The 569,824-nt window shown below is 45.4% G+C and overlaps 26 protein-coding genes and 5 non-coding genes across 83 annotated transcripts in view; 15 read left to right on the forward strand and 16 right to left on the reverse strand.

The window, feature by feature from the left end:
• Nucleotides 1-334: 334 nt before the first annotated feature.
• LOC147221280 (A disintegrin and metalloproteinase with thrombospondin motifs 12-like) lies at nucleotides 335-22,417 on the reverse strand. Its single transcript, XM_086169904.1, has 24 exons — nucleotides 22,208-22,417; nucleotides 21,747-22,102; nucleotides 16,098-16,275; nucleotides 14,354-14,592; nucleotides 14,190-14,273; nucleotides 13,961-14,085; nucleotides 13,606-13,755; nucleotides 13,266-13,409; nucleotides 11,578-11,722; nucleotides 11,380-11,472; nucleotides 11,104-11,249; nucleotides 10,821-10,990; nucleotides 9,466-9,599; nucleotides 9,196-9,316; nucleotides 6,535-6,779; nucleotides 6,001-6,142; nucleotides 5,774-5,900; nucleotides 5,473-5,683; nucleotides 4,336-5,397; nucleotides 4,107-4,259; nucleotides 3,847-4,023; nucleotides 2,817-2,963; nucleotides 2,591-2,744; nucleotides 335-2,039 (listed from the first exon to the last, which is right to left on the reverse strand). The coding sequence occupies exons 1-24, from the start codon at nucleotides 22,335-22,337 to the stop codon at nucleotides 1,912-1,914; spliced, it is 4,761 nt and encodes a 1,586-aa protein (XP_086026030.1). The 5' UTR covers nucleotides 22,338-22,417; the 3' UTR covers nucleotides 335-1,911.
• Nucleotides 22,418-28,222: 5,805 nt separating this feature from the next.
• agpat9l (1-acylglycerol-3-phosphate O-acyltransferase 9, like) lies at nucleotides 28,223-34,654 on the forward strand. Its single transcript, XM_086169709.1, has 14 exons — nucleotides 28,223-28,453; nucleotides 29,057-29,251; nucleotides 29,324-29,390; nucleotides 31,798-31,946; nucleotides 32,388-32,533; nucleotides 32,606-32,680; nucleotides 32,757-32,846; nucleotides 32,927-33,020; nucleotides 33,312-33,427; nucleotides 33,693-33,748; nucleotides 33,837-33,922; nucleotides 34,012-34,140; nucleotides 34,240-34,319; nucleotides 34,498-34,654. The coding sequence occupies exons 2-14, from the start codon at nucleotides 29,108-29,110 to the stop codon at nucleotides 34,604-34,606; spliced, it is 1,341 nt and encodes a 446-aa protein (XP_086025835.1). The 5' UTR covers nucleotides 28,223-28,453; nucleotides 29,057-29,107; the 3' UTR covers nucleotides 34,607-34,654.
• A 313-nt stretch (nucleotides 34,655-34,967) lies between these two features.
• On the reverse strand, nucleotides 34,968-38,528 carry LOC147221282 (uncharacterized). The gene is made up of 5 exons (XM_086169711.1): nucleotides 38,423-38,528; nucleotides 36,853-36,961; nucleotides 36,603-36,648; nucleotides 35,185-35,227; nucleotides 34,968-35,104 (listed from the first exon to the last, which is right to left on the reverse strand). The coding sequence occupies exons 1-5, from the start codon at nucleotides 38,454-38,456 to the stop codon at nucleotides 35,007-35,009; spliced, it is 330 nt and encodes a 109-aa protein (XP_086025837.1). The 5' UTR covers nucleotides 38,457-38,528; the 3' UTR covers nucleotides 34,968-35,006.
• A 45-nt stretch (nucleotides 38,529-38,573) lies between these two features.
• Nucleotides 38,574-42,107, reverse strand: myl7 (myosin, light chain 7, regulatory). The gene is made up of 7 exons (XM_086169710.1): nucleotides 42,050-42,107; nucleotides 41,221-41,322; nucleotides 39,375-39,450; nucleotides 39,166-39,270; nucleotides 39,014-39,092; nucleotides 38,893-38,941; nucleotides 38,574-38,814 (listed from the first exon to the last, which is right to left on the reverse strand). Exons 1-7 carry the CDS (start codon nucleotides 42,050-42,052, stop codon nucleotides 38,710-38,712), a joined length of 519 nt encoding a protein of 172 aa, XP_086025836.1. The 5' UTR covers nucleotides 42,053-42,107; the 3' UTR covers nucleotides 38,574-38,709.
• A 2,689-nt stretch (nucleotides 42,108-44,796) lies between these two features.
• Nucleotides 44,797-54,295, reverse strand: gck (glucokinase (hexokinase 4)). 2 transcript variants are annotated; one of them, XM_086169119.1, is made up of 10 exons: nucleotides 54,106-54,295; nucleotides 50,825-50,987; nucleotides 50,598-50,752; nucleotides 49,144-49,263; nucleotides 48,976-49,071; nucleotides 48,796-48,895; nucleotides 47,768-47,951; nucleotides 47,165-47,320; nucleotides 45,602-45,835; nucleotides 44,797-45,500 (listed from the first exon to the last, which is right to left on the reverse strand). In XM_086169119.1, the coding sequence occupies exons 1-10, from the start codon at nucleotides 54,115-54,117 to the stop codon at nucleotides 45,353-45,355; spliced, it is 1,368 nt and encodes a 455-aa protein (XP_086025245.1). In that variant the 5' UTR covers nucleotides 54,118-54,295; the 3' UTR covers nucleotides 44,797-45,352. The 2 variants fall into 2 exon arrangements, with proteins under 2 accessions (XP_086025245.1, XP_086025244.1); XM_086169118.1 differs by lacking the exon at nucleotides 54,106-54,295 and adding an exon at nucleotides 51,607-51,689.
• Nucleotides 54,296-54,959: 664 nt separating this feature from the next.
• On the forward strand, nucleotides 54,960-60,308 carry ykt6 (YKT6 v-SNARE homolog (S. cerevisiae)). 3 transcript variants are annotated; one of them, XM_086169120.1, is made up of 8 exons: nucleotides 54,960-55,150; nucleotides 55,510-55,676; nucleotides 55,875-55,957; nucleotides 56,440-56,540; nucleotides 56,629-56,733; nucleotides 57,421-57,486; nucleotides 57,744-57,845; nucleotides 58,576-60,308. In XM_086169120.1, the coding sequence occupies exons 2-8, from the start codon at nucleotides 55,573-55,575 to the stop codon at nucleotides 58,609-58,611; spliced, it is 597 nt and encodes a 198-aa protein (XP_086025246.1). In that variant the 5' UTR covers nucleotides 54,960-55,150; nucleotides 55,510-55,572; the 3' UTR covers nucleotides 58,612-60,308. The 3 variants fall into 3 exon arrangements, with proteins under 3 accessions (XP_086025246.1, XP_086025248.1, XP_086025247.1); XM_086169122.1 differs by having other exon boundaries at nucleotides 55,515-55,676; XM_086169121.1 differs by lacking the exon at nucleotides 54,960-55,150 and adding an exon at nucleotides 55,166-55,408.
• Nucleotides 60,309-60,834: 526 nt separating this feature from the next.
• On the forward strand, nucleotides 60,835-64,689 carry LOC147221286 (uncharacterized). Of its 2 annotated transcripts, none has more exons than XM_086169123.1 (5): nucleotides 60,835-61,702; nucleotides 61,856-61,901; nucleotides 62,153-62,224; nucleotides 64,144-64,228; nucleotides 64,381-64,689. In XM_086169123.1, exons 1-5 carry the CDS (start codon nucleotides 61,598-61,600, stop codon nucleotides 64,427-64,429), a joined length of 357 nt encoding a protein of 118 aa, XP_086025249.1. In that variant the 5' UTR covers nucleotides 60,835-61,597; the 3' UTR covers nucleotides 64,430-64,689. The 2 variants fall into 2 exon arrangements, with proteins under 2 accessions (XP_086025249.1, XP_086025250.1); XM_086169124.1 differs by having other exon boundaries at nucleotides 60,838-61,657.
• A 173-nt stretch (nucleotides 64,690-64,862) lies between these two features.
• On the reverse strand, nucleotides 64,863-111,435 carry LOC147221287 (rho guanine nucleotide exchange factor 28-like). Of its 4 annotated transcripts, none has more exons than XM_086169113.1 (38): nucleotides 110,905-111,435; nucleotides 104,279-104,420; nucleotides 102,889-102,998; nucleotides 101,917-102,103; nucleotides 99,050-99,233; nucleotides 98,448-98,649; nucleotides 98,094-98,169; nucleotides 97,262-97,308; nucleotides 96,463-96,535; nucleotides 85,981-86,102; nucleotides 85,451-85,833; nucleotides 84,544-84,718; nucleotides 83,544-83,655; nucleotides 82,449-82,491; nucleotides 81,570-81,659; nucleotides 80,893-81,016; nucleotides 80,010-80,154; nucleotides 79,686-79,741; nucleotides 78,917-78,971; nucleotides 78,258-78,396; nucleotides 77,801-77,931; nucleotides 77,556-77,696; nucleotides 76,493-76,743; nucleotides 76,290-76,415; nucleotides 76,070-76,187; nucleotides 75,358-75,612; nucleotides 75,197-75,273; nucleotides 74,932-75,110; nucleotides 74,272-74,369; nucleotides 73,962-74,153; nucleotides 73,691-73,822; nucleotides 73,448-73,575; nucleotides 73,321-73,368; nucleotides 72,791-72,895; nucleotides 72,517-72,681; nucleotides 70,372-70,623; nucleotides 68,590-68,965; nucleotides 64,863-68,377 (listed from the first exon to the last, which is right to left on the reverse strand). In XM_086169113.1, the coding sequence occupies exons 1-38, from the start codon at nucleotides 111,028-111,030 to the stop codon at nucleotides 68,190-68,192; spliced, it is 5,553 nt and encodes a 1,850-aa protein (XP_086025239.1). In that variant the 5' UTR covers nucleotides 111,031-111,435; the 3' UTR covers nucleotides 64,863-68,189. The 4 variants fall into 4 exon arrangements, with proteins under 4 accessions (XP_086025239.1, XP_086025238.1, XP_086025240.1 ...); XM_086169112.1 differs by having other exon boundaries at nucleotides 78,917-78,974; XM_086169114.1 differs by lacking the exon at nucleotides 81,570-81,659 and having other exon boundaries at nucleotides 78,917-78,974.
• Nucleotides 111,436-115,895: 4,460 nt separating this feature from the next.
• utp15 (UTP15 small subunit processome component) lies at nucleotides 115,896-123,437 on the reverse strand. Of its 2 annotated transcripts, none has more exons than XM_086169474.1 (12): nucleotides 123,266-123,437; nucleotides 122,443-122,571; nucleotides 122,063-122,155; nucleotides 121,761-121,945; nucleotides 120,470-120,648; nucleotides 119,525-119,650; nucleotides 119,291-119,426; nucleotides 118,508-118,592; nucleotides 117,548-117,703; nucleotides 117,334-117,435; nucleotides 116,739-116,872; nucleotides 115,896-116,483 (listed from the first exon to the last, which is right to left on the reverse strand). In XM_086169474.1, exons 2-12 carry the CDS (start codon nucleotides 122,530-122,532, stop codon nucleotides 116,183-116,185), a joined length of 1,587 nt encoding a protein of 528 aa, XP_086025600.1. In that variant the 5' UTR covers nucleotides 122,533-122,571; nucleotides 123,266-123,437; the 3' UTR covers nucleotides 115,896-116,182. The 2 variants fall into 2 exon arrangements, with proteins under 2 accessions (XP_086025600.1, XP_086025601.1); XM_086169475.1 differs by having other exon boundaries at nucleotides 122,443-122,574; nucleotides 123,266-123,405.
• Nucleotides 123,438-123,817: 380 nt separating this feature from the next.
• Nucleotides 123,818-126,286, forward strand: LOC147221289 (transcription factor BTF3-like). The gene is made up of 6 exons (XM_086169518.1): nucleotides 123,818-123,885; nucleotides 124,613-124,681; nucleotides 124,760-124,873; nucleotides 125,310-125,511; nucleotides 125,599-125,655; nucleotides 126,054-126,286. Exons 2-6 carry the CDS (start codon nucleotides 124,613-124,615, stop codon nucleotides 126,098-126,100), a joined length of 489 nt encoding a protein of 162 aa, XP_086025644.1. The 5' UTR covers nucleotides 123,818-123,885; the 3' UTR covers nucleotides 126,101-126,286.
• A 5,653-nt stretch (nucleotides 126,287-131,939) lies between these two features.
• On the forward strand, nucleotides 131,940-134,686 carry il12b2 (interleukin 12B 2). Its single transcript, XM_086169201.1, has 7 exons — nucleotides 131,940-131,971; nucleotides 132,428-132,497; nucleotides 132,586-132,843; nucleotides 133,133-133,235; nucleotides 133,310-133,500; nucleotides 134,313-134,461; nucleotides 134,534-134,686. The coding sequence occupies exons 1-7, from the start codon at nucleotides 131,969-131,971 to the stop codon at nucleotides 134,684-134,686; spliced, it is 927 nt and encodes a 308-aa protein (XP_086025327.1). The 5' UTR covers nucleotides 131,940-131,968.
• Nucleotides 134,687-139,701: 5,015 nt separating this feature from the next.
• LOC147221291 (uncharacterized) lies at nucleotides 139,702-140,818 on the reverse strand (the record flags this gene model as incomplete). The annotated part of the gene is made up of 1 exon (XM_086169202.1): nucleotides 139,702-140,818. A coding segment is annotated over exon 1 (846 nt), but the record flags the coding sequence as incomplete, so codon positions are not given.
• Nucleotides 140,819-146,223: 5,405 nt separating this feature from the next.
• Nucleotides 146,224-147,099, reverse strand: LOC147221292 (sphingosine 1-phosphate receptor 3-like). The gene has a single exon (XM_086169321.1). The coding sequence runs from the start codon at nucleotides 147,097-147,099 to the stop codon at nucleotides 146,224-146,226; it is 876 nt and encodes a 291-aa protein (XP_086025447.1).
• Nucleotides 147,100-150,256: 3,157 nt separating this feature from the next.
• LOC147221293 (uncharacterized) lies at nucleotides 150,257-154,017 on the forward strand. The gene is made up of 2 exons (XM_086169203.1): nucleotides 150,257-150,963; nucleotides 153,963-154,017. The coding sequence occupies exons 1-2, from the start codon at nucleotides 150,257-150,259 to the stop codon at nucleotides 154,015-154,017; spliced, it is 762 nt and encodes a 253-aa protein (XP_086025329.1).
• A 4,740-nt stretch (nucleotides 154,018-158,757) lies between these two features.
• hic2 (hypermethylated in cancer 2) lies at nucleotides 158,758-171,226 on the forward strand. Its single transcript, XM_086169416.1, has 2 exons — nucleotides 158,758-159,183; nucleotides 168,734-171,226. The coding sequence occupies exon 2, from the start codon at nucleotides 168,916-168,918 to the stop codon at nucleotides 170,704-170,706; it is 1,791 nt and encodes a 596-aa protein (XP_086025542.1). The 5' UTR covers nucleotides 158,758-159,183; nucleotides 168,734-168,915; the 3' UTR covers nucleotides 170,707-171,226.
• Nucleotides 171,227-223,728: 52,502 nt separating this feature from the next.
• pi4kab (phosphatidylinositol 4-kinase, catalytic, alpha b) lies at nucleotides 223,729-259,385 on the reverse strand. 2 transcript variants are annotated; one of them, XM_086169615.1, is made up of 55 exons: nucleotides 259,249-259,385; nucleotides 257,106-257,222; nucleotides 256,692-256,785; nucleotides 256,414-256,502; nucleotides 256,272-256,344; nucleotides 255,926-256,188; nucleotides 254,534-254,600; nucleotides 253,767-253,915; nucleotides 253,624-253,689; nucleotides 253,423-253,519; nucleotides 253,137-253,328; nucleotides 252,940-253,040; nucleotides 251,249-251,378; nucleotides 250,835-250,964; nucleotides 250,662-250,757; nucleotides 250,406-250,589; nucleotides 249,175-249,278; nucleotides 248,829-248,997; nucleotides 248,681-248,731; nucleotides 245,305-245,413; nucleotides 243,723-243,859; nucleotides 243,467-243,600; nucleotides 243,307-243,389; nucleotides 243,152-243,222; nucleotides 242,953-243,077; nucleotides 241,449-241,530; nucleotides 241,288-241,371; nucleotides 241,099-241,188; nucleotides 240,376-240,495; nucleotides 239,471-239,485; nucleotides 239,253-239,345; nucleotides 237,378-237,534; nucleotides 237,175-237,302; nucleotides 236,020-236,178; nucleotides 235,785-235,936; nucleotides 235,566-235,673; nucleotides 235,350-235,477; nucleotides 234,278-234,436; nucleotides 232,579-232,658; nucleotides 232,271-232,470; nucleotides 230,396-230,486; nucleotides 229,133-229,300; nucleotides 228,946-228,999; nucleotides 228,747-228,867; nucleotides 228,518-228,647; nucleotides 227,422-227,565; nucleotides 227,260-227,330; nucleotides 227,066-227,172; nucleotides 226,877-226,981; nucleotides 226,666-226,791; nucleotides 226,452-226,572; nucleotides 225,355-225,514; nucleotides 225,173-225,262; nucleotides 225,000-225,083; nucleotides 223,729-224,894 (listed from the first exon to the last, which is right to left on the reverse strand). In XM_086169615.1, exons 1-55 carry the CDS (start codon nucleotides 259,345-259,347, stop codon nucleotides 224,843-224,845), a joined length of 6,309 nt encoding a protein of 2,102 aa, XP_086025741.1. In that variant the 5' UTR covers nucleotides 259,348-259,385; the 3' UTR covers nucleotides 223,729-224,842. The 2 variants fall into 2 exon arrangements, with proteins under 2 accessions (XP_086025741.1, XP_086025744.1); XM_086169618.1 differs by lacking the exon at nucleotides 239,471-239,485.
• serpind1 (serpin peptidase inhibitor, clade D (heparin cofactor), member 1) lies at nucleotides 245,337-247,801 on the forward strand. Of its 2 annotated transcripts, XM_086169619.1 has the most exons (8): nucleotides 245,337-245,502; nucleotides 245,634-245,719; nucleotides 245,837-246,083; nucleotides 246,149-246,792; nucleotides 246,873-247,021; nucleotides 247,100-247,224; nucleotides 247,305-247,446; nucleotides 247,540-247,801. In XM_086169619.1, the coding sequence occupies exons 3-8, from the start codon at nucleotides 245,845-245,847 to the stop codon at nucleotides 247,729-247,731; spliced, it is 1,491 nt and encodes a 496-aa protein (XP_086025745.1). In that variant the 5' UTR covers nucleotides 245,337-245,502; nucleotides 245,634-245,719; nucleotides 245,837-245,844; the 3' UTR covers nucleotides 247,732-247,801. The 2 variants fall into 2 exon arrangements, with proteins under 2 accessions (XP_086025745.1, XP_086025746.1); XM_086169620.1 differs by lacking the exons at nucleotides 245,337-245,502; nucleotides 245,634-245,719 and having other exon boundaries at nucleotides 245,739-246,083.
• A 266-nt stretch (nucleotides 259,386-259,651) lies between the features above and the next one.
• Nucleotides 259,652-262,896, forward strand: snap29 (synaptosome associated protein 29). The gene is made up of 6 exons (XM_086169621.1): nucleotides 259,652-259,708; nucleotides 260,644-260,883; nucleotides 260,973-261,166; nucleotides 261,537-261,622; nucleotides 261,722-261,820; nucleotides 262,026-262,896. The coding sequence occupies exons 2-6, from the start codon at nucleotides 260,644-260,646 to the stop codon at nucleotides 262,184-262,186; spliced, it is 780 nt and encodes a 259-aa protein (XP_086025747.1). The 5' UTR covers nucleotides 259,652-259,708; the 3' UTR covers nucleotides 262,187-262,896.
• A 6,151-nt stretch (nucleotides 262,897-269,047) lies between these two features.
• mamdc2a (MAM domain containing 2a) lies at nucleotides 269,048-314,335 on the reverse strand. 2 transcript variants are annotated; one of them, XM_086169622.1, is made up of 14 exons: nucleotides 314,243-314,335; nucleotides 314,023-314,145; nucleotides 295,309-295,559; nucleotides 292,068-292,152; nucleotides 291,845-291,979; nucleotides 291,086-291,342; nucleotides 289,135-289,228; nucleotides 285,194-285,340; nucleotides 283,346-283,611; nucleotides 283,157-283,253; nucleotides 275,764-275,910; nucleotides 271,769-272,028; nucleotides 270,143-270,227; nucleotides 269,048-270,048 (listed from the first exon to the last, which is right to left on the reverse strand). In XM_086169622.1, exons 1-14 carry the CDS (start codon nucleotides 314,268-314,270, stop codon nucleotides 269,987-269,989), a joined length of 2,037 nt encoding a protein of 678 aa, XP_086025748.1. In that variant the 5' UTR covers nucleotides 314,271-314,335; the 3' UTR covers nucleotides 269,048-269,986. The 2 variants fall into 2 exon arrangements, with proteins under 2 accessions (XP_086025748.1, XP_086025749.1); XM_086169623.1 differs by lacking the exons at nucleotides 269,048-270,048; nucleotides 270,143-270,227 and having other exon boundaries at nucleotides 271,825-272,028; nucleotides 275,768-275,910.
• trnad-guc (transfer RNA aspartic acid (anticodon GUC)) lies at nucleotides 312,961-313,032 on the forward strand. The gene has a single exon. It is a non-coding gene; the product is annotated as a tRNA-Asp (tRNA).
• A 7,127-nt stretch (nucleotides 314,336-321,462) lies between the features above and the next one.
• Nucleotides 321,463-379,854, reverse strand: LOC147221300 (electrogenic sodium bicarbonate cotransporter 1-like). Of its 7 annotated transcripts, XM_086169719.1 has the most exons (31): nucleotides 379,646-379,854; nucleotides 377,924-377,989; nucleotides 375,169-375,274; nucleotides 373,791-374,020; nucleotides 373,469-373,547; nucleotides 368,926-368,999; nucleotides 361,451-361,627; nucleotides 351,897-352,032; nucleotides 349,631-349,791; nucleotides 346,471-346,650; nucleotides 344,454-344,549; nucleotides 342,651-342,727; nucleotides 339,135-339,292; nucleotides 338,246-338,333; nucleotides 337,995-338,149; nucleotides 335,861-335,974; nucleotides 335,090-335,264; nucleotides 334,450-334,583; nucleotides 333,210-333,484; nucleotides 331,382-331,452; nucleotides 330,849-331,034; nucleotides 330,457-330,570; nucleotides 330,170-330,331; nucleotides 328,814-328,992; nucleotides 327,349-327,421; nucleotides 326,902-326,970; nucleotides 326,643-326,816; nucleotides 325,481-325,639; nucleotides 325,113-325,206; nucleotides 324,726-324,805; nucleotides 321,463-322,478 (listed from the first exon to the last, which is right to left on the reverse strand). In XM_086169719.1, exons 5-30 carry the CDS (start codon nucleotides 373,483-373,485, stop codon nucleotides 324,762-324,764), a joined length of 3,342 nt encoding a protein of 1,113 aa, XP_086025845.1. In that variant the 5' UTR covers nucleotides 373,486-373,547; nucleotides 373,791-374,020; nucleotides 375,169-375,274; nucleotides 377,924-377,989; nucleotides 379,646-379,854; the 3' UTR covers nucleotides 321,463-322,478; nucleotides 324,726-324,761. The 7 variants fall into 7 exon arrangements, with proteins under 7 accessions (XP_086025845.1, XP_086025849.1, XP_086025843.1 ...); XM_086169723.1 differs by lacking the exon at nucleotides 344,454-344,549; XM_086169717.1 differs by lacking the exon at nucleotides 325,113-325,206.
• Nucleotides 379,855-381,541: 1,687 nt separating this feature from the next.
• On the forward strand, nucleotides 381,542-397,657 carry rufy3 (RUN and FYVE domain containing 3). Of its 2 annotated transcripts, none has more exons than XM_086169725.1 (18): nucleotides 381,542-382,085; nucleotides 386,405-386,578; nucleotides 387,076-387,193; nucleotides 387,370-387,471; nucleotides 387,550-387,673; nucleotides 390,887-390,951; nucleotides 391,161-391,226; nucleotides 391,316-391,385; nucleotides 391,478-391,570; nucleotides 393,057-393,140; nucleotides 393,344-393,511; nucleotides 394,016-394,113; nucleotides 395,153-395,272; nucleotides 395,747-395,858; nucleotides 395,949-396,031; nucleotides 396,111-396,138; nucleotides 396,239-396,316; nucleotides 396,691-397,657. In XM_086169725.1, the coding sequence occupies exons 1-18, from the start codon at nucleotides 381,830-381,832 to the stop codon at nucleotides 396,832-396,834; spliced, it is 1,983 nt and encodes a 660-aa protein (XP_086025851.1). In that variant the 5' UTR covers nucleotides 381,542-381,829; the 3' UTR covers nucleotides 396,835-397,657. The 2 variants fall into 2 exon arrangements, with proteins under 2 accessions (XP_086025851.1, XP_086025852.1); XM_086169726.1 differs by lacking the exon at nucleotides 381,542-382,085 and adding an exon at nucleotides 383,907-384,581.
• Nucleotides 397,658-397,776: 119 nt separating this feature from the next.
• Nucleotides 397,777-401,281, reverse strand: grsf1 (G-rich RNA sequence binding factor 1). The gene is made up of 9 exons (XM_086169727.1): nucleotides 400,921-401,281; nucleotides 399,994-400,132; nucleotides 399,574-399,729; nucleotides 399,290-399,421; nucleotides 398,945-399,083; nucleotides 398,746-398,858; nucleotides 398,530-398,621; nucleotides 398,308-398,443; nucleotides 397,777-398,016 (listed from the first exon to the last, which is right to left on the reverse strand). The coding sequence occupies exons 1-9, from the start codon at nucleotides 401,140-401,142 to the stop codon at nucleotides 397,961-397,963; spliced, it is 1,185 nt and encodes a 394-aa protein (XP_086025853.1). The 5' UTR covers nucleotides 401,143-401,281; the 3' UTR covers nucleotides 397,777-397,960.
• A 600-nt stretch (nucleotides 401,282-401,881) lies between these two features.
• On the reverse strand, nucleotides 401,882-401,953 carry trnae-uuc (transfer RNA glutamic acid (anticodon UUC)). Its single transcript has one exon. It is a non-coding gene; the product is annotated as a tRNA-Glu (tRNA).
• A 1,445-nt stretch (nucleotides 401,954-403,398) lies between these two features.
• Nucleotides 403,399-416,576, forward strand: LOC147221304 (protein transport protein Sec24C). The gene is given in 22 exon segments (XM_086169864.1): nucleotides 403,399-403,582; nucleotides 403,934-404,500; nucleotides 405,121-405,179; nucleotides 405,343-405,396; nucleotides 405,505-405,616; nucleotides 407,239-407,366; nucleotides 407,454-407,589; nucleotides 407,862-407,971; nucleotides 408,883-408,995; nucleotides 409,084-409,275; nucleotides 409,877-409,973; nucleotides 410,381-410,485; nucleotides 410,554-410,721; nucleotides 412,265-412,361; nucleotides 412,442-412,590; nucleotides 413,593-413,731; nucleotides 413,873-413,994; nucleotides 414,230-414,409; nucleotides 414,564-414,788; nucleotides 414,897-414,986; nucleotides 415,078-415,264; nucleotides 415,373-416,576. Coding segments are annotated over 20 exon segments (2,937 nt in total). The 5' UTR covers nucleotides 403,399-403,582; nucleotides 403,934-403,980; the 3' UTR covers nucleotides 415,219-415,264; nucleotides 415,373-416,576.
• Nucleotides 411,454-411,525, reverse strand: trnae-uuc (transfer RNA glutamic acid (anticodon UUC)). Its single transcript has one exon. It is a non-coding gene; the product is annotated as a tRNA-Glu (tRNA).
• A 2,519-nt stretch (nucleotides 416,577-419,095) lies between the features above and the next one.
• camk2b1 (calcium/calmodulin-dependent protein kinase (CaM kinase) II beta 1) lies at nucleotides 419,096-479,612 on the forward strand. 32 transcript variants are annotated; one of them, XM_086169530.1, is made up of 25 exons: nucleotides 419,097-419,373; nucleotides 423,731-423,825; nucleotides 432,686-432,745; nucleotides 433,256-433,310; nucleotides 433,634-433,699; nucleotides 441,331-441,403; nucleotides 445,193-445,295; nucleotides 446,766-446,849; nucleotides 446,952-447,046; nucleotides 449,919-450,041; nucleotides 450,143-450,226; nucleotides 451,710-451,752; nucleotides 454,107-454,202; nucleotides 460,494-460,531; nucleotides 462,131-462,163; nucleotides 466,496-466,564; nucleotides 470,035-470,079; nucleotides 472,688-472,736; nucleotides 475,737-475,826; nucleotides 476,134-476,277; nucleotides 476,470-476,628; nucleotides 477,440-477,515; nucleotides 477,595-477,689; nucleotides 477,784-478,017; nucleotides 479,499-479,612. In XM_086169530.1, the coding sequence occupies exons 1-24, from the start codon at nucleotides 419,312-419,314 to the stop codon at nucleotides 478,014-478,016; spliced, it is 2,070 nt and encodes a 689-aa protein (XP_086025656.1). In that variant the 5' UTR covers nucleotides 419,097-419,311; the 3' UTR covers nucleotide 478,017; nucleotides 479,499-479,612. The 32 variants fall into 32 exon arrangements, with proteins under 32 accessions (XP_086025682.1, XP_086025656.1, XP_086025658.1 ...); XM_086169532.1 differs by having other exon boundaries at nucleotides 460,497-460,531; XM_086169529.1 differs by lacking the exon at nucleotides 441,331-441,403 and adding an exon at nucleotides 437,985-438,057 and having other exon boundaries at nucleotides 419,106-419,373.
• trnas-gcu (transfer RNA serine (anticodon GCU)) lies at nucleotides 422,599-422,680 on the forward strand. Its single transcript has one exon. It is a non-coding gene; the product is annotated as a tRNA-Ser (tRNA).
• On the reverse strand, nucleotides 423,138-423,209 carry trnac-gca (transfer RNA cysteine (anticodon GCA)). The gene has a single exon. It is a non-coding gene; the product is annotated as a tRNA-Cys (tRNA).
• Nucleotides 479,613-484,116: 4,504 nt separating the features above from the next.
• Nucleotides 484,117-486,642, reverse strand: LOC147221309 (retinol dehydrogenase 14). Its single transcript, XM_086169628.1, has 4 exons — nucleotides 486,272-486,642; nucleotides 485,757-485,999; nucleotides 484,612-484,914; nucleotides 484,117-484,528 (listed from the first exon to the last, which is right to left on the reverse strand). The coding sequence occupies exons 1-4, from the start codon at nucleotides 486,390-486,392 to the stop codon at nucleotides 484,269-484,271; spliced, it is 927 nt and encodes a 308-aa protein (XP_086025754.1). The 5' UTR covers nucleotides 486,393-486,642; the 3' UTR covers nucleotides 484,117-484,268.
• A 45,456-nt stretch (nucleotides 486,643-532,098) lies between these two features.
• The window catches only part of kremen1 (kringle containing transmembrane protein 1), a 94,668-nt gene continuing 56,942 nt past the window's right edge, over nucleotides 532,099-569,824 (forward strand). For 3 of the 4 annotated variants that reach the window (XM_086169564.1, XM_086169566.1, XM_086169567.1), the window contains exons 1-2: nucleotides 536,882-537,162; nucleotides 569,378-569,540. In XM_086169564.1, coding sequence (XP_086025690.1) covers nucleotides 537,066-537,162; nucleotides 569,378-569,540 — 260 coding nt within the window. In that variant the 5' untranslated portion in view covers nucleotides 536,882-537,065. Of the gene's footprint in view, nucleotides 532,496-536,881; nucleotides 537,163-569,377; nucleotides 569,541-569,824 lie in introns of those variants that run through there. The other variant, XM_086169565.1, reaches the window with a different exon arrangement.

Here is a 569,824-nt window from a genome sequence, read left to right on the forward strand (position 1 = left end):
ATCATAAACACATGCAATCATTAATTCACTCATCATATAGAGACATACAAGTATTCATAAGTATTCATGTTCTAGAGACATACAGCCCTTCATTCATGTGTCATAAGAATAGAGTGTGATGAAGGCACTTGCTCATTTACATATCACGTCAATTTATGGTATCCAATTTATCTCATTAAAGTCATTTTGCGTAGAGACATGCAACCATTTATTTACTCATTCACGCATCATATAGACTTAAAATCATTCATTCACTCATTCATGTCATAGAGACGCAGCCTTTCATTCACATCCTATATGGAGACATACAATCATTCATTCATAAAAACTCGTACAACTATTTATTTACATTTTTTATAGAGACATGCAACCATTTGTTCACTCATTCACATGTCGTTTAGTGACATAAACCCTTCATTCACACCTTCATAGAATAAGGTGAGATGGAGGAAGTGTCCGGAAAAAAAGTAGAAGATGGAGCCGCATCACCATTCACTTTCATTCACGTCCGATAAAAAACAACAATAACTCATTTGCTCATTTGCATATCACGTCATATAGAGACGTAACCCCCCCCCCACATGTCTGATCAATTTATGGTCTCCAGTAAACCTCCTGCATGTGTTTGGACTATTTAGCGGCTATTTAACTGGATTCAGTGACGTGCGGTGAGGTTCCTGGCTGGTGAGGCACTGAATGATGTGCCTCACAAGAAATCAGTAACAAAAAAGAAAATAATCGCTGAGCACAAAAAATCAATCACACCCATACAGTTGCTGACAAAAAACATCATTCTTGCGAAATGTGGTTCATTGAGCAAAATTGTTAAAAATTTTACATACAGAGACAGCAAAATGGCCTTGCAGTCAGCTTTCATTGTGTAATCTATGTCGAGGCTGAACAGCCTGTTGCCTCACCGCACGTCTCAGTATTTGAACAGAAAATGTGAAAATTCAACGATTTTGAATTAAAAAACAAAACAATATAAAACTGGTGAAGTTAAATAAAAAATACCTATATAGTGCAAATCATTGCCAAATTGAATTCTTTTTGTCATTTTCCTTTTTCTTTTTCTTTCCAAGCTTGGCAGGTGAGGCACGGCCTCTCCTGCCTCCCCTGACCGCACATCACTTTCCAGGTGTGAACTGTCGCTAAGGAGAAACACATTCACAAACCCACACGGCACGTAGCGGACGTTCAGGGGATAGTTTTATTATTCTGCGCCCCGGCAACAAAAGAGTTTTGTCACAAATATCTCTAAAAAATAAAATAATAATAATAAAATAAAATAAAAAGATTTCTTGCTGGAGTCGCCACGGGATACGCGCCTGGCACGCCGTCGTGCGAACACGGGGACCTGAGAGGGATGACCCGCAACACCTCTTTCTCACTGGTTGGGATTTTACGCCGGAGGAGGAGCAGGGCTGTGCGGTACACTCAATTTTTTTTTTTTTTTTAAATTCCAAAACAACAATAATAACAATAAAATGAATAAAAAGAAAAAGAAAACAACAAGGACTGAAGACTCGTGGGCTTTTTTTTTTTTTTTTTTTTGCCGGGAAAACGTCAACATGGCGACAGGCCGGAGCAGTCAGGCAGGAGGGGGAGACAAAGAGCGTTTTTACTATTAACAGTCCGACAAAGACGTCACAAATATCTTTATTTACACGTTTTTTTACTACTTTACTATGAAAAATAATATATAAAAAACTATTAACTTGATTGTTGAGCTGCAAATGACCAGCAACCTGATTACAAAGCACCTTATGAGCGGACGCCACCGCCGTCGCTGTCAGATTATTGATCACCACCTGAAACAAGCCTCTGCGTTTTCACCCGAATGGACGATGATCCTGAACGCGACGCCGCGTCCGGTGTGTTTTTTTTACGTGTGTGTGTGTGTGTTTGCGCTTATCGTGGCGTGAGCGCGCCGCAGGTGACGCAGCACTGTCTCTGGATGGACCTGAGCGAGCAGCGACCCAGCAGCTTCAGCTTGTCGCAGAAGCGGGAGGACATGGTGTTCTTCCTGCAGGCGGGGCCTGAAAGAGAAGGACGGCGTAAAAAAAAATACACAAAAACAAAATAAAAACACCTCATGAGAAGAACTTTCCCGCGGGATGAGATGAGATGGAAATTGTTGTGCCAGAGTTTCAAGCAAAAACATAACAATAATAGATAATAGTTGGAAGGAGGGAGAGTAAGAAATACGATAAAATGCACTGCTCAAAAAAATAAAGGGAACACTTAAAAAACACAAATGAATGAAATATTCTTATGAAATACTTTGCTCTTTACACAGTTGAATGTGCTGACAACAAAATCACACAAAAATGATCAATGGAAATCAATTGTATCAACCCATGGAGGTCTGGATTAGGAATCACACTCAAAATTAAAGTGTAAAAACAAACTCCAGGCTGATCCAACTTTGATGTAATGTCCTTAAAACAAGTCCAAATGAATCTGTGTTGCTTCCTGAGTGGACACTATGATTTCACACAAGTGTGATTGACTTGGAGTCACATTGTGTTGTTCAAGCGTTCCCTTTATTTTTTTGAGCAGCATATATCTCGGATCTCGGAGGCCCTACCTGTGCCGGCCGCGCACGTGTGTGTATTGCACTTCCTGAGCGTTTCCGGTCTGGACGTCTTGTCGCAGAGGTTGCCGGGCACCGGGGCCGGGTCCCCCCCGCTCAGACAGCTGACTCGGCGCTCCTGCCGGCCTCCCCCGCAACTCGCCGAGCACTAGCACAACCACACGGGTCACGTGACCGTCGTCCGAGGGCGATTTCGCGTCGCGGTTTGGCCACGCCCTACCTGATCCCACTCCCCGGCCTCCCAGCGGGTGCAGGGCTTCAGGCTGCACGGCTCCGTGGCGTTGGGCCTCAGCGCGGAGCTGCAGCGCTGGGGCTCCGGGCAAAACACCAGCCGCTCCCTGAGGCCCTGGTCGCAGCGGCCGGAGCACTGAGGGACGCAGAGGGACGTGATGCACGCGGCGTTATAAGAAATACTCGTTTTCTCTCGGGCGTGTGCGACAGAGCAACGCGGGAGGTCTTTTCTACCCGCGGCCATCAAATTCCCTCCCCTTTCTGCATGCAGGAAACCACTCACTCCAGTGGGTTATGTTGAATTAAATTCATTACCATGTGCACTGCATTCTCCATCACGTCATGTAATGTCAGGGGTTTTAGAAGAGGTGCAATATCTTTTAAATTTACTGTCGTGTGCAATATCGCTCAATACTTTCTGAGCCGTCTGGTACAACAATCAGCAAATATCATATGTTGGAATTAAGGCAATGACATTTACATCCTGCTCATGACAACCAGAAATCTCTCTCTCTCTGTATACATATAAATATATATATATATACATGTGTAAATATATCAATAAATAAGAATTCCTCTCATGTACTCAATTTGTGCTTGACGCTTGTAATGAAGCAACTGGTCAGTAACTAACATAAAGAACAATGCACATAAGGACGATATTTAAAAAGTACCGACCATTTATTGTACTCTCATTTACTGGAGCACCAATGTCAGCTTCAGTGTTTATTAGTGTTTAAGAAATTCAAAATCATTTAGGGGGGAAAGTGAGGCCTTTTTCTTTTAGTCTCAGTTTGTATTTCCACACAGTGTGTGTGTGTGTGTGTGTGTGAGGGGGAGTAATCCCAGCAATGAAAATATAAAAATTGAGTTTATCATGCAAGATGCATCGTGGATGAAAACCTACAAGGAGCTCTGACGGTGACGAATCATGCCAAAAACTACAAACATGGCGGCTGAGACAGGAAGTAGAACCTGAGCGAGCCGCCCCGGAAGTGAGAACGTTTTGACCGACGTACCGGTCCCCATGGCGACGTGCTCCACGTCATGCAGGGCTTTTGAGGGCAGGTGAGCGAGGTGACGGGTCTGCTGGCCACGGCCTGGCAGTGGAACGGCCGCAGCGGGCGTTTGTTTTGGGAATCGACGCACTGCACGTCGCGGTACCTCCGTCCCACCCCTGAGCAGTTATCCGGACACTGCAATCAGACAGAAACACGGAAAAATATCAAAAAGGCGTGCGAAAACAGTGCAATGACGAATAACAACGACGTGTAACGACCTTGCTCCAGCCGCCGCTCTGCCAGGTCGCGCAGGGCTGCAGGTGACACGTGCGCGCCGGCTCGGGTTTCTTCGCCTTGGCGCAGTCCTGGTCGCTGCGGGAGCTGCAAACCACCGTCCTCCACACGGCGCCGATCCCGCACGTGGTCGAGCACTGGAGAAACAAAGCTTGAAACAAAGTTGCGCGTGTTTGCGTGTGTTTCCGGTCGACGACGGCGACCGCCGCTCACCTCGCTCCAGTTTCCCGTCACCCAGGACGCGTCCATGGCGGCGGGCTCTCGGGTCATCAGGTTGCTCCGGTCGGCGGCGGAGCTCTGGGAAACCTCGGGTCTCTGGCGGCCGCCTTTGGAGCGCGTGTTGGGCTTCCTGGCGGGTCCGCCGCTCTTCATTTTGACCAGCTTTTTAGTCGTCTTGGTCGCGTGCGGTTTCGCCGAACTCGTCTCCGACGCTGGGGTGGTGAGCGGGAACCGGGGCGTCTGGCGGTTATAAGGGCCGATACGGCGGGCGGAGGGGTCGCGGTACGTGGTCGTCTTCGCCGCCTGCGAGGAGACGGCGGAGGTTGTGCTGGGCGGTTCCGTCCCGCGCGGCGTCGGCGAGGTTGTTTGCGAATTATGCGTCTTCGCTGCCGGAGTGGATTTGAGATGATTCCCGCAGAATGTGCTGGTGGTGCTGCTGGTGGTGGCGGTGATGGTGCGGACGGTGCTCACGTCCAGGTCGATGATCTCCTCGTCCTCCTCCTCCACCGTCACCCTGTCTTCAACGACGTAATCATATCCGGGAGAATACAGCACCACATTTGGCGTGCTCCCCTCCTCTTCCTCCTCCTTCTCCGCTTCCGCGTCGGCCGCTTTCCCCGGATGTTTAGCCGAAGCCGGGGCTTTCCTCCCCTCGTCTTTCGCGTCTTTGCTTTTCCTGGCCACGACTTTGAAACCGAAATCGTCCGGGTCGATGATTTTGGGCGAGGTGACGTTCGGGGCCGGAGGAGACGCGGCGGTGGGGGTGAGGCTGATCTTCTTCCTGGATGTAGCGGGCGTAGCCGTGGTTTTGGTCCTCCAGGGCGCCGTGGTGGTGGAAACGGGACTCTTGGTGGTGGTGCTGCTGCTCCTTGGCGGGTAAACCCGGCGGTATTTGGGCGGGGGTCCGGGTCGCCTACGGAGACTGGGGTTGGGGCAGCTCTGCAGGGCGCACAGCGACCGGGACCGGGGCTTGGTGGCCACGTCACAGGTTCTGAGGGGTTGCACGGCACAGGTCACGGTGCGAGAGCGGACGCCGCCGCCACAGGTCACCGGGCACTGCAAGATGGAGAGAGGACGTGAAGAAAGAGCAGAGATACAAGAAGAATCCATGCGAGGAAAGAGCGGGATCACCTCCTCCCAGGGCCCGACGGCCCAGTCCTGCCCACAGGGGACGTCTCTGTTGCACGGCACCAGAGGTTTGGGTTTGAGGAGGTGCTTGCACTCCACCGGATGGAGAACCCTCTCCTCCCCTGACACCGTCCTCACGCAGAGCACCGTGCGCTTCCTCACCCCGTCGGAGCCGCAGGTGGCCGTGCACTGCTGCCAGCCTCCCACCCACCACCTGCAGAACGGAGGCGGAGGAAGCTCAAGCTCTAGCGGTCCAGGCGTCGAGCCGGGATCTGCCCGAGGGGAATTTACGAAGGTTACGCACCGAGCGGGACAATCCATATTCTTGCACTTCCTGTGTTTGTCCTCCGGTCGGATCTCCGGGTCGCACAAAGACTCGTCCACCACGCCGGTGTCGATCTGGAAGCACCGCGCCGGCTGCTGCTGCTCACCTGACGCGGGCGGAAGGTAAAACGGCGAGATGAAAGTCGGGCCGGGGAAGCCGGAGCGCCGCGGAGGCGGGGAGAATACGAAAAAAAAGGCTGGACCGACCCACTCCGCACGTGGTGCTGCAGTCGGTCCAGGCGCCGTGTCTCCACATGTAAATGGGCTCCATGATGTCGTTTCCCATGTCCGCGTTCTTCTTGACCGTGTACTCGTACTTGATACCCGGATTCTTCTCCTGAAACAGCAACTGGGAAAAAAGATGAAATATTGTTGTAAAATCCGAGTTTATAGGGAAGAAAAGATAGGAAGCTTTTATTGAATTCATGAATTCTTTATAAATACGACTTATCCTGTATGTCCTACAGACATCCAACGATTCACCTTCCCATTCACACATCTGGGTAATTGAGGGCCTCCAGTGAACCTCCTGCATGTGTTTGGACTGCAGGAGGAACCCGGAGAACCCGGAGGAACCCCACGCAGACACGGGGAGAACATGAAGACCCCACACAGAAAGGCCACCGGTGTGAATCCAACCAGGGCGCTAACCGCTGCGCCGCCCCTTTTCCGTCAAATCTAATTGACATCAGCTCTACTGTGGCTAGCGTATAGCGTAAAACCCATAAATACGTAGCGTACCTGGAGCACGATGGGCTCTTTGGTGGGCCCGGGAGCGGTGAGGTTCTCCACGTTCCCGCTGCGCTCGTAGAAGAACGTGGTACCACCTGCCTCGTACTCGCCGTTCCACTGGATTATGTAGTTGCCGTTGAGGAAGTACTCCTCGGACGCCTCGCTCCTCAGAGCCAGGAAGTTACCTGCCTCCTCGATTTCCTTTATCAGGATGTCCCGCGCCCCCATCGGTATCACCCCGACGTCCACGTACCCTAAGAGAATTGGGGGAGGGTTTTGGGGGTTGTCGGAGTCACGGAGAGGTAATGGATGGCCCACCATGGCAGCTGCAGCGCTCACATCCAGACTACCACAATTTCCCTCTGATCTTTAATAGAGCTTGGGCTCAGTCTGCGGGGCTGGGTGGCATGTGTGTGTGTGTGTGTGTGTGTGTGTTCAGTGTGGGGGGCACTGCCCTGTCTCTGTTTTTTATTGTGTGTGCATGGGGGGGGGGGGGACTATGAGTGGGTTTCTGGCGTTTTAATGATGTTTATAAGAAAATGTGTGTGTTTCTGTGTCTGTGCGACGGAGGGGGAGGTTCGCCTGTCGTCGGTCTCGGTCTTTTGAAGTCCTACACATCTGGGACGGTTATCTGCAAACACACACGGCGATGGGGCGGGGGGGGGGGGTTGCTTTTAGCATTCTAGCGCATCTTTATCCATGAAACCTGTCAGCGGCAGGTCGCGGTATAATTAGCAGAAGCTAAGAACTAGCGTTAGCGGACACGCTAGCCGGGAGACACCGGGGCTCGCAAACACACGACACCGGTCGCGGGACGAACAGCTGCGCGGTGCAGACGAGGGGGGGTTGCCATGACAACAAAGAGAAAAAAAAAAAAAAAACAACACAATGGCGTAATGTGGAGAACTTTCCGCCCGTGGGAGTGCATTTAAAATCCCGGGGTTTTTTCACAACGTGAGAAGCGTCTCGGCGCCTCGCGAGTTTCGCATTTATTGCCTTTCGAAGTCGTCAGGTGTTTTCGCACAGCTGAACGGTCCGTTCGGTCACATGTGTGTCAAAGGTGGGTTTCTGATCTGCCCGCTGGATGGAAGCAATAAGCGATAAGCATCTGTTGTCACGGAGACAACTTCAAGGTGCATTGGTCAAAGACATGCTTAAGATATGCGGTCATTTCCGCGGTTGGGCTGAATTGCCACTTTCCGAAAGGGTGACGGGAAAGAGAACCCAAGACCCTGCAGTCGGGGTGGATGTGGTTTGTGAAGAGGTGGGGTTCACCTGGAACGGCTGCCAGCCGATGTGAAAGCCAAAACCATTTACCGTAATTTCCGGACGATAAGCCGCGACTTTTTTCACGTAAACAACGATGCGGCTAATAGATGGACTAGTTTGGGTGGGGGACGCTAACGAGCTTCACGCCGCTAGAACGTTTATCCTCGTCACATCGGACCGATGAAATGACCAGGAAATTCTGAGTCCGTTCAACTCCGACATCGTAGAAGACGATTTTGGCGGTTTTAGTGCGCAGGAGGAAGCCCGAGATAGCGATCGGCTAGCCCAGGGGTCGGCAACCCATGCGGCTCTTTCGTCTTTACACTGCGGCTCCGAGTGGCTTGGGAAAATAAATTATGAATATTTAATTGAAGTGTATTTCATTTGTGTTGATTCTTTTTTTTTAACTTTTAGTTCTAAGTTGGAAGATTATTGTGATCTTGAATTATTAAATAAAATTATATTTATTATTTTTTGCCGCTCAAAATAACGTCACACTCGTGGAAGCCGGTTTACCCACCAGACGGTAAAGTCCCGATTTGCAGATGCTGTGCGCAGAAGTTCAGGAGCAGAGGTCCCGTAAACCAGGTAAAATAAATATTTGCGAAGATATTTTGCAAATATTTATTTTTTATTGTTTTCTGACACAGTGATTTTTTTCCCGATTTATTTTTAAAATTCAGGTCAAGGCTCCGCTACACGCTCGGAAAGCCCAAAGCTCAAAATGAGTTTGTTACATTAATAAAATTTAATTTTCTCCGTAATACTTTATATAAACAAGTGTGTAGTGTGTTGCTTCTGAAATTCACAAAGTGTAAAGGTAATAAAAAGCAATATATACAGTGGTACCTTTATTTTAGACGTCTAAAAGTAATTGCGGCTCCCAGTGTTTTCTTTGCCCAGGAAACCGGGTCCAAATGGCTCTTTGGGTGTTAAGGGTTGCCGACCCCTGGGCTAGCCGGTGCGGCTTATATTGAGGTGCGCTCAATAGTCCGGAAATTACGGTACATGTCTGGACGATTCAGGATCTCTCATGAACCTCCTGCATGTTTTTGGACTGCGGGAGGAACCCGGAGAACCCGAAGGAGACTCCGCAGAGAGAGGCAACCTGCGGGAATCCCACAGGGACCTTCTCGCCGTGAGGCAGCGGCGCTAACCACGACGCCCCAAATCGCCTCCGTGAAATTGATTGTATTCTGAAGTCACAAAAGGATCAGTTACAAATGGGCACATATTTTCCAAAGAAACGCAAGACCTTTCCCCTCAGACAGTGAGCCCTACCTGGATGTATCTGATATTTTTTTTATCCAAAAACAAGGGAGATGATACACACTCTGGTGTTGGTTTGTGTCACCCTGCCACCCAGCCCTGCCGGAGAATACTCTTTTGTGTGGAACTCACCGAAACCTTCCCCCTCATCAAATGACCTATAGACGGTCTCGCAGCTTGTTCCGTCACCCAAGCAGACCCCGCACCGGTCCTCCACTGCGTTTGAGTCAATGCCATAGTCACAGCCTACCTCCTGCAGGCAAAACACACAAAACCACATAAAAGTGTAACCGCAGATGCATCACTGAGTGACACTCTTTCCTCCATTATGCCGTTGCAAGCCTTGGAGATCTCATATCTTTTGCCCCCAGTCTTTTTGAGTCTCTTACCCAGCCATACTACCTTGCACACTCCGTTGACGCAGATATTTCTAGACTTGTTGTTCATGAAGCACGGCGTCCCGTCCGTCACGGCGTCCAGCATCTTCTCCGAAAAGTACTCATTGACCGGTCGACAGTGCAGCTCGCACGGAGTTACTAAAGAAATAGATACCACAGGTGAGCACAGAGGCAGTAAAATAAAGCGACAAAAGATTCTGCATAGGGCACTTTGAAACAACATGTCTCAATAAAGCAAACAAAACAGATTAATTGAAGAGCAGTGACCGCTCTATTCTCCCACGACGGACCACGAGGGACATTGCAATGAAAATGCTGCCCCCTGTTGGAAAAACATAAAACACACACACCGCACTGTTCTCTCAGATTTGAGAAAGGTATGGATCGCTACTTTAGTGATGGTAATAACCCCCTGATCTAACCTGAACCCAAATGACCGTGATTGTTCTTTTAAATCGTTCGAAACTAGTGAAAATCATCTCATGAATGCCCGCATTTACCAGAGCCCTAACCCTCGTCTTTGCCCTCACCCTTATCCTTCCCTTACTCCCAACCCAACTCTTCAACCGAAAGACAAAAAAGCCTGGGAGTGGTGCCGTTGGAAAGCCCAACCAAGCCAATGTGTAGGTAGGTCCAATGTCTTTTGTTTTATATATCATATGGTTCTTCAGATTAAGAATTATATTGAGAATAACCACTTTGATGATGTGGCTGGAACCCCCTTCCTTAACCTTAACCCTGATAAACATGCCTTTTTTTTTTTCAAATTCTTCAAAACTGGTGTCAATCTTCTAGCGAAGTCCTATCCTGGAACCGGTATCAATGGAAAGACCACATTTACCGTGGCCCAAACACTATAACTTCCCTAACTCCTAACCTAAAGCCAGACAATCTTGGAAGTAATGCCGTTGGAGAGCCAACCCAAGACAGCATGGGGGTTGGTCCATATTCCATTGCTTTATTTCATGAGGTTTTTCAGATAAAACAATTTTGAGGATCGCCGCTTCATGATGGCATAATAACCTCCCTACCTAACCTCGTTGTCATGACCGTGATTTTTTTTCAAAACCTGCCAAACTCGAGTCAATCTTCTTGTAAAATGAGTACAAATTTAGGACCAATACCAATGGAGAGTGCACATTTACCAGAGTAACCTTAGCTCTAGTCCTTGGGTGACCCATTGCCTTTCTGTTATATCTAAGTGAACTTTAGGTTACCGACCGCTTATGTGGGCGAGGTAATGAAAAGGTATGGCATTGGTCCTTTAGACCGAGACCTCGAAAGGAAGCGAATCTTTGTTGTAGAGGTGGCAAGCATATGTTGTGTCTACATGTCTCCGGTCCTTGAACGGTCACTTACAAGGGTTGGTCACTGGAATCCAAGTGTAGAGCTGGTTTTGGTAGGGCACGGTGTCGAACTCGCTGCACAGCATCTCCCTAAAGGTGGGACTTTCATTCTGACAGGGCCTTGTGTTACAAGTCCGGTAACGCTTCCTTTCCCCGGTGCAGTACTTGCCCCCGAACTCTGGCCTGTTGGAAAGGATCACACCCTCTGAGTCCCACTGGGTGGAGGATCTCAAAGAGCTGGTGGTCATGAAAGGAGTTACTACGCGGTGAAAAGCGACGTCAAGACGGCTCCTTACTTGGGGTTGTTGCACTCCCTCTCGGCAGCCTGCACTCCAGTCCCACAGGTCCTGGAGCAATGGGACCAGGTGCTCCATTGTCCCCAGCCTCCATTCACAGTCTCTGGGAGTTTGCCCACAATCACGCATTCTCCTGAGATACACCACTGGGGGAAAAATAAATCTTTCTTACGATGGGCTGAATAGCAACGGCGAGATACGTCCAGTATGGATGTGTCTGCCGAGAGACTGTAAGCGAAACCCCGTCCTTTACACGGCACAGATGCTAAAACCTACCTTCTCCGGTCCACAGCGGGTGCCATCTATGGGCGAGTCCAGTTTGGAGCGACATGAGCCGTTCACAGAACACCAAAGAATCTGGCATACATTCTGGAACACGCAACAAAAGCCACGGGTGAAGCAAGAAAAAGCCAAGAGAGCTCTTTATGCCACATTTCAGCAGGTGTTGTTTGGTGTCTTTTACACCTTACTTACATCCACCTCGGGGCAGAAGGTAGCATTTGGGCCATACTGGAGCTGGCACTGGTGGTGCGTGGTGTAGCGAACACCTAGGCGTGCCAGGGGAGTAGTAAGATCTCTCTTGGAAGGACGATCATCCAGACAGAAACCCCAACCGCGACTGAGGAAGACAAAGCCGTTGGAGTCATTTTCTTTCTTTTTTTTTTTTTCCCAAGAAGCAGAAGAAGAGAAAGGAGCCCAAAGCTTGGTACTTCCCGGCCGTCCATCAAGATCAAGTAAAATCATTTAATCCTCGAAACAGTGTTGTACGTCAACAAAGTTCAAAGGTTACGATGATTCTTAAAAATAATATAAAAAAGAACAAATTAAAAAAAAAAATGCACACACAAACAGGGGCAATAGTTGTATGCCTCAAAATAAAGAGACATACAGAGTCTATATGGTGTGTGAATGAGAGGGTGAATGGTTGTACGTCTCTAAGTAGCCCTGCGATAGATCCAGGGTGAATCCTGATGACGGGAGTAGCAGCTTAGATTTTAATGAATGAACAAAACTAGCAATCTCTTCCTTGAGCATGGTTAGAGACGTGTCAAAGATAACCTGCAATTTACAAACGCATTGCCTCCGGACAGACAACATGTTTACATCATTAAAACGCGGAATAGTTGCACTTTATATGACAGACAATTGCAGGGACGTAGGAATGAGGCCTGAACGAACCCTCCAAACGGAGGGTTGGTGGTTCGATTCCCGCCTCCTCCAGTCTGGACGTCCTTATATAATCCTACGTAAATTGAGACGGTTTACTTTCCAGGGAACAGGGACCTTCTCAAGTTGATTACTTGCAACAGATGGATGGCATAATTCGGTATGACGGGTCTTGCGGACAACCGTTCTTTACACTTTTAGTAAAATTAGCTGAGGTTGTCCACACACCCAAGACATCAGACAACTTCTAGATATACCTGTTAGCAATGTATGACTTTGATTAATTCAATGAGCCACTCCTGTTCATGAGGTTGTCAGACACCCGATATGACGATTGGAGACCAAACAAACCTTCTAGGACTTTTACGTTCTCATGTAAGAGTACACGAGTTTTCATTAGCGCAGTCCCGACCACTTATCGGGACCGTTGCGTTGAAAAGGACAGCAAGACATTGGAGGTGGCTGAATGAATGCTGAACAGTCAAGGAGCTCCATGTCAAACGGAAAATATTGTTTCCTGAATGTGAAGGCTGGAAATAAAGAACCGCAAACGGCAAAATAAACATTTGCAAACGTAGGCGTGTGAGCGCTTGGCCTCTAAAGCTCCTCCGGGTCCTTCTGACCTCTCTGGCTGTTCCTGGAATTCCTGGCCTCATTGAAATTGTGCTCGTTGCGCTTATTTGCATTGGCCTATCTTTGTAAGTTAAGTCGGACACACATCATCGCTTATGTAACCACTAAACGCCCCACCCGTTGTGATTTTCGATCACCTGGAACGTTTCCAGTGACATCTGCGCAAGCATACCTACGATACGTATCCACTCCCAGAGAGGGTGGAATTACTCTTATCATCACCATGGTTCTGCAGTTCACCCGGCTCACACACACACACACACGCTGTGTGTTCCACCAAACAGGGAAAGCACTTTGTTTACGATTTGGCCGACTGGGTTTTCGTGTCTTCGGACCAGAGCGCGAGTGAGTGCGGGGCTTACTCGAGGAAGCGTGTGATGTATTCCTTGGAGCACGGCGACCAAGTGAGAGGCGAGCTGTCGTACATCAGCTGCCTGGACATGATGAACGGATGCCTCCCTTCCAGCTCACAATCGTTCCCCTGGCCGTCATGATGAATTCCGAAGCTGCGTGCAAACACAACCGGCACAGTTTCATCGCACGTATCAGAAATTGGCAAGTATGGAGGGCTTTCGAGCACTGGCTGCGAAAAGATATCAAGACTCTGGAGATCGCTCAGGAATGGGGTCACGACAAAACTCCATGGCGGTTTACCGACTGTAGAGGCAGGACACACACACACACACACACACACACACACACCTGTGACCGATTTCGTGGGCGACGGTGAAAGCAACAGGTAGTCCTGAATCCTCGTTGATGTTGCAGCTGCGGTGCGGCTGGCACATCCCGGAAAGATGAGAGAGGCCCAGGGTCTCGCAGGGCTGGTTCATTCCAGCGCAGATGTCTTTTCTGGAAGCCAAACACACGCGAGGTAGGAATGTGGATGATTCTATGTTTTGTCACGTACAACTAACCAAATATTAACACGCTCATTCACACGTTTGGGCAATTTAGGGTCAAACGCTCCTGGGGGGTCTTGGACCTTCTTGCGGTGAAGCAGAAGGGCGAACCACTGCGCCACCTTTCGACGGTAAAACGAAGTTCTGTCGGCTACCTGGTCACCAGCACAGCCACGTCGTGGTGAGCCGGGTGAGTGTCACTCTGGGGATTGAGGTTCTTCTGCCAGGCGCAGAAACTGGACAAGGTGGTGTCTGCGTGGTGAACGATCTTCAAGCCTTTCTGCAACAAGCAGCAGAAACAAACGTCTAATATTTTAGTTCTCGTTTTTCTTCTCCTTCCTTGGACAAGATGTTCAACATGTGCGATGAAACGTCGCCGCTTACCTCCTCTGCCTGGAGGAGGATCAGTCGGACCAAGATGACATGGATGGCGTTTCCGATGCTGGCATCGTGAAAGATACCCGCCACCTGACAACGGCGACATCTTTCAGGTGTTTGCTTATTTCATCCCGAGAGCAGAAACAGCGTCGGGCGAAATGAAAACTCACCATGTTCATGATCGTGAAGATGTAGGACTCCACATTGTCGCTACCGTGATACTCAATTAATTTGGAATCCGCAACCACCATGGTCTCCACCCACCGCTCTCTGCTGACGGAGCGCCGGGAGCGGGACTGGCCCTGGTCCTGGTCCTGGTCCTGACCCTGGTCCTGGCCTCGGTCCTGCCCCCTCTGCTGCTCCCTCTCCCATTCTTCTCTCTCCTTCTCAGCCTGGACCGAGTCCGCATCTAGATCAACGAGATCCAGGAGGTCATCGGTTGCTGCACGGAAATGACCCATCAAAATCCAAGATGGCGAAACCGAAGTGACCAAAGAAAGGACCAAAAAGAAGACGCGATAACGGCAGATATGCTTCTTCTTCTTCTGCGTCTTTTCATCTTTGCCACAGCCAATCACCTTCCTCTGTTTTTGCCTCTTCCATACATCTCCTCTCTGGTCTTCCTCCACACCTGCTGCCAGGCAGTTCAAACCTTCAAACCCAGATCACCGCTGTCCCTCTTCTGTCCATGTCCAAACCATCTCAGTCTGACTTTATCTGCAGCAAATCTAACATGCGCCGTCCCTCTAAAGGACTAAATCCTGATCCTCTCCATCCTCGCTCCAGATCTTCAACTCTGGTATCAGCTTCTTCTTCTTCTTCTTCTTCTTCTTCTTTTGGCTTTTCCCTTCAGGTGTCGCCTCAGCGAGTCAACTTTCTCCATCTAACCCTATTCTCTGTATCTTCCTCTCTCACACCAACTACCTTCATATCCTCTCTCACTACGTCCATAAATCTTCTCTTTGGTCTTCCTCCAGACCTCTTGCCTGGCAGCTCCAACTCCAGCATCCGTCTACCAATATATTCACTATCTCTTCTCTGTCCATGACCCAACCATCTCAGTCTGGCTTCTCTGACCTTCTCTCCAAAACATCGAACATGTGCCGTCCCTCTGATAGACTCATTCCTGATCCTCTCCATCCTGGTCACTCCCAAAGAGAACCTCAACATCTTCATCTCTGCAACCTCTAGTTCTGCCTGCTGTCTTTTGGTCATTGTAACAGTTTCTAGTCCAAACATCATCGCTGGTCTCACCACTGTCTTGTCCACCTTTCCTTTTATTCTGGCCGATAGTCTTCTATCACATAGAACCCCTGACACTTTTCTCCACCCATTCCAACCTGCTTGGACCGTCTCTTCAACTCTTTTCCGCACTTTCCGTTGCTCTGGACTGTTGACCCTAAGTACCTGAAATCCTCCAGCGTCTTGATCTCCACTCCCTGTAGCCTCACCGCTCCACCCGAGTTCCTCTCGTTCACACACATATATTCTGTCTTGCTGCGACTAACTTTCATTCCTCTCCTTTCCAGAGCATACCTCCACCTCTCTAGATTTTCCTCTACCTGTTGTCTGCTCTCACTACAGATCACAATGTCATCCGCAAACATCATGGTCCATGGGGATTCCTGTCTACAACTCTGGTATCAGCGGATGTGCAAAAACTAGGAAAGTGACAATGGTTATTTCTTGCTTCTCAGACCATCTGCCAGAATCCCCTGCTCTCATTCCAGGAGGCTTCTGGGCCATCTGCTTCAGCCCTGCAGGACACTGACCTGAACCCAGCAGTGTCCCACCCGTCCCTGTGGACTCCTACGTCTTGTTGTGATTTAGCCGAGTTTATATTCCCGCCCCGCTTTGGTGTTCGAACTTAAAAAAATTCTTCTGATCTGACACATGAATCCTGTGGACACGCACCTTGAACTCCGCACGGGCTAGCTGCCTCTTTGCCTCCGGCGCTACGTTTCTTCCGGCGAGTCCCGGTTGCAAGTCGCGGGTAAATGACGTGCGGCTCCGGAGACCCGGCAGGTTGGCTCGGAGACCGGGCCACGGGTTCGATGAAGAACTGACCCTCCGGCAAGGAGAAGAGACCTCTCTGTTGAGAGAAACGCACACAGATACCCGTCACACCTCGACTCACCCGTTGAATTCGTCCCGCGGCCGAGCTTGTATCTCAAATCGCTCTTATATCAAATTCGATTTCTCCATTGAAATGAACTTAAATGCTATCAATCTGTTCCAGACCCTCTGTTTTGTGTCAAATGCCCATTTTCTAATCATGTTTAACAATAATAATACATTATAAAATAAATAAACTGTTTAATTAAGTGTATTAACCAGTTTGGGAAATGATTGTTTAATTTAACTTACTAGCTACACTCTTAATGCTACAATGTGCTGCTAAATGTAGCTTTCACACCTTGCTATATTTCCTGGATAAATATCTGCTCATCTTTTTTAAAATGATCAATGATGACCAGTCACGGTATCTCACCAACAATAACTTCTCCATCTCTGCATTGACAGGTGGACGGCACGCACACCTAGCTCATGTTTTTCCATGATTTTCTCAGGGCTACCTAGTAGCGGGCGGTGCGTCCGAATGTCATTAAACGCCACTTCACGGACAGGGGGCAGCCACCTCGGTGTCAAATGCTAATCGTAAATCTAGCTGCACGCTCAGATCACGGAAAACTCATAAGTTGATGCACTCTAAAGTCAAGTCTCCAAAAAAAAACAACAAAACATAAATGGTTTTACCCCGACCGGTCGAGGCAGAAGACCACCACTATAGGCAAGTGCTCACTCATTGGAGGATTTGGGGTTTTTGGACTTGATCTAGCCAGTTAGGATTTGGCACCGCATAAATAAAATCTGACAGGGCTTTACCGATAAAGTCATACTTTAGTGTTTGTTAGGGGTGCGTCGTCTGTATTTTAACAATTAAAGTGAGACAAAGGTGATTAAACCAGACACAAAATAACCACGGTGTGCTATGTTTCCTGGAGGCACTGACAGAGGTCACAAGAAGTAACCTCCCAAGACTGCCGTGTTTTGCCTTCGGCCACGGCTGAAAGGTGAGAGTGTGTCGTTTCTTTTGCGCGACCTCCCCGACGCGGTCACTCCCCCGTCGTTTCCCAACGACGTGGAAGCCATCATTACTCTCATCCCACCCTTTCACCTTCCCTTGGGCACATTCTCCGTCTCCAGCAGTGCCGCCGCCGCCGCCACCAGCAGGAGCAGCAACAGCGGCGGCAATAAAAGAGACTCATTACAAAGTATGCCGTGCATGTTCTTACTGGTGCGGCGGTTTCTGAATCGGCGAGCGCAGCTGAAGAGCCCCACAGAGACAAGTGCATAGTTACGCACTTAGACACACACACAAAAACGCGTGAAATCACACATGTTCACTTGTGCTCACAAAGGGGGGGTTCGGTCACGGTGGTAAGCTGCCTCGTTGCGAATGTGGCACGGCGTGCAGGTTTCTGTGGTGAAAGCCGGCGGGTGTGGGCGGGTTTCCAGTCCACACAAGCCCGGACCGTCCCGAGACGAACCTCTCCCTTTCCTTGTAGAGCAGCTTGAAAAGACGGCCTGGAATGAATGATTAAGGGCCAAACGTACTGAGCTTTTCTACACCGTCTAAGGAGACAAAGACACATGTGTGAAGATGGGCTCAGTGTTGCTGACCGGACAGCTGTGCCTCCAAGGGGCCATCTTGGTGTTTACTGTAGTTCAGCACATTGCAGATATCTAGGTCACCTTCACCGGCTTCTCTTGTGTCCTTAGCCCCTTTCACATTGTAAGACCTTTCTGCGGTTCCTGGGACTTTTTTTTTCAGGCAGGAAGCTGCAGAGGAACCAGGGACCAAGGAGCCCAGTTCCTAGAACCATCTGAGCTTCTTCTCTGAAGCCTGGTCTTTTTACGGTTCCATAGGAACTCATGGGTATCCGGTGATTGGCGGAACTCCTAAGCCACTCCCATTACCAGATACTTCTTGTGACCTTTTCTAAAGGACGGTTATTTTGCAACTAAATCCACAGAGCCGACGAGGAATGAAGCGACAACGAGGTCCGAGATCTTCTGACCTGCCGCTTCACAAAGGGCTTTCCAGGGCTCGTAGAGGAACATCAACATTTCCTTGAAAATAAGTGCGGAGTTAGCCAACAGCAGGGTTCGTTGGGGAGAAGATAAATACACTTGAACCCATCTAGTTATTATTCCATGAACGCCGTGGCAGCTTCCACCTCCATGTTGTCCGCATCGCCTTCCTCCTCTTCTTCTTCTTGTTCGGTGGTTTATTTTTGAAGACGGAGCTTGAGGTGCACGTCACCCTACCGTGGTCCCTGACCGCCTGTGGCTAAAAGCTCAAAAAGCTCCCCTGGAGGAGGCTACTTCCTGGAACCAAAAAGGACAGTTAGAACTTTTCTGCCTGAAAGCAGAGAGGTCTGGCTGGTGCCCCGTTCCCCCTTTTTGTTGTCTTTTCCAAACCCTCAAGAGCAAATAAAGAATTGAGAAAGTCTTCTTCTCTGACTCATGAACGCAAGCTTTGGCAAGAAGCTGTGACGGACCAACCCAACCAGCCAGTAAGCTGATATACAGTACGGACAGTCAGCTGTAGATGCTTCCAGGAGGCCCTGCCTGACACCGACAGCTGTTTTCTCTTGTGCTGCGATCCATCATCTTCACGCGTCGTGACGAGATTGTATCACCTCAAGCGGGGTAACGGTCGATGCTAAATAACCACGGTCTCTTGGTATGTTTGTCTACCGACCCCCCCCCCCCTTTCCCGTCCCATGTTATCTTCCATGTACACTGCTCAAAAAAATAAAGGGAACACTTAAAAAACACATCCTAGATCTAAATGAATGAAATATTCTTATGAAATACTTTGTTCTTTACACAGTTGAATGTGCTGACAACAAAATCACACCAAAATGATCAATGGAAATCAATTGTATCAACCCATGGAGGTCTGGATTAGGAATCACTCTCAAAATTAAAGTGTAAAAACAAACTCCGGGCTGATCCAACTTTGATGTAATGTCCTTAAAACAAGTCCAAATGAATCTGTGTTGCTTCCTGAGTGGACACTATGATTTCACACAAGTGTGATTGACTTGGAGTTACATTGTGTTGTTCAAGTGTTCCCTTTATTTTTTTGAGCAGTATATTTTCCAAAGTATCTGACGTCTATGCTGGTCCCGGCGGGAAGGAAACCAGCTGAAGGACGCCGGTTAGCGCTACGTAGCTAAGGGTGATCCTTAAAAAAAAAAAAAAAAAAAAACAGTTAGCATCCTGTCCGTCTGTGCTCATTACACCAAAACAAGCCACTTGAAAGAGTAATCTGAGGCTGTTTGTGCAAAAAAAAAAAAAAAAAAGAGGTGTTATATATGCATTTTTTTCTGCCGGCCTCTCTCTCCCCTTCCCCATTGATCCCCTCCCTCCAACCCAGAGGAAGCCTGTTTGGGCGTGAGGTGCCAGGGCCAGGGGAGGTTACCATAACACGGGTCTGTCTTCTAAATACGACGGCCATGTGGAACTGCTTTATTCCCTTTCCTGCTTCTGTGGGTTTTGCGACGCTGGCCAACTGGATCTGGGATAAAGTCTCTGCTGTTGCCCCGGAGCCTGTGACCTTTGCGGTTATTAGTGGGACAAAAAAAACAAAAAAGGAGGCGGGGGCAGAGGGTGCTCATTACTGCAATATGATTAATCACAATAATTTTTCCCTCAAACAAACTCATACAACTGCCCTTTGATGATGGCGGGTTTCACTCCATTTACTCCTTTTTCACGGGACGTTCCCGCCTGAGAGCTAATCTTCCCCTCGGAGGTCAAAAACATTATCATTTTTCGACTGCGCGGCGCAAAGAGACACGCATCCGAGTGGGGGAAAAAATAGGTCTGGACCTGCTCGTTCTCGTTTTTTTTTTTTTTTTGGGTTGTGCCTCAGGGATTCCCAAAGCCTGCGCGGACGGAGAAACAAAAGCTGTGGCTTTTCTGAAACGGAGGATTTTCCCACAGGACCGCCTTTCGTCCGATAATCCCGGACAAGTTTCACGTGACTCGCAAAGAAGTTCGGTAACGGACGATCGGTTTGAAAGACGCGACTTTGACCTGATCCTTGCAGGAAGTGTAGCGAGAGCCGACGAAAGCGCCGCGGGGCTTCGATATCACCGATCGCCGATCACTTCAAATTCTCAACTTGCGACTAATTCTTCATGTTTTCAGAGGGATTGCGAAATTAAGAGAAAACTAGGACGAGCGTTTGAGCGACGGCGATTCATGTTTTCCCGCGGGGTCGTCGCAAACGCTCCTTGTATAGTCAGCGTTATTAGCGCTAGCGGCGGGTTGCGTTCCGAGGCAGGGCACCGGCGGTCCGTCTCCTGCGGGTGAATGACCGCCAGTGCCTGCAGCAGGCGGGGTTCCCCTCCCACATCTGTCTGGCTGAGTTTTGCAGTTCAGTGGTCTTACCCCGCGGTTCCAGCTGCTATAAACCTCCTCCCACTGAAACAGAAAATCAGTGTAATAGATCACCGCGGTTTCGCTGGTAAGCTGGGAGAGAAAGGACACGCTGGAGATTTCAGGGAGGTGAGGAGGGCGGGCTCTAAATATGGTTATGTTCTCGATAGGGGGAATTTCGGGTGACATAACATCTCTTTTTGCGCAGGGTGGTGGTGGCGGCGGGGGTTACTTGGGAGCGTGCAAAAGTGGGTCGCGCCGCTTTAGTACTTGTGGGTCCTGACAGCAGGAGTTTGCGAGGCAACGCGAAGCCACGCATATATGACACGAGGCAAGACCCTGCAGGAGAGGAATTCCTGCGCTCACGCACGTTCGGCATTCCTCGCGACGACACGTGTCATCACGCCGTCGAGGACGCTCCGTAGCTTTCCCGATTGATTCGACGCGATTCGACGAGCGGAGATCTTGAACTCTGCGTGCACTGATAGAGTTCTCCGTGAGAGCTCCACATGGCGCGCATTTCTATATCGTTAAAACCCGTCACGCGTGAAGCTTCTTGAGTCGCGGAACGCGTGCGATCGGATTTGGCCGGGTGAAAAATAACTTTACGGGGCCAATTTCCTGTCTTCCCCTTCCGTCGGAGATGCGTTTGCCGTCGATAAAACGTGACAAGATTTATGAGCCGCGCTTTCCGTCTCCGGGTGGAACAAAGTAACGCAGCTCGGGGCCGCGGGGGGAAATCTGGTGCCGGTGCGAATGAATGAAAGGGGGGGTGCGAGGAAAAGGGAAACATATGAGGGAGAAAGACGAGAGAGAGAGTTTCTAGTTGGCCGAGAGGCAGCGGCTGCAGCGGGTCTGCGGGGCAGGCGTTCTGCAAATAGTGTCAGGAAGTCTTTGAAGGGGTGAACCAACAGACAGGGCACTGTCAGCCGGAGGGGTTTGCTTTCCAGCCCGCGACCGCCTCCGACAAACGGCGGCCTCCCGGGAGCTCACCCCCGTGCCCTTAGAAAAATAACTCGTCAAAAAGATACGCCGTTGGATTTGGCGGCGGTGGCGTGGAGGGGGCTCCTGCGCAAGAGCTTTCGGTGAGATGGCGTGACTCCTTACCAGTCCGTTACACGTGCTGATGGCGGCGGTTCCTCGCGCGTCGCCGGAGGCCACGGAGCCCACGAGGTGGCAGGTGTTCCCCCGGGCGAGGTGGCGATGAGTCTCGCCGCCGCTGCCGTTGCCGTTGCGCCGCTCCAGGACGTAGTCGGCGGAGACCAGGTGACGGTTCGCGGCCAGGCTGAACAACAAGGCGCGTCCCGTGTAGTTGACCTTGTAGTAGACCTGTCCCTCCGGGCCGAAAGGTCGGAGGTCACGCTTGGCTCGCTCGCCGGTGAAGTGGTGGGACAGGGAGTGGGAGACGAACCCGCCATCGGCGTCGGTCTTCACCGGGTGGATGACGGTCAGGTCCGACAAACCTGCACGCAACAAGGCGGAATCAGAGCCGGGACACTTTGTGGACATTAAAAAGCTGCAAACCGCGGCTCATCCACGACTCGTTTTGGAAACATCGGCGCACTGACCTTGTTCTGCAGAGCTGGCGAAGAGTCTGCCGGAGCCGGGGAAGCGCTCATGGCTCAGAGCGCAAACACCATGCAGAAGAAGAAGAAGAAGAAGAAGAAGAAGAAGCGGGTTCTCCTGCGACCATCGCATGGTTCACAGTCCTGCAGGGGCGGCGGCGGCGGGCGGCGGGGTTGCAGCGGCTTTGGGGGCGACCGCCGATCGGACGCCGCTCTGGGTCATGACGCGCAGCACTGGGAGCCGGATCGCCGTGCACAGGGAGAGAGGGATCCGGCTGCACGGGGAGGACGGGAGGGAGGGAGGACGGGAGGGAGGAGTTGTCCTCCGGAGCCGGTGTCTGCTTTCCTCCCGGGAGGAGAGAGGAGGACCCTTGGAGCAGACGCGGTGGTCCAGCTGTGTCCGGACTTGCCGCCGAGCCTTCTCCCGCCAGGCAGCTGCGCGTCCTGGATGCGCGGCGACCTGCAGCCTCTGGAGAAAGAAAGAGAGAGAGAGAAAAAAAGAACTGCGGCTTGAAACAACTTTTGGGAGAAAAAAAAAATCCCCGGATTGTTTTTCGTACTTGTGCAGGTTTTATGCACGATAACTTGTAATCCTGTGCTATTACAAGAAGGCGACATGAATGGAAAAGGAACATGTTTGTTGTTTTTTTTTTTTTAAAAAAGTCTTTCACTTTTCATTTATCCATACCCCCTCGATTTTCTTTTAAGTTGCCACATATGTTTTTCTTATTTTTTAGGACATGGAATAAAGCTTGCCCTTTGTATCACCCTGAACTGGATCATGCGTCGGGGTGAGATTCCCTCCACGGCCACCAGAGGAAGCAGTGAGCCCACTCAACGGATGTAAACGTGCAATATTGTGAAATAAAGTAATATTTACAGGTTTGATTACCAAAATGAGAACATGGGACAAGGAGATCAGATATAAACAATAATCGTTATCATTTCTGTGTGGTTTACGGTGGTTGTGACGCATGGTGACACCAGACAGATTTTTAAGGTGCCCAAAACTAGGTGTTTGGAACCGTGAGAATGATATTTTTGTTAATTTTGAGGTATATATAAAATATATTTGAATGAACGTATTTATTTTTTGTCTGTGCAGGTAATCCATAACGGAGTAATGTTATTATTTTTGAAACTAAGGGACACCAGCTGACACCCCCCTTCCAGGTTCCTGAGTAAAATACCCGACTCTGACCTTTTATCTGACCTCTGCGGCTGAAGCGAAAAAAAAATAAAAAAAATAATCCTCTGCAGGACAGCATTTATCCATTTCACAAGTAAAAGCTTTCCCGTATCCGCTGGCGGTGGTAGCCCATCTCGGTAAACACTGCTATGGTTTCCTCGTCTGATATTTATCCTCAGAGTGGATTTATGTGCAGCTAAATGGCCACCAGGACGTCTCTCTCTAACACACACACACACACACACAGTGCGGTGTAATGGCGTGGGAGCCTGCTGCCGATCTCCTCCCGCCTCCCAGCTGGCCGAATGCAAAGCACACCAAAATATATGAACGGTCTTGTTGGTTATTTTAGGAAAATAGGTTTTCCAGATCCCGCGGATTTGGTCGCACGTGGGAATTTCGGTTGGCAGAGTGGCTCGGCTTAAAAACAAGGGGATTTTGTTTGGAGATTTCCGGACTTTGTCAAATCCAAGACTTGGACGGGAAAAAGGCACTTAATAGGACGCCCATATCGCTCAGGTGGGAATAAACACCCTGTAGCCTAATTTGAAAGCCCACATGGATCGTGATATCTGATCAGATTTGGAAAGTTGTGTCGAATCAAACATAAAATACCTTACAAACGGTCGAGTGGTTGGATTGTGCAAATTTGGCGATTCCATCGTGGCAGCTTTTTTGATTTTTAAAACAACTCACAGCGCAAATTAGCAAAAAATGCACAACTTAGGAAAGTATTTAAAAAAAAAAACAGTATCCATGTCTTGTTTTTCTTTAAAATAAGATAAATGATTAAAACAAAAATGCTATATCCCACATATCATCAAGCGGCACAGACCAATATATTGGGGTTAATCAACGTTCGGCATCGACTGGAAACGTGTTTGAAAGTTTCAGTTTCCCGTTTGAGCAAGAAGCGATAAGAAAAACGTTTCCTCAAACATTCATTGTCAGTATGTATAATGTATAGTTTGTTTTTTCCTTGACCTGTTACCCTGTTGTTGTTGCTGCTACACAAGAATATCCTAGTCATTTGAGTCATTTGAGTATTTCTATCCTATTCTATCTATTCCTGCGTGCTCGTGTTCCCTCTGCAGCTGTCGGATGTAACTCGTTACTGTTCCGAACGGCGTAAAAACACATTGCATTGGATTGCGATCCCTGAAAACAAATCAAAATACATTAAATGTGCTTTTTATTGTGAGCTCAAGGGTCCGGCGCGTTACTTTTGGAAGCAATAATTTGTAGTACCACAACACCGGTGAGCAAGTTCTCGGCGTCTTTAACTGTCGGAGTAAACTGAGACGTTCTAGAGTCACATAAATATGTTGAGGGGGAAAATCGCTCGCACATTTGGAGTCGGAGTTTAAGCTGGGCAGAATATTCAACACCTGTCTTGGTCGCAAGAGCGCAGCTGAAGCAAAGTGGCCGAGTTACTTTATCATAAGGGCCGTTCTCCTCTTTTCCGGGCCGACGGGTTTCTTTTTGAAACGTGTCGCCTTGACAAAGGATTTTGGTCGCGGTCCAGAAAACCCCGTGGATTAGGTTCACTCGGAAAAAAAAAAAAGACTCCTCTCATCCCCCGGAGACGTTACCCAAACTGACCCCCTGAAGTCCCCTGTTACAGTAATGTGCAACAGACTGTGAAATGTCTGAAACCTGGAAAACAATCAGGACCTTTTGTTAGTCATAGGTGGTGGAGAGGCTTTTACTGCATTCCTTAAAATCCTCTGCAGTTTGTTGATTCAAACAATACAAAAGTATATGCATATTCTTGCTGCTGCACCCTTATTTGCGCACGTGTCTCAGTTCTGCATGTTGTTTTACGGATTTGTTCTTGAGCCAGGAGTGGTATCTGTCAACAAAGGGACATCCTGGACACAAGAAGATCAAATCCAGAAAACCAACAACACTCTTGTCGCCTTAAAAGGTGCAAAAGCCAGACAAATGCCGCGGTGACATCCCATCGGCACTGCCAAGTTTTGCGTAAACAAGAAATGGATATAAACCTTGATCATGCATCATCTGCTGGACATTTCAGAGTTCAGGCTCTAATAACATGGGTATATTTCAATTATCAATCTTTATAGCCCCCTTTTTGTCTTTACTCACTGCAATAACACTTAGCAATAATCCATACACTGCAGCTCTAATCTCCATATGAGCTAACTCAAGTTCGTTTGTTATAAATTAAATAGAGGATCGATTTGGATTATTCACATCAAGTGAAGTCAAATGAGGACCACCTTTGACATATCAGCAGATCTGCTGACAGGTAGTTCATCTGACCATCCGTAAAACTGCTAATGCCTTCGAAAAAAAGGAGCCTGGAAGATGGAAAAGGTGTTCAGAGGTTTTATTGTCATTTTACCTCATTCTAATCCAAGCGGCTCCTTACTTCTTACTATGTGTGGAACCCTGCAACGCTCGTCTGTAATAGTGTTCCTTCTCTTCCTTCAACTCGTGCTCCAGAGCCAGGGCTCCGGCGGGAGATGCAGGCCAAGAGAGGGGATGGCCCTGCCAAAGGGAAGGATGAGAAACCTCCAGTCATGTCTAGAACCACCTCACTTAGTCACAGCTGTTCAGTGCTTATTTAGTCTAAGAGAGTCAGCTGATCCGCAGTTTTTAATCTCATCACCCCTCTAGACCGCCACCAGCACAACAGGATTTAGTGGATGTGTGTGTGTGTGTGTGTGTGTGATATATCCAGCATGTATTCACGTTACTGTGTGTCTGAAAATGAGTCAACCGGAAAGCCATTGATTCCTGCGGGAACTTCTGTGATCTCTGGCCTGAAGTTGGTCCTTTGGGCAAGGGGTGGGGGAGAGAGGGGAAGGGGGGGGCGGAGGTCCACCATTTCCTTTCTATATGGAAAATTGTTGCAGTGGATTGGGGTTAAACCGGGTGGTTGTGCAAGTTCTTCAATTCAGCTAGTTACACTGGAAGCCAAGTGATAGCCCTCATGAATGTGCCTCTTGCGTGGCTTTACAAAATGTTTGGGTTAATCAGAAAATGTTTGGGTTAATCAGAAAAGACCAGCTGCATTCCAACACAATTATGAACGCTAGAAAAGACAATGTGGAAACTGGGTGTAAAAAAAAAAAACCCTGATTACACCACTTTCTTCATTCAGACTACACAAATACTGAGAGGTCTGTGTGACTGAGAGGTTTCAGTACTGTCGGGGCTGCAAGTGTTGGGGAAATGCCAATTCAAAATGTCACAACATCGGGCAGAGGTTGAGAGTTTTGTGAAGCTGGAGAGCTACAGAACACTTCTCTTGAGCCCTTTTTTTTAAAGTTTTCCTTGTTTTCAATAACTCAAGTGACAGTATCATATATCACAGTGTGCCACGAGGTGTACCTCAACAGAAATACAATTAAACGTGTGTGTTCAAACCCAAATCCGCAAGTGTTTGGAGTTTATAGAGGAAAATGGGGACAGGTCAGTAGGGATGTGGTTCAGTCCATCATGTCTGAGTCCTCTGGCTTCATACGCCCTCCACAGAACGCTGTGAACGCAGTGCCTGAGGAAACTTCCCTTTCTGCAGCCGCCTCGCTCTCCCTCCTCAGCTCCTCTGTGAAGACCTTTAAAGTAGAAAAACAGATCCAGCATAGATGATGATAAATGGCTTAACGCCAGTCTGTCAAAGAATAACTAGTTTCTGACAATGCAAGGGGCAATAAAACACTGATTACATTCAATTTATATAATTATTTGTTCAAGGTGTGTCACCAAAAGACGCTGATGGGTTTGTTTTGTTTTTACAGTGGTTTATTTTAGCTATGCCACTTCCTGTCCTTAGAACAGTGTGATTCACTTGGGTTTTGGTTAGGCAACCTACTACAATTTGTGAATGTAACTGAATATTTTAACACTCAGTAATTTCCAACTGGGATTAATAGGGTGTTTTTAATCTTTCCATCTATTGAAATTCATGTTTAAATGATAACAATTAACTATGTGCTCTGGTTATCACTGAATGTGACAATATATGTGTTTCTTCTTCTTCTAATAAAACTACTATCACTCATGAATCTTAGTTTATTGACCACGTCAAATAATTACAGTACTGTCATTCACTACCAATAACATTTCCCCCCATAAAAACAGCAAAAATATATATATAGATATATTGAATTATTGTTTACCTGTTTGTCTTCCCGCCTATTCCAAAATGGCGACGGTGATGACAATATTAGCCGCTAGCGCTAGCCGGCCGCCGCCGCGGGACAACGGCTTCCCCGGGGAAGAGAGAACCGGGGAGTCCGAGAGGGATTTTAGCCCACAAAAGTCTCCAGAAGACGTCCTCCATACGCCCATAGATCCAGCTTATTTCTTTATTTCCTTTTTTTGCCCTCCATTATATGATATGCCTTCATACAGAACGGCCCCTGCTGACCGGAAGTGACGTTCTGATTGGCTCACTGTACTTCCGTCTATCAATGCTCCCCGGAAGGGGACAAATATAGATAAAAATATCAACGTAAAGGCATATTTTTATTCAGCCTCAAATTCAAGTCTATTAATGTTGTTTTGTTTTGTTTTGTTTTGTTTTGTTTTGTTTTGTTTTGTTTTGTTTTGTTTTGTTTTGTTTTGTTTTGTTTTGTTTTGTTTTAAGTTATTCCATTTCTACCCACTGGCCAGCCTTATGCCTAAAAATATAATTGCAAGATATAAGCAACATTCACTACGGGTTAAAAATAAATCTAAATTAAATCGTGTTTGAATGATTAACCCAGCTTTATCAATCCTCAGGAGTGAAGAGTAGATTTTGTAAACAATAGGTTGTCAGTTTACTGCTTCACATTGCGCGGGGATTATTAATCTTTCTTGTCATTGAGGGAAAATAAAGGATTGCTAATGTCATTTTTTTTTTTTTTTTTTTTTAATTTTAATCCAACTTTATTTCAATTTAATTTCTTTTACCTGACCAGAGGGGGGCACTGTTGGGCGCAGCCTGGTGACCTTTGGTCCAGTAGTAAATGGGCGTGTGTCCTTCACCCTGCAGCTCAGACGACTGGAGACTCCCTATAGGGAAGGACATGGAGTAAGTCCATCAGGTGAGTCGAAGCAGCTGTAACCCGGTTTAAATGCTTTTGATTGTAAAGTAAGACAGCATAAAGTAATCTTTAAAACCATCTCGAATGTGCATGCCGGAAATATCTCATACCAACCGTGAATCTGCTGTTGTTTTTTTCTAAGCAGTCAAACAGCATGTAGCGACTCCACATTCCTTTAAATTGATGTGGTGACGCTAGTAAAATACCCACGGTGTATGTTCGGAGTTGTTTTTAAAATGTACTGAACTCATTTACTTTCCTTTTCAACTGATTTTAACGTCTAGGTCTGATTCACAATTTTGCCGTCTCTCAATGTGTTCTGTTGGTGGAGTATTTTAAGTATTTATGTCCTTTTTCTACATTGGCTCGATCTATTTTTTTTTTCTGTTCAACTAATGATTTATTTGCATTGGTCCATCTCTTCCATTAGGTATTTCCTTGTAATGTATAAATAATAATCCTGTCTATTCTATAGTATATGAAATTTGTGTACAAATGCAGACTTTATAGAGAAATAGGAGATGTCTTTTATCAAGTGGCTTTTGATGGAGGCCTCTCTTAGTTGGAGGGAATATTTTAAAAGGATAATTTCTCCTCCTGCAGGACAACCCTTCTCTGAACCACCCGTCTGCAGGAGCATCCCTTACAGTGGAGATGGAGGATTTCTTGGTCCTGGTCATTTGGGCACTGAGGATTTGGCTGTTCCTCATCGTCAGCTTCATCATGATCCCCGCCATGTTCGGCTTCTCGCTGGGCATCTCCGAGGCCTACATGACGATCCTGGTCAAAACCCTGGAGGTACTCGCATTTGGCATTCCCGGTTATTTTGCACACGCTAAGACTCATGCAAGCCGTGACCTCTGTCCACAGTGGGCCACTCTGAATATACAGAAGGCGAGTCCAAGCCAACGCATATCCAGGACTTCGTCCGCTTACGGTGAGTAGACGGACAAGAATACCGTGGCATGGATTCAAATCTCAAGATTCCCACACTTAGCACGCCACCCACAGAGCTGATACACAGCGATACTTTGAAGGAATAAATGACTTATGTAAGAGGAGGCGTCCGCGGCCAAAGTTCGATACTTTGCCGTTCCAAGTGGAAAACGACATTATAACACCGCGTGTGTTTTATAAACAGAGATAAGCCGGCGGATCTCACGGAAGTTTTGATTGAGCGTGGAATACAGAGCGGTTTATCTTCTTTTACTGGATTTTGGCCTCTGCTTATCAGTTGGATGTCATCTGAAGCCGAGTCTTAACTGATGAGAACCCGCTTGTTTTGACAGATTCAATCTATTTTCTTGGTATCAATTTCACCTTTTTTCATTGACTCCAATGAAAATCACATTATTTCTCTAAAAGTCCTTGATTGAGTGATTTGGCAAAGTTTGAAAAACAGCAAAAAAGGACTTTAATAAAATGTCCCTGATGTAAAAATGTATCAAGATGTTTGCAAAAAAAAAAAAAAAAAAAAAATAGAGTCGTGTGCAAACATCTTCGACGGGACTACATTTTTTTTTTTTTTTTCCATAAAATTGAGAAGAAATGTGTTTTTTCGGGATATGTTTTGATCGATAAGGTTTTATTTTGATGCAGCCCTCATCTCGCCTGCTTTCCAAGCCCCGCTACAACCCCGAGTGCAACATAATCCATAAATGAACGACTAAAAAAAAACAGTTTTTTTTCCAACCAAACAAAACCAAAAACCAAACAAAATGCTGGATTTTTTTCCTTTTTTTTTTTTTTTTTCATTGCTCGTGATTTTCCTCACCTGCCCGATTGTTCTCGCATTCTCCTCGCTGATCTCTGAACGCAACCGCGTGAATAAACCCTCGTGATTTATTTCTTTATTTCCCAGAGTATGTTGAAAGACAAAGATCAAGCGACTGATAGGCGTTGTGACGCAAGTCTGGATTTCACGCGAGCAATCTATCGCACGACTAATTCGCCCTTTGTGTAAAGGGTTAAAAAAAAAGGTTCAACGCCTCTCTGTGGAATTGCATAGATGTCCCCATCGGAGCTTTGTCACGACGGAAGCATGACTCACTAGATGTTCATCAGGAGCAGCCATGAAGAACCCTGTTAGATGCTGCAGTCTGCAGGCCGCCGTTGTTCGCTTTATAGGAATATATAGCTGTAAATTAGCTTTATAGATAGATATCTTGGGAAATGTTGAATGGAGAGTCACTTATCTATTGTTTTGGATTTTGGCCCCCGTCTTATCAGATGATCATAGATAGAAGCAACAGTCTAAACTGGAGAAAGTCTCCATTTGAAAGACCATGTGTCAAACTCAAGGCCCGCGGGCCAAATGTGGCCCGCCGCGTCAATTTTAAGGGGCCGGCGAGAAAGTCTTAAAAGGTGTGATTGTCTTGAAATAAATAAGTCAAACGCGTGTGTTGAACATAAACTACATTTCCCACAATTCCCCAAAGCCCTTTGGCGCCGTGAGAGCAGACAGCCTGCAGCATTTGTAACTTTGTCTTTTATTACTTTGTGTTTAAGTATATTTTCAAGTATCTTAATATTTAATAAATTCTAAGTATTTAAGGATTTTAATGTAAATACTTTTAAAGTATTTTTCTGCATCTGTTCCTGGACAATAACCTTGGAGCATTAAAATAATTTCCCAAGCACGGGATCCACATCAATGCCATTTTCAACAAGAAGACTTGAGAAATTCACTGCTGAAAAAAATAAAGGGAACACTAAAATAACACATCCTAGATCTGAATGACTGAAATATTCTTATCAAATACTTTGTTCTTTACATAGTTCAATGTGCTGACAACAAAATCCCACAAAAATGATCAATGGAAATGAAATTCTTGAACCCACGGAGGTCTGGATTTGGAGTCACACTCCAAAAAAAGTGGAAAAAAACACTAACGTAGTTATAAATGTCCTTAAAACAGAGTTTTAAGAGTTACATTGACTTGTTTAATTGTTCCCTTTATTTTTTGGAGCAGTATACAAATCATCCCTAAATACCCGGGAAAAGAAAAGCTGATGCAGACGGAAGGCTATTTCAAGAAAGACAGGAATGCATCTGTAACATTTTGGATTTGAATAAGTAATAAGCATCTTTTTAAGACCTTAAAACACTTTATAGCCTTAACGTTGACACTTTATGTTTTATTTGTATTTCTTATTCTCCCTCCTTCCTACTATTATCTATTATTGTTATGTTTTACTTGAAACTCTGGCACAACAATTTCCTTGGGGATAAATAAAGTTGTTCTTATTCTTATTCTTAAAATGTCTCCCAATTGACTCTGGAGGTCATCGTTCTCATGAATGATTGCGCCTCCATAAACTTTGACTTTCCTGCGTGTGTTCAGGCCTCATCCAAAGAGAAGACGGCTCTATGGAGAAAGAGTTTGAGGAGCTCAGGCGGAGTCGCGCCAAACCCCCGGCGGGCGGTGATTTTGCGCTCAGCGACTGTTTCTACTTCACCCGCAAAGGAATTGAAAGCATCGTGGATGATGAGGTACGTGACTTACCGCGGTTGTAGCCCGTCCCCGGGGTTGGATTCAAATGTTCTCCTCCTCAAACCGACAGTCCGAAAAACACGCAGGAGGTTCACCCAAATCCTGCCTCTCGCCCAACAACAGCTGGGATTAGCTTGATGCCAAAATGTAAAGGACTTAAAAGTAACCACTACACAAGTAATCGTGTATTTGCAAGTGTATTTGCAGTCCCTATGTCCTCTATTGTAAGTCGCTTTGGATAAAAGCGTCTGCCAAATGCAATGTAATGTAATGTAACCAAATGTAAACAGTTAACCCACTTATTATGTTAAGGGTCAATTTGACCCAATGGGTGAAATTGACCCTTAACATAATAAGAGGGTTAATTATGGCTGTTTAAATACCAATGGGTGTGTAGATCTGGAAAATCAGGATAGACGTATTAATAAGGTTTTCTCCAGGTGACCCAGCGCTTCACCTCCGAGGAGCTGCTGTCCTGGAACCTACTGACGCGCACCAACAACGGTTTCCGCTACGTCAGCGTGAGGATGACGCTGGTCTACTGCCTCGGCATCGTGGTGAGATACTGCATCCTGGCTCCGCTCAGGTACGGGAGCGCTCTCCGCTCGGGTATTTATCGGAAAGAGCGTTTCGCTAAGGTTTCGGTCTCGATCCGCAGGATCACGCTGGCCTGCATCGGCCTCACCTGGCTGGTCATCGGGACGTCCGCCGTCGGGATGCTCCCAAACTGGAGGTGCCAGCAAAGATATGATCCTCCCACTGATACCAAGTGTGTGTTTGTTGTACTAAGTGTGTGTGAACGTATCTAGGCTGAAGTCCTGGCTCAGCGAGTGGGTCCACGTCATCTGCTACCGGATCTGCGCCCGAGGACTCTCCGCCACCATCCGCTATCACAACAGGCGAGTCGGCGTCGCCGCAGCGCCCGGCCCTCCGAAAGGAAAACTTCCTCCCCTCACCTTTTTTTTTTTGAACGCAACAGGGAAAACAAGCCGCAGAAAGGAGGGATCTGCGTGGCCAATCACACCACCCCCATCGACATCGTCATCCTCTGCAACGACGGCTGCTACGCCATGGTGGGTCGGCCGTTTTGCGCTGCATACCTGTGCATGAGTCTGCGTGTCCGCTCACGTCGAGTACACTCATGTATGCTTGCCTATTCTTAAAAATTAATTATACATGTGGCAATTACTGTTTAGTTGCCAGATCAACAATGCAGTACTTAAGAGTACCAGAAGTTGAGGTCAATTTCGATTGATTTCTCTGCGCTTTTATAAGCCGCGGCGTTCGGAATTGGTCACCAGGTTTGGTTGGGCGTTCAGATCCTTGCCGATCGGCTGAACGTTGCAGCTTCTTCTGTTGGTCAGGTGGGCCAAGTGCACGGAGGTCTGATGGGAGTGGTCCAGAGAGCCATGGTGAGATCCTGTCCCCACGTCTGGTTCGAGAGGGCGGAGATGAAAGATCGCCACCTGGTGACCAAAAGGTCAGATCTTCCATCTTCATTGACGCCGCGCGCAGAAAACAAGTCCCGTCTTCTTCGTCGCGGCTGCAACTTTCTTGGCAGCACTTTCTTGTTTATCTTGTTATATAAACAAAAGCCGTGGTGGCGGAGGTTTGAGGAGAAGCTGCTACTTGTCAGTGACTCAGATCCTGGATCAAGTCCTCGCTCAGATCCTCGTTCCAGATGTGCCGACGAATCGCTTCAAAGCTGCGTCTTGTTTCCATTGTCTCTCTGGTGTCGCCCGCAGGTTGAAGGATCACGTAAACGACAAGACAAAGCTCCCCATCCTGATCTTCCCGGAGGGTGAGTCCGTGGCGACGGACGGTAACTCCATATGTGCTCTTTGAGCGTCCCTCGTCCCGTTTGACGTGACGATCTCTGGTTTCTGCAGGGACCTGCGTCAACAACACATCTGTTATGATGTTTAAAAAGGGGAGTTTCGAGATCGGGACGACGATATACCCCGTGGCCATCAAGGTACTTCCGCCCCGTCGGATTCCCTACGTCTTGCGTTACGTAACGGGCAGGACGACGTATCCCAGCTCCGTCGGCTTCTTGTCTCCTAGTACGACCCCAAGTTTGGAGATGCTTTCTGGAACAGCTCCAAGTACAGCATGGTGAGCTACCTGCTGAGGATGATGACCAGCTGGGCCCTGGTCTGCAACGTGTGGTACCTGCCAGCCATGCACCAACAGGTGACCCTCTTTAAGATCTACACCAAGGAGTGTGTGTGTGTGTGTGTACCTTCCCCCTGGCGCCGCTTTGACCCGTCCTGTTTTACCTCGACCTGTCAGGAAGGCGAAGACGCCGTCCAGTTCGCCAACAGGGTGAAGTCGGCCATCGCTCGCCAAGGAGGCCTGGTGGATCTGCAGTGGTGAGATAAAACTACCGGGTTGTTTGTTCGATCGGCTCCTGGAAACAAACGAAAGAGGGGTAACCCTGGAAACTGGAGGTCGCTTGAAGTAAACACTAACGTGCCACATCGAGGACGTGGACACCTTCGGTGTTCGCTCTAAATCCGAAATGAGAATCGTCTCATGTCGCCCACGCAGGGACGGCGGCCTAAAGCGAGCCCGGGTGAAGGAGTCGTTCAAAGAGCAGCAGCAGAAGCAGTACAGCAACATGGTGGTGGGAGACGACAGCAGCAGCGGCGGCGACTGAGACCCGCCTCCGGACATCCAGAACGCCAAGACCGGCCTCAGCACGGGTGCAATATTTAAACAAAAAACAAAGAAAAAGCCTGTGATTGAAGCGAATGCCTGCAGAGAAGCCTTTTTATAAGGAGTACCAGCACCACGAAGAACAGCTAGTATCCGAAAACTTTGGAACAGCGTCCAATACACACAACACACAGTATAAATGCATCATGACTTGTTTTAAATGGTAAAATCCTTAAGTTATTGACACTTCTAGAGCTTTCCAGAGCAGCTTCATCCTTGTTTTGAAGGTCCACACGAGTGTTCGAGGGTCTCCAAGGTGTATCTTGAAATCCCTTTCCTGTACACGAGCGCCGATTTCACCCGGACGGAAAGACGACGGTGTTTGGCAAAGCGGCGGATATTCAAAGGAGAACACACAGACGGGACTTTCTGAGCATGTCCGATGTTTTTCCCGCCGCTTCCTCCTCGCCGGCTCCGTCCTCGTGAAGATTCTCAGCACCTGTTTGAAGGCGGAAAGAGAAGTTTTTTTTTTTCGCCTCATGTTACGACTCTTTCCTGCCTTGAATTATTCGTTCTCACCGTCTGACTCCGGGTCGTTTGGATTGGCGTCGACTTGGGCTCCCTGTGATAAACAAAACATCGGCGATTTTATTACCACGGCAACGGGGGGGGGGGGTATCAACGCATTTTCTACAACAATATTATATTGCTTATATCAGCTTTTGGTACCAAAAGACTCAAAGTGTTTGGCCACTAGATGGTGTTGTTCATCTTTGAGGACAAACAACTCATCCATCCATCCATCCATCCATCCATCCATCCATCCATCCATCCATCCATCCATCCATCCATCGTCTACCGTTTCTCCTGCTCTGTCTGGATTCTGGAAGCTACTCATGGACCCCTGATCGATCACATGGAGGCATACAACGATTCACCCTCTCATTCTGGACTGTCTTGTGTCTCCACTGAACATCCAGCATGTTTTTGGACGGTGGAAAAAGAACGGCGAGCCTGGAGGAACTGGAGGAACCCCATGTAGATACGGGGAGAACATGGAGGCTCCACACAGAAAGGCTGCCCAGACCAGGACCTCCTTTGCTGTGAAGCACCAGCCACTTTGTGTCCATGCCGCCCCAGATAAAACTTGACATTTATATATTTATATTATGAATAAAACCAGATGTTGATAAAAGTTTTGGGGGTTATTATTTGAAACTGAAAAAAATTGGAAATATTAAAATTGGGAATAATAACAATTCCAACAACAACAATAATAATAATAGCAATAATAATAATGATAATAATAATAGATGTTACCCTTCTGGGTAACACCTGATGGCCCCCAGATGACCAAAGTAACAATATCACAACAATAGCACTTTCAACTTGCAAAATACATATTTTATTGCCTGTTTATATATTGTATAGTTATTTTATTGCCTATCTGTATATTTTATATAAATTGTCTATTTTATACAGTTTTATATTTGTATTGTCCAGGACTACAGATGGAAATTAGCTATGAGCTATAATCTGGTACAAACATCTCTGTGCTTAATGTATTTGTACACTGTCCTAATAAACTTCTAAACAAACAAAACAAACAAAAATAACAATAATAATAATAATAATAATAATGATAATAATAATAATAATAACATCAACAATAATAATAATAACAGCACTAATACTTGCAGCACTTTTACTTGCACTAGCTGTAAAAAAATTGCATTGATTCTTTCATAAAGCATTTATCTGTAAACACTGCACATTCTGTGCATATGCACTTCTGCTTTTTGCACTTTTGATTAGATGATAACTGCATTTTGTCACTCTGTATCCTTACATGTGTAATGACAATGAAGTTGAATCCAATCCAATAATAATACTAATGATAATGATAACAATAATAATAATAATATCCTGTTTATTTCTATGCACAGATGTTGTGTTGCACTGAATTGTATGCTTTCCTACTTGATGGTCCGCCTCACCTGCAGCTGGTAACCCCTGTGTTTCTTGCGTTGTTCTTCAAGGTGTCTGCAGATACACACCAAATCATCACCGTCATTTTTTTTGCAATCATTTGAATCTATTAGACATATTTAGATTTTAATTATTCTAGCGGTGGATTCTAATCAAGTCAATAGGCAGATGAAAGATGACCATATCATTCATGTTATTACAATAGTATAAATCTCTCATATCGACTAACATTTCTTGCACAAACGTCAGTAATCTCACCGTTGCAGATAAGAGTTGCAGTTCCTGCCGGCGTTGTCAGCCTTCATCTTCACTTGGTCTGCCGCGCCCACGTCCACCCTACCCGACGCCCCGGATGCAATCGGCATCTCTGTGAGTGCAACCAGAGGTTTCAGACAAGAACATGCAGTATTCTGGGAGCAGCGGAGAAGAAGAATTCCACACAACCCCTTCTGGTTGTGCGGTCTTTGACCGTTTGGCCGCTGTTAGCATGGAAATGTAGCCGTGGGGTTTATGGGGGTGTTTGTTTCTGCGTCCATGGCAACCGCTGGGGCGCCCTGTAGGAAGGGGTCAGGAGAACTCCTGCAGGACCTCGCAGAGCGGTATGGAACAATGAAAGCGGTAACAGATGGCGACAACTCCGGGTTTGAGCAGCCCAAAATCAGTTCCAGGAGAAGCTTTGTGATTGAGGGACGCTTTCTTTGTTTTTGGTCCTGGTTCTTCTTCCTTTTCCTCTGATTGGAGAGCATCACCCGCCTCCATATCTCCATCTTCTCTCACGCCAACATCTGTGTCCTTCTACCCAGATCTTCACCATCCTTCCTCTGTCGTTGCCCAAACCGACGATGAACTCATTCCTGATCTTCTCCATCCTTCTCCCAGAGAGGAACCTCCACATCTTCATCTCTGCCTCCCCTCTTCTCCTCAGGGTCTCTGGACCAACAACTCTCACCTCCATCTTCTTCACCTTTCCTTTCATTCTGGCAAATGCTCTGTTATCACCCCTGACAATCTTCTCCATCCGTTCCAACCTGCTTGCACTTGTACCTCCACCTCTTCTCAACACTCTCATTGCTCTGGACCAGGGATGTCAAACTCATTTTGGTCTAATTTGGCCTAATTTGGGTTGCCGGACCAGTCTAATCATAGCGTAATTACCAAGAAGTCCTACTAAGTCCAAATTTTTCCTTTGTTTTAGTGTAACTTTTTACTGCGCTGATGCCCCAGATCAGGTTAGGCACCAAGTTAGGCTATGCAGTGTGTGTGTGTGTGTGTGTACGTTTGTGTATGTCTTTGACAAAAAAACAAAACAAAAAAAAAAACCACTAACCCAAGCTTACTGTTCTGTATATTTCCTGTGCGTCTTGTATTTGCAAGTGTTATTTGCAGTCCTTATGTCCTCTATTGTAAGTCGCTTTGGATAAAAGCGTCTGCCAAATGCAATGTAATGTAATGTAATGTAAAGGAGAACAGGTTAAATGACAAAAATCTATATATGTAATGAACTGTTCCTTTAAAAAATACATGACAATTCATGAAGAAAAGTAAGTGCGATTCCATCGACTCTATGCCTCAGTTCCGTCTCCTCAGTTCTCCGATTTTTCAACGTGACACCGAACTCGCTGTATCCACACCGAGCATACAGGGTTCTTAACAACCTCAATGAGCGAATAAGAAGTGGTCCATTTTTCTTGGGAAACACTCCATGTCCACTTTTTTTAGACCACGACATCTTGCTGATTGGACTCGATACTGGCCCGCCGGCCGTATGTTTGACATCCCTGCTCTGCACCATCAACCTTCGGTGCTTAAACTCCTCAACCTTCTTTACCTTCGCTCCCTGTAGCCTCTTGGATCCTTCTCATTCACACAAATGCATTGTGTCTCCATCCCTCTGCTCTCCAGGAGCATACCTCCACCTCTCTAGATCCTCCTCCACCATAGATCACAGTGTCATCTGCATACACACAAATAATGCCCCATTGTTAGATTTATGGAGTTACCAGATTCACATTTATTGTGAATTTTTGCTTTTAAAGTCGTGTTAAAACCGTCGCTGAAGCTTTTTTTATTAGAGTCAAATGGAAAACGGCATCTCCGCGTGAAGACGTGTTCCGGTTAGGACTCCTCCTTCTCGTCTCCGTGTGTGATGATGTAGCAGAGGGATTTGTAGTCGATGTTGCCGGTGGGGTCGATGGGCGCCAGAGCGAAGGCCTGGTCCACCTGCGAGACGGAACGACAAAAACGGGTGATGTTTCGTCGAGCGGAACAGCCGAGAGTCTGTCAGGAGAGAAGACCAACCTCCTCCGGGGTGAATTTGTCCGCCTGGTTCATCAGTAACCGCTTGAATCTGAAACAGACGGGAAAGGGAAGATGAAAATGGAGGAAAGATCACCCGGCTTAAGCGCGGCGCTTGTCTCACTCTTCTTTGTTCACGAAGCCCGTCCCGTTCGGGTCGAAGAGCTTGAAGGCGGCAAGGATGGTGTCTTCGGGATCCGTCCCTGCGGCGGGAAAAGAGAGCGTCGGAAACGTCTCACGAACGACAGAAGATCCGAAAGTTCGTAGAAACCTCACCGTTGAGTTTCTCCCCGAAGAGTGTGAGGAAGACGGTGAAGTTGATGGGACCTTTCCCCTCGTTCAGCATCTCGTCCAGCTCCTCATCCTTGACGTTCAGCTTCCCTGGGACATCCAACACACCCGAAATGACGAGTCGCTTTCGGAGTTCATTCGCACACCATTATTATAATGGATCGAGACGAAAAAGGGAAAAAAAAGTACAATACCCAGCTGAGCGTAGGTCTCCCTCAGGTCCTGCTTCTTGATCACACCATCTCTGTCCTGGTCGATGCAGCCAAACGCCTGCAGGTCCGACCCACAACATGGACTTAGATCAGGGGTGTCAAACTCATTTTCACTAAAGGCCACATTAGCATCGTGGTTGCCCTCAAAGGGCCACATGAATATCATGTAAAATAAATGTAACTACTGCGTCATGTTAAATAACTCTGAGTTTATTACCAAAGTGTTGCATAAGCATTTGCATTGAATCTATGCAACGTTTTGGCTTTCAATTCTTGGACTGTTTTTCTGGAAGGCTAACTTTAGCACACTTAGCTCCTCGTTTGGGGTCAAATTGCCGACGTAGATTGTACTCTTCGCCAACAGAAGTTGCCTCGTATCGCAAAAGACATACCGTTTTTCTTGAAACAATCTTCCATCTGCATCAACACTTAGGGATCATTTTGTATTTCTCAATTCCATTTGTTGGAAATGGCATGGATGTGAATCCACTGCGATCTAATGGCGGGACGCCATCCCACGAATTGTGGGAAATGTAGTTTATGGTCAAAGCACGTGTTACTAATTCATTTTAAGACAACAAGACCTCTTAAGACGTCCTTGCGGGCCAATGTGACTTTGACTCAAAAATAAGCAAGATAAGCATTTCAATTCTGTCTAAAATTGACCTTTATTCTGCATTTTTCAGTCATATTTAGAGGCATGACATTGCATCGATCGACCACAGAGTGAAAATCCAGCCGTCGATCATGTATATAGATTATTAAACAATGAAAAAGGCTCCAAAGTATGAAAATAAGAATAAGAACATTATTTATCGCGAAGGAAATTGTTGTGCCAAAGTTACAAGAAAAACATAACAATAATAAATAATAGCAGAAAATTGTATAAACAGTAAAAAAAAAAAAAAAAAAAAGGGAGGGGGAGGATAAGAAATACAAATAAACTATAAAGTGTCTTAAGTAACAAGTGAAGACTATAAAGTGTCTTAAGGTCTTAAGTACCAAGTGAAAGATAAGGAGCGCACAAGAGTATGAAAAAATATTGTACAAGAAGCTGTTATTAAATGAAATATTGCACAGTTATGAATGTATATACAGATAAATTATTACAATTTACAGTAAGCGGGTGAGATTTTTATTTTTTTTTTTATTTTTTTTTTTAAGGTTTAAGATCTTACCCTTCACCCTCCACTCCAAGCATACACACACACACACACACAAATACATCCGTTATCTACACCACTTATCCTGCCCTCAGGATGCCAGGGTTGCTGGATCCTATCTCAGCTGTCGCCGGGCGAGAGCCGGCGTTCACCTCGGATCCATCAGAGCGCCACATATAGTCATGCAAACCCTTCACCCTCTCATTCAAACCTCTGGACAACTTAGGGGACACGTGTCAAACTCAAGGCCGGTGGGCCAAATGTAGCCCGCCGCGTCATTTTATATGGCCCACCAGAACGTCTTAAAAAGTCCGATTGCCTTCAAATAAATAAGCCAAACGCGTGGATTGACCATAAACTACTTTTCCTGCAATGCGTGCCGGTCAAGTTACCCGCAAAGTGTCGGCATCTTGCCATTAGACCGCAATGAATCCACATCAATGCCATTTTCAACAAGTGAAATTAAGAAATACAAATGATCCCTACATGTTGGAAGACTGTTTCAAGAAAGATGGGGATGCATATAACTACTTACATTTATTTTACATTACGTTTCGTGACCTGTAGTTACCTTTCTACCGTTACTGTTACATGTGGCCCTTGGTTTGACACCCGTGACTTGAACCTCCAAATGAACCTCCTGCACCAGGACCCCGAAATCGTACCTCCTTGAACTCCTGGATCTGGGACTGCTCAAACATGGAGAAGACGTTGGAGCAAGACTTCTGTCCACCCCTCTGTCTCTTGTTGGAGGCCTTCTTGCTTGCCTGCAGGAGCGAACACAAACATCAGATCTACATTTTGGAGACCAAACAACTTCCGCACAAACGGATGGGCCAACACAGGAGAGCCACCGCTCCAGGATAGGACTACGTGGTCCACCTACACCTGAAGGACAAGGGCCAGTCTTTTGAAGACAGCGATGTCTGACCAGAGAAGACAGATGGTTTGAGAGCGGCGTCAAAGACGCCATCTTTGTCACAACAGAAAAAGGAGGACGCCTCAGACACAACCTTTCACAAACGTATAACGCCGTACTGGGATCAATACCGAGCCGGATTTGCACGCATGGACCAGGACCTTCTGCAGAGGTCCTCCAAACAACCAGGAAAGACCCAGCGCCAGAACCAGAACCGTTCCTCGGTAACGTCCACAAGAGCCTCGGTTCGTGTGATCCAGACAGGGTTCACTTCTTTGTTCAGCTTCACCTGTTCGCATTCCAATCCAGGTCATCCGATAAAGTTGCTCTTTTGTTCCAAAAACCAGACCAAGTTTCTGCAGATCAACAAACCACCATAATCTGGATCCGCCCGAAACTCCGGCACTTATATTCAGAAACTCCTCACAGGACATAAGAACCGAGGAAGCCTCTCGGTCGAGGGTTGAAACCTCTTCAAATGAAGAAATTTAAGTCCGGGTGCCGAAGCGAGAAGATTTCAACAAGAATGACTTTTGTGTTTTCCCGACTTTAAGGCTCCATCGGAGGAGACTTACCATTTCTGCTGGATGCTACGTGAAGGAGTCCGGGTGGAGGTGTGACTGACGCCGGGGATGGGTTTTATGTCCGACCCACGTTATCTCCCCCCTTCCCATAATAACCCACGGCGGGAGCACAGACCCTTACAAGGCCACGGTGGCAGCAGTGTGTCGCCGCAGGGACCTGATAAGAGGTGAGGCAGGATTCCTGCAGGCCGGAAACACTGATACAGAGAAGAGAGAGGGAGATCGGATGCAGAGCGTTAAGTTAAAGGATTGTTAGAAACTTCTGGAAAGGGATCGTTTGAGTTGCTGTTAAACGCACCGACCCGGGAGGAGCCATTCCGGGCCCTCGGCCGAATGACGGTGGATTTGTGAGGCCTCCTTGTGTCTGTGTAGGCCAGGGGTCGGCAACCCGCGGCTCTATCATCCTTACACTGCTTGGGAAGATAGATTATAAGTATTTAATTGAAATGTATTTTATTTTTGTTAGGACATGTATGCTCGCTGTGAGACACTGGTACGGTGTGCTGTAGGGGTAACAGAGAAGTTCAAGGTGGAGGTGGGACTCCATCAGGGATCAGCTCTGAGGCCCTTCTTGTTCGCAATGGTGATGGACAGGCTGACAGATGAGGTTAGACAGGAATCTCCATGGACATTACACAACAACTCTTCCATTTATACAACAAGCCACCATAACCTAGACTCGCCCAAAACCCTGGAAGTTATATTCAGAAACTCCCCAGAGGTCATCAGAACTGAAGAAACCTCTGGGATGAGGGGCTGAAACGTCTTCAAGGGGAAGAAATTCGAGTCCAGTTTCCAAGACAAGAAGTTTGCCACAAGAATTCACTATCACCTGGATGACTGAGAACCTCCACAGAGTGCCATCATTTCAGTTACTGTACATTTTGCGTTGTATTTCAATGTTTATTGTACGTTACAAGTGTTTGGGACATGTATGCTCGCTGTGAGACAGTGGTAGGGTGTGCTGTAGGGGTAACAAGGTGGAGGTGGGACTCCATCAGGGATCAGCTCTGAGCCCCTTCTTGTTCGCAGTGGTGATGGACAGGCTGACAGATGAGGTGAGACAGGAATCTCCATGGACCATGATGTTTGTGGATGACATTGTGATCTGTAGTGAGAGCAGACAACAGGTAGAGGAAAATCTAGAGAGGTGGAGGTATGCTCTGGAAAGGGGAGGAATGAAAGTTAGTCGCAGCAAGACAGAATATATGTGTGTGAATGAGAGGAACTCGGGTGGAACGGTGAGGCTACAGGGAGTGGAGATCAAGACGCTGGAGGATTTCAGGTACTTGGGGTCAACAGTCCAGAGCAACGGAGAGTGTGGAAAAGAGTTGAAGAGACGGTCCAAGCAGGTTGGAATGGGTGGAGAAAAGTGTCAGGGGTTCTATGTGATAGAAGACTTTCAGCTAGAATAAAAGGAAAGGTGTACAAGACAGTGGTGAGACCAGCGATGATGTTTGGACTAGAAACTGTTACAATGACCAAAAGACAGCAGGCAGAACTAGAGGTTGCAGAGATGAAGATGTTGAGGTTCTCTTTGGGAGTGACCAGGATGGAGAGGATCAGGAATGAGTCTATCAGAGGGACGGCACATGTTAGATGTTTTGGAGAGAAGGTCAGAGAAGCCAGACTGAGATGGTTGGGTCATGGACAGAGAAGGGATAGTGAATATATTGGTAGACGGATGCTGGAGTTGGAGCTGCCAGGCAAGAGGTCTGGAGGAAGACCAAAGAGAAGATTTATGGACGTAGTGAGAGAGGATATGAAGGTAGTTGGTGTGAGAGAGGAGGATCCAGAGAATAGGGTTAGATGGAGAAAGTTGACTCGCTGTGGCGACACCTGAAGGGAAAAGCCGAAAGAAGAAGAAGAAGAAGAAGAAGAAGAAGAAGTATTTTATTTTTGTTGGTTTTGTTGGTTCCTTTTTTTAATTTTAGTTATAAATTCAAAGAATATTGTGATCTTGAAATATTAGAATACAATTATATTCATTATTTTTCCACGGTCACACTTGAGGAAGCTGGTAACAGCACATGTTAGATGGCCAGTCGGTATAGCCCCGATTTGCAGATGCAGAAGTCCCATTAACCAGGTAAAATAAATATTTATGAAGATATTTTGCAAATTTTTTTTTTATTTTTTTCTGACACAGTGATTTTTTTCCTGATTTATTTTTAAAATTCAGGTCAAGGCTCCGCTCCACGCTCTGAAAGCCCAAAATGTTCCAAATGTGTTCATTACATAAATAAAATATAATTTTCTCTGTAGCACTTCGTGGATTTCATAAGCTACACACTTGCTTATACAAAGTGTAAAGGTGATAAAAAGTAATATATACGGTGGTACCTTTATTTTAGACGTCAAAAAGTAATTGTGGCTCCAAGTGTTTTCTTTTGCGTGTAAACCTGGTCCGTACGGCTCTTTGGGTGTTAAAGGTTTCCGCCCTCCAGGCTTCCTCCAGGTTCCTCCCACTGTCCAGAAACATGCAGGAGAAACTAAATAGTCCAGATGTGTGAATGAGAGCGAATGGTCTATAAATGGTGTGCGGGTGCGTGATTGAATGGTCACATGTGTCGATATGATGGATCAATAAGCGGGTGAATATGGTTTGAATATGTGGCCTTGCGATCACCTAGCAACCGGATGAAGAGCTTCTCGCCCAATGACGGCCGGGATAGGATCCAGCCACCCTGAGTGCAGGAGAAGCTGTACGGAAAATGAATGAATGAATAAAGCAAAGTGTTTTATAATCAATCCTTTATTTACAGCCGAGCTTATTCACATTAAAAGCACATCTTTCTATGTACAAAAAAACCCCAACTGAGTGAGTTCTGATTGTCAACTATCCTTCACACACACGCACCCACACACACACACACACACACACACACACACGTCTGTTCTCACGTACAAATTTAGAAGAACACAATGTGGGGAATGGAGGGAGGCGTTGCTTAAATACAATAAATAACTATCTATTTATTCTATTTAGAGGAAATCCGGCGATCCGCCGTGACAACGTGAAGGTCAGAGACTCCGACGCCTCCAGCACTGATCCTGCTGACCAACGGCGGAGAATTCAAACAGACCATGTTATTACAACGCAATAAAAGCTTTGATTTAGTCAGCAGTGACAGAGAAGGTGCGTTTAGTTTGCTACAAGTCGGTCCTTTCAGTCAAACCCTACTTCCTCCGACTCCGTGCCTCCCGCTCCTCGGACGACGACCTCCCCGCTCATCTCGAGTCCGGAATCCGGCCGACCTCGCCTCGGGTTTCTCCCCGGCCAACGTCGGGCCTTCACTGCGTCAGCATGCAGGCGGCCATCTTGGAGGCGACCGCCGAGATCAGCGCCGCCCCGCGCCCGCTGCCCTCCTCCGATTGGATGAAGGTGATCTCGCAGTCGGGCGTCAGCTCCCGGACCACTTTGTGGAACCGCTCGCGGAAACTGGGAAGGGGAAGAGGAGATAGTGAGGGCCAACGGTTTGCGGCGGTTTGATCCCGAAAGCCCCGACGCCGCAGCCTTCGTCCCGCCGTGGCGGCGCTCACCACGGGTGCAGCTTGTAAACGGACCCGTCCACGCCCACCGTGATCTTCAGCGCGTCCTGGCTGCGTCGCTCCCTCATCAGGTTGATGACGCCGGCCAGGCCGGCGCCGCACATTTGGGCGGAGCGCGTGGACACGTTCTCGCACACCAGGCGGACGATGTCGCAGTCCAGCTCCGAGGGGAGCACGCCAAGGGACGACAGGATGTTGTAGATCTGTTTCCTGTCCCCCGAGTCACTGGAAAAAAAAAAAAAAAAAAAAATGGGTGAAAATTTTAGCGGTTTATTTCCACGCCATGGGAGTTTAGCTTTATATTTTTATTTGTTTTGTTGACTGATTGATTTGTTCGTTTATTCTACAGCGCTTATCCATGCAGCCTCAGGGAGGCACAGGCCGGGTTTCCCTTTAGTATGTATGAATGTATGTACACTGCTCAAAAAAATAAAGGGAACACTTAAAAAACACATCCTAGATCTAAATGAATGAAATATTCTTATGAAATACTTTGCTCTTTACACAGTTGAATGTGCCGACAACAAAATCACACAAAAATGATCAATGGAAATCAATTGTATCAACCCATGGAGGTCTGGATTAGGAATCACACTCAAAATTAAAGTGTAAAAACAAACTCCAGGCGGATCCAACTTTGATGTAATGTCCTTAAAACAAGTCAAAATGAATCTGTGTTGCTTCCTGAGTGGACACTATGATTTCACACAAGTGTGATTGACTTGGAGTTACATTGTGTTGTTCAAGTGTTCCCTTTATTTTTTTGAGCAGTATATATACATACATACATACATCACCCTTCCTTTACAAGAAAAGTATTTTCTTTTTAAACAAATTTATTAAAAATTAAATTCAAAGTTTCTCAAAAATCAGCTGTGCACTTTATGCAATGAATTCTTGTTTTGCTTCCTGACCTCCAACCAATATTATATGGCAACTAAAACATCCGTCCAAATGTTTTGGTGATTGTCGAACCGTTCCCACGTGACAGGAGAATGTTGAATTAAAGTTAGTTTCTTGGTTGAACATGGGTTGCAACGCTGAAAACGTACCTCTTCACCAAGCACTACCCCACTAATCGCACTTAAATATATAAAAAATAAAAAAAAAACGAAGACATGAATGTATGTTTGTATATGGTTTCGAGATGGCTGTTTGGTAGAGCGGTGACTTCTGAATAACGACTACTGGCTTCGGTTATTGAATTGCAATTTTTGCGAGTCGCTTTGGATGAAAGCGTCTGCTAAATGTTTGTAATGTAATGTAATGTAACGTCAGACGTTACATAACTAATGATGTAGTTCCAACCTCGCACTAACTTCACGTGATCACTATCGCTGGCAACCATAAACCAATCAGAGAGCAGTACATAGCACGCTTACCTCTGCCACTTTTTGATCTACTGTATGTTTGATCGCGCGCCTTATAAAGCGGAGCGTCTTACATATGAAAATAGACCCGTCCATAGATATAGCGCCCTATAATGCGGTGCGCCTTACGGTCTGCAAAATACGGTACTTCCAGGTGGTGCTTTCCTGGCTCGCTGTCGCTCACCCCTCCACTTGCGAGACGTAGCGGGTCTCGAAGGTGCCGCACATCTGCAGCATCTCCGAGGCTTCGCCGTTGAACAGCAGGTCCTCGTTCACCAGCTTCATCAGGACGAGCCTCACCAGCTCGCCCATGTACTTCCCGCTGATCAGCTTCTCGTACCTGGAAGGGGCGGAGAGACGCGGGAGTCGCATTTGAAAAAAAAAAAAGGCCCGGAGGCGCCGGTGCACGTGAAACGGCTGATGAGGAAAAACGACGTCAGAGCTTAAAAGGCTGAGTGACGCCGGGCTCGGCGGTCGTCCGTGTGAAAAACGGCAAACAGCGATTAAGGCCGCGGCCGAGGGGGATCATTAACCTGACAACCCCGGCGCGGGGCTGACCGCTGACGTGTGAGACCTCTGATCGTCTCCAAACATCCTCAGGAAGAGCAGCTGGTACCTTAGCAACCGGCCCGGCGCCTCAGGTGAGTATTGCCTCAGAGGGACGATTAGCGCCCCCGGCACACGATCACGCTTAACTTGCCGGCGGTCCCGAGCGGGAATATCAAAGTGGGTCAAAACGACGTCGGTTCTGTGAGTAAACGGCGCCGGCGCGCACGCTCGGACTCACAGCTGCTGCCCGGGGTTAATCGAGGTCTCGTCCACCACTCTGTCGTACTCCAGCCTGAACTCCTCCAGCTCGCCGTTGTCCCCGAACGCCCCCCACTCCGTGTTGACGCACATCCTGCCCTCCTCGCCCTCCACCAGCTCCACCGTCCGCATCTCCTCCATGTAACAGGCGTTGCAGCCCGTGCCTGGGGACGGGAGACATGCTTGTTAACGACACCGGCAAGAAAGGCTCGCTTTTTTAGCTTTTTTTAAATATTTATTTAAACCTCTCCGTTCTTTCTTTTGCCGAAGGAAAGATCTTGTAAACCGGTGTTTCCCAACCACTGTGCCGCGGCGCATTAGCGTGCCGTGAGAGATCGTCAGGTGTGCTGTGGAAAAATGCCCACTTTCACCCGATTGGTCCGAAAATTATTTATCCAACGCAAATAATGTGTCTTCCTATGTCTATGTGGGCAGCGTGACCATTCGATGGCAACAGGTAGTGAATTAACCCGCGCATCTGTGTATCAGAGTGATGAGTGATACATTTTTAAAATAAAAAGTACTTGTAACTGCGTAAACAAACAGGCAGCGTTGTTGAAAACGACCAAGACGAGTGAGAAAGCAGTGAAAGCTGCTGTAAAGTGGCTGAACTCGTCTCTACATCCAAACAGCAAAACATTAATACTACCTGCCGGCAAAATCATTGTAGAAGATATGCTCGGCTTTGGCATTGATAAAGAAATAGCCCGAGTTCTCTCAAATAATACCATTTTCAGACATATTGATGACATTCAGACATTGAAAAAAGTGTTCTGGAAAAGTTGCACATCTGTGGCAAATTTGCGTTGCAACTTGATGAATCTACAGATATTAGATATATTAGATTTCACACTGAGTAAATTGAGACGACGGTTTCATTCTAATTTGTTAAAAAATGTTTTTGACATATTTATTTGGTGGTGTGCCGTGGGATTTTTCTAATGTAAAATATGTGCCGCGGCTCAAAAAAGGTCGGGAAACACTGTCGTAAACGACGGAGCGTCTCACCGACGATCATCCCGACTTCGCAGCTGCGATCTTCGTAGTAGCAGGAAATCATGGTGGCGACGGTGTCATTCACCATGGCAACCACATCCATCTCGATGTCCTACGCGGCATCAGTAGGAGGATGAAACCCCGATTAGCTTTGCAAGGAGAAACTTTTACGGATATCCGTTGCAAACTCACCCCTCGTCTCTTGATGGCGTCTCTGAGCAAACCCACGACGTTGTTCCCCTCCGCGCCCGACGCTTTGAAACCTTTGGTCCAGTTCAGCAAGATCCCCTAAATTGAGATTCATTTTAGAGCTCCTAGTTACGGACAAAACCGCTAAAATGTTTAGCAGAAAACCCCCACCTTGTCGATGTCCTCGTGACGCACCGGGAAGGAGAAGGTGAAGCCCAGAGGGAGTTTCTTGTGCTTGATGTGGTGCTTGTCCAAAAAATCCGACATGCACTCGGCTATGTAGTCGAACAGCTGCGAGGGAGACGCGACGTTATTTCCATGGCGACAGATCATACATAGTTGTCTGATGACACTTTGCTTTCATTCATTGCTTTCTGTACAATAAATGTTTTAGTGTGCAACAACCCCAACTTATACACCTACTGACTGCATCGCCAAGCACCACGCCCGCCCCAACATGGACTGTTCACACTACCACCCTCCGGCCGGAGGTACAGGAGTGTGACAGGAGTGTAGAACGATTGAAGAACTCGTTGTACCCGACTGCCATCAGACACTTAGACAGCTGACACTCGTTCATGTTAAGTCTACTGCCACTTAATTTGCACACAAATTGCAATCATCCTTGCACCCGCACTTTGTGAGTTGCACACCAAGCTGCAGTCAAACGTCTTATTGCACTGCCACTATTCTACTGCAATGTTTACATCTATATCTATCTATCTATCTATCTATCTATCTATCTATCTATCTATCTATCTATCTATCTATCTATCTATCTATCTATCTATCTATCTATAATCACATTATAACAATGTTTACACTCTTCTACCAGCACATATCCCAATGCACTGTGGACAGCAAAGTAGGAATTTCACTGTGCATGGAAACACTTTGAATCATTTACATGGACTTGTAAATACAACATGTAAATAAGACGTCTGTTTAATGAGCAATAGCTGTTGTTGGCCACAGCCACGCCGCACAAGCTAGCAATAGCTAACTGTTCCCGCCCAATTCTGGGTTAAAAAAACAAAACAAAACATAAGTCCTTGCACCATAAACCACACCCACAAAATTCCCAGCAACCCCAGAATCACACAGAAAACAGGCATCAATATAAACCCCAGCATTCGTAACTTGCTACAATAGGTTACATATATTTTTATATTCCTTATTTTTCCTTCTTTCTTCTGATCTTTACTGTTCTTTTTATTTTATTTTTATTTCTATTCTGATTCTTCTCCACTTGACCTGCTTTCAATGAAAAAGCAATTTCGCCCCCTGGGGGGGGGTCAATAAAGTTTTCTGATTCTTCTGCCTCGACCAGTTGGTCCACAAGGAAAGAAAAAGGGAGTGAGAGATAGAAAGCGAGAGAGTGACACTGATCAGTAGCGCTAACAGCTACGTGCTAATAGCTGCCATGATGCTGGAGTAGCTTTACTATCCATAAAAGAAATAATAGAATCTTCCATGGAAAGTCAAGGCGGTGTTTACAACATTATGATTCGATCACAAGGGGATGCATTTGGATCTTCTCTGCGTGGATTTTGGATGGAAGGTTCACATCTTTACGTTTCATTTGAGTTGGGGGGACTTATGGAAGGCGACGGGCGTCTACGCACCATTTCGGCCGTCCCCGTCATGGCGTCCTCTGGAATGGAGTACATCTGATTGGTGGTCTCCACCTTCCAGCTCTTCTCCTCGTCGGCGCCCACCTTCACCAGCATCACGCGGAAGTTGGTCCCCCCCAGGTCCAGGGCCAGGAAGTCTCCGACCTCTGCGACGAAGCCGGCAGCATGTCTGAATACATCCCTTGCGGTCGCCAAAGGTGGAAAGCGAGACCACCTACCTGAACCCTCGGGGGTGGAGCAGACGTAAGTGGGAAGCATTTTGACGCTGGCGTCCTGGTGTGTGTCCAAGCGCAGCCCTCTGTCCATCTCCCTCTGCATTCTCCTCATGACTTCTTTCAGTTCCTCCTTGTTCAGCCTGAACTCTGACAGGATCTGCTCAACCTGACGACAGAGGAGACGGCACGGGACGTTCAGGATTACCCGCATTTTTACCTTCAACGAGAGTTTTCACTCGCTCTGATGACGATGGAATTCAGACAGAAAGTGCAACAAAGGTCGGTGCTTCTGTTTCATGAGGAGTAGGTCCCACAGTCCAAAAAACATACTGGAGGTTCGATGGAGATCCTCAAGTGAAGAATGATTGTATATCTCTATATGGTGCGTGAATGTCTCTAAAAGTGACCACAGCTGCGGGAAGCTCCGGAGTGTGAATGAAAGATCGAGGTAAGAGGGGGTGGGAAGGTGCTAAAAATGGGATGGCAGCCATAATATACACATTTTGGTTATAACCGAATGAATAACACTTCTATCTCTTGGAACTACATCCTCAGTTTATAACATTCCCTCTCTGTCTGGATATCGTATCGCAAAGGCAGGTTGTGTTGCAGAGCTATCGGATCTTTGCACGATGTGCACGTCTACACAAAGCACGTGAGGGACCAAACAAGCGTCGAGTCCAACCAGGCTTCAAGTTTCATCTAAGATGACATGAAATGAACACAGAATAATACAAGGTTGACTTTAAATGGAATTAGCGGGAGACACAAAAAGAGAATCTTACCGCGAAGATTTTATCACCCGCAGTGCAACTGGGCAACTTCACCATCTGGTCAAAGTAAGAGCTGACGCACGGCATCCTCAAGAGTGAAAAGTGTGTGTTTCTCAGTATGTGTGTGTGTGTGTGTGTGCAGAGCCAGGCAGGTGCGAGTACCACTGAATGGGACCCCGGCTGTATTTATGCCCGAGCGAAGGGGGCCGGCTTCTGCCGACGCCGACGCCCACGTCTTCCCAAACTCACCCCCCCAGACAGAAACAAAATCAATAATACCTCATTTTTGAAAGTAAATAAGTGGGCAGTTCATCCTTAATTTAATTCTGATAATTTCCGTTGGTGCCTTTTAGACTTGTGTGTTATCTTAATGAATAAATGTAATATTGTGCTTTCATTTCCACATGATTTTATTTCATGATTTCCATTTGCTTCAGTCCGATTAGCTCGTGTTTAAATTGTAGAATTTGACGATTCTGTCCTTTATTAATATATCTCGATATATCTTGACGGTTCTATCTTTTTTTTTTCCTCAGCTATTAAGGGGAAATACAACTCATACTCCTGCTCATTAATGCGCTGCGCCCTTGTCATATAAACAAATAAAAGCAAGGTTAATTAAAACACTGTCTTAATTTAACCTTGTGATGAATAGTACGGTCCCTCTTCTATTAAGGAGGTGCAGTATTTGAACGGAGGTGGGGTCGGAGGGGGGATTATGCAATTATTAGCCACATTTTGAAAGTCGTCTAAAATTAGCAGCAGCGAGGGATGAATGACCGGCGAAACCTAAAAATAGCTGCTGCAGGTGAAGGACTCCTGAGGTTTATCTGATCTTTGACCTTGAGCCGGGAGGTAAAGGTGACCCCCGACCCCCGATACCCTCCGAGCCAAACATGACGTCGCATCTGACCTGGAGACACAAACACTGCAATCCCAACTGGCTCATACTTGTACGTGTCCATACATTCAACGTGTCGTAGGTTAGTCACTCACTGCATGGCAGGCGGAATAAACCAAGGAATTAGTCCGAAATTAGCTCGAAATAGCTCGAAAAGTGATGGAGAGCACTCTAAAAACACAGGTGGTCCTTACTTAGCCACGGGGTTTACGTGGTTAAGGGGGTCCCTCTTAAGCTAAGTGAAACGCCGTTTCCACCGTACAGTATTTGCATACATATAAGCCATTTGTACTGTGCTATTTTCCCCTTTCTTTATCTTTTCTGTATATATTTGCTGAATATAGGCCAATTATAAGCGCAGGTAAGCGCGTACAATATGTATCCCAACTCCGCTGCCAGTGCGTTCTGCGTGAATTTTAATATTATCGCAAAGCCCGTCGTAACTTTGAGTTGTCGTAAACGGAGTACGGCATTAAGTGAGGATTGCTGTGTTTTATACGTTTAGATGGATACGATCAGGAATGAGTCCGTTAGAGGGACAACGCATGTTAGATGTTTTGCAGAGAAGCCAGACGCTGTTGCGACGTTTAGAAAATGTCATTATCCCACGTTCTGTAATGTAACGTGACAAACAGCGCATTAACAACTCTTGCCTTTTTCATTGTTTTGTGCACACTTTCTGAAAGTTGGGGATGTGATGAAATCGGCGAGCGTGAGCCGGTTAGGGACGCCGATTCATAATAAACAATACTCCTGGCGCAAACTACTAGGTGAGTAATGGGAAAGTACATTTGCGCTTCATCCATTTACGGGCAGGACATGAACGTGTGCCAAGAGCCTCTCGACGGGCGATTATCCAGTTAAGTTCACCTCCTGGCTTGTTTGCGCCCGGACATGATGGATCTTCATTCGACCAGCTCCGCTCGCAAAGCAAACTGACGGCAGCGAGACGCCCTGTCATCGGGATCACGGGGGAAAGTAAAAGGACTCTGTGCCACCGCTCCTCATCCTCCGTGTGATTGATTCAGATTAGTACAATGGAGTGGAAAGCTTTCGCCTCCATCGCGTCACGTGTCGCCTTCGGAGGAAAAACACGATTTCTGGTTGAAGTTGTCGCAGCGGCGCTAAGAGCATCTGGGTTTTATTCTCTACGTTCTTTAGTGCCGTGATGTGACAGGTCTGTTTAAATGGGACCGATAGAAAGATAGATAGATAGATAGATAGATAGACAGATGGGTAGATCTCGGTAATGATTTTTTGGGACGTTTCTAGGCCTTGTTGAGTTACTTTGGTGGAAAGTTGTTTTCGGGTCAGCAGCTGGCAACCACCCGGGTTTCCGTCCAGGTGGAAGCTTGTTGTGATCGTGACCGACTAACTCACGAACACACGACTTGGAATCGAGCGGCAAGCTGTCATAGCCGAGTATTTCCCCGACCATTAAAGCGTACTCTCATTATCACAAGGCCACATTTTAGTTAATTTTGGATCACTTTTCCAAAGTTAATCCCATGTTTCCGTGGGACTTTCACTGAAAGGAGAGGTTGTTTGGTTAGAAGACGAAGGAGCATCTTGCATCAGCAGATTTGATCTCCTGGTTGTTTTCCATTTACCTTATCCATCATATAGCGACGATAAGTTTAAATTCCAAATGTCCCTCCGGTCATCGGTCCTGCCTGGGACTTCTCTCGTCCTCCGGAAGCGTGTGAAGTTCTCGGGTTTGTGATGTGACGGAGGTTTGAGCCGATCGTGTGTGTGTGAGACTGTCATCCATTGATGGTCAGGGGACCGGCCATCATGGTAGTCCAGTCCACAGGTGAGCCGGCCCACCTCAGGTTCAACAGCAGATCTCTGACGCGTCGTACAACAAAGAGAGGACTTTTCCGGGATGAAATTATCGAGGGTAGTCAGGTAGTTTCCAGACAGCAGGCGAAAACCCCCAAACTCGACCCGAGCTTCGGTTCCAGGAAAGACGGGACGATGCGGTCCCTCGGTGTCCGTCAACAGACGCGCCTGGAGCCCCGCTGTGTTGCCTTGGAAATGAATTACTGTCGCGAAATCAAACACTCACCACAGCCGCGGTAAGTGGTCGAGGCGGAATTGTTAAATGGGGCAAGATTGCCAGAGAAAACATCAATTGAGGGTGCCATGTCTTTGGTTAAGACAAAAAAAAAAAGTCCCGTACTTGAAAATAAAACTTGGACTTTTAACACAATAATCAAACCTTTTGGTCAATACTGTGTTAAAAAAAAAAAAAAAAAAAAAGCTAAAGGCTCCCTTCAGAGAGAGAAAGCCTACCGACTTGCGTTGTTAATTTTAAGCAGAATGCAAGTCTCTGCCGTGTTTTTTTTTTTAATTTTTAAGATAACTTCTCGCCTTCCGGCCACAGGGGAATCTGAACGGGAGTGAGGTGGCGGAACGAATAAGGCGGAACCATTGAACGCCTCACTTGTTTCCGCCGGAAGCTATATCGCGCCGGACCGCAGGGGGATAGTGACGTGGTGATTGGTCACCAAATTGTATTTTGCTAACTACTTTATTGTGACTGCAATACAGGACCTCCGCATCGAAGACGGACCATTTCGGGGGGTTCGAGTTGATAAACGCCTTTTTCGGTCGCTTTCGCGGCGGTCGGTCGAGTTGCTGCTGTTCAATCTGGTGAGTTAGCCCAGGCATCCCGAAATCAGAACGCCTCTGTAACACTTGCTACCGTCGGCTTGGCGTAACTTTGGACATCCGCGTACCGATCTTTCGCAAATCCGCACGAAAACAAATCACATCAGTGATAAATCATCAAATTGTCGTGGTCACGTCGTGAAGAACGGACAAAAGGTTCAACTGGGGGGGGTAATCTTAGCGGTTTTTAGCTAGCCTGTGTTAGCTTCCGAACTTCCAACAAGGCGGCTACTTTATCTGGTAAGCTAACGGGCGGCAGCGCTTAAGTTGTGGAGGTCCAAGCTAACTCCCTGAGCTGCAGACGCGATTATGCTCTCATGTGAGTCATGCTTGTGGTCCAGATTAGGTCGTCGGAATTGTCCGGTTAAATCTGCTGGGACCGATTGGACGGATCCGGTGGCAGCATGAAGCTCTACAGCATCAGCATCCATTATAAAGGAACAACGAAAGCCAACCTCCTCAAAGTGGCCCATGAGTTGTCCTCTTTTAACTTCTTTCAGCGCTCCAGGTGGGTCAGATTTGCACCAAACAGTGAAACTGTCATTTTCCCTTCTTCTGCAGTTGCACACAATCCCTCTCTCTCTCTCTCTCTCTCTCTCTCTCTCTCTCTCTCCCCGCTGCCTTTACATTTGCATCGGATTACAGGCTCTCTGTAGACTTGAGATGTTACTTACCATCGTACGTGTTATTTTCTTGCTGATTTCAGCGTCCAGGAGTTCATGACCTTCACCAGTGCCTTGATCGTTGAACGGACAACAATCGGAAGTCGTGCCTCTGTCAAAGAACAAGGTAAAAACAGAAAGCTGACAATGCCAGATGATGCGGAGGTTCGAATACAGATTATCGTTCGTCCTTTTGTGCGTATGTCCAATTAAAATGTTCCCCTGGCGCTTCCAATATTCAACTATATATATACACAAGTTTTGATTGGAACGAAGATTATGATATGAAAGACAGTGGAAATACGAACCTTTCTTTGGCTGGTCCAGTCAGCCAAAGTTCATGAGGACCTAATCATCTATTTTAACGCTTGCCTCTCTTTTAGAGGCATGGCACGGGTTCTTGCTGCTTTTTTAATCTAAGAAAAAAGCTGAAAAAAAAAACAGATGAAAATATGTTGCCTTTCTTGTGTTTTGCATTAATGAAGAACAACACAGCAACTACTCGTAATCAGTCATCGTAGAGAGAACCTCGGGCTAACTTAATTTTGTGAAAATATGAGCAGACATGGGAAACACCAATGTTTTGCATTCCTTTTTTCCCCTCTCCAGAGTATCTGTGCCATGTGTATGTGAGGAATGACAACCTGGGAGCCGTGGTGATAGCCGACAATGAATATCCACAGAGGGTCTGCTTCACGTTGCTGGACAAAGTGGGTACAAAATATGTAAATGCACCGTAAACTGCATTTGCTGGTCATTCCTAAACTGGTATTTTTCTGTTGTTTGTTTTTTTTAAAGGTATTAGATGAATTTTCCAGACAAGTGGACAGTATAGATTGGCCCTCTGGTAATCCTGAAACTATAAACTACAAAGCCCTGGACACCCACTTGGCAAAATACCAGGTTTGTGAGCTTATCCCATGAAAGTCAGTGAGCTCTTTATTTCCTAGTTAATTTACATAAATTTACATAAAGATCCTCTGTAGAATTAATACAGTGAATGAGTTCATCAGGGGATTTTTGTTTATGTGCTTTCAGCAGAGCTTAATCTTCATCCAATCAATAAAACATCATGATGTTCAAAAGAAAAAGTAAATGTTACTCCACAGAGTAGAAGAAACTAGTTTCATAGAAATTATCACAAATAAAAAAAAACAAGTGAATTTGTGTCCTTCAGCTTTTTGGAGGTGCTTGCTAGATTAGATTTAGTTTTTTTTTGTTTTTTTTTCCCTTTTGATCAAGCCTCTTTTCTTGTAACTCTTCATGGTCTTATTTTCCCACATATCAACTGTTGTCACACTGGCTTCTACACATTTCAACAATAGCTGAGTAATTCAGAAGATTTACAAAAATCCCTTCTCACTTACTCACAAATAAGCCCCATGTTCCCTCTAGTATCTGGGGATAAGGTTAATTTATTTGACATTCTAACTTGTGTTTGAGAACTGGGGTTGAGCGCTGCTGGACGGCCTCATGTCATTTCTTGGCGTAATCTTCAGACGCGCCTGCTTATTGCAGTCGAACAACTGATCCTCCGCTGTGTTTGATAAGCAGAGCCTCGTTACTGACACTGTGTTTGTTTTCCCACAGAATCCCAGGGAAGCGGATGCCATGACCAAAGTGCAGGCAGAACTGGATGAGACAAAGATTATTTTGGTAAAGCACCTTATTAATCTGACACACGGCAGGCCGACTCGGTCTTGACACGTGCGCAATGTTTGGAAAAGCGCGGCAGGCCGAACACAAATCACGGGCTTATCTCTGCACCCCGGGCCAGTTTAATGTCAGTTCATTGGCTTTATCAGTCTTGCACTTGAACTTACTCTCCAAGTAGAAGACAAATTACACCCCCCCCGTCCCTCCGAGTACTTGAACAGCTCTATTTGGCAAAACAAGTGTATTTGTCTCCGTAGCACAACACAATGGAAAGTCTTCTAGACAGAGGAGAGAAACTGGATGATCTCGTTGCCAAGTCTGAACACCTGGGGAACCAGTCCAAAGCCTTCTACAAGACCGTGAGTACCGAGCGAGTGCGATTTTAACGGGTCTTCTGTGTTATTACCAACATTTGGGGTCTAACTAGTTAACCGGGATGACGGTCATTGGACTATTTCAGTTCACCGAGTGAGAACACCATGACCTGCAGGGAAGTGCTTGCAGTGGAATTTTTTTTTTTTTCGGTGTCAAAGTACAACACGCTCAGATTGTTACGGCAGGGTTCAAGCTTGTCCAGCTGTTTTGTGCAGTCTCGGGAACAATTCGCCGGGCGTAAAGTTTACTATAAAGAAAGACTATTTAATTCTTTGTTCTTATTTTCTGCATATCCTGCTTTTCCAAAATCCCATCTCTCCGGTCAGACGTTTTGGCCGTCTCGTGTGTAAATGACCTGTTTTTTCAACAGGATGTGTTTTTTTTTCCACATAGACACACACTGGCTGTGCTGTCAAGACAAATCCCTCCTACACTCATTACATTGACTCGCTTATTTTGTGTTCAAAAGTATTTTCGGAGTTCTGTCTTGTCCTTTTCCGAAATTCCAAAAAGTGGATCTTGTTATCATCGGTAATGATTAATGGTCCGGCTGTCTCTTACCACTTTTTCTTACCGCACATTTTTTTGACGATGGGAGTCGTTTTAAATCTGCTGTCGAAATCTACGGTTCATTTTGCGACTATTTTTTTTTTTTCCGCCCGGCCTTTAATGCGGAACACTCGGATTGAAATGTGTGTTCGTGTCCCTCCTTAGGCAAGGAAACAGAACTCATGCTGTGAAATCATGTGATGTCACCGCCTCGTCCTCGTGGAAATGCCTCTCTCTGCCTTTCTGCTTTCCCTACAACCCCCATCATGCACCAGCCACCAGCTCTCAACACTTAGGCCAGAGTGGAGGTCGTCTCGACGGCCCGTCGGAGCTCCAGGGTGAGAGCGAGAGGACAGAGTGAGGCGGTCAGCCTAAATGTGACCTGTCCGGATGTGGACTGATGGGGGCTGAAGGAGCGATGGGGTTTGGTCGGGGGGACAAAGAAACGTCTGAATCATTTTTTTTAACCTTTCGAAAAGGGTCACCGTCTGTGTGGTGTTTCAGTACCAGCTGAGGGCGAAAATAGTGTGACGTCGCGTATTGGTGATTTGTTGTTCGAACAATTTTTAAGCCATTTGTCATGCAGATCTTAAAAGTTCAAACTCAGCTGTTTTGTTTTTTTTTTTCCCCTTTCTTTTGAAGTGTTCTCCACAGTTGTGCTTTTTTGCTTGATGACAAATCTGACAGTTTCACCTCGGGAACAAATAGTGTGGTTTTTCAGTCAGATCTTAAACCCCAAATTCTGGCCGGCATGACCTTCTCCTGCTCATCAGATGACTCACGTGTATTCGGGCATGTCATGTCGCCTCAACATAAGACAGTCTTATTTACTGCACATTTAACATATAATCTTATTTCCCTGACACTTCTGTCTCAGTGTTAAATTCCGAAACATTCCCAACAAGTTAATGAAAGGTTAAAGTAGATGTATCTACATAGATGTACTGTAACTAACATGCGTGGGCCCCCCCACTCCAACCAATGGTTGTAAACCAGAGAACGTTTTTTTGTTAGCTGATGCTAATCCTTACTGGCCCTCGTACCGCAGTAGACACCAGTAGTGAACCGCACATCCACAAAATGGCGAAGTGGGAAATCGTCCCGTTTACTATGATCACGACGACGGTTTGTGACGACGAGCTCTTTCTTGTGTCTGTAAGCTCGAAAGCTCCCTCCCACTTTAATAATGCGAATGGTAGTTTTGTTCATGGAGTTCCAACTTCAGTCCAATTATAAGCCTTTTAAAAGTGTTTCACTCGCTCATCTTGCATACATATACGGAAAAAGAAGGAGCTTCTATTTCATTGGAATCATCATCATGATGTTGTTACTTACATGAGCAATATTTCAATGTCATTTTGAAGGTGAACACAAAATGCTGGCGTTGACACTCCAATGCCGACATGATTCTCCTGTCTGCAATGTTCTTGCGTGTTTGCCCCCACGGGCAGAACTTCCTCTCTCCAGGAACTGTTGAGTTTAAGATGAAGACATGCCTTTTGGTTTTTAGATGTTTCTCTGCTCGCTCTCTGTATATGATTTACTGATAAACATCATTGTCAGGCTGCATTAATGTTCCCAGTGCCTGTGTGAAAGAAATGTGGTGTGTGTGATCTGAATTTTGCTCTTTCTGCTTTTACAGTGTAAACATGGGTGCAATATCTCTGCAGACGGTTGTGTCTCTCTCTGAAAATAGGGAGAATAAATGTTTCTCATAAAGGAGTGTTAACTTGACTACTGTATGCTGTTATTTTAGGATATGCTTTGCCGGGGTAGATCGTTGGATTTTTAAAAGCACAGAATTCCAAGGTGTTAAATTATTAAGTCTTAACTGTAGCTGTTTGCTGAGCGATTGATGGTTGGTGTGTCAAAGCAATCGGAATTAAACATTTTGAACCTGACGTGGGCTTCCAAATAACTCAAAGGTGAAACAAACAGCTTCTTGTCACAGAAAATCCAGTATTTTGTATATATTAAATATAAATAATGGAGATGCAGTTTAAAACTATTTGATGTGATAAATAAAAAATCTCTGATTATACAATATTAAGAAAGGTAAACATACAATTTAAGGGAAAATGTATTCACACACACTGAAAACCAATTTCTCACACCAGTCAAGTTACAAAAAAAATATTCGCTTCACACTTCCGGTCAGCTCTAATCTACCGGGTGCTTTTATTGTGAAAGCCACCGGTGTGGCACTTCCTGTCATCGAGCTAGCAAGGCGACACAGGTGAACGACGTTATACATTGATATTTTAACAAGCGATGGTTTTACCGCGGCTTGAAATAAAAATCAAAAGAAAAGGTTAAGAAAAAACTGAGCACGATTTGAGTGCAATTGTACCTCAATTTGACGACTTTTTTAATGTAAAAAAAAAAAAAAGGGAATGATACGGTGTAATTAACAGCAAGGGGTCACATCTCCTTAAAGAAACGAGAATCTGGGTGTTTATTTACACTACTTATACACAAAAATGACGTGTGAGAATCTGAACGAAATAGTGAACATGGTTTTAGAGGTTACAGAGATAAGCTTTGATACTTCGGGCTCTATTTTGGCTATCACTACCAAGTGAAGCTATGTTTTCCGAGCTGATATACGTCTGGAGTGAGTCCGTAAACACAACGCAGAGGAAGCTAGCCAAATTGTGAGTGCATTTCCATCGAGATAACATTCTTTCCGTATATTTTTTTGTATCTTTTCTTTTTTTTGAACGTCGAGACTGACACAACAAATGTCCCTAAACCGGACTAGGAAGGAGAGCAGGGCGTTTTAAAAGAAGTGTCTTCGGGTTTGTTCTGTGACATCAATAGTGTGAGGCCAATTCGCACAAACTATTTCGAAGTCCGTGGTGCGTTCATGGAAATCGGGTCTTTCAAAGACGAACGTACTTTGATGAATTCGGAGGTAATATCTTCATGTAAAATGCAATAAATACACTTTACTTGGTTTTGGTGATCGTTATTAAGGTTTCTACGCTAACGAAGGGTTAAATTTATTACGCAATCCAAGTTCTAGTAGTTGGTGCGCACCTCAAATCAATTCCTTCTCCCGCAAAATAACGAGGTTTTCGAGCGGTACCTGAACGCAACGCAAACAGGCGCTCGACTCAGCGAAGGTGAGACGAAAACATGAAGTGAAGAAGAGAGAGACGCTCGAAATAATAAAACATATTAAAAAATGTGGAAGGGGTTGCAAAACAACAGCAAGTGCGCCATCGGCAACGGAAACAGCTCAGAGGTAAGAAGCCAAATGGTGGAAAACAACCCCCGGTCTCCTGCAGAGGTGAGCAGGGGAAGCAGGCGGACCTTCCACGGAAAGTTCATTTACAAAATCTGGATTTAATCTTCTTTCTCTGTCCGCTTTACTTTACGATTATTATTATTAGTGGTAGTAATATGTTTTTTTTCCCCACTTTTCGGCCTTCTGCTCTTTTAGATGGCAGACCCGGTGTGGCAGGCTCTGCACGCCGAGCAGAGGAACGGTGAGGTTTTTTTTGTTTGTTTTATTTCCACTTAATTCCTGCCATTTTTTTTATTGTCCTGGATAATTTACTGTGTTTTTCCCTACACAATGCTTTGGCTGATTTTATTCCACTGATTTAAAATCAAACAAATGTAAATATCCAAAATTCTGGGAAATAAAACTTGTTAACTTAACAAGTAAAAGAGGAAAATTAAGACAATAAAATAGAATACCACCTAAAATGGGCCTTTATCCTCGCTCCCAATCCAGTTTCAACAGCAGCATCAACACATTCTTCAGGAGTGGAGGAGTCTTTAACCAGGAGCAGTGGAATTATCCCAGGTGAGCTGCTTTTACTACTCCCAGCTCCAAATAGTTTAGATTTATTTAATTTCAGATTAGCAGAGCTTTCTGTCTTAATCCCGCCTGTTGAAATCCATTAAAAATAGTAAGGAATTGCTTTAAACTGGAGATATTCTGTCTCAGGAAGGTCAAGTCTTCCTCTTGTCATCAGGATAAATGACTTAATGACTTTAATTGGAGTCAACTCTTTGCCTCAAATTGCTTTGACTGAAGTCAGAGATGAGATGAGATGTACTTTAGTGATCCCATGCTTCGGAAATAGTTTTGCAGCAGCAGCAAGACATACAAGGACAAGACAAGCTAAAATACACGTAAAAAAAATGAATAAAATAAGTAAACTCTAAGGTGTAAAAGTATAGAGTATAATCTAAAAAAAAAAACAATCAAAAAAAGTATGAATAAAAACACTTAATTATATATATATATATATATAATTAAGTGTTTAATATATTATTATTATATTATATTATATATTTATATAGATTTTATATATACTTTTACACTTTAGAGTTTACTTATTTCATTTTTATTGTATTTTGTGTACAAAAACACTTAATTTTATATATATATGTATATATAAAATTAAGTGTTTTTATTCATTCAAAACTAAATAAAATAAGTAAACGCTAAAGTGTAAAAGTATAGAGTATAATCTAAAAAAAAAATCAAAAAAAGTATGAATAAAAAAACTTAATTATATATATATATATATATATATATATATATATATATATATATATATATATATGACTATAAAATATTAAAATACTTTAAAAGGACAACACAGACTAATAGAAAGTTATAAGTTACAACGGGAGCTGCTGCTGCAGGCTGCCTCCTCTCACGGTGCCAAAGAGCAAAGATAGCTCTTTGGAGATTCTGGGTTTTCCCGTGAATGTGGAGTTTGGGTTTGGTCTGCTGAACCTTTATCTACAAGCACAGCGGCTGCCACCTCGGAGGGGTTTTGCTCAAAAAATAATCCCGGGCTTCACACAAGAGCACTGGCGCTCTGTTTATTTTGGCGAGCCGACCCTCGGAAGATGGTCGTCTCGCTCTCCTGTCAAAAACTGCCGAGTCCCTCGAGTCGCTTCCGGGATGATTTTTCTTCCTTTGCGATCTCATGTGTGGTTTTGCCAAAAACCGGCGCAGGCCACAGCTGATGGAGTTCAGCCGGGTCCTGAGGGACATTGATACTTCTCAGCTGGTGGGACGCGGTCCGCACTGATCCACAGCTGCGTCCGTCACCTGTTACTGAAACTTCCGGGTGTTGGTCTGTGCTTTGCACCTCCTCCTCGCTCCTCGCGCCGTCCGTTCATCGTCTTCCAGCTTGGGCTGAGGGAGGTCGCGACCATCGGCTTCAGACGGAAATTGATACAAAAGAAAGCGATCCGTCTCCAGAAAGCTTCTTTGCCTCTCAGATCATAGAAGACATTTAAAAAAAAAAAAAAAAAAGGAGTTGTCGGTAAATTCTTGTCAAAATCTTCTTCTCCTCTCCTAATTTGTGAACAAGAGCCCGAGCTACTTGAACCTTCCTTGGGGCAGAAACTCTTCCCCGACCCGGAGTGGAAACTCCACCCGTTTCCGGTTGAGCCCCACAGTCTCGGATTTGGAGGTGCCGATCCTCCCGGCTGCTGGAGATCACGGCCCGATGAAGCAAACGGAACCGCATCATCCGCAAGAAGAAGCAGAGACTCGATCCGGGGGCCATTCTTTGGTTCGTTCTTGTCAAAATCTTGTTGTCACGACAAGAATGAAAAAAAAGGAGTGTTTCCTGATAAGCAGACTATTTCCGACTTGCGCTTGACTTTTAGGCGACTCTCCGTACAGTTTGTTCTCGTATCTTTCACTTGTCCTTGAACATGAAAAAACTCCTCTTTGTTTTCTGCGTGTGCTTGCAGGGGCAATCGCAGCGACTCTCTTCATCATATTTCTACTGGCTCTCTATGCTGCTCTCTGGAGGTGCATGGTGTCTCCACCTCAACGGTATAAACACACACACACGCTGTTCAGTCTTCTGCCAGGTTGCTGTTAGCGCCACATGTGTGAACTTGTTTCCCGCTTACCATAGACACACCATTCGGCAGGATTAGTACACTGCAACCTGCATTAAGAAAAACGTGTGTTTTGTCTTTCAGAAAACACAGGAAGGTGAGAGTACGAATCCAACAGAGAGTGTGTGTATGAAGATCCTCCTGGCTGATCATCCCCGTTATGGATTTTAAACTGTGCAGATTTTTTTTTTTCCAAAAGAAAACCAATACGAGCACCAGGGTGACAGGATCCTTCCTTTCGACCCCGGAAGGCCGAACCGAGCCGAGCGCCGCCTTTTTTCCGTCCGGCTTTGAAACTGGCGCTCGGTCTTGACTCGGCGCTCGAGAGGAGAAGCAGCTCCGGCGGGTCGGACTCGGCCGCTTCCTCCCCATTTGTTCTGAGCTTCTGCACCACTGATATGCGGGCCAGATCGGGCCAGCAGCCACTCTAACAATAATAAGAAGCTTTGTTTGTTTATATGTCTGACAGAGATTGATGTATATTTATACAGATCCATTTGTGTGCGTGTGTGTGTGTGTGCGCACGCTCTCAATAAGCGTCAGACATCCGAGAGCTTCTCGTGCCATTTCTTTTTTTTTTTTTTTTTTAAATAGCTCTTAAGAGTTGCCATTTTTCACAATTGTAGTGAAGACGCTTTTATTTCTCTAAGATCCAAACTGTTTCTTTAAACTCAGGATGTTAATACTGCTGTATGACCTTTGACCCCCTCTAATAAACTGTTTTGTTTTTTTGTTTTTTTTTATATATGTGTATAGATAATGAAAGTCACAATGTAGTGAGACTTCTTCTATGGAGTGGAACCTCGGCCCGCAAACAAAATTGACCCACAACTGAGTTTTCAAACAGATTTTTGAATCGACAAGCCCTCGGTGTGCGAACATACATACATACAAACAAACAAACAAACTTGAGGGCTTTTCCGCAGTGAAGTGTTTTATCGTAGCGGCAGTCGTACGTAGTACTCACCATTGTTTGCATCGTTGCGCCCTCTTCGTTAGGCTCGAGTTGTGCTTTTTGCATTAAAGTAGCCGTCATTACAACTGGCAAGAAAGTGAAAAGTGCTGGTGATAGTGGTGTTAAGAATACCTAAGCGTATTACAGTCAGTCTGAAGGAGGAAATAATAGCTAAACGGGACAGTGGCGTTCATGTTACTGACGAAAACCGTCTGTACCATCCTGAAGAACAAAACACCAGAAACACAATTATAATTAAGGTTATTCCTGTCTGTATTTTTGTCGTACGTGAACACATGAAAAAGTGTTTTTGGGGCCTGGCAACGGACCAATGGGATTAAAATTTTGCAGTTTTTAATTTCAATGGGGAAAATGAATTGGATTCGCAAATGGAGTCAAGGAACAAATGAAAATCATGTTTTGTTTTTTTACAATCAGGTAGAGATAAGAACAGGTCATTTTAGGATGAGTAAATACGGATGGTTGTAGAAATTATGAGGTAAAAAAAAAATGTGCCTAGTTTGGTCACATCAGGCTTTCAGCTTGAAGGTGTGATTTTATTACATGGAAAAATTAGATTTGTGTTTCCCTGCGTGACGACCCTTTAAATCCCGACGGGGTCGAGCAAGATTTAAAAGCACCCATCAGAGGGGAGCTGTCGTTTTCCAGAACCAGTCTGGCGGCTTATAAACAGGCGGGAGACAGCGGCGCGAGCAGGAATGTTGGTGGGAGCCGGCTGGAACGCTGGGTGAGAAGCCGACTTAAAACCCAATTCGGGCGACGGTTAGCGGCCGCAGACGGATCAGATGGGAGAGAACTGTCTTGGCTGGCTGGATCGAACCAGGCGTTGAGATTGTGCGGCAAACAAATACAGATATAATTATCCGTTATCCATCATGGTGACTGTAAGCGGTGTATCACTGGATATATAAGGAGTTCCATTATTTGCTATCATCTCTTTGAATCCATGTGTTTTCAGGAGATTTGTAAGCACTGTGGAGTTTTGACGCTTACCTTCAGTGCTTTTGGTGAAGTAGAATTCAGCTGAACTGGTTCTGTGTGCACATTTTTTGGCGATCCTGCACCAGGAAGAACAGGGAAGCCGCAAACCGGGTTTTTTTTCCAGCTCTGGAACCAAACACATGGAGGGTCAGGTCATCTTAGATAAAGATCATTCTAGATGGGGATTGGAATTCAAACAAGACAGCTGGGCAACTCCCTCACTTAGTTGTCGTCACTCGGCTTCCGGGTCGCCTGTCTCTCCGGGGACGAACGACAAAACACAACAATACAAAGTCTATTTTCCTGTGCGGGTGAGAAACATGTTTGAATAGTTAGTCTGGGTTAAGTAATCAGAAATAATTAAGCGATTGGCTCTGTGTTGACGTCCGGTATTTACAGACCAGCAATCCAGGTCTGATTCCTGGTGACGTTTAAAAGCCCCGCAGTGTCTGGAGAATGTGAGTTCTTTTTGTGGATCTGGTTTGCAAGTGATAGCTGGGATGACTGAGCTCCCCACAGCTGACGCTTGAGAGTATGGGACACACACACACACACTCACATATTTAAAAATGGATAGGAAAAGGAAGCAAATACATGATAAGCAGAGAGGCGGTTGACATAATTCAGGATATGATTTCAGCAACCCGTCGTATCGCAACAAAACTGACCAAAAACGTATTTTCCCCTCATTGCCGTAAATGACGACAGTGACGTGGAACCACCTGCACAACTGTGTCATGAATGCATTTCATTGAATACAGCAAAAAGTCCAGACTGACCTGCTACATAAATAACACGTATGTGCGCTTGTTCGAACAAATTCAAATATCTAAATTATACATAGGAATTTATCAAAGTTGAATCTATCAGATTTTTCGTGTGTTGTCTTCTTGCTGGAACGCCCCAGCAAATACGACACAATAAAACAAAAAAAAAAGGAACAAGTTATCAATATTTCCATGCTTTAGCATGTTGGTGTAGTCATTCAACAAGACAAAGTTGTCAACAGTATCTTTATATGCGACACACTCTTAATATGTGGATCACTGCTGTTGGGATTAGAGATTACAAGAGATCGCATATCAAACAAATATTACTCCTGACAGTGCTGGAAAGCCATTTACACAATAAATTACTGACTTGTTGGGGGGAAAAAAAAGAAACAGAAAAATTACAGCTCGTCTTTACAGCAACAATCTTATAATATCAAATGGCATGAATGTGTTTTGGCACTTATGTGAGGGGGGAAAAAAATAAAGATAATAGTGTGCATAGGTAGCCCTTCCATAAAACTATACATACAATAGGTACTTACATACGTACAGTGTCAGTATATTTTATTTCTTGCCGTTGCTCACAATCCTGTATAAATATTAAAAGATCATGTGGAGAAATAAATGTTGCTGAAAATGAATGCTGTACATGGTGTTCGGGAAAGGGCTCTGATTGGCCTCTCAAATTATTTCACTTACTTTATCTTAAGTGCTGACGGGAAAATAGAATTGCGGCTCGTGTCCTGACGCTCTCGCCCGCCGTGTTCGGGGCAGATAATGAATGTCGTCGGATAAGCGCGACAAAAACAACACAACGGGGGAAAATGAAGACGGATTGATAAACGTCTGTCTGCTGATGTGAGCGGTACAAATAGAAAAAGGTGATTCACAAAGACTTCTTTTTTTTTGTTTTTTTGTTTTTTAAAAGGCACAATGGTTAGATAATGCAGGAGGAGAGGGACTGATGGCCACCACAGGCAGGTCACGAATCTGTGTTTACTTCCTGCCAGCGACTATTCCCTCACATGATTATCCAGGCTTTTTAAAAGTGGACTCGCGTCCATCATGTTTAGGCGAACGACACAAATCACGCAAGCGACGAGCAGATTATTGTTGATCCAGTTCGCAGTCGGGCGGCTTGCGTTGCTCCCGTCTCTCTCTTCTCAGAGATAAACAATGTTCTCGTCGCCTCCCTCCTCGCCGTTCTGTCCTTCCAGAGAGAGGTACGACGGCGGGGAGAGGAGCGGCGTGAGAGAGGGGGAAGACGGGTAGTGGTCCTCGTAAAGTTCCTGGCCTGTGACCTGCTGCCGCCACGGTGCCAGGGATCGATGGTCCAACTGTGGACTGATATCTGAAGGTGGAAGGACAGAACTGGATCAGAGCTGAAAGCGGGAACTTGCACTCCGGTCAAAATCTTCTTGTCTGGACTTGAATTTCTCTTGAAATCTTCTTGCCACGACAAGAAGATTTCAACATGATCTGGATGACTCAGAACCTCCACAGACAACTTGCACTCTGACACCTCATAACTCGGCGCTACGTTTACCGTCAAACCAAACTTACTTTTGCTAGTCCTCTGCGGCCGAGCGGCGGCCCGGCCGAAGGGGCGCACGGGGTCGCCCGCGGGTTGGCTGCGGCCGCGGTTCTCCGGGTAGCTCGGGTAAGTCAGCTCCTCGGCCGGCTGCTTCCCGTGCGTTTGGCTCAGCAGGGTGTTGAGGCTGTTGTAGAGGCTGGCGGTGAGGCCGAGGTTGGCGCCGTAGGCGGAGGTGTGCCGCGGGCCGTCGTTGTTCTTCCTAGGCGCGGAGAGCAGACTCTGGTGCTGGTTGTTGTTGGCGGGTTGCTGGAGGTGGTTCCTCTGGAGGGACGTGAGCAGAGCGGCGTCGTTCTCGTTCACGCCGCAGTTGCCGTCCAGGCTGCCGGAGCGGCTGTGGTTCGACACCTTGGGAAGTCAAAACAATACGGTCAGATAACAAACTGTCCGGAGCGGAAACGGTCTGGAAAAGTTAATTAAGTAAATTAAAACCTTGACTTGAGTTGAATTGGTTTCATGAAGGAGCTTGTCATTCAATTTTCCTTGTTTATCAAATTAAATTTTCCCATTGAAATTATTTGAAATGTTATTAATCCGTCTCATCCCGTTTTTCTTGCGTGTTCTTAATAAGTAAAATGTACTTTAAGAATGAATCATCTAAAAAAAAAAAAAAAAAAAACTAAGTTTAAAGCTTGTCATTCAATTTTCCTTGTATATCAAATAAAATTTTCCCATTGAAATGATTTGAAAAGTATTTAATCCCTCTCACCCCGTTTTCTTGCGTGTTTTTAATAAGAAAAATGTACTTTAAGAATGAACAATCTAAAAAAAAAAAACAACAACCTAATTTAAAGCTCGTCATTCAATTTTCCTTGTATATCAAATTAAATTTCCCCATTGAAATGATTTGAAATGTTATCAATCCTTCTCACCCCGATTTCTTGCGTGTTTTCAATAAGAAAAATGTACTTTAAGAATGAACAATCTAAAAAAAAAAAAAAAAAAAAAACACCTAATTTAGCGCCTGTCACTTAATTTTCCTTGTATATCAAATTAAATTTTCCCATTGAAATGATTTGAAATGTTATTAATCCGCCCCATCCCGTTTTCTTGCGTGTTTTCAATAAGAAAAATGTACTTTAAGAATGAATAATCTGAAAAAAAAAAAAAAAAAAAAAAAACAACCTAATGAAAGAGAATGTAAAGAGAGAGTATTTACAATGATGACTGGATGAAGAGGAGTTTTCCATTTGGTGCTCGATCGCTTAACTCAACTTACTGGCTACACACTTAATGCTACGATGTGTTGCTAAATGTAACATGCTACACTTTATGTCTGGACTTCATTTAGTTATAGAGTGAACGCCGCTCCTCTTTCTGAAACCCTCAAACCGTTCCTGACCGTCTTAGATGCCTGGTCCGTTGAGGTTCCCGCCCTCTGCTGCACCAAACCCCCTAAACATCTCCTGCCTGCTCACCGATGATGCTCTCCGTCGGCGTATCTCACAGACAACTTCTCCATCTCTTCATGGACGAGTCCAACACACACACACACACACACACCTCGCTCCTGTTTTTTCATGACTTTCTCTGGGGTTTTTAAACACCACGGTGGCAGCGGCCGCGTCGATCCTTACTCAGATCTCGGCTTGTATCACAAAGATCCCTGAGCGACGGCTCGCATCTCGGAAAATTCATACGTTGGTTCATTCGTAAGTCAAGTTCCGTCAGCGCCAAGTTGGAATTTCTCTGATAAAAACCCTTTTCTAGTCAATATTTCCAAAGTTAAAAAGGTGATCGGTTTGTCAGCTGACCTTGTATCCATCCAGTGGTATAGTAACGGGCAGGCTGCTCTGCCGGTTGTGTCTCCAGCTCTGGAGAAGCCTCTGCTGGGCTTCCACCTTCTCCTTCTCCCTCTCCACGCTCTTCTGACCCTCCCGCAGCCTGTCCAGATTGTGCTGATACTCCAGCAGCTGGGCCTCCAGCTCCTCGCGCTCGCAGCGCAACCGCTCGGCCTCCAGGAGGCACTGCTTCTCCCGCAGCTCCAGCTCGCTCTCCTGCTCGGTCTGGAGGAGGAGGAACACGTGCATCAGCTGCTTCTCGCACTGTTTATTCCTCGTGTTTCCTCTCTGCGGCTCGGATGCTACATTGTTAGCCCGCCGCCCGCGCTGATGGGATTCAGATGCGCAGATGCGCTTTTTTTTTTTTATTTGCGCGGTCACGGGGTCAAGCCAGGCTTTAAAACAAATGCTCATTGGGATTTTAATTTGTTTAAAGAGACGGTTCAGTCTGAAATTAAACAGATGCACTGATATTTAGACATAAAACAAAGTAACACTGACGTGCCCGTGGTGGCCGGGCAACCGAGGACAATACGGGCCGGGCGTGTAGTTCGGCTGAAAAAATAAATACTATTGAGACGGCACACAGGATCTGTGGATTGTTTGAAGTTGCGGGACAATGAATTCCAGTTTCTCAGATGTTACAGCGAGGCAAGACAAGCAGCATTGAGTATGAATACTTTTCAGCAACTGCAGCGATAAAGACTAACAGCATATATTAAAAGTTTAAAGCTTATTTGTAAGATTCAAAGCATTCTTGTTCCGGTTTTGCCTTTACAGCGAGGTATTTTTCGCACCGTAAGGCACACTTAAAATCCTTACATTTTCTCAAAAATCGACCACACGCCTTACAACCCGGTGTGCTTTATGTGTGAATTCTTTTGCTTGCTGACCTCGAAACCAATTTTATGCGGTACACCGCACTCAAAATGTCAAAATGTTTTAGTGCGACTTTGGTAAGCGACGAAGGCACTCAGCTTGAGTGGCTGTCGGTTCGTTCCCATCTGACACGGGGACCTTGTATTAAAGTGGGTCCGTGGTTGAACATGGGTTGCAACGTCACCGTGTTCGTTAGATAACTCATGTCGTGCTGGAATACAAAGTTGTTCCAACCTCACACTAACTTCAGGTGCCTATAATCCATGGCAACGATAAACCAATCAGAGAACAGTACGCAGTACGCCTACCGCCACCACTTTTTGTAATAGCGGCACATACTGTGCTTCAACAGAATATTACTGTACATTTGTGTGTATGAGGACCCCCATAACGGCACCTGTTAAGAGACATGCTTACGAAGCGGAACTCAAACTCAAGGTTATCAGTCAGGGAGTAGATGATGTAAATAGAGCAGCCGCCAAAGAATTCAACATCAGTGAATCAATGGTACGGAAGTGGAGGAAGCAAGCAGATGAACTGCACCGAGTAAAGACGAATTAACAGAGTTTCTGAGCGAACAAAGCGAGATGGCCATAGTTAGAAGACAAAATTGAACAGTTGGTTATTGAATCAGTGAATGAGTCAAGTAAAGTTCGACAAAACCGACTGTTTTGTTTTGCTTTATATACCGTATAGTTTATCATGCGCCTTATGTATGAAAATAGACCCATTCATTGATATTGCGCCTTACTGGTTCGCAAATACGGTAATTTTATTCATATGTGTAGCGCCGACAGGTAGCTCAGGTACCACACTTAGGCAAACCTGTTGTGAGGCAAACAACACGGGCAAAAAAAAGAAAAAAAAAGAAATCAAAGTGTTTTTCTTTCATTTCAGGTGAACTGTCCCGCAGAAATAATGATTAATTATAATTACCCCAAATTGCACTTTTAAGGAGACCTGTATCTTTCGAAATCAAGTGAACTCCAAGGAAAGAGCAGTGATGTTTAGCATGACTGAGACAGACTGACAGATGTCCTTTTGAGTAACGACATCATTGTCATTGGATTAGCTGCAGTTGTAAATATAGAAAAGAGAATATTGACTGCGCCATATATCAGTCGTGGCAATTGACAATCTGAGGACTTTGGAAAATGAGGAAGTGTATTTGGGGGATTTTTTTAAATTTGCAAAATCTAATCTAGAGGTGATTTGTATTTAAAGCAGAGGAAGGCTCACCTGCTGCTTCTCTCTGGCCACACACTCTTTGTCCCAGCGTTGTTGGTCCTGTTTTAGCTTCACATGGAGTTTCTGCACCTCGTCCATCTCTTCCTTCTTCTTTTCCAAACTCTTCCTCTCTGCCTCCTCTTTCTTCTTATCGATGCTCCTCTGCCTCTCCTGGTCCTGCACCACGACAGAAAATTCACTCTAAATTGGGTATTTGTGAATCCTGCGTTAGCACACACACTTTATATGTTAAATGACACGATTCAGAACAATGTGGCGCTGATACCGGGTTGTTCTGGAGGGAGGTGACGGTCCGGAGCTGAGGTTTCTCTCCCTCCTGGAGGAGGAGTTTGTGCACCTCGTGACAGCTGTCCTGGAGGGTCACGGCAGCCTGCAGACAAGAGACGCCCGCTGAACACACTCCAGATATTCTCTCTATGTTAACGTAATACCGCTCTTGATAGTGAAGTCTATTTGACTTTTTAACTGTTCATATTGAGAATGCTCCCCACGAGCCTGTGTGCAAGACGAGCGGTATGAATATATAACGAATGAATTCATCAGGCTTGACCACGGCTAGTGGTTTTGCTATTACTATTTATGATTCATTCATTTCTTCTCGTTGCCACTTATCGAGCACGCAAGAGGAAGACGTGCAATCTGCTGTCGGAAATGAGCCAGTAACCTTGTTGCTGTGAGGTCGGTGCCACAATTACAAGCCGTAAAAATAATAAAATTACAGACCTCGCTGATAGATCATTGTTAAACAGGGCATCGTATTAAGCATCACAACCTGATAGATGCGTTCTTTCTTACCTGCAGACTGTAAAGAAGCTGAGTGAGACTCTGCACGCTCTCTGCTACCTAAAGAGCAACACCTGGTTACAGAGCAGCACCGATTTATTGAAAACTATAAACTATGTCTCATGGTTGTCGGTCGAACCTTTAGCAGCGTTTCTTTGGTGTCCCCTCTTCTCAGCTCTGTGGCAGAGCTCCACAACGCGCTGTCCGTCAGCTCGCTGTCCGACCCGAGGGAGGCGGAGCTAATGCTGAGCGTGCTCAGATAGTCGGCTGTAGAGACAAAAAGGGGAAAAAAAAAAATGCTGCCAAAAATGTCCGAGCGTGAACAGGATCGGTATCACGCTGTGTGTGTGTGTGTGTGTGTGTGTGTGTGTGTGTGACTGACGCTCAGAGGGAGACTCCTGGATGCTGCTGCCGTGGCTGTTGTAGTGGCAGGCGTCCGGTCCTCGGACTGGAGGACTCAAGCCCTGTGCGGAAACGCCGTCCCGAGCTTGGAGGATGCTGATCAAGTTCTCCGCTGCAGGTGAAACCGAACACGCCAAACCAAAAAAAACAAAAAACAAAACAGGGATTCTATTATAATTCCTAGACACCAACGGACAGGATGGTGGGCCCTGTGGAGTAACTTCCGGTGCTCCTGTTTGCGGCGTCCTCACCTTCTCTGAGCGCAGAGGTGAGCAGCGACGAAGCCGGCCTCGGTGAGTCGCTGTCAGCCTCGGGCTGCACCAGCAGATGTCGGTGTGGCGCAGCCTCCGGCGAGCCCAGGGTTAACTCGGCCAGCTCGGTGTACAACTGTAACTTCTCCTCCAAGCTGTTGCAGATGCGCTGGTCCTGAACCAGCAGTGTCTCTACACAAAACAAACACTGGGATGAAGACTTTGTTTGCTCGGGAATCCATCACGGATTTGTTTTATACAACATTAATTATCTTTTAATAACGTGTAGTAACGGATACCCCCTTATCACCTTGAAACTTGGCGATCTTTTGAACTCTCACTTCTGCCGCTCGCTTGGACTCCTCCGATTCAGCGTTTCGCTCCTCCTCCTCTTCTTCCTCAGGACAACTGCCATGGGAGTTGCCAGTAGGAGGTTAGATCGCGTGTAAGGTCCGAGACATTCGCAAAGGCTTTCCCTCAACTCAACTTCATTTGTACAACATATTTAAACAGAGGTGCAGAGACGCACACACACACTCTGCACACATTAGAAGTCAAACAAACAGAGGGGTGACGATTGAAAAAGTAAACGACAATAATAGTTTAGGTCGGGTGATAAACATCGCGTGGATTCATCGAGTCTCCGAGGGCCTTTTCTCAGGAAAAGTAGATATGGTGACACCTAAAACAGCTCTTTGTAGCTCCCGCTGTACAAGACTGTGATTTTACTCAGTGTCCTGCTGAAGCGCCGACGACGGACTTTGGCAAGCCGTGTTTTTGTGGCTGCAATATTACCCGCATTTATGACGTTTTATCAATTACTCTGATAACCGGAGGATAGAGTTAAAAAAAAAAAAAAATCTTTTGATGGTGTTTGATGAAGCAAAGTCTCCACACTGGCCTTTGAAATGGGAGAAGACATTAAAACGTACACTATATATTGAGTGCGGTCATTGCTTGAGACACTCACGTCTCCACGGCTTGCCGGATGTGTTTCATCCAAGCGTTCCTCTCCTCTCTGCTGGTGGTGTGAACTTCGTACATCTCCGGTCCCACGGAGGAGGCGGAGATTAGAAACATCCCTCTTTCCTCGTTGGCCACTTCTCTGACAATGAGCTTCTGCAGCGGGATGACGGGAGGCTTCTGGTCCTGACGGAGGGAACGCAACTTAAAAAGTTAGAGGGAGTCAAAACAATGGAGGGAAGGGCAAGGTGTCTCTTCGGGTTAAGGCTCACCACTGCTGCGAATACAAAGCGCTGATCTTTCTCTTGCAGGAAAACCAGAACATCCGTGAGCAGGAGAGCTAAAGTGTCTGAAAGAGGTAGCGAAGAAGTAAATATAGACTGATAGTCAAGTAAATCCAAACATCTCGTGCAGGCGATGTTCCTTGACGTACCTTTGAGCCGCCCTGTGGCAGTCTTCCAGAACACCAACCCTTTGTACAGTAGAACTCTGTTTTTGCTGGTCAGGTCCTGCTTACGAAACACCTTGCCATTCTTTAGCTTGGCAAAATTCTTATTTTCCAGGCGGGTCAGGACTTCCTGCAGCTCCTGACACCTCTCGTACTTATTGACCGTCAGGTCTACGGTTGCAATCACATCACGGATTCGAGCCAGGGCGCTCGACAGATCAGTGTGCTCCTGACTACCCTCTGCAAAAGAAGATGGTCATTGAGATAACTGTTGATGTGCTGTTTTGATATAGACAAAATAAAACAGAATCAGATATTCTGGCTCCTAGGGGCTAACGCACATTTTTATCTTTCAAATGATCAAAATCACACACCCTATCTGTGTAACATTTTCATATTAAGCAACAGATAAATTGGGATATTGCAAACTTGGACTGATTTAGCACGGAGAGGGCAATTCACAAAGCCTGTAAGCAATTCAGCAGAGCGTGACTGTGTGAAAAAAAAATCTAGGTTGAAATGTAACCTTCTTTCTTTATTTGTATTATTCAAAGAAATAAATTGTCTTTGCAAACAGCCATCACATACTGGAACATTTTAATGCCGACCAATTTTCCGGTGCCTTACGGGCTACATCTGGAATAGAGAAAAGACCGAGGAGTCAGTTTTAGTATTGAACGCGGTGCAGCAGCCGTACCTTGAGTGTATTGTAATATCCTCTCCAGCAACACCGGGTACTTGGTGATGCGCTGAGTGACTAACAGAATGAATTCTGGAACCTCCCGTCGCCTGACTAGCGAGTTATTACTCTGTTGCTGTGAGCGGAGTCAAAAATGAATTTGTCAGTCAAAATCTGAGACATTTTATGAACAATATTTTTATGGTACGCCATGAGCGATGAGCCAAAAAAAGCCTACTTTGACAAAGTTTTGAAGTTTTTTGTTCTGCTGCTGAAGTTCTTTGAAGACATTGACGGCTTCGGTGTGGTGACTGCAGAACTCTCCATACACCTGCTTCATCTTCTCAGCATTTTCATCTGAGAACTGAGGAAGTTGCTGTTAGACGCTGAAGGCAGTTGTTGACAGCGCGCGTGTGTTTACTCACGGCCACGTTTGCCAACCTGCTGTAGCAGAATGTCTCCGATCTGTTGGATGAGGTAATTTCTGTGGTTATCAGGCTGGGCTGAAGCCTGTCTGCGTTCGTGCAGTGCTCCAAACAGGTTCCTGTGGAAGAGCAACAAGGGATCCAAACACGGGAAGATCCGGGCCACGCAATCCCAGTCCAGCTGCAGCTCCTCCAGCATGCCTCTTCTGAACACTTCGGACATGACGGTCAGTGTCTGGATGTGGTGCAGCTCAGTCTGCATGAGCTCTGCAGGAGGGGCGGCGAAAGGGCGAAATATGATGGCAAAAGAAAAAATGAATCGATAGAACCATCTCTACCCATTTTACATCATTAAATGCAAAACAACACATAGTAATAAAGAATAATACCAGAGTAATACTAGAGTAGCACGTTTACTTCAAACTTGGAGCTTTAAATCTCTTTATCAGACTGTCAGCATCTTTTCTGCTTGTAGCTTTGTGTTCAGACATGATAAAGCAGGGATCATGATGCTTTTACTTCAGGATCATTTTAAAGTTCAATATGCTAAAATTACCTGCTCTGACTAAAGCGCTGTACACAAGGTGCCTGGGGTTTTTTCAGGAATCTTAAGGCCAGTTATGTAATTTGCTTCAAAAATTATGATGTCTTATACTTTCACGTCATCATTCCACAACATAGTAAACGGTCCACATTAGTTCTGGAGCATTTAATATGTCTGGATAAAGGATTTGATGACTTGTGACAGAGATAGGCTACTCGTACCACAGGCCGCTATTTGTTGTGCTAAGCTAACTAGCAGGAGGTAGCAATACCGCCCTACTGCAGACATTCTAATATACATTAACCCTAGAAATGCAATATTAGGGTGAGCCAGATTGTTACTGATATTTTTATCTTAAAAGCTTTTTGAAATAATATTATCATATTTGTATCTTTAATAGCATAATCAATACTGGTTAGATTGATCAATCTAAGTAATAAGATGTGATTCAACAGTATGATTACAGGATTCTTATTCAGAAAAAAAAAAGTCAGATATTGGTAAATCTGATAAAGAGAAGGACGAGTAGTCTCACCGTATATGACGTCCTGTCTCTTGACGGTGTGCCTGTCGTGCAGCCTGCAGAACTCCGGACTGACTGCGAGGCTCCAGGACTCCACTTCCAGTCCCAGCAGGTCAGCTGACAGGTCGCTCAGCAGAGGAGCGTCGACCGCATCTGCAGAAACCACGGTCACAAATCGAGCCTTCCATTTAAACCGCTATCTACTTTAAACCTCAAAAACTGAACGCCAGCATTCTCACTCGGTCGGTTACCCTCACCCTGTAGAGTGATTGGTGGATCGGCTGAAGGGGGAGTCGCTGTGATGGAAGTTCCCTCATCCGACAATGAGCTGTTAGTGCAAACATTCACCCCAGAATCGCTTTCGCCCCCTGCTGCATCCCCCGGCCACCTGTGCAGAAATACATGACCATGGGCTTCAGTGTTGAACCTCTGAAAACAAAGCCATTATTAATAAAGAGGGTGAAAAGAGCCGACGCGTTCAAACTGAAGACCGATTGAAATGTGCAGTGTCGAAGGAGAAGCCTCTCGTGTGAGGGGCGAAACGTCTTCGAGTGACGAAATTCAAGTTCAGTGGACGCAACAAGAAGATTTCGACAAGAATTGACCATGACCCGGATGACCGAGAACCTCCACAGGCACGCTGTTAAAATATTAAATGTAGTGACTGCGGTTAGCCTTTGGATGGCGGTACGGCTGGAGCGAGACCATCCTTACCTGCTGTCTACGGAGATGGAGAGGCTTTTGGATAAAGGAGCGACCATTTCTTTCTTTTCTCTGGTCATCGTTGCGAGTGAAGAAGACGGGGATGAGGAAGGGCAGACAAGGGAAGCCGATGAATTGTCTTTCGTCGAGTCTGGGGGAGACGGCGGAACAAAAAAAAAAACAAATAGATTGCACGTTTTGTCGCTCAGAACGTTTCTTTCCACGCAGGTAGTCAGTGAGCGTAGCGCTACGATGCTATGAGAAGTTAAATTATAAATGCTTTAAAGGGCACTCAGCCAAAAGCCAACAATAAGAAATACTGTAATTAAACCCGACTGTGTGCAAACATGACATATTTGTTGATGCGAAACATCCACATCAAGAAGTAAATGTATCCTGTTATTGCATGAGAGATACTCCATCTCTGTGCTCGGGGATAAACACACACATAAACACCATCCAGCCCAGATCCCCCACTGAGGCAGATTAAAATTTAACTTTTTTTTTTTTTTTTTTTTTAACCGCAGGGACAAAAAAAAAAACAAAAAAAAAACAAGAGGATAAATGACTTACTTGATCTAAAAGAGGAGGTGGACAGTTAAAAACTAAACGAATCAAAAAGAGAGGGAGGGTACTTGGTGAGGGGGCGAGCACGGTAATTTGTGACTCACTCGGTGGGAGAGACAAGGTCTTGCTTTTCATCAGCAAAGCATTCCGCTCTGGCAGCTTCTGAAGAAACATACAATCACATTAACATAAACAGTCGCGTATCTGAGTATGATAATAAAATACCACCATAAAGCCAACAGAAAACAGATGCTGTCATCGCTCCGCTGCTTCCACAACAGCGCAACCAAGTGGCGGACCTTATTCTGCCAGCTTTATTTACTTCAACATAGTATATGTTTTATGGGATTGCTTGATTTCCCATGTTTCTGGGGAAAAACGTTCAGTGACCGAGCGAGTGAAGCGGCAAGAAACAGGGATTAGCGGATGTTGACATGTGAAATGTTGGTCACAGCTGAGGTGTGTGTTGTGTAGTAATTGGGGAGTGATGGGTAAATGTGTTAAAACAACAGATAGAGCCTCAAGGTGAATACAGGGAACTGTGTTGTCATTCGGGTGTAAAAAAAAAAAAAAAATGAACCGTGAAATAAAAAAACGGGTTTGTTTTGAAAATATCACATAACACAAGGGCAGTACACAGCTATTGTCTGTTAAGGAAACTGGAGTTTGATGACAAAGAGAGAAGTTGTATTGTTTTGTCAGTTTTCCTGTACTGAAAGCACACAATGAGCCCTGACTTGACTATCAAGGTGCAATCCAGAGTTAAATCTGTGTACAACTACACTCCCACTCAAAATCGAGTGATAAACAAGACTGTGCGTAACGTGTGTTGTTACAAATGTGAGCTGCAGAGAAGTTAGCGCCGACGGTCACCTTTCCACAGGCCGCAGCTGATTCGCGGCAGCTCTTGTGGACGGTCAGGGAACAGTCTGAGAACAAAAGCAGATGAAATTCCAGTAAATATAATCTCATAAAAGATTTCAAAGAGAGAAAAAACCTCCAGCAGGATCACACTCTGGTCTCCAGATGGCTGTCGGAGTACCCCGCTCGAATGCTCGATACTGAGTTTATTGAGTAAGGCTGACTTCACTTCCGCCGGTCAAAGAACGACCCTCGTGGAAGCACGGGCAGAGACATTTACATGAACTCAGAAGAGTTGTGCAACAGCAGAGCGCGCAATGACAGTACAATACTTACTGGAGCACTGCAGCAGGTCTTTCCCAGAAACGGACTTATCGCAGGCCACACAGAGAGCCGGGCCAGATGGAGACACGGGGGCAAAGTGATGTCCATTGGAGGCTCCGGTCTTGTCCTTTACCTCCTTCGCCTCTTTCCCCTTCACCTGTTAACACACATCGGGGGGATATTTCACATCCTTATCTCCCGCTGGACTTTTACCCGCAGGTGATACCACAATAAGGCGCACAACCCCCAAGGCGGAGTGTAATACACCTGTTAGAGTGGAGTTAGCGGAGATAAAGGGTCTCTCTGAGTGAGCTTTTCTGTTGACTTTGTTGACGGACGTCGTGCTTGTGGTGGTTTATCCTTCGGGGGGTATTAGGGGGATTCCTTTGTGTGCGCGTTTGACAGAGCGGTGTTTATTTTCACATCAAACTTTACAAGGAAGTCTGAGAGTTCATGTTTGTTTGTCGAGGTGCTCGTGTGCATCGCGTATGTATGCGCGCGTGCATGGAAACGTGTTCTCGGACACGCGCGCGCGTGTGTTATGAAGATTGAGAATATACTATGGAATGTGTTTTGGTTCCTCACGCTGTGTTGGGGGTCTGTGCGTTATGTAAGAGGATATTTTCACTGTGTCCTGTTGCTAAGACCTGAGGAGAGGGAATTTTCTCCCTGGCCAAAAAAGGCACCGTGCACGGACAACGGCTCCCCGGCGCAGGAATTCTGACCCTGCCTTTCTGTGGGGTGGTAAACATTTTACAGTACTGTTTTGAATGGAGGGCTTTTAGCACTGTTTCTTTTGTGGGGTTCTATTTCTTTTTTTTATTCAATCTCACTGCACAAAAGCTGCGGTAACATCTTTTCCACTGTCGCAAAGGCGAACAAGTTGTGGCCTCACCTTGGTTTTGTTGCGAGTGCTTGACATCCTGCTCTTCAGGAAGCTGAAGGTGCGGCTGACTTTGTACCTCTCTGACTCGACCTTAGACGGGATTATGTATTTATCCCACTCCTCATCCTCGATCCTGTCCCGGCACGAGAGCGACAGTCATTTAAAATCATCGTGTCCTTGGCTTTATGGAGAAATTGTGATGTTAGTGCTCGTAAACGCTACAATTAACCGTGTGATCCGGAACCTTGTCATCATGCTGAAATGAAGGAATGTCCAGACAGTCTTCTAGTCCCCCAGTCTACAGACTATTACTTTTGACAACATGCTTGGCATGCTTGGAAGTCATTACGAACTCTAGTGGATGCTATTTAAGGAATGACCTTGACAAGACGCAATTAATAACTTGTCAACTTTCTACAGCTACTCACACCTAAAACCAAGCTACTTACAGCAGACACTAGTAGAAAGTCAACCACGACAGAATGCAGAGATGAAAGTACATGCAACATGACACAGAACCGATGACGGCATGGAATTAAAAGAGGCGATACAATCTATCTCTGAAGACGAACACGTCCAAGAATCCACACGGTTAATGGATGAGTCGGAGAAGTGGCCGCACACTGACATTAGGGTGGGTTAAGCCGCACGTGCGTGGTTGTGAGGCCGTTCTGGTGAACACGTACTCTTTAAGGAACTCTGAGAGGGTGAGGTGTTGGAGTGATGCGCTGTTCTCCTCCTCTGCGGACTGGGCCCGCTTACGGAAACCCAAAACCCTGCACGGATATGACACACCTCAGAAGCTGTTGGCTTTTTTTCCAGCTCAGCAGTAGTCTACGAATGCTAATGGTCATCTACTATTAGATTTTTCTGGATAAAAGAAAGTGTTAATGTTAAAGTAGGATGATTGTATATTCAATATACGTTGTTCATCCTGTAAAAAACATTACTATGTTGTACTACAATTTAGCAGTCATCTAATCTTGTTAATACCTTTAACTGCTTTTATGGTTTTAAAAATGGTTTCTCAGTTAGCGGAGCGTGGTTATTAGCAAAGAAAAAAAAAAGCTTAGCACATGAAAACATGAAGCAATGAATTAAAACAAAAATGAAATGAATATGGGTCATAGGAGCATTTCAAAGCAGATGTTAATTCAGCTGAACTGTTGAAATACATCCTGGCACACTCTAAATTAAGCATCAGTGATGCGGTCTGCAAACGAGCGAGATCTTTCTGAGGTCAGAAATCCAGGAAAGCCATGGGTTCTGATGTTTACTTAGGGTTCTCTCTCCTTTTTTTTTTTTTTTAAAGTTGCAATCTGGCTCCATCCTTGGAACAGGAAGTATATCACATCCTGCCTGGTCAGACCCCAACCACAGGTTTAACACTGGAGACACACACTCTGTTATGCACATACTGTGTACACTAGGGCAGACCAGCTGAGCCAATCCCTGGCTTACAGCGATGTCTGAAAATGGGGGAATGTCTGATTTAAAATCTAAGTCAGGTCCAGCGCGGCGTAGAAAATATCGCCTGAGCTCAGCGAACGACGTGCTGGTCTTACCTCTTTTCTCTTGAGGTTTCTGTCAGGCTGAAGGCGCTTTGCTCTGAAATGTACAGTAAGACAGAAAGGCATTCGATTGGGAGGCAGAAACACACAGTGTGTGTGTCAAACAGTGGTTATTACAGGGTCAAGGGGAATCGGCCAAGTGTGAAAAAACCATCATCCCGGAAATCCCAGAAAGAATAAAAGCCGTACAGAGAAAGTCCAAGCACAACACTAGAGTTTTGCCTTAACAAAATAAGTGACAGCAAAAATCGGAAACCAAAAACCGAGAGGAAAACAAGGCTTGTACCGAAACTGAACCAGAACAGAAACACCATCTTTCCCCTGAGATGAGCTATGAAAATTCTGAAGTGACCATTTTCCAAAACTTAATATATCAAAAAATATTAAAAACATATTCAGGCGTCCACTGTCATCGCATTAAGTAAATATGTATTTTGGATGACGGGGTTTTGAGAGAGAAACTCTTTGGCCTCGAGCTTTGGAGAAGGTCTGTTCTTCATCAGCAAGTAATTCAAAATAATAATGCAAATAGCCTTCGTGTGAAGCGATTGTCTGTGGATATTCCACAGATGAAAGGCTACGAAAAATGAAAAATCTTGGATTGTTTGATGAAAATACACGGGCACTGAAGATTTGACATCAAAACCACTTTTGCCAGCATCCTTTCAGCCGAACTCAGATTAATATTTCAAGCCAGCACACCAGCGTTGCAATTCTTACACTCCCGTGCAGCTTTCGAGGATCACGGCCCGCCCCGGCCAGAGTAAAGAGAAACACCTCCAGAGCAAACACAGACAAACCAGCGACTTCTCCTTCGCCTTTCTATGCTGGTCTTGTACTTACTAACTTGGTGGAGACGAGAGAGGGATTTAGAGAGAGATAAAGCCTGAAGTAGTGAGCGGCCGCTGCTGCTGAAAGCACCATCTACATAGGATAAAGCATGGCCTTAATGCCGGCTACTAAAACACACAGCCGCACAAGGTCGAAGCTAAACATACAACTATTTATAGAAGTCCAGTTTATTACGCGTACGTCCGTTCAGGCGGCCCCCCGGGAACAGAAGGTCCAAAGGGGTGAGAGTTCGCTCACCCTCTGCTAGGTCAGTGATGGCGGCGTCTCGGTTTAGCAGCGGCCGTGACGGCTTTGCCTTGGGAGAGGAGTAGGAGTAGGAGCGCAGGCGGACCTCGGCCTCCTCTGGGTTCTGAATGACAGCATAAACATAGGGGGGGAAAAAAAAAAAAACTGTAAACAAAACTGACAAATACAGTCAGGATTCACTTTTTTCGGGGGAAAAAAAAAAACAAACAAACTGAATACATGTAAATACATAAGTATGAACGAATAAACTCAGACAAAAACGTAAAAATAATCTGGCTGCTATTAAATAAACAACACAAAACATCGTACAAAATCTAAATTCTGGTGAATGAAAGCAAACGAGCCGATGAATTTCACAACCGATTTATCCTTCAAATATTTATCGGATTAATGAGTTATTCAATTGGTCACTGTCAAGATTATGAAAATATTTATATTTAATCCGCTGAGATTTTGACTTCTAAAGTATCTCCGAATATGATGTAAACCGACTGCTAAGCTATCAAAGTAGTTGTCGAGGGATTGAAAAGTCAACACTAATCAACGAATCACATCAAGTCAAGATACTCCTGAAATGATTGATATGAGTTTATACAAAGATATGTGTGAAAAATGACATTAACATCATTACACTGACAGCGGGTGGAAATGCCTCTTGCGGTGCAGAACCATCGGCAGCCTGCAGATCCTCACAGGGTAAAATTTACCAGGGGAGGGTTCAGGCTATGTAAACTCACACTGCTCGGCATAAGGCACCTATCAGTGGGATTAACGTTGGACCAAAGAACCCAGGTCACAGGAACAAAATTAAGATGATTTCTCCCTGAGCCAGGTCACATGATAAAACACTCAAGGTGCCTATTTTTTTCCTACTTATTCCTTTTCAAGCTCATTCAAATGAACCCAACAAGAGAAAATGCAAGTGGAGGTCCACTTGTTGGACTCCGACACTCAATATGTTTGACCTCATGAATGATCGCGGAAACCTCACCTTGGCGGATTTGGGCGTGCTGTCCGAGTGTGTGCGATTGAAGTCTGGAGAGTTTTCAAAAGAGTCCCTCTCCTCGGTGGAGCTGGTGCGCTGGATGGACTCCCGCTTAAAGGCCGAGCCGGGGTAGCAATGTCCCGATATGTCCTCTTCTCCGCTGTCACATTCAACACTGGGACTATTTTCAAGACAAATGATCACACAGACATGGTTCGATAATTCTCTAACTACTTCTTCCATTATAGATTAACTACTGGACTTTCTTAGGTTGCTGCTAAAACAATACGTACCTGAAACTGATATATTATTTTCAAATATGCTTTCAAAGGTAAAAAAAAAAAAAAAAAACGTCAATCTATATCACTTATTATAATAATCAAACGTAATCCAAGCACAAAATCATATGATGTAGCAATACTTAAAGTATAAAAATATAGGAGAGAATGAAGAGTGCAAATCAGAATAAACGTATATCAAATATCAATCCAAAGGTTTTCCAAAATGATATCGCTTAATCTTTTTCAGATAAATGATCTAGGCCTGTAATCAGATTTCTGCGATGGATCCTGCAGGACAGAGGAAACTGGAAGGAATGTGGAGAGTAACCTCAAAACACAAACAGCTCAATTGTATTCAGACTTCCTGTCACTTTTTCCGCACCTTCCATGACTATAGCCTGTACAGCAAGATTACAAAATAGAAAATAAAGCTTTTAGAATATTCCAATAAGACAAGTATGCGTGTGGACAAGCCAAAGCAATGTTCTCTGTTTTTACCAATACAGAGACACAACAATGTTATTAATGTCGTCTTCTCGTTTTTTTTGAGCAAAAATGAGTGATCGGATTAAAACATTTCGACAGCGTTGTTCATGAAACAGATGCAGGACCCGACAGTAGCATTGTCCTACCTCAGACCGCGCGTTGTTACCGGCAAGCTGCATCCTCTGTGATTCAAAGCGGGAGAAACTGGAAGGCAGGGCTGCATCTGTCGCCTCTGTCCTCCTTCCAACAAACGGAAGGCGGAAGCCAGAGGGGAGGATGGAAAACATGGGGAGGAAGCAAAGGGAGAGGGGGGGGAGACACGAGGGTACGGCTCCCGGTGGTTCTCCAGAATCGGGCCTTGGGTTCCCCTGTCCTCGTTCGGGGTCGAGAACAGTCGCGGAATCTTTGGGGAGTCCTGCGAATCGGGGGCCGTCGTGGCGAAAGAGTCACCGCTCGGGCTGCCGACCCGAGATGCAGGGCGAACTTGCTTCTCCCCTCGAAAGCAATATTTAATGTCCACGTCGTCCACCTGGGGGGAGAAAAATCAGGGTAACGACGGGGGACCCTTCGAGAATATGAATCGCGGCTCCTGTAATGGCACATTTGACATCGTCGCGCGAATATTACATATATCACAGAAAGGGGTTGGTTTCAGCGAAATTTCAACCCGACTCACCTGGTCGACGAGCATGGTGTTGGCGTAAACTCGGTCTTTGCCATGGATCATTGCTGACAGTCTGGCGGCCGCCGCCAGGGTCGGGGACGAGGCTTGGGTCTCCCCTACCGACTGACTTTTCTCTACAGCGAGGGAAGGAAGAGGAGAGAGAGAGCGAGAGAGCGAGAGAGAGAATATTTCAATATTGCATCTGGTTTCCAAAGCAACACCAAATAACCAACAAACACAGGAAGTGACATAGACATCCTGGCCGGCTCATGTCATTCGTCAAAACCGGCGGTCTCTGCGCTAGTCTGAATGGCTCTTTGCACACACACGTGAATGGCTGTGCACGGAGTCGTGAGCTGTGCATGTTCCTCACCCCACCCTGCCTTCACTGCAGCGGCTGAGGGCAGATAACTCCTGGTGAGCACACAGTAGCATTGAGGGGAAGCCTTTCAACACACTGGAGCCACTGTGAGCAAAGGTCTGGTTTAGCTGTTATATGCAGGGGGAAACACTCCTGCTCTGAAAACACACACACACACACATGCACGCACACACACACAGGGCTCCCTTTGGGACGCTGCTTGACAAACAAAGCTTCTCCACAACACTATTTCTAGGAAAATATTTCAGGTATAAGTAAGGAAAGGACTTGCATACACAAAGAGGTTAAAGGAGATCTCGGGCTACAGAGCCCGACAACAATGTGCATTTATGCAACTTAGCAGAAACAAGGACGGACTTCACGCCGACCGCTGGACGCCAAATCTAAAATTCAACATTAATAGAGTTATACAGTTGAATGGGAACATTTAAGAATCAAAACGAAGCGATTATCCACTCTATTTAGTTGTTATGGAGATAACGTGACAGTGATGACAAAATGATGGTCGTGGATATCCTCGGTGAGGTATTGAGGTAGCCCAAGCTGGGCGAGACTCCCCATGCATCTGGACCGGCAGCTTTTAGAGGGATATTGCATAATTGGAATTTCGGTCATAGTGGAGAGCATTGTCTGACACGCAGATGGAAAAAATCTTCAAACACTCTTAAGTATGGTTAAGATTTGGTGACTGTGAGCGCCAGGACATATGATTCACATCATTGCGATAATCACTGAACTATTCATTGTGCATTGTCAAGAACCATCTGCATTTGTTAAAATGTTTACAAGATCTGGCCAAAAAAGAAAATCAGCGTCTATTTTGGGAAATTAAACCTGCATGAAAGCCATTTTTTTTTAACTCTCGTAATTGCTCTGTAAACTATCCGTTCGGTTCTTAAAATAAGCTTCCAATTCTGAGTATCCTACAGTTCTGTATATGTTTGTCTGAAGGTAGACGCCAAACAGGGGAAACACGGCTGAATATGGCAAGTGTGTGACGCTCTGAAAGGCAGGTGAGGTGAAACCGGCAGCGCGGCGGTAGAAAGCTGCGGGGCAAACGGTGCGCGATGCAGCTCGGCTCGCCAGCTTGCTACCCGGCTCACATGAAGCCGGTTTCGGAGGTACCATCTGTTTTAAGTCCGTTGTTCAGTAGTTGAGAACACTGTGTTTTACTGCGGTTAAATTTACTGTCGACGCTCCGCCGGGGGGGCGAACCCCGGATCCTGGTCCACTTCTGCGCATGTGTCCTAGCTAACATCCGGGAATGACTGCGTGCCCCGACACCACTCTGACCTGCGGCCCGCGCCACAGGAATTAAAGCTGCTAAAAAAATCAGATAACATCGGGGTCATCTCCCGCTCATCTCTCGCTCGCTAGGAAAGGATCCTGGTAGAGACACAGAGGAGAAGCTTGTACACGTGGTGCCAGCTGAAATGTGAAAAATCCCTTTTTGATTTTTTTTTAAATATTGCATACAAAGTCTATTAAAATATAAATAATAGAAGTCAAAGTATGATTGAGTAAATCATCCATTCCACGGTCCCCGTGCATATACTGGAATGTTTACAGTAATGCAGCAGGACACATATTGCATACTGGGAAAAATCCCATATGGGTGTATTGATGGGACTGGGTGGCCTTACGAAACACCAAACAGAGGTTTTGATTAAACATCTCTGTCTTCATAGCATCAGCCGTTACGCGCCATTGAACAGCCTCGAAGAGGGAGTTTGAGCTGAAAAGGAAATTGCAGGAAATGGGGTATTACGATTCGGAGGAAACACACAGGTTTTGTCTTATTACGTCATAGTGTTATGAAAATCAAACCATCCCGCAGCTTACATAGTGCATTGCTGCATTATCCATCGGTACACATTTTGTATTGTGAGGTTTTTGCCAAAATCTAAATAAACTCGGCGGTCATTGGGTTCTGGCCTGAATGAACACGGAACAATAAACATGCTTAATATGCTCCCGAGGGCTATTTTCGGATCAAACTTTCACAGATTTCCTCATTGTTTTCTTGATTTTTGTTTGACTTTCCTGACGCCTTTTTTAATGTGTGATAAAAACAAAATCAAACAAAGCCGGACAACATCAGCCAAATCCTGGTGAATCATGAAGCATTCTCTCCCCGTTGTTTTTGTCAGCCTCCAGTTGGTATGTATTACTCTGATATTCCTACTGTGTGATTACATAACAACAAAACAGAAAGTCGGGACCAAAGCCACCGGCCGCTCATTGTTGATCTACGAGAAACCAGAAACAAGTTCTTTGTAAAACACGCTACCTCTGACTCAGAAAAACTCCCTCCAAACTGCTCGTAAATCTAACAGTTACTCCGGCGCAGCTTTAAAGAAGTCAAACAAGACAAGTCGAGTGAATTTGGAGCTCTGCAAGGCATTCACTGAGGAGAAAACATATCCAACCACATGTACAGTTGGTGATAACGGTGCACGCGCTCATCGCGCTAGCTGGCCGAGACGGTTTTATTGACCGTGTTCCCACTTACAGTCTCACCTGACTCCGGCTAATCCATGCGTGCAATGATGCCAGTGGTGCTAAAACCACCTCAGTTACTCAAACCCCCGGATCGAGACTGAGCGTTCCTCTTCAGCAGGCCACAAACCATAGTTAACTGGTGTTCCCAGGCAGCCGCCGTCACATAGAAGGAGACGTCCAGCATTGTAGTGGAGAATAAATCAGACCAACAAATGTCTTTGCTTCTTGTAGGCGGCGAGTCCAATAAATCTGAGCGTCGATGGGGAATAAAAGCAGACATTGATGAGCCCACCAGACGATTCTCGTTGCATGTCAAGTATGAATTATCAGCCTCGGTCAAACCTCAGAGAAATATCAAGAGCTATTCATGAATGGCCCACATTTCGTGGCCCTGGGAGAACGCCTCATATCTGCCTGAGGTGTCCTAAATCTTGAAGATACTATGAGTAACTCTGGCCAAAAAGGCAAATCATTAAATCTGCACTGCTCAGCGGGGTTGCAGAGACACTTCTCGATACCTTTGTTCCACAGGGGAACATGCGTGACTGCATGAACCGAGCCTCGGTCCAGTACCTGCACAGAGCCATGCTGGCCCTTCTGCCAGGCATCATAAACATTTGATTCGATCCAAGATCAAACCCAGCGAGGGTCACATCCACATTGGATGTGGGTCAAACATTTGCAAACATTTCAGATAAACTCCCTTCAACCACCTGACTGGTGGGCTTAATAAATACAGTCCGGGTCCGCGTCCCAAGTGCCGGCTGGCTGCCACGGGTCCGACTCATCTGACCCATAAAACACAGCCTCGGTGAACACTTTCTGTCAGCGACTGCGGTCTGTGTTTAACAATTTAACATTAGTTAATGGAGGGAATAGCAGACCCTGGGTGTTCTCATTGCTAACACGTTCGAGCTGCACAAAATCAATCTGTCTGGTGTTTTCATCCCAGAGAAAGAGAGAGAACCAGAACACTGACTTGCAGCTCTTGATTTCAAAGGGAACCTGTAAGGAATGCAGAGCAGTGCGTGGGGCTATTTGTATAGGATTTGGCTCGCAGAGGGTATATTTAGAGTGATGTGATATTCACAGAACGTCCCTGAGTGAGAGACAACCCTATACAGTAGCCGTGCCTTGAGTGGGAGCGGAGGGAAAGCCAGGGACTCAGGGCTTTTACAGAAACTCAGACAAAGACGGCAGTCAGTGCCAGATCTCCAGACTGGGGCGGTTAAACACAGAGAGCTTCCACCGTCTCTCCCTTGGAGATGCAGGATGGAAAGAGGAGGCAGGGCTCTTACAAGGGCTCTTTCTCAAGGTTACCTTTATTTGGAGGCTGCCGCGGAACCTCGGCGGCTAAACCGATAAGCGTGCGCCGAATCATAAACCGTTAGTTGTTTACTAACGTTGTTTACTGTAGGTGTAAAAAAAAAAAAAGAAGCAAAAAAAACAAGCAAAGTATTTGTCCCCGCTGATGTCACCAATAACGCACCGCATTCGTCACTTTAAAGCGAGCTGAGAGAAATTAGGAGCCGAGAAAGATAACAAACAGAGACTAAAAAAGGAGAAAAATGATCTTGACAGGCGGTGTTATTACCCTATAAAAGCAGAGAGCTCATGAAGGGCTGTTTAAATCATTAAAACAATTGTCCAGAAAAATCCACAAACCCTCTCTGAGTTACAACACCTGTGGTCAAACGTCCACATCCAAGCACCACATCGTGTGTTCTGCCCGTGTTTACATTTCAGTGCGTCACCCGCCCGAGAGCTCTGGGAAGAGGTGAAACTAAAGTGAGCGGTGAGCGGCAGTCAGAGCGAATAAATAAACTTGTGACTCCGCACACCTGAAAACACACCGGACGCGGCGCAGGTGCTTCGTTACCGCCGGCAGGCCGATTTGGACGGCGTGTCTGCAGATATCGGTTTGAAGAGCGGACCGACAGACGGACCGGTAACGCACCGGGTTTCAAGGCTGGGATGAAAACGATCTAAAGAGATAAGGACTTTGTAATGGCAACATTCACTACCAGTCTGAGGACGAGGTTTGTAGTTGTTTCACATGTGAGCTGTTATGATTAACACTCCAACATGACATGGAGTTCTCCTGTTCCGTCATCCGCTGCAGGAAAATCATTCAGATTTTGTGAGGCAATGGATTCAGAATTAGCTTTGCTGGAAAATCTGCATGATGATACACATTTGTTATAAACTAAAGCGTAACGTGTCCAAAACGTTCTCCTATCCGCACATTTGGCAAGCAACGTGCGGATCCATTACAATTGCGATAAGTCGTCCGTATCTGCGGAGAACCTTCTCGTTCTAGATTCGGAAGATAAAAATACAGGCGCTGCACCATCTTCAAGTTGTTTCTGCCATTCTTTCCCATAATAGGCTGCTGAGACTTAAAGACGGCAGAGCCAGGACTACAGTCATAGGTCAGGGGTTCTTTGGGGGTGGGGGGGCTTCCTACCTACTGAGATGTATGACTTGAATGTCCAGAAAAAAAAACACCAAAAGCCCTAATCCAAACTAGGCTGCAGTTGGTTACATTTACGCCAAAAAAACAACAAAAAAAACTGCTTGATCGGGATTAGAAAAACCAAACACACTGGTTGAGTTAAGAGCGATGTCATGACTTTGGCTAAAATGGCATAACAGGATGTTATGGTGGCCTTTTTTTTTTTTTTTTTTTGAAACAACTAATGACCACATAAGGATTAAATTGTGCAGAAAAATCGGATCCTGGAAATCCAGTTCCAGAATGGCCACACATCAACAGCAGTCTCACTCCTTTTCCAGGTGTCTCTCCAAAACCTTGTCACCCTGCATCACTGACTATTTATAATAGCGCTAAATCCTGGTTTAGTTTTGTGAGAAACTCTTGAAAAACAGGCACATTTAAGATTTTGCAGTCTCGCAGTCCAAATGTTGGCTATGTTTTTGATTATGGAATTCCTAAGGCTATGACAAATCCCCCTTGTCTTTTTGAAAAATAAATATTTCTTCTGTAAAAGAACCTTTTCATTTACTGGTGATTCCAGGTCTTGCATGTTAACGCTCGCTTTTATTTTTTGTTTACTAACAATCATGTCCAGAGCACACCTCATATTTACATTTTCTTTCCAAAGTTTAAAAGCTGTGTTGATCTACTGCCTATGCATGACTATACAAAAGAGGCTCACTGGCTTCCATGATATTGTGGATTCTCGAGTTAAAACGTTGAGGTGCCAATAACTCTGACCAGCGTTGCAGTTACTGAGTTCAAATTTTATGGAGCTGTATTTAGGCTTTGAGTAAAGTTTGCCGATGTCAATCACAATTTAGAAGCAATAACAGGGGTAATCTTGCAGAGCTTTATGGTGAAAGATGAGGAAAAGACTACTGGAGTGAAGCCATGACACAGACATGGCAGTAACTTGATCCTCCACTGTGTCTGCCTCTCTCTCTCTCTCTCTCTCTCTCTCTCTCTCTCGCTTTCTCTTCCCCACACATGCTCACACTTTTGCACACAAGCAATGAGCTGTTTAAGCACTATGCTGTCATTTCGCACTATTTTAAGAAGCCGGTTTCACGCTCACGTAACTAATTAGGAATCGGTCGGGGCCGAGTGAACGGTTCAGGGCCGAGTCGCCTTTGGTGCGCTTTCTTATCGTGGATAAAGTGTGAAAAACACCGCGCTTAGGGTGCCGACAGACGGTTCGACTGAAACTCGATAAATTGATGTACATTTATTGACGTCGGAGAACTAAACGCGGACGACTGAAGACGCATACTGCGCTTCCTGCCTCCTTTGTGCGCATTATTAACCGTGGCTTCACATACGTACGTCAGAAGATGTCCAACCTCCTCAACCAAAAGTCCTCTACCCCTAAATCAGCCTCGAGTAGACATCTGACATTCCCTAACACACTGTCAGATATCAGGTTACATCACCGGCAAACGGTTATCTCACTTCGACTGGCTCGGTGATGCAGTGAACGTCCGTGAGTAATAATGCGTAATGGGAAGAGTCTAAATTTAACTTTATTGTTCCATATGAACGGTGAAATGCCAACGGGGCACTCTGCAGTCTGCCATTTTTCATCTGTCACATGATTAATGTTTGAAAAACACATCTATACGGGTCCGGTCAAGACGAATCACCTGTCAAACACCTCAAAAATCCAAACGTGGGAAAAACGCGCGAGTGTGTTCCTGAAGTGAAGCGTGACCTTTTAACTGACGGCCGCACATACGAGTGCAACTGTCAGCGACAATGGCACCGTGACCGGTCACGCTCTACGCCGTTACCTTTTTTGCCCATCTTCTTGCGCATCCTCATCCTCGGAAAAGAGGGCCAGGAGTAGTTGAACGGAGAATCCGAGTCGGAATCCATACCGTGCGGTCTTGACGGAAAAAAAATCTTAATCCCAACGGCCCGGAATATGTGGGTAAAAGGCCAAGCATCAGTTTACATCCATGTCCCCGTGGCCGAACAGACTGCGGGCGAGCGGAGATGATCGCTCCTTATCCCAGAGCTCCACTGTAGACGCTGACACTCTAGGAGTGAGCCAGCATGTTCCCCCTTTCTCACCCAGCCACCCTTCCCCCTAAAGCCCTCCCCTTCCCCCCTCACGACTCTGAACCAACTGTCCGACAGAGCCGGGACCAACCCCGTCCTCCTCTCTCCGCTCGCTACGATTTTACTCTGTATCTAAAACTTTCCCCCCTCTCTTCCCGTCGGCTCTTCATAAATCTCTGCCAACTCTGGCTCTCTTTGTCCTTCTGAGCCAGTCACTCATCTAAAACACACAGTATGGAGGAGGTGGGGGTGGGGGGGGGTGGGGGGGTCAACACATGCTGACAGAGGCAGGGGGCGGAGGGTATTGACGGCCGGAAAGAGTGACTGAAGGAGAGAGAGAGAGAGAGAGAGAAAGGGAGAAAGTCAAACATAGGAGTGAATTCAGAACCTATAGAGAAGACAAACACGAGGGGAGACGGTTTCGTGAAGGTGAGTCTCAGACACGGGAGGAATCATTAACCCTGTGGGTTCATGATTGTCTCGGAGATACGCCCCCGCCGCACAGCCGCAGGGCCGCAGTCATGGCGCGCTGCAAGGTACCCAGCATTCACCTCAAATATGCCCCACGCCACATCTGAAGAGAGTCCCTTCCAACCACTCCATTCTTTTGCCTCATTCTCTATATTTTAGCATGTCAAAGCAATGCATGGGTCCAGTGGGGAAGGGGGGCTGGGGGGGGGGGGGGGGGGGGGGCAGACTGCCAGGTCAGCAGCCTCACCATGGAGACAGCAATGAGAGCTTCTGCTGTTTTCTTCCTCACTCCCCTGGCAGTTTTATCCCCCCTTTTTTTTTTTTTCCCCCCCTTCGCCAACTTCCTGGAGTACAGTGCACCCTTTGCAGCAACAGGAACGCCGCCGAGTTTGACAAGACGTGGCAGAGGAGACAGAGAGAGAGAGAGAGGGTGGGTGGGATCGGGGAGGTGAATCCGTAAACAACAGCACCGTGAGAAGATGCTTCACATTTGTTTGAAAATGTAAATAGGTGACAGGGATGGTTTTTGTGGCTGAAATTCATACGATGCAATGTGACTATAAAGTAGCACATGTAGTTACGTATAGGTATGTGAGTGAATGTGTGTGTGTGTGTGTGTGTGGCGGGGAGGCACTGTACTGTTGCTCATTAATACCGTCTTTGTGGGGTTCTGTGTGTGGTTTAATCCCCTTTTTCCGCTCTCCAATTAGATCCCGCGGCCGGGGTTGGAGGCTCCCGTTAGCGTTTTCTGGTGTTACACTCATCACATGTTGTCACTTTGCCAAACTATCCATATCATAAATCTCTGTCTCCCACTCGGTTCCTCTGATTACTCAGACACACTCACACGCACACACACACCATTCTTAAACTACTCCACTCTCCTCTCCCTGGGGATCTCAACAAGCTGCTGGAAAGCGGCATTCAGCAAAAGCCTTGGCAACCCCCATTCAGCCAGGAGCAGCCCCCTTCTTTCTGTACCCTATACCCCTTTGCCCCCTTCAGAACGGCCTTTCCCTGCATTCTGCGTCTCCAACACACAAGTAACACAATCCCACACACACACACAGACACAATCGTCCGCCTCCTTCCTTCCTCGAGCTATGGAGAGCACGGCCATTCAGGATGAAGTGTCATTTGCTGTTCGTTCACTAAACTCACATTAAAATGCTGACCTGGAAAGATGGGACTTGGGTGGCGGCGGGTGAGTGGGGGGCGGTGGTTGAATGAGTTTGTTTGTGTGTATATGTAGGTATTTAGGGGCGAGTGTGTGTTTTGGGTGGGTTATTTGAATTTTAGGGGCATTAGGAGGGCAGCGGTGGGAGGGGAATGGAGCCACAAGAAGACGATTTAAAACGAGTTAACGGCATCGCCGTATCGACGTTGTCACATTTAAAAGTCTCTACGGGCCGCTTTGGCGGGATTTGCACTTATTTTATGTGCGAGCGGAGCGAGTTTGATTTCAAGACGGGAAGGAGTAGACATCAAGAAGACACGGGGAACATGACGGCTACGCTCAAAATTCCTCATCCCTTCGCTCCCGCTGCTGATGCTCTGCCTGCAGAGGCTGTCTGTCTACTCAGTGATGCATTACCTCAAGTATGATGGCAACACTGCGTGTGATGCAAAAACAGACTGGAATCCTAATCACTGGCCGTCACTTGTAACGCTAGACAGCTTTGGAATGTGTGATGGGGAATTTGAACGTCCTCAAGGGTCAAATATGCATTGTAATCCCGGAAGAGTTACACGAATGAAGCCGTAAAATCCTTTTTTTACTCTGAGCTATTCTTTCAGACGTGACACGGAGGTGAAGTTTAAAGAAAACAGGATTTCGGTGACCGCTGTTATTTATCTCCGCATTTCAAGGGATCAATCAAGGTCACGGGCAAGCGGTCATCGAAGACTACAAAGCAGATTTGGAAGACCTCGGGCAGCCAACGCAAACACACACAGACAGCACAGCGCAAAATGGCTAAACCATATACCGTGGAAAACAACACCAGCCACAGGAAGTTAGAATTGCAGATGCCTAGTGCCAAGTGTTACAAGCTTGTAACCACAACATTCTTACACTGAGGCATTAGTCTGTTCTGCAGCAATCATTAGCCCGCAGGATGTTCCCGCTCTCAAATCTTCCCAGCCAGAAGTGGATCACAATGAAGCCACCATTAGCCACCTTGTTAGGATTCATATCTGATGCTGTCATTGCTGCTGAGCGGAATAACCGAGGTCGAGAAACGGGAGTGCTTTCTGTTGTCTTAAAAGGGTTCTTTCGCAGTGTTATTATTTGGCCAAATGCAGAGTGACAATGCTCGAAAAAATAAAAGCCAGAGGAGAGGAAAAAGACAGGCCGGGGAAATGAAACATGATCTTTCAGCTCAAAGGGAAAGTAGACAGGCATATTGACTGATGGACTACAGTTGAGTTCCAAGTTCTGTTCAGAAAAGGGAAGGTTTCCTCCTGTCGAGTTCCCTACAGCAGTGCTGAAAGAGGATCTTGAAAAAGAAGAGCAATTTCTGCACAAAAAAAAAAGATCTCCCACCGATGCGATCGCAAGTTAAAAGAAATAAACTCTTACCAGAGTCAGATGGCGAAGGTTCATCCTCTTGGTCGTCTTGATTCAGGCAGAACATCAGCGGCTCCTCGTAGTCCTGGGCAGACAAAAACCTTTTTAGCGAGCGGCCGGCACATTTCCACAGTGAGCCTTTCCCATCAGGTTACAAGCATTCCAACAAAACTCAGAAAAAAAAAAAAAAAAAGGATATAACTAAGTACAAAAACACAGGTGTTTGACGAGTGCTTAGGTGTGTGACGGAGAAAAAAAATCAATTAGGTAACCATCTGTATTGCATACAACAGCTCCTATACAGACACGAAACACACACTCGAGCGCTCACATAGTCATCTATTCAGCCGGGTGAGCCAGGTGGTGCCTCCGACACCTTAACAATGAGAGGAAAACAATGTGGAGCATTGAGGGGCAGCGATTGGAGTAAGAAGCCATGAGTGCAGTTTGCACCGCTGCCCGATACAGATGGTCTGGGAGGTCCGGCAAAGTTACGCGACATTTAGAAATTGGACGTTTTTTTTAAGTGTGTCGCCTGTTCCACAATATGTGATGGCTTAAAGCTAGTGAGGAGTGTTTCTCGTGTTTGTCTTGTACTTGTTCACAAAATGAGATCTATCAGAGATCGTTCAGTTATTAATTTGGTGATTTAACTTTGCGGCGTTTAGAGCACTTTGAAATGAGTGATAGCAACACGGGTCAGATTTAGGACTTGCACTACTCCATGTAAAAGAAGTGTTTTGAGTTCATTAAACTTCTTTGTACCTTCATGAGAAACTGTTCAGTACCTGCCTTTACCTTGGATACTTACATTTTCCTCTGCAGCTGAGTTGTCCCCATTGATATCAGGATAGAATCCTGCAAAAGATTCAAGTATTTAATTATATACATAGGCAGGAAGGTCTTCCTTTAGTTTTATTTATTTTCGTATTCTTTTAACGTGTGTGTTTCCGATTAAAAATAACTTTTGATGTTCTTCAAGTTTCAAGTGGGTACAAGTGTTTTGCTTTGCAGTGTCTATTTTCCTTGAAAAAACAATTCTATGGCGCTGAACGTATCAGGTTACTGTGTCTGAACACAGTGGCAAGAACGGCCAATTAGGTTGCGTCAACAATTCCATCCGTTTATTTTTTTTCGGAAATATAAATCAGCTGTTTTGCAAAAACAAACAGCATAACCACTCACAATGTTTAAAAAAAATAATAAATAGTGATGCAAGAAAATCTACTTTTCTGCATAGCTTGTTACATTTCATGAGCCGAAGCAAACACTAAAAGTTAACTGTCCGAATTCATCACATTCAATGAATGACTTATAATTCAGCTCTCGTGATACAAGGTATCCTGTTACTTTTAATGGTAATATATTGATTATTTGTAGGTTCTTCTCGCTTCAATTGTTTAATTCTTCGACTGAGGCAGTCAACCCAGCGTTGCAGTACCTCCCCTCTCCAGACGAGGGCAGTGGGCCTCTTTGAGTATTGAGGTCGGATTGAAACCGCAGCTTGCGGCGAGACACGCCGCAAACGCCACAGAGGCACACCATTGTTTCGCAGAGGCGAGACTGCGAAGACCGCGCGATTCAGTAAAAAGCGGGTCTGCTTGACCCGACGAGGCGCAGAGGTCATCCGAAAGGAAAGATACCGTTTTCCGCAGGATCGTCCACCGGTTCCTCCTTCCCTAAGATGGTCTGTCCTCGTTCCCTCCTGAGAGCCTTAATCTGAGAGAGAAATTTTAAATAGGTGCAAAAAAAAGGAAAGCACAACTTGCAGCTCAGCTGGAGAAGCGATTAGTGCGAATTCATTTTGACTGCACACTTTTAAATAATATATGTCGTTGAAACCTATTTTTTTTTGGGGGGGGGGGGGTATTTTCAGTTGAAACTGCTGTTTTTTGCTTGACTTGAGCTCCAAAGGCAAAGCCTACGACACAACTCTATGTTTTTTTAATCATATACAAAAATGTGTTGAGCTTCTGAAGAAATCAGAAATCCCTCACCTCTCGGAGAAAGTCCTCATCCCTGAGCCGTTCTCTGAGAAGCAGGACGTCAGCTTGCCGGCTCTCCTCTGAGCTGCTCTTCAGGTAATGCCGAACAGTCAGCGTCAGGTTTCCCGTGTCGTGACAAAACCGCAGCAAGCGTGACCGGTCTGCCCACACCTGGGACAGGCCGGCCGGAGGAGTGGCGAGAGGGTTGGGTGGGCTACGGCAAAGCAGGCGTATATTTATCATGTTATTTGCGTTCATGACTAAATCTGAGAAAGTATTACTGCTTCAAGTCTGAAAAATGTCAAATCTTTCCGGGCTATAACAACGTTTCGTAGATTTTGTCACCGGTTTAGCTTTTCACCCCGGAGCCTGCAAAGTGGTTCAAGGTTTATGGTCCCAGATTTTATCATTTTTGAGCTGACTCGGACAGATGATCTTTACATTCTTGCGTGGTCGTAAACGGTTCTTCAAAATGTACGTTTACGGTTTTTGACAAATCCGGAGAATGCAAGCGATCCTGAGTAAAGGGTGAAACCTTGTCTTTTTGCGGTTGAGCTCGCGGGGACGGGCGGGCGGTGGCTTACGGACGGGTTCATCGACGTGCAGCATCTTACTGTGTGAGAAGCTCCAGCAGCTCGGCGTTGCGGGTGGTGCGTGCCAGCTGCAGCGGCGTGACTCCTTCCTCGTTGGGGAGACTGACGGCCATCAGACCCCCCGGCTGGCACAGCAGCAGCTCCGCCAGCCGACACAAACCCCAGCGCACAGCCAGGTGGAGGGGAGACTCTCTCGGGCAGCGCTCTGGCGAAGGCGAGGATATGCAGCAATGTCAAAAAAAACAAAACAAAAAGGATGTGGTCACACACTGACTTTCTGAAATGATGATACCGAAGAAAAAGGAAGAAACCGCAAAATTGAGGGCCGCGGCTTAATGATCAACTCCTGATGATAATTAACCCAAATGTCAGCGAATGATTTCTTGTCTTGCAAAGCTCTGGATGTAACCCTGCCCCACTGACCCACTTTAAGGCAATAAAAGCTTTTTAAAAAAAGCAATGCGCATAACGGCTTCGTCTTATGTCTGCCTGACGGGATCCGTATCCAGGTAACTGGCCTCAATCAAATCGCCAACAGTCGAGCAAATGGCGTGCTGGGGATAAATGAGCTTCAGCCTTTCAAAACACAGCGTGGATACAAAATCAATTTGAGATATTTATACCCCAGAACATTTCTTTTGGCCGAAAACAATGTGACGATGTTTTCAGACGGGTCAAAATGGCACGCTGAGATTCTCATGTAGTCAAGGGGCATTTAAGAAAAGAAAAATAAAACACTAGGCCGATGAGACAGGGAGGCGCAGTTAATTAAGAACTCTTAAACACACTTCCACTTCTAGTTCTTAAAGAGGCACAAGAAACAATTAGTTTCCTTTAAAAAAAAAAAAAAAAGGTAATATTCGAGGTGATACATCAAAAGTAAGCAATGGCTATTAGGAAGTGGTTTTTATGGTTCTAAGTTCTGGAATGAAGATGCATTTTCAAAAATCACGTCCCACAGAAACGCTACCACGGAAATGGTCTCAATTACTAAATGAAATGACATACGTACACGGAAGAGTCAAAGATAAAAAAACGTCTCTTTTGTTCTTTCTACATTCACGACTGAATGGGCGTCTGACTGTCTATTGTCACAATGGCTCGCGTCTATATTCATTCATTCATTCATTATCTACTCCGCTTATCTTGCACTCGGGGTCACAGCGGTGCTGGAGCGAATCCCCGCTGTCATCGGGCGAGAGGCACGAAGAGACGTGCAACCATTCACACGTCTGGGAAATACAGGGGCCATAATTAAACTCCCGTATGGTTTTGGACCGCGGGAGGAAACTGGAGAGCTTGGAGGAGGTCGATGCAGACATGGAGAGAACATGCAAACTCCACATAGAAAGACGCCCAGAAATAATTTACCAGATGTCAAGTTTGAGACTTGAGGAACAGTTTAACGTGAATTAAATGTGTGATGATTTGTGTTAAAAGTCTTGTAGTCTTTTGAATCATTCACGACATCTGGGCGATACTCTGTACCAAAAAGAGAGGCACGGGGGAACTATAAGTTCAGAATAAAGAATATTGCGATAAACAGCGACCCCTTACACAATGCAGACATTTATCGCAGCAATCTTTCACAAGCAATTTATTAAAAAACTGACACCTCTTCACTGAACTTCCCTTGTTTTTAGGCAATTCATAAATCTTGTGGAATCATAGGATATTTCTTTTTTTTGCTTTTATGTAACTGTTTATATTATGTCAGCTGATATTTGACTGATTTTTAACGTGGACTCATCGTATGCCTTCTCACTTCACATGGCTTTCAGTGAAAGGGAACGACTTAAGTGATTTTGGACTAAAAAATGTGTCGATATCGAAAAGAATCTGGACGAGGGAGCATTGCAGACAAGGTAAGTACAGTTATGCGTCACGGTGTTCGGGCGTTTGGAAAATCCACAATCAGATATCAGGGACTTTCTCAGCAAGCTGGCAAAAGTAAAGTTAGAAATTGACGTTTGGGTTGCAAAGACCAGTAGCAACAGAGGGAGAAGTCATAAGCAGAGTTATCAAATTAACTGCAGACATTTAGAGCGAGACACTGCGATGGAACAGACTGCCATAACTATGTTAACCCTTAAATCTAGTTTGTTATTTGTGTAGGTGGCGCGACGTGAGCACAGAACTGGTACAAACGGACAGCGGCGGCGGCGGCGGTTGAACATGGCGGACAGCCCACAAGCTACACATAAACACACAAACACGTACATTCAGATTTATCGTCTTCTTCCCGAGTTCCGTCTGGAACGGCTCTATTAACCACATTACATGCCGCTTAATTGGCTCTGATGATTCGACAGAGGCACGCATGTGGCCGTGTTCACTTCCGATTTCTGCCCGGCAAGCATGGAAAAAGGGAATTATGGCAGGGAATATATGGAGGGGAGGGCGGCCGGCCGACTCCGTTTCCAATGTTTCTGAAAACCTGACACCGGTTTATGATGGAAGACATTAAAAAGCCCTTGAGAAGAAACGCTGTATTTCTATGGACACGCTTCTCCATGTGAAATGTCTTGCCAACTGAACCTTTTATAAAAAATAACGGTCTACCGGTTTGAAGTTAGAATTCTAAGACTTATAAAACGACACAACAGACTCTATATAAAGGTGTGAGACACCTATACCCAGAACTTCAGCTTATAGAAAATGTATTTACGTACTAATAAAATTGGTGAAAGCAAACCACATTTTACGAGTTTTTCAGCAGTCGTTATTTTCTGCAAAAGCGAAGTCTTGTGGTAGTTTCTTGCTTGATCGTGCTCTAACGTGTGTGTGTGTGTGTGTGGGACAGTCGTTATTATTTCAAACGGTTTATCAGTGGTTTAATATCCCCGCATGACATTTTAAGAGGCAAGATGAGACAATCCAGCTCTCACCGTCCCTGCTGTGGCTCCCCAGCACATTCCAGTTCCGAGGGATGTCCAGGTTGGCCATTGCCAGAGCGACGCGTCGATCCATGGCCCATCGGGAGCTTCCCTGGCCCAGGCTGAAGAGGCTGCTCAGCTCCTTGTGATCCGTGCAAGTCAGACAGTGTCCGTGGATCACCAGGTGCTCTGCGAGATCCTGGGAATAAAGATGTTGCATTAATATTTGTGCAAGTGCTAGAAACAACTGTCAAATTTCTTTTGCATCCATCTTTCGTCAGTTTATCATACATTAGTGACATTTCTTTGGATATTGGGAAGTAAAACCTGTCCGGTTTTGTGTCTGTGCCTGTTGAGCCGCATTTTGTAATAATGGTGCATTTTGTAATAAACGTCCAAAATGTAATTACTTTTTCATTTCATTTTATAATAAAGCCACATTTTGTAATAAACTGCCCCAACGCATTTTGTAATAAATTTTGCCGCATTATGTAATAAGTTATTACATATTGAGAAGATTATTACAAAATGCACTTGCAACTTTTTTATTCTCTAGGAAATGTAATAACATGGTGCATTATGTAATAACAATTCTAAAGCATAGTTTATTTGTTTGTTAATTGTATTTTATTTTACTTTAAAGTATTTGCAAAAGCGAGGTCTATTATAAGTATCATTGTATTAGCCTCGTAGCAGTACTTAGCAATTGCTATCAGTACACTATTAAAGGGATGCATTAACAGAGAATATTCTATAAATTCCATGTTATTACATTTCCTAGAGAATAAAAAAGTTGCAAGTGCATTTTGTAATAATCTCAAAATGTAATAACTTATTACATAATGCGGCAAAGTTTATTACAAAATGCACTGTTATTACAAAATGAGGCTCAACAGTGGCAGATGAGAGGCACGATGGGGAAAATCCAGACGCAAATTAAACCCGGCTGTACGCTGTATGTTTCTAACTGCGCCGCCGCCTTACCTGAGCATCGTCTTGAACGTACTCCAGCACCGCTCCCCCCATCCGGGTGAGTGGTTTGTTTTCAGAGACCAGGTAGGCCTGCACGGAGACCATCTCGGCCAGATTGTGCCCTAATGACGGGAAGGACGGAAACCAGATCCATTCATTAATCCTCACAGATTTCTATGCGATGCATGAAAATGGCACAACCTCTCAATATTCTATCATCTAGATTCAGAATATGACAAAAAGTCCAGACATCTTATTTTCATGCTGCCATCACTTCCAGGGGAACAAGAACAAAACATTGCTGGATTAAAAATGTTGAAGACTTTCTCAAAGCTGCTTGACAGATGCTGTAAAAGTCTTTTGTGATAAACAAGAGATGGCACTGTAGCGGACAGTGAGCAGAGAATTCAGTTGCCGGTGAGTCTAGTACATTATTTTCTTATATCATAACAATCGATTACGGTAATCATTTGGCTCATATTGGGAGGAAGAAAAAAAAAAGAAGTCACCAGCCATAATCCCAGCGGACCAAATGTGAATATTTTCTTATGACTAGCCTGTTCAATTGCAGTACATTAAATATCTTTGGGTTGCGGATATATGTGGATGCCACTTGGATTTTTGTGAAATACTTTCCCCCGTTTTCAGGGTTTTCTAAACAATTTTATGGCACAATTTACAATTCAATTAATCTACAATGATGACAATTGTCAGTTGCAGCCTTACTGGGTAGTAGAAATAGGAGCCACTAAATACAACCAGCACAGTGGATTTGCGAGGAAATGTGGGAAATAAGTGTGAGGTACAGTTTTGTGTGTGCTGCATTTCTTTTTTGTTGTTGTTTTGTTTTTAAATAAATGAATTCATATTTATAATACGGTTTAAAGATCTGCGGAAATTCTGTGGCATTTGTATTCACAAGTCACTGTAACTGTTGCGTAATTCCTTCTGGTACACCATGGTAACAATACTTTTTTTTTTCCTTTTCGCCACAGCAATACAGACCATGGGTTTTGTGTCCTCCATAATTTCACACAGCAGCCTTTGTAGAAGGAGCCGGGGCCTGCCTGCTGTCTCTGTCGACCTACACAGGGACTCGGTAATGTTGATATATTGTTTATTGAGCCGTTTCCCCTCCTGAACGGAAGCTGATAAGATTTTGTGCCTTTCCAGACATCAAGTGCATGTGTGTGTGTGTGTGTGTAGATTGAAATCGTGATATACAGTCCCAGAGTAAATCGCAGACAGGAAAAGAGACCCCCTGTATTGTCTAGTGCTGAGGTTCGGTGTTTGATGCCACCTTCTGAGGACATTTTGTCTACCAGCAAATAACCTGAGGAAAAGTGAAAGCTCGTATACAGACACTCGGCGGGAGATGTTGAGCAGACCCTCCTGCACATACCAGGCACTATAAAGCAGAGCATGATGTCATTCTGAGCTCTAGTGACATGGAACAGTGTTGATCCCTCCAGAACAATGTAGATCTCCGCATCGTCCCGAATGGACTCCAAGCCCTCCAGCAATGCGAAGACCTTTGCCTGGCCCTGAGATAAAAGGGAGATGAGGGGGCAAATAAGAAACAACAAATCTTTTTTTTTTTTTTTCCCTCCCTAAAGATTCCGACTCATTTGAGTGTTAAACAGCATCCCGATGCGCCGTTCTAAATTTTTTTTTTTTTTTTTTGCAAAGTACAGCAAATCCCCTGACAGCATTCCTTTTCAGGGTACAATAAAACTTTCCACCTCAATAAAAACAGGAATGTCTTTTTAGTGCCTACTGCAAAGACCCGCACTGATCCCAACGGGCCCGAACAGTTTTGACAACTGATCTGAGGCACTAGAGAATGAAACCATTGCGTTGGATGTGACTACATATTGATGTCGGCTTCATTAGACTCTCCACCTCAAGGGTTCACTTTGAGTTGGTTAGAAATGTAGGTCACATGCCGAGTGACATTTTTGCATTTAGAAGTGAAACAGCGGTGCTATAGTTATAATTTTGTCTGCACCAGAAACAAACCGCCTTAAATTACCACCTTGTTCCTCTGGGGGTGCCATTGAGTCAATCTAGGACCGATCACTTGGATCAATCGAGGACCAATCACTTGTCAGCCAAGATGTCATCCCCAAACAGTTCTAATGTAACGCCTTTGACAGTGACGAGACCCATCGCCAACGAGCCTACTCAAAACGACACGCTTTACGGGAAGCCGGTCTTTTCTCCACAGTCTTGACGAAGCTGAGATGAGCTAGGCGTGTTCTAGACAGGCTGCGTGACCAAAAAAAGAAATGAAAGAATAAAACGGACAATGGGGAAGTTGTTGGTGAAGGCGGACTGCAGGAAAACATATTCGGGTACGGTGATCCCTCGCTATAACGTGGTTTACTTTTCACGGTTTCGCTACTTCACGGATTTGCATCGTGCATTGTGTTCTGCATTCTGATTGGCTAAACAGTCACTCCGCTTCTTCTCTACCTGTGCGTCAATAACGTTGCAGATTAATATGTACACGTACGTAAAACAGCTTGCCAAATTTACGTTACATACGTGCAAATTCTCTTGCAATTTCGAGTTTCTCTAAAACCCACGATGTTGACAAAACGCTCTGGACCGAGCGGTCGCGGTAGGCGATGCTAATCTCCACAATTTGAAGCCTTCTGTTCACATTGATGACTAAAATTATTATTTGACAGTACAGTACAGAAGTAATTTGTTGAAAAAAAACATTTTTAAAGTACAGTACTTTTATTTGTGAAACAAATGATTGAGCCTGTAAAATGGTTTGTTCTTTCTTTTCAATGTATAATAGAGTATTTAATTGTATAATAATAGTAAAAAAAAAACATAAAGGTTTCCACTTCACGGATTTTGCCTATCACGGGTTCTTTTTGGAACGTAACCCCCGCGAAAAACAAGGGTATACTGTACATGAAAATATTTGATATTTGGGTCCACTCTGTTTTACTAACAAGAGCTGGGCGAGGGTCCTCAGACTCGAGCTGGCTGTAGCACAAAGGAGTCACAGCTCTAATCGATCGATGGTCTGGGTTCTTTACCCGCTGACAATTAGTCACCGCAGCAGATCGGACGCACAGCTTGAGGCACAATTCTGACCACTTGTACAAACAGTCGGTCACCAGCCAAAGCCTGGGACCAAATGTGAGAGTTTGGGATTGGTCCTCAAAACATGTTAGCATTTTCTGGTTTCCTCTAAGAGGACTAAGCTTCCCCCGATTGATTAAAAAAAAAAAAAAAGAAAAGTGACACAAGCTTGCGATCACCATTGAGTAGCACCTTCGATGTGAAAATAATCATTTTCCTCATATCCTTATCTCGTGGGGACAAACATTTTTTTTTAGATAGCAATCATGTTATAACAGAGGAAGGCCAAGTTTTCAAATAATGAATGTAGTCTAAACACAAATATCAAAAACTGGCTAAATCTGAGAATGTACCACATTGTTCTCTCTTTTTTTTTTTTTCTTTTTATTCTGATAATTTTCCAGAACACCGTTGGTATGAGACAGCGATGACAGACAAAGCCGGTACTCCTCTCTGAGGAAGCGAGAGAGGAAATCTGTGTTTACAAGTGTGGCAGCCAAATATTACTTTCTCATCTAATTAACTATTGTGCTAATTATTCCACTGATGAATCAAGTGAACTGAAATACAAATAACAGTTCAGAACTGGCAAAAATCAAACCGTCCAATGAACCCTCTGGATGTTTTTGGACTGTGAGGAACCCGGAGTACCCGGAATATCTGCTTTATTTCAGCTTACTGTTAAGAATTCTCTTACCCACTGCTAATACCATTTGAGTATATATGCAGGACTGTCTCGGAAAATTAGAATATTGTGATGAAGTTCTTTATCTTCTGTAATGCAATTACAGGAACAAAAGTGTCATACATTCTGGATTCATTACAAATCAACTGAAAAATTGCAAGCCTTTGATTATTTTACTATTGCTGATTATGGCTTACATCTTCAGAAAAGTCAAAAATCCTATTTCAAAATATTAGAATATCATGAAAAAGTAACTTTTGTTTTTTTAATTGCATTACAGAAGATAAAGAACTTTATCACAATATTCTAATTTTCTGAGACAGTCCTGTATAATCCATGTTCTACCACAGTCACCACTTATTTTGGAGATCCTGTACAAGAAAACAGAAGAATGTTCATTTGATTTTCGACAAAGACAAGATTTTTCTGAACGCTGCTTTTCCATGAATTTTCAGTCACTATAAAAGAAAGCTTATCAAACCCATATGTGAGCAGAGGATAAGACAAACAAAAAGGGTTTCAATCTGGGCAGATTATTGCTGTTGGTACTCTGAACAAAGAACACATTGCAGAGACAAAAACATTTGGAAATTAAGATATGTCATTTGTACAAAAAAGAAAGATGTAAACTGAGCGGATGCACAGTTCTGAGACAACGTGATGGGAACGTGGCACCAGGTGTTCAGTATTAAATCATCTTGATGTCTATTCCATGATCTATTCAGTAAACAGTCACAAAATAAAAAAAGTAAATAAATCAAAAAAAAAAAAAAACTCTGGGAGAAATGGAATAAAGACCTGTGCATGGTGTCTTGTGGGAAAAAAAAACAAAACACCGGTAATACAAACTAGAATTTAGATTAATATAATCACCAGTGAACTTTTTCATCTTTTCTTGCAGAAAAAGTCGATAGTAATATTGTCTTTGCGCTCAAATATATCCATTCAGTGTCATCTGGCATCAAATCTGCCGGTTTTAAAGACCGAGTTGTCAGTGTGATTGCAGATGGAAATGAGAAAGATGGGGAAGGTAGGCCACATTCCAAGTTGTCAGTGACAGAAGCTAAATAACTAGCCTGGGATTTGACGATTTGACGAGGACTACTTGTTTCTGCCTGCACTCCTCCTGCCACTGATGAACGCTTCAGAAAATTTGGACAATGTTAATCTGTTTGCCACCTCAGCTGACGTGACCCCCCCCCCACGCGTCATAACCTGACGTGACCAACTGTAGCGAGGCAGTTTCACATGTCTGGCAAACACCGCTGTTGTGTTAAATCCCGTATAGTTTTACACTTTAGGCAGCGACGTGTCAGCAGGGATGAAACTGAGCCAGAAAGCTAAGCTCTCCATTTACCATCCCGGCTCTCACTTTTGGGTCATGATTGAAAAAGAACGAGGTCCCAGATATGAGCTGCTGAAATGATTTTCCCCAGCAGGGCGGTTGGGCTTATCCTTACAGATAGGTAAAGGCAAACATACACCGTTCGCCATGTCAGAGGGAGTCCCTCGAGGGGGTTCGGACATCTGCTGAGGATGCCTCCTCCTGTTAGCGATGGTCCAGGTGTGTCTGGTAAGAGGTCTCGACAATGGATGAATGAATGAATGAATGTGCCGTCGGTTCTGGACATATCGTTTGTTTCTGAGAGCAAAGAAACGCCTTCCGAAGGCTCGGGTCACCGAGTAAGTGATATTCTGTGATTTCCAGCTGCAGGTTCGGGTGCAGAAGACGTCATGTGGAGGTCTCAATAGACCACACTCAGGTACAAAGGCTTGCTGCGAAGGTTATTCTGGGAAGCGCATCAAATGACTGAGTATGGCCGGAAAAAATGAGGCAGGTTGAAGAAAATAAGGCCATGAATATAAAGTACAGGATGAAGCTAAAAGAAAAACGTGTTGAAATGAGTGCAAGAAGAACAAGGGTGGATTTTCAAGACACCTTCTGCAGTCTCTTTCACATTTACCCCCACATTTACAACACGCACCACCTCACGAACTGACCCAAAGTCTGCAGCAAAGAAAATGAGTAATCTTGCCTCCATCTTTCCCCGTCCGCATAATCCTCAGGATAATTTAACCCCATTCCTAATCCTCATTATCTACTCTTTGGTGAGGGGGTGATAAATCAGCCCGACGACAGATTCAATGTTTAAACACGGTCGAGGGATAAAACACGGTATGGAGAGCAAAATTTCCAGAGGAGCCATTTTCTCTTATTAAAACAACAGCACAGATACCCGTGGGGGAAATGTTAAAACCGAGGCTGGTGAATTATTTCACTTTTTTATTTTTCTAAAGAGAGCCATTGCTGTTGAGTTTTAATCAAAGTACCACTCATTTCCATTTTGCTCAGGAGAAAGCGAGCATTTCTGTGTCTGGTCTAACGTCTGACATCAATTTTTGACACCATTTCTACTCTTTTGTCTCCCGGGAAATGACAAAGCCTCTTTTTGCAATTGGTTGATGTAACCACCTTCCAGTCAGAGCTTTTTCCTCGAGAGTCAATTTCCTCTAAGACTTTTGTTTGGTTATTCAGAACAGACATAATCTTCTGGCACACGAGCCTGATGCCATTGTAAGTATTTGGACTCTACAAAAGATTAACCATTTCCTTTTCCATGAAACGGATATAAAGTGCAACTTGCATACAAGCCAGCAGATGCTTGCTTTCAAAACCGAGAGTTCATCCTCACGGTACGACCGCATTAATCTCGTGATCATAACGTTTTATCAACATAGTATTTGAACAGATTTCTCTCAACGGTCGAGTTTTCATTTTATAAAAATCTGTCGGAGGGGCAGGTGAGGTAGTGTCACACATAACAGTTTTATATTGCGTGATCACATTACTGTTGAAGATGTATTTGATTGTGTTCCAATCAGCCACGGGATGGATATTTTAAATAGATTTAAAAATTTCACTTCTCACGCTAGTTTGTTTTTCACAAACTTCACTGTCGGCTTTGAGTTACAAATTAATAATAGAAGATAACAGAAGGAACATATGTGTGTCATCATCACAAGAACAAATATAGATGGCCAAATAATACTGTTGACAGGGAATTACAGGAGAATACATCCCTGCATTTGCACTGGCAATTTTATTATCAAACAAACACAGATTCAGTGCAACAGAATAAAAACCAATCTTGTTTTCATTCATCTTCAAAAAGGCTATCTGCCTATCAGGCGGCAGTGTTTGATTTTATCGTGGTGATTTTTCGGGGCTGCGACAACGACGGATGGGAGATAATATCCGTCAGCTTTGATTCATATATGATGAGTCAGTTTATGAAGATTTTTGCGACTGTACTTAGCCGTCACCCTTCACTTTTTAAGTTAATAATTGTATGTCGACCTTTATGCAGTGCAGAGGATTATTTCATGATGCGAATTAGGTGGAGCGTCCTCATTAACCTTTACGTAACTGTTCACCTGGGTGACCTTTGAAAAAGCGCGGTGTAACAGGAAAACAACATGAAAACATGTCAAATTAGAAAGGATTAAAGTGACTGAATACAGTGCGAGCAGCGTATGCCTCTCTTTGATCTCCAACATTCATATTTGCAGAAATGTGACGTTTGCCCGCCGCCCTGCCTCGATTAAACACATGACACTTTTGCTGAAACGTTTAACGTGAGCAGAAACGTCACAAATCATAGCAGCCCGTGGCAAATACGAGGTCCCGTTCCCACTCTGAGCGAGTCAAATCAAATAAAAACATGATAGTGAATGAATCACGGAGTTACTGATTTGCTAGCTGTATAAACAAAAATGCCAAGTTGTTATTCAGCGTTGCGCTGATGAATGTGGTTATTCTTCCTGCGAAACTGTGATTCAAACCCCAGAAATGTTTCATTCAAAGAATAAAGAAGGTCTCTGTTTGATCGGAGAAGAACAAAAAAATGCCCTCGTTGACTTCAGCGAAAAAATCTGAGGCCTCTTTTACAAAATGGTAAACACAATGACTTCTGTGAACCTAATGTAATCGCATGGGCTGTAAACATGAACCAGGGGTGTCCTTTTCGACAGGAAACCATTTTCCCTGTTCCGCTTTGATTAAAATAAATGGTTCACATCTAGGACATGACATGGGTGTTTTTTTATTTTCCTTTCAGTTTTTTTTTTTTTTGACAAATGATCTCTTGCCGAATCTCACACCCAGATTGCGGGATGACCCACTCTTGAAAATTAATTGGGAGAGAACGGCATCTCGGGTGCAAAGTAGAGCACATACTCACATAGAGAGGCACTTTCCTCCTGCTCAGCTCCATCTGCACGGTACCTGCAGGGAGACACGGGCACTGAATGGACGGACAAAAATAAAATAAAAAGTTCAGACCCAGAATAGTCATATGATCCCTCATTACTTCTGTGGTTATTTTGGCAATTCTGCAAGCTCTGATCCTGAAGAGATTATCAAACCTTATGTGTGCCGGGCAGAGTCAAAGGTCCTCTGATGAGACAAGATAATCTTTTGATGAAAGCATTTGAATAATGATTTTAATTATGATCCCTGATACATCGCCGCAAACCCCATATCCCGGGAACCAAATGAGCCTTAAATGACATGCAGACAGTGTGTAGTCAACGGTGTTACATTTATGTGCGCGTGTATACTTGAGAGGAAAATGTTATTGCATTTCAGTGCTGCAGGGTTGAGATCTGTTCTTTATCAGGGGTCACTTCCTAAAGTGGACAGAGCAGCTTAAAGTCTTAAAATAACAAATTTGCAGACAGAACAAAGAGCATGAGCAAAGAAACTTGGTTTCCTGTGCCATCATCATTTTTTAGTGTAACAATCAATTATGACCGCAGAATAAATATTCCAGCGACAAGATAAATCTCACGGCCGCGCGGTTAGAGCTGAACGCTGGGGATGGAAAAAAATTAAATCATATTCAGAAGCCCTTATTTTAAATAATTAATGTGTATCACAATATCAGCTGCAGTAGGGACAAAACAGCCCAGGAGAAATTCACACATTTCAAAGGAATTTCTACATATCCCTCAGGAATTTTCATGCAAACTTCAGTCAATTTCTTGCCGATTTAAAGTGCTTCTTCTAATTTTTGCACAGTTTCTGACTGGGAATCCAATCCTGGCTTTGTGAATCTACACAGCAAATTGTGGACCTTGTAATAATAATAATCATCATCATCATCATCATCTTAACCAACTTTGCTATTGTCTATCTCAAGTTGTTTGTTACCTAACTTCTATGATCAAGTATGGCAATGCATTGTTTTAACTACATGGACACAAAATAGCTAAAGCGGTCAGTTTTAAGAAAACAAACATGCAAAACATGACGACACAAATGAAAATGACAGTTTTACACGTTCGGATCGCAATAAGAAGAAGAAGAAAACGAAGCGAGGCGCCTTAAAATAATGTGGTATTTTTCTTTAAATCCGAGTCACCTCAAGTGAACCTGTACATCTGTTCGGGAAAATCCAAGGCGCTCTTTGCTATATGACACAGCAAAATAGCTAACTCTTTACTTAGGTTATTATCATCATTATAAGTTATTTTAAATATAAGCGACACCACAAAACACAAATATTATGAGAAAATGTGTTCGGGGGAAAAAAATAATTCATTTCAATACGCATGACGTGTATTTTTATTTATTTTGTGGTTGTTGTTGACCTATTTAGCAACGCAACATAATTAGGCGTTGACGCTAATTTAACATAATTAGCGTCACCAGGACGCGAAGGGTTAACAGCTAAGTTTAACGCAAAGACCGGTGATGCACTCGCCTTCAAAAGCAGCTCCAACTCCGGCAGAAGAACCCCACCGGACGAAGTCAGTGGAGGGACGGCGGCTTCATCCTCCGAGGAAACTCCGGCGACAGGTAAAAGAGCGGACGTGATAGCCGGTGTGACCCGCTCCTTGCGGCGGGAGCCCGGCGTTGCCTCCGCGGACACACCGAGCACACCTCCGGAGCCGAGGGCTTCTCCCCCGCCCTCGTCTGGTCACGTGTTAACTCTTCCGTACAGGTGACAGGCTCGGGGAATTAGCACCCCCTAGAGGCCGGGGATGAAATTGCAGCCACACAAGTGAAAGGGACTCTTCTGTTTGATGCAAGGCCTTCTCTGCTGGCCATTAAAAAATATCTGAATCACAAACGTTAATTACATTTTGTCCATGAATACGTCTGAATACATCGTCTGTTCACTTCCTTACATAGGTTTTCTCCTGGTTATGCCGCTTCCAGACATGCATTCTCATATTAATGCATTTAACCAATCACATTTCAGCCATCATCTGTTGCCAGGCAGGGTCAAAGTTAAAGGAATCTGCCGGGGGGGCGCTGCACAATCAGTTCTGCAAGCCCTTTATGCAAAAAATAAGTGTTGATGACAGTGTTGCTTCAACCAATCAGATTTTGAGCTGGCGCCATCAAAGCCTTCTGGCAGGCTTCAGCAACGTCAGCGTATTCACACCCTCTGATTGGATAGTCAGAAAGTGGACAAGTGTATTAGCAAGGAGAAGCTTACTACTAGCGAGCTGCGAACAGAAATATAGTTCCGTTTGTTTAATATTGTTTTTTTCAACCCACAATGGCTGCAGGAGGAGGAGAAACTGATTTAGTCACTAGTATATGGTTAAAGCCATTTTCTTTTTGAAGAAAAACTGGGCATAGTAAAGAAAGGTCGGGCAACTCCTTAGCTAGTGAACCTGTCACAACCAGGAAAAGGATTTGTCGACATTTTCAAACCACGAACTGCAACCGGTACCCCTGGCTCACAGGCTCTGAGGTACACCGCAAATTGTATTGCCGGGAGCGCTTGAAGCCGAAGCGCACAGATAATCTGTACGACAGAATAATTGAACTCTATTTGAGGAAAGAAAGGAGGATGGATTTTGTCTACAAATGATCAGCATTTTGGTGAGTGAAATACTGCTATTTTCCTAAATAATACTGCAAGTTGTCACATGCGGGCAAATTTTAACACTACACGAGTTATCTGTCTGCAATGCACTTCTCTTTATACTGCATTTCTGCATAATAAGGTGTTTTTTATAGCTATGAACTAATTATTGGGGGGTGGATTGATTCAGAGTACTACTGAAGACCTAGGTGTAAAATGCACAGTAGTCAATGTTTGACTGTCATGATGGTACGTCGTGTGATTTCTTCCTTTATAATTTAATCCCTTCATACTAAGCAGAAAAAGAAAGCGGTCGGACAAACATGTGCGATATGGATTCACACGTATAACATGGGAGTCAGTGTCCTAACTGCATGGTTTGCTGTGCCAAAGTTGAGCAATTCAACTTGCACCGGAAAAAATATATATTTGTGAGCAATCCTTTTTGAGGATGCTGGGCATAAAAACAAAGAAAAGGAGCAGACTTGAAAATGACATAAGAGATGCATTTGCCAAGGAGAAGCCACGCATTTGTGAACCGGTCTCTTGAAGGCAACAGCAGAAGTCTCACTAATTTGCACTAAGCATTCATTATTATGCTTTTGTTTTTGTGTCAAAATCATGTTTTGCTGGTTTTCTTCTTTGAACACAATGATGTTGATGCACAGTTCATTTTGTGCACCAGTAAAACATATACCTTGGTGGAGGTATATATATCTTGAAATGGAAGAAAATCATGTTTAATTTTTCTAATAACGAAGGGTTCGGTGAATGCGGATGTAAAACTGATGGGGTTCAGTACCTCCAACAAGGTTAAAAACTACTGATCTAACCCTATTCTCTGTATCTTCCTCCAATTCCAGCATCCGTCTACCAATATATTCATCATCAACCATCTCAGTCTGGCTTCTCTGACCTTCTTTCCAAAACATATGTATATACAGTATATATGCAGTATATGAGAAAGGTCAGAACCTCCTGTTCTTTCTCGGTAGACTCAGGTATTTCAACGTCTGCAGAGCAACGCTGCAGATGTTTTAGCGCACGGTGGTGTCCAGCGTTATCTTCTACGTTGTAGTGTGCTGGGGCGGAAAGCTGAAGGGAACCCACGCTACCAGACTTAAAAAGCTCATCAGGAAGTCCGGTTCCATCCTGGGAGCTGAATTGGACTTGTTAGTGGAGGTGTCTGAGAAGACGATGCTGAAGAAGTTGCTCGGTGTCAGGGACGACTTTGCATGTCCTACCAAAGCACCTTCAGCGGTAGACTGAGACCACCGAGGAGCACCACAGAACGCCAAAGACGGTCTTTCTTTCCTCTGGCCATCAAACATTACAACTCCTCCCCTTTCTGCACGAAGGTAACCTGATAGCGATAGAATCAATATCTTCAATATCTTCTTCAGTCTGCTGCCATCTGGAAGGAGACTGTCGTCTCCAGGCCAGGACCAGCAGACTGAAAGACAGCTTCACACACACACACACACACACCAAGCTCTGCTCCCCACCAACCCATACACACACATCGAGTCATCAAGCACCTGCCCTCAGAAGTCTTTCGTGGACTCACTCACTCACTTCAATAAAAAAATGCACTGTAAAACTGTTGATGCAACTGCATTTTCATACTATCACTTATTTTTCTTGCAACTGCACATTAGCACTTCTGTCGCTATGAAAATTAAACCCAACTATCTACCTCAGCTTAACTCGTCGTTGTTCATTGTTCTGACAATTTTTTTTACAATTTTTTGTACTTTTGCTCCGTGGGTCTTATGCTGTGTGTGTGAACGTATGTAGATGACTTTGTTCGATGAAAGCGTAGTTTCTGCGATGTGACCCATCTTTTTGACGCTACTGGGAGTCGCAGACGTGCAGACGGTTTTGGATTTGCAAGCTAAAAACATTTGAATGTTCAATTTTCTCAAAGAAAGAATAGGGTTGCTCTATAATGTAGTATAAATTGTAATTTTCTGAAAACATGTCAAATTCAAATTAAGACTATTGTTTTGTGCGGGGAAACATTTGAATACAAAACATAAAAATTTAAAATTAAGCATTTGCTTTATTACAAATCCTATCCTGCAGCAGTCATCATTCCTTTCAGTAGCTGAGTGCGGAGCTACTAAATTAAAATAGACGTATTTGTTTGAACTTTGACACTTCGGCGAGATCTCTGGACTGTCTGAACAGCTTTTAAAATTAAACAATGGGAGATTTAGCGGCTATATGTCAGTTTAACACCTCAGTAGCTGAATGCTTTCCTAGCTCTCAGTGCATTGTACTCTAATGGTTAACTTGAGTCAGCAGAACATACAAAATAAATAAAAGTTCAACTACGAGTCAGCTCAATATTCCAAAGTATTCTTATTTTACTGCCTATAAAACATATGTAAATCCCAGACATTATGAAAACAGTCACAGACGTTGAACACACAGAGCCATTCACAACTGAAAGTGTAATCACTACATCTCCAGTTTTAACAGTGATTGATTTACAAGTACTTCTACAGAAAATGTAAGTTTCAAGGCCCGCGTGTTCGGTCGAGTCAAAACATCCGAGGAAAGCGAAGGGTTCATCGGTCTGTTGAAGCAGAACCAAAAAAAAAAAAAAAAAAATCAGTCTGGGTATTCGAAGACATCAGGTAGCCTGGAGCGGCGGACATGGGCTACTCGCTTCTGTCGGAGCCACGCCGTTTGATTTGCCGATGCTGAGGCACGCCACCTCCTTTCTTTGGTGGTAGGAGGCGAAGATTGTGTCCAACATGCCCAGCACCTCCAGCAGGTCTTGCTGATAGTCAATCTCCCTCCCCAGCAGGTCCTGGAGACGCAGCAGCTGTCGATCGACCACCGGGGAATGGCCGATCACGGGCTGGTAGATGTCCAGCATCATCTCGGCTGCTCTTACCAGGACGGGAGCAAACCTCGGGTCCACCAAGTTCCTGGAAAAGGAAAAGGGCGGCGTTTGAGTGACACCGAACAACCAGACATGTCTGTGGAGGTTCTCAGTCAACGAGGTCACGGTGACTTCTTGTCGTGGCTACCGGACTTGAATTTCTTCACTCGAGGACGTTTCACCCCTCGTCCGAGAGGCTTCTTCAAGGGGACGAGGGGTGAAACGTCTTCAAGTGAAGAGATTCAAGTCCAGTTGCGACAAAAGCGATTTAACAAGCGTCCCTTTTGCCTTCACGTCTCACCCTATGAGGAAGTTTAGCAACAGCGAGACCTCCTTTTCATCCCGTCTTGCCAGGGCATTCTTCAGCGTCCCTCTTCGATCCAGCTCCTTTATGACGGCGACCATGACTTCAGGCTGTCTTTTAGCTGACCATTTCTAAAAATCAGGATGTATATTTGTGAATATGTGTTTTAAAAAAAAAAAAAAAAAAAAAAAAAGTAATCCAAACACACACTGTACTGCATCCACGATCAAAGAGAGCTATGACAATTGACTGGGCACTTGGTTGTACACACTTCCTGTTTTCTCCTTCTGTATTTTAGTAGTTTGTTAGATATAGCTCAAAAAAGGGAAGCGTTGCAAAGGATTGCTGAAACAAGTCCGAGGGAATTCATAGAACGGCGAGACACCGCAACAGGCAAGGGACGGCCACAAAACTATATATATTATAAATTTAAAAAAAAAAAAAAAAAAAAAAAAAGCCTCTTTTCCGCACAAGGAAATTGACTAATTCTCAAAAAGCTTTTAAAAAAAAAAAAAAAAAAAAAGGATTACTAATTAAAATCAGTTCATTTTGTCAACATTCAAGACAGGAATTGATAAAATGAAATATGTACCCTGAGAGCTACATCCAACGCCTTGGAAACATTGAATTTCTTCAGGTGCTTGTCATATTTCGCCAAATGCTGCTTCACTGGTTTACTGACAAGATAGTCATCCTAAAAAGAGAAGAAGAAAACAAGACTTTTTAAAAAAAGTGTGTTGGCTGCCTCGACTCGTCGGTAGGAACGAGCCAGACGGGAGAGACGCAAAATAAATAGGATTCCTTGCCTGTTTGGGGATGTAGTTCTTGCCTTTTACAAAAATCCGGTACGACGGCCGGCGCCTCTGCTGCGCCGAGACTTCCTTTGAATCCTCTGGGTCTTTCCTGTGTTTAATACTCAGAACGCTGTTGGTCATTCCCACGACGATGGATTGATCATTCGGCTAAAAAGAGAAATATTCAATTCACAGTCAGCTCTTCAGTGCGATGCGCAGCCCCAGGAATAAAGAAAAATTCACATCTAATGCTCTGCTACTGATAAATAACAAACAGTATTATAAAAGTCAACTTTATTGTTAATTCCTCTGCATGTACTAGACATGCAGAGGAATCGATATGACGTTTCTCATTATCCTACGGTGACATGAAATGAACAAAATGATAATAATAGAGTGCAAATAAAAAAATAAAGTGCATGGTTAAATCAAGCAACATTAAACTATAAGATTTAAAATACACGCAGATACAAACTGCTGGTGAGGCGAAATATGACTTAACAGCATGAAGACTGAAGTGTATATGTGTAATATGAATATAGAGTATATATATTTTTTGTAGTTTAGTGCAAATGGTCAGTAAGTAATACTATAATGGTAAAATAGCAGCATAATGATTTTCTAAATGACAATGCAAAATAGCAGTAGTGCAAAAAAAAAAAGTGGTAAAATTGCGATATATTGTCAGAAGTGTGCGTATGTAGCCTATGTGGCATTGTGTCCATTTGAGCTTTTTTTTTTTTTTTTTTTTTTTTGGAAGTGGGAAAATCCAGAAGCAGTGAATACCTAAAGTTGACAGGGTTTTATCAGATTCTGGAAGTGAAACGTCTCTCTAAAAAGGAGCCCTGACTTGTAATAGCACCTCGCTGATAACACAGATCACTCCGATTGTATTCACAACCTCTGAGTTCAGATTTCCCCACAACTGATACCAAAACTAACACCGTTGAGGGCGGTGGTTTAAGGTCTTACAGCGAGAGCCACGCTGAGAATGGAGGTTGGGTAGTCAAAGTTGTGGACCACTTTGTAGTTGGTGGTGTTGTAAATCTTTACATGCCTGAAAAGACAAGAGGTTCAACGTTAGATGGGACAACTTTAAATACAGATGATACTTTGACTTCAGTTTAATTGGTTTCTTGACTGAGCTCATAACTCAATTTCCTTGTATCTCAAAAAAAAAAAAAAAAAAATTAATTAAATCGCTATTAATCCGTTTCAGGCCCTATGTTTTGTTACGTGTTTATAAATAACAAAAATTGTACTTTAGAAATCACAAAACAATGTAAAAAAAATGATATAATAAAAGAACGTAAAGAAGTAACTCACTTCAAACTTATTGCTACAACGCTCACTAAATGTAACATGCACACTTTGCCACACTTTATTGCTACACTCTTTTTTAAACAATAAAACCGTCCTCGACTGGCTTGGAACGAAAATTCCGATGCTTCGTTTGTCGACTTCTCACGGATGACGCTCTCCGTCACCATATCTCAACGAGAACAACTTCCCAACCTCTTCATGGATGAGCCCACAACACACACACACACGAACACACACTTGCTAGTGTTTTTCAATGACTTTCTCTGTTTTTAAAACTCCCTGCGATGTCCCAACACTCATCTCGCTCGCTCCTAACTCAAATCAGAATCACAAATCAAAAGTCAACTGAGCGACAGCTCTTCTCTTCTCTTCTCGGAAAATTTGTAACTTCACGCGCTCGTAAGTCAAGGATCCGCCGAACGCGAGAAGTACCTGTCCAGAGAGGCCGACAGCAGCCGCTGTCCGCTGCTGCTGAGGCACAAGGAGGTGACGGTTTTGTGATGGTTCTTCAGTGACACCAGCGCCTGACCTCCTTTCAGCAGGTCCCACACTTTGACGTAACGTCCGCCTGGGCGATGGAAGTGAAATGCCCACATTAAGGAAAAAGACAATCTATGCGGAATTGGTGCATTGTGTAATGCGGGGTAACACGGTGGCGAGGACGACCTGCAGAGACGAGGAGTCCTTCAGACGGGTAGAGCAGCAGACTCTCCACCGGCTGGCCGTGGTCCATGCTCATTACACACTTATCCACTCTGGCATCGAACAGCTTGAGTGTGTGGTCATATGATCCTGCCATGAAAACATCAACAGTAAGCCGCAGTTGGAAATGAAAGTCTGGTTGCTCGGATTAAAACTTGGCTCCTTTTATTTTTTTTCGTACTCCTCACTGTTTGACATTTCTAAAGCAGAAAGCAAAAATTGCTCTGGAAAAGTCCGAATGCATAAACACCCCGATAATCTGTCAAACACTCACCAAAGAAATAAACTTCTGACCTGTTAACTCCAGTTTCAAATGTCATCCGCCTGCTTCTTTGAGCCTCGCAAAATAATATTTAATTTCCTGACAAGTTCAGCCAGTATGCTTTTTTAATGTTTGTTTTTGTCGCCGCTGCCCCACTCCCCTAGAATCCTCATTTGAAATATCAAACTCACAAAACGGCAAAGAAAAATATACTCTGTAGTCATGTGCAAGCGCTTTGAACATAATCGCTTTATATTTCTCATTTAACAAAATTCGCTGGAGACGGAGCACAAACCAGATCTGGTGATAAGATGAAGGTCAATTCTGTGTTTCCAGGTAATGTTTTTCCCCCGATTTGATGTCATATCTTCTTCGTATTGCAAACTAAATGCAAGTTTCTTGCAAATTCTCCTTTTTTTTCCTCCTCTCACTTCCTCTGCAGTTCTCTATTATCTTTTTGATGACTAATTCCTTGTAAATGCAGGTCAATAAGCAAGGTCATCTTTGGCGCCATCTTGTGTTCTGGGGCAACAACTCACATGACCTATTTACAGCCGTCTATTTTTGCATATTTGCGCTCTGTTAGGCCAATATCAAGCTATTAAATTGAAAACAACTAGCGAAAAATAATTTAGCTTCTGTCTCACCCGTGATAAAGAGATCTCTGTTGAGTTTGCTTGTGACACCGCAGCGGATGTAATCGGTGTGTTCTTGGTAGATGGTGTGGGCGGTGGCGTTTGGGATGTCCCAGAGCCTGCACGTGTAGTCGTCGGCCCCCGTGAGGATCTGGTAGCGGTCCGAGGTGAAGTCTGTCACGTGCACGGCCCTGAGCAGATGGAATTATAACCGACGAAATCCCACGTCAGACTGCTTTCATCGCAGATTGTTTCATAGGTCTCGCTTTACATTTTCTTGTTGTCAGAAATCTTGGAGATCAACATAAAATTCAGTCGATGGATCACTCAAGAAAATCATCATTCAACCTCACCTTAATATGCAAAATAAAATTACAAAAAAAAAAAAAAAAATTTTTTAGCAAAGTAAACACTTTCTGCAATCATGTTAGACAGCTTGGGATAGGAAACGAATTTTACAATCTACAGTCTTTAATAATATTAAAGAAACATATTATACGGACTTGTTGTTTTTTCTAAATGCCAGAATTTTACGACAGTTTTGCTTTTTTTATCCGGCCCGCCAAACTATTGTTTTTGAATATTATTAATCAATTTTGAATTTAGAAACTCCTTATTTTTTCCTTTTGTTTATTTTTGTATGAATGATTGCATACGAAATAATGTCGGTATATCTATAGGATCATTAATAATTTTAAAGTTGAAATAAAATCCCAACATATTTAAATGTTTCAATTGCGATATTCATTTAGTTCGGTTTCCATGATACCTAGTTGGCCCGCGTGTAAAAAATACATCAGAAATGTGGCTTGCCTGCCAAAACAAGTGGCCACCCCTGCACTATACTAATATATATGTATATATTTACAAATATATATGTATGCAATGTACTATATGCTGTAGCCTAACCTCTGCTGCTTTCAATGTGTGAATGCAATGTATTGCAAAGTGCTATATAGTTCTATATAAGGTGAGACCATTTCCTATTAAACAAGATTGATATTCTTGCAGTGAATGCTCACAGAGGAGCGACTCTGCAATGTGAACTTAAAGTTCTCCTCTGTCTTCTATTTGAGGCAAACGCCGGAGATTAAACTATGACAAAAACAAAGTTAAGCAGCGTGTACACATAAATGGCTAGATCACGTACACAGCTGATCAAATTACGCGCTAATTTGATAGATGCTTCGAGAACATCACCCAGTGTCCTACCTGATCATGTGGAAAGATGCTATAATTCAAATGAGATTTCTTAACAGTCTACAGACTAAAACAAGAGATGTGGACACAAGGAGAAACGTACTTGGTGTGCCCTTTGAACATCCGGAGGGCCACCCTGCCGCTGATGTCGAACAGCCGCACAACGGAGTCCTCACATCCCGCCACCAGCAGCTGACCATCGGAGCGAAACCTCCCACAGTACGCCGTTTCTTTAAAACGGGTAAATGACTTCACTGGCTCCTGAGAGAACGGCCCGTATACGTGGATCTGTAGAAACAAGCGAGAACAAGAGAACATGTCTACAGCAAATCCCGTACGTAACCACATTCAAGTCATTACGAAATAACCCGCTCAATAAATTCCACTTGGGAAAAGCTGGCGTACTCTTGTAAAGGCTGTCACGGCAAAGTTGTGCGGGGCCACTGGTGAGAAGTCAATGTTTGTGATGGCTCCGAATTCTTTTATCTGGACTGGTGCCTAAAAAGGAAATAAATCAGAATTGTAAAGAAGGAGAAAGCAGAATTACTTCGACTCCAATCCTAAGCAATTTCACTTGACATTATTACAAAACCTCGGTGAGGGGGTTGTCAAACATCCATGTCATGGGGAATTCTAGACAAAATCTTCTTCTCGTGGCAACTGGACTTGAATTTCTTCACTTGAAGACGTTCTTCAAGTGAAGAAATTCAAGTCCCTGTTGCCACAACAAGAAGATTTAAACAAACTACATCCAAACCTGTTGAAACAGCACACTGACAACTCACCTTGTAGTTTTTCCAATACAGAGTATCTTGTGTAACTTTCTCTCCAAGTTTGGGAAACGCTGGGATTTGTGTGGGCTTGAACGAGGCCATTTTCTGGGTACAGTCAGTTTCTCTTGGCCACAAAATACTCTGCTTTGTTAAAAGAGAATGATTTTTTACACACAGTTGGTTTGGGCATTTGCAACAAAATAAGGCTTATCAGCTCAACATGAATATTTTATTCAGAGTAACATATAATTGCCTGAATGATCTGATTTCACTATATAACGCTTGAGCTCGTAAGAGGGGATGGAAGGTGGGAGCTTAAGTTTAGGTGACATTGTTTTATAATTATCCACAACACCAATATGCTATGTAGACAGATTATGGTGGAAATTCAAAAACATACCTGTTTTTTAATTTACTGAAGAGGCAAAATAATTCTCAAATGTTTGTTACATAAGAAGTTTTTCTCGAAACTTTGATATAATCATTGTGAATGCAGACAAATGCTTATATTTTTTATCCAGACTTTACATCTTAATAATCTCTCTTTAACGAGAGCGGGAACATTTCTCTGTTGAATTTGTATACGCTTCCACGCGTTTTGGATTAACACTTAGCAAAGCTAATGTGCAAAAGTTGCCTAATACAAATCACGGAATTTTTTCACACGAAAAGAAATACAGCCACTGTTTTTGTAATTTAAGACAATATTAGATGTTTTCAAAACAAGATAGTTACAGTTCGTGCAACGTGTTTCTTGGCATTGGGGAGAAGTTAGCACGCTGCAATTAAGCCGGCTTTAGCGATACCTTACAAACGGACACTTTTTGCGTCTTACCTTCGTACGAAATTATTAGAGCCCGTGTGCTTTCTTTTAAAGCGTTGACATTAAACCTAGTCGATATGGGCTGCTTAAGGAAACCGAAATTTTGCCATTTTAACAAGATATCACGTTGCCTCCCGGAGCACAGGGGGCCGCCATTACTGTACGCGCCACTTCCGCTGTACCCGTATTTTCCCCGGTTCTTTTTTCTCTTAGCAATAAGAGAAGACTTTTTGAATATATGGAACTGAAAAAATATCAAAATACTAAAAATAAAAAATTGCTTGGTTTAACTTTACTGTAATATTTAAACATGGCATTCGTACTGAAAAATAGTGATACAGACAAATTGAAATTGTGTCAGAATATGTATATGTTCTTGGATTTATTTTTTTCATAACTGATATCCATCAAAATTTTGGGATTTTTTTTTTTTCTTATGTAAGTCATCCCATAATATTTATTACTTGGTGGCAGAAAACGTAAACCACATGCAGTCTTCCTGAGCCTTTGTTTTGAAAATACAGAGCAGCAGCATCCGGTGACCCGTCGTCTTCATTGCGTCACTTCCGGTCTTCCCTCCTTTCTCCGAGCTTCCTATCGACTGTGAGCCCCGCGTGATCACACACTCCCAGGTGGGTTCACACGTTTTGCATTTTATCGAATATAACAGCCTCATATCAATAAAGCTTCACAGAGCGGATAGTTGTATATATGCCACAACGCTCAAAGTTCCGTGAGATGTCCCGTCTTTTAAAAAATGCAAGTTTAAGTTTGGAAGGCCGATGCTAGCCTTTTAGCTTTTGTTGCTAGCCGAATGGCTGCTCACCCATTAGCATGTATGGTGCTTATTGGTTCACGTCCTTCTCTTCAAACCTGACAGGTGTCCCATTTAACACCCGCCCATCTGCTGTCAGACGCTCTTATGTTTGTCAGCTGAGTCTTGAAGTTTCTGACTAAAAGCTAAGAGGTCAAGTTAGGCGTGGACTTCAGCAGGCTGCCCTGGTTGGTGCAGATCTTGAGTCGAGACTCTTCGAGTGTGGCTATTTTTAAGGAAGGCAGCACCTGTCCCGGATGACAGAAGCGTTTGGGAGGGGGTGGGATTTATTTTGGATATTAAACTTCGTAAAGCTAAATTGTTACGTGTTTAAATTATGAAAGTCACAATCCACTGCTCTATTGTTATTTATTTTCATCATAAAATACATAGAATTGTATATTATAACACTTTTGACTTCACTTTTATCACATATTCTTTATTCTGAAAATCCAAATAACTGCTTTTTACTTTTGTTTACTTTGTTATTATTCAGTAATGGCACTGATTAATAAGCTTGATTTTGCTTTTTTTTTTTTGCTTAGATGAAGGAGTCGATAATGAACCAGGAAAAGCTCGCCAAGCTGCAGGCTCAGGTTCGCATAGGCGGCAAGGTGAGTTTGAAGTGAATTTTTAGGAATGCCATCGGGTTCATATCAATATTTACAACAGTTTGTTATGACGGTTTGCAGGGGTCAGCCCGCCGAAAGAAGAAGGTTGTGCACAGAACAGCCACCGCAGATGATAAGAAGCTGCAGTTCTCCCTGAAAAAACTGGGAGTCAACAACATCTCAGGCATCGAGGAGGTACCGAACATTATTTCAACCTTTATTTGTTTACCTGAGTACTTTCACTAAAATAAATATTTCCAGATCACACGAATAGTGTCATTACCTTTTAACAAGCACACATTGTGCAATCAGCAGTCACAGGCTCGGCTTCCTGCGTGATAATAGCCACATTGATTTCAAGCTTAATTTTTTTGAGATCATACATTTTGCTCGGCGTTAGTGGAATGGGCAACATTAGTCTTTGGGACAACCCACTGATTGCAAAATGCATTTTGTTCATTGTGTTGCTTAATAGTCTGGCAGGTTCTTTACCTGAGACTACAATGTAGTCACTAAAGCCTTGTGTTTGTTGACAGATATTTTATCCCTTAGAAGACACCAGCCTTTTCCTTCTAGAAGGATCTTCTCCTGCTCACTGACTCTGCACTCCGTTTTGTCTTTTCCTTTGCAGGTGAACATGTTCACAAACCAGGGGACCGTCATCCACTTCAACAACCCCAAGGTGCAGGCGTCCTTGGCTGCTAACACCTTCACAATCACAGGGCACGCTGAGAACAAGCAGCTGACAGAGATGCTCCCGGGAATCCTAAACCAGCTGGGAGCCGACAGCCTCACCAGCCTCCGGAGATTAGCAGAGACCCTGCCCAAACCAAGTATGGAGAGGAAAAAAAACAAACTTTGAACACTTTTAATACATCTGGATGTTTGTGTTTTAATGAGTGTTTTCCTCTCTGCTGTAGCTGGAGAGAGCAAAGCCCCCATAGTTGCTGCTGAGGAGGAGGACGACGATGTTCCAGGTGAGCAGATGTTGCGGGAAAAGGGTCAAAGGGGAAATTCTCTATTCATTCTGAAGGAAATGGCCTAGAAGGTGCCAATAAAAACACCTAGTATTTTAGAATAGCCACATTTACTGTAAGAAGGCAGGTTTCACAATTTCTTTGTCTAAATATGCTTGAAATATGTGTACAAGAGTGACTTTAATTCATATTATGGTCACTTGTGAATCTTGGTTAAGAATTAAAATGCTGCATGCATTTCAAGTATAAACTTCACTTGTCAACAAGTTCATATTGTTAATTGTATTTCTGTTTATTACAATGAATTTAATTATCCAAATAATCACCGTTTTGGTTTTTTTTTTTAACTGCAGTGTGTATCTTTCATCCCTCTAAACACATTTGATGTCATTTTTCAGATCTTGTCGAAAACTTTGACGAGGCTTCCAAGAACGAGGCGAACTAACTGACTTGCCAAGCAGCATCTTACCCAGACCCACCTGCTTTCGCAGCAAAAAAACAACACTTTTATTTGGGGAATGCGCAAACCTTGTTCTTTCCCGTTCTGCCCCTCCTGCATTGTGATACTCACACATCAGACGTGTTTCAGCGAAATCAGTCGTGTAATAAAGATCACATTTAAATTTGATAACACTGGGTTTCATCTTTTTTCACACCGAAAGAGTTATTGTTTTTGAATGTGGTGAGATCACAAGCATGAGTGGGGTCATCTGTTGTAAAGCCCCGAGGCTACCCATCACATGTGGCAGAATCCAAAGCCCGAAAGGAGGAAGTTTTATTCAGAGATATTCCCCAACTTCCATTATTAATACATTCATCTTCTATTTTATATTTTGGTTGACTGGTAAGTCTAGACTTAAAATCCTGTCCTAAAATGTGTATAATACCGACTATAACTCTACATCACAACAGTTACTTTCACTATTTGGATCACAATGTCAATTTAGCTTGTGATTATTTTGATATGAACGCTTTTCATATTCTGAATACACCATGTGAATCGTCATAAAAATCCCATTTGTAAAGAAACTTGAGAAATAGGTGATTTCATCACCGAGGAAGTTCATGATCTTCAAGGATTATGGCGTAATGCAAGACAAAAGTCTTAACTTCAGGTTCACTACTGCCTTTTAAAATAACTTCTGGTCTAAAACTGTTGAGTGCTAAAAAAAGGGCTGGTTTCAGATCAGGCTGTTGGTGACTTCCCATTTGTCATGTAATTAAAGAGGAAAAAGAAGTGTCTCAGAACAAAAGTTAGAAAAGGAGGTATGTGTGAAATCGCTGAATATTGCATCTCAGGAATTCTGCTTTCAAACACTGACCTATCGTTTCATATTTAATGACAATTTTTACAGTTTATATTTTATATCAAACGTGCTGACGTCCGCATTATTAACATGTCGCTTTTCTTCTGTTACCACGTCCAAAAACAGGCGGACAAATTTTAATTCATTATCTTTAACAGCGCTGCTCTTCAGCTTGACATTTCCATAAAGCGTGTATATTGAAAATTTTTATTCACCAGATTTATGCTCTTTTATGCTTTCGTTTGACCCCTGCAACTGAAACCCGCACTTCTCAAAGTGGTTCCAACGCAAGTCATTTCCCCTCTTAAACTATGTCCTATTGAAATCTATTACATTTTATTAGGTATCTTTTTTTTGTTAAATATTGTCGTGCGGCCCTAAAGTGAAATAAGACCCTAACATTTTAAAACAGGGGTCCCCAAACTTTTTCCTGTGATGGCCAAATAACTTATCCCTTCTCTGATGTGACGATCACAGAGGTGTTCAAATGTAAACATTTGTTTTCCAGAAAGACACACAACCAAAAATTAACCCTTTCTGGGATCTTGACAAGAAAAAAAAAAAATTAGAAAACATTAATGAATGTCTTTGTCTCCTCTCTTGACAGATGACAGTCTTTTCTTTGAATGGAACTAAAAATTATCATTTGTCCACTGCATGTTAAATACCCTGCATTCTGAATCTATTTTTTTCTCTTACAATGTTTTTGCAATTATTCCATGGGCCGGGCAAAATGTGGGGATGGCTGTAGTTTTGGACCACTGTTTTAGAGCTTTGTGTTTGTAGTAATCCTAAAATTAGTTTTTCAAATTTTTAAGGGATCCCCAGCTCCCATGACATTATTGTCCCATTTTATAAAATATTTGCAGCAGCTAAACTAATACGTATAAAAAGAAAATTGTCTTTTCACTCGTTGGCCGCCATCACTCCCTTTATTTCCCTTAGATTGGAAATTGCATCCAAAAGCAGCACAATGTAGTATTACTGCTGCATATACCGTACCAATCTAAAGTTAACAAAAACAACCTCCATACAAGGATTCAAAGATAAGACTTTTATTGTAATTACACAGAGTGCAAAGAAATGGAGATAGTAGCTCTCAGGTTCAGTGGAATCAAAAACAGACAAAACCAACCTTAAGAAGCAGGACGCACAACAATAGCAGAGACACAAGACAGGCGAAATAAGACCAAAAATACAATGTTATGTTTATTTTCAGTTTCTCGGATTGTTATGTTTATTACTATTAATATAATAGATTTCAGCATTGTATATTCATTGTTAGTAAGGGGGATGTGCAGAATTGCGGCAACTATAAAGGGATAAAGTTGACGAGGCATACAATGAAGTTATGGGAAAGAGTAGTGGAAACGAGACTGAGAGCAGAAGTAAGCATTTGTGAACAGCAGTATGGCTTCATGCCTAGGAAGAGTACTACAGATGCAGAATTTGTTTTGAGAATGCTCAAAGTACAGAGAAGGTCAGAGGGAGCTGCATTGTGTTTTTGCAGACCTAGAAAAAGCATACGACAGGGGACCAAGAGAGGAGCTCTGGTATTGTATTGAGTGGCAGAGATGTATGTTAGCCTGGTGCAGGACATGTATGCTCGCTGTGAGACACTGGTACGGTGTGCTGTCGGGGTAACAGAAGTTCAGGGATCAGCTCTGAGCCCCTTCTTGTTCGCAATGGTGATGGACAGGCTGACAGATGAGGTCAGACAGGAATCGCCATGGACCATGATGTTAACAGATGACATTGTGATCTGTAGAGACAGCACGGTACAGATTGAGGAAAATCTAGAGGTGGAGGTATGGGCTGGAAAGGAGTGAAGGTTAGTTGCAGCAAGTCAGAATATATATGTGAATGAGAGGAGGCCGGGTGGAACGGTGAGGCTACAGGGAGTGGAGATCAAGAAGCTGGAGGATTTCTAGTACTTGGGGTCAACAGTCCAGAGCAATGGAGAGTGTGGAAAAGAGTTGAAGAGACGGTCCAAGCAGGTTGGAATGGGTGGAGAAAAGTGTCAGGGGTACGAAGAGATACAAGACGATCAGCTAGAGTGAAAGGAAAGGTGGACGAGACAGTGATCCGACCAGCCATGCTGTTTGGACTAGAAACTGTTACAATGACCAACAGACAGGAGGCAGAGCTGGAGGTCACAGAGATAAAGATTCTGAGGCTCTCTTTGGGAGTGACCAGGAATGAGTTCAGAGAAACAGCACACGTTAGATGTTTTGGAGAGAAGGGAGAGTCAATATATTGGCAGACAGATGCTGGAATTGGAGCTGCCAGGCAGGAGTATACAGAGAATAGGGGTAGATGGAGAAAGTTTATTCATTGTGGCGATCCCTGAAGGGAAAAGCCGAAAGGAGAAGACTGTTATTGCTATTATTGTTATATTCTATCCAAGCTGAACTGTCAACAAAACAGATAAGATTAGTTCAGCTTGGATGCGCTGCATAGATTTGCTGTTCAAAGAGAATGCAGGAGCAATCACATGGCCTTTAGGGAACATTCCACAATAACTGAGTAAGCTCCCCGCAGGTTTGCCTTCAACCATACCGTGTCACGGGGCGCACTCGGGCAGGGAACCACACCTCAAGGCAGGAATCCAGGTTGAAGCGCTTTATTTAGATATCCAGGAAGGTAGGGTGTCACTGGCAATTCCCTGGCCCAGAGAGAGTCGCACAGGGCTGGGTCTCACCAGGACGGGCCCCAGGCAGGGTCGAGGCAGGGGTCCGGTCATGGCATGGCAGGGTAGGGTAGTGTAGGGGTCCGGGAGAGCGTGCCGCTGCCCTTCATAGGGCTCGTGATTAGCAGCCGCTGCTGCAGCTGGCGCCGATTACGAATTGAGCCCGGCCGTGTCTCCTCTCGGCTGCCGAGAGATCCTGACATACCGACTGTGTCATCACATCAGCTTGTGCTACACTAATCACGCAAACAATGGAACTAACACTTTCAATAGATACCAATTTTACCATTAAATACGTGTAACTGTTTCAAAGACAGACTCAGAATCAGAAAAAAGCATTTTTATCCCCGAGGGGCACTTGGGGTTGCAGCATCAAATTGTGAACATCAAAGAATAAAATAAAAAATAAAAATAAAATTATATATATATATCTTTTTTTTCCCTATTTTATTATATATATATATATATATATATGTATATATATATATATATAATTTATTTTTATATTTATACATGTATATATATGTATACATATATATGTATATAAATATATATATACTAATAAAATAAAATTTTAAAGAGTGTATATAAAAAATTGTATTTACGTCTTTATTTTTATTTACATTTTTTTCAACTTTATATATATTATATTATATTATATTATATTATATTATATGTTGTTACGTGTCAAACTGGTGCAACGTTTTATGACATGTTTGAACCCAATAGTATTCAATTGGTGTTTTCAAGATGCATGGGACATGAATTTAATTTAGGAGTAGAAATAGAAAATTAAATTAGGCTTCTAACAAGTCTTCTTTTTTTTGTCTTGTGGGACAATTTGCAACCCCCTCCTCCCATCTTATTATTTTCTTAGAAATGCCTGAAATTCTCACATTTTGTAAAATCCTGAATTTCCCTTCCGAAATAGTTACCTGATTGACACCCCCTATTTTAAGCAGTACGTTTCCATCCTAGCAGCTTTTCCACACTTGCGGTCTACCTCATCATTCCTCGTTTTTCATCTTGCAGAACATCCTTTCCCTGCAGGTGTAGGACCTCCCGGTTCGTGAAAGCACGAAAAGCACTTTTGTGCGTCAGTGAAACACTTTCCAAGTCCACTCGGATTTTATTTAAACGTCATCACGACAAATCACAACGTAGAGCCGGCGTGGACTGAAATCTTTAAGTTGAGCCACAGAAACCGAAAGGGCGTGCTATCAGGCTAACACTTTTTGAGAGATTAAGAGAATTAAGAGAATTAATATGGTGAAAAGATGATGGGTCATGAGTGCCGACAGAATGGGAAGTGTACCAGATAGCGGTTTCTGAAGCAAAACTGAAAATGACATGAATGATTTGTAATGTTATTGATGAATAGAAGAAAACCGCATGAGCTAAATTAGGTCATGGTTTCTTTCGTGACATTTAGTAAACAAAAAAAAAAAAAAAAAAGGAGCGGTACCCTGTCTGTGATGAATAACCAGGGGAAAGTACTGTACTCGATTAGTTGTCATTCTGTCTGTCTTTTCCCAAGCGAGCCCCCCCTTTATTTGAATCTGTCTTTTCTGTTCCGCAAATTCAAAATATTCAGGTTGAGTCTTGCGAAGGTTAAATGCGTAAGACATATTTACGTCATTCCGGGTGTTCATCGTGCATTGGCGTGCCGATACGCCATTCATCGGATGAGGGGGGGATTTCAATGATATGGGAATTCTAAAATTGCAGGGTTGAAAAATCTATTTTTGGAGGGTTGCCTGGCTGCAGAGGCACTGTTTACCCCTTTTGCCCTTTATTCCTTGAACATTTAACAACTGCATTTCCATAACGGGTCTTTTCTTCAGCTGGGGAAAAGATCTTAATAAATGTTATTGATGCAAAGAAGGCGTTCATCTGTGTTTCTATATCAGAAATGTTTTCCTTTCTCAGAATATTAAGCCTTAAACTCCAGGCTTTGGTAAATACAATCAAGATTCGCTCCGGGCATTAGCAGACCTGTGCACGCCAGCGATCTGATATAATATCTGTCCGTGGCGAGTTCTTTCGGTGGCAATCCCCTGCCGCGCTGACCACCCACATCAGACGGCGAGCGGAAACTTGTGTTTCTTCACCCGATGTGAAATCATCTGAGAAACTGTTACTCTTATCTCGAATCACATTTCCAGGTTTCTGTCCTGTGATGAGAGACGACGACGACCACGAAGATGATGATGATGATGATGATGTCAATGCACTGTGATATAAAGGTGAGCATTTATCAGGCAGTCATGACCAGCTATCGTCGGGATCCCTGCAAGCAAACGTCTGTTTCTTCACAATGGTAAGCATTCAAATGGATTTTTTTTTTAATATTTACAACTATCTACTTATTAGTGGCAGATTTTTATCAGGTGCTTGTATTTATACATTTCCAGCGCTAATGTTTTCACTTCTGCCGCTTACATTTATGAGCTCCACGCACCAGTTCTGCACAGGTGGTTATATATTGTGAGTAGTGTACGACGATTGGGAAAATATAGAAAATGAAAAATTAGAAATATTTGTGCAAAAAATTGAAAACTAGCAGGACGACAGCTGGATAAAGGAACTGCTCGGTGATCTTCTGCACGCTTTACTACCGCCCTCCTCTCCCACCTGCTCCGAGTACGACTCATATCGACTAGTACCGAGTAATCTGACTACTTTCTAAAAATGTTAGAATTAAAGGAAAGACGCCCAGCTTTGCTCTTCTGGAGAAATGACAGATCTCAACGATCATCACTTTCTCCCCCTGCAGGTTCAAGTGTTCATCCTCGTCCCTTTGCTCCTCAGCTTCATGCAAGCGCGTGGAGGCTTTCCAGAAAACTGTACGTAGTTCCCCTTTTTCTTTTAATTTTTTTTTATTCATACCACCTCTGCATCCTCTCCTTGCCGCTGACTCTTCTTCCTCCGCAGTGGTAGTAGTGAGGAGGATGGATCAGAGCGCCGTCACGCTAACCTGCGGCCGCCACTCCGACGCCAACGTCACATGGCGGTTCGGGGTAATCAACGTGGAGAATGTCGGCTTCTATGAAGACCTCCAGTGGGACGGCCCCACGCTGACGGTCAAGGTCGTGGAACCCCCCATGCTGGGATGCTACAGCTGCTGGAGCGGCAAGGAGATGGTGTCGTCCACTCATCTGATGATGGAGGCCGAGGACGAAGAGGAAATCGGTGAGATAAAACCTTCTCATCTGTCTGACCCCAAAAACATCTACACGGCGTCGCTAAGCATATCCGTAGATGGAGAATCTACACCATGAAAGGAAGCGAAACTAGAAACCTACTAATTCCAGATAAATGATCACATCTCGCTAGTATATCGGCGACCTGATCTCGACCACAGCTGAGCCGGCGCCTGTCGTTATCTGTTTCTTAAAATTTCTCTGGGCGAAATGTCGCGTCATGTTTCCGCCTGTGGCCCCACGTCGTGCAAACGCTGCGTTTTCTGTTTCCTCCGCAGACTCGCTCCTGACTTGTCGCGCAAAGTCCTACGGCTGCAGGTTCGAGTGTAAATGGCTCCCCGACGGATACGGGCCGGTGCGCCTCGGACTCGGACCCGACTGGTAAACGCCGTGACCCCCTGATCCCTCTGTTTAAATGATTTATTTTAATTTGCATGCCGGTTTTTCCTCTGTAGCCTCAGTGGGGGGAGTTCATGCCGCTGGTTTGACAGCCCTGATCAGGACAAGGATGGAAGAATCAGTTTTAACCTCTCCCACTCCCTCTCGCCGTCCACCGAGGAAAGCACCATGCTGGAGCTCAGCGTCGAGGCCATAAAAGAAAATAATGTTCTCCGAAAGACCAAGATGTTTTATTTGAGAGATATCGGTGAGTGGAGGTTCCTGGGTCTAATTGTGTCTAATTGTGGCCCTGTGATCGAATCTTGCTTTTAGACCATTTGGCTGGGATACACACACACACACACACACACACACACACACACACAATAAATTAATTTTGGTGAGTGATAAATGGATATATATACTCAAAAACACCTACAGTGGCCTTATCTACAACGGTAACCGTGGATACAAACATCCTGTGGAGACAAAAAGTATTATCACGCTGTCTGCGGCTGTATATCAGGAGTCGAGAAAAACAGAAAAAAAAAATCCGCACACTAAATGTGTGGAAAATAAAGATAATTTATTCTAAATATAGTAAAAAAAAAAAAATTATTCTCGCAGATCTCTGGTAAGCATCTGAGGAGGAGGCTGTTTGCTCAAATTGTCATGTGAGAATAATATTTTCCAAGATTTGTAAAATAAATTATCTTTATTTTTGGAGCACTTTTGGTGTGTGGAATTCTTTTTTTTCTCAATCTTCTATTCACTTGACTTTTTTGATCCAGCACCACATCCCGGATGTGCGTGTGTTTTCCGTTTTTCTCTAGCAAGCAGCATTTTCCATTGTTTTTTAGTTGTTTTTTTTTAATTTCCCTTCAAATCTTTGTACTTTTTAAGACCTTAAAACCCTTTATAGCCTTGACTTTGACACTTTATAGTTTTATTTGTATTTCTTATTCTCCCTCCTTCCTGCTATTATTTATTATTTTTATGTTTTACTTGAAACTCTGGCACAACAATTTCCTTCGGGATAAATAAAGTTGTTGTTGTTCTTCTTCTTCTTATTCCATCCAGTTCAGCCGGACCGACCGAGGATCGTGAAATGTCAGTTTTTGGAGCAGAACCTGAGTGTGACCATTGATCCGGCAGACACCTGGTCAAAACCCTACAGCTTCTACATGCTGGAGCACCAGATCCAATACATGCTCAAGGGGAACGGCGAGGTGGGTTCCGATCCTGACGCTCACGACCGTCTTCTTCCCGTCTCCCTCCTGACCACCTGTGCTCTCCGACAGATGGCGTCCTCCTCCTCCGCCCTGATACCGAAGGAAATCAGTAAACTGCGCGTTCACTCCAGGGATCTGCTGGTTCACTCCACGTGGAGCCAGTGGACTCCCTGGAAAAGAGTCAACGCTTTACCCACTGTATCTGGATCGGTCTGCAGATAGACTCATTAAAAATCCAGCAAAGTGAAATTGTGTATTTGTCTGATAAATTCTAATCACACATGAAACACGGCAACAAAAAAAAGAACATGCATTTCCTCTTTTTTTTAATTTTTAAAATTTTTTTTGACTTCCGATCAGTCTCAATTGAGGATCAATGGATAGATCACGAGGTGCGTTTCAACCCAAAGGGTGCGGTCACACTTTTTTTTTTTTTTTTTTTTTTTGCATCTGTTATTTCTGTGAATTTCAATGCGACGAATGCCTTTGAATTTACTTCCTTTTTCGTGTTCCCCCACTTTGCGCTTGTCTCGTTTTGCATCGAATGAGAAGGAAAACGGAAAATGCAATGAAAAGTCAGTCTTTAAATATCCGCGGAGCCTTGAAGCAATAATAGAAGATGAGGAAGTTTATGGATCATGGGAAGGAGGACAGGAAGTGAGCAGGTTTGTCAAAAGAATTTTTTGTTTTTTTTTTACAAATTTTTATTGAACACAAATAGTATAAACAGATAATATATATGTAAAATCAAACGTGGCAAAATAGAATTGAATGTCAATGACATAAATGGGCATGAGGGAACATAAGGACATTAGGACATTTGTTTTGTATGTAATCAATTATCTGTAAGAGTGCACAGGATTAGAAGTTTGTGAGAAATGTTTAATTCTAAAATAAATAAATAAATAAGAATAGAGAAAATAAATAATATAATAAAAAGTAAAATAGAATTGAAAAAAAATACAGGAGGAGAAAAGCATATAAATAAATTAAAAAAAACGAAATAAAAATAATAAATAAATAAAGGGCAAGGGGAGGACGATTTGTTTTTAACTCGGTGGTTCTAAAGCAACATCGGTCATAAAACTGTATATTGAGACACAACATTGAGAGAAGAAGGTTAGGCGGAGGAAGACCATTAAATGTGGCGACCCCTTAAAGGAGCGGCCCAAAGGGAAAGAAGAAGATGACCATTGTATGCTAAGGTGTGATTATTATGCCCCCTCTTTGCAAAACCACGGAAAGTGATCGCCTTTCCATTCTAATCCGTATTTTTAAAGAGTCGAGGGCGTAAACGTGCATTGCGTCACTCCACCAGATTCCATACAGCGGACTACATCACAAAGGTGGTAAATATTCCCGGGATAGCAGAAAAACTGAACCCCGACGACAAAGTGGGTGTCTTGGTTTTGCCGCGCTGACGTGGATTGGAGAATTCACTGGGCTGAACCACAAGAGAAATAGAAGATGGGTTTAAATACATGGGTTTAAATACAAAGTAAAATTAAAGCAAAAATCATGAAAAAAACTTACATGAAGTTGATTTGGCAATTAATAACTAAAAATTGTACTAAACTATACTATACTACTTCTTTTCCTTTGGTCTTTTTCCTTCAGGGGTCGCCACAACGAATCCAACTTCTCCATCTGACCCTATTCTCTGGATCCTCCTCTCTCACACCAACTACCTTCATATCTTCTCTCACTACGTCCATCAAACTTCTCTTGGGTCTTCCTCTAGACCTCCAATGCCAGCATCCGTCTACCAATATATTCACAATCCCTCCTCCGTCCATGACCCAACCATCTCAGTCTGGCTTCTCTGACCTTCTCTCCAAAACATCTAACATGTGCTGTTTCTCTGGACTCATTCCTGATCCTATCCATCCTGGTCACTCCCAAAGAGAACCTCAGCATCTTCATCTCTGCAACCTCCAGCTCTGCCTCCTGTCTTTTGGTCATTGTAACAGTTTCTAGTCCAAACAGCATGGCTGGTCGGATCACTGTCTCGTCCACCTTTCCTTTCACTCTGGCTGATCGTCTTGTATCTCTTCGTACCCCTGACACTTTTCTCCACCCATTCCAACCTGCTTGGACCCGTCTCTTCAACTCTTTTCCACACTCTCCATTGCTCTGGACTGTTGATCCCAAGTACTAGAAATCCTCCAGCTTCTTGATCTCCACTCCCTGTAGCCTCACCGTTCCACCCGGCTTCCTCTCATTCACATATACATATATATATTCTGACTTGCTGCAACTAACCTTCACTCCCTGTCCAGCCCATACCTCCACCTCTACAGATTTTCCTCAATCTGTACCTTGCTGTCTCTACAGATCACAATGTCATCTGTGAACATCATGGTCCATGGAGATTCCTGTCTGACCTCATCTGTCAGCCTATCCATCACCATTGCGAACAAGAAGGGGCTCAGAGCTGATCCCTGAACTTCTCTGTTACCCCGACAGCACACCGTACCAGTTTCTCACAGCGAGCATACATGTCCTGCACCAGTCTAACATACTTCTCTGCCACTCAATGCAATACCAGAGCTCCTCTCTCGGCACCCTGTCATATGCTTTTTCTAGGTCTGCAAAAACACAATGCAGCTCCCTCTGTACTTCTCTATGAGCATTCTCAAAACAAATACTGCATCTGTAGTACTCTTTCTAGGCATGAAGCCATACTGCTGTCCACAAATGCTTACTTCTGCTCTCAGTCTCGTTTCCACTACTCTTTCCCATAACTTCATTGTATGCCTCGTCAACTTTATCCCTTTATAGTTGCCGCAATTCTGCACATCCCCCTTATTCTTAAAAATGGGCACACTTTACTCATCTCTGCTACTTTGTGGTCTAAAACAGTCCCCACTTCTACCCTTGCATCTCTTTCATTTTCATCATTAATCATCAAACTATACTGTGCTACTACTACTCCATAAGGGGGCACTGTATATAAACATTTTCAGTCCCTTGATTGCAATAATGTAGCACATCCTTGCACTAATTGCTATGCTAATAGCACAACAATCTCTTCCTTCCTGACTTGTCTGTGTAGTCGTAATACCCTGATCTGTCTTCATTTGTTGTAGGTTCAAAAGGAAAAAAAAATGTTTGTTAAAGGCAGAAATAAATTGCAGAAGGGCTCTCCGGCGTCGCTGTCTAAATTGAACATCTGTAGGAAGAGAAAAAGGAAGATTTTTTTGAAGGATGAAGTATGTTTTTATTTGATATTTCTTGTCTGGCATTCTGTTGAGCCACAATGTCATTAAAATGTGTCGATTCTACCCACTGCTTCTGAGAAGTCTTCATGTATTTCACCAAACATATCAATACGTTTGCATTGATTCCAAGTAAACTGTGTTTCAAAAGTGTGAAGTGTGACCCATATGTACATTGTTCATATCTGCTCCATCCCCCAACTTTTATTCCTGTAATTTTACAGAAACATGCCAAAAAGGTAACTTTTAAGATATCCCAAGCAACCTTTTTTTTAGCAAAAAAATTCATTTGCATTCCATTTTCTCACAAATCACTCTTTCAGCTTTTGTAATGGTGCACTCTGGATAGCTTAGATTTGAGTTATAAGTGCTAAAATGACTAACAGTAATTTTTTACACTTGTAAAAAATGTATATTTTCACAAAAAACCCTAAACTTATAAATTCATAGAAAGTTCTTGTATATTATTACAAACCATGATAGTCAACCTTACGTCGGTGCCATGAAATCACTGATGCGCATGCGTAGGAATAGAAATGCGGAAGTGGCTGTCAGTCAGCTGTTGCCGGCGGACCGTAGACCGGTCGCTGTCACTTTGAAACGTCGGGAATACTCACAAACGTCTCCAATCTGATGCCAAAGGCCTTCCAGGCAAAGTGAAACAAATCAACAACTTTGCTTTTGCTTCTCTGAGGTGTTGTCATGCTCCTCAGTTATCTGTCAGGTAGGCAAACAGTCAATTCTAATATCTAACTATGCTACCTCCACCGCCAGTGATGTTGTTTTGGGTCAGTGAGGTAGGGAAGGTTCCTGCAAGTATTTTTCCTTGAAAAGTCACAGAGAAAACACACTTTTCCCGTAGCTTTCATCAATATAATAGTAGTAGTATTAATTTTCTTTCCCCGTCAAAAGCTCCTGCAATAAACTGCATGCAAGCAACATTAACGTTGAAATTTCGTTGTGTTGCACCCCGTACAACGACTTCATTTATTCACTTACCACATTATGAGGTTATATTAAATAACTCAGTTGCAAAAAAAAAACAACCAAACATTTATTATTAATTTTGCTTCTTCTTGGGGTGTTTGGACGAACACACTTGCCTCTGAAATATCTTTTAAAAACCATTAAATTAATAAAGACGAATAGGTTTTATGTTTCTGTGTCTCGATTACCTGCTTGTTAAACGTTTGCATTTGCGAAGAAAATGCACGGAAATAGATTTGATCGTGTGAAAAGCGACAAACAAACAGACCAGTCAATTTTACCTGATTTTCAAAGGCAGACGCAAATACCTACATACGAACTCCCTTTGAAAAACATGCATTTTAATGGTCATTCGCTTGTTTTATGGACGAAACTCGTAAATTCAAGTTTGGAATAAACCAACTTCGTGATACCGTTAGTTCGGCGTCACTTCGGCCGGTTTATTGCAATGAAATCACATCAGACACCGGAGTTTTTAACCGGCGGCCAATACTGTCCACAGAGGTGCAGCCGCCAGGTTTCCACCGCGCTTTCCCAAAAACAACCGACCACTTCAGGGCTTCGTTTCTTCACTTCTGACCGCCCGCCTTCTGGTGAATAACACGGGGTGGGGAGGACACACACATTCTTCTCCTGAATAAACATCGTATTTAAAAAGATTTTAAAGAAATTTCTAAGAATTTACAAGAATAGAATAAAACTGATGGGTTACCCATGAAGCCCCCCTCCCACAGTATACCATGTAGATACTCTCAATTTATTTCTGTTTGAATAAATAAATGCTCTTTTGCACTTCCTGAGATGCTAAATCATCTCCCTGTGCGTGTACATGCATTATAACAAATTTTTTTTTGTTTGTTTGTTTTTTGTTCTTTTTAAGAATAATTTGAAAAATAATTTCAACCTGCAAAGGGGCCTCGATGAACACACATGGGAAGGGCTGCAGGGTCCTCAGTGAACCTTTCCCGGCCGGACCTCCGTCCTCTTCCCCCTGCAGCCCGGACACACCCTCCCCCACATCCTGGCCCTGCAGGCCTCCCGCAGGGCCGGGCTCCCCCACAGGTACACGGTCGGCGTGCACAGGGCGTTGAGTCGCGCCATGACGGCGAACGCGTTGGTGGCTTCGTTCCGGAACACCAAGCCCTTCCCGGTGAGCAGCCGCAGGACGATGTTGATGAACGACGGGCCCCACAGCAGCAGGAAGGTCACGACCACGAACACGATGATGCGCAGCGACTCACGGTTGCTCTCCCGCACGCTGCTCGCCGGCTCCCGCTCCAGCTGTTGCCTAGCGACCGCGTACAGCTTCACGGTCATGCACACCTTGACGAGCACGATGAGCTGCAGGAAGACGATGTTGTACACGTAGAGCTTGGAGGCCTGCGCTATGGGGACGCAGTTGAGGAGCATGGTCTGCGCGTACACGTGGAACCAGCAGTAGACGTTGATGGAGATGACCACCCTGCGGCTGACGCGGCGGGCGTAGAAGAACGGCTGGCACACCGCGAAGTAGCGGTCGAACTGCGCGAACAGGAAGGTGAGGATGTTGACCCCGAGCAGCGAGGGCAGCAGGTTGTACGTGCCGTTCCTGGACGGGAAGCCCTCCTGCACGTCGAACAGGCCCTGGTAGTAAACTGAGACGCCCACCAGCGTGTCGCTCACGCTGGTGTTGAGCATGAAGATGAAACGGTTCTGCAGCCGCAACGCCCTGGTGCGCAGGATGGCGAGCGCCACCGTGCCGGCCACCAGGACCGTGCAGGTGGCGAACGCCATCTGGAAGAGGATGATGAGGTAATCCTCCGGGCTGGAGAAGTCCACGGCGAAGGGCAAGATGCCGGTGTGCGTGTGGTTGTGAGCGAGGAAGAGGAGGAGGAGCATCTTAGCGTGCAAAGGAGTGGCCCCGAAGCGCGTCTTTATCTGGGATCCCGCAGTGACGTGGTCTCCCCCTGGAGAAAGAGTTCAAGAAAACCTAAAAATAAAGAAAAAAAACTATTAAAATCTGGACAAGATAACAAGATATTATTTCTTTTGGAGAGATTTGGCGAACGGAATCGACTTTTTATCCACTTACCTTCTATATTCGTCTTCCTGATCCGCTCTCTTTGACAGGAGAGAGTGTGAGGATCTCCCCATGCGTGATCTAGCTTAAACACCCCCTCCTAGTATTTTTTCTTCATCTTTTGTTTTTTTTTTTTAAGAATAAGAATAAGAACAACTTTATTTATCCCGAAGGAAATTGTTGTGCCAGAGTTTCAAGTAAAACATAACAATAATAAATAATAGCAGGAAATTGTATAAACAGTAAAAAAAGGGGGGGAGAATAAGAAATACAAATGAAACTACTTTACTTTGTTTTCTCACTTGATTATAAATCTCATTTTCCTTATTCAAAAAAAAAAAAACACCTTGTACATGACTGTTCGGTTACAGCAAGCCTTTTTCTTTTCCTTTTGGCCTGTCCCTTCAGGGATTGCCAGGGCGAATCGACCTCCTCTGTCCAACCTTCTGCATCTTCTCCGTCACCAGCTGACTTCATGTCCTCTTTCACTCCATCCATGAATCTTCTCTTTGGTAGTCATGTATTCCTCCTGTCTGGCAGTTCACTCTCCAAAACATCTAACATGTCCTGTCCCTCTGATGGACTCATTCTTGATCCTATCCACTCCGTCACTCCCAGCGCTCTTTATCACAGGGTCATTGAACGCGACAAGCAGAGATAACTTGAGGCTTATTTCTTCATTCCTTTTTTTTTTTGCTTTGTTTTGTCTTTTTTCCTGAATGATTATTATTCTCATTATCCCTTTTGCTTTACTACATGCACAATTCACTGGAAGTAATATGCATCTGCTGTGCAATGCAACCCACACTGATGACATTAATGGAAAAAAAAAAGTCATTATTTCTATTTCCCAATTTAATTTCTTAAACTTCACATTCTATAACCCTGGCCACAACTTGTTTCATTTATTTTGATATCATGTAATGCTTTGGCTAAGCATAATCGGTCAATAATATGAGTGTTTGTGATTCTTCCTTCTTTGTTCTGTACCCTCTTCTCTCACCGACTCATTCACTCGTCCATGAATCTTCTCTCTGGTCTTCACCTAAGATCCTCTGGATCTCTGACCCAATCTGAAATGTCTAACATGTGCCGTCCCTCTGGCGGACTCGTTCATTGGTAATGCAGTTATTTGCTATTTGGCTTCAAATCCACTCAGATTTTATTTCTATGGCGGTGAATCAAAACCTGGTTGTCTGATGATACAGTCATCCCTCGCCGTATCGTATGTTAAACTCTTACATATCTAAACTTTATTTGTAGATTTTTCGATTTATGTATTTTTATAGTTTTTTTTTAATTTCAATTATTTTTATTGTAATATGCATTTTTTAGGGTTTGCGACCAACCAGAGCACGGCGTTCTGTATCCTGGGCTCTGTTTTTTTTTTTATCTTTTATTAAACTATTTTAATGATAAAAATATGGCTGCTTCTTGGCAGATTTTTGCTGTACTTTCCATGTAGAACAAATCTGGAACACCCTCTTTAAGATGCTCTATGTCTTAAATTCCCCCTTTGAGCAAGCACTCTGCAAGGAAACACTGCCGTTTACCGGTGCAGAAACCTCGGACAGATCCCGGGTTGATGCGGGCGGCCTTCTGCCTTGAATGCCCGGAGCAGAAAGACAGAGATTGAAAGCAAGATTGACAAATGAGCTTCTACTAATAATAACGGTAGTGCCAACAGTTTGCGAGGTGCCAATAACTGACATGATACAATAATATCTTCATAACAATGGTGGACGCCTGCTCAGCAGCGCTGCTGTCGATCAAGCTCGGAACCTGAGAAACGAGAGAGCCCTCGGACAAGCTGAAGACAAAGGGATTGTAAATTAACGTTTATTCATCTTTAGATGAATCTCATGCTTCCTATCCCTGGGTGAAGAAACCATTATGACCAAATAGTTTGCATGTGAATGAGCTGTGGAATCCGAACGAGGTGTGTTTTTAGGCCTCCTTTAGGCCGTGGAGAAGCTGGCTTCAGGATTTCATCAGCGTTGCGTGTGGATGAGGGAGGCGATGACGGGCCGTCGGGGAAGAGGAAGGTCTTTCGGGCCGGGGTTGGCCCAGGGGGTTTCACGGACCCCAGAGCTCTGGAGGGGAAAGCAGCAGCCATGGCGTTCTGTCAAACAAATAACAGCCTCGGGAGGAGCCGGGAGGAGCCGTGGGGAAGGAGCTTTGACAAAACAAGGTGAGCGGAGGTTGTGTTCGGACCACAGGGGGATCATCCGGCCCACCGTTCCAGGGGAAATGTGACAGGAGACCGGAGAGTTGCCTCAGGCCTGTCGTAGCTCCTTACCTGGGTTTGGGCATACAAGTCCTGTATGTTCTACCTGCTACTACCTACTGACCTTTGCTCTAAACTGTCCTAACTGTGTGCACCTTATACTTCAAACCTCATGGTTAAATGTTCACTGTTTCATGTAACAGTGCAGTTTACTGCTAATTCGTACTCCATTTAGTTATTTTATTTTTATTTTTTTATGTTAACATGGGATTGTGAGAAACGTCTCCATTCTCCTGTATGTTTGGTACATGTGGAGAAATTGACACTAAAGCTGACTTTGAAACTATAAAACGTCTGTGATTTTTCCCCTGGTGTGTGATTGGTGTACAAGGGATGGTGGCTCGGCCACAACTACTGTCGCTGTAATTTTTCATTTTCAGGGTACCTGAGAGTGAACATGGACAGCGAAAGTAGGCAAAGTACTGTAAGATCACTGCGAGTGGACAGAATACTCCGATATGAGTACCAGAAGATTCAGTGCTAAAAGATCATTATAGGGGCACTATGTTATTCCATTTAGGTGAATTACCCAAGAGAAGATTCAGGAGATCAGGCAGTATAGATTTTAAATGAGTAGAATTTCCCAATATTTGAATTATAATGTTTGATTTAGACATACAAAAATGAAAAGGGTTTGATATTAAACAGTTAAATGTTTTTAAGTTGGAATAAGTCATTCAATTTTATTGAACCTATTATGCTGTTAATAGCATTGCTGTATTTAATTTACTGTCTTTGAGAGTGAAGCATTTATACACTTTATGTTTACAGTTCACTTATTCAAAGTAGAAATGAATTTTAAAATCATTGAAATCTTTAACCTCAAAGGGACTATCCAAGTTCAATTTACAGACAAGACATGAAAACTGTAATACTAATGTGTTTGTGGTTTATCTTGTTTAAACTATTTTTTGTGACATATGAGAGTTGATATTTACACCTGATGTGATTCATTTGACTTTCACTTTTTAACTAAATCAATATTTTGTTGTACAAAAACATTTCTACTAACATCCGGGGTTTCCATTATCCGGAAGTCACTGTCATGGACGTAGAGATAGGCCTTTATGTCACACGAGTTCGTGTTATCGATGTGGCTACAAATGACGAATAATCCGCAAATAAGAATTTATTCCGGGGTCGTAGGGTTTTAAAAACGCAGCCGCTTAAAATAAAAACATAAGTATGGAAAGTAAAAATATACGCAGTGTTAGCTCTTGCGTGGTTTCGCTCTCGCGGGAACTGCCGTCGGAAATCTCGGGGCGCCGCGACGGTGACAAACGGCCTGTTTGTTTGGGTTAAAAGGGATCATACAATAATGGGTATTTAAAAAAAACTCAATCGATTTTAGAAACTTAAATTAAATTATCTAGGAAGTGAAATGAACGGGGGAAAAAATGTCACTGAAAATAAGAACCTCCGGTCCGGGCATGCGTAGAAAGACCGCCCCCCCTTTGGGGCCCGTGAGGAGCCCGGCCGGACTTTGAGTGGCAGCGGGGTCATGTGACTTGTGCCACTTCCGGTTATAGCTTATCGTCACTAAAAACTAAGTCAAAACGACAGGATTACCGGCGATAATTGTTGTATATATGTATATTTTTGTGTTTCCTTAGCTAGAAAGATTTGTTGTGTATATATATATTTGTTCATAAAAAATAAAGATAACCTGCGATCCGATCTGCGGCCTTCGCCCGTCTATTTAGATTCCGGAAATACGGTTTCCGACTTCCGGTTCGAGATGGTCCCCGGGTGGAAGTTCTCATTTGTTTCCTTGACTGCATGGAAAGGATACACACACACACACACACACACGGTGTTTCAACAACTTTCAACAATTTGGAATTGCACAACATATGTCGTCATTGTTATTATCCAATAAAGAATAAGAATGTTAAAAAATGAAATTCTAAGCCGGTAAATTAGTAACATGATCAGCGGATCCTTGCAGAAATAAATCATTTGATTTTTCCACGGTTCTTTAGTCAATAAATTCAACGTAAATAGCTATTACACTGCTGAGAATACGCCCATTGTTGAGATTTTATATCGAATTTTTCTTGGATCCACTATTTTCATTATTGTAATTTCTTCATTATGGCCATTATAAACATATTTTAACTTTCTAGTGACCCCAAGTTCTATTTTACCTGATGACTTACATAAAATCCTCCGGAGCCTAAAGTATATATTAAAAATATGACGTGCACCACAGCGGAAATGTAAATAATCCGGAATTGAAGGCCTCTCAGACACTTTTCTGGCAAGCACAATTATAATTTTTCGTTGCATTCTGTGTAAAAGTCTTGAATCCTTGAGATAAACAATCATAATCATGTTAATTTTTTTTTCTCAAGCTGCCTCACTTTTATGTCATTTATGAAAAAATAAAAACCTTCGCATCGGAACGAAATCACGCGGAGGCCTTTTTGTTTCTTAAAAAAATCAGAACAAACAGTTCACACATTTATTATCCGAAACGTACAAAACAAGTGATACGCAGTAAAATAAAACTAGCGATCGGATCGAAATATCAAAATATAACGTTTTAATAATATATTCTAACAGGCCCGATCGTAGCCGACGACACACTGAATGAGAAGATATTCATTTCAAACGCAGCCGCTGTTTTTTGGTTTTTACACCTGCAAGCGGACTATTTCCTGTTAAGTCAACGGGGTTGAATTGACCGAGTCCGAAGCACTTTGGACTTTTTTTGCGTTTTGTTTTTATGTCATTCTCATTATTATCACGGAGGAGGGAAGACACGCAAGTCGGATCAGAATGACTTGCGATAAACCACCTTAGAATAAACATTTTTATCCAACCAGTTCTGCGCAGAACCGGGATGCGGGTGTTTATATGGACTTGAACAGAATTTCCAGAGGCCTCCTCACGGACATACGGGAAAGATGCCACTGTCTCCATAGCAACAGATAACAATAAAATAAAAAAGTCAGGCCGCTTCCCCTGCTTTCAATGTTACTTGGCACTTTAGGATGGCGACACTTTTTACACAGTGATTTGGATTGCACAGGAAACGTGCACGGATGCATGAGTCCCGGTCAGCCGTGCACGGTCGGCCGTTTCAAGCTGCAGCTCCACGCCGTGAGGAAGATGGTCCCGACCCTGCAAGAGAGGGAAACGTCAGTGTGTTATTTTTGCGTGTGTGTGTGTGTGTGTTTTTGCAGAAAGCGCGGGTTTTGACGCCTCACCTGAACCTCCGTCTGCGCGGGCACGGACACACACGCCTCCACACGACGCGCCACACGGCTGCTCTCAACGCAGGGCTCCCCCAGATGTAAAGCGCCGGCGTGACGAGCGCGTTGAGCCGCGCCATGATGGCGAATAAGTTGGTGGCCTCGTTGCGGAAACGCAGGCCCGCCGTGCACAGCTGACGCACGATGATATTGACAAAAGACGGGCTCCACAGAGCCAGGAAACACATCACCACGAACACGATGATGCGCAGGGACTCCTTCTTGCCGTCGCGCTCTGCGCTCGGCGCTTCCCGCGCCAGTTGGCTGCGGGCGATTGCGTAAAGTTTGACGGTCATGAGCACCTTGACGAGCACGATGGCCTGCAGCGTCATGACGCCGAAAGCGTTGATCTGTGCCGCCTTGGAGACCGGCACCAGGTTCTGCACGGTGAGGATGGAGTAGGTGTAGAGCCAGCAAAACGCGCACACGCCCACCACCAGGCTGCGGTTGACGAAGCGGCGGTAGAAGAAGGGGTGACACACGGCCAGGTAGCGGTCGAACTGCGCGAACAGGAAGGTGAGGACGTTCACGCCGAGGAAGGAGGGTAGGATGTAGAAGGTGCCGTTCCTGGACGGGTAGCCCTCCTGCACGTCGAACAGGCCCAGGTAGTACACGGACACGCCGGTGAGCGTGTCGCTGATGCTCGTGTTGAGCATGAAGACGAAGCGGTTTTGCGTGCGTAGGGCGCGCGTACACGCGATGCCAGCCACCACCGAGCCGGCGACGAGCACGGCGCCGGTGGCGAAGAGGATGTGGAAGAGGAAGATGAGCACGTCGCCCGGCGTGTCGAAGTCCACGGACAGCTGCACGGTGGCGTTGCGGAGCATCGTGGCGGCACCGCCGGCGGGGAGAGGAGCTCGAGTGGGTTTTTAACCCCCCTTCTCACACACACACACACACACACACACACACACACATATACACACACACACACACAACATCCGGTGAACTGGCGTGTCACGTCATGACCCTGCAGACAAGGCCTCCATGAGAGGTCCAATGTGTGCACAACGTTGTGTGTGTGTGGGGGGGGGAGTGGGTAAAAAGGGGGTGGGCCTTGCACCTGTCACGCAGGTGATATGCACGCGTAGCAACCCACGCAATGCGGAGGTCAGCGAGTTTGCCTGATTTGAATGAGCGTGTTGTAATTCCCATTCTGACCACTAGATGTCGCTGTTGGACGCTTTACTTCGGTGTTAGAGTTTGATGGGCAACTAATCAGAATCAGATAAACGACTCTTCTCAGTATTTGAACAGTAAATGTGAAAATCTAGCCGTTTTGGAAGAAAAAACGAATGAAGTTCAATGAAAAATACCTCTATAGTGCAAAGCACTAATTTTATGAGTCAAATTTGCATAATTTTTGGGACAAATTTGGGTCATCGTGTGGGTCAAATTTGGGGTCAAATTTTGATCACTTTTTGAGTCAAATTTGGGTCATTTTGTGGGTCAAATTTTGGTAATTTTTTAGGTCAAATTTGGGTCATTTTTTGGGTCACTTTTTGGTCATTTTGTGAGTCAACTTTGGGTCAAACATCAGCATCCATCTAACCTGATCCTCTGCATCCTCCTCAGGATTAGAGATTATTGATCCCACAGTGGGGAAACTCAAGTGTTGCAGTAAATGAGATACAGAACAGGAGACACTAGATGAGATTAGATGAGATTAGATTCGATTCGATTTGATTAGATTAGATTAGATTAGATCAGGCAATTAATCTGTTTTCAAGTCTGATACGTGACGAGAAGTGAATGCATGAAAGATAAGATAGGGTTAGATGACTATTGATCGCTCCATGGGGAAATTTAAGTATTGCAGCAGAAGATGCAGAGCAGGAGCCATTAGATTAAATTAGATTAGATTAGATTAGATTAGATTAGATTAGAATAGATTAGATTAGATTAGATTAGATTAGATTAGATTAGATTAGATTAGAAAGTTAATTTGTTTTCAAATCTAAATTATGAACAGAAGTAAATACAGGCAAGTGAGTTTGGATCAGACCTGACTATTGATCCCATTGTCGGGAAATTCAAGTGTTGCAGCAAATAGATTAGATTAGATTAGATTAGATTAGATTAGATTAGATTAGATTAGATTAGATTAGATTAGAAAGTTAATTTGTTTTCAAATCTAAATTATGAACAGAAGTAAATACAGGCAAGTGAGTTTGGATCAGACCTGACTATTGATCCCATTGTCGGGAAATTCAAGTGTTGCAGCAAATAGATTAGATTAGATTAGATTAGATTAGATTAGATTAGATTAGATTAGATTAGATTAGAAAGTTAATTTGTTTTCAAATTTAATTATGAATAGAAGTTAATGCAGGCAAGTGAGTTTGGATCAGACCTGACTATTGATCCCATTGTCGGGAAATTCAAGTGTTGCAGCAAATAGATTAGATTAGATTAGATTAGATTAGATTAGATTAGAAAGTTAATTTGTTTTCAAATTTAATTATGAATAGAAGTAAATGCAGGCAAGTGAGTTTGGATCAGACCTGACTATTGATCCCATTGTCGGGAAATTCAAGTGTTGCAGCAAATAGATTAGATTAGATTAGATTAGATTAGATTAGATTAGATTAGAAAGTTAATTTGTTTTCAAATTTAATTATGAATAGAAGTAAATGCAGGCAAGTGAGTTTGGATCAGACCTGACTATTGATCCCATTGTCGGGAAATTCAAGTGTTGCAGCAAATAGATTAGATTAGATTAGATTAGATTAGATTAGATTAGCAAATCAATTTTCAGGTGTGAATTATGAATAGAAGTGAAACCATGGAAGATAAAATGGAGTGGATATGACTTTATTTATCAATTTTTTGGGGAAATTCAAGTGTTGCAGCAGATGAGATGCAGAGCAGGAAACACTAGATTAGATTAGATTAGATTAGACTAGATTAGATTAGATTAGATTAGAATAGAATGTGAATTTGTTTTTAATTCCGAATTATAAATAGAAGCGAATGCATGCATGTGAGTTTGGATTAGACTTGACTATTGATCCCATCGTGGGGAGATTCAAGTGTTGCAGCAAATAAGGTGCAGAGCAGGAGACATTAGATTAGATTAGATTAGATTAGATTAGATTAGATTAGATTAGAAAGTGAATTTATTCATGTGAGTTTGGATTAGACTTGACTATTGATCCCAAGTTTTGTGGGGAAATTCAAGTGTTGGAGCAAATAAGGTGCAGGGCAGGAGACACTAGATTAGATTAGATTAGATTAGATTAGCTAATCAATTTTAGGTGCTAATTATGAATAGAGGTGAAAGCATGGAAGATAAAATGCAGTGGATACGACTTTATTTATGGGTAAATTCAAGTGTTGCAGCAAATGAGGCACAGGGCAGGAGACACTAGATCAGATTAGATCAGATTAGGTTAGATTAGATTAGCAAATCAATTTTTAGGTGTGAATTAGGAATAGAAGTAGCATGGAAGATAAAATGCAGTCGATATGACTTTATTTATGGGGAAATTCAAGTGTTGCAGCAAATAGGGCGCAGAGCAGGAGACATTGTGCTGGATTAGACAATGAATGAGTTTTAAACTCTGAATTGAAGTGAATGCGTGTGTCACGAGTGGGACGTTGCAGGGAGCGTTGACGTGGGTTTGGGTGGGGTGGAGGCTGGAGGTGGTGTTTTACTCAGCTGATTGTTTTTCAGTGGGAATTCCACCCGGGGTGGCAGCTGCACATAAATCAGCCACGGCGCCCCCTGTGCACGTTTGCACCGCAGACCCCCCCACGCACACACACACGCACACACACACACACACACACACTCCCACTCCCCTTGCACGGATGAACCACAGCGCCGGCCAGGGTCTGGCTCTGCTGGTGCCTCTGACGGGACCCGGCAACGTCCTGCTGCTGCTCTTCAACGTCTCCCTCGCCGCCGCCATCATCTTCCTCAACGTGTGCGTGGCTCTGGCCATCTTGCGGAGCCGCTCTTTGCGTGGGGAAAACCGCTGCATGTACATGCTGAGCACCTGCGCGAGTGACACCTGCACCGGCGTGTCCTACTACTACGTGGGCGTGTTGGACGTGCGGGACAGCTTCGACTCCCCGACCAGGACCTTCCACATCGTCCCCACCTTCCTGGGCTTGTCCTACATGGCCATCCTGGCGGCGCAGGCGGACCGCTACCACGCCGTGGTGGCGCCGTTGCGGTACTCCCGCCGCATGACACGCAACCGCACGGTGGCCGTCATCGTCGCCTATTGGCTGTACGCCTTCCTCATCGTGGCCGTGCATAACCTGGTGACGATCGGCGTGGCGGGGAAGGTGACCAGCGTGGGTACGTTCGTGGCCAACATCTTCACGGTGGCCATCATGGTGGGTCTCAACGTGCGGCTCTTCTTCATCGCGCGGTTCCAGCTGGCGCGGGAACCGCCGTCCGCCGAGCGTGACTACAAGCGCGCGTCCGTCTACCTCATCCTGCTGGTGGCCGTCTGCTTCCTGGCCACGTGGTTGCCCATTTTCGTGCACATCATTGCGTGCAATTTCATTGGTTCGACGTGTTACAACTTCAGGAACGAGGGAACCGACCCGATGCGCATCCTGCCGCGGGTCAACGCCGCCCTCACGCCCGTGCTTTACATCCGCTGCTGCAGCCAGCTGCGGGACACGCTGCGGGACACGCTGCGGGGCCGCCTGTGGAGACCCTGCTGCGGGCCGAGGTGAGAGTCTGTGGTCGCTTCGAGGCGACCGGGAAATAAAATCTTGACGAGCCACAACCTAAAGACTGGTCAATGTTTCTTCTACTTTCTTTTTTTTTGCTCAAGTTCTCGTCAGATTTGGTCATTTTGTGGGAGAAATTTGTGTCATTTTTGGGTCAAATTTGCGTCATTTTGGGGTCAAATTAATCTCATTTTGTGGGTCGCATTTGGGTCAAATTTGTGTCATTTTGGGGTCAGATTTTGATCACCTTTTGGCTCAAATTTGGGTTATATTTTGGGTCGAATTCATGTCATTTGGTGGGTAATTTTTTGGGACATTTTGTGGGCCAAATTTGTGTCATTTTGTGGGTAATTTTTTGGGACATTTTGTGGGCCAAATTTGTGTCATTTTGTGGGTTTAATTCGGGTTTAATTTGGGTAAAATTTTGATCACTTTTTGGGGTCAAATTCTTGTTACTTTGTGGGTCACATCTGGGTCATATTTTGATCACTTGTGGGTCAAACTTGGGTCATGTTTTTGGGTCAAATTCATGTCATTTGTTGGTCAAATTTTGGTCATTTTATGGGTCAAATTGCATAATTTGTTGGTCAGATCTTGATCAACTTTTGGGGTCAAATTCATGTCATTTTGTAGATCACATTTGCATAATTTTTGGGTCAAATATTGATTAGTTTTTGGGATCGAATTGTCATTTCGTGGGTCACATTTGGGTCAAATTTGCGTCATTCTTTGGTCATATTTTGATCGCTTTTTGGGTCAAATTTGGGTCATTTTTTGGGTCAAATTCATGTCATTTTGTTGGTCAAATTTTGGTCATTTTTTGATAACTTTTTGGGTCAAAGTTGGGTCATTTTTGGGGTTTAATTTGGCATTTTTGGGTCAAATTCATGTCATTTTGTCGGTCAAATTTTGGTCATTTTATAGGTCAAATTTTGATTACTTTTTGGCTTAAATTTGGGTCTGTTTGTCGGTCAGATTTGGGTCATTTTTGGGGTCATATTTAGGTCAGTATTGGGTCAATTTCTGGTAATTTTTGGGGTCACATTTTATGGGTCAAATTTGGGTCACTTTTTGGTCCTTTTGTGCGTCAAATTTTGGTCATTTTGTGGGTCAAATTGTGGTAATTTTAGTCAACAAAAAATCTAAGGAGCCGCTTAGGAGCCCAAAGAGAAAAAACTCTTTTTGGTCAAATTTGGGTCAAATGCTGGTAATTTTTTTTTATCAAATGTGGTCATTTTAGGCAACCAAAAATAATCTGAGGACCCACTTGGTAGTTAAAAGAGCTGGCACCTTAAAAGGTCTTTTTTTGGTAAAACTTGGGTAAATTCTTGGATAGGTTTGGGTCAAATTTGGTCATTTTCGGCAACAAAATATGTCTAAGGAGATCAAAGAGCTGTATCCCAAAAAAGGTATTTTTGGCCAGATTTTGGTAATTTTTTGGGTAAAGTTTTGGTAAAATTTGGTTATTTTAGGCAACAAAAAATATCTGAGGAGCCAATCGGTAGCCGAAAGTGCCAGCCTCCAAAAAAGCTCTTTTTGGTAATTTTTTGCTAAAATTTTGATCACTCCTTTTCCCTCTAATTCTGGTCAAATACGTTCATTTTAGGCAACAGCAAAAAAAGTCTGAGGAGCCACTTGGGCTTTTTTTGGTCAAATTTGGTCATTTTAAGCAAAAAAAAAATAAAAAATACGAGGAGTCACTTGAGAGCCGAAAACGCCGACTCCCTAAAAAGAGCTTGGAAAAACATTTTCCAAGCTCTTTTTAGGGAGTCGCGCTCTCGGCTCACATTGATCAGCATCCATGCATGTGGCTTTAACCAAAATATAATAACAAAACAAAAAAACAATCCCGTCGTTCATGTCAAAGTTCGTTCACGACCGGCACATCACTGGTGGCCAGACTAAAGTGATTTGGTTCATTTAGAGTCAAGAATTCTACATATTTAACCCTCATATTATGTTAAGGGTCAATTTGACCCATTTCACCCATTGACCCAATGGGTCAAATTGACCCTTAACATAATATGAGGGTTAAATGGCTATTTCAGCTGAAAACAAACAAATTGAGGTATAATGCGAAAATGCAATAAAGTATGCAAAAATGTCAAATGTGCAAAAAAGCAAAATTAAGTAAAATTTGCCAAGATGAAAAAAGAAAATGAACAATTGCAAAGACATAAAAGTAAACATGTCAAAAAAGTCAAAAAAAAGCTAAATGCAAAAGTTATATGTTGATCTGAATCTAACCACTTTGACACTTTATAGTTTTATTTGTATTTCTTATTGTCCCCCGGTTTTTTATTTATTTATTTATTTTTACTGTTTATACAATTTCATACTATTATTTATTATTGTTATGTTTTACTTGAAACTCTGGCACAACAATTTCCTTTGGGATAAATACATTTGTTCTTATTCCTATTCTTATTCTTATTCTTATTCAACTTGCACATCGAATACTGTCCTTATGACACTTATTATTTCTATTTTTGTCTTTACTAACCCATCGTTACACCCTGCTAAATTATCGGGCTTCACTGTGGACAGCAAAATCAAAATTTCATCGCACAAGTAAACATGAGTCCTGACTGTGCAGATAACGATGAACACTCTGAATCTTTGAATCTTTGAATCTTTGAACCCTTGAATCCTTGAATCCTGAATCATTGGACCGATTCAGATGAAACATCTGATTCAGCACCGGTTCACCCGAATCATTTGACCCGCTGGTGTTTTACTGTGAGTCGGTGTGCCGATTCAAACGAATCATCTGAGTCCAACACTTTTCTGGAGAGTCTGGATTTGAATCAGTAACCCGAATGATTCACGAACCGTTCAAATCTATCATCTGTGCAGAAGTGTGTATTCCATATTGATTACCTCCAAGCAAACTGCACCCTATCAATAAATTTTACAGGATGAAGCCCACCCTTGTAGTAGACACTCATCCACATTTTCTCTCTCTTTCTCTCTCTCTTTCTTTCTCTCTTTTCTGCAGTGTCTTCCCTGAACGAACTGGCCCTTGCAATCCCCAGGTCCAATGTCACAAATAGGAGTGACCATCATTTCTTCTTTTTTTGACCAAACAAATGCACTTGCTGGATCTTTTGGATGCTCAATAACTGAGGGTGTGTATGTGTAAGTGTGTGTGTGTGTGTGTGTGTGTGTGTGTGTGTGTGTGTGTGTATTTCTCCTCATTAATAAGCCTACATTCACTTGTGCAGCACTTTGATGGTAGATGCTCTATTAATGTATTATTTATTATTATTATTTTTTCTCTTTGCTGAAATGTTTGCTGCAGAGCCACATTGAAGGGAGGGGGGGGTCCCACCCCCAACTCCCCCTCACACACACACACACACACACACACACACACACACACACTTACGGCTCTATCTGGTGACTGTGGTATTTTATTAAATAAAAGCATCCGCTGCTGGCAAAGCTGTGGTTTGTGGTTTCCGGCAGCATGTCGTCCAATCAGCCAGTTAACACACAAATAAAGAGGGTATTGGCTTGGACACGACAGCCTGTCCACAATGAATGAAGAGCATCATCATCATCATGGTTGTGTTTTAAACGTTTTTATTGTGATTTGCGTAGTAAGATTATGGTTGATACAGACAACGCAATGAAATTCTTCTTTTTTACACTCCTTTCGCACCAGACCGACAGCAGCAGGCTATTACTGATAATAACACTGCAGCCAACCGAGATGCACAAAATGAAAAAAAAAAACAAAACAGGCAGTAAGTCAGTTATTGCACAGAAAAAAATTAAGTATGTAATATACTAAAAAAAAACCTAAATAATAAATCATGAATTGGATATGTGTGAATACACTTGTTTTAAGTTTGCCCTCTTTTGTTCAAATTAGCACATCCTGCTAAAACCATCTCCGCACTGCTTACAATTTTATTTTTGATTTATCGCCATATATCCGGCTCCACTGTGGGAAAAATGAATCTACTATTATCTATTACATTTACAAATATCAGACGTCTGTTTTACCCTTTTTTAAATGTATTTATTTTTATCTTATTTTTCTGTCAAACCCCCAACCCCCTTTTTCTGCGGTTCGAGGCGGGGATGCAGTTTCTGCAGCAACCAGTGAGCGTCAGGAGAGTTCTTTGGCATGGGGCCATGACCCCGGTCTCCATGGAAACATGCCAATCCGGATGAATATTTACACATATATACACATATAAACACAAACAGATATATTTTTATTAATTTGTTTATTAGTATGCATCAATGGAATCTTTTGATGTTGCATCCCTTTTATTCACCTTTACATGGCAGTTTCATTGTTATTGTTATAAAGTCTGAAATTAATATTTTTATTATCTTTATTGTTGTCGGAATCTGATCTGAAATCGCCATTTATGTGAGCTTCTTTTCTTTTTTTTACCCAAACCTTTATTGAACTTTAAGTAAAAACAAACAAGCATATGAACAAACAAACATGGCTAAATTCAATCATATATTCAATCAATGGCATTTAACTGAAATGAGGAAACATAAAAACTTATTTTGTATTCAATCATTTTGAATGTGCGGAAGATTACATATAATTGAGTAACAACCAAAAAAAAAAGAAAAAAGAAATGGCAAGGGGAATACTATGTGTATTTAGCTTAATAGCTTAATATTATTAGTTTATTAGCTTGAATAGGATCTAGGGAAACATCATTCATAATGCTGTATATTTTTTGGTTTGGGGATTTTTGCAGAAGTTTGAAAGGTATTTTGTAAAATTCAAAATCGTTTTCAAAGAATGCAAAATTGTGGGGGGGGGGGGGGGGGGGCATTTTTATATTCCGTTTCTGTGTATGGAGAACTTTGCCAAACCTAAAATAACATCGACGCAGAGTTCATCTCTTTCGTTTCCTAAAAGTAAACCAAATGTTATGTCAGCTCTTGAGAGAGAAATTGGTGCTACTGGAAAATGTCCCTGAATCTAATGATAATTTTCAGCTCAAAAACTTTCACATGAGAATAATACACGGTTTAAATAGTGTCTTCACAAAATATACAAACATTATCATCAATATTAAAGTGCAATTCATCATTTTAAAGTGTTAGAGTGGGATATATAGTTCTCAGTTTGGCAATCGATTCCTTATTAATTTATCTGAGCGTCTGGTGTTTTATGTTTTGTCGGATTTAAAAAACAAAACAAAAAACAAAACAAACAAACCAAAAAAAAAAAAGTTGAATAATCTGAAGTACCTCGGTTGGTCGATAGGGGGCGCTGTTACGCGCGCGTGTGTGTGTGTGTGTGGAGGGGGGGTCCCCCCTTTTTTCGGGGAGGAGGAGGAGCCTGCAGACCACCGCACTTCTGCACATCTGGTGCCCACTTTGGGAACCCCTCTTTCCCCCCCGACACCCCTCCTTAAAAAAAAGTGAAACCTGAAATTTACCACTGCCTTTAAACGCATCGCGGCTGGAGAGAGAGAGAGAGAAAGAAAGAGAGAAAAAAAAAGAGAGAGAGAGAATTGTAATTGAATGCATCACACGATGAAAGTGCACGGTTTGCACGGGAAGCGCTGCAAAGAATGTGGTGATTTTAAAAAGAAAGCAATGGGATTTGAGTGGGGGGTCTTGGTTCTGATAAGGTTTGAATTTTTGCAACACATAAATAGATAATTTTTTTTATATTTCTGTTTTTTTTTTAATGTTTTGCACTGTTTTGTAAGATTTTATCTTGTTTACATTCATACATTCGGTGTTTGCACTGAAAGGAGGAGCTTTCTTGTTCTTATCTTATGGCTTCGTCTTATTTTAGGGGGATATTAAATTGAAAATTAAATTCTTCAAAAGGGCTATTATATGGTTGCAGCTAATGTTCTAGCTTAAAAAAAAAAAATTATTATAAAGTGTATTCCATCAAAACTATTCACACACATGAAAAGATTGTCATCAAAAAACAATAAGGTGAGAAATCACGAAAATATAATAGTGTTGCGAAAAAATTTAAATAAGGGTGGACATTTTGATGAGGTTAAAAAAGGTGAATTTTTATGAGGTCTTGAATTAGAATTCAAAAATAGAATTTGTAAAAAAAGTTGGCATTTTCTAAGACTTTCAAGAGAGTATAGAGACCCTTGGGGGAAAGAGGGGGTATTTTTGAACTAAAAAAAAATCATAATAAAATATATATATATATATGTATATATGAAAGACCTTGCAAAAATTATTTGTATTTTTTTTTAATGTTTTTTTTGAAAGATGAAATCAGAAAATAGTTGCCAAGACTCAAAATACAAAGCCATTCGGGGACATTTTGAACATCAAAAAAAAAGAAAGAACGACAAGACCTCTCAAATATTTTTTTTTCTGTAGCATTTTGTGAAAAATATTTTGGAAAAAAAATTACCATTTTTAATACTTTCTTAGGAAAGCACGGGGGGGGGGGACATTTTTGAAGTAAAAAAAATAAAAATAAATACATATATATACTGCGGCTATATTTACTCCCACTCCCACTTACTCAAAAAATTTCCACCAATGGCTCTTCTTTTCTAATTTTATATTTCACAAAAAAAACCCGACAGAAAAAAATCAATAATTTTTATAAGGTCTTGTGTTTTCTCCTTTTTTTTTTAAATTTAAAAACATCCCCCCATGGTACTGTATTTTTTATATATTGATATATATAAACAAAAAATGAAATTGGAAAAAAAGTTGCGATTTTTAAACTTAAAAAAAAAAGCTAAGACAAGACCTTGTGAAAAATGTTTATTTTTTCTGTAGAATTTTTTTTCTGAAAAATGAAATAAATAAAAAAAGTTGCCATATTTCAAGACTTTCAAAAACATACAGAGCCATGGGAGGGAATTTCTGACATTTATATATATATATACATAAGACCTAAGACCTCGCAAATATTTTTCTGTAGGTTTTTTTTTGTGAAAACTAAAATAAAAAAAAAAAGTTGCCATATTTGAAGACTTTCCAAAAAATACAGAGCCATGGGGGGAGCATTTCTGACATTTCTATACATATATATATATATATATTTATATATTTATATGTATAAGACCTAAGACTTCGCAAAAAAAAAAAAAAAAATCTGTAGGATTTTTTTATGCAAACTAAAATAAATTAAAAAAGGTGCCATATTTTAAGACTTTCCAAAAAATACCGAGCCATGGGGGGGCGCATTTCTGACATTTCCATATATACATATATGTATATATATATATATATATATATATATATATATATATATATATATATATATATATACACACATATATATACATATATGTATATATATACAAGACCTAAGACCTCGCATTTTTTTTTCTGTAGGTTTTTTTTGTTAAAACTAAAAAAAAAAAAAAGTTGCCATATTTTAAGACTTTCCAAACAATACAGAGCCATGGGGGGAGCATTTCTGACATTTCTATACATATATATATATTTATATATTTATATGTATAAGACCTAAGACTTCCCTTAAAGATATTTATTTTTTCTGTAGGATCTTTTTGTTAAAACTAAAAAAAAAAAAAAAAAATTGCCATATTTTAAGACTTTCCTAAAAATACCGAGCCATGGGGGGGCGCATTTCTGACGTCAAAAAAAAAAAAAAAAAAGCAAACATAAGATCTCACAAAAACTCTTTAGTCATATTTTTTCAAACCCTTCACCACCCCGCCCCTCCCGTCCCATCCGCGGGCTCCGTATAATTTTGTATCCATTCATTTATCTGACCAAGCAAAAAAAAAAAAAAACAAGTCTCCGCCTTTCCCAAAAACGTGACGCCGTTGCGTGGCGTGGCGTGGACACTTTTTTTTTTTTTTTTTTTTTTTTTTTTTGCAGCGCGGAAGCCGCAGTGAGCAGCGCGGCCTGTGGCTGGAGCCGCTCCGCCGGGAGAACCAGGCCCGAAACAGACACTTCTCTGCTCCACCCCCCCCCTTCCCCTTCCCCCTCCACCCCCCCCCCCACTCCCACTCCCACTCCCACTCCCCACCCCTGCCATCTTTGCAGGTAAGCGTCGCCAGGGGGTCCTGGGTGCAGAGAGCCGCGGCCGAGCCCTCCCACAGTGGGATGTTTCCTGCGCGGCGCTCTGGGCTGCTTCCTATTCAAATGTGGGTCAGGGGTGAGGAAGCCTAACGTCATAAGCTTTGCAACATGGCGTCCCGAAGGCTGTGAGATGAGCAGGAGGATGGTGAAGAGCGCCTGAGCGACCACCCTGCCGATGCAATAAGGTATTTCCGCGGCGACGCGCCGTCCCGTCGACCGGATCGTCTTTAAACGCCACGCCGATTTAACGGAGCTCTTTTTGCGTGTGTGTGTTTGCGTGTGTGTGTGTGGTTGTGTGTGTGTGGTTGTTGTTGTTGTTGCCGGATCGCCTCTCGGCGTGTCGCGATTCTCGGACCGCAAGGGTTTACGGCGGTGTGTGTGTGTGTGTGGATATATATGTACATATATGTGTGTGTGTTTTCAATGGCGTGCCAACAAAAAAAAAAAAAAGGGGGGGGTCGATCCTGGCAAACCAACCCCCCCCCCCTTTCCTCCGGTTTCTTTGCGCTTTTTCTGCGCAATTGCGTGTTTTTTTTTTTTTTTTTTTGTATATATTTCTTTGAATTTCGGCCGGTTTATTTTCCCGAACCGAACGGCAGGGACCCCCCACGACCACGGCCACGGAGGAACCAGCGTTCCGCTTCCTTTTTCTGAATCGATCCGGTCATTGAACCCCCCCCCCTCCTCCTCCTCCTCCACCCCCCCATTTAAAAAAAAATGCGCACTAATAAGCCGGAGATTGTGTTTGGATCGATCGCTGTCATAACGACACTTGACTTCTGCGCAAAACTGCGCGTAAATCCGCGGAAAACACACTCCTTCCGTCTGATACACGCCGTAATTAGGTTGGATAAACGTACATATATGTGTGTGTGTGTGTGTGTGTGTGTGTGTGTGTCACCTGCGTTGTTTACAATCCGGTTGATCCAGGTAGCGGATAATTACTGGTGAATCTACGATTGTCTGTCAACATAATAATGATAATTAAAAATATAATTAAAAAAAAAAAAAAAGGAACCTTTCGAATGTGGATGCAGCTACTTTCTGGTGTCTCTCCCGTGAGATGAGACAATCGATGCAACGTGTGTGTGTGTGTGTGTGTGTGTGCGTGTTGCACCCCCATAGGTGGGCTGCTCCTATATATCAACTACCTTTGTGATCGCCTCCAGTGTGTGTTTGTGTGTGTGTGTAACATTACATGTCACCCAAACTGCTGCGTGGGTGTTTATTATTTATTCATTTGTTTATAATTAGTCCACTATTCCCACGACAGGTTGATGTTTTTGGTGTTTGGGTTTCCAAGTGGACCCACCTTGCGGCGGCGGCGGCTCAGGTGGGAACGCCGCCCCCCCCTTCCCTTCCCTCCCCCCTCCTCCTCCTTTGCGGGTGATTAGTGTTGTGAAAGTACCAAGGGGCACGGAGATAATAACGTACAGGAATCTCAGTAATGTGAGTTTCTCCCGACTGGCTGCTGTTTAACGTCCACTTCTGTAAATGAAACGGCTTCGCTGCGTTTTTTTTTTTTTTTAAAATGTCACGAAACCATCAGTCCCCGTTGGTGTCATTGCGCGACGGCGAAAATCGACCCGGCGTCCACTTCCGGGAGACTCGCGGACAACAAAACGGCGCCAGCGGGTTCGACGTCTCGGCGACTTTTCCGGCGAATTTACGCGTTTCACCTTTTTCGGGGGGGAACAAAAGCGACCGAGACGGGACCGGATGATCACTTCAACTGATAACCGCCAACTAAGTGGGGCCTGGAGGTTAATGTGTGTGTGTGTGTGTGTGTGCCTCATGATCTGGTCTTGCCTCACCCTGGTTGTCCCTTCCCCTTCTCAGCCCACACACACACACAATGCGCAGTGTATACATTGTGACCATGGCTTACCGTGGAGTGTGTGTGTGTCCGGTACATTACAGTAAGAAGGTTACTTAGGCTATAGGTTCTGCTGACATGTTGGTCAAGGACTTAAAGGTTGTGCAAGGCTGTCATTTCCATACGGACCCGTCCGTTTAGGAAGGGGGGGGTTGGTTGGTTCAGTGGCTGAAAACCACCTCGGGGCAGGGTTGTTGTTGTTCTTCAAGAAGCAGAAGAAGAAGAAACAGTCTGTGGAATGTAGTGCTGATAGCCAGAAGGTTATGCAGTGTTTAAAGGCTGGAGGAGGAGGAGGAGGAAGGGGCGGCGGCGGCGGCGGCTCTGTAAAACCTTGGACCATAGAGGATCTGTCCTTACCCAACATGCCCTCTGTCCTTAGAGGCATTAGGCACCGGGTCATGTGGTGCTGCCGCTTTTTAGAAGTGTGTGTGTGTGTGTGGGGTGGGGGTTATCTCATCAACAAAGTTCATTCTTCCAAGAACAGAGGTCACTTTATCTCCCCAATCATTGGTTCCCTCCGGTGGTTGATTGCTTCACTCTTCGGCGAGATGCCCCTCGGACACGTGCGACCATCGGGGGTTTCGTTGCCAAGGCGGTGGTTATTTAATTTCCGGCGGTCGCGTAGCGGGACGTTCGGAATCAACGGCCTAATAAATGCCCCCGGTCGGCGGAGAACAACGGCGAGCGGCTTCAGGTATTGATTTATTTAATAGAGATCGTGTTCAAATGGTCGGGACCGGGCTCTCCCAATAAATCCGAGCCCGGCTTGTTGACGGTAAACATTTTTAAAGGGGAGGGGGTGAATTCATTTGGATTTGACAAACTGATTTAACACCCGACCGGCGCCGTGTGAAATACTGCCGAGTCGGGCGGCGTTGAGTAATGTGTGCGATGAATTAGACTCTTCTCATTACGCCCAGCCTGAACTTGAACCCACTTAACATTTCGTGATGGATATAATGCGCTTCGGGCGCCGACATTTGTCTTTTAGCGCTTTATTTTGCAGCGTGGCGCCCGACGGATACACCTCGAATGGTAACGTGCCAACGGCGACGCCTTTAGCCCCCGTTGCGCACGTAAACAGTTACATACGTCCTCAAAACCCGCTTCACGTTAGCACGGTGGCTAACTAAACGTTCACCGGTTCCGAGCTGGTGATGGTGTCCGTTCCGCGGACAATTCTTGTCTTCTCTTTCTCGGTTTCCTTTTGCTAGTCGCTCTTGAGCATACTGCGCGACACGGATACTTCCGTTCGTCATGTTTTGCTACGCGGAAAACCCAGGAAGTGGACGAAGCATGAATTAGCCTTTAGTCGTCAAAACCCGCTTTACGTTAGCACGGTCGCTAACGAAAGATTCACCGGTTCCGAGCTGGTGATCGTGTCCGTTCCGCGGACAATTCTTCTCTTCTCTTTCTCTGTTTCCTTTTGCTAGTCGCTCTTGAGCATACTGCGCGACACGGATACTTCGGTTCGTCACATTTAGCTACGCGGAAAACCCAGGAAGTGGACGTAGCATGAATTAGCCTTTAGCTGCGCGGCAGTACTCCAGGAGGTACTGCTGGAGTTAATCCGCGGCAGCAGAAACCCTCCTGCGCCTCCTGGTCGCCTCCTGCGACCAAACGGGCCTTTCCACCCTGTTTGTCCGCACCGTGGCCGAACTAGCCAACGCAAAAGTGGTGAAAAGTTCTCTGCTAGCAACGCCGCGGCGATACCTCCGGGGGCTCGCGGTCCGGCCCCTCGCTCCCCGAGGGCACCTGTTCGCCGCCATTTGAGTTCACCTTCCAGATGGGGGCAAATAAGCCCCCCCACAACCCCTCCTCCCGTCATCTGGACGAGGTTTAGCATTCGTGCGGCGCCGGCTCCCCTAGTGTACGCTCCAATCAGATCAGCCGTGAGAGGAATCCAACCTCGGCTTCCCTCGCCGTGAAGGTTGCACCTTTGCATTTTAAGTGAAGACCGAGGCGGGCGACTACACGCCAACGTGTAACCCGTGTTGCCGCAGCGCTGCTCCAATTCAGGAATATAATTCATCAGGTGTCGCTCTGCGTTGAGATCAAACCTCACCTCCACCTCGCCGCGGTAGCCCCGTCTCAGAGCGCAGGTGACTGCGTTTCCCTCTAATGAGGGAGGGGATTACGGCGAAATTACATTTTTTTTTTTTTTTTTTTTTTGCAACGGGATGATAGAAAATGGGTTTGGATTTAAGGAGCGTCAATAACGCGGCTCCTCTGTAGTTTTTAACGCCTTTTCCCGAATGAACCCGTCGCGATCGACTACTGCGCTCAGGTAACACAACGCATCGGTGTGTTTAAGCAAATCCAAATGTGGCGTTAAGAAAGAACACCCACATGGGGTTGTGGTTGTCATTCCCCTGCAGGTGTAGAGACACACAGCGCAGGCAGCTGGAAGCTAATATGAAAAAAAAAAAAAAAAAGAAGCCAGGCTGGTCAATTTAACCTCCACAAGGATCGAAACCGCGGTAACGCCGCCCCCCCCCCCCTTCACCTCCCTCCCCGTGCAGCCCAGCAGCCGACCATGTTGAAATGGCCTCGGAGGTGGTTGCTGCTCCGTGTTTGTATTTCAAACTGGCTTTGTACCATCCCCCCCCCCAACACCACCTCCACCACCCCACCGTAACCCTTCCCCCACTCCCTCTGCCCACCAGCACACTGGGTGTGTGTGCGTTTTAAGTGCACTGTCTCTGGTAGATGTGTGTCTGCAGCAGCGAGGCCCTTTTTTTTTTTTTTTTTTTTTTTTTTTTTTTTTTTTTTTTTTCTTCTTGCGTCGCAGCGATAAGCTCTCTTTCCCTTTTGTCTCAAAACAATCTCCCTCCGCACATCTGTCCGTCTCGGCCGTCTTTCCCCGCCGCGGCCCCCTCCGTTACACGTCGTCGAAGTTCACGCCGTCGCTGGGTTTCTTTTTAAAATTCCGCCATATCCTGTTTTCTTCGGCGGCAGGGTGTGTTTTCTTATTGCGCCACAGGACTTTGCCTCACCTCTGCCCCCGTCCTCTCCCGGCTCCCCGTGCCGTGTTCAGATTAATGCCGCCACCTCTTCGGTCACCTTCGCCGCAGAAGCGCCCCGGAGTTTGCCGATGAGCCGGAAACAGCGAACGGGGTTTTTAATTTGACGCTCGCTTTGCGATCCCGCACGTCTAGGTGTAAGAAGTCAAGGTTGAAGGTGTAGTGAGGGGTTTGTGTTTTGAAAATGAAGTTGCCCCCGTTAGCATGAGGCTACCGTTTGCTCTTGAGAGGGTTCGAATCGCCGCCTGGAAAGGCGACGCCGGTCGAGGCCCCGGCGCCGACTTTCAGCCACGTTCGGTCCGAGCGAGTCTCGGACGATTCATCACGACCCGGCACGCCGGGGTTGGCGTCGATTTCCGCCGCGGCGGCGGCGGCGCTATCAGGATCATTTGCTAATCTCGCCGCTAACCCCTTGAGGTGAACACACACCGCATCTGGCGTCCGGGGGTGTGTTTCTACCCACCGAGCTCGCAGATGTAGCCGTGGCGACGGCGCATGTCTGCCCTCCCCGTGCGGTATTAAGCCTATTTTCTTGGGCACGACCACTGGAAGGGGAGCTGGGCCTACACGTGTCCCACCCCGGCTGCATATAGATCAGCCGTAATCCATTAGCAGCTCCCTGGAATCCAGCCGGCACAGCACAGCACCGGAGGGGCCAGGGGGAGAGGGTAGCCATGTGGGTGATGGGGGAGGAGAGAGAACGAGGGATGAGAAGAGGAGGGGGTGGGGAAGGCCTCTTTTTTTTTTTTTTTTTTTTTCCCTCCTGAACAGGCTTCTCTGCTCTGAGTCTTACCCCCTTTTATGTTGGTTCGCTGGAAAAGCCTCTTGAATCCCCCCATAAAGCTTGCAGAGGTGTGTGTGTGTGTTAAGTGAGGGACTTGAGTGATATATGGCTTCCTGGCTGGCATCGTAGCAGAGGCCTTTCTTTCTTCTGGCCGTTACCCCCCCCCCCCCCCCTCCCGCGGGGGGTTGAGCGTGGCACAAACCCCGCAACACCTTCCGCCGTTCGGGGGGGGCGGATCGGGAATCGTTCGTCGGGGAACGACTCGTTACGATTCACCTCGGGGCGTGCGAACTCTTCCCCGGGATGAGCCCGCATGCCTGCTGAGACGCCGGTAAAGCACTGGGAGGGTAGCGAGCGCAGAAAAAGACGGGGGAGGGGACGGAGAACATGAGTAGAAGTGTCAAAGCGGAGGAGGCAAGCCCAGGCCTGGACCCGGAGTATAATGATCACTCCAGCTGATTTGTATCAGCCAGCCTGGCTTTTCCACCAGAGCTCCTGCAGCCGGCCATTATCACCCAGACCAGACGCCATTCTCTCCTGTTTTGAGTATTTCTGAAATGGTGCGCTCCGAGTGCCGGCTTGACAAGCGAAAAGAAAAGTCGCCTCGACGCTGTGATTGTGTAGCAGGCGCAAATCCGACCGAAGGCCGGTGAAATACTATTAGCAATAGCGCTAAGTATACATAATCGTACTCTTTGATCGCTCTTGACGCCCGCCGCGGTCGTTTCGAAATGTCCTCTCGGCCGGCGCGCTCGTATGTAATCGCGGCGGGAACTAAGTGTCGCCATGCATTACTCTGTAATCTCTGGTCGCCCCGTAGATCCTGCTTTGAGTGGCATTAAGGATGCGCGTTCATTTTCCCAGCATGCCCAGGGCTTTGCAAAACAAGCTCAAGATGAGCCCGCCGCTGTTTATCCACACCGTATCGACGGGGTTGACGTACGTGCAGCCTGGTGGCCTGCGGGACAAACCTTAAAGTACAGGTGTGGACCAGATCCAAACTCCGGCCGCGTCCGGTGGGTTTTGTCCGCGCCGCATTCTTCGACCGCGCACGTGACCCGCGCGACCAATCGTCCGATTTGGTCCGTGGAACCAGACATGCGCAGGCATCCGCGAGCCGGCGGCGGTTGATTATCGCTGTCGCGCAACATGTGACGGTTCCTGCAGACTCCAGTGTATGTCAGATACCCCGCGCAACGTGAGGAACGTCACGCACGACGTGTCCATCTGTGGGCCGACGCTGTTGTTTCACTTATAATACACCGATGCTTCACGCGGTCATCGATTTACGTGCTGCTAGCCGATTATTTACAACAACTTCCTGGAATCAAACTGGCTTGTTTTGACGCAGGGACTATTATTTTATGACTTCTTGGAAGGTCGGCTTTGCATCCGTTTTGTAGCCACTCCGTTAGCCTGGACCCGCAGCCGGTTCCTCTTGATGGCTTCGACCAATCGAAATCCCAAATAAAGCGACGGAAGCTCGCTTTTTAGTGTTGCGGTGGCAGAAAGGGACCGCGGTTGGACGTGTAGCTTCGGCGCCACAACATGGAAGTAGACGCCGCCTCAGAGTCCAGACTGCTTTTGTCCAACGTGTTGATGTTCCTCTGCGAGCCCTGGAAAGTGGCGTAGCAGGCCGGTAGAGCTGGATTCTCTGTGGTTCTGTCCCTTTTGTCGCAAGAAAACAGCTGTTCAGTGACCACTTTTGAGACTGGTGCTCTGCAGGCCACGAGGAGTATCTGGTCATGGGTGTGGCTTAGGAGTCCCACCAAGGACCTACGTCACAAGAATTATGATGGAACGGTAATAAGACCCTGCCTTGAAGTGCTGTATTTTGCGGAGCATAAGGCGCACTGCAATATAAGGCGCATGATAAAACATACGGTATGTAGAGCAAAACAAAACAGTCGGTTTAGTCGAACTTTATTCATCTGGCTCTGTTCCCTCAGAAGTTCTGTTTGGTCCTCTTTACTCGGCGCAGTTGGTCTGTTTCCTTCCTCCGCTTCCATATCGTTGATTCGTTCATGTTCTGTTCCCATCATCTACTACGTGACTCACAGACTTGAGTTTGAGTTCCGCTTCGTAAGCATGTCTCCTAACAGGTGCCATTTTTGGGGCTCCTCATTCATAGAAATGTACAGTAATATTATGTGGAAGCCCAATATGCGATACCGCGATTAGAAAAAGTGGCGACGGTAAGCGTCCTACGTACTGTTCTCTGATTGGTTCATGGTCGCTAGCGATAGCGGACAGCTGAAGTTAGCGTGAGGTTGGAACAACGTTGTATTCCCGCACTACATCATTAGTGATGCAATGTTGTCAGACGTCGCGACCCGTATTCAACCCAGAACCCACTTTAATACAACGTCCTCACGTCAGGTGGGAACGGTCCGACGACCAATCGAGCGGAGCGGCTTTGGTCGCTTACCAAAGAGTGCGAAAAATTCGTCAGGAGCTGAGATGGTTCTTGGAACTGAAGCGCCAGTTCCCCCTTCTTCTAATGCTAAACACAAAGCGTAAGCATCTCCTCGGAGCTGCAAACTGTAGCTTCACTGTGATAGCGAGTCTTGTCACCGTGACTCTATATTCTATTTCCCTGACATGCTCTCAGGTGAGAAGTAGGGCAAGACAGGCCACCAGAGGTAAGCGGTGAATGAGGCTCCCGTCCTAATTCTAGAAATGAACTCCTCTCCGGAGGATCGGGTGGTGCTGCCCTTGTGTTTTGAGCCACTCCCTTTCCCTGCCCGAGCTCCTGTGTTAGCTTTACCTGCTCAGGTGTCACCTAATCCCTCCCCCCGGCCTCGCCGTGCCACCGACCTCCACCCCCAGACAATGGGGCAGGGCTGACATTACCATGACCTAATGGAGACCGGGAGTGAGATTTTCCGTGGAGGGCATCCCACTGAAACTGGAGTGACTTTGGAGAGATAAGAGGGGGTGGGAGGTACCTTAGAAAAGTAGTTACTTTACCAACCCCCCGCCCCCGAGTTGGCTTTTGTGCCAGAACAGGGGCGACGTGTACAGTCAGAACTTGATCCAAGCGGCGCTCCCGTTTGTTCGGAGGGGAAGACGAGAGGGACACGACAGTTCTTGTTTCAGAGGCGGCCATGTGATGATGTGGCACTCCGCACTTACATTTAGCTAATTCCTCCACGAGGGCTAAAAGCTTTACGTCGGGGCCGTGACACGTGCTACTCAAGCGCTGACTTGCGAGCTGCAGCAGTCAGCGCTTTTCGTATATTAGATAAAACTTTGATATTCCTGATGACACAAAGAGATACGGTTTTTCCATCATGACAAAGATTTTACACGCTTTCCGTGTAGCGCAGGTTTGGACCTTTAAGATCTTTAAGACGATCCACAGAAACACGACATTCACCTATGTGCAAGCGCTAGGCGACCGCCGCATGGGCTCATGCGCTATTGGCTTGTTGCTAACAGTACCAGTAGCGCTTTCGGTTACATGCTAATTGCTTTCGTGATGGGGTTTGATATTCATAATGGTGGTCGCCTTGTGCGACGCCATGGTAGATCAAGCCACCCCTCCTTGGAAGCTGAGGTTACCGTCACGCACCGATGAAGGGACTTGCGTGCAGACAGGAGGAACGAGAGAGGAGCATCCTGGGGTATCCCTCAGCGGAGTAAGCCTATGGTAGCCTGACCGAGGGCTAGCTCGGCGCTAACTATTAGCCTACTCAAAAGTACGTTTTCAAGCTTCGCTTGTTCTTAAACAAAGAGAGAGGGTTGCCTGGAGTTTGGGAGAGGGTTCCAAAGGATATGGTTTCACCGACGGATCCATGGTTCTGCTCTTGAGACTCCAGAGAGTCCCAGAGTCACAAGCAGCCCGGCGTAGAGATGTAACCCGTCGGTAGGATTCTACCACAATTGGACTTTTGGGGAAATATGTTTGGTCTGCTGAACGTTTTCTAGTCCCGGTCTGGGTCTTCTTTGATTTCCGTGCTTTGCAATGCAAGCTCGATTTCTGTGGTACTTGTTTTTGCACGGGCGCTAATGGACACTAATGGCGCTTCTTTCTCTTTTTGTCGTCACAGTTTCCGGTGGAGCTCGCGTGGGAAGACAGAACCAGAGACAGAGACCGAGAGAGAGATAAAGAGAGAGATCCGAGAGACAGCGAGCTCGCAAGAGAAAGAGAGAGAAGAGGCGTAAGGAAGGAAGGAAGGAAGGGAGGAAGGAAAGACGGAAGGAAGGACGCAAGGACAGAAGGAAGGTGGAAATGGAACTGCCAAATCATGCCAAACAACTGCTGCTGCAACTCAACCAGCAGAGAGCCAAGGGCTTCCTGTGTGATGTCATCATCGTGGTGGAGAACGCGCTTTTCCGCGCGCACAAGAACATCCTGGCGGCGAGCAGCATCTACTTCAAATCTTTGGTCCTCCACGATAACCTCATTAACCTGGACACGGAGATGGTGAACCCCTCCGTGTTCAGGCAAGTTCTGGACTTTATTTACACTGGGAAGCTCCTGTCCTCGTCAGACCAGAGCAGCGAGCAGAACTTCAGTGCCCTCTTAACCGCCGCCAGCTACCTCCAGCTCCATGACCTCGCTGCTCTGTGCAGAAAGAAGCTCAAGCGCAGTGGCATGAAACCCCTGCCAGGTAAACCCTCCACTCCAGGTCCGCTCAGCCGCTTACGCCTCAACAACCAACGCCATTCCTCCTCCACCCCCGCCGGCCCCAACAACCACTATCCTCCCGCCCCGTCGGACGCCGAGCAGCCGCAGCCGGACGAAGGCCTTCGGGACAAGCTGTCCGACGACGAGATGTTCGTGGGCAGTTCCGGGAAAAACGGCGGCGGCGGCGGCGGCAACGGCGGCGGCAACGGCGGCAGTAACGGTAACCTCAGCAGCGGGGGAAGCGCCGGCGAGCCGGACCTCGGGCTGGACCTGACCAAGAAGAGCCCCCCTTCGGCCGGCGCGGCCGCCGACGCGCTCAGCCCACACAGCAACTCCCAAGAATCCCCGCAATCTGCCTCAGTATCCACAACCAACAGTGCCTCGCTGGACGACCCCTCGGCCACCCTGCCGGGCGCCGACGCCTGCGGCTCGGACGCCGGCGAGCTCAACTCCTGCAAAGCCGACGAGAACCAGCCGGACGGACCGCCGCCCCAGAAGAAGTCCCGACAGGGGGCGCGCAAGAACGAGTGGCCCAAGAGGGAGGCGTCGGGGCTGCGGTCCGAAGACCACGAGAGGCCCCTTGTCAACGGCGTGATCGTGGGTCCCAAAGACGGACGGAACTCTGGCGGGGCGGGAGCGGGCGGCGGCGGCGGCGGCGGCGGCGGCGGCGCCTTCGCCTCTGACCAGTCCTTCCACTGCAAGGAAGAGGAAGAGGGCGGCGAGAACGGCCAGGACCACAGCGAGGAGAGCGGCCAGAGCGACGGGGAGAGCGCCAACGGCGGAGGGGGGACGGGCGCGGGCCGCCACGGCGCCAACTACGTCTACCGCCAGGAGGGTTTCGAGCCGGCGTTCGGAGACAACCTCTACGTTTGCATCCCCTGCGGCAAGGGCTTCCCCAGCTCCGAGCAGCTCAACGCTCACGTGGAGACCCACAACGAGGACGAGCTCTACATCAAGGAGGAGGGAGGAACCTTCGTGAAGGAGGAGGACGAGGAGGAGGCCGAGGACCTGTCGGCGCCGGTCGGCCCGTCCAGCTTCGGCCCCGAGACGCGCCCCTTCAAGTGCACGGTCTGCGCCAAGAGCTACAAGGACCCGGCCACGCTGAGGCAGCACGAGAAGAGCCACTGGCTCACCAGGCCTTTCCCGTGCAACATCTGCGGCAAGATGTTCACCCAGCGGGGCACCATGACGCGCCACATGCGCAGCCACCTCGGCCTCAAGCCCTTCGCGTGCGAGGAGTGCGGCATGCGCTTCACCCGCCAGTACCGTCTGACGGAGCACATGCGCGTGCACTCCGGGGAGAAGCCGTACGAATGCCAGCTCTGCGGGGGGAAGTTCACGCAGCAGCGCAACCTCATCAGTCACCTGAGAATGCACACCTCGCCCTCTTAGAGAATGCATCAAGCCAAAGAACTCTGGGAATAGAGTTTTTTTTTTGTTTTTTTTCTCCATCTGACAAAGAAACGCACATGTGACACACTCATTCACACACACACACACACACACACACACACACACACATATACAGGTCTACATGTTGATTCCAGTTTACAGCCCCCCTCCCCACCCCCGCTCTCCCGGCTAAGTGATTGATGTAGCCACAATTGGGGGGGGTTTTGGTGATGACCGGGCTGGGTGGTGGTTGGGTGGTGGTTTCTGTGTGTGTGTGTGTGTGTGTGTGTGTGTGTGTGTGTGTTGGGGGGGGGTTGGTCCTCGCAAACGCAAGGACCGGTCGTAATGAAGTGACACTCGCTCGCCTCTCAGGAGTTCCAGAGGGACAACCCGCGCCTCGGTCTCTCTCCAAAGTCGCAAAAGCCATGGCAGAGTGGCCTGACTTTTTTTTTTTTGTTTTGTTTTTGTTTTTGAAATGTGAATGTGGGTACTGATGTAACAACCCCAACTATCCCCCCCCGCCCCCCATCTTTCAGCAGCCTTCCTCCCGTCGAGCTTTTCAGATCGTCCCGGACACAAACCCCGACGTACCCTAATGCTACTTTGACCAAAAACGACAACAACAAAAAAAAACAATACAACCCATGAAAACAAATACTGGCAATAATACTCAGCAGGGGGGTATTTTATTTTTAATTTTTTTTTTTTTTTGGTGTACTCCCCGACAGCTTTATATCGTGTATGTCAGCGACGGGCATCTGTTAATGTGAGACGACGGAGGGGGGGGTGGTCGCCGGGTTCGGGACCACCGCCCCTCTTCCCCATGCTTTAAGTACCGAAAAGAAGAAGGCAAGGACGTGGAGCGGCGTTTTCACTCGGATCACCCTCTTGCCTGCTACTCCTCTGGGGGGGGTCCAAGACGAACCCCCCCCTTTTTTTTATTTCGAGGTACTTGTTTTACTTAAAAGTGTAATGTTTCAGTGAATGTTTAAACTGGAAGGTCTTTGGGGGGGGGCGGGTTTATTCTTGTGGACGGGGAAAGAGGGGGTATCTTTTAAAAGGGGGGTGTTTTTAAGACCGGATGATAAGTCCGGCGGGTACGTTTTTATTTTTATTTTATTTTTTTTTTGTCTGTATAGCCCCCCTCCCCTCCCAAACCACCGCCGCCACCATTGAGAAAAAAAAAAAAAAAAAAGAAGTCTATTTATATGGGCTCGTGACCTCTCTACCTCTGATGACTCTGACGAACTCTACGTGGATTAGCGGGAATCTCCTCTGTAATTAATTGTACAAAGTGTGTAGATTAAGGTAACTTCACCCGATGCTTTAAACCTGCCCGTCTCCCAACACAGGTTTCTTAACGCTGGTTATATTCCACACCTTTTTTTTTTTTTTTTTAACAGTTGTCGTCACATGGAGTGTGCATCCCCGCCGCCGCCGCCGCCGCCCTTCCCCGCGCAACGTGTCTCCACCTCAGAAAAAAAAACAAAACAAAAACCAACGAAAACGATACTGTAGCTTCGACCTGCACGGCGCTGGGTGGGGCCGAGTGGGTGGAGGGCGGGGGGGTGGGGGGTGGAATGGTTAGTTAGTTTAGACGTATAGCGATCCAAAGATCCATTGTGAATGTGGGGGAGAACAGAGCTAACTAACACAAAGTTCAAAAAAAGAAAAAAAACCAAAGTTTTTAAAAAAAGAGATGTACTTAAGATATATAGCGTACTAAATTATTTCTCTTGTTTTTAATTTTCTTTTTAATGCTGTACAAAAACAAACAAACAAAAAAAAAAGACAAAAAAAAACAAAACAGAATTATGAATATATTCTAAGTCCGCGCAGAGAAATCGGCTCGGGGAGAGGGGGGGGGAAAAAAAACCTTGTGCTGATTGTTGGGCTGGTGTGATGTAAGAAATTACGCCTAAAATAGAAAAATAAAATTAAAAAAAAAAAAAGGAAAAATCAAAAAATATAAAATACACAAAACCCCACACACCCGGTGAACTTTCAGACATGCCCCCCCCCCCAAACCCTAACGTGTATCTCCTCCTTTCGTTCGTCTCCGCAGTCCTTTTTTATCACTTTATATTCCTTCTTTTAAAAAAAAAAAGCAAAAAAAAAAAAAAAACACGGGACTCGGTGACGTTGTATGTTCTTCTGTTCAGACCAAAAAAAAATAGACATTTAAAAAAAAAAATTATAGGAATTATAATCAGAATTTTAATGTGAAGTTAAAGTAGGGTTTTTTTTTTTTATTTTATTATTATTATTATTTTTTTTTCTCCGGAGCCAGACTTTACAAAAAAAAAACGGCGACAGGAATGGAAACGGCTCCCCGGCCTCCCGTCGCCCCCCAAACAACTCCCGTAACCTTTCACGACATTGCGAAACCCGCTTTTAGTATCTGTTTCGGTCGCCGCTAAAGCTTTACCTCGCTTACCGGCGGATTCACTCGTACCACGCCGGTCGGACTCTCTCCTTTTTGTCTCCAAAATTTTTTTTTTTTCGTCCCCTCGGCCTGTGAGGTGTGTGTGATCACAGGGACGCAGCAACGGTTAGCGCAAAACACGACTGCCAGCTTTTGAGGTACCTGCGCCCGCCGAGCCGCCTCCACCTCCACCTCCACCTCCACCCAGGGCTGTTACCTGGTTGTCCTGTTGTAATTCAGTTGTTGCTACGTAATTGCACGGTACACACACACACACACACACACTCGCCATCAAACCACCAACATGTTATCTTGTCGCCTGATCCCCCTCCCACCACCACCCCCTTTTTTTTTTTTTTTTGTTTTTTTTTCCCCCCGAGGTGGAGTCCGCTCTACGACTCATTGCCTTTCCAACGTTAAACCTAATTTTTTTTTTTTTTTTTTTTTTTTTAAATTGTGCAAGATCTCCAGCCATCTCTGCAAAAAAAAAAAAGGACTTTTGAATGCTTGCTTGTTTGAAATAACGAAGAAAACTCCAAACTGTGACCATACTACTACTACTACTACTACTACTACTACTACTTACTACTACTACTACTACTACTAGAACTACTACTATACAAATACTTCAGGGATTGTTCTGCATCTGTGAATGCAGACTCTCAGCTACATTTGTAAGACATAGTATTGTATCGATTTCTCTGTATTTTAATCACGGGGGAGGGGGAGGGGGTGGGGGAAGCAAAACACTAGTTTCATATTTAAAGCAAGTAGAGAGAGAGAGAGAGAGAGAGAAGGGGGAAGTACTTTTTCAACTAACACAAAGAGCCTTGACAAAGGTGAGGCAGCTCAAATAAAATAAAAAAAAATGGAAAAAAAAAAATTTAGTTAGTAACGTTCATGGGTAGTTGTACAAGGAACCGAGACGAGAGGAAAAAAAAAGAAACAAAAAAAAAAAAAAGCTCATACCCAAAATCCACAAACTATTTTTTAAACCAAAGCACATTTGAATGACTATGGAGAACCGTGCGTGGCTCTAAGAGAAAAAAAAACAAACAAACAAAAAAAAAACATATGTATTTATCTCATTGTTTACAAACTCTTACAGTTTTACAGACCTCAGCCGAGGCCCGGCCAGTCAGAGAGGGGCGGCTTCCTGTTTTTAGTTATATTTTTTAACTTAAATGGCTTTTTAATGTGTGGGGGGCTCTGCCAAAACAATGAACACGGGGTTGAACTGCTGCATATTCAATTAGGGGGAAGGGTTTTTTTTTTTTTTTTTTTTTAAAAGGTGCACCCCCACCTTTGCTCCCCGCCCAGCCCCTCTGCCAGCTGGCTCCGGGGGCGACCCCCCGCGCCCCCTGCCCTCTGGCCTGTCTTCAGACGGGGCGGAAGGGAGGAGGGAGGAGGTGCATGTTAGATGTATTAATCAAAAAAAAAAAAAAAAAAAAAAAAAAGGCATTGTCGGTCAGGGTCTTAAACTCCGGCGTTTACCCAAATGCACTCGCCGCCGCCCGGGGTTTTTTTCCGTGGCGGCCGGCGGTCCCTTGAAAACCCGGGAGGGGCGGTAGGGAGGGAGGGAAGGGTTGGTTGTGGCTCATCAGAACGGGCTCATCTGCTAGTCTTAACTGTGAATGTCATTTTTTTTTTTTTTTTTAATTTCCTGCTTTTTATGGTGTTCTCGTGGTCGTTCCTCGCCGCCGCCGCCGCCCGCGTACCAGGCGGCGCAAACCTCTGGCTGGCCGAGCCTCTCGCAACGTTGGTGCAAACACTCGACGACAGTGTTCTTCTTCTACTTCTTCTTTTTTTTTTTTTTTTTTTTTTTAATATTATCAAAATGTCTATTGTCAAGTGATGAATGTATTTATTTCGGGGTCCAGCCTTCGCCTCCGCTAAGAATCCTGCTCAGTGTGTGAGACCGAGGCGGAGGCGGGACCCCCCCTCTCCTATCCCCCCCCCTCCTCCCTACACTCTTATTTTCTTTATATTTTGAGGATTTCAAGCTGAGAATCAAAAAAAAAAAAAAAAAAAAAAAGACAAGACACAAAGCATAGCCATTAACCACATTCTGTGACTTTTTTTTTTTTTTATTTCTGTGGGAGATCTGGTTTCTATTATTCAACTCTTGAGGAAAAAGAAAAAAAAGTTTGAATTTTTATTTTTTTTCTCAGTTGTACCTGACAGTCTGCAGTTTTTTTTTCTTTTTTTCTCCATGTTCTTGAGCTCTCGCCGGAGGAGGAGTTGAACTTTCCCGCTCTGGAGGCGACTGTATCTTTTAGCCCCCCTACCCCCCCTTTTTCCTGGGTGCTGCCGCCGCCGCCGCCGCGTCTCTTAGCCCCGCCCCCGGAGGGCTCCAGAAAGGTGAGATAGCTTTACTAAGTGCACTTTGTACTCCAAACTCATGGGTACCCCTCCCCCTCTTCCCCTCGGGTACCCTCATATCAGTTCCCACTCAGCGGAGACTTTAACCCCCTCCCCACGTTTCCTCCACGTACCTCATCGCGCCCGTCGGCTGGACGTTCATATCATTATGCAGTGTTACGATAGCTTTAAACGTATACAAAGTGGGAAACTCTTGAGTTTCCGTTTCACCCCTTGGCATTGCTGTTACACCCCCCGAACCCCCCTTCTGCACAGCTGTTCCTGCTCCATCCTCCTCTCGGGGCTCCCCCAACGGCGGCAGGCCCAACCAAAGCCAGTTTGAAAACGGCCTCCGCCGCCATTAAATACTTTTTTAGCTTTATCGTCCCATCAGCTCGCTTCGCATCAGTGTTCTTGCAGTGACGCCCCCCCACCCCCTCTTCCCCCCCCCTTCCTTTCCAGAGGAAAAAAAAAAAAAAAAAATCACCAAAATTACCTCAAAAAAAAAAAAAAAACCTCCAGTGTTTACAGACGACGCGCTATCTCGCCCAACGCCGCGTTCTACATTACTCTCCGTCCACCTGTAACCAAACGGATTCCTCGTAACGTTTGTTTTGCTTTTTTTTTTTTTTTTTTTTTTTTTTTTTTTTCTCCTCCGCGGCTTTTATTTATTTTTCAAATCACAGCGAGCCCGGTCGGAGCGGGAGGGGGACCGAATAGAAGAAGAAACCAACAGTACTTGAAGGCGTAGCGGAGCTGCCCGCGGTTGCAGATGCGTCCAGGTTCCTCCGGTTTTCTGGACGATCTGTTCAATAATGCACGTCGGCGCTGAGAAGCTCGGGAATGGGCGCGTTAAGGTCTTCGCGGATAAATAATTTAAGGTCGGAAAGCCCCCTCCCACCCTTCCCTCGAATCGCGTTTTCGCGCAAAGGTGCTTCGCCGGCGTGTAGGCGAACGCGTCTTCTGCTACCCGTTTTTTTTTTTTCGTTTTTTGTTTTGTTTTTTTTCCATTTTTTTTTCTTGTTTTCGGGGCAGCACCCGGGCCGGGCCCTCCTCCTCTCCACTCCAGAGAGAGCTCGTATTCAGGTCAGAGCCGGGGCGTCGCCGTGCACCGCCGGCGACGGGGCTCACGTACTCAAAAAGTGTCATAAAAAGTGTAATACAGCTGACCTCAGCACTCACAACCTTGCAGTCTTAATGTACAGCAGTGAGGAAAAAAAAAAAACTGTTATTTTATGATCTTTTCATTAAAAGCTTGATTGAAAACCACAACTGCCTTTGCCTTCCTTTCCCACCTTCCCCGCCTTCGACGACGACAACGGCCCGATTGTGCCCGGCAAGTGATCCGGTTCGAAAAGGACACCGGCGATATTCCACGTCTCCGGTGACGGCCCCGGTTTTTCCTCTCGCTTCAGGTATTTCCGCAATTTGCCGGCGGCTTTGGGTCGCGGCCAGCTTTCAGCAAACGTGAAGATTAACCGTGTGAGAAAAGGAGCGGCGGTGTTACATGTCTACGGGTGTTCATTACCCTTAATTACCCTTTTTTTTTTTTTTTTTTTGATACTTTGCCTAAATGAACTCCTTACACAACATTTGGCTCAGTTTTGAAATTAAAAAAACGGTGATTTTTCCAGTCGCGGACGTAAAACTTGAAGTTGAACCGAATTCTTACCGGAGCCGCTTCCTTCATCTGGGTCGTTTTTCTTACTGACAGCGTGAGAGTTCCTCATTCAGAGGCCTTTGCTGAGCTTTTTTTTTTTTTTTTTTTACATTATGAACCCCTTAAAAACAATATATTAATTCATAATTTCAAAAATTGTATCTGATGATGTTCTTATAAATGATTTTTCTTACGGTCTCGGCCCAGTCGTAGCTCGGTCTTTGACGAGTCCCAGGGCTCGAGACAATAACGAACGTCTTTGTGTTTCGTCAACGTAAAGACTGAGAACCCGGTACCGGCATGATGGGAAAAGAAAGTTGCAGTTTTCCTCGGGTCTTCGCAAAGTCTGAAGGTGTCTTTAGTCTCAGACTAGAATCGTAAAGCTCTGAAACTCTGAGACAATGTCTGGTGTGAAAGAGAGAGTGAATAGTTGTATGTCTCTACGTGACATGAATGACAGGATCAACCCTTGTACGCCTGCTGGCCTGGAGAGTCTCTTTGCAGCTCGGTACAAAGGTTCCTCCCCGATCCGGTCAGAAAGCGCCGTCAGCGAGAATCAAACACCCGAGTACCAGCGAACGCTAAGGTTTTTTAGCCGTGTAGCTAATCGTCCGATAGCTGTCGACGTCTTAAAGTCAGTGTCCTTTGCACTGCACTCTTGTACGGTCACAGCCGTCCTTTTCAATTTCTTTCGCCCAGAATTTGGATTTTCCTCCTGCTTATGTTATGAAACAAGATAAATGAGCGTGAAAGAAGGGTGGATGTGGAGTACAAGTATCTGCAAGCAATAGGTTCACTGGTTCGTATGCTAGTGTGGTGTACCCACACTAGCATATGCTAGTGTGTTCGTATGCTAGTGCTAACTTCCTGTTTCTGTTTGCATGAATATAAACACACCATATCTATTGTTTCTGCTGCAGGTTTGGTTTCCATGCTGACACCTAGAGAAGGCAGTTGACCCCGGATCGAGAATTAAAAAGAACCTACAGAGTCACTTCATACAAAAATAACTAATGGAAACTGTCACTTGGGTGGAAATGAACCCTTCGAATTTCCACATCTCAATTTTACGACGTGTGTCTTTTATCTCCCGCAGCTTCTTGATTTAGGCCCAGAGCCTGCAGTGGTAAACAATGGGGTTGTTTCCAGACCGCCACCCCAACCCCCGACCCCCGGCGTGACCCCCTCCGACCCCGGCGTCTCCGTCTCCTTTTGATGCCCAGGCAGGAATGCCCACGGCTGCAGGCTGATGGCCCAGGCATCCTTTACAGTAAACATATACCTGTCAGGATAACACACACACACACACACAAATGCATGCATGCACGCCGGCACACACCCTCCTCAGGTATGTAGATGAGCCCCGTTCACCATCTCACCTCCTCCCTGTCTGATTTAATTCATGTCGTCGTCGTCCTCCATTCTGACTGCCTCCCTGGCACCTCCGCCGGCCCTCGTCGCTGTGATCGTCGGAGGTGTTGTATGCTAATTTGTAGTGTGTATGTGTGTGTGTGTGAGGTGGGGGGTTTCCTGAGACACAATGGTCACGGTGTCGACATCACCTAGCGCCAAGCTAACACACTAGAGAGGCGTGGATGGGTCGCTGGGTGGGTACGCCACATGGCTGCAGAGCTTGTTAGCTTCCAGGTGTTAGCGTTAGCATTCAGCGCCGGTGGGATTTCCGAAACGATCTGGAAAAGAGCGCCGTGACGCTCGCCGGCTGCTCCTCAGCCTCCCCTCGCCCCGGTGGGTTTTTTTTTGTGAGCATGAGTGGAATTTACCGGGGTCTTGCCCAGGTGGGCCCAGGCTTGCCTCTGCCTGTCTGGATTGGCTTTCTAATCTGAGGAATGCGGATGAGGGATGCCTGGCCTGCCCAAGATGGGCGAGGGAGATGGACAATGTCTGGTTGTAACTGGTATACACACACACACACACACACACACAAGACACACACACACACCCATCTTTATCTCCAGCGCCAGATGACCTTCCTGCCTGCGGGCTGATATTAGGCAGCTCGGCCCCAGTTTTGTCTCTCGACTGACTCCCTGTTGCTTTTTGAGGCGATTTACTTTAGCGGTGATATAGTTTGGCACATCTGCAATATAAAACGGGGTGGTTTCAATTTGCCAAGCGGAAACACCACGACGGGTTAAGCTAAGTGTAGCCATGCTAGGCTAGGCAACCAACTGCAACCAAGATGCAATTTCGGCGTCCTAACGGCAAGACTCGCAATGCTGAGTTGAGCAATTCTAGTTTACAAAACTAAGGTAACACTTCCTTGTTCCTCCTTATGCATTATTATGTTTTTGTTTTTCTGTGAAAATCATGTTTTGCTGGTTTTGTTCTCTGAACACAGTGATGTTGATGCATCGCTTCATTTTGTAAACCAGTAAAATGTAAACCCTATATCTTGACTGGGAAAAAAAAAATCATCATTTATTTTTCCAAAAAAGAAGGCGAATGCTCTGAGTGACTGACCTATATATAGGCTGCACCTACTCGTTCTGAAAAGAAAAAAGAAATTCTACATAAATAAGACGCACGCGTCCCCGTTGAAACGTGAGATTTTAATAAGAATAATAAGAATAAGAATAAGAACAACTTTAATTATCCAGAAGGAAATTGTTGTGCTAGAGTTTCAAGTAAAACATAACAATAATAAATAATAGTAGGAAATTGTATAAACAGTATAAAAAATGCGGCAAGATGTTACAGGAAAGACTTTTATGAAAACTTTTAATTAAATAAATGATGGTAACATGTAGGACTACCGATACATCAACTTGAAAGCTGCCTCAAATGCATTTCTGTGTGTCTTTTTCATGATGGGCAAAAAGTGCAAAATGGTTTATCTGAAGAATTGTCGTAAGTGACTTTGCCGAAACAGTTAATACGTCCACTGCGACGGTGTTGGAAGCTACCGTAGAAGCTAATTACCCTAGAAAAAAATCCATAAATTAGCTGCATCGTTGTAAAAGATGCAGTTCTCAAAGTGTGTGAAAAAAGTAGCGTTGTTCCATCGGTGCTTGGTGATTGGTGGAACTCATAAGCCAGTTAGCAGGTACTTCTTTCAGACTGCAGAGCGCCATTTTGAAAAACTATCGAGGTCACTGGAAAGCTGATTTCTCGCGACAAAATGGAGCGACAAAGAGGTCCGAGATCTTCAGGCCAGCTACTTCACGGAGGGGTTTCCAGGTCTCGCGTCAATATTTCGGCCAAAAGAAGAGCGGAGTAAGCTAACGGCTAACGGGGTCTTCACATTGTGGCAGCTTCCGCCTCCTCTTTGCATGTGTGGCTTCATCACAATCAGATGTACAAACATATGAACCCTACAGAGTAGCTTTTTCACCGAATAAGCCGAGGAGTCGCTAGGAGAATCCTTGGAATCACGAGCGCCCCCTGCCACGAGGCAGGAGAACTGCGTGCCTCACTTAGTGGCTCTTTGTAGCTGTTTTATGATCGCTCAGCATGAGAAACCAGTAACACACATACAGTTGTTGATAAATTGGAAATGTAGTTCATAGAGCAAAAGTGTTTAATCATTATAATAGCGACATACAGAGGTAGCATTACGGTCTTAGTGCAGAGCATGCTAGCAGTCAGCCGTCATTGCGCCGTCTATGTTGAGGCTCAACAGTCGGCAGCCTCACCGCATGTCTCTTCTCAGTATTTGAACAGCAAACGTGAAAATCCAGCCATTTGGAAAAAAAACTGGTAAAGTTAAAGGAAAATGAATATAACCATATTATATGTGATAAATATAACCATTTCATTATTTTTTTATTTGACATTTTTTTCTTTTCAAAGAATGGCAAGTGAGGCACAGCCTCTCCTGCCTCCCCTGACTGTAACCTCTGAAATGCACTTTATACCTTATAGGTTAACATTTACTGTTCAATGGAATAGCTCACTTAACTGTCTAATTTGTACAGTTTTATTAGTATTATTATTATTATCCCATTCCTTTCATGTCACTATGGGACAGTGAGAAACATCTTTTCAATTCTTCTGTACATCTAGTAAATGCGGAGAAATTGAAAATTAAGCTGACATTAACTTTTTGGACTTTAAAAGTGTCCTGGGGGAAGACCGGGAATTCCGAGTTGGCTCCCGACCGCCGGGTTGAACGGGCGAACGCTTTCCAGCGAGAATAAGTTGAGACCTCTCTCATCACCCTGCCGACGCCCCGTCGGTTTCCAAGTTGCCCCGCGTGCGACTCAACTCGCCAAACCAGAAAGCTGCAACTCTCCCGAGAGGCAGCACTTATGCATTCTGATGCCGTGCGTGCTTGTTATATATATTTTTTTCCTGCCGTTCATCAATTATTAACCTCGTGATGAATTAATGCCGTGGAAACTCTGGGGTCGTCCGTCGTGGGACGCCACCCTCTATCCGTCTCAGTTTTTCATCCTCGTGCCTCCGCCTGCGGCCCTTCCTTCCGTCCATGTAGCTCACCGTATCCTCCGCCGCCTTCTTTTTCCCTCCCCGGAAAAAGCGGCGTATCGCGGGTCCCACCGGGCGGCAACGTAGCTTGGCACAAAAGTAAACCGCCGCAGGCAATGTTTATATATATCTATATTTATGTATATATATATATATATATACATATATCCATTTGTGTGGGATTCCATTGATTTTTTTTTTTTTTTTTTACCGTACATGCACATACAGCCACACCTTGCTTTAACGCCGCCTCATTATTTCAGCACACACACAGATGTTCCTCTGAAAGTACTGTCTTGTGTATGCGCGGTACAAGGGTTCACTCACTCCTTCATCAATAACCCATCAGTATTGATGGAGGCCTGAGTACTCCGGGCATCAATACCTGATCTTAAATTCAGCGGGTCTGTTTGTGAAGCGCGCCCGCGGGGGGTTGGGGGCCGTCAGAGGCCGGCGTTGCCGTTATGACAGGAAAGCCGGGCCGACGGCGAGCGGGAAGGGCGAGATGTTCGAGGTAGGAGGGCAAGGCGAGGCCAGCTGGAAGGCCGGGATGGAGTGTGAATGAATCGGCGGATGGTTGAATGTCTGTAGCAGGCACGTCCAAAGTTCGGCTCGCGGGCCAAATGTGGCCCGTGTTCAAATTGACACCGGGACAATTTTTCTATTTTGTATTTTTTGATCTAAATGTAAAATTGAAATAATGAAAAACACTGCGTTTCTCCTTTTTGATAATATAATACGAGGATTCATAAAGGCCTCAATGTTTTGAGGTTCTGAATCAAATCGCTGTTACTGTTATTTTCCTGTTCATATTTTGAATTTAGAAGTTCATAGTAAGCGTTTCAAATGAGCCTAGATATGTTTAATCTTTCTTAAGGTTGTTTTTTTCAGACAAACTTTTTCCTTATTTCATATGGTATTCAAATATAATAGACAGAGTGATTTTGGTATAAAAACTTTTTGTTTTGATCTGTGCATGAAAAGTTTGCCATTTGAAAAAAAATCATGAAATAGTTTATTTATATTTATTGTTAGAGGTTCAAAGAATGATTGGCCCTCATTCAGAATATGACAAAAAGTTTGGACATCCTTGCTCTATATGATGAATAAGAGCGTAAATGTTTTTTTTTGTCTCCTAATGACACATTAATGCTTGAATGTTTTCTATGTCTTCTTTGTCTTTTTTTTTTTTTTTTTCCGCCTAAGTCAGCTCCTTATTCCACGTACGGTTTCTGGAAAAACTTGAAAAAATGACTTGGATAGCGAATGAAGTTGCTGATAAAATGTGAATGACAGGGTGAATGTTTTGTTTGTCTTGATATAAAATGTGAATGACTGAACGTCTATATGGTTGCTTGTTTGTTTTCTATATCGTCTATATCCATTTATTTTTGCCTAAATTAACTCATTATTCTACATATGGTTTTCTGGAAAAAGAAAAAAAAAAACGCAATTATTCTAAGTTAATGATATAACGCCAATGATAGAGTGAAAAGCTGTTTGTCTCCACATGATGTGCAAATGAGAGGGTGAATGTTTGTCTATTTCGTAGGTTTACTGAAAGCAGTGGACCCGCTATGTCATGATTGGGCTTTTGTGCCCTCGCTACTTCACCTTTTTTTTTTTTTTTGTAATTTGGTTCTTGTGATTTATCGTTCTTTCACGTTTTTTTTTTTTTTTTTTTTTGCAGTATTCGATTTTTTTTTCGTGATTAAATAGCCGTATTCTAGCCTAAGAAGAAAAAAACAGTTAAAAATGTAGTAAAATAACACAAAAATTAATTTAAGGTCTCCTTTGCTAAAGAAACATAGCATCGCAAATTCTCTCATTGTACACACGCAAGATCTCATATGGAATATCATTGGCTAAGCAGATCCCTACTTGCATGCTATTGGCTGATGGAGCATGCTGTTTCTGGTGTTGATTGGTTCATGTAGAGAAGCAGCTGATCTCCTTGTATTTTGCGCCCAGCATACGGTGTCCCGATCCTCTTTGCTACCGTTCACGTAAGCATGAATACTGCCCACTTTGTGCTATTTAGTTTGCGTTTTTATTTTTTTTGCCATACCTCCAAAAGTGTTCATAGTACTGTATAAGAGTGTGGGAAGCATAATAGTCAGCGGTGAGTTGGGGGAGGTTCATTGAAGGTTAATACATCTGTATCTTCTTCGTCTTTCGGCTTTTCCCGTCAGGTGTCGCCACAGCGAGTCAACTTTCTCCATCTAACCCTATTCTCTGTATCTTTCTCTCTCACACCAACTACCTTCATAGCCTCTCTCACGACGTCCATAAATCTTCTCTTTGGTCTTCCTCCAGACCTCTTGCCTGGCAGCTCCAATTCCAGCATCCGTCTACCAATATATTCACTATCTCTTCTCTGTCCATGACCGAACCATCTCAGTCTATTACAAATGATTACTAATTTACTAAATTTTAATTACAATTATATTATATGATATATCTGTATACATATAAATGATATATAGACATATATATCATATATACTTATTATATTTTATTATTATTAATATTATTATTATTAATAATAGTTATTACTGATTATACATAATTTTATATATATTATATATATATATATATAATGATAACTAATTTACTAAATTTTATATTATTATATATATTAGTTATGATTATATCATATTATATATCTATATACATATATATATATGATACGTATACATACATATCATATGTACTTATATACGATACTTATTATTTTATCATTATTAATATTATTATTAATAGCAATAATCATCACTGATCATATACATGATATATGTATGTATTATGATTATTTAATATATATATATATGTACACACATACACACACAAACACACACACACATATATATATATATATATATATATATATATATATATATATATATACATATATGTAATATAGGTATAATTATTTACAGTACAGAATTGTGCAAATTGCACCATTGGTAAGAGACCGTGAAATAAGCTGCACTCTGCATTTACATAATAAATATATCATGAGTGGCGTTACACTCGGCTGGTACGGCGATGAGGGATTTGCAGGGTTGCAGTGAATTGAGGAGTCGGACGTCTCAGGGGACAAAGGTTGACCTTCTCTGAGTTTTCTTTTTCTGCGACCTGAGGGAAGCCACTCGAAGGCCGGGTGTTAAGATGTAGGACTGATCTTGGAGGATCTTTACATCTGTTTTTAAGATTTAACTGTCGTGGAAGCAAGAATGGCTGTGTTTCTACATCAGTTATTTTCTGTAACGCCTCCCCATCACTCTCCACTGCAATTAGAAATATTATCATTTGTTTAAAAAATTGTTATATGTACACCTCTGCACAACATTATGAACATTAAAGAAAAGGAAAAATAAAGAAATATAGATCAACTTGCAACAAAGAGTAGCTTTATTAATGTTTATTAACATTATACCGAAGTAGCTTTTGCAAAGCGGGATGATTTGTTGATGATATTCGGCCCGTTTTCGCTTATCAGCTTATCGGTAGAAGTATTTTTAATGTCATGCTGTCTGCTGACAACATTTTTCAACACGGTAGACACACGGTCTTTCCCGTCTCCCCGTAGTCACAGTGAAGCTAAGCTAAGCGCTACAAACGCGTTGTCATTTTCTTCATCTTAGCTTTCGGGTGTCGCCATGGTGTCTTTTGAGGGTTCATTGGGGTTCATATTTCCTGCTCTGCGTTGTGTGTGTGCATGCTAGGTGCAAACAACAAAAAAACAGACCTACGCCATCGAGCTAATGCTACAGCATTAGCCCGGGGTCACAATATTTTAGAAGCTCTACATCAGTGGTCCCCAACCTTTTTATCGTACTGTGGACCAAGTTTTTGACTCATTTTGCTAACTTGTGGGTTACATTTTTGTGCGCCCAAGTTTCACGGTTTCGCTACTTCACGGATTTGCATCGTGCATTGTGCTCTGCAATCTGATTGGCTAAAAAGCCACTCCGCTTCTTCTCTACCTGTGTGTCAATAACGCTGCAGTTTAATATGTACACGTATGTAAAACAGCTTGCCAAATTTACATTACGTACGTGCAAATTCTCTTGCAATTTCGAGTTTCTTTAAAACCCATAATGTTGACAAAACGCTCTGGAGCAACAAAAGCACCTTGCAGGGCCCAAAAGGCAGCAGAAGATGCTATCTATCGCAGATAAAGTTAAACTTCTGGACATGCTAAGGTAAGCTAAAAGCTATGCGGCTGTAGGTCGGCATGAAGGAATGAATGAATCTTCCGTTCGTTCCATAAAGAAGGAAGAACAAAACATAAGGACGACAGCAGCAATGTATAATAGAGTATTTAATTGTAATTACCGTAATTTCCGGACGATAAGCCGCGACTTTTTTCACGTAAACAACGCTGCGGCTAATATATGGACTTTTTGGGGGGGGGGCTAACGAGCTTCACGGCGCTAAAACATTTATCCTCGTCACATCGGGCCGATGAAATGACCGAGAAATTCTGAGTCCGCTCAACTCCGACACCGAAGAAGACGACTTTGACGGTTTTAGTGCGCAGGAGGAAGCCCGAGATAGCGATCGGCTAGCCGGCACGGCTTATATTGAGGTGCGTTCAATAGTCTAGAAATTCCGGTCATTGTAAAAAAAGATAAGAGTTTCTACTTCACGGATTTTACCTATCACGGGTTCTTTTTGGAACGTAACCCCCGCGAAAAACAAGGTTATGTGGTCCCGTGATGGATCTGGGATGAACCCCACGAGATTACGAATGAACGGACAAACGGCAAACATCGGGTCTTACCTACGTATCTGTTTGCTCCGTTTTCCCCTTTTCTCCACCTCCACGCCACGCCTCCTCCCTTTTTCCTCGTTTTTCTTCTGCATCACAATCGGACCCGGGTTGCTGAGTCACCCGGAGCCCGACGGTGAAAAGCAGAGAAAGAGAGCTGAGCGAGAGCGAGAGGCGGAGGAGAAAGGGCTCGGCAGGTGGTGGGCACCGGCGCCGCTCCAGCCCGCGGAGTCCTTTCAGCTGGCACACAACTGCAAGGCTGCCACTGAGGCCCTGCTTTCCATCAGAATATTCCCCCTCTCTTCCCCCTCTTTAAACGATAAATGAGGAGAACAGGCTTGGGCCGGAATAATAGGATCCTTTCTCTCTGCCTCCGCCATGTGTGAGGACGGGAACAATGGCCGGGACCGCGAGGGGAAATGATTCAAAGTGAAATTTTCACCTGCTCCCTTCAACCCCGGCTCCGCTCCTTTTCAGAGCATGCTAATGCCAGTTCATTTGCCGAGTGGTACTGTAAGCCGTAACACACACACACACACACACACACATACACACACGTGCTAAAATGCTTAGATCCTTTTTTCCCCTCTTTGTGATGGACAGTTTAGATTATCGTGTTCCGAGACGACCATTTCGGTAATCATACTCATTATCGTCATTACGCCATTTTCGGAGCTAAATAAGAATTACACACCGGCTGACCCGGTTGAGAGTCCATGTTTTTCGGGCAGGAAGGGGGGGGTGCTTTGCTTTTTTTTTTTTTTTTTTTTTTTTTTTATTCATTTATTTATTTTTTTTTTGCTTTCTGTTTCACTGCGGTGTATCGTGTCATCAAGCCGTGTCGCGTTTGAAGGAAAACTCGGCTTCGGAATCACTAAACCGGACTTTTTTTGTTTGTTTTATTCGACCCATCAATAATCGAGAAGCGCTGCAGAATCAGCTTTACTGGCCGGAGGCGTTTGCGGTCACGCCTTCCGCTGACGTGGAGGTAAACAGTGGCTGCACATCAGGACGTTCTGCACCGTGCAGAGGACAAAGTGCGGCCTGGTGAAGGAGGACATAGTGAATCCATCCGAGGAGAGAGACGGGTAACGCTGGTGAACACGTCTGTGTTAGCGGCGCGGCGGTTAGCGCTTTTTATTTAATTTCTGTATATATGTTCATAGCTGTGCAATATTTCATAACAGCTACATTTACAATATTTTTTTACATACTCTTATGCACTCCTTATCTTTCACTTGTTACTTAGGACACTTTATAGTTTATTTGTACTTCTTATTTTCCCTTTTTCTCTTAATTTTTACTGTTTATACAATTTTTCCACTATTATTTATTATTGTTATATTCTTCTTGTAACTGGCACAACAATATCCTTCGGGATAAATAAAGTTGTTCTTATTCTTATTCTTATTCTTATTCTTATTCTTATTCTTATTCTTATTCCTCCCAGAAAGAGCATGGTTGGATGTCCCTAAATGACATGTGAATGAATGAATAGTCATCCGTCTCAACATGACCTGTGAATGACAGAGTGAAAGGTTGCATGTACCTGTATGACATTTGAATGAATGAATGAATAGTTGAATGTCTCAATATTACCTATGAATGAATGAATGAACAATTGTATGTCTATATCATGGGTTAAATGAGGAATTGAATGGTTGTATATCTAGATGACGTGTAAACGAATGAATGAATGAATGTTTGCATGTCTCTATATGATGCGTGAATGAAAGGGTGAATGTTTTATCTCTCTATATGATGTGTGAATGAATGAATGAATAGTTGTCGATATCATGTGCTAAATTTGGAATTCAATGGTTGTATCCCTAGATGACATGTGAATGAATGAATGAATGAACTGTTACATGTCTCTACATGAATGTGAATAAGAGATTGAATGGTTCCATGATGCTTGGCGCGGCTCTGTGATTGGCCGTGAACCCCAGCCCTCGCCCAATCACAGCAGGGATAGACTCCAGCATGTGGATGGCTAATGAATGAATGAACGGCTGTATTTACACATCATGTTTACTATTTCCGGTGTGTTAGGTTAGGAGGTGTCAGGGAGGGGTCACATGTCAGCATTTACTTCCTGGTTTCTGTTATTCATGGATTATAAAGCAACGGCAACGTATAATTTCAGCGGTCGGGTCTCGCTGGCCGATTTCGCCTTCGTTTCTGACCTCGCTCTGTTTTTGCGAGCACATTTGTACGTCGGCGTTGCGTCTTAGCCACATATCGCCCCGTGTCCTCCAAACACCAGCTTCGCCCTGCCGTCGGCGCCTTTTCCTCGCCCACCGATCTTCGGTTAATGAAATACGAGACGCAATCAAGCCGCGAAACGGCGGCACGGGCGGCGGTACGACGACGGGCGAGGTATTTGTCTCGAGGAGTAATCAGCGTCGCGGCGCGTGGGGTAAACTCATTTCACTCTTTAACCTCCTCCCCCTCGGCGCTAATCTGTTTACTTCTGCACGCACGTACATGTGTGTGTGTGTGTGTGGGTTAGAAACTGATTGCGCTATATTTCATCGCCGCCAGCTTCGCTTTGATTAACGTTTTTGCACGTCGAGCACTCGTCCCACGAAAAAAAAAACTATTTACCAGCTCCGGTGAATGTCGGTTTAATAACACGAGGCATCGAACGCAGCAGGCCGCGAGGACGGGAGTCCGAACTCGCGTTTGTTTTCGGGCACGGCGGGAAAAACTGCCAAAGATCGGCGGCTGCAGAGGAGGAGTTTGCAGGAAAACCACTGGGGAAAAATAAGGCATTTTCGGGGGCCGGCGGTTTTAAAAAAAGGGAATAATGAAAGAGGAGGGGGGACACGGAGAAGAGACGTTTTACTTTCAGACAAATTCCTCCTCCTCCTCCTCCTCGCTCCTTCTTCGCTCCTCATTACGGTTTGAAGGGACACAAAGCTCCGCGTTGGTTTGACATAATAAGCCCGGCTGAGATGGCGCAGGGGAAGGGGAGGGAACGCCCGACGCTGATCGTCTCAAAAGCAGGACGGGGCTCCGGCGGCCCCCTCGTCCCCAAACCGAGCTCTTTTCTCTTCCAGTCGGCGTTTCGCAGAGTTCGTCGCAGAGTTCGTTTCCCACGTTCGGCAGCCCCTTTGTCAACACTAGGACTTCTTGCAGGACCGTCGCTCCGTGCTAACAGACAGCAGAGGAACCCTTGACCTTCTAGAACCATCTCGACTCGCACTCCGAGGCCGGGTTTTTATGGTTAGAAGAACTCGTAGGCGATTGGTGGAACTCGTAAGCCACCGCCATAAGCACATACTTCTTGCTAGCTGCAGAGTGGCTATTTTAGCTGTCAGCGGCTAGCCATTTAGGTAGAACCTAAACGGCTAATGGCTAGGAAGACGACACGGACGCCGTGGAAGGGGAAGCTGCCTTGGCGTTCACGGAATAATAACCACGGACTATCAGATGGTTGAAGTGTTTTTAATCTTCTCCCTGAGCTGCTTCGCCGTGTGAAGAACCCCGTTAGCCGTCAGCTAACGTCGCTTACTTTGGGCCAAAATGTAGCTGTTTCTGGCATTTGGATAAGGATTGATATACTTTATTGATCCCTGTAGGGGAAATTCCTTTGTCACAGCAGCGCAACAGTTATAGTATCAATAAATACGAATCTAAATATAAATAATGAGACAATTAAGAGACATCCACAAATAAAGAGTGAATAACAACAACAGCATCAAGGATAAGAATAGACCAAGACAACCAAATCAACAAAAACAAGGATAAGAACATAAACAGACTGATAATAGCAATGACAAAAATAAACACGATGCGAATGGATGGTTAGGGTTAGGGATAAAAATAGACAACAGAATTCAGGCATGAAAAGCGTCGCTCCATTTCTCGCTGCAACGAAGCACCAATTTTTTCAAAATGGCGCTTTTTTGGCAACGGCCGCGGCCTATGAACTCCACCAGTCGCCAAGCAGCGACGCATGAGGAAACAGCCTAGATCAGGGGTGAGCAAACTTTTTGGCTCAGGGGCCGCATAGATTTTTAAAATTTGACAGACGGGGCTGGGTCAGCACAAGATACAAAAGCAAAAAAAAAAAACGCATTTGTTAACAGTACACATCAGACTCGCCTGACATTTGCTTTGAAAATAAAACCAGTTTGGTTTTGTAGGCTCTGACGTTTACTCGCATTTCAAGCGCAAACCGTTTTTTTCCCTTGTAGCTTCACGTCCAGCTCAAATGTGTCAGTATGTCCACAGTAAAGGCTAAATCAAAAAGCTAATTTGTGTCATTCAACTCAGGAAAATTCTCAAGTCGCTCCGAAAATGAAATAATCTCCCGTTTGAGCTCCAGCATTCATTGATCCGATCATTCGATCGTTCACATCAAGCACGAATTCCGTACCGAACTTTGGCGGGCCGGATTAAAAAGACCAACGGGCCGGATGTGGCCCGCGGGCCGTAGTTTGCCAACCTCTGGCCTGGATCCTGAAAGGGTTCTTGGAAATCCAAAAAGTTCATACGTGAGGCTGCAAAACCTAAACTGCTTAGTTTAGTTTAGAACTGCGCTCTGAGAACCGACCGCTGCAATTCAAATATTAATGATTTATATCCAGCAAGTCATCCGGATAAAAGCGGGCTCCAAAATCTCCTTGAGGTAACCGCGGAGATGTGTCTCCTCCGCACCGGCGGACGGACAGCTGTTTATCCCTGAACATGAAATGTCACGAAACTTTAAAAGCGCTCCAGTTTTAGAAAGGACGATCCGCTTAACCCGGTCGGGAAAGGACATTTAAACAAATAAGAAAAAGACTCCACGAGGCGCCGCTCACCCTGACATTTTCAAACATAGCGCACGCGCGGATTCCGCAGAGGAATTGTCGCCGCTCGGGTTCAATGAGGTCGCTTTTGGATTCCAGACACCTGGAGTGGGTCTAATAACCCGAGAGCCGCGGCCGAACCCCGTATTCAACACACCATTACTATGCTAATGCTTACACAGCAGTTGTGCCCGTATTGTTTGGTGAAAGCTTCCTTAAGCGTGTCTGTATGCTTGTATCGGGCGGAGGCGGGGTGTGTGTATAATGAATGTACATACATATATATATGTGTGTGTGTGTGTGTACAGTATGCGCCTGTGGAATCAGATACTTCCGCGTCTGATACCTTGCAGCGGATAATGGAGCCCACAGCGAGCGAATGAGTGGCAGCTGCTCTCGTAGCCCGCGGATTCATCGGCTCCCAAGTTTCTCCTCGTCCTCCTCCTCCTCCTCCTCCTCCCCCACCGAGCATCCACTTCTCATTCTTGGCTTATGGTGATTGGCCGAGCGCAGGGGAGGATGTTATAGTGTATGAATAATTGAGAAGCGAGCAAGAAAGAGTGTGTGTGAGATGTGTAAACTGACCCCTCCCTTCTTCCCTCCGTCCCGTCCTCCTCGCCCCGCCGTGCACGAGCCGGGTATCCGAACATCCTCATCCCGCGTCGGCCGGCATCCGTTAAGCGTGTGTGTGTTTATGGCTTAATTCACCCAAGGGTCAGTTTGAGGTTGCGTTGCACTTACCCTTCCGTTTCCCCACCAGCCCGACCCCTCCCCTCCGACGTGCGCGCCCGTGCGAGCGAGTCGGTGAATGAGTTTTTTTTTTCTTTAATGCTCTCCTGGTTTCTTTTAAGCGTCCGCAGAGCGTCCACAAAGCCAGAGGAGATTGTTGCCATGCAGGCTTGACCCTATTCAGCCGCTGAAAGACGTTGGAGTGGCTCCGGCGAGGGGTCGGCGCAGTCAGTCGGGTGGTGTGTGTCAGCGTGTGTGTGTGTGTGTGTGTGTTTGGTGGGCATCCTCTGAGGCAAGTGAACACATTACACACACACATACATTCACACACGCGCACTCCCTCTCCAGGTTGCCATGGTTTCTGGGGAATGTCGTTGGGCAAGTTGAAGCACATCTCTGGTAATTCCACCCTGCCTGGCAGCGGTGCCGTGCATGCATGTGTGTGTGTGTGTGTGTGTTAATGAATGCATGGCAGATTTCACACAGAGACGTCAGGACAAGAGGCCTATACTTTTTCTGCATGTGTGTGTGTGTGTGTGTTTTTTTTTTTTTTTGTTCGCGGCATCAATTCTCCCCAGATGTGCGCGAGCGACGTGCACAGCGTCCACGGCTGCAGGGGAATTAGCGCGGCGGTAAAGGACGGGACCCGTGCGATTGATTCGCGCGGGCGTCTGGCCTCCCCCCTTTGTGCTGCCCAGTGTGATGCTTTGAAAATGCGCCGTGTGTCATTAAGATGACACAGCTACCATGTTAATGATTATTGATTTGGCGTGGCAGTGGGACTGTCGGTCATGAGACCCTCCGCTCTGGCATTTCTTAATGCAGACTCATTGGTCAGCGGACCCGGTTGGCGTTCTCATCCGGGGAAGGTTCCTTTTAGCGACCTTTTTTTTTTTTTTTTTCGTCTACCGGAGCAATCTCGCTGTTGACTAATGATGTTTTTAGAGAACCCGAGCGGCGGCGAACATCTTAATCGCGCTACATATTTCACCGAGAAAAATCCACGCGAAGGTCTGAATAAGCGACTTTCAGCGGAGGGAAGGAGGGATGGAGGGCGATTCCTGCAGAAGGCAATTCCGTGAAAAATGAATTCCAAGCTTCTCATTACCCAGGCTAATGGATCACAGGTATGCTAGCGCTCCTGAATTCGCCGTTCACGCGATCATTTAACTTTTGCGCGCATGAATCACGGCAGGTGTTTTTAATTTACCCCCCCCGACTCTTGTCTTGCAGTTCGGTGCAGTGGAGGGCAGAAGCCCAGGCCTTCTAGCACATTCCTTGATGTAACACTTATCATGCATCAAGAAACATTCATGCGGAGAAAAGTATAGCAAAAGGCGAGATTAACATGTTTGGAATGAGCTTCATTCATGCATTTGTTCATTTATTCATCCTCTCATTCACAGGTTTGGACAATTTAGGTTCTCCGATGAACCTCCTGCATGTAAACAACTGTGTTTATTTATATGTATACATATAGAAGCAGGCAAAGAGACGTTTGTGTGTGTGTGTGTGTGTGTGTGTGTGTGTGCGCGCATGTGCTAACGCATGCGTATGCAGAGAGGCTGCGCCGAGAAGAGGCCTCTCGACTCTGACGGCTGAGCCAATAAAAAGGCGACTTCATTACGGCTTCACCTCCGGCAGCAATTGGACAGTTACACCAGCAATAAGTCGACAGGCAATAAAAATCATGAACTACCTCGAGGGGACAACCACACACACACACACACACACACACCCACACACCCACACGTGGATTTAAATCTTTAGAATGACACTTTACAAACACACACCGTGGATTAAATGTACCATCAGCATTTTTTTTCCCGTGTTTCTGCTGCTAAAGCACAATTTCCTGGTCCTCCCCTAGAAGGCCCCCCCCCCTTAAGACCGGCCTCTGTGACCCCGGTGACCCCTCGCTAACAGGCTGCGACCGCCCTGGCGTTCAAACACGCCCGATCGTGACTGTGCACATTTGTTACCCGGCGGGACGAGCGCTCCCCGCCGGGGCGGGAGCCCCTCGGCCCCCGGACGACCCGCCCAAACCCCTCGTTTTAAATCGCGGTGACCCGGCCCACCTTGAGCCCGCGTGCTTTAGCGCACTCAGCAGTCCGTGGCGATCGGTAATCAGCCTACCGGCATAAGCTTCTCTGCACGCCCTCCGTCGGACTCCTTGCCGCCGATCTCTCAGGCGGGGCGATCGGCGCCTTTAGCTAAAAGAGCCCGATCTTTCATGAAAGGGAATTTGTTATCAATACCCAAGCGATGCATTGATGTGGAGCATGTGTCAAACTCAAGGCCTGCGGGCCAAATGTGGCCCGCCATGTCATTTTATGTGGCCCGCAAGAACGTTTTAAAAGGTCTGGGTGTCTTAAGATAAATAAGTCAAATGCATGGATTGACCATAAACTACATGCCGCCGTTAGATCGCAGTGTATTCACATCAATGCTCTTTTCAACAAGTGGAATTGAGAAATACAAATTATCCCTAAATGTTCAGGAAGGGAAAAGTTGATGCAGATGGGAGGATGTTTTTAGAAAGATGGGAATGCATATGAAACATTTTGGATTTGAATGAGCAATAAATTGAGTGTTATTTAACATTAAGGGGTAGTTACATTTATTACAAACATTGTGCTGATGTGGCCCTCTGCGAAAAAGGAGTTTGACACCCTCATTATCAGGCTTGGAGGATGCGACAAACGATTGTCTTTTAAACAATGACGCGGAGATGAGCTGTAGATCAGCTGGCAACTAGTAATAAGTTGCCATGGTGATATTGGGCTCAAATCGGAGCGGTTGGGCTCCTTGGTACCACTTAATCAATTCTACATCGGGCATTTAAAGCATTTTCCCTTTTGTACCTAATTATCACCCAGAATCCTGAGGCCCAGGGATTCTGGGTGACCGCTTATCCTGCACTCAGGGTAACAGGGAGGCTGCTACATATCCCAGATGTGAGTGGAGGGTGGGGGGCAAGGTCCCCTGTCACAAAGCTACATATAGATACATAAAGCCATTCACCCTTTCATTCTTCTGCAGACATACAACTCCAGCCCCCTCGCTCACACATTATACAGAGATATGCAACCATTCACCTTCTCATTCGTGTCATATAGAGACATACAACTCTAGCTCACCCCTTCAGACACCCTTTCAGACGTACAACCATTAGCCCTCTCATTTGTATAGAAACAGGCAACCAAATCTCTCTCATTTAGGAGTCCTGTGGAGACATACAACTCCAGCCCCCTTGCTTACACATTATATGGACAGATGCAAACATTCACTCTCTCATCCACAAGTCATACCAAGGCATACCACCATTCACTCATTCATTCATTCACAAGTCTTGTGGAGACATACAACTCCAGCCCCCTCGCTCACACATTATGTGGTGACATGCAACCATTCACCTTCTCAATCGTGTCATATAGTGACATACAACTCTAACCCACCCCTTCAAACACCCCTTCAGACATACAACCATTAGCCCTCTTATTCACAAATCGTATAGAAACAGGCAGCCATTCATTCTCTCATTCAAGAGTGTTGTGGAGACATACAACTCCAGCCCCCTCGCTCACACATTATATGGACAGATGCAAACATTCACTCTCTCATTAACCCTCTCAATATCATACTAAGACATACCAGCATTCACTCATTAATTCACAAGTCTTGTGAAGACATACAACTCCAGCCCCCTCACTCACACATTACATGGTTACCATTCACTCTCTCATTCAGCCTCACAATATGGGGTCTCCAATGAACCGCCTGCATGTGTTTGGACCTTGGGAGGGACCGGGAGAACCTGGAGGAACCTCCAGCAGACATGGAGACTCCACACAGAAAGGCCTCTTATGGGAATCCAACAAGGAACCTTCTCGCTGTGAGGAAGAGACGCTAACTGCTGCGCCGCCGTCATTGCCGTCATTGTGCACATCAGTTATTGGATTTTCCCTTGACCTATTCTCGCATGTCAACATCCTTCCAAATGCTAATTTACCTTTTCCTCTATTGCTAACTATTATGTTTTTGTTACGCCATCACTGATCTGATCTGGCATCAGCTCTTCTTCTCATTCTGCACTCCTTGTTTGTAGTATCTCCAGGTAAACATAGACCGGAAATGTAATAGATGATCTCGCAGTTTCATCCTCCTCTTCATCACGACCCCCCCCTTTACACCTCTATGCACACAGTCCATACATCACCTCCATACATACAGTACATACATCTTCTCTATACATTACAACCTTGGTGCTTTTTCTTTTTTTTTTCACTTGAAGAGCTCTGCATCTATATTCCTGTAGCCCGACATGACTGGAGGAAGGGAAAAAAAAAGGAAGTGGAATTTTCACCTTGATTTTTTTTTCGCTCGCCACACATACTGGAGGAAGGACCCCCCCCCCCCCCCCCCCACAAGAGCTTTCACTACAAACCTCTGCAGCAGAAGCAATTACATCTACTATCTTGAGGAAAAGGGCCGGCACATAGACAGGGGGGTGGGTATCATTAGTGTTGCCACAGCAACCTCCATCACCCACCATCACTACCAACCCCCCGAGCTCATTTTATGAACCCCCACCACCACCACTACCACCACCAGCACCAGCACCACCACCACACTAATGTAGCCCAGATACAAGCAAGTGACAGTAAATGATTTATTAACAAGCTGATGGAATTATTCCTGATCATCATTCATGGACATTAATTCTCAAAGTGCTCAGATGTGACGCCGTACATGCATTCGTTCGCCGCACAAATAGGCCTTTACAGGTCGGCCATTTACTGGGGTCGCCATTATCCCCCCCCCGCCACCACCCCGCCTCGGCTCGCTTTCATTCAACGCCCAGATAGAAGGACGCGACATCGGCAGCCGCTATCGGATTTAATAATCCTGTCATCGCTTTATCGCCCAGAGCCGTCCGGGCTCCCTGTGTTTGGGGGGAAGAGCAGCTCACCTTCGATGGATGGATCAGGACCGACCAAAGCCCGATCCCGGGTCCACGTGCCGCTGATAAGCTGCGTTGTAGGAACTTTTTGAGGTTCCTAGAACCGGTGTTTAGGTGATCTTGGTGCGGTGGGGCAGCAGAGGAACCGGGTCGTAAACTATTTTAGCTCCGGCTCCAGGGTCTTTTTTTGGTTCCATAGGAACTTGTATGACTTAGGCAAGAGGTGTCCAAATCAGATACACAGTAGGCTAAAATTCAAAACTGGGACTTGATATGTATTCAAAATAACTAGCCTTTGCAGCAGCCTCACTTTGTGATATGGCTTTTTTGGACATAGTCTGTTGTGAAACCAAAACTCTTTTAATCTCTTTTGCTTTTTGACACCTTTGTGTCACATCCGGGTCCTTGTATTCACTTTGGTGTTTCGTCTCACAGTGTCGACTATTGTTGTACTCCTTGGTTAAAGCCACATCGGCTCCACATACAAGACAAACAGGTCTGTCTTAAACATGTGTAAACGGATATTCTACCTCCCACCTCTCCACAAAACCCCTGATTTCAGCTTTCTTTTCACCATTTTTTCAGAGTGGTAGCATGGTGCCAGTATTAGCATAGCCGTTATGACCACATTCAACAGCGGAGAGGGCGTTTAAGGTCATGTGATTTTTGCGCCAAAACGCCAGCAGAGAATTCTGGGATTTGTAGCATTAGTGAGTTTTTTAGAATAACGACTTTTACACCTATGATTTAGGCCCTTTTTAATAGATTATACTTTTTCTGTACAGTGACTTGTATTTTTTAGCTAGCCTGTCACTACCTTGTACTTGTATGTCTTGCTGCTACTGCTAAACCATTTCCCAAGCATGGGATCGTTAAAGTACATCTCATCTCTCACCACCTCAACTCATAAGCCACGCCTATTAGAAGATAGTTTTGAACTATTGCGGTCACTGGTCGGCTGTTTGTTATTTCTTTTTGTCACAAAATATGCAGAAGCAGCAAGTGATAGACTGACGAAAAGGTCCGAGCTCTTCTAGCTTGCGACAGGGCTCGCGGTGCGGAGTTAGCTAACGGCTAACGGGGCTCTTCACACGCAGGAAGCGAAGACGAAAAGGAGGAAGTGTGTTAAGTTTTCGGAGTTCCTTGAACCCTTTTAGAAAGAAGGCCGAGCGAGAAATGGAGCGACAAAGAGGTTCGAGCTCTTCTTGCCTGCTGTGCCTCAAAATACGTGAGGTTAGCTAACGGCTAACGGGGTTCTTGACACGGCAAAGCAGCGCCGGAAGAAGATAAAAACACTTCAACCATCTGATTTTGTGGTTATTATTCCAGGAATGTTATGGCAGCTTCCACCTCCATGTTATTCATGTCATCCTCCTCCTCTTCTTCTTCTTCGCGGTGGATTGCTTCCAAGCGCGGCGCTAAAGGTGCGCGCCATCACCATCGCCATCTGAACCACGAGAGAAGATCCTAGATTGCTTCCGCCAGCCGCGTCTCATGAAATAAATAATTTCGGGAGCTTCGGGTCACGGTTTCGGACCGAGCGCTCGGACTCACGGCCGTCCCTTTCTCCTGGATATTAATATCCATCCTCATATCTTACGATGTTTGAGAAAGAGTGGAGGGGAAGGGGAAGCCCATACGCTTCCATAATGGGAGCCAGCGTGATGCATATGGTACATAAACACATCACTGCTGCCACAGCAGACGCCCTGCAGGGGCAACAGTGTGTGCACGTTCTCCGCAAACATCATTATCGCAACTGTAACAGGTATGGCTGTGCGTGAGTGACGAGGGGGGGGGAAGGTAGACAAAGAACAAGCGTCGACTCGACTTTGGCGTGGGTTTCAAACCCGGCGTTAAAGAGGTCGCCTGGAAGTGTCGTTGGCATGTTCGGCGTCATTTGCATCCGTCGGGCGCTCGGAAGCGGGGAAAGCGGAGAAATGCTTTTATGTGCAGAGTCCATTGAATTACTTGAATAAATGAATGAAGAAATGAAGCAGGGAAACGGCTGTTAATTACTGGTGGAGGTCAAGGCACTTTACCTTGCAGCTATTAGCTTTGTGTGTTATTATGTGTTCACTTATTAGCAGGTGGCGCGGTGATTAGCGCTTGTGCCTCACAACAAGAATGCCTCGGGTGGATTCCCACCTTTCTGTGTGGGGTTTCCATGTTCTCCCCGGGTTCCTCCGGGTTCTCCGGGTTCCTCCCACAGTCCAAACACATGCAGGGAGCCCCGAATGAGAGGGTGAATGGTGTTTATCTCTATATTACCGTGTAAATGAGAGGGTGAATGTCTGAGTGTCCTGACATAGACTTGTGAGCTGTCCAGGTGGAACCAATGACAAAATATAATATAATATAAAATATAATATAATATAAAATATATAATATTTATTTAAAAAAATGATGTAAAATATGATATAAAATTTATAATTTATAATATAATATAATATAATATCTAAAATGAAAATAAATAAATAATATGATATAACACAAAATAAAATAAAATAATATATTATGATATAATATAATATAATCTCTAAAATAAAAGTAAATTGATAATATAATATAATACAATATGATATAATATAATATAATATAATATAATATAAAAAATATAACACAAAATAGAATTAAATAATATAATACAATATAATATAATATAACACAAAATAGAATAAAGTAATATGATATAATGTAATATAATTAACATGTAAGTAAAGAATGAATGAATGAACCATTATCCAACTCTTCTTGTGTCTGGAAGTTTGTGAAAAGGCTCCATCTCCACCTCATAATAGAAACACATGTGCTGTATCACACAAACATGCACATGCTTGTCATGTTGTATTTGGCGACACACACACACACACACACACACACACACACACACACACACACACACACAGCTTACTCCTGCTGTAATGCGATTGGAAAAGGGTCCCTGAGCTGAAACAGGCCTCCTATTGACAGCTCAGCTTCCGTGCAGCCCGTGATTTAAAAACAAAACAACCGGACCTGACTGCCATCTTACGCTTCTTCCTATCATCATTAGAACTCCTGAAATTATGCGGATCATTTTTCCGCCGCAGGAGAGGCCGGCGTGACGGCGAGGGCCGGAGGAGGCGCCGCGAATAGACCTTCCATGAAACCTTCATTAGGATCCGTCAGGACTTTTTGATTACCATTTAAGTGAGCGACCCCTCCTCCCCTCCCCTCCCTTCCCACGTCTCCCCCAATTTCTCACCCATCGCCATCTCTCATCCCCCACCTGTCCTGGCGCATCCCTTCTTTCACCGTCACTTTCTCTCGGCCTAATGATCTCCTCCATCCTCAGCCACGATGCAGATGCTCTCCCAATGAGGTCTCCTCCTCCTCCTCCCCCCATTTTCTTTCAAAACCCAGCGTAGCACCTGCATCTTCAGCGTAGCCCCTCCTCCCTCTCTTTTTTTCTCTTTATCCCTCTCTCTCTCGTTCTCTCAGCCCTCTTTCGCCACCTCTCCTCCTCCGCTCACCTACATCCTCCCTGTTTTCCCTTCCTTTTCACGCAGATGACTCCCCTCCGCCGTGCCGCTCTCCGAACCCCTCGCCGCAGAAGCCGTGTGGTCCGGGCTCCATTCATCTCTGTCAGCCTGCATTAGTGCCATGAGAAGAAAGTGCGCGTGCGCACACACACACACACACACACACACACACACACACACTCACACTCACACTCACACACAGAGGGTCTACCAATGGGGGTGGGTTGGGGTGGGGGACGTGACAGCAGGCCCCACCATAGCTGGCCAATGAATATAGATCACCTAACTACTCTGCAGCACGGAGGCCCCCGGACCCTCGGCGGCCCTCTGGGACCGAGGCGGCGGCGGTGGCGGTGGCGGCGGCGGCGGCAGCGGCAGCGGCGGACCGGCTCTTTGTGGAGAGCAGACCTTCTGCCCGGCTGCTATCAACATTTCTCTGTCAAAATATACCGGAGGTTGCATTTTGGGTTTAAGCAATGTGAAAGTGCATAAACGGCGGCGGCAGCGGGGGAGGGCGGGGGGGAATATGGCCGCTCCTTCGCCGTTGTTCCAACTTGCACGTAAATTAATTCATCCATCATCTCTTCTGCTTATCCTGCACAGGGGTGGAGGTGGAGGTGGAGGTGGAGGTTAGGTTGCGGTGGGGGCGCCAACCCCACACAATGACTATGCCAGTCCATCATGGGAACGTGTAAGTAAATAATGTTTGAAGACGTGGTGATTGTCATCTTTTCAATATCCTTGTGTTTATCAGATCAACCTTTTCACCCGTTCATTCACTCAATGCTTTCCTGAAGGTTCGAAGCTTCTCCCGGCTGTCGGTGGGCAACTGGACCGGTGAGGTGGAGTCAGGGGAGGCAGGAGAGGCCGTGCCTCACCTGTCAATTATGGAAAGAAAAAAATGTTAAAAAAAAATAAAAAAAATGAAATAATATTGATCAGTGATTTGCACTATATGGTATTTCTTAACTGAAGGACAACTTGTATAATCAAGTTATCAATGCTTTTGTTCAGAAGGGAGGTAAGACCAAAATAACTTTTTGTTTTCATTAAACTCTTTTTTTTGTGTGCTACAGTCTGGAAGTGTAAAGAAAGCTAATATGAGATTTTAAACATAACCCATTAACTGCTGCCAGTAAAATGGTGAATAAGCCACTCTTTAGGTTTATATGTTTGTAAATCTGATTGTGATGAAGTCGGTGCCTCACCAGCCATGAACCTCAGCGCACATCACTGATCTGGACTATTCAAGGTCTCCAATCAACTTCCTGTGTGGTTTTGGACCGTGTGAGGAATGCGGAGAACCTTGAGGAACTCAAGGAACATGGAGACTCCACAGATAAAGGCCACTGTGAGGTGGCTAACCGCTACCTGAAGGCCGCATGGAGAGCCGGGTCGCCGCCGAGGGTTCGAAGCCGCTTCCGGGCGACGCTTCCGTCGAGCAGGAAGTCAAACGACCAGCCGTGCAAAAGGTAAGTCGTCCGAAATAAACCATTTTTAGCGCGTAGCATCAGCCGGCTCACTTCCGTCGCGTCAATCGAAGATCGCCTGCTACATAGCGTGGTATTCACCGTGAGAACTTGGGTTCTGCGGCGGGCGGCGGCGGCGGCGGCGGCGGCGGCGGCGGCGGCGGCGGCGGTGTGCCACGGCCGGAGGGAGGGGTGGAGGGCGGGTAATCTGTCCCGGTGTATTGTTGGACTCGTGTGCCCAATCCCCTGCAAGCATGCAGTAGGCATCCTAATCTGCTTGGAGAATTACTAAACCAGCTCTAAGCCCGCTGATAAGGGGGTTTCCTGAAAAACAAGCCATCGGGATGGACGGACGGAAGAACGGACGGATGGAAGGATGGAAGGATGGATGGATGGATGGATGGAGCTTTCGAGATGTGGAAGACCAGTTCCCGCACCTTCACAGCGATAGCTTCTCTTAATCCAAGCGTCACGGCTTCACCCGGCTAGCATCTCTAATCCAGCTTTCCATTAGAAATATAAGACTACAACCAGGCGCAGGAATAAAGGGAATATGTCCAGTGTGTGTGTGTGTGTGTGTGTGCAAAAAAGCACGCCGGCATTGTGATCTCAAGCCTTCCCTCATCTCATTAGTGTGAATGACCCAGTTGGTCTAAGAGGATGGCTGATGAGTGAGCCACCGAGGGATAAATGACACCTGCAGGGGAGGAGGATCAGACCCGGGCTGGAGTCGTCGCTCCGTTAAGACCGGATTAGAGAACATTCGGCGATGAAGGATATGCAGTTAATTCTTTTTATAAGATAAAAGTATAACCGCAGCTATGCCAGTCTTGTTTTTTTTTTTTTTTTTTTTTTTTTTTTTTTTTGGCCGTGTCGATACGGTTCAGCGCCTTCCACACACCGTCCAAAAACATGCAGGACGTTGATCGGAGACCCGAAATTGTCCAGACATGTGAACGAGTGAGTGGATGTTTGAATATCTGACCTGTGAATGAGTTTGGGAATGAAATGGTGAATCTCTACATACACCGCTCCAAAAAATAAACACTAAAATAACACATCCTAGATTTGAAGGAATGAAATATTCTTATTAAATAGTTTGTACTTTATGTAGCTGAGTGTGCTGAAAAAAAAAATCACACAAAAGTTACCAATCAAACCAAATTTATTAATCCATGGAGGCCTGCATTTTTTATCCGGCCCGCCAACCTATTTTCTTTAAAAATTTTAATAAGTATTTTCAATCAATAATGAATTTGGAAACTCTTAATTTTTACCTTTTGTTTAATTTTGTATAGATGATTACATATAAAATAATGTCGGTACATTCATACGGTCATAAATGATTTTCTTGTAATAAATTGGAAAAAAAATTTAAGTATTGAAATTTATATTTTGTTAAATTTACATGATACCGAGTCGGCCCACGCATGAAAATTAAATAAGAAATGTGGCCCGACAGCCAAAATAATTGCCCACCCCTGTATAGATGATTACTTAAAAAATAATGTCGGTACATTCATACGATCATGAACGATCTTGTTGAAATAAATTGCAAAAAAAATTGAAATATTCAAATTTTCATTTTGTTCAATTTACATGATACCTAGTTGGCCCACGCATGAAAATTAAATAACAAAATAACTGCCCACCCCTGGCAAAAGGTCAGTAAACAATACCATAATGCTATATGGTACAATAGCAGCATGATAGCTTTCTCTATGACAATGAATGACAGGGTTGCACGTCTCTATATGAGGCCCTCTGATTGGCCACCTCTCAGCCAATGAAAACCCCGAATCCAGGATAAGCAGTAGAGAGAATGAATGAATGAATGAATGAATGAATGAATGAATGAATGATTCGATTTGCGATTGGATTCATCCGCCTCCCGTCTCCGTGCGTGTCTGACGTTAAATACATTTCTCACTTCTCACTCCAGGTGCATGTTTGCTCGCAAGCACATACACGAAATAACCTTTGCTCCACCCCGACACACTAAAACACATCCTGGCAGAAACCGGTTGAAGAGGTGCCGCTGGTCCTGCAGCAATAAACACACACACACACACACACAAAGTAACTTGCCACCACAGAGAATGTCAACTCGCTCAACAGCTGAAAATGCTAATTGTGTTTGGACAGCCCTGGAACTGGGTGCCGCCGCAGTCTGGGGTGTTTCCTCGCTCGTGGACTCGCCATCCAGCAACGTCTGGTTGCCTACATACACCCCCTAGCATACACACACACACACACACACACACACACATACACACAGACTCGCCCTCCGGGCTGTTTGAGATTCAAACAGACAGCCAGAATGCTCACACACACCTACACCTTACATGCAAATATATAAATGAAGGGCCTGGGGTGGGGGTGGTGCAGCTATTAGGGAGAGGGAGAAAGAATAGCAGATTATAGAGACGGCATTCCTCCGTGCCAGGGGAATCTTTGCTGTGGTGAAAATTACTTCCAAACAACCTACCTGTCAGCGCGGACAAAGGAGAAGCGCCGACTCCGAGCGTCCACGACGACGACGGGCCGCAAAATTCCCCCCTCCGGCGTGCAATTTTTTTTTTTTTTTTTTTTTTGTACCCGCCGTATGGTAAATTTGTTTAGTGTAAAGCTGTCACATAAAGCTGCGCTGTTTGCTTTGACAGCAGCGGGCGTGCTAATCCTGGAAAAAGCGATCGCTCAATAAAATTTACCGTCGTGTAAACTCGGAGTGGCTGTGAGCCGTTTAATGTTTGAGGGGCTAAATGTCTAATAGCTGTGTGTGTGTGTGTGTGTGTGTGTGTGTGTGTAGTTTTAACTACCGCCGTGCAGAGGTGATGATCGCAAAGCCACGTGTTATGAGATCAGGAACCTGCAGGCATGCGGGGCTTTAAAACGACGCGGGAAACAGAAACCTCGATGCAGGAGGACGGCGAGAGGTCATCCAGCAGAAAAAAACAGGAGGCACCGCAGAAAATGAGATATAGATTAGATATAGATTAGATATTGGTAGATGTGTAGATTAGATATAGATATATGTAAAGGTGTATGTATCAATATAGATATAGGAATATGTATAGATTAAATCTAGCGAAAGGTATATATATGAGTGTGTATATAGATGAAGGTATATGTAAAGATATAGATATAGGTATAGATTAGGTTAAAAAAAAAAAAGAATAAGAACAATAAGAACAACTTTATAGATATATATATATATATGTTCCATCTCAAAATATCAGGATATAATGAAAAGTTTTATTTTTTTAATTGCATTACAGAAGACAAAGAACTTTATCACAATATTCTAATTTTCTGAGACAGTCCTGTGGGTACACGTATAGGTATAAGTATAGATATAGGTACAGGAACATGTATAGTTATAGATATAGGTGTGCATATATATATACATATATATACATATAGGAAACTGGAAAACAACACTGGATAGCTCACATCCTGCCTATTTTTGTTGATTTATTTTATTCTTGTCATTGCTATTGTAAGTTTATTTTCATTGTTATTTATTTCTGTTTGTGTATTTTTCACCCTTGATGTTGTCCATGAATGTCCCTGATCTTGTTGCTGTTACTGTTTATTTATTCACAGATGTCTTGCTGTCTTCTGTCATCTCACTCTCTATTTATATTCATATTCATTTTTATTTCACTTTTTAATGTTTTGACATTAGAACCGTTATACTCCTATGGCAAAGGGATTTCCCCAACAGGGATCAATGAAGTTTATCTTATCTTATCTTATCTTATCTTATCTTATCTTATCTTATCTTATCTTATCTTTTCTTTTCTTTTCTTTTCTTTTCTTTTCTTTTCTTTTCTTTTCTTTTCTTTTCTTTTCTTTTCTTTTCTTTTCTTATCTTATCTTATCTTATCTTATCTTATCTTATCTTATCTTTATATATAGGTATGCATATATATATATACATATATATGTATGTATGTATGTATATAGAGATAGAAATATAGGCATATAGATATACAGATAGGGCTAGATATAGATATAGGTATAGCTATGATATAGATATATAGATATAGATATAGATATAGATATACAGATAGATATAGATATGGATATAGATATACAGATAGATATAGATATAGATATGGATATAGATATGGATATAGATATAGATATAGATATAGATATAGATATGGATATAGATGTAGATATAGATATAGATATAGATATGGATATAGATATATAGATATATAGATATAGATATAGATATAGATATAGATATAGATATAGCTATGGATATAGATATGTAGATATAGATATAGATATAGATATACAGATAGATATAGATATATATATAGATGTAGATATAGATATAGCTATGGATATAGATATAGATATAGATATAGATATAGATATGGGGGTGTTTCTCCAGCTGAAACCTGCTTGAGTGGGAATCTGTGAAGTCACTGCAGTTGCCATGGTTACCTGTACATGCAGATGTTTTTGTGTTGTTGTTTTTTTTTCCCCTCTCTCAGCATTCTAAGCAGAGCAGTCACTTGAAAGCCTGAAAGCCTCGCAGCCTTTTTCTTTTCCTTTTTTTTTTTTTTTCCAGCTGGCACCCGAAGCGCTCGTCCAACTGCTCAGCGACAGCGTGACGCAGGAACGCTCTCGGCGTCCCGGGAGATGATGGGATGTCCTCGCTCCGGGGCGCGTCCACTCATTCCCCTGAATTAATAGGCTAATTTAATTTAAGGTAAGGGTCATACAAAGGTCAAGGTTTGGGCCGTGCTCTGATTGGGGGGGGCGGCTCACCAGGAAATGAACGTGAAGTCCTCTGAAGTCCAAGTGTGTGTTCATGTGTGTGTTCATGTGTGTGTGTGTGTGTGTGTGTGTGTGAGAGAGAGCGAGCGAGAGTTGTTGCCTGCTCCCTGACCTCTCTCGTGTAAACACGGACACACTCCGGCGAGGTGCTGAATGGCAGTGATTATGAGAAAGCTCGGCACCCCCCTCAACACACACACACACACACACACACACACACACACAGATAAACACACTGGGAGCTCTGCCAGGAGGGAAGACCCACGGAGCAGGGCTTACCCTGGACGCCTGCCAGTACTCCATTAACAGACGAGAAGGAGAATCGGAGGGAAGGAAGGAAGGAAGGAAGGAAGGAAGGAAGGAAGGAAGGAAGGAAGGAAGGAGGGAAAGGAGGAGTGGGAATGTTAAGCGGCGAGCGAAGAAAAATAGATGAGTTATTACATTGTTGTAACCGCAGATTAGTACATTACGAGGAATTATTCTCAAATTATTTGTCGTGAGGAAGTCTCACAAGATAATGTGCAAGTAATTACGTTGTCATGTGCTATTATCGTGTTCTTGTAGTTTATAATGGGGATGACACACACTTTTATAGCATTAAAGTATAATACATGATAAACCCCTCAGCACAATGTGGGGATGCTGTTCGGACAAATTATATTATTCTTACAAAATTCTTCAAAAAAATTAAAAGATACATGTTAATACATGCATAAAATAGGAGGATGAATGGTTTAATCTCTTACTTTATGTACTTCAGAATCAGCATTTTGGGGGGGGCACATGGGGTCGTAGCATCAAAATTGTGAAAATCAAGAATAAAATGTATAAGAAAAAAAAAATTAAATAGAGAAAAAAAAGCAAATAATATATATAAATAAATGTATATGCATTTATATGATAAAAATATCACGAGTGCTAATAATTACACTTCAGAATCAGAATCAGAAAAACTTTCATTTGGCCCCAAGGGGCATTTGGGGGGGGGGCACATGGGGTCATAACATCAAAATTGTGAAAATCAGCAATAAAAAGTAAAAAAAATAACAAAAAAACAATTGAATTAAAATAGAGAAAATTACGTGTATTTGTAAGTGTATTTGCAGTCCCTATGTCCTCTATTGTAAGTCACTTTGGATAAAAGCGTCTGCCAAATGCAATGTAATGTAATGTAAAGAAAAAAAAAGCAAATAATATATATAATTAAATGTGTATGCATTTTTTTCATGCATTTATATAATAAACATATCACGAGTGCACAAATTACACTCAGCGGGGAGAGGAAGGAGGGCTTCTACTTCAGAATCAGAATCAGACAAACTTTTATTCGCCCCTGTGGGGCAGTTGGGGGGGCTCATGGGGTTGTAACATCAAAATTGTGAAAATCAAGAATAAAATGTAAAAAAAAAAAAGAAATAAATAAAAATTGAATTTAGATAAAGAAAAAAGAGAACAATATATATAAATGTATGTGCATTTTTTTGATGCATTTATATAATAAATATACCATAAGTGCTATTAATTCCACTCAGCATGGAGTGGCTCAGGAGGGCTGGCGTAGCAATGCAGGGTTTGTTACAGGCTTGATGGGAATGGAGGAGTTGGACGGCTCGAAGGTTGGCCTTCTCCTCTGGGTTTTGCGGGTCTGAGACCAGAGAGAAGTGGGGCTGATCTGTGAGGATCTTTTTGGCAGTTTTTAATATTTGAAGCCGCAGAGAGGTATGAAGGGTTGGCCAATTATTTTGGAGCAGACCAAGGCGGTGAAGCTCCAGGCCATTCCTGTCTTCACTTCACAGTCTCTGGTACAATTTGCGCATCTGAGTATTTATCAGACGTATATATGCACCCATTTATTCATTGATATTCATCATTTGATGCTGCAACCCCCCACAACTGCCCCTCGGGGATAAATGATTTTTTTTCTGATTTTCTGATTTCCTCTCGCTCTATTTATAAATATATATGGCCTGGATGCTTCCTTTCGCCCATTGACTGCTGAGCTCCAGGACCCCTGCGACACCGAAAGAGGATATGAATGGATGAATGAGGACGTTGAGCAGCCTGAGAGATATCCAAACAGCTTGTCGTTTGTTCAAGAAAGAAAATAGAAGAAGAAAGAGAAGGTCTGTCGTTCCGTGGAGGACAAGAGGAAGGGAGGAGTGCCCGGAGGAGAAGAAGCAAACACGGACAAACAGACAGAGATCTTTGTCACGGGTCACGTGTTGTTTGCCAGGTCATGCTTTTCCTGTCCTTTGCACGTCTGGGCTGTTATCAGGGCGCGAGCTCGGCCCCTCAGCTGACTGGCGATGACCATGTGCCGACCCCCGCGACCCCCCGGCCCCCGTCATGTGAAGGCCACCCCCCTCTTCCACCCTCCACCTCCCCGCAGATACGCCACTCCAGAGGCCTCTGACAAGGGGGCTGCGCCGACTTGTATGCTTATCAGCATTTGGTGGATGATTGACAGAAAATGGGTGCCATGTTTAGTTTTTGCACTCGTTTTTATCGTCCCTTCTCCAGAGTTACTGCGAGTACTTGCTCCTCGGTTGACGTCCAGGAATTCAAGAGATGCACTATTAGCCGTTTTACGACGCGGTAATAACACATGACCTCGGCACAACACGCATGTAAGATTCATTTGTGCACTGCAGGGAAAAAAAATGGCTGATGCTTTGGTTATGCGTGCACGAGCAGTACTACTCGTACGCCGGAAAGTACCGATCCAAGTACATATTCAAGCCGCCTCCCAGTACTTGTACTTGCGGATGCTGCAATAGTACTCCGAACCATTTGTCCGACATACTTGTACTCATTATCTTAATGAGTACTAGCGGAGAAAACGCACACCGGAGTCAAAACCCGCTCATCGATTACTGTGTTATTGCTAGCAGAAGTACAGCCCCCGCTCTGGAGTACATGTACTCTCCGTGTCGTCCGTCACGTGTTCGGGTGAAACCTCTGGGGTCCTTGGGGTATTTAGACTGTAAACGCCACTAGCGCTCATAAACTTTAACATTTTGAGGAAGTAGAGGGGGGGGGGCGTTAGCCGTTAACTCGTCCTCTTAGCGACTCTGAACCCGTTGCTACGGCGGCGCCCGTCCCAGACTGCGAAAGCGGAACCCGATCTATGCGGCGTCCGATTTAATCGCAAAGGGGCGGGGGATTGACAAGGAAAAGCCGGCGGCTACGCTAAGACCCTGCGGGCGTTTCACCGTTTACTGCAAGATGCTAAAGACGCTCTGGCGTTTATTTTATGCGCCAAAACTGAAACCAAAACATCTCCCCGCCGTCAATACAGTTGCACAGTTATGCGAGAACTCGGCGCCGCCGGTCCCTTCAATTAATATACAGTTAGCGGCTCCATTCTCCGCCCTCCCCCTGCTGTGGGGAAAAAATGTGTCTCATTCCAATTTAATGCATGGCCAATTCCCACATCCACAGAGCAGTAATTAAAATCCACACGCGAACCCCCCCTCCCACTAACGCCCCCCCAAACCCACATTCATCAGCAGAGATGACAGACTGGGGAAGGCGGGAGGGGGTTCGGCCTCTGGAACCCTGAAATCTAGAAAAACTCAAGTTCCACGTGCAAATGGAATGATGAGCAGTACTTGCAATTAGCATAGCATCCGCTAGCCCTGCCCTGATGCTTGTTTTGACAGTGGTCCTGCTGTGCTCTCTTGGCTCCACACACACACACACACACACACATGACCCTGCGTATCCACCCGGAGAGGCCGTTCAGATATTGGGCTCGGCTTTCCGCGAGAGCTCAAGACTTCGGAAACCTCCGAGGGGCGAGGAGGGATCCGATGGTTTGACGCTAAAATGTCGTTTTCCACATTTATTACCCCACACGCTCACAAGGGCCTCGTTATTTCCCCGGATAAATGAACAGTATTTACTAATGACATGCACCGGCGCCGCCCACGCCGCAATTACAGCTCACTCACATCCCGCTCTTTCTGCTTTGATACAAGGATTTATTTGATAGCATATAAAATATTTTTTTCCTACAGTGACATGAGATTAATAAAAGAATAATAGAGTGCGCATTAACAGTGAAGTGCACTATGAACAAACTCCATAGTTTATACTCTTTCATTTAATGCTTGTTTATTGTGTATGTTACTGTTAACGTGCATTCTATTATCCAATTTTTTTTCTTATCCTTGTCGTCGTCACTCCATTCTCATCTTGTTTGTTTTTATTCTTGTTGTCATTCTGTTCCTTGTCATTGTCCTCATCCTTTTAATTGTCTCTTCTTCATTTCTGTTTTTCCCTTTAGGCTGTTCCCTTCAGGTGTCGCCACGGTGAATCCACCTCCTCCGTCTAACTCCCGGATCCTCCTCTCTCACACCAACTGCCTTCATATCTTCTCTCACTACGTCCATCAATCTTCTCTTTGGTCTTCCTCTAGACCTCCAATTCCGGCATCCGTCGAACGATATATTGACTATCCCTCCTCTGTCCATGACCCAACCATCTCAGTCTGGCTTCTCTGACCTTCTCTCCAAAACATCTAACATGTGCCGTCTCTCTGATGGACTCATTCCTGATCCTATCCGTGCTGGTCACTCCCAAAGAGAACCTCGACATCTACATCTCCAAGGCTTCCAGCTCTGCCTCCTGTCTTTTCGTCAGTACTGTTGTCTCCAAACCATACATCATCGCTGGTCTCACCACTGTCTTGTCCACCCATTCTTTCCTTCTGGCTGATAGTCTTCTATCTCTTCATACCCCTGACACTTTTCTCCACCCATTCCAACCTGGTTCAACCCATTTCTTCACCTCTTCTCCACACTCTCCTACGCTGTGGACTGTATACCCTTGAGTACTTGAAATCCTCAAACTTCTTGATCTCCACTCCCTGTAGCCTCACCGTTCCACCCGAGTTCTTCTCATTCACACACATACTCTGTCTTGCTGCGACTAACCTTCACTCCTCTCCTTTCCAGAGCATACCTCCAGGTTCTTCCACCTGCTCCCCGCTCTCACTGCAGATCACAAAGTCTTCTGCAAATGTCATGGTCCACGGAGATTCCTGTCTAACCTCATCTGTCAGCACTGTGAACAAGAAGGAGCTCAGAGATGATCCCTGATGAAGTCGCACCTCCACCCTCAACTTCACTGTTACCTCTACAGTGAGCATACATGTCTTGTCCACTTATGTTTATACTATATTTATGCTCATATTTATTGATATTGTTATTGTGACAAACAAATTGCCCCTATGGGGATCAATAATGTCATCTCTTATTATTTTTCATAATCCCATATCACCGTGGGGAAAGTGAGAAACGACGTTGGTACATGTGGAGAAATTGAAGACAAACTTTTTCCACTTTCAATATCAACTCTTTCAATTTCAGTTGCGGTTAGCGCTTCGGCCTCACAGCGGGAAAAAGTCCCCATCCAGACCGTCTATATGACCTGCGAATGAGCGAGTGAATGGTCGTTTGTCTACCCGTGGCCCCCGGCTACCGGCCCAGGATGACCCCCCTCTCGGCCAATGACAGCAAAGATAGGCTCCGGCCATCACCGTGACTCCAGGGTAAGCCGCATTAATAATGAACCAACGTTGTTGAATGTTTACAATGTGCTGTTTGTTATTTATATATATAGCGTAAGTTTGAGTCGAGAGATAATTTCGCCTGTCTGCGACTCGATCCCCTTGTCCCCTGCTGTGGAGATCCACAGGGTTCAGTTCTGGGTCCCCCTTTCTTCTCCATCTACAGACTCCCTGGCGGTGATGTCTTTTGAAACTGTTACAACGGAGATGCCGATTATGAGACCCCAACATCCCCCGAGAAATGTGAAGTTCCGCGAAGTAAAGATGTGATAATTGTGATGGTGTTTACAGATTTAATAACTGTCAACGAACCTCACACAACCAGACTTTTGGGTAGATAATGGGTGTTAAGAAGGCATCGTAGAGCGTGAGGGCAAAATTTGATGATTTCACAAACTAAATAGCACAAAATGGCTAGTATTGACACGAACGGCAGTGAATTGGACGGCAGTAAAGCTGCTTCCCTCCATGAACCAATCAGCTTGAAGAACAGATCATCATTCTCAATCAGCCAATAGCATACAAGTAAAGATCTACTTAGCCAATGATATCCGGTGTTGGTACTATGGTAGGAGTTTGGCGAGTGTTTGCAAAGCCGCGTATCTTTGTTTAGCAAAGGAGATCTCGTATCTTATTTGATTTCATTCAATGAATTTTAGTTTAATTTTACTGTATTTTTTTATTGTTTTTTTCTTCTTAGGTGAGAATATTTGATCACGAAAAAATATTTCAAACAGTTAAAGAACAATAATCAAATAATACCAAAAATTATACAAAAAAAAGAGGGCGCTAAAACTTTTTCTTTGTTCACAAATTCAAATGTTTGCCAATCGAATCAATGTTTTCCACTAGAATCAGAGTGAACCCCCACTGATCCGTTCTCCAGCCCCCAAAACATACTGCACTCTTTTGAAGCTTTTTTACGGGTTTATTTGTGGCAAAAATCCAGAAAGGAATTAGATCAACTCATTTATTGCTGCGTTTCTGGTGTTTTTTCTCTTCTTGCCAGCACTTGTACTATGCTTTTCCGTCACTAAAGCCTTCTGGCATACGAAACCCTCGCTAACGCTAACTCCAGCACGCTGTCTTTCCTTCATCCAAACTAACAATCACTTTTCTACTTTCTTCTGAGACTTAAGACCTTTGCTTCGTTAGCGTAGTTGCCAATTCAGGTGTCTTCAGCGCATCTTTGCTCTTCTGGATTGTACAGATGGTTGACCTAGCCGTGTCGTTGCGCTTGGTGAAATCAGTAACGGCAAACACCGCTCTCACCTTTAGCTATTATTTTCTTCTTCAGACCGATCTGTAATTCTTCACTTCTTCCTAACACCTCTGTCACTAGCACTTTTAACCTTTTCCGGGAGCCGTAATGAGGCTAGGGTACCCAGAAAAAAGCGTTGTGACAGGAGAACACGAGGATGAACGATGTAAACAAAGCAGAGTAGCACGCTACGCTACAATGCCACAAAGCGGAAGCCCGTGGGTTGGTTTGTTGATTTAAAATTTTGAAAATTCGGGGCGATTTATTCGTGATTCGTAAGCCGAGGATCTCATTTCTTCAAATGAATTATGCAAAGATTCATGTGACGAAACCAGGCGCCTTGAAAAAAAAAGGCCTTCGGAGACTCCGGGAAATGTCACCCGGGCCGAGAACTTTCATTTCAGCCGCAGATTCGAAGAAATACAATCATTCTTTCATCTCTAACTCTATACAACTGTCTGAGGCAGAAATCAGCCTGCCGCCCGTCAACTTCCTCTGCCGTCCCTTCACTTGGCGGCCATAAAATTTCAAACTTTGATATTTCTGATCTTCCTTCCTTCTCCGGACCGCCGGTTTGCCGATGACAACCCTCACCATGTCCTCCTGTGAGGTGGAGCTCTCTCCTTCTCAGGCTCTCTCCATTGGCGGTGGCTTGATCTCCTGCCGTGTCTCGCCAGGTCGCCGCAGATTTGTCTTGTGAATCTTCTTTTCCCTTCGGGGGCCACAGCCGATCCTCCAACTGACCCTTTCTCTGGATCCTTCATGTCTTCTTTCTCTACGTCCATAAATCTTTTTGGTCTTCCTCTAGACCTCCAGCCAAGCAGCTAAAATCCCAGCATCTGTCTACTGATATATTCACTATCGGGCCTCAGTCCATGACCCGACTATCTCCAAAACCTCGAACATGTGCAGTCCCTCTGATGGACTCATCCCTGGTAGTTTCTATCCTCATCACTCCCGAAGAGAACATCTCCATCTCTGCTTCCTGAGACCTTCCTCCATACGTTCCAACTTGCTCAAACCCGTTTCTTCACCTCTTTTCCACACTTGCTCTGGAATGTTGACCCTCAGTACTTGAAGTCCTCCTTCTCCAATCCTTGTAGCCTCTCCGCTCCACTTGGACACATGTATTCTGTCTTGCTGCTCCTTTCCAGAGCATACCTCCACCTCTAGATGTTCGTCCAGTGGTTCCCGGCTCTCACTGCAGATCACAATGTCATCTGCAAACATCGTGGTCCGTGGAGATCCCTGTCTAACCTCATCTGTCAGCACTGTGAACAAGGAGCTCAGAGATGATCCCTGATGAAGTCCAACCTCCACCTTCAACTTCACTGTTACCCCTACAGAACACCTCACCGCTGTCTCACAGTGAGCATACATGTCTTGTCCATTTATATTTATGCTCATATTTATTGATATTGTCTTATTATTTTTTATAATCCCATATCACCGTGGGGAAAGTGAGAAACGACGTCGGTATATGCGGAGAAATTAATGACAAACTTTTTCCACTTTCAATATCAACTCTTCCAATTTCAGTTGCGGTATTGTAAACAAGAAGGGGCCCAGAGCTGCTCCCTGATGAAGTCCCACCTCCAGCTTCCACTTATCAAAAGCTATCATTGTACCACTTTGGCTAGTAGCTTGTAGCTGTTAGCGCTACTGTCCTTGTCACATTCTTACTTTCTCTCATTTCATCCTCACCTCTTGCTCTCTCCCTTTCTACGCTAGCCGGTCGAGGCAGAAAGCCGCCCACATTGAGCTGTTTAAGGTTTCCTCGCCGCCGTTGCCGAGCGCTTGCTCGTGGACAAATGTCAGAGTCGAGGTGTGGAGAAGGTCTGGACCAGAACTCTTTCAGATGATCTACAGAAACCCAACGTCCACCAATGAAGTAGCTTCTTACTTAGCGGGTGGAGACCTCGGACGACGGCCTTCTGGCTCGACCGGGAGAGAACCAGAGAGGGTTGAGGGTTTAGAGCACATTTGTCGAAGTCAAGGTCCGTGGGCCAGATCCGGTCCGTTAACAAATTATCTCTGAAACTGAATTATTATTAGAACCCGCTGGTGTTTTGGCCGCACCAATACTACATTCCCCACAATGCAAGGGTACCGCGTGAACTCACTGCAGCGCAGCTAGCGGCCTCTGGTTTCATTCTTCATCAGCAGTCAGAGCAGATGTCAAATTTCAGCTACTTCCTCCCCAAAAATGGCTAAACGAAAGGTGGACGCTGAAAACAGGGAATTTCAAGGCAGGTGGGAGGCAGAGTGCATGTTCACGGAGGGAAAAGGCAAACCTGTGTGTCTTAAATGTGGAGAAAGTTTGGCTGCAGATGCGGATAGAAAACTTGAGCCACTTTCCAGCTGCCAGACCATGAAGGAGAAGCTCTGCGTTCCCGAGTGCACGGTTTGCCGATATAATCAACATACAAGATTTTTGTATTTTAATTTATGATATTCTATTTATTTATATTTATTTTTCAGTTAATGGATTTATTTTTCAGTTAATGGACTGATTCCAGATTGGACCCATCAGAAAGCATACAACTAATTTGATTTATTAATTTTTTATTTTCTCATTTTACTATTTGAAAGCAGTAATTGATATGATCACAGAGCAGCACGATATTGCATTTTCAGTTTATAATGCATGCAATTTCATTTATGTATTTAGTTCTTGGTTCAATAGGCTATGTTCAGTCAGTTCAATATGTTTTAATAAACACTGACAAATTTGTTTTTTTGTCCCTCCATGTATTTGACTTTGACATCCCTGGTTTAGAGGAACAAATGAACTCCTACTATTTTAGCACTCTTGCTAACAGCTACATGCTAATAGCCAACATGATACATTAAGAGCTTTAATATTCATAAAAGAAACAATGTGGAGGGCTGCAGTAGATCAGACCAGGCTAACAGCTAACAGCTACATGCTAATAGCCAACATGATACATTAAGAGCTGTACTATTCATAAAAAAAACAATATTGGAGGCCTGCAGTAGATCAGGCCAGGCTGACAGCTAACAGCTACATGCTAATAGCCAACATGATGCATTAAGAACTTTAATATTCATAAAAGAAACGATGTTGGAGGCCTGCAGTGGATCAGGCCAGGCTAACAGCTACATGCTAATAGCCAACATGATACATTAAGAGCTTTAATATTCATAATAGAAACAATGTTGGAGGCCTGCAGTGGATCAGGCGCCCTGGGGATCTGCAGCATGGGAGGGCCCGGGGAGTCTGGAGAAGACATGGGGCTGCCATCACGCACCTCTGGAGGTCCAGACCTGCTCTACACGGGAAACATCACCGCATGACCACGCTGTGAACCGGGGCGCCGCGGAAATCAAACCTAACCCGACTCCATCCTGTGTTTTCCCCGGTTTTGAAGACACGTATTTCTCAACCGGGTCGCAGATCGTCTCGATTTTACCAAGCGCGAGGAAACACCCGCACCCGCGTCTTTCCGAACCACGTCTTCTCCTTCGGCGGCGGCGGCGGCGGCGGCGGCGGCGGTGGCGGCATATGTCCAAAGCCTCCCCCCCCCCACCCCGTCTGCCTTTCTTCCCCCCCGTCCTGGCGGTGGACTGCACTTGAGCTTGAATGGCCAGAGCGGGACAGGCAGCTGCCCGAGCCCGAGCGAGGAGGCGAGGCGGCGAGGAGGCGGGGAGGGGAAGCGCATTTTAAATGAGATGCACAGTGTCAATGGCCACTCTCTCTGAAGAGGGTAAGAAGAAAAGGGCTCTCCCTCTCTTTTTCCCCCTCTCTCTCTCTCTCTCTCTCTCTCTCTATCTCCTGCCCTCCTCCCCAGCTGGCGAGGAGGCTTTGTTAGGCGCCAGATGATACCCCAGATGCCCCGGCCCGGCCGCCCCCTTTCAGCCACATTCACCAGCCTCCCCTAGGGTCAGAGGTCACCACCGGGCATCTGAATGGGTCTCCGTGGCAACAGCGGTCACGTCGGCCCGTGAGAGAGAGTGGCAGAGGCTTTTTTTTTTTTTTTTTTTTTTTTCCTCTGGTTGCCACGGGCGCCGCTCAATGGACGTGATCTCGCATTGAATCCGGCGAAGAAGCGTCTCCTTTGAAAGCGAAAGGAAACCGGGATTTGGTTTGAAACGCTCTTTGATCGGGACGGGGGGAAGCGGATACCGCGGGGCCGCCGGCGCCTCGGGCCCCCTGCTGGACCAAACCGACGGTGCCGGCGGGATTTGAGCGGACGGCGTGGCACGGGAGGGAAAGCGAACGTTCTCGGAATCGAACATTTTATGGTTCGAAGTGTTATCGAGCAAGACGGTGAACCCCTAACTGCTCCCCTGGCGCTGACGGGAGGCAGCCGACCGCTCATGGCTCATCCAGGAGGGATTAATGAAGTCTAAAAAAATTAAATAAAAAAAAAAAAAAATCTTACATGACGGAGGGAACAAGCAATACAACGAAGACAAATATGGGAGCGATAATGAAAGATTGATGGATTAGCCGACGTTGTTTGACGAAGTGACAGATCCTGCAGGTTCTGCAGGTGTTTCCGGGGTGTACTATTATTTGTTATGTTTTACTTGAAACTCTGGCACAACAATTTCCTTCGGGGTAAATAAAGTTGTTCTTATTCTTATTTTCTGGTCGAAATCTTCTTGTCTTGGCAACTGCACTTGAATTTCTTCACTTGAAGACGTTTCGGTGTCCGTTCAGGGAGTTTCCGAATGTGACTGCCGGGTTTTTGGTCGTGTCTGGCTTACGGTGGCTCGTAAACGCGAGAGTTGATTTGCAGAAATGAGGAGTAAAGATTTTGCAACTAACTTCCTGTCCTCTCCAGCATGAACTCTACCGTCCCTGTGAACCATCTCAGCCCGAACAAGCCAACATCCAATCGCAGCCTTTAAGAAACCCGACGTTCTCCTCGGGAGCGAGCGCTTGGCGACGAAGAAAATGAAGGTCGTGCGGACAACAACGGTCATGTACGGATAACAAGAGCGGTGCTAACGGCTAAATGCTAATAGCTTTAATATTCAGAAAAGAGATAACGGTGGACGCCGGCGAGCCATGAGGTTACTGTCACGCCATTCGCCACGTCCTCCCCGATAAATAAAACCCTTCTGCTTCGGTTGCATTTCTTGTTCTCTCTATTTGCAAAAAAAAAAAAAAAAAAAGTCGTGTGTCGTCGGTCCGCCGGGCCGGCCCTTCCTCGCCGCCCCTGCTGGTCACGCTGTCCAAACAGATCAAAGGTCAGGCGATAAGGAGGCGGCGAAACACAGGGGCCCATTCAGCCCCGCCGGCCGGAAGGGTCCGGACACGTGGTGCCCGAGACGGAGAGAGGACGCTGGGAAAAAAAAAACAAGAAAAAGAAGAAAAAAAAAAAAGAGGTGGGGGTTTCATGCGTTTGTCCGGATTAACCCCGAGAGAGTTCTGGCGGCGGAGGGAAGAGCGGGGGTTTCTTCGCCACGGCAACGGAGACCCAAAATTGGTTCACAGCTGAGTGGACTTGAGGTTGTGGCCGGCGGTCGCACCTCGGGGTCCCCGTCGTCCCCTGAGTCGGCGGCGAAACGGCGTCAGGCGTCCTACTCAACGCAAACATTTGTTTAGCTTTGTCACCGGGCAGCATACCGGATGCTCACGGCCACCGCTAGCCAGGAAGGGGTGAATGGTAGCCAGTTTCGGCGAGCGAGAGGGTGAATGGTTGTCTGCGTCAAGTGTTGCGTCGTGGAAAAATGCCCACTTTCACCTCCAAAAATGATTTACTGTATTTTGCGACCATAAGGCGCAATATCAGTCTATTTTCATACATAAGGCGCGCTGCATTATAAGGCGCATACGGTATGTAAAGCAAAACAAAACAGTCTGTTCCCTCGGAAACTCTATTTGTTCTTCTTTACCTGACGTAGTTCATCTGTTTGCTTCCTCCACTTCCGTAACATTGATTCATTCATGTTGCTGCTGTATTCCCATCATCTATTGTCTAACTGATAGCCTTGAGTTTGAACTCCGCTTCATAACTAGTCTCTTAACAGTTGCCATTTTTGGATCTCCTCATACACATAAATGTGCAGCAATATTATCTGGAAGCACAGTTTGTACCGCTATTACAAAAAGTGGCGAACGTCTTACATACTGTTCTCTGATTGGTTTATGGTTGCAAGCAATATCGGAGATCCGGATTTAGTGTGAGGTTGGAGCTACGTTGTTTTCCAGCACGACATAATTCATGATCCAATGTTGTCTGACATTGCAAACCCATGTTCAACCCACTTTAACACAACGTTCTCCATGTCAGGTGGAGCGATTTGGTCGCTTACCGAAGTCGCACTAAAACCTTTGCACGGATGTTTGAGCGCAGTGTACTTACTACATAAAATTGGTTGGAGGTCAGTGAGCACAACAAGAATTCATCCAAAAGGCTGATTTTTGAGAGAATGTAAGGATTTTAAGTGTGCGTAAAATACGGTATTCAACGCAAATAATGTGTCTGGGTACGTCTATCTATGTGCAGTGACGGGCAGAACAATGGAATGCTCTCCCGCTAGATGGCAACAGGAAGTGAATGAACCTGTTTCGACCCGACGCTGCGCAAACAGCAGAGTTTATTGATGCTTTGATAAATATATTAAAAGAAAAAGTTTCAAGCAAACTTAAACGCCACTTCCAAACTAAACACCCTTCACTTCAAAATAAGAACACTATTTTCCATTGTTAATTTCCCTTTATTATTTTTGATTTATATTTTATTTGAATTCTTGGGTTTGTTCTTGAAAAGTAGTGAAGATAATGTTATAATTTTATGAGGACATTATAACAATCACATAATTGTCTTCTCTTTAAAAATGGCACCATAATATCTAAAATAAGCTTCTGAAGAAGAGCTCGAAACGTCACGCGTGCGAGGAAATATATATTTTGTGTTATATATAAAATAAATCATCTGGATTTTTTTTAAAACTCAATATTGAGTTGAATTTTTTTTTTTTTTTCCCAGTCCTAAAATGGATGTGTGTGTTTTTCTTTTCTAACCCTTTACTTTTTGGAGCAATATCTCTCTCAATATAGTATATCTATAATTGCCGCTTGTGAACAAATACCATTTTCCTGATTCCAATTTCATTAAAATTGATGCGCCGTGTGATTTTTCTAATGTATAATATGTGAAGTGGCTCAAAAAAGGTTGGGCGAGAGGGTGAACGGTTGATTGACAGATGAGCCGACCAATGACAGCGAAGATAGGCTCCAAACCTCGACCCTGAATGAATGAATGTATGAATGAATGATGGGTAGAAAAAGTAGGAAAAAACAGTGAAATCTTACTTTTCATTTGGTTTCGGGGTGATGGGGGGTGGATGCGGCGTTCAAACTTCATGCGGCATTGGCTTCCCTTCCTCCAACAAAACACACACACACACACACACACACACCACACATCAGCAGTGTTATTCAACGCACAGCAGCCTCTGTTCCTGATTAGCTTCAGCCTCTCATCAATAGCAGGGACTGTCTGGGCCGGCTCGGGGACAAACAGCCCTTTCAACCCGGCCTCGCAGCTTTGATGGCTCAGACGGCCGGGAGAGGAGTTCATTATTGCGTAGCACATGGCGGGCACACTGTGCCGCCGCCGCCGCCGCCACCGCCACCACCACCACCACCACGCTCCTCCAGGACGCATGAATGAGTCACAAGATGCCCCACAGATGGACACGTGATGCCAGAGCACATGTGGAGTTCCAGCTGCCACTCACACACACATACACACACACACACACACACACACACACACACACACACACACATACACATGGGAGGGACATGGATCTTCACTTGATGGATTTTGTTGTGTGTGTGTGTGTGTTTGCTGGTTGATGTGCATGGAAGGCATGCACATGTAATCACAAACAAGTTCAAACCCCCACACCGTACCCTCACTGCACCCCACAGTGTGTGTGTGTGTGTGTGTGTGTGTGTGTGTGTGTGTGTGTGAGACATGAAGGTAACACTATATGCAGTATATTTGTTCTATAACTTTAACTCCTGTTTATGAGCCAGACAGTGTAAGATTTATGTTGGGATGTGTGTGTGTGTGTGTGTGTGTGTGTTTTCTCCATAAACAGAGCGAAGCCAAAGCCAATAATGCAGTAAAAACCGCAGCCAATAAAACAGGATTTTATATGATTATGAACAAAAGAAATAATGCGCTAACTAAAACGTCACGCAACAAACATACGGTAGCATCTTATGCTGAATAAAACAAATAGATTGATAGAACGATCAAATCAAACCCTAATTTATCTACATCAGCATAACTTGTTTATTGTTCTGTGACAAATTATTTATAATTTTTTGAACTTTCAGTCTTAGAGTCACACTATTTCAATGCTCTGTATGTGAGAATATAAAGCAGTTTTGACAATAAAGTTGACTTAGATAGAAAAGATAGAAAAAAAATGCAGAAAAAATAAGAAAATCGGCCAGCATACAATGACATAATGTTGGAATTACTTTTTTTTTTTAAATAATGCACTTATGAAGCAGTATTAAGCCATAGGTGTATTAACTTCCTAAACTTTAGCTAACTATAACTTTAAAAAAATGTGTTAAAACTAGCGAGTGGATCATTGTTTCGGTGCCAGTTTTTTGTTTTTTTTTCTTTTTAAATGCATGACGATTAAATTAATATTTATATCAATCATGGAAGAAGACGACATCGTCCCGGATGAAGGACTTTCTACAAATTCAGTTGGGCGGGAAGTTTTTCCACCACGGTCTGATGAGGGGATGTGACACACACACACACACACACACACACACACACACACAGATTCAACCGTCTTGTATGGTAAGGCGGGTGACGCTGCAGGGATGGGATCAGCGGGCCTGCAGGGCCGCAGGGAGCCGCTGTCACAGCCTGTCATCTGATCTCATCAAAAATACATCAAGGTGTTTCCCCCTCTGGACGCCTGTCTGCCATCAAATATTAACCAAATCTGCTTTTTTTTTTGTGAAACAAGCGGCAGTGGCTTATTTATTTTCCCTCCCCTGAAAGCCCCCTGAATGTGTGGGCTTTTCCGCCAGTGCGTTGAAGTTTGGAGCCACACACACACACACACACACACACACACACACACACACACACACACACTCCCCTGTGTGCAGACGAGGTCAGTCGCAAGGCTAACCAGGCTCTCCGGAGTCGCCTTGCGTTTCACATCCTCCCAGTATTACTGAAAGGCTTTTTTTTTTAATGCTAATTAATGCTAATGCTAATTTCTTGATTCGGCCACCGAATCTAACGGCACTTTTTTTCCAAAAATTCCTTTTTTTTTTTTTTTTCAATTTTCGTGTAATCTCATTTTCTTTGCTGCAGAAGCCAGAAGACCCTGAGGAAAGTAACATCTGAACACAAGTTCGTGCTCTTGAAGAACATGTGTTACCAAGGGCTGCCCTCTAGTGGAAAATACACAAACACACAATATATTACAATTACAATATTCTTTGTAAATAATGTAATAATAACATGAAAAAGTAGGGTTGATAATAATCATTAAAATGAAAAAAAGGGGGACTTAGAGGTAGTAATAACAATAATGCCAATAATTAAATAAAGTTAACATCTACAAATCTGAAAAGGTTATAGCTAAAGGCTATGAGTTAATTAATTGATATAAATGAAACAACATAATGCAAAAAAAAAAAATTCTGATATTTAATATAAATTTCCTCTTGAATTTGATAACTACTGCCCATCCAGATGATTTCCGATGATTATTTTGAAATTTTTTGGAAGTAGTGTTAGCAGTAATAGTACTTGTATTCAATAGTGGCCAAAAAACAAAAAAAAACAAAAAAAAAAACAACAAACAAATTATATAAGGGTAACGATAACAACATTAATAATGCATTATTTGAAATAAGAAAATATGAAATATAAATAAATACATTTAATAATGATAAAAGCACTATTACTATAAAGGTAATAATTCAGAAAACTTGAATAATAAAAATATCACCAGGTAACAACAGAACTGATAACAATAGTAACAATGATAGCAATGAAAGCTAATTCTAATATTTAATATTACTTTCCTCCTGATTTTATACTTATTTCCTGATGATTCGCACATTTTTTTAAAATACTCAATTCCAGAATATATTACAAAAAAAAAAAGAAATCTTTGAAAATCATTTGCAGACTAAAAAAAAATTCAAAAAAAACAAAAGCTATAAGTAAATGCTCATTTTAAACATATTCAAAAATCCAGTCCTTTAATTTAATAGATCTTTATTCACGTTATCATTTGAATTCATTCTCATTCAAAAGGCATGGAGATAGAAAAGGAGACAGAAAAAAAATGAGTTCATGGCTAGAAATATACAAATCCACAAAGTCTTTACAACCAGAAACATCAGAAAGGTTTCCGCTAATCGATGTTGGACGCCGGTCGGGTTTCGGGGGGAAGAACGGCCGAAAAATAACTTTAGCTAAAAAGCAACATTGGACCCGTGCGACCCGCTGGGCCGACACATGACTTTAAGTCATAGAAAATATGAACCCCCCCCTTTGGCAATGTTAAATATACAAAACCCAGAGTTCACCGTTACCACGGAGACGCAGTGGCGTGGAGGTCAAGGCGCCTGCTCGCTCTCGACCCGAACCCCGACCGCGGCTTACGGCCAGCTCGCCTTCGCGCGACGGCGCCGTTCGGACAGAAAAAAAAAGAAAAGAAAAATAAATTTGGCACAAACTCCGAAGTGTTTACCGAACGTGCGGGTTTAGCCGTGAGCGCACGAGAGCCGAGATGCTAGTGCAAAAGTGAAAAACGGCGCAATAAATAAGACGTGGAAGCCACGCAGGAGGAGTGGAATGAGGAGGCGCACACACACACACACGCACACACACACGCACACACACACACGCACAACAGAAAGAAATATCAATTTCAATGAGCCACAATCTTCGGTGTTGGGTTGGAAAGGCATGCACGCGCACACACACACACACACACACACACGACAGAAAGAAATATCAACTTCAACAAGCCACAATCTTTGTGTTGGCTTGGAAAGGCACGCACGTACGAATACATGCACACACACACACACACACACACACACACACACACGACGTAAAGAAATATCAACTGCAGTGAGCCACAATCTTGGCGTTGGATTGGGAAGGCACGCACACACACACACACACACACTAAACAGATAGAAATATAAACTTCAACAAGCCACTATCTTCGGTTTTGGGATCGGAAAGGTGCCTTCATGCACACACACACACACACACACACACACTCACACACACACACACACACACGGCACTACACATGCCACTTGTTACCCACAAAAATGCACATGCGGAGGCACGGACGTCTAGTACGGGATCTGGTTCTGGTAATACTGGATCATGTCGTAGGTCTTGCTCCTGAGGAGACACACAACCAAACCCGGGGGTGAAAAACATGGAAACGGCGGCGGGAAAAAAAACAAAACAAAACAAAAACAAACATCGGAAAGCGTCGGCTCTCACCTGTTGCTAAGGAAACAGTTCTGGATCACCTTGATGATGAACGCCGCCGCCTCTTTCTCGCTCAAACCCGGGTTGAATCGTTGCCTGGGTGCGAGGCAGAAGCGCAGGCGTGTGACCGTGTGTGTGTGTGTGTGTGTGTGTGTGTGTGTGTGGAATGAAAAGCTGTGACTCACTTAAGCAGCTTGATGGTTTGCCCTCGGAAGCAGGGGAGGCCGGTGTCCAGCATCAGGTTCACCAGGGACACCACGCCGTCCATGTAGGGTCTGAACGGAGGAGGTCGTCTTAGCCGGAGGGAAACCAAACAAAACGGCGGTGTGTGTTTCGGCGGTGGCGGCGGCGGCGGCGTGCGACCCACCTGACGGCCAGGTACCCGCGCACACACATCTCCATGAACCACTTGAAGGGCGTGGCCTCCATCTTGCCGCCCATGATCATCACCATCTCGTCGGTCAGTTTGATGTCCGGCTCCCAGCCCAGGTTCCCCCCCGGGGAACTCTCGAACATGAAGCCGAAGTCTGGACACACACACACACACACACACACACACTTTTTTTACAACTTTTGAGGACTATCACGGCGTCCTGAGCTGCGACACACAAACATCTCTGGAAGAACGAGCTATCAGCTGTAATGATAACAATTATAATAATACATTGTAATAACAATAATAATAGAACAATAGAATAAGAGGTAATAATAACAATGCAAATGATACGACACAAATAATAGTAAATAAATTAATTAAATCAGAGTTACAATGGCAGTACTAGTAATAACAATAGAACGAATCAAAGGTAATAATTAGTACTATTAATTGGAACTGAAAGGTGTAAATAATAATGATATTGATATAATTAAAAATAAAAATTATACTATTCATAGAATAATTTACATCATTAATAATAATAATAATAACAATATTTGTAAATAAAATATATGTAGCAACAAAAACAAAAATATAAGTAGAAAAATTGATTTAGCAAATGAAATAATGACAAAAGTAATCAACAAAATAAAAATAAGAGTAATAACAATGACAACAACAATAATAATAATAATAATAATAATTATAATAATATTAAGGATAATAATAATAATAATAATGGCAAAAATCTATTTTAATATCAAGTTCTTCCTGATTTCTGGGCGATTTCATACATTTCAAATAAGAAATTTCAAAAGGTCTTTGATTTACAAATAATATAATCAAATTAAAAAGAAAAAGGCTTTAAGTTATTGTCCTAGTAGCAATAATAGTGGTATCCAGAAAAAGCCCAAAAATAACTTCAAAATGATGGCCACACAAATCAGGAGATGAGATCCGGTGCTGTTCGGATGCTTCGTGTTTACATGTCGGTGGATATCGCTCCCTTTTGGGCTGCCACTCTGTCAGTCATCAGACACACACACACACACACACACACACACACACACACACACACACACACTCACCGATGTGTATGAGGTGACCCTGGCTGTCCAGCATGATGTTTCCGTTGTGTCTGTCTTTTATCTGCAGCAGGAAGAGCAGCAGGCTGTAGGCCGCCATGCTGCGGATGAAGTTGTAGCGCGCCTGTGGGGACGGAGGGCGAGGGTCAGGGTTCACACATCGCCGTTGGGAAGGGTCAGGGGTCAGGGGTCGTGGTTGGCGTCGGGGGCGCCTCACCTTCTGGAAGGCGAGCGTGGACTCGTCGCCGTACTGGTTCCGGAAGTAATCGTACATGCCGAAGTCCGTCTGCCGGCCCAGCTGGTCGCGGGACTTGCAGTCCGGGATGCACTCGATCACGCCGCACTGCCGGCGGACAAGCGGCGGGAAATCAAACTCCGCCCACAGCGGGAGGGTTTGAGCATTTCGGCGGCGGCGGCGTCCTGCTTACCCCGGGAGCCGTGGCGACCACCCGGTAAGGGAACACGTACAGATCCAGTCCCACCAGCTGGAAGATGTTTTTGAACAGGCTGATGATCTGGAGCGCCAGCATGTCCTGCGGTGAGGAGGGGGGGACGGACGGCGTGAGCGTGGGCGGGGTCACGGGCGGGGTCACGGCGGGGTCGCGAGACGGCGCTACCTGTCTGCAGTCGTCTCCCACTTTAAAGATGGCCGCCTGCCAGCAGATCCTGCGGGCCTCGTCCTCGCTCCTCCCGTCGTCCACGGAGTCGGAGCAGGAGCGCAGACCTGCGCGGGGAGGAGGAAAAAAAAAAAAAAACACGTTTATTTAGCTTTAACAACCGAACCGCGGTCGCCTCCGGGTTTCGGACGCACCTTCTTTCTCCAGCTCGCTCACGCCGCATCGCCTCACTTTGAATTTAGCCAGGTACGGGGCTTTGGCCGCACTGGAGGGGGGAAAGGAGAATTAAAACGCGGGGAGGTGTTAGCGGTTCCTCGGCGCGAGGGGCTAGGAGGTCGGAGGTCGGAGGTCCCCACCTCTGCATGGGGGTCCCGGACTTGTAGTCGATGTCCAGGACGATGGCCTCGGGGTTGCTGGGGAGGTAGCAGCCCGGCTGGACCTTGATCTGAGACATGGCCTCCAGGCAGGCCCTCTTCCTCTCCTCGCCTTTGGGGAAAGGCCTGGCGGAGGCAAACAAAAGCGCAGCGTTTCACCAAAGGGAGCCGCTATTCCCCGGCCCCCGGTGATAACAATTAGCGCCCTAATGAGAGCGGAGGCGTGTGTGTGTGCGTGTGTGTGTGTGTGTGTAGGGGGGGGTGCTCCCGTCGAGCGCCGCGGGAGGCGCATCTTCCGGGCCGGCGCGTAATCGCGTAGACGTCGCGGCGACAGATGACTTCGCGAGCGGATAAATAAAGCAAAGTGCATCGAGGGAGGTGGGGGCGCGGCGGGGGGGCGCTTGTGCTCGACAACAAGACAATTAGCGCCAAAGTTCAGGCGGCGTCTCGGCCTTTCCTCGTGTAACACACTTTATAACGCACGTACGGCGACACCTTGACTTATGGGTCTACTTGGTTCCCGTGATGGCGCTCGTAACTCCATCTGCTCGCGTATCAAATTAAAATAAATTAAAACACTGTTACAGATGGATGGCGATCCTCAAATCAACTTCATGGCTACGCACTCAATATGTCGCTAAATGTAACACGCACACTTTGCTACACTTTACGGCTAAATGTCATTTAGCCGTAGCTCCTCTTTTTAGCTTTTTAGCGACTCTTCCGACGCCTCGTCCTTTGCCGAATCCCCGAAAACGCCTCCTTCCTCCTCACAGACGATGCTTTCCGTCACCGCGTCTCACCGACGACGACTTCAGTCCACAACGTGCACACCTCGCTCCACAAAGCAAAAAAGACAGGAAGAAGGAGAAGACAGGAAAGCAGGTGGTGTGAGAGGGTGAGGGTCAGATGGAGGCAGGTGATTGGACGAAGAAGACAATGTGGTGTTGGTGGAACCAGGGAGAAGAATTCTCCATCAACGTGATGCCGCGTGTTTAATGGCCGCGGCGTCAACCAGCTTTGAGGGCGTCGCCGAGCCCGGCGTCCGTTTCCCGACGCGCCCCCGAACCCGCCGTACTTGATGATGGCCGAGACGTTGGTGATCTTGTTGAAGAAGTCGAACTCCCGCTGGTAGAAGTCCTTGGCCGGACCCGACAGCGAGCCGGTGATCTCCTTCACCATTTGCTCCAGCAGCTCGCCGATGTCGGCTGCGGGGAGGAGAAAAGAGGCGGCGGGCGGGACGGTTATTTCCGCGCCAAGCGTTTCACGAATCAACGACGTTTTCTTCGGGAGGGGGAAGGTCTCACGGTCTTTCTGGTTCCCTTCCTCGTCCAGGTAGATGTTGGTCTTCATGTTCCAGATGAACTGGTGGGCCAGGAGCTGGGACGTCTGCGCCGCCCACAGGATGTACTCCCTCACGTAGCCCATCTGAACCAGGAGCGGCGGAGAAGCTGAGATGGTACCCGAAGGTCCGAAGACCGGCGGACCGCGTGATCTGACGCTTACCTTATCGTAGCGGAGAGCTTGGACGATCTGAGGGATGTAAAACAAGATGGCGTCCTGGAAGGGAGGAAAGCAATAGCGTTAGCGTTTGGCATTTCCGGGTGTAAATGATGACAAAGGCCACCGGAGGACCTCGGACCTCCTCGACGGAGTGTGTGTGTGTGTGTGTGTGTGTGTGAGCGTCACGTACGGGTGGGAAGGAGCGCAGCACTTTGACCCCGTACTGGGCGGTGAGGGGGTGAGGAGGGTACATGGAGGAGAAGTAGGACAGGCCGGTGGGAGGGTCGGCCGGCGCCCAGCACAGGATGTGGCTCAGCTCCGGCGAGTCCGAGTCGATGGTGTGCCAGGTCACCAGGAACTGGGGGAGGGAGCAGAAACCTCAGGGTGTTTTGTCCCAGACGGCGCCTTAATGAGCCTCAGGAGGACGCCGCGTCCGCCGTCCCCGGGAATCAACAACCGCGGGATGTCGAGACCCGGCGTCCATCGGGCGGCGGAGATCTTTGGGGAGGTTGTATCTCCTGCCACAGGTGCCGGGCTCATTAAGGTGGAAATGAATGCAGAAGACGGGAGGATGCCTGCCGGGAGCGTTTACGTCACGCACGGGGGTTTGTTTTGTTCCAGGGAAGTGAAGCTTGAAAATAATAATAATAATAATAATACATGGGATTTTTATAGCGCTTTTCATGACACTCAAAGACGCTTCACAAGTAAAAAAAACAGAAGGAACAGAACATACACAGAATTATTGGGAAGAAGTCCAAATTGGAGAGTGTGGCGATGAGCGCCAGTCCAGGAACAAGCTGGAGGAGCTTCGCCGGTGTGCAGCTGAGTGACGTGCTGCTGCGAGGAGGCAAGTGTTGGAGCTGGATGTCGGAGATGGATTTTTGGTGGAGGGAGAGATGGTGGAGCAGGAGGAGCAAGAAGATTTCGGACGATGGAAATGCCGTCTTGCTAGGCGCCATCGGGATCCGGAGTTTCGAGAGGCTAGCCGGCTAGCAAGCCAGCCAGCCAGCCTGCTCAGGTCGCCGTCTGGAGTTTCGAGAGGCTAGCTAGCAAACCAGCCTGCTCAGGCCACCGTCGAGATCCAGAGTTTCGAGAGGCTAGCCGGCTAGCTAGCCAGCCAGCCAGCCTGCTCAGGTCACCGTCGGGATCTGGAGTTTTGAGAGGCTAGCTAGCGAACCAGCCTGCTCAGGTCGGCAAGCTAGTTTGGTAGCTTGCTGGAGATTGTCCAGGTGAGCCTTTGTCTGAAGCGGCAGCCAAATGCGCCAGCGTCCTCCCGCCCGCCATCTTGCCAAAAAAAAAAAAAAAAAAAGGTGCCGAAACGACTTCCGAGGAAAATAAACGAATCGGGAAAACACAAAACGACCGTTTATGTCGGCCGACAACGCTAAGGGCCGGACGCTAATGCTAACCGCATCGGTAGATGGGACGGGGAGGTCGAACGTGGTCTCACCTTGACCGCTTCGGGGACGTCGCACACGGCGGCCGGATCCATGCGCACCAGACGGGTCACCTCGGACACGATGGCCTCCGTGTGTTTGAACCTGAGCGGGGGAAGCGACACGCCGGTTATCCCAGACGTTCTTCCAAGCGTCTCTCCGCTTTGCGGGGATAAACTCATTTGGAAAACATTCGTCCACGTCGCGCCGCGGCTAATAAACATAAAACAGACAGCGTGAATCCAGTTATCCTGACCTGGCAACGGGAAATAGGCCGGCTAACGAACATTAGCGCCGGGTGTTCCGTGGGTTCTCGTCACAGTGTGTTATCTGCACTGCAGAGCCATTAGCACATATGACAAGGGAATGAATGAATGAGCAAACGCCTGAATTTCTCTACGACGTTTTAAAGGGAGGGTGAATCGTTGCACGTTTTTGTGTGACATTTGAATGAGTGGCCGAACGGTTTTAAACACGATATGGCCGAAACGATCCGCTCGCCTGCCTTGAACTTCAGTGACGTCCCGTTCCTGATCCGCAGGGGTCGATACGACATCGGTTCCCTTTGCGGCTGGAACGGCTTCAGCTGTTCTGGGAAGGCCGTCCACAAGATTCAGACGTGTTTATGGGAATTTCCGAACGTTCTTCCAGAAGCGTGTTTGTGATGGGTGTCCGATCAGGTTGAGGTCAGGCCTCTTTGCAGGCCAGTCAAGTTCATCCACGCCGGACTCGGTCCTCCTTGTCTTTATGGCAAACTACGGCCCGCGGGCCGATTTTGGCCCTCAAGAGCTTCCGGTGCGGCCCGCGAGCTCTTTTACTACAAATACCAGCAAAATTTCATCTTAGTCAATATTCATTCTGCACTTTATTCTCATCATTGAAATATTATTTTCTCTGGTGTTTCAACATTGTCGATTCAAAATGAATGAATTCAAAGTAAAAGAATGAATGTTTTTTTAATTTTAATGGTGTGGTGTAAAGCGAAAGTTTTGATTATTGCTGCCCGCTGTCTTAATATACTATCTCCATGCGGCCCGCGGATAAAAATGTTTGCCCTCCTCTGCTTTATGGACTTTGTGCACTGGTGCACAGTCATGTTGGAAAAAGAAGGGGCAGCTCCGAGCTGTTCCCTTGGAATTGTCCAAAATGTCTTGGTATGCTGATGCTTTCGGAGTCCCTTTCTCTGGAACTAAGAGTCCAGACCCGGCTCCTGAAAGACAGCAGCTGCTCGGCCTTGGAAACCCACTCTATGAAGCTCTCCGCGCACTGTTCTCCATCTAATCTGAAGGCCATGTGAAGTTCGGAGGTCTGCAGCAATTCTGCGACCTCTCGGCACTGCCCGCTGACCCTGTTCAAACAGTTTACGAGTCCTACCCCTCGGTGGCCGAGTTGCTGTCGTTCCTAAACACACCCGTGTTCTTCCAATCCAGCCGAGAGTCGGCTGTGGGATATTTATCACGACTGGATTTGTTGCACGGGTGGCATTCGATCACAGTTCTACACTGGAACTCCATTCTTTCGCAGATGTTTGTAAAAACAGCCTGGGTGCTGGATTTTACACACCCGTGGCCGTGGCAGCGACTGGAACACCTGATTGCGATTATTTGGACGGGTGAGCCAATAATAGTGCGTATTCGGACGAGAGCGGACGGTTTTTTTGCCTGTGTGTGACGGTTGTACGTCTCCAAAATGTGGCCCTGTGATTGGTCCGCTGGGATAGGCCGCCGCTCCCTTGCCACCCCAAGTGCAGGAAGCGGTGCAGATAACGTATGAATGAATGGGTGAATTATTCCGTTATGGTGATCACGAGCGGGGTTTTTTCCCCTCCGGACGGAAGTTGCCGCTGCGACCGAGGATTAAAAGCGGCGTGTTAGCCTTGTTGGGAGTACCTGGCGGGCAGCTGCAGGGCCAGGTACGGCGCGATGCTCCACGCCAGGTTGACGTTGTCCTTCCACTGCTTCTCCGTCAAGCTGATGTATTTGGACCTCCAGTTGGCGATGCTGGTCTCCACCGACTGCTCGGTGGCGATGGCCAGCTCCTGCGTGGATAAGGGGTTGTACCACGTCGTCAGCCGCTCGATCTCGCTGGCCTGCGGAGATAAGCGGACGCCGCGTCCCAAAACGGCGACGAAACCCAGATAAGGAGGGGCGCGAAGGGGGGCACAAATAAAACGGTTGTGTAATTCTGCCATTGTTACCAGGAGGGCCAGCAGGAGGGTCCGACGTTTCATGTAGTACTTGTGCAGCTGAGAACCTCTGTTGCTCTTCTTGGACAATCCTTTGAAAGCAGGAGAAGAACGAGCAACCGTTATTTAGTTGTTTTAAACCAGGGGTGACAAACTCGTTTCTCATGGCGGGACACATACGGCTTCGGTAGATGTCAAGTTAGAATAATAGCAAACTCAGCAATACATAACCAAAATATCATGTCTTTCCTCTGTTTTGGTGTAAAGAAGCACAAGGACTTTAGGAAAATCTTGGAATTTAATGAACAATCCTTTTACAAAACATTTCATCAAACACCTCATATTTCCTTCGAAAAACACGTCGTTTAATTTTCACATGTTTGCATTGCAACGGATCCCGCTGATCGTACAAAGGCGCAAAACTTTAACTTTAAGTAATTGGTATTGATAAATATAGTAATTCACTTGAAGATTAAATGAGACTTATAAAGAAAGGGATTTTTAAACCATTTACACATGTGCATATGAAATCTAAATTGAATCCCTGCCTACACCTTACAAATCAGGCTATGCAGTGTGTGTGTGTGTACGTTTGTGTATGTCTTTGTCAAAAAAAAACAAAAAAATCTCACTAACCCAAGCTTACTGTTCTGTATATTTCCTGTGCTTTGTGTATTTGCGAGTGTATTTGCAGTCCCTATGTCCTCTATTGATAAAAGCGTCTGCCAAATGCAATGTAATGTAATGTAATTAAAGAGTGCAATTAAATGTGTGAGGAAGAAAGTGTTCACCTGTCCTGTAAATGTGTAAACTTCATACGTGAAACATGCAAACACATACAATACATACTGAAAATGTATGGAGTTGCATGAACAGTAGAATTCCACCATACTTGTTTGTGGTGAAGCTGCTGACAAACCCTAAATTGCAAATTGTCGCTAGCAACTAGCTAGCCGGCTTTTACCGCTGCTTCACTGATTTCTCGGCTATCGGTGAAAGTGGACCGCTGTTTCCTCGGAACCGCCAGCAATTAGTCGATCTTATCTTTTCTCAGTTTTCCTTGCAAGCTGTCAAATTTTTCTCTGTGATGAGTCTCGTAGTGGCGCCGAATATTATATTCCTTAAATACCAAAACGTGTTGCAAACACACCAAGAACAAAGGTTTCCCGTGCGTCTCCGTAAATAAATAGTCCATTTTTCTTTGAAAATTCTACACTCTTGATCCACTTTTCTCTGTTTTGATAACGACATTTCGGCTAACGAGGGCGTAGCTCGGAGGGCCGATTGTCTTCTACTCTGACCCAAAACAGTGCGCCCCCTAGTGGACATTTCTTGAATTGCATTTCATTTAAAAAAATTAAATCCTTGTCTTTTAGATGAGAGATGAGATGAGATGAGAACAACTTTATTAATCCTGAAGGAAATTGTTGTGCCAGAGTTTCAACTAAAAACATAACAGTAATAGATAATACTGGAAAGGAGGAAGAATAAGAAATATAATGAAATATAAATTGTCTTAGCTGTTAGCAGTAACTACAAAGATTGAAGATTCCCTGCGGCTGAGGGAAGAGGAATTAAAAAGTCTGATAGCCTCAGGTAGGAAACACCTCCTTTTATGCAGTTTTTCACTTTCAAATTATCCCGCTGGAACCTCCGTGTGTTTGACAACCCCTGTTTTAAACCCTGGCGTCGGGGTGTGTGGGGGTCCCACCTGACTTCTTGGAGATGGTGGACATCCCCGAGGACAGCGGGTAGGTGTTGATCCAGCCCTGGGCCGCCTGCTGCCTCTGGCCCACGGCGGCGTCCAGGCTGCTGCGGCTGTCCGTCACCGTCACCACGGACAGGCTGTTCACAGACATGTCCTGTGGATCTGCAGCAGAAACACAGCATCTGGTCTCCGAGAGCGACGGGCTGAATGGCTGCATGTCCGGCACGAGTCTGAACGTTTCAACAGTGCAATAAACCCTTTTTTTCCCCCCATTTTTCACTTTTATACCTCTACATATTTATCTATTTATTCTTCTAGTTGTTATTTATATATATTTTTTAAACTCTTTTTCACTGACGGTCACGTCAGCATCATGGTTGCCCTGTAACGGGAACAGTATACAGGACCGTCTCCGAAAATTAAGAATATTGTGATAAAGTTCTTTATCTTCTGTAATGCAATTAAAAAAAACAAATAATACTTTTTCATGATGTTCTAATATTTTGAGATAGGATTTTTGAATTTTCGTAAGAATTTAAGATTAATGAATCGATGGTTCGCAAGCGAAGGAAGCCGGAAAAGAAGCTCCGACGGGTCAAGAAGACGCAGCGGAGTTTCCTCGTACTTAAGGCGAGGTGGAGTTGGAGGAGAGACTTTGAGCGAAGAACGAGCAGGAGAAGCGTTTCGACGGTTGGACTAAAAGCGGTAACGCTAGCAGAAGCGATGAAAGTTGAACATTTCCAAGGAGGTGCTTCCGTATCATGAAACGGTGCCATTTTTCCATCCGGACCAAAAGTACGGTCGCGCGGCAACTTCCAGCCGATTAAAATAAAAAAAAAAAAAAAAAGACGTCCATCTTCTGCTCCTACTGCAGCATCCAAACACATCCAGTAAATTCATAAACACATCCATAAAACCCGCTCCCTATAATCAGGTGTACATGACTGAGACTGCGCCTTAAGGTCGTGAAAATACGGTAATATATCTCCACAAACAGGAAATGCAGTGAGCAGAGCTTCCTGTGGATCACGAAGGAGAAGGTTGGAAATGGAAGGCCGGCGCTCGGGCGACGTACCTGGAGGAACCAGCTGGTTGGCGGCCAGATACTTCTTGTCCGACTGCAGGCTGGCGTAGAACTTGATCATGATGCTGATGTCTTCTCTCAGCCGCTTGTCCGTCTGAGTGGGGAACTTGGGACTGACGCTGCGGAAGGACGGCGCCGTGAGCACGTCATCGGTGGGGGGAAGCCGACATAAATCGTACGAAAGCGTATCATCCGGGTTCGTCCGACCTGAAGTAGTCGAACGCGGTGGAGTAGATCTTCTCTCGCAGGACATTTCGGATGGTGGCGTTGGTCACCACGTCGGCGTGGAGGAGAGTCAGACCCAGAGTGAGAAGCCTGGAAAGCACGGACGCCATTTTTTTTGAAATCCGGTCTCTCCGTGACGTGCGAGTGTGTGAGAAGGTCACATGCGACTTCCGCGATCAATCCCGACGGGGTCGCGGTCACCTGAATCTGGGTCCGATGGCGGCGACGTGCGTGTTGACGCTGCTCCGGGCGCCGCCGACGCTCAGCGACAGAGACCTCTGCAGGACGGTGGTGAAGATCTCCACCTGGTCGTCGCTGCTGTACTTGGCGATCTCGAACCTCTGGACCAAGAACTGGACAGATGACGACACACACACACGGGTGAAGACGAGGGGGCGGGGGGACGGGGAGTGGTTTCCGCCGGGGCGTCGCTGACCTCTATCCACAGGAAGTGGGGGATGACGTCCGGCGCGCAGGGCGCCGGCTGGCTCTCCTCTGAGACGGCCAGCGGCCCGGCCTCCGCCTTGGCTTCCGAGAACAAGCCCATCTTCAGCTCCACCGTCATCTGCCAGGCTCCCGCCATCTCACGCATGAACTGCACAAAGAAGCGGAGGAGGTTGATGAAGATCTCGTCATTTTTATTTCTGTTAAGAGAACCGCAGTTGCTAATAGAAAAGTACAGAGAAGGTCAGAGGGAGTTGCATTGCGTTTTTGTAGACCTAGAAAAAGTGTATGACAGGGTGGCAAGAGAGGAGCTCTGGTATTGTATGAGGAAGTCTGGGGTGGCAGAGAAGTATGTTAGACTGGTGCAGGACATGTATGCTCGCTGTGACACAATGGTACGGTGTGCTGTAGGGGTAACCGAGAAGTTCAAGGTGGAGGTGGGACTCCATCAGGGATCAGCTCTGAGCCCCTTCTTGTTCGCAATGGTGATGGACAGGCTGACAGATGAGGTTAGACAGGAATCCCCATGGACCATGATGTTTGCGGATGACATCGTGAGAGTAGAGAACAGGTAGAGGAAAATGAAGAGACGGGTTCAAGCAGGTTGGAATGGGTGAAGAAAAGTGTCAGGGGTATGAAGAGATAGAAGACTATCAGCCAGAATAAAAGGAAAGGTGTAAAAGACAGTGGTGAGCCAGCGATGATGTTTAGACTAGAAACTGTTACAATGACCAAAAGACAGGAAGCAGAACTAGAGGTTGCAGAGATGAAGATGTTGAGGTTCTCTTTGGGAGCGACCAGGATGGAGAGGATCAGGAATGAGTCTATCAGAGGAACGGCACATGTTAGATGTTTTGGAGAGAAGGTCAAAGAAGCCAGACTGAGATGGTTGGGTCATGGACAGAGAAGGGATAGTGAATATATTGGTAGACGGATGCTGGAATTGGAGCTGCCAGGCAAGAGGAAGACCAAGGAGAAGATTTATGGACGTAGTGAGAGAGGATATGAAGGTAGTTGGTGTGAGAGAGGAGGATCCAGAGAATAGGGTTAGATGGAGAAAGTTGACTCGCTGTGGCGACACCTGAAGGGAAAAGCCGAAAGAAGAAGAAGAAGGAGAAGTTAAGAGAACCGCAGCATCGGTGCTCACCGGCACCTCCACGCCGTTGCGCGCCGCCAGGAGCCACTCCCAGCAGGCGATGGCCGTCTCCATTCCATGCTCTGTGAACATCTTCAGGGGAGACCAGCAGAGGTGGTGCAGGAGCTGAGGGTCGCAGTCTGGAAGATCCACAGGCGGGTTAGACGACGGGTAAAATGCCCGGCGAACTCCGGCTTGGGCGGAGGAGCACTGACTCTTGGTGGTGATGAGCAGGGCCGCCATCTTGAACATGGCCTGCGTGAAGGCGTCGGCGTCCTGCTTGTCCAGGGCGCTGGACATCTGCTGGATCATCAGCTTGTTGAGGTCTGACTGGCTGCGGGTCGCCTCCGAGAACTGGATCATCCCGGCCACCTGCACGTCACGGGAGCACGACGGGACCAATGACTTGTAAATCAAAGGCCTGAGGGGGAGTGTGTGTGTGTGTGTGTGTGTGTGTGTGTGTGTGTGTGTGTGACGGGGTGGATGGATGCATGTGTCTGTGAACGACACAGTGAATGGTCGTTTGTCTATTTGCCATTTCCCCACAATTAGGAAAACACTGGGAGACGCACAGTTTGAAATTTAAAAAGAATGAACGCGGCATATAACGTTTTTCTCTTTTTTTTGCCTTCATGCCATGTCTAAACAAAATGTGTTGATATTTTTGTATTTTATTTATTTATAAAAAAAAAAAAAAAAATTAAAAAAAAAGATGAACAACTTAAAAATGAACGAACTTGAATAAAATACATTTGAATGAAATACTCAATTATTTTTAAAAAATCCACATCTGAGAGTGAATGGTCTTATTTATGAAAAAGAAAAAAAAAAAACATCTAAAAAAATAAAAGATGAAAAACTGCAGGGAAAACGAAATGACATTTCTGGATGCGGCAAAACATTATAAACTCAGAAAAAAGGCGTTGGGTTGAAGGTTACTTTTAAGCAAAATACTCCATGTCTATTTGAGTCCCACTTATATTTTTTAACTTAAATTATTCACCAGCAGCAAAACCAAAAAAGCCATCATCCTTTTACTGGCGCGTGCAGAAAGAGCGACAAAAATTTTTTAACACGATTTATTTACACGATACATGGCCGCCATGAACTTCAAATTTAAACTTGCATTTTAAAAATGAACGAACTTGAATAAAATACATTTGAATTAAATACTCAATTATTTCTAAAAAAGCCACATCTGAGAGCGAATGGTCTTATTTATAAAAAAAAAAGATAAGTTTAAAAAAAAAAAAGAAAAAGATGAACAACTGCAGGGAAAACGAAATGTCATTTCTGCATGGGAGAGAATATTATAAACTCAGAAAAAAGGCGTTGGGTTGAAGGTTACTTTTAAGCAAAATTCTCCATGTCTATTTGAGTCCCACTTATATTTTTTAACTTAAATTATTCACCGGCAGCAAAACCAAAAAAGCCATCATCCTTTTCACTGGCGTGTGCAGAAAGAGCGACAAAAATATTTTCACACGATTTATTTACACGATACATGGCCGCCATGAACTCCAAATTTAAACTCGCATTTTAAAAATGAACAAACTTGAATAAAATACATTTGAATTAAATACTCAATTATTTTAAAAAAATCCACATCTGAGAGCGAATGGTCTTATTTATAAAAAAAAAGATATATTTAGAAAAAAAAAAAAAAGGATGAAAAACTGCAGGGAAAACGAAATGACATTTCTGGATGCGGCAAAACATTATAAACTCAGAAAAAAGGCGTTGGGTTGAAGGTTACTTTTAAGCAAAATTCTCCATGTCTATTTGAGTCCTACTTATATTATTTAACTTAAATTATGCACCGGCAGCAAAACCAAAAAAGCCATCATCCTTTTACTAGCGCGTGCAGAAAGAGCGACAAAAATATTTTCACACGATTTATTTACACGATACAAAGCCGCCATGAACTTCAAATTTAAACTTGTATTTTAAAAATGAACGAACTTGAACGAAATACTCGATTATTTTTAAAAAAGCCACATCTGAGAGCGAATGGTCTTTTAGCTGTACATGACATGGAATGACAGAGTGAAATATGAACGGTTGTGTGTGTGTGTGTGTGTGTCCGTCACCTCTCCGGTGTAGCGGTTCCGCAGGTTGAGCGAGGCCATGAAGTTGGAGTAATCCTTCTTCACGCAGGCGGGCCTCTCCGTCAGCTGGGTGGTCTGGGACAAGAACAGGAGGGGAGAGGGTTCAGAACGCCACGGCGCCGAGCCGCTGAGACTTCTGGGTAAAAGTGAGCGAAGCCACGCCGGCGCCCTGTCTTTCTGCGGCCAGTGTTCAGACCAACCTGAGGGAAAGCGGCCTATGGTTGTGCCGCGTGGCGGAAGAGGACGCGAGTGCAGCCGGTTAGCCAAATGGGCAACCAGCCGGCCAACCAAAACCACCCATCCGTTTGCAGGTGGGTAACCGGGTGACCAGGTAAATCAGCCAAGCAACCCCCGGGTGCAGGTAGTTTCGATGCGGTTCAATAAAAAGGAAAAAAAAAAACAACAACAACAACAACAACAACAACAACAAATGAAGCAAATGAAAGACAGGGACACGCGGGCGACGCAGAGCGAGCACAGCGATGTCACACAGGCTAGTTAGCATGCATGCATGGACGCCGTGCACGGTGAAGGACCAGGCGACCCCCCGCCGTGTTTACGGACCTACGGAAACAATTTATGATCGCAACGCTCCGGCTACGCATTCTAAACAGCAACAAAAAAAAAAATCTGCAAAAGCAGTTTAGTGTAAATGTGAGGATTTAAAGCTAATTTTAATTAGCATCATCAATCTTTTTTTTCCTATGAATAATATAAATTAAAAACACTCAAATGCGTCAATTGCTGATTTGGAGGTCACTATGACAACATCATCAATTTATGTCATAACATTTTGCATAATTTTTTTTCCCAATATTATTTAAACATTTTTCATATATTAATAGGTTGTCTCAGGTACTAAATATACTGAACTTATGAACTCTATTGATTACTATTGTTATCATATTATTGATCTCAGGACCAAAAATGCATATTATATGATATAATATGGTTGAGAAGAGTCAGCACTTGCTGTTTTGTAAATTTTTATGCCGTGAGTGTCAGTATTTAGCCAAAAAAGAAGACAAACATAAACATGGGGATGATTAAAAGTTCCACGGGACGGATGGACGGACGGACGGGAACGGTATCGGGTGGGACTCACGCCCAGCGTCGTGCTCTGCCTGTTGTAGCCGGCGAAGTGGAGGATGCTCTCGGTGGCCATGGCCAGACCCGTGTGCTGCGACAGCCCCGACACCCAGTTCTGGTGCTTGTTGAGGTATTCCTGCAGGCGGGGAGGAAAAAAAAAAATAAACAAAAAAAAAAAACAAACAAGAGGCGTCAAAAAAAGCGACACCAGGATGACACAGCTGGAAAAGATTCAAACGTGCTAACGCGGCGGTGCAAGTTACAGGGCATTGCAACAAAAACAAAACACAAATAGCAGCTTTTACTATACTATATACTATATACTACTATATACTATACTATACTATACTACTTTTACTATATACTACTATATACTACTACTACTATATACTACCATATACGATACTATACTATACTACTTTTACTATATACTACTATATACTACTACTACTATATACTACTATATACTATACTATACTATACTACTTTCACTATAAAGACACTTTATAGTTTCACTGAGACACTTTATAGTTTATAGTCTATAGTTTATTTTTATTTCTAATTCTGCCTTTTCTTTTATTATTTATTACTGTTATATACTCTGGCACAGCAATTTCCTTCGGGATTAATAAAGTTGTTCTTATTCTTATTCTTATTTTACTCTGCAGTCTACAATATGACAATATGACAATATGATCGTGGTGATGGAAATTCAAGCGGAAAGTAAACAAAAACACACCTGCAGGTGAGACTTTGTGACGGAGGGGGCCCATTTCATGGCTTCCTTCAGGATCTCGCCGCAGCGGGCGGCGAAGTCCTTCACGATGCTCTGAGGGAGGGGAGGCGAGAACGTTGAGACGGGCGACTTGAAAAGCGGCGTTCTGCCGCCCTCTAGCGGCCGAAGCGGCGGCGACCCGCTCCGACTCACCTCCCGGGCCTCGTAGGTGTCGGGGACGGTGATCCTGTACGGGGTGTCCGGGATGTCGTAGTAGGGCTGGTCTTTGTGGATGTCCTGCACGAGGGCGGGGGAAATAAACTCAGCTTCTCTCTCTGCCTTGGACGCGACGGGCGGTCGGACCAGACGCTCACCGCGCTCAGAGACAGGGAGAGGGTCTGCAGGATGTCCAGCATGGTCTTCAGCACGCGGCCGTTCCAAAGCAGGTGTGGGAATCTGAGCGAGGGGGCGGAAAGAAGCGGTCAGCGCGTCGCCTCGCAGCGAGAAGGTCGATTCTTTCTTTGCGGAGACGATCTCCTTGTGTGGCGCAGGGTGGGGTTCCTCCCTCACCAGACCCTGAATTGCGCAGACGTGTGAACGAGTGGGAATACGCCGGCTAACGAACATTAGCGTCAGGAGTTCCATGGGTGCTCCGATGGCCTCCGTGTGTTTTGAAGCGACGCGCCGGTTATGCGACACATTCTTCAAAACGTCTGCCCGCTTTGTGGAAACCGTTAATCTTCGCTAATAGACATAAAACAGGAGCGGAGAATCCAGTTAGCATGACCCGGTGAGGGGAAATAAGCCAGCTAACGAACATTAGCGTCAGGAATTACGTGGGTTCTCGTTTCTCGCGTTGTTTGGTGCGTACAGTGTGTGCATCATCTGCTCTCCAGAACCTTTAGCACATATAATATTGGAATGAATACATGAATGCTTGTATTTCTCTATGACGTGTTGAATGAGAGGGTGAATAGTTGCATGTCTCTATATCAGTGTTTCCCAACCAGTGTGCCGCGGCACGTTAGTGTGGAAAAGTGGAAAAATGCCCAGTTTCACCTGATTGGTCCGAAAATTATTTATTCAACGCAAATAATGTGTCTTCCTATGTCTATGTGGGCAGCGTGCCCATTCCATGGCAACAGGTGGTGAATTAACCCGTGCATCTGTGTATCAGAGTGATTACTGACGCTTTGCGTGATACATTTTTGAAATAAAAAGTACTTGTATCTGCGTAAACAAACAGGCAGCGTTGTTGAAAACGACCAAGACGAGTGAGAAAGCAGTGAAAGCTGCTATAAAGTGGCTGAACTCGTCTCTAAATCCAAACAGCAAAACATTAATACTACCTGCCGGCAAAATCATTGTAGAAGAAATGCGCGGCTCTGGCATTGATAAAGAAATAGCCAGAGTTCTCTAAAATAATACCATTTCCAGACATATTGATCTTCAGACGTTGAAAAAAGTGTTCTGGAAAAGTTGCACATCAGTGGGAAATTTGCATTGCAACTTGACGAATCTACAGATATTAGATATATTAGATTTCACGCCAAGTAAATTGAGACTAGGGTTTCATTCTAATTTGTTAAAAAATGTTTTTGACATATTTATTTGCTGGTGTGCCGTGCGATTTTTCTTATGTAAAATATGTGCCGTGGCTCAAAAATAGCTGGGAAACACTGCTCTACACGACATTTGATTCAATGATTGTATGTATATATTTGGATCTGAATGAGATGGTGAATGGTCGTACATCCCAACATGCGGCCGTGTGATTGGTCCAGGGTGAACCCCGCCTCTCGCCCAATCACAGCGGGGATGGGCTCCGCGAGTGAACGAGTGAATATTCAAACACGGAAAGCGGGGATCGCCACTCACGTCTCGGCCAAACCGGAGAGATATTTATCCGCCACCCTGCGGATCCTCTTGTGCGTGTGGTTGAAGTTGATCAGGAGGAACTGGGCGTGTCGCTCCAGCTCCTCCTCGTGCTCTTTATTCTTCGGCTGGAGAAGAAACAGAGGCGCAGTCACCACACACACACACACACACACACACACACAGGTCTCTGTGCACCCACCTTCTCGGCCATCATCTGGAGGAAGACGTCAAACACCTTGTCCCCGACGCAAATGATACACTGCATCATGCCTGGAGGATTTGTTTGAGAAATGAGACGACGTCACTTTGAAAGTGAAATAAAAAAAGGAAGCCGCGTACGAGCGACGCCCTCACCCGATTTGTCCTTCTGGATGGCTTTGTCTTCGAAGTACCTGAACATCACCTGGAACCTGTCGGGGTCGTTGGACCGCAGCATCCTGGGAGACGGCGGAGAAACGTTAACGGGTTTTCGCCAAACCGAAAGGAGTCGCGCCCGCGGGTCGGAGAGCCGAACCTCATGTACTCCAATCTGTAGACCGACAGCAGATAGGTGGACATGGCGAAGTCCAGCTTGTTGATGAGGGCCGAGCCCTCGGGCGGCGGGTCCAGGAGGTTGCTGATGGTCGCCCGCAGCTCGCTCAGCTCGGCCTGCGGGACGGGAGGGGGGGGGGGGGAAGAAAAAAAGAAAAAGCAGACGTGAAACACCAGAGAATCTTCTTTAGCGGTACGCGGCGAGGAGGCCGACCCCGAGGGCGGCGGGAGGGAGCTACCGGCGTGACGGTGTCGTTCTTCAGGGCGGAGTTGTACTGCAGCTCGGAGCGGAGGGGCTCCCCGCTCGGGAAGGTGAGGAGGGGCGACTTGGTGGCGATCTCGCAGACGCCCTCGTACCATTCCTCCGGCCAGAGCCCTGAGGAGACACGGCGGATGTTCGGAGACGGAGGCCGCGGCAGCCCCGGTTATGCTAACCTATGCTAACGCGGTGCTTCTACATTGTGAAGGAGTGGCAGTCCTACGTCTGTATACCACACATGGATGAGAAACTGAAAAGTTGTAGTGTTTTCCATCAAATTTCGTGTCGGACTGCTCACTAGTGTGTTGTGAAGTTGTAGCGCAGCGGCGGTCGTTGCGCGCTAGCCTGCGTCGTTTACATTGTTTATCCTCCTGTTTGATGCTTTATTTTCCCGTAAGCTCGCTTCATTATGGCGGCCAGAAAGGTTAAAAGTGCTAGTGGTGTTCAGAAGAATGAAGAAATAGGAAACAATGGCAAAGTGTGGGAGAAAGATACGCTAAAGACGGCAGATGTGCCTGAAGGGGCGACTGTGTTTACAAAGCAAAGGTCTTGAGTCTTGGAAGAAGAAAAGTGATTGTTAGTTTAGGCCAGGGGTCGGCAACCCGAAACACCCAAAGAGCCATTTGGACCCGGTTTCCTCGGAAAAGAAAACACTGGGAGTACAAAAGTACTTTTTGACGTCTAAAATACAGGTACCACCGTATAAATTGCTTTTTATTACCTTTACACTTTGTATAAACAAGTGTGTCGTGTGTTGCTTCTGAAATTCACAAAGTATTACAAAGAAAATTAAATTTTATTCATGGAATGAACTCGTTTTGAGCGTTGGGCTTTCAGAGCGTTTAGCGGAGCCTTGACCTGAATTTTAAAAATAAATCGGGAAATAATCACTGTGTCAGTAAACAATAAAAAATAAATATTTACAAAATACCTTCATAAATATTCATTTTACCTGGTTTATGGGACTTCTGCGCACAGCATCTGCAAATCGGGACTTTACCGGCTGGCGGGTATACCGGCTTCCGCGAGTGTGACGTTATTTTGAGCGGCGAAAAATAATAAATATAATTTTATTTAATATCTCAAGATCACAATAATCTTCCGACTTAGAACTAAAAGTTAAAAAAAGGAATGAAGGCAAATGAAATATACCTCAATTCAATATTTAAAATTTATTTTCCCAAGCCACTCGGAGCTTAAAGACGAAAGAGCCGCATGGGTTGCCGACCCCTGGTTTAGATGAATGGGAGACGGCGTGCTACAGGTAGCGTTAGCGAGGGTCTCGTATGCAGGAAGGCTTTTCTTTTGCTGATTTAGTGAAGGAAACGGCAAGTACAAGTGCTGGCAAGAAGAGAACGGACACCAGAAACGCAGCAATAATTCAGCTTATCTTTAAATCCTTTCCAAATAAACCCATGAAAAAGTTTGTTTGGGGGGGCTGGAGAAGGGATCGGATCGTAACCCATCTTGCGACAGTGAAAAGCAAACACAGATATTGGATGGGACGTGAGGAGGACACTGTCGCCACGGCAACATCAGGGGGCGCGGCGGGTTCGTTCTACCTGATCCTTCCACGGCGAAGCCCATGACCACCGAGTACAACCAGAAGTCCCGAAACAGCTTCTGGAGGCGGGGCTTGGCCTCCTTGATCGGCGGAAGTCGTCTGGTCAGCTGCGGACGACAGGAGATGGACAAGGAGAGCCTGAGAAGGAGCACGGCTTTGCCAGCGCGTGAATTGGAAAATAACCTCAAGACCGAACGTGCGTTCAGGTTTTACTTCGGCACATCCCGTCCGGGTTTGTTTCAAGGGAGACAAAAACAACGGGGCAGATTGCGAGGGGCGGCCCGGGCAGCCTTCGGGTCTGTTTGATCTGGTCTGTTTGCTCAACAGGACGCCGCGTCAAAGTTCAGGTTCCAATTCGATTCCTGCGTTCAGAACGGCGAGGCAGCACTTTCCACTCAGCGCGACGTCTAGAGGTAAGGGGCGGAGGGGGTCGGGGGGGTTAAGGGAGGGGGATCCTCGCGTTTTAACCCGTCGATCCGTACTTTTAATCCGAAATCATCGAGTCTTTCCCCTTGGCGCCCCCTCCCAAGCGTTCGGGATGCGGGGAACTTTAGCGGTCGTAGCCGCCGTCTTCCTGGCGGCTCCGTGCCTGGCCGGGATCAAGGACCTTCAAGAGCACTTCGCCGACCGCGTGGCGGACCCCAGGGGCCTGAACCCGGAGGACATGGAGCTGCACCGGAAGAACACCGTCACCAAAGACCTGATTTTCGACGACTTCGAGGACGAGGATTACATCGACTTCGATAAGATCCTGGCGGCGGGCAGCGACGACTACATGTGAGTATGGACGCATTTGGGGCTCGCCTTGAACGGATTCATGAACGGATAACTGTGATCCTCAGCGAAGGGGACGAGGTGGACGAGATCGCCACGCCGGCCCCGGACATCGACATATTCGCCGAGCCCTCCGATCCGAAGATCCGGCGCGCCAGGCTGCTGCGGCTGTTCCACGGGCGCTCCCGCCTCCAGCGCCTCAGCAGCATCAACGCGCGCTTTGGCTTCAACCTCTACCGGAGCCTCCGCAACGACGTCAACCAGAGCGACAACATCCTGCTGGCGCCCGTCGGGATCTCCATCGCCATGGGGATGATGTCTCTGGGCGCCGGGCCCGAGACCCACCGTCAGATCTACAAGGTTCTGGGATTCGCCGAGTTCGTCGACGCCAGCCATCACTACGTCAACGCCACGGTGCACAAGCTCTTCAGGAAGCTGACGCACAGGCTCTTCCGGAGGAACTTCGGCTACACGCTACGCTCCGTCAACGACGTCTACGTGAAGAAGAACGTCACGGTGAAAGACGGCTTCCGCGACCAGACCAAATCGTACTATTTCGCCGAGCCGCAGTCGGTGGACTTCGGCGACGCCGACTTTTTGAGGAAGGCGAACCGCCGCATCCTGAAGCTGACCAAGGGGCTGATCCGGGAGGGCCTCAAGAGCGTGGACCCCAACATGGAGCTGATGTTGCTCAACTATCTGTACTTCAAAGGTGGGTGGAGACGCGACCGCGGAAACCGCGAGCAGCGACGACCCCCTCTGACCGTCTGCCCTTTGGACCGACGAAAACAGGCACGTGGGAGCAGAAGTTCCCGAAGGAGATGACGCACTATCGCAACTTCCGCGTGACTGACAAGATAAGCGTCCGCGTGCCGATGATGAGCAACAAGGGCAACTACCTGACCGCCACCGACCACGAGCTGGACTGTGACGTCCTGCAGGTGGGTGGTTTCGGCCAGTCCGGCTCGTCAAAAGCGTTGTCGGTTCCAACTCCAAACTCCGAAACATCTTCTTCTCAGCTCCAGTACACAGGGAACATCAGCATGCTCATCGCCTTGCCTCGGAAGATCACCGGCATGAGGACCTTGGAGCAAGAGATCTGCCCGACGGTCGTCAACAAGTGGCTCAACAACATGACCAACAGGTTCAGGAGCGGCGAACCCTCATCGGACGTTCCGGGTGATGTTAATCCACCGAGCTGTTGTTTTCCCTGCCTCCTCCCAGGACCCGTGAGGTGGTGTTGCCTCGCTTCAAGCTGGAGCAGCACTACGACCTGGTCGCCAACCTGAAGGAAATGGGCCTGACGGACCTCTTCCAGGACGGGGACTTCACGGGAATGACCTCGGAGGAAGTCGGCATGAACTGGGTGAGTATCGCCCGGGCGTCGAGGGGGGCGTCGAGGCGCTCCGCGAGCGGAAACTGAAACTGTCCGACCCTCTGTGGCCTCCGATACCCGCAGCTGAAGCACCAGGGAACCATCACGGTGAACGAAGAGGGCACCGAGGCCGCCGCTCTGACCCAGGTGGGCTTCATGCCCCTCTCCTCCCAGAGCCGCTTCACGGTGGACCACCCCTTCCTCTTCCTGATCTACGAGCACCGCACGGACTGCCTGGTGTTCATGGGCCGCGTGGCCGACCCCTCGCGCGACTGAAACCCCCCCCCGAACGTCTCCGATCCAGGGTCGGTTTCATTCTAATAAACCGCCGACCCCCAGCTTTTAACTGACGACTCCTTTTCGGTTCTACGCTCAACATTAGCGCGACGCTGGCGGCATCGCTTTTAACTTTTTCTGTTTCTTCTGGACCGTTGAATTCGTCCCCAGACGTCACCCTCGGCGACGCCTCACCGGCCTTATTAAACACATTTGTGTAAAAAAACAAAAAAAATCAGACAATTTCTGAAAGAAAGTGAGGCGAAATAACGGTTAAATGGCGTGTTTGTAGCAGAAACTGACCCGTTTAAAACCGCACTAGAAACCTCTTTGGGACAGAAAACGCATTTCCAGGAAGTAGCCTCGTCCGAGGGAAGCGTTCAGTGAGAAAAAGGAGGCTGCCTTGGTGTTCAAGGAATAATAACCATTGGCTATCAGACGGTCCGAGTGTTTTTTTTTATCTTCTCCCTGTGTGAAGGACCCCGTTAGCTTTTAGCTACCTTCGGATTTATCCAGGCCAAAAAACATCGACGTTCCTCCGCGAGCCCCGGAAACCCCCATTTCTTGCAGCTTCTGTCCATTTTGTCGCAGGGAAACAGCTGAGTAGTAACAACAGATTTAAAAAATGGCGCTCCGGGGCTCACGAGGACTGTGTCCAATCACCGGGCGGCTACGTCATACGAGTTCCCACGGAACCGTAGGAGCTGAGGAGGTCCAAGGAGTCCCTGGTTCCTTTCAAAAAAGAAATGGCCTCGTTCCTCAGAAGGTTCTAGGAACTGTAAAGAGTTCCTGCAGTGCCAACTAGTGTAACTAAACAGACGTCTAGATAAGAAGCTGGTAAACAGTTGTCAATAAAAAAATCGTGGGGCGGTTGTTTGCACAGCAGGGGACGGGGTAAATATTTGCCGGTTGCAGTGCACGCTAACTCAAGAGGTGAAGACCAACTCACCACGGCGATCACCGGGATGAGCACTCCGAGGTTCCCCGCGCTGCTGGAAGCCTGCGGCGGGCACAGAGCGTCGGCGGTGTTAGCGGCGCCGCCGGATCCAAGAAAAAAAAAAAAAAAAAAACAACGCGGAAAGAATCACAAGCGGTACCTTCAGCGCCGGGCCCTTGTCCGAGGCCCTCTCGCTGGCCCGCTTCCCCTCCAGGCCCAGCTGGACAAAAAGCTCCAGGAGGTTCACCATCAGTTCGTCCACCAGCTGCTCCCCCTGCAGGTTGGCGGCGATGTTGGCCAGAGCGTTGATGACCGCCAAGGAACAGTGCCTGGGGCGTGGAATAGAGTCACACTCAATACACACACACACACACACACACTGTGGAAACAGATATGGATCTTCTCTGGCCAGGAGGTCACATTTATATCCACTTCCTGTTTTTGTTTTCATGCAAAGACCGCCTGAGCCAAGTTTTCAGATCACCTCCGACCCTTCGCTCGCTCACCTGTAGCCGTAGTCTCGGTAGTCCTTGGTGGCCGAGTAGACCACTGAGCTGGCCTTCACGCTGATCTGCTGGAACAGGTTCCACACCTCCTGGTAGATGTATTGCTGCAAGGCAGGCGATTTAAGACGATTTCTTATGCCGCCGAATAAAGCGTAGCCTCGCTTTTCACGGGAGGTACGTTCCGAGACCCCCCCCCCGAACGAAAAGTGAATTTTTGCGAAATACAGACGTGATCATTTTACGCCTGCGCTTTCTGCTTCACTGACGTTTTTTTTTTTTTTCTTGACCAACATCGATCGAGGTGAAAATGGTTTTATAAACCGCCAAGGCCCCGAACAAGTTACAAAAGGCGGAGCGACAGATTCGCCGTCCCGATCTTGCGACATGTTTTGCGGTGTTGTCGTAGCTGCTAGTCGTTCGAGCGTGCGACCGCTCTCTTCGATTTCTTCCTCTTCCTCGCCGGCAGACTTCATCATCTCGTCAACGGCTGTCCATGTTGCCAGGAGTCGCGTCGGAGAAGCCATCTCCTCCGAGCACGCGTCCCGGCAAAGGAGATCTCTTATTTTATCTATTTTAGCAAATGAATTTTTGCTTAATTTTACTTTTTTTTTTTTTTTTTCATAATCTAGAATTTTTTTTTACAAATACCGCAAAAAAAAACACTTAAAGAACTGCAAGAATCCTATTACAAAAACAATGACCAAATTAGCGAAGTAGCGACAGCGCAAAAGCTAAAGTAGCGAAGGTCCGCTATACTAGCGATCCACAATGATGTATTTTAATGTAGGACACTGAGTTATGCTCACTGTTATGCTTATTCATTCATTCATTCATTCACTGCCTACAATGCTGATCCTGCTCTCACGGGGAGCTGTAATTGGGCGAGAGGAGGGGTTCACACTGGACCAATCACGGGGCAACATATACAACCGGTCGCTTCCTCATTCACACGTCTGAGCCATTCAGGGCGTCCACTCAACCTCCAGAATGTGTTTGGACAGCGGGAGGAACCCGGAGAACCCCGAGGAACCACCACACAGACACGAGGAGAACGTGGAGACTCGGCACGGCGTGGAGTCCGACCGCGGACCTTCTGGAAAGGAAGTGGCCTACGATGAAAATGCTTCCTGTTTAGCGCGCTCGGAATACTCTGCTAGCACGCTAGCTTGTTTCGGCGCCGACTTTCCGTTTGAAACCAGACGGGGGAAGGTGTGAGGCCTCCTGGACTCACGTTTCCCGTGATGACCATGCAGCCCAGCTGGTCGACGATGAGCACGTCCAGCTGGGACGGCGGCTGGCAGAACTTCTGCTGTAGGATTTGCAGGATGTGCTCCATGACCTTCGGGGTATCTCGCAACGCCACGGCGATGTGGCCCAGCGCTCGGATGGTGTGATCGGGGATGAGGTGTGCGTCCCTGACGGAGGGGGGAAAGGGGTTGGTTACTCGCGAAAAACCGATCCTGGCTTAAACCGGCTTTGTCGCTCACTTGTCGTTCTCCTGCGAGATGTAGAGGCGGTTGGACAGACTGGCCAGGAAGGCCTCCACGATCACCTGGTCCATGGTGAGACCCGCTTTCAGACACCTGCGGAGACAAGAGGGAGGGCGAAGGGTTGAAACGCCGGGCGTCCGTCTCCGATCCCGGCGGCGCCGGACGTTCACCTGCAGATGTTGTCGATGGAAATGTCCCGCAGCTGCTCGTACATGGACGGCTGGTCCTTCCTGTTGGACAGGACGTTGAAGGTGGACTGGGAGTGTTCGTTGGTCACGTTGATTCGGATCTCTCCCGTTCCTGAGCAACCAGAACCACAGACAATGTCTTTTTAACCCTCTCCAGGCAGATGTTGCAGATTTGCGACAGCTAAATGCTACTTAGCTAATTACGCCACAACTTAATTTGAGCCTGAGAGGGTTAAAAAAGACGACAACAGATCTGCAGCCCCGTTCTCTGGCTGCTCGGTGCTGCGGCCGATGGATTTCCATCGGTCTAAATCTGCAGCGGATCGATAAAAAGCCGGACGCAAATGTGCCACCGGCGGAGTTATTGACGGCCCTCCTCTCCCGATGGACTCGTACCTGTGCTGTACTGGCTGTGGTACTTGTACAGCTTGACGAGGACGGGGGAGGGCACCACCAGGAAGTCCTTTAGGGAGGTGGTGGCCGAGTGGGCCACCACCGGGAACCTCTCGCACAGCCGGCCCAGGCCCTGGGAAACAGACGGGGAGCAACGAAGACCAGTTACACTCGCAGCGACGGAAGGCAGGGGGCTGAAGCACAGTACCTCCTGTACGTAAACTATTTCTTCTTCTTTCGGCTTTTCCCGTCAGGGGGTCGCCACAGCGAGTCAACTTTCTCCATCTAACCCTATTCTCTGGATCCTCCTCTCTCACACCAACTACCTTCATATCCTCTCTCACGACGTCCTTAAATCTTCTCCTTGGTGTTCCTCGAGACCTCTTGCCTGGCAGCTCCAATTCCAACATCCATCTACCAATATATATTTCTTTCCCTCCTTTCCACACGACGAACCATCTCAGTTTGGCTTCTCTGACCTTCTCTCCAAAACATCTAACATGTGCTGTTCCTCTGATAGACTCATTCCTGATCCTATCCATCCCAAAGAGAACCTCAACATCTTCATCTCTGCAACCTCTAGTTCTGCCATCTCCACCTCCTGTAGCCTCACCGTTCCACCCGAGTTCCTCTCATTCACACACATATAATCTGTCTTGCTGCGACTAACTTTCATTCCTCTCCTTTCCAGAGCATACCTCCACCTCTCTAGATTTTCCTCTACCTGTTGTCTACTCTTACTACAGATCACAATATCATCCACAAACATCATGGTCCATGGAGATTCTTGTCTAACCTCATCTGTCAGCCTGTCCATCACCATTGCGAACAAGGAGGGGCTCAGAGCTGATCCCTGACGGAGTCCCACCTCCACCTTGAACTTCTCTACAGCCCACCGCACCACTGTCTCACAGCTAGCATACATGTCCTGCACCAGTCTAACATACTTCTCTGCCACTCATTGCAATACCAGAGCCCCTCTCTTGGCACCCTGTCATATGCTTTTTCTAGGTCTACTCCCTGTGCGTAAACATGTATGTAATAAATAAGGGAACGACTGCAATACAATTCTGTAATTATTTCAAGACACTCAGACCTTTAAAGACGTTCCCGCGGGCCGCATAAAATGACCATTTTTCCCGCGGGCCTTAAGTTTGACACATGTGCTCCACAATAACTCACTCGAATCAGTTACTGCACGACATCACATTGCCACTTTGCTCATTTATTCCTGTATATTGGTATATATGGAGAGATTTTCTTTAAATTACACTTTGACACTTCGGTTTGTTTACCGTAATTTCCGGACTATTGTGCGCACATCAATATAAGCCGCGCCGGCTAGCCGATCGCTATCTCGGGCTTCCTGCTGCGCGCTAAAACCGTCAAAGTCGTCTTCTTCGGTGTCGGAGTTGAACGGACTCAGAATTTCCCGGTCAGCGTCCCCCCACCCAAAAAAGTCCATATATTAGCCGCATCGTTTACGTAAAAAAAGTCGCGGCTTATCGTCCGGAAAGGACGGTATTTTTCACATGTATTTTTAGCCTATCTTATTGTCTGACCTGCTGCTGCTGCTGCAAAACAATGTCCCAAACAAAGGATCACTGAAGTACATCTCATCTTTTCAAGAATCTCCTGATCGTCCAAACCCACCCCTGGCTTTCTCCTGGCTTTTCTCACGACTTTCGCGTTACCTGCAGGCAGCAGATGAGCAGCGGCATGTGAGCGATGATGACTTTGCTGGAGGTTTTGGACTGCAGCTTCTCTGACAGTTTGGTGCACAGGTTCTCCGCCCCTGCGAGGGGGGGGGGAAGGCAAGACGGGGCGTTGGGAACATCTCTGCAAGCTTTATCCCCCCCACTGCCGCCCCCGCCGTTAAAAAAAGAAATACCTTGCTCATCTTTGACGGCCCACACCATGAGGTCCACGCAGGCGGCGTTGGCCTGGCAACGGAGCTTGAGCGGGCTTTGTTCCCCTGGCAACCCTCCCGTGTCGTGAAGGACCCGCTGCAGCTCCGACTGGCTGCTGCTGAACTGTTCCAGCACGAAGTCGTGCACCTCCCGCACAAAAGCCGGCTGCAGGGCTGACGAAGCAGAGACAGGGGTCGGGGGGGTGGGGTTTAATCCGAAGGGTCGTCCGTCGGATGGCGTGGAAAACAAACCGAGGTGGCGGTTTACCTTTCATGTAGTAGAGTGTGTCCCGCAGCATTTTGAACACACACACATAGAGAGGGTCACTGAAGGTTTTGTAATAGAGGCCGGCTCCGGGGTTAGACTTCACGACACACAGAGAGGAGACGACGACAAACATGGTTACACACCTGGCGGCGCTGGTTGAAAAAAAAAACCAAAACAACAAGCCCGCGGCGTCGCGATTACCTCCGCGACTTCGTTTATCGTGGCGTCGAGGGTTTTCAGGAAGGCGTCCGAGACGAAGACCTTCACCTGGGCGCGGGCAGAACGTTGGGTGAGGGACGGCGGCTGGCGCGCCCGGCGTCGGGTGTTTCTCCGCGAGTACCTACCATGGCGAGGAGCTGCCGGAGCAGGTCGACGGACATCTCCACCTCGTTCTCGTTGGCGCCCAGGAAGAGCGGCGACACGGAGAAGCTGGAGCTGACGGTGGAGAAGTAGTGGTCGGGGTCGACGGCCGAGCTGTCCGGGAGGTAGGCGCCTGTGACCGAAAAAGGGCGCAACGGCGAGGTTAGCATCGGGGCGCTACAAGGCCTCGAGGCGCGGGTACTAAACTCAAATGAAGTACCGTCGTTTCCAGACGCTCTAGACACGATGTGGCTAATTTATGGATTTTTTTTTTTGGAGCTAACACGCTTCGCGGCGCTAAAACATTTAGCTTCGTCACGTCGGACCAATCGAATGACGGTGAAATTCTGAGGCTGTTCAATTCTGACGCAATTTAGTGCGCAGGAGGAAGACCAAGATCAGCTGGAGCAGGAAAAAGTAGCGGGGATAGAAAATTGATGGATACATGGAAAACTCCTTGTTTTATCTATTATAAATCTTTTCCATCAGTTGTGTTACGGGCGCCGTTCGGAAAAAAAAAGCATTTCCGGTGCATATATTTGTGGATATTTGTGTTCCTGCATAAATACAACCTGTGGCTTATAGACAAGCGCTGCCTAAATGTGCACACATAGATTTATTTCGTTATTATTAGCCGGTGCGGCTTATATTCAATTGGCCTCAATGTTATAAATTACGGTAACTGACTATCCTGAGTACTTCTACTGTTTTAGGCGATTGAAGGATATTTGAAGAGCACGGCGAGTCTCACCTTCGAAGTAATGTGGTCCGGGGGTCGTGGGAGAGCACGGCGAGTGGCCTCCCAGATCCGTGCACACCTGTGGGAGGACACGGGTTGATGACTCAAATGGCGAAATCAAGCCGGATTGTATCCCGACCCGCTTTCCACGCAATCTCTTGAGATGATCTAAACGGCACCGAAAACCCGACACTTTTCGTGCAGGGGAGGTCTATCTTTTTATGATGACCCGCAGCAGTGGTCCCCAAACTACGGCCCACCTCCACATTTTGCCCGCCACCTGAACAATACCAGAGATGCATTATGATTTCTTTTTTCCAATTCTGGCCACATAATTGTGACTTGTACATGCATTGAACGTAACATTGTATTCCACCCTTCTGCAGTCCGTGCCTTATTGAAATCCCTCCCTCAAAAAAAAAAAAAAAAAAAAAAAAAGGAATAATGGCAAAAAGATTAGGTCTAAGAAAAATAGGTTCAGAATGCAGGGTATTTAACCTGGTAGGTGTTTTTAACTTGCTAGGTGTTGGTATCCGTTGGGTTTCATAGCCTGCTTGCTTTACGGTTTTCACTGTGAATTTGATATGAGAGCTGCAAACAGTTGTGTCTGCAAGAAAGTTAATGTTCCTCTGTTTTTTTTCTGTGAAAAACTTGAAAAGGGTTATTTGGCTATCATTTATTCCATAAATAGTGTTATTTATTTCATTAATAATGTTATTATTTATTTTCTGATTTTTTTTTTCCTGAATTGGTTTAATTTTTGGTTATGTGTGGCTTTCTGGAAAACAATAAATGTTTACGTTTAAACGCCTCTGCGATCGTTACACTTTTTGTCACAAACTGACCCGGCCTCCCGTCAGTGAAGGGAAAAGTTATTTTGCCCTCGCAGGAAAAAGTTTGGAGAAACCTGATCTACAGAAACCCTTCTGCCTCCATCGGTTGGTGCGGGAAGATTTAGAAAGCAAGTATACAGACCTATATCTTGACAAATGGGCACCCATTAAAAAATATTTGGAGAGTTGAAGATATTATCTCTATTTGACTGAGTTAGATGCTTTTCTTTCTGTTTGTGTTTTTTTTTTTTTGTTTTTTTTTTGTTTTTTTGCTGTTTTTTTTTTCTGTTTTTTAGTTTTACTTTATTTTTCACTTGCTATTGAGGAAATAAGTGACCTATAAAGATTATTGTATAACGTATATCTTGTTATGAGGTTTTGTAAGAATGTGTATGACTCTGTTAAGGAACCTGTTCTAATAAATGTTCAAAAAAAAAAAAAAAGAAAGTAAGTGTATGATGGAGATGGAGGTGGGACAACAACATGGAGGCGCTAATCTTATGCTACTAATAACAGTAGCTTCTAACGGTCAGTCATCATAGCTGTGTGTGTGTGTGACGCACACACATACCTGTGTGGAGGACTCAGGGTTGGTCCCGGCGCGCCGCCGCAGCGTGTCGCTCTGGCACACCGTCAGCAGCGAGGAAGGCAAGATGGAGCGGAAGTCGTTGAAGGACCGCCGCCGGACTCCCTCGGTCTCCTCGGCGACGCAGCGCGCCTGGGGGGAGTCTTTGGCGAAGAGCTTGGACAGCAGGGCCTCGTCCGTGTAGCTGTAGCGGCCGAAGGCGCGGGTCATGCCGAGCAGGCCGGGAATCACGTACCTGCACAGGTAGACTAACGGCGAGCGGGCGTTTCAGAGGACTTCCCGTCTGAGGAGGTCATATGTGTATGTGTGTGTGTGTGTCCAGATGGTGTACCTTTGTCGTGATTATCAGGTGTTTGGCACATCTCCTGCAACGCCTGCATGACCTCCATGACAGTGGTCAAGATCTGAAGGACGGCAAAACAAAAAAACGATCAGTGTGAAAATCGCACGCCCTCTCGAACCGAGGACTCTACCTTCTGCCTGGAGTCCGGGTCCCTCTGGGCCACGTCTGACAGGAGGGTCACGAGGCAGAAGCTGAAGTTTTCCGCCACCGGGAGATATTCTGAGCGGAAGAGGACCATCAGGATGAAGGAGCTCTCCCGGTGCTGACCGGCGTTTTTTTTTTTTTTTTTTTTTTTTTTTTTAAAGCGCAATATCACGCTCGGCGTCTGGTTTTGTCGATAACGGCGTAAAGCTGTGACCAGAGGGATTTTGCAAGCACGAGACCTCCTTGTGAGAGGATTGTCCTTACCCTTTCCTTTCTTTCCCAGGCTCTCCTCAATCCACTGGACCCGTGGCAGCCCTCTCAGCAGGCTCAGCAAGTAGGAAACAAGCGTGTCTTTGTGCTGCCGGAGCAAAGGCATGGTTACGCGCCGGCGACAAACCGCACCGCAGATTTAGCGCGCCGGTGAGGCGCATGTTCGAAACGATTGGACGGGCAATTAACTCCGCGGCGGGTTGAAATCACTGCCATTAGGAGCAAAAAAAAAAAAAGGTTTCGTCTAATCGGCAGGTGAGCTTTTTGTTTCGCGGCGCGTCTCGCTGAGAGGATTATCGGACCGGCCGCGCGTCCGATCGCCTGTTTAATCAGATTACGAGGAATAGGATTAGCGAGGGGAGAGGCGCCGCCATTAAATCCACCTCTGGTGCCGAGGCCGCCACCCACCTGCAGCCCCGACTCCACCAGGAACACCGCCAGGGCTATGACGGCGTCCCTGCGACGCACGTCCAGGGCGAAGACGCCGCGGACCTCCAGCGGGCACATACATTGCAGCTTCTGGACCTGAAGAAGACAAAAATTTTGATTTTTTTTTTTTTATTGAAACATCTGGATGAGACCGGTGTTGCCATCGCCCTCTGATTTAATTTATTTTCAATTCAATAAAGTGGTTGTTTTGGTTATGATTCATGGGTACGTTCATCAAGGTGACGAAATGCCATTGTGTCAATGGCACAGCGGCAATAGGTGTCATGAAAATTGAACAAATAAAAATTTGAAATATTTAAATTTTTTTGGCCTTTATTTCAACTTTAATCATGATCATGAATGATCATATCAATGTATAGACACTATTTTGTATGTAATCATCCATAGGAAATTAAACAAAAGGAAAAAATAAGGGGTTTCAATATTGATTGAAAATAATTAGCTTGTTTTTTGTTTTTTTTTTAAACCGGTGATATTTGTCCTTCCTTTTTCCCCTTATCTTGTTATCACATTCCTTTGCATGTTTTGAACGGTGTCTTATCCTTTCATTATAATCATAAATAAAAATAAGGGCTGGCTGTCAGCCCCTCTCCATTTCAGCATTCTTTTACCTAGACGCCTGCTTTCCTGGGCAACATCCCTTTTGGGGCCCCACAACAGGTGGTGTTCTGGGTAACAGTTACGCGCAGCCATTTATTATTTGTCTTTATATTTTGCAAGGTAGAAGATCATGCAATGTTTATACAGACACATCAACTCATCGGGCATATTTTAACCACCACGCCGCCTATCATTCAAACCCTTCACTATCCAACAAATCCTCGAGTTGGCTTTAGCGTTATTAAACGGTAAACTGCCTCCATTTATAGACCTCACACTATAATCACCCGTTCGGGAATACGTCCATCGGAGTTTTGTTTTTGAGAGAAGGTCGGAGAAGCCAGACTGAGATGTTTGGCTCATGTACAGACGAGGGATAGTGAAAATATTAGTTGACGGCTGCTGGAACTGCCAAGCAGGGGTGGGTAATTATTTTGGCTCTTGGGCCACATTTCTCATTTAATTTTTGAACATGAAAATTTAAATGTTTACATTTTATTTCAACTTGAAAATCATTAACACTGTACCAACGTTATTTTGTATGTCACCATCCATACAAAGCTAAACAAAAGGACAAAATAAGGAGTTTCTAAATTCAATGTTGATTGAAAATACTACTTTGGCGGAACGTAAAGTGCCCAGGTCTGGTCTAGAAGATTTAGGGACGTTGTGAGAGAGGATATGAAGTTAGTTGGCGTGAGAGGAGGATACGGAGAATAGGGTTGGATGGAGAAGGTGGGTTCGCTGTGGCGACCCATGAAGCCCAACGGAAAGGAAGAAGACACTAGGATCACCCACTCACACACACCGACGCATACTGCAAGGCAACAACGCGGCCGTGGAGGGGTAAATGCCTTGCATGAGGGTATTTCTGCAAGCAGACAGGGGGAGGAGATGGGAATCGAACCATCAACCTCCAAACTGCTTGGACAACTCCAACTGAGCTCTCATAATGACATCAACATCCAGTTATTTATGCCCACAAGGTTAATGCCAGGCATGGAAAAAATACACATTCCTTGCATCTAAGGATGCAAACACACACACACACACACACACACACACACACACACACACACACACACACACACACACACACACACACTTCTGTTTCTATTTGTGTTTTGGCTCAAACGGCTTCCCAACTGAAAGGGACCAGCGCTGCTCCTCTGAAAACCTGTTTGACTGCGACGGAGCTGCCGATCGAGCCGGTTATGGGATGTGGCAGCTCTTCTTCCTCTTCCTCCTCTTCCTCTTCCCCCTGCAAATGCACCTGCGTTGCTCCCAGCCGGTTGTGTGTGTTCACGGAGGAAAAACAGGGGGACTATTTAACGACGCGGAGTGATAAAGATAAACCCTCGCCTGTGCGGAAGCAGCTACACCCGCGGGTCGCCCTGTTGCTCATCGCTAGCCAATTAACACAGCGCACCCATTTTATATTTATAAATATTATATACGTTTTTTTGTTTTGTTTCTACCACCGAAGCGTTTGTTTCCTTACCTTTTCCAGCGGCGCGGGGTGGTGGGCGGCCAGGGAGCGGGCCAGGGACAGGACCGTGTTGAAGTAGAAGCCCCGCGGTCCGCTTCCCGTGGCGGACATGTTTACCTCCGCATCCGGCGAGCGCTGCTCTCTGCCGGGTGGAGGCGGAGGGAGGGAAGGGGGGGTCGCTGGAGCTCGGCGGAGCCGCAGTACGGCAACTGCGGATGGACAAAATTAAGAATTAAAACGCGTTTTTTTTTCGGTCTATTTGACTCCGCTTGGATTGTTATAAAATTAATCTAAATTAGTTTTAAATTAAATTTCGTGAGGTGTTAGTATTTTTTGATCTTTTTATCCTTTTAATCTTTTTCCCGGAAATGTGATTTTTTTTTTTGACAGCTACGTCACCAAACGTGACAGGAAGTGCCCCGGCTCTCAGTCATCTGACAACCACAACAAACGTCTCCCTCATCGGTCAAAGGTTTGTCCGAAGATTTTATTTTTTCTAAGTTATGTTAACTAAAGTGAGTTTTGAAGTGAGCAAATGTGGGGAAAGAAATGTCACTCTGTGGGTATCGCCCACTTTTAGCGGCCGTTGGGCGTGGTTGTTTGATTCCCCGATTATCCTAGTCCAGAACACAGCTTGCTAGCGTCTAGCTTAGCGTGTTAGCTAACGGTAGCTAATACAACTATTATTCATCAACACGTAATACCTTCAATCTAAGTGACATTGTCTTAATGTAATGAAGTTTATTCTCGCGAAGTAGACAATTTGACGAAATTCCCCTCCGCTGCTTGAAAGGCTGTTTATTCGTGTTTAAGCCGCAGGAGGTGCTAACGGCTAATATCTGAATCAATGTCGCCTATGTCGTTTTACAAATTGAATAACGAAACAAATCACAGCACAGGAATTTCAAATGAACAATAACCAAATTGTTACAATGATAGTCTTTGTTGATTACAGAGTTGTCGTTTATTAGAAAGCTATGTCTTATGATTGAATGTCTGTATAAGCGAAAAAGAGGGCAACTTCACTTTGGAAAATCTTTTCTCGACCTATTATCACAAGGTTTTGTAAATACATGATACGTATATTTTTTATCACTTGGAAAGTAATGGTGAAAAAAAATAATCTGTAGGTATTTACACAGAATTATCACCGCAGATTTCAGAACACTATTTGTAGTATAAACAAAGACTATGCACGTAAATCCAAACCTAAGCACAGATAGCTGCTAGGAAACCAAAACCGCTCCCACACTGTTGGGCCGTGCACTAATTACCCAAACCGAAAAGTGCTTTTCAGCAAACTTGAACGGCATTGTTGCCCGCCATCAGACATACGGCAGTCTGACCTGCCAGGTAGCGCTTGAAGTTGTGAACGGACCTCAAGGGAGTCCTATTTCTGCTCCACAGATGGCCTATCCAAAGTCCCACAACCCGTTTGCAGATGACGAGGATGACGACGACGACTTCAGACCCAAGAGGAGGGGCTTCGACGAAGAGCCCGATGACAGCGGGATGAGCGACGCGGAGAGGAACCAGCGGTATCTTCAGCAAGAAGTGATGCGCACGGCTCAGTCGGCTGTAGATAGCAGCTACCGCTCTCTTGGCCTTATCTATGAATCAGAGAAGATGGGTGTTGATACAGCAGAGGTCCGTCAGTCGAAATCCCCCGGTCCACGGAGCACCGTGTCGTCTCTATTCCCTCCCTGACATCCTTTCCGTTTTTTCTGTTCTTGCAGGAGCTGATGCGTCAGGGTGAAGTGCTGAAAAGGACAGACAAGATGTTGGACGGCATGGATCAGGATCTGAAGACCAGCCAAAAGCACATAAACAGCATCAAGAGTGTGTGGGGCGGCCTGGTCAACTACTTCAAGGGGAAGCCGGAGACGAAGCCCCCGCCGGAGGAGCCAAAGGCCTACGTGGCCAATGAAAGGTGGATTCACACGTCAGAGTCTTTCTGGTTTTGCTAAATTTTAAAATGTGAAATCAGGGCTAGATGATGCTCTACATAAATATGTATTTCCTTCTCCACTCTGGGCATTTTCTCCAAGCCATCCGTTCATTGGTCCATTTTTTTTTCTGATTTCAAAGGACGACTGACCCAGTCACTGTTGATTTTTCCCATTATTTTGAAAACAGTATTGTACGTTGTCGATTCGACAATCTTACCTTTAGACGGTATTTAGTAAGCAGAGATTAGCAGCGCCTGCCGGCTCTAACTAGTTTGGAGACCTCACTGTGTTACACAAGCCAACCAAAGACCCGCCAAGTCGTTCGTTACGGTGTCCTTTCTCCACCCTCAGATTACACAGTGCCTTGTCCAACAGCCGGGAACATGAAGATAAATACCAAGCCAGTCACCCAAACCTGAGAAAAATAGAAACCGGAGGTATTTTCACTTTTTTTTTTTTTTTGGACAAGATTGTACTCACCAGCTCCCGTTTCCGCCGGGAAGTTACTGACTGCGTGTCTGCTTTGTTTGCCGCAGGCTTCGGAGCTGCTGCATCGAGTCCCTCGGACAGGCAGAACGGGCATCCTCAGAACAGACACCTCCAGGAGGCTCACCAGACCTTGGACAAGAACTTAGGTGAGAGGGATTTGAACTCTTCTAGGCCTTTACAATGTGCAGTAGCTTTCCATCCATGTACCATTTTTATCCATATTGCCCCACTTTTACCATTTGCAGTGCAATAATAACATTTCATAACATGAGAAACTGCAAATGTCGTTCCCTACCAATCTGCAGTTCTGTCCACTGACAGCGGACGTTTTTCTGTTGTCACCCCCCCCAGATGAAATGTGCGTCGGGCTGCACAGGCTGAAGAACCTCGGCCTGGGTCTCCAGTCGGAGATCGAAGACCAGGACAACTCCATCGACTCTCTGCTCAACAAGGTGGACAAGATGGACGATAAGATCCGCAACACCAACCAGCAGATCAAAAACCTCAAATGAAAGCAGCATGGACTCACCGTGCAAGGACCGAACATTCTGTCACCATTCTATAGATATTTCGGTTGTTTTTTTTTTTTTGTTATTGAAGCTCCTGACAGACCACATGAACAGGTTTTTTTTTTTTTTTAATTCATATTATTCCCCCTTTAAGTAACAGATGTTCTTTTCTTGTTGGTTAATGTTTGTCCTGTTCAAGGTCGCCCAGTATTTCCTCTGGGGTCGCACAGGTTCTGTCCCAACACCATACTTTCACACGTCTACCTAGAGACGTCTCACCCCGACAAAAATGTGATTTTAGCGGCGCGTTTGTGTGTGAAGGGAAAAAACGTCCTCGTCTGTATTCGTGAGATTTGATAATTAGTCTTTTCCTCCCACCACGCGGCACAGCCACAAGCAACGAAGACATCGAGCGTCGTCCGGATGCTGCGCAAAGACGCTCGAGTCGAGCTCAACTCACATTTGCCTTATATGCTTTGTGTGCGGTCCGCTGGTTCGTCTCCACGGATACATCTCCTCACCATGTAAAGGATTCTTGGATGTTGAGATCAGACTCATGTCCGGCTGAATATTATGTTACCAGGGATCACTTACGCCTCTGATATTGATCAATGTCACACTTGAATGTTGGCTCCCACAGAATGACGACCAACATGAATATAATGTGAATCTGCCTTCTTGAATTCAATATTAAAAACGAAGAAATCTCCAAACAATCATCATTTCTTTACCTGTCGGGGGGATCAAACAACGGATCTAATCAGTTACAGACTTTCACTTCATCCTAACTGTCGGTAAGGGAGTAGGAAGGCCGTCCCACCACAAGATGTCACCATAGTTTTAACAGCAAGACGCCTGACTTACATGGCAAGGATTGGAGTTTGGGTTTCAATGAGCTACACTTCATGTCTTAAGTTTTATATCAAAATAGCATTTCTGATGCTTGTTACCTCAAAAAACACAAGGTGTTTGGAAGGCTATTGTCATTCCTACCATGTTGGAGCAGCTGCTCCTGCAGAGGCGACAGGCCTTCATCAGGCCTCCACAGTGGTAGTCCTAACGCATCTGGACGAAAAGACATTTTGAGATACGTAAAGGGGCTCAGTTGATCGAGCGGAGGGTTGACGGTTCGCGTCCCGACTCTTCAGAGTCGGAGTGTCTTTTGGGAAAATGCTGAACCCCCGCTGTTCCCAATTGTCCAGTCAGACCCTCGCAGAGCAGCTCTGCCGCCACTAGTGTGTGAATGTGATGAAACGCTTTGAAACAGGATTTTGGATACACTTGAAACAACAAATCTATCAATAATGTAGCTGTAGACAGTATTTGGATAAAAGACACACAATCCCTGTTTTTTTAGTTAACCAGAAAGACAGAATGATGCATTGGACTTCCAAGTGGTCCAACAGATGTGGCTTCTTCAGTTCTATAAGCCTGTGAGGAGTTTGTGGCATGGAACTGCTGGCGGTGGGCGTTGGTCTTCGCTAACAGGGTTTGTGATGTTGCGAAGTGCGTTGCTAGGGGAGCAAAGGTAAGAACTGGGGTAATTCTCCTTATTCAGGATAAGTCATTGTCAGGTAAATGCGTAGATTGTTTACAACCAGAAGTCCGTTAGTCGCCCAGGCCAAGGCGAGTGGTTTATCAGAGATGGATCTGCAGGTATGATTTGAGCACCGTGTTGTATGTAGGTGAAAGGTTGTGTCAAAGACCGACATTCTCTTCAGTCTGACAAAAAACATGGTGCGCTGGACTCCTCTCTCAGACCATCGTCTTCTTTGGGATTTGAGGTTTGTTGAAAACCCTTGAGTTTTTCCAGAAACACCAGCAATGTATGGTATTACGCAATGGTATCACAATGTCCTTGCGTTCCTTTGTGTTCCATGTACTGTCTTCATGTGGTTGCAGCTCTGGCAAAGGTCCACCTAAGGCATTCACAACATTTTTTGGGCTTTCCTAAAAATGTTGGACCGCTATTTTCCTTTCCTCAGTGGTCGTTGTGATGTCCTCTGCCCGATGGCGGAGAGTCCTGATGACCCCTAGTTCATGTTCAAGCTGGTGGCGAGTCAAACAAGTATTGATTGATGTGCATCACTTTGAGGTAGATCCTCATGTCCAACAAGGGCAGTCGCGCCCTTGTTGACAAGACCGAAAGTCGGCAGATTCCCAAGAGAAACATACCGGACAACATAATTGAAGTAGCCCTCCTGGACTATCCCAACCAGGGATGTCTAGGAGTCTGCAAAGGTGGCTACGAGAGACCCATTTGTCTGATATGTGGCAGATGTGATGGCGTAGCATGCTGATCTGTGAGCCTTTGACCAAGGATACAAAGCTACTGAGTCTGAAAAAAAAAACAGGAGGAAGGATCCAAATCCATAGGTAAAGAGACCAGGACTATGAAAATCCGAAAAATACTGGAATACTGACACCAGGTGACCAAAGCATCTGGATTAGTCTCAGGTTCTGGTCTTTATTCCGGCCCTGATTGACGGTAATCAGCCTCAGGTGAGTGAGAACAGGTATGTGGAGTGAGCGAGAATGAGAGAACCTGCAAAGAACCTGTCATTCTACAGCATACAGTATAGAAAACTGAAAATGTCCCCGTATGAGGACACAGGGTCGAGCGAAGGTGAAGGGAAGGTGAGGTTGCTTTCGGCGATTCATACCCATTAAAGACCGGCAGGGGCATCAACGCAGGTGTGCCGAAAAGACAATGGAACAGCAGATGCGGAGGTCAGTAGCAACCAAGACAGATCAGACCCGGGATTCAAGAAAGGTGTCCAAACTAAATTTCTCTGCCCTTGTGAGTTGATAATTCGAAATCACAATTATTGTCAAAGAGATATTAGCACCTTTAGCTAGCACATTAGGAGCTGGGGCGCTGCTGAACAATGAGTGGTACCTGTTGGGTGCGGACATGTCAGATAGCGGCTGGGGATCGTGCGGTCAACTTTGCGTCAATGATCCTGCGAGAAGATTCACAAGAAACAAAGGGTTCCTCAGAGGAACAAGCGCGTTTGAGAATCAGATGTAGATCCGATTGGAGTTGTGAACAATCACATCGATTGGTCGCTCATCACGTCAGACTTTTGCATGAGGAGTTGGGAAAAAATTAGCACATGGCGAATTCTGGTATCAGTTATTAAACCAGGTTCTCTAAAAGTTTCTTCTGCTTTTTTTTTTTTTTTCAACGGGATGCTCACATAAACAATGGAAGAAGAATTTGAAGAGCAGGAAGGATTCAGAGATTCCAGAGGATCAAATAGATAAAGAACTGGATGAAGGGATTTCCTGGCGATGCAGGTAGAGGATGGAGGAAGGGGAAGGAGGACGTGGAGGCGTGATCTGACTAATAAACGGGTCAGATGGATTCAGAGATGGATAAATAACGGCATACAAATGAAAGCTCTAGAAAAAGACAGGCCAAACCCAAACCCTCCGTATCCAGGCCGGATTTAGATCCTCTATTACTGGGATGAAATGATTTTTTTGACTAAAACCTTGATCATTCATTCATTCAGCCGTTCATTCAAAAGCCGATTTTTTTTTAATCGGGCGGTGGAAACCCAAGCCGTCATTGGGCGACGGGCAGAGTTCACCCAAACGGTAAGGAAACATACATCCATTCCCATGTCAGCACGATTTAGGGCCTCCAACAGCCCAAAAACACGGTCAGTTGGCCGAGATGAACATGTACTCTCACGGTTGCATATTCTGTAAATATAAATGTACTTTTGTCGTTACGCTGATGACACCCGGTTCTATATCTCCACCAAATCCAATTCCATTCCTCCACTTTTTGGTCCAATGATGGTTTTCCTTAGACCAGGGGTCGGCAACCCGTAACACCCAAATAGCCATTTGGAGCCGGTTTCCTCGGAAAAGAAAACACTGGGAGCCGCAATTATTTTTTGACGTCTAAAATAAAGGTACCACTGTATATATTGCTTTTTATTACCTTTACATTTTGTATAAACAAGTGTGTAGTGTGTTGCTTCTTAAATTCACAAAGTATTACGGAGAAAATTAAATTTTATTTATGTAATGAACTCATTTTGAGCTTTAGGCTTTCAGAGCATGTAGCGGAGCCTTGACCTGAATTTTAAAAATAAATCGGGAAAAAATCACTGTGTCGGTAAACAATAGAAAATAAATATTTGCAAAATATCTTCATAAATATTTATTCTACCTGGTTTATGAGACTTCTGCTCCTGAACTTCTGCGCACAGCATCTGCAAATCGGGACTTTACCGGCTGGCGGGTATACCGGCTTCCGCCAGTGTGACGTTACTTTGAGCGTCGAAAAAGAATAAATATAATTTTATTTAATTGAAGTAAAGGTTAAAAAAAGGAATTAACACAAATGAAATACACTTCAATTAAATATCTATCATTTATTTTTTATATTTTTTATAATTTATTTTAAAGATGAAAGAGCCGCATGGGTTGCCGACCCCTGTCTGAGACGTTTTCACGGTAAACCAGACAAAAGTGAAGTTCTTCCTGTCAGCAGAACATTTACAATTAATAAATATTAATAAAATATTAATATTTTTTATTAATAAGATATTAATAAATATTACAATAAATATTAATTAATTTCTGGACTATAAGCCGTTACTTTTTCACACGCTCTGAGCGCTGCAGCTTTAGCAACATTGCGACTAATTCATGGATTTTTGGGGGGATAACGAGCTTCAAGACGCCAAAACATTTAGCCTCGTCTGCGTAAATGTTTCTGTGTAACATCTTTCTGCATAAATATCTGATGTTACAACGTGCACACTTGCGGCTTATAGACGAGTACAGCCTGTATATGCACAGTGGAACCTTGCTACTTCACGGTTCGGTTTTCGCACCCTCGCTACTTCGTGGATTTGTAGCGAGGCTTAATGGCTAAATAGAGCGCCATTCGGATCTGATGATAGAAGAGGACCTCAGGGAGATGCTGAATATGGGCGATGGTCCATATTTTGCAAGGCTTTTGTGGCATTGACGACATGGTTCACTTTGTCCACTGCTGTAACCTGATCGACGGGGCCGTGGCAGTTTATAAAAGCATTTTCATTCATTAAAAAAAGCAGAGGCAGCAACTGCCTCGAACAGGGGTCTCAGACTCGCGGCCCTCAGGACAATGTTTTGTGGCCCCTGTCTGAAATCAAATCTTTGTGTTAGTGCGAACCTTTTTCTCAAATGCATCTGGGGGTTTTATACAGTGGGTTTAAAAAAAAAAAAAACAGCGAGGAAAAAATTAAAAAGTGACTTTACAATGTATTTTTTGCTTCAAAATTTGAAAACAAAATTATTTTTTTAAGAAAAAAAAAAATCTAGTGACATTGCTAAAATGATCTTTTCTTTTCTTATTTCTATTAAAAAAAAACACCAAAATGATAGCATAAAAAAAATGAAATGAAAAAGATTGATTTAATAACCAGAATAGCCGCCATTAGCCTTGTAAACGTTATACGTCCTCTTATACATTCTACTACTCAATTTTCTAATAAATTCTAGTGGCAAATTTTCTCACAGTGACAAGATGTTCTCTTTTAACTCAACAATATTTTTAGGTGTGAGTTCATCAATTCTTTTATTTTACTCCTTTTTAGTATTAATTCGTCATGTATTTTTGTAGAGGAACAGTTCATTCCATAGAAAGATTTTTATAATTTACCTTTTTATTTGGGCTACGTGTTACCTCTAGGAAATTATTTTACCGGTCCAGCCCTCTTAGACATCAAATTAGGCCGTATGAACACGAGTTTGACACCCCTGGCCTAAAATGATGTTTGTGAAGAAAAAAAACGTAAGTAAAGCCTGCGCCTTTAGCCTGTACGTAATACAGTCGATGGTAGGTTGATAACAGTTTGCTGGAGGTGCGTAAAGGGTTGAGTGAGGTTCGTTGAGGGCTAATATCAAAATTACCACATCTCTACTTTGCGGGAATTTACTTTTCGCGGTGGGTCTTGGAACGTAACTCCCGCAAAAAATTGGGGGTACGCTGTACACATATATCTAATTATTTTAGCCAGTGAGGCTTATACTCAGGTGCGCCCAATAGTCCAGAAATGACGGTACTCTATCCTTTTCCTCCTCTCAGGTTCAGAGTCTGGGTTTAATCTTGGACGGTATATCGGCGCTGAAGTCCAAGATCAATCATCTGACCTGGTCCAGCTATTCCGATTTGCAATATCGATAGACTCCGCCCCCTCCTTGCTCCGCCCCCTGCAGTCACTCTGGTCCGCAGCCTCGTCATCCCTCGGATAGATCAATTAAATTTTACATTCTTCGTCTGTGAGTGAATACCGAAGCAGAGCGTCGCACCGGTTTTCCCAAAACTTTATTGGAAATGTAGAAAAAAAATATATAAAAAAATTGTACTCTTGTAGTAACAATGTAATACAACTGGATGTCAAAAGGGAACCGCAACAACATCAACAACAGAGTGTATAATACGAAACCAGGCACACTGGTGTCAAACGTGGGGTTCCAGGGAAGTTCAATAAGTGTTGAACTTAGTTTGGATACATTTTAAGTCGATCAGAAATAGTCAGAGCAATTTTGCACATAGATAAGTCCAGATTAAGAGGCGCTTGGTTGTAGTCAGGGCATGGACTTTTGAGTTTATTCGATCTTGACTTTTCAATCATGGCTCTGCATGTCTGAAACCTTCAGACTGGATAGAAGATCTTGCAGTCACTTGTTAGATAGATTTAGAGGTGGCTCCTTACGTAAAATGTTCTCTGCAGCCAACGGTGAATATGGTTCTCAACATTTTAGTTTTGTGAAGGTGAAATGAAGGTTGACTTTCTGACACTGGATCACATACATTCAGTCCAAAATCAAAGTCTAACGACAAAAGAAAATGAACAAAGTTCACCTGTTTAATAAAGTTAAGAAAAGAAACTGTACATTTACATTAGAGCTGATTCGGCACTCTTCTCAAGGGCACTGCGAGTTTTCTAGCGCAAGTGCGACGCGGGAAGTTGCCGGAATCGTGCTTTCGTCTCGAGGCTGGAGCTGGACTTGAATCCTTTGTCAACGTGAAGTGACCGAGAGATAACCGGCTTATTTACACTAGCAGAGTTTCCCCTGAGGGGGATGAGGCGCGGCATGTTTTGCACCCATGCTGGAATTTATAAACTTAAGTCTGTACACAGAGACGCCGCGTTGACTCGATCAACCAATCAGCTGATTTTTGTTCCAGAGAATGTAACCTGATCCTCCCATAACCTCATAATTTACATGAAGTTTCTTCAAATGTTTCCTCGATCTGCTTCACGATCGTACCGCCTCCGGAGAACCTGTGCGCTAACTCCTCTCTGGCGTCGGAAGTGTACAAATATTTACAGAAATAAAAGACGAAGTTGTAATATTTAGAAGGAAAAAGAAGTGGTAAACTAACGATAAAATCCAGGATCATAAAAATGACTCGAAATCGCACACTACTGCATGTATATACAAGATGGGCGCTGGAATCGGTGATTCCCTTCTTAGATTTGGCCGCACTAGATAACATGCTCCTACTACTACTGGCAATAAAACACGAAAGAGATACTCGTCTGCGAAATGGTTAAAATGGCGTCGGGCGTCATCGAATGGTCGACATCACGGGTTTGGCCGCTCTCCTGACGCATTTCGGTGAGGGGTGGCGAAGAGGAAGCCACGGCAGATGCCGGAGGTTTTCAAGCGGCACTTCTTCGCGGCTCCGTGAATCGTCTTACGGGACTGATCGCACTCGGGAGGAGTCGCCAAGCGGCGCTCTAAGAAGCTCTCATATCGAAAGGAACAAAACTCCTCCTGTCCGATTCAAATCTCAATTTCGTTGAAGTACTCTGAGGAGCCCGAGTAAGGGGCAGAGTCGGCGGGATCTGTGAGGGACCAAAACAGAAAGAAGGCCGCTTACGTTGAGCTAACACACACTTTCAGCATCACGGGGCGAGGACAGCTACACATCTGACTGACCTTCGCAAGGACCCCTTTTAAAATGTACGTCGTCGATGGCGATGTCGCTGCGCAGTGACGGGCCTCGAATGGCTTCAAATACGATCTGCCAGGAAAACAAGTTGTGTCAGTGCATATGAAAGCAAACAAGAACATTGAAGCTCTGCAAGAAGCTTTGGGTTGTTTCCTTGCCTGAGCTTTTATCACACAAGCCTTACAATGGTTGCTCCATAGGTTACCAATACTAAATAATCAGGTTGCCTCCGCCTTGTGATTGTCCGCTGCCTTTTAAATACATGAAAATTACTTGACAGCAAGCAGTGCTAGAAGACCATCCATCCCCAGGGTTGGCTTGCAGGGGCAGCAGCCTCAGGAGATGGTCCCAGGCTTCCCGCTTGGTCCAGCTCTTCTGGGGGAATCCTGATATGTTCTCAGACCTTATGAGAGGCACAGTACCTTCAGAGTGTCCTGGGTCTTCCCCGGAGTGTTCTCACCTAGAGGAGACCCCTGGGATCACCTCACCTGGGAGGCATCTCAGAGGCATCCTAGTTAGATGCTTGGGCCACCCTTAATGGCAGAACAGTGGCGGTTCTACGCTGACCTTCTCACCCTATCGCCAAGGGAGAGCCCGGATGTCCCGTGGAGGAAACTTATTTTGGCAGCATGTTTCCCTGATCTTTCGGTCACTACCCACGACTCGTAATCATAGGTGATGATGGGAAAGTAGATCGACTGGTAAATTGAAATCCTTCTTCACCATGACGGACCAATGCAGAGTCTACGTCGCAGCTGACACTGCACCGATCCGCTGGTCAATCTCCTCCATTCTCCCCTCATTCCTGAACAAGACCAAGAGATAGTTGAGCTCCTCCACTCGGGGTAGGATTTCCCCCCGAAGCAGACACTCTACCTTTTTCTGGCCTTGGATTATGCTGATTCTCATCCTGGCCACTTCATAATGGGCTGTGAACTGAATGAACTCTGACCTGGCGGAATTCAACCCTTTCCCAAAGTATCCTGATTCACCGCTGGCAATTCAGACCAAACTATGACACCAATCATACAGGGAGTTCCCGGACCATCCCCCAAAAGGCTTTCCAAGGCCTCTAAAAGTCCACAAAGCACATGTGGATTGGTTGAGGGAACTCCCGTGTACCTTCCAGTACCCTGCTGAGGGTGTGGAGGTGGTCCATACAGGGAGCTCCTGGATCATCTCCCAAAGGACTTCCCAAGGTTTCTCCGAGTCCACAAAGCACATGTGGACTGGTTGAGGGAACTCCCGTGTACCTTCAAGTACCCTGCTGAGGGTGTGGAGGTGGTCCATACAGGGAGCTCCTGGATCATCTCCCAAAGGACTTCCCAAGGTTTCTCCAAGTCCACAGAGCACATGCAGACTGGTTGAGGGTACTCCCGTGTATCTTCCGGGGCCTTGCTGAGGATGTGGAGGTGGACCCAAACCACACTGCTTGCAGAGAACGACTTTCCCCACAGAGATTAATAAGGGATATATTATAGAATCCAAGGCTTAACTTCCATTAGATCACCCCCTCGTCCAGGATCCCAGATTTTTGCAGCCTACCTTAAAAAAAAAAGAGACTACATATGTGAGCCGAGAAGATAGTTTAATGCCGTTTGCCCCCCACTGACCTGGTGTCGCTCGTCGCAATTATAATCCACCATCGCCCTCATCCAGCCAATGCTCTGCTCGCCGCGCCGTCTCCATAGCAGCAGGTCCTGCTCCCTGCTACCCTGGCGTAGGAGCACGCTCAGTATGCCGCAGCCTGACCCATACATGTGGTAGTAGAAGGTTAAACACTGGGAGGCCGAGGAGCCCCGCAGGTCGGAGGTCAGCAGCCGGGCCTTGTGGCCTGGACGCATGTGTGACGCCTCGATGTACATGAAGTATCCTGGCGGCAGACAAAGAACCAGCCGTGAGTGACACAGCGGCTGCAAAAACAAGGCAAAACACAGGCAGCAAAAAGAACAACCCTAGTGGTGTCAAAACTATGACAAATAAACGCCAGGGTGACTCGGAGGACACCGATCCTCCTCTGCTGTATCTTCTCTGGTCTCAGACCAGTTGTTGCAATGTGCAGGGGATTTGTTTAGTTTAGATAAAGGCTGGCGGGGAGACAGGGGGTGGGAAGTCCATCATTGTACACCTGATTAGAAAAACATGAGCACTAGATAAAGATAGTGAGCAAGAGTTATTGGAAAGAGCTGGAGGATTTTGGCGTACGTCAGATCGCATCTTGGCTTTGGATTGACAGCTTTTCATACATACGCACTCGTTCAACACAAAAGTCCTTTTTTCCCAGAGAATGACCTCTGGAGATAAAAGATTCAAATTGTGCTGAAGGACACGTAACATCTGCTGGCCGGCTCGGAGGAGGTTGGAACATCTGGAGAAACGTTTTGCAGACGTGATGAAAATGTCCAGGAATTTACCTTTTACATGGAACTGTTCATTTTTAGCTACTAGGTTTTCAAGTGTTGTAAAGATCTTGAAGAATGTAGGCTTGTTTAAATGTGGCTGGACGACATGATATTGATGTCAAACCAACAAAGGAGAAAATCAGCAAAAATAGCTATTTTTCCCACTATCCCAATCCCATCCCAAGATCCTGGGGCGACTCCCTGGATGTCGAACTCTTCCCCACTCTTTACCAATCCTTTTTCTTTCTTTTTTTGCACTACTGCTACTTTGCACTGAGAAAACGGTCATGCTGCTTTTGCACCATCAACCATTATGGTACGAATTACTGACCTTTGCACTAAACTACACACACAAAAAAATGAAACAGTGCACTTTACTACTTATTTGCACTCTTCCTCTTTTCCTTTGGACTAACCCTATTCTCTGTATCCTGCTCTCTCACACCAACTTACTTCATATCCTCTCTAACTACGTCCATGAATCTTCTCCTTGGCCTTCCACTAGATCTCCTGCCTGGCAGCTCCACCTTCAGCAACCTTTACCCAAACCTTCTGAGAAGTCAGCACTCAGCATCTCAGTCAGGACTTTGTCTTGGTCATACAAGTCCTGCACCCCGTGACAAATTTGTATTTTCCTTTGGGCTTTTCCCTTCAGGGAACACCCCAGCAAATCCACCTCCTCCATCTAACCCTATTCTCTGTTTCCTCCTGTCTCACACCAACTTCTCTCATATCCTCTCTCACTATGTCCATGAATCTTCTCTTTGGCCTTCCACTAGATCTCCTACCTGGCAGCTCCACCTTCAGCAACCTTCTACCCAAATCTTCTGAGTAGTCAGCACTCAGCATCTCAGCCAGCACTTTGTCTCAGTCATACAAGTCCTGCACCCCGTGACAAATTTGTATTTTCCTTTGGGCTTTTCCCTTCAGAGAACACCCCAGCAAATCCACCTCCTCCATCTAACCCTATTCTCTGTTTCCTCCTGTCTCACACCAACTTCTCTCATATCCTCTCTCACTATGTCCATGAATCTTCTCCTTGGTCTTCCTCTAGACCTCCAATTCAGACATCCGTCTACTGATATATTCACTCTCCCTCCTCTTGACACGATCCAACCATCTCAGTCTGGATAGTTGGCCACTAAAATGTTGGATTTGTACCATTTCTGCATTTTTATTCATATAGATTTGGTTGAAGCAACATTTTGGTGCAGATATTGTTTCACAGCAACATGTCGTTACAATGTCCACGTCACAATTTCAGTTGCTTGTTTTGGTCGAAAGGGATCAAGCTGGAATTAATACCAGCTTGCTGAATTTTTGCGCATTTTGCTACAACACTTTTGTAAGACATGAGAAAAAAAACAGGCCAGAATATGTTGTGGAGACATCTCTTGAAGTCATGCAACGTGATGGCTATCCAAAGGACTTCTTCTCCTTTGGGCTTTTCCCTTCAGGGGTCGCAACAGCAACCTTCTCAATCAACCTTCTTCATCTAACCCTATTCTCTGGATCTTCCTCTCTCACACCAACTACCTTCATATCCTCTCTTTGACCGAACCATCTCAGTCTGGCTTCTCTGACCTTCTCTCCAAAACATCTAACATGTGTTGTCCCTCTGATGGACTCATTCCTGATCCTATCCATCCTGGTCGCTCCCAAAGAGAACATCAACATCTTCATCTCTGCGATCTCCAACCCTGGACTGGTCACCAGTCAACCGCAGGGCCACATATACAGACAAACAACCATTCCCTCAATCATTCGGGGCAATTTTCCCAATTTTATTCCAATTAACCTCCATGTTTTTGGATTGGGGAGGAATCCCACGTAGACATAAGGAGAATTTGCAAAGGTCCAAAAAAGTGCTAACCAATGCGCCACCGTGCCTCCTCTATTATTATTATTACTATTATTATTATTATTGTTACCATGGGATTGTATGTCCAGAATAAAGCTAACTTTGACATCCAGCCATTCAGTTGGTCACTCAATTCAGGGTCTCCGATGAACCTTTTTTTTTGGACTCTGGGAGGAACCAAGAGGAAAATAATAAGAGTAGTAATAGAATGAATTCCTTTAGCACCATTCAAACCAGACAGAAGGTGGAGGCTCCACTAGGCGAACCGTAGCTTAGGATTGTGTTTTCTTGCCGAGGTTCTGACTCAGCAGATCAAATCAAGTGGGGGAAATTCTTTCCGCGCTATCGGAGCCATAACAGTAGGACCGTGTTGATTCAGAGAGGAACATTTGGAAATAAAGTGCTTGTTTTTTTTTTTTTTTGTCTTTCCAGGACCTGGAAGAGCAGCGTCTTTGCAGAGTAACGGGTTTCTCCATGGAGAGAGAAGACGCCTGGATTTGTGGAACGGAGATCCATTGTAGCGTTAAATCCCGGTGTGTGTTGTGAAACATCAGCCGGACCTTTAAGGCAGTGTTTCCCAACAACTGTTGGGCACATTAGTGTGCCGTGGAAAAATTCCCACTTTCACCCGATTGGTCCGAAAATTATTTATCCAATGCAAATAATGTGTCTTCCTATGTCTATGTGGGCAGCGTGACCATTCGATGGTAACGGGTAGTGAATTAACCCGCGCATCTGTGTATCAGAGTGATTACTGACGCTTTGCGTGATACATTTTTGAAATAAAAAGTACTTGTATCTTCGTAAACAAACAGGCAGCGTTGTTGAAAACTACCAAGACGAGTGAGAAAGCAGTGAAAGCTGCTGCAAAGTTGCTGAGCTCGTCTCTACATCCAAACAGCAAAACATTAACACTACCTGCCGGCAAAATCATTGTAGAAGAAAAGCTCGGCTTTGGCGTTGATAAAGAAATAGCCAGAGTTCTAACAAATAATACCATTTCCAGACATATTGATGGCATGTCTTCGGACACTGAAAAAAGTGTTCTGGAAAAGTTGCACATCAGTAGGAAATTTAGATATTAGATATATTAGATTTCACACTAAGTAAATTGAGACTCCGGTTTCATTCTAATCCGTTAAAAAAAGGTTTTTGACATATTTATTTGCTGGTGTGCCGTGTGATTTTTCTAATGTAAAATATGTGCCGGGGCTCAAAAAAGGTTGGGAAACACTGCTTTAAGGGGTCACCGTCACCCCCTTTACAGTTACGAGCTTCAGCACAAGGACGGACGCGGGACGTCGGACAAAGAAGGAACAGAACCACGGACGAGGAAGTGACTCACCCACCCCAGTGGTGTGGTCGCCCCGGGGTCCCGTGTAGGAAGTGGGGGTGTGTCCTCTGACTCGCAGCCAGTCGGCTTTGTCTTCGCTCCGCTCCTGCATGTAACCACACACCCCGCTCTCAAAGTCGCACTGACCTGGGAGGGTTCCTGAAGAGACGAAAACACACACACACACATATAAACATGCATGAGCGATAAATTATTTTGCTTGGATGTTCATTTTTTAAAAAAAATTGTATTCAGTTTTTCTCTACATCGATATAGCAGGTACATATAACACATATAATGAGATGACGTGATCATGACGTGACATGAAATAGTAACAGAAATATCGGGGGTGAGGAAAAAAAAAGGGGGGGAGGTGAAAAAATTATTTAAAAAAAAAAAAAAAATTGAAAAAAAAAAACACTCCACATGGGTAATGTAAAAGGATATGATGCTTATGTCCGGTGCCAGTCCAAAACTCCTTAAATACAAACTTATTGTATTCGTAAAGACATGACAGGTGCCTATCATTTAGTAAAAATAGGCTTCTGACGTCTTAATAATGTAATTTGCTCCATCTGGTTTATGCCCCATACTTTTTGGATCCATATTATATGTAAGGGGATACAGTTTTAACCACCTGATAGTTATACCTTTTAATGCTGTGAGTAATATGTCATATAGTTTCATCTTTTCTGTCCATACACCAGTGACATGCAGTCAGTAGAGGCAGGGGAGGCCGGGCCTCACCTGTCATCATGGGAAGAAAAAAAATGTAAAATGAAAAAATAAGTGGTTATATTTATTCAGTGATTTGTATTATAAAGTTATTTTCCACTTAACTTCGACTTTTTTTTTTTTTTTTTCAAAAATATGAAGAAGAGACGTGCGGTGACACAGCAACTAGTTGCACCCACTATGGATTTCACAATGGTATGCTAACTGTGCTAGCACGCTAAGCAGTGAGACTGTATTGCTGTCTCTGTGGATGCAACTATATAAAAAAATCACTTTTAATATATGAACTAAATTTCCATAGTTGTAACTGATGTGTATAATGTTTTTTGTCACCGACTGTAACATTTTTTGTAATCATAAAGAGACTGCGAAGAGACATTAAGTGAGGCACGCAGTGACGGTGCCTCATGGTAGGGGGCGCCGCTGATCCCAGGGATCCTTCATACTACTCAGCTACAGAATACTAGAATTAGCAAAAGCAAGCTACAGTAAACAGTTAGCAAGTCAAGTGCAGCCATCCGTTTATTTTTTCCCGATCTCATCGGGCTGTATTGCTCACAAATGGTAAATCTCCTGGGTAGCCATGGGTATGGCATACCCATAGGGGTTGCTCCTTACAATGCAGTTTGAGGGCGCCAAAAACCTCTTTCCAAAATAAATTTAGTTTAAGGCAAAGCCAAAATTTGTGTGTGTGGTTGGCAATATCTTGACAAAAATTCCACCCGCAAGAACCACAACATGTTGGCCCCATCTTAGCTATTATCTCTGTTGTTCTGAAAAACCTAATAATGTGTCAGAGTCGGGTTATTAAAAATGATGTTTATCAATAAAGTGTAGCAAAGTATGCACTTTACATTTAGCAACACATTGTAGCATTAAGTGCGTAGCTAGTAAGTTAAGGGATAGAGCACCAAATGAAAAATACATTTCATAAAACTCGTCTATTTTTTTTTCTAAAGTACATTTTTATTATTTTCAAATACGTCACAAGACCAGGGGGCATGGACGAAATTTAACAATAATAACTTGGTGATGGACAAATTAAATTCGTATGTCAAGATGTTTCTGTATTTCTAAATATTGACATCGACCCGATCTCCACGGCACCCGACAAGTCAACAAGCCCTCCAGATGTGTCTCCTCCACCTGTTTTCGTGGAAACCATTGAACGAAGATCCACTGCAAGGACCTGAGTGAGGTTCTACCCGAGGGCTTCCACCGGAAAATTGTGTTTAAGCCGCAATGGCAGGAATGGAAGGCGACAGTCCGTCGTGGAGACGTTGGGGGGCATTTTCTCTCTCTCTTTGTTCCTTATAAGGCCAAGAACCTCAACACTCGCTGCGCCCAAATAGAAGCATTTACTGTCTCGCTTCGACCGATGTCTTCATCACTTCGGTCTCACTGTGGTCTCTTCACGCATACCGTCCGACAAAAGGATGTTACTGGAAGCAGATGGCGATTTTATTCTATTGAGGGGGGAAAAAAAGTACCTTGTGTAAACTTGTTTGGCCTCCTCAGAGCTTCGGGTTGCGGTTTGGCATTTGAATCCATATTAATGTACAAATGTAAAATATGTATGTACCGTATTTTTCGCACTATAAGGCGCACTTAAAATTCTTCAATTTTCTCAACAATTGTCCGTGCGCCTTCTTGCTGTGCTTACTGACCTCCAACCAATTTTATGGGGTACACTGCGCTCAAACAGCTTTCAAAATGTTTTAGTGTAACTTTAACAGTAGGTAGTTCGCTTACCTCCACCATTTTTTTCATAATAGCGGTGCATACTGTGCTTCAAAAGAATATTCCTGTACATTTGTATATGAGGACCACCAAAAATGGCACTTGTCAAGAGATATGCTTATCAGTCAGGCAGTAGATGATGTGAATGCAGCAGCCGCCAAAGAATTCAACATGAATGAATCAATAGTGCGGAAGTGGAGGAAGGAAACAGATGAAGTGTGCCGAGTAAAAAAGAACAAATAGAGTTTCTGAGGGAACAGAGCGAGATGAAGGAGATGAAAAATGTTCGACTAAACTGACGGTTTTGTTTTGTTTTATGGACCGTATGTTTTATCATGGGCCTTATAACGCGGTGTGCCTTGTGTATGATAATATACATGTTCACTGATATTGCACCTTACTGTCCTCAAAATACGGTATGCACACAGTTCCTATTGCTTTTACACTCTTTGCTGCAATTTCCTTTTGCTGCCAGCAGCAGGTGCAATAAAGCAAGTAAATAAGGTATGTTAAATAAAGCTGAAAGGAGAAGAAGTGTAAAGTATACTTTTATTCCTGATCTAGAAGTCACCATAAAGTTCTTTCTTCTGCACATTTCACTGTTTACATTCCTGTGCAGTGAAAACGGTTAGCCGAAGTCAACATGCCTGGCCTCGCGTGACTCCACGATGCAGCAGAGTGCGCCGGTAGCCGTCCTGGAATACTTGGATGCAAGAGCATAGCACATGTGCAACTGATTAAGACGCATTTCCAACGTCGTTGGACATCAATCTCCTGCCGTTAACAGCCTTCCTTGTGCTGGGAAGACGTTCCAGTAGGATTTCAGAGGCAGGCATTTATTCATCAGCTAGAGAGCACAGCGCTTTTTCTGCCAGGGACGGGCTCATCAACCGGCCCAAGGTCCAAAAACCTCCTTCACAATGGGACTGAACCATAGACTAACATGGTCAAGAAGACAATTTCAAATCCCCTTGTGGTATGACCAGCCCGTTCACAACAATCAGCCTGGCGTATCCAGATGACCACTTACGCCTAGTCTGGTGGTCACCACTTTACTTGATGGACGGCGAGACAACTCCCACGGGACTGGTTGCCAGTCGATCACTGGCCACATGGAGACATACAGCTGCTCGCCCTCTCATTGTCACATCAGGATATTTTAGGGTCTCTTATGAACCTCCTGCATGTTTTGGGACTTTGTGAGGAACACCAGCCAGACAAGGGGAGAACATGGACAACTAATAAAGCTCCTGCATGTTTTGGGACTTTGGGAGGAACACTACCCAGGCAAGGGGAGAACATGGACACTCAAGACAGAAAGGCCCCACCTCGGTACCCAACGAGGGACCTTCTTGAAATACTAACCACGGCGCCACTGTGCCGTCCTCGTATTTATTTACATCTCTTTTAACAAATACCAGTCATCTTAAGGTAGAAAACGGTGACAGGCAGAAGACGGAAGTCCACCAGCACAATGACCTCCTTCATCTCCATCCGGGAGGCCAGCTGACAGACCTAAAGATGAGGTATGGCTACAGATCAGCAGCTTGGCACGGCGACTCCCTTCTCCTTAAGAATTTATAGCCACTCATTTCCAAAGGCTCCAAGAAAAACTACAAGGACACAGACAGAAATAATTAAAGTGGAAGAGCCTTCTAAACGTAAGCCTGATAAGAGGGGGCTGTCGCCTTGGACGGCAATGAAGGGCTGCGCCGAAGGATTTACTCCAGCAGCCTATTAAGAAAATGACAGGACATAAGTATCCAGGATTGTCTGGACTGTTGACCTAACTTTAAATAATCGGACGTTTCGTTCCAAACCCCGGCTCTGGACGACTACATGAAGTTAGCACCGCGGTTTCTTTTCAAAAGCATCAGACTGTAGGTTGTTGTTTGTTTTTTTAGGTATTAGCAGTTGCATTTCATTCTTCTGTGGTGCTGTGATTACTTATGTCTCACTTATCAATCAGTCTCCTGTGTCCTCCCCCTGTCCATTACCTTGATTGCAATAGAGTTCCTTGCTTCCTCTTTGTCATCTTTGGTTTTCTCAGGCGTCAAGACATTTGCAACATCTGGTCAGCCAGAGTGGAAAGTGGCAGTAAATGTTAACGGTCAGTAGTGGAAGATTTATGGATGGAGTCAAAGAGGGCTTGAAGTTAGCTGGTGAAGTTAGCTGGCGTGAGAGAAGAGGATACCGAGAGCAGGGCTACATAGAGGTACTTGATTCGCTGTGGTGATCCCTGAAGGGAACAGCCCAAAGAAGAAGAAAGAGGTACCTTCACATTGACAATGGTGACTATAAGAGCTATCAGAACTTCTTGAGTTTCTTCTTCAGTTTAAGCCTAATCTGAGGAAAAACAAGAGCGTAAGCCAAGAAGTGACAACTTGCGTGTTGTCATTCCTGCTATTCGAGTTCTCGTGCGACGATCTCACTGCATACCACCTGAAGGACGCTACGTCAGCCACCTCTGACCGCTGCGTCCTAACTACATCTATGAATAGTTCACCCTCTGGGCACAAGTGCACATTTTGTCTCTTATGACCAAAAGTTGTCACAAAGTTGAAGTAGACCTGTTGGTGCAACAGCTTCCCAAAATCGTCAACTTTCAGTCTGAAAGGTGCTGAAAACCAATAACCATGCGTTAATTGATTTCCCAGAGGTAATTGCACCATTGACTGTTAATCTCTTCAAATTAAACTCTATGAAATTACCACAATGTTCATATTATCCCATCCAAACAAGCTGTGCTCGCATGGTAAACTGAATGACTGGAACTCATGACCTCCTGCCAATAAACGCTTACGTACTGTCTAATTTTCGGTCTTGGCTGAGTCTGCGTGGCTTCGAATTTAAGTGGAAAATGGACTGCTTTTATAAGGTAATTGTCCGGCCTGTGTTTTTACAATGCTGACACATTGTCACGTCCACGGTTTCAAGAAAGTGGGGCGCGTACAAAACGTAAACATCATCATGCGGTGACCGTTGACTCGGGAAGTATCTTGCTCTAGGACACGTATGAACCAAGTAAGCATACCTAGTGTGAACTTGGTCCTGAACCAGTGCCCTTGCCGAGGGCGACTCCACCACCTGAACGCTTAACACATTACTTTTGCAAAGCCTTCTGATTGGCTACTGCCGTTTGATTGGCACCTGCTCTACCAAGTTAGTAGTAAATGTTGTGCAGACCCTTTCCCTGCTCAGTTTTTTTAAATCATCCAACAGTTTGCTGACACAGAAAAGATGTTGGCTAACCAGGGGCTCCACAGATCAGAAATGCTGCTGTTGCTCTTTTCTCTAAACGGGACTAAATGTGAACACTTTTTTTCCATTCTGGCAAAGGACCGACCTGACTCCCACTACCGCTTCTCCCTCCCCTCCCCAGACCTCACTCCTCTGTCAAAAAAACAAAACAAAAACAAAGTGGATCCAGCTATTCAGCTTATTTGCAGCTGTGGGCCTTACAAGCTGACAGTCATATCCACCTTCAACCAGATCCTCTCCATGTTGGGAGTGAATCAAGTCCCACCTACCGCCACTATTTATCCCTCTGCTTACTTTCAGATGCTGACAGATGCACAGCCAACACTGAATTCACCATGACCTGGATGACTGAGAACCTCCACAGACAGCCAACACTGATGTTTGCATGCTGAAACCAGTGGAGGACAGACGAGCTTTAATATTTTATGTCCATTTATGCCCTCATTTACTTTTGAAGCACATAAACAAAAAATAGATCATATTATACAAGCAGATGTCAAGGGATCTCCAGGGGGTCCTAGAGCAAATGTAGACCACCTGGAGGTATGATTGCAAACAACTCTGCGGGGCGTAATCCAGCTGGCAAATCAAAGCAGGCTTATTAACAAGGGATACGTCTGTGAGAGTTCATCTAAGTCACGGTCACTGACACGGTATAGCTCGATCTTCAGGTTGGGCCTCTGTGGTCCACTTACACCCGAAGGCCAAAAGCCACTCCACTGACGACAGAAGGTCTGAGAAAGGAGTCAAAGAAGCCACCTTTGCCAAACTGAGGAGACCTTGACTGAACAGGGGAGGGGGTCTTCGACACCACCTCTCATCCGGATACAAAACCACGCGGAGATACCCAGAGATCCATCTGGACCCTAGATCTCTCCCAGCAACCCAAAACAGGCCTCGGCGACTCCCAGTTGAACCAGCGCCAAAGTGAGCCAATGTACCATAATTTCCAGACTATTGAGCGCACCTGAATATAAGCCGCACCGGCTTTGTCCTACTCCAGCTGATTGCTATCTTGGTCTTCCTCCCGCGCACTAAAACCTTTAAAGTTGTCATCCTCGGTATCGGAATTGAACGAGGCTAAATGTTTTGGAGACATGAAGATCGTTAGCCCCAAAAAATCTGTAAATTTAGCCGCATTGTTTTTTAAGCCGCAGTCCTCAAAGCATGTGAATAAAGTAGCGGCTTATAGTCCGGAAAATACGGTACTTCTTTTGCTTCCCAACAGTCTACACGTTAGCTCCATGATCACCCATTCAGGGTCCAACTCTGGAAAGTTGCTATGACAAGATTGGAAAATGAAGGAGACAATTGAGAAATAATTGCGGCACACTTGTAAAACGGTGAGAAACAACCATGACCGTTTATTTTTTCTTTTCCTGTAGTGTGAGCTATGTACCCTGCTGGAATGAAGTTGCAGAGAGAAAGTGCACTGTGTTCACACTGAGGTATTTTCTGTCCATTTAAGAGCTTCTCCAATAAAGTATTGAAGTAACACTTGATTGAACTTTATTTATTTATAGATCAATTGTGAACAGATGTCTGCCTACAGACTCAAATACGTACCTTACCTTGGTAACCACCTGCGCCTTATAAACCAACGAAGCATAGAGTCTCACAAGGCATGGAGTTAGCATATTTTGGAAACCGACAATAATTAGAATTATACCTGCTGTGATCAGACAGTCTCCAAGGCTGACGGTGATGTCATCGATGGCCACCAGACCGCATTCCCAAAAGTTCTTACAGATGCTGACGAACACAATCTGGGAAAAATTGACAAAGACCGTATTGTGTTTTGTTTTTTCGAAATTTCTCCATTTGTATCCATGCAAGCATGCGTCCTTCCATTCGCTACCTTGGACACCATGGGCTTCATGTACGTGATCTCAACTTCGGTCCACACACCCCTGGAGGTGTCAGCCAGGCTCCAAACCTTATCCTGGGCTACGTTGTTCTCGTCATAGATGTACAGAATCAAGGCATTGTCGGCCTTCCTAAAGCCATGAAGCAGGTAGTAGAACCTCAGGCAATACTTGTGGTTTCCTGGCAAAAAGGGGCCATGGAGACGACTCACGTAACCAGGCATGGAGGAGAAGCGAGTGTTTGCCAGCAGCATGGCGCCTTGAGAAACAGGAGGGGAAAAAAAAGGAAGATGAGGACCAGTGCGGTGCCCAGCCGCATTAAGCTGAACTGCAATTATACTTGCACAAACACTGTTGTCAGCTCAAGATATTCACCCTGTGTGGAACTGCGCTTCATTTTTAAGCTCCACATGCTAACGCGCGCCAAAGCCTCTGAATTGCCAAATCATTTGAGGATTTTCTCAGGGAAAACAGTTCAGTGGCGATAACAAAATGACCCAGTAATTTCAGGAAAACATGAGTTCTAATGAGGATTTTGATTTGGAGGTGTGTAGAAACATTCTGGAAGCTTTAATCAGAGTCTGATACTTGAAATTGAATGAATTATGTTCAATGCGGTTCATGTTCTTGCCCCAAAATTGGGATGTGAGTTAGAAGAGAAGGAGAATGTTAGGAGAGGAAACATAAAGCCAGTTATATGGCAATTCATAAACTAGTTTATTGAAAAGTCTGGAAAAGAAGGTGCAGGTCGGCTGCTGCGCAAATCAACAAGAGGAATAACACCAAGGATGGCAAATAATTAGGAAAGTAATCCATGACCTGGGTGTCTGCAAGTAGAACAAAGGGAAAGAAACTGCTCTACCTGAAATAGGGAGAAAACACCACAGAGGCTGCAACCCAAACACCCTCAGAATTTTTAGCTTCAACACCCACGTTGTAGTTTGGCTCAAGCCACACAGTTCACAGATCAGCCGGGCCTCTTGGTTGTGCCGAACTTTAAAGAAGTCAGGACACTGTGATTGGCTGCAGGTGATGTGGCTTCAGGTGTTCTGACTGACAACACAGAAAGAGGGTACACGTGCTGGCCGTAACAGAGAACTTCTGGAGTGAGGCAACAGGGGCGATGAAGAAGTGATGGCCAGGTTTGGTATCCAGGAAAGGAGAGCAGAGGGGCAGATGTTGGTAGATTTGGCGAAAAGGATGGAAATGACAGTAGCAAATGTTTTCTCCCAAAGAGGCAGGAACACAGGGTTAGTCATATAAGCAGAGGAAGGAGTGCGCAAGGAGGCTACATCTTGTATCCCCGATGTAACCTGATGGACATCATTGACTTCAAAGTAGTGGTAGGCTGGTGTGTTGACAGACCCAATGGGAGCTTTTGGGATAAATATGGGGACAAGGAGGATTAAGAGGCCAAAGGCAGAGCAGAGGATGAAGTTGTAGAAGCTGAAAAAGGAAGTATTGCATGGTTGATAAAGACCCTGGGTGGTCAAGAGGAATGGAGGTGAGCGACAAGAAAGCATACATGTATGTGAATGAGAGGGGTCCAAGTGGAACGATGAGGTTACGGGGACTGGAGCAAAAGAAGGTGCAATATTCTAAGTATCGGGACAATGGAGAATGGAAAAGAGGTGAGATGCAAGCAGGTTGGGACAGATGGAGAAAAGTGTCAGGAGTGATATAAGTATCAACCAGAATGAAAGGAAAGGTATAAAAGAGGGATGTGAGAGCATCAAAGTTGACAAATTGTTTGTAGCCCTTCAAAGGGTGACCAATGATGTTTCTGCTCTTGTGTGGACAATGGCGATCCTGTCAGTGTGGTGAAGTTCAGGCCAGCTCACCTCCGCCTGTGGTGTGGTCTCCCATCCTGTAGGCGTTGGGTTTGATGGACAGCCTGCTCCATATTTTGCTGTCAGCTCTCTCCTGGTAGTACAAACACAGCCCCTCCTCAAAGTCACAGTTGGCTATCGATGGATCAAAGTTTGGCTCTGAAACAACAAAAAATCCACTGCGGTTTTACGAGAAGCCACAGTACATTGTTTATGAGATAGTTTATGTATAGGGCTCCCGCCTCACAGCAAGAGGCGGCCCGGTTGGATTCCGGCAGAAGGCCATTCTATGTGGAGTCTCCATGTCCTGCGTGGGCATCTTCCGGGTTCTCCGGTTTCCCCCCGTAGTCCGAATAACATTTGGACTATTCGTTCATCGGAGACCCTAACTTTTCCAGATGTGCGAAACAAGAGCATGAATGTTGGTATGTCTCAACATGTATGCTCTGTGATATAAGCTGGGATAGACTCTAGGCTACCCCAAAATCAGGATAAGCAGCACAGATAATGAATGAATGAAGGAACAAATGAACTTGTGCTTGCGGTACTGTTGGACACAGATACAAGTTTAAATTTCAGGTCTATTTCTATTGGCGATAGAAGAGGCAATCCCTTCCTTTGGTGCTCCAGAGGATTCTACCGTAGATTCCTCCTTTAAACCAAGGCTTCAGTTAGTTATGCTAACCACCACCTATCCCATTGTTTATTTTGCACTTTGTGGGCACTCTGTCTGGAACAGATGACTGTGTGATATAAAGGCCTGAATAAAGGTTGGAAAATCCAACCAAACGGTCTGTCATTACAAGACCCATTTTAGTCGATTTGGTCATTTAGGCCAAATTCGCAATTCTTGATATCTGATGGATAAGGGTGGAGCAGCATAGCTAATGTTAGCAATCATAGCATCATGTTCCTCAGGCCAAGAGGAACAGGAGACATCGTTACCCATCCCAAACCTTGAACTCTAGCCATTAAAAGTATGCCTACATTACCCGCTACCGGGAGAAACATAATTCAGATGTTGGTACGCCTGTTCTAAGGCTTCAAGAATCTTTGGGTTTTAGAACACATCAAGGTCCACTCCGAAATAATCCTTTATGTGACCTTCAGTCGTCATGATTACATGGACAAACATGTGTCAGGGAACTATCTTGGCCAATGGCGGCCGCGGCTCGACATAAGCAGCATCGAGCTGCAGTTGGACAGCGGAAAACAGACAGTCGCCACCTTTGGCACGAGGAGCCAGTGTTTGGGTCCACCGGCGCGTCCAACCTGACCTCCTTTCCACAAAGACATTATGTCACTGCGTTACCTCCATTATTTTCTTCATACCCGCATGACAGCGCCCTGAGGTTTATTTGAAGAGAATTACACGTGGTCAGGAGCCAAATACCACTTCTACATTAAGGGGTGGCGGACGTCCTGCTTTAGAAGGATCTTCATGAGGCCATATTTGATTACTCTGAAATTGTCCTGCAACCACGAGCATGTATTTTGGGTGTAACGTGAACATAAGTAACCACCGTCCGCTCCCATTCCACTCAGGAGCCAGCAGCTTGGCACGCTGTTGACCCAATGACGGCTTCAGCTATTCGGAGAAATAAACGGTTTCCCACTGAAGGGGGGAAAAAAAAAAGTTGCCCGTCTACAGTGTTCTTGAAACTGAAAGGTTGAATTCTTTCCTCAGCCCTGTCAGAGTTTGGCCGCTCCAGAGTTCCACAGCATCGGCTGCAGGAGCAACGTTCTATCCGCTTGCCTGTCTGATTCCACTTCCTGCAGAATTCTCGACGTTTTTGGGAACTTGCAGATGCTTCGCAAAGCTTTTAAATTGAACAGTAACGGGGGGAGTGTTGCGGTATGCTCCAGTGTGACCGTCAAAAGAATCAGAGAGGAAGAAGAAGATGACAACATGACGTTGGTACAACCAGGGAGATGAATTCCATGGATTTAAAGTGCCGTCTATTTTGCTGTGTCTTTCTTAGAATGTACATTATGAGCAACTCGTCCACCGTCGCCATGTTTGTTATTGTCTGAAACAGAACTTGGTACTTGGAACCTGCCCTCTTGTGGATGTATCGCTCAACAACCATGGCGAAGTCAAATATGCACAGGAACGTGTGTGTGAACTATGTTTCGGGCGTGTTAAGAAGAAGCTGGAGGTGGAGCTGCATTATCTCAGTGTCACCTGCTACAGCAGAATACTGGATTCTGCAACGATGAAAGATTCATTTATTCATATAAATTTAATATCAATTTCAACTGTATTTTTGTATAGCATAAGTTATCACCTATACATTTCTTCTTGTAAATTATCTCCATAGTTCCTGTCCATGATCAACTACATATGATGCACATATCCATCTGTATAATGCGTCCATAGTACGCAATCTGAAAATCCCCTGTAAAGTACTGACATAATATGCCATGTCTTCTTCTTTTTCCTCTTCTTCTTCGTTTCCTTTGGGCTTTTCCCCTCAGGAGTTGTCACGGTGAATAAACCTTCTCCAACCCTATTCTCTGTATCCTATTCTCTCACACCCACTCAGTTCATACTTCTCTCACTATGTCCATAAATCTTCTCTTCTGCCTTCCTCTAGATCTCCTGCCTGGCAGCTCTACCTTCAGCAATCTTCTACCCAGATCTTCTGCGGAGTCAGCACTCAGCATCTCAGTCAGCACTTTGTCTCGGTCATACATGTCCTGCACCCCTGTGACAAATTCTTATTTGCCTTTGGGCTTTTCGCTTCAGGGGTCGCCACAACGAATCCACCTTCTCCATCTGACCCTATTCTCTTTATCCTCCTCTCTCACACCAACTACCTTCATATCCTCTCTCACCACGTCCCAAAATCTTCACTTCGGTCTTCCTCTAGACCTCCACTTCCGGCATCCGTCTACCAATTTATTGACCTTCTCTCCAAAACATCTAACGTGTCCTCTGATGGACTCATTGCTGATCTTATCCATCCTGGTCACTCCAAAAGAGAACCTCGACATCTTTGTCTCTGCGACCTCCAGCTCTGCTTCCTGTGTTTTCTCCAATGCTACCGTCTGTAAACCAAACTTTATCACTGGTCTAACCACTGTCTTATACACCTTTCCTTTCATTCTGGCTGATATCTATCACATAGTACCCCGCACACTTTTATGCCATGTTCATACTGTTAATTCATTTATTGATTAAACCTGCACCTGCTGCTCTTTTGTTCTTCTGGTTCGAATAAGTCGTATGTAATCTATTGAAGCCACGTAAGATCGTGCAAATTATCGCCTCTTCTGCAAGAATTTCTTCCGGATCCAGATCTTCCAGAATTACCGTAAATTCCGGCATATAAGCCACAACTTTTTTCCACAGGCTTTGAGAACTGCGGCTTTTACCAAAATGCTGCTGATTTATGTATTTTTATCGGGTAATTATGGTAGCTTCCTTCCGCCGACACCATCAAAGTGGACCCACTCACATTTACGGTAATTCTTTCGATCAGCCAATTTGTGCTTTTTGCACACACTCCCACCACGAAAAAAAAGCATTTGCGTTAAGTACCGGAAGTCGTAGATGTCATTTATTGAATTAAAAGATTTCAAAAAAATCTTTCCTGTAACATCTTGCTGTGACTTATTTACATACAATTTCCTTCATACAGGCCTTCATATAGGTGTGCTCTATCCAGAATTTACGGTACACTCTTAATACACCTTAATGATGTGTAATGATGGCAGTGATTCAGATGTAAACAGGTTACCCAACACTGGCAAACGCTAATTTGCCACAGGTTGGTCAAAACAGGAAACAACATCGGAGCAGAGAGAAGGAACCTTTTTGTTCACCAAACTAAAAAAGAACTGGGACCAAGAGTTTTGGGTACATTGACTGGAAACTACCAAGGTGGACCAGGATTACGGCATAAATTGTAATCTGAGTGCACCACCATCTGGAGGCCGGGTCCTCTCACCTGTGTCGATGTGGCAGAACTCCGGGGAAAACGAGATATCATCCACGGCCACGTATCCACCCCTGGCGCTGTTGAACGCAACTTCGAACACCACCTGCCGACAAACGAACACATTTCCATATCATAACCGACATGGGAACCCGGGGAACATGTTTTCAGACATGGCCCGTCGAGCCAGAAAGCGGCGTCACCGCGGCGGTAAAAGTCGGGGAGGTCGACGGAAAAAAATCTCCAGGCCGCTGCTGGAAAGCGCCCGCTAACCCAATTGGGATCTTATGCAAGCTTTCTTTCCACGGCGACAGCCGGCGGCGGGTCGGCAGCGCGAGAGGAAACCGTGGAGTCGGTTCTAAGCTGCGTCTGCAACCAGAGCGACACACACAGATACAAGAAGAAGCACCTCCTTTGTCTCCATGCTTTGGAAACATTTGATTTTGGAAGCTCGAGATGAGAGCTGGAATCGCTTCCATGGCAAAACAATCCGTTACGAAATCTGTGTTGTTTTATTTGTGCGTTTCCTCGGCGACGGCCACAGGGTAGTAGTACAGGTGGAAAACATCACCGAGACGTCACAAGCGGATAAATGAGTATCACCACGGATGTGTCGGGGAGTAAAACGCCCGGGTCAAACGACGCCTGGTCGGTTCCACTGGAAAAATGAACTAGATCATATTAAAAAAAAAAAAAGAAAATAAAGTTGCATGCGCTGGCGTACCGAAGGCCAGTCGGTTTCTCCGCTTTGTCAGGTTATCATTATCTTGAAAGGAATCTGGTTTTGAGTAACTGGAGCTGCAATTCGGCATTCTAAACATTTTTCTCCGTCGCGATCGGACGTCCCACGAAAGCTTCGGCTCCTGCGTTCGGCATCGGCGGGTCGGCGTGTTCTCGGGTTCGGCAGAAAGCCAAACGTCAAACTTCTGAGATGAGCAGACGCTGCTTCGGGATTTCAAAACAAGGGACACGTGGATGTAATCCAACGTGAATTCGGGTTACACAAGAACAACACTCTGTCGCAAGAAAAAAAAATTGAGGTTGAGTCAATAAATTCCTAACAGCTACATGTACAATATTTTTTCATACTCTTGTGCACTCCTTATCTTTCACTTGTTACTTAAGACCTTAAGACACTAGAGTTTTCACATGTTACTTAAGACACTTTATAGTTTACTTGTATTTCTTATTTTCCTTTTTTTTAATAGAATTTTCTACTATTATTTATTATTGTTATATTTTTCTTGTAACTCTGGCACAACAATTTCCTTCGGTATGAATAAAGTTGTTTTTATTCTTATTATTAAATGTCTGACTAAGTCGTCCCGGTCTTTGATAGTCAGATCCTAACGTCTAGACTTGTAGTTAGCGCTAGGCTAGGCTAGGCTAGGCTAGCCCCCGGCTTTGCTGCCATCGGCTAACTCTGCTGAGGGATATGAGATGAGAGATGAGATGAGAACAACTTTATTTATCCCGAAGGAAATTGTTGTGCCAGAGTTTCAAGCAAAAACATAACAGTAATAGATAATAGTTGGAATGGATAATAGTAGGAAGGAGGGAGAATAAAAATGTCTTAAGAAGGTCTTAAGTACAAAATACCCCGCCCGCCCTCATGGCTCATAATCAATGCGTGACGGTAACTTCATATTTTATCCCGGATAAAATAGGTTCCCGGGAGGCGTGGCTTGATCTAGCACAGCATCGGCCAAACATTTTCTTTTAGCTATTATCATATCATGTCAGCGATTAGCATGTAACTGTTGGGACTGCTGGTTTTGGCACTCATAGATGATTTTTGCTTGTCTGTCCCGAACCTGTCACAGTTGAGATCCGTCCGAGGTCATTCCCGACCTCACGTTGCAGCTCCGTCGTTCTTCTTGATACGAACGAGTGATTTTTTTTTTTCCGTGACATGAAATGATGACACGGTGACGTCTGAGCATCTCGGTTCCGGCGTACTGACCTCCAGCGGGTGCGGGGCCTTGATGTCCACGCTGACCATGGTCCAGCTGGTGGTGGCGTACACCTCCGGCCTCCAGATCTCCTCATAGTGGCCCAGCTGGTCCCGGGTGAAGACGGTGAAGATGTTCCCCCTCTCCTGGTCACGGTGATAGTAGAAGGACAGGCAGCCCGCCATGGGCACGGTGGTCATGGGCGCCGTCAGCTTGGCCACCTCCTGGAAGTGCTTGGCGTAAATGGAGTCCACGTACATGTACTGACCTGGAGTAGACACACACACACACACACACACACACACACACCAGCTATTGTGATCCTTGCTGGTCAGTGGCTCCATCATCATCATCATCTAGTGAACTTTGAATGAACATATTTATCATACACAAATACTTCCTTTTACTTTTCGACAAATTTAAACACACTTTCAGGTACTTTAAACAAATACATGTAGTTTCTTTTGAATTGTGACACAATTACATTTCGATGCATCTTTTAGTTATTAGGATAAATTTGTGGAGGTTTTTCTTCTGTCTCTATTTATATATGTCTACATATTTATTTTACTTTTGTTTGTTTGTTATCTTATCTTATCTTCAATGTGTTGCTGTTTTTGGCCACTAGGGGTGCTAATGAGCCCCAATCCAGTACAGTCTGCTGACATCCTTATATGTCACAACCAAGGGGAAAAAAAACAGATATCTGACAACTGCCGTGACCGATAGTGTGGGCGTCACAGTTGTGGACGAGCTCCACGTGCACAGACCTCTCTGGTTAAATGCGGGGCTCTCCAGCAGGTTAGACTCGGCCTCGCTGGTCAGACTCCCCCCAACATACCAGTTGACATTTGGGTTCCAGCTGTTGCTGTAGCCGCAGAGATGATGCTCTTCAAAGTTACACTCTGGAAGCCGTCGACGAAAAGCCGATTAGTACAATCGTCGGGATTCGAGCGGGAAGTCTCGTTTCATAAAAAAAAAAGGGAAACTCACCGATGCAGTAACCGGGAACAATGTGGATTTCAAAGATGGCCACGCTGTTCCCATAACCACGCTCTGGTTGACCTTGCAGTAAGATCTGTGGACCAAGACTCGCGATTAGAAGAGGATACTTGCAGGTACCTGCAAAAGCATGCTTGCAGCCTTCAGTTTCACCTCTAGGATGTTGCATAATCCAAAAGTGTTGCGTGCAACAAACCGGGAACTTGGCCAGCGGGCGTTTGCCCAGTGAACTTCAACAAAAAGAGTTGAATGTGAGGACATTTGGATTTGGATAAGCTTTCTTTTTGAGAGAGCTAATAGTGCTAGGCTACCCCTGGGATGGGAAGGCGAATACATGTTTGCGCTTCAAGGAGAAAAAGCGATATGTCTTTTGTGTTCCGAGGTAGCGTCGGTTGTCTAAGAGTACGCTTTCCGTTAGCATTTTGACACCAAACACGGAGCTAAGTATGCCAAAATTAGCCTTCCAGGAAAACAACAAATTGCCCGAGAATTGAAAGCCAAAACACGATGGCCGCAGAATGCGCTCATAAAAACCGCATCCAAAAACACAGCAGCAGTGAAAGCTAGCTTTGTCACAAAGCAACTAGTAAACATCATTTTTTTTCATCTTTGCAAATGCATATGTAACATTTTGGATGGGTTCATGAATGCAGACTTATTTAACATTAAGGGGTACTTACATTAATTTTACATTATATTTGGTTACATTTAGTTACATTTATACTGTTATCGTTACATGCGGCCCTTTCAGGGCAACCATTATGTTGATATGACCCTCGGTGAAAAAGAGTTTGACTCCCCTGCTCGAAAAACTAGTCTTTAGATGTGAGCAGGTGTGAAGTGATAATTTTTCCAAGTGATATCAGAGCCCTCTGACGTAAAGGTAGCCTTAAAACAGGGGTAGACACTTTTTCAACATGCGAGCCACTTATAAAGTGTCCAAGTCAAAAACTATAAAAATGCACAACATGTATGTATTTATACATATATTGAGAATTCACAATACAACTCTGTACATTTTCTGTCATAACCTTACTCTGATGACGTGCACTGAGTGGAATCAGCCAGGGATGTATAGTTTGGACAGTAGCTAAAGCTAGCAAGCCTCAAGCAAACTTCCAAATGATCATCAGTCATGGTAGAACTATTAGGTATTTAGACTTAACGGACAACTTAGTGGAAAACTGGGATTTTAGTTCCTTCACCCTTCTCCTCCTCAGCTCCCTTTTCGAAGGGAAGTTTCGTAGGTTTCATGAAAAGTCCAAAAATGCCGCGCCACATTTCCCTTCTTGGGTTCAGCGATAGTAGACTGGCAGATGAGGCGAACGCACTTCGAAAATGACACAATAAAAAAAAGTCCTCCTTCTTACTTGTTTTGGCTGCCCTACTCATTTTAATACCCTTTCTTGAGTTTAAAAGAAAATAAATGAGAGGATAACCAGGTTACCCATTAGCTTGCTAGCGTTTTGCAACACTTAGCACCTTTGTATGCCCATACGCAGTGACACGTGTCCTAAAAGGTCAGATCTCATAGGCTGATGATAGGCTGACGTCTATTTCTTTAATACCGTGCTATCCACCCACGCTACCTTTGCGATCGATCGTTCGATCACGATCAACGTAAAGAGTACCGTCCAGAACTGCTCTACTTGGAAAGTGTCATCAGACACTTGTGTTTGGATTTGGCGAGACCCCAAAGTTTCAAAGTAAATATGAATCGTATATGTTCACAGATGGACCTCCAGCCTCTTCTCTGCAGTATATTTCCCCAAAGTGGAGGAAGCGACACTGCACAGCATGACCCTTCCACAGTGATGGGGCCATTAGCTCGCGGTGCCAGCATGGCGTACTTTTGTTTTCCTTTCTCAGCTGAAGAGTGGCATTAAAAAGTTTTCCGGTGCAGAATTAAAAAAAAAAAAACAAACAAGCGCCGGTCTCTGCCTCCCGGGGGTTAAATGCCTCGCCGGAGCTCGAGGCCAAGGCAGCGTTTGGGTTGACAATAAAAGGAAGCTGGGTGAATTTGGAAAAGAGGCTCGGATAAAATAAGGGCCTGTGGCTCTAGCTCGCTCTGTACTTAAGCAGGAATTCTTTATATTTAGAACCAGGAGCAGAACTTCTCATGCTGCAGGGAAGCACACAGCGCTTGAAGGAAAAGGCGGGGCACATTAACGGCAGAGGCAGCCATTAAATAGACCTTGAGGTTGGACTATTTGTCGGTGGCTTTTTATAGCGAGTGTGTTCTGCTTATTCGCTATTATCCCAGACATGCTATCAAAACCTGAACAGATACAGACGCCGCATCTGTGCTTAGCTTTTTTGTGAAACCTCTTGAATTCTACTAAATTCTTCATTTCACTTATCGCTGAAAGATAATCGTCCAGTATGAGAAGGGGATCCCAACGCTGTTTGGAATTATTTGCTTTGTGGTTTAAACATGCATTTGGATTTGAGACCCGATTGCGAAGTAGAACATGTGGCGCGTTTGGCTAAAAGATAAATAACGGGGTGTGGAGTTTCCATGTCCTCCCCGTGTCTGCATGAGGTTCCTACTGGAAAACACTGGTTCACTGGATGTGAATGAGAGCTTGAATGCTCAGCAATGACCTCACGCTCCAGCACCACCACGGCCCTGAGTGCATGAATGAGTAGATGAATGAATGAATGACGGTAAAAGAGGTGGCTTGACTCGGGTGAAAGGAGCGGTCGTCTACAGACCCAAGGTCCTGGTTCGATTCTCGACTTCCACCGAGTCTGAGCAAGACGCTAATCCCCGAACTGCTCCCTTGGCACCACCAAGAAGCTCCACACCATTTGTCCATGACGGGCTGAACGCAGCTATCACGTTTCCCTGACGCTGCACGTAAAACTGAATGTGACCAAAGAAGGGCCTCCTTCTTCTAAACTCTTGGATAGATTGTTGTTAGCGTCATACAGTAAATCACACTTGTACCAAAAAGAACAGATGCTCTTCTTGTCTCTGTTGAGCTGATAGATGGGAGACAAAGGCTCAAGTCATCGGGCACTGAAGTACATCTTAGTTTCCCAAGCGGTTCATGTTAACTCAGCAAATCTAAGTCGTGCTATTCCTTTTAAATTTGGCTTCACAGTGCAACGCCCAACAAACAACTAGGGTACCAGGAGATACCAAAATTGGCACAAAGGGGCCGTGATGGATCGGCATTTCCATCCTGTACTACAAGGGTCGGGTCAGTGTGACGACGCTGGCCCGTACCTGGTAGGGGACAGTGGTGTTGGCGAGGTCCACGCTCGCTATGAGCCAGCTGTCGGAGGATTTGCCGGCTGTCCAGAGGCGGTAGTCGAAGTTGTCACTTTGAGGTCTGAGGTGCAACTCCAGGGAGCCCCGCCCGGTGATCTGGTACACCAGCCTCACACAGCTCCATTCATGCTGCTCCAGAACCGGACTGACCAGGACTGCCTTCTCCTCGTCCTCCAAAGAAGCCGATTCCACTGTTATCAAGTGTCCTGCAGAGGCAAATATGTAGTGTTACTACTTCATGATAAAATACTTTCATAAAACATTTTCATAGTATCAGTTCTTCTTGTGCTGCATCTCGAACCACCTCCTCTTCCTCCATCTCCTTCATGCCATAAGAAATTCCTCTGAAAACAAAACAATCATTGTGAGCCATTATTCATTCATTCATTGTCCAACTGCCTATGCGGGGGTGGGTCGCCGCGGCAGCAAACCGAGGAGGTCAACCCGACATCCGTGACCCCGGCGTCGCATTCTAGTTCTTTCTTCAGGACCCAAAGGCATTTCTTCTCGGCAAGACGGGAGATACAAATTCCCCCAGAATGCTCCGGGTCGACCCAGAGGGAGCTTTCCAGGTGGAGAGGTGTGATAGGAGGTCCTGGAACACCTCTAAACCTTACCAAAGGTCCAAAATACCAACTGACTCTTTTTGGCATGAGTGAGCAGCAACTCTACTCTAGGCTACCACAGGTGTCCTTGCTCCTCACTCAAGCCCCAAGCCTACAAAATGTACTTTAATGACCCCATGCTTTGGAAATAGTTTCACAGCAACAGCAAGAGATACAAGGGCAATCCATCCATCGTCTGCTGCTAATCCTGCACTCAGGATCACGGGGGGATGCTGGAGTTTATCCCAGTGGTCAGGCGGGGTTCACCCAGCACCGGTTGCCAGTCAATTGCAGGGCCACAAATAAAGACAAACAACCATTCACTCACTCATTCACTCAATTAATCTTTTGTACCGTGGAAGGAGAAGCTAAAGGAAACCCACACAGACACAACATGCAAAAGGTTCCCCTTGTCCGAATGGAACCAGGATCCTTCGTGCTACGAGGCCGAAGCGCTAACCACCGCGCCAACAAACTCCAAAGTGTAAAAATGTGAAGCATAATGTCAAAAAAAGAAAAAAAATGTCACTCAATATTTACCAATACACAGGAATAAATAATGAGCAAATTGGCAATGTGAAGTAGCGCAGTAACTGATTAGAGTGAGCAATTATACAAGGCTATGGTACGAGGTAGAAAAGATTTCCTGTATCTTTCTGTTGGACAGCGGAGCCGTAACAATCTGCCGGAGAAGCTGCTCCGCTGTCTATCCAGTGTGAGGTAGAGCGGGAGGTCAGGGTTGCCCATGATGGACTAGTTTCTCAAGCGTCCTCCAACGCTCTCCACCCTGAGACCAATCACAGAACCAGGTCTCCTGATGACCCTGTCGAGTCTGTGGGAGTCTCTGGCTCCGATGCTGCTCCCCAACACACAGCTGCAAAAAAGATGACGCTGGAGACGACAGACTGAAAAAAGATATCCGACATCTCGCTGCATACATTAAATGAGCTTCCTGAGGAAGTGCACTCTGCTCATTCCTTTCCTGTACACAGATTCTGTGTTGGATCTCCAGTCCAGTCTGTTGTCAATCACGACACCCAGGAATCTATAGCTGTCAACCATCTCCACAGCCTCACCCCTGATCTGTAGGGACTGTGCCAGCATCACCATCTCCCCGGTTTTGCTGACATTCAGACAGGGGAGAAGGTGATCTCAACCAAGCCTCAACCTTCGGAGGAAAGCAACTGAAGGCAAGTGTGTCCTGGACCTTGTTCTATCACACATGAGCAAGAGTTCACGATTGTACTCTTTGGCTGCCGTTCGAATCGGTCTCGGCTCTTCTAGGTTCCTGAGTGGTGGAATGAGTTCCCGAAAAAGGTCAGAACAGCGGGGTCGCTGCCCATCTTTCGCCGTGAGCTGAAAACAAACCTCTTCACCAAGCACTAACCTACTACCGGATTTTCACCGCACTAAAAGGCGCAGTCTCAGTTATGTGTGCCATTACTGTATTTAACACACATATAAGGCGCACCTGATTATAAGGCGCGGGTTTTACATACAATCCACGCCCACACCTCCCCATTTAACGTTCTCATGGTGTCCTCTACTACGTCCGCCTTACAACAACAACACACACACAAGCATACAAGTTTGGGTATTTAAAAACAGAGCGGGAGCAAAACTGAGTTTGGTATTCACATTTTTTACCGGTATTCGTCATCAATCAAACCCATCAAAGTCCTCATCCTCTGTTTCTGATTTGAACAGCTGCAAATCTCCATCAAACATGCCAGGTTCACTTTCTTCACTGTCAGAGTCACTTTCCGTGCCGAGTGGCTCCTCGGAAATTATGCCGGCTTTTGCGAAAGCTGGAACAACAGTGTCAGCAAACACGTTAGCCCGAGCTTCTACAATCCATTCGCAAATTGTGGCGAACTCGCCAGGCGCTGCCTTCCACTCTTAGTGAAACCATGGTCTCCAAGAAGACTTTTCGTACCCTGTTGTGCGCATCGCTACCGTGCTGGTCCCCTTCTTCTGCACAGTGTGACTCACCGGGATGTCAAAAGTGAGCGGCACCTCGTCCATGTTAGTGATGTGTCTGGGCTGGATGTGTTTGTCTGCGATGTTAACAGGGTTGTTAAAACATCCATGTTCTGCATAACGCACATACCTGTTCTTTTATATGCAATCAACGCCCACACTTCCCCCTTTAACGTTCTCATGGTGTCTCGACTACGTCCACCTTACAACAACAACACACACAGGGTGCACTGCACTATAGGGCGCGCCGCACATTTTGAAGAAAATCTAAGACTTGTATGTGCGCCTTATAGTCGTGAAAATACGGTAATTGCCACCCAACCCCCCCACCGAAAAAAAAAAAAAAGGTATGAAATTAATGTATGTGCGTACCTGGTTCTGAGATGGCTATTCGGTTGAGTGGTCACTTCTGACTTCCGACAACTGGTACTTCGGATATGTGGTGTCTGAATTGCACTTCTTGTAAGTCGCTTTGGATAAAAGCGTCTGCCAAATGACTGTACAGCGATCCCTCACTATAACACGGTTTACTTTTCACGGTTTCGCTACTTCACGGATTTGCATCGTGCATTGTGTTCTGCATTCTGATTGGCTTAAAAGTCACTCCGCTTCTTCTCTACCTGTGCGTCAATAACGTCACAGTTTAATATGTACACGTACGTAAAACAGCTTGGCAAATTTACAATCTTTGTACTTAAGACCTTAAAACACTTGATAGCCTTGACCTTGACAATTTATATTTTATTGTATTTCTTATCCTCCCTCCTTCCTACTATTATCTATTATTGTTATGTTTTTGCTTGAAACTCTGGCACAACAATTTCCTTCGGGATAAATAAAGTTGTTCTCATCTCATCTCATCTCATTTACATTACGTACGTGCAAATTCTCTTGCAATTTCGAATTTCTGTAAAACCCATAATGTTGACAAAACGCTCTGGACTGACAAAAGCACCTTGCAGGGCCCAAAAGGCCGCAGAAGATGCTATCTATCGCAGATAAAGTTAAACTTCTGGACATGCTAAGGGAAGCTAAAAGCTATGCGGCTGTAGGTCGGCATTACAGAATGAATGAATCTTCCGTTCGTTCCATAAAGAAGGAAGAAAAAAACATAAGGACGACAGCAGCAATGTATGATAGAGTATTTAATTGTATAATAATTGTAAAAAAAAAAATAAAGGTTTCTACTTCACAGATTTTGCCTATCACGGGTTCTTTTTTGAACTTAACCCCCGCGAAAAACAAGGGTAAACTGTAATGTAATGTCATGTAATGCAAGCTTTGCTTTTGGTCCTTGGAAGAAGAAAGGTTGGTTGTCACATACAGTTATACATAGAGCACAACATCAGTGGAATTTTACCACTCCATTGACCCATCATGGATGCACCATGAGCAGAAAGCAGCTAAGGAGCGCCAGGGGAGCGGTTGGGGGTTCAGTGTCTTGCTCAACAACACTTCGACAAGCTCAAAGGAACTAGGGGGGAACTCGGAGGAACCAGGAATGTTCAGTTCCAAGGACGGTCGCTCTAACCCCCTGCACCACCCCACTCTTTGGGAGACCGCGGATATCAATGGAGAGGAATAGTTCCGAGCCTCGCGGCAGTGAAAGGACGCTTCTACATCAACGCATTGCCCGCCTGAAAAAGATGCACTTGGATACAAGGATATGTGCGTGTCAGAGAGGAACAAACAGTCCTCGGGAGAGAGTATCTCTTCGGGTCAAGAGGATTGTTAAGATATGGTTGTGGGGTTGCGGCCCATCGGTCGGTCCGACGAATCTCCATTTTCCAAACAACCTAGGAGTAACAGTTCTCTCCGTCCCAGTCGCCCTGCGAGTGTTTCCCCTGATTCGGCAGAGCTAAGACGCTGTTTAGATATAAACGGTGTTTATAGAGAGCTGGCTAAGTAGCCTGAGACTAAATGGGCATCCAAGAGAAGAAGGGGGATCTTCTGAGAGCCCTTATTTGGTCAGATCATCTCCATGTACAGCCTTGCTGATAAAATAGTCGGCCATACAATGGGGGTGGTCGGGCGAGCGGCTGTGAAGGTCGTTCGGTAGGTTTCTTCCATCCCGCCTGCAAAATCCTAAAGGCCTGTGGGTCAAAGATATGGACTGCAGATTCTTCTGGGCCACAATAATGCAAAAGAAATCATTTACAACTGTTTAGTAATGTATACAGACTTACAAGGGGGACCTAAACAGTTTATAACATCATGTTTATTATTTGGCTTCTTGGCTCTTTGGAATGAAATGAGGAGTCGGCCGCCAGGAATCGGGAGATGACAGAACGTTTGTTGCCGTTACCTGATGAAGAGCGAGCAAAACAAAAAAAGCTAAACTGAAACGGAGGTCAGAAGAAATACAGAACAGGCTCCCCGGACGGAAAAAAGCGAAACACCGGAGTTGCCTTGACGAACGAAGGAACACAATCCAACGGGCGGATGTTTGGTCCGCTTGAAACCACCTTCTGGGATAGTCCATTATGGGTAGGTGGAGATCACAGATCCAGAAAAGTCGGGTCCCTGTTCAAACTCTGGTCAGCTTCGTATAAAATTCGCAGTGCATCATCCAAATCAGGATGTAAACAAATGACTGACAATATTCAGCAGGGAAATGAAGGCAATGAGTTTTAATAGAGTGCCGGTTCAAGACTACATGTTCCCTGGATGTAGACCATTGTTTCTCGTCTTTTATTGTCTTCTTCTCTGGTATTTATTGACGGTTGATGATCCAGCTGGAAGATGCATCACTCGCACACGATCCCATTCGAATGATTCGATTTGGACGTTCAACAACTCAGCGGCCCCGCCTCCATCTCACCGGTATCTCCCGCACACTCCCACCTCCCATCATTCCCAAGCTCGATGATCCAAGTCCCTCGGACAGTTTTGATGACGACAAAAAGCCGCAGCGGTGGTTTGGAAACGGTCCGGAAATAAATGGATCTTGCTCCCGAAAGCCTGACGAGGCCAAAGCATCCGGATGGGGATTGACGTGCAAATTACTTTAAAAGCAATTTTTTTTTCTGAAGTACATTCACCTCTGATCAACATTCCCGGGCGTTTTCCCATAAAGTACTCCTGACTGCATTCACTTTCAGAAATTTGGGCTGACATCATCAAGTTACAACTGGGTGGAAGTACAAGTTACTGTATAACAAGAGGGTTTCAGGTGGTAAACGGGGATTTCGGTGGCTTTTGCTGGAAGGGGCTCGTCCTGATCCGCGAGCTAGTTTATCCCGCCTCGGCACGGCGTTTAACATGTCCGTCGACTGGGACATCCATACTTATTTCCACCGCTAAATCTCCGGGGGTGTCTTTTTTTAGCGCTGCCCCCTTCAGCTCAGTGTTGCCATGGCACCAAAACACCAAAACAGAAACCGCGGTGCCTTGTTCCTTTTTACAAGCCTACTCATTTCCACCGTGGGCGTATTTCATCCCCATCTCCGAGGCCGGGCTCACGGCTGGGAGTGATTCCCCCGCCGTCTGGCCGGCTGTTTAGCGAACGAGCTTCTGTTCGGGACGGAATATTTTCAGCTGCGGCGCTCCGGTTTAGGACGGCCGACAAAGAGCGTTCAAACATTCGAACCGTTCTGACAGATGATCAGAAACAGGAGGAGATGCCATTTGGATGTTTTGGCGCTCAGAACAAGAAAAAAAAAAAAAAAAAAAAGGGCGGCGTCGGACGAAAGGCTTAGCGACAGAACGCTGACATGCTTCCATTACGGCTGCTTACGCGGGGAAATCTGATTAGATCAACTCTTCCATGTCGTTACATCACCTCGAGTTCAGAGCGTCTAGTCATCGATTGCAAAAACATAACAGGCCCCGTTTATCAGTTTAACGTGGAAACCGCAGGAGACCCAAGAGCCAAACTGGTGGTTCTCCAGGGTTCCTGTCTTAGCCGTGAAATCTCGCCCCTCCCAGTATGTTTTTAATTAGCCGTTATATCTGCAAACTGAATCAGAGGCCACATCAGGATACTCATTGAGGTAGTCACTGAACTTCCTTAGAATTGAAGAAACAAAAAGTTTCTCACCATACTAATAAAAAAAATAAATAAAATATGCGGCAGTCAGCAAGAAAGGACTCGAAACTTTAGCCAAAAGACAAGCTCGGTTACAAAAGTTTAGGGATTAATAAGGAACTAGAAAGTTACCAATGATTAGCAAGGGGTTAAAAGGTACGTCTTTGGAACCCAACTTTCCTGGTTGGATTCCCGCGCCCCTCCGAGCCAGTCGATGTGTTGTTTAGCAAGACACCGAACCCCAAAATCAGAGGCGCTCACGCTTTTTCAGCATGCCAGCTACTTATAAAATGTCCAAGTTAAAATGATCTACCCAAAACAAACCCGTACAATGTATGTTGATGTACCTTGCATAACCGCATGAGCCAATGCAAAATAATGATGTACATTTTTTGTCAAGTCCACTCTGATGACTTGCACTAAATTGAATCATGGTGCATCATGGTGAATCATGGTGAATAGAAAATTCATGTAAAATGAATTAAAACCGCATATTATGTTATTTTTTTGCTTTTATGCTATGTCTAAACAAAATATGTGTTGCTTTTTTTTTTTTTTTAAATTGAGCAACTGCAGAGAAAACAAAATGACATTTCTGCATGCAACAAAACAATTTTTAACTCTGGAAAAAAAAACGTTGGGTTGTAGGTTATTTTTGAGCAAAACACTCAATGCCAATTTAAGTCCTTCTTGTATTTATGAAAAAAAAATCCCAATTTAAATGAACCCTTCAGCAACAAAAATGCCCTCCTCTCTGTGTGCAGAAAGAGCAACAAAAATATTTCAACACGTTTTATTTAGATGCTACAAGATCGCCATAATCTTCACATTTAAAATTACATTTTAAAAATGAACGAACTCAAAAAAATGTAATTAAATACTTGTTACTGTTAGTGGTGCGGAACGATGCTTCGGTCGAGGCTGAAAAGTGACCGCCGTTCGGACAACTGGGATTTTAGTTCCTTCACCTTTCTCTGTCTCGTCTGGCTTTTCGGTTGTATTCGGTTGTATTTTCCGCGAACGGTCCGAAAAAGCAGCTCCGCGCTACCCTTCTTTGGTATTGCGACGGTAGACCGGCAGATGAGGCCAACGCATCATGAAAAAAAAAAAAAACATTTTAAACGCTTTCTTAAGTTTAAGAGAGAAAAACCAAGGGCTAAAAATTGGAGGTAGCTTTTTGCTGCACTTCGCGCCGTCGTTTGATCTGACCGGCTGCCCTGTATATCAATCAAATATCAAACATCTATTTTTGTTAATGTCATACCATCTACCGGTATTACCCTTGCGATCGACTGGTAGATCGCGATCGACGTATTGTGCACCCCTGCCTTAACCGCTCCCCTGGCACTGGCGGGTAAATGCAGAGGTCAAAGTTAGCTGATGTCGTGCCGTACGTAAATAATAGGTATTTCTTAAATAGCGGGGATTAGTCGTGATTAGCGCTTCCACCTCATAGCAAGAAAGTCCCCGGTTGGATTTCGACAGGGGGCCTTCCTGTGTAGCCTCCATGTTTTCCCCCCAGACATATGAATGAAAGGGTGAATGGATGCGTGGGGTCTTTTCGAAGAAATACCTTTTATTGTCGCGTACAGCAAAATGTTTAACCGACTGCAGTGGATCACATTCACCCATTTTCGCTACGATGGCAGCAGCGCTACAACATGAGGCATTTGGAGATAGAGTCAAATACACAAAAGAAGTATGCTAACTGTAAACTCTTTGCGAAGCTGTGACATGCAACAGCTGGTTCCTACGGTTACGCGTCACGGCTCGCTTGGGTCACGCTAATCAGAATCCCAGATGAGCTAGTCGCCGTTCTAGCTCATCTGTAGCCGACGGCTAAGTTTTCAGTGCAAAGGGTTTTTATTGAGCTAGCGTTAAAGTTGAGCACAACCTCGGTAGGCCGATCAGAAAATCTGATAGCTCCCAGCAAAAAGAGATTCTGCAACAGTCTGAGTCACTGTCTCAAGAGTCAGGTGCGGCAGAGATGCTAATCTGTGTGTGTGTCATGCCCTTAAAATATCCTCAGACAACTAGCCTGGGCTGACCGCGTGCGGTTCCTTCCATAATAACTGTGCTCAAGATAGCGCTATGACACAAATTAGCCAAAAAAAATAATAAAAATCCTCAAGTCCGGCAGCACACAGGTGGCTTCGCTATTCTGGAAACATGAAAAATGATCTCCACGCCTGGTTGACGCTAGCCATACTAATTGCACTTTCTGCTTGGGATCTTACGCCAAACCCCGAAATAGAGTCAAATAAAAAGTCTGCTGCTCACAACCACGATTTGGCTCTAGATGCAAGAGCCTCTGATTTCCTCTCTCGGAAGTTTGTCCCAGCAGAAACGTTAGCTTTGCTGCCCAGTTTGATTTTTAAAAATTGCGCATGTGTAACCTGACGTGAAAAGTCTGCACTACCGCATCAAACGCAGCTGATCACTTCCAGACTTATGTTCAAAATAGAAAATTAATGTAAAATGAATTAACACCGCATATTATGTTATTTTTTTGCCTTTATGCTATGTCTAAACAAAATATGTGTTGCTTTTTTTTTTTTTTTTTTTATTGAACAACTGCAGAGAAAACAAAATGACATTTCTGCATGCAACATAACAATTTTTAACTCTGGAAAAAAAAAAAAAAAGAAAAAAAAAACCTTGGGTTGTAGGTTATTTTTGAGCAAAACACTCAATGCCTATTTTGGTCCTTCTTGTATTTATGAAAAAAAAAAATCCCAATTTAAATGAACCCTCCAGCAACAAAAATGCCCTCCTCTCTCTGTGTGCAGAAAGAGCGACAAAAATATTTCAACACATTTTATTTAGATGCTACAAGATCGCCATAATCTTCACATTTAAAATTACATTTCAAAAATGAACGAACTGAAAATTTTTTTATTAAATACTTGTTAATTATTTTAAAATGCCACAGGGAGCCGAATCAGAGGTGTCAAAGAGCCGTGGGTTGGCGACCCCTAGCCGTGGGCTAGGCGATGAATATGCGTTGCAAAAAATGTAAAAAAAATCAAGAGGCTTCCTTTGGTGACCACATTTGATCCGTCCCATGATGTACAAACAGGTGAGACCAATACATCATTCGTGATCTACCGGATGATAGACGTCAGCCTATCATCCTCAGTATGAAATCTGGCGCGTTCTAGCAAGCTAGCGAGTTAGCCTCCTATTTATGTCTTCTAAACTTATTGGTATAAAAATGTGTGGGGGAGCTGGATCGAGTAAAAAGACTAAAATCTATCACTTCCGTACAAAATGGGAAGTGGACTTTTTTTTTTGTTTTACTTTGTCATTTTCAAAGTGCGTTCACCTCATCTGCCGTTCTGCCACTGCGATACCGAATAAAAGAAATGTGGAGCGGCATTTTCAGACCGTTCATAAAAACCACGGCTCCGACTTCCCTCCGAAAAGTCTTAAGGGTTCATGCAGTTATGCAAGATCCACAAACATTAATTGTGTTAAGTATACTCAAGAGATAAATAAATACATATTTAGCATTTTTAGTGGAGGTAGATTATTTCCACATGGTCATTTGAAAAGTAGCTCACAAGGTGAAAAAGTTTGGGCACCCCTGATGTACAACACGTGTCTGGCGGTACCAGATAAGATAAGATAAGCTAAGATAAGCTAAGATAAGCTAAGATAAGCTAAGATAAGCTAAGATAAGAACAACTTTATTAATCCCGAAGTAAATTGTTGTGCCAGAGTTACAGAAAATATAACAGTAATAAATAATAGAAAGAAAAAGGCAGAATTAGAAATAAAAATAAACTATAAACTATAAAGTGCCTCAGTGAAACTATAAAGTGTCTTAGTAAACAAGTGATAAAACTATAAGTGTCTTAGTAACAAGTGAGGTAAGGTCCTCATCAGTGGTCCTCATCCTCTACATCGTTCATCCAGTTCTCCAAGCTCTTCCCTACTGGCTTGCAAACCCCTCGGTATGCCCGTCTCCCAACACCTACTGGACTGGAATCAAGGGTGCAAGACCTTCAAAGCTCAGCCCCCACTTGTGCCCTCCAGCTCCTGTAGTCCCCTCTTCACGAGGCCTCTGAACACCCTCCAAAAACTGCACACTTCAAAGAGAAGAACGGGAAAGAACATAATCTGTTCTGTTTACTGAAACAGAAGTGCCCTTGGGGACAACTAAAGTATCTATTTATCTATCTCTACCAAAAAAAAAAAAAAACAAACAATTATTCATTCATTCGTATAACCCTGCATTCATGATTGCAGGGGGGGCGTAGCCTAGGTCAGCTGTTAATGGGCAAGGCTTACCCTGGATCGGTCGCCTGTCAATTACTTCGAGACATACAAGTCACCCTTTCATTCACAAGTCTGGACAATTCAGGGTCTCCAATGAACCTCCAGCTTGTTTTTGGACTGAGGAAGGAGCCCGGAAGAACGTGGGGAGAACATGGGGACTCCATGCAGAAAGGCCTCCCCTGTCAGGATCCAACCAGGGAGCTTCTTACAGTGAGCCGGAAGCGCTGACCATTTCCCCTCCGTGCCGCCACCCTTAAAAAAAACCTTTGTCGATCGTAAAGAAGAATTTTCTGCATGTTTTCACAGAAGTGTATTACTACACAGAAAACTCCTGACTACTGGAAACTCCGAAATAACTATTTAGCATTACTCTTCACACAATGCCAGGAAAAGTTAGTCACAATTGCACCAGATGTTTTGCTCGACCTCATGAACTTTTCTTAAAACGTCCCTATTCATGTTTGCACATGGTGCGATGAATTTCAATAAGAAGGCATGAACTTTTTCTTTGAGAGGGAAGGATGCAAAGGAGAGAGAAAATTCGCCGTGGCAACCCCTGAAGGGAAAAGCCAAAACAAAAAGGAGGAGACGATGTGAGGCTCTCTTAAGTGGGTCAAAACATTCGAAGAGAAAACCACAATACTGCCTCAGCAGCTGTGTTTCCACAGAAAATACTGCCAGGAAGAAGGACTAGGCTGCAGCTGCTGTGGCTCTGCAGCTGGTTGAGGGTTTCCTGAAGAATCTACCATCCCAGTTCTTCACCATTTGGCTTGAAGGTGAAAATGTGTTTCAGTAAACACAGAAGGAGTTTTATGAGTGAGTGCTGTCCGTGAAATTCACTTCCAAAGACGCCGAGATACTTGAACCAGACCGGTGTATTTCTGAAAATCGGACACATGAAGCCAACTTGTTGGATCTGAAACTGATTGGACCACCCGATTGGACAGTGATTAGCCCATTGATCTGGATGATCTTGGCGAAGGGGTTTGTCCCAGAGCTCCGAGGACCTCCGTTGTTGCTTTGTGCCCCTTGTAGGACCACCCAAGGCAAACAAGTCCTAGGTGAGGGACCAGACAAAGTGTGGTTCAGATGGCGCCCTAAGATGATGAACAAATCCAAGGACACTTTGACTCGGATGCAGACTACCCACGGGGTAGTGAGCTGATTGCGACGGCCCGGTGGCCAGGTTTGAACCCGAGGGCCTGGCTGCACATAGCCAGGAAAGACAACATAAGGCCCCTTTTCCAATGGGCCCCCCGCCCATTGGAGGAGCCAAGGTGGGCAGGGTACAGTGTGAGCTAGTGGTCGGGGACACTGGCAGCCAGATGGTTATCTGTAGAAGCCGGCTCTAGGGACTTGTAACATCACCTCTATGGCAGGAAGGGGACTTAGCTGGTATGTGAAGGCCAAGGTTCGGGCTACATATCGTCGGGCTCATGTGGAGTTGGGGATTTTATTTGATATGCAGTTGAGGATCACATGTGTTTTCACTGGAAGCGCTGTCCCCATATGTGCCTAGATGCTATTTCTTGACTCCATACAAACTGACTTGGACTAAAGCAAGCTCCCAAACTCAAAATCACTCCAACATGTAGCAGCCATACCAGGCCGCTATTTGACGCTGCCTTAAATAAATTTGCCGAAACATATCGAAACCCACCCTGCTCAAATAAAGAACAAACAGCCAACACCTAACAGGGATGTTTCCCAGTGACAAAAGCAAGCATCGGGGAACCACATTTGTGACTATCTGGGAAAACAAAAAACTGACAACACAGTTTGAAAATAAATGTAAGCAAGAAGAAACTGTCCCAGTTCCAAATGCAGGACTGGTATGCTCAACCAGAGGCTCCATGCCCTTTGCATTACATCAATGGACAAAACAATTAGCTTGTACAGGAAGAGTGTGCTGCTTCCTCATCCACGAAACGCAAATGATCAGCAGAGGAACATTGGGACTGTTAATGACTTACATCTCAGATACAACAAGTACCTTTGGTAGTAGTGCTTAATTACATGTGCAAAATAATGTTGGCAAGAGTGTGTGCTGCCTCTTAGGACTTCTTCCATTAATACCGAGTTGGGTTGTGGCGCCTGTTTACAGTGAAGTATGGCCGCCTCCCCTGCTATTCATCCACAGAGCCAGCCGGACAAGATGTTGGCAGTGTCACTGCATACTATTCAAGAACAGTGGTTGTACTGTGTGTGGTAGTAGTTATGGTTCGATAGTAGTAGTGTGTAGTAAGGTCCCTGGGGGGGCTGGAGAGCCCTGGACCCGTTGCCTGCCAATCACTGCCACACATAGACATACAACCATTCATTCACATGTCTGGGAAATTTGGTCCCCAATGAACCTCCTGCATGTTATTGGACGGGGAGGAAACTGGAGAACCTGAAGGAACCCCAAACAGACACAGGGAGCACATGGAGACTCCACAAAGGAAAGCAGAAATTGAACCAGGTATCTTCTTGTAGATCTGTTCAAGGGTGTTTTTCCTCGCCGTCGGGAATTTTATGGTTCAGCATGTAATCTTACAGAGTGCGGTCAAGACCTACTATACACACCAAGTGTCAGACAATTGTTGTACCATATGACTAAAATATGACTCTACAAGGTCTGATCATTGGCACATCATAAGCCTTATAAGCCGTCTGACACGCAAAACATTCAGAAAACAAACACGGGACTCTTGAGAATGATTCAAAGCTCTCTTTTAAGCGTTGTCACTACCAATGGTGCCTCGTGTACTGTTCATGCGCTCATGTTTGGACACTCGGGACCCACAAGTGGCCCCGTTGCAATCCAACTCCATGCAGTAACTGCCAGTGTTTATGAAGACCCTTTTATACAGTACAATTCCAATGACATTACTGTTTTTTATGACTTTGTTTCACAACAACAGTTCCATCACAGTGTACCAGGGTGTGACCAGCTGACTCAGATCAGCCAAACCGATTGTAATCTCTAAGCTATAAGTCAGACAACCTTGCGATGTACCTCCTAATTACCGGCCGATGTCTTTTGAGCGTGACACGATTTTAACAAAGTCTGTTCCGTCGCCATTGCGAAAAGGCCGCGGGGTCGGGATTGGGATTTCAATGCCGTCACAAGACGCCTCGCCCACATCTGGACGCTCATCTGAAGCTGCCTGGTCAGTGCGTCTGAGAACGTTCACGCAGCACTACGCCGCTCCGGAGCAGATGTTTGGCTGCGCTTCAGCCGTAAAAGCGAAGTGGCGATTTTGATATAACACAAAACGCTAGCATGCTTTGACTAATTAAGGTCAACAGTGAAGGAAATCCAACCGCTTCAATGTATATTGACTCATCCATCAGGGTTGCACAATGTCCTTGACGCCTCAGAGGCCTGTTTGAAGCACCAAAGATTGCACCTTCATTATCCTCCGCTGGTAAATTTCCATCTGACCACTGGGAAGACCCCGCGGTGTGCGCTCGGGATTATAAACCTCATGCGACTGTTTACATTACCTCATTAGCTGACGCCGTTCCAACGTGAATCTGAAACCCTGAACCTCTTGGACGGGGGCTTCCAAGTTCTGATTGTGTGACCGACAAACACCTGATATTATCGAGGAATGCTTTTAACTCGAAACCGTCTCTCGGTTCCGACAAAAAATAAGCGGTGCGGCTGACGTATTGGGTGAAAGATGGCTCGACGGAACGTCGGGCCATCTGCTCGGCGGCTGTTGCTAAAACCTTTGTCCCATCCATTACGATGTATTTGACGGGCCGCTTGTTAGCAGCTGCCGCGAAAAGAAGCAGCTGTTCCGATCAAAGGGAAAGCAAAGCCGACGTCACTCGACCAGATTCGTAGGGAAAAGCTGAGCAAACAGGTGTACCACTACAACATGCCGTTTCCTTTCCAGCCGCCGTTGCATACCAGACCGGAAGAGACACCAGAGATGCTGCTGTATGCTTGCCAGGCCTGTCGTAGGTGCACTTCCTGTCATGGCATAATAACACACCCAAGGGCACTTTGGCTCAGGATGCAGGCTACCTATAGGGTAGTGACCTAAGCCAGCGCCTCTAGGCCAGAGTTGAACCCGAGGGCCATAAGAGGCAACATGTGCCCCTTTTCTAATGGGCTCCCCACCAATGGGCACTACAGCGAGTGCAAACATCCACAATAGTAGCAATTGAGTACTTGTATAGCCAAACAGAGAGTTGGAGTTCCAGGGTGGCTGTAGCTCCAATTGGAAGGTTGGCCATACCATTCCTTGTCTTCACGCCAAAGTGTCCTTGGCCAAGAACCCCGAGGTGCTACCGATGGTGTGGTGAAACAGAAAAGTATAAAAGGGTTTCCATGCGTGGAGACCCTGAGAAGGGCGGGTGAAACCCAAGAGAATGCAGACCGGGAGTCATGCCAGTGGGAGTCCTCAAGTTGGCCATTGTTGTTACGGTCGAACCGGCCACGCATGGAAATCGACTGCAACCTCAGCGTGCATTCCCCGTCCTCCAAAGTGTTGCTCCAAGGAGACGGAAGTGTTTCAAGGCATCCGTGTTCGGGCCTTCTCGTGAAAGGCAACTGAAGTTTTTGGCTTTCCCTGAACGAGGTGACCGAACGGCAGCTTCTTCTCAGAAATCTCCGCCCGCGAAGGACTCACTCTACACCTGGATTGGAGCGAGATCCTTCTTCAATAGGATACAGATGTTACTCTCTCCCGTGGGGTTTCATTCACACAACACGATCTGCCCTCCGTCACTCCTTGCTCATCTCCTCCTCTGTTGCCGCCCTTAAATGTATCCTGTCTCTCACATTGAAGATACACCAGAGGTAACATGGGCGCTTTCGAGAAGACTTGAGGACACAACGTCCATTCATGCCGTACGTGTTGCCAGACCCGTCGCAAGCATGACAACGCAAAGTTTGTTTTTAATAACGGCTGCGAAATGGACTGTATTTCCTGAAATTAAAGCTTCCGAACGGACGGAGCCGCTTCCATTTTCCGCAACACGGTCTGGCAACCGTATTTCAAAAACCTCTTTCATAACGTATCTCCTCAAGTAACAGAAAAGCTAACATGTATGATTTTCATCTCTGGATTTTATATCACGGCAGGATGCATGAGCCGTTATTACGGCGCCAACCTTGTCTGTTTAGCTGTTTAAGAAAGCCGCTCCACGAGTCAATGTTCGACCTCCCGGTGTCAGCGGTTCACCGCTAAATCCAGAATTTTCGTATTTCCTTCCTGCTAAATGTAGCCTGGGCTCCTGAATTCTTTATTTGTGAGCGTTATCGTTTCTGTTACGGAAAAAGAGGGACTCGAGCCCAGTGCATTCTGTCCATTTTAGGTATTCTAACCTTTACTTTTCTGCTGACGGACAATGTTTTTGGAAAACAGGAGGTGATCTGTAATAAAAGCCCACTCGACGACGGGTCGTGAGATGCCGATCTGACCGGGTACGAGTCAAACCTCCGGAGTTGAGGTGGAAACGAGAAGAATGAGGAGAAGAATGGCTAAGTGTGGAAAAACAGTTGGTTTCTCCCGGGATAATGAGTCCGGTGCTAAAGGAGTCACCACAATGGCATGTCGGAGGGGGTTTGACAGCAGCAAGTGCTTGGCTAGCTGTATTTTATATAAAGACGATAAAAATAACTCATCAAGCCTTAGCTCTCGCAGATGTATAGACATGGAAAAAAAAAATAAACAGAAAATAAATGATCTCACATGGTCCTATTGATCATCCCCTGCAGCTTAATGGGTCATTCATGCAGAGCGCGAGGCCTCGCTCGGCGCAGTCCGGAGGTGGGAACAGATAACAAAACAAACAAAAAAAACTGTGTTTCTGCTCCAGTGATAATCCCGGATTAAATTCTGGAGGTGTCGCCACCTCCGGCGCTGGAGGATTGAGGCGTTCGTTGGCTAACTTTGCTACTTTTAGCCTCTGTCTCTTAGAATAAGTCGAAGCAAGCCTTTCTGCAGAACGGTATGTGGCCTTGCAGAGAACCCAGTGTCATAACTTACCTCTAAAGAGGACTTTTATATTATCATTAGCAGCATTCCAGATATACCGAGCTGATTATCCCTGCGGCGAGTCGCCGTTTGATCAAAAGCACGCCGGGGGGAAGAAAAAAAACAAAACATTAAAATCAGCGTGAAATATCGGCGGAAGGATGCAAGCGAGGTAAGCAGGGAGCGGCGAGCAGGTTAATCCGCCCGTGCGCAACCCCGGAGACAGATGTTGTAAACATTAGCTCGGGGTCGGAGGTCGCCGCGCTGTACGGCAGCCTCCTCCACGGCGGAGGCCGTACGGCGCTTCAACTGCCTGATATCGACGGGAAAGAGGGGGGCGATACCTGCGGCGAGAAAGGAACTCGTCTGTGGAGGTTCTCAGTCGTCCAAGTCACGGGGAATTCTTGTCAAAATCTTCTCGTCATGGCAACTGGACTTTAATTTCTTCACTTGAAGACATTTCGCCCCCTCATACCAGAGGCTTCTACAGTTCTAATGACCTATGGGGAGTTTCCAAAATACAACTTCCAGGTTTTTGGGCGGGTAGTTTATGGTAGCTTGTTGCGTAAGAGTTGACCTGCAGAAACTAGGTGTCAGGGACACTCATGGGGGTGTCGAGCAAATATAATGGGATTATCTGGACAAGAGTGCAGCGCTCCCCAAAGGTCTTTAGAACTTGACAACGATCAACCGGTAAAGAAAGTTTCTCCATTTTGATGATTCCTGATGCAACTTTCAGTCCTCGTTAGTATAGTGGACAGTATCTCCGCCTGTCACGCGGAAGACCGGGGTTCGATTCCCCGACGGGGAGAAAAAAAGCCAATACTTTTTGTTTGGGTGACGGTTGAGGAAGAGCAATCGACTCTGGAACCGAACATTCCTGGTTCCTCCTAGTGTTGTTGAGCAAGACACTGAACCCTGAACTGCTCCCCCTTCTTAGAACGGAAGGCTTCTTCAGGTCTAATGACCTATCGGGAGTTTCCAGATATAAGTGCCAGTTTTTTGGGGTAGCTTGTTGGTAGCTTGTTGTGTAACTGGAAGAGTTGATCTGCAGAAACTAGATGTAAGAGGGGGTTCTTATGCTAACAAGGGTGTCGTTCGTTGGAACAAAAGAGCAAACTTTGCGGGATTATCTGGATCGGAGTGTGAAAAGGTGAAGCTAAACAAGAGTGCAGAACTCCCTATAGCTCATTACCACTGAAGAAGCCTCTGGGATGAGGTGTGAAACGTCTTAAAGCGCAAAAATTCAAGTGCAGTTGCCAAAACAAGAATTAACCAAAGGGAGCAACCTGAAAGAAGGGTCTTCATTCTGATGGTTGATTGTTAGTATAGAGGACCGCATGTCTCGCGGAATGCAAGGGTTCACAAGAGAACAGTGCAAGTATTTTGGTTTTGGAAAAGGAAAAGGAAAAGCAATCGCCTTCGGAACTGAACATTCCCGGTTCGATTCCCGGCTCCTCCTGGTGTTGTTGAGCAAAACGCTGAACCCCTAACTGACTAATGGCTCAGGCTTCACCCAAGATAAGTTAAATACAGAGAATCATTTCCCCATGAGGGATTAATAAAGTATAAAATAATTCAATTTGAGCCTCAGCACTAAGGTGACTCCACTGTGTGGAGATTTTTTTTTTGTTTTTAAACACCTTTGTCCCCTTCCAACCCAAGCATCCTTCTACCGTCCATCCCTCTGCTCTACTTTTTTTTCTTTAAAAGGACAATTGTGACATATTCATTGGAAAACCAGACCAACCTTTGCAGGAAGTTCTCGCCAAAAAAAAAAAAGCCCACGGGACGCACCTACCTTCTTCATTCATGGTCCAGCTTCCGTATCCAGGGTCCGAGGTGTAGCCACAGGTGCCCAGCTCGAAGCTGCAGGATCCGGCCAGCAGCTGCAGCTGGGCGGCCGCTCCGAGGAGCAGCACCGCTGCGAGGAGAGCACAGACAGGCATGAGAGTCCGGCCAGGACCGCGGGGAGGCTCGGAGAAGGAAAACAAAAAAAAAAAAAAGGGACGCTTAATCACCCTGGAGGACGAGGAGGACGGGATGCATCCTGCACACTCGGAGCTCCGCGGGACAATGCTGGCACCGCCTCGCTGCTTTCACATGGTGTTCCCTGCGATGCAGCGGCCATCCGGTGGATGGATGATCCGGGGGGGTGGAGGAGGAGGAGGAGGGGCCGCCGAGCCCTGCTGATGCCCGGGGCAAAAGTTTGCAAGAAGAAGGTCAGATTGACTGAGAAAAGCCAAGCGTTTTGGATGTTTAAGATAAGATTTTATTGATCCCCATTGGGGAAAGTCGTTTATCATGACAATATCAATAAATACGAGACAGTCTTTTTTTTTTACTCTTGTTGATTTCAGCATACTCGCATCCTGCCTATTTTTAATTATTTCTTTTATTCTTGTAATCGCTATAGTCACTATGATGTAGTTTAGTTTTGTTGTTGTCCAGTCTCACCCTAATTGTCTTTTTCCTGCCATCCATTATCCTTGATGTTGTTGTTCTCTCTGCTATCCTTTTATTTCTCTTTAATTTTTCTTCTAATTGTCTCTCTATTTATATTCATATTTATTCACATTTGTAACTGTTACGCTGCTGTGACAAAAGAGTTACTCCTATGGGGATCAATACATTTTATTATTTTAATTAAAAGGACAAAGGCAGTAAGAAATGACAGCAAGGATAAAAATAAGCAGGATGAGAATAAATAACAAGGGTGAAAAAAAATTGGCAAGGATAAAAACAGATAAAACAATGATATATAATAATCTGTAAAAACACAGATTAAACAGGAAATAATAGGTGATGTGCGGTGAATCATATTTACAAATATATGAACCCTACAGAGTAGCTTATTCACAGAATAAACTGAAGAGGCGCAAGAAGAATCCCTGGAATCTCGCGCGCCCCCTATAGTGAGGCAGGACAACTGCGTGCCTCACCTAGTGGCTCTTTGCAGCCGTTTCATGATCGCTCAGCGTAAGAAACTAGTAACATACATACAATTGTTGACAAAAAACACTGTACGTTGGAGATGTAGTTCATATAGTAAACGTGTAGAAACATTTTAATAGCAGCAATACGGTCTTGGTGCAGAGCATGTCGGCCGTCATTGCGCAATTTACGTTGAGGCTCGACAGTCCGTTGCCTCACCGAACTTCTCATCTCAGTATTTGAACAGTTAATGTGAAAATCCAGCCATTTTGAATTAAAAAGTGGTGAAGTTCAATTAAAAATACATTTATAGTGCAAATCACTGATTAATATAACCATTCAACTCTTTTTTTTCCCCATTTTCTATTTGTCCTTGGGAAGCAAGGCACGGCCTTTCCTTCTGCCCCTGACAGCACGGCACTGCTTCACATTGTTGATTCAACATTCAAAGTGTTTATTTTCATGCGAGCGCTCTGGAAACGTGTTTCTCTGCACAATGAAAGTCGAGATACGTATTGAGAGATAAAATACATACAAAAACATCTGCACCTGCTGCTCTTTTGCACTTCTGGTTTAATAGCAAACTGCATTTCGTTGCAACGAATGTAACGCTTTGTCCAATTTTTAGATAAATCAGATCCCCCCCGCCTCCATAGAAGACCTCAGGTTCTTATTTTAAAAAAGGACTTTTCCCAGTTTGTTACTGGAATCAGGATTGTATTGTCCCGTGTAAATATTTCATTAAATATCACCCAAAAAGGGTGAATAAAGCGCTAACTGTCACCCCTGCAGGCCAGCGAGCCTCTAAAAACTGATTTGCCACCGCGGTCATTTTGAAAACACCCCTTTTCATTTGCGTTTCGGACCAAATCCGCCGAATCCAAACCCGCCACCCGAAACCTCCAGGACTATTTTCAAAAGTTCAGCCTTTGGCTGCAGGAACGACAACACCGGCATCTGATGTTCCTTTGGACTTTCAAAGATCAAAATGGGTTGGTTTCAACGACTCTTTGCAAAATGGATCCACCAATAGCGGCTGCGGTCTGAGGAACTTTGGCCAGATAAGAGTTTATCGATCCCACGACGGGGAAAATTCAATTGTGACGGCGGCGTTAAACAGTTAAACAGTAGAACCTCTGCTTGAGAATTGAAGTCGTTCTTTGACTCCGTTCGCAAACCGAATCAATGTAAACCCAATGATTGGTTCTCCAGCAAAAAAACAAACTGGATGCTTTTATATTTTTGATGGGTTCATTTGTGGCAAAAATACAGAGAGGAAGTAAAGATAACCTTAATTATTGCTGCATTTCTGGTGTTCTTGCTCTTCTTGCCAGCACTTGTACTCTGCGTTTCCTTCACTAAATCAGCAAAAGTAAAGCCTTCTGGCAAATGAAACGCTATCTCCGGCCCGCTGCCTGTCATTAATCCAAACTAACAATAACTTTTCTACTTCTAAGACTTCAGACCTTTGCTTCGTTGGTGTAGACGCCCCCTTTAGCCACATCAGCCGTCTTTAGCGCAGCTTTGCTCTTCAGGATCGCACAGATGGTTGACTTAGCCGTGTCCTAGCGCTTGGCGAGATCTGTAACTCTCAGATTTAGCTATTATTTCCTTCTTCAGATAGACTTACTCTTACCATGAGCACCTAAACCATTTTGGGACCCATAATGGCGGCTAGCTTGTTGAAGAAAGCGCAAGAAAAGTGTTTTAACATGAGATCGCGACAATGAACGACGTAAAGAACGCCGTGTTTGCGCACCACGGGTTGTTAGCAGGGTGAAACTAAACCAAAAACCGGTTTGTGGACGGATTTGTTCGAGATTAGGGCGTTCAGAAGCCGAGGTTCATCTGTAATAAAAAGGATATAGATACAAATAAACAAAGACGATGTACAACATGTGTGAAACTCAAAGCCCGTAGGCCAAATATGGCCCGCCATGTCATTTTACTTGGCCTGCAAGATCGTCTTAAAGATCTTATTGTCTTAAAATAAAGAAGTCAAACCCGTGCATTAATCACAAACTACATTTCCCACGATTCGTGCCGATCACGTTACTTGCAAAGTGACAGAATCCCGCTGTTAGATCGCAGTGTATCCACATCAAGTCCCACATCCCAGGACTGCAGATGGACATTAGCTATAAGCTACAATCTGGTACAAACATCTCTGCCTCTGTGCTTAATGTAATTGAACACTGTCCTAATAAACTTCTAAACAAACAAACATGTGGAATTGAGTAATACAAATGATCCCTAAATATCCAGGAAGTTGATGCAGATGAAAATTTGTTTCAAGAAAGATGGGAAGGCGAATACATGCTTGTGTTTTTTGTGATGAGGCAGCATGTATTGTCAAAGAGCACAATCTACGTCGGCATTTTAACACCAATCACGGAGCTAAGTATGCTAAAGTTAGCCTTCCAGAATAACAACAAACTGTGCAAGAATTAAAAGCCAAACTACGACGGCAGCAGAACGCGTTCACGAAAGCCGCGTCCAAAAACACTGCGGCATTGAAAGCTAGCTTTGGATCTGAGCGACTAGCAAACAATTTTTTTTATATATGGTTACATGTAGCCCTTTGAGGGCAACCATTTACCAACTTTCTCATCTGCCCAAGCTAGGGAGGGTCTGGAATGAACCTCCTGGATGTTCTTGGACCGCAGGAGGAACACGGAGCGTCCACGCAGAACGCGGGAATCCGTCCGAGGACGTTCTCACCGTTACGATCTCTTCCGTCAGTTACAGCTCAAGTCGTACTGGGCTAGCATTTTAAGTTCCTCCAAGAAATGACCTCACCGAGCAGAAACATCAACGCTCATTGGATTAAAATGTGGATATTAAAAGGCTTTATTGAAAATTCGGTGAATCAGAGGTTTGTAGTTTTTAGCGATCCTATAATGACTGGAAAATAGCACGTCAGCTATCATTAGCGAGCGTCTCCTAGGCACGTTTGCTTTATTTTCCTCGAGCCTCCACGGGCTTAATGACTGACACATTTATAGACTTCGGGAAGGAATTAAATACACATGATGATTTTGTAATCAATAAAAAAAAGAAACTCCCAGGTGAAATAATGACCTGGCAGTGTTTAAGTTACAACCATCCCGCACGTTTCTATTGTTATGTATGTTTGGTTGCTAAAGGCTACATATGTGATCGATTAGATCTACAGTTATTAATCATCGATTTCTGAATTGCTCTGAGCCGTATGTAATCCTCACGTTGAACATTTTAAATCACCAATAACATCGAGCCTTATTGTGGCTCGTGTTAACTGACAGGCTAACAGCTAACACGATGCCAAAGTGAGACATAAAACCTCTCATATGGAGAAATGCAACAAAAAAAAAAAAAAAAAAAAAAAAAAAAAAAAAAAAAAAAAAAAAATCGCAGATTTGGACTTTTTGCAAGGCCTCCGCTGACCGTCCTGCATGTTTCTGGACTTTGTGAGGAAACCCGGTTGAACCGGCGCAGACTCGAGGGAGAACATGGAGCCTCCAGACAGAAAGCCCTTATGGAGGCGGAAGCGCGAACCGCCGCGCCGCCCTGAAGTGAGTTACCATTTGGCTAATAGTCGATGACGGCGACGCCTACCTGCTAAAACCATTTCCCAGCGACTCACGGGATGCAAGAGGATCCACACACAAGGTCGCCGCTGGTCGGATAAAACTGAAGCATCAGCTCGTAGGTATGCACGCCGTCTGACACGGCGTGCACGAGGTCCAGGCCTTTGCGTATATATTCCACATTTAAACATTTCTGCTTCAGGTTTAAATCAAGGCCAACGGCAGTTCATGATACATAATTAAAATCTAATACAGGCATAAGGGGCACCATGAATGACTTCTAGATGTTTTATCGGTCACACACACACACACACTTTATTTCTGGATGATGTCAATTCTGTGATTCTTGCGCTCACACGGAAATTATGGATTTACGTCCATGAAACCTCAATAACCAATCATGCATGCATGACCCTTAAAATGAGATTTTGGGGGTCTGTTCGTATATAGCTAAGTCTCAAGCTAAAGAAAATAAAAATAAAAATGATGCTTCTCCGAACGAAACTTCCATTATCTAAACTCCTGCAATTTCCTGCTTTAAAATGAGAGTGATTTTTGAAAATACACAGGAAGCGTGCAGAGCGCTCAGGGCTTCACAGCTGACCACTGTGGAAACATATTACACATCTGGACATGGTTATATTTAAAAAAGAAGCATCACAACACCAGGAGTCTGCTCCCGCTTACCGAGCGGAGGAAGGCCGGCATCACGGTTTGCAGCACCGGCATCTGAAGGTTTGAGGGTCCTCCTGATGACACCTGACCTTTGACCCCGACCCAACAGAGAGGTCTTTTAGCAGCTACAAGCGCTAACTTTTGGAGAACATTCCCTCATCTGCACATACATCTGCTTATATGGTGTTAAAACTATTATAACCAACATGCATGCAAACTGCAAACCCGTCCTCCAGAATACTGACCTGCCGGATTCAGGGACTTTTCGTTTCCACGGCAACAAAGGTGGGATATCAGGGCTCCAAAAGCAGCGCGGATCTTATATTTGGGGTCCTCATCCGAATACGTGGAAGTCCAAGTAAACTCCTGATTGTTGCAGTGGGTTCAGGTGAGCGCGGTTAAAAGTGATTGACAGCAGGTGTGTGTGTGTGTGTGTGTGTGTGTGTGAGAGGATTCCGGACGACGAGCGGCGTTGCAGCCGAGTAGAGGCCGCGGTTTTCTGGAAACTGCCATTAGCGTGCATTTTGGTGTAGGCTCTGGTGATGGCGTGAAGAAAGTACATCGGAAACATCTGCAAGGTTGTTTAATCCAAACCGGAGCGTTCCTGCAATTCGGCTTTTCCAGAGAACCCCTTCAAACGCCCCGCCACAAATCTTTTGTTATGCAGATGTGGACGTTCACACACACACACACACACACACAGCAGAGGAGCATCGCCCATCCTGTTGCTTTGGACCTTTCTGGCGTTTTTCATAAAAGCGTTCCTGTTCAGGCCCGAGCGTTTGTCGGTTTCGGCGGATGGTTGATACCAATATTTGGAAAGGTCGCGTTTTGTATCTGCTGCGTTCGTATCCGTCGAAGCCTCGGTCAAATTCTACGACCATCTTAAATTGGGTCGTGTGTTTCTTTTATCAGTTATTGACTCATATATACATATATGTGCCTATATCCACATACTTACAGGACTGTCTCAGAAAATTAGAAAATTGAGATAAAGTTCTTTATCTTCTGTAATGCAATTACAAAAACAAAAAATGTCATACATTCTGGATTCATCATTACAAATCAACTGAAATATTGCAAGCCTTTTATCATTTTAATATTGTTAATTATGGCTTACATCTTAAGAAAACTCAAAAATCCTATCTCAAAATATTAGTAATTTTTGCTTTGTAATTGCATTACAGAAGATAAAGAACTTTATCACAATATTCTAATTTTCTGCGACAGAGTGTGTGTGTGTGTATGTATTTGTATGTATGCATGCATATAAAATAAAAGGGACCACTAAAATAACACATCCTAGATCTGAATTAGAAATATTCTTATGAAGTACTTTGTTCTTTACATAGTTGAATGTGCGGACAACAAAAACACACAAAAATGATCAATGGAAATCAAATGTATGAACCCATGGAGGTCTGGATTTGGAGTCGCACTCAAAATGAAAGTGGAAAAACACACGAACATTGATGTAAATGTCCTTAAAACAAATCAAAATGAATCAGTGTCGCCTCCTAAGTGAACAATTTGATATATATATATATGCATATGTGTGTGCATATATATGTGTATATTTATGTATATATACATATATACATATGTATGTGTATTGAATTGTCCAGTTGGTGAATGAAAAGGTGAATGGTTTCTTTATGCATGTGAATGTTTTATGTCTATATAAAGTGTGAATGGTTGTATAATAAACACTTGGAATCCTTGAAAAATACAAATAGTTAGAAATAATTAGTATGCTTATTGATCGGTTGGTTGGTTGATTGATCTCATGTTTCTTCTCCCTTGGTTCCTGTTTAGAGGTACAACAATGAACGAAGAGCGCCCCCTAGTGGACAGGGTGTGCAATGTCAGATCAACCGCCTGCAGAACCGGATGTTTTACCCACTTCCACGGAAAACACTTGCAATGTTTCATCTTTTTGGACCTAAAATAAGCCTGCAGTTTGACACTCTTGTTATCTTCATCTTCAAGCGGGCGTTAAAGGCGAGCTCGAATTGAATTTTAACCCTCACGCTCGGAAACACAACACACTCCAAACACAACGACCGATTTCACTTGGACATTTATTGAATCTGACAGCAGCTGACGTGGAATATTTGAAAGGTACCGAGTCACTGCATGCAGCCGACACCTCCTCGCCGGCGTGTTATTATGGTATGGATTTCAGTCCGGACCGATCTCTTATAAGCCACTTAGGTAAAGTAGTTTGTGCAGCACAAGCACTTAAATGATATGCATTCCTACAGTAGTTAGTTTTGAAGTTTTGGCTGAGGAAGAAAAAAAAAAGACTTAAAAAATCAAATAATTACATCCCCCGGAAGTGTTTTCTACCCACGAGAAAAAAAAAAAAATATGAAAAAAGGTTACCGACACACACACTCATGCACGCACATGCACGCACACACTCATAATCATTAAAAAAAAAAAAGCAAATAGAGATAACTGATTTAATTTAACAAAAAAAAAAAAAAAAAAGGGAACACAGAGTGAAAGAAGAAGGTTCGGAAAACGAAAAGCGAATCGGAAATAAAAACGGGGTCATCCAGAGCGACGGGGGGACAATCACCTCCACGTCGGGGGGGGGGGAAGAAAGTATCAAAAAAGACGAAAAAAAAAAGAAATCAACCGGCGGCGTTCGTTCATCCAGAGCTTTGAGTCTAAAATAAGAGGTAGAGCTATAAAAAAATTTTCCTGCTACAGGAAAAACCTTATTCCAGTAATTTGATTTTATATAAAACTTCAGACAGACGATATATTCATATATATGTATATATATATATGTATATATGAAAAGAGTGGGGAGGGCCAGGGAGGGGTTGCATAGAAACAGAGGTTAAAGGGGTTAGAGCGATCAGTGGTGATGAGACGGGAGGGGGGGGGGGGGGGCGTTGCCTTGGAAACCATTAAAAAAAAATAAAATTGAGTATGGAGAGGGGTTTGGCTCTACAGGGACGTCTCCGACCCTCTGCTCTTCCAGTAGATGGCGCCGTCGTCGTCGTCGTCGTCCGGGTCCATGTCTATTCTAATCTGAGGCACGGTCTTCAGCGGACTCATCTCGGGGCTGGAACGTAAACAAGGGAAGGACAGGGGCGAGATGGGGGGGGGTCAAAGGTTAATCCCGGATGATGAACGACGCTTTCGTTGTTTTCATTAATCTGCTCGTAATCTGCTAATCTGCCGCACATCCAAAGGCAGTTAGCGGTAGACTATTATTTACCTTCCTGTTTTAACGCCATGTTCCGCAACACGTGTGCGCGATGAAAGCTAACAACCGACCGCCAGGTTACTCGTTCGTATCCTAAAAGTGAGTCGCTTTACCGCTTTTGGGTCCATGAACGCGTCACACACACACACACACACACAAAACGAATAACACCACCCACTCTCTGGGGTTATTCGAGCACAAAGGGAATTGGTTTCTGCTTTAGTGGGACAGGATTATTTTTAAAGAAGGGGCGGGCTGAGGTGGCGGCGGTGGAGGGTGACATCAATATTACATCAAATATGAAGAGGCCTCCAGATTGATCCCTGCTGAACCCCGGCAAAAACCTCCCCCTCTGAGGTGAACGCCTCACATTTGAGATTAAAAGACGACGTACGAGGCCCCGCTCCGGATTATCCACGGTCGTGCGATCGGCGCCTCCGGGTTTGGCTTTTTAGAAAAAACCCCGGCCGTTATCGGTTCTCACGAGATACGCCGCGCGGTAATGGTTGTCACAAAATGGTTGAATTACTGTAGATAAAACATTGACAACATTTTATTACCGTTAATTTGATGAATAATTACAATTAATCACATGGGTATAATTAATCATAACAATAAGGTTTAATTATGCCAAGACACATAAAAAAAGGCAAGAATCATATAAGTTATTAAGATTATAAATTAATGAATAACTGAGTCGGACTTTGTCGTATGGCAGTATAGCTAATATCAGAGGCGCCTCTGCTAATCTGGATAAAGGGAGTGCATGTAAATTACGACAAAGTGTAACCAAATTGACCAAATTTTTTCTGTTTTGGCCTATTTTTAAAAGTTGCGTCCTGCAGGAAGCTCTGGTGGGCAGCATGGATCGCCTCACAGATGCTAATCCCTGAACGGAAGCGACTCTTTGCTTCCGGAGAGGCTAATCTCGTTAAGATAAACCTCGTTTGTCCGAGTCGAGGGGAATCGATAGAAAGGAAATGCTGTTTATCCGCCGCTGCTCCAATGATCCTCTCTGACCTTTAAAGTTCAGACTTGCGTTGTGCTACGTAGCTTCTTAGCTCGCTAACAGCCTCCCATGACTATTCTGCAAAATATAACACAACATACTCCTGCATCCTCCTCTCTTTTTCACCAATTCTTCTTTTGCGCGACGAGAAATGGCTGCGTGACAACGACCAGAAAAAAAACCGAATCAACCTGCTATAATCCTGTATATTAAGTCGAGCTTCTGTGATTGAATTTCTGTTGCTCTTCCTCTTTTCCCCCTTTTTTCCCCAAAAGAATCTCACCAAAGACACTGGTTGTTGTATTTGTTTTGGGGTATTTAAATTAATTTTAGCTAGCTTGTAGGCTAAATGCTTGGGCTGATGTGTCACCCGACTCGGACAAGCTTCTGGAAAAAGACGGATGTAATTTAGAGAGAAATATCTCACAAAATCTGCCATACAGATTCTCATCTTCCTTTAGCTAAAAATGCAAATGCAGAAAGTCTGCGTTGCTAGCATTAGCAGTGCGCTACCTATTGGACTCCAAAACTAAAACAAACACTAGCTGCTAGCTCAGAGAGTGTACTGGCTAAATTAGCATCTTTGAGGTATCCCAGCACTTCTGTGCGCGCACACACACACACACACACAAACACACACACACACACACACACACACACACACACACACACACACACACACACACACACACACACTTGTACACTTGTATTCAACCTGCTATAACCTGCTATTGGACTGCAAAACTAAAGCAAACACTAGCTGCTGGCTCAGTGAGTGTACTGGCTAAATTAGCATCTTTGAGGTATCCCAGCACTTCTGTGTTCACACACACACACACACACACACACACACACACACACACACTAACACATACACACTTACACTCTAGTACCTATTGACTCGTTTTTTGGTGTATTCAAAGGTTGAAGAAGCTAGCTAATGCGCTAACCCTGAGTTAGGGCTACAACTCGAACTAGCGATTTGATTGGTCAAATCTTTTCCTCCTTAGAGCAGAAGAAAACAAGATTTCATGTACAGATGGAGGGCAAATGCGGTAAAAAGTACCTGTTGAGCAGGACTTAGATGGACTCACCTGGACAGGTAACTGTCCTGGTAGTAGCGCAGCTGCTCAGCACGACGTGTGGCGTTCAAGGAACGGAGGGGACTTCTCTCCTGCGGAGGACAAAGCCGAAACCCATTTTTAACGTGTGAGGACCTTGTTTGAGATGTCAGGAGAAGCGGAAGACAAAGAGGAAGAAGAACCAGACGAGAAGATCGATTCCGTAAAAGCGTAGAAAAGAAATCGGCCGAGAAGAACGGAAGCAGGATTACGTCCCCCGGTGAAGGTCGAGCGGTGAGGAAGGAGACGACGGACGCTTTAGGATGCGTCGAAGAGGCCAAGCGAGGAAAAGAATGGCGGCGGCGAGAGCGAGGGCGGCGGCGGTGGGGTCATTTCCGACCCGTCCGGTTCTCTACTCACTCTCGGAGTTCTTATCGCCCAAGAAGGGCTGCTGCTCCATCAGGTCCATGGGGATTTTAACGCTGGGAACTTTCTCGCTGTAAGGATAGTCGGACTGTTGGGGGAAAAGAAACAAAACCCTCAGCGGGGGGTTTCCCAAGGCGAGGGTCGCCAGTCGGAACCTTCGACGTTGAAACTGATGGGCCGGCGGGAGCGGAGATTATAACTCCTAAAGATGGCATTCTTAGAGCTTCCTGGATTTTTTCGTTTTTGTCCCTTGCGCTGAAAGGTCCTCCGACTTCTTCACTTCTTGAGCAAATCGCTTGCGACTACAAGCCGAATTCGCAAATCCGGATTCTGCGGGATTGAAAACAGACGGGAGCGCTTACGTCCTCGGCGTCGCTGTCCAGGCTACCCCGCTTCTTCTTCTTCTTCTCGTCCTCCTTCTTCTTCTTGTCCTTCTCTGGGATGACATCGTCCAGGAAGCCGAGGTCATGCTGGGAGAACATGTAGTCCATGGCCTTCCGGACCGCAACCAAAGCCAGGATCTGAAGGCGGCAGATCACAAAAAAAAAAAACCCTGATTATCCCATTGAAGACCAGGTTGGCTTCCTAACGCCATTGAACATAAAATTCTCGTCTTCTCTGGCCGAAATCCCTGAAACCAATGGCGACATGGCTTCATCTTTTTAAACTCAATCACCAACATATTGATTTTCCTTCAGTGCGTTTTCCCTGGCTCGTGCAGATTTTGGATCACCCGGCATTCGTCGTATGATTTTAGCTTTTAGCTCAGAACGGCCTTTAGCACCGCTGGAAAGGGGAAGCGTGTCCATGTTGGGACTTGTGACGCCAGAATTCCGACTGAATGAATTTAGGGGTTTCCCAGGGAGCTCGATCTACTGCAGGCCTCCTGCCAGGCATGAACATTAAATCTATAATTGTATCATATCAACAATTAGCACCTAACTGTTAGCGCTACTGGTATTATTAGTGTGAGCTCATTTGTGCTTGTCCTTACGAACCCTTGTACCCCCTCTGTCTCTATCCCACTGTTTCCTTCGGTTCGTTCCATAATCCCAACCGGTCGAGGCACAATGACGCTCACGTTGAGCAGGGATCAGGTCGCTCCTGGCGGGACAAAGGTCCGTTCCTGCTCTGCGTGTACAGTGTCATTAGACAGCTGGGTTGGGATTCGGCGCCATATAAATAAAACCTGATTCAACTTGACCGATGGCGCAGGACTTGTATGCCCAATTTGGCCATTTTTACAACCCTTCTTTTCGATGGTGGTTAGTCAAAATTTCAAGTAGCATACAGTAGTCACTTGTGACCTTCTCCTCTGCTCTGCGTGATAAGAGTTGGAAACACTTGGACGACCTTGCCCGCCCAAGGCTGTCAGGAGACGCACAAGGACTAATTTACACCAACGACTCGTCTCATTGTCACCGCTTGAGATCTGTGAACGAGGAGTTTCTGAAAGTGCAGATATGCGGGACGCATCTCGCCGTCGAACAACGAGACGGGACGGAATCCCGCAACACGCCGTACCATCACGGGGAAAACGATGGCCGCCACGGTGGACTTGAGGATCCAGAGCAGGGCCAGGCAGAGGATCTGGATGAAGGTGAAGAGGTGGACCTTCCGGAGGGGGACGTGCCGCAGGTAAACCAGGTCCGGCTGGTGTTTGGCCGGCATCAGGAGCAGCTTCAGACGATCCATAAACTGAGGTGACGGGGGTAAAGACGTGAGTGATGATTCCGTCGACCTCCGAGGCTCCACGCCGGTGAGATCAGTGAGGATCCTTTACCTGGACGCCGTTGAGGGAGGCGACTCCCATGTAGAGGAAGACCCCGTACAGCACAGGCATGGGGATGAACTGCACAAAAACAAAATATCAACAACCAGGCTAGCCTATTTCTAAAACATTAAGAATAAAAAAAAAAAAAAAAAGTCAATCTTACCCTTGTGTTGGCACACTAGTCCTTAAATTCCATCCAATTGTATTAAAAACAACATAACTTCTTCATTCGTTTCTGTTCTGATTTCTAATTTATACTTTTTTTTTTTTTTTGTCCAATGCAGTCTAATTTAAAATAAAGAACATTTTTTTGGCTTAATTTCATGAGTTTAGTGGGATTCGGCCTGTGTAGGCTAAGCTAGCTGTGCACACGGGGAGGCTAATAACAAAAATGACTTGGATGTGAATATTATTTAGAAGATAAAGGATCCTAAGAGGTGAATTAAATCCGATTACCTTCAAGATAGGAGCCATAAACACGGACAGTCCCGTCAGAATGAAGACAAACACACCGGTGACCCTCTGCTCTCTGGAAACGTAAGAATGTGCTTTTAAACAAAAATAAAAGTGTTGTTATCTCGCCGTCTGCGGAGCTAAAAAGAACCAGGAGAATCGGATTATTGGACGGGAACACCGGATGTTTTTCTCAAAAACGCCCCCAGCAGGGAGGCTGCAGGGGGTTTGCAGCTCAGCTTCGGGTTTGTTGGTTCAGCTCACAGCTGACCTGGCGGGGAGCGAGGGGGCGGAGCCTAAGCCACGCCGGAAAACAATACTGAATACTATGAAATCAGAAGGGGGACGGACTGATAGCACCGAGGAGCTCCGATAAACGCCACAGGAGGTCTTTCCTACCTGACGCTATCAGACTTTTTAGTTCTTCTCCCTTCAGCCGCAGGGAATCTTAAAGCTTAAAAAAAAAAAAAATCTCACCCACTTACTGAAAATTGTAATAATTTATCTGTATATATGTTCATAACTGCTACATGTACAATATTTTTTCATACTCTTGTGCACTCCTTATCTTTCGCTTGGTACTTAAGACCTTAAGACACTTTATAGTTTTCACTTGTTACTTAAGACACTTTATAATCGATTTGTATTTCTTATTCTCCCTTTTTCTCTCTTTTTTTTTTTTTGCTGTTTATACAATTTTCTACTATTTTTTTATTATTGTTATATAACTCTGGCACAACAATTTCCTTCGGGATAAATAAAGTTGTTCTTATTCTTATTCTTAAGAATAATATAATATAATAATACTTAACTAAGTACAATTTATTCAAATAAAAATGCAAATTATTAACATATCTTCAAATAGTTGAGCTTAATTAACAATGACAATTGTTTAATTGTTGATTAACAATTTTTTCATACTCTTGTGCACTCCTTATCTTTCACTACTTAAGACCTTAAGACACTTTGTAGTTTTTCACTTGTTACTTAAGACTCTTTATAGTTTATTTGTATTTTTTATTCTCCCCTTTTTCTTAATTTTCTTTTTTTACTGTTTATACAACTTTCTACTATTATTTATTATTGTTATATTTTTCTTGTAACTCTGGCAGAACCATTTCCTCCGGGATTAATAAAGTTGTTCTTATTCTTATAAAATCCTGAAATTGTGTTTGCGTCTCTATCTGACCCCCCAACTTTTTTTTTGTTTTTTTTGAAAATGTTTCCGCCAGGTATTCAAATAATAAAAACTTTATGTCGCTTCACAGTATTAAATCTGAATACATCCATTACACTTTATATTAGCCAAGTCCAATATTAAGCGCGGCAATAAGGCGAAGGGCGTAAACAGACGTTTTTCAAAATAAGATCCGAAAGGTCACCGAGAAAGATATTCTTTCTTAAAAAATAATCCCGGGGTTTGGGACCATCGTTATGGATGATGAACGGACGAAAACATAGGACTCACCTCACGCCCAGGAACTTGGGCTGCTCGCCGGGCGCCGACGTCTCCGTCTCCATCTTCAGACTGTCGATGTGAGCGATGGAGATGACGGTGGCCGCCACGTACCACGGCAGGCCCATGAACGAGCAGATCACCTGGAGCACCGCCACCCAGAACAGGTCCAGGTGGTACCCCGCCCCTTTCTGCCGCCAGGGAGAGAGGGTGGGGTCAGAGGTCACGAGGGGGAACGGGTATTTCATAGAGACTCGTCGCGGATTCCTAGCGAACAACCCAAGTAGCTTCGTCGCGGCGGTAAGAAGGGTTAGCGTCACCTTTGTACAAGTTTGACGCTAAGACGGCGCTTAAAAACTATGCTGCGATGCCGGGTTTTGATATAAGATATTTAAATATCTCGAAAATGGACAGCAATTCTAAAAAACATCCGTTTAGTGCAGGGGTCGGCAACCCATGCGACTCTTTCATCTTTACACTGCGGCTCCGAGTGGCTTGGGAAAATAAATTATACATATTTAATTGAAGTGTATTTCATTTGTGTTAATTCCTTTTTTTAACTTTTAGTTCTAAGTTGGGAGATTATTGTGATCTTGAAATATTAAATAAAATTATATTCATTATTTTTCACCGCTCAAAGTAACGTCACGATCACAGAAGCCGGTAAAGTCCCGATTTGCAGATGCTGTGCGCAGAAGTTCAGGCGCAGAAGTCCCATAAACCGGGTAAAATAAATATTTATGAAGATATTTTGCAACTTATTTTTTTTTATTGTTTACTGACAGTGATTTTTTCCCGATTCATTTTTAAAATTCAGGTCAAGGCTCCGCTAAACGCTCTGAAAGCTCAAAGCTCAAAATGAGTTCATTACATAAATAAAATTGAATTTTCTCTGTAATGCTTTGTGAATTTCAGAAGCAACACACTACACACTTGTTTATACAAAGTGTAAAGGTAATTAAAAGCAATTTATACGGTGGTACCTTTATTTTAGACGTCAAAAAGTAATTGCGGCTCCCAGTGTTATCTTTCCGAGGAAACCAGGTCCAAATGGCTCTTTGGGTGTTACGGGTTGCCGACCCCTGGTTTAGCGCGATCAAGGGGATTAGCATCTAGTTCAGCTAATGCTAATGCTAAATCTCATAACCAGAGAAAGACTGGATTTAGCTTCAAGTGTTAGCAGCATCCACGCTAATTAGCACATAAAACAATATCTCGGGGCCTTGCATGACTTTATTTAGTATCTAATACCACAATACCTCCATGACACGATCTTAAAAAGTACGCCGTCCTGTCAATGCTTTTTCTGAGACGCTGTGGGTTTAGAATTGTACCCATTATCATCAGTTCCGAGTTCGGCCGCCCCACCTTCAGCTTGTGCTCCTTCCTGTTGACGATCACGGCGGTGATCTGCTGGTCCATGAAGACCAGGATGGTGACCAGCAGCGCCGGCAGGGACGAGGCCAGATACACCCACCAGGGGTTTCCGCCGAAGGGGGGCACGAACCAGCCCCGGTGCGGACTGGTTGGCTGCCGGCCGACGAGACAGGACGGAAATGATTTGCGGGGCGTTTTGATTCGTCTGTTGCCGGAGATGTTTCCCGGTTCGCCCGTTGCCCGGGCGACCGTCAAGTTTCTAAGGAGGAGACGCTCACCTTGAATTCAGTTGGCACGATGAGTTTGGGGGTTTCGACGCCGACGAGCATGTCCACTCCGCAGAAGATGAGGATGGCCAGGATGATGGCGAAGTCGCTGATGAGCTTCCTCACCTTGAAATTATCATTTAAAATTACCAGTTAAAAATCTTAACTATTCTGGATTCAACTGAAGAGCCGCCTTTTTGGTCAATCCCGCTGTGTCATACAACAAGCTAGCAATAAATGTTAGCGAGATGACCAAACACAATGAGGCCAAAAGCTGCGAGCACAAGGTTTGACAGATGCATGCTAACACATTCCATAGGTTATCATTCACTGTGCTAAGCTAACTAGCATCTGGGGCCGTCTCCAGCACGGAGGGCTACCATGTGGGAGGGCCGGGGACTCACAGTGGTGGGGAAGAACGGGCTGGTCTTGAACTTCTTCAGACACATGGAGCAGGTGTACGTGCCGAAGAAGAGGATGAAGGACATGAGCGTGATGTCGGGGACGAAGTCGCATGCCTTCCCCACCAGCTCCCCTTTGTACTTCACGCACTCGGTCCTCGTCAGGGACGACCAGGTGGCGTTCATCGGCTGAAGACGAAGCATCGCTGTTAACGCGTCTGATGTTCCGTCGGGCGAAACACAGAAAAACTTCCGCTTATCTTATCGGACTTTTGTTTATAACACGGTTGTGACATTTTTATAAATCATCCCCGTTCACTGGCGTGTTTAGAGTAGTTGGCGTCGACGCGGTCGGCCCGACGCCAAGGCGGTGCAACAACGGTTGTAAAGGGACAAAGTTTTCGGAACAAAGTTCAATTATACAGAAGAATATCGGCGCAAAACAATGTCGTAACCAGAATTATGGGGTTCGGAGCCGTCGCGGTTCCAAGGCATCACGTGACCTCAACTTCTACGAGAAGGTGACATCGACCCACCAAGCCGGTGTTGTTCCAGTACCACATCGAAGTTCCATCCAGGGGGTCGCCGATGATCTCCGTGCTGTTTTCTGCAGGGAAAAAAAACACAAAACAATAGAAATACCGTAATTTCCGGACGATAAGCCGCAACGTTTTTCACGTAAACAACGATGCGGGTAATATATGGATTTATGGGTGGGGGACGCTAACAAGCTTCACGCCCGCTAAAACATTTATCCTCGTCACATCGGACCGATGAAATGACCGGGAAATTCTGAGTCCGTTCAACTCCGACACCGAAGAAGACGACTTTGACGGTTTTAGTGCGCAGGAGGAAGCCCGAGATAGCCGTTGGCTAGCCGGTGCGGCTTATATCGAGGTGCGCTCAATAGTCCGGAAATTATAGTAATTAAAGATCAAGCGGCTCTTTCATCTTTACACTGCGGCTCCGAGTGGCTTGGGAAAATAAATTATAAATATTTAATTGAAGTGTATTTCATTTGTGTTAATTCCTTTTTTAACTTTTAGTTCTAAGTTGGGAGATTATTGTGATCTTGAAATATTAAATAAGATTATATTTATTTTTCGCCACTCAAAATAACGTCACGCTCACGGAAGCCGGTAAAGTCCCGATTTGCAGATGCTGTGCGCAGAAGTTCAGGAGCAGAAGTCCCATAAACCAGGTAAAATGAATATTTATGAAGATATTTTGCAAATATTTATTTTATATTGTTTACTGACACTGTGATTTTTTCTCAAATTCTTTTTAAAATTCAGGTCAAGGCTGCACTACACGCTCTGAAAGCCCAAAGCTCAAAATGAGTTCATTACATAAATAAAATTGAATTTTCTCTGTAATACTTTGTGAATTTCAGAAGCAACACACGACACACTTGTTTATACAAAGTGTAAAGGTAATTAAAAGCAATTTATACGGTGGTACCTTTATTTTAGACGTCAAAAAGTAATTGCGGCTCCCAGTGTTTTCTTTTCCGAGGAAACCGGGTCCGAATGGCTCTTTGGGTGTTACGGGTTACCGACCCCTGGCATAGACTGTGCAGCGGATTTCCGATGCGGATTTCCGAGTGCAAACGTACACAGACGACATGGCGTTCATCGGCTGGATCAGGAATGGACGGAAAACGGGGAAACACCCAAGTGATCCAGGGTTCTGTTCCGCGGTGCCACCAAGACACCCTGCCCCTCAAAACCATCAAGACCAAGGAGATGGTGGTGGACTTCAGGAGGAGTTGGTGTGGACTAACAAACACCTTAAGAGTCCTTCTTCTTTTCCTTCCAGCTTTTCCCTTCAGCAAATCAACCTTCTCCATGTAACCCTATCCTCTGGATCCTCCTATCTCACACCAACTAACTTCAGATCCTCTCAAATATTCACTATCCCTCCCAACCATCTCGGTCTGGCTTCTCCGACCTCCTTCCCAAAACAACTAACATGCGCTGTCCCTCTGATGGACTCATTCCTGATCCGAAACACCTCAGAGTCCAGCTGAGCCGACTGTACTTCCTCAACATCTGCAGAGAACTTTAGTGATGGAGTTCAGCAGCGATGGCCTGCTGTCACTGAAAGATGGAGAAGATCGATCCTTCCGCAAGCCAAGCGGTCCTTGGACTCAAAAGTACCTACATAGCAACCATTTTGGTGGATCTTTGTGTTGTGACACCGCTTTTGGCCACGAGAAGGCATGTTTTCTCTCTTTCCAGCCGTCGGCCTTGTGGTCAAAAACGGTATTACAACAACAACCCCAACTTCCCCCGTCAGGGAACCTGTCGAGAAGGAAACGCGAATCGTCGGACGCTTCGGAAAGCTCCGAAACCGCCGCCTCACCCAGAATGGTGGGCGCCATGCAGAGGCAGTCGTACTGCGTCACTTCCTCCATCCGGAAATCGGCGTTGATGGGATAGTGGTGCGCCAGCTTCAGCATCTTCTTGAAGGCGTCGTAGATGAAGATGAAGCTGATGAGGCAGGAGAAGCCCTCCTCGGTGAAGCGGGTGAAGTACTGCACCAGGAAGCTGGCGTCGGTCGCCACCAGCACCAGGCATAAGAACGCCGACCACAGACCGATCCACAGCCGGAACTCCAGGTAGTCGAACTCGTTGTCCCTGCAGGGACACCAAAGAGGAAATACACGTAGTACAAAAATATCCAGTAGATTTACTGTTTTTTGTGTATTTTAGTAAACATGAAAATGGTAATTTTACCGAGAGACATTGAAGGAAAGTACAAAAAATATCTCCAATGTATATTAGTAACAGCAGGAATCATCCCAGTTCGGAGGGTGGAGCAAAATTTGTGGATTATGAGATAAAGTAAATATATCTGAAAGGGAAAATAACTTCCCCTATAAGACTGAAAAAGACCTTTTCATTAAGAGGTGGAGCGATAATATGATATACATACAGTATATACAATCAGTAACATTGCAGAATATCTGAATACTATTCGAAATCAATCTGTATAATTGATAATTCTATAATAAATTCAACACGATCTCTTCTTATTTATTTTCTTTACTATTTTTTTCATTATAAATATTTCTTTTCATTTATTTATGTATTTTTCTGTTATGACAGTCGTGAGCGTTGATTGCCGGTAATATTACCTTGTATCGGAAATCAGTAAACATGATGATTCTGTATGTGTGATTATGTATGTGACTGAAATAAAAATTAAGTTGAAAAAATACTGTAATTGTACTGATTCATATTTTTTTAAAATTCAGATTTAAAACTCTAAAATAAAAATAAATTCTACAATTAAAATAAAGGATCTATTTTTTTTTTTTTTCTTATTTAAAGCACGGGGGAGATTTGCAGAAAAAAGATGGGGAAAAAAAAAAAACATCTTAATAAACGGACCAAAAATAAGGGGGGTCTTGATGTGGGGAAAAAGGCGGGACTATTCATTCATTCTCCACTCTGGATGATGGACGGATGGATGGATGGACGGATGGATGGATGGATGGATGGATGGATGGATGGACGGATGGATGGACGGATGGATGGATGGACGGATGGATGGATGGATGGATGGATGGATGGATGGATGGATGGAAGGCGGGACGTACTTGCTGAAGTTGAAGAGCAGCCGTTCGAAGACGAGGACGGGGCCGGTGCTGCTGAGTATGGTGAGGGGTTGGCCGGCCAGCAGGCAGAAGACGCCGCCCGCGATGGCCGTGCCCAGGAAGCTCTCCAGCACGCCCTGTGGAGCGCAGGAGGCGGGTCAGCATCCGCAGATCTTTGGCGCTCTCAAAAAAAAAAAAACAGCTAACACTGCCGCTTAGCGTCTTTTCAACATCGGTAAACGACTCATTTGCTGGAGAAATGCTAACTAGCACATTAGCATAAGATAAACGTTATTTATCCCCATAGGGGAAATTCAGTTACAATTATAATGCCAACAAATAAAAAATAAAAATCAGTAAAATATGAATATAAATATAGATAGAGGAAGAAGACAGAAGATGGCAAGACATCCATGAATAAATAGACAGCAACAGCAACAACATCAGGGATAATAATAGTCATTATAAAACAGCAGTAAGGGTGAAAAATATTTTGTTTTTGGCTGACGACTATCTCATATATTTTACCTAATTTATTAGCATTTTCTGCTACATGATTACAACTGTTTTTAAAAGGTAGATGAGGTTCTCCAGCTTGTTGAGGCGCCCAAGGATGGACCCCTTGGACCCCCCTTTGTCTCACCTGCATGTTTTCGGTGGCGTCGCCAAGCAGCCCGCCGAATGTGATGGCGTTGGTCACGGTGCCCAGGTAAATGAAGAGGATGGCGGACAGGGCCTGGATGTGGAACGCGTCGGTGATGTCACTCAGGAAAAAAGGCGCTTTTCTTTTGATATCAAGTATCAGACCCCCGCAAAACCTGGAATACAGAGAAGGGGGGGGGGGGGGAGCGATCAGAGGCCGGAAACAAAACAAAAACATTTCAAAACAAAAACACTGCTGTTCGTATTTCCTGTTTCTCTCGTGAGATGTTTTCTGACTGGAGAATCCCTGGATGACTGCAGCTACAGCAGAAATATTAATATCAATTAATTAATTAATTAATTAATCTAAATATAAATTAAATACAGAAATAATATAATGAATAAATATAAATAAAATCAAACAATAATAATAATTATTATTAACAATAGTAATGATAAATACTGTATGTTGGAAATTTCAGCGAGAGCTCTACCACAGCTACAAAATTCTTAGTTCTCAATATTAGATTTACTGTAATCTAATCGATATTTATACTGACTGTAATCTAAAAAAAAATTAAACAAACATTGCAATTTTTCTATATAAATAGACATCGTGCAATATCAAAAAGATTGCAAAAAAAATTTGTGTCTTTATTAGCATGTAGTAAATGCTCTATTGCATATTTATTGTCTTCTTCAGCTCTGAACTTCCTCTCGTGGATCAATCGGCTCCGACTAATCTAATCTAATCTGGTTCATGACTTCAGACCTGCCAGTCTTCTTCAGCTCCTCCCCGGCGGCGTGACCTCCTCCTCCTCCGTGACCTCCGTCGTGAGGCATGTCGCCGTTCATCTGGGAGTCTCCTCCGGCGTACATGTTTTTCCTGAGAGGAGCAGAAACATCAAGGAATAGACAGAAATGCTGGAACGCTGTTCGATTCCAGACGAAAAAGGAGACGGTGAAAACACAAACACAAGTTTAGGCCCAGGAATGTCAGGGGACAATTTGGTTGTACTGCCCCCTCTGGCCGGAAGTGGTACTACAACAACAAAACCTGTTTTGAACAGTAGATAACATTAAAGTTGAGGTTTTAAAAATAAAATGATAATAACAATAATAACATGAATTAAGTGACATTTATAAATAGAATAAGAAGAAGAAGAATAATAGCAAAAGATACATATAGTTTGTATAATGAATAATAAATAGTTGGTAGGAATATAAGAAAAATAAAAGTAGAGGTTTTAAAAATAAAATGATAATAACAATAATATGATGAATTAAGTGGCATTTAAAAATGAAATAATAATAATAAGAATAATAGCAAAAGATACATGTACTTTGTATAATGAATAATAAATAGTTGGTAGAAATATATAAAAAATAAAAGTTGAGGCTTTATAAACAAAATGATAATATAATATTCTTATGAGAAGAATTGCAATAATAGCAATAATAAATTGTTGGTAGTAATATAATAAAAAGTTGAAAATTCAGTTCAAAACTTAGTATTGAAATCATACTTAAGCATGTACGAGTATACTTTACAAAAAAATAGATATAAAAATTCCTGTCAATTTTAGTAGATGAATATGACAAAAACAGGTATCCTAAAATATAATGTCTTAAAATAGTGGTGATATAAAGACAATGATAATAATAACAGCTGTTGTAGGCGGCAGGCTGGCGAAGTGGTGAGCAATTTTTCGCTGGTACAATACAAATAATACTAATAATTTTACTACTAATAATAAATAATAATGATATACTTATTACTATTGTTATTATTATTGTTATTGGTGTTGATATTATTATTATTGTTGTTATTATTATTATTATTATTATTATTATTATTATTATTATTGTACCATTATTATCACTATTATTATTATTAGCGACTGTCAGACCGATTTAACCTGATCTTCCAGATGACAAACAAAATAACCTGCCACTGCCTGCTTCGGTACAAAGTACTATGAGTTTACAGGGAAACTATCTAGTTCTTTATTGTACCACCTCAGTAGCCGCTGTTATTTCCACTCCTGCAGGAACACAGTGAGACTGCAGTCGTGGCCCCGACGCCGCTCCTTAATTATTGAAGCCGGCTTTGCACACCTGAACGCACCCCGAGCATTCTGCAGCTCTGGCTCTTTTTCCGTTCCCCTCCTTGGGTTTGAATCGATTTGCTGCATACTCAGCGCTCAGAGCGTGCACGGTACACCGTGCGCAGCCGCGACTCTGTTAGAACCACTGACCGGACCGGACCTTCCGACCTCAGCCTCAGTTTATTCATTCTTTCTTAAATCCAAATTGAACTTCTGCTTTTCAGCGTTGAGTTAGCACAGATAACAAAATATATCAATATATTCATTGTTAATTAAGCTCAATTATTTGAAGATATGTTAATAATTTGCATTTTTATTTGAATATATTGCATTTAGTTTAGTATAATTATATTATATTATAATTAAGAATAAGAATAAGAACAACTTTATTTATCCCAAAGGAAATTGTTGTGCCAGAGTTATATAACAATAATAAAAAAATAGTAGAAAATTGTATAAATAGTAAAAAAAAAAGAGAAAAAGGGAGACTAAGAAATACAAATAAACTAGAAAGTGTCTTAAATAACAAGTGAAAAATATTAAGTGTCTTAAGGTCTTAAGTAACAAGTGAAAGATAAGGAGAGCACAAGAGTATGAAAAAATGTTGTACATCTAGCTGTTATGAAATATATTTTAATATTTTTAATTTTATTATTCTTCTGTTTATCATTTATTCATTATAATTAAATGTATTGTAAATGTATTATCAATTTCAATGAATTTGATTTTCTATTTATTCAAAATGCATCAAATTCATTTATTTTTATTTTAAAAAAACAAAAAAAATTAAAACAAAACCTTTTGTCAGAGGACGGGAGGGATTTCGGGGGCTCTATCCTGATGGCGGGGTCCCACTCCCCAGGGGGAAGGACGATGACCTCGTCCAGGAACTCGTCGATTCCAGCCAGCAGATCCTGGCGGTTCTTGGCCTTGTACGCAATGTCATGGAAGACCTGCAATGCAAATATCAACAATGACTTCCTGCAGCTTTAAATATCTTTTCATGAGGTGTCTTTGAGAGCTCGGGCTAGGGAGGACGATAACGTCACCTCGTCCGACATGAGCGTGGCGATGGCGCGGCCGATCTCATGGTAGGACTTGGCTTTGCCTTTGGGTCCCAGCAGGATGAACAAGAACCTGGGAGAGAACACAAATGTCTATGAAGGGAATGGCGGTGCTAATGCTAATGCTAAACAGGATAAGATCAGGTGCAAACTGTCAATACTACCAACAAGTTATTTTCCTGCTATAGATGCAGGGTAGTACCATAAATCGAGTTTTGGGAGTAATTCCATCCAAAATTTTGTACCCAACTACTGTAATTTGTGGACTATTGAGCGCACCTGAATATAAGCCGCACCTGAATATAAGCTGCACCGGCTGTGAATAAAGAAATAAAGGTGTCCACGTTGTAACATGAGACATTTACACACAGAAACATATTTTTAAACTTTCAGCTAATAAAGTTCGATAGCCCAAAAATATCCATCAAGCATGTAGCATCAAGCTCCTCTGCTGTGGTAATGTATCTTAAAGTAATATATATTGTATATATAGTATATGTACTAATATATAAAAAACACAATGTAGCTCCAAGCCAATGAAACTTCTGTGAAATCAATCTGTCCACATAGGAAGCAACATTTTGACTTGCTTTATCCAGACCTCCGTGGGTTCATACATTTGATTTCCATTGATCGTTTTTGTGTGATATTTGTTGTCAGCACATTCAACTATGTAAAGAACAAAATATTTCATTAGAATATTTCATTCATTTAGATCCAGGATGTGCTATTTTATGCTCGTAAGTATTACTACTGAAATACCACAGTATCTCAAAGGGGCTTCATAGTGATGAACCATTTCGTGTTAATGCTTCGTGCGATTAAATCACACAATATCTGGATTATAGCAGAAGAAGACAACGGCGTTGGACACCTTGTGGGGACGGGGACTTCGGTGAGCGCTCCCAGCATCACGGCCTGCTGCAAGCGCACAAACGCAACGAAGGGCGTGTCCAGGAAGTCCACCTCGCCCACCAGCACGTTGGAGGCCTCGGCGTCTCTGGGCAACTTCTTCATGAACTTGTTCCTCAGCTTGTAAAATAAAGCAGAAGAGGAGGGTTGTTTTCTTTTTTTTTAAGGGGGTTTAAATGTTAGGTTCACACGGTTAAAACGGGGTGCAGGGTGGATCCTGAATTGGACGACCTATATGAAAGGGGACGGTCCCCGCTGAGATGAGGCGCTCTGACATTTTAACTCTGTCGCAAAAGTGATGGAAAGAGCTTTTAAGGCGGCGTCTTAAAACACCAGAGAGAGGTCAGATTCAAGATTAAATTCATTAAAAGAAGACTAACTCTTGGCCGACTCGGTAGCGACAGCTTGACGTTTCTCCACTGGACGTCTTAAATGAGGGGCGCAGTACCGCTCTCCTCCACCGGGGGGAAAGCGAGCAACCGGTCCTCCTGAAGATTGCGTTTCCTTTTTTTTTGTAATTTATAATTTGGTTATCATGACCGACGGCGCCAGGACTCGAAGAAATAAATCATTGATAAGGAGGGCAGAGTGAATGCCGCTATCGCCCTTAGATGGTAAAATTAGATAAACAAACACGGAGATTAGTGACCGGCCGTCATCACGCCTGGGCGCGAATCGCCGCCGCCGACCTTCGCGGACAGGAATCCCACGACCTGTGACCCGACGCTGGCGAGATCCCGGCAGATCCAATCGCAGGCCGCCGAGAGACCGAGGTTCTTTGCCAGCGGGCGGTAAGAGGTGACCGCTTCCACCCGCCGGTGCTAATCTGCGGCGCCGCTCAACCACGCCTCAGTCTCGGCCAATCACAGAGCAGCCAGTTTGTTTGACAATCCTTCGCCCAAGCCATCGTCCTTGCTGAGCCGCATTTTGTAATAACAGTGCATTTTTTCATAAATGTCCAAAATGTAATAACTTTTTCATTTTATTTTGTAATGAAGATTTTGAAATAAACTGCCGCATTTTGTAATAAATTTTGCCGCATGATGTAATAAGTTATTACATTTCGAGATTATTACAAAATGCACTTGCAACTTTTTTATTCTCTAGGAAATGTAATAACATGGAATTTATAGAACATTCTCTGTTAATGCAACCTTTGAATAGTGTACTGATAGCCTAGTAGCAGTACTTAGCAATTACTAATACAGTGATACCAATAATAGGCCTAGCTTTTACAAATACTTCAAAGTAAATGAAATACAATTAACAAACAAATAACTATGCTTTAGAATTGTTATTACATAATGCACCATGTTGTTACAAGTGCATTTTGTAATAATCTTCTCAATACGTAATAACTTATTACATAATGAGGCAAAATTTATTACAAAATGTGTTGGGGCAGTTTATTACAAAATGCGGCATTTTTATTACAAAATGAAATGAAAACGTTATTACATTTTGGACGTTTATTACAAAATGCAGCTCAACAGTCCTTTTACGTTTGAAATAAAAAGTTGTAAATAACACAACAGAAACGACTCAAAAAAAAAAAAGAAATGCAAAATCCATTATAATATTGTTTGATTACATCCATTGGTGATGCCGCAGCCAATCGCAGCTGACATTGGGTGCGAGAGGCGGGGTTTAACCTGGCCGGGTCACCTGTCAATCACTTCCAGCAATTTGAAACCTCCAGTTTCGGAGATGGGCGTGCTAACCGCTGCACTGCTCCATTGTTTACATGACTGACCAACGTTCTAAAATAAGACGTTTTCGCACCGGTGAAAACAGCTAGCAGACCATTAGCATCTTCTAATGGTGAGGCTACGATGGCCGAGCTCAGAGAAGGCTTCGGTGCCGAGTAGTCCATGCTCCTCCTGCCCGGTTGTCTACTTTCCAATTCTTCGTCCCAGAGGAGGCTTACTGTGACAGCCTGGCCTGATTCAACCCCCTCCTGGCCGAGGATCAGCGCCGTCAACTGTGCTAACCATTCACGTTCGCACCCGACGCCCATTTCAGAAGTTCCCCACGCCCCGTGGGAATTGCCGGATTACAGAAAATCATGAAAACGCAGTTAAATAACCGAGTTCCCATGACGATACCAAAGGGGACACCGGGGTTTTTCTCAGAATCTAAAATTCATTATAACATTACATTCATTACAACGGCAGTTTGGTTGACACCAGCAGGAGCTTTACATGTAAAACCACTTCTGATAAGATAGCTTGGAAATTCAAGAGCCAGAGGGCAAAGGAGCGGCCAATCACAAGGAGACGTAGATAAACGGCCGTGCCTCGACGCGAGCGATAAGGACTTTGTTTAGCGCAGCGCGAGCGGGGAATCATTGCATCGATTTCAACCCCCCTGGTGTTTCGGTTACTCATTAAATCTGAACCTAAACTCTGACCGCTAACGGAAAAGTAATCAACCTCGGCCCAGACTCGAGGAGCAGACGGTGAATGAAGGGACAACGTCCTTTAGACAATTATCTCGTCTGCTCCAGTTCTAACTGCCCGACGCGCTTGTAATCAGCCTGCAGTGGGTTAAAAAATGTCCACGTTAGCGTGTAATGTTAGCTGCCTGCGGTCAATCTATGTTTTCCACACGGGTACAATCAATTATCTTCTAACGGGACTCACGCCTACAAGACTCAGCAGAGTCGGCAGCAGACGGCGCTAAGGTATGGCTAGTCAGGGACAGTGGGTGTGGCCAGTAAGCTAGGAAAGCTGTTAGCATGTGAGGGTAAACTGACCCCAACTCGGTCGCAGTGAATCAAATATGTTTGGAGTGTCTCAGTTGGTAGCGCGGGCGCCTTTCCAACTTGGAGTTTGCCGGTTCGAGTCCCGGCTCCTATCTGGTTAGCGCCTTACATGGCTGCTCTACCGCGTGTGAATGTTGCAAAGCGCTTTTGGAAGCGCTTTATAATGGAGGCCGTGTTTGAATCTTTGCGTCAGCTCACTCCGGGTGTTGCCAAGAGACTAAGGCAAAGGTGACGGGAATTAGCCGCAGAATCAAAAGAGCGATGGTGAACGATGGCCAAACTGGACTCCGCTGAAGGAGGAAAGAGAGAAAAGCTGTGCTAACACATAGCGATGGCTAGCTGTTTGTCGGCCATGTTGGAAAATGGACAGAAACAGTTTGTTGTTTTCCCTGTGGACCGTAAAAAGATATTAATTCGCAGCAGACCAGATGCCATGGCCCGTTCTTAAAGAGGAGATCGTACTGTAAGCATACAGTATATGTACATGAAGGTATACTATGTGGTACTATCCTTCAGTACTTGCAACTCCTGGTTGTTTATCTCCTCTTCCTTCCTGGAACTGTCCTCGAGTGAACTGGGAAAAGATTAAAACGCGTCCCTGTCCTTCACGCCGTCCTCGTCTGAACTTTTTGGTATCTTGTGCCCAAAGATCTAAGATTCACACACACACACACACACACACACACGCACGCCAATGCGGTGAAGACAACTTACCTGGTCTTTCTCCGGCTTGTCTGAGATGTCGTTCAGGCTGCTGGAGGTCAGGTTCCGGTGGGTTGTGGTGGGGCTGTCTGTTTGGAAAAATTCCAAAACAAGGCAAATCTGAGGAGTTAGACCCTGCTTCGCTTGTGCTGGGTCGGAGGAAGGTGGGGGAAAAGGGGGTAGCAAAGACCCAAGACAAGAAACCGACCCATGAAGGTTAGCCACCCCAAGCGGTACCGAAAGGAACGACAAGGTGACGGCTGTCGCTAATAACCGTCGCCTGTCGGTCAAAGTGAGGTCAGTCGGTATTTGGCTCATCAAACAGCACATTTGCATTTCACTCAGTTGTATCTTTTCTGGCTAAATTTGTTAATCCTCCACCGACTTGCTTCAGCCCTCAGATGGAGGAGGCGGCATTTTCGGAGATACGTATCTGGACGAGTGCAAAATGCGCACTTCGTACAGGCCGTCATCACCACAGGAGGCAGAAGGTAAAAACACAGGCGGCTACCAATCATGCCAGTTTGTTTGTCGTACTTCAAGGCGCCTGTATGACCCGCTATTTTCCTATTTAGTCCTTTTTACCGAAGTCACTTGCGTGTCACCGCGGCGTGAACGCAGGTGTCGTCGTTGCCAGTGACCATCTCTGAGGCAAATTAGCATCTAGACGATCCAAAACTGCTGCTCTGAGAAGAAACCCCAACATTAAACGGATGTTGTCAATAAGGCCGTCACAGAATTTGACGTGTTTTAGCTTAAAACTCCAGCTAGCGCCACTGTTGCCGACTCTTGATTGGCGTAGCCGGTGAGACGTCAACACGGCCGCCATTGCAGGTAATAGCCTGCCTGTCAGTGTGATGCAGCCTCGACTGTTGCTTTTTAGAGCTGCGTAGAAAATCGTGCAGCTGAAATGATGCACCTTCAAGTAACGTTGATGAAAAAAAAAAAAAATGCTAATTTGAAACGATGCTAGGTAGCAACTGCACCTCCTGGAAACAATGATCATTAATAATTAATAGCGCATGACTTCTAGTAATCTGTTATTGGTTACTGGGGTTTTTCGCCTCTTTCAAACAGCAGGTCAATACTCCTCAGTTCTGTTTTCACAACCCGGTGAGCATTTCCTTGTCCCCGTGTTCACGTACCGTTGATAAATCTGTCCTTTGGCTAGTTAAAACGCAACTTAGCACCCGTGAAGTGGGTTTGTATCTGCCAATGTGTTTCATTCAAATATGTCTGAAAAACGACATGCATCGCATCTCCTGCCAAACATGATGTTCTGCGGTTTACTTTTATTAGCTAACCAGATCGACCGACTGATAATTATCATGCTGTTTAATCAGTAGCTTAGATCAATTTAGTTCATCTGTTACTTCATTCGACCTAGATAACGTGAATCCTCAAGTCAACCTGAGATAAGCTAGTGCTAACAATGAAGCGACGCCTAGCTGCATCGACAACAGAATTTGAGCACGCTAACTAGCTTGTTTGGCACTTTAGGCAAAAGGAATGTCCTTAAAATACTCTAAAGTGCAGACGTAGTAACAACGGTGGCTTTAACCGCATTAAGCTAGTTTCACAAAGCCGAGCTGTTTGCAAGTAACTCCGCAGCTAAGGTTTGGAAAAGGCGAACTCGGCCTGCGGGGGATTCGCGCGTATCTCGGCTTCAATTTGGCTGACCCCATTGACAAATTTGGATCCGGCTCAGAACCTTACTTTTTTTTTTTTTTTTCGCATTTTCATCTCCGTATCCATGATAACCATCTCAGAACTGGACGTGTGGACCTGCGGTGTGAACTCCTGGTGAAAACTTACTAAGCCAGTCCATGCTGGTGCTCCGTTGGCTCTGCAGGTCCTCCATTGAGATGCGACCCGACAGGCAGGTCACGGAGTTCTCAAGGGGACTACGGGCTTTTTAGTAGCAGCAGCAGGTTATCAGACCCGATCCGGGGCGGCGGGAAAGGAGGAAGAGACAGAGAGAAAGAGGCGACAGAGGGGAGATGATAGCAAAGCCCATACCAGCGGAAGCAAGAGGAACATTAGCGAGACAAAATCAAGTGTTAGCGTTGACAGGTGATTTTCTCTTCTTTGGACAAAGCTTTGCAGGGGAGGAAGTGTCATTAGGTCAGACCCCGGGCCGCTGGACGGAGAGCGAACTTTATCCTCGCCATCGGCGTTTAATTTGCCGGGCGCTTTACTCCAGCCACAACGCAAGAGATGAACTGATAATTTGGCGGGATGGTGGCGAACAAAGGGAGCTCGTCTTCTTGATAAGGCGATAAGCGCGTTTCATAAATGCGATAGCGGACGATTATTAACTCCATCCAAGGACCCGAGGCTGCAAACGGATAAAACACCTTGACAAAAAACACCCTCGTCGCTCAAGTGCGATGGAAAGGACAATTATCACTTCGTCATGTGTCTCTAATACGGCCGACTTGGGGTCGCTGCAGATAAAAACAAATATGGAGGACGGCATCTGTGGGGAACGTGAGCAGGTGTCCCCTGATTGGTCTGTTTGTTTATTCAACCTTTCAACTTCAACCCAAAAGGAATTGCATTTTCCACTCAAACTTGCTTTTACGCACAATGACCCCAACAGTCACATCAAAATCACATCACAGAGATGAAACGTTCGTTTGGTTTTACGAGGCTCGAGGGGTACATTCGTCATAGCTAGCCAAATCACACATTTCCAGACGAAGGCTCATTTATGCTAACTTTACGTATGTAAATAGGTACGACCCGACCCTACCCAACGCAAGGGATCCACTAGAGGGCAGCACAGAGCTCAGAGTTCAGTTTCAGACAATAACAAATATGACGCCAGTGGAGGAGCTGGTGCTATATTCTAAGAAGCGCAGTAGATGGTGGCGGTCTGTGCGGCCATGGCAACAGCGAGTTCTTCTCCCTGGTTATACCGACGCCATGTTGTCCCCTTCTTCTCTGTTACCTTTTCGCGGTATGCTCCTTTCCGGAGCATACCACAAGACGCCGCCCCCTACGACCTCCGATGGTACAGCTCAATTTGCTGCAATAGGCTACATATCCGCAAGCGCCCCAAAAACGTAGCTAATGTCACAGGAAGGCGAACAGGAGGCTCCGACCATATGTGGGTTTAAAGCTGAGCATAAATGAGCCTTTAGTCCTCATTTCCAATCAATTCATTTTCGAATCGATCACTGCCTTCGTCAGGCGTTTAGCTAATCAAATCAAGTGCCAAATCAAATAAACACATTGCGAAACACCAGATACCCCGGCTGCTGTAAACGAAAACCTGCCAAGTTCCAGGCTAATCAGATCGTATCAAAGTATTGAGTTGTTTTTTGCTTTTTACGGCTTTTACAGTCCTTGACTTTTCCTTGGCGGTGTCACAAATCGGCGCACCGACATCCACGATTTTTTCCGATTCCCCCGAGCGCGGCGTCGGACACTGAATGCGGCCTGTCGGTTAGTGGCTTTAAGGCAAAGGTGAAAACGCCAATGGTGTGTGATGCGTTAGCGAACGGATGTGTGTTACTTCTGCGAGGTCAGTGCCTGCGAGGTGACGTTACCGAGTGTTAGAATGAATGCGGGGGCGTTTGAGCGATTCTTTCTACAGATGCAAAAATAAAACACGGCTACGGGCCGATTTTATTTTTGACGGTTTTCCATTATAACATCCGCTCCTCATTAGTGGGTTCGCGCAGAGGAGGGCAGCAGCGCGACTCCTATCACACAACGGTGCACCTCGGGCCGTCAATCCAAAATAAAAAAACAAAATTTAGGCGCTTGAACGTGATTATTATGAAAATTCAAAAAGAAGACTGCACCAAACTGGCATCGGTATTACCGTTTTCCTGGTTGGAAAACAGCCTACTTGCACTGGAGACTGTCTTGCCGATGTCGGCCAGGGAGCGCAGGTTGGACTTCTTGGTCTGGTGGCGGTGTTTCCGCAGCAGCGTGTACATCACCTTGTCCTTCAGCTCGGCTTTCAGCTGGCCGTTCTCGATCTGGTTGTTGGTGATCAGCTCTGAAAGCGCAGAGGGAAGATTTGGGGAGAAGATCCGTCACCGAGGAGAAATTATCTTGCGTTTTCAGTCTCAAAGACTGCGGTCCAGAGCTGCTCTACATGTTTTGTCGTGTTTTGGCACTGTATAATTAACACCTAGCTTGACGTGTCTTTGTTTGCGTGTTTTGCTAGCTGAGCTTTGTCTTTGCTGAGACCCGCCGTAGGACTAGAGATGCAAATTAGCTTCGAGCTACTATCCCGCTAGCTCACATTTGTCTTGCTGGATTACCCTCCACCTTTGGAATACATAGAAAACAGACATCTGCGTTTGCAGAATTCCAACGTCTACTCCCCTTTGCAACATATGTCACACAAACCTGGAATCAATAAAAAAATTGTAAAGACTTTGAGCCGCTCGCTCGGTAACTCGGTGACGTAACGCACTCTCGGCTGCCACCTCAACATGGCCCCGCTTGCGTGCCAAGACGGTAAATGTCCGACGCTGTACCTTCACACCCGCCATTCAAAGCTTGCCAGGGAGGCGGTTGCGCAAGGATCCGCGAGTCACGTTTTCCCCTCTCGTCCGGGACTATTTTTTTCAACCTCTTTATTTGGTAACAGCATCACTCAACTCTCTTCAGACTCATAAGCACTCAATTAGTGCCTCGCAGAGCATAACGCTCCGGTATGAGTCTTTGTGGGATCATGAAGCGGCTCAATCAAAAAAGGTCCGAGACATTTTTAAAAAGAAGGTCAGGAGCCTGGATGCTGGTGGATAGCAGCCTCAGGGGAGTTCCTCTTCTTTTCAAGAGGTAGTGCCGCTAATGGCCCATCAGTCAAGTCTGCTGGCCTCTGAGCAAAGGGGCCCCGGCTCGGCTCGGCCTGCACACTCAATTACTTCACATTAATCACCGCCGGTGGTAACTCTTCCTCCTGCTCCCTCATGCAGACAAAAAATTGGGGTGGCGGTGGGACAGATAGGGTACAATCTCCTCAACGCGCCGGAAGAGACTCGCTCGCGCTTAGATTAGGAGGTTATTTCTTGTGTGCGCTGCCTTTTTGTCGCAAACAACAATTTGAGCGGTCGGACAAACGGGGACGAGTCGTCCCGGCGCGACCTTTGGCCTTTCGCAAACTCGGAAAAGGCTAAAAGTTAAACGGCGATTTGGAAAACATGCACGCGAAACGGCAGAGCCGTTCCAGGATACGGGATTAATGATCTGACCGATGACGGCACAAGAGGAACTAGATAATCTGAAAATGACAAATCGGGCTTCGTCAGCGGGTAAATAGTTCAACTTCTTGGAGGGTGTTCCCAAGGGATGTCATTTTGGCCTGATTTTATTGTCTGCTTCTATTAATAATCTTAGCCTGGCTCAAACCCAGCTTAAGGTAAACCTCTACGCTGATGACACCATTAATTATATTAGGGTATATTACGAACGTTCCACCCGCCTGAAATGAAACGTTCCAGGATTTGCCAACTCTTGACGCTTGCGGAATTGTTTCAAAATCAGATTTTACAGAAAAAAAAAACTTGTTTCTAGCATCTGCTTCCCATGCGGCATCTCAGCGCTTGATTCCATTATGTTTTCGTCTCTAGTTAGCTAAACGTTTGTGTTGCTCTTGATGATTTTGCGATGTTTTAGGACATACAGGCTATTTCTGTGCCGCTCATATGCGGTTTTCTACCAAAGCCCAACCAGGAGGGGAGTCTTCAGAACTCGGGCGATCAATATCAAGCTCATCAAATCACCCGATGGAACTTCAGAGAGATTATCTAGAGATGATATTGATAATCGAGGGCGACCTGCGTAGCCTTGCAGGGCTGCTGTCAAGGACACTGGTTTCTTATTGCTGCTGGTTGTCGCAACAGAGGCTATAACACAATCGTGGGAGTCGCGTGAGGCCGAGTGGAAAATACCGCCCGCGGTGTCGTTCGGGTCACATGGCCGTTAGATTTAGAGGTGAGAGCCAAGCATCGCGGAGGTGAAGAACTCCTCCCGCTCTGGAGAGGAGCAGTGCACGTTTACTGGAGTGGTTTATGTAAACACAGTTTTAGAGAATGTGCGACTCGGCTATTTTCTTCTGAACCAACTCGGAGTTCATCTGATGCTTTCCGCTCTTTGTGTGCGTGACATAAAACGTGTATTTAACAAATACACGGAGCAAAATCAATTTTCTAAAATATTAAAATGCACTTGTGTATTTGGTAGCGACAAAAATCACAATACATACTTCTTGTTTTTTAATAAAGTACCGTAATTTCCGGACTATTGAGCGCACCGGCTAGCCGATCGCTATCTCGGACTTCCTCCTGCGCTCTAAAACCGTCAAAGTCGTCTTCTTCGGTGTCGGAGTTGAACGGACTCGGAATTTCCCGGTCATTTCATCGGTCCGATGTGACGAGGATAAACGTTTTAGCGGCGTGAAGCTCGTTAGCGTCCCCCACCCAAAGTCCATATATTAGCCGCATCGTTGTTTACGTGAAAAAAGTCGCGGCTTATCGTCCGGAAATTGCGGTATATAAATCCTGGAAATACCGCCACTGTTTCACTTAAGCTTGCATTTGACATCGCCTTTTTTTTTTAATAAATACTTAGATCATCGTATTTGTGCACAAATCCTGTGACCTCAGGTGACCCCGGCCGGTACTCACCGCTACACGGTGTCAGTGTGTAGATCGAGATCTAGATGGATATCAAGGACATTAAACACACACGGGAAGGTGAAGTACTAAGTACTAATTGTGTCCTCTGTCACTTTAGTTTTAGTTAAATATTACCAGTGAACTCGAGGGAGCGGCTTATATTCAGTGGGTAATTTTTTACAACCAAGTTAATCATGGAAATTTTGACAACATGTCATTTCCCATCTTGAGTCTCTTAGAGGGAAATGTCACCGCATCAAAAGTAGCTGGGATTCGTCGACGTGTTATCACACGTTTACAAACCGTCTATAACGGTGAAACCTCCCCTCCTCCGTCCCGTACTGAACTCACCGACAACCTGCGGCAGGGTGGAAGCCTCCATGTCCAGCATGATGGTGCCTTTCTCTATGCACGTCCGCAGCTCGAAGAGGCTGTGCAGGGACAGCGTGGCCACGTGGGGTTTGCTCCAGCGCTCACCGCCCTTCTCCACCTTCTCCTCAAACTTGATCCACCTTGTGGCACACACACACACACACACATTTTGTTAACAGACATGAGGACTTCTGCACGCATGGATTCAAGGCTTCAAGGGTGCAAGACTTGTATGGCATTACACAGAGTATAACAAAATTTAGAGATAGCAGCTCTTGGTTTAGTGGAATGAAAAACAGACAAAAATAACCTTAAAAAGCAGAATACAACGATAACAGCATCTCTGGGTTAGAGAAATAAGACTGAAAATATGAAAGAAAAAATTTAAAAAATATAAATAACAACTAAAAGAGTAAATAGATAAATATGCAGATGGTGAAAAGTGGAATAAAAAGGGTTTATTGCACTGTACTGAGTGTTTGGGGTTGTGCTGAATTTAGTGTGATGACCGTTTCTGGGTTAAAAACTGTTTTTCAATCTATTTGTTTTTGCCTTGATTGTCCTAAACTGCCTTTTTGATGGCAATAGTTGGAGTAGGTGGTGGATCTCTGAGGATTCTGTGGCCTCTCCTGAGGCAGCCCATCTTAAATGCTTTTAAAATGTTTTTTATTGGTTTATTAAGCCTATTAATGTTAGCCTTGGCTAACATACAGCTGACACCGCAAGTCCTTGTTCTGCTAGTTAAAACAAAAAATGAAAATAATAATAAAACATTTTAATTGAGGCGCCTCACTTGACAGTCAAGGATACAGACTTATTCACAAAATACAGATTTAAAAGAAACAACATAAATAAAAACAATAAAAGTGACAAAGTGGTAAAAAAAACAAAAAGACAAAAAAATGATGGCGACACTAACACTATTAGCGTTAGCAGCATTCTGAATAAAGATCCTAGCATGATACTAAAGCGTTATCAGCTAACCCTAGCTAACCAGGTGACCCCTTGTTTTTTCTCCTCCAGTGAATGTTGCATTTTCCTTTTTTTAAAACCGCCTCCCTCAAAGTCAGAGGGGAGAACAAGCGAGCTGGAAAGGAGGCCCCACTTCACGAGCAACGCTGCTTTATTTTGGCTCGGCTCGGCTGCCAAAAGTGCACTTGGTGTTCCGCCAGCGCCTCGTCTCTGAGCTCCGGCCTCTGGCGAGTTCACTTGGTGGGTATTTAAATATTTAACATGAATAAAGAAACACCCGGCATTCCTGGCACCTGCTGTGATTGACAGGTGACCCGTCTGGGTCGAACCCTGCCTGTCGCCTTGCGGCGTTCTGTTGCGATATTACCCTCATTTTCTTTAAAATAATTTTAGTCATCTCAGCTAATTTAAGGGCTTACAATAAAAATGTGAAGTATCCTTAATTTTACATATATATATATCTATATATATAGAGAGATAGATATTTATATTGCCACCCCTTTGCAAAAGATCATTTTAAAATAATAATATATAACCTGCTCAAAAAATAGAGGGAACATTAAGATAACAGATCCTAGATCTGAATGAAAGAAATATTCTTATTAAATATTTTGGTCTTTACATAGTTGAATGTGCCGCCAACAAAATCACACAAAAGTTATCGATGGAAAATCACATGGTTGAACCCATGGAGGTACTTAAACTTAAAATGAAAGAGGAAAAACAAATTACAGGCTAATGCAACTTGAAATGTCCTTAAAACAAGTCAAAATAAGAATAAGAATAAGAACAACTTTATTTTTCCCGAAGGAAATTGTCGTGTCAGAGTTTCAAGTAAAACATATCAATAATAAATAATAGTAGGAAATTGTATAAACAGTAAAAAAAAGGGGGTGAATAAGAAATACAAATAAAACTATAAAGTGTCAAAGTCAAGGCTATAAAGTCTTTTAAGGTCTTAAGTACAAATGAATCAGCGTTGCTTCTTCAGTGAGCAGTTTAATTTCACACCAGTGTGACTGACTTGGAGTTACATTTAAGTTGTTTAATTGTTCCCATTATTTTTTGAGCAGTATAGATATTTTTTTTTTATCACATCCTTACACACACAATAGAATGACCTCAATTAATTCACTTTTCTTTCACGGTGCACACATTATTTTTCTTCTGATAAGAGTAAATATTATGTGATTAGTACGGTGGGTCTCTGGAGCGGCGATGGGTGTGGAGGGGGTTGCAGAGGCGACCGTCCGGAGAAGGTCGGTCGTCCTACCTGGCCGTCTCCTTCCACTCCATCTCCTGCCCGTCCACCGACAGCAGCTCGTCCAGCTCGGTGAAGAGCTGCGGGGGCGCCGGGCCGTCATCCTCCTCCCCGAGGATGAAGCGGATCCTCTCGGCCGCCGGCGAGACTGCGGAGAGAGGGAAAATACTCCGGTTGACAGGCTGGCATTGGTGCCCGTTGGGCAAGGGTTTGGACGCCGGTTTGGACGCCGGCTTCTCCGCGTCCTCCTCGGCCGGACCCTTCCGGGTGACCTCAGGAGGTGGTGGGATTTTCACCACGGCGACCTCCTCTTCTTTCTCCCCCGCATCCTCTTCCTTCTCCTCCTGGTTGTTGTTGTTGTTGGACATGTTTAATCGGATCCGCTCCTTCGGATATCGATAGGTCTCGCCGGCAAAGGATCCCAGGAACCTGCTAGAACCTCATTAAAGTCCTACCACTTTGGGTGGAAGTGGCAGAAACTCTCCGGGGCAGCCCACACTGGCACTTTGTGCACCAGGTGGGAGGGGGGCCGAAGGGGGTTTAGGGGCTCCCCTTGGTGACAGTGTCCCCACAACTAGCCCCTTCCACCCCTCCAACCCCTCCACCCCGACCACCCAACCCCCCTTCACTGTTCAAACGGGCCTTCGCCATTGGCTGCGAGGCCTTGGCAACCTGCCCCGAGCCCCTCTCTGACAATTAGGAAATGGTTCACAAACTTGCCTATTCTTCAAAAGAGGCTTGGCTTTCTTCTCCTCTTGTTTTCTCATTTGAATATTTAGGGAGTCGCACAAAAAAAAAAAAAAAAGTCTCCAGAGGGGGGGGGGAAGAAATTCAATAGGACTGATATAAATATCACTTTTCAATGGCTACAAGGCTCACTCCGATGAGTGGAAAGTGTTTAAAGTTCAAATTAGGGCCCGGAAATGATTGCCGGTCCCTTTCATGGAGACAGAGAACTCTTCACAGAGCGGAGTGTCATCTGCAAACAGGAGCGTAAACACCAGCGGTCATCATTAGGACCGACTCCTAGTCACGCAGGAGGAGGCCAAAATAAGCGGAGCAGCGGGCGATCGGTTTCTGTGAAAGAACCGGGGTTTATATTTTCCACCGTGTGGATTTTGAATTCAACATGAGTCACTTAAACTGAATTATTTTGCAGTTTGTTCGAAACAAAATGGAGAGTGACAAGTAAACCGGGGTACTTGTGGACTCGGCCCTGGAGACGCTGGCTGGGAGCACCTTGGCTCGTGTTCTTAAGATAGTACAGGGCTTGTTTACAGTTTTCAGAATGCCAAAACTACCACACTGGGCCCTCAAAGTAGAATACCATAGTTCTGTAAATGTTGTAAGATTAAGTACACAACAGTATGAGACAAATGTTTTTTAGCTGGAAGTTAGCACTAGCGGCTGATAGCGTAGCACCGATGAGTCAGTCATTCACCCACTCAGCAGTGAAGGGTTTGGTGTTTCTCGCACCTTACTGTGTACCCTAAAGTACAATCACAACTAAACAGCAGGTGCCCGCCGGGCTAACAGTTGTAAGATTACCAGGTAGCAGGTCTTTGTCCATAAACTGCAACTATCTTCAGACTGTGTGACCTGCTTAATGATACCCTCGCTGGAATAATTTATATGTATGATCCAGCATTCAGCTGATAGCTTGGATCCGTAGATGTTGGCACTGATTACAGTCAACAGAGAAAATGCGTGTACCCAAAATCTACATGTGACATCATCATCACTAGGATCTGCTAGTGTTGAACCAAGAACCTCAGGACCAGCTGCTAGCATCACAACAGTAGCCTGAAGGAGGGCTGTTAGCATCGCAAAGGGACAGGTGCTAGTGTGGCATCAATGACCTGAGGGACGGCTGCTAGCGTTACAACAATATCCTGAGGATTGGGTGCTAGAATTGAAGCAATAGCCTGTAGGCGGACTGCGAGCATCGCGCCGATGACCTGTGGGACAACTGCTAGCATCATCAAAATAGCCTGAAAGAGTTCTGCAAGCATTGCAAGAATAAGCTGAGGGGCAGCTGCTAGCATCACCCCAATAACGCGGGGAACAGCAGCTAGCATCATAACAATAGCCTGACGGAGTGCTGTTAGCGTCACATCAATAGCCTGAAAGAGGGCTTCTAGCATTGCACCAATAACCTGTGGGACAGCTGCTAGCATCGCACCAATAGTATGAAGGACAGCTGCTAGCATAGCATCAATAATCTGTGGGACGGCTGCTAGCATCGCACCAATAGTATGAAGGAGAGCTGCTAGCATCGCACCAATAGTATGAAGGAGAGCTGCTAGCATCGCATCAATAACCTGTGGGACGGCTGCTAGCATCGCACCAATAGTATGAAGGAGAGCTGCTAGCATCGCACCAATAACCTGTGGGACAGCTGCTAGCATCGCACCAATAGTATGAAGAAGTGCTGCTAGCATTGTACCAATAACCTGTAGGACGGCTGCTAGCATCGCACCAATAGTATGAAGGAGTGCTGCTAGCATAGCACCAATAACCTGTGGGACAGCTGCTAGCATCGTACCAATCGTATTAAGGAGTGCTGCTAGCATAGCACCAATTACCTGTAGAACGGCTGCTAGCATTGCACCAATAGTATGAAGCAGTGCTGCTAGCATCGCACCAATGACCTGTGGGACGGCTGCTACAATCACACCAGAACCTGAGGAATAGCAGCTAGCATCGCACCAATAACCTGGCAAAGGAGTCCCGCAAAAGAGTTTGTCTCTCTGGCTCACTAGCTGCGAGTAGATTCTGTGCATTTGTGAGAGGAAGTATCTCACCATGCTAGCAACGGTAGCGGCCTGTACGTGCACCCCATAACTCCAAACCTGGACCATCCACGAAAACATTCATGACATCACCGACAACCATCCGAAACTCCTTTTTTAGGAGTGCAAATAAATAAATAAACACATCAAAACAATCCCTTGTGAACCAGAAAGCGCGATTATAAAACAAAATTGTTCACTGATCGCACGAAACCGCATCCCCTCTAAATCCGTGATCCTGTTTAGCGATGACGGGAGCGGTGTCGGTGCGACTCTGAGAGAAAGGCGGGGGCGGTTGGAGGAAGGAGGGAAGGAGGGGGGGGTTCGGCGCCAGAACTGAGAACGGTGAGAGCGGGCACGAAGAAGGAGGGATAGAAATGAAAATCCCATCGTTCAAATGCAATTTCAAAGCGGTGTGCGCTCTCGCCAAGAGCCACGGCCACACAAAGAGGACTTTGTCCCGGCAGCAGAGGCTCATGGGAGAGGGGACGGAGGAAGAATGCCCGCCGCCCGGCAGAGGGCTCGGCGAGGCTGCGCCCCGACGGCCCGTTTGGTCCCGCTCTTGACATGCATCCTACACAAATACCTCACGTGACCCCTGACCTCTCCGGGGGAGGGAGGGCTGGAAGGGGTCGGCACGGTAAAAAGGGCTACATGCGATCTAATAGCCGAGGCCGTCGTCTCGGCGCGTACGCTCGGCGTCGCCTCATTCAGAGCCGGGGAAGCGCGACACTCAGTATGCAGGGCGGCGAGGCGGCGGGAAACCGGGCTGAATGCAGAGTGAAACCCCGAGGGCGAGGCTTTCACGGACGGGCGTTTTTGACCCGGCTCTGGTATTTCTGCTGCGAGAGCAATAACTAGCAGCTGGAGGAAGGGTGGGGGTCTTTCACACTGACAGTTTCCAGGTAGAGTAAATGCACAGGGGGGTGTTCGTGTCTTCGAAGAAGTCTGACTTCTTTATTTACCCGAAGAAGCCGTAGCCTAACCTGGATGATAGCATTGATAGCATCCAGCGTGACAGATAGATGGCGCTTCTGGTGATTCTTTCCAGTTCTAAGCACGACTTTTGTTTTTATTTGATGCCGTTATTTCAGCCTGGTTAGCTAGCTGAGCTGCAGGACGCAGAGAGGGGCTTCTCTCAGGAAGATCATAGCGTTAGCTATTTGGCATCGTAGCTACCTAGCTTGGATGGATGGACGGATGGATCCAGTGTTATGGCAGATAGATGGCGCTTCTAGTGATTCTTTCCAGTTCTCAGCACGAATTTTGTTTTTATTTGGTGCCGTTATTTCATTTCGCCTCATCAAGAATCCGTTTGCTCGTAGCCTGGTTAGCTAGCCGAGCTACGTCAGCAGGACGAAGGAGGGGCTCCTCTCAGAGGGATCATCACGTTCACTTTTTAGCATTTTAGCTAGCTAGCGGCTCACGGACAGACGAACATTGAAATTTTAGTTTGAATGTCACGTCGAGGTCGTTTAAGGTTGCAACCAACGGCCGACTGGGACGAAGAACGATTTTTCAGCAGAAGCGATATAGTAGCATGCATGCTATACAGCTTCCCGTTGGATCAATATCCAACTAGGTGATAAGGACATTCCAACAAACCAGCCTTAAAGCACATGCAGGTGCAGAAAGATGCGCCTTTTCAATAATCAATTCATTTCCCTCAACATCAATAAGGGCCGCCGAGCAAATCCTATCTGTGCAAAAGCTTTCGAGGGAAAACACTGTTAAGATATAAATGTTTGAGGTTGTAACAAATATCTCCGCCACCGGCTGGAGGCCGGCTGTGTTTGGAATGTCAACAAATGAAAAACAACCAATGTTTCCATCCTGACCTTTGCGTTGATCTAATAAGCTGCGAAAACTCTTCATAAATCCAGGTATTGGACTTTCTGACCCGAGGCGAGCGGGTCTCCGGCCGCAGCGAATACAATGGGGTGATTTAAAAACAAAACAAAAACAAAAAATAAATAAAAAAGCACGTAGCAGAGTCTCCTCTTAGACGCTGGCTGGTAAAACTATATTGTTTTATTAATTTACATACAGTCACCCAGTTATTATCATGCATTTTAGAGATTAACTGATCAATTATATCTGCGTTAATCTGCTTGACCCTCGTCCAACACAACAACATTTTTTTTCTTTCAATCCCTGTCATTTTGGCTGAACTGCTCATTTTTTGGTTGCCCACTCATTTTGCAATAATACGTAATAATATTGTTATTAAGTATTAGGCATTAACTAGTTCATGGGTGGATGGAAGGATGGGTTGATGGTTAGATGGCAGATGGTGAGAGGGATGGATGGAGGGGTTGGTAGTAAATGGCAGATGGGCAGAAGGATGGATGGCAGTGTTGATGGTAGATGGCAGATGGGTAGAAGATGGGTGGATGAATGGATGGATCAGTTAATCATAGATGGCAAATTGGTAGATGGATGGATGGATGGATGGATGGATGGATGGATGGATGGATGGATGGATGGATGGATGGATAATCAATGGACAGATTGGCGGTAGATAGGGATATGAATGGAGGGATGGATGGATAGATGGATGGATGGATGGATGGATGGATGGATGGATGGATGGATGGATGGATGGATGGATGGATGGATGGATGGATGGAGAGATGAATGGGTGGATGGATGGATGGATGGATGGATGGATGGATGGATGGATGGATGGATGGATGGATGGAAAGAGAAATGGATGGATGGATGGATGGATGGATGGATGGATGGATGGATGATCAATGGACAGATTGGCGGTAGATAGGAATATGAATGGATGAATGATAGATTGATGGATGGATGGATGGATGGATGGATGGATGGATGGATGGATGGATGGATGGATGGATGGATGGATGGTTGGGTTAATGTATGGATTAATGGAAGGATGGGTAGTTGAATTGATGGATGGATGGATGGAGGAACGAATGGTCGGATAGATGGATCAAGGCTAACGTTGCTGCTAACAGGCCACAAGCTAAAAGGTAGAGACATGGACGCTAGCCCAACTTAGCAGTGTTTACATGAGATGAGTGTGGTGCTTTCACAAACACACACACACACACACACTCACACACACATGCACGTGCATGAAAGCTGGATGCCGTCGTCCCGCGGCGTCCATCTGACCAAACGAGAGGATTTGAGCCCAGACAGCAGACGAGGGGTAGTTGGGAGGGGGGGAGTGGGGGATGAGGCGGCCATGTTTCCCAGAAAAAGTAACAGGATGGCGAATAACAGTAAGGCATCAGACAAACCGCATGCCTGTCATTTTTTCCTGCATAACAGATGCCTGCAGAGGCACGCTGCGGACGGGCCGCCGGGCAGCTCCGCCACGCCAGCCGGTTCCAGTCAGGAATTTACACCCGGCGCCGCGCCCGCCGACCAAGAAGGTCTCTCCGGCTGTACCACACTTGTGCGACGTGTTCTGTTTGTGTTGCTCATGCACCTTAGCGCCGCCTCATTAACGCCGTCATTCCATGACAGAATTTTATGTAACGTCAACAGCGCTCGTGCGCTCCTGGCCCGCACGGACCGGCAGGGGCGGCGGTGTTGACTGCTAAACATAACGCCAATGCTGCCCGCCGAAATCGCCGCCGCTTCCATGAATGAAGAATGTCGTCGTCGCTAACAAGACACGGAGTTTTGTGTTTCCGGCATTCATCGGCGAGCTCGGCAAAAATGGCGGCACAACAACACAATGCATTTCGGCACGCGTCTTATCAGATACGGCTAATCGGGCTTATATAAACCTTCATACAGATTTTTAAAACATATTATATTCATTCATCCGTTGTTTATATCCCTTATCTTGCTCAAAGGGTGCAATGGGGTTCGAGCCTATCTCAGCTGTCAATGGGAGAGAGGCGGGGTTTCGATCAGATGGGTCACCTGTCAATCACAGGGTCACCTGTCAATCACAGGGTCACCTGTCAATCAAAGAATCACATATGGTGACATCCCGCCATTCATCTTTTCATTCACACCTACGGACAATGTAGCCTTCAATTTACCTACTACGGTGGAGAGGGAATCTGGAAGGAGTAGTATATAATGTATTAAATAATATATAATATATGAATAATGAACAAAAAAATAAATAAATACAAATACATATAAATAAGGCTGCAGCATCCCCCTGCAAGATTAGCGGTAGAAGATGGATGGATGGATGGATAGATGGATAAATACAGACATATCATAATAAGATAAAAAATTACATAAGTATGATATAAAATGCTATAATATAATATCGTCATTTGAAATGTCAGCTATTTTTCAGTATTTTTTCAAGCAATTCATTTTAATCTTCCCCATTATCATGAGAAATAAAATGAAATAAAATGAAATAAAATAAAATAAAATAAAATAAAATAAAATAAAATAAAATTCAAGAATTGACATGAGAAATCGGCATTAAATAACCTGAAAAGTCTGCAAGAAGTATTTGGTAAGAAAAAGTTGCCCATGATATAATGGAGAATGAATGAATAATAATAATAATATAATAAAGAAAGGACTCATTTTTTGAGTCTAATTCGTACTTCATCCACACAACAGCAGTAGTCGGCCCCAGTCAGCCTCCATAAGCTCATTTCAAACAACATCCTCCACAAAACGGAAAAAAAAAAATTAAAAAAAATGAATAAATAACTGTGCCTGTGTCACATTCTCCCTGCCTGCAGAGCGTCGGTCAGTGTCAGTGACCAGATGGGCTGCTGTAATCTACTCGCTGATTGGATTTAAGTCCCCAAGAAAATCCCCGATATTAAGGGACGTATTTGCGTCGTTTTAGAAATGACAATAATCATAATTTCTGGTGAATGTCGGGTCCTCTTGTCACGTCACATGGGAGCGGATCTCCGCTAACGTCAGTGGTGTCAGATTTATCGGCGGATTTGACTATGAGGGGTTGTTTTTTAACTCCTTAGGGACTAAAACGCACCTGACGTGGCGCGACGTGGGTTTTCTCTGGCACTTCCTGCTTCGCTAGACACCATTTGTCTCCTCCCGCTCTGATTGGCTGACTCTAATTGACCCAAACGCTGACAATTAATCCTCATCTATTTTGATTATGGGTGTTTTAGGATAAATAAAAATAAAGACTTATACTTGAAAGTTAAATGATAAAATAAAAAAAAAGAAAGTTCAAAACATTGTTCTCATTAAATTGTACCTTTCAGCCAGTTTGTACTGGTTGCGGGAATTTACACAAAATGCCCCTAGTGGCCGTAATCGGAACTGCATGCGAGTCATACTAAACCATAACAGAAAGAAATGTGAAAATTTTTCAAATTATATAAATTACAGTAAACCCTCGTTTATTGCGCTGGTTACGTTACCCGCAATAGGCAAAATCCGCGAAGTAGACAGCTTTATTTTTTTACAATTATCATAGAATACAGTAACAACCCTTTTTGCATCCTTGTTAAAATCTTATTGCTCCTGTCATCCTCATGTTATTTTCCTCCTTCTATACGTAACGAACCAAAGATTCATTTATTCCGTAATGCCGCCCTACAGCCAGATAGCTTCTACCTATTCATTCAACATGTCCGGAAGTTTAACCTCTTCTGCGATAGTTAACATTTTCCTCTTCCTTTTGGGCGCCTCGTCAGGTGCCTTTGCCGGTAGAACGTAGAACGTTTCGTCTACATTGTGTGTTTTGTCATAGAGAAAATTTGGCAAACGTAAATTTGGCGAGACGTACAAAAACAAGCACGAGGATTGGTGACACTGGGCTGTAAAAAAATAAGCATTAAAATAAGCATTAAATAATCTGCGAAACAGTGAAGGGGCAAAAGGTGAACCGCGTTATGGTGAGGGTTTACTGTATATACAGCTATATATATTTATATTGATGTGAAACATAAAATTTAACCCAACAAAAAATAATTATTAATAAATTAATAAACGATGAAATTGTGCGATAATATTTGTGAATGAATAATTCATTGTAGAATCACCTGCTAATTAAGAAAAAAAAGGGGGAAATGAATATAGTTTGATTACAATAAGTGGAAATCTTGTAAAGTAAAAAGTCAAAATTTATCTTGATTTAAAAAAAACATGTAACCTAAATTTACATTGTTTTTCAATTTCATTTCGACATCGAGGGGTCCAAAGGCGCACTCTCGGTTTCCTTCGGGTACCCAAACGGGATCACTTTAAGATCGTCGTGTCCGGCTTACACTTTAGCCCGACGTGAGGTGGAAGTTACAGAATAATCTCCCCCCCCCAACCCCTTTTACCCCTTTTACCCCTTTTACCCCTTTACCCTGCCTCACCCTTCCTCAGCCTCCACCCTGGATCAGGGTTTGACCCCAAGGGGAGGTAGTGCTTTGTACTCGGGGGTCGGGCAAGAAGGATGGACGAGCTAACGCTTAATGCTGCAAACACACCGGCACGCAAAGACAGATACACACTCGCCTGTGAACCGGTGGTGTGTGTGTGTGTGTGTGTGTGTGTGGGGGGGGGTGAGAACAGCACTGAGCGCCCAAGGGGTCGGCGTCAGCAGCTCGTTCGGCACTTAAACCCGGTAAATTCTCCCCGCTCTGTCGAAACGCGCTCGTCAGCCCACAGGACACGCGCGGCTATTTCTGGCCACAAGTGGACTCAGCAACTTCTCCGCAGGGTTGGAGGCGGGTCGGGGAGGGGGTCGCTCAGGAGCCACCGAGTCCGAGTAACAGAGAGAGAGGCCTCCAGCGGGGAGAGACGGAAGCTCTAATGAGCCCTGACAGGAAGTCCATCAGAACTCACTGAGAGGTTTGAGGATGCTGTTGCTGGCCTCGTCGTTGTTTTCCGTGTCCGACCTGTCAGAGGCGTTCTCCGTCAGCCTCTCCTTCCTGTCCTTGTGGCTGCCGGTCCTGCGGTGGTGGCGCCGCCGGCGCCGGTAACTCTTGGGGACCCGTACGCCGATGTAGACGGTGTGGTGACCTGCGGAGAGAGCGGACCTGCTGTTAGCGGTTAGCTTGTAAAGACCCCGATATCCGATCCATACCCGATAAACGCGGATACGAGACGATGGGAGGGCGCACTTTCACAACAGGCAGAACGAAGTATAAACAACACAAAATCCCAAGAAGGTGGGAGTAAGAGATTCGGTCAAGGGCGAGCCAAATGGGGGTGGGAGGTGTGTGTGTGTGTGTGTGTGTTCTCACGACCAGGTCCCTGAAGGGGCTCTGGAGGTCGCGGGACACTGTCAAAGCAAATATTTGAACAGCAGTGGTGGTGGTGGTGGAGGTGGTGGAGGGGGGGTTGCACGTAGTAGTGAAGACGCCGTGCCTGCATGGCTGCATAACGGACACGCATGTTTGGGGCGCGTAAAAAAAAAACAAAAAAAAACAGTGTGACGGGAGGTTGGACGTGCCAGTGGGACGTTTTGGGGTCAATAAAGGCACAAAGAGCTGAGTGTTTACACATAACAAGCAAACGGACGCCATACTGTCCAGGAAAGCTATTGGCGTCCCTTGAATGATCAAAAACACTGAAATAAGGGTGTAATAACTGAAACTAAGCTGCTGTTGACGGTAGATAATGGGCGTTTTTGCTTGATACTCCAATCCCATCATTGAGATCAATGGGAAATGAATGCAAAAAAAAAAAAAAAAAACAATGCTAAACCCCGCCCACTTTAGCACAACGGCCGTCTGTTTCCTCGCCATCCACGCGCTCCCAAACCCGGCCTTCGGGTCCAAACGTCGGCGCTCCTCCCCCCCCCCCCCCCCGTGACAGAAAAGGCTCTAAGAGGTCCGAGGCGGGTCGGGCGGACGGAGCCGAGCGCGCCACATGACCCGATCAGGAAGCGGCGGAGACAAAAAACAATGGCCTCACTCCGGTCGCCTTCACAACGGCGCTCATTATTCGGCCGTACCACGTTGCACGCTGCTTTTTCGGGAGGTTTCCGGGGCACCGACGTGGGCGGAAGCGAGCGACGTTTCAACGCCAAAGTGGCGATCGGCGGAAGATAACGTGACCGATGAACATCGACGATAACAACGCGGGGGAGAAATTGCTCAAAGGCCAGATATAAATGATGTATATATTAAAAAACAATAAAAGCATATCAGTATTTATCAATCAAAATGACATGAAATAAAGTTATCAACTTAAAAACAACATTTCAGAAGCAGATTTTAAATAACGTCCTTGCGACATCAATACAACCGTTGCCGCAATTGTGCGTCAGTTGCATCGGTTCGATCCGCTGTGTGTGTCTGTTTTGTTTCTACTCTCCGTCAGTTGCGCGTCTGTCGCATCAGTGACATCTATTGTGCGTCTCCAGAGTGTATGTTGCACATGCGTTGTGAGTCTGTTGTGCGTGTGTCGCATCACTTTTGCTTCTGTGATCCCTCTGCTATGAGTTGCCGCTTTTAAGCCTCTGTCATATTAGTTTGTTGTGATAGCTCTGCACTGTGCCCGTTGTGCGTCAGTTGTGGGTCTGTTGTGCATCTGTTGCACCCGCTATGCATCTGTCGTATCAGTTTTGGTGCCGTTAGCTCTGCGGTGCACATGTTGTGCGTCAGATGTGAATCCATTTTGGGTCTGTTGTGTGTCTGTTGCACCTGTTGTGCCACATCATATCAGTGGTGGTTCTGTTAGCTCTGCAATGTGCCCGTTGTGCGTCAGTTGTGGGTCTGTTGTGCGTCAATTGCATCTGTTGTGTGTGTGTTGTATCGGTTTTGGGTCTGTTAGCTGTGGTGCGCCAGTTGTGCATCTGTTCCGCCTGTTGTGTGTGTGTGTTGTATCAGTTGTGGTTCTGTTAGCTCTGCAATGCGCCCGTTGTGCGTCAGTTGTGGGTCTGTTGTGTGTCTGTTGCACCTGTCATGCATCCGTTGTATCAGTTGTGGTTCTGTTAGCTCTGCAATGCCCCTGTTGTGCATCAGTTGTGTGTCTGTTGCATCTATTGTGCGCCTGTTGGTTGTCATTTTTGTGTCAGTTGTGCGTCAGTAACACCTGTTGCTATCACTTGTGGTTCTGTTAGCTCTGCCATGCATCAGTTGTGTGTCAGTTGTGCGTCAGTTGTGGGCCTGTTGCACCTGTTATGCATGCCCCGTGTCCGTTTTGGTATAGTTAGCTCTGCGGTGTGCACGTTGTGCGCCAGTTGTGCATCCATTGTCGGTCAGTTGTGTGTCTATTGCATCTGTTAAGCCTCTGTCATATCAGTTGTGCTTCCGGTAGCTTCCCAATGCATCAGTTGTGCGTCAGTTGTGCAACGATTGTCGGTCACTTTTGTGTCTGTTGCATCTGTCATGACTCTGTTGTATCAGTTGTGGTTATGTTAGCTCTGCAATGCGCCTGTTGTGCATCAGTTGTGTGTCTGTCGCATCTATTGTGCGCCTGTGTCAGTTTTTGTGTCAGTTGTGCGTCAATTGCACCTGTTATGCTTCACTCGTGGTTCTGTTAGCTCTGCCATGCATCAGTTGTGTGTCAGTTGTGCGCCAGTTGTTGGTCAGTTGTGTGTCTGTTGCGTCCGTTAAGCCTCTGTCGAATCAGTTGTGCTTCAGTTCCCTTCGCAATGCATCACGTGTGCGTCAGTTGCGTGTCAGTTATGGGTCCGTTGTGCGCCTGTCATGCATGTCCCGTGTCCGTTTTGGTTGCGTTAGCTCTGCCATGCATCAGTTGTGTGTCAGTTGTTGGTCAGTTGTGTATCTATTGCATCTGTTAAGCCTCTGTCGTATCACTTGTGCTTCCGTTAGCTTCGAAATACAGCACTTGTGTCTCAGTTGTGCGTCACTTGTGTGTCAGTTGTGGGTCCGTCGTGCGCCTGCTACGCATGTCCCATATCAGTTAGCTCTGCGGTGCGCCCGGTTGTGCGTCAGTTGTGTATCAGTTGTGTGTCCGCAGCGCTCAGCTGACCCCGGTCCCGACCCTGACCCTTGTCCTGGTCCTGCTCCCGCGTCTGCTCCTGACCCTGACCCCGGTCCCGCTCCTGGTCCTGGTCTAGCAGTAGGGCAAAGGCGCGCGGGGGGGCCGCGGAGCCAGCGTGGCCCACATCCCCGGGCTTTGGGCTCAACAAAGACGGCTCCCCCGCCGTGTTTACGGCAAAACACGGCGACGGCGGATGAAACGCCCCGCCGGCCCGAAACCAGGGAGAGGAGGAAAAACAAAGGGCCGTCGGAAAAGACAAGATAAACACTCGGTTGTTGTTTCAGGAGTCACCTGCAATCATGACGGCCCACCGGACGCCAACATGTGAAAATAACAAAAATAAAATCAGGGTGTCCTGGCGTTCACATGGCGAGAGGAGGCGCAGGAAAAGGGCGGGAGGGCGCAGGAGAAATAAAAAATAGCCAAGTCAGAGGGGCCTGGGATGGAAGATTTGCCGGCTGCCAGCGGAGCTTTGTGAAACTACTTCCTCTCCCGCTTTTGTCCCGGGGAAGAGACTTCCCTTTGAGCGGCGGCCCGAATGCCCGGGGGGGACGCCGAGCTCGCCTCGACGCCCGTTCAGCTCTCGGGATTTCTGAGGAGAGGCAACGCCGGCCGCCGGTTTCCCCGGTGACCTGCCTGGATGCAACACCGACAGCATGCTAAAACACGGGTGGGCTATGTGAGGAGGGATTTAAATTGTAGTATTTGTGTACTACGTTATTCCTTCGCTGATGAATTAGTAATATCAGCGTAGAGTAGTTATTATATAGTAATAATAAGAACATAAAGTAGTTATTACATAGCAATAATTACGTAAGACTGAAGAGGGCAAGTGCATTGACTTAACATTCATTAAACAGACAATTAAACCTTAAATTATTCCAGTGTCACTGTTAGTCTCTCCAACTTTGCACAGCTTTTTTATTTAGTTTGTAAAGATCAAAAGGGTACAAATATATTACATTTCTTTTTCATTTGTGTTTATTAAAAAATATGTTAGATTAAAATCCATGTCAGTAAATTCTCTTTTCTGTTTTTATTCACTTTATTCTCTTTTCTCTTTCTCTCGTTTGTTTATTTGGCGAGGAAACTTGCAGTAGCACACACACACACACACACACACACACACACACACACACACACACACTGAATCCCCCAGTGGCAGTGACCAGAATTACACACTAATGTATAATCCAACTTAAATCGGACTTAATGCAATAGAAAAAAAAATATCTTATGTATCATTATAAACCGGTCAAACACGTAAAGGGAACACTTAAACTCCTAGTCAATCACACTTGTGTGAACTTAGGAAGCAACACTGATTCATTTTGACTCGTTTTAAGGACATTTACATCCACATTTGTGTGTTTTTCCACTTTCATTTTGAGTGCGACTCCAAATCCAGACCTCCATGGGTTCATACATTTGATTTCCATTGATTATTTTTGTGTGATTTTGTTGACAACACATTCAACTATGTAAAGAACAAAGTATTCAATAAAAATATCTCATTCATTCAGATCAGGGATGTGTTATTTTAGTGTGCCCTATATTTTTTTGAGAAGTGTATGTCTTATAATTTTATCTATGCCTCTGCTCCTAGGACAGGATGAGTTTATGCATAAATTGAAAATTGCCTAAATTAAGAAAATTAAGTACATTAGAATAACAAGAAAAACAACAGTAATAATACTAGTAGCAATCATAAAGATACTATTTAAAATAATATAACAGTAATAATTATAATTTAAAACAATCTAATTATAATAATGATAACAACAATATTACATCTACCAATAGTAATAACAATAACAACAACAACAACAACAATACTAGTACTACCATTAATAATAAAAATAATAATAAAATAATAATAATAATACTAGTACTACCGATAATAATAATAAAAACAACAACAACAACAACAACAACAAGAATACTAGTACAACCAATAATAATAATCATAATAATAATAATAATAATAATAACAATAGTACCACAACGAAAATAATAAAATAACAACAACAACAATACTAGTACTACCAATAATAACAACAACAACAACAACAACAACAACAACAACAACAGGAATACTAGTACTACCAATAATAATAATAATAATAATAATGATAATAATGATAATAAAAATAATAATAATACGTTATCCTAGAATTACAAAAAAAAATTAATATAAAATGAAGTGAATTGCCAAAAAAAGGTGAACGTGCGGTCATTCATTCATCATTCGGCATACAACCATTCACCTTCTCATTCACACAATTCAGGGTCTCTAGCGAACCTCCCCCCTGGATTTGCACGGCGCGAGGAACCCGGAGAACCCGGCGGGAATCCAACCCGGGACCTCCTTGGAGCGCTAACCTCTGCACCACCAACTTCGTCTTGAAAAAATGCAAAACGCTCAAATCTCTATCCTGCATTTTAGCGAGACGTGTCTCATGGGTCTCCTCTGTTAGCATTAGCTAATAGCAAAGAGCTATAACAAATAGCAGTTATGGGTTTGACCTGGAGGGAACATCTAAACAGAGGTCACGCCGCCACATTGCTAGTTTATCTTTAGCCCGAGCGCCGTCTGTGACGCAGGGTCCAGATAGCCGCCGCTTTCCCGAGTCCAACCGCCGGCTAATCGTCGTCTGACAGAGATAATTCCCCCCTCCCTTGAACATTTATCAGGTCCGGAGTTTGAAATGTCAGGGTTTGTTTGTTTTATCGCTTGTTGTTGTTGTTATTGTTTTGTTTCTTATCTTTAAGCGAGCCGGTCAGGTGAGATTCAAGCAAACAGCCGAGGACTAATTACACGCAGCTGAGACACACACACACACAAACACACACACACACACATGCGCGCGCACAGGATATTAAGGGATAGAAAAGAGGGTTCAAGCCGAGGTGACACCTGAGAAAACTGGGGGCGGGACGGACGCCGCTGTGCAGATTCCAGCTTTGGTTCTCGGCCAGGGGGGAAAAAGGGGAGGCCGCATTTTTGGAGAAATTCTCGCCTCTGTGGTATTAATGTTTTATTCCGTCATTCCGAAATAAAACAGAATAAATAAACCTCGGGGTAATCGGGGGGGGGGGGGGGGGGGGGGTTACTTTAAAATTCCAACACTATATGCGACGGGAACGGCGATGTGAATGCGGGGAGCGTCTCCTAAATGTGGAATAATGTGGCAAATTTGTCAAATAAATTAAGAGGAAATAAATACATTTTAAAAAATCCACCACAAGCAACACAAGAAAATGCATGTTGACATTTTTTATAATCTCTTTTCCAATATTTATTTGCTCTTCTTGCTTTGGATTCATTGGTTTTCCTGTCGTTTACATTTGGTTGTGTGTATTAATGTATTATTACAGTGTGGCCGGCCCACCGGGTCCTCGCTCGCCAGATTAGCGTGGGAGTAAACGCGTGTTTGCTGTTCCACATCGTTCCCGTGCCAACTCGATTAACAGGTGAACGTCAGCGTGCCTCAGACGGGGGAAGGATGTGCGAAATTTGGCCGTTGTTCACGGTCACCTACTTCTGCCACGGACACACTGCCTTTACAATAAAAAGGTTAAAGCCGCGGAAGACGGCGGACAAAAAAATAATTTTCTGATTTTCATCTTTTTTTTTTATTATTATACCTCGTCTATTTCTTTTATTTTTGTTATTTTTTTCACTATATTCATCATCCTTTTTTCTTGCTTTTCAGTTTCTGAATGGGATAAAACATGTTTTTTATGATATTTTGGCTATTTTCTTTTTGATATTTTGTCCTTGTTTATTTAAGAATATCATTTTTGTTATTTCAGTGATTTGCTCATCATTTTTTTTTGGACTTGTGTTTTCAGTCTTTCCTTATTTTTTGATTTCATCATTTCAGTGATTAGCTCATAATTTTTATTTATTTATCTATTTATTTATTCTTTTTATTCTATCCATTAATTTATTTTATTCACATTTCATTTTCCTATTTTAAATGATATTCTTGGTACGTTCTTCTTAATATTCTTTACCTGTTTTTTTTTTGTTTTTTTTTTTTTTTATTTTAATTCATCATTTTATTTTTTCAATTTTCAGCAAGTACCCCATCATTTCCACTTTATCAAAATTTACTCATTTATCCTTTTTACACACTTCTAATTTTCTGTTCGGAACACGCTTTTTTGAATTTTTATAAACACATACTTGGTGAAAACCAGTTGGTGGAACCTCCTCCATGACCAAAATGCATCGAATTACACATAATTAGCGAAGAGAAAAAGAAGCGTAAAGTGTGGTGTTTTCACCATCTAAAGATAATTGCTATTTATTGAAATTTTTTTCCGCTCTCATCCACGCATGAGACGCGAGGACTCACCCTCCACCTCCTCTTCGTCGCAGATGTGCTTGACCAAGGACGCCCCCCGGTCCAGGACCGCCTCGTCCTCCATCCTGTAGTAGTAAAAGAGGAAGAAAGACTGCTCACACTTCTCCTCCAGCGACAGCGTGGAGCCATAGCGCTTGGGCTCGGTCACCTGCAGCAAATTGGGACTGGGAGTGAGGCGGGTGCTGCTGGTGGCGCTCATCTCCGCCCGCTAACGCTCATGGACGCCGAGCGACCGGCCGGCGCCGAGCGGCGGAGGTTTGGAGCGACGGGCGAAATTGCCAAAAAAAAAAAAAAAAAAAAAAAAAATCAACAACAAAAAAAAGTGTCCTTTGAGCGCGAGAACGCGTGTTGTAGTCGGCGGGGGGGCAAAGTGCACGAGCAGCGGGCGTAATGGACTTAATCTGGCGGGTGGGAGGCGACGGGGAGGACAGGAAGTCTGCGCTAATTGGTCGAGATGGAAGGGGGGGGGGTAAAAATAAGGATGAAGTTGCAGGCGGTGGGAGAAGTGACGCCCTGGAAGACCAGATCCGGGAAGCAGGGAGATACATGAGGTCGAGCGCAGGGGTCTAATCGGTCACACACACACACACACACACACACGCACGACAAAGCCTGTCCATCTGGTCAGTAATGCCCCCACCACCACCTCCGCCACTTCGGAAACAAGTGGGGCATCACATGTCTGTCTACTCATCCGCCCTTACAGGATTACAGCGGCTTTGCTTAAATGACAACACAAGATACGAGGACGCCAACGGGCCGCCGCCGAGGCTCCCCGATCCCGCCTCCCAAAAGGGGGGACGGATCGTTCCACATCCCGCCGATCGGGACTTTTATTTCGCGTTTGTCCCCGTCGGCTTTCGAGGATTCGGAGGTTGCGTTTGTTACGGTTTCGGGATTTAATCCCCCAACATACAAACATGTCAGAAGTGGGGAAGGGGTGGCGGTCCATGTAGGAGTTAGCTTAGCCTTAGCTAGCCTAATAGGATCAACTATTTTTTAAATTGATTTGTTTATTTTTCCTCTCCGGTCCAACGCGACCGGATTTTCACGATAAAAGCGCTGTTTTCGCGAATGATGAAGTCGAACGTGATGGTTTGAATGACGGCGAGTCAAACAAGGAGCTGAAAACAGCTCAAAAAATATAGAGTATTTGTACTTTTGATACCATTTCTTTGCAGTACTTCAGCCTGTTTGTATTTTTCTACTAGAAGTAGAAAAGATACTACTAGGATACACAGAACTATTGCATCCGGTGAAGGTCGTCATGCCAACTTAATCCATTTGGGTCAAAGTGGCCTCAGGGGTCAAAGGTCACGGAGTTCTCCCATCTGCCAGGGGTGGAGGGGAGGGTTAGCGCCAAAGCTAACTATCATTGATAACATTCAGCATTGATCACTCGCACAGCGTTAACAGTGGGAACGGTGGATTCTTGCTGATTTTCTATCAATTTAGTTATTGATTGGCAGGATAATTCAGCCTTTTACCAAGCGCACTCGTATGGAGCGAAAACAGGTGTTTATTTTTTTTTATTTTATTTTTTTTTCAAAATTAATACAACTTGAAGAAATCAAGGAAAATATCCCAATGAAATAATTTAGAAAATAACAAGAAAGACTGACTGTTTTTTTTTAAAAGGAAGCGTGTAAATTAGCAAAAGAAAATTCAAAAAATTAAATAACACAACAAAACTCTGAATATTAGCAAAAGAAAATACATTTCTGCCATGAATAAATAAATGAATAAATTAAGAGACAGAATTTTGTGCATCCCTCCACACTCCAATCCAAGTATTTAGAAAAAAAAGTTGTTTTTTTTTTCCAAAATCACAAGTTGAAGGAATCAAGGAAAATATCCCATTGAAATAATTAAAAAAATTACACAAATAAATCAATAATTTATTTAAAAAAACAAGATATGTAAATTAGCACAAAAAAGAAGAAGAAAATTTTAAAATAATGCAAAAAATTGAATACTGGCAAGAGAAAAAAAAATTGTCAATCAATTAGTAAATAATACATTAAAAGATAGCATTTCGCTCATCCCTCCATACTCCTTCAGCCATTTATCAAAGGTGCAAGTATGAAGAAATAAAAGGTGTTTGTTTTTTTTCCCAAAATCATACAAGTTGAGGGAACCAAGGAAAATATACCAATGAAATAATTTAGAAAATAAAAAAAGATAAATGAATCATTTATTTAAGAAACAATATACGTAAATTAGAAAAAAGAAGAAAAATGTAAAAAAATGCAAAAAAAAAAAAAAACACTGGAATATTAGCAAAAGAAAAATGACTTTTGTCCATAAATAAGTAAACACGAAAACTTTGCAAACGTGCAATAATTGCACGTCTCAAACGTTCAAGTATGAAGAAAAAAAGTGTAAGTGATTTTTTTTTCCAAAATCACACAAGTTGAAGGAACCAAGGAAAATATCCCAAAGAAACAAATTTAGAAAATAACAAAAATAAATGAATAATCTATTTAAGAAACAAAATATGTAAATGAATTTTGTCCTTAATAAGTAAACGCGCAAACTTTGCAAATGTGCAATAATAACACGCATCAAACGTTCAAGTATGAAGAAAAAAAAGCGTGAGTGTTTTTTTTCCAAAATCACCCAAGTTGAAGGAACCAAGGGGAATATCCCAATGAAACAAATTTAGAAAATAACAAAAATAAATGAATAATTTATTTAAGAAACAAAATATGTAAATCAGAAAAAAAAAAAAAAAGTAAAATAATGCAAAAAAAAAAAACTAAAAAAAAAAACATTGGAATAAGCACGTAGAAAGAAAGAAGAAAAAAAAGTCCACGTTTTCAGATTTCCAGCTCCGGATCGATATATTCGAGTCTCTCCCATAACTTAAACAACTCCTGGGGACGAAGTAAATTTTCTATCTGAGTGATTTTTAAAAAAAAACCCCCAGTTTGCGACCCGGGGTCTCCCTCTCTCTGCCTTCCCGTCCCCCACCAGCGCCCATCTCTCTTCCACCATCGCCCCCTATGGAAGGAGCAAGAGCATCGCAGCTGCCCCGTTCCTCCACCTGCCTGCATCTGACCCTCCGCAGCCTCCTCTCTCGCAAAGAGGGAGGTCGCCACATTCATCGCGCCCATTCTGGATGACGACGACCTTTGACCTTACAAAAAAAAATAAAGAGGGGAAAATCAACGGCGCAGCGTCGAAGCACGCCTTCGTATTGACGCTGTTACTTTGCACCCGTGGCTGTAAATGCGTCGCCGTCGATTACGTCACAGATACTGTATCAGTGGCGACTGTCCTTGCTGAGCCGTGATCTGTGTGTGTGGGTGTGTGTGTGTGTGTGTGTGTGTGTGTGTGTGTGTGCTCTCGGTCGCTTCCCTGATGCAAGTGACGACGGTGCGTCCACACATCAAACAGCCCCGAGGCACCAGGAATGAATGTGTGTGTGTGTGTGTGTGTGTGTGTGTGTGTGTGTACAGTAAGCGGTGCACACAGGAATGCACGTGCCCCCCCCCCCCCATGTCTGGTATTCTGACAAATCTTTAACTTGGTGAAATTTTAAAAATATTTTATAATGTAAGATACTTTAAAAACAATAACAATAACAGCTGTCAATCAAAGGTGATCAATCAAACCGATCGAATTTCTCGGCCGCCTGCAAATTTTTTTCTTTGCACAAACTGATTCTTCCCCTGAATGTCAGGTCTTTTTCTTTCCTTTTAAGCTTTCGGCAGAAATATTTCTTTATATGCTCTTTATACATTTTTTTTTTTAAATATATGCTTTTTGAAATTTTGGGACAATTCTTAGGGACAATTTTTCCTATTTTTGAGGGGAAAATTTTTTTGGACGAGGGGTTTTTGGGTAATTTTGAAAAATCATTTCAAATCTTTTATCTTTGAAAATTACACGTCATTAATTTGGGGCATTTTAAGTCATTTATTTTTGACTGTATTGCTTTTCCTGGGTCACGAGGCATTCGTTCTCTCATTCACACATCCGGGTGTTACAATAAATCTCCTGCATGTTTTTGGACTGCAGGAGGAACCCGAAGAACCCGGAGGAACCCCGCGCAGATACGGGGAGAACGTGGAGACTCCACACAGAAGGCAGGAATCCGACCAGGGACCTTCTCGCTCAGAGTCGCTGGAATATTACCAATTTTTGAAACCTATCAGACTGGGATTTCGTTCCAGGTTCTTCTGAAGGTGGAGCTGCTCCCGGACATCCGACCGCCTGCCTCTCACGTGAAAGCAAGCGGGTCGGGGAACGAGGGAAGGCGGGGAGATCTTCCACCGTTTAAACTTTAACCCGCTCACACTTTGAAGAGTCTGCTTTCCCCTGGTTGCACAATTCACACTCTTTTCACTTTTCTTGGAAATGAAGTCAACGCGTCACTCTGCTGTCCGACTGTCCGTGAAGCGCACACAGAAATATCAGAAGAGAAAACCCTCGTTTCTGGACGCGTTTAGAGGTCACACACACACACACACACACACACACAGGGAGAAGAAGACGAAAGTGCAACCGTGATGCATTTGAGGTCACTCACTTCTTGTTGCCGCTCATCCCGTCTTGTGGCGTGAGATCAGGATGTTCTCGATCACCGGCAGAGGCGGTTGACGTCTGACCTGCAGGAGGCGAACCGGGGATTAAAAAGCGTTTGCAGGATTTTGAGAGTTTAAATGAGAAGAGGAGGGTCCACAATCATCCCCTTGCATGAGACAGGTAGACGGCGATGAGACGCTAAACTTTTTAAAAAGTATTTTTTTTCCCACCCTAATATGAATGTATACGGGGGTGATGCGTTTAAAGACAATCGGACAAAAGGAAACGGATGCGCTTTTACGCACAGGAACGCAAAAATACAGAACCTTAATGCGGCCGTGGGAAGTCCGTTTCACGTTTATCCCGTCGTGACACGTCCGATGCGAGTGGCCTCTGCCGTGTCTGCCTCGACCCCACGGTGGCACGAAGGTGAAGAATCCCGTGTCCGACGCGCCGGGAAACTTTGTTTGTGACGCCGCGGCGGAGGAGCGCGGCCGGGCCATCCTTCCACGCCAAGGCCACTCCTACCGGGAGGAGGAGGAGGGGGGCTCAACCGCTGCACCATCATCACGTTATGACACACACACACACACACACACACACACACACACACACACACACACACACACACACATCATTAACCACACACCACCCTCCAGCAGGCTGCAACCTCACCGCGCAGATCGCGTACCTTGAACGCAGCATCAGCAGGAGCAAATGTGAAAATAAAATAAAATAAAATAAAATAAAATAAAATAAAATAAAATAAAATAAAATAAAATAAAATAAAATAAAAATAATAATAATAATAATGAAATAAAATAAAAAAAAATTAAATTAAAATTCGACATCATAATGGGATGTTTCATTCGCAAAATCAAAGCTGTTAATGTCATTAATTCGATCAAATCAAACTTTAAAGTTTTGTGATCGATATGCACGATCAAATGTGAGATGTTCAAGTCCCCCAACGGCTCACAGGGAATTTAAACTCCGTGTGACACCTGCTGGGGACCGTTCTTCCGTTACTTCGTGTCGGAAAGAGTAGTTTCCGGTCGACAGCGCTCTCTGCTGGCGAAAAATAAACAATGAGTGGAAATTGGAGGGGAGATTTTCTCCGTGGGAGTTTTCACTTGAAATCCCGAGGATCCTATAATGACCCCGTTGACCTTCAGATACGGCTGAATGGAAAACTGGAAAATCCAGCAATTACAATTAGTCAAAGTACCAGCATCCTGCTGCTGACAGGTGTGTGTGTGTGTGTGTCATCCCTTTCTGAAAGCACTACATCTTATTCTTGGGAGGGAAAGAACACACACACACACACAAACACACATGCGGCGGGTGATTTCAGGACACACACACACACACACACACACTGGGAGATGCTCAAACTCACTTACAGTGAATTTCCCCTTTAATTATGGCCGGGCTCATTAATATTTCATTGTATTCTTATTCTTCCTCCTTTCTACTATTATCTATTACTGTTATGTTTTTTACTTGAAACTCTGGCACAACAATTTCCTTCGGAATAAATAAAGTTGTTCTCATCTCATCTCATCTAACATAAAATAAAACGATCTCTGCCAATATATCTTAAAACACTGTAAATGTTGAAGGCAGGGTGCTTCAACATACCGTGTTTGCATGCACGTGACTCACGTGTGCATGTCACACACACACACACACATGCACACACACCTCATGTTACTGTCTGGCCTTTTGTCCTGGGTGTTGATTCCGCCGCAGGTGTGAAGTTCTGGCAAGGCGACGGTGCATCCGTGCACGCTCGGCTAACTCCCGAGGGCTGTTTGAATTAAAGAAAAATAAAGGAATGCAACGTCAATAAATTGTCCGATCGGGTTTTCACACAAAACACGTCAGGGTGCGGCGGAGACGGCGGCCCTCATCGCGGGGAGCAGCCGCCGTGCCGAACTCAGGCGCCACATGGTCAAGCCACTCAGTGTTTCTTGTTTTCTGATCACCAGCAGAAGAAAAAGACATTTAAATATGCGTTTGCTACGTGAGCAAAATCCTGACTTGAGCCCGAGTTTCTGGTGGTCAAGCCAGGTTTAAACGGATCGCAGTGTGTTCATTCAGACACACACGCATAAATATATAACAAAAATAAATCATTCGAGGTGGAATAAATTACCTTTAATAACAAAAAAACTATTTATGAGAATAGTTTGTTTTCTCCAAAGTTATTTCTAATGGTATGAAACATTTTTAATATGGTTTATTTATTTTACCTCTAATTATCCTACAGAATATTCTGATTCACTTTTTATTTATGTTTTCAATATTGTTGAATGTTTATTTATTTTACCTCATATACCTCAATTTATTGAAAAAATAAATTCCATTGAAATGTATTTCTATTTTTTTTTCATTCAGATGTGATTTTTTTATTGGAATTACTTGGAAAATGATATTTTACTCCAATTTATTTTTTAGATTGATGAACATTTGCATTCATTCATTAATTTGACAGTTTGATAGTGAAAGACGGGAAGGGACACCTGATACTTTTTGGAAAGTTAGGGGCTGTTGATACAACACGCCGTCAGACGTGAAGACGGGGAGTTTATGGCCTGAGAAATATAATCCGTCTGAACTTTCTAACCACAAACTGATTTCAGATTCTGCGTATTCTCCGGATCTCCTGTCAGAACCGGGCACCGAGATTAAATCTTAATTTAATTTTCCATCCGTGGTAATCTCCATTTGCTGCTGGACGTTCATCTCCGGATGGGTTTATTAGTGTTTTTGGCAACGACACGGCACGCCGAGGTGAACGCCTCTCACTGGCCGGGCCTGATTGGACCAGATTTATCCATATTTGACAATAATTGGGCTGTTGACCTCCCGCAGTCCTCATATGAGGACTTATTGTCATTTGTTATAGAGCACGAGCATCAAACTCAAGGCCCGCGGGCCAAATCTGGCCCGTCACCTCATTTTCTGTGGCCGGTAAGAACGTCTTAAAAGGTCTGATTGTCCGAAAATAAATAAGTCATTGACCATAAACTACATTTTCCACAATTCATGCCAATCATGTTACCCGCAAAGTGAAGGCCTCCCGTCATTAGATCCACATCAGTGCCATTTTCAACAAGCGGAATTAAGAAACACAAATGATCCCTCAATTTAGAGCCTTTTTATGGCATCTGCTTTTGGTAGAAACAGAAAATTGCAAAAGTCACAAGTGAAGCTTAACTAATCTTGTTATTGAAAAAACTACAACTTTCATAGTTTGAGCTTGAAAGTACAAACAGGGTTGTGTCAAATAAGACCTTTGATGGAATGAGGGGGAAACTCAGCCGCCGTAAAGAGACGATAAACACAGCGTAGCTTCACCAAAAGCTGAGTAGCAAAGCAAACTCCTTGTCTGTGTTAGCGTGGAGCTAACTAAAATACGTGTGTGCGATCCATACTTAAGTCTTAGCCGGCAGCTAAGCTAATGCTCACCGGTGGGTAAATGGGAAAAAAAGCAGCTGCAAAAATGGGCGGGGAAACAGGACAAAAAAAACTGAAAAAAAATAAACAAAATACAAATAATCCAAATAAAACGAAATAAAATGAAAATGACCATGAAGTTAGCGTTTTTTTGTGATATTCTGCTCACCGCTTGATCATTTTTATGTTATTTTATTTTTTAAATAAAATGATATAAGATAAAAATGACCAGGAAGTTAGCAGATATTTTTGTGATATTCAGCTAACCTCCCGATCATTTTTATTTTATTCATTTGTTTGAAATACAATAAAACAAAATAATAATGACCAGGAAGTTAGCAGAGTATTGCGAAAAAAGAAACATTCAATCAGAACAAATCATATTTTAAATGACTTAAAAAGTGTGTGCAATTTTTTAATTAATGTACAGAAGGTTGACTCACTGATTATTCTGCGAGCAAACAAGTAGCTTTCCACAACAAACATGATAAAATGATATATACAATGAAAAACAAGCCGACGCTAGGCGGATCGATCCGTTCATTCATTCATTCATCACACTTACATAATGTGCACCGAGTGCTTTTTTGCCGTTTGGAACTTAAATTTTCCACGAGACGAGACGAGAATTTGTTCTCAAAACATTGTTTTATGTTTTTATCCATAACACAAAATATTGTTGAGCGTAACACGGCTGCTACGCGTCTGAGAGAAGCGACTGCGCGGGGAGGTGGTCCCACATACGTGCGTGTATAATGCAAAACACACTGCGTTTTATACATGCGGAGGCCGCGGCACGTCAGCATTTCCATGTTTTCCCCTCGACGGCGGCGGGAACGAGAATTTCTGAATGGACGTTTTGGTATCATTCATCAGCTATTCACTTCCTCTTTAAACACGAGAGCGATTTTAACACTTGTCCACTGAATTTTTGGGCGATTGTCAAGCGTCGTGTTGTTTCTAGTGCCCTGGATTTACCTGACGGCGTCCGACTCACCTGAGTCACCTGCGCCGCGTCACTCCGATTGGTTCAGGGTGAGGCGGGATCCGCTTCGCCGCAACCCTATTGGACGATAAACCAGGAAGTTACATGTCGTTGGCAGACGTATTGTTTCTGTTTTTCTTTTAATAACTACAAAGATTTTTTATTATCGTAATGGAATTTTCTCTCCAAACAATTGATGCGTCACCATCGTCAATAACATTCTTCTCCAAAAGTGTGTGTCCCCACACACACACACACACACGCACACCCCATCTGGAAGGGATGTTCATCGTGCGTCCTTCGGTTCCAGATGTGTGCGCGCTTTGCTTGGTTGTAAAGAAACGCGAGACGAATTCTTCCAGCTCTCGGGACTCGGGGAAGAATCTGCAAACGCTTTGCTACGGCGCGGCGTCCAAGTGGGATGGCCGTTGTCTGATCTGTTTATGGTCGGGTCGAGAGGATGGGTTTTGACGTGATAAGGCGACGGGTGTTTGCAGTATTTGTCAGCAGCGTGAAGAAAACGCTCCGCTCTGACGGGGGGGGGGGGGGAGACGGCGTTCTCGGCCCACCAGATGTTCCAGAAGCGGTTGTGCGTGGTGAACTTTTGCCCCCCCGTCCGGCTCAGCTACGTCCAATTTACTGAACACTATTTTGGGAAAAGTCTGTTCCATTCTTACTTCTTCTGAAGAGGAATTTTGTTTTCACACGAGTGGAACACATTAAGATAGATAGATAGATAGATAGATAGATAGATAGATAGATAGATAGATAGATAGATAGATAGATAGATAGATAGATAGATAGATAGATAGATAGATAGATAGATAGATAGATAGATAGATAGATAGATAGATAGATAGATAGATAGATAGATAGATAGATAAACAGTTGGATTGAATAGATAGATAAACAGTTGGATTGAATAGATAGATAAACAGTTGGATTGAATAGATAGATAGATAGATAGATAGATAGATAGATAGATAGATAGATAGATAGATAGATAGATAGATAGATAGATAGATAGATAGATAGATAGATAGATAGATAGATAGATAGATAGATAGATAGATAGATAGATAGATAGATAGATAGATAGATAGATGGATTGAATAGATAGATAAACAGTTGGATTGAATAGATAGATAAACAGTTGGATTGAATAGATAGATAGATAGATAGATAGATAGATAGATAGATAGATAGATAGATAGATAGATAGATAGATAGATAGATAGATAGATAGATAGATAGATAGATAGATAGATAGATAGATAGATAGATAGATAGATAGATAGATAAACAGTTGGATTGAATAGATAGATAAACAGTTGGCTTGAATGATAGATAGATAGATAGATAGATAGATAGATAGATAGATAGATAGATAGATAGATAGATAGATAGATAGATAGATAGATAGATAGATGGATGGATGGATGGATGGATGGATGGATGGATGGATGGATGGATGGATGGATGGATGGATGGATGGATGGATGGATGGATGGATGGATAGATAGATAGATAGATAGATAGATAGATAGATAGATAGATAGATAGATAGATTCAAAATTTAGATCATTTATTGTCACATGCAGTGTAGAAACATGTTTGCTGTCTGCAGTGCACTTGGATATGTACTGATAGGAAGAGTGTAAATATTATTATAAATATGACAACAGATATGACTATGAACAGTGGCAGTGCAATAAGAGTTGGTGTGCAACTTACAAAGTGCAGGTGCAAGGACGAGACTTTACACGTGCAAGAAGAAAGAGTGCCAGCTGTGTAAGAGTTGGGTAGAACGAGTTCTCTAATCGTGTCGTTCTACATTTCACACTCCTGTACCTCCGGCCGGAGGGTAGGAGTGTGAACAGTCCATGTTGGAGGTGGGCGTGGTCCTCGGAGATGGAGGCCGCTCCCCTGCGGACTCTGTGTTGGTGGATGCTCTGCAGAGAAGGCGGTGGGGTTCTGGGGATCCTCGCTGCAGGGCGTCTGGGACGTCTTATGCAACATGCCGAACCTCCTCAGCTTCCTCAAGAAGTACAGCCGCTGTTGAGCCCTCTTCTCCGTCTGCGTGGTGTTGAGGGACCAATGAGGTCCTCGTGTATGTGGACACCCAGGTATTTGAAGATGCTCACCCTCTCAACCTCATGTCCACTATCACCTCCTTGGCCTTGTCCGTGTTGAGGGTGATGTTGTTGTCCTCACACCGCTTCACCAGACTGGCCACCTCCATCCCGTAGGCGGTTTTGTCCCCGTCGGTGATGCGCCCTATCACTGCGGTGTCGTCTGCGATCTTCAGGATGATGTCCTCATTGGAGGCGACACAGTCGTGGGTGAACTGGGTGTAGAAGACGCATCCCTGAGGATGTTCAGGATGATGCTGGCTTCTGGTTGGGGAACTTCCTGACTCAGAGATAGAGAGATAGATAGATAGATCGTGACAGACAGCAAGACAGACAGTTAGATGGATAGATGTTTCTTGGTTTGTCGCTGGAAAATAAAACATGTGCTTAGACTGACTTGCGCTTTGCACGGAATAGTGCGGTACTTGCGCAATACTGTTACGCTGTTACCATAATGACGGTAATATTTGGGATTTCAAAGCCTTCCTGCAGAGAATATATGGATATTTTTATTATGGGGCAACTGTTTTGTTATTTGCCTCATGACATTGAAAAGACAGGAGGCTATATTTAGTTTAAAAATATTTTCTAATACAGAATGGTTATAAAATTTACTTTTCTGTATAGCTAAATTTTGTATCCATACAAAAGAGGCATCTTGCAGTAAACTTCAACTATCAACACAAGTCAGTTAATAGATAGATAGATAGATAGATAGATAGATAGATAGATAGATAGATAGATAGATAGATGGATAACAAAATAAGATTAAGAAATGTATGCCAGCACTCCTTTTATCAGTGCGCCGTCTCCCCCTACCGTCCACTTTGGGTATTACAGCAGCTGAAAAAAAATCATAGTAATTGAAAATTCAAAATGGAAAAAAATTAACAATTAACAATTAAAAAATTAACAATGGCACACGCTATAACCCCTGGATACGCTGCGTGCGTAAATGTTTAGTTTTGAATCTCTTAGAAGCCACTTTCAATCTCTTCACATTGTTCGTATCGTCTCATTCTACTACCGACACGTAATGTTTGGTTTAGGAATGATGAGGTAATTAAAAAAAAATCTATCGACTGATTAAGATTGAAATAAAAAGTAATACCTTACTTTTGAAAAGCAAGACAGATGCAATTTTATTCATTTCATCCATTTGTCTTGACCAAAAACGACATTCTCACAGGTGATATAACCTGTATGAACACAGCTAACACGATGAAAAATTTGCATTCAACATTTGATTCACTTAAATTAATGCCTGGTATAAATACATCTCTTTTTGGAAAAATTAGTGGTCGAAAAATGTATTTCAAGCTTATTTTTTTCCGCAGATTAAGAGCAGCGCGTTAAAACGTCTCTGAGGCGATCGATCAGAGATGTTTAACATTTAGAGATGATCACTAAAAACGGGAGCGCTAACACAGAAAGCCGCGGGGAGTCCAATTGCATCTCTGTTAGGGCCAGGACACATCTTCGCACTTTTAACATCTTTGGAGCCGTACGCGCTGACACTGTCAGACATAACACGTAAACTCTCCCGAAATTATCAACAGATTTGGCCGAAAAATGCCTCGTAATTTCGAGGACGGCTGTGGAGGAACGTCCACAGGAGGAAGTGATATTCTGTAATTAGCTTGATTTTAGCATAAGCGAGCTAGCTTGGAACTCATAGATGTTAATATTCACGGCTATGCCCGACTGGGATAGCTAACCACATCAAGCTAGCCGAGCCCCGACGAGCCTCCACAGGTCACATGAAGCGAATTTGACCGGTGGAAGGATGGCGGAGAGGGACTCGCCGCCGGGAGAGCTTCCCCTGCCGTCGGAGGTGTCCCAAAGTTCCGATAAACAGACTTCCTCCGACGAAAATGGACACGCCGACAGCCCAGATGACACTCTCTCCCCGACTTCGGTGATCTACTTCAAGGAGGCGCTGAGCTCCTCAAACTTGATGTTCGGGAAGACAGGGTCCCTGTCGCCGACTCCACTTCGACAGTATGACTTTCAGATCGAAAGAATCGAGTCAAAACGCAGGAGTGAGTATTATAATGTCAATTTTGTTTGTTTTTTTTAATCTTGACAACCGTAATAAAACTGGCGTCATGCGCCTTAATAACCACATTTGCAAAGAACGCCCCCCTTGCTCAGCAGTTAGCATTTGCTAGCTTGACAGTTAGCTAAGTAACTTACTTACTTACTGGAGTTGCTAACGTTTTGGCTAAAACGCCCGGACAATAGTTTTGACCCACAGCTTCTGGCGCTTACATGCATTTAAGGAAAATAAACCGAGTGTCAAAGTAAAAACTTAAAAACAACCACTAATGTCAACAGAGGTGTTTCCAGGAATTAGTTCCCCCGTGATGACTTTTTCTGCCTGTTGTTTTTGGCAGGCGTGGGTTGTTGCTCTGTTGCATTTTGCCTGCCTGACTTGCACTTTTGCCTCCAAATCTGCACACAAATCCACGTAAACATGCAAAATAATTGTAAAATTTCTGTCATCGTTGATGCTGCAGTGGACGAACACTTTCGGATTGACGAAGTCACTAGATGCCGGATCTTAAAAGGGGGGTATTCATGTGATCCGGCAGTTTATCGATTAATATCCAATATAATCCCAATAACACACTCCTGACATTATAAGCAGATCTATGTAAAGTTTTGTAAGGGAATGCATTGACTGATTATTGATTTGTATTTTCTCAGTCGTATACAGTAATGTGGGTGAGGTCATCAGGCTTCCCCAAAGCTCTTATGTCTTAAGGGAAGATAAATATGAAGTCACAGTTGAAGGCCTTAACTTTATTAAAATGTATGTGAATATGTAACCGCGCTAGGATTCTAAGGGTTTTATTGTCGTATGCATTGCAAGGAAACGTGTTTCCCTGCACAATGAAATTCTTACTTTTCTGTATGCAGCGAGTGCCAGATAGTGTGACTAGGTGTTGGTAATGTAGAGGAGACACACGTTGTCTATTAATGATGTAATACAAATAGATATATTAGTACAATAGAAGGCAGTGGCTGAAAGATGTCGTGGAAATGTAAAAATAAACCTGTTTATTGGATTCTGCACGGCCATGGTAGAGTAGTAGACTTTTATCATTATCGGTGCAATTTGTGCCATTGTTGTTTGTTTTTTAGAAGAAATTATAATTACCAGCATGCATGCACTTCGGTCAAATTTCCTCAGCACATAGATCCATGCCAGGAAATGTCCTCTTATTACTGGGGTATTAATAGGTATAACAAAATTGGCCAGGCAAAACTCATTGCATACAAGTTGTTGTTTTAATACCAACGTTACACACCATTTATTAGATTTTCAAGGCTGTTCGAATCCATATTTTTTCCTCTTTGATTAAGAGAGAGTTAAGCATCGTATTTGGCTCACTATGTCACGCCGCTTTTTATTTTACATGAATGTATTTTCCTTGTATTCTGAGAAAAATCACCTGAATATCCTCTGCAGGCAGTATGGACACCGTTTTTAAAAGTTTGGCAATGTGCAGTTTATTTATTTATGAGGCAAGAAAGTTCCTTTAAGTTGGATTTGCATGAGAAGAGCACGACCTTTGGCCTTGTTGCCGTTCCGCACATTCTGCTGATCTGAACGAGCAGCTCTGTAATTGCATTGTCAAACGTATCTGCCTCCTTCTACATCCGGCTGTCGCTGCTTGAGAGACACACCAGTCCTCGCTCGATCCGTAGCTGTGACTGGATACTCTGGGGACCCCCTCCCCCGACTTTTTTTCCCCTTTTTTTTTACGCATGCACCATCTGCTCACGTGACCGTGTTGCCGTACCCAACCGTGCTGTCAGCCATCTTGGTCAACACCCACCCAGTGCATCCACTGCGGTGCACAGGCAGTCCAATCAGAGTGAACCGCCGCTTAGCCGACCGGAGGAGGGTAGTGATTTCTTTTTTTTTTCCCCGATACGGTGCTCCCTCGCATTTCAAATCCTCGGTCCGTGCAAAAAAGGATAACAAGAGTGTGAAGAGGAGGAGGAGGAGGAGGAGGAGGTGGAGGAGAGGGCAGGGCAGGCTCTCTCAAGGCAGCGGCGTATTTCTCTCAGCTGTAGCAGGGAGGCGAGGAGGGTGCAGGCATAAAGAGGAGCTTTCAGACACCTGCTGGAGGCTGCAGCAGGCCTCCCCTCATCTTGGCCTATCCCCCCCTCCCCACCCCCTTTGTTTTGATGCTCTTTTCAACCTCTGCGATTCGCGTTTCCCGCTGACCCGTTATTTTTCGGGCCTTTCCGCGGCTTCTGGAACTTAACGGCTTCGCCTCCCCCCGCACCCCCAGCCACCCCCCGCGCGCCGGCGGCGTTGGTTTTGCCTCACATCGGCTGAGTCATCATGTCCGATCTGACGCCTCAGAGCGAAACCCCGACCCCTACCACAGACAAGATCACCCAGGCCGCCCGGGAAACCATCTATCTCTGCAACTTTCGCGTGTCGGTGGATGGCGAATGGCTCTGCTTGCGCGAGCTCAACGACATCTCCCTCACCCCGGACCCAGAGCCGGCCCATGAAGGTAATGTGATCGCTTAGCTCGGCGTCCAAGAGGGGGGTTGGGGAAGCTACGCCGGTGCTCGGGTCCCTGGACGCTCGACGTCTCAAAGAGTCAACTGTTGTTGCTGCGTCTCGTTTCAGCTGCGTCACGGCGGCTTTAAGTGGAGCCGTTTTGTCACGCATGAGAGTCCCACGGTGTGGATGACGCCGTGTGTAAATAAGCTAAGCAACAACAACAGTAAAACAGGAAGTGCAGGGTGGAAGTCGTTTTTTTTTTTTTACTGGGTTTTAAATTAGACACAGAGGCGTGGGTTGCTCGAGTCATAAACACAAGGCAGATTTTGTTGTTTGTCCACACAAAGCCCTTCCTCTTCCTCATCCCTTGCCACGCCTTCTCTCAAATCCTTCGCCGAGATGGAAAATTAGCAGGTTGATGAAGAACGCAGGAGGCCTAGACTTTTGTTTCTCCTTTTCCCTGCCGGCCGGAAAATTCAACACCACGGCGTTCCCACCCGTTGATGGCGTTAGCAAAGGACCCTCCATGGACAGATTCCACATTTGTTTAGCCAAGTTACTGCTACTCATTCTCCCTGCTGCTGTTTCCTGACCTTCTCAGCATGTCAACTGGTTTTGTTTTTGCTTTTTTTGAATGACTATCAGTCGCCTATTAACATTTTTCTACACCACTCGATAGCAGAGTTGACTGTTTTTTGTTTTTGTCTGTTGCCAGGAAGTAATCCTTATAATATGGCTTCTTCAAAATTGTGTTGGGAGTCTTTTTATAGGTTTCCTCTGACAAACAGCAGCTTTATAGATAATTAAACAAACACTTGTACAAAAGTATGGTGTTTTCTGAATGGTGTTTAAATGGGAGCTAAATTGCGGACAGCTAATCCGTTTTTCCCGCAGAATGACTCTCAGTGTCTCTCTCATGTTGGGCGGAAACCGCCGTCTCCGTAGAAACGACGAAAAGCTTGTTAAACTGAACCGTGAAGAGAGAAGCTGAGCTTGGCAACTGCCAATCAAATCACACATTTTCTGCAAAGTCCTGAAGGCGATCCGCCTCAAGCATTTTGTGGTCTAATTTTGAAAATTTCGCTTTTTTTTTTTTTTTTTTTGATCGTATGTTGAAGCAGAATATTTCTCATACCAGGCACTTGGATATTTTGCTTTTATAAATATCTGCAGACAGATGCCCTTTATTGCACTTATCCTTTACTTATTTGGATTTTAAATGCACAAGCACTAGTTTTAAGTGTGTTCAAATCAGAGGCTATTGTTGCTAATTTTATGCAACATAAAGAGACCATTCACATGATTAGCCGCGGTTTCATCCAAGTAATTGGTTACTTGGTGATGCTAAATATGCGCCATATACGCTGTAATGATGGCCGCTATATCTGGCTACAGTGGCAGCGATACACCCAACATGCTAGTTTTGTTATAGAAGATTCAAACCAGGAATTCCAAAGCAGAAACTCAAGGACAGGTTGAAAAATAATAGTTCATTGGTTCAGTTTGTTGTTGTCCTGTGGCGTCCGGGTGCGGTAAGGCGGTAAGAATAACCCGGACGATCACACGGCGACAGATCCCAAGAACCTTGTAGAACTTTGTAAAACCCTCTAAGGGTCCATTGTTAGTTGTCCGGCATATATTTCGGATCTGTCCGTCACTTCCAGAGGCTTCGGAGCCTTGGCTCTCATGAGCCCGATCCGTCGCAGGAATCTGGCCAGTTAAAGCTTTTACAAAGAGGCAGCTGAAAGCTCGGGCGGGGGGGGGGGGGGGGGGGGGGGGGGTCAGTCGGGGCTCATCTCATGGCTTTTCTCCACGTCCTCCCCCTTCCAGATCCCAAGGATCCCATTACAATCGAAAGGCTTAACCTGATGAACATGGCCAAGCTGAGCATCAAGGGTCTGATCGAGTCGGCGCTCAACCTCGGACGCACTCTGGACTCGGACTACGCGCCGCTCCAGCAGTTCTTCGTGGTGATGGAGCACTGTCTGAAGCACGGATTGAAAAGTAGGTGCCGTCCTCCTCCCGTCTCCTCCGGCAGTTTGAAGACGGGAAGCTCTAAAAAGGGGCGACGGTGGAAGCGACGGGCCTTTGAACAACCGACCACGGGGAGGCCTTTGAGTATTCTGGGATGCGTTTATTTCTGTTTTTCGCGGCCCTTTGTAAGATATTCGGCCTCACGTGCGCCGAGGAACGAGACACGTTGCAAAGTTTACCGCGGTAAGAATAAGAATAAGAACAACTTTATTTATCCCCAAGGAAATTGTTGTGCCAGTTTCAAGTAAAACATAACAATAATAAATCTTCTGCTTCTTCTTTCCATAATAAATAATAGTAGGAAATTGTATAAACAGTAAAAAAAAGGGGGGAGAATAAGAAATACAAATAAAACTATAAAGTGTCAAAGTCAAGGCTATAAAGTGCTTTAACCTCGGTTGCGTCCTGTATTTCGCCTTCGTGTTCGCCGGGTATTTACTTCACCGGGCGTGTCTCTCCATCTCCAGCCAAGAAGACCTTCCTGGGGCAGAACAAGTCCTTCTGGGGGGCGCTGGAGCTGGTGGAGAAGCTGACCCCCGAGGCGGGCGAGATCACCGCCAGTGTGAAAGACCTGCCGGGCCTGAAGTAAGCTTCTTCATTAGGTTCCACCGTTTTTTTGTTTTTTTTTTAAAAAAAGCAAGCACATTCTGGAGGATGAAATCCAGAAGCACATAAGAGAACAACGTCAAACCGTTTTTACGGCTGCTGAACACCTTGAGATGCTTTAGCGGAACTCACGCGACATCTCGCTTCTACCGCAGGACCCCTTTGGGCCGAGGGCGCGCTTGGTTGCGGCTGGCCTTGATGCAGAAGAAACTGTCGGACTACATGAAGACCATCATCAACAGAAAGGACCTCCTCAGGTGAGTCCGACATCGGCTCCGAGGAGATAAATCCTCCGCCGGTTTAAAAACCCCGACGCCCGCCTCCTCTGCCCGCAGTGAATTCTACGAGCCCAACGCGTTGATGATGGAGGAGGAGGGCGCCGTCATCGCCGGGCTGCTGGTCGGGCTGAACGTCATCGACGCCAATCTGTGTATGAAAGGAGAAGATCTGGACTCGCAGGTGATTCGGCTTTCGCTCTGAACTGGCAAAGAATGCGGGGAAAACACAACGCTCAGAGCGCCGATTCTCCAACGGAGGAGACCGACGACGCTTCTGAACGAGGGTCCAGATGGCAGCGGCAAAGACGTGACAAGTGAAATCTCCAGAGATGTTTCCGTGAATGAAAAGAGGAAGAAGATAAATAATGGGGTTTTTACGCAAATCGACCCACGCCACGTTCTAGATCAGTGGTTCTTAACCTTGTTGGAGGTACTGAACCCCACCTGTTTTACATGCGCATTCACCGAACCCTTCTTTATTGGATCGAGGATCGGTTCGTCGATGGGTACAAAGAACAGGCAGAGTAGCCTTTTCATCGAATCTGGCTCCCTTCACCTTGAATCCAGCAAGCGCTATGTTCTTGTAGTTCCCATCTCCATGCAGCTGAAGGAAGCCTTCCCTTAGTTTTGCCGGTGCTGGACTAGAATTGCTCATCTTGTCTTTGCAAATCATGCAGTTAGGACATCGATTCCAATCACGTTCCGTCATACACGTGAATCCGTATTGTACGTGTTCTTCCGACCGCTTTCTTTTTTTGCCCGACATAATTAGTATGAAGGGATTAAAATATTAAGAAAGAAATCACATGACGTACCATCACGACAGTCACAAGTTACTACAATTGATCGCGCCAAAATCCCTGCAGCACGGATAGGCCGAGCTATGTAGCGTGATCACCTGCGGCCAGTGATGTCATCACCAATGTGTGTCTTGACCTCCGCCGAACCCCTGAGACTGACCCACCGAACCCCTGGGGTTCGATCGAACCCAGGTTAAGAACCACTGTTCTAGATAGACAGGTGGACAAAATGGCGCGGCGGTTAGCGCCTCCGCCTCACAGACAGAAGGTTGGATTCCCACCAAGGGGCTTTTCTGTGTGGAGTCTCCATGTTCTCACCGTGTCTGCGTGGGGTTCCTCCAGGTTCCTCCCACGGGAGGAGAACATGCCGGAGGTTCATCTAAAACACTGAATTGTTCAGATGTGTGAACGAAAGGGTGCACGGTTGTACGTCTCTGTGACTGGCTGGCGACCGGTCCAGAGGGAACCCAGCCTCTCCACCAATGACAGCTGGGATTTGGTTCCAGCAGCCACGAGCCCGAGTGGAGGATTAGTCTTCTTCTTCTTCTTCTTCTTCTTCTTCTTCTTCTTCTTCTTCTTCTTTCGGCCACAGCGAGTCAACTTTCTCCATCTAATCCTATTCTTTGTATCCTCCTCTCTCACACCAACTACCTTCATATCCTCTCTCACTACGTCCATAAATCTTCTCTTTCGTCTTCCTCTGGACCTCCTGCCAGGCAACCTTCAGCAACGTTCTACCTTTAGACATGAACAGAGGAGTGTTCATGTCCAAACCATCTCAGTCATCACTTTGTCTCGGTCATACATGTCCTGCACCTCTGTGATAAATTCTTCTTTTCCTTTGGGCTTCTCCCTTCAGGTGTCACCACAGCAAATCAACTTTCTCCATCTAACCCTATTCTCTGTATCTTCCTCTCTCACACCAACTACCTTCATATCCTCTCTCACTACGTCCATAAATCTTCTCTTTGGTCTTCCTCGAGACCTCTTGCCTGGCAGCTCCAGTTCCAGCATCCGTCTACCAATATATTCACAATCCCTCCTCTGTACATTACTGAACATCTCAGTCTGGCTTCTCTGACCTTCTCTCCAAAACATCTAACATGTGCTGTTCCTCTGATAGACTCATTCCTGATCCTATCCATCCTGGTCACTCCCAAAGAGAACCTCAACATCTTCATCTCTGCAACCTCTAGTTCTGCCTGCTGTCTTTCAGTCATTGTAACAGTTTCTAGTCCATACATCATCGCTGTCTTGTACACCTTTCCTTTTATTCTGGCCGATAGTCTTCTATCACATAGAACCCCTGACACTTTTCTCCACCCATTCCAACCTGCTTGGACCCGTCTCTTCACCTCTTTTCCGCACTCTCCGTTGCTCTGGACTGTTGACCCCAAGTACCTGAAATCCTCCAGCTTCTTGATCTCCACTCCCTGTAGCCTCACCGTTCCACCCGAGTTCCTCTCATTCACACACATATATTCTGTCTTGCTGCGACTAACTTTCATTCCTCTGAGGATTAGTCTTATAGGTGATGATTGAATGAAAAAGTTACATGAAAATTTCTGACTCTCAAATTGAAGCTCAGTGAATTCCAAAACAAGGCCGTAAACGAACCGGATGATCCGGGTAACTTGATCGCCAGGCAAAAACGGTATTTGGTTGAACAGTAATTGGTTTTTGCCAAATGACCAATCAAATCTAGGCGATTCTTCTTCTTTCCCCTTCATTGCTCCCTTCACTGAAATCTTTTCCCCAATGCCGCTCTTTTGTTTGTTTGTTTGTTTACAAGTTTATTAGGACAGTGTACAAATACATTTAGCACAGAGGCAGAGATGTTTGTACCAGATTATAGCTCATAGCTAATTTCCATCTGTAGTCCTATTCAATACAAATATAAAACTGTATAAAATAGACAATATATACTGATCAAAAAAATAAAGGGAACACTTAAACAACACAATGTAACTCCAAGTCAATCACACTTGTGTGAAATCATAGTGTCCACTCAGGAAGCAACACAGATTCATTTTGACTTGTTTTAAGGACATTACATCAAAGTTGGATCAGCCTGGAGTTTGTTTTTACACTTTAATTTTGAGTGGGATTCCCAATCCAGACCTCCTCCATGGGTTGATACAATTGATTTCCATTGATCATTTTTGTGTGATTATGTTGTCAGCACATTCAATTGTGTAAAGAGCAAAGTATTTCATAAGAATATTTCATTCATTTAGATCTAGGATGTGTTTTTTAAGTGTTCCCTTTATTTTTTTGAGCAGTGTATATAAAATATACGGATAGGCAATAAAATAACTATACAATATATAAACAGGCAATAAAATATGTCTTTTGCAAGTTGAAAGTGCTATTGTTGTGATATTGTTACTTTGGTCATCTGGGGGTCAAAATACCCGTCTGGCATTACTAGTGTGAGCATGTTTGGTGCTCCAGAATCTTAATTTTTTGCGGCCCGTGTAAAGGTGTGAAAATCAGTTACGTTTTGAGATCGGAACCGCAGTTGTTATTGTGAAAGGACCTGAAGAGTCTTGTCTTGTCCCTGATTATCTTCTTGGCACCTCCCGCTCCTGCAGGTGGGGGTGATTGACTTCTCCATGTACCTGAAAGACGGCGGCCACAGTAGTAAGAGCGCCGAGGGGTGAGTTTCTCCGTCGGCGCGGGTCGATCACGATCGGATCGAGACCCGCCGTTTAAATGTCCGATCGGGATTCTTCTCCATTATCTAAAGGACGCTAATAATTCAGTGAAGCCTGTCAGATTCGCGTTTGCGCACTTGTTTACTAAAGTAACTCAAGTAAGTGAAGTTCTTACCGGTCTTCTTCTCTCTGGACGTTCCTGCCTCCTCAGCGACGGTCAGATCACCGCCATTCTCGACCAGAAGAACTACGTCGAGGAACTGAACAGACATTTAAGGTTTGTCCGACGATCTTTCTTTTATTTTACTTTTTTTTTTTTAAGCGCCGCCACTCAAGCTGTGTGGGGGTTCGCCGTCTCATTCACAGCGCTTCCGTCAATAACCTCCAGGCCAAAGTGGACGCCCTGGAAAAGTCCAACACCAAGCTGACAGAGGAGGTGAGACCCGCCGACCTGAGCTTTTTCACCCCTTCTGGTCGCAACTACATATTTCTTTTTTCTTTTTTTTTTTTTTTTTCCGGCATCCACAGCTGGCGGTGGCCAACAACAGGATCATCACTCTGCAGGAGGACGTGGAGCGGGTGAAGGAGGAGAGCTCGTACCAGCTGGAGTCCAGCAGAAAGGTGAAGATAGCAACTTGGTTAAAGATTCGTCCCCCCCCCCCCCAAAAAAAAAAGACTTTGTATTTGAACGTGAGGCGAGGGAACATGGAGAGCGGTCCTGGAAAATGGTGACCTCGCCATATTTGTAGATTTCTATTACACAAAATAAAACAAAAAATATATAAAAATTGTATCACGAATTAAAAGTCCAGATTTTTTTATTGTTGATTCGCGCAAAAATTGTATTTTTATGAATCTATTATCTCTATTATTCTAACGCAGGGGTCAGGAACCCATGGCTCTTCTGGTGATGCCATATGGCTCCCAGACAATTTTGAGTTGAAAAAGAAAAAATCAGTTTGGATCTGATTTTAAAATACATGTGATATTTCTTCATAATAATTTTAGGGTTAGATGGAGAAAGTTGAGTCGCTGTTGCGACCTCTGAAGGTAAAAATATTTCTTCATAATGCTGTGTAATTTTAAAGTAAACAGAAATTAGTTTTGAAGATAAATTTCACGGGTCGCCCGTCGGTCGGGTCGGGAACCGTTGGCTTCCGAGCACGTCTGGGTCGTTGTAAAGGTGAAGAAATTAATTTTATCAAATAGTTAATACGCGTCAACCCTCGTAGCGGAAAAGATGGCGACAAAGAAAAAAAAAGATGATTACCGTGCATTCCAGGCTGCGTGGACGGAGGAATTTGCATTTGGATCTGCGGTACGTCTAATATGCCATGATAAAATTGCATTGATGAATCGGTCAAATATAAAGCAGCACTTCGAGCAAATCCGTGCAGCACCAGAGGTCGCGTTAAAAGTTAGACGTATTTCATTTTTTGTGCGTTAAAAATACTATTTCTTGATGAAATATATCAAGAAATATTTGGCTTTTGTGGCTCTCCCAGTCAAAAAGGTTCCCGACCCCTGTTCTAACGGCAAAAGAAGCAGGTTGCAGCCAACCAGAGCGCGGTGCTCAGTATCCTGGGCTGTGATTGGCTCAGCGACCGTAGAATCATGAGAATCCCCTGCCTTGCTATTATTACTTGTTTAAGAGTAAAGGAATTCTTATAATCTGGTGCACCTTATGTATGAATTCTTTTTGTGCTTACTGACCTAACTTACTGACTTAACAGTTTCCGAGGTAACAAAGCGAGATGAACGAAATAAATAAAGCTTGACTTAATTGACTGTTTCGTTTTATATACCGTGTGTTTCATCATCCGCTTTGACAATAGACCTGTTTGTTGATATTGTGCCTTATGGTCCTCAAAATATGGTAATAAAATACATATAAATAAGAAGATAAAACTATGACCGCTACTCGGCAGATTGTAGTTTATCGCGTCTGGCTCCGGAACATAACCCGCGACAAACGCTGTAAGGATATTTGTATCCTGATTGTGATTTCAGGCACGTTGCCTTCGACCTTCAACCTCCACGAAGGGCCTCCTTATATGTTCGATAATCATACTAAACGATAAATAACGACATTGTTGTTGCTCTCCAGGCGCTGAGGAGCGACTCGGCAGCGGACGGACAAACCCTGGGTGAAACTCGCAAGCAGCTCAAGGAGGAGACTCTGCTCCGATTGGTGGGTCTAAGAGTCTTAGCCGTGAACTTAAGGCTCCAAATAACTCTGCGTTTTGATTCTGAACATTTCTATTAGCTGTCTTTATGCACTGTTTGACACAAAAAAACATACAAGATGTCTGTAGATACCCACTTTATAATATTACATCAGACGTATCCAACACTCTGGTATCGTGAAGAATAATATGTTTTTATTCCGTTTAGGACGTGGAGAAGGAGCTAGAGGTGCAGATCGGGATGAAGCAGGAGATGGAGCTGTCCATGAAGATGCTGGAGAAAGACATCTGCGAGAAGCAGGACGCCTTGGTGGAGCTCAGGCAGCAGCTGGAAGATCTCCGCGCCATCAACCAACAGCTCAGCCACAAGTCACAGGTGAGGCGAAAACCGGAGCGTCGGAGTCGACGCATCCATCCGCAGTTTGTGGAAGTCCCAATATTTTGGGATTGAGGTGGAAGGCGCTTCCCGGTGGATCTAAAGGCAGGGTGACAAGCGCCAAATTCAAGGTCAGCAAGATCTTGCGATCGATTCCAGATTCCCTCCCGGACGGCGAGTAGATCCTCCAGGGCTTCCGCCTGCTCCGCCTGCAGGATTTTAGAAATAGCCGGCGAGGCGGTGAACTGATCAGCCACAGGGACAGAGGTTTGCCGACGGGTTTAATAACAAAAAATAAATAAAAATCAACATTTGGGGAAAAAATAACTCCAGCAATTCGTTCGCTCATACATTCATTCGTTTCCAATGCTGTCTTTGGACGACGAGGACCCGTCGCTAGTCAGGCTGCATCTGGACACAAACGTGTCGTCTAGACGCGGAGCCAGCGAACAAAATCTTCCGCGTCTGCGGTGCACGCTAACCGACGCGGCCGCTCTTCCCCAGAGCGCGGACGCCAGCTCCAAACAGAAGGGCGAGGTCATCGCTCGGATGGAGGAGAAGATAAATCAGATGTCGGGGACGGTCAAGCAGCTGGAGAGCAGGTGAGCAGGAGCTCGGCTCCTCCCTCGAACGTCCTCCCGCACAGCGCCGCCGTACATTTCCACCTGCCGCTCCGGTTTCTCAACTCTCCGTGTTGTCCCCGTCTGTCTCCTCTCCTTCACCTCCCATCCTCATGGTTTTTATTCACCCCTACGCACCCCACACACACACACACATATTTATTGGATGCAGTGACAAACACCTGGTGAAACAGGCCAGAAACCTGAACTCCACTGCCGGGAAGCTGCTCCAGCTGCAGCAGTAGCCAACCCACTTCCTTCTCCAGCTCGCTTTCATAACTCTGACTACGACCCCCCCCTCCCGCCTGATATAGAAATAACCAATCTAGGATATTATCTTTTCCGTATGACGCTACTTTGTTGTTGAAGTTTAGAAAAAAAAAAAAAGCAAAAAAAAAAAACTACTTCCTACATCCTCCCGCAGCAGCTCTCCAGCATCAGCTTTGAGTAGTGTGGACTGACTCCCATCATTTAAGCAGCCTCTCCTCCCGTTCCCAAACCCTCCCCCCGCCGAATCCTCGCTCTCTCTGACCGAAGCCGCGTCAGCTTTATATTCCCGAGGCGCCGGAGGAGGGTTTCGGTCTCCGCCGTAGAAAACTCCGCTGTACCGTTAATCCAAAGAATTAGACGCAGCCTTCCTTCCCTCCCCCCGTTCTTTCCCCCCTTTTCCCCTGAAAGGAAGCTGAACCGGTGTCGCTTTGCACCGCGTTCAGATGGCGAAGGACGGCGCGGCGGCAGAGGAGGGCAGGATGAATTCAGTACTTTTGGATTGTATGTGAACATACCATGGTGTCAACTGTAGTAACCATTAGGCTAATAAAAGGATCAACAAGTCAACAAAATCATCCGGCTTCACACTTCCTTTCTGTCCCAGTCTTCAGCTGTATCTTTTTTTTTTTTTTTTTGTTCATCTTTCCTTTTTTTTTTTTTAAGTTGCCATCTTTTTTTCCAACCATGTTTCTTTCAAGTTTTTGTTTTACCATTAAGTTTTTGTCACCCCGCCGCCGCCAACGCCGACCAGATCCAAGCAGGCGGAGAAGCAGAGGGATTCGGCGTTGGAGGCCAACCGGCTCTTCAAGCAGGAGTTCGGGGACAAGATAGAGAGTCTGCAGGTGGAGGTGGAGCAGCTGAGGAGGCACAGGTGAAAACACACCCCGGGGTGGCGTCGCGTCAGGAGCCGAGGAAACGTTTCGACCCTCGTTCGCCTCCCTCCGCAGAAATTGGGCACTGGAATAAATAGCAATACCGTTTTGTTGGTGTGCATGATTTATAAACAAAGCAGCCTGATCTCTGGCTTCCTGTGAGTGACCTCGGGTCATCCGCTCGCCCCGAGTAGCGATGCTAAAGCTACAGCCGCGCTGGTTTTAAAGGCAGCTAGCTTAATGTTAGCCTGTGGAGGTTCACGGTGAATTCTTGTCTTGGCACCTGGACTTGAATTTCTTCACTTGAAGATGTTTCGCCCCTCATCCGAGAGGCCTCTGAATATATCTGCCAGGTTTTTGGGCGGTTCTTTGTAAATGGAAGAGTCGATCTGCGGAAACTAGGTGTAAGGGGCGGGGATTGTTATGCTAATGTTATGCTAGCTTGACGTTAGCCTCTGCACGGGCGCCACCAGGTCCTGCTTGGAGCTGGAGCTGAGGAAGGAGCGCGAGCGGAGGGGCGACCAGCAGCCCAGGCAGCCTGTCGGCCCCCGGAGGGAGAGGAGGCCCCCGGAGAGCACGCCCAAAGTAAAACCCTCGACCACGTGGCGCCGAAATGAAACGCGGTTCGATCCGTCAGGGTGTTACAGGTGTGTACGTGTCAACTTCCCCTCGCAGCCTCTCCCAGAATCCCCGGCGGCTAGAAGGGAGAACGAGTTTCATCCGGGGACGGACGACAGAACCAGTCCCGGCTCCAGCTTGTGGGTATTTTCCTGACCGAAAGCTATCCAGCCTTGGTTGGTTTGTTCAATATATGTTTGTTTTCTGTTTCTTTTTCAGGTCTCTGTCGCATCACGGCGACGAGCAGGTGATCTTTTCCATCCACACTTAAACGAGAAATAAATCAGTCTGTGAGAAAAAGCGTCAAAATGAAATTGAAGAAAAAAATCCATTTTTATTTCCCGCAGGACGAGTCTTTCGTGGAAATCGGCGGGCCGACTCTCTGTGGCATCTGTGAGCAGGACGACTCGCTGCTGAGGGCCAAGGTAAAGGCGCCGCTGCCGGAAAACAGGAAGTCGACCAGCCGGCCGCCGTTTCCCTGACGCCGCCTTTCATGCCTCTAATAAAACTGGATCTAATGTCACACACACACACACACACACACACACAGGGGCAACACGTGCTCTGCCACTTAGTGTTTTCTCAAGGTGTGTGTGTGTGTGTTTTCCTAAAATAAAACATCAAACTCCATTTTAGCCGCGCTCCTTTGCAGGAGGTTTAAAAAGAAATTCCATTTTCAAAGCATCGGCGGAAATCTTTTATCCACATTCGCCATCGATGTTGCGCAGACGCGTCGTCATGGCGATTGCTGTTTCATCCCGAGTGACCGAGCCTGCCTCCCCCTCTCTCCGTCTTCCAGAAGCGCTGCAAGAACTGCACCGGCGTGTTCTGCGAGAGCTGCGTGGCCCACCAGCTGCCGCTGCCTTCGTCCATCCTCCCGGAGACGGTGTGCTCCACCTGCTACTCCCAGCTGCTCCAACAGTACGCCTCCACGCCAACATGAACATTGCCACGCCGACACTGCAGGAAACGCACTTTTTCTTTTTGACTCGAACGTCACGAAAGCTCTGCTCGTCTCAACTATTTTTTTTTTTTCTTTTTTTTTTAATCTCAATCAACCCTTTAGGCATTAACTCTTCCTCCTCTGGCAGGTTTGAACGTGTGCTAGCAGGTCGATTCGACTGCGGTGGTGTTTTTGGAGTGGAAACCTGCGGCTCCCCTAAGCGACAAGGTCACCTGATTAAATTTTGGACATATTTTTTAAAAGGAAAAGCGGCATTTAACTGCAACGAGGTTGCGAATTTTTCATCAGGAATCGATTTTTGACTCGCGATCCAAAAACGTGTAAATATTTCGTACGCTTTAAACGTGTTCGGGGCATAAATGCACTCAGCCGAGACGCTCGGTCCGATCGAAGACATCGAAAAGGAATTTGAAATGACTTTCTCGACGGTGCGAGTTTTTCCCCTCAAGTTTGACCCGTTTCCATCGAGCGGATGCGTCGTCATGGCAACTGAAAATGCGATGACGAAAAAGATGGACCTGATGAATCTAATGTAAAATCTAAATACTGGAATGTAAACGTCTTTCGCCTGTAGAAACTGGTAAACAGATATACTTTATATCTAGTCTTAAAGCGGTAGGAGGCGGCGTTTTCGGATTTCGAAGGCGGGGCCGGTTTGAAGTGGGCTTATTACGCTCTTATAAATGGCATTTCTTTTAGAACGGCTGCTTTTCTTTTGTGGACTCATAAACAGCCGATGATCCCAAAGGTTAACCTGCTGGGATGGGAGGGGCTTCTGAGATCAATAAAGATATCAAGGAGTTTTAGGGTGCAGGGTTTTTTTTTTTTGTTTAACACAATGACACAGAACGCATCGCAGGCTCTCGGCCGCCGTTGCAAACACGATCCAGTTCCCGGTTGAGGGAAGAAGACGAATTGCCATGACACCAGGAATGTTTATTGTTTTATGTCGGGAAATAAATACAGGATTTTTATTATGATTTGCCCCATCAGCATCACCTGGGAGAGATGATGGGTGTTTCACATGGGGCCAGAGTGCGTTGACCGGTAAATGTGCAGAAGTGAGAATGACTCAAAAGATTTCCGAGCGGAGCGCTAGGGATCTTCACCTTCCATCACCCTCCGGAAGAGAATTCAAAAACAACTCGATATATCTTTCTCCTGGGAGAAGAAGAAAAAAAAAAAAAATGGGTTCATTTAAAACAAATCTCAATGTCGGCTTCAAAAAATGAGCTGGAATTTAGCAAACACTAACAATCATGTGATTTAAAAATAAGTATTTTTCATTTTGTGCGAAAACATGATTAAAGCCTTGATCATTTGCAAAGAGTGGGCAAAAACGTGCGGATAGGAATTAATTTAAAGTTGCTAGAAAGAAAAAGAAAAAAAAAATTAATCAAACTTAAGATGCTTTAAAAATAAACCATATAATTCACGCCTGTCCCGTCTCACCTATGTGTTGTCTGTCTCTGGACATGGCCTCCAGGGCGTCCTGGTGACGGCTGAAGTAGACGTCGGCCTCGCCGCTCGGCCTCCCGTCCGGCCCGCACTCGATCAGGATCTTGGCCACGGCCAGGGGAAAGAAGAACTGCGACGGGGGGAACGGGAAATTAAAGTTCAGAGAAAGCAAAAAAAGCGGATCACCTGGCTGGTCTTTGCCATCTTAGCGCTGACCTTGACGATGTCTTCTCCGGACACTTGGAAAGGAAGTCCTCTCATGTGGATGAAATGCGGCGGAAGCGACGAGCGCGGGGGCGTTCTGGACGCTGAGAAATCAAAAAGCTTAATAACTTTCATATGGCGGTAATACGATCCCAAACTTTTTTTTTTTTTACTGGTTAAAAAAAAAAAAAAAAACACAAATGCCGAGTGTGATGTGAAGAAGCTGACCGGGTTGCGTGGCGGGCGCCGTCCTCCCGTGGTGACCGCTTGTCTTCGGCGGGGCCGAGCTCCTCCAGCCGGAGTGGATCTCGTTGCTTCCGCTGGGGAACACCTCGATGTACCTGCGAACGTCTGCGGGTCAGCGGCGAACCGACGGACGCGACGAGGAAGTCGCGTGACGCTCTGACCCCCGAGTCGCCCGCCGCACCTGCGCCCCATGACCTCCCTGTCCCTCTGCAGGGCTTCATCGGCCGCCTCCTGGGTGGAGAACCACACGTACGCCTCCCCAGACTTCCTCCCCTTGTGGTCCGTGACGACCGTGATCCCATTTTCCAAGATTTCCAAACCTGAGGAACAAATCTGGGGTGAGATTTCCCGGAATTTCAACCGATTCTGATGTTCTTGGAATAATTTCTCGCTGATCTAGCAGGACCCTCTCCTGTTTTTGAGTTTCCTTTCTGATCGGTGAAGGCGACCGCCTTCCCACACGTTACAGGCCGTATTAGCAAAAACTAAAAACTAAAAACCGCGGTGTAGTTGTGAAGAAGAAGACCTGAGAAGAAGTTGATGATGTCGGCCTCCGTGCAGGTGAAGGGGAGGCCTCTGATCCGCACCACCCGTGTATCCGGGGTCTGGATGGCCTTCTTCAGGATGGCTTCGGCGTCGCTGTTCGTCACCTCGAACACTGCCGAGGAGGAGAGACGAACGAAAATCACCGACCTTCGCCTCTGGGTCTTCCTCTTCAGGAAACGGAGATCATCCCACTTATTCTGCAGGTGTTTTTCTAATCGTCTCAGAATAAAACCCCCTCCCTGGATCTGAGTGCCGGAGGCCAACCTTCGACGTAGCGGGGACCCAGATACTGCCTGTGCTTCTCCAGGGCTTTGCTGACGTCCCCCTCGCTCTCCATCTCGATGAAGGCCCGTCCCGTCGCCCTCCCCTGCCGGTCCACTGTGAGGTGAATCCCCGAAACCCCCTCGCGGATCCTACAGTCTGGGAAAAAAAAATACCAAAAAATATATCAGAGGGTTTTGATTCCGCTTCTTCTCGAGATGAGTTTCAGACATTTGCTCCTGCTTGCACTCCAGAACCCTCTGTTTGGCATTTTGTTCGATTTCCACCCAAATGTCCTATCACTGGGTCTGTTTGTGCATTTTAGCCCCGAATCGCGAAAGCGGTCCTGAAACTGCTGCCCCCGTGAGTCTGCAGTAACCGTTCTGGCTTAGAGAGAACAGAGGGAAGCTGTGGTCCTCCCACCTGAGAAGAACTGCAGGAGATCCTGAGCCGTACACGACCAGGGCAGGCCTTTCACTTGAACGATGTACACCTCCTTCGTCGCCGGCTCGGGCTCTGACTGATAGGCCGGCAGCGGCGGGTACTCTTCCTCACAAGACGCCTGGACAGAGGGAGAAATTAGAAATCAGTGCAGAACAGTAACAATGACAAAAAGACAGGAGGCAGAGCTGGACATTGCAGAGATGAAGATGCTGAGGTTCTCTTCCTGGTAGCGACCAGGATGGATGAGTCCATCAGAGGAACAGAACATGTCAGATGTTTTGGAGAGAAGGTCAGAGAAGCCAGACTGAGATGGTTGGGTCATGCACAGAGGAGGGACAGTCAATACATCGGTAGACAGATGCTGGAATTGGTGCTGCCGGGCAGGAAGTCTCGAGGGGGACCAGGATTTATTGACATAATGCGTGAGGATATGAAATTAGTTAGTGTGAGAGAGGAGGAAACGGAAAATAGGGTTAGATGGAGAAGATTGACTCACTGTGGCAACCCCTGAAGGCAAAAGCCCAAATGAGGAGAAGAAGAAGATGGAACAGCAAGATCTCCCCCAGGTGTAAAGGTGATGGACATGCAGCCGCCAACCACGGAGGACAATGTTTACCCGGAGGGGCACACAGTTAATATGCTCATAAATTCCGTTAGAGCAAGTTGGGTCGCTAATCCATTCCTGAAATTTCATTTTTTTAATCTTTAATTTTTAAAATAAACTCTTTCGAAATTAAATTAGATTTTAAAGCAATTTCTAATTTCTAAGTGCGGTTAATTTTATTTTATTTTTTTGTTATTTAAAACCGGAACCGGAAGTCACAGTAAGATTCTTCGACCCGGACCCAAATCACCAACGGACCAAAACCGGAAGTCCCCCTCCAGTGATCGGCGCCGGAAACCCACCTTGGTACACAAGCTGTTCTGGAAGGTTGTCGGTACCGGCTGGAGCCTGAGGAGACCCCAGGCCCGGTTGGCCGCGGCCCACGTCGGCTGCTCGGTGAGCCCGCACCGGCCCGACGCCACGCCGCCTCTTGTTTTCAAACCCGCCGACAACGTGAACGTCAAGCTCCTCGCCGCGACGCACCGCCGTAGCCAAAACAACAGAGGCTTACCGCTGCGAGACATTTTAGACCTGTTAGAAACCGAAAATAAAGGCGGATAAACACGACATTGAAGGAGTTCGGGGTTTTCGGGGCCCTTCTTGGGGCCGTTGCGGGCTTGAGTTCGGCTCTCACGCCGCTGCGTCTGTCAAGGGCAGCGCGCAAGTCTCATAAAGCCGCGAAGTGTGTGCGTTCAACAACCGGATTTGGTTTTTCAAAATAAAGTCAACACAGTGCGCAGCCATAAGATTACAATAGATATTACATGGGCTGTGTTTTAATTTGTAGGCAACACAAACGGAAGTGCTACCTCAGCAATGCGATTTTGACACATGTTGGCATCCTGGGTCTTCTTCTGTATTTAATTCTTGTAAATATGCGACACCGCGTCACCTAGCGGACTGGATGTCCTCAGAAAATGAAAGTAAGGATGAGGATGCAGTGTTTGTGTTGTTTCCTCCGCATCATTTTTGCTGGGGACGGAGTTATTTGGGTGCAGGATTATTTTTTTAAGCAGGAACAAACGGCTATTAATATTAGAATAATAAAAAACAAACAAACGGCAGTTATTATTATACCGCCAGAACACCAGGATGAAATTTCGGAACAACCTGTACAGTTTTTCAGGGCAGCAGTTTTACTGTGCTTATTAGTATACAAACACAGTCGTGCTGAAACCTAAGATTCTAATTGAATGCTAAAACCCCGAGTAGTAAATAAACTCAGCAACTAGTCTTATAGTAACACATCGTGAAAAGAAGGCGTTCCCATACCGGGAGTCGAACCCGGGCCGCCTGGGTGAAAACCAGGAATCCTAACCGCTAGACCATATGGGACGATACATTCTTCTTTAATACATGGGTTTTTGAAATTTGATAAGACACCTTTTTGTCCTCTGAGATTTTTTCGCAATTCGGGTACCAGTACCATATTGTGAGTAATCATACAATTGAGGCGTAAGCGATTCATCATTTGCTTCAGTAAAAACTACCAGTAATTGTATAGAAATGCAATATAACTGAAACAGTATGTGCAGAATGGAGTCCCAGATGTGACTTCTGCATGGTGGTGCAGGCTTACGTGGTTTACTATTTTTGATGTTAAAACTTGAACTCAAAATCAAAATCTTTTTACTTAAGACCTTAAGACGCTTTATAGCCTTGACTTGTTACTTTGACACTTTATAGTTTTATTTGTATTTCTTACACCCCCCCCCTTTTTTTTTATACTGTTTATACAATTTCCTACTATTATTTATTATTGTTATGTTTTACTTGAAACTCTGGCACAACAATTTCCTTCGGGATAAATAAAGTTGATTTACTCTTATTCTTATTCTTATTCTTATTCTTATTCTTATTCTTATTCTTATTCTTATTCTTATAAATTTCATCATGTTGGGACAGTGGTGTTTGGTCATTTCATTCATGAGATTAGCATCACCCACAAATAAACCCTAAAAAAAGTCACTAGATCCAAAAAGTCTGGGTTTTTCAAAGGGGATTTAGCTTAAAAACCAAACTTTTTTCACCCATTATCACAAATGTTTAATTTGCATCCCATTTGGAGGCAGAGAGCAAGGGTCACCGCTGCCACCTCCATCACACCTACTTCCTGTCTTCTTCTCGACTTCCTCAAAGGCCTCCTGTCTGTCAGTTGCAGGCTCAGCAGACCCTTATTTCTAGAACATCTAGCACACGCTGCCCCTCTGATGGCCTCATTCCTGCTCCTATCCCAACCCTTTTCACTTCCAAAGAGAACCTAAACATCTTCATACCAGCTGCCTCCTGTCCTTCTCTCAGTTTCTCCAAACCAGACAACATGAGGGTTCTCACCAGCGTCTTCTCCACCTTTTCCTTTCATTCTGGCTTTATCCCCTTCTGACACTTTTCTCCACTTGGTCAAACTTTGCTTGCACACGTCTCTTAAGCTTTTCCCCACACTCTCCATGGCTTCCAAATAAAATCCTCTGTGCTCTCTATCGCCAATCCCTGTGGATTTTTTTTATTTATTATAATGACAATCTTTTTTATCATTTATGCAAGCCATAAAAAATGATGAATATAAGACACAAGAATGCATTTAAGTAGACGGTAATAGGCGCAAATGTAGTAATTTATAAAAAAACAAAAAAAACTACAATTCTTGATTTAACGCATGAAATGTTTTATTTTGAAAGTACGCGGAAATGCATCGCCTCGACTCCACGGTGAGCCTGTCGCTGAGCGCTACAGCGCTGTAGTCGTGCTTGTACGTGTTCGCTTGAAAGCACACCGAGAAACACCCGTGATCGGTTTCACGCCGTGGGTCTTTATTCCCACGGCGCGGGGCGGGAGCGGTGGACTACAAATCCTGAACTACAACTCCCATGAGGAGACTCACTTCCGCCGCAGAGGGGAAACGAAGACGCTCGCGCGAGCAAGTGCCGCACGCGAGCACCCCCGCTTCCATTGAACGCCAAAGAGGTACCGTGATTTTAATTTTTATTGTTTTATCAGTCCCTGGTAAAAATATAAATATCTATGTATTATTTTTTCCCAAAATGAACTTCTGCGATGTGACCGTGTCAGTCAGTTGACACGGTAGTTTAGAACAATACACACAAAAAATAGCTGTTTCAGTGTTATTAGCGTGTAAGGGTGACGTTACATGAGCGAGATGTTGTCCGTTTTTGTCCGTTTTGGCGTTGAGGTTGTAATACAACGATCATTTTAAAATACATTTCTACATACGTCCCATAATATTACGACAAAAGAGAACATCACGAACCCTGTGATAAATAGTGCATTTATTTATTTATTTTTTTGCCTGGCTAGGTCCCGCCTCCAAAGAGAAACGCACCAATCGGTGACAGGTATGGAGTATGATGGACGTCCCTGCATCCAATCAGAGCCAGTCTTTCAGTCAGCCGTGGGCGGGCCTCAACGGCTGGTCCACAGCCTCTCCTCCCGGAGCTCTCTGCGGGCCTCTGCCCGGCTTTCAGCATCTCACCCTGGGCTCTCCTTCTGACCAGACCGCCCGTCATGACCTGGGCGCCGTGTCACCCGAACACAACGCTCATCAGGGCGGCCCGTCTCCAGAGCAGCCCCCTTTCTCCACCCCGCTTAAATATGATGCAGGTAACCCACGGCAGGTCTGGCTTTACTCCCCTCTCAGCCCTCGCCCCGCGGTACCGGCCCCATTCGACCATCCGTACCAACCCCAGGCTCCCGGCGCCCCGGGGCCACAGCCGCAGGTCCATCTGCCCATCAGCCCTCCGGACGTGCCAGGACCCCGGCATGTCCCACCCTTGTTCGACGGGGTGAACGTGGAGTCGGCCGGCGGGCCTCCGGCTTCTCCCATCCAGCAGCAGCCTCAGTGGACCCTCCCGTCCTGCAGTGGAGGTATATTTATAGCAATGGTCGGATCGTGTGGGAGCTTTTCGATGTGGATGCTTATTACGCTGTCCGCTCAGCAGTCGAAAAGAAAAAAAATCACAAGTCGAGAAGCAAACGCAATAAATCTGACTGTCCAAACTGCAACAAGGTTTTATTCCTCTTAAATTGAATCCGACTCTGTACTTCAATCAAATATAACAACATTACAGCAGGAATTTTAATTATTTTCGGAAAAACTATGCACATCGGTGATCTTCTTTTGACTGCCTGCTGATTTTTCATTGATATTAGATAGTAATGTCGTTTGGAGATACTTTTCTTTTAAGGTAAATTCATGCAAAGTGTGAACTGATTGTTGAGTCTTGATATTTCCTCAATTTTATTGAGAACACATTTTCAGAAGAAGAACTTTTGGCAATTAATTCTACTGAAAACATGTACACCAATCACATGGGAAAAATAATTGAAATTAAACTCTCATTTATAGTGTAGTGAGATAAACAACTATATCTGAGACGTATTTGTCAGCTCTTATTATAAATCAAATGTAAAACGTTTCTTTTGAATAAAGGCTACATGTATGCAAATATAAGACTGATCTGAGCTTTCCTCTGTGGACGTTTCAGGAGCCGTAACTCAATTTCCGCCTGATGCAGCTGCACAGGAGAGGAGCCCTGCACTGCAGGTTGGGATTAAAACTCACAAACACACAATCAATAATCATCAGATTATGCATATTCTGATCCAATGGAGAAGGAGAAGCACAGAGTCACCCCGGTTCTAATGAAATTGTATTTGTTGTTATTGTTTTTGTTGTTCATCATTTTTTTTTTTTTTTTAATCTGTAGTCTCCAACCTTGGAGTCTCGTTATGGGCTGGACCCGGAGCTCCTCCCCAGCGCTGCAAGTCCTTTAATTCACCCTTCACTCTCCATTTATTTCCAATATATCTTTTATTGTCAAATGAATATTGTTTTTTTTGTTTACGAAGAAGGATCTGCGTCTCCCCAGGTGAAGGTGATGGCAGAGGACCAAGCAGAGTGGCAGGGGAAGGTCTTTGTCTCGGAGCCTTTTTCCCATCTTCCCCCTTTGGCGACAACTTCCTGTGTCATAGAGGACAGAGGTAAAAGTCCTACTGAGCCACCCTCCCAAGTACTTCTGCAAGTACTTCTTTATTCTGGAAGCGCTTGTCCAGATTATTACCGTCATTTCCAGACTAATAGCCGCGACTTAACCACTTACAACACCACACCTTTCAGCCTTTGCCAATAATTGTGTGTATGTCCTGTGTCTTCTGTCTTTCACTTGTAAAGCGTCTTTGAGTACCATGAAAAGCGCTATACAGATCTTATGTATTATTATTATTATTACTTTTTTCCCCCGTGTATGGTTTTAGAAGTGACATTGAGATCGACAACAAAAGAGAGACTAAGAAGTGTGTGACAGAGGAATTCTGAGGATGTTTCATTTTGACACTAAAGAGGATGACTTTGGTGGTTTTAGTGCACAGGATGAAGATGAAGATATGAAAATGACTTTTGCTGGTTGGCTGCTGGATTTTTATTCTGTTTTTAACTAGACGTGTTATTGGCACAGTTTGGAAAAAAGCATTTATGGCACGTATTCAATTAAAAGTTAAATAAATCTGTGTAAATATCTCATGTTGAAAATGGACACTTGCAGACAAGTTCGGTCGAAATATGGACATTTTTCATTTCCTTTCAAATGCAGTGGGTGTGACTTATATTCAGGCACGCGCAATAATTCAAAAATTACGGTATCGGTTTTCTGTGATACTCTGCGGGGTTGAAATCATTGGTCAACCTCTTTGTTATTGGTGACAATAAAGTGACAGAGAAAAGTGAAAACCTGAGATTACGGTTTTCCAGGCAAATTTAAAGAAATCTGTGAGATAATATCGTCAAGGCGTTGAATTGATTTGTTGTTTCAGGTCTGAGATGGCTGTTTTTCGTTTTTTCTTCCTCCATTCTCACGTAATAAATCGGCAAAGCAGTAGAAATCCAAAGGTGGTCCCTCAACGTCACGTACCTCGAGTGTGTGTTACTTGCTCAGACTGCTGACATGAGACTTAAACATCGTCTCACAGCAACCGTTCTCCTCTTTGTTCGGCCTCTCCTCTCTTTGTGTTCGCCTTAAGTTATTTTTATTCAGGATTTGTCGTGCCTTTCCCACTCGGGACGGCGAGGAGAGGAAGCGGGCGCTCGCCTGTCTGCTCGCCTCTTAGTTTGATCTAAAAAAAAAAACGAAGAAAACTTTTATAGACTTCCAACAGAATCGTACACAGCGGCAACGCCGTCACAGCTCGCAGCATCTGTCTGCGGATGTGTGTGTACACACAAACACACACTCACACTCGGGAGAGGACGGTGAAACCATTTCCTGGAGAAAGATGGGATTTGATGGGCGATAGATGTAGAAACATTTTTCCCTGTACAATGAAATCCTTACTTTGCCGTCCACAGTGCATTTGGAATTGTATTGCTAATAAATAGATATTGAAAACATCATTATAAATATGAACAGTGTTGGCAGTGCAAGTAAAACATTAAGTTTCAAGCCTGTGAAAGAATTTCTGTTGCATCTTTTTAACAAGTCACATCATATTCTGATGTAGATATTTGTTTCTTTTTGTTCTCTTTATTTCACACACTGAATTTAACGGTATTTTGCCACCAGTTTCAACATGACGGGTGTTTTAGTTTTCCTCTCCTGAACCCCCCGCAGGTAACGCCAGCCCTCGCGCTGTCCGCTCCACGTCCTACTGCGTTCCCTGCGAAGGCCACGCCGCCCTGCTGAGCCGCCTGCCTCTGGGAGCTCTGGTCACCCCGCTGGTGAAGCACCAAGCAGAGGAGGCGAGCTTTCACCCGCAAACCGAAGGTTCCTCCGGGAAGAGGAGCGCCGGTGCTAATGCCGGGTGTTTTTTTTTCTTGCGTTCGCAGAAGCCTCTGCCCTTGTGCTCCGAGCAAGAGTGTATCGCAGGCTGCCGCTGGTGTGGGGCGGCGATGTGTCCCGCCATGGCCTGGCAGGACTGCGGGCAGAGGTTTTACTGTCCCTTCTGTGGGAAACTCAGCGAAGGTGAGCCGCTGACCGTCGAGGTCAAAACACACACGAAATTCACACCGCTTTCCCCACGCTGGCTCGAAAGCCTCGGCGCCAGCGGAGGCGATGATGCGGGCCAATCCCGGATGGCGAGAGGCGGGGTTTAGCCTCCGCCATCACATGGAGAGACATACGACATTTCACACCTACGGACGACTTAAAACCTCTAATGAACCTGTTGGCTGTTTCTGGGCTGCAGGAAGATAGAGTCGATCTCATTCATAATCCCTCCTCCTCTTGTGTCTCAGTGCCGTGGCAGCAGTTCCAGCCCACCAGAGGAGCGAGCGGGGGTCGGGTCGATGAAGAAAACAGACCCGAGCTCCATCTGGGGTCTTATGAAATCCTCAGCTCTCAGGAGGTCAGTTGTGGTCGCCGTCACAAAGAGCTGAAACGCTGTCACCTGAGAAGGAGCCGATGGGGACGACATCCCAGCCCGTGGCTCGTCACATGACGTCCCTTCACTGTAGTTATCGGCTCATTTCAGAAAACAGGATACTTGATTTGGGGCGGCATTGAAAAATAGTTAAACACCTCTTGCTATAATAATCAATGTAATGATTTTAATTAGACCCCATGTGTTAAACTCAAGGCCCATGGGCCAAATGTGGCCCGCCACATCATTTTATGTGGCCCGTGAGAACGTCTTAAAAGGTCTGATTGTCTTAAAAAGTCAAATGCGTGCATGGACCATAAACTACATTTCCTACAATTCATGCCGATCATGTCACCCGCTAAGTGACAGAATCCCACCATTAGATCGCAGTGTATCCACATCAATGCCATTTTCAACATGTGGAATTTAGAAATACAAATGATCCTGAAATGTCCAGGAAGAGAAAAGTTGATGCAGATGGAAGGCTGTTCAAGAAAAATGGGATAGTGAATATGTTTGTGCTTCAAATGCTAATGTTAGCCTTCCAGGAAAACAAAAAAATGTCCAAGAATTAAAACCAACCCAAACTACGATGGCAGCAGAATGTATTCATGAAAGCTAGCTATGTCACAGAGCAACTAGTAAACATATTTTTTTTTTATATCTATGCAAATGCATACGTAACATTTTGGATTTGAATGAGTAATAAAGTCAGAGTTATTTAACTACTTATGTAACTACTCCTTAATGTTAAATAACTGAATTTATTACTCATTCAAATCCAAAATGTTACATTTGCATTCCCATCTTTCTTGAAACGCCTTCCATCTACATCAACTTTTGTATGTGTGTGTGTGTGTGTGTGTGTGTGTGTTGCACGTTGCGTTTCATCTCAGGGTGCAGCCGCTGCGCTCCTATTCGCCATCGATGTGTCATCTCCGGCGCTGAGAGGAGGACATTTGGAGTTCGTAACACAACAAATCCACACACTGCTCTCCTCCCTGTTAAGGTAATGCGTGTGCACGCACACACACACACACACACACACACACACACACATGCACACACATCTACCAGGTTTGGCCTGATGTGCTCAGGGAGGATAGCGATGCCTGGCGGGACGTGTGCGTGGGCCTGATGACGTACGACAGCAGGGTCCACCTGTACGACCTGAGCCCTTCCCTCTTCCGCCCACACATGCTGGTCATCACGGAGACGGAGGACCTGCAGCTTCCTGTGAGGGAGGGGCTTCTGGTGGCGCTCAGAGACTGCATGGACAGCATCGACAGGTAAACACTCATGAGTGGCCATAACTATTATTGTCAAGATTTTAACAAAACCTGTATTCACTGTTGTGCACATTCGACCCTCGCTACTTCGCGGTTCAGCTTTCGCGCCCTCGCTACTTCACGTTGTTGTTTAGCGTTCTCTTTGCAGCATTTTAATTTTTTTTCGTGATGAAATATTTTTGCCTAAGAAAAAAAAAAAAAAACAGTCAAAAAATCAGTAACATTAAACTAAAATTCACTTTATAAAAGAAAAATAAATACAAGTCCTCCTTTGCTAAACAAAGATAGCATCGCAAAGTCTCGTCCCTATCGTTGTACCCACGTAAGATCTTATATGAAATATCATTGGCTAAGTAGATCTGTAGTTGCATGCTATTGGCTGATTGAGCATGTCGTTCCGTTCCTCATTTTGATTGGTTCATGGAGAGAAGCAGCTGATCTCCTTGTAGGTTGTACCCAACATACAATGTCCTGGTTCACTTCGCTGCCGTTCACGTAAATTCACTATTCGTGGGGGGTCTTCGAATGTAACTCCCATGAAAATTATAAATCTGTGTGTGTGTGTGTGTGTGTGTTTGTGTGTATGTGTGTGTTTGTGTAGTGTGTTTAATCTTATTCCCCAGTTCGGCCCAGAGGAAGGCGAGTCCAGCGGGGCTCCCGTGGAAATGCCTGTCAAAGCAGGACTGGCTGTACTCCAGGTGGGTATGGATATTTTTCTCAATATTTATTGAACGTTGTGTTTAAAAATAAAGACAAGGGACTGGAGCCTGAGGATGTGGATATGTGATGTCATACATTGAGAGATTTTTCCAACAATGAGGTGTTAACTGCAAGACACAGATACTTGCCCTATAAGCATCTTTATTTTTATTTTATTTTTTTTGAAAACATAGACTCAACTGATGTTTGTTCAAATCGGTCGGAAAATATGAGGAGTTTTCATTGAAAACTGTAAAAAAAGAAAAAAAAAAATCCCTGAGGAACAAGAACGGCCTAATAATTAGCAAGAAATCGATCGAAAACCAACCGAAAAAAAAAAGGGGTGAAAAACCGACAGTAAATTGCACAAAAGGTGATATTTAGAGGCTTGTTTTCTGATTTCAAGACCTTGAATCGTCCTGGGAAGCTGCTCATCTTCCACACCGCCCCCCCACAGGAGGTGCCACCCACACAGGCCTCTTCAGGGTTCTTTGGCACACATAAACCAAAGGTAACACACACACACACACACACGAGTACACAGTTGTTTACATACTTAAACGTTCTCGTGCACGTCAGTCCATATTCGAGCCACCGGAATGAGCGCTGTCATTGGCCAAGGAGTGCGTCGGTCAGGGCTGCGGCGTTCACCTCTTCGTCCTCGCCCAGCAAGATGTGGGCGGCGCTTGGCCGGGACACGTCCCCTACCTGACGGGCGGAGCTCTGTACGCCTACAGCCACCTCCAGGTACGGCGTGGGATCCAACCCAGCATTTACAGGATACTGTCATTGTTACGCCGCTGTGACAAAAGAATCAATAAAGTATATCTTCATTTGGGACAGCTTTGCAGTGATGATATATACAGGATTAGTTACAGTTTATTAATTTATTAATTCATTTATTGATTACAGTTGATTCATTCCCAATAATTCTGTGTATGTTCAGTTCCCTCTGTTTTTTACTTGTGAAGCGTCTTTGAGTGTCATGAAAAGCGCTATGAAAATCCCATGTATTATTATTATTATTATTATTATTATTAGATGATAGTAGAATGTTAGATAAAATATGAATATAAGATACACTTTATTGGTCCCCATAAGGGAAATTCTGTTGTCACAGAAGTGTAACAGTTATAGTATCAATAAATATGAATCTAAATATAAATAGGCAATTAGAAGATAGCAAAGGACATTGACGAATACATAAACAGCAGAGAGAACAACAACATCAAGCATAAGAATGCAATTATACTTTATTAATCCCTCATGGGAAATTTGTTGTTTGCAATTAAGCCTTCATGGATGAACCATGAGCCGTAGGGTTTGCCGTCAGTGAGCGCCAGGGGAGCAGTGTCTTGGCCAAAAACACCTCAGGGTATTCAAACACAGGTGTGCTGAAACCTGCCCGTCTGACAAAGTGCATGCTAAAACTACAACTAGTAAATTAGCACACACGCAATTTCACAGTGGGAAAATGTGTTCCCATACCGGGAGTCGAACCCGGGCCGCCTGGGTGAAAACCAGGAATCCTAACCGCTAGACCATATGGGATGCTGGATGGGTAATGGAATGGAAAAAAAAAAAAAAAACCAGCAAGGGTTAAAATAGAGAACCAAAACAACAAGGATAAGGACATAAATAGTGACAAAAACAATGACAAAAATGGCCTTGACTTAAGAGTTTCACTGGTTCCCTGACCGTTGCCTGTTTTTAAGTGTGGTTAAATGTGCTTTATAAAAAACAAATCATTTATGAGAAAATAATAATACATTATGAAGAATTAAAACATATTTACCTTGAAAATGTCGTTGGCGGTGGAGGAGGTCGATGGAGTTTTTCGTTTGTTGCTCTATCGCTTAACTCGCTAGCCACTCTTAATGCTATAATGTGTTACTGAATGTAACGTGCACACTTTGCCACACTTTATGGCTAAACTTCATTTAGCGACGGAGTGAAGCTGCTTCTCTTTTTAGAACAATAAAACCGTCCCCAACCGGCTTTGAATGACTCACCGACAACAACCTCTTGTCTCCACAACACGCGCACTGCGTTTTTATCCATGATTTTCTTTGGGCTACCTTGTGGCAGGCAGTTTTTATCAGTTTTTTTTCAGTTTTTGCTTTGTATCACAAAGCAAATAATCCACTGAGCGGCGGCTCGTATCCCAGAAAACTCCCCGAAAAGTTGTTCCACTCGTAAGTCGAAGTTCCACTGCGTTTCTTCCAGTTGACACAGCAGCCTCTCGTCTTATAGTCTGTTTATTTTGATTTCCTTTGCTTCGGGTCCTCAGGGGGAGTTGGACCGGGAGCGTTTCTCCACGGACTTGAGGCGGATCATGGAGACGACCTCCGGCTTCAAGGCCGAGCTGAGGGTTTTTGTCAGCAAAGGTCAGAACCTCCGTCCGATTCTCCTCGTCGTCCCTCAGAAAAGCACGCGGCCTCAGACTCCCCCCCCCCTTCCTCTCCAGATCTGCGCGTGTCCGGCTGCTACGGGCCGTTCGTCCCCGGTCCGAGCCCGAGCCGGGTTACCATGGCGACCCTGGACCGGCGGACGACGGTGGCCGTGGAGCTCGCTCACAGCAGACCGCTGGACGAGGCCCGCGGCGTCGCCATACAGGTGTTATGCTACACTTTTTTAGATACAACGATAGATTGATAGATGATTAGTTAGTTAGATAGATAGATGTAAATAGATTTTTATGTGGTGTATTATTTATTTAGATAGATAAATTGTCATAGCAGCCAGTACATGGGAAACAAAGAAACATGTAAATACAAAAGTATAATCGAAAACATTTCAATTGAAAAAAGTACAAAAAGACAGACTGATGGAAATAATGAAACTGTGTTGGAAATTAAAAGGAAACACAACTATTTTTTACTTGACAGCAGGATTTATATTCCTGCAGTTTTTCAGGTTCAAATAATCAAATTCTAAAATATTGCTCTCAAAGCATCAACGGCCATCTCTAAAACACATGACCTCTCCCTCCTTCTTTTTTTTAAATTTTTCTTATTGAACATAAATAGCACACACAAATATACATATGTACAAATAAACATGGCAAGGTAGAACTGAATGTCAATGAAACAACCAGGGATGAGGAAGCAGAGGACATAAGGACATTCGTTCTGTATGTAATCAGAAGTTAATAGTGTTAACGGTTTGTGAGAAATGTATAATGCTAGACAAAAAAAAAAAAGAAATTAAAAGGAAAATAATTAAATAAATAAATAGATAGACAAATAAAATTAAAACAAAAGGGGGAAAAAAAAAAACTTGCAAGGGGAATATAACATGTAATTAAGTTCACAGGGAATCTCAGACATCAAAAAAGTATATTTTTTGGTTTTTGGATTTTTCCATAAGTTTTAAGGATTTTTTTTTTATATAATTCAAAATCGTTTATGAAGAAATTAAAATTCGGGGAACATTTTTGCATTCTGTTTTTTGTGAATGAAGAACTTGGCCGGGCCTAAAATAACATTAACACAGAGTTCATCTCTTTTGTTGCTTAAAAGCAAACCAAACATTATGTCATCCCTTGAGAAGGAATCTGATAACGATGGAAAATTATCTTTAAACGTCTCCCTCCTTCTGCTACTTCCTGTTCGCCAGGCCGTCTTGACCTACAGCAGCCAATCGGGTCGCAGGCGGGTGCGGGTTCACACCCTGACCCTGCGCTGCTCGCGACACCTGCAGGACACCTTCAGACACTGTCAGGCCCAGACGCTGCTCACCTTCTACTGCAAGAAGAGTAAGTGACGCCGAGAGGTTCTGTGATAAAGTAAATACAGATTAAACAAAACACACACGTTTGCAAGGGCGTTATGTCTGTGTGTGAAATAATTCAAGAGCGAAAAGATGGTTTATGTGCGTTTTTTTTCGATGCGTGGAGTGTACTGCGCAGCGTTGGAGCGCCCCCTGCATGAGCTGAGGGAGGAACTGCAGACCGAGTCCACGGAGTTGCTGGCGTCCTACAGGAAACACTGTTGCTCGGCCGCCGTCTCTGCCGGCCAGGTGAGACGGGGATTATTACGTCCAGATTATCATCCCTGGCGGACGTGTGTGTGTTTTTGTTTGTGTGTGTGTGTGTGAGTTTGAGGTTCTTTTAAAGGTCAGCCGTTTAAACAATTTCCTTCGGGATAAATAAAGTTGTTCTCTCTCTGTCTGAACTTGTACTCATTATGATCTTCACTGAATGAACGTGTGTGTGTGTGTGTTTTTGTGTACACGTGTGTGTGTGTGTGTGCAGTTGGTCCTCCCTCAGCACCTGCGAGCTCTTCCTGTTTACATCAACAGCCTGAGGAAGAGCGAGGTTCTTCTCCCGGGCCTGAGGAGCTCCGTCCACCAGAGGGTGTTGCTGCGCTGCCAGGTCCTCAGCATGGACACCGTCACCACCGTCACACACTTCTACCCCCTGCTTCTGCCACTGGTTAGCACACACACACACACACACACACACACACACACACGCTTAGGGAAGGCTGTAACTTTTGAAGTCGTTTTCATGCTCTTGGTTGCAGAGATCGGCTCATTCCTGGTCCAAACATCCTCTTGTGTTTCTTGTGTCCTTCTCACCTGCTCAGGATCTTCTCCCTCCTCAGCTCCTGAAGTCACCTGCAGCCCGCGGCGCCGGCGTTCCCAGGCCCGGGGAGGCGCTCCGCTGCTGCGCCGCCAGCCTTCAGCCGAGCGGGGTGTACCTGCTGGCCGCTCCGCACGCCCTGCTGCTCTGGATCGGGGCCCGGGCACCGCCGCGCTTCCTGGCCGAGATCTTCGGCGGCGGCTGCTTCTCCTCGCTGCTTTCTGGAGAGGTGATTCAGCAGAAGATCAGGATTTACTGTTTCAAACCTCCTGGACTTTTTTATGAGTGTGTGTGTGTGTGTGTGTGTGTGTGTGTGTGTGTGTGTGTGTACCTCCAGACCAAACTGCCGGAGCTGGACAACCCCACGTCGGCTGGTGTTCGATCCCTCGTCGCCGCCCTGAATGCCAGCGCTCCCTGCGCCCGCCAGGTGAGCCGACCATCGTCTCTCAACTCACATCAGCGATGAAGGCGCGACCCTCGTCTTCGGTCCCGTCCTCACGCCCGCGTCTCCGTCTCAGCTCTGGCTGGTGAAGCAAGGCGACGCCTGCGAGGAGCCCCTGCAGCGCCACCTGGTGGAGGACAAGAGTCAGAACGGAGGTGCTTCCTACGCCGACTTCCTCTACCACCTCCACTTCAACTCGGTCCGTCTCCTGCAGTGAGGTCGCCTCCCGGCGCCGAGGACCCCGCTTCCACCCAAGTGTTACGGTTCGTTCACCATGTCAGTCGAAAGAAAACAAAACTTTATTTACGTGTTTCCTACATGTGAGGGTCAAAAGGCCTCCCCCGAATCATGATTTCCCTTCCTTTGCGCAGTTCATCTGACGTTTCACCGAGACCGTTTTCCCGGTTGTGTGTCGGAGGTTTGAATTCAGAAGGGCGTGACTCTCGGGAGGCCGCACCAGAAGGTCTCAATGAAGGTCTGTCGGAGAGGGACAACTGCATCGCCTCCGGGGAGCTGTAATCGATATCTCCTTCCGCCTGCAGGGCTTCAGTAATGAACGCCCGGTCTCTGTCCGCTAAGTGAGCATCACCCATCCTGTCCTTTTATTTTTTTATTTCATCGCCGCTCACGCTGTTTTTCACAGTTTAATTTCACAGGCCTCTGAGAGCACTCGAGAACTGGAACCGCGTCCAGACGGCTCCAGGGAAATGAAAAAGTTGAAATGAGATCGTGCGATGCGACGAGGGCGGGAAAAAAAAAAACAAAAAACAAAAGACAAAGAAAAGAACCACCAAAGAATTTCGATATTTTCATTTTCTCAGTGGCTCAGATTCCTGAAATGAAATCTGCTCCGGGACTATAACATGTGACCATCAGTTATTAAATGGCTTTCAGGGCCGAGGCCAAATCCCTAAAAAGTACCATTGCATACCGAATACCTCAAAATATAAACGAGTATTTTAAACATTATTTTTCAGCGTCGGTTGCACGATAATGCGATTTTAACAGGATTCTTCAGACCCGATCGCAGTAATCCATCGAAAATCAACTGCATGGTCAAAGCAACTCTCTTCTTTGTTTTATTGAGATTTTTATTTATTTCGTTTTCAAAAACACACACTTTCACGTCACGTGCACAAAGTGCCGCTCATACGTCTCATGTTGGCATTCAATACGATTTCCTGATTTGTCAGGCGAGTCTTCGCAGCGCCCACTAGAGGGCGCCACCGAGCCGTAAGACCGGAACTTAGGGGCGGGGCTTCACTGTTTCAAATTAATTGATAAATATATAAATGATTTGAAAAAAATATACAGGCCTATATTTTTTTTTCTTGTATTTGAACAATAATAAAATCGTTCATTACTCAAGGAAAACTGGAAAAACCAAGATCTCCAGGACACTAAACTTAAAGTAAATAAATAAAACATTATAGGAGGTGCATTTAAGATCACATGAGTGTTCACTTGTGTGAAAAGATGTATGTGTGGTTGCAATGATAAATGAATACATGAATTAAAAGACCAAGTCTTTGATATGATCAGTAGTAATTAAAGAGTATTAATTTTCTTCAAGGATTTTTTGTGCACTGTTTTTTCTTGTCCGACAAAATGAGCCCCTGAAATTTTTTTTCACCCGGCGATTGTTAAGTAAAACCTGCAGTTACGTTCCCGTCAACGCGCAAACAACCGCGACACTAATAATGATAACAGCTGCAAAGCTTGAAAAGCAAAGTGCGAAGGTGTGTAGGCCTGTGCAGACTCACCGGCAGACCAACTGGGCCAGAGCCCCGGGGCCTCCAGCCTCCCGGGGCCTTCGCTGCCCCCACAACCGTGACCTCATTCTTTCCTTCGTTGAACACAAAGACTGCGAGAACAGTTGAACTGCACTCGAGTAAATATGTTTTATTTTAAAGCGTGACTAAGTTTATCAGTAATGATTTTTTTTTTTCACTCGTCTGTTCTTTTTTTTTTTTATCATTTGTGGGGTTTTATAAGGGAGGGTGGCTGATTCTCAGGTGAGACAGGGCGAAAATTGATATTTTTATGGTTGAAAGAAAACTTCAACTCGCATGTTAAAAGAGGCTTTTAACATGAAGTTTTACTCTCGGGTGTAAAATTCGTGACCCATTCAGTCCCGGGATTGGCCTCCGGAGCTGGGAACAAATCAGCAACCAGATACACATACATGGTTGCTGTAATTTTTGACATATATTGTGTAGAATTACATCCTATTTGCAGTACCTCTAAATACTTTGATTTGATCATTTTAACATTCTTGTCAAAATCTTCCTCTTGATTTCTTTCCATGCAAGGAAGAAAATCACATCCAGTTAAAACATTTCCAGGTCAAAATATTACTGGAGGTGGCGTACCGAATACCTTAGAACACTTTGATTTGATAATTATTTACAGTATTCTTTTTCTTGTGGCAACCAAAGAAAACTCTTCACCAACTAAAGAAAACTCTTCACCAACTCGTCCATGAACTGCGTGCTGGTCAAAATCTTATTCTCGTGGCAACTGGACTTGATTTTCTTTCCTTCAGAAGAAAATGCCGAATTAATTTTTTTATCCAATTACCATGAGAAGAAGAAGGACACTAAACTTCAAGAGAATTTGATTTTTTTTTCCTTAAGAGGAAACTCAAGTTCAGTTGCCACAAGATTTTTTCAAGAATTAACCATGACTGAGAACCTCCGAAAACATATTTACAACATTGTTTTACAGTCCCAGCTGCATTTTATTTTATTTTGTTTATTTATTTTTAACTCAAATTTTATTTAGTTTTTCTCAACATCAATATGACAGGTATATGTATAACATATAATGAGATGACATGGTAGCATATGACAGGGTGGCAAGAGAGGAGCTCTGGTATTGTATGAGGAAGTCTGGGGTGGCAGAGAAGTATGTTAGACTGGTGCAGGACATGTATGCTCGCTGTGACAGTAGTGCGGTGTGCTGTGGGGGTTACAGAGAAGTTCAAGATAGAGGTTGGACTCCATCAGGGATCAGCTCTGAGCCCCTTCTTGTTTGCAGTGGTGATGGACAGGCTGTCAGATGAGGTTTGATAGGAATCTTCATGGACCATGATGTTTGCGGATGACATTGTGATCTGTAGTGAGAGCAGAGAACAGGTTGAGGAACATCTAGAGAGGTAGAGGTATGCTCTGGAAAGGAGAGGAATGAAGGTTAATCGCAGCAAGACAGATATGGAACGGTGAGGAGATCAAGATGTTGGAGGATTTCAGGTACTTGGGGTCATCAGTCCAGAGTGACAGAGTTTTGAAAAGAGGTGAAGAGATGGGTTCAAGCCAGGCCAGGATGGATGGGATCAGGAATGAGTGTCTCAGAGGAACAGCACATGTTAGATGTTTTTTCTGAGAGAAGGTTAGAGAAGCCAGACAGAGATGGTTGGGTCATGAACAGAGGAGGGATAGTGAATATATTGGTAGATGGATGCTGGAATTGGAGCTCCCAGGCAGGAGGAGAGACGATTTATGCTCAACCGGAACTAAATGACAATATTGTGCTGTTTTAGGGTGACATCACCCCGGTGACGGTAAAACATCTGTTTAATGAGAAATAGATATTGTTGGCCACACCACACAAGCCTGCAATACAACTAACTGTTCCCGCCCAATTCCAGGTAAAAAAAAATAAAAAAAGATAGCACCCCAAACCACATTCACAAAATTCCCAGCAACCCCAAAATCACACAGAAAATAAGCATCAACATAAACCTCAACATTCATGACTCGCTACAATAAAAAACAGTGACAAAAAGCAATGACAAGAATAAAACAAATCAACAAAAACAGGCAGGTCCTTCGTGCTTTGAGGGCTGAAGCGCTCACCAAAAAAAAAAAAAAACGTTTTAAATATATTTTTTCGATCTTGCATTTGTGCGCCCATTTCTGTTCATCGGTGCTTTTATTTTTCCCGAGCAGGAAAAGCCGGTCAACGTAACGCAATGGAGTTAGACGTTTATTCTGAAAATCCCAACCGGAAGTCCCTCCACACCTACGAGCGCCAGCTTGACGACACGAGAGGGCGAGGGTGGGGTGGGGGGCTGTACGCGCGCGCTTAGCTGTCAGTCAGTTAGCGGAGGGAGAGAGAGTAAGAGCTAACTTCCGCCTCCTCCTCCTCCCCGGTCCCGACCCTCGGTCACTCGGCGCCTCGACACGGGCACATCACCGCTCCGACGGCCGGGCGGACCTGCTGTTTTTTTATTTCTTCCCCCCGTTCCCCCTCACCCTTTTCCCCACGACTTTTAATCACCGAGAAGAAGAAAAAGAAGGCAGGGAGAAATGGCTACGACAACCTGTACGCGGTTCACGGACGAGTACCAGCTTTACGAGGAGCTCGGGAAGTGAGTACCCCCGCCGCCTTCTTGCTTTCTTCTTCCTCTGTTATTTTTATTATTTTTTTAAGCTTTTTTGTGTGTTCACGGTGGTCGGAGGGGTGTGTTCGGAATACCGGCGGAGCTCGGCGGGGTTTCAGAGCTTTTTCTGGAAGAGAAGAGAAGGGGGGGGGGGTCTCCAAATAGACGCTCCGAACGACACAGGCGCGCGCGTCCTTTCGGCGCTCTGCGCATGCGCGGGACTTCTTCCTTGCGAAAAAAAGAATAACAGTAACAGTGTTGATAATATCAGTGATATTTACATTGAAAATACGTTTTTTTTAGGTTTTACTCAGCGTGTGTCCTTTTTTTTTGCTTTTATTTTTATTATTTTCTTTGAAGTTGAGTCTTATCTTATTTTTTTTTTATTTTTGTAAGGGGAACTTTAAGTTATGCTACCGCTTATTATGTGTGAACATACCTGGCTGCTGTGAAAAGTTAAACTTAAAAATGAATAAAGTCTATCTCTCAAACTGTCTGTTTGTCTTACTGTCTGTTTGTCTTTCGTTCTATCTATTGATCGATCATCTGTCTATTTGTCTTGTCTATCTATCTATCTATCTATCTATCTATCTATCTATCTATCTATCTATCTATCTGTATTCATCCATCCATCCATGACTGACATGGAGCAAAGTGACCCCTTGATCCTGTAAAATAAATAAATAAATAAATACCTCTCAGAAGTTTGTAAGAAATCGAAATCTAAATCAGTGAAAAGGGACAGAAAAATTTCCTTCGAAATCAAAAGGCACATAATGGTAAAACAAGAAATTTTACAAAAGGAAATAAATGGATTGTTAATGAATTAACAAAGGAAAAACTCCAATTAATTGTGTTACAACGGGTTCAGAAATGATGGCGAAAATCAGTGAGAAATAAAAGACGTGCATGTATCTGACGTGCCACCGAGCGAACACGTCGGGTTATTTGGAGGGGCCGATGAATGTAATCGTTAGAGTAACGTCTGCACAGAAGCGTCGCCTTCACATTCTTCATGGTTGATTATGTAACACTCCTCGTCAGCCGCCATTAATCCATACCTCTCCTCCCTCCCGTTCAAGCTGAGTGGTTCCTCTTCATTTCAGTAAACACACAAATTTAGGGAAATCATTTAAATGTTATATTTTTCAGCTGCTGAGAGATCATTCATCTGTTGTTTATCTACACCGCTCATCCTGCTCTTGGGGGTTGCAGGTGTACCGAATGTAAACAAACAACAGTAAACACCGCTAAACTCACAGAATGCAAGTTCAGTCATCTCCACCGAGATTAATTCGTCCTACAAATTACTTTTCATCTCCAGTTTCGCTCACATTTTTTTTTTTTTTAAATTTATAAAGCTCATTTCATTAAATATGTGACATTTACTCAACATTTTTTTTAAAATCAGACAGCGGTTCAAAATGTAGAGATGAAATTGAGTGCATATGTTTAAGACAAGTTCGTTCTTCCCTGACGTGACGTGACGAGACGGGCTTTGACCCTCGGAGTCGGATGCTGTTGCAGCGCCGCGGCGTCAGATAAGGCCAGATAAGTCCTGCACCGTTACCAGGGAAAAACAGCTGCCTCCGGAGTGCAGCATTTAAAGCTGAAATAAGGAAGCAGACTGTTTAGTGTGGCCTTTGTTTCATTCTACTTGTAGGATGTCAGGAAGCTGAGACGTTTGTAACCTGGAAAAGTGGACTTTAGTTATCCAAGTCTAGAAAACTCCTAGAATGTCTCATATGTAAGCAGGTTTTTTGGCTAGTTTTGCTCGATTAGAAGAAAAATGTAAGAAATTGCTACACAATAATAAATAACAGTGAAAATTTCAGCGGGAAATTTGATTAGATTTTTATTCTGAAATTCTAAAACAAATCTTATGATGAAAACTCAAGCAAGAAATATCCACCAAAATATAAATGGCGTTGAGCAAAAGATCAGTCAGTTAAGAGACAATATCATACATCGCTACATGATATGATATCTATGATTCTATGATAATTCTATGATAAAAAATATATACAGGACTGTCTCAGAAAATTAGAATACTGTGATAAAGTTCTTTATCTTCTGTAATGCAATTATGAAAACAAAAATATCATACATTCTGGATTCATTATAAATCAACTGAAATATTGCAAGCCTTTTATTAGTTTAATATTGCTGATTATGGCTTACATCTAAAGAAAACTCAAAAATCCTATCTCAAAATATTAGGATATCATGAAAAAGTAATTTTGTTTTTTTTTAATTGCATTACAGAAGATATCACAATATTCTAATTTTCTGAGACAGTCCTGTAATATTTTTTAAAACCAAAAGCAATTTAATTTACTTACATTAAAGATTAAATATTAAACATTTACTTCACAATACTGCTTGAATTTATAAATTAAAAGAAATGAAGCAATTCAAAAAATATTTAAAGTCTCTTATATAAATGTTAAGCAAAATATACAGTAAAAACCATTGCTCGATTTACCAAACTTTCAAATTTTTTTGACATGTTCGTACACTTAGGTAAAAAACAAAACAAATCACAAGTTTCTTCCTTCTGGATGTCGATGCCATTTTTTTTTTTTTTTTTTTTGAACATCCCCCTCCGATGGACCGGCTGCCTGATTGGCTCTGTGCAGCGTCCCCAGCCGCTCGTCGCCCAAGTTCCAACGCTTGTTTGATTTTTCTTTAAATTGAAAGACGCCGCGGCGATGAATCCCTCGCCTCGGCTGCTATAAATAGCGCGAGATGAATGTCCCTGATTGTGAGGAGAGGATGATGAAGATCATGTTTTATGCAGGGAGTCTCTTCGGGGCTCCGCTTCTTCCTTAGCGGGGGGTGGCGGTTGACATTATCTTTTTCTTTCTGTAATACAAAATAAAATGTTCCGCTTCATCTTCTGAGCACTTCTCTGGAGGTTTTCTCGTAAAGATTTTGATGCTAATGCTTCTTTCCGAGAGGGACTACAACTCCCGAGTCTTTCTGCAGCGTCTATGGGCCTCATGTCTGAGATGGAACTGGCCAAGGTCCCTGTGTTTTACAGGCTCGCTGCAAATCCAGCTCTTTGATTTAAGTCATAAACCTTGTCAGTGGAGAAAAGTCTACCTGCTGGAAAAAAAACATCCCCTCCTTGGGTCTTCATCAAAGGGGAGCTTGATGAAGGTTCTAATATTAAATCAGGTTTCGCTCCATTATAATTTTCTCAATACTGTGGACGAGGTGGCCGAGTGGTTAAGGCGATGGACTGCTAATCCATTGTGCTCTGCACGCGTGGGTTCGAATCCCATCCTCGTCGTGATCCGTTTCACTTTTTCCTACTGATGATGTTTCGCTTCTCAGTCGAGAAGCTTCTTCAGCTGTTGTTTTCATGTGAAAAAAATCAAGTCCGGTTGCCAAGACATGACCTGAATGACTGGGAACTTTCGCAGATATGTTGTTGGGACTGTGCCACAAATTAGTTTGCGTAGGTTTTATGGAGAGGAAGGGGAGTCTGAGGAACACGTGTGTCATGAAAGTGACTACTGGACAGAATATTTCTGGGTCTGGATAAAGATTTTCCAAGATTTATTCCTGTTTGAGATGAACCAAACCTTTAGCCGCTAGTTAGAAGCAAAGCATACACCTCCAGGTCATTTGGACAATGGGGCATCGACCCAACTACTTCTTGTATGCCTAGAGAAAGAAAGTACATTAGACGGAGGGAGACGTGTGAAGAGCTTGCATCTCCTATCCCCAACTGTGAAGCAAAACACAGGGGGTATCCAGATTTGAACTGGAGACCTCTTGATCTGCAGTCAAAGTCTCTACCACTGAGCTACACCCCCAACGGCTCCACCGGTACACCGTACTGTCATCTAAAGGCATTGCTTGGATTGACGAAGAAGACGGACCAGAGGTTAATGTGGGCCATCGAGAGAAGTGTTGTCATTCCTGGACATATTCCGATGATCAACTCAAATATTTCTACCTCCGTCGTGTAAATATTCCACAAGGTGGAATGAAACGTCCCTCGATGAATCGGATGATAGGAGAATTCATTTACGTTCTGACTGCTTCTGTGGTTCCAACCCCCCCTCCATGGTTCCTCCATGTTGGGGAATCAGTTCTAGCAGTACGAGTTACTCCTGTTCTCTGACTGATGGTTCTTGATCAGGCGGAACCAAAGTTCTACAGGTGTCAGCCCTCTGGCACCTGTAGAACTGGCTTTTGGAATTGGCATTTTGACTAGACACGCTAAAAGGGTCCATGGGCAAGTTGAGGCCGCGCAATCAAACCGTCACCACTTTTCATCAGATGCCCGATGGAGTTGTCAGCTGACAGCAAATGTGTCTGATCTGTTTTGCAGGGGAGCCTTTTCAGTGGTGCGCAGATGCGTGAAGCTGTGCACAGGGCAGGAGTACGCCGCCAAAATTATCAACACGAAAAAGCTGTCTGCAAGAGGTAAGCATCACTGTTCCACTGTACCAAAGTCCAGTTTCACGTAATGAGCTGAGATGATAATCACCGGGAGTCGAGGTATCTGTCATCGAGATGGGACAGTGAATAGGTTTTATCCTGCATCACTGAGCTGATGAGGCCCAATCAGGAGGTTCGTCCGCCAGAGTGTGAGTGAGACACTCATGACATGCATAGGGGGACAGGAGTAGAGGTAGAGATGGTCCTAATAGTGTCTTATGCACAGTGCAAACAGTTAACCCCCTCTGTGGCAGATGAATTTTTTATTTCTTCATTTATTCATTATCTATACCACCTATTCCCTGGTCAGGGTTACAGTGGGGGGGGGGGGGGGGGGATGCCAGCTGTCACATGTGAGAGGTGGGCTTCACCTTGGAAAGGTCATAGGGCCACATAAAGAGACATACGACCATTCACCTTCTCATTTACACGTCATATTGAGACACACAACCATTCACAAGTCTTAAGGGGACATACAAGTCCAGCCCCCTCACTCACAGATCATTCAGAGACATACAACCGTTCACTCATTCATTCACAAGTCTTCTGGAAACATACAACTCCTGTCCCCTCTCTCACACATCATTCAGAGACGTGGAACCATTATCTCAATCATTCACAAGTCTTATGGAGACATACGAGTCCAGCCCCCTCACGCACAGATCATTCAGAGACATCCAACTCCTGTCCCTTCTCTCACACATCATTCAGAGACATGCAACCATTATCTCAATCATTCACAAGTCTTATGGAGACATACAAGTCCAGCCCCCTCACTCCCAGATCATTCAGAGGCATGCAACCATTCACTGTTTCATTCACACGTCATATAGAGACATTCAACCAGTCACATGACCTAGCATTTGAGAGGTAAACCCTTGTCGGAGAAAAGGTTTTATATGTAATACAACAGGCTGCCTGTCAACGTCATATCCTTATTTTTATGTTTGCAGATTAATAGTCTAATCTTCACGGCGCTCTAACTAGTGTCACATGCCGGCCAGCCAGCGACAGTTGCCGGCCAAAGCCAAGGCTAAATGCCATGGTCACAGAGCCCAGAGCGCCGCTCAGCGCCGCCCGGCTCCTCGCCACTTGCTCAATGTAAATCTCCTGCTGCCCGTAACTGGAGCCCGGGCCCTGCCATGTGGCAACGCACTGACACCTAAGTGTTTGCCTCCACACACACACACACACACACACACACACACACACACATACACACACACACAAATGGGACTCTGTTTTGTGTGTGGAAATGCGTGTGAGGCATTTTAACAGGCCGTAGCGGAGGGCATCAACCCTGAATGTCTCTCCAGAGTGTCGGTCTCAATTAGGATGCAATTTGTCAGAATGGGAGGTAATTTGTGATTAAGCGGAGTTATGGAATAGCAGACACGTGCGTTCGTCCCCCACGCGGGTTTTTGGCTGAAAACTCGTCCCTCGGCTTCGCGCAAACCCCAAGAGACTACGTATCATCAGAACGTGCATCAAAAGCATGGAACGACTTTTAGCTAATGTCTTAAGTAACCATGGCGATGAAAAGGAAGGCGTGCAAAAATTCCCAAAGGAAAGACCAAACTGCAAAGCTGATCCTCTTCCACTAAACCCCATCTATAATATATAGATAAATAAATAAACAAGTCCAAGGCCTTGGCAGGGAAAAGTGTGAGATTATTTTTTGAGCAATATTCCGAATAACCAGGACGACGGAATCCCGAGATTGAAGATCCCACGAGGCTGAATGGGGGATGGATTTAAAAGTGTGTCTTATAGCGGGGAGTTATCAAAAGTTCGTAGAAGGCAGATTGTGTGCCCGGCCTGGACCTGATGGAGAGAAAGAATATCAATCACGATATTCAGAGGCCTGGAAATGGATATTCAGGAAATGAGGAAAAACAAATTGAAAAATAGTTCCTGGTGCCGATGGCGACGTTTTGGAAACACCAGAGACGATGTAGCACACATGCTAGGCCAGTAATCGCGGTGAGGTTTTGTGACGCGTCTGTCGAGCCACTTCCTGTCTTAGCACTTTGGAAACACCTTTGTACGGCGGCGAGAGTGAACATAAACAACGGCGAGGGATCGGGTGTTTGCGTGGGCCGCCGATGAGATGGAGTTATTGCTTGGAGTGACCCTGAACTACAAAGCAGGTAAATCCCGAGAGAACGTAGACTGGGAGCCACGCCAGTAGAAGTACTCTGCAGTCAGGCCGTTGTTGTTGTTGTTGTTTTTGTGATTGACCCAATGGTGTGTGTGCCTGTTTTCAAACAGCTGCTTTTTTCCCCGTTTGCATGGAGACAGAGGCGTTTTCGTTTCATTCACAGACGAAATGCAACCTGAAGTTTTTTCGCCTAAAAACGTTGTTGTGTAAATTGGGCCTCATTCTGAAATCTGAAAACAGCGTTTGCAAGCCTTTAAGCTAGCATGTTAAGATACACATACACGCGCACACACACACACACACACACACACACACACACCAATGCCTGGACAAATGTCACTCATCTGACCTTTAAAATCAAATCATTCCAGTAATTTGAAAGATTATTATGATTATTTCATGATTCATTCTGGCTCCATCTCATGCTCTCACTCTCTGGTTAATGCTAATTTTTATCTGCCATTTGATCTTAAGGCTATTTTAATAAGATTTGTGCATTTTTTTTTTTTTTTTTCAGGTGCAACTAATTTCCAAACCATTTGACTGTGTTTTATGATGTATCCTAATTTTCAATTTTAAAAACAAATCTGTGATGGGGATATCGCATGACCTGATACTAGATATACATCAGCATGTTGCCCGGCTCTTGGATCTACACTCAGGCCATATATGAAATGATGCTTCTATTTTTAGTTAATGTGTTGCGCAATAAGGGTGGCTTCAAGGATACCGTAATGTGGTGTACTGAGTGTTTGTGCAACGGGATTGAATTAATCCGTGTCCCCGCTCTCAGAATGCAGTGTGAATGAATAATTTAGGGCGACGCCGTAATATCTAAGCATACCGTTTACAGCTGCCGGGGCCGTCGGACGGGAGGTGGGCAGACGTTTTGAACGTGTTAGCCGCTTGGGGATAAACATTTCGGTGCAAACCGCTGATCTCAGATTTAAATGTAAATTCCATGCTGTTTTTTTTTTTTTTTTTATCTACACACTTGTCAGGTCTTGGAACTGGTTATTATGATTTATTCATAATTTATTTTTGTATATTGTTCAGAATTTAAGGTCATTTTTAAGCTATTAACTTTCTTTTAATATAATTCCAATTCAGTCGCCGACATCTGGCAGATTCAAAGGTAATTAGCAAGAATTTTACACAATTCTTACACATTTTTTGACAGTTTCTTTCTTTTTTTTTGTTTTTAACCAAGTTCTCACCATTGTTTTATTTTCAGAATTCTGATACAGGGAGAATCCGAAGTTCAAAAAAATTGACCAAATTGGTTTGAAATTAATTAAATGAATTTAAATTGATTAAATCAAATGTGAAAGAAATGTTTAGAAAATCAAGTCTTTTGTTGCTTCTTTAAGTAACTTCAATAGCGCACACACATGCAAACACACAAGCAGTCATATACAACACACCCAGGGGTTGTTAAGTAGTTGTTATGTCGAGAAACCTTGGGGACATTTGACCTTTGGAAGGGAGAGAAAACTAGTTAGTCAACATTGTTGAGGAGCCAAAGGGAAAAAAAACTGCAGATAATGAGACTAACTTAAACGCTCGTCTTCGAAACACACGTCCAAGTCAACGCAAACATTCGACGTGGTGAGCAGAGATCATATGACACTCAAATGCACCTGATCTCATAAAAATAAGAGATAGTCCTTACATGAATGAGACAAGCAGTATCGAGAATGAATGATGAATAATTTTCCTGATGATCAGAAGAAAGAAAAGGCCAATTTAAGAAGAGTTGCAGGAACCAGAAAAACTACCTGTTGTGTCATCGATGTGTGGGCTCATCTCCGGCAGCAAGTGTGTGTCACTCATGGCGCTCGCCGTTGTAATATGCAGCGTGGATCGCTTTAATGAGATTAAATCCCTCCTAGATTATCCCGCTGTGATTAGCGAGGAGGCTAACGGTTAATCCGGGTGATTGGCTTGGTGAAACTTAATGCCACACTCACACGGAGACACTCGCAAACACACAAACAAACAGAAAACGAGCCACCGGTAGGTCCCGCCACTGTCTGACATCTACATTTTTCGCTGCCGTGCAGCCGTTTGGGTAGTTTCGGCTTATTTTGCGTGCAGCAGTGTAATCCCCCGCCAGCGTCGCGCATTCGCATTTGATAGGAGGACTGATCTGACCCGGGCTGAGGGTGAGCACACTCGCCACGCTCCTTACTAATGGATGAACCGTGTTCTGTGGCGCTGGAGCGGTTGCATACTTCTTCCACCTCGGGTCCTATTAATAGCTCCATGACCTATCTGACATGGGCTGCTGCAGGCAGGTTTGATGGCAGCCATCGTCACGGCGACGAAGCGGCCGGGTCATATCGTGGGAGGCGCTCTCGTGTATTCCCGGAGATGATATACAAATATGTGTTTTCCCTTCTGGCTCAGCAGGTAAGTCGTGAGTCCCGGCCGCGGTGGCCCGCGGGTGTGTGTTTGTTTGGGCCTGGCAGATGGGGGGAGGGGTCACGCAAGAGAAGGCACCCCAAGCACTTGGCAGCTGGGGGGGGCCATGCGCCTGCAAGCCCTCATGCCTTTAAGCACGGGACTCTCATCTGACTCTCACACACACACACACACACACACATACACATACACACTCGCGTAGACGTCCAGACAGCCATGGAGGATGCTCACTACTATTAGCTCACTACATAGTGAGCTAATAGAAATCCTGCCGTTATGGTCTTTACGAGCAAAACAAGGCTGGCGGTTTTGGAGTTCACATGTCATTCACAGATTGAAATATCATATCCGTCATATCGTGGCAGTCAGAAACCTTAAACTCTCGACGTACGTATGGAAAGTCACATGCTGTTTACGTAGCGCAAATATACTGAGCTCATCTACTGCTCTTATTCGTTTTTGATAAATAAGCCCAACTCGAAGTGTTTTTCGTTATGTTCCTTGTTCCACAGAAGACCACTTAAGAGCTTCTTAAATATACTGACTTACATAACAGGGCTCTTGACATAGAGCACCTGCCTAAAGGGAATATTTATCAAATTAGTCTTTTAATTAATCCCCCTACAACTCTTAGCTAGCGCCCTTGCTACTTACCTTTGGCGGTGTGATGTAAATATCAACAAAAAGAAATTGGAATTTGGTGATTGTGGATATATTTGAAAGGTCATTGGACACCCCCCAACACACACACACACACACACACACACACACACACACGAAGCCACTACAACACCTCCTCCATCCACTACCGCAGCCTCAAACCAGCTAATGTCAATCCGGTCCATGTCAACAGGAAATGTAGGGCAGGTCTGCTGGGCAGGGCTTCCAGCCAATCACAGAGCTTGTTTACTGGCAGCGATCTCTGGTCTTGGGTTGCCAGAGGTTGTCATATGGCCTTGTATTCATCACGATAGAGGAGAGCGCTGCATGTTTGTCGTTCATACCAGATGTGTCTGCGCGTGTCCGAGTGTGCGTGGTGCTTTCAGGTTCACCTGCAATGCAGTGGCAGCGATATGACCCGTTTTTTTGTCCATCCGGCACTGTGTCAATGTCAGATAACCAGGACAGATGTAGCCCCGCTCGGTCCACTTCACGCTCACTCGGTTCTCTCCGCGTTTCATCACTGCAGCAAAGATTTGTTAGAAATAGGCAAACCTTAAATGCCGCAACACCATCCATCTGTATATTTTGAGCTTCAGGGGAAGTTGTCGTTATTCATGATGCAAGACTCCGGCGATACTTAGCTCACATGTCTGCATGCTGAAGTGTCCACGGAAAACACACTGGACGCCCAGGTCGCTGCCGATGGTGTGGTTTGCACCTTTTACGGCAGCGCTGACGCTGTCGGCGTGTAAAAAGGTGAATGGAATCCCACAAAAAGCACTTTGAAACTGCAAAGTGTGAAAGAGCTTCGATAATCCTATATGCAAGCCGTTTAAATTATAACATGCTAACAGCTAAACTCCCCTTTTAATGTTTTCCAGAATCCAACAGATTTTTTTTTGTCACAGTTTATCTGAAAATACACAAAACATTGAAAAATGAGTGAAACTGCCAGAAAAAGAATGGGTCACAAAACAAAATTGTAACGACGTGCATCATAAATTCACCAGAGGAGGCTTCAATATCAAATAAATACTATTAAATCGGCTTCAAAATTCAATTCAGAGTTAATCACGCCCGAGTGCGTGTCGCCCTCTGTGGTCGCGACGGCGGAAAAAAGTGATGGAGAGAGGAAACCCTCCCAATTCCTTCAAGGCGGATAATCATCATTAATGGCTTCAACAGTTACATCGAACAAAGTAATTAGTCTCGCGTCTCTGCAAATGTGTGTGGATGGTAAAGGAAAAAGAGGAGGCTCAATATGTCAGACAGAGTGAAGACTCACTCAGAGCCAGCTGAGTGTTTGCAGATTAATGTCAGCAGATGCTCCTGATTGGATGGCCAAGGCCAAGCATGATGGGTGTCTGTTCGCCAACCGCCTTGTGGATCAGGCCCGATAGGAGCGCAGATACTGGAAAGATGTGACGTTTCGCCTTCTTGTTCAGATTTCTACCCTTTCAAATTACTACGTGATTTGAAAGATCGTCTTTCCCTGCAAACCGATTTCAAATGTTGGAAGAATATATATATATATACATATATGCTGCTCAAAAAATTAAGGGAACACTTAAAATAACACATCCTAGATTTGAATGAATGAAATATTCTTATAGTTGAATGTTCTCACAACAAAATCACACAAAAATGATCAATGGAAACCAAATGTATGAATCCATGGAGGTCTGGATTTTGAGTCACACTCAAATTTAAAGTGGAAAAACAAGTCAAAATCAAGTCAAAAAAAATTAATTTATTATGAAAAAAAAAAAGTATATTATCCGATACACTGCGGACACACCACACAACTGTCGTCGTGGTTACAGATATAGCAGATTCCCATAAGGGGACATGATTGCTGGAAGCTACTGAAGACACCTGAATGCACCACCAGAGTCACCACCAGTCACATCTACTTTTTTTTTTTTTTTTTACTGTTTATACAATTTCCTACTATTATTTATTATTTTTATGTTTTACTAGAACCTCTGGCACAACAATTTCCTTCGGGATAAATAAAGTTGCTCTTAATCTTATTCTTATTCTTATGCCTGCAAGGGTGACTGTTCAGAGGGTAAACAAACATGGCCGACAAACACCTGGCTGTCACTGCTGCTAGCGTAGCTATCTGCTCTTTTCCTCATGCAGCGTAGTCCAGTTTGGCATTGTCGTTTTTGGCTTTTCTGACATTTTCATTGGCTGTCGGTGATCGCCACACACTACTCAAACAGTCAAACATGTTTGACTTCTTGTAGTGTGTTCTCGTCCAACACCTGCCCCGACTTTTTCATGTCGGAGATTAAATAAGAGGAAAGGTAAACAGGCGAGTTGGCTCTTTTCGTAACCAAACTGAAACACAACAGCCGAAAGCAAAAGGAATTCAGACGATAAATGCGAATGTCGACGGGGTGAGTGGATCCGAGGCTCAAGCGTAAACAAGTGGTCGGTGAAACCGCAGCGATGGTCTTTCTCCTCGATTCGAGAGAAAGCGGCGGAGCTTTGAGCGAATTAATCGCCCCTGCAGTTCCTTTTTTTTTTTTTTTTTTTTCTTTCTCGCTCCTTCTCCAACTTTCCTCCCCCCTCCGCTTCTTTCTCCACAACACTCCTCCACTCCTTCCTCCGCCTCGCTTCTCTCATCTTCTAAGACGATAATCACCGGGCTTACGCTTCACTGTCAGCGCTCGATGCCAGAACGAGTGTGCGCTGGGTCGATACATATTTGCGTGCCCGCTCTGTTCGTCCGCATCTCCGTGGTAACATCCCTCAGCGTAGGGAGGCCGCATCGGAGTCGGTAAAGGATAACGCTGCTAAGCTAATACTCGAACAAAGTATGCACCTGTGTAGCCTGGCTCCGCTCCTGCACACACTCCTGTCCTTCACCCTGGGTGGAAACGTCGTCCAGATGTCCCTTCCAGCGTCTCGGTCCTTGAGGCCTTCCCAGATCCAGACGAGATGCACTGGGCTTACTACTTGTGGGATGTAGTGCAAAAAAACAAACAAACAACCAAAGAAAAAAACCCTTATATGGATCCAGAGGGAGTCATTGAGAAGGCATCACTTGAACCTTCTCAGCTGTGTCCTTTTGGAAGTGAAGGAGCAGCTGCTCTGCTCCGCGCCCCCTCCGGATGCCTGAGCTCCTTCAGCTCAGGAGACATTTCAGCTGCTTTTATTTATGTATGTATTTATTTATTTTTTTCCCTCTCTCCGTCGAGCCAAAGCTCGACTTGACCTCTATAAATTCCGTCGAGCAAGAGGTCATGATTGCCGCCGACGCCGCGGCGATCAAAGCGTCTTACCTTGACGCCGACGCCGCTGTTGAACACGTTCTCGGGATATTTGAGCGATTCACGTTCAGTCCAGCGGTGGGGGAATACACTCTCCTGGCAGAAAATGCGGGAGGTGAAGGGGCTGAATCTCATGTGGACAGTAAGTGAATTCAATTTTGAAAAGAAAGGTTGTCCTAAACTGTTCAGCGGGGGGGTTTTAAAGCACTTCTTTCTCGCCCTGAAACAACGGCCGAACCCCCGGGGCTCCCCTTCTGTCCATGCCGCTCTAACCGTATCTGTGTTAACGCTGAACGCTCTGTTGTCCTTTTTTTAGATCATCAAAAGCTGGAGCGAGAAGCTCGGATTTGCCGCCTGCTGAAACATCCCAACATCGGTAAAGACAGGTCTTTGTATTTTTTTCCCCTTTTTCTCTTTTACCCATCAAAGCCTCACACCCATCTGGTCAGATACCTAATGAAACCCATTTTTTAAGGGTGTATTTATTCGTTTCATAAGCCAGCTGCAGCTGGCTATGCCTTGTCAAACAAACGGGTCGATTAGAGAAAGTTTAAACATCATTTTAGATCCAAAATCCATAACGTTATTAAGAGGGAGCCCTTCCTTGGCAGGACATTTAGGCACTTCCTGTTGACACACACACACACTCCATTATCCGTCTTGGTTCGGTCTGCCGGCCGAGCTGCGGCAGCGTTTTCCTGTTTTATTCATAAAATCGTCTGGCGGGGCTGAATGTTTCATGTCTCTACCGGTGAGAGACACAGAGAGAAAGATAAATAGAATTTTAAAAAGAATAGGTAATCCAGACAAGGCAGAGCGCGACGATGAAGTGATGGAATCATAAAGATGGATATTTATCACCCTCTTTCTCCTTTTTTTTTTCCAGTGCGTCTTCATGACAGTATATCAGAGGAGGGATTCCACTACCTCCTCTTTGACCTGTAAGTCCTGGGTCTTCTCTCCTCCTCCAACCCCCCCGACATATACAATTACATCACTGCCTCCTATGTTTGCCCCCACCCATTACCGCCACCGCCCACGCATTCCACATCCATCTCTTGGCAATTCCCTCTAGTTTCCATGGAAACGGTATGGGAAGGGGGGATAGGAGGACAGGAGGATTGGGGGGGGAGGAGGAGGATGCTAAATTAAAAAAAAAAAGATTTCTTGCTTTACAGTAGTGTTGTAGTTCAACCGCTTCATCTTTTTCCAATCGATTCAATCCAGTGTGTGTGTGTGTGTGTGTGTGTGTGTGTGTGTCCAGGGTGACCGGAGGCGAACTGTTTGAGGACATCGTAGCCAGAGAGTATTACAGTGAGGCGGACGCCAGGTAGAACCGTAAAATTCCCTCCTAGTTCTTCTTCTCATCTTCGTGTTATGTATTCTCCCCTTCTCTCTTTGTCCCTTTTTACCCCCTCCCTCTGACACATACTCTCCTTTCTGACTTCTCTTTTTTTTTTTTCCGCTCTTCCTCCACTCTCTCTCTTCCTCACCCCTTCCAGGTTGTTGCTACTTAAATATCAATTTGCCAAAAACTTTCCTTGCCTTTTCATCCCTTCCTCTCTTTCCTCTTCCTCTGTCCTTCACCTCCTCCGTCGGAATCAGTGCCAAAGCGCTTCGCCTTTCACACCCTGGCCGACACAGGAGAGACAACACCGTCCAACCGACGTCAGAGTAGAAAGCTTCACGCACAGTCGACGGTCACTGCGTTTCTTACACCGAAGAAGATGAGAAAATGGCGTCCGCCACCGCTTTTGTACTGTTACTGCCGTCCGTACGTAGCTGCGGTGGCTCAACACTTTTGCCATCGTTTATCTGTTAGCGCATCACAAGTGCTAGGCTATCTGGTTCATGGACAGCAGACGGATGAAGTTAGCAGGGTAGCTCCGAAGCCACTCTTTAGTCATGATGTTTCTGCTGCTGTCACAAGGAATCACCTCCTCCCGAAGGTCTTGGGACGGCGCCATCGCCGTCGCGTCCGCCCCTTTCGAGTTGGCGCTTGCGCGCGGGGGAATCTCGCCTTCTCGTTGTCGTCTTCTCATCCGCCTTTATTTTCCACCGGCTTTATTTCCTTTTCCTCCCCCTCCTGCGCCGCCCATGCAGTTTTATATATCTCGCTCTCCCACCACTCGAGCTGACTCATCGACAGACACGGTTCACTTCAACCAAGTGTGGAAGAGGAAGTGGAGTAGTGAGAGGTGGACAGACAATAGGCTGAGAGAAAGAGCGGGAGGGAAACGCTTGAGAGCTAAAGGTGCGACGTGGGCGCCCGTCCATTCAGCAGTGTCGAAAGGCGCTGAAAGTCAGGCCGCTTTGACGGCGTAACTGTGTTCGGTCGCTTCTCGGAAGAATCCGAAAGCCGGGTGCCGCCGCGGGAGAGGTTTTCCAAATCGACTCCGAGGCGAAACCCGTCAGCGGTTTGTGGCGCCGGCGACGTTTTCGACGAAAGGATGCGATGACACTTGAACGCGGGGAGGAAACGGCGTTGTGTCAAAATTAGCACGTAGCCTGCGCACAGCGGTATCCAGTTCACACGCTAACCGGTTGCTAAATCACAGTTTCCCCATTCCACCTTGTGGATCTTCAGCGCGATCTTCGTCCGACCAACTGTTTCACATAACCGGGCAGAGTGCTTTTGAGGGGTGTGTCCGCCTCCCACGATTCCTGCCCTTCCCTTTTTGGCCTTTTATAGATAAAAAAGCAAACTTTAATACTGAGGTCAACAACTACAGGTTATTCTCGCTTAGATGGATGTTCAACAGCTTCCAGTCATATCTTGCTGTGTGTGTGTAGGTGGGTGGGCTGCCGTGTATTAGTATGCTACACCGCTAATAACTGCTTATCTAAACCCCACAGCGATGCCTGTCTTTCCCACCCACTCTGTAACCCCTGTAGAACGTCTCCCTGACACGTGCGCGCGTTCACGCGCACACACAGATGCACATTCACTTTCCTTTCACCTCCCTTTTGAATGTCAGTCATTCAGGCCAGCCCCCCACCCCCAGCCCAGCTCCCCTGGAGACCAGGAAGAAGTGGGACTTTAATTAGCGACGATAATTAGTCACACACACACACACACACACACACACACACACACACACCCCAAACTGTGCTATATCACACTGCGTGGCTCCCTCTCAGAGTGTCTTCAGCTCCATTTGATTGACTTGCACTCACAGCTGCACAGATCCTCGTTGCAGACGGACTCAGATTGTTTCCCCAGCTGTCGCTGATTGTTTTCTACACAGGTGTGCGTGTGTGTATATGTGTGTATGTGTTGTCAGTTTTTTTTTTTTTTAGATAATACATGACCAGGATACTATTATTACTATTCCTGAAGATGCGCGCATACTCGCCAAAAGTACTTTTTTATAAATACAGCCCACTCACGCATCCTGAGTTGCGCACAACAGCCCTGATTTCTTGGTCTGAAAAAGTCTAGGACACGAGTTTCTGCTTTTGGCAGCCTGATAACGGTCCGTTGTGAAGACCTCGTCGCCCATTATCTGCGGCCCTTATCCTGCAACGCCACATTGACATTTAGCTCCCGACGTCCCCCCGGCGGAAATAACAGAAATTAAATTCTCCCTCGCCACTCTCCAGCAATGGAGACAGAACAGCTGGTCTGAAGGGAAGCATTCATTCCAGCAGAGAAGATTGGATTCCCTCCGGATGGAGCCTTTGTCGGCGATAGCAGAGCCAACCAGGAAGTAGCTGGGGACTGATTTAAAGATTGATAAATGATACTGCTAACATAACTATATATGCAACAACAAAAAGTTATGAATAATTTGGAGTGGTAGGAATATGGAGGCCACTGCTGTCAGGATGGTAAGCAGGTGTACTTCTCTGGACCATACAGGTCCTTTCTAAATTAGCTGTTTGTAAGATGGTGCATGTCTTACCTGACAGATGATTTCAATCATCATTTTGTAATGATGAAGGTCAGAAGGAGCTGCGATGTGCCTTTGCAGATCTAGAAAAGGCAGACAATAGGGTGCCAAGATAGGAACTGCAGTTGTATGTGGACGTCTGGAGGGGCGGGTAGGGTAGGGTGGTGCAAGACATGTATGACAGCTGTGAGGCAGTGGTGAGGCCTAGGTGTGACAGAAGAGTTCAAGGTGGAATGTGGAAGAGCTCTGTGGAAGAGCTCTGAGCCTCTTCTTGTCAGCTGTGGTGATGGACAGGCTGACGGATGAGGCTGGACTGGGAAGTGAAAGAAGCTGGAAGGGAAATATAAAGAGTCGGAAGTTTGCATGCAACAGATAACACGTGGGAATGAGAGGGACCCAAGTGGAACCGTGAGGTCGGGGGGGGGGGGGAGAGATGTAGAAAGTGGAGGATATCAAGCACCCGGGACAGGTAGTCAAGACCAACGGAGAGGGAGGAGAAGAGGTTGAGAGATGTTTACAAGCTGGCCTTAGCGGGTGGAGAAGCGAGTATCAGCCTGAATGAAAGGACAGATGTAGAAGACGGAAGTGAGAGCAGCTATTTTGTGTGCACATTGGCTGGAGAGACAGCTGGAGGCACCAGAGATGAACATGTTAGATGCTCTTGATGAGGCAGTACTCAAACAAAGTGGGTTAATATCAAAAGTCACGGTTCCACTGCCGTTTCGGCTGAGATGCCTCCCAACACCGGCCGGCAGCAGAAGCAAGACGTTGGGCTCCGTTAATTGCTCCCCCATCGAGCGGCCAAACACAGGAGATGCGGTGTTTGGTGTCCAATGTCACATCCTCATAAGCTTCAGCGCACATGTACCTGTTTCCAGGTTTGTGTGTGTGTGTGTGTTGGTGTGTGTGAATGTCTTTATGAGCACAAGCATCTCCCTCTCTCTCTCTCTCTCTCTCTCTCCGTCCTCCCACTCACTAGACGCTGTGGAGGTGTGGATCCTGCAGGCTGCCTGTCTCCTTGTGCCTGCTATTAGTCACATATTTTGCACATTACACTTTCATTGCACCAAAAACCTACACACACACACACTCACACACACATATCTCTTACCGTGCCTAACGTCGCGATGCCGTTTAGCGATGGAAAAAAATAGCCTCTGCTGGCGGCGGCTCACCGGCCCTCTATGATTCAGTTTCATCTTATACCTAAGTGTTGGGTTTATTTCATGTATTATTATCTCTCTTTGCTCTTCAAAGGCTCCCTCTCTATCCGTCCGCCCCCCCCACGATCTGTCTCTCCTCGCTCTATCTCTCTTTCCTTCTTTCCTCCGCCGCCGCCTCCTCTTGCGATTATGTCTGTTTCGCCGCGGCTGATCTCGTCTCTCATCGTGTTTTTCAAGCAAAAAGTGTTTGTCTCCCCCCACCTGCGCTCACCCACGCGCTCCTCCCCTTCTTCCCATCTGCATCTGCCCCCCTCCTCCTTTTCCACCCTCTTCTCCCTTTTCTTTCCATTTCCACCTAGATAACCGTCCCCCTCTGAAGTTCTCCCGCCATTTACCGCACTTTTTCCACCCCGCATCTTACACTGTCACCCCGCGACTTTTATCCCTTTATTTCTCCACCCCCTCTCCACACCCACCCACGCATCCTTCGTTCCACGTTTCAACCCCACAACCTCCCCCACACACCCCACACCCCCCTCTCTCTGTTTTGTCTTCACAGTCACTGTATCCATCAGATACTAGAAAGTGTCCATCAAATTCACCAATATGACATAGTGCACAGGGACCTGAAGGTCAGTATTTGTAGAGAAGCATCTGCACCCCCAAACCTCCCGAAAACCCTCGCCTGCATCACCTCTCCCCGCACCCCACTTCCTCCCCTTTGTCCTCCGTCTCGTCTCCTGGTCTGACGTCCGCCTGTTCGCCCCGTCTCACGATAAGCTCTTTTTGCTCTCATTTTCTTGGGTGTTCACTTTTTCCGATCGGTCCCCACCCCCACGCTCCGTTCCCCCATGTCAGCCTTGGAAAAAAAAAAAAAAAAAAAAAAAAAAGCCTGGCCCGGGAAATGGCCTGGAAAATGACCCGGGAACCCTGAAGTAAAACCTCAGGCTGCAAACGCCGACGAGCGATTCCTCTCCCGTGATAAATTTCCCGTCTGTCCTGACCTGCCATCAATATCTCCCACTGGGGTGGTTTGAAAAAAAAAAAAATTCCAGTTATTTTTACCGGGATCTTTATTGATTTTTCTTCTTCTCCCGCTCGTTCCGCCTCCTCCCGAGTCTTCGGTTTTCGAATTGCCGACACGGTGAATATTCAAGAGTCTCTCATTCCACGTTGAGTGCACTTTCGCAAAAGACGCGGCGAGATTTCGAGGTTAGGAGCGGTTTTTAAGACTCGGGGAGTCTTAAAACGCGGCGGCCGTCAGAAACACGCTGACGGTTTTATTTGAAATGGTGACATTTCAGTAAGAGAAATGAATCGGGCCAAACGGCGGGGTGTTATGCGCGCGGCACGCTAACCCTGCTAACTAACAAGAGAAGGTTCTCGTGCGACGCCTGCGGAAAAATGTCACCTCGGTCACTCCAGGTCTGGACGCCACGTGCTCGTTCTGGCTTTTTTCACGTGGACCTGACCTGCCCAGTATTTATTCACCGGGAGACCTTTCCGAACAAGACACAAGACAGTAATTTACAGCCCTGAACTTTATTACCGTGCCAGAGCATCTCCATCACCCCCACCCACCACCACCACCACCAATCTCTGTCTGCGTTTCAATTTGTTCCTGTCTGTCCTTTCCTCCATGCTGTGATTTATAGATTCTTTAGATTTACTGTATATACAGTCGCCCGTGTTTTGCACGGGGCTCCCAGTAACTGCGACAACAATCACCAGGGTGACAAATCACGGCGTTCTAATTCTGTATATCACAGATATGACGCCGCGCCTGCTTCTGGCGAAGACCTTTGAAAAGTTGCATATCAGAGAAGATAAGCCGCCATGTGAACCGAACTGAATAGAACACAACGGCTAAACCGAAGGTTGCTCCGTTCCCGTTTTTCCGGGCCTCGTTTTGAGTAAGAGAAGGTGTTATGAACCCCCGTGAGACGGCGTGTCATGGCGGGATCGTGGACGGCTTCCTCGAGCCTCCGCTCTCGACAACGCAACAGCGTCGCTTGGATGAATAAAGGTTGAGAGGCTAAAGCCCCAATCACACACATTTAGCTTCAGTCGTTGCAGAGCTGAATTTACGCCGCGCAATGGGCCAGAGTTCACGTCTGCCGGAACAGTGACCCGCTGCCCCGCGGCTTGATTGCGAGGTCACCGGTTGCCCTCACCGCCATTAGGATGTGGGGAAATTGCCAGATCAAATGAAGTCACAGGGAAGCTAGAATCAGGCTCTTAAAATGTGTTTTCTTTTTACACTTTTTTCTCTTATTACTTCAGATGGCAAAGCAGGAAGCATTTCTTATCAGATCCATGCAGCTTAGATGAAGACTTGAATGTAAATATTGAAGGAAAAGATGCAAATACCCCTTGCCAAGGACTAGCATGTATGCTAGCACATATTAGTAGCTATGGTGTTTTATTAGGAAGCTAGCCAGCTAAGCTAACGTGGCCGGGGTCATGATTAACAACGCCGTGTTGCAATATTAGCGTTGTTAGATTTAAGGTCCTCTGGAAGCGGCCCGTCACGCTAGCGCTGCTAGCTTGCGCAGCTTAGCAACGGGACCTAAGGGGGGCCGGGTTTAGGGAATGATGCGTGAACAGTGCAGCGATCCAGATAGGTCTGTTTGGAGCAGTTATTTTGTTTACAATAAAAGTAAAGCTATAAAATTTCATATAATTCACTGTTTCGTCAAATTAGGAGCGCATTATTTCCCCAACGTGAAAGCCTCGTCCATGATATGTCTTCACTTGAGTTTATTAACAATCTTCCCGCCGTACCCTAAAGTCCCCCGCTGGGTTTCAGTAATAGTTAAGAACACGGGTGTTGGGAAAAGAAAAGGAAAAAAAAGGGTAAAAAGGAGTGAAAATATCAATATCATTGTTTTATATGTACAGGAAGTCAATTATGCACGACAGCCCCTGGCGCCAGAGTGTTTTATCATTAGTGTATTTTATTTTGTGTGCGTTCACACTCTGTTAGCCCTCACATTTGTCAACATAATGCAGAGATTTAACAAAGACCGTGGCAAGTCGTCTGTGGCAATGAGACTAATGAGGTGTCAGTTTGACGAGTTACTCCGCGGTAAACGCCAATATCGATCTGCCTCATTCTTTGGACTGGTATTTCCCGGCGCCGTAGGGTTCCCTAAAATGGCCGATGCAAACCAAACAAAATAAATCACACACGTACACGGCAATCCCAGACGCGCATAAGTAAAGGGTTGCTTTTGCAGGAGCGAGTTTCCGAATCCGTTCAGATGAGGTGAAAGATGCCCAAACACTTTGCAGAATTAACTAGAAGGCTTCACACTCAAGGTTTCAGGTCCCCCTCCCCTTCTATCTCTAGTTTTTTTAAGATTGCCCGTCCCCTCACCGGCCCCCTCGTGTCCGGCGGTCAACAGACACGGGAGTCAGAGCTCCGTCGGCGGAGGCCGAACGGGCAGACAGAAGACGTGGCATCGATCCCAAGGCATATCTCGCCAACGTTGCCAAACGCACAATGACTCACTCCTTCCCTTACCTTCCCCCCCTCCGCCTTCTGTGACCCCACGGCCAGCCGCACTCTCACTCCCCCTCCTCCGATATCAGCTGACAGCATCGTAGAGGCGGCGGTACTTAGAGTCCGCCCACGAGCCGGGCTGAAAAGTCAAGCCGAAAAAGCGAACGCGTCCCCGTCCCCCCCCGAACCTCGACCGCGCGTTAAAGCATTCGGCCGGGAGAAGTCGGTTAAAGGTGAAAGTGTAACGCCTGGTAACAGAAGAGCCTTTCCAGCCCTCGCCCTTCCACCCCCCCCCCATCCCCTCATTCCCTCACACCCTCGGCCTGCGATGCACGGGATTGTAGCGCTGCTTAGACTAACATGCCCCCCCTCCCCCCCTCCTCTTGGTGTTTGCATGCAGTCATTGCATCCAGCAGATCCTGGAGGCGGTGCTTCACTGCCATCAAATGGGCGTGGTGCACCGGGACCTGAAGGTGAGTGGCGGGGGGATCGCCTGGCTGTCCGTTTTTCTTCGTATACTTGTGCGTTTTGTGACGCCGTCCTTTTCCGTGGAGTCTGTGTTTTGCTGGATTAGTTAAGGAGGAAGCGCCCTGTCCTGTCTGTGGGCTTTTGTCACCTGTCAGGTTGTTCATCCAACCCCCTCCTCTTCCTCAAGACGTTACTTTGGAAGCTTGGTATTTACATAAAAGGTGGAATTCCTGGTAAAATGCCCCACCTGATTGTTTTTTTTTTCTCTTTTTTTTTTTTCTCGTGCGTGCGTGTCAGCCTCCCCAGAAGCTCGGCGGAAATGACACAGCCTTCATAAATAGAGAGCTAGCATATTTATAGCCGCGCAGAGCGGAGGGACACCTCCGGGATGCTGCAGAGCCGTGCGGCCTCGACATCGACGGACCCCGATGGTTACCCGGGAGGGGGGTCAGAGAGTCACGCTAAAACCCGGTTGCCAACTCAGACGTCAAAACATCCTTTCTCGCCCTCGCCTTGTTTTACTTCCCCGCTCTGTGGAAACACGCCATGTGGAGCCGGGCTGGCGGGTCCCCGCGCAGCTTTCGCTCCTGCTCTACGAATCAATAGATCCATCCTGGATGAGCCGCGGGTGTTTAATCAGATCCGCGTTCATTTATTAGATCAGGGAGGAGCCTTGTCGGGATTATAGATCTCTGAACGGCACTTGCTGCCGCGAACGGGCGACTAATTTTCCTCAGACTTCATTTCCAAGCGGCTGCCGGTTCATTAGATGTTACCTTAGAGTCTTGTTCCCTTGAACACAGCTTCTAGTTCCGCTGCGCTTTACAACCGTGTCGGACCGGCGCTGACACGATTTGCGCCATCCTGTCCGTGCACGCTTTGTGTGTCGCACCTTGTTTTGCATGACGCACTTTAGTCCGGCCCTGCCTGCCCGCCCGTACAAATATCAGCTCCCGCATTCTGGCAAAGGCGCGTTGTGTTTATCTGAACCGTCGTGGCCATTTCTTTATTTAGCCGACGGCGCCTATCTGGTTTCACGCCAAGGCATCCGAGAGCATTTCACGCAGTAGGTCATGGTTTGATGACCGAGGACAGCCTGGGGTGACAAGATCCCTCAAATTAGTAATTAGGATATGGCAAGTGAGATGACAACATAGTGAGCTTACTCGCGCGTGCGCCAGGAATTGTTCTGATTTGCGGAGGCCACACCGAGAGCGCCATACGCATTCATGTCGTCTCCTGTGAAACGCATTTGACTTCGGCTTGCGGACGCCTCTCCCTCGCCCCGAGGAGGTAATTTCTCCAAGCGCCGCTTTTATCCCAAATTAAAATTAGGTTGATCTTTGCACGCCTCAACAATTTGCCCGCATTGGATTACACTTTTTATTGGAGGTCTCTGTCTCTTGACACTTCCACCGGAGGCATCCGTCAGGGACGCCACGCCGGACGCCGACCGATCATCCAGCGGCGGGACCATCGCTCCAAACGGTGGAGGCGCTCTTAAGCTGTCACGTAAAACGGTGACGGGACGCTTCCAGACGTCACTGTTCGCATACTTCCCATGCATGCCTTTTGTCGCTATGGTTGTTAGCAATGCCCCCGCTAGAGGGCAGTGCAGAGTTCAGAGTTCGCTTCCTACTTTCAGACAACAGGAGGCTGTAGACGGCACACGGCGGAGAAATACACTCCCCGTTTATTCCGACGCCGCATCGTCTTCTCTGCTCATTTGGCCCGACGCGCTTGAGCACGCAGGAGGTTCGCGACTCATGTTGTAACGCGATTATTGCCCCAAGTCGCAACTCATGTGCAGAGCGTAAGCATACATGTCAGTCACCTACGGTAGCGCAGTGGTGAAATCAGAATCTAGCACAGGGGTCGGCGACCTTCAACGCTCAAAGAGCCATTTGGAGCCGTTTCCCGCAGAAAAGAAAACAGCGGGAGCCAGAAAACCCCACTTTTGTTTCGCCTTTATGCTAGCTTTAAAAAAAGGTATTATTATATGTTGCAGTCGTGAAAGTAACAAACTTTTACTGAGAAAATGAAATCTAGTTCTGCATGCTACAAAAATAATTTGAAAAAAGAATCCAGGCTGCATGTCAAGGATGTACAAGCTCAATAAATGGAATAATTGAGCCACAAGCAAATTAAACATGTTTTATATTAATCTTACAAGACCACTATAATCTTCAAATTTAGAATGATATTAAAAAAAAAAAAAAAAAAAATCAAAAATAAATAAATAAATAAAGCAATGTGGGTCTGGAGCTGCGGGTTGCAGGCCCCTAATCCACAATGTAAAACTGCACGGCAAAAAGAAAAAAAAATAACATTTATAGCCAAAATGAAGGGCAAAGACTTTCCAAATAACAACACAAAAATGAAAGAAAATACAACCAGAGAATGTAAATAAAAGCCGTCCTCCTCTGATACGCCTTCACTCCGTGCAAAATTTGTTCAACCGATGCAAACGGCGTTCGTTAGAATGATGGAACAAGACTTAATACATTTACGGGAGTCGGTGACACCGCCACCAAACACCGAAGGCAAAATAAGTGGAGAATTCCTCACGTTTTACATTTAATGTTGAGCATAGATTAGCCGTTATCTGTCATCCTCGCGCCGATCCCCCTTGTCATCCATACGCTCAGCGGTGTGTGCATGTCTTTTCCTTTATATATGTGTGTGTGTGTGTGTGTGTGTGTGCTTAAGAGATATAGGCTCTATATGGAGACATGTCGCCGCTGAAAGCCTGTATGTTCTGCCAACGGTTTAATCGCCTTTTATTATTTATTTTTCAACTGAAGCTCATGCTTCGCAAGGAATTTCCACCTACATCAATTTTCACGGATTATCTTACTGCTGCAGTGTTGGCACGTCCTCGCTCCGCACCTTGCGAAAACGGCAAAGCTGCGACGACATCAGTCAGCGCGAGCTTAGAATCACGGCTTCCAGCCCTCGAATTCTTCTTCTTCTTCTCTCTTGCTGATTTATCTTCTTTCTTTTTTTTTTTGGACTTGCAGGAACAAAAAGAAAAACACGCACAAGTCCACGCACTTTAAACGAACGGCGTCTCCATGCGTCCCGAGCATGACAAAAGTGCTAGCGACACACACACACACACACACACACACACACACAGAGCGGTGGTGCTTGGAAAGGCAGTGACAGAAATGTAGCCTAAATATAATGTCCCCGTTCTCTCCCCGCTGCGAGGGAGCCTTGCCTCGGAGAAGCCGCATTTGCATAAACAGCCACGCAAGCGAAAATAGCGGCAGGAATGCGGTCCTTATTACGGGCCTTCTGGAAAATGCAAAAGTAAATACACGTTTAACTTGCATATATGTAGGTACAAGCCTGGAACTCGGGCTGTCAATCAAAAAACACAGCCCTTCCCTCGCTTAAATGTTTCGTCGCCAAGCGGCGATTCTGGTTTTCACGCGTCCTTCCGGAGAGGCACCGGAGGGGGCGAGGGAAGCGGCGCCATGGGGGGATTGCAGCCCATTATTAGAGCCCTCTTCTGACAGGGAATAATGAAACCGGCTGCATTATCTGGGCCACCGAGAAGCAGCTTTAAGACCGTGGCACCACATCGGGCAGAGCGGCGCTGGAGAGCGACTCTGTCGAGCATGCACACGCGTGGGTTAACTGTGTCCTGTGTGTGTGTGTGTGTGTGTGTGTCTGTGTGCGCTATCTACTGCCGGTGTTTCCTCCTCTCGGACAGTGTGTGTGTGCTGTGTATCCCGTCCTGCATCCGTAGTAACCCCTCCTCCTCCTCTCGCCGTGTCCTTCCCCAGCCAGAGAACCTGCTCCTCGCAAGCAAATGTAAGAACGCGGCGGTGAAGTTGGCTGACTTCGGCCTCGCCATCGAGGTGCAGGGGGATCAGCAGGCCTGGTTTGGTAGGTGGACGCCAGAGAACACACACTTGACAAATATTTCCAGGCTTTCTCACCCGCAGCGAGCCAGAACTACCATACCAAGTCACTCACCCAACCTAAAACACCTTAAGATCACATGTGTATATATGAAGAAACAGAATTAGGCTGCATGAAAATGAAAGGGACGCTTAGTAACACCTTGACTTACAAAGTGAATTCTTCTCGGTTTGCTTATATGTCAAATTTAATTTGCCCATTAAAATCAATTTAAACACAATTAATCCCTTCCAGCGCTTCGTTTTCGTTACGTTTTTAAATAAGAAAAGTTTACATCATAAGTAACAGATAACGGGTAAGAAAATACACAATAAAAGAGAATGTAAAAAAATAAATGTGTATTTCCCCTGGAGATCCGCAGCGGTGGAGGAGGTGACTTTCTGTCTACACACTTAATGCTACAATGTGTTGCTGAATGTAACGTGCACACTTTGCTACACTTCATGGCTAAACTACATTTAGCGACGGCGTGAACGTCCCTCTTCTTTATAAAACCATCCAACCGTCGCCGACCGGCTTTGAACGATTTTTCCGATGCTTCGTCCGTCGACGTTCCCGCCGTCCGCTGCCCCGAATCCCCGGCTCGGGTCTCAGAAATCTTGTAAATTGAGGTTCCACTGTACGGCCTTATGCTTGGGAGCCCTATTGTCAGGAAAAAAAAAACATAAAAAAAAAAAAACGCAAAAAATGTCAAGGAACCTGGTATTCTTCCGCCGCGCCCAGAAACAAGATTAAAAGTTCCCGGGGTTTCTGACGTAAAGTCAAAAACTCTCCGAACGGAGGATCCCTTGTATCCCTAAACACTTACCACATTTAAAGAGTGTGTGTTTGACATTGAAAGAAAAATAGAGTCTAACTTTCCTACGCTAAAAAGGACGCGCGGTTTAAAGACAAAGGAGACAAAAACAAAGGAGAAAATGAAGGAGTGTGCCGGGGGTCCCGCCGGAGACGCTTCCTGGTAGTTTCAGTTTCACAAACAGCAGCTGAATGAAAACCTGCATAAATGCACACTGTCTCGCGGGCCCCCTTGTTTGTGTGTGTGTGTGTGTGTGTGTGTGTGTTTGAAAGTGGGTTACGTTTACATGAAGACATGACTTAACTCAATCACTGCGGATCATATCCCTAGTGCCGCTAGCGCTATTAGCAACTGAGCTGTCCGTCTTGACCTTTTATAATAATTATAATTATAATAATGAAATTTTAATAATAATAGTAATAATAACAAATAATAATGATAATATGATAAATAATATCAAAATTATTTTAAAAATGCGATCAAAACTGAGATTAGATTACTCTCACACAACGTGATCCATGGTTAGCACTGGTGCAATCTGGAGCTCACCAAACAGTTGTGGTTGTGTGTGCTTTTGTTTCTGTGTGTGTGTGTGTGTGTGTGTGTGTGTGTGTGTGTTCTGTGTTGTTGTTTCCCAGGATTTGCTGGCACACCGGGTTACCTGTCCCCCGAGGTGTTGAGGAAGGAGGCATATGGCAAACCGGTGGACATCTGGGCCTGTGGTGAGTCCGATCTCACACACACACTCACACACAAACATCCTTAATCCTGTATTGTGAGAGGAGTGCATATTTTGTGTGTGTGTGTGTGTGTGTGTGTCTCAGGGGTGATCCTCTACATCCTGCTGGTGGGTTACCCTCCTTTCTGGGACGAGGACCAGCACAAGCTGTACCAGCAGATCAAGGCCGGGGCTTATGATGTGAGCCTCCTCTTCCTCTTCCTCTTCCTCTTCCTCTTCCTCTTCCTCTTCCTCTTCCTCTTCCTCTTCCTCTTCCTCTTCCTCTTCCTTTTAATACTTGCGTCTAAACCAGGGGTTCTTAATCTGGGTTCCATTGAACCCCAGGGGTTTGGTGAGTCAGTCTCAGGGGTTCAGCAGAGGTCAAGACACTCATATCAGTTGTGATGACACGGCGAACAAATGGTCACGTACCCTGTTACTGCCAAGATCACCGTGCACAGGTTTTGTTACGACATATCTTTGCGAGCAATCCTTTTCGAGGACGTAAAAACGAAGGAGAGGAACGGGCTTTGTTGCGAAAATGACACCAGAGTGCCACTTGCAATGGGTGGAGCGGCGCATTTCTGAACCATTCTCTCAAAGGCAACAACAGAAGTCACACTGATTTGCATTAAGTATTGATTATTATGTTTTTGTGTGACAATCATGTTTCGCTGGTTTTGTTCTTTGGACACAGTGATGTTGATGCATCGGTTTATTTTGTGCACGAGTAAAACATATACCTATGTCTTGAATTTTGAAAAAAAAAAGAATTTTATTTCATGTTTTATTTTTACAATAAAGAAGGATTCAGTGAATGAGCGTACGAAATTGGTGGGGTTCAATACCTCCAACACAGCAGGACCTCTACGCTCTGGGTTCTTAGGACTGACAGTGGCTAAGACTTTTAAGATAAGATAAACTTTATCGATAGCGGACCTTGTTTCGTCACAGCAGTTAAAGTGTCAATAAATATGAATATAAATATAAATTGAGAGACAGTTAAAAGACAATTAGAAAATAGCAAAAGATATCCACAAAAAATTAGACAGCAGAGAGAACAACAGCAACAACAACATCCGGGATAAGAGTGTACAACAAAATGGAGGAAAAAAAGACAGTAAGGGTGAAATAAAGACACCTAAAACCACTTCATAAACAGAATGACAATAGCAATGACAAAAATAAAATAGAATAAATAAATAAGCAATATGTGAAAGGGAAAGGGTGGAGAAAATAGACACTACCAAATGTGGAAAATTCTGCATTTCATATTTCTAAGAATCTTGAACATACATGTCTTGAGCATGTCCCGAGCCAGATGGGGAACCCCATGGACAAACCCAGTCATACTTAATGCACAGTAAAACAGGGAGTAGATGGTTTTCAGACTCAGCTTCTTCTTTTCCTTTGGACGTTTCCCTTCAGGGGTCGCCGCAGTGAATCAACCTGCTCCATGTGGAAATCCCACGAAGTTGCTCTTTTGTTCAGATGAACGACACCTACATCAGCATTACGACCCTCCTTATTCCTGGTTTCTGCAGATCAGCTTCCATTTAGACAAGACACAATATCCTAGACCCGCCCAAAACCCTGGCTGTTATACGCTGCTCAAAAAAATAAAGGGAACACTAAAATAACACATCCTGGATCTGAATGAATGAAATATTCTTATTAAATGCTTTTTTTCTGTACATAGTTGAATGTGCTGACAACAGAATCACACAAAAACGATCATTGGAAATCAAATGGAGTCACACTCCAAATGAAAGTGGAAAAACACACTCCAGGCTGATCCAACGTTGATGCAATGTCCTTAAAACAAGTCAAAATGAATCAGTGTTACTTCCTAAGTGGACAGTTTGATTTCACATAAGTGTGATTGACTCGGAGTTATATTGTGTTGATTAAGCGTTCCCTTTATTTTTTTGGAGCAGTGTATTTGTAAACTCCCCGTATGTCATTAGAAGTGAAGAAGCCTCTCGGATGAGGAGTGAAACGTCTTCAAGTGAAGAAATTCTCTTGCGATTTCACTTGAAGAAATTCACAAGTCTAATTGTTAAGACAAGAATATTTCGACAAAGAACCTTCTCCATCAAACCCTATTCTCTCACATTCTCTCTCACTACGTCCATAAATTTTATATTTGGTTTTCTTCTAGACCTCCTGCCTGGCAGCTCCAATTCCATCATGCGTCTACCAATATATTGCCATCTCAGTCTAGCTTCTCTGACCTTCTCTCCAAAACATCTGCTGTCCTTCTGATAGACTCATTCCTGATCCTATCCATCCTGGTCACTCCTAAAGAGAACCTCGACATCCTCGTCTCTGCGACCTCTAGCTCTGCCTCCTGTCTTTTCGCCAATTTCGTCGTCTCCAAACCGTACACCACGGCTGCTCTCACCACCTCTTCCTTCATTCGGGCCGATAGTTTTCTATCACAATGTATCCGACAGATTTCTCCACCCATTCCAGCCTGCTTGAACCCGACTTAGAACCTGCTTGAACCCGACTTAGAACCTGCTTGAACCCGACTTAGTCATTTTAGGGTAATCGTGAAATGAATTTATAAACAGACGAGATAGTTGTTCTGTACAACAGTATCGGTAGCCCGGGCTAACTGCGACTTTGCATCTGCTACTCGGAAACATTTTAAATTGCAATTTTTCTGGTGAAGGCCGTGTTCGACCGAATCGCAGCAAGTACAGACGACTAAAGGAACAGGGGCCCGGGATGTCACCTTGAGGTGCTTTTGTTGCAAAGAACTCTGAAGAATACAAAAAACAAAGTATCCTTGAGGGATTAGCTTCGATCCAAACAGAACCAGAAACCTTCCGGAAAGGTCAGCGCACATTTTTGGAGCGTTTCTGCCAGGAAATCACAAATTAGATCAAGACTCTTCCCTCTCTTCTCATTCTCTTCTAGCCGAGAGCCGCCTCTACACTCCGCTTAGGACCCGTTTAAATTTTTTGGAATAATTTTTTTGCGAAATTTGATTTCGGAGTACCGTCCGAGATGTTTCCTTTCTTTTCTTTTTCTTCCTTTTGATAAAAATCTCTTCTTGTCTTCCCAGTTCCCGTCCCCGGAGTGGGACACCGTGACCCCAGAGGCCAAAAACCTGATCAACCAGATGCTGACCATCAACCCCGCCAAGAGGATCACCGCTCAGGAGGCCCTCAAACACCCGTGGGTCTGCGTAAGTGTCCAAGCCCTCGCCGTTTATTTTCCGTTTACCCTCACGAATTTTTCGCTCATTTCGCTCATTCTTGGATGTCTCCGGTCGTCTTCTCTCCCCAGCAACGGTCCACGGTGGCCTCCATGATGCACAGACAGGAGACGGTGGAGTGCCTGAAGAAATTCAACGCCAGGAGGAAACTCAAGGTCCGCTCGTCTGCGCCTTTGCACGCGGTCTCCTTTTTTTTTTTTTTTATTTTATTTTTTTTATCCTTTTCGAATTAAAAAAAACAACTCTGAGTTCGCACCTTCGCCTTTGCAGCTGTTCACCTTGGTCAGAGCTCAGCTTTAGTCTTCAGTGGTTTATAAAAAAAAATACTTCTTTCTATTGTACAAATGGCAGGAGGTGGGGGGGGGGTGTACGTGTTAGAAAGTCCTACCAACAGAAGACCTGTGAAGCAGTGGAAAGGTGTTGGGTGTTTTTTAGTTTTTTTACTGCTTAGTCCAAGGACTCATCCTGTTGAACGGCTCTTAACAATTTTAATTACCCAATAATAACATGTAACTCACTGATTCATTGATTCATTCGTTCGCTCTGCACCGGTAGACAGTCAATCACAGGGCCACAGCCCGTCAGACCTCTCCTGCTTCCATAACACTCAAATTTAAAAAAAAACTAACATCATACACCCGGCCTTGGAGTGGCTCCCCTCTGGTCGCAAAACCCAGAGGAGAAGGGCAACCTTTGACCCCAGAGCCGTCCAATTCAATTCCCAGCAACCCTGCAAACCCCTTGTCACCGTATCCCCAACCCTGCCGAGTGTGATTTATTGATTATATAAATGCAGAGCGAGCTTACTTATAATTTGCACAATCATGTACAGTAATTTATTTACACATATATATATATATGTGTGTGTGTGTGTAAATAAATTAATAATAATGATAATAATGATAATAATAAATTGATAAATAGAAAACTAATTATATTTACATAAATATAGAAGAGGTATTATTTATTTATTAATATATATGTATACATATATATAATTATTATCTTATTATTTTTAATTATTTATTATTATTATTATTATTATTATTATTATTATTATTATTATTATTATTATTATTATTTCATTTTATTCTATGATCACGATTTGATGTTGCTACCCCATGTGCCCCCCAGTTACCCCCCCGGTGACAAATAAAGTTTTTTCTAATTCATATTATGACATATGGAGATGGTTAACTTTCACAAGTCACATAAACTTACAGGCATTCACTCTCGCATTGAAACATCATGTAAACGTATTAGCTTTCACCCTCATTCACACGTCATAAAGATCAAAAATAAATAAATAGAAATAAAGTTAAAGGTATGTGAAAAGATATGTAATGTATGTATATGTAATATACATGTCTATCTACAAATACATGTATATTATTACATGGAGTGAGTATGTGCATAAATTAATTCATCGCGCAGGAAAGGGTCATTATAGCGACATAAAGTGATTTATTCGTTAGCATCGCAAGTAACGTCGAACTCGTATTTCCGCTGCTCTCCATCTCCGCCCTCGGCTCGATGCTTGATGTGAAGAAATGACGTTAGGAGGGATGTTAAGGACCAGTGGAGAAGAAACCAAACCACTGAATGTTGGTCTAACTGAATGTATCCCTTCCCTCCCAGGGCGCCATCCTCACCACCATGCTGGTCTCTCGGAATTTCTCCGGTAAGCCCCGCCTCCCGCCCGCCGCCGTCCTTTCGCGGCCCTTCGAACCGGAATTCCCGTTCGCACCGGCCGGGGGTTCAAACCGTCGGCATGCCAGTTGGTCACGTCGCTATATGATAACACAATTTCAGAGGGCGGGTTTGGTTTGGAGGATCACGCCATCCCATTTTAAAACGGTGGCGTGTTCCTTGCAAAATGGGGGATGCTCTAAAAAGGTTATAACGTTAAGATGGTTTGCTTTAGTCTAAGGCTAAAACCACATTCTCATTCCATCTCCGCTCTTCTGTCCTCTTTTACCGGTAAAAGAAAAAAAAAAAACGCCAGGCCGTCGTCTGCACATGGTAGAAGTACGGAAGAGATGCTGTTAAATTAAAGATTCTATGATGTAACAGATAGTTTTATGTCGTGCACGGCGTCCTCCTTGTGAGGCGCTGATGGGACACTCGTACTTATCCCTCTCTTCACACAAAATAGCAGAATGTCACTGCTGACTGTGTTTTTCCCATTCTTTTGACCCGATTTATTCGGAGGCATGTAAATGTAACCCCCACTTTTCTTTATAAGGCAAAGTATACATGTGGATGTTTGTGTGTGACGGCGAGCCGATTCTGTCGACATATGAGTCACAAATCTTTCTTTTCTGGAGACACAGACACACACACACCACACAGGCACCCTGGTGTGTGTGTCTGTGTGTGTGTGTGTGTGTGTGCTGGCTATGTCACCACACCTTCTTCTCTTGTCTCCTCTAAAGGTAGCGCCACTGTTAGAAATGTTACGGTCACCAGGTGAATGAGTCATAGAGAGCGAGACAGAACTGCGGGGAGGACGCTGTGGTGCGTCTACGGCGAAACCGTTTTATTTTATTTTATTTTTTGGGGGGTCAATTAATCACAGTGCTTTATATTAACCGCTGTGACTCAAGTGTTAAGGGGGTTATCTTTAACCCAGGCATCATATCCTTCCACATGTGGGACGTCATTGCGTTCATTAGAGATCGTGATCTGGTTTCAGTCGCGTTTCCAAAGCGATCCACATATCGCAACCTCCCCTTCGGTAAACAGACTGGTGACAAATAGAAGGCAAGAAAAAAAAAAAAACAACCTGCGCGCTTGAATCCCGCGGCGAGGGCATCTGGTGTCTCTTAGAAAAAACAGCGGGCGGCTTCCAGGGATGACGACACCTGCTAACGCGGGCCGCCGCGGTTTAATGAGTTTGAAAATGACGTGTGTCATAGTCTGCGACACGGCGTTTCCAGTATGCTAACACATATTGTACGGGGGCTTTTGGCCCGGAAAAAAAAAAAAGCAATGGCAGCATACGGTCGGACGGGCATCCTGCGAAGCCGCAGGAGCTCAGAACGGCGAGTTGTGTCGGGTGGGTGGAGGCCAGAGCGAACAGGACGCGCACGAGGAGAGGCATCTGTTTCGCGGTCAACGCTCTCCGACTCTTACAGAGCTGCAGAGAGTTTAACAAGTCATCGGTTATGAGTCGCACGTAAAAAAAAACGTCTCTTATATGTTCTGGTTATCTTAAGCGGCAGCAGTAAACGCAGAGGCTGCTAGCATGCGAGCTAACTAGCTTACAGGTTTCCTGTTTAAATGTTCACAGATCGTTTGTATCCACTTTGATCCCGTTTTTCCCAACATTTTCAACTCTTGCGACGCAAACTTCAGCTGTTCATGCTTAGAATACAGAGAAAACTATTTTTAAAATCGAAATCGCCGAGCTGTCGACTACTAAATTCCTCATTGACTCACGCTGGTAAACGCTAGCACTCGCTAGCAATCTGCATGGGTCTGTCATAAATCGATCGGCGCGGTAAGGCTGTTTCAGGATTCGCCCGCCGCTGAGCCATTGTGATCATTTGCGTCAGTTCTTTGTTTTTAAGACGTTGAGACAAGAAGAGGAATCTGTCACCCGTCTGTTCACCCGACGCCGATACGACCCCCTGACCTCCACACCTTTAGCTACATGGAGGCGCCGCTCAGGTCTCGGGCCGGTTCTGCGTCTCTCCGTGACCTTTTCCTCTGGTGATCCCGTTACGCGATCGTTTCCGTCTCAGCGGTCTGTGAATTAATCCCTTTCCTCTTAAACTAACCCGCCCATCTCCATCTTTTTTTTTTTTTTTTCCAATCTACGCCCTCCCACCATTCTTTCCCCCGCCTCATCACTTTCCCTCCCCCTTTTTAACCGCCACCTTTTCCCGTTTTCACTTCTTTCTCAATGTCTTTCTCCATCTCTCTCCGTCCTCCCCGGCGCTCCTCATTCACCACTTTCTTCTCCTTTGCTTTTCACAAATCAACCCCCTCCCTCGTCCCCATGTGTGACCGGGGTACCGGACCGGTAAACAGTGGGCAGCAGACAGACCACCGCTCCAGCCTCTGTCACCGCAGCCGCGGCGGCGGTGGCCGCGGCCGCCGGCACCACTGCGGGGCTGGTGGAACAAGGTAGCATGGTGGCTCGCCCAGGGCATGGCAACCCCGACCCTCTTGACCCTCCTTCTCGATGGCCGCGTTTCTCGCTGTTTCCTCCCTGTCTCTCTGCCGTCTCCCTCCTTCCTCAGCATGGAGGCTCAGAGCATGATGGCTGACCGTTGCCGCTGTCTGTACCCCCCCCTTCCCTCCCATCAGCCTCCGCGGCGGCAGAGCGAGCTATGTTTCCATCTGACTGTCTAAAAAAAAAAAAAAATGCCGTTCCTTAAGCCGTTCGTCGAGGCGCCACACTCGAGCAAGCGACTGAAGTGACCATTTTCATACTGAACGTCGAAGAGAAGCCCGTTGCAAAGGCTCCAATCAGACTCCGGAATGGGCCTTGGGAGCGAGACGCCTCTTAATGCCACCTGAAATGCCCAGCCAGGCAATCAAACACAGCTAACAGCGTCGAGAACATTCTGACGTCAAAATGAAGGTCTTTTTTTAGCAAAAGCATACATAAGCTTCTTTCGTCATGAAAACGTCTGCGAACAGTTCTAAGATTTTTGTTCTAGGAAGTAGCCTCCTCCAGGGGAACCTTTTTAGTTTTGCATTCCTGCAGACAGTGAGGAACCACAGGAGGGACCGCTCAAAAAGACAACTCAGAAGAAGAAGAGGAAGACAACATGGAGGTGGAAACTGCCACAGCAGGGGGGAAGAATAACTATGGACTATCAGATTGAAGTGTTTTTATCTTCTCCTTGCACCGTGAGCTGACTCCAACATCTTGACGTCCTGGAAACCCCTCTGGCGTAGCAGGCCGGAAGAGCTTGCACCTCCTTGTTGCTCCATTTTTCCCCGGTTTTGTCCAATTTGTCGCGAGAAAACAGCCGACCGTTGCAAGAAGTATCTGGTAAGGGTGGCTCATGAGCTCCATCAATCATCTACATCCTATGAAACTTGGAGTTGGAGCTCCAACCGTTCAAGGAAATGAGGTCCTGGTTCCCTGTTCTGATGTTGTCCAAATGCACCAAGAAAGAGGATAATCCCTGAGAAGGTTCCAGTACCTGTGAAAAGTTTGAAAAAGAGAGAATTGGGAGGTGTCGTCTTAACCGGTATTATGAAGGTCGTCTCAGAAGCTCATTTTTCGAAGCTCCACTGCATCGTTAGTCGTTTTCTCGCTCAAACGTTCGCTCGGCGCGGAATTTCACGGAGATCCGAGACGGTCGGTCTTCAAAACCCGGACGGAGCAACAACAATCCTGTGCCGGTTCCTGTTCCAGGAATCTCTCGCGACGCCTTCCCTGCTCCGTTGGAAACAAACGTCGGGGGAAAGCGTCGGCCACCAACGCGAACCTCCGAAGGACGGAAGCCCGGCTGCTGCTCTTTCTTTTCTCCGGGGTGCGATAGGACGGCTTCACCCATCATGGAACCCCGTCTAGATACAGCCACAGAGCATGGCTTGGCTCCATGTACAGTGCTGTCTCTGTTTCTTTGACCTGACCTTCTCCTTACCTTCTTCTACTCTGTCCGTTCCTCCCGTCCCACCTCGTATCATATCACCCTTCCATTCTTTTCCCCATTCCGTCCCCCATTTTTCTGTCAAAACCCTTCATAACCCAGCAGCATCTCTTCCTCATTTTTTTATCTAACCTCTCCCTGTCATGGATCCTCTCTTCCCCCTCCTCCTCCTCCTCCTCCTCCTTTCTCTTCTTTTCTCTGTCTAACGATGACACTGGAAAGTTCGCCCACCCGTCCGAACCCCCCCCCCCCCCCTCCCCCCGCCACTCTTAAGGATGGGAGCTGCCGGTGAATGCTGCATGGGGCACTGGACTGGTGCATGCGCTGCAAACACGGGTGGATCGTGGTGCGAGGATGCAAGGCTGGGATGGGATTCGCCGGGCAGAACCCCCGTCCCCTCCTGGGAGCTTTCGGTTTCACATATAAAAGGATCCCGATGCTTTAAATTTGAAGCGTGGTGGAGCTCTGGCTCTGAACTTGTATTGCTCTGCGACGAATTGCTCGCGATTTAATGTATTCATTCCTTCATTATCTACACGGCTTATCCTGCACTCAGGGTCGCAGAGATGCCGGAGCCTAACCCATCTCTTGCCCTGGTATCAGGCAATTGGGCTATTGGGCAATCACATGTCAGATAGTAGGTAAAAAATTAGCATTAGCAGAAATACAGTGACCCGTTAACCCTCATATTATGTTAAGGGTCAATTTGACCCATTGGGTCAATGGGTCAAATGGGTCAAATTGACCCTCAACATAATATGAGGGTTAAGGTACAAATCACTTTATATACTATTTTTTAAGATGCCAAGCGGATTTGAGCAAATTTTATCCTTGAAATACAAGAAAAAGGTACGAATACAAGAAGTCGAATACGCTTCTTGATGCAGCCGCATCTTCTTAATTGCATCCAGCGTCCCTCGATCATTTTGTCACATTACGACACTATAAACTTACAATAACCATGATTTTTTTCTTTTTGATGTCCCTTACTTTATTATTATCCCTCTTTTTCATGTTTTTTCTATAACCTTAATTTATCAGTTTTGGAGGGGGAGTTGGAACTAATTAATTTGTTTTATGTTATTTTAAATGGGGAAAATTATTTTAAGATACAAAAAAATATCGGAACAAATTAAATTCATATTTTAAGGGACCACTGTGCAACCAGTCACCCTCTCATCCACATGTCAGATAGAGGCGAACAAAGACTCACCCTCTCATTCACACATTTGGGCAATTTAGGGGGAAATCATGCAGACTTTGCATAGAAAAGCCTCCAACCAGAATCAATCCGGAGAGGCGGAAGCGCTCGCCGCTGCGCCACCGCATATTTAACTTAAATGTAGTTTATTTCATGCATAATGCAGCGTTGCAGGAAGCATTGCTTGTGGTCGAAGATGTAAACAACAGAAACCGTCGCTGAAAACAGCCAAGAGATGACATGTTAGCATCGAGCTAAGGAGACAGAAGTAGCGGCGGTGTCCTTGTTTCAGGGCCCCGCCGAGACCGCGGTCCTCTCCGTGCACCCGCCCCCTCCGCCCCAACCTCCACCAGGTTCCAATCAAACATTTATAGTCGGCCCGCCGCTGCCACGCTAGCTTACCGCTACATCTCGCATGTTCGCGAGTTGCCCGGCCCCTTGCGCAGGAGTGGCCTAGAAAAAACAAAACAACCCAAAAAGTTCTCATGGCCCTCCAAGCACCTAAGTGGATCTCTTTAACAGCTCATTGGCTTCCGAGAGGCCGCTTTGGGAGTGTTCGCCCCGCGGCCCTCCGGTGAATTCGTACGCCCAGCCTTGCCTCTCTCGGCCAGCAGTTGCGTGTTCTTTAAGAGAAACTTAAAGGTGCTTTTTGTTTTTTAACCTCTTCCTCCTCTCTCTTCTTGCTTCATGTGTAATTTGTGGCAAGGTAAGGAAGCGCCCCGTTGCTTCTCCACCTTCATTTGACTCTTGATTTTCGCAGATCTCCGCAGAGAGAGAGCCTCCTGCAAATCCCCTTTATTTTAAAACTGGTTTAGAAAAAAACCCTGACAGTGATGTTTGGTTATTTTTATATCGCGAATTATCACTTTCCTCCCTTTCTGTCTCTTCTCCTCTCCTATTCCCTCGCGCAAAGCCATCAAGTACAGCAGAATGGACGCGACACAATTCTGACCCCATTTCTTCTCCTCAGTTACAAGCAGCCGTGAGACTGAGGAAGAGCGACACAATGAACCTTGTGCGCGCTCGCGTCCCATGGGATTACTTCCTTTTTAGCGCCTCCCCCTCCTCCTCCGCTGCTGAATATGCACACCTGGCTTCAAACGGCTGATGCCACCCTGTGTCGCCAAGGCGAAAAGGAGCTTTAAAAGAAGGCGGTGGTTCATCCTACTCCCCTCAGCCCCGGGGTTTATCCTCGCGAATAATCAGCCGTTAAAGACGCGGCGGTTCTCATCTTCTCACTTTGGACCGGCCTTGTCTTTCTGAATATCCGCTGCAGCTGAATTAAGAGTGTCACCACATGCAAGAGTGCACATAAGTTGTACTTCAGAAGGGAGGCGGTAGGGAAGAGGAGGAGAGAGAAAAAAAATCAGGGACTACCAGGAATAGTGTTTTATGTAACGACGCCGGCTGATGATGTGATTGCATGTGATTAGGCTTGAAGTCGCACTCAGCCTCCTGAGAATGTCACAGTAAGGGCTGCTCCGAGGTGGGGAAAGATGGCAGGTGATAGACAGTAGTTCTTCTCTAACGTTGTGCTCTCTCTTCACAACGCAGCCTTTTCCGGGAACCCTCCTCGACGTCCTTGCACAAGTAGTACCCTTTAAAACCATCATACCCGCCACTCATTTTGATCATGGAGTTGGCCACACGGGTTGCCCAGTTTTGAAGTGAAGCATACGGGCACCACATGTTGCAGATGCAATGATAGGATTGTCGCGCCTGACAGGTGGCCTCGGCCGACCAAGTGGTACCCTTTATAACATCATACCTGCCACTCATTTGGATCATGAAGTCGGCCACACTGGTCTCCCCAGTTGTGAAGTGAAGCATACTGGCACCACACATTGCAAATGCAATGATAAGATTGTTACGACTGGCAGGTGGCCCGCCCAGGCAGGTAGTACACTTTAAAATCGTCATTGGCGACACTTCTTTTGGTCATGAAGTTAGTCACACTAGCAACTACAGTTGCGAAGTGAAGCATACCTATATCACGTCACAGAGTAATGATGTAATTTTCATGACGGAAAGGGGCGCTACCAGTCCCAAGTAGTACCCTTAATAAGCATATTACCTGCTACTTTTTTGGTTCATAAAGTTGGCCACACTGGTCGCTTCAGTTGTGATGTGAAGCATACCGGCACCACATGTTGCAAATGCAATGATAAGATTGTCACGGCCAACTGGTGGCCCACCCAACAAAGTAGTACCCTTTACAACCATCATACCCGCCATTCGTTTTGATCATGGAGTTGGCCACACTGGTTGCCCAGTTTTGAAGTGAAGCATACCGACACCACACATTGCAGATGCAATGATAGGATTGTCTCAACTGGCAGGTGGCCCGCCCAGGCAGGTAGTACACTTTAAAATTGTCACATGCGACACTTCTTTTGGTCATGAAGTTGGTCACACTAGCCACTACAGTTGTGAAGGGAAGCATACGGGCACCATTTGTTGCAGATGCAATGTTAGGATTGTCATGACAGACAGGTGGCCTCACCGGACCAAATAGTACCCTTTATAACCATCATACGTGCCTCATTTTGGTCACGAAGTTGGCCATAGTGGTCATTCCAGTCCTGATGTGAAGCATACCAGCGCCACGTCACAGATGCAATGACAGGATTGTTAAGACCGACAGGTGGCCCACCAAACCAAGTAGTGCCCTTTAAAACCATGGCACTTCTTTTGGTTATGAGGTCGGTCACACTGGACGTTGCACTTGTGATGTGAAGGTTACCGGCACCACATGTCGCCGATGCAATGCTAGGATTGTCACAATGGACCTGTGGGCGCTCCTGGGAACGCTCCTTTCCCAAACCCCCAAAGACTAAAAGACTCCCAAAGACTATTTGTTGTTTCCCGACTCCCGTATGAGTTTTCCAGTACAGAGCGTGAATCCCTTCCAGATTCGGAAGCCTGCAGCTAAGGCCGTCTCCTGTGGGTGAACCCGTCTACAAATGCCAGTGTGTAAAAAGCACCGCCTTGTGTTTGTGATTCAACAGCAGAGTTTTCCAGTGCTGAGAGTGATTACAGGTATTATGATACTCCTAGAACCAGCAGCAGCTCTTCTTCCTCTCGAGCTGCCGTCCCTTATCGCCCCTTATTAGAAAGCAGATGCTCGGCTAATCCCCGCTAAGACCCACCAACCACTCAGAGTTTGGCTTATTGTCGGGTTTGCAGGCGCGGTGGACATGTTTGTTTGCGGTTTAGGCAGAAAAAAACCTCAAGCGTGTTTTTGCAGCAGTGGACAAGGGAAGGGTAAAGGAGAAGACCCCTAGTCCACCGGGTTTATTCCACACGTCGTTCATGACGTTTGCCAGTCAATACCAGGTGGACACAGAAGATGATGCACATCGAATCCTTGTGATTTGGTTTGTGCTTGTTAACCCCAAATTGTATCCGCCGCCGCCGCCTCTTCCACGTCCGTTTCGAAGCCTCTGGAAGGACGTTTGGATTGGACGGGTAGAAACGGCGGCCGCTGTTTTGTGTTTGTCCGTACTAACACGCCGATCGCACGCTTGCGGCGCTTCCGCACGGAGCCTCCCGGCAAATCCCCCAGCGCTCCCTGACAGGTTGTTTCTCTTCTGCTTGTCATTACAGCAGCCAAGACCTTGCTCAACAAAAAGGCAGATGTCAAGGTAAGGGCCTTCACACGTTCACTCCCTCCCACCTCCTTCACACTCGAATTTCAATTCTTCAATATTCCAGGGCCTCAAATATCTCTCCTATTCGCTGCTTTACCTCCTTGCTAATCTCGACGTCTCCCGCCTCTTTCGGTTCATGCGTTTCGTGTTTTTTTATTTATTTTTTTATTATTTTGCGTGCGGTTGTGCTCACCTCTATTAATATCTTATCTTGTTGCCAAGTGTTTTTGTATAATTATCTTTGTGTGTGTGTGTGTGTGTGTGTATGCTTACTTTAGATATGCTGTCTAGATATCTGCCTGTGTGTGTGTGTGTGTGTGTGTGTGTTCGCCAGCTCGCAAGATCCCCGCTTTGAAAGCAGCCATTATTTTTGACTTGACATCACTCAGTTGGGCGCCACCTCTCCATCACCGCCCTTAAACGCCACCATCTGTCAGCGCTTCTTGTCGTCTCATCCCTCTCTCCCCGTCCTCCTCTCTGCTCACCCCATCTGGTCTTTAACCCTGCATTCCTGCTCATTCTTTAACGAGGATCTCTCTCGCCATCCCACGCTCGCGCATTGCGGCGACACGTCCCACGCGCAGCTTCCGCCAGCGCGCATTCATGTGGGTGTGTGTGTGTGTGTGTGTGTGTGTGTCTTAGCGTTGCGACAAATCTCGGCGGCGTGCACAAATTAAAGTTGCCTTCTCTTGAGCGCCTTTTTGCCAGCTTGTACTTACAGGTGTGTGTCTACGCGAGTGTGTGTGTGTATGAAGGTGCGATTGGAGGTGTGTGTGTTTGTGTGCATGAGCGAGCTTATGCATTGAGCGTGTGTGAGCGTGGGTGTTCACATGCGAGGCTCTCTAATGTGCAGCTGTGAGTGTGTGTGTGTGTGTGTGTGTGTGTGTGTGTGTGTGTGCGCACGCACCCCCCCTTACTCCCCCAGCTCCGTCGGTTCAGCAGGGAATGTGACTCTGGTTCCAGGAATAGCTGCCAGTCTGGACCCTGGAAACTCAGACGACAGAAATAGACGCTGACTTCCACTGCGGCGCGCTCATCGCCTAGCAACAGGCTCCCCTCGCACTCGCCCCAAACCATTTCAAAAGGCCTCCTCTTCTTCTGCTTCTCCTTCTTCTTCTTCTTCTTCTTCTTCTTCTTCTCCACTTCACCTGATGTTTCCGCCCCGGCGTGTCCAGCTCGCTTCTCCTCCGCCGGGTTTTGTTTTCTTCCGGCGGCACTTCCCGCTCTACACATTTAGCATGTAGCGTAGCCTTTACCAGAAGAAGGTCGCGCAGTGACCCCGCGTTCTTCTCCAGCCTCCCTTATTTCCCGCCGTCGGGGTCCTCCTCGATTCGAGGAAAGAGTCGTTCCACCTCCCGCTTTCACTTCCGCCGCTCCTCCATTCCCATCTCACCCCGCTCACTTTTTCATTTCGAATCTTTTTATTTCCGTGAATTCCCCTCCCGCTCCAATCCCATCCTTGTTCATCTGTGAAAACTTGAAAAGTACTCTCTTGTTCTTCATCTTATTTATGTTTCCTCCCGCCACTCTTCCCCGCCCCCCGACCATCCGTCCGTCAATAAATCCATCTGCTCATCGTCCGTCCGAGGACAGAAACGCAAGTCCAGCTCGACTGTCCAGTACATGGTGAGCATGTCGTTCATGATTTCGCCTCTTCATCCCCTCTTTTCTCTCCATCTCTCCGCTGGAGAACTCAATTCAAAACCTACAATAATTATGCAAATGAAAGTAGATGAGCAGGAGGCGGCTGCTGTACAATCGGGGTTTGAGAGGAAATAAGATTCAGGAAGAAAGAACAGCGGCTACTTTTCAAAGAGCTACTTGCCAAAGACAAATGCTAGTATTATTTTACGTTGGAAACGTGTGTGTGTGTGCGTGTGTGTGTGTGTGTGTGTGTGTGTGTGTGTGTGTGTGTGTGCAGACTGTAAGGCAGCAGTGCCAGAGCAATTTAAAAACCCGGCTTCCGACTCGGATGGCCTCGTGTCCTCCGTCTCAGGAGGTTCTTGTGGGCTATTGGGACGGATGAGGTTTGCAGACGACGCCTTGATCTGTGGTGAGAGCAGGGAGAAGGTGGAGGAACATCTAGAAGGGTGGAGGTACGCTTCTGGAGAGGAGAGGGATGAAGATCAGCACCAGTCAGATGGAATACATCTGACTGGTGAGGGAACGGTGAGGCTACAGGGAGTGGAGATGGAGAAGTTGGATGATTGGAAGTCCTGAGGATCAACAGTCCACAGCAGTGGAGAGGGTAGGAGAAGAGGTGAAGGTTCTTGTGCAAGCAGGTTGGAATGGCTGGAGAAAAGAGAAGACGGAGGTGAGAGCAGCCACGCTGTCTGGTTTAGAGATGCAGAGGAGAAGATGGGAGGCAGAGATGAAGATTGAGATGGTTCAGATATGGACAGAGGAGGGCTGAGGGGTGCTGAGGTTGGAACTGCCGGGTAGAAGGTCTGGAGGAAGACCGGAGAGGAGATTCATGGATGGAGGAGAAGAGGAGAGGGTTAGATGGAGGCAGGTGATCATCTCAAGATGGACAGACTGAAGTTCCATTGGACACAAACAGCCGCAGAGATGTTAAGCCTGGTCGGGCTTTGCAAACAGGAAGTGTCCCAGGATGAAAAGCAGGAGATGCTTTTAGGAGTTCCTCCAGGGATGCTGCTCCAGATCTGTCATGGATGCACTTTTAGAATCAACCGGGGTCGCAGTCTCTGTACCGTCCGCCACCAAAAAACAAAAAACCTCGGGAGTTAAAACTACATCAGGGCTCGAAGACGGGAGGGTTCAGCTCGAGGCCGACGAGCAGCGAGTTTTAAAACTCTTATTTTCATCCGTGGATCCTTGAATCGAGACGAATACAACACAACAGAAACTAGGGCTTGTTGCTATAGAAACCGGTTAGTTATAAAATAAAATTCCAGAAAGTCTGTTATTATTCAGTCAGAAAACAGAGACTCTGTATAGGCTTTAATAATATCTTCTCCTCTGGGCTGCTCCCTTCAGGGATCCCCTCAGCCAATCATCTTCCTCCATCTAACCCTCTCCTCTCCTCTCACAACAACTACCGTATATTTCGCACTATAAGGCGCACTTAAAATCCTTACATTTTCTCAAAAACCAGCGCCCGATAATCCGGTGTATATATGTACGAAGTCTTGTTGCGCTAACTGACCTCCAACCAATTTTATGTGGTGCACTGCCGTTTCAGTGCCACTTTGGGAAGCAACCAAGCCGCTCCAACGTCAGACAACGTTACATAACTAATGACGCGGTGCTGGAATTCAACGTTGTTCCAACCTCACACTAACTTCAGATAAACCAGAGAACAGTATGTAGTACGCTTACCTCCGCCACTTTATGTAACAGCGATATATACTGTGCTTTGACACAGAATATTACTGTACATTTGTGTGGATGAGGAGCCCCAAAAAATGGCACCTGAAGCGGAATTCAACCTTAAGGTTATCAGTCAGGCAGTAGATGATGGGATATACAGCAGCCGCCAAAGAATTCAACATTAACGAATCAACGGTACGGAAGTGGAGGAAGCAAGCGGATGAACTGCGCCGAGTAAAGACGGCAAAAGAGAGTTTCCGAGGGAACAGAGCGAGATGGCCACAGGTAGAGGACAAAACTGAACAATGGGTTATTGAACAAGTGAATGACTTGAACAAAATTCGACTAAACTGACTATTTTGTTTCGCTTTATATAAATATTCTATCATGCGCCTTATAACGCGGTGCGCCTTATTTATGAAAAAAGACCCATTCATTAATAATGCGCCAAACAATGCGGTGGTCTGCAAAATCCATAAAATCTCCATCCATAAACTCTCTAGTTCCTGTAGTTCCTTCTGCCTGGCAGCTCCAACCTCAGCTTCCTTCCAGCCTCCCTCCTCTATCCATGTCCTCCATCTAACACATGCTCTGATGGACTGCATAGGTTTTCAAAAAAATAACAACAAAAAATTTCATTATTAGTATTTAGTACTCGCTTTCAGTTTCTCTCAAAGGTCCTGGACGTCACGTAACCAGGTCAAAGGTCAGGTAATAACATAATGTGGTGTCCCCCCTCCTCCGCCTCGGCCCCTCTTTCTCCATGCCTACATCTCTTTTTTATTTGTTTTTGCGGCTCTTCATCATCCACTGTTTCTTTAGCGTGTGCTTCTTCCATACCTGGGGGGGAAATAAACCGTGAATATCCCGCTCTCAGACACGGGATCTCAAATTCGATCTGCGACTCGCTGGACTCGGCTTCCGAAACCCCGATCGACGGGTTAACGGGCTAGGTGTCAACATGTGGGTGAGGTTATCTTCTCCATCAGTGTGGACGCCACACGGTGCACGTGCGTGAGCGCTTGGTTGAAGTGTGTGAACCGAGAATGTCCATGTTACTGATGCCTGTTAGCGTTTATTGGCTTTCGTGCGTGTACGTATGTGTTGTGTTGTCTGTCGCTGAGCTCCTCTTGCTTCCTCTCCTCTCCTTACAGCGTTCCCATCGCGTTGCACCAATGCACCCCGACACACACCTCACTTCCTGTCCTCACTTCCTGTCCTCCTCGCTGGTACGGTTTCTGCCTCACTCTGAACGTTGGCTGGAAGGTTAACCGGTGTGAGGAAAGTGTTCCGGTACCCTCCGCTGAGATTCTGCCGTCTTAACGCAATCAAGATTTGCGTAACGTTAGACGAAATCTTCCAAAAAGAGCCATTTGATGGTCCACTTCTGCGCCCACTCCTGTTCATCGCGGCAGCCAAGGGGTGACAGATGTTGACTACGTGTAGGATGGGGAGATGAAACGAAGGCGCCGCTCGGCCTTAAAAGGGGCATTTGATGGAGGATGGAAGAGGTTCATTATGGCCGACTTGCGCCAATTGAATTGTAACCCACGTGGGAATCCTGAGAGGACGCCGGCGGCCGGGTGGTGATGTCATGCTGTGTCACTATCAGCTGTGCTTTTGGTGAGCCTCCTGCCGCCACCGCAGCTGCTCGCTGTGAGGCACTAACTGACCTCGACCTCGCAGTCTGTCAGTGGATCAAAATTTAACCTTACCGTTATGGATAAACAGCGTTCATTCATTCTTCTACTGTCTCCGCTGCTGAGCCTGCACTCAGGGTCACTGTGGGGAAAGAACCGATGCCTGTTGTCATTGGCCTAGAGGCCTACCATGGACCGGTCACAGGGACACATTTAGAGACATACAACCGTTCACCCTCTCATTCACAAATTATATCCAGACATACAACCATTCACTCAGTCTTATGGAGACATACAAGTCCTGCCCACTCACTCACATGTTATTCAGAGACATGCAACCATTCACCCTCTCATCCACACTAATGAAAAAAATATAATAATTCACTCTCATTCACATGTCATATCGAGACATACAACCATTCAATCCTTCGTTCTCAAGTCTTAAGGAGACATACAAGTCCTGCCCCCTCACTCACATATCATTCAGAGACATACACCCATTCACCCTCTCATTTATACGTCATATGCAGATATGCAACCATTCACTCTCTCAATGATACATATAAAAATACAACCATTCACTCTCCCATTCATGTCTGGGTGATTTAGTGTTCTGCATGGTTTTCCATTTTGGGCGTAAGATGGAGAACCTGATGGAGAACATGTAGCATGCGTCCCTTGACAGAGCAGCCTCTAAAAGAGAATAAAAAGCAAGTTAGTCCCTGAATGCTGATCAGCGGAGAAAAGTCCCTGTCTAACTGAATTTGTGAGAACCAATGATGGAAATCAGAATTGGGTTTTCACGGTTCTAGGAGTGAGAGGACACGTGGTAAAAGCACACACACACACACACACTCACACGAATCGTCACACACTCACAACCCCACTTGCCGTTGTTGTTGTTGTTGTTGTTGTTGTTGTTGTTGTTGTTGTTGTTGTTGTTGTGAACTCACCTCTTACCGTTGTGTCTCCTCCCTCTCCTGCACAGCCCCAGACAAACAGCACCAAAAACAGCATAGTCACCAGCCCCAAAGGAAACATCCCTTCACCTGCTCTGGTATTTACCTCCTGACCACCCCCTTCACCTCTTTCTGTGTGGTGTGTGTGATTTGACCATCCATTACTACCCTTCCCCTTTCCCTGACTCCTTCACCTCTGTCCGATCTACTTCCTCCTCTGTCTTCACCCGGCTCTGTAAGGCTCTCAAGTCAGCGGGTTTCGTCGGGAAGCCGTGGCAGGTGTGGACGCGGTGTGGCTTGACCTCCGGTTGATGTGGAGCCGCTGTGTCATTTTCTGCATTGATGCAAAAAAAAAAACGACCGCTGGGATCGGCGGTGCGATTTATAGAAAAGCGGCTTCCAAATGTGTAGACATTCAAAGCCCAAAAGGTTTGCACTCCAGCTGGATGGCACCGTTTCCCAAGGCTAGTTATTAGCTGGCTGGGTGTCCAACTGAGAGGAAGGCTCTCCGTAGACAGGAAGTTAGCCTCCTCAATCCAGGTAGTTACATTGCAGATGATCGGCAGGCCTGCAACTCAGCTTTCCCTTATTTCTGGAACGACAACAAAGCAATTTCAGACGGATTTTAGTTGAAGTTGCGGTCCGGAGTTGTATGCTCGACTTTTCATTGCTGACTAGCTTGCTACCATAACTAATAGCCGCTAACGTTAGCAGCCGTAGAGGCAAACAATAGTACGGGCTAAACGGCTAACAACAGCGTCACTGTTATTAAAGTCCTAACGTTCCTCAGAGTAAACAAAGCCGTGCGTGTGGATCTTCCAAGGGTCCAGCTGTTCGTGACATTGTCCACCTAGCTTTGTCCAAAGGTTTTGCTTGTTAGGATCTGTTTTGGGTTTCGGAAAGAGTGCAACTGGTAATTTTCCTGCCAACATCTCCTGGTCGTCCAAGTGTAGAGTCTCAGACATCGTGAGAAGGTTTGACGTCTTGGTGCTGTTTACTTTTCGTGACCTTCAGTGGACCCTGGCAAGCATCTGAGACACGGCTTTATAGGTTTCGTATATCAAACTCAGTAGTCAGTTGAGTTTGGAGTTTAGTGCAACCTAAAAACTGGAAGAATCACTTACTTTTGCTCAATTTATTGTATTATATTTGTGTTTATTCTGCATTCGTCATTAGCCTTTTTGAGCCAGTACAACTATCGACTGCTTTATATTGCTGCTGCATTATAAACACAGAGTACAGAAAAATGAATAAATTAATCAAATATTCCTTAATGCAATGCTCAACTAGTTTTTTCTTCTGTAAACTGTCAGAAGATGACTGTAAAAGTGCCAGTGTTTGAAACCCTCTTCTAACAGAAATTAATAATCATGATCACAATAGTAATCATAACTGTCTTTTGTAAATGATTTACAAAAAAAAAGTAAGCACGCAGAATTACTTTTTTTTTTTTTTTTTTGGAGGAAATGTCAAGGAAATGAATCGACTGACTATAAAATTCATGATTAAATGTCAAACCGTAATGAGACGGTAAATGCCGCGTTTGCCGGCAATTAATCAACGGAACAGCAGCCTCCCGTTTCCCTGACGGATAGTTCGCAAACGAGAAACTCGCCGGTGGTGAAAGAAAACCTCTCAACCTGCAAAACGGGAGTGGTTCCTTCCGCCCGCGGCGCAGGTTCAGATCATTTCAAGCTCATAGCTTGCAAACTCTTTCCCTGCTGTTTTTCCCTTTGTACAACTGCGACGGGAAGCCGTGAGCAGGTTGATTTAAAATCCCACGGCTCAAGGTCGGGTCGTGATGACTGTACGCCATCGCCGGCACCAGCCGTTCCTCTTCAACGCCGCCTGCCGTGACTCACTCGCCTCGCCGTCACGCCGACGGATCATTAGCGACAGTTTTACCTCAGGTTCCTGCCATGTAATTACACCCCGGGCTCCTTCGCGCTCCGCTAGCTCATCATCACCTCCCAATGAACAAAGTGGTAGTAAGAGCAGGGTCTGATGGAGTTCGCTGGCAAACGAGCCCCCGCGGCCTTTCTGCCGGTAAACATTATTTTTGATGAAATCGTTGCTGAAAAGGTCGTAAGATTATTGCGAATCCATTATGTTGCCACGTTTAATAGGTCAAATGCGACAATTAGTTATAGATCTCTGGCTTCCCGAGTGTCCCCCCGCGACTAGCTAGGTGGCTAGGCGGCTTGGCGTGCTAAACGTATATTCATCAATGCAAGGAGGGAGGATTGTTTATCCAAAGTATGGATCATCACGATATCAAGTCGGTCAATAGTCGCCCCTCAAACACCCATTTGACCTTTTGTTGACCTCAAGGTTGGATCACTTGCACTGGAATAACGCCTATTAGCAAGACGTTGGCTGTAGCGTTCCAGTAAGCGACCGGGAAATCACACGTGGGCGATGAGTTTGCACGCCGGAAACTGTGTGTGGTATCCACGCCGTTGCCGGGGAGGTTGGGTCGCTGCCACATCGTCGGCTTGGCGTGGGTCACGTGACCCCCGTCTCCGTATTAAATCCCGTCGTCCGTTGGCCTTGCTTGCGATGACGTCATCCGCCAAATCCTTTGCCGTCCAATCACGCGGAGGCATCGACATTCAAATCCAGATCCCCTCTTTTACTTCGCTGCCCGCAGGTACTTTGTTCTCGCTCATCGATATCTCCCAAGTTACCGCCGGTGCCGGTTGTCCCGGGCGACGGTTGTCATGACAACCCTCCCGTCCTCAGATCGGTCATCACAAAGGTGTCGCCTCCCTCTTCTGTACGTCGAGTGAAAGTTTCTAACCCATTTGTTGAATAGTTTGAGAGCAGACAAGGAGACAGCTGAGCGGTGGGGGGGTGGTCTTGGTCTCCATCAGACCTCAGAGGGTCCGGGTGACTTTGAGGACCAGGTGCAGGAGGTCCACAGAGGTTCCTGGAGGAGAACGGGATGGCGTCCTTCCATCGTCTCTCCCGACTCCTCGATCACGTCTGCGTCACGCTGAGGAGCCAAAATAAAGAATGCTCAGATTAGCTGATCAGACGGTGTGAGAAAGAGAGTGCGTGTGAATGTGAGAGGGTATATGTGTGTGTGTGTGTGTGTGTGTGTGTGTGTGTGTGTGTGCGCGCGTGCGCGCACTGTGCACGTACAGATCTGCTCATGATAGGCACTTCACCCCGACTTTCAGCACTTTTGCTGTCACACTAGTGTGTTTATGTGTCTTTCTATGTGTGTGTGTGTGTGTGTGTGTGTGTGTGTGTGTGAGCGCACACAAAGAACAGACCCGACAGTTTTCCGCCCATTCCGCCCACTCCACGGCTTCAGAGGAGCTCTTCCTCGTCTCCCATCCCGACCTTAACAAGCTCTTTGTCGTCATCCGGCACCCATCGCTCTCTTTTTCTCTGACTTCTATTCTTTTTCAATATTTTTTTTCTTTTAGGGGGGGGGGACGACATTAACCATCTTTGCTTCCATATCACAGTCTCTCTCTCTCTCTCTCTCTCCCTCTTTCTCTCTCTCTTTTCTCTCATTATATTCCATGTTCTTCTATCTCCCCTCCTCCCTCTCCTCCAGGAGCCTCAGACAACCGTCATCCACAATCCGGTGGACGGGACGAAGGTATACGTCAACCCCCCTTCTTCCGTTCCTGCTCTATATCCCTCTTGTTCATCTCCTCCCCTCATCTTCTCCTGTCCTCTTCTTCCCTCTCTTCATCACGCATCTGTGTGAGCCCGCCGCCGCACCGGTGGGGGGGTTTACCGGCGGGTAAACGCGCCTCCAAGGGGGAGCGAAGGTCGAACTGGTTGAAGCAGCATGTAACGTGCAATGTTATAAAGTTTAAGAAAAAAAATAATGAAAATGGAGGTCCGGAAAAAAAAACTGTTTCCTCTTATTATTCTGAGATGGACCTCGGAGGCTTGACCGATCAATTCTTAAATACATAAAATAAACGATTGATCATCTGGGTTTTTTAACCTACAGGATTTACCGCACTTTAAGTATCACATTGATTTATTTTAATCCACAAAGTGATTAAGTATTGAAGAATTGACGCTAGTTTTTTTTTTTATATCATTTAAAGATTAACTAGATGATAAGAAATTACTCTTAAAAAGTAAAAAGAAATAAATTAAATGGATCTCAATTTTTTTTCTCTTTTTTTAGACCTACTTCATAAGACATCCTGTTTTTTTTTTTTTAACCTGCAAGATTTACTGTACCTTACTTTAAGTTTCACACGCATTTAATCCTGATTTATTTTAATCCAGAAAGGGATTATAAAGTTTATGGTTGAGGAAAACGCTACAGTTTTTGGATAAAAAAAATGAAATGAGAGGATGAGAAACCATTTTCAAAAAGTACAAATAAATAGGAATGTACTGTTTTTTTTCTTTTAAGATCCTACAGATTTTATAAGACGTCCTGTTTGTTTTGTTTTTTTTTAACATGCAGGATTTACCTCACTTAAAGTTTCACACGCATTTAATCCTGATATATTTTAATCCAGAAAGGGATTATATAGTTCATGGTTGAGGAAGACGCTACTACAGTTTTTGGGAAAAAAAAATGAAATGAGAGGATAAGAAATTATTTGCAAAAAGTAAAAATAAATAAAAATGTATTGTTTTTTTTTTTTTTTTCTTTTTAGACCTACAGATTTCTCAAGACATCCTGGGTTTCCTCAACTTGCAAGATTCTCACTCATTTAATCCAGATTTATTTTTATTCAGAAAGAGATCAAATAAGTTAGTGTTGATCAAGACGCTAAAAAACTAGATGAAATTAGATAAAAATAAATAATTTTCATAAAGTGAAAATTTATAGATAAAAACGTATTGCATTTTCAGACCTCCATATTTTACAGGACTCCATTTTTCTTAGTATTTATAAACACGATGACTTTGTAATTATGCCCGCTCATTACCGATCGCCATGACACAGATGAGGTTCCCGGTCTGGCTCCAGACAAACCCTGCCGTTGCCTCCCGTGCAGTCGTGACGTGTAACCTTGATATATTGCTGTGGGTTTGTCTTCCTCTGTGTGTGTGTGTGTGTGTGTGTGTGTGTGCGTGTGTGAGATTGTAGACGGCGCATGAACCTGCATGCTTTTTCTGCAGTCAAGTCCCGTCCTGGTGGGTTTTGACCTGAGGGCGTTTACAATGTCTGTTCTTCACGGCTGTGCAGTTTCTGTTTCTTCTCTAAATGCACATCCAGCATCGGGACTTTATTTGATGTTTGCTTTTGATTTTTACATTTTTCTTGGTCTAAAGCAGATTGCTCCACCTCTGGATCACCCTCCCGTTCGGTCCATATGGGACGGGAGGAACAGCAATTTTGGCGGGCGTTCTCCCTATGCAACCGCGTATAACATATATATATATATATATATATTTTAAAATATCAAATCATGATTGAAACTTTTTAAGATTCAGAACAAGTAGACTGAGCTGCAATCACACTGATTATACACACTGATGATATCCTTATTATTTCAGATTGTTCTCATTCACTCACTCTCTCAAACACACACACACACACACACACACTGCGCTCTCCGGGTTGCCGGTCGCTCTTTAGAAGGCAGTTAAAAACACCACCCGGCGCTCTCCTGTGCACGTTTCCCAAATGAGGTCGCTGAGTCTCTCGGCTCCGTTTCACGTGCGCTGGGAAGGTGGGGGGTTGAATTTAGTCCCATTTAATCTGCTAATTGGAAACAAGAGGTAAAGTTCTCCTCTGGTGAAGGCTGCTGCGGAGGAAGGCGGGTGTGATGGGGCGCCGTGGCGACCGTCGTCAAGGAGACAAGAGTTTTTGCAACCCCCCCTACCCCCCGGGAAATTTGTGAATTTTTACTTGAGGAAATGTAAAAAAAAAACATTGGCATCATATAGACAATACATTTATAACACAGATCGGTGGAAAATTATCAATACTATTATTTGTTTTATGTTATTTATTTTAAGTTATAGTTATCGAGGGTTAAAGAGGTGACTTGCTGGATGGTTTGACTTCCGCTGCTTCCGTTTTTAGTGTCTAACAGAGTAACCGCAGTATTCGTCCAGTTTGAGAAGATGTTCTCCGCTCAGTCCTGCTTCCCTGACGAAGAACGTGGAACTCATCCATTCATCAGTTGTTTGCTGTGTGTGTGTGTGTGTGTGTGACTCCTTTTCGTGGAAGTGGCACTGCCTTCTTCTTCCAAACCAAACACCGTCTGTCTCTGATTCTCCAGGAGTCGTCGGACAGCAGCAACACCACGGTGGAGGACGAGGACGTGAAAGGTAGGCTTCTCCGGCGGCTGCACCCGGAGCTCTGAGCTTACGAGCCGTGGCTGTTTGCCTCGCGTGCATCGCGGTTTTTCCTCCAGTGGACTCGGCGGGTGTTTGAGTCCGACTTGACGGAGAGTTAAGTGACGCGGGAGCCGTGTTTAAACGGCGTGGAAGGTGCAGAAGATGCTTGGTTTTGTCATCTGGCTTGTAGCTGACCTTGCGCTGACCCCTAACGGCACCTCAATGTATTGCTAAAGGAGAAGCCGCCGCTTCAGAAGCAGAATCCGAAAAACTTGATTTGGGTGGAACAGGGGGTTGGAGCATCAAAATTGTGAACATCAAGAATACAAAATAGATAAAAGAGTGTGTGTGTGCATTTAAACACATATATTTACATATATGTATACATACACACACACAATATATATAACTATACATATTCCGAGTTTTGTTATATGTATACAAAGCGGCTGCTGGAGAAACGATAGGGGTGTTTTTCTAATTATATATTTTACAGACGCTCCATGTTAAGCCCACGGTGATTTGCGTCACAGATGTTGGTAAAAAGCAGGTTTGCAATGCCGGAACGTCTGACCGGAAGGGAAACGTCCTGCAGACGTGTCTGTTTTGATAGTTTATTGTGTCACTTTTACATGTCCGACCCGCAGTCGTGCGGTGGTCTCATATCAAGGGGTTAAAAATGGCTGAATTCATTTATAATCCTGCACTCGGGGTCGTGCGGCGTGCAGGGGGTCTATCCCCGCTGTGATTGGACGAGTCTGGGTTCACGCAGCTCCACTGGCGCTTTCAGTGACCTGGAAAGGACCTGGAAAAGGATCTCTAGAACCCTGATATGTCAGTGCGTGCTGGTTTGTGTGCGTATGTGTGTGTGTGTGTGTGTGCTCTGCCTCTGCGCATCTCAGCCTGCATTCCCTCACACACACACACACACACACCCAAGCCGAGCACAACATCCCAAACTGGGTCACGAATGCATCATATTTGGTACCGAGCGTACAGAACAGAATGTTCTCCTCCGTGCAAATGGCTGCACAGCGCCGGCACAAATTTGGCGCGGCGGCGAGGGCACCGAGGGCTCCAAGATCCGTCGTATTTATTTTAAAACCAGATGTTTACATTCAAACGTAAAAAGGACTGGGAACGTCATCTTTAACTTTTAAATCACAATCCCTATATAGTCAACGTGACTCTGTGATTGGTCCAGAGGGAACCCCGCCTCCCGCCCAGTGACAGCTGGGATAGGCTCCACCCCCACCACCCTGAGTGCAGGATCGTGAATGAATGAATGGAAATCATATATATATTGTGTTTATAAGGGTTTATTTAATCAGATTTTTATTAGATTAGATTAGATTCAACTTTATCGTCATTGCACGTGTAAGGATGCAGAGTAACGAAATGCTGTTCGGATCTAATCAGAAGTGCATGTGGACAAAATGTGCAGTATTTACGGAATAAATGCAATTTTTTTTTTTTACAGCGAGTGCATGAATGGTGGATATTATGACATGCAGTCATGTACAAATAGGTCGTGATTTGCACGATTGACAGACGGTAATATACAGACGGAACTATAAATATACAGAGGTCTTATCCAGTAACTCTACAGAAGGGACAGTCAGGTAGCTCTGCTCGCTAAATCATCCCAGATTCCAGGTCAGATCCAGAAAGCAAAGCGTTTGGAAAGCCGCCGCTTGTCTTTTCTGTCGTCTGGAAGCCGTCACTCCAGCCTGGTGTGAAATATCAGCGTCACCAGTTATTGCGGAGGAATGCAAAGGCCAGGACAGGGTGACGGTACGTGGTTTCACTTTGTGCACATGTGGCTGTTTTCTGGCGTCCGGCGGCGCGAACCGTACGCAGCCGCTCCCGGTGAAGGATCTCCTCCCCTTCCAAGGTTCTTGAATGTGGAGCCCCACCCCTGGAGGGCACAGGCACCTTGGGAGTGGAGGTCAGGCCCGAAGGGGAGGCCCAAAGGGGGTCTAAATTTAGCCCCGTCCTGGCGGCTGGGCCGGGGCTTAAAGGCGCTGTCGCTAAACTAGCGCCGCCCCGAGATCTCGCAGAGCCTCGGGATCCTGAGCGAGGGGACACACCGTCGGGCCGGGCGGCGCCGGAGACGACTCTCTCCGCGAGGAGGTGAGGTTGAGCTGCGAGGGGGAATCGGGCGGAGGGCGGGGGCGGAGGTGGTTACGGGTCTGACGGCGGATCTGTTCGACAACTCCCAGCGTTCCGCTGCACGGCAGACAAACCCGGAGCAGATGGTCTCAGAAGCCTGGGCTCTGCTGCCGGGCGATAAGAGCTGCCTCGAAGGATTCTTCTGGCCCCGTTCCCCTGCCGTGGTTTTCCAAATATCAGCTCGCCTGAAGGCCGTATTTGGACACACACGCCGTTCCTTGCGTTTACCGGAGAGCACGCCACCTGTCGCGCTCCCCTCGGCGATGAGTAGCACGGCTGCAGCTAATGACTAGCTCGGTCGTCGACCCGTCAGATTATGAGCCGCTCGAATAAAAAAACTTGCGGCGAGAGGGTATTTTATGCAGAAGACTCCCAGCGCCTGACTGCGTTTGTCAAACGACAGTGTCGCATCCGACGATAACGTAAACATTGACGTAACTGAACTTTGGAGCTTTTGTTTGCGTTAGCCTAGCCTAGCCGAGCTTCGGCCGCCTCAACGCCTCTGCTCCCCCGGGTCACAAATTCCCATAGATTGTGACAGCATCAAAGATTTTGGAAAAGTAAGATGTCTCACTCTGAGCTGCTTCAACTGCTGTCGGTGTTTGGCTTTGCCTCGTCGTCACGACGTGCGACTCTCCCCCCCTCCTCACGGTGGCTGCCGTCATCGCCGCCATCATCTTGAAGAGACTTTTTTCCAAGTATCACCATGAATTTTCTGATCTTGGAGCTTTAACCATCCTTTTCCGGGGTCGCGCCCGCCGCCCCCCGGTGTTCTCCGCTGCCCTTCCGCCGCTCACGGCTGTCTTTGCACGTCACCAGGGAGGAGCTTAGACGCCGGCTCGCTTAAGGCCCAGTCCAGCACCAGCTCCCAGCCCGATAGCGCTCCGGGCTCCTCGGCCGCCGCGCATTGTAAGTCCGCATGGCCCGCCGGCGCTCCCAGGAAGGCGTGCTCTTCCCAGCTTGGCTAACTCAGGCCGGCGCCGCCTTTTAACTCCACTAATCCCCCGAAAGCACCGGCGACCTTCCCTCGTGGGACGACGGGAAGCGACGCAGATTAACACGGCGCCGATTCCCCCCCCCCGCCCGCCTCCCTCTCACCGTCCACAGCCCCGACTCCCGTGGACTCCATTAATCCCACCTCCGTGGCGACCCGTCTTTGTCCTCAGCCTTTCACTCAAGTCTTCCATCTCCCTCCTCCTCCTCCTCCTCCGCTCAGCTGCCGCCAAGTTCGCTGACCTGCTGGGCTCGGTGCGTAGGGGCTCCGGGCCCACCTACGACGGGGAAGGGAGACCCGGCACGCCGCCTCCCGCCGTCCTCTCCGCCCACTCCCCTCCACACACTCCCGTCGTCCCCATGCAGAGTAAGTAAAGCGGGACGGGAGAACCCCCGCCGCGCCCCCTCCTGGCGGCGGTCCGGAATGCTAAACAATAGGGACGCTAATATTAGCATCTCATTCCTTTTTTTCAATGATAACCTTCCCTCTGTGTATCTGATGTGTCCCCTTGCGTTCCCGCACACCCTCCTCCCCTTTCGCCGTCCCCGCGGCGCTCAGTGTCCCGGCTCACCGACCTGGTGAGCAGCGTCCGCAGGGCGGCCCCGGCGCCCGAGCCCGACGCCGCGGCGAGCGCTAAGCCCGCGCCGCCACCTGCGCACGCCACCTCCCCGCCTCCCCCCCGACCCCCCTCCAGCCCCTCCCCGCCTTCGGCCCAGAGTGAGTATCCGTGCACGGACCCCGACCCACATGCATGGTAGCAACGGGTCGGAGGCGGCTGCTACTGGTGTTTGCCTGTCGGAGTGTGTTAGGAACAGGAAGAAGAGATCCTCTAACCCCAAGAAATAAAGACAAAATGCTCAAGGACCCCCTCAACACCATCATGATGAAAACTAACAAGAATTATTTACTTTTAATATTGAATGAATGATGTTTGACATTAATCAAACAGGAGAATGTGCAGGGATAAAGGATGGAGCTGGGTCTCACACACACACACACACACATACATCCCTCTTATTGAAATCATTATTTTTTAAATCGATCGATCCCGCCGCTGCTCAGGCTTTTTGTGGCGACGCAGCTACCAGCGCTAAGCTAAGCCGCTTCTTATTGTACACAAATCTTTTCCCCCTTATTTTGATTTTTTTTTTGGAAGATTTAAGACATCTCATTGCTTTGATGTAATTAAGAGTTAGTATAATTTTGATATTTTAGCGAGCAGTTATCATCACAGCATCAGTCAGCCGCTGGATGTGTGCGTGGCTCGGTGTTGCGTGTTGAGGGTCACGTGATGTGAACGGCCCGAGCTGATTGGATGTGGTTGACGTGATTTATCCGGCATGTGGACTGAACGCCTGGGAGATGTTTTTCTGGAATTTTTTTTCCCTGGAGCATGTGAGGATCCGGGACAAAGGGTGCGTTTGTTTCCTGGTTCTAACCGCCCGGAGCATCTATGCTATGCTAACAAGCTGGAGCTAACCCTCTGGTTGCCATCTTTCACTCACTGTCCCTCTGGCCTCCGCTGCAGCCCGCAAGCAGGAAATCATCAAGATCACCGAGCAGCTGATCGAGGCCATCAACAACGGAGACTTCGAGGCGTACGCGTGAGTCACTTTCGTGCACGCGGCCGCCGCCGTCGCCGCAGTTTCACCCGCAACAACATGCACCCCGTCTCCTCCTCAGGAAGATCTGCGACCCTGGACTGACCTCCTTCGAGCCGGAGGCACTGGGGAACCTGGTGGAGGGCATGGATTTCCACAGATTCTACTTTGAGAACCGTAAGATGCATCAGTCCTGATTTACACTGTTATTACACTGTTATTACATTGCTATTACACTGTTATTACATCCTTATCCCTTTCTCTCGCTCAGTTTTGGCTAAAAACAGCAAGCCCATCCACACCACCATCCTGAACCCCCACGTGCACCTGATCGGCGACGACGCCGCCTGCATCGCCTACATCCGCCTCACCCAGTTCGTGGACGGCCAAGGCCGGCCGCGCTCCAGCCAGTCGGAGGAAACCCGCGTGTGGCATCGCCGCGACGGCAAGTGGCAGAACATCCACTTCCACTGCTCGGGCGCTCCGGCCGCGCCGCTCCAGTGAGGTACGGCTTTTTGGGTAGAGAACCGTATTTTCCAAACTGTCCTAAAGTCATATTGAAGAAGAGAAAAACATATAGGTCGCATTTTATCAAATTTATTTGATAAAATCAGAGACATTACAAATCGTTCCCGAGAAGCTGCTCTTAAGTCCAAAGTTTTCCTTTTTTTTAGTGTAAAGGAGGTAAACAGGTAAATGATGAAAATCTTTATATGTCATGAACTGTTCTAAAAAATACATGGCGAATTTATGTTGAAAATTGATATAAAAAAAAAAAATTGATGAAATTACACCCTGAAAATATTGTTGAGTTAAGAGAATATCTTGTCACTGTGGGAAAATTTGCCTCTAGAATTTATTGGAAAATTGATCTGTGGCGTGTATAAGAGGAGGTATCATGTTTATAAGGCTAATGGTGGTTATTCTGTTTATTAAACCAATCTTTTTAATTTAGCTGTTTTTTTCCCGTTTTTTTGCTATCGCTTTTGTGTTTTTTATCCAAATAAGAAAAGAAAAGATCATTCTAACAATGTCACAAAATAAAAAAAAAAGATTGTTTTCAAATTTTGAAGCAAAAAATACATTGCAAAGTTTCTTTTTTATTTTTTCCTCGCCATTTTTTTTTTAAAACCCACTGTATAAAACTCCAAATGCATGTTAGAAAAAACGCACGGGCTGCACTAACAAAAAGATGTGATTTCAGGCAGGGGGGGCCACAAAATATTGTTCCGAGGGCCGCGAGTCTGAGACCCCTGATATAAACAGGACCGCATATTTATAACAATAGAAAAGAGAACAACAGAACATGTGTTTGAGATGTTAGCGCGACATTAACAGTTATTCAGATAACGATAGCATAAAGAACTTAGCATAACAAGTTTACCAAACTCTCCATCTCACTCCGAATCACTAAATCCATTGAGTTTTTCATCCTCTGTGTCACTTCTGAGCAACTTCTGAGGTTGCAACTTGTGCGCGGCTGTTTTGGCGATCTGTGGTGGTTGCGGAACACCAAGAACATCCTCTCGTAAAGTCATTTCTCTTCATCGCCTTGGCGACGACCTGGGCGTGGAGACGTAACCGTTGCCAAGCTTCTCCCGGCAGCACGTCGTCGGAGGGCCGTCTAGCTTTTTGTCTTTTTGTTTGATTTTTTCTTCGTCGCAGTTAAAAGTATCCTCCATTAATCACCGGTCCCTCACTCGTTTCTCGCTATTTCACTGCTCGCAGCTGCAGAATCTGCAGAATCTGATTTTCCTTTTTGGGAGCGTTTGTATTCAGGAGTTCCCACTTATCTTTATAAGTCGATATTTCACTTTTTTTAGCGCCCCTTGTGACTGTCAGTGAGTATAAGCCACAGGACTTAAGCGCAACTTAGCCTAAATTAGCCTAGTAGCCTAATAGCTAAGTAGCACTGCACAATTGTGTGTCTGTGTGTGTGTGTGTGTGTGTGTTTATCTCCTTTGACTCTTGTCGTCTTTGCGTCAGGATGGAGACCCCTGATTTTGTCCGTCGGTGGGGAGGAGGGGGGGGTTCTCTGCTGGAGAGGAAGAAGAAGAAGAAGAACAACAACAACAACAAAATCCAGCGTCACCATGGGAACGACCCCCCCGCCCGCCCCCGCCCCGGCATGCAGCATCTCTCCCGCCGCCTCCTCCTCCGACAACGACCACACGTCCACCTTCACCATCACCACCTCCGTCTTCGGCGAGGGGGCGCCGGTGATTCCCTGTCCTCCCCGCCGCCGCCGCCGCCGCCGCCACCGCCACTCCCACCCCCACCGTCAACCCACACCCGTGTGACATAAACACTGCACTGGAAATACAGTATGTAAAGTTTTAAGTAAAATCTCTTATCATTACTATATTATTACTATATTATTATTATTATGACACATTTGCAATTGTATATGTCATTTATATCATTGAGATTCTCTATGCCAGTGGTTTCTAGAGGTGAAGGATTATTTTCTCCCCCCGTCGTTTGTTTCCCCTCTTCTATCTCTTTTTAAGGCAGCATGCCCCCCCCCCCTTGACCTCTGACCCCCATGAATCCCCTCCATATTAACAGTGGCTGTTTCTTATTGTGGCTGTTTAAGTGGAAAATGATATTAGCATTTTTTTTTTCCCATTATTTATTTTTTTTTTTTTTTGTAATTTGGCTTCTGTACGTGTCGCTGTGATCCTCCGCCGGTGCCCGAAACTCACTGACACGTCCGGGTCAGCGTTTGGGATTTTATTTTATTATATTTTTTTTGTGGAGGGTGGGGGGGGGGGGGGCGGGGGAGGAGGTTAAGATGATTTTGATTTATAATTATTATTAATATTTCTGTTGTTGTTTTACGATACTTTCAGAGAGCGGGAGGGGCGAGTATGAAGTGGTTGTGTAAGCAGACACTGTGTGTGTGTGTGTGTGTGTGTGTGTGTGTAATGTCATAATGACATCAGGTTCATTCAGATGTGTGTGTGTGTGAGTGTGTGCGTGTGTGTTGGATTGCGCTGCTCTCTGGCGCCCCCTGTTGGTGGCGTTCAGGTGTTGCGGAGGAGAAGCTTCTCCACCTGTTAGAATGACGATCTTCCAGAAAGTGAGGTCAGGATCGTGGCGTTTGAGAGGTTCCTTTCCTTGCGGGGAGATCTGCGATGGAGAGAGATGCCGTTCTCCTTTGCTGTTGCCTAGCAACGGCTGATTGTAACTGGAAGATCGCTGCGTTTCCGTCTGAGATAATTTTAGCTCCGGTCAAAAGTGGCGGCGGCGGGTCGCACCATTCGAAGAGCTCCGGGCCCATGTGATCTCCAACTCCTCTGAGATCTCACACACACACACACACACACACACACACACACACTTAAAAGGCCCTCACTTGTGTGTATGTGTGTGTGTGTGTGTGTGCTTGCATGTCAGAGCCCAGCACATATCTTTATCACGCGTTCAACACCTGATGATGTGTAACCGTGGCAACAACGTCGGATTCAACATTAGCATGACATCAATATCAGAAAGCGTGCGGAAGTGGAAGTTTGTAAGAGCCAAGCGAACACCAGACCTCCGCGGAACCGTCGGGCCGACGTTGTTGTCTTGGTTACCAAACAAACGTCGCTTAGCAACAGTGAAGACAAGGCCCAGGGATCTTTGCTCAGACAGACTGATCAGACTCGTCTGTGTGTTGTGAGTTTGCGTGTGCGTGCATGTGCGTGTGTGCATGTGGCGTTTGTGTGTATGTGTGTGTGTGTGTGTGTGTGTGTGTGTGTGTGTCTGCAGCCTCTACAATCAGGAGGATGCTACAGATCACAGAGACCTTTGCTCTGCAGCTGCATTTCAGGGCTACCCTCTGCTTCGGGGGTGCAATGTATGTGTGTGTGTGTGTGTGTGTGTGTGTCTGCAGGCATGTACAGCGTGTTGCAGAGTGTGTGCTTGTTGTAAAGGGGTGAGGGGGCAGCAGGGTGACAGGGAGGTGTGATCTGAGCGGAGGACGATCAGCCGCCTTCAACCCAGGGACTTTTCTTCCTTCATTTTTTTTCTTTTTTTCCCCTATTTTGTTTTTTCCCCGGGAGTTCAGGGCTTTATCTTTCTTCGGTATGAGGTCGGGGGGCGGGCGGTCGGCGAACAGTCCTCAGGTTTCTATTTATTTTGAATATTTATTTATTTATTTGGGTTCTCTCTCCTCTTCCTCTTCCTTCTTCTTCCAGAGTTTTCCTTCTTACTGTACAGCTCACCGTCCGTCGCCGCTCCGTAGAGCTAAAACATCGCGAGGGGTCAGTTTTTCTGTTTTCAAAGGGATATTTGGTAAATCTTTAGCGACCTGCATGTGTTTGTTCTGTCCCCTCCTCCTCCTCCTCCTCCTCCTTTGCGCAGATGCCGATGCCGTCAACATTATTTCTTATTCTTATTTTTATTTCTAGGGTGTAAATTTTCGATTTATCTCGCCCAGTCTGCCGTCGGAGTGAAGCTGGTGTTTGTGCAGGGGAGGGGAGGGTTTCCAGACGGACCTCCTCGCCGTGACCGGTTCAATGTCACATTCATTTGAACGCGCTTTTTGGTTTGTTTCCTTCCTCGGATCGTTCATCGTTTATTCAAACGTTCAAACCTTTTTCTAAGACATCGAGAAAAAAAAAAAAAAGATTCGAATCCTAAAACTGCAGACGATTTATGGAAGGATTATCAGAATGAGACAGTTGCGCCATGAAGCGTTCAGGGGCCGGCCATCCAAAATCCTGCGCCGGTATTTATATTCTCTCTTCTATTTCTCTGCGTTTATCTAAATTTCCAGCAGGCATGGACGATCCAGTCTGAGATCTTTGAGGACCTCGGTGTGCTTTACACCTCCCAGCCAGGAGGGGGCGATATTGTCTTTTTTTTAAACGTCAAACCTGCACGACCCAGCTTTGCCTTGTCGTCACGGCGATGAAGCAATACTCGTTTTACCGTCATGCCGACGTAAAGCACAAACAGGCCTCGGACGGCCACAGAGGTGTAGTTTTAGCGGCGGCGATAAGACGCGGTGCTAAGACACGGTCGTGCGTTTCCACGGGGAAGAAAAGAACTGGACCGATCACATCAAATCAATATATCAGCTGATAATACTTTAAATATGAAGTATATCAGCACAATAAAAGTACTGCAGGTCGGAAGGTTGACATCCCGTGAGCGTAGATCCATCACACCGATCGGACTTGTGACGGCTAACGTATTGATCAGTAAAGCTCTCTGTTGTATCTACCGTCTGATGGATGGATGTATGGATCTCCTCCTTGTTTTTCTTTTCTTTTCTGGAAGATTGAGCTCCTCAGCGGCCTCCCTCCCTCCCTCCCTCCCTCCTTTCCTTCCTCCTTTCCTTCCTTCCTTCCTTCCACCCCTCTTTCCTCCCTCCCTCCGTCTCCTCTGTAACGCTATTAGCCCTTCAGACTCATCGCTCTGTTCTCTGACGTGCTTCACGTGTTTCTCTGAACTTCAAGACAATGTGTTATTTAAGGTGTTATCAATAAAAATGGCAAATTTAAATAGAAGCCTGGCTTGTTTTGTTTTGTTTTTTTCCCCTCTGATAAACAAACACACGTTAAAGGACATCCATTTCTGCTTCTTCTAAAACAAAAACAAATTCTCAGGTGCGGTGCTACTTCTGTTGAAGTATCAGTACTACGCTGAAAAAATGCTGTTGTAAGTATAAATCCTGCAGCTATTTTACCTTCTGAAAGTAGTACAGAAACTTCAAAAGTACTGTATTTATGAACATTGCAGCTTCAACAAGGATGCTAATTTATACATCTTTTTTTTTTGAGCTAACGAGCTTCATGCCGCCAAAACATTTAGCCGCGTCACTTCGGACCAATGAAATTACCGTAAAATTTTGAGGCCGTTGTTGACTTGAATGGTTTTAGTGCGCAGGAGGAAGACATAGTTAGCATCTGCTAACAGCTAAAAAATGTTTCTATGTAAATAACCCATGTTGTTCGTGCGGCCTATGTATGTATGTACACATATATTTATCTAGTTATTTTTGGCTTATATTCAGGTGTGCTCAATAGTTTGTACATAAGTGTACATTACCATCCGGACCCAAAAGAAGTATTATTTCGACATGTTTTCCCTTTAGTGGAAGTACTTATTTTGCAGAATGAGTACTTTGAATATCATCCGCATGGGTACATCAACATGTAAAGAAGTATTTTGAAAGGAGCTGAGCACTTATTTCGACTCTTACGCTGTGAAATAGTTACTTTTTCAAAGTAAAGTGGTATTTGCTTTTGTTGGGTGTATTGGAGCCACTGCTTTGTCAATTTTTTTCCATGAAAGTAATATAAAAAATGAACAGGCCCTGGGTGTTTCTACCTTATAGCAGTTTTTTTTTAATTAAATCAACGAGCGGCTCTAACTTTGTGAACGTCCATGAAAGGAGATCCTTCCAGAAGTCCAGAAACGACAGCCTGCACCTCCAGCCTCCCGCCAGCAGAGGGCGCTAGAGAGCCATTAACAATTACTCCTGACTGCACTATGAAAAAGCTGCTTCCTTGAAGGTGAGAAGATCATCGGGGTGAAAATAAAATTTGACATAAACTTGTATTTAATGTCAATCTGTTTATCTCTGTAAGCTCATCTTAAACGATACCATTAGAATCTTATTCCAGACAAAGGAATTCTTGTTAAATAAAATCTAATGAAGAGTTAGTCACGGATGTTCTTAACACAGTACAAATGTGTGTTTATTAAAAGGTACAGGCGGAGAGAATTCAATAAATATATAAATTAAAAAAGAAAACCTATTCAGGCCAGTTTGACCAGCCTCTCGCTGGCCTCCCACAGTTTCTTTGCGACGCCGGCGTCTCTGGCGAAAGGTCTCAAAGCGGAAGGCCTGCAGTCCACGAAGTAGCCGCCGCCGTTTTTGGTCGCTTCGTCCGACACGGCGCAGTAGACGACGGTCTGGGCGCCGAGCTCGCACGGGACGAAGAACATCCACATGATGGCCTGCATCAGCAACCGGAACAGGAAGGAGTAGTGACAAGTCCAGCTGCTTCGGACGAAACCTTGGGAGAAGGCGGGCAGATGTCACCAAGTGTGGGGTACACACACACACACACACACACACACACACACAGAAGCTACTCACCTGGGTGTACGGCGTAAGCGGACACCCCTTTGCCCTCGGCGAGGCGCCCCAACTCCTGGCTGAAGTAGATGTTGGCCAGCTTGCTGCGGCAGTAGGTGAAGAACGGCAGCAGGTTGTAGTTCAGGTCCTGGAAGTCCAGCTTCTGGTATTTGTAGGTGGAGCAGGTGAGCGTCACCACCCGGCTGGGGGCGCACTCCTTCAGGCGGGGCAGCAGCAGGTTGGTGAGCAGGAAGTGGCCCAGGTGGTTGACGCCGAAGCACATGCTGAAGCCGTCGTCCGTCCAGTCGAGGACGCCGGGCATGGCTGCGGACAGAGGCGGGGGATCGGTCACGGCAAGAACTCGCTAACTTTTACCTCTCTTCTCGGGACGCGAAGTCCTTCCAAGTGTCCGCTATCGAGCGACTAATGGACTCGGCAGCGGCGGAGTCCATTAGCCTCGGATAATGGACGTCCCAGAGGCAGTTTTCCCGCCTTCTAACGGCGTGTCCTGCCAGAGAAAGCGCTTTCCAAACCTTTCACCTCCATTCTCGTGCATTTCTTGATTAAAAGAGCATTTGTATGTTTCCGCTGAATCCGAGGAGAGCATTTTTTCCGTGATTAAACCTCCGATCCCGTCTGTTTTCAGTCCTGCTGTTAATGTCACTCGCAGTTAAATCCTGCGCTGTTTATAATTTAATTTGTTCTTATTTTTTTAGACCAAACAAAACATGTAAGGACTTTTAGTGAATCTGAGTCTTCATTGCAATCAGCAAAATACTGCAAGGATATCAAGGAAGTAAATCATTCAAATGCCCTAGAAATCAACAGTATTCAACCTCAAAATCAGTTTTAAGTCTAAAATAAATATATGCACTCTAAGTTTCCGATTAGGTCCCGAGTTGGATCGCGTGTGTCTCCATGGCTTTTCCTCTCAAACTATTTCCTACTATTTCCAACTATTTTTCCTGCTATTCCTACTATTCCTACTATTATTTATTATTGTTATGTTTAACTTGAAACTCTGCCACAACTATTTCCTTCGGGATAAATAAAGATGTTCCTATTCTTATTCTTAAAAAAAGATGACTCAAACAAATTCAGGATTTAGACTGCATTATCTGATGTGTTGATTTAGATCAATCGAAAATGCTACATTTTCTCCTCACCTGCATTGTTGATGAGGATGTCCAGCCTCTTCTCTCTCTGCAGGAAGTCCTTACAGAAGCGCCTCACCGAGCGGAGGTTGGCCAGATCCAGCTCCATGTGTGCCACCAGGAGGTTGCGACTCCGGAACTTGATCTCCCTCACCGCTTTCTCGGCCTTGTCCTGGTCCCGGCAGGCGATGATGACGCGGGCGCCCCTCATCGCCAGGGCCACGGCCGTCTCCTTGCCAATGCCAGAGTTCCCACCTGGAGGGAAAAATCAATACAGGATACAGATAGTTGTCATTTTATTGTAAAACCAACAAAGTGTGTTATTGATATTCTTGGCTGTTAATTAAAATTGAGGATATTTGGTCACACAATATGGGTAAATCACACACTTGGCACAATAAAATACATACAAATGATAAAATAAAGGAAATTGATTTGACATTGAACAGCTGCAAAAAGGGAACCACCATCATGTGGTTATTGTTACTTATAGACACGCATATTAACTACTCTACGTCCAGCTTTACCTGTAATGACGACTGTTTTACCATCTAGTCGCTTCAGGTCGGTGCAATACCGTCTCTTTTTCATCCATTTCATGATGAAGAAGGAAACCAGCGCTGCAACAATTGTGTAAAGGAAATACATTTTCCCCTCAAAGCTGCGGGACAGCTGTTACTGCAGTCGGCTAACCTGTCAGCTAGCTTGTTAGCTTGCTAGTTGCATCAAAAACATGGCGATTTCCACCTCTTATTCATCCATGTTTGTTATTTTTTGGCGTTCACCTGTCAACCGCTAATGATCACGACATAAAACTAAAACGTAGCAAATCCTGATACTTTATTTTTAATGTAAAGTTCCTCTTCTGCCCATCACTCATTTCCACAACGGGGTTGACGCCGGGGAGTTGGATGATGTGCGCAAGCGCGTGAAGATGAGATCCCGCAACCATCTCGCGAGATTTGGGTTTGACAGTTCGCCCAGAGTTTAAACCACATAATTAGCACAGGTGAGATGTCATAGCTTGACAGTTAGCCTCCGTTCTTTACCCACATATCCTGAATAACGTAGCAAGTCAAGACAAGAAAGATAAAAGTAAGTATGCTCGAAACTGTGGGTTACGAGTCTTGAACTGTTTTCTACAATTGTAATGACATGGAATTATTCCAAAAAATAGTCCCACTGAGCATTGCAAAAGGTCGCTAGCGGTCAAAGTGGAACACCAGAATTATTTACGATCATTAATCATTTTTGTCACAATTTACCACTGACCTCTTATTTTAATTTTATTATTATTTATTTTAATTTCACTTAATAATTAAATCATTAATTAATTAATGAATTAATTAACTGTCTGGGACAGTATTTCATGTCAGAAAGTGTTGTGTAAAGGCGGAAGTTGAGTTAACACAAACAACAAACACAGAGGGGGGAAATGTGAACACTGGAAAGCTGTTGAGATATCTGACTGTTGATTAAAATAGTGGAAATTTGGCCACGCGAAATGTGTAAACCATTGGAAATAAAAGGAAAATGGATTGTGCAAAGTGGATCTGCAGCAGCACACTGACATTATTGAAAGGTTTGATCTCAAAAAACAAAAAGGTGAATGGTGGTGTTTTTATGGTTTGCAAACGTGTCTCAAGCTCGCACGGATCTGCAGTTTGTCTTCAGGCACATTTACAAAGGCAAAGCACCATCTTCCCAAGGACATGTCGCTCTTATTTGTCCCCATCTTTGAAGGCAGCGTTCGAATCCTTCAGGAGCCTGCAGACCTCCCCTGTCGGCCAATGTGATAGTCTTGGTGTTTCTCTGACATCCCAAAGTCGGTGTTGTTTTTTTTTTTTTTTTTTTTTCTCCATGAAGCACAAAACTGATGGCTTTCTGAGTCGCGTGTTGCTCCTGTAAATTTTACCGAGAGCAAAAGTCCCTGGTGGAGTGAAAAATTACCTTTGTCCCTTCGTTTTTTTTTGATCCACCCATTTCTTTAGGTCATACTTGGCTAAGAAAACCAGATGGGAGTTTCTCTACAATTTCCCCCCCAATCTCAGGACAGCCAAGTGACTGATGGCCAGATGTCGTTAATATTCTCCTCATTAGATCAATAAGGGAAACATCTGGCCGGAGCAGGGTTTTAGGGAGATATCAGGCTTGTGACCACACGCTGCACACCAAACCACATCCGCGGAGCACAGCTGGGCCACACCGCTGACTTACAGCATAATAATGACTATCTCAGTCCCAAAACGCCGCTATAAGTGCAATTTGTTTGTCCAGAATGCTTTTACACGCTGGCTGCTCCTCTGGAAACAGACCTCAGATGTTGGATGTGGAATCTGCTGGATCCACATCAGTTTGGAGTCACAGAGGAGGGCGGTTTGGAACTCTGAAGTTTCACCCTCCCCCTCAAAAAAAAAGGATCTGTTGAGGAAATATTGGGATCTAATATAAGTTTAAAAATAACTTTTTAAAGATATGTGCGCGAAAGGCTTCTTGTAAGGGCTTTTTGTAGATTATGATTTTCTTTCCAACTTTGAGGTGACTTTTCTCTGCTGATCTTCAGGCCAACCAGATAGTTTATCCAAAGAATTCCTTTGATTTTATAATGGCTTAGTTTTTTTTTTTTTTTTTCCCTTTTTGTAGTCATATCGAATTAAGACAAACCCACTCGCTCAATACTTTAATAACGCAAGAATTTCAGTTTATTTCTACTTCTCAGTAATAATATGAGCTTGTGTGGATAATCAATAATCCACTACTAAAAATATTATCATCATTATTATTTTGGACACATTTCATGGCAACTTTTCAAAACCTCACTGTCTTACAAACCGTACTTTTCTGCGATTGACTGTTTCCCGTTTGTCTCTTGTGGCTTTTTTTTCGTTCTCCCTTCCGATGTTTCGAGTTGCTGGAAGGGGAAACATCGAGAACGGGAGACGCCGTTAAGAACCGCCCTGCTGCGAAGACTGGGTGCAGAACAAGAATACCCAATCAGGTTGGTTCTTGTGTGTGTGTGTGTGTGTGTGTGTGTGTGTGTGTGTGTGTGTGTGTGTGTGTGTGTGTGTGTGTGTGTGTGTGTGTGTGTGTGTGTGTGTGTGTGTTAGCGTGACCCGCTACTAATGATGGTCAAGTTTCCCTGATTCATGGATGTCAGGCAAAACAACAAAACAACAGAGCACTACATGTATTCACCGTATTATTAGAGGGAGAGAGAGAGTGTGTGTGTGTGTGTGTGTGTGTGTGTGCGCGCGCGCGCGTGTGTGTGTGTGTGTGTGTGTGTGTGTGTGTGTGTATGTTCGTGTGACCCGCTGGTCATGATGGTCAAGTATCGCTGATTCACGGATGTCAGGCAAAACAATAAAACAACAAAGGGCACTACATGCATTCACCATATTATAAGAGTGTGTGTGTGTGTGTGTGTGTGTGTGTGTGTGTGTGTGTGTGTGTGTGTGTGTGTGTGTGTGAGAGAGAACAGGTGTCATGATTTTTAGATAAATGCATCTTTAAACAAGCACTTTTCCATCTATTTAACTCAATCAGTGTGTGTGTGTGTGTGTGTGTGAGGCCTTTTTTTTTTTATCTCCTCGGGTTCGTTCGCCGTCCAAACGTTTGCACAACTGCTCGCAAAGTCATCATTTGTTGTAACTACAAACAAACTCCCCGGGTTATCGAGCCGCGGGCGTTTGGCCGCGTCTCCCGGCAAACCTGAGCCGCGCTTTCGGAAAGGCCTCGTCGGGACTTTAAACACAAACTATCTCCTCAAGCTGCTATAAACCCGTGGACCTGAACCGGGTCCGATTCGTGTTCATCAATTGGAACCACCTGGACCTTCAAATGTTTTCATTTACGGCCCCCGGAGTGGATTCCCAGCGTAAGAGCGGCGGCCGACGGCGTCCACTAAGGGGCGGTGTTTCCCGCTGAATGCAACATCGTGATGAACGTTGGAAACGATCCTTTAGCAGGGGGGAGATAGAAAAAAGAAAAAAAAAAAACGCAATTGCTGAAAACCTGGCAATGATTCACGGGCATTGAAGGGACGGCGGGGCCGACCGAGATCAGAATCTCAATCGATGGTTAGATAAAGGGAAGTGACACCTTCTCTCCGAAGCCTCCCGAGGGCTTTTCTTCAGCAGTCAGCGCCGTGACGTGAGAAGAAGGCGAACAAAGCTCCTCGCCTGGAGATCCACCTCGGCTCCTCCGCGGCCTCGGCTCTCCGCATTTTCCCGGCTCCGATTCCAAACACCAACTTCCTGGTGATTGTGATCAACAAACAATAGAAATCATTTATTAGATTTAAAGGCCCAGCTGGATCACAGCTGGACATGTTAAAAACAAACTTTTCTTTTCTTTTTTTTTTTTTTTTGTTCAGCAATGTGGTAATAGGGATATAATATAACCAGTCCAGCCTGTTGGGGATTCAGCCAGTCGTGGAATTTGGAATAAACTGACATACCACATTGGGGGAGGAAAAAAAAAAAATGGACCTTATCAGGAAGAAATTAAATAAAGGGATGAAATTCTCTCTGTAATTGGCATGAAATGATCTGAAAACAATCACATTATTGCACGGGTGGAAAAACTTTTTTTTTTTTTTTTAGTTTTCATGCCTGTTGAAATACAACTGTTAGTTATCATAAAATCCTATTTGAACTGTAAAAGGCATTTGAGTTTTGTATCTTGTCCACTTTAGCCTCAGGATCTTTTTCCGGAGACGTTCGCGGTCCGGTTGAAGGATTCAGTAGAAGTTGCAGGAAACCCTCGGTGTCACTTTGTATTTATTTGCAAACACAAACAAGCACTTATTATCAGGAAGCCGCGCTTCATGCGCTGCAACGAAGGTGAATGATTGATTAGCGGCGGTCGACCTGTATCTTTGGACTGAGCGGAAAACTTTTTTTTTTGATCCTCCGGCGATTTAATTAGTACCTCTTAAGCAAATTTCATGCTCCTGAAGTCTGCCAAGATGGAAATGATAATTATTGGAGCGGCGAGGATGAGCCATTTATCCGTCAGTTTCGCTCTGCTTTTGGAGAACGGCGTGATTCATTGCAGCGGCAGAGAGGAACCTCGGTGTGATCTTTGACAGGACGCTTCTGGAATCGAATAGAACTTTATTAATCCCGAAGGAAATTCTCTTGCCGGACGGCTCCGACATCACATCCATTCGCTTGAGACATATTGATTTTATTGCCGTCAGAAAGCGGAGGGGTTATATAGTTTGATGGCCGCAAGTAAGAAAGACCTTCTGTGGTGCTCCTCGGTGGGATGTTGTCGTCGTCTCGATGCCGAGCCGCTAAGTCTGTTAGCGTCGGATGACGCCGGATAAAACATCTGCGGACGTTTCCTGAGAAAGAACGGACGGCTCTGACCTTTCTTGGTTTTAGTCCAGTCTAGTTTATCGTCTATATCATAGGTGTCAAACTCTGGCCCGCGGGCCAAATTTGTCCCCCAAAGCAGTACCTAGTGACTATTAGAGCTGGACCACCGGGATAGTCTACAGTGCATGTGCCGCTAATTCTACAAATCCCAGAATTTTCTGCTGGTGTTTTGAAGATCACAACAGGACCCATGAACGCCCTCTCCCCTGTGTACAGTAGTCATAGCAACCTTATGCTAACCCTGCTACTTAGGCAAAAAACAGGATTTGGCATGTGTGCTATATTAAGTTATATATTGTATAGTATTAAGCTATGCTTGTTCCATGTTTTGTTTTTAAGCAGAACTTGTTTGGGTTCATTTTTCTATCTGGAGGAAGATTTTTTTCATAAAACATCAATGTTGGCCCGTGACTTTGTCCCACTTTTGAATTTTGGCCCACTGTGTGTTTGAGTTTGACACCCCTGGTCTATCTGGACGCACAGGTACTTGTACTCGTCCTTTCCACCTTCACTTTCAACAGGTCGTCAGAGTCGCCTTTTTCCGCCTTAAAACATCACTAAAACCAGGTCTTCCAGGGTGTTAAGGCCGCGGAGATCCCAATCCGTGCATTTGCGGCATCACGATTGGATTATTACTGTCCAGCGGTCCAGGTTGCAGCAGCTCCGGAGCAAGTGCACTGGAACGTACCGACTGGTTTGCTATCGCTTACCTGTCTCGAGTTGTTTTGTTGAGCGAGAAGGTCCGCGGTTGGATTCCGTTCAGGCGGGATTTTCTGCGTGGAGTCTCCATGTTCTCCCCCAGCGTCTGCGTTGGGTTCTCCGGGTTTTCCGGCCTCCAAACACTTACAGGGAGTTCATTGGAAATCACCCAGCCTGTCTGTTACCAAGCAAGAAATCAATGAATGTTTTTTTTCCATTTCAATGTGCCCTATTCTGACTTGATGAAAAGCACTTTCCAAATATATTTATTATTGTTGTTATGATTATTAATTAAGGGGGTAAACATCTTCTCCTTCTACACACGGCGATGTTTTAATAACCTTAAAATCATGTGAGGGATGAGGGTGTTTCCTCAGGCAGAATGCAAAATCCCACTGTCACATTAGCAAGCATCTTAAAAAGAATAACAACACGATTCCGATGTGTGATTTAAATCCAGCAAACACACACACACACACACACACACGTACACACACCCAGCAGGCTTGTCCTCCTTAGCTGTGTTACAGAGCTCACACATGCAGCTAATAAGAGTCAACATGGCCTGCAGTGCACGGTGGCAGGTGTTGCATGAGCTGTTAAACACGACCTGGAGGAGCAGAAGACGTTTAGACACATTTCCTCAACCTCCTTAGGATTCAGCGCAGCCCGGCTGCTCAGCCGCAGAATTATAGATGGGAGTGGAGATAGCGCTCAACAAATGCGACGGCGTCCACTTCGACTGCGGCGGTGAGTGGACGGTGTAAAGGGCGAGCGTCGGAGAGTCCCCCTCCATCAAAATTGGATCCGTGGTGGAAAATCACCCCTTTACTAGACGGGAAGTGTTAAAGGGCGCTTCCGATGTTTCTCATTGATATTTGCGCCGTGGGGCGACGGATGAGCAGACTTTGACGACGACGACGACGACGTGCTTTCACATCCGCCCGCGACAAAACACGAAAATCTGATTCTTATCCGAAACATTCTAGAAGCAAATCCTTCTCCAATTACTGTTTCATCTGTCTCACTTGTAAAGCGTCTTTGAGTATCATGAAAAGCGCTATAGAAAACCTATGTCTATAGGTATATTATTATTGTTATTAATTCCGACCTTGAGAGTGGACTTCAGGGTAAAGCAGTAGAAAGTTGTCCAGTAATGAATTAAATTAGACGATCAATGGCTTTTTTTTTTTTTTTAACATCTAATAAGGAGGGAAGAGAAGGTTGCATTTTAGGAATTCATTAATATTTATTTTTCCCCGTCAGGACCTTGTCAAGTGCTTCTAGATTAATTTTATATTACGGTGATGAACATGGACAGTTAGGAGGCCGGAGAGCCCGAGGAGAGAGAGAGAGAGACGGGAGGATGTGATATGGAGGATAAAATCAAGCTCAGCAAAAAATGGAAAAAAAAAAAAAAAAAATCAATAAAAAGATAAATTGTAAGAACACCATTACTTATGCAGAGGTCATTTCAGTTCTGTAAAAAAAATAAAAAAAAAATAGCATGGAGTTACCAGGAAATTAGTTAAAAATAAATTAACAAATGACTTATCGACAAAAAAAAATTGCAGTTAAATTAAGAATGATCCGAAAAATGTAAATTCAGGAAATCCTGGCTGGATAAACCCTCGAGAAACGTGAACGAAAAGAAAAGTTGAGAATATTTTTTGAAATGTCATGAAAACTCTTTTTTCTATTTAGTAATTCCCTTTCCTTCACATTTAGATCAAATGAATCGATAAAATTGTTAAATTATGCCTTTTTTTGGCAGGAAAATCTACTTCTTAAAGAAGATTTCCCGCAGAGATTTATTTCCCCTGAGCTCCTTACTTGAAGTTCACGCTTCTCCGATGCGAAGGGGGTCGATATTGTCCCATCATCCTTTGCGTACGTCTCAGTAAATGATCATTAAAACCGGTACTAATGGTTGGAAACTCGCATCGGTGACTTGGATTGAATGACATCCCATGAGAGTAGATGCAGAATGAAAGAGCCCCCTGGTAACCACCATCACCAGCTGATGGCTTTATCATAAATGATGGAACATCTTGAGTTATCGATCGCACGGCGCACACAAGCGAACTATCAATACCCGTCTGGTGCGGATCTCTCTGGGCCGCCGCGCGTTAAGGCTCTGCCTTCGGGGTCCCGAGGCCGCCGTTCCGATCAATGCGAGGCTTGAGTTCAAATAAAAAAAAAAAACAAAACGCAGCCATCGGTATTTTGAGTGTGTCGTTGTATAATTTACTAGCTTCGCCCGGTTACATTCCTGTGGAAAAACAATAGCGCTTGTTGAGTGTCAGACGCATACCGATACCAGGAAGCCCCGCCTTAATAGCATCGGCGTATCAAAGGAGCCGCTCGCAGCGAAGGAAAGGGGAATAATTAAAGGACAAAAGTGACAAAGCCTGGCTCGGTTTCCTGCCCCGTCGCTCTCGGAGGAGGAGCCGCTTTGGAAAGGCCACCGTTTTTGAAACCGGTTCCATTAGAACGCCGCCGAGTGTCTGTGGTCGTTCCAGCGTGAGCGTTTCTGGTAAAGCTTGTTTCAGCTCCGCTTCGGCTTAATTCGATATCTCAGCATTTGAACCCGCTCCAGCGTCTGCATGTGAGCTTCAAAGTTCTGTATTTACATTATTCTAAATATCGCCCCTTTTTGCAGATCCTTTTTAATCACCGAAGACGGGGGGGGGGGGCTGCTTACACGTAGATTGTTTATATTGCGACTATAATAATAAACGTGAATCCACGGTGTACTCGTATGCAACTTTATCAGCAGCTTCCTCGTAACACAACAACATAACATGAGTATAATGAAGGCTTCATTATGCAGATTGTAGAACTCCTGCTATTGTCTGTTAGCATCTTTCTTTTTCTTGGGAGTTGTAGGCCAGGGTGGGCAAACTGTCTGGCTCAGGAGCCGCGTTGATTTTTAAAATTTGACAGACGGGCCGGATCAGCACAAGATACGATGCATATAAAAAAAATAAATTAAAAACAAAAAAAAAAAAAATGTGTTAACAGTACATATCAGACTTTGACATTTGCTTTGAAATATAACCAGCTTGGTTTTGAAGGCTCTGATATTTGCTTGCATTTCATGCGCAAACCATTTTTTTTCCTTTTAGCTTCATGTCCAGTTCATTCATTCATAAATCACAAGGCCAATCTGTGTCATTCAGCTCAGGAAAAGTAGCTCCAAAAATGAAATAATCTCCTGTTTGAGCTCCATCATTCATTGATCCAATCAATCGATCAATCATTCACATCAAGTATGAATTCTGTATCGATCTTTGGCGGGCCGGATTGAAAAGGCCAACGGGCGGGATGTGGCCCGCGGGCCGTAGTTTGCCCAACCTTCTTCTTCTGTCTCTTCCCTGGACCTTTTCCCCTTCGAAAAGAAACTTTCCGTCCGGCGTCTGTTTTTGACTCATTTCGCCAGCTTGTGGGTTACATTTCTGGCGCTCAAGCGACCGAAATGTAACCGAGAGATTCCGGTCATTTTTCAAAATAAAAGATTTTTCAAAATAAAGATTGTTCAGACTAAGATAACAAATCCAACAGGAACAATTGTTGATTTCCGCGGACCCCATTTAGCTTTGACTCCGAAATCTTTTTTTTTTTTACGTCGCTCAGCTGTTTTCTTGCGACAAAATCGACAGAAATGCTGGGACGAGGAGGTCCGAGCTCTTCTAGGCCCGCTGCGCCTCACGGGGCTCGCAGGGGAACGTCAACATTTTGACCGAAATAAATCCGGAGTTAGCTCGCGGTGCAGGGAGAAGGCAAAAACACTTCAACCCGTCTGAAAGTCCGTGGTTATTATTCCGTGAATTCCACATTGTCCCCGACGTCTTCCTCTTCTTCTGTTTTTGAGTGTAGCGCTTAAGGTGCACATCGCAGATGCCCGCCGCCCGTGTGAATGCTAAACAAGGTTTCCCCCGAGGAGGAGGGCGTTCCTAGAACGGAATTCAATCCGGACAGTTCTTAGAACCGTGTTCTTAAAACTTTTACCGTCCAACAGCGGCTTCTGTCTGACAGAATCACCCGCGGGGAACCGATGATGCGATGTCGAATCCAAATGAGCAGGAAAATAAAATGGCGAAGAAAAAAAAAAAAAAAAAAAGCTTTTTTTTTTCTAACTGAAGTTTCCATTTGGGGCAAAGAACTTGGAAAAACAGGAAATTGCACATTAAGATGAAAATAGTAGAATTATACACCGTAAAGTTGGAAAGAAAGTGCCGGGAAAGTGTAGTCAAGTCAAATATTTGTTGCTCTTTGGATCCAGAAGGTAAAAGAGGACACCTGGATGCCAAGTTGTGTTTTTGCATCATGAACGGAGGCTGGTTTCTGATCCAGAAATCACCATGGCAGCAGCAGCACTCTTTTATAATTGCAGAGTTTCAGTGAAAATATGGATGTTGCGTCGGGGGGGGGGATTCAGCCCTGCCAGAGAACATTGTCTCTGGTTCGTAGAAATAAAAGCAGGCGTGTGTGTTTTTTTTTTTTTTTTGACAAGCGGGAGGTGGGGTAACGGCTGTCATGTGTGTGTGTGTGTGTGTGTGTTATCCAATGTATCAGCATCAACACTCCCGCTGCACTAACACACATCTGGGCCCGGGGTCCAAGACCTCAAGAAAGGTTAGGTGTTGAAGATGAATCTAATCACTTGTGACGTCCTTATCTCGCACGTCTCTGAGCTAGCACACGTATAAGTGTGTGTGTGTGTGTGTGTGTGTGTGGGGGGTGCATATTCTCCTCTAACACGGTCTGCATATGAATCTGAGATGGAAGCACGTCGTGCATCGACGGAGTAGCGTTTTCCTCGGCCGCTACCTGGCTTTGTGTTTACGCAGCGGCGTGTCTGTTTGCACACGGATGCCTGGAGTTTTTCTTCTGGCTTTCGAAATTCCTGGAATACTCGCAGCCGTCACATTAAGTCGGACAAGACGAGATACACGTATCAGATGACAACAGTAGCTTTGGTGCACAGACGCGCACCGTGTTGCCCGGGAGGGGAACATCAACAGAATTATTATCAGATGATATCAGAGCTGTAAAAAAAAAAAAAAAAAAAAAAATCTCATCTGTATCTCTGGGAAAGCGAGGCGTGATAATATAGCTGAGGGTTGTGGTGCCGTGGCGGGGTTAGGAGGATTGTCTGTGATTGGTATCTGCTTGTAATTCATTGGGAGATAATAATGGAAGGGGATGTGTTTGAATAATAAGGAGCCTCCGAGTTTGGCTTCGAAGCACGCATCGGGGAAAAAATGACGTGCAAAGAACACCGGCATTTTCATTCTCCTGCGCTACCAATGTTACAGACGGGTCAGTAACACGCTCTTTATCCAAAAAATCAAGGTGCCCGACAGTTGAAGGTTATAGCGAACAAATGGCTGTAAACAATCACGGATCGGCCTGTTCTGATTTCCCCTTTGGGGGAAAAAAAAAAAGAAGATATTTTCAGGCATTTTTCATGTGAGCACATTTTAAATCATTTTTTTTCCTGTTTTTTTTTTTTTTTTTTTTTGGTTTCATTTCATGGATTTTTTTTTTTCTGAAAAACATTTTTCTCATTTATTTTATTGTCTGTGGATGTTTCGCAATTTTTTTGGAGGACAAATGTGCCAAATTTTTGGTCATTTCGGATCGATTTCTGCAAACCGTTTTTATACTGTTTAGAAATAGGTTGCATTTTATGTAGAAATGTACATTTTCTGTACTAAAGAGAATTACTAAATCAGTTTGAAGATGAAAAGGTTGGATTTTGCTAATTTTTAGTTCATGTCCTCCCTCTATTTGGTGTTTTCGTTTTCGTTTTTTTTTTGGTTTTTTTTGAGCTCAACCGTTGGCCAAATGTTGAAGAATTCCCTCAACTTTAATTGAATGCGACATGTTAGACGAATCTCCCAAAATAATCAAAATAATTGATCATTGGAAAAATTATTATTGTATAATCTCATGGTTGTTTACTTTTATACCAAACATTGCCTTGAATGCATTATTTTTGATTTTTTTTTTTTTTTTTTTTTTTTTTTTATTTTCCCGAATGAGTCTCACGGCCTGTTTGTTTCTACGTCTTCGAACGTCTCCCGAAAACCCCCGTCTCGGTGTTCTTTATCAGCTCCAGCCCGTGCGATTCCACGTCCATTTCCATCATGCGCCGGTTCTCCTCTCGGCGGGAAGGTAATGGAGCGAACTGTCGCTCCCTCGGGCTTCACCCGTTGATCAGCGCAGGGGGTCCGGCGGAGAAACGAGCGTCCCTTTTAGCTCCCGCCGCGATACGGGAAGAAGTTTACGCTACCCCCGATTGACTGGCTGTCCTCCATCTTCTTCCCGTTACAGGGAAACTTGTCGTCGCTGCCCCCGCCGGGCGTTTGTTGTTGTTGTTTTTTTTTTTCTGTCTCGGTCCCGCTGTAGCAGAGGCCCGGCCATGTGTGGCGGAACTGATTGGTTTGGAAACGTGGGGGAATGTTTGAGCGCACAGGTGTGTGTTTTGCGCGCCCGCCTCTGGTGTGAGTGTGTGCGCCCGAGGCTCCCGAGCCGATCCAGCTGCTACCTGACAACCGCACACCTCACCTGATGTGTGTTTGCGCGTTCATGCGGTCACGCGGCTTCTTTTATTTATCGCTATTAAACCCCGTGCATCTGCCCGACCCGAGGCCAGCGGCTCGGGGCAAATGTGCTTTTTCGAGTGCCGGTCAATTTAGATATTTTCGGTCTATTTTTTTTTCTTTGGTAGCGTATCCCCTTGCGGACGAGCGGATGGAAATCGTGGTGAAAAAATGTGAGGTGGAAGCGGGATCAAACATTGCTATTTCATGGGTTTCAACAGGGTGATTTTTTTTTTTTTTTTTTTTTTTTTTTTCCTCAAGGTCACGAGTGTGACTTATTTTGTGTACGCAGCGCGTCACGGACGTTTTATAGCGACTGAGGTTGAAATTCCAAACTTACAAAAATACACGCCCTTCCCAGAAATGTATTGCACATGCATTAACAAACACTTCAAAACAAAAATGAAGAAAAAATAAAAGAAACGGTCCCTCGGGGCGCGGGAGAGTCGAGGGGTGAAAACGGACGTCGCGTCCGACGGGCTTTTTCGTCGAAAGCCGGCGGGGCATTTTCCGTCTTGGCTGATTACTCCGGGTAATTGAAAACATCCACGGGACCGACGAAATGACAACGGCCCCGGATGCGTTTTCTTTTTATATCGATTTAAAGTCGGGCTCGGTCACAGTGGCTGTTTGCAATTTTGCGATCCCTCGATATGTCACATCGCACTTGATTTCGCACGGCGGGGTTTCAGTAAACTGAGTGCAAATTCAAACTATGAGGCACAATCACAAGTCACGTTCTAAATGTAAATCCACGCTGGGATGCCGCTCGAGTCAAAAGGGTCGATTTGGTTTTTGTTTTTTGGCCACTTTTGTGCAGTAAAACCAGCCGTCCTCAACCTATACGCCATAGGTTGAGGACGGCTGGTTTCCATGGTTACGTTCCCATCTCCCCAAATTCTTTTGAGAAAGTCTGGTTCCATCGTTCCGCCGTTCTTGACATTAAAACAACCGCTTTGCAAGCCGAGACGGTGAATTTACGAGGAGGACGGCGTGTTGTACGCCATGTTGGATTGTGCTTCTTTCGCTTTCATTTCTGCCCTTCGCCGTCGTTCCCAAGCGTAAATACGACTCTTCTTTCGCGGACCCGCTTGTATCGATTGCGTATTGTTGTCACAGCGGTCGTGTTGTTTGGCTCGGCTACAACCGCCAGTCACAGACGGGCAGATTCAAGACGACACGAGTGTGACTGAAGTGCTCGCTTTGCAGACGGAAATAATAGAACGTCACCCGGTGTTATTGCTAACAGAAGCTCGTGTGACTAGCAGGATGTTGCTGCTTGATGTTTGAGTAGATCAATAGTCCATAGCAGTGTATACAGTTTGTACATTCTGCCTTTTCCTACGTAACACATAGCGTGCTTTAAGATGATAGAAATAAAATAAAAAAATATATATAAATAATAATAATAAATAATATTAGAAAAAAAACATGTATATATGTGTGTGTGTCTGTGTGTGTGTATATATATAAATTATATTAATTATAATATATAAAATGTGTGTGTCTGTGTGTGTGTGTATTTGTGTATATATATGTGTGTGTGTCTGTGTGTGTGTGTATGTATATATGTGCATGTGTGTGTGTAAATATATATATATATATATATATATATATAGATAGATAGATGTGTGTGTGTGTTGATTATATTAATCATAATATATTTGTGTGTGTTTGTACTTGTGTATATATGTGTGTGTGTGTGTATATTTGTGTGTGTGTGTGCGCATATGTGTACAGGTATATGTGTATATATATATATATATATATATATGTGTGTGTGTATGTGTGTGTGTGTGTGCGTGTGCCTGTGTGTGTGTATATGTATATATATGTATCTGTGTGTGTGTGTATTTGTGCCTGTGTGTGTGTATATGTATATATATGTATCTGTGTGTGTGTGTATTTGTGCCTGTGTGTGTGTATATGTATATATATGCATGTATGTATGTATGTGTGTGTGTGTGTATGTAGTTTAAAAAAAACTAGCAATCAGCAAAGAACTGTGGAAATATACAATTCCCTCTGGCAGTGAAACTGTTTTGTTCACAAAAAGTGCAAATGACACGGTTCACATACAACTTATACACACTTCTGCTTCTTCACAAAGCACCTGTTTTGATTCTAAATCCAGTTTTTGCTCTTTATCGTCGGCCGCGGGTATTCAAGTGTCAGCATCGTCAGGGTAACCGCTAACGCCAGCGCGCGGTCGTAGCATAAACACAAGATATTTCCATCAAGGTCGCGTAGAAGTCCAACCTTGAGTCGATCTAGAAGAGTCCACATCGTGCGGAGATTGTTGTGGGCGAGGCGTCCAGCCGTCTCGGGGTGAAGCTGTTGAAACACGGGCGCGTTTGTCGAATGTTCTACACAAGCTGCGGCAGGTGGAAGTACTCCGAGAGGCTTTCCGTAGAGTTTTATTCTCACGGACAGCGGACAAATCTGAGGAAAGCTGCTCTCTGGGAGGGGAGGAACCGTGTTGGTAGAAACAAAATGTGTTTTCAGTTTTCCTCCATCTTTCGATCTGGCGGATCATGTGAGCATTTCAAACGGAGCTATGAAGTGAGAACTTCAGGATGAAAAATCACTGTTTGGTTCAGCCGTTAGCGGCTAAGGAACCCGACAGCAGGCTTTCTTGCTCTGTGAGAATCCAATTTGGCAGGACAGGTTGACGGTCACGCAATGTTTAAACGGACATGTCGACAATTTTTTTTGGAAGTCGGCCTCCCTGTCGTCTCGTCTCCCCAACTGGAGGAAATGGAAGTCCTACTTTTCTCTTTGCGCGTCGAGATCGTCGACTCTTTCCTCTCCCCGGTTGTTTTACCGGTCGGTTGATCTCAAGTACATATTCCACCTTGTTGGAGAATCATGAGTCGTAGCCTCTTTTGCACCGCGGTTCCGAGAAGCTTTTTTGGAAATTAGGCTGTTTTTTGATCTTCAAGAGACACCACGTAAAAATATTGACGGAGATAATGAGACGAACGAAAGATAAGATGAGGAAATATGACGAAGCGTCACCGTGACGACGGTCGGAAGCGAGGAAAGACTGTGTTTACGGTGTCTTAAAAAAACAAAAAACAAAAAGCTGATCAATTTGTATTACTTCTTTTTATTTCTTGATTTTATTCAATTTTTATTTCAGTGTCAAACAGTTCAGTTGGTCAAGTTTTTAAAAAAAATAAGGATTTAATGTTTTTAAATTACAGGCAAATTGATGCACTTTAAATCTTTTCTAAAAAACAATTTTATTAACGTTATTCTTTGTCGCAAGTCGTAGCATATTTCCTTATTTTTTTTCTTTTCTTCAATGTTAATAGGGAGGTGTAACAATTTTATAGACAAATGATACTATTTATTGTTTTAGCGGAGAGTGGGGGGGCGTAACAGGAAATTATTAGAATAGCTAACAGAGTTAGCTAAAGCCGCAAATGCAAAATTTAAAGGTTCCTGGAACAGAAGTGGAGCAGAACGATCCTTAGCACTTTTCTGTCCGATGGCGGTTATTTTTTTTGAAAGCCGTCCTGAAGAGGAACTGCTTTCGCAATCAAAATGTCAGCTTGACAAGTTGAGATGCGATAAAGATCAGAGATCCACGTGAATTCCTGCAGTTCCAAACAGAGATAAGACTTTTAACCCTGTTGGTTTCTGAATGGAGATGATTGGATTTTAATTGCTTTATATTTTTATCTCATTCTATAAACATCCGTTGAATGAATTGAACCCCACCCTTTCATGTATCTAGACGTGCATGACGTACAGGAACATCTCAAATATTAGTATTAGATATTAGAGTATCGTGAAAAAGGCTAAAAATAACTAAATAAATCTACGTGTAAATATACAGGTCGCACTTGTCTATAAGCTGCAGGTGTTCAGATATTTACTCTGAATTTTTTTTTTAACTTTTAATTAAATATGTACATACTGGCAACATCCACAAATATGTACCGCAAATGCTTTTTTCTGGTACATATTTGTGACGAGGATCAATGTTTTGGCGGCGTGAAGCTTGTTAGCCCCCTAAAAATCCATAAATTAGCCGCAGCGTTGTTTTAGCCGCAGTGGTTAAAACATGGGGGAAAAGTAGCGGCTCATAGTACGGAAATGACGGCATATAGAGTGAAACATTTCAAATCTTTGTTTCTTAATTCTTTGAGTAAATTAGCGGTTGAGCTATTAATAAAATGACATTAAATAACAATTAAATCTGTCTCATACATGGCACATATCAAACTCAAGGCCTGCGGGCCAAATATGGCGAGAACGTCTGAAAAAGTCTGATTGTCTTAAAATAAATGAGTCAAACGTGTGGATCTGGATGAGTAATAAATTATTTAACATTAAGGAGTAGATAAATTTATTTTACGTTACATTTATACTGTTACATGTGGCCCTTTGATGTGAAAAAGAGTTTGACACCCCTGATATGTGGGTTCCACTTGCTGAAATTCTCACGATATTTTAATTTTCTAAGCTGCAGCTGTATTTCCCCAGCCGGCACCCAACTGCTGCACCCGTCATCGATTGTTTTGTTTTTTTTTAATCCATTGTTCCGTCTCCCATCGTGTTTTATCCTCCCAACATGGACGCTTGACTCCGTATCGATCCGGAATCCCACAGACCAGGAGGGATTTTGCAGGACGGTATCGATGACTAACTCTTGGTTATCGGTTAATGGATGATAACTGTGGGATAACAGAGGTACAAAAGACAGGAAGGGCACGTGGTTCCAGTATTGATCCGCCTCGCCGGTTAAATAAAACACATTTGTGATCGCAAAGGGATTAAAACAGCGGTTTCCTGCACAAAGAGGAACTTAAACCGCTCACGCCAACTCAGGCATTTTCAGTATATTACATTTTAATATCCAATAAAAGGAATGTCAAAGGTATTACGGAGCAGATTTAGTCATTTGGAGGCACGGAGATGCTTTTCTCCGCGTTCTCTGCTCCTTTTCAGGCAAGGCTGCCAAATACCGCTCAGACAAACGGGCGGATTAAGAGATGCACAAACGTCTGAAATCGACAGTCCGCAGCTCGGCGTCAATACAAAACACGGATGGGACGCCTTGAGTCGGGATGTTCATTGTGCCGCTTCCGAGACGGGCGCCAAACGGAGGAAGCGCCGCCGTCGTGTCGGGGAAAATGTTCTGTTAGAATCGGGCGACGACGCGGACATCGTCTCTCGGTAAAACCTCCGTCTTTGCCCGTAAATGTGATTGACGCAGGAAGCTCTGCTTAGAACTGATAAATCGCCGCAGGCCCCGTCCCCACAAAGCTGAAACTGTTTTTTTTTTTTCTTTTTTAAGCATGCGCCAACAAAGACGCTAAAACAAAAGCGGCGCGTCCCACCTGCCCGTTTGATATCCGCCGTTGTCCCGGGCTAAAACCGGCTCGTAAATTTTCCTTCTTTGATCGGATCAAACGGAAAACTGCCTCTCGCCAACGCGGCCCGGGGAGGCGAGAGGCAGCGCCACGGCTCCTGGGCGTACACGGGCAAATTAAAGGACTCTTTTATGGTTTCATGCACTTGGTTCGGGCTTTCCCACTCCATAACTCTTAACAGGAAGGGTGAAAAAAAAAAGATTTGAACAGCTTTAAGGGCCACCTGTTACCTCGCAGCGTTTGGACGGGGCTGCCATGTCGGCGAGGGCAGGCTTAGATCACACCTGCCCTCCTGCAGCCTTCATCCCGGATGACGGGTGTCAAAAGGTCTGCAGATGTGTGAGGGGTAACACACACACACACACACACACACACACTGCAAGTCATGTAGGGTGAGAACACACACACATGTACCCACACACAGCCAGACAATATACAATGCATACATACAAAATATGTACATTCCAGGAGCGTGAGTTGTCACGGTGACGAGCATGAACATCCGCGGGTGCTCCGACTGACGCACTAATCGGTGTCACACACACACACACACGCACACACACACACACACACACACACAAGCATGCATGCACGCACACGGAGCAACCAGACGTCCGACTGCATTTCAGATCATGTCTGGGTTACATGAGGGAAGAAGCTGCCATACTCCATTTGTGTTTTGTGTGTGTGTGTGTGTGTGTGTGTGTGTGTGTGCAGCAGGTAGATGTTGAAGGGCCTCCCGTGCCTCGCCGTCCCAGACTCGCTGGGGTACTTTCCACGTCTAGGGTTACTGCAGGTTTCGACAGGCCTGCTGGCAACCCGACGCTGGGAATAAGAAATGTCGTTACCCCGTCAGGAGTGTGTGTACCATCATGTCTGCTCCATTTCTGCTGCGTGACACATCAAAAACAGGAGGAGGGCGAGGGGGGGCTGGAAACTGGCAGCGAGGAAAGCATTTAGTATTAAGCTTTCTCCTTGGCATCACTGACATTTCGGGGGAAAAAAAAAATATATATATATATATATATATATATATATATATATATATATAATTTTTTTATATTATATATATATATATATAAAAACATATATATTTCATATATATATATATTTAAAAAAATATATTTTTAGTGTAATTTTAAGAGCTGTCAAACATACGGCCTGCGGGCCGCTATCGGCTCCTCCAGGGCGTCCATTCTGGCCCGTGGAATAAATCTACTATTTGAAAAAAATATGTAAAAATCATAAAATACTTTTTCTGAATAAAAGTACAGTTCCTATATTGCCTTCTAGGGGTGCACTATTTTAGTCAGTGTTAGCAACATGGCACAACATTATGTGACTCAACTTACAGCAGATGGGAGCTAAGTGGCGTCTATAAATAGTGGGTCTGTAAATAGAATTATTACTTATTGTTAGAAATGTAGCTGCTTTTCCGTCGGCCCCGACACCCTCATCAGCAAGACGTCGTCATCAAAAAAGAGAAAAGTGGGCATGAGTGCAGTGTTCTTGTTTATTCGTCGAGGTTAATAAGAACCCTGTATGCTCGGTGTGGATGTGGCAAGTTTCGCCGTGGCGAAAAATACAACAAAATACACGGAGAACTAAGAAGACAAAACTGAGGCAGTGTTGTTGAAATCTTCGTCATGCATTTTTTTTTCTATTTTTGTAATTCAAAGTCCAACTCAAAGTCCTTTTCTGAGACGCTCACATACCTGTCAAGCAAACTTTATTACAAAATTAACCCCTTAAAAAAAAAAAAAAAAAAAAAAGAAAAGAAAAGCTCTTTGTTACCGGGGGGACCTGATGTCCATTTTCACATCCAATCCGTTGCTAAATAGACGGATATATTTCAATTTCTCTGCATGGAAATGGTTTTTCTCTCCTGGTCCCATGTATTTGCAAAACATCCGCCTGGCGTCTCAGTAATGTTTCTCAGTAATGTTCCCAGTGAATCACGAAGCACCAGTAAAACACAATTTAATCATATAATACTTTGTTCTGTGCTAGCATATTATTCACGTTATGCCGCAATTATTTCCAGCGTGTCCTTGTGTTTTATTTTCATGTTTTGAATTTTCATCCTAGGTTCTGTTAAATCCACTCTCTTATCCTGTTTCAATCTTGTAAAAGTTTTTATGATCCCCAGCCCTCATTCCCAGTTTTATCTTTTGAGTATATTGTTACAATTATTATTATTATTATTATTATTTATTTATTTATTTATTTTCGAAAATGAGAACAATTCCAAAATGATATCCAGCTCCCATTGTTTCCACTCGCCCTTTGTAGAGGTTGGTCTTAAAAAACCACTACATTTATAACGATGCTGCCATTAAAACACACTCTTTGAAAGCACAATCCCAAGTACACATCAGTTATTATTTATTTTATGATACTCTTTATTTATTTTTTTTATTTAATTGTTGTAAACCTCCAGCCTGACCATAAAACGGGTAAATAGGCCCATTGGCATGTTTCTTAATTTACAAGCTCGCCCCTTTTGGGCTCAGCGCCTTCCTTCATTAAACAGTACATCTGTTAAAATAAAGTGCCAGAATAGATAGGACACGGCGAGAATGAGGGGCGGATAAATCGCGGCGCCAAATGCTACTCCCTACAGGCGGATGCAGCCAGAACCAGAAAAAAAACAAACAGAAAAATCTCGGATATGTCTCGCTGCAGGGCCTCGGGTGGGCGTCACCGCCCGGCGGACGTGGCGGAACGCACGGGAAAAAGAACAGACGGCGAAGGACGAGGGCGATTAGAAATACAAGTAGGTTTTCGGCGACTTTAAGCGGCAGCATCTGTTGTCTTATTGTGCCAACGGTTTTCAGAAACCACTAAAATCCGTCATAAAAGGGGAAGCACGATGCTATCAACGGGGCTACTTTTAGTGCCGGAGCTGCGGGAGAGACGCGCGGGTTGTAGATACCGAAGACCTCGAACATAATAAGATGATTTTTCAGAACGTTCCTATCAATAAAGGCGGCGTACGCAAGAATGGACGTAAAATAAACAGATTGGACGGCAGGGAGATAAGACTGTAAAATTGGTCTTTAAGTGCTTTGCAAAGAAAGTTTCCAGGTGATCGCGCCGCACCTGCGGCGGGAATATTGATATCCTCCTTCGGGTCTTGTGGGAAAACAGTATAACCTTGTTTTTCGCGGAGGTTACGCTCCAAAAAGAACCCGCGATAGGCAAAACCCGTGAAGTAGAAATCTTTATTTCTTTTTAACAATTATTATACAATGAAATACTCTATTATACATTGAAAAGAAAGAACAAACCATATTACAGGCTCAATCATTTGTTTCACAAATAAAAGTACTGTACTTTAGAAACGTTTTTTTCAACAAATAACTTCTGTACTGTACTGTCAAATAATAATTTTAATCATCAATGTGAACAGAAGGCTTCAAATTGCGGAGATTAGCTCCGCCCACCGCGACCCAGGTAATTAGATGAAACGGGAGAAGATTAAAAATGATTATGAAAAAAATACAAAGTACAGTCGCACAAATAGTGACTCAGGTGTGTTTCACTGCTCTTCAGACGGAGCCGCTGCATCCTGACTTCGTCAACATCATGGGTTTTAGAGAAACTAGAAATTGCAAGAGAATTTGCAAGTACGTCGTAAATTTGGTAAACCATTTTACGTACGTGTACACATTAAACTGCAACGTTATTGACGCACAGGCCGAGAAGAAGCGGAGTGACTTTTTAGCCAATCCGGGCCTTTGCGAGGAGTTAGCAACGGGATGCAAAATGGGCCCTGAGAAAGGAAAGGATATTTAAAAAGGGCGTATCGCCGTAGATCCTCAGTAAAAAAAAAAGAAAAAAAAAGGGGTTTGATTTTAGCTTGAGCTGCCGGTCGATTCCTCCGTGTTTCAAAGCATACCGATGTTAAAAGTCAAATGTAAGTATCCAGGGCAAGGTTATTACCGCCGCTGAGGAGAACCTCAGCTTCGTCTGGATTCACAGAAAGTCTCGAGGCAACGCATCCTTAAATTAAGAAATAAAATTGAGGGACTCCCGATCGCTAATCAGAACAAGGAGCGCTCAAGCGGCTAATAAGATTAGCTCTTATGTGAAGAGCGTCGTAATCAAACGCACCCCGACAGATGCCCACTTATCACACGAAACCCGTGTAATCCCACTGGAAATAATTGCATTCACCATAAACTCTTCAAGCAGTGTGGTGACGTGTTTAAAAAAAAAAAAAAAACACCAAATAAACAATGGCAATGGTAAATCAATTAGGATTATTTGTTGTGGTAGGCAAACAAATTGCTTTGCTCAGCAGCATAAAACAACAACAACATACAGTCACTCTTGTTAAAATGCAAAGTATTTCTCTTAACCCGACCAGTCCAGACAGACGGCCGCCTTCCACCGGAATCGGCCTCTTTCCCTTCACAGGGTTCATCTGGGAAAAAAAAATGACATTACATTACATTTGGCAGACGCTTTTATCCAAAGCGACTTACAATAGAGGACATAAGGACTGCAAATAACACTTGCAAATACAAAATGCACAGAAAATATACAGAACAGTAAGCTTGGGTTAGTGAGGTTTTTTTTTTTTTTTTTTTTTTTCAACAAAGACGTACACAAACGTACACACACACTGCATAGCCTAACTTGGTGCCTGATCTGATGTGGGGCAGCTCAAGCATCAGCGCGTAAAAAGTCCTGAAATTACCCAAAAAAAAAAAAAAAAAAAGCCGACCCTTTGGAAAAGCACCGCGGAGATGACGGCTTACTATCTATCCAATGATAATAACATCCGTTTAAAGATGCTCCTGATATCTTGACCCAGCTACAAAGCTGAGCCAGTTAGCTATTGTTTTTGTCGCTGCTATTATTTATAGCTTTTTCCCCATTTATGGTCGGTTGCTGCGGCGCGTTATCTCAATCGCCGAGCCGAAGTCAAAAGCCACCTGTCTACATTTGGTCGCGCATCTGATAAGGGCGGTGATGATATTTCTCCGGACAGCTCGGGATGAACGCAACCCCCTATCTCCCCACACGGGGGTCTGACCCGCTTTGCAATATCCTGCCGCTTCCACATGAAAAAGATCTCGGTGGTTTTGCAAAAAAACTAAACGTCCTCTCTTATTCCGAGCGTTGCTTTCGGCGTCCGCAGCGGGGAACGTGCTAAACCGAGTCCGGCCGACATCTTCCACGGGTGTTTTTCCCCCCGTTAGCTAATGATCCCAACCCCCAACGCCTTGTGACGTCAGCGCCGCCGCTTCAGAGTTCCGAAAAGACGATATTAACTGTCGCAACACAACCGTGCGCAGTATGACGCTGAAAAAGGATTGGATTTTTTGGGTTCAATTGCTTTGCAAATGCGCCTAATGAGAGAGAGTTTCAGCAATAACGTGCTCTTATTCAATAACTGGGCCTGGATGCCGCGTCACCAGACCGTTTCCCTGTGGTCAGATTTGATTAAATGAGAGTTCTCCATTACTTCACGTATTGAACTCCCAACGGGCTGAGCGGGGACGCAGACCGGATGGCTTTTTACCAAAATAAGCCCGGAAAGGTTTGGATCACGGGCCCCAAAAATACAACATACCTAAGCGGTGGCGGTTTTGTTTGAGGGGGGGAAAAAAATAGAATTGCTTTTCGGTGACTTCCTAATTAATGCTCGCCCCGGATTCTAAGTTTGTTTCAATGGCTTTTCCAGCAAAGAGAAACGAGACCAGATGGTGACTCAAGAGCAGACCTGCTTCACCATCAAAGTCCCTTTGAATTGGACCTCGGACTATGTGGCCTTTGGCAATAAATATTTTAGGGCCGAGCATTTCTGGATCCGTGTTCGGCGGTTGTGTTCGGCGGGCCCTGGCGTGACCCGACGACCCCGCCGGGGGAAAAAACCTCGGGCGCTCTCGCTTGTGTTGTTTCGCCGTCATGTTTTTCACATTTGGCTCCGTCTGGAAAATCTCCAGGCCTTTTGTAAACGGAACAGGGTGTTAGGATCGAGGGCATCGAAGGAACGGAAAAACACAATTATTGTCGGTTTATTCCAGTTTTGCATCGACGAGCCACCGATCTTCTCTCCGCGCAGAATCGAAATATCATCGTTACAATCAACGCTCCCTTCGTCTCTTCGGTTCGAAGCGGGAACAGATGTGTTTATATTCGTCTCGATTGCGTTCTCGGTTGAGAGACTTTGAACCCGGCCTTTGTGCGGGCCTTCGGTCAAATTGAAGGTTTCGCTGACTGACTGAACCGGAGAGAATCTGTCAAATGTTACTCGAATAGATCCACCTCACGGGGAAACCGTTCATCAAGCTCCCAACGGCGAGATAAGAAGATATCCGCTGTCCCCTGGAGGGTTCTCCTAGCACGCTCCGATGCAAGACAACAAGCTAAAATGTTTGTTTCCGAACGGTCGATCGGTCCCGAAAAAATCAGTCGATCGGTCTTAAAAAAAAACAAAAAAAAAAAACGCGTCCACGTTTGAACTCAACGTGGAGCCGTTTCGCATAATAATCTCAGCGACCCCGCAGGCGTGCATCGTCTGGCCGGACAAACCGTCATATCGTGTTACCCCGACCTAACTTGCACCCCCCCCTTTTTTTTTTTTTTTTTTTTTTTTAAAAACAAAAGCCCTCAGGAGGCTAAGAGGAAACAGAATGACAGGGTCCTGTGCGCCTGATCCCTGGCGGTGATAAGCGGAGGTCCAGCTGGGGGAAGGAGAAGGCTTGTTGTTGTTGGAAGCTAATTGAAATAACCTGGCCTGCGCGGACACGGAGGGCTTTTGAAGTGTTTTATTTTTATTTTTTTTTTCCCCCCTCGGTGCGCATCTGCGGTCGCACCGACGCTGCGATTCTGACATTTCGCGTCGATTGTACGCGGGGACGCGTCACCTCGCAAAAAAAAAAAAAAAAAAAAAAAAAAGAGGGAATCTTTAGATACCCACGCGGGGGATGAGTAAAACCTCCGCAAATGCGAGCGCCCGGGCTCTTTCTTTCCACTGTGTCAGCTCAGATTTGACTCAGTGTCTATATAATCTCCAAACTGGGTGCAAATTCCCCAGGCTTTCATGTGGCAGTCAGCACTTACAAGAGAGGATATGGAGGGAGCAGCCGCATCTGTTTGCAGAGTCAGTTGCTGATTAATTGCGTGTAGATGAAAGTGGAGGTTTTTCATCTCTGTGGGGGCCTGCTCCAACCCCGAATGTTTACGTTTGCTGATCATCCCACCATAATTAGCCCAATCAAATTCAAACGCAACGAGATGCTAATGCGCTCTGCGGAGGCCTGTTGCGTTCACTCGGGACTTTTCCCGTTTCTCAGATCTGCTCCACAGCTTGAGGATTATGAGGGAAAGACCTCTGAAGTGGCTTTGGATGAGGCCTTTTGTTTTGGGTATTCTTTTTTTTTTTTTTTTTTTTTGTTTCGTGTAAACTGCAGCTTTGCAGGTGCGCTTTGTCTCTCGCCTCCTAGCTCCTCGTGGGTGAGCTAACTGATAATTTTGAAGTCCCTCTGCAAAATAAAACCGTTTAAGATTTGCGCGCCTGCCCACGACGCGGGGTTTCGAGCTGAGCCATGGCACGTAACCGAAGAGGAAAGATTTTATTTCAGAACTACCTTAAGAAAATAAATGGTTATCGTTCTTAAGTAAGATCAATGTCACAACATCAGGTCACGAATATTCTTGTCGAGATCTTCTTCTCTTGTCAACTGGACTTCTTCACTTCACTTTGCATTGCACGCTGCCATTTCCACCGTGCTATTTTAGCTTTTTTTCCCCCGTTCATGTTTATATTTGCATGACTATCGGCTAATTATAAGCGCCGGTAAGCACGTACAATACATTCTCACTCACAACTCCGCTGTGGATGCATTCCGTGCGTATTTTAATATGATCGTAACTCCGAGTCGTCGTTAAGTGAGGACCATCTGTAATGTTATATTGGGAAACTCCCCGGAGGTCATTAGAAGTGAAGAAGCCTCTGTGATGAGAGGTGGGACGTCCTCAAGTGAAGAAATTCAAGTCCGGTTGCCAAGGCAAGAAGATTTCGACAAGAATTCACCGTGACCCTTTGGCGCTACGTCAGAATTAAAAGTACACAAGTGTCCTGCAGAAAACGTCCCTTTTCCCTCCATAACTGCGCAAACAGCTGGAACGTGGAGGTACATCTTCAGTTTTACACGAAACGGACAAAAGAGCCGGGGTGTATTTTGGAGTTCTGTGATTAGAGAGCAAATGAAGCTAACTCGCTTAATTTGATTGGAAATTTGGATTCGTGCTCCGAGAGCGAGGATTCATGAATCCGCAGGAAACCGTTTTTTTTCTCAGAAGCCTCGCCGATAATCCGCGATTTAAATGAGCAGATGAATCGACCCGTCCGCGACCCGCTGCTCTTTGAAGGCTTTGAACCAAAGAAGGTCGGCGTGCTTTACAACGTCCTTTCAGACGCGCTCTCCGTGGGCTCGCCGTGACTGCTGGCCCGCCACGCCAACTCACGCCGTATTCCACTTTGTGCTGCCGCTTTTGTCGCCGCGCAGGATCAACCGCGGGTTGTCGTTTTGTCACAATCAAAGCAGCGGGAAAGCTACTGAGCGTGCACACACACACACACACAGCTGGAGATAACGGTTGGCACATTCCAAACCAAACCGATTGTAAACGCGCAAACATATGTCGGGGATCATCAGCGCTAGGTCGCGGTCCAGACGCTAGCCTCGCTACGCAGCTTCTCTTTGTCATCTCAGCGACTCTCGGCGCAGTCGCTGTTCCTCCAGGGAACTCCTCCCAGACGTTTAAGCATCCATAACTGAAACGGCATTTCGAAATCCGACCATAATCACACCTCCAGTGATCCTACCAATGTAGCGTACTCTTTGCTACCCGAGCTAGCGGCTACGACTCGGGCCTCTGTTTCCGATGTCAGCAGCCGGTTCTCCTTGAAACTCTGGGTCTCTGACCTTTTCTGGGTTAAAATATTTAGACGGCACGTCTCAGAATGGACTTCTCCCCCCGTCCGTGGCTTGGACACGGCGTGACTCCGGCTAGCTCCGGCTAGTGGTCTCTAGTTGTGCGGCACGTAAGCGCTGATTGGTGCTATTTTCCAAACAAGCAGTGAACCGAGCCAAGAAACTTCAATTTTGTCCATCGAGGTGCAAAGGGGCGTAAACGAATAATCGACCGCGGCACTAAATCCGCCGCTGCAGCCACCTGATGCCGCACAGCTCGGCGGGTATTCCGTCTCATACCGACCAAAGCATGAAAAAGAAATCAAACCGGGACAGCAAAGCCCTCGGAGCCGGCCGTTCGCAGCTCGGAAAATGAAGCCTGGTCGACACCGGCCCCTTTTTTTTTTTTTTTTTTTCAAACGTTTCAAGTAGGAAATAAATGTATCCACCAGCTTCATTTTCTCGAGCATTTAGCGACATAAGGGGTAGCCGCGATCTGCTCGCGCGGCGAGCGGGCGGAAGGTTGACCCTCCGCTGAACCTCGGCTTCCGCAAGGATCCGAAACGAGTGGCCCTTCAAACACAAACTGCTCTTGACATAAACACTCAGTATAACTTTATCGCCCGCGGGCCGGCAGCTGAAGGCCCCCCCCCCCCCTTTCCTCGGCCGTCAAAATCGGCGCTGAACTTTCTCCCCCGGAGGCTCTGTAATCCACTCAGCAGCCGGCGGCCGGCGGGACCCGAGCCTTGTTTTTCATCGGAGTCGATGCTTTTTATGATGGCGCGCGTCATCCTCCCAGGCCACAGAAAAGGCATGTACCTCGCTTTACTGCACCGCAGAGGAGCGTCGAGGAGCAAAACAGACGTGCAACCCGCCCTTACAGATGTTCGACCTATACCCGACACAGGAAGCCATTAAAGGGCAAATCAATCAGTTGGCATTGTGGAAACCGGGGGGGCCGAAGCCCTATGGAAAAGCTTTGTGGAAGGGCAGGGTGCCAGGGGAGCGAGGCGCACTGCGCGGCTTACACCAAATATAAATTCATTGCAGGCTCTTGGAAACTGGTGTTTTCATAAACACGGAGAGCCGGGCGGGTTGTTTTTTTTTTTTTTTCTCCTCCGCGCCGAGCGATTCAAATGCAAAACAGAGGAGGGCACCGACAAAAGAGACATGACAAGGGGAAAATAAATAAAGAATTCCGAGAATATTTGGCCTTTATCCGCCGAGGGAGAAAATATTGTTGGGAGTTTATTCTTATCCCGCGAAATCTTTTCGGTTGTGATAATCCTCGAGTAACAATAGACCCCGATTTCTCAAGTAGGCGGGGGGGGGTGCGAGGCTCGTCCAAAAACAGCTTTCCTGCTTTTTCATCAGGAATATAAACGTGCCTGGCGACGCTTCTCTGAGATGCGCGAAAACGAAGCGGCGCCCCGGCCCGATTTGTTTGTTTTCCCGAGCGCTCGCGAACCGGTGCTTCTCATGACCTCTCGCCGCTTCGGTTCCACATCTTTGTTTACCGGAGTTAAAAAGGCAAAATGCGGCCCTTGGGATTCGGCTCGCACATCTTTTATTAAGTCGCGGTTTTTATCGCGGTTACTTGCATTTTTAATCAACAGGTCGTGAAAAGTTTTTTTTTTTTTTTTTTTTTTTTCCGCAATAACCATTTCTCCTCAGCTAATTTGTTACACGTCAGTGAAGTATTTCCATCAAAGTCTCCCAAATATCGGTATGTAGGTTTCAGAGGGCGAACCTCTTCTGTACACTCCTCCTGCCTCGGGTACATTTTCCCCCTCCTTAGACCTCCGGTCCTGGAATGTAACGCAGACTTTGTAATTCCTTGACTTTAGATTTATGATATCACCTGTCTGTTAGCGCAGATCAAACTGGTTCGGGGGTAAACTGTTCCAGCAGGTAAGGGAATTCCCATCAGATCCCGGCTCCCAATCCCCCCGGATCTTCCGAGAACTTTGTTCTTGCCGTCGGAGATAAAGTGGTGCAATCCCGGCCGACCATTATGCTTAATGATCCGCTTAACCGGCTGCGTTACGCCAAACCTGGTTCTGAGAAGAAAGGCGACTTCAAAAGGATCGTCGCCCCCTAAACCTTATCGTGCAGGACGGGACTTGTGCAACACACAGATATTATTTGAAACAAAAACAAACAAATAAAAATCTGTGTGTGTGTGTGTGTGTAGTTTCGTTCGGCCTTTGTTTTGTGTTTCTGAGATCGGCTTGTTTATGTGGTTTTCCTGCAGCTTTGTCTGCAACACACACACATGCACACACTCGTAATGCAGCACTTGAGGAGAATCGTTTTTTTGTTTCTCAACTTTTACTGATCTTTGCTTTGATTATCGACAGCTCGACGTTCAGAAACAGCTCCTCTGGCTCGTGTCCGAACCCGGCCGACGGCGAGGCGAGGCGATAATCACGTACGACGCTGACGGACAGATCACATCTGTTTCACATCCTCGTCTGCCGAGGATTCAAACAAAAAAAAAAAAAAATCCGAACGAGATCGACGGATTTCTGCTCGATCGGTTTGGGCCGCGCTCTCGCTGACCGTGACTCGGCGGGCCGTCTTACGAAAACATCTCGGGTCACTTTACGCACACGAGAATCCGTGAATGACCCCGTGCGTCATCCTCTGGAGACGGTCCAGGCGTCTGACAAATACTAACTTATTGTAGGAGGATAGAAGCTTGTTGTTTGCTGATAGTAGATTGCTTGTTTGCTAAATTTAGGTTTCGAGATTACGTGGCGCTCGCGTATCGCCGCTCGCAGACGCCAGCGCTCCGCGTTGTATTAGATTTTGATCCAACAGGCAGATAAAGTTCCCAGACAGCCCGTCTCGCGATGCAGTTCCTTTGCGTCTTTTATATCGCAGGTGTACCGGAGAGACGGCGCTTTTATCTCTCGCGTTTTATCGCCGCTCCGAGTCATTGTGTTCATCGGTGCGTCTGAACTCCCGCCCACCCCTCCAAAGTGTAACGCCGACACGAAAAAGTCAAATGATCTCATAAGTATTCACGTTGCCGTCACGAGGTAATTTTGAAGGCAGACGGCGAATTTACTGCGAGTTGCATTCATTAAACCGAAACAGAGTGTTTCTGTCCTGATGTTTATTCAGTCTTTGGCTCGAATCTTCCACGAGTGAACATTTTCGACTTTTCCGAGATACGCCTGTTTTTTTGGAGCGTTTAGCCATCGCTGTCCGTGAAGCTAGCCCGAAGAAAATGATGCAAAACTCAGAAGAGTCATTCAACATTCAGCATTAACAATGGTTTTAAAAAGAGGAGTGGCTTCACTCCATCCGCTAATAAGTTTAGCCCTTAAGTTTAGCAAAGTGTGCACGTTACATTTAGCAACACATCGTAGCATTAAGTGTGTAACCAGTAAGTTACCATAAATTCTGGACTATAGGGCGCACCTATATATAGGCCTCACCTACACCGATGAAACATGAGATATTAACGGAGCAAGTTACAGGAAAAATGTTTGTGAAAACGTTTAATTAGATAAATGACGGTAACATCCGCAACTACTGGTTCATTCATTCATCATCTCTCCCGCTTATCCTGCAGTCTGGGTTACACCAGTGGTCAGTCAATCACATGGCCTCATACAGGCATACAACTCCTGCCCCTCTCAGTCATACATCACACGGAGCCATTTAACCTTTCACCCTCTCATTCACAATTCATATCGACATACAAGTATTCACCCTCTTATTCAGACATCAAATAGAGACATTCAGCTCGTGACCCTTATATCACAACATTACCGCTTTTTTTGCACTGCTGCTACTTTGTACTGTCACAGAGAAAACCATCATATAGCATTATGGTACTACTTACTGTCCTCTAGTACTAAACTGTACAATATTCAAATTAAACATATTTATACACTTCAGTCTTCATGTCAGCAGTTTGCATCTGCATGCACTTTTTACCTTACACACTTAATTCTGGACTATAGGGTGCACCTACAGTATATATAGGCCGCACCTACCTATTTTTAAATGAAAGAAAATGTACATCTATAAGCCGCAGGTGTCCCCGTTGAAAAATGAGATATTAACCCAGCAAGATGTCACAGAAAAGATAATTTTGAAAGCTTTTAATTCAATAAATGAGGGTAATATCTACAACTACCGGTACATAACGCAGATGCTTTTTTTTTGCAGCTCTATTTCCTTTGTCGACAAGCGGGACTGATCGCTTTCAACTTGAAAGCTGCATCAAATGCATTTCTGCGAATCTTTTTCATAATGGCAGTGTGTGCAATAAGCCCAAAATGGCTGATCTGAAATAATTGTTCCAAATGCGACTCGGTCCACGATGATTACCCTGTAAAAATCCATCGATTAGACGCATCATTGTAAAAGACGCAGTTCGCAAAGCGCGTGAAAAAAGTAGTGGCTTATATGCTGGAATTTATGGTGCCGCCATTTTTTTTCCTAAATCTTCAAGATAAATACACCTATTAAAACCTTCTTTATTTCTTTTATAATGTCTTATTATAATTTTTTGATCCATTTTTGTTCGATATAAAGTGCATTTTTCTTACTTAAAAACACATTACAAACCAGGGAGTTCGGGACGGATTAATAGCATTTCAGTTCATTTCAGTGGGGAAATTTAATTTGATACAAATCGAGTTTCGAGCTCGGTCACGGAACCGATTCGACTCCCTCTCTCCGAGGTTCCACGGTAATGGTCACTTCTAATGCGATTACCGTAATAGCCGTGAGTGAAATCTCACTCTTCGACCCCCAACGGGTCAGACCTCAGCAGGCTGAAGGCTGGGCCTGATGCCATCAGACAAGAAGAAATGATTCCAAGCCTCCCAGCGAGAAGATCCTTGGTTGGATTCCTACAAGGGGGGCCTTTTCCCCGTGGAGTCTCCGTGTTCTCCAAAAACACGCATGATGTTCACCGAACTGACATGCAAGAATGAACTATCGCTCGTGTAACAATAGAATTGCAGATATAAAACTAACGGAGGAAACTAACAGCGGTGCTGATAATAAGATATTAAAGTATTAGATTAATAACTTGAACGGTGCTTTTTCAATTTATGTTAATTCAGGATCAGCGAAGGAATCCATCAGCTGACAAGGGTTTTGCATTAAATAGAGTGAAGGTTTTTGGTTTATAGTGTATTTACAATTATAAAAAAACGATTTAATTCAAAAGCAAATGAACAAGTAAGAGGACACGAAGATGAGACAAATAAATATTACATTAAAACAATTTAATAATGTTTACCCTTTAAAATTCATATTTTAAAAAGAGCAGCGTGTGCAGACAGCGAGGCTGCAGAGATCAAACAATTCAACTTCGCCAGTTCCAGCACACACACACACACACACACACACACACACACACACCCTCAACTGCCACATTTATTCCCGGAGTGCTGACTGAAATGTGGGGCTGCCAAGGCTGCTAGCGGTGTGAAAACACGCCTCGCTCCCTCATGGCCCCGCGCCCATTCCGTCTTCCAGGACTGGGACTCCCGTCCTGCACCGAGACCTCCTCCAACTTTCCCCTCGGAGTTATTTTGCGTCACCGTGAATCCACCTCTCACCGTACAGGTATTCACTCATTTTCTTCAAATGCGATTCAAGTCCCGTGACCTGACGCTCGGGACGCAAACCGACGTCTTCCGACATAGTTTCCCTTGAGTTCCAGCGTGATTTACTGGCGAGGGTTTGTAATCCTCTCTGAACTGAGTGTTTGAAGATTGCACAGAGTACGTAGTTACGCCCCCCTCCATTCAGGTCTGGCTTCATAATTGGGACTGAAGTGCGGTGGGAGACCTGACAAACATCAGCGCAACATGGCGTATTAGTAACGACAGTGCAGGGGTTCGCCTTTTTTTTCATTGCTGCGCACCATAAACCTGCAAACGCAAATTTGTTCCAGGACGGCGAGGCCGCCGCCGCCGCCGCTGCCGCCGCCGCCGCCGCTGCCGCCGCGCAGATACGTGACACTACAGAAGAGCATCTCTGTTTTCACTGAGCGTTTGGCCGCTTTTAATGAAACGTGACGTCAAGAAGCTTTTCATCTTCGACTTATTCCGCTCCCCGTCCCGCCGTTCGCATCGCAGTTTACATTTTGCATATGGCGGCTCGCGGTTATTCCGCGTACCCCCCGGCCTCCCGGGGGTTGGGTGATGCCGGTGTTGCCGGGGTTCGACGTTCGTGAAAACAAGGCCGCCCCCGGCGTTCCTCTGAGATGCCTGGAGTTTTGGTTTGCGCTCGCAGGGATTGCAGCAGATTTTTGGCGCAGGGCCGTCTTTCCGCAACCCTTTGAAGGCCAAACTCTTGACAATTCTCAAAAGACAAACGCAGCCATTTGTAAAAACAAATAAAACTCCCCGAAATTCAGCTTTCGTAAACACGTCCTTTCTTAGAAGTCCTCGTTAGCGGCTAATTACACGAGCGCCTTGTTATTTACAATCTGCAGTAAACATCCTTTCAGCACATCATCACGGGCAAAACACGTATTGTTGGTTTCAATTCGCGAGGTTCCACGTTCCACCTCGGACGCTTCTCCTCGGGGAGCTGAAGGCGTTCCTTTCTTTTTGAAGATCCGTCTCAGAACGGCGTTCCCGTCATCTTGCGCCTTCGGTGGCGGGGAAAACGCCGGCCCCGCTGGCACCCGATTGCTCCCCTGGTCTGCAGGGAATCAATACAAAGTTGTTTTCCGACGGGAAAGGATGATACCGTATTTTGCGGACCATAAGGCGCGCTGCATTATAAGCCGCACGATGAAACATACGGTATATAAAGCGAAACGGTTTAGTCGAACTTCAATCGAGTCATTCACCGGTTCGATAATCCATTTTGCAATTTAGGCTTCTAAACTCTGTTTAGTCTTTACTTGGCGCCCTTCATCTGCTTGCTTCCTCCACTTCCGCACTGTTGATTCATTCATGTTGAGTTCTTTGGCGGCTGCTCTATTCCCATCATCTACTGCGTGACTGATAACCTCAATTCCGCTTGGTAAGCATGTCTCTCAACAGGTGCCATTTTTGGGGGATGTGCAGCAAAGAACGTACCGCTATTACAAAAAATGTTGGTGGTAAGCGTACTACGTACTGTTCTCTGATTGGTTTATCGTTGCCATATAATGTTTCTTGCTAGCAGACAACTGAAGTTAGTTGGAACAACGTTGTATTCCAGCACTACATCAGTAGTTACGTTGTCTGACGTCGCGACCCAAATTCAACCAAGTATCCGCTTTTAACACGACGTCCCTTCGTCAGGTGGGAACAGATAAGGTCCGCCGGATCATGAGGCGCATGGTGCAATTTTTGAGAAAATTTAAGGATTTTAAGTGCGCCTTATAATGAGAAAAATACGGTGATTGTGATGGTGCACAAGTCATTTCTCAGAAGTTGAACGGGCGCAGGGAAAATAAAATCTGCACGCCATATGACGGTTATTCATGCCAGGCGCATGTGTTGTTTTTTTGGAGGGCGGCAGCGTCACGCCTACGAGGGCGAGAGTACTTCTTCCGTAATGCTACAGCACTTCGTACCGGGGGGAAGGTTGACGTTGGTCTCCAGGGTCGCCGCATGAATGTTTCATAAGCGGGTGTTTTTCCGAGACCAGGGTTGTTTCGGGCCGTCACCTGCGTCGGAGGGCGCGGCGGCGCAGATAGCGGTTGTTTCAAAGGCGCAGCCTGAACAGCTTCTCTTGTTTTTTTTGCATTTCATGTTGTCCCGAGTCCCTCGGTTCTTTTGTCCTTCAAGAAGCAGGGGAAGGACGCGGCCGTCTGCGAGGAGGCGCTCAGCCGTGGCTCTCTTTGGTTTCAGAAAGACCACATTGAATTATACTAAAGGCGAACATTTTAAAAGAAACGCCAGCTGCTGCTGGTTATAGCTGGTTCAAATCGCTACATTCTCCAGCTGTTGTTCATCCCGGCTAATAAGACGTTCACGACAGCTGCTCCCGGCCGTCGCCCGCACCTTGCACGAGGATTTTCATCCGACATTGGTATTCTCCTGGATAATTGGGATCTCACGTCGGTAACGTGAGGTAAATAAGGAATGGGCTGGAAAGTGAAAGGGCAGGAAAATCAAGAAATGTGCCTCCTGGGGGAATTTGGTGGAAAACAAGCTCTGGGCCGGCCAGCTTTCCAGCACCGCCTCGACATCTGCGTTTTGACGATTATCAAATGGGAATGGTGCGGCGTCGACAGTGACGCGGACCTGCATCGGTCTGCCCCGGTGAAGAAGGAGCCCAAGATGAGGACAGGAAGGTGGATCGACGGACGATCCACCTTCCTGTCCTCATCTTTGGTCACGAGTTGTGGGCGGAGACCAAAAGATTCAGGGATACAAGCGTCCGAAATGGGTTCCCGCTAAGGGTATCCAGGTGAAAGTAGAGCCGCAGATGAGGATACCTCCTGGACAGCTCCCTGGGAAGAGGCCCCGTGGGGGGACTCAGGGTACACTGGGGGGGACCGTGTCCATCGGCTTGCCCGGGAACTCCTCTTGAATCCCCCCGAAGAGCCGGTCGAAGGGGCCGGGGAGGGGGACGTCTGCGCCTCTCTGCTTGGGCAGTCGCCCTTGCGATCCCAGCCCGGATAAGCGTCAGAAGATGGATGGACGGATGGATTTACCTGTTTTCTTTTATGGTGTAGTTGCGTTACAACTGACGCTAAAGTGGCGTTAGCTTTGCGCATCAGAAAGGGTATTTTTTCCTGTAGTACCAAGAAGTGTGCGAGGAGATTTTCTTGCAATGATTGTGCACCGTATTGCTAAATAAGCATCTTCTTGACTTCACCTTGATGGATATGTTTCCTTCACAGTCGGCAGTGTAGTCTGTGGATTGGAAAAGACCCGGTTAGCATTGCGGCTGCAGTGACAGATGAAAAACCGCGAGGAGGAGGTAGTGCTTGGCTTCAGAAGAGAGCACAGGGGCCAGACCCACCGGTGTCGCCCTTGAGGTTCTTATCTCCAGCTACAGGAGAGGATTCGGGGGGTTTTCTGTTTGGTCCGGTGGACTCAGGGGAAGGACGGGGTTCTCCGCTCGGTCAACGCGCCGCGTTTTGCAAACGCGCCCAAACCCCAACGGTGGCGTTTTCATCTAATGGTAGCTTAAACCACACACACAATATTTCTATATTAACAACGGATAGAATTACTGCATTTTCCAGCTCCTTTCAAATAAAAAACTTTATGCACGGCGCAATTAACTTGTCACTTTTATAGTATTCCTGAAAAGTGGAATAATCACTCCAGCAGGGACTGGGCTTTTACAAGGATTGAGAGGCTTTAGGTCGGGCTTTTGATTTGGTTTTGAGGCCTTCGGTATTTTTACTCTGCGCGGAAACATAAAAGCTGGCATCCACTGTGGTCGAAGGAAGGTTTGGTGAAGTCGACGTTCGGCACGTCCCTCGCTGCGCCCACACTCTTCCTCCGTTCCTGCGCGGCGAACAAAACAACAAATCGAGTCCGAATGGAAAGTCATCACATTTTATTCTAGTTTGCGCCGTCGCCCCTTTGACCTCAAGCCTTCGTCTTCTTTAACTCTTTCACCGCCGCCGCCAAACAAAGAACGGATCCGGGTCGTAGCGCCGGTTCCTCACGACGGCGTCGGTCTCCAGTTGAAGCATTTTCCAAATATCTCATCACCATCCTGTTCCAGAAGAGCTCAACGGAAATCTAGCGTAGCAGATCCTGACAATAAAGTTTCACCCAGAGGCTTTCGGTGAGGAAATTGATAACAGTCGGCGGACGGACGCCGAGTGCCGTTCGTACGCTTTGTATCCGTCGACCGCAAAGCGCTCTGACTCCGGTGACGTTTCGAAGCCCAAAACCGATTATTGATTCAGCCCCGATGTTGCCGATCGCATCGGGAGCGAGTTGAATCCTGTGCTACGTCAACGTTCTCTCAAATTTGACGATGACAGATGACAGATTACACGGCAGAAGGGGGAGCGACTACTCTAGATCCAGAGCAGAAAGGAAGTCAGTACTAAAAAATTCAAGCGGTCCAAACAGTAGAGCCTTTAGCATGTTTCCCTTTGCTTAAGCGCAGTGTTTCTCTATTATTTTCTGTTACGCCTCTCCAAGGAAGAAGAAAACACTTTGCGCCCCCTCCCACTCTCCTTTTACAAAATTGCTCTATATGCACCTCTGCGCAACATTATATCCTTATTAGCATTGAAGAAAAGAAAAAAGAACTATAGATCGACTTGCGACAAAGAACAACTAACGTTTATTGACATTACAGTGCTCGCTGGCTTAGCTTTCACAAAGTGGGATGATTGTTTCCAATATTTGGCACGTTTTTGCGAAAAAAAACTCAAGTGGCTTATCAGCATAATATCTTTAGGTGACGCCTTCATTTATTCGGCTTCATGTCGTCTGCTGCGAACATTTTTAGACGCGTTAAACACGCCGGTCTTTCATCGTCTCCCACTGTTGTCACGGTGAAGCTAAGCTAAGCGCTACATACGCTTCATCATATTTCCCGGTCTCGTCTCTCACCGCCTTTCTTATCACCCCTGTTAAATACACTGCTCAAAAAAAAAAAAGGGAACACGAAATTAACACATCCTAGATCTGAATAAATGAAATATTCTTATTAAATACTTTGTTCTTTACATTGTTGAATGTGATTAAATGACCAATAAAAATCAAATATATGCACCCATGGAGGTCTGGATTTGGAGTCAAACTCAAAATGAAGGTGGATAAACACACTCCAGGCTGATCCAACGTTGATGTGATGCCCTTAAAACAAGTCTGTTGCTTCCTATGTGGACAGTTTGATTTCACACAAGTGTGACTGACTTGGAGTTTCATTGTGTTGTTTAACGTTCCCTTTATTTTTTTTACGCAGTATATTTTTTCCATGGTGTCTCTTGAGCGTTTGTTCACTGGGCTCTATATTTCCTGTGCTGTGTGTGCACGTGCGAGGTGCTAAAAAAACCTACACCCTCGAGCTAATACTAAACCCCAAGCATGTTCCCCACTATTTGTGAGGCAATAGCTTAGCGCGATTATCAGGATCAATATAGCATCATTCTGCCAGCATTTGGTCGCCAAATCCCAAAACATGCAGGAGGCTCATCAGGGAACCTAAATGTTCCCAAATGTGGCCCGCGAGAACGTCTTAAAAGGTCCGATTGTCTTAAAATGAATGAGTCAAACTCGTATGTTGACCATGAACTACATTTCCCAGAATTCATGGCGATCATGTTACCCGCGAAGTGACAGAATCCCACCTTTACATCACAGTGTATCCACATCAACGAGTGGAATTTAAAAATACAAATGATCCTTAAATGTTCCGGAAGTGAGAAGTCGATGCAGATGGAAGGATGTTTCAAGAAAGACGGGAGAGCGAATACATATTTGTGCTTCAAGGAGAAAAAAAACAGTTTGTATTTTGTGTTTTGAGGCGGCGTCGGTTGTCAAAGAGTACAATCTACGTCGGCGTTTTTTACACCGGACGGCTAAGCTAAGTATGCTAAAGTTAGCCTTCTAGAAAAACAACAAATTGATATTGATATATTTTTCTTTGGCTAGTTTGATCAGATTGATGGAGTAACGTGGTTTTGTTTACCTGCCAATATAGAAGGATTTATCTTGTAACGGAGCAAATAGTAAACATATTTTTGTCGCATCTATGCATTACATTACATTACATTACATTACATTACATTGCATTTGGCAGACGCTTTTATCCAAAAGCGACTTACAATAGAGGACATAGGGACTGCAAATACAGTTGCAAATACACGATGCACAGGAAATATACAGAACAGTAAGCTTGGGTTAGTGAGGGTTTTTTTTTTTTTGGACATACACACAAACATACACACACACACACACTGCATAGCCTAACTTGCTGCCAACCTGATCTGGGGCATCAGCGCCGTAAAAAGTCCTGAAAGAGAAACGTTTTTACCTGTTTCTTGAAGGTTGAGAGAGATGATGCTAGTCTTGTTGCTTGTGGGAGTTTGTTCCACCACTGAGGTAGTAGAACTATGCAAATATGTAACATTTTGGATTTGAATGAGTGATAGATTCAGAATCATTTAACATTAAGTAGTAGTCACATTTATACTGTCTCCGTTCCACGTGGCCCTTCGAGGGCAACCATTGTGCTGATTTGGCCCTCGGTGAAAATGAGTTTGACACCCCTGTCCTGGAAGAAGGAGGCGGTTCTCGCAAACTGGCTTCACGTCTCCCTCCCTGCCTGGGTTATTACAGAAAAATAATTTGCGTTTTAGTTTATCGGAAAGGTGTTCAAGCAGCGCCCGAGAAAGAAACCACACGCCGCCGCGGCTGATGGTCTCAGCGGGCGAGAGAAAACTTTCCTCAAACTTGCGCGGCAACATCTCTGTTTAACAAGATCATTCTCGGCTCAGACACTCATTCACATTCCACCGTGGGAGCCCGCCGTGGACGGGAGACTCCAGCCCATCTAAAATCCAATTACCCGAGAAAAACTCTCCGTCGCGGGGCTTTTGTGTTGTGACGTGGCCTCCCAAGTAATATCCATTCCATCAAAGAGGGGAGGAGAAAAAGCCCTTTTGAAAGGGAACTAAAATGATACCAGCACTTAATTTAACATCCTCTCGGTTTTCTCCGAAGCGCTGCGGTGTTGGTGTTTTTACGCTTCGCTCTCGCCCCGTGACGGGCGACGGCGCCCGATCTTCGGAGAACCCGGGCAGGAGAACATGGAGAACCCGGACGGGAACCTGATTGGTGTGAACCGGGAGCGCTAACCACCGCGACACCCGACTCAATCCCAAAATAAGACGTTTTTTCCCCAGGCTAACTTAGCATGTTCCGTTAGCGGCGTGAGTGTCTGTCTGGTGTTTATAAGCTTATGAATAAATCTTCATATTATCAATAAAGTGTGTTCCTCCTGTTTTTCATCATGTTTGTTTTTCATTTTTAGCTCTCCTGGAAACCTAGCTCGTAGCACGAGCTTTGGTTAGCAAAGCTAGTTCCTGAAAATGACCCGAAGTCAATGTGTTTTGGATTTTTCCGTCCTCCTGTTCGTATTTCTGCAGAAACTTTGATCCGCTTTTTGTTTTCCCTCTCTCTCACTGCAAGCGCAGCAGAGTCATCCTCGCAAACAAAAAACATCCTTAGCCTCGAACGCGGCGTCCATCTCCCGCCATCTGGAACAGTTCACTCCATTACCGTGCGCGGGGGGGACGCTTTCAGCACCGCCTCGCATTGATGGGAAAGCAGCGAATGCGACAAAAATCAAAAACTAAACCCAAGTTATTTTTCCTACTTCAAGTCGTATCACAATCAGAAATACTTCATCGATCCCTGAGGAAATCGAGTGATCTCGGTTGTTCCGCGCAGGGATGAAATAGATATACATAAAATAAGATGCACAGAAGTGAACGGATAAAGATAAAACGGGTGTCGAGGTTTGAGATGAATACGCTGGAAAGAGCAAAATACAACCGGATATTAGTAATATCGGCGCGTTTCCCGCCGCTCGGCGAGATTATCAGGATCAATATCTGTCCCGTTCTCTGATATCCGGGTTCCGGAGCAGCGATCGAGATAAAGTGCGCGTCTCCTCGTGACGACGGAGATTATCTTAAATCCCGCGTCGCGGTGAAAATGGAAGAAAAAAAAAAAAAAAAGAAAATGAACTAGCCGTTTGATCTGCTCGCTGTTTGCATCGGAAGCCTGGCGTCTCCGCCTCGGCACATTAACTGGCTGAACGTCAGCGTGAGAAAACCACCCAGAAATAAAGATAAGACGGCCCTTTATTAGTCCCGCAGCGGGGAATTCAGTGTTTACAGCAGCGAAGGGCAGTAAGGACGGAGGCGCGTGTAAATAATAAGAGCATAAAACAGAAAAATAATGGTAATAATAATCATTTAAAAAAAAAAAACAAAACAAAACATACCGACTCAATTTATCTCCGATAAACATCCCGGTGCCTGAAGGCAGCGTCTGATTCTCTTTTCTGTCTATTTTTACCCCCCGTTTTAGAGGATATCAAGCTGAGCGGAGCTACAATAAACATTACAGAGGGTGTCACCCACCCTGAGCCTAATTAGAGACCCGGGAGGGAACGCGAGATGGATGACTGGTGTGTGTGTGTGTGTGTGTGTGTGTGTGTGTGTGGAAAAGGGTAGCTGGTGCATCTGTGGGGGGTTTAGAGGGTCCTGCAGCTGCTGCTTTACGTGCAGGTGCCTGGATGTAAACGTAGGCTTTTATCTTGGCTTTGAACGCGGCTAAGCTCTGGGGCCTATACAGGTGTGTGTGTGTGTCTGAGTGTGTGTGTGTGTGGTGGGGGGGAGCTGATAGAAAATGGTGGTTTGGACTTGTCACGGGGGAAGATAGGGCCCGAGGCAGTCATTTGTCAAGGGGGGGCTCTTCAGCCGAGCTTTGTCGGAGGCAGAGTGACACTGTAATGTGTTTTTACTTTGTACGCGGTGCCGCTAATGATGCGGATCATATAGACACTGGTGTGTGTGTGTGTGTGTGTGTGTGCTCGTGGAGGGTCACACAGACTTTACACAACAACCTAGACGCGGCGGTTGTGTAATTGCACCGACTCCACGCGCCAAGGTATTTTGTTTTTAATTAACGTAATGAGCCAAGAGATGGCGGAGGGCATCTTGGCGGCGATCGGGAGCCGAGTAAGAAGAGACCGGATCGTTTTTTTTTTTTTTAATCCGTCCTCGTCGCCATCGTCGTCGTCGTCGTCGTGTCGCTGCCAAATGCAGAAAAGACAAATAAAAAGAAGTGGGAAGGGAGGCGGGGGAGTTCTCATCAGGATAAGAGGGTCCTCAGTTGTCTGAATTCAGCCTCAGGAGCTTCGTGATAAACGCTAATGCTAGCGCCGTATCGACTTCTGAAGCAAGAGTTAATGCTTTCACCCAAATTCTCCCGTTCTCCTCTCAGGCGGACCGAAAAGAATCGCGTCCGGGCGTCTGATCCGGATGAAAGCTTTCACAAATGTTGAAACGTGGCCTCGGGAAACCTCGAACTCTAGCGTGTTTATTGTTGTTTGATAGAAACCTCTTATGCCTGCATGTGTGTGTGTGTGTGTGTGTGTGTGTGTGTGTGTGTGTGTGTGTGTTTCATTCAGACCGACTTTCAAAGCGGCACGGGAGAAGAAAAGAGGACAGTTCTCTTTTCCTGCGTTCGATTGTCTCAATTTTGCCCGGAGAGCCTCCTCACAAACGTTACCGTAGTTTGATACGCGGCGAACGCAGGGGCTTCGCTATAGCTTTTAATATCTTTTACAAACTTAGAATTAAAATTAAAAAAAAAAAAAAAAGGCCAGTGTGTTCCGGCACACCCGTGGAGGAAACCGTTTGCAATCCCGCGCTTCTGTCTGCTTTGACCCGATTGTGGAAGCGATAAATAATTAAGTGTTTTTATTTGCTGGGCGAGGATGAGCTGCGCAAAAAATATCTGGCAATGCAGCTTTGAAAAGAAAAACAAATGGAAAAAAAAACAAAAAAAAAAAAACAATTTGGTTTTATAACGTGTCAGCGCTCGGGTTAAAGCCTGCGATGGTTTAAACACAAACAAATATTTGGTCGGAGTTGTATAAACATCGTGGCTCGGGTCAAAAGTTGTGAAATCGTTTCGGAAAAAAAGAACAACAGCGTAGCTGAAGGCGAGGAAGGCGAGAGTTTTTTTGTTTTTTTGTTTTTTTTTTCGAGCCTCAGGTGCGGCCGAGACGCAGATTATCGCGGACGGCGAAAACAAAAAAAACGCGCCTGAGAGGCTTCGGAGGATCCAAACGGAGGCAGGAGGTGCAGAGCCGGGCCGGCGTGACTCCAGCAGAGCACGAGGAATGTGGCCGGGCAGCGTGTAGAGACAGGCCCAACATGTGATCACACACACACACACACACACACACACACACACACATTCTCACAACCAGAGGCGCAGACAACAAAGTGAGCCTTTCTAACGCGCAGCGACACAAATGGCACCGACGTTCTGCCGCGTACCGACCGACCGAGGCCGTGACGGATGCTCATGATGGAGCGGATGAATCTAGAAGTTTATCAAGAAGTGTGTGTGTGTGTTCGTGTGTGTGAACAGAGCGGGAGGTTTCTAGAGACAACAAACACGACACAAGACCTTCGTACCGAATGGGCTGGAAGACATCCACTCCATTACCTGGCGCTTTCGGTGATGGAAAACCAGTGAATGCAGCAAAAATCAAAACTAAACCCAAGTTAAAGTTTTTTTGTCTATTTTAAGTCACAATCAGAAATACTTCATTGATCCCTGAGGAGGAAATTCAATGATCTCAGTTGCTCCGTACTATACATCAAATAATATACGTAAAATAAGATGCACAGAAATGAATAAGATAAAACTGGGGTAAAGGTTTGAGATGAATGCATTAAAAAGAGCAAAATACAACATATGTAATACATATAGTTATAGCGGAGTGTTTCCCGCTGCTCGGCGAGATTATCAGGATCAATATCTGTCCCGTTCTCTGGTTTCCAGGTTCCAGAGCAGCAATCTTGATAAAGTGCTCGTCTCTTAAAGCCGGCGTCGTGGTGAAAACGGACGCTCTTATGGGCTGCAAGACTTGGATTGAAAGCCATGTTCGGTCCATTTATTCAGAATTCAGATTCAAGATTTATCGTCACTGTCCAGAAGGCCACGAAATGACGCACGGAGCAACAACACTGCGTAATTAAAGTGCGATGGTATAATAATATGACAAAGTGCCCCTGGTAACCCCTTACAATCCCCCTTAATAAACACTCCCTATAAATTAACAATTAAGCAGTTTTTAAGCATTTATCCCCAGCATTCATTCATTCATTCGTTATCGTCACCACTTGAAGCCAAACTATCCCCGCTGCGATTGGGCGACAGGTTGGGTTCACCGGCCAATCACAGGGCTACGTTTAGAGACGCGCAACCGCGGATTCCCGTCGGGAATTGAAAACCAGGGGGCGTAAAATGGATCTGAGCGGACGCCCGGCGGCCGAAGCGCGGAACTGCACGTGGACTCGCTCGGCCCAGAAGAAGGTCTCCAGAAGGCCTGCGTTGTGAAAGAGGCGGCTGTATTGAGTTTACCGGAGAGGCCGCCATCCCCCCCGAGGAGCTCTTACCTAATTGTTTGATCCCTTCGTTCCAATAACATTTGGAAATTTCAGCGTGTTTGATCATTTTCATCCCCGCCGAAGTCGCCGCGGGGCAGAGCAGGAAGTCAGGCGGCTTGTTTACTCTGCGATTTTCATGATGTGGAGGAGGAATTCCTGTAACAGAAAAAAAAAAAGAAAAGAAAAACAGGCTTTATTTTTGGCTCCACCTGCAAGCCGAGCGTTTTCTCACAAATGTCTCGTTCCGTCCGGCGGGATTCCAAGGCTGCAGAACCGAGAAGTTCGGTCGTATTTGATTTCTTTTGTCGTTTTTTTTTTTTCCTCTTTATCCCGCGTTCGGACCCATCGCCGGCCCGTCGCGTACGAATTCACTCCCGTTCACGTCATTATAAAAAACATACGACGCTCTCGTTCGCAGATCATCTCCGGACACAAAGAGAACACGGAGACTCCGTCCAACCGACGACTCGAAGGGAGGCCGGACAGCTGCGCCACATCCGACCGCGAAAACGTCCGCGGATTCAGAGGTGAGGGATGGGAGCGGTGAAACGGGTTGGACGAGATTTTAAAATCCCGTCACCGCGCAACAGATGTCCCAGACGATCGGAGAGAAAATGCCTTCAAATCTGACATCTGCTCATTGGTTCATATCTCAGTCCTTCCGGAGAGAAGAACATCTGAATTGTAATTTCCAGACTGTTGAACGCACCTGAATATAAGCAAAAAATGAATAAATACATTTGTGTACATAAATAGGCAGCACTTGTCTATAAGCCGTAGGTGTCACGTTGTACGAGATATTCCACGATGGACAATTTGGGGACAAAAGAGGTAGCACGTATCTATAGATAAATAAGGAATGAGGGTGAAATAAGAATCACGTAAAATTGCGATCAAAATAAAGTGAAAAAGTGAAAGAGTGACTCCGACAGATGTAATTTCTGGACTATTGAGCGCACCTCACTATAAGGCGCACCGGCTAAAAAGAATAAAATAAATCTATCTGTACATAATAAACTGCACTTGTCCATAAGCCGCAGGTGTTCATGTTGTAACATGAGATATTTAGATAGAAAGAAACATTTTTTAAAAACTTTTAATTAAATAGATACCGGTAACATCCACAAATGTTGGATTCATTTTCATACTCTTTTTCATACTCTTGTGCACTCCTTATCTTTCACTTGTTACTTAAGACGCTTTATAATTTTCACTTGTCACTTAAAACACTTTATAGTTTTCACTTGTCACTTAAGACACTTTATGGTTTATTTGTATTTCTTATTCTCCCTTTTTCTCTTTTTTTTTTCTATTTTACTGTTGATACAATTTTCTACTATTATTAATTATTGTATTTTTCTTGTAACACTGGCACAACAATTTCCTTCGGGATAAACAAAGTTGTTCTTATTCTTATTCTTAAATACGTATTGGAAATGCTTTTTTTCTGATCAGTTCCTGTAACCCGACTGATGAAAAAGATTAGTAATAAATAACACGAGGAAAAAGTCCATCCGTCCGTTCATTTTCCATCCCTGCTTTGTCCTGCTGCAGCCGATCGCAATCTCTGTCTTCCTCCTGAACACTAAAACCATTAAAGTTGTTTTCTTCGGCGTCGGAATTGAACGGCCTCAGGATTTCACGGTAATTTCACTGACGAGGATCAACGTTTTGGCGGCGTTTAATCGTCAGCCCCCCCCTAAAAATCCATAAATTAGCCGCATCGTTGTTTAAGCCTCAGTGTTGAAAACGTGTGAAATTACGATATATAGATTCATTAAACATAGAGTGAAACATTTCAACCTTTTAATTCTTTGAGTAAATTAGCAGTTTATCCATTCATAAAATGACTCTAAAAATAATTACATCTTTATTATATATGGGTTCCACTTTCTGAAATGACTGACAAAAAAAAAATAGAGAACTTTTTCATGAGATTTTAATTTTCTAAGCTGCACCTGTGTTTCCCGGCACCCAACTGCTACACCCGTCATTGATTTTTTATTTTTCTTAATTTTATTTTTTTATCCATTGTTCCGTCTCCCATCGTGTTTTATGACGAAATGACGGCATATAGATTCATTGCGCATTGAGTGAAACATTTCAAACCTTTGTTTCTTAATTCTTTGAGTAAATTAGCAGTTGAGCTATTAATAAAATGACATTAAATAATAATTAAATCTGTCTCATACATGGCACATGTGTCAAACTCAAGGCCTGCGGGCCAAATATGGCGAGAACGTCTGAAAAGGTCTGATCGTCTTAAAATAAATGAGTCAAACGTGTGGATCTGAATGAGTAATAAATTCTGAGTTATTTAACATTAAGGAGTAGTTACATTTATTTTTTGTTACATTTATACTGTTACATGTGGCCCTTTGAGTGCAGCCGTTATGGTGATGTGAAAAAGAGTTTGACACCCTGATATGTGGGTTCCACTTGCTGAAATGACTGAAATTCTCGCAATATTTAAATTTTCTAAGCTGCACCTGTGTTTCCCGGCACCCAACTGCTACACCCGTCATTGATTTTTTTTTTTTTTTTTAATCCATAGTTCCGTCTCCCATCATGTTTTATCCTCCCAACATGGACGCTTGACTCCGCATCGATCCGGAGTCCCACAGACCAGGAGATTTTGCAGAAAGGTATTGATGACTAACTCTTAGTTATTGGTTAACGGACGATAACCGGGAGATTATAGAGATACAATAGACAAGAAGCACACGTGGTTTCCTTGTTTTGCTCCAGCTGATCGCTATCTTCCAATGCAAGTCGTCTTTTTCAGTGTCGCAATCGAACAACCTCAGGATTTCGCGGTAATTTAATCGGCCCGACGTGACGAGGCTAAATGTTTTGGCACCACGAAGCCCGTTAGCCCAAAAAAAAAAAAAAATCCATTATTAGCCCCCCTTTAAGCCGCAGTGAAAAAAGTAGCGGCTTATTGTTCGTAAATGATGGTAACTTGGACGTTGCTCTGGCCGTGTCTGCGTGGGGTTCCTCGTGGTTCCTCCCGCCGCCCAAAAACTACACCGGAGCTCCGTCGGAGGCGCTAAATCGTACACAAATGCGACCGCGAGGGTGAAAGGTTGAAGATCTCAGGACGACGCGTGAATGATTGTTTCTACGGCTGATTGGTTGTTGATGAAATTACCAGGGAGGGCGACTTTTGCAACAATGACTAACTAACCTGTTAGACCAGGGGTCGGCAACCTTTAACATCCAAAGAGCCATTTGGACGCGGTTTCCACCGAAATGAAAACACTGGGAGCCGCAGTTACTTTTTGAAATAAAGATACCACTGAATATATCGCTTTTTCATATTTTTCCTACCTGGGGTTTAAAGTCTCGACAAATTTACGGCGTCTTGGCGGGTAAACGGGCTTCCGCGAGTGTGACGTATGCTTCGAGCGTCGAAAAATAATAAATGTAATTTTATTTTAATATTTCAAGATCACAACAATCCTCCAGTTTAGAACTAAAATTAAAAAAAGGAACTAAAACAAATAAAAAACACGTCAATTAAATACTTATAATTTATTTTCCTTAAGCCACTCGAAGCCGCAGTCGCCGACCCTTGCGTTAGATTGACCGGCGATGAGATAGTTGTCATAATTTACGTTTGTCTTGTTAAAATTGCATTGCAATACAACTTGTAACCAACGGGTGGCGAGATGAACACAAAGATGTTCCCTTTAGCTACGCGAGCTGTGAGGAAGGTACGTCCAGGTCAGGGGTCGGCGACCTTTGCCACTCAAAGAGCCGTTTGGAGCCGTTTCCCCGCAGTAAAGAAAACACCGGGAACCACACAACCCTTTTAAAATTTAAAATAAATTAACGCTGCATATTGTGTTTTGTTTTGTTTTTTTTGTTGCCTTTATGCTATGTTTAAAAAAAAAGTTTTGCATTTTTTTTTTAATCAATGCACAACTGCAGAGAAAAAGGATATGAAATGTCTGCATGCTATAAAACACTTTGAAAAAAAAGATGTTGCGTTGAAGGTTACTTTTAAACAAAAAACTCTGCCTATTTGAGTCCTTCTTGTATTTGTAAAATAAAAACATTAAAAAAAAACAAATTTAAATGATCCACCAGCAGCATCCACCGGTCATCCTTTTACTGGCGCTGCAGAAAGAGCAACAAAATATTTTAACACCTTTAAGTGAGATGTAACAAGATCACTACAATCTTCAAATTTAAAATTACATTTTAAAAATGAAACAATCTAAAATAAGAATAAGAAAAAGAACAACTTTATCTATCCCGAAGGAAATTGTTGTGCCAGAGTTTCAAGTAAAACATAAGAATAATAAATAATCGTAGGAAATTGTATAAACAGTATATATATATATATATATATAAAAAAAGGGTGGGGGAGAATAAGAAATACAAATAAAACTATGTGAAAGTAGTGTGAAAGTAACAAGTCACATTTTGATGCCATTAAAAATAATAATAAAATATATATTAATGAATGAATTATTATGCATAAGATACAAGACTAAAATACTCATTAGATTATTTTCAAAAGTCATCACTCGTACTCTGTTTATGGCGAGGGTTACGTTCCAGAACCAGTAAATGAAAATCCATGAAGCAGCGGCCATATTTTTGTTTTATTATTTGTATTTATTTTAACGCTTTATGACCCTCCCCACACTCTAATTAACCTCTCCCATACTCTTATAAACACTTCCAGTATAATTCACACAAACGCACCGCATTGCAACGCTACGAGCAGCGAAACGGACGCTGAGTGCGTCCTGCTATTCAGGAGACGCCACGGTCGCTGAGCCAATCAGAGAGCAGGATACAGAACACTGCGTTCCGGTTGGTCGCCACCCTAGAAAAGTACTTATTTTGTCATAAAAACGAGTGACATAATGAAATAATAAAAATATGTTGATACCGCTTATGGCGAGGGCCGACTGCAGATGGACCCGTAGAGAACGCATTGATTTTTATTTTATTTTTCTTAATATAAAAATGACTTCACATGAGAGTCGATGACAGAACCGGAGGTGATATTCAGGTTTAGAAGGGTTGCACGCCGCACTCTGATTGGACGTTACATTCAGAGGCGGCGACGATGGTCAGAACTGCTAGAACAGCGGTAGAATAAAAAAAATAAATCCTCCTTTTCCGAGCTTTGGTGGTTGTGCGTTGCCCAGATGAACAAACCGGCTCTTTGCATGACCTGTGATTGACCTATACGCTGCCCTGTGATTGGTCCAGGGTGAACCCCGCCTCTGCCCAACGGCAGCTGGGATTGGCTGTGGCTGCGACCTTGAATGAACGAATGAATGAATGAATTTGGACGCTGCATGATCGGACTGTGAACGTCACCGTAAAAAAACGCAAAAAAATAAAATAAATGACATCATGGCACTTTGTGCGACGTTTCACGGATGTGTAAAATGTTTATTTATTTAACTTTTTTTTTTTTTTTTTTTTTTTTTTTTTAGTGGTTTATAAAATATGATTTGGCAAAACACATGTCGGGGGATCCCGCAGCGCGCCCCTCCGGTCGGGGCGCACATCGGCCTGCGAAGTAATTGCCGGGCTCGTTTCTTTTACGAGCGATGAGGTCATGCTGGGTTTTCTATTTTTAGCCCCCCATGGGGAGCCCCCCCCCCCACCTCCTGGCTCCGGGCCCTGCTCCGCCGGTTCCCCCTCGTAGACACGGGGGGGCGCTGTTTGACGTCTGCCGCTTCCGCACCTGTTTCGGGGTTTTACCTCGTCGAGGCGGTGGGAGCTAATTAACGTAGCCTGGATGCTAATTGGCGTCCGAGCTCGTTTGCATGTTTTGTAAACCCGTGTCCCGCCGCCTCCACGACCCAATCCGTTCTCCTCATCCCAGAGCCGCTGCACCAATACAAATAAAAGAAAAAAAAAAGAAATACCTTCTAATACATAACAGGCCAAATAATTTCCCCCGACGCGTCCGTATCTCCGCTCATCTAAATTGTGCGGAGAGACGGCCGGTGTGTGTGTTTGTGTTTGTGTGTGTAAATCCTTTTCCCATTTTCCCGCCCGGAGCCATTAAAATGATGTGTGGACGTCCGAGGTCCTCCGACTGCGGTCGGCCAAACATAATCCCAGATAGCGGTCGCTCCCCGAACCGTTTCCGGCTGCCTGACGGGCAGATTACCGGCGTGCTCGGCGAAATTGCCCCCCTCCCGTTGGATGACAAAGTGGCGTTCGAGGTCATCCGGTAGGGCCTCGCGCCGAACCGGCATCGACCCGCCGGTGCATCTTTGCAGGTCGGATAAGATAAACTTTATTGATCCCCATAGGGGGGATTCTTTTGTCACCGCAGCGTAACAGATTCTAAGTGTCAAATAAATGTAGATATAAATACAGAGACAATTAGAAAAACCAAGACATCCACGATAGATAGACGGCAGGTGAAAGTAGACAACCGAAACGAAATGATAACATAAACATCTGCATGTTTTGGGCCTCGGATTGAAGGAAAGGCGTCTTAAACGCGTGACGTGACCACGCCGGCGGCGAGATCCCCCGAGAACCTGGACCGCCGGGATGGATTATGACGGGACTTTTATTAATTTAGCATAAAAAGTCTGCCATGATGTTCCCTGGGTTTGAGCTTCAGATGAGACCCATCGGTGTTCAGGCCTCTGCCATAAATGTGTGATTATGGTTTATTCTTATTTACAGGTGGTAGTTTTTGTGAGATAAGTCCCAAACTTAAAGAGAGAGAGAGAAAGAGAGAGGGAAGGGTTTTGCACTTTGCAAACCTGCTGCTGAATGCAGCAGAGTCCAGCCTCCACCCACCCTTCCTCCTTCCCTCCCTCCTTCCCTCCCTCCACCTCCTCTTTTCTTCCCGCTGCTCCCTCCGCGCCGCAGGTTGCATGTTTGCCCCAGCTTCCTGTCACATGGCTCAGAAATAGGATCCCCCCCCCCCCCACACACACACACACACACCCCACCCCTCCACCCCCCTCCCAACCCACCCTCGCTTCTCCCGGACTATCTGCTCCGCGCCGCGCCGCTGTCAGCGCAGTCAAGTCGCCGCGAAGTTCGGACCACTTTTTGTTTTTTTTCCGGCCGAGATCAGCTCCAGAAGCTCCAGAAGCTCCAGAAGCTCCAGCGGCTCCAGCAGATCCAGAAGCTCCAGCGGCTCCAGCAGCTCTTCCACCGCCGCCGCCGTGCATCCGGACGCCGGGCTGCGCTCCACCTGAGCGGCGCCCCGCCATGGACCCCCGGAGCCGCTCCTCCGCGCCGCTCCTGCCGCTGCTCTTCCTCCTCGCTGGCTTTATTTCCTGCTCTGCGTTCGGGCATTTCGACACCGGTGAGTTTGACTGCTTTTCTTTCCCCTCCTTCTCTTCCTCTTCCTTCTCTCATTGCGGATTTAAGCGACTTTTTGTACACACACACACACACACACACACACACACACAGATATATACCGCGTCCGGAGCCGCTGCTCCACAGCTTTGCGCACCGCGGGGACGCAGCGCCGTGTGTATGCATCCATCCATCCATGCATGCATGCATGCGTGTGTGTGTGTGTGTGTGTGTGTGTTATGTCACAGATCTCTCCATTCAGAACCGGGGACGCTGTGAAGTTTATTTTTTTTTAATTCACGACCAGATGTTTCCCTCTTCCACCCACAACTGGAGAGCAAACGTGCATCTCCACCTCCATTCCTGAACTTATTTTAAGGAGTTGGATTCCATCCTCCACGCCTGCTGCAGCCTTTTACGCACGGCGCGTCCCGCACGGTTCTGCAGCCTCCGGCGCAGACGTGTACCTGCTACCCCCCCCCCCCCTCCTTCCTCCCCCTCCAACCCACATTTATTCCGGATTTTAAGGTGGGCAGCTTGTTGCCGGATAGGTGACGTCTTCATTCTGACCCCCCGACCTCTAAATTCCCCCTTAAAAAAACGCATCTTTCCCAGAGAATATTCCGCCTTAATGTGAATATCTAATAACGGCGACCGCACAAACCAGGCCCTCTGCTCGCTGTAATTTGCGCCGCGTTTCATGTCGAGGCAGCAAATCCGCAGGCTTTCCTTTTTAATTTTTTTGTCTCTTAATTATAGCCCGGGATTTCAAATTAGAGGCTTCGCCATCTGGGCCAGTGCGTAAGTGCTCCCATGTGTACCTATGTATTAACAAAGTATTTAAAGCCATGGTGTTCCCCCTCGTAACGCCGTGGAGAGGAGCGAGAGAGCCTCGGCCAAGTTTATGTTTAGTTCCAGTCAGCTGTGCCGTTATTTTACTGTACAGTAAAACAATCATTTCCTGCAGGGCCGTTCCTCCGTGCCCGTCTCCTCTGGCCGGACGCCCTTAATACGCTCGGCCCGTGTAATTAAAAGGTCAAACGGGATGTGAGATCCAAAAATCGCCGGGAGGGATGTTTTCCCGAAAACCTCCTCAGGGCTCGCTGCAATCCAGGCTCGATCCGGGGATCCGGCTCAGATTCCGACGGCCGGTGCCGTTCGTCCGGGGTCCGACTTAAGCCTGGCTTAAGTCTGACTTTACGCGAATCCATTCTGCTCTCGTCCCAAAGGGTTTATTCAGAGGCCTCCGGGCGATGCGTCCAGGGCACCTGCTCGGAAAAAACGACCGACGCGACTTTTACCGAACGTGAAAAAAACTCCGATCCCAGTTTTGGGAGTTTAGTTTGAGTGTAAATAGAGATGCGGCTGAACCTCGGCCGGATCTTCACATCTCCTCCTCCCAGACTTTGCTCATCTTTTGAAATTTATCAGAAAGCTTTCTTGCCTTCTTTCTTTGGTTTGGTTTCTTTCTCCGCTGTGGAGTTTCTGGGCCGCCGGCGTGCAAATGCACAAGCCGGGACCTTCAACCGCCAGCACCGTCGATACGAAAGCCCGACTTAAGTCTGACTTAAAGGTGTCTCCGTCGAGCTTTCACCCTGAAGACGAGCTTCTGTTTTTAGGCTTTAGGTTGTCATCGAATACAACTTCTACCGAACGTGCGAATCAGTAGAAACGGAGATACAGCTGAACTTCTGCCAGATCATTTCCCTCCAGATTTTCTTGTTTTTTGTTGAAACTTATCCGGCCACTTTCTTACCGGACCAGTTTCGACCGTATCTCGCGGAGTTTCGGGACTCTCGGACCAGAAGGAGCCGTCTGCTGGAGGAACGTCTGGATTTTCCGACGAGATCGTCTAAAAACGATTATCCCGGACCGACCAAACCTCCAGCGAGAAGGGTTTTCCTTCCCGTGCCGCGGGATTATCAGACACAACCATGCGGGAGGAGGTCGTTGATGATTCGTGTTTTTTAAGGTCGCTCGCCGGCGAAGGGTCGGCGCCCGGCCTGAACCCGAAGGCAGATGCCGCGTCTCTCAAAACGCAGACGGGGAGCGTCAGAGCCGTCAAGCGGAGGTATAACCGACCCGCTCTCCGAGTTGGTAACGAGGCCGGAGCCGGTTAATCCGCCGGGTTACTCCAGACGCCGTTCCGTACTTTGTCCGTGACCAGTCTGGCAGGTCGGAGGCGCTTTTTTTTTTTTCTGCTCGGAATCAGCGATGCATCACCGAGTTGAAATGTTTAGCGAGGCGGCTCGGCCGGAGAACCGCCGCCGGCGGCGCGTGTTTACCAGTCTGAGGCCGCTCCTTTTCCGGGAGGGAAACGTGGAGGCGCTTAGCCGCCGCGCAAATACAAAGTGACAGTTAGCAGACCGAACAAAGACGGCAGACAAGAGTTAACCCGGTTCCCAGATATGAGACGGCCCACTAAACAGATATTTCCTGTATGTGTGTCAGGAGGCCTCCTCCGGTCCGCCCACGTCAATGGCTGAAGTGAACCGGAGAAGATTAGCGAGCCTTTTCGCCGTCGCTCACCTATCAAACATGCAAATGGGAGGTTTCACGGTAAAATATTCGCCTTCCTTTTTGGCGAAACTTCTGTCCGATGACCAACCAAATGCGTTTTGTGTTGCCTTGGACGTCTAATCCTAACAGTTAGGATACTGACAGCAGGCCATTTGTTTCCATTTGATTTTGCTGTACTTTATTAATCCCTTGCGGGAAATTCCTGTCTGTATTTAACCCGTCATGGATGAACCTTGAGTTATTGGCAGCCATCTAGCGGCGCCAGGGGAGCACTTAGGTGTTCCTTGTCTTGCTCAACAGCACTTCCACATGCTAGGAGGAGCCGGGAACCGAACCAGAAATGTTGGGTTCCAAGGACGATCGCACTCCCCTCTGCGCCGCGACGCCCCTGAAATTGATATTAAGTCGGGTTTAAGGCCAGCTTGACCGACGCCTGAGCTCTTGCACGTGTTCCCACGTTGGTTTTTTGGACACGCACCCGTGTGTTGTCGGACGCAGCCGACTGAGAAAATCCGGGGGGGGGGGAATGATTGCTTGTACTTGTGATATTACGGGTAAAGTACTCGTTAGCATACGTATCAGTATTGACATTGGGTGCAAAAACTCAGCACGATTGCTAGCGGGTTCATCGGGCTCTCCTCCAATCGGATGCTCCGTCTATTCATGACCAATTGCGATGCCGGGCAGGCGCTGCGGCGGAGGTATCTTCCGACTCGCCGAATACTTCCCCTGAGAGCTCCTCGTGAAGAAGGGCGAAGTCGTTACCTTGGTATCATCGGCTCGAAGCGGTTCTGTCTCCGTCAAGCAGAGGCTTGAAAAGGTTCGCTCGTTGACATTTTGGCAACGCGGCGTGACGTGATGGCGCGAGACAGCTGTCAGAAATGAGGCGAAATGAAGACGAGCTAAGGTTAGCGTCGGCTCGCGTTCCAGCGGTTGAGCTGATTCGGAGGAGGCCGGAAGCGCCTCGCGGGCTTCAACTTCCTTTCTCTGGTTTTTGCCAGTCAGACATGCATGAAATAACTCGCGAAGAAGTCTCGTCGGGACCGTTTGCATCGCGAGGTGTCTTATCCGGCTGGCGTACGGCTGTCAGATGAAGGCCGCGGCACCTTGTAGCTCCACGCGGGCTTCAGCTGTTGCTTAAATTAGCATTACTGCTTGTCCGGCGGGGAACGGAGTTAGTCGGGTTTGTATCACCTCCTCCGCCCCGGGCGTGCAGACGCGACTCAGAACAACACGAGATAAAAAAAACGTTAAGACGCTAAAGACGCAAAGCCGGGATTGTATTGTTTTTTGGCAGCCGTTAGCGCGGCGTCTATGTTCGCCGGGTTTGAAGCGCGATCGGAATCTTCGCCTCGCGCTTGATTCAGATGTTTGGCGGCGCGCCGAGTCAGAGACTGACTGTTGGCTGAGCGACCCCGGCTGCGCCTGTCTGAAAATCAGCGGGGGAACGCTAACCTTTCCAACATTTCCACGTTTGTAAATCAAGGACGACGTCAACTCCTGACGCCCGCTGGGCTTTTTTTTTTTACGTTCGACGAGAAGAAGAAGAAGAAGAAGAAGCGACCGGGGAGGGACCGGGCATCGGCGAGGCGTTTTCCCTTCCGGTGCTTCCGGGTCCCGATGTCGGGATCGTCCGACACCTCAAGGTCGCGCGGGATTAGAAAGATCCCCTTCCCATCTAGCTTCCGAAGAAGCGATGGTGAGTCAGCGCGGCACAAAGGAAATGAAGCTCTCCTCCCGTCTGCGCTCGTAGCCCTTCATCTGGCCAATTATGACAAAATGGACCGAGACACCGACCCCCCCCCTTCCCTCCTCCTGCCTCCGACATCCTGTTTGTGGATGACGTTCCCCTCCCCCCCCCCCCTTTTCCGTTTTGTATCTCTAAAAGTGACAAGGAGGCTCCTTTCTATCCGTCCGTTTCCGAAACACCCGTGTCGGTTTGGACCTCGGCCTGGTCGTTTGTTTAACACGCCGTCGCGTGGAGGCTTTTGAATCTTTATTCAAATATAAAGAAATGCCGCCCGCGGCCGACACCTTGTGCGTATTTGCATGGCGTTTGCATGCAGGTGCGGGAAACTTGGGATTCTGATTTGAAAGCCTGATTATTTCTTGACCGTCGGTCGCAAACACAAAGCCTCCAGACGGTCCGGTGAACGAGGAGCTGCTAACCGATGACCGTAACGTACGTTGGTCTGTTCGTTATATTCAGGTTCGGGGACTTTTTACGCTTTTATTTACTGAATTAATCGTGTTTCATTTCACGTGCACGCCTGCACACATTTGGGTAGCATGAGAACTTCCGGAAGACCTTAGAAACAAGAACGCTTTACAGATACGCGATTAAAAAGGCGATTAATTTCACGATTAATTAATTTCAAAACACGGAATTAATCCGTTTATTTGTTTTTATCGTGTCAAATCCCTTGTTAGAATATATTTAGGCCGCTGCGAACGGTAACCAAGGTGTCGCTAGTCCCGAAAACGGGATTGATCTGCTGATCAATCGTCCGGGAGCGTTTTGTTTACCGCCAGCGGATTCCCTGTTTGTTTTTTGTTGTTAATCAGACATCGAGGCGATAATGTTAATTACGGGCCGCCTTTCCTTTGTCGCGGCGTTCCCATTTTCAAATTTATAACGCCGTCTCTCAGCGGGATGGCGAGGCGGATTGATATTTCCAGCTGGACGGCAGACGCCCGTCCGTTTCATTCTAGCCTGTCGATGGTTAGCGCTCAATTAGCGAGCGGAAATTCCCACGGCGGTCGCGCGGCGTCGTCCTCATCAGCAGATGGAGCTTAAAATCGCTGACGCCGATTTCGATCGGCGTCGCTTTTTCTGCTGATTGTTCTTCGGAAAGTAAAAAGAAAAGCCATCTCATCGGCGACGCGTCCGGGGCTCGGGGAAAATAAATATCTCGACGCGAGGCTTCCGGTGACACGTGGGTCTCCGGGAAGGCATTTGTGGCCATCTGGAGGCTCCATAAACCTCCGGGTTTTTAAAGGGACCCGCGTCAAAATGTCAAAGCGTCACGTCCCGGGACACACAGCGGCGCCTGTCTCTGCCCGGCGCATCCAATCGCTATATCTGTCTCCGCTTAATCCACTCTCCACTTGTAAACAAGGTCCGCACTGAGCGGTTTACGACGAGGGACCGTCAACCTCGGTAACCCCCCTCGGACAGAGGGGGCTTTGTGAGCCGCCGAGGGTTCCTCCGAATCGGAGATAATAGCAGATCCTCGAGGAAACCCGAGAGGTGATTGTGACGGAAGAGATTTTCTTAAAGGCTTTAACGTGAGGGCTTCGGGCGTGCGGGGCGAAGGCTCGCCGCTCGGCGCCGGGAGCGTCACGGGGCATCACGGCAGGAAGATCCATGTGGTCTGCGTCTCAGATGTGGGCCCTGCGGTGCCCCCCTGCTTTTCCGGCTCTCCGGTCGGAGATGGAAACCTCCTCCTCCTCCCCCGCGGAGCTTCTGCGCGGCAGACGCAGATCAGACGAACCGCCGGGGATCTGCTGTTTGTGACTTTCGGGCTTTTATTTTGACCTCTTCGGGGGGGAGATTTCTTTTACGTCCGGATCCCTCAGACCCGGCGGATTAAGACGGGAAAGGCGACGTCTGCGCTATCCGTCTCTTTCCCCGGACGATGCAAATCACCTGCCGCTCAAGTCAAGGACGCGCAAAGTGTCCGAGCGTCCGCATCAATCACCGGCCGACGCTTGCTTTTACAATCTGCTCATCGTTTGAATGATGTCCCGGCACGAGGAACGGGCTAATCTTCCTAAAAGGCGATCGTTTTCCCAACAAAACCCGTCAGCCGGTCCCTTCTTGTCGTGTCCGCGCATAATCGGCCGCACACCGGCCCGTACGCGCCCTTCCTCGTCTCCGGCGGAATGCCACGGGAGGTTAAGTTTAGTTCGACAACAACAACAACACGCTAACGAAAAACCAACAAGGCACATCGGCTCCGACCGCCGCCGGCGCCGCAAAGTCACCCGCGGCCGATCTGGGCTTTGGGTGCGGGGGTGGGCGCTAACGCTGTGCGCAGTTTGGAAGTAGGAGAGGGTTCAGTTCGGGTCACATGACGAAGGAGAAAATAGAAACGGCGCGTTCGACGAGTAAACAGAGCGATTACCGGGAAAACGGTCGAGCGCGTCGTTCGAAAACGGGGAGCCAACGAACGCCCGATCGACGAATCCGCGCGGGTTCCTCGGCCTTCGACTCAGACGCTGCCACGTCGACGCCTCCCGTGAAAAATCTCCCCGCTCGGCTGTGGGACATCCCCTCAGTGTGCTTCGATTATTTTTGTCATGTTTCTTTTCTTTCCCTCCGGCGTGCATGTGTGTGTGTGTGTGAGTCTGTGGTGAGTTAAAACCAAATCACTTAAAGAATCCGAAACAATCGCCTCAACTCATAAATTGGATTTCCGACGCTGATCTCGGCCAATCAAAGAACGAGTTCGGTTTTTAAAACGATGACTTATCGGAGAAATTAACCGCTTCTCGGCGGCGGTGAAAGATCGGCGCCCGCCCCGAACGCCTCACGGCGTTGCGTTTCGAACAGCCGCCCCATCGCCCCTGCGATGAAAGCGAGCCGTATCCGGCTCATCGGTTGGAAAAAGAAAACAAAACGTGCGGCTCGGCGCTCGGCCTCCGTCCCTTCGCTTCCTGTTGACCCCCGGGCGGGTTCCTCCCGGAGGTCGGGTTGCAGGCGACGCCCTCGTCCCGCCGCGCCAAGGGATCGGACCGCCCAGAAAACCGCCAACCGCCAAAACGGAGCAACAGACCCGGTTATTATAAACACAATCGTGCTTATTATAATGCCGCTGCCATTCTCATCCTGTCGCGTTCAAAGGCTGACTTCTGTTTGATCAAACTCCGTACGTGTCGCTCCCGGCTCGACTCGTTCCTCCTCTTAAACTGCCGCGCTTTGTTTTTCTTGTCTTTTATTTTTTCTCTCTCACCTCGTGTGCAAATCCTTCCACCTGTTCAGCCGGATGCGCGCAAAGCGCCGTCGACCCGCCCCCGTTTCTCCGCCGCGGTCGATGATGAGCGGCAGATGTGATAGTCGTGCAAAGCGGGTTTTTGAGCCCATCGAGAGGGGTTTTTTTTTTTTTTCGGGGGGGGTTCTCAGTCGCCCCGGGGTCTGAATCCAAAAGTGAAGATTTAAGAGGCTCGTGGCTGCAGGCCGTTCCCCTTCAGACGCGAGCAAACTAGCTGTCAATCAAATCCGTCTGCGGGGATTATTACCCCGGCCCTGACATTTATTACTTCTTATTACTTTAGTACTTCCTGCACGTCCTTCCTGGTTCCCCGTGAAGGCCCTGCGCTAGTTTGCCCGGTTTCGTGACTCTCAAAGGAAATATAACAACTAGACTACAAATGTGTTGTAGTTGTGATCGTAGATCCCATTCGCACCCTGCTTATTTTTGTTTATTTTATTTTTGTCATCGCTGTTGACACTTTTTTTTCACCCTTACTGTCTTTTTTTTTTTTCCATTCTCTTGTCCAATGTTGTTGTTATTCTCTCTGCTATCTATTGAAGATAAGATAAGATGAACTTTATTGATCCCCGTAGCGGAAATTCCTTTGTCACAGCAGCGTAACGGTTATAATGTCAGAAAAATTTAAATAAATATGATTATAAATATAAATAGAGAGACGGTTAGAGGACGGAAGATAGCAAGACATCCAGGGATAAATGGACGCTACAACATCACGGATAAGAATGGACAACATTAAGGGTAAAAAACAGACAACCAGATCTAAACGACAATATAAATAGAGTGACAATAGCGATGACAAGAATAACCAAAAATAGGCAGCTTTCGTGCCGGCTGGGACCGACAAGGATAAAGCACAGATGCACCTCAGGCCGCTCGGAGTTGTGTGTTTTTGTACAACACGCACAAAGGAGCGTCCGGAGCGTTCGCCTCTGCACCGGCGTGGGATTCATCGCGCCCTGGCCGCAGGGGGATTTATGTTTGTTTGTTTGTTTGTTTTGAAGTTTATTAGTTTATTATTACAAATACATTAAGCACAGAGGCAGAGATGTAGCTAATTTCCATCTGCAGTCCTGGACGATACAAATATAAAACTGTATAAAATAGACAATATACACTGCTCAAAAAAATAAAGGGAACACTTAAAAAACACATCCTAGATCTAAATGAATGAAATATTCTTATGAAATACTTTGCTCTTTACACAGTTGAATGTGCTGACAACAAAATCACACAAAAATGATCAATGGAAATCAATTGTATCAACCCATGGAGGTCTGGATTAGGAATCACACTCCAAATTAAAGTGTAAAAACAAACTCCAGGCTGATCCAACTTTGATGTAATGTCCTTAAAACAAGTCCAAATGAATCTGTGTTGCTTCCTGAGTGGACACTATGATGTCACACAAGTGTGATTGACTTGGAGTTACATTGTGTTGTTCAAGTGTTCCCTTTATTTTTTTGAGCAGTATATATAAAATATACAGATAGGCAATAAAATAACTATACAATATATAAACAGGCAATAAAATATGTATTTTGCAAGTTGAAAGTGCTTTTGCTGTGATATTTTTGTGATATTGTTACTTGTTACCCAGAAGGGCAACATCTGATGGCAAAATACCCGTCTGGCATTGTTAGCGTTAGCATGTTTGGCGCTCCAGAATCCAATTTTTAACGGCCCGTGTAAAGGTGTGAAAATCAGTCATTGTTCTTAAGATTGTCTGGAAGCCCATTGTCTGGAAAAGGCAGATTGTGAAAAGGCGGACTTTCTTTTAGGAACATCGCGGTCTCCTCTAGACGCCGACCTTCGCACTCGACTTGTGAGTTGGGAGCGAGGCTTGATGTGTGTCTTAAGAGGAGGCGGGGCGGCGTTATGTAAAATTTTGTGGACCAGACGGATATCAGAGTACCTGATCAAGTTGTCAAAACTTGATAATTTATATTTTCCCGAGATATGGCAAACGTGTGGATGTCTTTTGCTATCTTCTAATTGTCCCTCTATTTATATTTAGTGACACTATAACTGTTACGCTGCTGGGACGAAAGAATTTCCCCGATAAAGTTTATCTTATCTTTTCTTAGATCGGTTATTGCGTTTCTGAAAACGACCATGTGACGGCGTCCCGGCCCCCTTGAAGCGGCGATGTCGCCGGTTTGTTCCCGAGGAATTAAGCCGTCGAGCGGAGATAAACGATGTTTAGGTGGGAGAGTTCACTCGTGTGGCCGCCGTGGCGATTTGTGAGGTTTCGCCACTCGAGGGTCAGTTCGGACCGGACTGCTTTTTTTTTTTTTTTCTTCTCTTTCCAAATAACCCGTGCCGGAACAGTTCGCCGTCCTGCACCTGCACTTTCACAACTCTCTGGATTATGCATGAGCGGCGCCTCGTCCCAAAGCCTGACATTTGCGTACGCGTGAGGAAGCCCACTCCGGTCCACGGCGAGTGACATTCTCGGCTCCACTCGCCGCTCGGAGCCCATCAGGTGGAACACACTCCGCCGGGCGGGGGTAAATCAAATAGTCAGAAAGCCGTAATGAAATGCCATGGAGCCTTATGTTCTTCTGTGAATTCGATTAACTCCCAGACAAACAATAGTTTTCATTATCAAAACTCAATTTAATTCTCATAGAATGGAATTTTAAAGGAGGGTTTAAGGCCGCGGGGAGGGAGCGGCGGAAAAAAAAAAAAACGTCCAGGAGCCACAGCTTTCCCTTTCAGAGTGGGATTAGGAGTGTTATCAGCTGATGAAGAGCAGGTCGGCGCGGGGGCCCCTCGCCCGCCGCTTCCGAGCAGCGCGGGAAAACAATTTGACTCTCCGCCGCGCTGTCAATCAAAACCCCGGCCGCCGTCGTCAGGGGGGCCGAATCCGTCGTCGTCGTCGCCCTGCGATTCCGATTCAAACGAACGTCCCCGGCGCCCGGCCAGGGATTTTCTCTCTGTTTTGACACGGAACGTATATTTTGCGGTGTCACATGCGAGCCGGAGTTCGGAAAGCGTAACCAAGAACATAACGAGAGGATATTGAATTGCTACTGTGTGAGACGTGACCTGTCCGGCGAACTTTAGTTCTTTTTTTATATCGCAGTTATGCTTGGGTTCGGGCCACTGAGGCCGGCGCTCGGCTGCGGCGGAGTAATGGCAGCCACTTTAAATAAATGGAGAGGTAATTTCGCCGGTCTGGTTCGCGTCCATCTGCCGCCGCGGCCCCCCGACGGTCGCCGGAAACGCCCACGGACGAGAGTAACAAACGGACACGGCTAGGTGGACGTAGCAAACATTTGCACGAGGAGAAGACGCAGACGCTGCTAAGTGGACAACAAATAAAGGGACAACGCCAACAGCGAGGGGGAAGCTAAGAGGCCATGACGGGGGCGGGGGAGCGGCTCAGGTAGCCCCTTCGAGGGCTGGATGTGGAAATCAAACCGCCATTAACCTAAATGACATCCCCATTGACGGGGCTTAGACGTTCACGGTCTCTGCGAGCGCACAAGAGCATCTCAGTCAACCCCCCTCACAAACAGCCATTGTCCCTCCAGCGGCGGGGCCGCCGATATCCCGTTGCAGCGTCGGGCACTTTTGAAAGAGGCTCCGACTGAAAAGGGGGGATGAAATTCGAGACGCCGAGAGGCCCGGATTTGCGTTGTCCGTCCCCTATCGCAGGTGAACCAACCCCCGAGGTGAAGATAAAGCGGGTCCGCGGGCTCGGCGGCACCGGGGCCGGGCTAACGCCGGTCACGCTCGGCCGGAGCCGTGAAACCGAATCCGCTGACCCTCAATAGCTCTCCGTCCGTAATGGATCCCCTTCCCGCGCCGGGATGCCCCCCTTGTCTTTTAGCGGAGCCATCTGGTTCCCAGCGCCGCTGCTCTTCCCACAGCAGCGCGAAACCACAGCAAAAGAAGATCACTTTCACAGTCAAGACCGGGAACCGGAGACGTGGCTGGTTAAAAGGGGTCTGAATGTCGAACTCGGCGGTCGCCCCCGTAGCGGCCCATTGTGCTGTTGTTAACGCGCCCTCGGAATTACGCTCCCATGTCATTTATCCGACGACCGTTTGCGATTCGATACGCTGGAAAATGTGCGTGCTCGTCCCTGCCCCGACCTCAGGATGGATAATTAAAAGAGACAGATTTAAATATATTAGGAAATAAGGGAGTACAAATGGAGATGAAAGCGCTGGACGGCGATAAAGATCAGCGGATTGTTCTTCAGCCAGAAACAGGCGCAAAGCAAATCCGTCTCGGCTCCGCGGTTCTAGAATCTCGGCACAAAGGGAGCGTTTAAAAAAAACAAAAAAAAAAAACAACAAGAAACAAAAAGTCGGAGATGCGACGGGACGGGACGGGACAGCGGCCTCCATCTGGACTTTGCAATGGCAGACAAAACAAACATGCTGCGGCCTCTCCTGCGATGCCTTTGCCGTTCTCTCTCTGGCAGCTTCATTGGATTCAGCTGCACATGTGGGCCCCGTTAGCGCCCCTGCACGCAGGCACCAGGCAAAGCTGCTTCCACCGCAGACTTCAATATACGTCCATTAATGTCCTTTTTGATGTTGACCTCCGTGTCGCCCGGCCTGAACCCGCAAACCGGTCGCAGTCGGATACTTTTAACGCGCCTCCCCACGACGCGCTCGTACGCGCGACGGGGTCGACCCCAATTTCGAGTTACGTTCGGGGAGTTCCTGAAAAGGGCCCTTACAGTGGACTGGAAGGATCGGGACCCCGGAGTTCCATGGGTCTTGCTTGCAGAAGTGCTTCAGTTACATTTCTTGGCTTCTTTTGGTACACTTGGACATACGAGTCTTAAGAAAGAGCGAGAAGGTACCCGTAAAGCAGCAATCAAAAAAAACAAACAGGTCAGAAGAGCTCGGACCTTATTCGCCGCTCCATTTCTTGGCGCTCCTGCCCATTTTGTTGTAAGAAAACAGTCGGCTGGTGCCCGCGGTAGCTTTTAAAAATGCCGCTGCGAGAAGTATCTGGGCAGAGCTTATGTTTCCCACCAAGCTTCTACGTCATACAAGTCCCCATGGGGCCATACAACGACGCTACCTCGGAGTAGGAGCTAAGGTACCTCCGGTAGCCGAGGTCCATGGTTGTACGCCGTCCCGAAGCACCAAAAACACGCTCCTGAACAGCTTCGAAGAGCTGCTAGGAGTTCCTACGGCTTGTTCTTGTGTCGTTGTGAGCCAGTAGCTGTTTGACCTGGTCTTTTTTTCCCTGGATTATTCCAGTGGGAAAGACTCTAAAGACTCCTCTGTGGGAACTTTAAGGCAAAGGGTCTCGAGGGCAACCGGAGTCACCGAAGAAAAGCTCCCGGCCACCGGCCACAAGGGGACGAGGAGGCAGATGAAACTCCCTCACTCTGTCATATTTGGCCGCACCGCAAAATCCCGTTGCGTAACTGGCGGCCGGACCCTGCAGGCGGGTCCCGCAGCCCGTCGGTCTACCCCGACATTTCTTATTTATGCTCTAACTCTTGAACCTGCCAGTTTTTTGATTTATTTATTTCTTTTTTGACAGAAGTAACTGATTGCTACCCTCCAGAGAATATTCAGTTTTATGAAAATATGCAGTTTGCTGGGATGAAAGGGGGGTTGCTGTTCGGAAAAGGCTCGGTTTGTTTATTGATGCCGCTGCGTCTTCACGTCTTGATTGTTTTAAAATGACAATCATGCTGTCATTTTGTTAAGTCTGTCTCCCAGCACAGTCAACAGTTTCTGTTCTTCGTGCAAACTTTGTCGCCATTTTCCTATTGTATCTCTAAAGCGGCAGCTGTCGTCACGACCGTTGAGCATTTTCACGTCATTTCATGATATTTTCCTTATTTTTCAGTGTTTCTCAGCCAATTTTTTAGTTATTGCTGATTTTCTCAGGGGAGTCAAGAAGCCTTTCCGTGCGAAGTCTCCGTGCTTTCCCAGCGTCTGCGTGAGTTTCCTCCGGGTTCTTCGGGTTCCTCCAAAAAAAGTCCAAAAACATGCAGGAGATTCAGTAAAGAGACTAAATTGCTCTGACATGTGAATGTCAGCTATATTGTCAATTTCTACGCATGTACTTGACATACAGAGGAACCGCAAAGATGTTTCTCACAATCCCACGGTGACATGTAATTAACAAAATAATAATAATAATAGCAATAAAGTCCAAATTACATGTTACATTAAGCATAAGACATTACCGTACATTCCAGCGTATAAGTCGCTACTTTTTGCACTCGCTTTGAGAACTGCGGCTTCTCCAACGGCTCATTTTGTGGATTTTAGGGTCATTTCAGTAGCTTCCTCCCGCCAACACCGTCACAGTCGACTTGAAAGCGATCAGTTTGGTCTGTCGACGAAGGAAATAGAGCTGCTGCATGTAAGTTCTGCATCTGTTCCGGGGCAAAAGCATCTGCGTTATGTACCGGTAGTTTTACAATAGATGTTACCTTCATTTGTTCAATTAAAAGTTCTCAAAATAATCTTTCCTTTAACATCTTGCTGGGTTAATATCTCATGTATCAACGGGGACACCTGCGGCTTATGGACAAGTGTGGCTTATTTATGTACAATTTCTTTTTTCTTTTAAAAATAGGCTGGCGCGGCCTATATATTGGTGCACTCTATAGTCCAGAGATAACTATAAGGTATAAAGTGCATGCAGATACAAACCGCTGGTAAGGTGAAAACATGACAGACGTTTGATGACATGAAGACTGAAGTGTATAAATATGTTTAATTTGAATATTGTACAGTTTAGTACAAGAGGTCAGTAAGTAGTACAATAATGCTATATGATGGTTTTCTCTGTGACAAAAAAGTGGTAATGTTGCGATATAAGGGTGACTAGTTAAATGTCTCTATTTGATGTTTGAATGAGAGGGTGAATACTTTTATGTCGATATGAATTGTGAATGAGAGGGTGAAAGGTTATATGGCGCCGTGTGATGTATGACTGAGAGGGGCAGGAGTTGTATGTCTGTATGAAGCCATGTGATTGACGGGACTCTGGCGTAACCCAGAGTGCAGGATAAGCGGGATAGATGATGACTGAATGAACCGATAGTTGCGGATGTTACCGTCATTTATCTAATTAAACATTTTCACAATATTTTTGCCTGTAACTTGCTGCGTCAATATCTCATGTTTCAACGGGGTAGGTGAGGCCTATATGCAGTATAGATGCGCTCTATAGTCCAGAATTGATGATAACTTACTGGTTACACACTTAATGCTACGATGTATAGCTAAATGTAACGTGCACACTTTGCTACACTTAAAGGCTAAACTTATTAGTGGATGGAGTGAAGCCACAAGAGGTCAGTAAGTTATACCAACATGCTTTATGATGGTTTTCTCTGTAACAGTAACGTTGCGATATGAGGATGACTAGTTGAATGTCTCTATTTGATGTTTGAATGAAAGGGTGAATACTTGTATGTCGATATGACTTGGGAATGAGAGGGTGAAAGGTTGTATGGCTCCATGTGATGGGTGAGTGAGAGGGGCAGGAGTTGTATGTCTGTATGAGGCCGTGTGATTGACGGGCCACTGGCGTAACCCAGAGTGCGGGATAAGCAGTATAGATGATGAATGTGTTTGGAAGTATTTCCCTTTGCTTTTTCTCAGAATGTCTAATCCATGTCCAAAAGTGGCGTATCCAAGTTTGCAAATATGTCCACATGCATACATGAAAGAGCACTTAATGAGTGTTGCATCGCATAAGATTGCAGTGCGACATTTCTCCCAGCAGGACGAGCGGTCTGTGAACTACTTCCTGTGGAAGATTTGCAGCTCCTTCAAATCGCGGCCCCTCCGATAGTCCAATTTGCCAGATTTGGTTTTGGTGTCTGCGATGGAGGACGGGCAGGAAATCTCACCGGGAAGTGACTCACCAGAGTCTCAGCGGAGACGTCGCTTCCCGGAGTGCAACAAAAGGCCCCAGTCTGCAGGAAGATACTCATCGACGCCCGCACCCTCCGCCCGACGGGAAGAATCCAAACAGGAGGGGCGGCGGTTCAAAGTCCGAGGACAAAAACCGCCTTCTGACGAACGGCTGGTTCCGTGAAATCGTCTTTTTGTCCGGCACAATGGCTCCAAAAACGCGTTTCCGCATTCGCTCTAAAACGCAAAAAGATGAGACATTTTGATAATGATGCCGGTTAAAGAACAAAGGGGGGGGCACGGCTTTTGATCTTTTTTTTTCCCGCTTTTGATCTCCTTTGATCCGCTCGTGCGTGTGGGTTGTTGCGTTAGCGGCGCAGACGCTCCTCGCTCCGCCTCCCCCTCGACCCGAGACCTTTATTTATCCGACCTCGTCTCTCCTGGAACCCGTAATCACACACAACGCCTGACAGAGAAAGAAAAGACGGTGTGCGTATATGTGTGTGTGTGTGTGTGTGTGTTTGTGCGTCAGGGGTCTGTAATGGTTGTGCGCCGTCCCCAGCGCGAGCACTGACAGAGCTTCAGCCCGACCACATATAATTTACATTCCTTAGATACCAGCTAACCTGAGCACAAACAGAACGATGGAAAACAGGTGTGTTAAGTGACAGCCCTCCTCCTGCTTCTCCTCTTCTTCTTCTTCTTCTTCCTCTTCTTCACCTCAAGCTGGAAGCTTCTGGTATCTTGCATGTGGAGGTCGGACCTCCTCCGGTCCTCTCGTCCCGAACCGAACGGTTGGACGATGAAGAGCGTAGGGTTGGCGGAATCGTGATCCTTCCGATTTCCCCCGTCGTTTTGACCATTACCATTTTGACCTTAAAACACTTTATAGCCATAACTTTGACACTTCCTACTATTATCTATTATTGTTATGTTTTACTTGAAACTCTGGCACAACAATTTCCTTCAGGATAAATAAAGTTGTTCTTATTCTTACTTTAGATTGTTTCATTTTTAAAATGTAATTTTAAATTTGAAGATTAAGGCGATCTTGTTACATCTAACTAAAATGTGTTAAAATATTTGTGTTGCTCTTTCTGCACGCGCCTGTAAAAGGATGACCGTTGGATGCTGCTGGTGGATCATTTAAATTTTTTTTTTTTTTGTCATTTTTTTATTTTACAAATACAAGAAGGACTCAAATAGACACTGAGTATTTTGTTTAAAAGTAACCTTCAACCCAACATCTTGTTTTTCAAAATGTTTTGTTGCGTGCAGACATGTCATTTCCTTTTCTCTGCAGTTGTGCATTGATTTAAAAAAAAATGCAAAACATTTTTTTTTATGCATAGCATAAAGGCAAAAAAAATAAAATAAATAACACAATATGCAGCATTAAAAGTTGTTCTTATTCTTATTCTTATTTTGATTGGAAAGAATGTTTTATCTCATTTATTTTGGATTTTAGGGCATTGCCTGATTTTTTTTTTTTTGGTGTTGGTGGTTTCGCTGTTATTTTTAATTTTTTTTAGGTCCTAAACCAGGGGTGTCAAACTCATTGTCAGAGCCACATCAGCGTGATAGTTGCCCTAAAAGAGCCACATGTCATTGTGACAGTATAAATGTAACAACTCCTTAATTTTACGTAATTTATTACACATTCAAATCCAAAATGTTTCATATGCATGTGCATCGATGTAAAAAAAACAACAAAAAAAAACATGTTGTCAAAGCTCGCTTTCACTGCTGCAGTGTTTCTGGATGAACACGTTCTGCTTCCATCATAGTTTGGCTTTTAATTCTTGGACAATTTGTTGTTTTCTTGCAAGGCTAACTTTAGCATACTTAGCTCCATGTTTAGTGTCAAAATGCCGACGCAGCCTCATAACAAAAGACACACCATTATTTTTCTCCTTGAAGCCCAAATGTGTATTCGCCTTCCCATCTTTCTTGACATTCTACTCTTCCTGGACATTTAGGGATAATTTGTATTTTTTATTACCACTTGTTGAAAATGGCATTGATGTGGACGCACTGCGATCTAATGGCGGGATGTCGACACTTTGCGGGTAACACGATCGACGTGAATTATACAAAATGTAGTTTATGGTCAATGCACGCAGACCTTTTAAGACGTTCTTGGTCCTGGACTTTGACACGTGTCCTAAACAAACCCCCCGAGAGCAAAGAGGAACTTCCCCGCGTGACCTTTGACCCCAGGCCGTATGGCGGCGTTGTCATTGGAGCGACAAGAAACACGGGAGCCGACCGAACGACAGGACGGGAGGCGAGGCGAAGCCACGCGGCTTACATAACCTCGCCACAAATTTATTACTGTACCGAGGATCTTGCCCACCATGAGGACAGCGGACACACACACACACACACACACACTTAGACACACACTCTTAGTGGGCGATTCATCTACAGTTCAGGGATGAGTGGGTGAGAATGGCATCACTGCTATGACACAGCCCCGACCACCGAGCGAACAAAGGGGCCTGTGTCCTTATTTTAATGTGTGTGTGTGTGTGTGTGTGTGTGTGTGTGTGTGTGTGTGTTCTTTCTTCCCTCTACGTCAAAACCATCTTAAAATACCGCGGCAGCTACGCTGATGAAAATTGCCCCCTTTTCATTTTTGCTGTTAAGTGCAGTATGGAGGAGGGGGGGCTTGTGTGTATGTATGTGTGTGTGTGTGGGGGTGAAATGAAGACCCGGACTGACGTCGGCGGGCGTGTTGTGTCACAGCGTTGCGTCGATCGGGGTGTCTGACAGGCCGAGGGATCCGCTTACAAGAAAAACAACCCAAAAAAAAAACAAAACAAAAGAGGAGAGCGAGTTTGAAAGCACCCCCATGCCAAACCATTAGCAACAGTGATTCATCGGCCGCTATCGGGGGCCGCGGATCCTCGGGAAATCAAAAGCGGCACGCAATGGAGGGCCCATATGTGTCGGTGTGTTATGTCCTCGCATCGGCCAGATGGATTCTGTCTCTCTTAAGCCTCGTGTTGTTGGTCGGGTTCGCTTTGAGTGGGCCTCGACGCGCAGCTGCGCCACAGAGCCCATGCGGCGTTAGACGCCCGGTCCTCCAAAGGCATCTCTTGATGTTTGATGTTTTACTGACTTTTCTTCTGTAACCCGGGGAAATCTGCCTCTTCTCTCCCCTGGTCAACGTCCCCCCTCCCCTCGTAGCCCCCCCACCCCCCCCCCCACCCCACCCGCTGGCCGTGTTCAGACACATGAACATCACAAGAATCTGAGGTCACACCTGGCGCTCGAATCCGTCTTAATACCTGCCCTCAGATCTCACTTTTACACCGCGTGAAAATAAACAGTGATGTTTTTGTTTTAACATGTTTTTCTGGAACTTGCGACGGGGGCGGCGGGATGCGGCGTGCACACCTCCGCTTGAGATTGTGCTGCCAGAATTTGAAAAAAAAAAAAAAGGAATCAAAACACTTCAGACGCGGGTTGCGCTCCAAGAAAATCACCTCAGATATTTGACACACTCCTAATGTTGTGTAAATCTGCGCCTGAATCTCTAAATCCAGGTTTAAACATCTGTATTCATGCTTTGTAAATCACGTCTGGCTCCTAATCTGTGCTCGTGGATCTGAAAGCGGCGGCGCGCCGCTGCGCTCGCAGGCGCTTCGGCGAGAACCGCCGGCGGACGGAGAGGATCTGGATCCTTTTCCTTGCACCTAATCAACCGGTCTTTCCAAGACCATCTTCACGCAGCTTCAACGGGTCCGGATCCTTCACCGCTGTCGGAAAAGTTTTTTAGGATTTCCAGAGAATTCTTTGGAACGAAGGCAAGAAGGTCCTCGGTTGGATTCCTGCAGGAGGACACTTCCTGCTCGGAGTCTCCATGACAGCTTGGAGTTCCACCGGGACCCAGAAAACATGCAGGGATTCATCGCAGAATTACCCAGACGTGCGAATTAATAACGTCTCCGTATGTGGCCCTGTGATCGGTCCAGGGTGCCGGATAATCGGCGTGGATAATGAATGAATTCATTAAGGGATGAATTTTTGAGGAACTTCTCCAGAGACCCGTCTAATGGTGTCGGGATCCCGCGATGGGATCTGCAGCGAGATGATCAACACGCCGATATATTAGCTAATAATCTGCATAAGTCGAGCGCTCACTCGCGGCAGAATTTACTCAAGTAGGTCACGATGGACGAGTCGGTGTTGAATTCATTCGAAATTCATTTATGAAGTGTAGAAGCTAAATTTAGCCGTGGTCTCTCACAGCCGCCAACAACCAGCTGCGCCGCAACTTCTGCTCGAGGTCCGCGGGGGGAAGCCGGTCTCTGCAGTGTGTCGTCAGACATTAAGGCTCATTAATGCTCCATGTTAGATCCAGTTAGTTTGCGTGGAGCGTGTTTGAGTTTGAAGGCGCCCTCCATGCGACGCTATTAGCAACAGCGGTTCAACGGCCGCTAACGCGAGCTGCGGATCGCCGATAAAAAAAAAGGTGGCGCCCCATGGAGGGCCCGTACGTATTATATCCTTATATTGGCCCTGGCTGGAGCTGCTGTAAGGGGGCCTCAGCGCGCAGCTGCGCCACGGAGCCCATGCCGCGTCAGACCTCCGGTACGACGAGGGCATCTCTGTGCTAGCAGTAGTTGCCAAATGGCGTCTGAAGCCATGGGGAGGCAATGTTTCATGGTACGCACAAGTTTGCCCGGCCAAAGGAGCAGAGAAGAAGAAGACATGGTGTCGGTTTGACCAGGAAGAGGAATTCAACGCATTCGATGGCCGCCGTCTTCTTTCTGATGTGTGCAAAGCCATCTAGCGCAGGAGTGTCAAACGTACGTCCCGTGGGCCGATACCGCCCCGCCAGGGGGTCCGATCGGGCCGTGGAATAAATCTACAATTTGAAAAAATACAAACGAACAAATTAAGTACTGTTTTCAAATAAAAATGCAAGTTTCGGTGCCACTATGAGACTCGCCGTGGCGAAAAATACAACGAAATGCACCAAGAACTGAGAAGACAGAAATGAGGCACAGTGTCGTTGATACTGCGCTTACTTTTCTTCATGAATCTCAAGGTTGTTCATCATGTAATTTTTTGTTTTTTTTACACTAAAACCAAAGAAAAATTTGAACTTAGTTACTTAGTTACTTCAAGGTAATTACGCTCTGATTTTACTGGTCCATCATCAAATTAGAGAATACGGGAAGCACGCGGGCGGCGACGTTTGCAACGGACGCAACTGTTTACACTTTTAACCCAAATTCGTTCGGGATTTTTTGATTTGTAACTTCTCAGATAGCAATTCGGCGTCGGCGTCTTCGGGGCACCTGCTTTTCTGGTTTCCTAAAAAAAAAAAAAGATGAATCCCGTCAACGGCGGCTGTTCGGCGAATCGTTGCCCGATGGCTCCGGTGTCCAGCTGGAGGCCCGACGGGGGAAAAAAAGCATTTTACGGCACGCTATTTACAACCTTCACAGAAAGCCGGGGGGGGGGGGGGGGGGGGGAGACACGCGAGGCGGCATAAAATGTTATCGTTTCTGGAGGAGAAGGGACCGAAGCCAAGATGCAAAAAGCACTTCTGAAGCACTTTTAAACTTCTTTCGTACGTCGAACAGAAATATAATTCAATCAGGGGTTCGGCAGCACCGTCAGCAAAAGAGGTGGAGCAGAAAGTGAATCTGCAATAATAAACAGGTAAAAACCCCACGGGAGCTCTGACCCGCACGGGGGAAAACAATAATAATCACCTCTCGGCGCACGGAAAGAATCCGGGGGCGTCAGGTTCGCCGTGCATCCAGGAGTTTGACATTCTGCAGATTCAGAAGGTCTGCGCCTTCTCCAACTCTGCGTCGGATTCGTTCGGTAGCTTAAAAACAAGCGGGAGCCCCTAAATTGCTCATATGTGTGAATGAGCGAGTGAATGGTTGTATGTTTACATAATATTTAAATGAGAGGGTGAATCTTTGCACGTCTTTATGGGTCACATGAATGAATGGTTGCACATTTTAATATAATTTGTGAATGAGAGGGTGACTTGTTTTTTCTTTATGACGTGTGAATGAGCGAGTTAAAGGTTGCATGTCTACATTATGTTTAAATGAGAGGGTGAATCTTTGCATGTCTTTATATGCATGTGAATGAGAGGGTGAATGGTTGTATGTCACTTTCCACATGTGAGAAGTTGACTTGTGTCTAAATCAGTGGTTCTTAACCTGGGTTCCATCGAACCCCAGGGGTTCGGTGGGTCAGTCTCAGGGGTTCGGCGGAGGTCAAGACACACATTGGTGATGACATCACTGGCTGCAGGTGATCACGCTACATAGCTCGGCCTATCCGTGCCGCAGGGATTTCGGCGCGCTCAGTTGTAGTAACTTGTGACTGTCGTGATGGTACGTCATGTGATTTCTTTCTTAATATTTTAATCCCTTCATACTAATTATGTCGGGCAAAAAAAGAAAGCGGTCGGAAGAACACGTACAATACGGATTCACGTGTATGACGGAACGTGATTGGAATCGATGTCCTAACTGCATGATTTGCAAAGACAAGATGAGCAATTCTAGTCCAGCACCGGCAAAACTAAGGGAAGGCTTCCTTCAGCTGCATGGAGATGGGAACTACAAGAACGTAGCGCTTGCTGGATTCAAGGTGAAGGGAGCCAGATTCCATGAAATGGCTACTCTGCCTGTTCTTTGTACCCATCAACGAACCGATCCTCGATCCGATAAAGAAGGGTTCGGTGAATGCGCATGTAAAACAGGTGGGGTTCAGTACCTCCAACAAGGTTAAGAACCACTGGTCTAAATGAATGAATGAAAGAGTGAGTGGTTTTACATCGAAATATAATGAATGAGAGGTTGACTTTTTTTTGTATGTCTCTATATGACGTGTGACCCGGTGAGTAAACGGTTGTATTTCTCTATGTTTAAATTAATCAGAATCAGAAAAAAAAAAAAAAAATCCCAAAGGGCAATTTTGGGGGGCACTTTGGGCAGCAGCCACAGATTGTGAACATCGAAGAATAAAATTTAAAATGTTTTAAAAAATGTATTAATAAATAAATAAATTTGTTAAAAAAAAATCAACAAAAAAAAAAAACATTTGTATAAATACATTTCTGTACAGAATTGTGCAAATTGTAAGTAACCTCACTCTGCTTCTAAGGGTGAATGAGAAATGAGAGGGTGAATCTTTGCATGTCTATACAGAAATGTCTCAGAAAATTAGAATATTGTGATATAGTTCTTTATCTTCTGTAATTAAAAAAAAAACAATTAAAAAACATTAAACATTAAAAAAACAAAAATTACTTTTTCATGATATTCTAATATTTTTGATATAGGATTTTTGAGTTTTCTTAAGATGTAAGCCATAATCAGCAATATTAAAATAATAAAAGGCTTGCAATATTTCAGTATGATATGACATTTTTGTTTTTGCATTACAGAATATAAATAACTTCATCACAATATTCTAATTTTCTGAGATAGTCCTGTAAGATAAGATAAACTTTATTGATCCCCATAGAGGAAATTCATTTGTCAAAGCAGTGTAACAGTTATAAGGTCAAAAAAAGGAAATAAATACGAATATAAATAGAGATAGAAAGGCAGAAGATAGCAAGATAAAAAAAAGAATCCACGAATAAATAGACTGCAGCGAAATAAAAAAAATTAATAAAACACAAATAAATAGACAGTAGAATAAGAGGCTGAACGGTTGTGTGTCTCCACATAATGTTTAAATAAGAGGGTGAATCTTTGCACGTTTCTACATGTGAATGAGTGACCGAATCCTCTCGTGCTTCTATACGACCTTGGATTGACCTGTGGGCCGTCGTCTCAGCCAATCACAGCCCTGCAGGATAAGCGTGTCAGAATGAACAAATGAATAAATGAGGGGGTCGTCCAGCTGCAATCCAGATCCGTGTTGTTCGAAAAAAAAAAAAAGGGGGCTTTATCTTTCCTAATCCCTCTTTAATACTTCGCTCTAATCAGCAGTTCACCTGAACTGAACGCCATCGATCGCAGATCCCCGCCTATAGTAGTGCAGGATGGTTGGCATGTGTGTGTGTGTGTGTGTGTGTGTGTGTGTGTGTGTCAGAGGCTTCGCCTTGCGTCCGTCCGTGTCGTGAGGGACTCATCCTGTAGAACAAGGACGCGGGCCAAGGTGAGGAAGGCCTTAATCATATTTGGGGGGAAAACGTTGTCATTTTTTTGGCGGGTGTTGGAGGTTCCAGAGGAAGGTAATTGAACGCGACAACAGCACACACACACACACACACACACACACATAGACGTCAGGCTTTGGCCGCAGGTTCCCGGTGTTGATATTTTCCCTGCAAGTCCCAGAATGTCCCTTTACGTCATTGTCAGAATCCGTCGGCCATCATTCAGAGGCTGAGCGCTCGCCAACCCCCCCCCAAGATCCCGGGACGTCCCACCTTGTTCCATCCCGGTCCGGCGAGCCAGACGAGCCCCGCCGCCACCCGCTCGCCCCCCCCCCCCCTCCTCGCCACCACCGCCGACCATCTGGCCTCCGTCAGCTCGCATCCAAAACCGCTGCGAGTCTTTTCATCTTCCTCCCTGCGTGCTGATTGATTTTTTTTTTTTTTTTTTTCCCTACAAAATCAGGACGTAGCACCTCACCCAGGGGCCGGCGTGCGTCGGCGGGGGGGGGGGTTCAGGCGCTCTGTTATTTTGCGGTGCGGGAACTTCAAACGTGGGGCTTCCTGGCAGAGCGCTCGGCCCACCGGGCTTTCCGTTCTGGAGTCGAGCGGCGGGGCGGCGCCCGAAAGAGCCGGGCGCTGAGGGGATCTGCTGCGGGGAGGTCGCCATTGGGAGAAGGTTGAATAAGGTCGGATAAGAACAACTTTGTTTATTTATTGGCTGCTTGTGTGGGGTAGAATTTAAAAAACATCCGCACAACCAAAAGTGCTCCAAAAAGAAAGATGATTTATTTTAAATGTAACACAAAAAGAACGTATTCTTGTGTGGAAGACATTTCCTTACGCTTACAGGAGGTGTGTGTTTATTGTGGTGGCATTTTTAAAGAGAATAATCATGAGTGATTAGTTTTTTGTTTTTTTTTTGTTTGTTTTGTTTTTTTAATCTGCAAATCTACACTTGAAAAATGCTCCAGAAAGAAAGATAATTAATTTTACATATAACACAAAAACTATAATGAGAATGATCATGTGATTGATTCCTTTTTTTTTTTTTTTTTTGATTTAATTTTTAATTGCTCGCACCTCTTCATATAGCATAAAAAAACTATAATGAGAGTGATCATGTGATTTATTCCTTTTTTTTTTATTTTAATTTTTTTTATTTGATTATTGATTGTGCACACCTCTTCATATAACAAAAAAAACTATAATCAGAATGATCATGTGATTGATTTCATTCTGTTATTTTAATTTTTTAAATTTAATTTTTAATTGCTCGCACCTCTTCATATAGCATAAAAAAACTATAATGAGAGTGATCATGTGATTTATTCCCTTTTTTTTTCAATTTAATTTTTAATTGTGCACATCTCTTCATATAACAAAAAAACTATAATCAGAATGATCATGTGATCGAGTCCCTTTTTTTTTCTTTTTTTTCTTTTTTTTTATTTAGTTTTTAATTGCTCGCGCCTCTTCTTGGATATATCATGTCATATTAACATTTCCGCATTATAACATTGTTCTCACCACTTTTCGAGAGCAGAAGCGAGAAACCGTTAACTTATTCACATATGTACAGATATCCAGGTACGGGAACTAAAAAAAAACCTTCTCGATCGAAAAAAAAGATAAAATAAAAATAAATAAATACAAAATAAAATATCGAATATATACAAGGGAGGGGGAATCAGACACAAAACAAATACCGACGGAAAGAAAATGCGGTATGGACGAGGCGAGGTTTATTATCAGATTCCTCAATTAATCCTGGTGGGTTCGGTTCGCTGGAACGACTCCCGTTTTAGAATAATGGCGTTTTAGACGTTTAGATCCCCCTCCTCTGCGTCACGCGGGGCTTCAACCGACGGCGGCGGCATTAAACGAAACAAGGGGGTCGTAAAACCCCGCCGAGAAAGTCATCGACCAGTGAACGAGCCGCTTCCCCGCTTTGCACTTCCTCCGACCCGTCCCGAGAGCGTCGCCCGTGACCCCGACGCGGCGTTGACGTGGAGACGGATGGCGCTCGGGCGGCGGCGGCGGCGGCGGCGGCGGGGGGGGGTTAAGCGGAGAAAGCGGACCTGTGTTGGAGCCAGCTGTGCTTGCGTCCCCCTTCCCTCCACCGCAGCGGGGAAGAACTCTGTAACCCGCTCCATCTGGCCCCTGTTCTTACCACGCTGACATTAATGAGCGCCACGGCAGTAATGGCTACCAGCAGCCCGCGGGGGGAAACACACTGCGGCGGAGCGTCTATTAATAATCCGTTTCTTTTGTCGGGTGACCTCGCCCGAGCGCCCGAGCGCCCGAGCGCGCCCCGATGTTTCTCGGGTCATCGTCTGTGTAAATACTCCCCCCCACCCCGCGTGATAATACAGGATATTCATGTTTCTAACAGAAGCATTTTGTATCATCTCAGTGGAAATATCACCCGCGCCGCCTTCCCGTCCTCTCGGCCCGCCGAGGACGCCGGCTTTTCATGTCGGCGCCCCGCGAGGAAGCAACCGCCTGTAATTATCGCCGCTTTTTCATCCCCTCGCGGGCGAAACACAGCCAGCGAGTTGTTCTGGTGTGACCTGGCAGCCCGGATTCAGAGGAACCGTTTGTTTGGAGGCTTGTTTGTTTGCGTAGTCGGGGGTCACGTGACCGCTGCCTCTTTTTTTTTTTTTTTTTATTCCCCCCCTTCATCCTCCCTCCTTCTCTCCCTCCCTCCTTCCAGCCCCCTCTCTTTTACTCATTTGAAGTTGCAATGTGGAAGTCATTAGCCGCAAATCCCAGCAAATATAATAACAGGGTGATTAGCCTTCTCTCTCTCTCTCTCTCTCTCTGATCCTCTTGTTTTCCCTCTCCCTCCATCCCTCGTTCCCGGGGTGATGCACCGCTCGGTCAAGGGCGAGTCCTCCCTATTTCTTCCTTTCTTTATTTGTAGATCGGCGTGTGTTTTCTCCGCCCGCCGCGGCGGTTCTGTTTCCCATCACAGGCTATGATGAAACCACAAGAAAGAGGCCGGGCCGGCCGGGCGACGAGAGCGCGGCGTTTGCTCTCGGCGACGGCAGGAAAAGGGGTGTCGGAGGCGCCTCGAGCGGCGACCGTCCAATCGTCCGATCGGCGACCGAGCGCCCGGACGCCTCGTATCCGCGCAATAAAAGTCCCAAAATTGCAAATTACCTCCGTCCCCCCGTCCCCCCCCCCTACTTATCTCCGCGGAGCCGCCGCTTCCACGTTCCCCGCCGCAAGCGAGCGCTGCCTCAGAGCCGCTACGGAACGCCGTAGCGGAAAACGCTGACATATTTACCGTCTCATCCTGGAAAGCCGACTTGGCCGCAGCCGGACGGGACGCTTGCCAGCGGCGGCGCGTTTCCAAAACAGACCAGTGTGCAGACAAGCTGCATCCTCCGGCTCCGGGGTAAAGTTTCCTGAGGACGTGGGGGAGAAGACGGGGGAAGCGTTTGCAAAGTCACTTTTTTTTTTTTTTTTTTTTGTCTGTGAGGCGGCGCATTAAGCGGTCCAGGCCAAATCCAAGTCATTTTAATACCCGGGCCTTTCGGAGGAGAACTATTTGAAGGACGTGAGCTCATTGGCGATGCAGTCGGCTCCCCGTCCCCGCCTGATGTTGTCCCGGGGCAGCGGCGGTCATGATTGCTTTTGGGGAGCAGTGACTCATGATGAAGCCGCTGCCAGATTCTCAGCGGCGCTGTTTCCTCTCTCCTCTCCCTCGGCCGCTGCGGCCGGGAAAGAAACAAAAAAAATAGGGTGAAAAAACATTCATTCATTCATTCGTTATCTAATAACAGCATGGAGTATCTCGGCTGCGATTGGCCGAGAGGAAGGTTCGTCCTGGACCGGTTTCGGAGCCACGTGTGGAGATGCGTAAACATTCACGTCATTAAATTAGCATCAGAAAACTTTTTTTTTTCCCCCCAACGGGTGATTAGGGGGCACAAGGGGCAGCGCATCCAACCACTTCTTTTTGCGAAAAATGGTTTTCCATTTCTATTTTCCAGATATATTAACCCTAAACGAACCCTTACAAAGCTCCCTGCGCTCACGCCCGCGCCTTCTGCTTTACTGATGGTCTTTTCTTCTGAAATATCGTTCTAGCAAGTTGTAGCCTCTCTATCGAGTTCCAAAAGCGAGCTGAACAAACCGAATCGTCGTTCAAAATCTCGCGATATTTTTTTGCAGGGCTTTCGCGGCATTTGTTGTAGCTGCAAGTCATTTCAGCGCGAGACCGGTTGCATCGATTTCTTCCTCATCAGACTTCCGTCGTCTCGCTGAGGTCCTCGTACGTCAACGGATCCGAACGGCGGTCCATGGTGCCGTCGATGTTGTCAGGAGTCGTGTCGGAGAAGCCGTCTCCTCCAAGAACGCGTGCCGGCAAAAGAGATCTCGTATTTCATTTGTTTTATAAAATTTTTGTTTAATTTTACCATTTTTTTTTTTTTTTATTGTCTCATTTTCTTCTTAGGCTATTTCATCACGAAAAACTTTTTCAAAATTTTCAGCAAAAAAAAAAAAAATGATACATTCCCAGAACAGGATTCCGAAAAAGTAGCCAGGGTCCACCGTGAGAAGAAAATAAAATAAAACTCACGTAAAAATACCATCAAAATAAAGTGGAAAAAGTCAAGCGGAGTGATTCCAACATCTGTAGATAAACTACTGTCATTTCTGGACTATTGGGCGCACCTGAATATAAGCCGCACCGGCTAAATATAAAGGGGTCAACATGAGATATTTACACAAACACTTTTTTCTTTAACTTTTAATTGAATACATACAAATGCATACTTGAAATGCTCCCCACCCCATAAAACGCCTGTAACACGGCAGATGAGAAAGATTAGTAATAAGAAACTCAAGGAAAAGTCCATCCATCCATCCCCCTGAGCACTAAAACTATTGAAGTCGGTGTCAGAATTGAACTACTAATAAAATGACCAAGTAAAATGATCTGCCCCGGACAAAAATGCAAAACATTCTTTATAATTCTTTAAATTCTTGTCACTGTGGGAAAATTTGCCACAACACTTTATTAGAAAATGGATTGTTAGCCTGTCAGAGAGGAGGTATAATGTTTACAATGCTAATGGTGGCTATTCTGGTTATTAAATCAATCTTTTTAATTTCACCCTTTTTTTTTTTTTTGCTATTATTTTTGTGTTTATTTCATACAAATAAAAAAAAGATCGTTTTAACAATGTCACAAGCGTTTTTTCATCAATTTTTTTTTTTTTCAAATTTTGAAGCAAAAAATAAATAGCAGAGTTACTTTTTCATTTTTTCGTCGCCCGTTTTTTTGACGTATGTGAGACAAAAACACGCCAGCCGCACTAACACAAATGATTTCAGGCAGGGGGCCACAAAATATTATTCTGAGTGAGTTTGAGACCCCTGATGTACAATTTTTATCATGAACCAAGTTCACTCTGATGACTTGCGCTGAATTGAATAACGGTCCGGACAGTAGCTGCTTCCAGCCGTATTGACCATGACGTAACTCGCCCAGAACAAGGCTTCGGTCGCGGCTTCCGCTTTTGGAGTTTGTTGTGTGAAAAGTGACCGCCGTCCGGACAACTGGGATTTTAGTTTCTTCACCTTTCTCTTTCTCGGCTGGCTTTACGGCGGGACGTCCCTGTCGTATTTCCCGCAAACGGTCCGAAAATGCCGCTCCGCGTTCCCCTTCTTTGGTATTGCGACGGTAAACCGGCAGATGAGGCCAACGCACTATGAAAACGTCATCGTGAACAAAAAAACCTCATTTTATACCCTTTCTTAAGTTTAGGAGAAAAAAAAACAAGGGCTGAAAATTGGAAGTAACTTTTTGCTGCACTTTACGCCGTTGTTTGATCTGACCGGCTGCCCTGTATATTCGGCGGGACGTCCGTGTCGTATTTTCCGCAAACGGTCCGAAAACGCCGCTCCTCGTTCCCCTTCTTTGGTATTGCGACGGTAGACCGGCAGATGAGGCCAACGCACTTCCATAATGTCATCATGAAAAAAAAAGTCCTCCTCCCATTCCTTTTAAAAGAATAACTTTTTCTCGTCTTACTTGGTCCGGCTCGCCAACTCATTTCATACCTGTTCTTAAGTTTAAGAGAAAAACCCGAGGGCTAAAAATTGGAGGTGATTTCCTGACTAGCTTGTTAGTTTTGCTGCCCTTCGCAGTGACCTCAGTCAGGTTGGACGATAGGTTGACCTCCATCTTTTTCTGTCCAGTATCACCCTTGCGATCGACCGATAGATGTATTGAGCTCCCCTGTTTTGCACTAATAACTTAGTTAGCTATGAGTTAGCGGTGACGAAGTAGCCTTAAATGAGGAGGAGGGAGGCGCGAGGGACGATTGTCCCGGAAATGATCCCTTCGGGCGTCATCCAACACCTCCTCCGTCCCCGTGGAAGTCCGACCCCATCGGGACGTTCCTCCTCCCCCCTCCAACCTTCTCCCGTCGCTCCATCGCGCAAAGACCACAGCGGCGTTTTCCCCTCCCCCGCCTCCGCGACCTTTCCCCCCCCCGGCCGCTCCTCGGCTTCAGCCTCTCGCAGGAAAGAAGAGCGGCGAAAAAAACAGAGGAAGCAGAAATAGAGGGAGACGGCGAAATGAAAATATTCGATGTTGCAAAGGAAAACGATAAAGCGGTTAAGCACTTTTGAGCAGAAAAGCAAAGGTGTTTAAAGTCTCCCGCAAAGAGCCGGCCCTCGCAGCTTTGATTCCCATCAATTCTTAATCTGTTTATTTTTCCCCGGCAGATCTTTTATTTATGATGAGTTGCGGCGCGGCGGCCCGGAGCCGTGATTCAGAAACGCCCCTGGAAGCGATCGTCCGACTGCTAATACAGATGGGAAAATTAAAGATATCACCAGGAAATGATTCTTGAATTACGTGGAATTCACCTGAAAATTCAACTTTTGACTTGGAGTAACCCGTTCCTTTGAAGTGACATCGAGCCCAAAAGAGCTGACGCACACTAACACACACACACACACACACACACACACACACAATGGCTGTGTGTGTGCGTATTATTGATGTCACTAACGAGAAGTCAAAAATACTGATGCAGAGTTTTGGAGTCACCATTTATTAAAATAAAAATTCAACAAATTGAAGGTTGGATCACAATGTAACATAAATAAATTAATATGAATGAATGATAAAATAGTAAATAATAACATAAATAATAATAATAATAATAAACAATTATAATTCATAATAATAATAAGTAACAATAATACAACAAATATGTATATGTATATGTATGTATGTTTGTGTATACATGTGTATATATATATATATATATACACACACACACACACAGACACACATACACACACACATATATATGTATAAGTCTAATTGAAATGGGGAAAACATGAAAACTCATGAAAAAAATTTAAGATCAGAAATTGAAATAAAAATGTTTTAAATCAGTAATGCTGTATCAGGGATTATCAGGAAAAAAAAAACTGAGATTAACAAGAACAATACCTAAAAAAAAAAAAAAAAAAAAATCACCCAGAAAAAAAAACAGAAACAATGTCAGACTCAATAAAAAATGTGGAAAGAATTTTTGCCCCACCCCCCAGAAAAAATAAAAAATAACAGGAAAATAAGCAACCAAATCGGCATTAAATTAGCTTTTAACTTTTTACATATAAAGCGGCGGCCCCTCGGCTCCTGCGGTTGCCCCCGGTTACCGGGGATCCCGCTCTGTGAGCGGCCGGCACCTGACAACCCCCCCCACCGGGTGACCTAACCAGCGGAGAACTTCATCTGCGGACCAGTTCTCCCCCCTGCCCACCCACCTCCGGCGGCCGCTGTTTATCCGAACCCCCCGTTTCGGGGAAGACGAGCCCTCCGTCGGCCGCCCTCCCCCGGCCATATGGCTGTCACGCGCTTCCTGGAAACCCAAGCCGTGTGTCGACGATAATTGAAACAAGACCGCGGCGGATTTAGCTTTAACGTCTCTGGCAAGGCCTGAAATGAAAAGAGGCCGGCGGAGAAGACAATTATTCCCGAACCCGTCTGCGATGGTTCCAGGGACAGTCGAGCGTTTTACCAGCCGCGGGGATCTCCGGGGGTCACGCCGACTCTTTTTCAAGCACCTTTCGCCATTTTCGATGAAATCCGGGAAACAGGAAGTAAACGAACGAATGACCGTGTTGCACAGCGTTGCCTTCCAGTCCACCAACCCTTTCTTCTTCTTCTTCTTCTTCTTCTTGTCCTCCGGTGTCTATTTAGGGATGGCGATCCAATGCGCGATGTTGCCGTGACGTTTGACAAAGTGTTAAAAGCAGAGCAAACCAAAGGAGGGTTTGTTGATTTGAGATTCCAAGTGTTTATTGTCATGATAAACTTGAGTTTTTATTTTGCTGTCCACATTGAGGCATGAGATATGTGGCAGGAAAACAATAAACAATAATCCTATTATAACAGAGCAGCACAAGTTGAAAGAAAGAGTTGCGCACGGTTGAGAAAATGCTCAATTTGCTGTTTATATGATATTTTATGTAAGACGCTGCTAGTTGGTAGGTAGCTGTTAGCGGCTGCGGCGGACAGAACGGACGCTTTTCTAGTTCTGTTTCCGCTTTTTTTTTGCTTTCTACGAATCTCACCGGATGCTCAAGGTTGCGGTTGGTTTGTCGTCGTCCCCGAGTTGGTGTCGGCCCTGAGCGTGTTCCCGTCTGTGCTTGCAGAGTGCTACACCGCTAACGGCGAGGACTACCGGGGCTTCCAGAACCAGACCAGTCTGTTTGGAGGGAAACCCTGTCTGTACTGGAACGAGACCTTCCAGCACCCCTACAACACGCTCAAATACCCCAACGGAGAGGGGGGGCTGGGCAGCCACAACTACTGCAGGTACTTGCAGCCGCCTCGCACACGACGGGAGGGATACGGGCGCTTCAGCTTGAGGAGGTTTTGCAGCCGGAGAGCCTCATCGCAGGGAATCGTTCACACATTACATAGACATACAATTCACCCTCTCTTTCATACATTATATAAACATACAAACATTCACCCTCTCATTCATACATTATAAGGAGACATAAACATTCACCCTCTCATTTATACATTATATAGACATACAAACATTCGACCTCTCATTTCTATATTATATAGATTATATAGACATACAAACATTC

Source organism: Fistularia commersonii, chromosome 22, assembly GCF_037954325.1.
Source record: "Fistularia commersonii isolate RoL2024-O1a breed Wild chromosome 22, RoL_Fcom_v1.0, whole genome shotgun sequence".
In the NCBI taxonomy this organism is placed as follows: Eukaryota; Metazoa; Chordata; class Actinopteri; order Syngnathiformes; family Fistulariidae; genus Fistularia; species Fistularia commersonii.

Coding starts and splice junctions, on each gene's coding strand:
- LOC147221280 (XM_086169904.1), bottom strand. CDS start 22,337: ATGCGATGGTCGCAGGAGAACCCGCTTCTTCTTCTTCTTCTTCTTCTT. Junction 22,103..22,207: donor CGCCAGCTCTGCAGAACAAG/GTCAGTGCGCCG, acceptor TGTTGCGTGCAG/GTTTGTCGGACCTGACCGTC. Junction 13,756..13,960: donor GTGGCTGTGCTGGTGACCAG/GTAGCCGACAGA, acceptor TTTGGCTTCCAG/AAAAGACATCTGCGCTGGAA.
- agpat9l (XM_086169709.1), top strand. CDS start 29,108: ATGGAGGATTTCTTGGTCCTGGTCATTTGGGCACTGAGGATTTGGCTG. Junction 33,021..33,311: donor ACGACGGCTGCTACGCCATG/GTGGGTCGGCCG, acceptor TCTGTTGGTCAG/GTGGGCCAAGTGCACGGAGG. Junction 33,923..34,011: donor TATACCCCGTGGCCATCAAG/GTACTTCCGCCC, acceptor CTTGTCTCCTAG/TACGACCCCAAGTTTGGAGA.
- LOC147221282 (XM_086169711.1), bottom strand. CDS start 38,456: ATGAGAAGGATCCAAGAGGCTACAGGGAGCGAAG. Junction 36,649..36,852: donor TGCAACTCTTATCTGCAACG/GTGAGATTACTG, acceptor GTGTATCTGCAG/ACACCTTGAAGAACAACGCA. Junction 35,228..36,602: donor ACAGGGGTTACCAGCTGCAG/GTGAGGCGGACC, acceptor TGTTTATCACAG/GGAGCCCAAGTCGACGCCAA.
- myl7 (XM_086169710.1), bottom strand. Junction 39,451..41,220: donor AGATCCAGGAGTTCAAGGAG/GTACGATTTCGG, acceptor TCGGACCTGCAG/GCGTTTGGCTGCATCGACCA. Junction 38,942..39,013: donor GGCTTCGTGAACAAAGAAGA/GTGAGACAAGCG, acceptor CGTCTGTTTCAG/ATTCAAGCGGTTACTGATGA.
- gck (XM_086169118.1), bottom strand. CDS start 51,681: ATGCCGTGCGTCAGCTCTTACTTTGACCAGATGGTGAAGTTGCCCAGT. Junction 47,321..47,767: donor ATTAACCCCGGGCAGCAGCT/GTGAGTCCGAGC, acceptor CGCCCCTTCCAG/GTACGAGAAGCTGATCAGCG. Junction 45,836..47,164: donor TACGTCTCGCAAGTGGAGGG/GTGAGCGACAGC, acceptor TTTTTTTTCCAG/TGACTCGGGGGACAGGAAAC.
- ykt6 (XM_086169120.1), top strand. CDS start 55,573: ATGAAGCTCTACAGCATCAGCATCCATTATAAAGGAACAACGAAAGCC. Junction 55,677..55,874: donor AACTTCTTTCAGCGCTCCAG/GTGGGTCAGATT, acceptor TGCTGATTTCAG/CGTCCAGGAGTTCATGACCT. Junction 56,734..57,420: donor CCCACTTGGCAAAATACCAG/GTTTGTGAGCTT, acceptor GTTTTCCCACAG/AATCCCAGGGAAGCGGATGC.
- LOC147221286 (XM_086169123.1), top strand. CDS start 61,598: ATGTGGAAGGGGTTGCAAAACAACAGCAAGTGCGCCATCGGCAACGGA. Junction 61,703..61,855: donor ACCCCCGGTCTCCTGCAGAG/GTGAGCAGGGGA, acceptor CTGCTCTTTTAG/ATGGCAGACCCGGTGTGGCA. Junction 64,229..64,380: donor ATGGTGTCTCCACCTCAACG/GTATAAACACAC, acceptor TTTGTCTTTCAG/AAAACACAGGAAGGTGAGAG.
- LOC147221287 (XM_086169112.1), bottom strand. CDS start 111,030: ATGAGGGATCATATGACTATTCTGGGTCTGAACTTTTTATTTTATTTT. Junction 76,744..77,555: donor GAGACAGGACGTCATATACG/GTGAGACTACTC, acceptor CCCCTCCTGCAG/AGCTCATGCAGACTGAGCTG. Junction 73,576..73,690: donor CCAGGAGTCTCCCTCTGAGC/GTCAGTCACACA, acceptor TTGTCTCTACAG/CCGACTATCTGAGCACGCTC.
- utp15 (XM_086169474.1), bottom strand. CDS start 122,532: ATGGCCTCGTTCAAGCCCACACAAATCCCAGCGTTTCCCAAACTTGGA. Junction 122,156..122,442: donor TGTATTGGAAAAACTACAAG/GTGAGTTGTCAG, acceptor TTTCCTTTTTAG/GCACCAGTCCAGATAAAAGA. Junction 118,593..119,290: donor CTGTCGGCCTCTCTGGACAG/GTACTTCTCGCG, acceptor TTGTCTTTTCAG/GCATGTAAAGATTTACAACA.
- LOC147221289 (XM_086169518.1), top strand. CDS start 124,613: ATGAAGGAGTCGATAATGAACCAGGAAAAGCTCGCCAAGCTGCAGGCT. Junction 124,874..125,309: donor ACATCTCAGGCATCGAGGAG/GTACCGAACATT, acceptor TTTCCTTTGCAG/GTGAACATGTTCACAAACCA. Junction 125,656..126,053: donor GGAGGACGACGATGTTCCAG/GTGAGCAGATGT, acceptor GTCATTTTTCAG/ATCTTGTCGAAAACTTTGAC.
- il12b2 (XM_086169201.1), top strand. Junction 132,498..132,585: donor TGGAGGCTTTCCAGAAAACT/GTACGTAGTTCC, acceptor CTTCCTCCGCAG/TGGTAGTAGTGAGGAGGATG. Junction 132,844..133,132: donor CGAGGACGAAGAGGAAATCG/GTGAGATAAAAC, acceptor TTTCCTCCGCAG/ACTCGCTCCTGACTTGTCGC.
- LOC147221292 (XM_086169321.1), bottom strand. CDS start 147,099: ATGCTCCGCAACGCCACCGTGCAGCTGTCCGTGGACTTCGACACGCCG.
- LOC147221293 (XM_086169203.1), top strand. CDS start 150,257: ATGTACATGCTGAGCACCTGCGCGAGTGACACCTGCACCGGCGTGTCC. Junction 150,964..153,962: donor AGACCCTGCTGCGGGCCGAG/GTGAGAGTCTGT, acceptor TCTTTTCTGCAG/TGTCTTCCCTGAACGAACTG.
- hic2 (XM_086169416.1), top strand. CDS start 168,916: ATGGAACTGCCAAATCATGCCAAACAACTGCTGCTGCAACTCAACCAG.
- serpind1 (XM_086169619.1), top strand. CDS start 245,845: ATGCGGGGAACTTTAGCGGTCGTAGCCGCCGTCTTCCTGGCGGCTCCG. Junction 246,084..246,148: donor GCGGGCAGCGACGACTACAT/GTGAGTATGGAC, acceptor TGTGATCCTCAG/CGAAGGGGACGAGGTGGACG. Junction 247,225..247,304: donor CTCAACAACATGACCAACAG/GTTCAGGAGCGG, acceptor GCCTCCTCCCAG/GACCCGTGAGGTGGTGTTGC.
- pi4kab (XM_086169615.1), bottom strand. CDS start 259,347: ATGTCCGCCACGGGAAGCGGACCGCGGGGCTTCTACTTCAACACGGTC. Junction 250,758..250,834: donor TCCATCGACAACATCTGCAG/GTGAACGTCCGG, acceptor TTGTCTCCGCAG/GTGTCTGAAAGCGGGTCTCA. Junction 232,471..232,578: donor CCCTCCTGCTGGCCCTCCTG/GTAACAATGGCA, acceptor TTATCTCCGCAG/GCCAGCGAGATCGAGCGGCT.
- snap29 (XM_086169621.1), top strand. CDS start 260,644: ATGGCCTATCCAAAGTCCCACAACCCGTTTGCAGATGACGAGGATGAC. Junction 260,884..260,972: donor TGGGTGTTGATACAGCAGAG/GTCCGTCAGTCG, acceptor CTGTTCTTGCAG/GAGCTGATGCGTCAGGGTGA. Junction 261,167..261,536: donor GCCTACGTGGCCAATGAAAG/GTGGATTCACAC, acceptor CTCCACCCTCAG/ATTACACAGTGCCTTGTCCA.
- mamdc2a (XM_086169622.1), bottom strand. CDS start 314,270: ATGCATCCCGTCCTCCTCGTCCTCCAGG. Junction 314,146..314,242: donor CGTCCTCCTCGTCCTCCAGG/GTGATTAAGCGT, acceptor CTCTCCTCGCAG/CGGTGCTGCTCCTCGGAGCG. Junction 272,029..275,763: donor CGACCACACCACTGGGGTGG/GTGAGTCACTTC, acceptor GTCTGCCGCCAG/GATACTTCATGTACATCGAG.
- LOC147221300 (XM_086169717.1), bottom strand. Junction 342,728..344,453: donor CACCAGCATGGACTGGCTTA/GTAAGTTTTCAC, acceptor TTTTCCAAACAG/ACAGCCCCACCACAACCCAC. Junction 333,485..334,449: donor CTGCTCTTCAACTTCAGCAA/GTACGTCCCGCC, acceptor GTGTCCCTGCAG/GGACAACGAGTTCGACTACC.
- rufy3 (XM_086169725.1), top strand. CDS start 381,830: ATGGCGGAGAGGGACTCGCCGCCGGGAGAGCTTCCCCTGCCGTCGGAG. Junction 390,952..391,160: donor AGTAGTAAGAGCGCCGAGGG/GTGAGTTTCTCC, acceptor CTGCCTCCTCAG/CGACGGTCAGATCACCGCCA. Junction 395,273..395,746: donor GAGCAGCTGAGGAGGCACAG/GTGAAAACACAC, acceptor GGGCGCCACCAG/GTCCTGCTTGGAGCTGGAGC.
- grsf1 (XM_086169727.1), bottom strand. CDS start 401,142: ATGTCTCGCAGCGGTAAGCCTCTGTTGTTTTGGCTACGGCGGTGCGTC. Junction 399,422..399,573: donor GGGTCCCCGCTACGTCGAAG/GTTGGCCTCCGG, acceptor CCTCCTCGGCAG/TGTTCGAGGTGACGAACAGC. Junction 399,084..399,289: donor CATCATCAACTTCTTCTCAG/GTCTTCTTCTTC, acceptor TTTGTTCCTCAG/GTTTGGAAATCTTGGAAAAT.
- camk2b1 (XM_086169530.1), top strand. CDS start 419,312: ATGGCTACGACAACCTGTACGCGGTTCACGGACGAGTACCAGCTTTAC. Junction 447,047..449,918: donor TCAAGGCCGGGGCTTATGAT/GTGAGCCTCCTC, acceptor TTGTCTTCCCAG/TTCCCGTCCCCGGAGTGGGA. Junction 451,753..454,106: donor GGTCTCTCGGAATTTCTCCG/GTAAGCCCCGCC, acceptor ACCGGTAAACAG/TGGGCAGCAGACAGACCACC.
- LOC147221309 (XM_086169628.1), bottom strand. CDS start 486,392: ATGTATTTCCTTTACACAATTGTTGCAGCGCTGGTTTCCTTCTTCATC. Junction 486,000..486,271: donor TAAAACAGTCGTCATTACAG/GTAAAGCTGGAC, acceptor TTTTCCCTCCAG/GTGGGAACTCTGGCATTGGC. Junction 484,529..484,611: donor CGCTTACGCCGTACACCCAG/GTGAGTAGCTTC, acceptor CCTTCTCCCAAG/GTTTCGTCCGAAGCAGCTGG.